Here is a 500,520-nt window from a genome sequence, read left to right as displayed (position 1 = left end):
CTGCTGGTTCATTTTCTCATCCCAACTCAAATGTCCAAAACAAAATCCAAACCTCACTGACACCTAAACAATAGAACGGTACATTAGTTTGTTGTCCAAAGTGGAACGCACACAACGCAGCCTGGCTGGCCCCAGTTTCACAGTCGACTGCCGACTTGACTTCTGATTATATAAACATGTATTGCAAAACAGCTCTGACGGGAACTTCATAACCTAAACAGTATTCTCTGAAATGTAATTTGTTGTCCTTTTATATTAAAGAAGAAATTAAATCAAAATTATTTTGATGAAAAACAACTCTGGGATTTTGTTTAATTGAATTTTGCCGGGAAATGCTATTGCCTACTAGCACTGACCTCAGGACAGAAGGAGTCCATCTTTTGCTGGGTCAAACTTCTCAAGTGACTCTGCATGTGTCACATCAGGTCATCCAAGTGACCGATAAGTGTGTCTCACAACGGGCCACATAGCACCCTCCTTCATGTTCTAAATCTTAGAAAAAGTTATATGCTTCTTTATGTTAACCGAAACCTAAAATGATCCTTTTTGAACAATAAACTGTTATGACTTCTCCCTCTAAGAGCATTTCACAGTGAATGTGGCACTTCAGATAAGGGTAGCCCAGTTTCTGGTATAATCTTACAGAGCCATTAAAGGCAATAAAGAGCTCTGTTTTCTTTAAGTTAAAATTCCTTTTGTTCCCAATTTTTTTTCATTATTTCTCAACTCTTCTGCAAAGATAAAAATAAGGCTATGTCTTTTTAAAAGATTAAAATTTTCTCCTTTCTCTTCATTCATCTCAGGCCATAAAGTACAGGATTGGGATAGGGTTTAGAAAGAGCACACTATGCAAAATTTTCCTCCTTTGGGTCTCTCACGATAGTCCAAGTAATCCAATTGTGTTTGTTCCCAACAGACACTTTATACACATGTTTAGTCAGTGAATTAGTGATGCAGATTCCACTTTAATGAAAAACAGTAATTGCTATTTTTAAAAGTTTTTTGTTTCTACTTGGGAGTTACATTAACCCCCATCCCCTCCTCCCCCCCCCAAAAAATCAACAATATTGGATCAGTCAGGTTCAGAATTAGTCCCTTGGTTTATATTTACATACTAACCGGATGCCGGGCCCTGCTAAGCATGGAGTATCCTGTGGTGACAAGCCAAATGTGGCCCTGACAGTCAGCATTCTTGCCCAGCCCTGAACTCTGGCAGCTGGTCATTTTTTCTTGGTGCCATGAAGTACCAGGCTGTGATCCTTTTCTGCTGCCCTCTTTCTGGTGAAGACTGTGACATAGCCACATCACACACATTTGGAAGAGATGAATATAGAACAGTGGTGCAATAAATGCGACGCTGTAAAGTGAACTATGTAGGCGTGTGGACATGTAAACGTGGACTTTGTAAAGTGAACTATGTAGGCGTGTGGACAAAAACGGAAAGGGACCATAGAATAAACATGCATCACCTCTTGAAGTGATGAGATTCTAATTGTGTATGTTGTTACTTTATGATTTGCATGACAAACTTTCTAAAAGGATATCTGTTACAAATCACAGAAGAGAAGGCTTGTAGAAATATATCTACACTCAACCCATGAAGTAAAGGACCAACTTACAAAGAACCTTTGGAATAGGGGATAGAGGTTGTTGGTTATACAGCAAATCCAGGTTTTGTGGGACATGAAGGTTATATAATTTGTTGTTACCTCTTAAGGAAAAACATAAAAACTACAGAGAACCCCATACAAATGAAGATCCCTTGCTTTAACTTTTTTAGCTGTAAGGTAAATCATCCTCAGACAGCTCTGAAGATGGGATTTAGAAGACCAGAGGAGATGGAATGAAGAAAAGCTTCAGCCCTCTGATATGTTAAGTTTTCAGTGTCTCTGTTACCTTTAAGAATTGCAACTTGTATAAGATCTGAGCCTTTGTTTCAGGAAGGGTCTAACTGGATTTAGCAAAATAGCATGGGGTACAAATTCAGTAATGGTTAATTTGGAATCACAATGGGACATTTTTCTTTTTTAGATCAGGGAGTTTTTACTTGGGGGAGGGTTCTGCAGGGGTGGGGGAGCATGGGGGAGGGGTGTTCCTTTTAACTTTACAGAAATAATAGAGTTCAAAGATAATGTTTGTCAAATTGCGAACTTAATTGTCGATGAATCTTAGAAATGAGAAAAACATTTTAAGGGCTCTTGATGCAGAAAACAAGCCACCAAGAGCAACACTAGGGTAAGGCAACATTTATTTACACTTCACTTTGTTCTACAAAGAACTTGTTTCTACTACAATAAAGTAAAATCAACTTTGAAGAATTAACTTGCAACATTTTTTTAGAGACTAAATTAGAAATTTATGACACTCTTTAAGGAAACTATTCAAATAAACTTTTATAATTTTATAGTTCTTTTTTGTAGTTCATTTTATACTTCTTTACTGTAGATGATAAAGCCTAATTCAATGCAGTAGGCCTATTGATTGTCCCAGATTTGGAAATACAATATAGAGACATCCTTCCCAGTGCTGCCAGAATTCTCTTTATGTAACATGACCCTGATTATGTCCCTCTTCTGTAAAAACCTTCAGTCCCCATAGAAAAATGGGCAAGGGCCTTTGTAACAGATGACTCAGAAGAACAACTACAAGTTAACATGAAGAGAAAAAAAGTTCAGGGTCGAAACATTGATCTGTGCTAATGGATAAACCTCAAAAACATGAAACTGAAAAAAGCCAGATGTGAAAGACTACATATTGTATGGTTCCATTTATATGACATGTCTAGTAAGAGCAAATTTATAGGAACAGAAAGCAAATCACAGTTGCCTAAGACTGAGGGTGGGAGCAGGGGTTCTCTAGAAGTGGCTATATGGTGGTGATGGTTTATTCAGTAAGTCATGTCCGACTCTTCAACCCCATGGACTGTGGCCCCACCATGCTCCTCTGTCCGTGGGATTTCCCAGGCAAGAATGCTGGAGTGGGTTGCCATTTCCTTCTCCAGGGGATCTTCCCAATCCAGGGATTGAACCCACATCTCCTGCACTGGCTGGCAAATTCTTTACCACTCAGCCACCAGGGAAGCCCTAAATGGCCATGGGGAGGAGATTTTCTAGGACTATAGAAATGATTTAGAAGAGGACTGTGGTAATAGTTGCACAAATGTATAATTACTAAAATCAGTGAATTGTAAACTTATATTGGTTAAATTTTATGATATGTAAATTATCCCTTGAAGCAGTTTTTTTTTTAAGTTCAACCGTGGTAGTAGAAAAGTAGCTTAAAATATTTTCTATTTATCAAGTACTAATATTATTATTTTATTTTTATTATATCATGACAAAGGTATGGAAATGAACACTCACACACAGTGGTGGGTGTAAAATTAGGTGCAGATTTTCTGAAGGTAATTTGACAATATGCATCTAAGCCTCAAAATGCTGGTACACTTGGACTCCCTTCTGGTTGTATATCCTAATTGGAGGATAAACACAGAGATATTCATCTCTACTATTTGTAATGGGAAAATTAGGAACAACCTAAACATCCAACAATAGAAGATAAATTATGGAATACTATGTATCTATTTTCACGATGCAAATGCACATATGCAATGTGTCAATAAGATGTTTATAAATATAAGTGAAGCGATTACAATTTAATATGTATAGAGTTTAAAACATTTGTGTACATTTTTGGATATCTATATAACAAATATGAATCAGGTACCTCCAAGTGCTAGGACTACTGGGTTTCTTCCTGTTTTGTTTATGTGTGTTTTCTAAAGCTTTTAAATGTATCATGTATTATGAAAAAAAAGGTTTTTTTCCTTAAAAGGATATCTTTTTACTGACTTATCATGACTTTAAGGCTCCCTTTTGATATTAATAACAAAACCCTTTGGACCCTCACATAATAGCAGTTCAGTTTTTAGTATTTTAAAATTTTATTTTTATTTTTTATTGGGCTGCATCAGGTCTTGGTTGCAGCACGTGGGATCTTTGTTGCATTGTGCAAGATCTTTTGTTGTGGCACACAGACTCTCTAGTTGTGGTGCCAGGGCTTAGTTGCTCTGCAGTATGTGGGATCTTAGTTCCCCAACGAGGGATCAAACCCACGTTCCCTGCATTGCAAGGCAGAGTCCCAAGCACTGGACTACCAGGGAAGTCCCTTTAGTGTTTACTGATTAATACAAAAAGCTACTATAACTTCTATACCACTCATATGGCTTTGAATATATTATAGCATCTACAAACAACACTCCCCACTGCCTGCGCGCGCACACACACACACACACACACACACACACTCACACATCTTTTAGACTTATGTAGTCACAATGGCACCCCACTCCAGTACTCTTGCCAGGAAAATCCCATGGATGGAGGAGCCTGGTGGGCTGCAGTCCATGGGGTCGCTAAGAGTCGGCGACTTCACTTTCACTTTTCCCTTTCACGCATTGGAGAAGGAAATGGCAACCCCATCCAGTGTTCTTGCCTGGAGAATCCCAGGGCTGGTGGAGCCTGATGGGTTGCCGTCTATGGGGTCACACAGACGCGACACGACTGAAGCGACTTAGCAGCAGCAGTCTACATTATCAATTTTGAAACAACTCTGTGGCTGCAGGTTAGGAAGGACACCTAGAGAATAAAGTAGAAATGTTGTAGCTTGGTAATGAAGGTCCTTTTTATTACAGTCTTCCTACCTTTCCAACTTTCCACCAGTTCATACAAAACTGCTAATTCTGTCACTGGTCATGCTGTTATTTCATCTGCTTTTGTACATGCCGTGCCTTGGGCCTGACATGCCCTATTTCTTTTGTACACTTCACAAATTTTTATTTTTCAGGGCATTGCTTGGAAATCATCCTTTTTAACTCCCTTCCAAATAGATTAGGTGCCCTCCTTTCTGCGCTTTCCACTTGGCACATGTTTTTTCAATTGGAGTATAGTTGCTTTAGAATGTTGCGTTATAATGAAGTTAGTCAGAAAAATGAATATCATATATTAACACATATATGTGAAATGTAAAAAAATGGTACAGATGAACCTGTCTTCAGGCAGCAGCAGCAACATAGATGTAGACAATGAACGGACGTGTGGACACAGGGCAGGGGTGGGATGAATTGGGAGACTGGGATTGACATATGTGCACTGCCATAAACAGATGGATACTGGGATCCTGTACACATGCTTTTATTGAAGCATTTATCACATTGTATTGTAATTACTAGAGAAGACAATGGCACCCCACTCCAGTACTCTTGCCTGGAAAATCCCATGGACACAGGAGCCTAGTGGGCTGCAGTCCATGGGGTCGCTAAGAGTCGAACACGACTGAGCGACTTCACTTTCACTTTTCACTTTCATGCATTGGAGAAGGGAATGGCAACCCACTCCAGTGTTCTTGCCTGGAGAATCCCAGGGACCGGGGAGCCTGGTGGGCTGCTGTCTATGGGGTCGCACAGAGTTGGACACTACTGAAGCAACTTAGCAGCAGCAGCAGAATTGTAATTACTCACCATGTACATTTCACCATCCAGATAAGGAAGTTCACCTTTGTATCCACTGTTTCTGGCACATTATCTGCAACAGAAGAGAGGCCTGTAATCTCAGTTGAATGAGTGTGCAGAGAAAGACCCAATCTTGCCCTTAAGACAGTTGCAGTCTAGTTAGGGACACATACATGTCTCATATTATTGTTGCTCAGTTGCCAAGCTGTATCCGACTCTTCGCAACCCCATTGACTGTAGCACACCAGGCTTCCCTGTCCCTCACCATCTTCTGGAGTTTGCCTAAGTTCATGTCTATTGCATCGGTGAGGCCATCCAACTGTCTCATCCTCTGCTGCCGCTTCCTCTGCCTTCAACCTTTCCCGGCATCAGGGTTTTTTCCAGTGAGTTGTTTGTTAGCATCAGGCGGCCAAAGTATTGGACCTTCAGCTTCAGCATCAGTCCTTCCAATGAGTATTCAGGGTTGATTTCCTTTAAGATTGACCAGTTTGATCCCTTACTGTCCAAAGGACTCTCAAGAGTCTTCTCCAATACCACAGATCGAAAGAATCAGCTCTTCTGTGCTCTGCCTACTTTATGGTCCAGTTCTCAGAACCACAGGTAACTACCGGAAAAAACATAGCCTTGACTATACTGACCTTTGTCGGCAAAGTAACATCTTTGCTTTTTACACACTGTCTAGGTTTGTCATAGCTTTCCTGCCAAGAAGCAGTTGTCTTCTAATTTCATGGCTGCAGTCACCATCAGCAGTGATTTTAGAGCCCAAGAAAGGAAATCTGTCACTGCTTCCACTTTTCCACTTTCCCCTTCTTTTTGCCATGAAGTGATGGGACCAGATGCCATGGCCTTAGTTTTTTTTAATATTTAGTTTTAAGGTGGCTTTTTCAGTCTCCTCTTTCACCCTTATCAAGAGGTTCTTCAGCTCCTCCTCCCTTTCTGCCATATATATTAGTCCTATAATAGAAGATATGAATGACCACACAGAAGAGACAGTGGTTAATTTTGACTGGGTGATTAGGAACTACTTTCAGAGTAGGGTCCATTTGAATTATTTTGACAAACTGAAGAAGAAAAGAGGAATAAAAGCCTTGAGTCTCTTGTTACACTTTAGAAATTCAGTCTATAGAAAAATGGAGGAAGGCACCATCTTCCCTCCCATGTGCATTCGCTCTTCTCGGCAAAAGGAAGCTGCTGTCTCCTTCCAGCCCCACAACCTCGCCCTCCGGTCCACCCCGAGCCATCTTTGATCCGTCCTCTTGCCTGCCCAATGGCCCACGCAGTGCCCTGAGGCCGCTTCACAGATCTGTAGAAGAGTTTAAACTGTCATTCTGTCCGCGGCCCTTCCACCATTGGTGCCTGTCTCCACTGTTTCCCAATCCCAGTCGGGGAATCAAGATGAAGGCGAGGGACGTGGGTGAAGAAGACAGCGAAAGCGGGCAGAACTCTTCCAAAGGAGATAAAATGCAGATTAGCCTCTGTGATGTGTCTTCTGAAGATTTTTTTAAAAATTTGGCTAACACTAAAAGAGCTCCATGCCAGAGAGCCACGCCGACTTCAGGGTAAAGTAACCAGTTTGAGGAAAGAGCGATTGTCAGACGGGAGGTGGACAGGCTCCATATCCAGAATTAAAGATTCGACGGAGCAACGGAGAGCCCTGAATGACACTATCCATGACCTGTGAGGTCAATTAAATGCCAAAGTATGTGATCGCTCTACAGTAAACGAAAGGTACAGAAATACGCCACAGCAAGAATTTTATGATATCCAACAACAAAATCTGAAATTTTTTGTGTGAGCTTTTGTGTGAGCTCACAGCAGAAAGGAATAAATTAAGAGAAGAAAACAAGCAGCTTTTGGCTAGGCTCAAGAGGAAACAGCCACAGTTTCGCCGTTCTTTTTCTCATAGTGATGACGACTCCGTCCCTGTGTCTCAAAAGAGCGAGTCAGTTATTTCCATCAGGGACCCTCCGCCGGACCTGAGAGGCATGTGGCTGTCAAACTGATAATGCAAACGAACACCAAACAGATGAAATCTAGAGGGAAAAAGAAATAGCCACACAGTTCCGAGTTTCAGGTTCCATTTTACAGTCAGGACGTCTTTGAGGTGCCAGAGAGCCCTCAGGAGAAGATTTCCTCTAACAGCAGTAGACTATCACAATAAGCAGTGGCAGTCCAAAGTCATCTAGTCCTGTTCCTTCAGCATCTACACTTGGCCCTCAAACTGTGTATAGATTTGAAGATAACTCCAGCCTTCCTGATGCCAGGCGTGGCCATCCACAGAGCAAATCCATTTTCACACAGAGGACCTCCCCACAGAGGATCTCCACACCAAAGCGTGGAACTGACATTGATTTCCATTGGAGCCTTTCCAGTATTTCTCCAGGAGAAGAACTACCTACTGAAGTATTATCTGAAACTTCAGACGAAAGTATGATTGATTATCAGTTCAGTTCAGTCCCTCAGTCCTGTCTGACTCTTTGCGACCCCGTGAATTGCAGCACGCCAGGCCTCCCTGTCCATCACCAACTCCCGGAGTTCACCCAGACTCACATCCATCAAGTCAATGATGCCATCCAGCCATCTCATCCTCTGTCGTCCCCTTCTCCTCCTGCCCCCAATCCCTTCCAGCATCAGAGTCTTTTCCAATGAGTCAACTCTTCGCATGAGGTGCCCAAAGTACTGGAGTTTCAGCTTCAGCATCATTCCCTCCAAAGAAATCCCAGGGCTGATCTCCTTCAGAATGGACTGGTTGGATCTCCTTGTAGTCCAAGGGACTCTGAAGAGTCTTCTCCAACACCACAGTTCAAAAGCATCAATTCTTTGGTGCTCAGCCTTCTTCACAGTCCAACTCTCACATCCATACATGACCACAGGAAAAACCATAGCCTTGACTAGACGACCTTTGTTGGCAAAGTAATGTCTCTGCTTTTGAATATGCTGTCTAGGTTGGACATAACTTTCCTTCCAAGGAGTAAGCGTCTTTTAATTTCATGGCTGCAGTCACCATCTGCAGTCATTTTGGAGCCCCCCAAAATAAAGTCAACCACTGTTTCCCCATCTATTTCCCATGAAGTCATGGGACCAGATGCCATGATCTTCGTTTTCTGAATGTTGAGCTTTAAGCCAACTTTTTCACTCTCCACTTTCACTTTCATCAAGAGGCTTTTGAGTTCCTCTTCACTTTCTGCCAAAAGGGTGGTGTCATCTGCATATCTGAGGTTATTGCTATTTCTCCTGGCAATCTTGATTCCAGCTTGTGTTTCTTCCAGTCCAGTGTTTCTCATGATGTACTCTGCATATAAGTTAAATAAGCAGGGTGACAATAGCAAAAGCATATTTTCTCCTTTTACACGGAGAGACGAAAACACCACTTTACATCTATTTCCTTTAGACTATACTTCAAGATCTGATGTGAAAAGACCATCATTTGGTGTTTTTCGTGTTTCAATGAGAGATAGCAGTAGCCAGACACCTTGCAGTGAACAGTCCATAGCAAGGAAGAAGAGTAATGGAGCTACAGGTGCAGCCCATGATGCTGATAAGCCACAAGGTGAGACTCAGGCTTGCACTTCAGGGTCTTCAATAAACAGAAGTCAAGATACAGTTAGGAAAAGAGGGGGAAGTAGCTATCTCTCCATCTCTCTCTTAAGGAGACTGCTTTTCTTTTCCACAAGGACAGTCTTCCTATCAATTCAAACTATTTAACATTTGTATTCAGACTATGTAACTGGTAATTCCTGACTTTGATTCTACTTCCCAGAATATAATATACAGGCAATAAAAAGTTGGGCAAATGACTAAGACTTTGAAACAGGACCTACTGCCAGTTAATTAGATTCAGCTACAAAGAAAGAAACTTAGTTTTCAAAATCCCTCTACTTCTACATAAAAGTATAGAGGTCTATCATCTTTTTGTTGAAATTAAGCTGCTTGAGTCTATGAGTCAGGGTGCGTCATGCTGAGTTGGTTTAGTTGTGTCCTAGTTTTGGTAACACTATGGACTTAGCCTGCCAGGCTCCTCTCTAAAGAGAATCCATGGGATTCTCTGGAAGAATATGGGAGTGGGTTGTCATGCCCTCCTCCTGGGGATCTTCCCATCCATCAAGTCTCTTAGACTCTTGCATTGGCAGGTGAGTTCTTTATTACTAGTGCCACTTGGGAAGCCCTTATGAGTCAATAGTTCAGTTCAGTTCAGTCCCTCAGTCCTGGCTGACTCTTTGTGACCCCAGGAATCACAACACGCCAGGCCTCCCCATCCATCACCAACTCCCGGAGTTCACTCGGACTCACGTCCATCGAGTCAGTGATGCCATCCAGCCATCTCATCCTCTGTCATCCCCTTCTCCTCCTGCCCTCAATCCCTCCCAGCATCAGAGTCCTTTCCAATGAGTCAACTCTTCACATGAGGTGCCCAAAGTACTGGAGTTTCAGCTTCAGCATCATTCCCTCAAAGAAATCCCAGGGCTGATCTCCTTCAGAATGGACTGGTTGGATCTCCTTGCAGTCCAAGGGACTCTCAAGAGTCTTCTCCAACACCACAGTTTAAAAGCATCAATTCTTTGGTGCTCAGCTTTCTTCACAGTCCAATTCTCACATCCATACATGACCACAGGAAAAACCATAGCCTTGACTAGATGGACCTTTGTTGGCAAAGTAATGTCTCTGCTTTTGAATATGCTATCTAGGTTGGTCATAACTTTCCTTCCAAGGAGGAAGTGTCTTTTAATTTCATGGTTGCAGTCACCATCTGCAGTGATTTTGGAGCCCAGAAAAATAAAGTCTGACACTGCTTCCACTGTTTCTCCATCTATTTCCCATGAAGTGATAGGACCGGATGCCATGATCTTCATCTTCTTAATGTTGAGCTTTAAGCCAACTTTTTCACTCTCCACTTTCACTTTCATCAAGAGGCTTTGAGTTCCTCTTCACTTTCTGCCATAAGGGTGGTGTCATCTGCATATCTGAGGTTATTGCTATTTCTCCCGGCAATCTTGATTCCAGCTTGTGTTTCTTCCAGTCCAGTGTTTCTCATGATGTACTCTGCATATAAGTTAAATAAGCAGGGTGACAATATACAGACTTGACGTACTCCTTTTCCTATTTGGAACCAGTCTGTTGTTCCATGTCCAGTTCTAACTGTTACTTCCTGACCTGCATACAGATTTCTCAAGAGGCAGGTCAGGTGGTCTGGTATTCCCATCTCTTGAAGAATTTTCTATTGTGATCCACACAGTCAAAGGCTTTGGCATAGTCAATAAAGCACAAGTAGGTGTTTTTCTGGAACTCTCTTGCTTTTTCCATGATCCAGTGGATGTTGGCAATTTGATCTCTGGTTCCTCTGCCTTTTCTAAAACCAGCTTGAACATCAGGAAGTTCACAGTTCACATATTGCTGAAGCCTGGCTTGGAGAATTTTGAGCATTACTTTACTAGCATGTGAGATGAGTGCAATTGTGCAGTAGTTTGAACATTCTTTGGCATTGCCTTTCTTTGGGATTGGAATGAAAACTGACCTTTTCCAGTCCTGTGGCCACTGCTGAGTTTTCAAATTTGCTGGCATATTGAGTGCAGCACTTTCACAGCATCATCTTTCAGCATTTGAAATAGTTCAACTGGAATTCCATCACCTCCACTAGCTTTGTTCGTAGTGATGCTTTCTAAGGCCCACTTGACTTCACATTCCAGGATGTCTGGCTCTAGGTGAGTGATCACACCATCGTGATTATCTGGGACGTGAAGATCTTTTTTGTACAGTTCTTCTGTGTATTCTTGCCACCTCTTTTTAATATCTTCTGCTTCTGTTAGGTCCATACCATTTCTGTCCTTTATCGAGCCCATCTTTGCATGAAATATTCCCTTGGTATCTCTAATGTTCTTGAAGAGATCTCTAGTCTTTCCCATTCTGTTGTTTTCCTCTATTTCTTTGCAATGATCGCTGAGGAAGGCTTTCTTATCTCTTCTTGCTATTCTTTGGAACTCTGCAATAAGATGCTTAAATCTTTCCTTTGCTCCTTTGCTTTTCACTTCTCTTCTTTTCACAGCTATTTGTAAGGCCTCCCCAGACAGCCATTTTCTTTTTTACATTTCTTTTCCATGGGGATGGTCTTGATCCCTGTCTCCTGTACAATGTCATGACCCTCATTCCATAGTTCATCAGGCACTCTATCTATCAGATCTAGTCCCTTAAATCTATTTCTCACTTCCACTGTATAATCATAAGGAATTTGATTTAGGTCATACCTGAATGGTCTAGTGGTTTTCCCCACTTTCTTCAATTTAAGTCTGAATTTGGCAATAAGGAGTTCATGGTCTGAGCCACAGTCAGCTCCTGGTCTTGTTTTTGTTGAATGTATAGAGCTTCTCCATCTTTGGCTTTAAAGAATATAATCAATCTGATTTTGTTGTTGACCATCTGGTGATGTCCATGTGGAGAGTCTTCTCTTGTGTTGTTGGAAGAGGGTGTTTGCTATGACCAGTGCATTTTCTTGGCAAAACTCTATTATTCTTTGCCCTGCTTCATTCCGTATTCCAAGGCCAAATTTGCCTGTTACTCCAGCTGTTTCTTGACTTCCTACTTTTGCATTCCAGTCCCCTATAATGAAAAGGACATCTTTTTTGAGTGTTAGTTCTAAAAGGTCTTGTAGGTCTTCATAGAACCATTCAACTTCAGCTTCTTCAGCGTTATTGATTGGGGCATAGACTTGGATTACTGTGATACTGAATGGTTTGCCTTGGAAATGAACAGAGATCATTCTGTCATTTTTGAGATTGCATCCAAGTACTGCATTTCGAACTCTTTTGTTGACCATGATGGCTACTCCATTTCTTCTGAGGGATTCCTGCCTGCAGTAGTAGATATAATGGTCATCTGAGTTAAATTCATCCATTCCAGTCCATTTCAGTTCGCGGATTCCTAGAATGTTGACGTTCACTCTTGCCATCTCCTGTTTGACCACTTCCAATTTGCCTTGATTCATGGACCTGACATTCCAGGTTCTTATGCAATATTGCTCTTTACAGCATCAGACCTTGCTTTTATCACCAGTCACATCCACAGCTGGGTATTGTTTTTGCTTTGGCTCCATCCCTTCATTCTTTCTGGAGTTATTTCTCCACTGATCTCCAGTAGCATATTGGGCTCCTACTGACCTGGGGAGTTGTTCTTTCAGTATCGTATCAATTTGCCTTTTCATACTGTTCATGGGGTTCTCAAGGCAAGAATACTGAAGTGGTTTGCCATTCTCTTCTCCAGTGGACCACATTCTGTCAGATCTCTCCACCATGACCCGCCCGTCTTGGGTTGCCCCACGGGCACGTCTTAGTTTCATTGAGTTATACAAGACTGTGGTCTTAGCGTGATTAGATTGACTAGTTTTCTGTGCGTATGGTTTCGGTGTGTCTGCCCTCTGATGCCCTCTTGCAACGCCTACCGTTACTTGGGTTTCTCTTACGTGGGGCGTGGGGTATCTCTTCAGGGCTGCTCCAGCAAAGCACAGCTGCTGCTCCTTACCTTGGACGAGGGGTATCTCCTCACCACTGCCCTTCCTGACCTTGAACGTGGGATAGCTCCTCTAGGCCCTCCTGTGCCCACGCAGCCACTGCTCCTTGGATGTGGGGTTGGTCCTCCCGGCCTTATAAGTCAATAAGAACGCTAAAAAAAAAAAGAAAGAAAGAAAGAAAGAAAGAAAGAAAGCCATGAGAACACCTAAAAGGCGTGGACTGTAAGAGTTCAACCCTGTAATACTTGTGAAATACTTGACAAGGTAACCACAATACTTACACTGAGAAAGATTTTATTTTTCAGAATAAAATAAATATGACTTTACAGATACCATACAGCATGACTTAAATTACAAAAGAGAAGATGTGACACAGACTGTATACTAGTTATTAAAATTTGCTTTTAAAAATCAAAAAGCAAGAGCAGAAGGAAAAACCTCATCAACAAATACCAACTATTTGGCAAGCAAGGGCAACATTTACAAGAGGAGGAGACCTTTTTAAAAAACAAAGCAGTTATGGTTTTATCTGTAACATAAAGCAGCCAGTTGCTTGTCACTGGTTATCACAGTGTGTGTGTATGTGTGCATGTGTATGCACATGCATACGTGTGCAAGTGTGTGCACATGTATACTGAACGGAGGAGGGGAGAACTAGTCAGCAACGCATGTCCCTCTCCTTCCTTCCTTCTGTCCTCCCGCTACCATCCTCCTTACTTTCCCTGGGCCATGGTGGTATTCAACTCCTTTTTTCTTTACAGTTTTTTTTTTTTTTTCCGTGTGTCCCTGGGCGTGTAGAAAAAACAAAGTGATTGAGTGAATTCATGTGCCATAAAACTCACCCTTTAAAATAGAGTACAATACATTAGTTTATATGGTATATTTAAAAACTTGTAAAACCATCACCACAGTTTTAGAATATTTTCATCATCCTTTAAAAAAGCCCATACATAATAGCAGTCACTTTCTACATTCCCCCACCTTTTAGCTTGTGGGGAGACAAAACCAAATAGCATCAATAATCTTTGACTTTTATTCTAAATCATACATTCTAAGTAGCTGAAGGTTGTAGTTATTTAAAACTGTTTTATTAATGTACTTTAGAATTCATATCCAGCTTTTGATGTGTTTCAATCTCTCTGGCAAGTTAAATATCAACTTATTTTATGTTTTTATATCCTGTATTATTACAAAAATATTTAAAATAATATTTACTAAAAACAAAATGGAAAAAGTAAAATTTACTGTATTATGATTTGACTTTTACTGTAAATCATACATTCTAAGTACTTGATTCTAGTTATTTAAAACTTTTATTAATGTTCTTTAGAATTAGTTATTCATATCTAACATTTGATGTGTTTCAATCTCTGGCAAGTTAACTGTCAACTTATTTTATATTTTTATAACCTGCATTATTAGAAAAAAATGTTTAATATTTACTAAAAACTAAATAGAAAATAAGTAAAATTTAACTACTGTATTATGCTGATCAAAACCCAGGTGCTTTTATGTTCTTCATGCTGTTTGCTTTTTTTTTTAAAGTATTTATTTATTTATTATTTGGCTTCCTGGGGTCTTAGGTGCAGCATGTGGGATCTGTTTCCCTGTCCAGAGATTGAACCCAGGACCTCTGCACTGCCAGTGCAGAGTCTTAGCCACAGGGAAGTTCCCAGGGATTTTGTTTGTTTTTTTTGTTTTTTGGGGGGGGTGTTTGTTGTGTGTGTGTGTGTTTTTTTTTGTTTTTAGCAAAATTAGAAAAAAGAAAGGGGAAGGAATTGTGTAAACAAGTGTGGTACTGGGAATGAGTTAACCTTCTGATTGTACTTCCAGAGGACATGCAGTTTACAAAAACCCTTTGCTTGTATTCTATCATATATAGTAAAGAGGAAATGGTAAATTGTAAATAATACAATTATACATCAAGGTAAAGAGAACAGAGTCTGGAAAAGAACCTGACACCATACAAAACTGTATAATGGTCCTGTGAAGATAACAACAGCATTCCTTACTCTTAAAGAACCTTCCTGTCTTTTTGCGTTTGATTTTGTAAATCCTGGGTCAAATAAAAGCTACAATGTTAAATATGAAAAAAAAAAAAAAAGAAAAATGGAAATGACTCACCAGTTACTTCCTGAACTTGCAGCTCTCTAGCTATCCTCAGTCCTAACTAAACATGGTTCCCACTGCCCTAGCTTCCCTTTCCTCTCATCTCATTGTCAAAAATCACTGACAATAGATTTTCTCTTTAGAATGCAGAGTTTACACTCTAATCTGGCAAAGAGTTTGCTTACCTGATGATATGCATGTTTGGGTGGTAAGAAAAAGTGTTATGTGAAGCAGGTTTCTAATCCTGGCTTTGCCATAGTCTCACTCTATAGACTAGCTTTATGACACATTCATACTTCTTGGTCTTCAGTTTCTTCTTTGACAAAATGGAGGTGATTAGAATAATTACGTCTCTTTAACCTAATTAATGTAGTTATTTAGAAGAATATATATAACACTATATAAAAACACCTTACGAAACTGAAATACTGTACAAATGCTCAGTTTCAAGATTATATCATTACATTTCTGAAACCACTTGATGGAATTGGCCAGACTCCTCCTACCGAGGGGCTGTATAACTTAAGGAGAAAAGCATAGCAGAAAGTTGGGGAAAGAATTCTTGTTTTGTTTGTATAGTCAGATGAGTGGTTTTCAAGTGAGTGTGGGTGATAACACATCTGGAAATCATAGAAACACAAAATATTGATGCATTTAATTACATCATACAAATCAGGACTATTTAGTCCTAGTTAGTCCTGACTCTTTTGATGAACTATGATTATGTAACATGTATACAATACAAATAAAAGGGCTTACCAGGTGGCTCAGAGGTAAACAATCTGCCTGCCAATGCAAGAGACACAGAAGATGTGGGTTTGATCCTTGGGTTGGGAAGATCCCCTGGAGAAGGAAATGGCAACCCACTACAGTATTCTTGCCTGGAGAATCCCATGGACAGAGGAGCCTGGCAAGCTACAGTCCATGGGGTCACAAAAAGTCTGATGTAACAGCACCCAACACTCACTCATACAAATAAAAAGTAAAGATGTACTACTCCTCAGTTCTTTTCTTATTCTAAGCCCAAAATAGGGTTACTTGTGCTCTTTACTCACCATGGTAGTCAGGGTTCTCAGAAAAATAGAACCAAGAGGAGACAGACAGATCAGAAGATAACTTAAAGAATTGATTCATGTGACTGTAGAGGCTCGCAATTCAAAATCTGCAGGGTAGTCTGGCAGGCTAGAGACCCAGGAAAGTGTTGAGTGTACAGCTCCAGACTGAAGGCAGTCTGTTGGCAGGATTTCCTCTTCCTTAAGGGATGTGAGTCTTTTTCTTAAGTCCTTCAACTGATTGGATAAGGCCCACCCACCTTGGTTGGGTGGCATTACCAACTCAATGGATGTGAATTTGAGCAAACTCCAGGAGATAATGAAGGACAGGGAAGACTGTCATGCTACAGTCCATGGGATCATAAAGAGTCAGACATGACTTAGTGACTGAACACCACCACCACCTTATGGAGGGTGATCTGCTTTATTCAATCTGTTGATTTAATCTCATCTTAAAAGGATATTCACAGAAACATCCAGCTGTGTTTGACCAAATATCTAACATCACAGCCTAGCCAAAATGACACAAAATTAACAATCAGACTCACCAACTTACAAATCACAGCAGCAGGCTGCAGTTTCCCCATCCCTCCCTTGTCAATTTTCCAGGGATTTCTTACGACTGAATGTCCAAGGGTGATTCTGTGTGTGCCATGGGAAGGGACAGCATGAAATGTGAGAGCAAGTCCAGCACACAGCAGCTCTGAAACACTAAGCAATAAGCTGCCCAACTGGGACAGCTTCCAGGGACAAGCCAGCCCTGGGACCTCCAGTCAGGCCATTGCCCAAGGCCTAGCAGCAAATCATGCTCCTACAGAGCAGTTTTAATTCCTGCCCATTGGACCCAGCACCTCCCAGGCCACATGCTGAGCCCAAAGGTAGTGTCAGGTTAAATTTGGGTGATGACACTCTCTTGAAATACTCGGAGCCTCTCTTCAACTACAGTTAAGACTGTTCTCCTTTTTTTCTCATTCACTGATTGTTCTGTTTCCTTTATTGTTTATTATGCAAAGGCCAAGTCTAAATCACCTCAGACAGCTCTGCTACTCTGAATCTTGATTTGAAATCTTGGTGAAGGTTGTTTCGTTATTTTGTTGTTGTTGTTGTTGATTTTGTTTTCTCTGTAAGACCTTCTCAAGTAGTTCTCTCAGATCCTTTGTTTCTGATGGCTTTTTGCCTAGTACCTGGGGCATGGTTCGTGCTCTATGGTTAAATTAATCAGATTTAGCCTGCAGCAGAAGTTGTTTTAGTTTATCAAGTTAACACAAGGGAATTTTCTGAGGGAAAAAAAAAAAAACCAGCTAAGGTTTAGAAAGGTTTCAGTGGCACTCAACCCTGATCAATTTCACTGGGCTTGAACCTGTACCAGAACAATATTGTAAAGCAATTATCCTCCAATTAGAGAAAAAAAAAAAAACTGTACCAAGAGCAGCCAAACCACCTTCCCCATCCCTCCTCTACTGTTTGGTAACTGCCTATTGTTATTCTCTAACTCCTTATTACCAAATTCAGACTTAAATTGAAGAAAGTAGGGAAAACCACTAGACCATTCAGGTATGACCTAAATCAAATCCCTTATGATTATACAGTGGAAGTGAGAAATAGCTTTAAGAGCCCAGATCTGATAGACAGAGTGCCTGATGAACTATGGATGGAGGTTCATGACATTGTACAGAGGACAGGGATCAAGACCATCCCCATGGAAAAGAAATGCAAAAAAGCAGAACAGCTGTCTGGGGAGGCCTTACAAATAGCTGTGAAAAGAAGAAAAGTGAAAAGCAAAGGAGAAAAAGAAAGATATAAGCATCTGAATGCAGAGTTCCAAAGAACAGAAAGAAGAGATAAGAAAGCCTTCCTCAGAGATCATTGCAAAGAAATAGAGGAAAACAACAGAATGGGAAAGACTAGGGATCTCTTCAAGAAAATTAGATATACCAAGGGAATATTTCATGCAAAGATGGGCCTGATAAAGGACAGAGATGGTATGGACCTAACAGAAGCAGAAGATATTAAAAAGAGGTGGCAAGAATACACAGAAGAACTGTACAAAAAAGATCTTCATGTCCCAGATAATCACGATGGTGTGATCACTGACCTAGAGCCAGACATCCTGGAATGTGAAGTCAAGTGGGCCTTAGAAAGCATCACTACGAACAAAGCTAGTGGAGGTGATGGAATTCCAGTTGAGCTATTTCAAATGCTGAAAGATGATGCTGTGAAAGTGCTGCACTCAATATGCCAGCAAATTTGAAAACTCAGCAGTGGCCACAGGACTGGAAAAGGTCAGTTTTCATTCCAATCCCAAAGAAAGGCAATGCCAAAGAATGTTCAAACTACTGCACAATTGCACTCATCTCACATGCTAGTAAAGTAATGCTCAAAATTCTCCAAGCCAGGCTTCAGCAATATGTGAACCGTGAACTTCCTGATGTTCAAGCTGGTTTTAGAAAAGGCAGAGGAACCAGAGATCAAATTGCCAACATCCGCTGGATCATGGAAAAAGCAAGAGAGTTCCAGAAAAACATCTACTTCTGCTTTATTGACTATGCCAAAGTCTTTGATTGTGTGGATCACAATAAACTGTGGAAAATTCTGAAAGAGATGGAAATACCAGACCACCTGACCTGCCTCTTGAGAAATCTGTATGCAGGTCAGGAAGCAACAGTTAGAATTGGACGTGAAACAACAGACTGGTTCCAAGTAGGAAAAGGAGTACGTCAAGGCTGTATATTGTCACCCTGCTTATTTAACTTATATGCAGAGTACATCATGAGAAACGCTGGACTGGAAGAAACACAAGCTGGAATCAAGATTGCCGGGAGAAATAGCAATAACCTCAGATATGCAGATGACACCACCCGTATGGCAGAAAGTGAAAAGGAACTCAAAAGCCTCTTGATGAAAGTGAAAGTGGAGAGTGAAAAAGTTGGCTTAAAGCTCAACATTCAGAAAACGAAGATCATGGCATCTGGTCCCATCACTTCATGGGAAATAGATGGGGAAACAGTGGAAGCAGTGTCAGACTTTATTTTGGGGGGCTCCAAAATCACTGCAGATGGTGACTGCAGTCATAAAATTAAAAGACATTTACTCCTTGGAAGGAATGTTATGTCCAACCTAGATAGCATATTCAAAAGCAGACATTACTTTGCCAACAAAGGTCCATCTAGTCAAGGCTATGGTTTTTCCTGTGGTCATGCATGGATGTGAGAGTTGGACTGTGAAGAAGGCTGAGCACCAAAGAATTGAATCTTTTGAACTGTGGTGTTGGAGAAGACTCTTGAGTCCCTTGGACCGCAAGGAGATCCAACCAGTCCATTCTGAAGGAGATCAGCCCTGGGATTTCTTTGGAAGGAATGATGCTAAAGCTGAAACTCCAGTACTTTGGCCACCTCATGCGAAGAGTTGACTCACTGGAAAAGACTCTGAAGCTGGGAGGGATTGGGGGCAGGAGGAGAAGGGGACGACAGAGGATGAGATGGCTGGATGGCATCACTGACTTGATGGACGTGAGTCTCAGTGAACTCTGGGAGTTGGTGATGGACAGGGAGGCCTGGTGTGCTGCGATTAATGGGGTCGCAAAGAGTCGGACACGACTGAGCGACTGAACTGAACTGATTCTCTAGGTGTTTTGTTGACTGTTTTATCTTGTTACCTTGTCACACACAGATGGGACACTCAAGATATACTTGTTAATGGAATGAATAAGATACCTGCTAGAAAAAGAATTTGTTGTAACAAATCAAGCAACAAACAAAATAGAAGAAAGTATGAGTGAATGTTTGTCTCAGGTGTGAATGGATAAGAACTATGAGCCGTGGAAGAAATTATATGGTGGTTGGGGGTAGGGGGGAAGAAGCTGTATACTTGATTACATAAATTGTTAAACTCTACAGATCAAAAAATCATAAGCTACATTTAAAAATAAATATCAAGCTGGGAAAATATTGGCTACATATAACGACATATCAACGTGGAAGTAAATAATGGAGAAAAATCTAAAATTCCAGTTCAAAAGTGGGAAGAACTTAAAAATAGATAATTCACAAAAGAAGAAGTATAAATGACTAATAGTCATAAAATGACAGAAAACATTTTCTAACACTACTATTAACAACAACAACAAAAACCCATCAGTTAGAGTACTCATTACTAACCATGGTGCAGTGACTTGGGCACCCTCTTCCATATTTCCTCTTGATCGTCAAAGTCAAGTTTTTAAAACTCAAAGCTAGGCATTGAGTCAGTTTCTTTCTCTGCATTTTAGCTGCTTAGACTCTACATTAGGAGCAATACAAAACAAAAGCCCTCACTGCTGCTGAAATGCTGGGAGAGGGGTAGGAACACAAAGAATAGAGAACTATAAGATTATAGTATTATTCTACAAGTAGATAGGTATCAAATGTATTTTATTAATTTGAAGAGTGTGATCTATATGTAGTCCACCAACACTTAATCTCAGCCATTCATACCTTCAATGAAAGAATGATCAGTGACTACAGAAAGTTATGAAATCAGGTATATTACTAAGGCTGCTTTTTATTGGTTATCGGTTTGCCAAAGGTCCAGAGAGAATGATGTAACGAAGCATGAACTTTTGTCATGTACTGCCATGTCAGACCAATAACAGTTTCTTCTTTCAAAATCCTTTCTCTCTTTCAAAAAACTATGTTTATTCTAAGTAAAATTGACTTACAATTTTAGCATTGGCACAGTCCTCAAAACAGAAAAATTACAAATTATGTGCCTCTCAGAATCCTTTTTTTTTAGCTAATCACCAACCACAATGTGAATTCTTGCAAGAGTGGGGTGCCATGTCACAAAAGATCAGTCTGGCTTCACAGTCTGTTCTTACTTGGCCTGTGTGGAAGACAGATGTTTTTTGTTGAATCAGGACCATAATTTGCATCTGGAAGGACAATGGGCCACATTCTCTTCTCCTGTCCACACACAGCTACACTGACAGCAGCATGAGCTGCTCAGAGATAGAGGCAGAATTTGGCTCAACCAGTGCAAAATACAGCCCGATTTTTAAAAGTAAATGATCCAGCTGACATCTAGTGAAGAACAGACCAGCTAGTGGATTTGGAAGTTTCCTTTAAAATTTCTTGAAATTTTCCTTTGAAATTTCCAGTGCAGTGTATGAAGTAATTCCAGACTCTAATGAACTTCAGAGGCCTCTCTGGCTGTAAATAAGAACAAAAATGATTGTCTATATTGGATCCAGGACTTTCTTAGGCAATAGATAATTTATTGTTATGTTCTATGTCCTCGTTTTCCTTCAGTGATTGATGTATTCTCTTCTGTTTTCAGAAGCCTTTTCTAATATTCACCTTTCTTCAAAATGATCCCGAAAGATGAGTCAGAAGTTCCATACCTGCTTTCCATATGGGGAAGCTGGGGCCCAGAAAGGTTAAGCAGATTTCCTACCCAGGCAACAAAGGAACTCTGGGTTCTCAAGTGGTTATGGAAATCTAGTCAGAATGGAAATGAAACTTCTGCTTCCTTGGGTTATCTTTCCTGCTTGTTTAAAATGAAATCCTTTCCATGTTATCAGTTCCTAGGAGATTGTTTTTGACACATGTAAATTTGGAATCCCCTCTAACTGGAACCGATTTTGTCCAGGACATCCCAGTCATTGGTGACATCTTTATAGGCCTCCCCTCCCCATATAAACACAGCCCTCTTCTGGCCAGTCAGGTCATTGTTGATCGATGTCACCAATAGCACACAGAAGGTGTAGACAGTGAACAGTTGAATTGCTGGCTCTGGAGTATTATCTATGAAACCCATGCATTCAGGGTTTTCTTGCTTAGTAAATCTATCTGAACATATTTACTCTCAGAGTTCTATTATTGATGTTTAGATTTTCAGATGGTTTGATCATCTGAATTGAGAAAGAAAGATTTAACCTTGAGAAAGGAGAAAAAGTAGAGAGGGAGTTATTGGTTTTGTGAATTTTAGATTTTCCAAGGGAAAAAGTTGAACAGGGCACAATTCTATTTCCGGGAGCACAAAATTCTTGAGTGATATGATGTACTTCCCTTTTTATAGAATGAAGGAATCTAAGAGATTTTTTTAGTCCAAGTTCCCCATCTTACACATGAAGACACTGAATTCAACTAAGTTTTGATGTGTCTTAGAACTGTTTCCCTCTCAGTGTGTATACATTTACCTCATTTTTTAAAAAGTTGTGTAACATCCTATAAGGAGGCATCTTTATTTAGCCATATTTCTTTGAGGGCTATCTTGGTTATTTCCAGGTTTTTTCACTATTATAAATAATACTGCAAAGAATAACTTTGTATAGGTATCTTAGTATTTACTTAGTATTTTTCAGAATAGATAACCAGAAATTAAGTAAAAATTTTAGTAGAAATAGTCCTCTTAGGAAATTGTACCCATGACAGCACATCCTTGCCAACACTGGATATTTTCAAACTTTTAAGTTTTTTTTTTTTCTTATTTTGGTCATGCCACATGGCTTGAAGAATCTCAGTTCCCTGACTAAGGATTTAACTCAGGCCATGGCAGTGAAAATGCCAAATGGTAATCACTGGACCACCAGATAAACACCCCCCCCATTTAAGTTTTTAAAATAATTGTGGTCAGTTTCATGTAGCTCATTAATCTATCTGAAATGTAATTTTCTGTACTATGTGAGATGGGAACCTAACATTCATTTTGTGAATACTGAAAATGAGAGGAAGAACAGAGCACTAGGTGTGGGAAGTGTAAGAAAAGCAGCTAAGGGCAGCCACCAGGTTATACCACCACTCAGCAAAATCAAAGCCTTCAGCTTACCAGACCTGACCCCTACGGACACCTTGGAATGCTAGTTAAGGATCATGTATTACAGTAGAACAGTTGTATCATATATGCATTTGGGGGCTTAGCTGTACAGCCTTTAAGCTTTTGAGGGCCCAGATACTAGTGACTTTAGGACATTTTAAAAGACTTTTAAATGTAATTTTGCCTACCATGTCAACAATAAAATCTAGACTTGGAGCTTCCCTGGTGGTCAAGCTGTTAAGGATTCATCTCCCAATGCAGGAGATATGGGTTCAATCCCTGGTGGAGAACTAAGATTTCACACGCTGCAGACCAACTAAGCCCAGGCGCCACAACTAGAGAGAAGCCCGTGTGCTGCCACTAAGACAAAGCAGCCAAAAAAAAAACCCCACAAAAGTAGACTGTCTCCACCCACCGATTTCTGCTGCTGCTAAGTCGCTTCAGTCGTGTCCGACTCTGTGTGACCCCATAGACGGCAGCCCACCAGGCTCCCCCGTCTCTGGGATTCTCCAGGCAAGAACACTGGAGTGGGTTGCCATTTCCTTCTCCAATGCATGAAAGCGAAAAGTGAAAGTGAAGTCACTCAGTCGTGTCCGACCCTCAGCGACCCCATGGACTGCAGCCTTCCAGGCTCCTCCGTCCATGGGATTTTCCAGGCAAGAGTACTGGAGTGGGGTGCCATTGCCTCTCCGACCCGATTCCTACTCATGATTTAACTAGAGCATGCTGCCTTCTGAAGGTTTCACTGTGTGTCTCACCCACACACAACCTCCAAGGGTCTTATGAAAATATTCCCTCCAGTAGCATATGTACATATATAATGTTCCTGAAAAGATCTGCAAAATACAACTTTCTCTCTGCGGAATTTTGAAGTTTTTTGGTGATTTTTTTTTTGCACCCTTATGTACTGGTATCCAGCTGTCCTAATCCATGATCAACCCACTTTTCCTTTCCATGCTTCAGAATTCTTCAGGCTTCCCTGGTGGCTCAGACAGTAAAGAATCTGCCTGCAATGCAGGAGAGCCGGGTTTGATCCCTAAGTGGGGAAGATTCCTGGAGAAGGACGTGGCAAACCAAGTCCAGTATTTTTGCCTGGAGAATTCCATGGACAGAGGAGCCTGGTGGGCTACAGTGCATGGGGTCTCAAAGAGTCAGAAATGATTGAAAGATGAACACTTTCCAAGTTCTTCTCAATACAGTTCTCTGGGTAGCCACCAACAATGGATCAGGGTTGACACACAGGTGTAGTCAGTTTGCCATCTCTGGTCTAGGTCATCATTAGTAAAAGTCCCATGGTGTTAGTGGAAGATTTTTGTCTTGAATATATGCATTTTATCATCATGTTGTGCATCAGTGGTCTTGCCCACAGATTTGAGACAAGAGTTATCTAAGGCGGTCTGGCCGGCCACCCGTGGGAAATCAGGATGTGGCTCTTTGGGGAAGAAGACCCTTCCTTTTTCCTTTTACAGCTGAGTCATAGTTCTTCTTGCTTTTTCTGTCAAAGGGGAGGGTCCATGATATGATTTCATATCAAGAGTTCAGAGGTTGCATAAGTGCAGACAGCAGATGCCTTTGGTCCCCCACCTACATTCTCTGCTATGATTAAAGCAGGCGACTTCTGTGACTCTTCCTAAAGATTTTGCTCTGGCTGCAGACTCACGTGGCTTGGGCATCAGGCAAGTGACAAGTGCTGGGCGATTTATGCCCTCAGGAGCAGCACTTACCAAGCGACAGGTGGGAATTGTGCTACAACACTCTCAGGGGCACTCTGCAGTTTTCAAGAGCTTCCCAGCTGCCCCAGTGGCAGTGGGCTCGTTAAGGCTTCCTCCCTATGAACTGCTCCTCTGTTTCACATCTCCCTTCCTCTACCAAGATCCCCTTCCTAACTGTCTTATATCCCTCTCCCCCAACCAGGATCACCTTCCGGAAACCTTCTTGCACGCTAATCCGTGACTGAGAATCTGCTTCTGGAAGAACCCAAACTAAGATATCACTTTCGTAGTGGGGGAGGACATATCTTTTTGAAAACTGATACTAGCAAACAAAGCATTTTAAGGAGCTTCCTATTAGCAACAATGAATTTTAATTCTTCACTCGCTAAAAAGATGGAAAGATTCTTCTGTTTTTGTAGAGACAAGGGAGCTATAAAGGGAAGTGGTGAATCCTGGGTCACAAAATCCCTGTCATATCTGACATCATCTAGCTGAAGCCATGGGGTTCCGGCTTGCTAAAAGAGCCTGGGACAGTGGACAGGTTGGCTCAAGTGCCAGTAACTGTACCAGAGGCAGCAGTGATAAATAAAATATTATGTTGTGATTTTTCCACTTGAAGAAATGGTAAATATAACCTTGTTTCAAAAAGTATTTCACTTCAGGATTATCAAATGTAGTTTGATGGTGTTGACTGAAAAAAAAAATCACAACCTATAAGCTGTGAATTATGTTTTATTGGACAGACTGACTGAGGACGTAAGTCTCAGATAGTTCTGAGGGACTGTGCTGAACAAGTGAGGGAGGAGTCAGAGTGCACAGGAGCTTTGGCAAAACAAACAAAAAACAGGTAGTCAAACACCAAACGATTACTGTTAATTTAAAACAGACAACTCAAGTTAATGAATTTAGTGCTTTACTATGTATGAGAAGATAAAGTAGAAAATGGCAACCCACTCCAGTATTCTTGCCTGGAAAATTCCATGAACAGAGGAGCCTGGTGGGCTACTGTCCATGGGTTCCCAAAGAGTCCGACAAGACTGATGGACTTAGCATGTATGAGAAGATGTAAGAGTCTGGGTTTAGTGAAATTACTCCTATGATATTCCTTTGATCTTGGCTACCTAGGGCCAGTATCTTGCTTTTCTCCATCCTGACTCCCTTCAGGGTACACTGCCGGGGGCAGCTGCAGTGGCTGATGACCGAATAGTTGCAACATCCTGTTGTTGATAAGGCAATATTCTTTGTCTACAGGGCCTCATCTTGGTCATAAATCAAACAACATTGGGTAGGCATTTCATGAGCAATTTTGTCCCAACACACTAGAAAGTCTTCTTCCTAGACCAGATGAAAATTCTGTTGATGGGCCATTCTGTGCTAACAACCCAAAATTCTCTGGATCTTACTAGTTTACTATAATCCAAGAAATATTTCCCCTTGTTGCCTCCTCTTATAGCTAGACTTGCACTATGACAATTACTCTATGTAGGGTTATATATATGATCAATTGTCTTCAGACATCATTAATTTTATTGGAGGCCTGATTACACATTGTGTAATGCAGGAGGCAACAGTCTTATAAAACAGGATATAAGTAATATAGCTAGCAACATTAATAAAGTCATAGTGCAGCAGAAAGAGGCACATGGCATAAATAGTTTGAAAACAACAAGAGAGAGCACATTAAAACAACGATTTGTATAGTGAGTTATAACCTGGTCACAATAAGCCATTAAGTCCACAGGGCAGGCAGCTGGAGAAGCCAAGTTCTGGAATGATCAGGTAGAGATAAAAAGATAAATCATCTTTTTTATAAAGGTATACTTCATCAATTTTTTTGTTGGTCATAATTTGTATAAGAGGAAAAGTTTTCTAGGAAACAAAAAAGGCAGTATATTTCAGAAAAAAAGTCATAAAATTATAAACCATATTATTAGTTCATCAGTCCTAAGTAATTCCCGTTGATATGGATGAAGTCATCAGATTTTCCATTAGAGTTTTATTTATTTTATTATTTGGCTGCATCGGGTCTTAGTTGCAGCATGCAGGATCTTTCAGTTGCAGCATGGGGAATCTAGTTCCCTGACCAAGGATTGAATCCAGGCCCTCAGCATAGAGAGCACAGTGTCTTAGCCACTGAACCACCAGAGAAGTCCCGCCATTAGAGTTTTGTAATTTCTTACCCAGTTCAGTGGTATGATCTAAACAGTTATCAGAAACATGACTATCAAAAAGTCCTTTTTATGAATCTTCTTGAAGATCATTTTATAAAAGCATCAGAGTAAAACAATGATTATAAACAATAAGACTTAAAATTACATGAGTAAAGATTTGATTACAATGCAATTGACAAGGAATTTGGATATTTCTACAAGGTAATAAGTAGAATTATGCCTGATAACATTATACGAAGACATATCAGACTTTTAGGAATCCTTCTAAATTTTGTAATATATTAAAGACATCTAACCTAAGAAGTTTATCGCAACTTATTTGACAATGTTTTCATGTAATTTAACAAAAATAATCCTAGTTAATTTAATATGTCTCTTGAGATGTTTCAGGGGCCCTTTGGAGTATCCCAAAGTTAGCTGGAGGTCAAAAGAACTTTATTTAGAATTTTACTAGAGGAGGTTTTAAAACACCTGGTTAAACAGGATCATAAGTCACTGTAAAACAATATTTATGTATTCAACTAAAGTGACAATAAAAGGTTTTTAAGGGCTTTCCATTGGTGCTTATGGTAAAGAACCCACCTGCCAATGCAGGAGATGTAAGAGACTCAGGTTCGATCCCTGGGTCAGAAAGACCCCCTGGAGAAGAGCACAGCAACCCACTCCAGTATTCTTGCCCGAAGAATCCCATGGACAGAACAGCCTGGCAGTATATGGTCCATGGGATCACAGAGAGTTGGACACAACTGAACTGACTTAGCACGCATGCACACACAGCAAATACAGATCATTTAGAAGGCAAACGAATTCACAATTTGTTATTAAAAGTAGCTCAGCATTCAAAAAAACTTGGTGCTCTTAATAGAGGGAAAGAGAACCCTTGTGGGCTTGTGATCAGTGGCTCCCAGAATTTAGGATTTCATGACACTTTCCCCTCACCCCTTGCCCAGTAAGAGAGACACCAGCAAATGATTGGCAGCTTTTAATTCTGGCAAATGAGCATATTATTTAAAACATAGTATCTTCAATCAATCGTATTTTGTAAAAGCAAGAGCATTTAAACATTTATTTCTAAAACACTTTTAAATTAAAAAGACAAAACCTAAGAACAGTGACAATCTTTTCATTGTGGACAAAGAATGTCACTTGCCATATCAACAAATAAGGGTTGTTTCAGTGATCAAGCCATCAGCCATTCCGCTGGTATGATAACTGGGTATGTTATTTCCATATGATAAAATAAAGGTAAATGAGATAAGAGTTTTCAGGTGACTTCTTCAGGAGTAATTATGTTTTAGATATGTCTATCTAAAATAGTTTCTCCAGATTTTCGGTAACTTGAAACTTTAGAGTGTTGCTAAAATTAAATTAAATGAAGAGAATTCATGGGATAGCCAGGTGATTTCAAATAAAGTAACATACTGGAACGTTAACTGCTAAACAGGTCTACTTTTGTGTTCTTACAAGAGGAAAACTAAAGATGTTTGGGGTTTATTAGACATGTGTCTGGCACCACATTGAGAAAAGAAACTATGCTACCAGACAATGTAAGTTTCTAGAGCTTATTTTGCCAACCAGGAAATGTTGGTATGACAAACAATTCACAGTTACTTGCTGCTTGTTGGTTTTAACTAGAGAGTTTTTAATGGTTAAAGTTGTAATATGTAATTAAAGCTACTAGAAATAATAAAGGAAACATGTCAGTATGCAAGGTAAGTAGGATGTGTGTTTTCAACAAGAGAAGGTATGAGAGATGGAAATACATTTTCTTAAAGGGAAAGAGGGACTTTGTCTTAGAGCTGGTTTTCTAAATGGAACAGAAAAATAAGAGATAACCTGAAATAGACACAGAAAATTGTGGAAGCTTTGTGGAAAGGGAGCCCTGAGAAAATAATTTTGTACACTGCAGCCGGGGATTGGATTAAACTTAAATAGGTAAATAAATTTTGTTATTGAGAGTGGGCCAGCACAGGACTGGATTTTGGTTCACTTTCCCTCTGTTAAGAGCACAAAGTTTTCTTGGAATGCTGAGCTACTTTTGATAACAAACTGTGAATTCATTTGCCTTCTAAATGATCTGTATTTGCCATGCATGGATGCGTGCTTAGTTGATTCAGTCGTGTCCGACTCTGTGATCCCATGGACTGTACACTGCCAGGCTCTTCTGTCCATGGGATTCTCCAGGCAAGAATACCGGAGTGGGTTGCTGTGCCCTTCTCCAGGGGATCTTTCTGACCCAGGGATCAAACCTGAGTCTCTTACATCTCCTGCATTGGCAGGCGGGTTCTTTACCACAAGCACCAATGGAAAGCCCTTAAAAACCTTTTATTGTCACTTTGGTTGAATAAATATTGTTTCACCATGACCTATGATTTACACATTTACATATAAAGATTCTAGCAAGGATTTGCCAGCTAGATTCTAGCATGGACAATCAGAGACATTGCTCCTCAAATTCTTAGACAAACTGTCCCTCTTGAAAAGTACTCTTGTTTTCTCTAATGTAGTACTTTAATAGTATGTATCTAATCCAGGTGGCAATATGATGAAAGAATCCTTAGACAAGGGAGTTAGAGGATCAAACCTGTGTGGCCATTCTCGAACTGAGATTTCAGATACAAGAGTTTGCTAGGGTTGCTCTAAAAGAGTAGCATGAACTGAGCTTAAAGAACAAAAAGTTATTGTCTCAGTTCTGGAGGCTAGAAATCCCAAAATCAAAGTGTTGGCAGGGCTGTTGCCTTCTGAAGGCTGTGAGATGAGGATCTGTTCCCTGCCCCTCTCCTTGGCTTGCAGACTTTGTTCACAGAGCGTTCTCCCTGTATAGGTCAAACTTCTCCTCCTTATAAGGACACCATTCATATTGGATTATACCCACCCCAATTACCTCACTTTAACTTGTATGTCTGTAAAGATTTTATCTGCAAATAAGGTTACTTTCTGAGCTCCTGGGTGTTAGGACTTCAATACATGAACTTTGAGGAGACACAATTCAACCCTTAACACTCAGCAACCTCTCTGGCTTCAGTTTCTCATACTCAGAGGAGACTATTGGCCTTAATGCTCCTTAAGCATTCTTTCAATCCCAGCTTTCCAAGATTCGCTCAGCCTTTCTGAAGTGGCCAAGTCTGGTCCCCTTATTCACAGGACTATAAATATAAAAATTTTCCTGACCCAAGCCTGCCAGCCAGTCCTGGAGGGTGGGAAATGAGTAGGGAAATGCTACAAGGGTGGGGTTTTCCTTTAACCTTTTGTTATTTGCAGGAGTTCTGTAATCAGATAAACTTTCAGGGTGTGGTGAACTGGGGGTCCTGACATCCCAAAGGCAAATAAGCAAACTCCAGTGACATTTGTTCTTTTCCAAACCCCGAGGTTTTCTGCGCTCCAACTATAGATGACAAAACTGTTCCAGGAGAGTTGCAGTGTTTTGTTCTCCATGCCAGTTCATTAGCAGCAGAACGGCTGCCGGGCTGTAATCCAACCTGGCTGACATCAGCTCCCCAGTAAAAGAAGGACAGAGCTGGAGCTGCGTCTGTGCAGCCAACAGGGATCAGGAGGGCTCGGCTGTACTGACACGTTGGCAAAAAAGAAAAGAAAAAAAAAGATAGAAAGAAGGAAGGAAAGAAGAAAGGAAGGATAGAAGGGGATAAGAAAGTTGCAGAAGTTTAGAGAACGAAGAGGGCACCTAGGTTCCTCAAGGGACTCAGACAGGAAAGCAGGAGGGAGGGGGACTAGGCATGGCGATAACCCAAATTAAGGTCTGGCCAGCATCGTCTTCAGTATTTAAAAAAATTGGGGTGTGCTTAACCTATAAATAAAAGCCATGGATTTTAGAAACCTAAACTAGGAGCATGTGTGCAAAAAAGAAACCTATATAAGGAAGTTGAGCTGAACTGTAGTTATGGGAGGCCCAGTAACAGCCCACTTCCTTTCTCTGTGCCTTTTTTATTCATCTCTAAATGTGGTGATGGTAATACAATTGCACTCTTCTCAACTTAAAAATACTTTTCTTCTGAATCACCTGACAAGTCTTTTTTCCCCTACACAGCACTTACATCCATTAAGGGATCTTCCAGAGCCCCTGTATCAGTCTAGCAGGTCTCGTTGGAAGCTTCCAGCTCTCCAGATGCTGAACGCAGTCCATGGCTCAGTCACCGACCCCTCACTATTTTCCTTTCTTAATAAAGTGTCAAATTTTTATGTTTAAGCTATGTTTTATTAGGAGCTTCCTGAGCTTTCTTTCCATGGAAATTCTCTGTTCCCACTTCTGGACTTCCCTCCCAGCTTTATGATATTAGAGAGTGAGCTTGCATGCCACTTTATAATGTTTGAAAAGCCTGGATATTGTATGAGTGTGTCCACATCTCACCTTCTGTTTCTGCCACGTGTAACTGGGCAGGGAAGGGGAAAAAAATCATCTTTGTGGCTCCACTTCCCAGCTTCTGAGAGGCAGATCATGTGCCTGATGGGATAGGCACGTTCCTGGCTACACAGTAGCTGAACAAAACCAGGACACCAATGAGCTCATCATAAAAGAAAAATCTGGAGTTAGGTGAATCGAGGGTGAATTATAACACATTTCAACAACTTACTGTGGCTCGACTCCATTTTCCAACTCAGTTACCCTTAATGTATGTCTCTCAAAATTCTATATTCTCCTGCTTCTGCTGCTGCTAAGTCACTTTAGTCATGTCCAACTCTGTGCGACCCCAGAGATGGCAGCCCACCACGCTCCCCTATCCCTGGGATTCTCCAGGCAAGAATATTGGAGTGGGTTGCCGTTTCCTTCTCCAATGCATGAAAGTGAAAAGTGAAAGTGAAGTCGCTCAGTCATATCCGGCTCTTAGCGACCCCATGGACTGCAGCCTACCAGGCTCCTCCATTCATGGGATTTTCCAGGCAAGAGTACTGGAGGGGGTGCCATTGCCTTCTCCCCTATATTCTGCTATCTCTCCCCATCTATACCCTCAGATACGGACTCTTAAATCCTCCCAATTAAATTGAACTCTTGGATACTAAATTTGACTTTGCTTCTTTGGAAATTATATCTAAATTTAGTTATTCATCCATTCATTCAATAGCAAGGGTTGGGTGTCTCCCATCCATCAAGCATGTTGCTCAGTCATGGCATGCATAGGATAATAGGAAAGGCTACCTGCTTTGGAGGAACCCCTAGTTCCAGGTCTCCTCCAATCCATGTGAGCTCTGGGTTTGGGTTTTGACTTTGACTTTTTGAACTTATAGTACCCCTGCTTCCTTTCCAAGGAGGAACTTGGTTTCCTTGCTAATGGCAGAACATTAATATCTGCCAAATCTCTGCACTCAGCCAGACGTCTGGTCCCAACTTCTCCTGGTTCTTCTTGTCTCTGAAGCCCATCACAGCAACCTGGAGTTTCCACTAGGGTACAGAAGTTTTGTCCACATATCAAAGTTTAGATCCAGAGCCTTTAGACCTATGGGACCTCTAAAATGTTGCTTCTGTGGGATCTCAGCCCCGTTTGTTTCCTCAGCCTGACTACCACTGGGCTATGACAGAGTTCTAAGAGCTCAGGATATCCGAGAACTCATCTGTGACAAATGAAAGTGGGAGCCAAAGAAGATTCAAGCTATTTCCCTTTAGAACTGATCCAACTGGGCTGAGTAGTCAGAGTGGTATCTGGTGGCAGCAACCTTGCCAGGCCCTTGGGAGCCCAGGTCTGCCCTGCACACAAGCTCCTCAGCCATTCTTGCTGTATCACCTCTGGCGGGGATGGTGGGGAGGTGGTTTCTGTGTAGTGATGTACAGAAGAAAGCAAGTGGACACTGGGCACAGCCTACGCCTAGAGGAAGTCAGACATAGAGGGTATTACTGCCAAAAATGCTACGTGTGCAGCAGTGCAGAGGATGGAAAAAGGACCTTGTGGCCCCACTGAATCTAACCAGGAAGAGACACTCAGACATCCAGACTGTGGACATTCTACAAAACAACTGTCCTGAACTCTTCAAAAATATCAAAGTCAAGACACACTATTAGGTAAAAAATAAATAATAAGAACCTACTGTATAGCACAGGGAACTCTTCTCAATATACTGTACTGACTTATATGGAGAAAGAATCTTAAAAAGAGTAGATATATGTATATATGTAAATGATTCATTTCTCTGTACACCTGAAACGAACAGAACATCATAAATCAACTATACTCAAAAAAACACCTTTTTTTAAAGAAAGATTTTTAAAGAGAGAGGCCTGTTCTAAAGAAAATTAAAGAAACATGATAGCTAAATGCAATGTGTGATCCTTAATTGGATCCTGAACTGAAAAAAATATATAGCCATAAAAGATATTATCAAGATAATTATGTGGGACTTCCTTGGTGGTCCAGTAGTTAAGATTCCAAACTTCCACTACAGGGGGCATGGGTTCAATCCTATGTTGGGGAACTAAGATCCCACAAGCCATTGGTGTGCTGCCGAAAGAAAAAGACAATTGTGTGTGTCTGTGTGTATGGGAAGATGAAGAAAGAGAAACAAGTGTGGCAAAGTACTAACAACTAGTAAATCTAAATGAAAGATATATAGCTATCCGTTGTACTGTTGCCTCAACTTTTTTGTAGGGTTGAGGAGAGGCAGTGAGAGAAGATGGCATGAGCAGACTGGCAGGAGCCAGGGCAGGCATGGCAGCCAAGCTAGCTCTGAACCAAGATCTTGTCCCAGTGAGAAAGCTGGGGAGGCTCAAGAGGGAGGGGACATACGTATAATACCTATGGCTGATCCATGTTGATGCGTGACAGAAACCAACACAATATTGTAATTATCCTTCAATTAAAAATATTTTTAATGCAAACATTAAAAAACAAATTAAAAAAAAAATCAGAGACCAGGCAAAAGATTAGGTGGGCAGACTGACCATAATCACAGGGAACCTACAGCTTAGTGCACACCTGGGTCAATCCCACCATCTGGGGGCCAGATGTGGGTGCAGCAGGCAAATTCCAGGCCCACTAATAACAAAGAGCTCCCAATAATGCCACGTGTAGCCTTTGGAAGCTCAGGACCGGGGAATGCTGAATGATCAAGTGCTTGGCCGTTGTTCCAGAGGCCAGACAGAATTGAAGCCAGCAGAAACTGCCATGTCTGCCTGTTGCTAGCTCAAGAGCCCAAAAGTCCGAGGAAGGGGTAAGCGCTCCTTAAGAGGCAGAGGCCTCACTGGTTGTGTTTGCTCTTAACTGGTTAAGTTTTGCATTGTCAGATTAAGTTACTTATTAAGCCCACAGATGTCCCCCTAAGTCCCCCCACCCTTACACACACACACACATTTTTTTTATCTTCTATTCCTATTTGTAATTCTTTCTGGCTGTCACTATTCCTCTCCTGGTTTTATGCCATTATGATGTGTGGAAAACATTAGGAGACCTCTCTACAGTGTCTTAAAACGCCTGACTGCAGAGCTGAAGACAAAAATCAATCAAAGCTGGTTTTGGACTCAATACTGCGATGCGTCATTTCCAAAGGTCAGGGAGCTGAGTGCAAAAGTGACCAAATTTCCAAGCCCTCTGGATTTGTCATCTTTTGGCATTTCCATAAGTTTTCTGACCCCTAGAGGAATCGCTGGTGTCTCTTCCTTGACTCTGGTAAACTCTGCTGTCCTGAGCAGAGCTTCCCCAGTTCTGGACGGGACCAGTCAGCCCTCTCCTCTCCGGGGCTCCTGAGCCTCCTTCCCTTTTACGTGGAGATGTACAGTTTGGAAGGTCAGCCAGGGGTTGATGTGACGGCTCCAGCCAAGGGCTCTGCTCAGTTTCCACCACGCGGCTCAGAAACAAAGCAGCCATGACGAGTATTGCCAAGACTGTGTGCTGGGAGCCAGGAGCAGATGAATTCCCGGTGTGAGTAAGGAAAACAGCAACCGAGTTTGCTGTGACTGTGATTAACATCCAGGATTCAACCAGGAGAAGGTCCCTCCTGAGAAACTATAACATTTGCACAAGGGGCTTCTTTCAATTTTAATCTCTCTCTCTCACGCCCTCTCTTTTCCCTTTCTTTGGTAGCAAATCCCTACATTCAAATATACATTTTAGACAAGAACCAATACCTAAAAGAGATCAAAACTCAGCCTGTCTGATTTTTTGTGGGGACTGTGGAGCTACATGGCCCCTCCCCAGTCAAGCCCAGGGGTGCTTGGGCTCTATTGCCCCTGACCCACGCACACAGGGAATATGCTTCTCTGATCATGATTCATCAGGTATTCCTCCAACAACACCTCCCCACTCCTCCCCCAAACTTGTTCAAGAACTTCATGGAGTGAGAGTTGTACGGGTGGCCAAAATGCTCATTCGAATTTTTCCATAACATCTCATGGAAAAATTCGACCGAATTGTTGGCCAACCCAATATCTCTTTCTTAAAAGTTGGGAAGTGTCCTTTGATGGAAAATGAGTCTGATAATAATGCATGATATCTTCAAAACAGAGCACTGGCCTGAATTTACTGTATGTCATCCTCCTAGAAACATACAGGTGTGATCACAAGGTCTCATTCCCTTGGGGTCAAGAAGGCAGCACTGACGCATGTTTCCCTTACCTCCCTCATGAGATGGGAGAACCCAGGATGTGGCTACCTTCGCCAGTTCTATTGCACTGGCTTTGTGTTAACTCAACATCTTGGATCAAATTGAACTTGCTTCATTTTTTTATTATTACACACTCTATCAGCCACTTACTTTTCCTGCCATTGACCGCTAGTTACATTTTCATCTATAACCTCAGACGTCAACAGATAGAAAACTGTGGGAAAGTTTGACTCTGAAGCAATGGAAAGTTCCCAGATGTGAGAACAACACAGCAACCTATGGTGGGAAAGGCCACTAAACAGCTTTATTACATCAGCTATCACAATAGCAGACTCTTGGGGTGGAAAAATTATTATTTTACAAGATTACCAATCATCCCAAAAGAACAATGTGTTTTTAGCCATTCATTTCAAATTTGGCTCATTCCTCTGTTACCTACTTATTTTCCCTTTTTTTTTTTTTTCCCAATAGCGGTTAGACTGTATTTCCCTAGGCCACGCTGGCCAGATTGCTGTGTACTCTGAAAATACAAATAGTGATGATCCATATGTCTCCTGTTCCTAGCCTCACCTCTAGTCCCCACCAGGGTCCCTTCTGGGAATCCCCAGAGAGCATCTCACCTGGACTCATCAAAAAGCTCGGAACCACCATGGGCTGCCATCACTCTCTTCCTCTGCCCTGTCCCTCCCCAGTGATATAAACTGCCCAGCCCACACTCCCCAGGCAAATGTGTGAAGGTGCCTCAAGCTTGCCTCCAACATCCTCAGCCAACAACTCCTTCGGGCACATTGCCACTGCCACCACCTCTAATACACAGGGGCCTCAGTGTACCAACATAGAGAGGACTGTTCTGGATGTCATGAAGTTTGGGGACAAAATGGGGGAAGGTCTCCTCCCTTTTATGTAACATATCTATATGAATGAAATATTAAGGCAGTAATACCTTTCATCCAGGGTCTTAGAGTTTTTGATGAGAATAATTATCTTAGTCCACTTAGGTTGCCACAACAGAAATACCACAGACTAGATGGCTAATGTGTGCTAAGTCACTTCAGTGGTATCCAACTCTTTGCCACCCTATGGACCATAGCCCACCAGGCTCCTCTGTCCATGGGATTCTCCAGGCAAGAATACTGGAGTAGGTTGCCGTGCCCTCCTCCAGGGGATCTTCCCAACCCAGGGATCAAACCCATGTCTCTTAACATCTCTGGCTTTGGCAAGGGGGTTCTTTACTACTAGTGCCACCTGGGAAGGTGGCTTATAAAAACAAAAATTTGTCACAATTCTGGAGGCTTTGAGTCCAAGATCAGAGTGCCACCCTGGTTGGGTTCTGGGAGGGCCCTCTTTAGCACTACAGACTTCTGACTTCTTGCTGTCACATGACACAGGTGGCTAGGGAACTCTGTGAGGGGTCTTTTGTAAGCGCACTAAGCCCATTCATGACCAAATGGGCTCCAAGCTCATGACCTAATCACCTCCTCAAATCCTCACCTCCTACTACCATCACATGGTGGAGTTAGGATTTCAACATAAGAATTTTAAGAGGACACAAACAGTCAAACCATGGAAATCAAGCTTTCAGATTTTACATACAGGCCTTTTTCTTCTGGGACTCAATCCTGGGTACATGGAGGTAAGACCAGGGTTTGGGGAGTCCTATGTTTTTGGAACTATGCCTCCTAACAAAAGCTTAACAAGCTTTTCTGTTTAAGTCTCTCTCCTCTTAAATTAGTTCTCTTTCCCAAGTTTATTCTTCCTCTTAAAAATCAGTTTCTGGCAGCTCAGTTCACCAAACAGGCCCAGACACATCTGAACCCCAGCAGGGGATGGCTTAAGCTTAAGCTAAGGCCATTGCTGTAAAACTTTCAAGTTTACTGCAGACTCTTTAGCTAGTATGTATGCTTTAAAAAAAAATTAACAGATAACATCAATCATTCATTCCCAAGTTAGTCATTTGCCTTTCTTTTGCCTTTTCTTCATGAGCTCTTGGATGTTAAAAGGCAGATTGGCGGGGTCATTACTGATTATCTGACTCATGCACATTAGCTACATATGAGGTGTATCATTCCTGTTTCTCCAGGTCAGCATTTTGTTTGCCTAAATGAAATTTACTCAGATGGATCTTTACTAGGATGTGGAGCGATTGGAACCCTCACACATTGCTGGTGGGAATGGAAAACAATGCAGCCTCTTTGGAAATCAGCCTGGCAGTTCCTCAAAGAAGCTGAACAGCGAGTTACCATTTGACCCAACAATTCCACTTCTAGGTGTGCACCTATAAGAACTGAAAACATATGTTCACAAAACAACGTGTCTACTAATGTTCATAGCAGCATTATTCAGCATAGCCCGCAAGTGGAAACACAACTACCCATCAACTGAGAATGGATAAATAAAATGTGATATATGCATGCAATGGAATATTATTCAGCCACACAAAGGAATGAAGTACTGACATACTACAATTAGGATGACATTTTTTACTGTAAAATTCTAAGTATTTCACTAAACAAATGAGTATATATTTTTCATTTTCTTTTAGCTGCTTTCATCATCTAAAACAGGAAAATAGTGGGGAGGTGCTTTCTTTTTTTTAATTCAGACGCAATTCACAAAGCATAACCTCCCTCCCCCTGCCCTTTATATTAGCCCTGCGGGATCTCATTTGGCCAACCAGGCATCAAACTCACGCCCCCTGCAGTGAAATCAAGGAGTCCTAACCACTGGACTGCCAGGGAATTTCCACCTCCCCCGTCTTCAAAGCATACAATTCAGTGGTTTTTAGTATATTCACAGCTATCTGCAACCATAACCACTATCTAATTCCAGAACATTCTTATCATCCCCAAAAGAAATCTCATACCAAACAGGAGTCACTCCCCATTTCCCTTCCCTTCAGCCCCTGGCAACAGCAAATCTACTTTCTGCCTTTACGGATTTGCTTGTTCTAGAGATTTCTTATAAACAAAGAAAATAAAATCATACAACATGTGGTCTTTTGTGCCTTCTTCTACTTAATGTACTGTTTTCAAGTTTCATCCAATCTGTGACCAACACAGATATATCCCTGCCTTCTCTGGGAGATTCAGGCAATTCAATACAGCACACGGCTCCGTGGGAGTACAGGGAAGGAACAGCCACTCAAATGTGACAGGCCAAAGAAATCTTTCTGGGCCCTTGCTCCCTACTAGAGGCCTGCAGTTGAGCCCAAGTCAGGGACGCAAAAAGCAGAGTGAGGAGAAAGAGGAAAGCGCATACGCAAGGACCCTGAGCTGGAAAGAGAACACAGCATGTTCTGGGAGCTAAACTAGTTCAGGTCCAATCTAAACATCTGGTCTGTTCTGAGTCCAGGCTAATAATCTGTTCAGGAATTCAGCAGTCTGCCAGGGCTCTAGCTTGTTTAGACTTTACTGTGTGTGTGAGAATGTTTTCAGCTGCAAGTAACAGAGGTTGACTACCACAGGTTTGAAGTTATTTATTACCTCATGTGACAGGGTGGGCAGACTTCAGGGTTGCTGGGTTCAGTGGCTTGACAATGTCTTTAGGCCCCAGCTTCTCCCCGTCTCTCTGCTAACTACCTGTTGAGCTTCTCTCTAAGGCAAATTCCCCTTGAGGCTACACAACCTGGGACATGTTTTCCTGTTCCTTTTCAAGAAGAGAAACACTTTCTTCTCTTTCTGAAAGCCCCAGCAAGCCTTCCCTGGTATCTCATTGGCACAAATTCTTCAACAGAGTCCGAGTGAGGGAGCAGTTACCATGAGCGACTTGGATTAATTATGTAGCAATGGATTGAGGGTGGGGAGTCAACCTCAGCATGACCACACCAGGGACCCTAAACATACTGGGTGCCTTGGGCTGGCACTGGGCTCAGCAACAGCTGCCTTGGGGTCCATCTTCCACTTTTGTATCCAAAAATATGTCCAAGCCCAACTTCAAAGTAAGATGAGTAATGCAGTTTGTATTCTACAGGTTTTGTGAGAACTGGCTATCATACCAACAAACTTCCCCAAAATTATCTGTAAACCTCTTTTTCTTTCCCCAAATTTCCACTTCTCACCACAGCCACCACATCTCTTTCTCTCTCTCACCCCATCTTCCTCCTCAGGCTTCTTACAGCCAAACTGGTTGTTACCTCTTTAAACCACTTAGCTTGCGTCTCCCACCCAACAGACACTACAGCTGCCCCACGCAAAAGAAGATTTCAAGTCATTCTACTGTTCCTTTCCTATGTTCCTGAGGGCTTCACTTCACTCTGCCAAAAATTCAACAGGAGATCTGCATGCTTATACTGGTGTTTCTGCACCCAAAGGCCTGGAACCTAATCACTTCAAACTCTTCCCACTCAATAAACTATTAAGAGTTTTAAAACTACTAAAAGATCACTATTAAAAGTTATGGCTAGTTCTATTTGGGAAAAAAATAACTTCAATATGGCTAAAATACCACAACCATGTTCAAAGACAGACAAAAAAAATTGACAAGTATTTGTAAAATACATGACAATTCCCAGAATGTACATAATAGCTTTTACAAATCACTAAGAAAAAGACGAACATCTCAAGGTTAAGGATGTGAAATGTTAGTTTACAAAAGAGAAGGAAATAACACTTATTTTAATTTTTGCTTACTAGATTGGCAAAAAATTTTTAAATTACTAATACCTGGTGTTGGCAAGAACATGGAACAGTATGTGCTATCGATGAGATGTTGACTGTAACAACTTCTCTGAAAGTAAGTCAATCTGCATTTGGATCAATATTTAAAATACTATTTATTTTTGATCAAGCAATTAATACTTCTAGGAATTTATTCTAAGGATCTATTCAGGGAAGGGCACAAAAATGTATGTACAGGATATTTATCATAACTCTTTTTATAATGGCTAAAGAAGAACTTTACTGTTCAGCTATAGGAGGTTAACTTAATGAATTATGGTAAGTTTGTGTTTTCAAAGACTTACTTACCTAGGACTGTATTTGAAGATTCTAGCTCAGTGACAGGTATATATATGAATATTTATTGAATAAACAGATATAGTAGATGTTCTATAGTCACTACAAATGATGAAGCAAATTTATATTTATTGAAGTGGAAAAGGAAAAGCACATCACTACACTGCATGAATAATCTCATCTTTGTATAAAAATCATGTATATGTGTATCCACAAAAGAAAGTTTAGAAGGCTATCTACCAAAATATAAGTTGTGGTTCTTCCTAAATGGTAAGATTATAAGTATTTTTTTGCATTCTTTTTTTTACCTTTAAGAAATGTCTGGATTTTTTTAAACTGTAAGCATACGTTACTTTTATATAAGAAAAAGGAAATAAATGTATTTATTTAGAACAACAACAAACATCTATGAATCCATTTGTTACTGAAACACACAGACATGAAAGTAAGCATAAAGTATTTCGTAGTTTTACATATCTTGCTGGAAAAGTCTGAAGATGGCAAAGTCCTTGTAGAAGCTTGCCACCAAGAAAACTCAACAAATTGTCAACATTTTTTCAAAGAATATACACAAAGCCAAGTCACGGGGAGTTCTTCAGCAACATACTGCATGATGAGGTACTAAATAGGCAAGGAGCCAGATGGTACTGCCTTAGGTCCGGTCAAGGGGAATTTCCTGAGCCACAAGATCTAGGGGCTGAGCTGTGGTCCTCCTCTGGCCACCATCCTGCCCACAGGGCCAGAAATCCAAGGAGCCAAGCTCACCCACTTCTAGACCATGCGCTAAGCATATGGGAACTGGAACAGGCTCTTGCATTTGCTTCCTACACAGACCTCTTCCCTAAATATGACCTCCAGAGATCACTGAGCTGGTGGTGTACACTTTCCGAGTCAAGTGATATTTTTCTATGAAGGGATGGGTGACTGGGTTGTCTGCAAGACGTGTTTGTGCAAGAATCCCAGGAATGGGTCATGAGTTGGGAAAGGGGTGCAAAGAATAGTAAGCAGATCAGAGGCTGGTTTTCCATATTTTTTTGGTGTGGAACTCTAAGAATTCTGATAATGCCAAACTTGAAGCCAGCCTTCCAGGCCAATACGAAGGTATGATTATAAAGGAAAGAGGATAAAATATGCTTTGTACAGTATGTTGGCGTAATTTCTAATTTTCAATATTTAGAAAACATTGTATGTAAGCCTACATTTGTATTTTTGCCCTGGGTTCCACAAATGTCAGGATGGGTCTGGAGGCAGAGAACAAAATCAAGTAGACCAGTTTGTCATCTGAGGAGTCCCATATCATATGAGTGGGTCTTCAGAAGAGCATAGATGGTGCTCTCTAGCCTCATGGACAACATAGATCTAGGTCTGTCTTGGATGACATCCATGGCTTCCCAATACATCCACTGGTACCATCTAGACTCTAATGAATAAGTAAAGCAGAGAACCAATGATGAAAGGCCTAGTATATACCCAGTCCATTAGAGGAAGCAATGCTTATTAAAGAACAATTGATAGGCCAAGTACTTGCTAAGATCCCCAAGCATTCGGCCTACAAGCTGTGGAGATAACTGAGACTTATTCGGAGGGAAGAAAGAAAACAAAACTGACTTCTCATACAGCTTTCTAGACAAGTGCTGCTTCCTGGGAATTTCAACTTGGGGTTATGCATGAGTTTGGAGGCAGAGTCAAAACTAATAATAGAGGAAAACTGAACTGTCCTTATTCTTAGGAGATACACAAACAGGTATTTAGGGATGAAGATGTCTGCCATTCACTCTGAAATGGTTCAGCAATAATAATAGTAACAAATAATCAGAATTTTTATATATATATATATATATATAAAGAAAATATAATTGTGGAAAAATGTTAATTGATGAGTCTAGGTGGAAGGAATACAAGAGTTCATCTTACTAGTCTTGTAACTTTTCTGAAGGTTCAAATTCTTTTAAAACGAAAAAGTTTCAAAAGAAGAGGTGCAGAGCAATCTATAGTTTACTATTTGGGGAGAAATGTGTACATGTGCTCTGGAAGGAAACAGAAGAAGCTGATACTAGTGGTTGTATCTGGGGAGGAGAATTGGCTTAAGGGATGGCATACGAGAGAGATTTACTATATAGTTTCTCTAATTGTACTGCAGGAACCACCTCAAATTTTTTTAACTTGTGCACAGGTGCTCTATTCAGAGAGAAAGGAAGAGAGAAAGACAAAGACAGAAAAAATTGTTTTAAAGGTAGCCACAGTTATTAACCAACAACAACAAAAAAACTTCACTTCCATTGCACAATCATTAGAGAAACTATCACTTTTCTTAATCTATTTTAGGCATGTCCACGTACACTGATCAAAATCACTCAATATCATTCTAAAAAAATGAAAGTCACTCAGTCATGTCCAACTCTTAGGGCTGACACATGGGATGTAGCCTGCCAGGCTTGTCTGTCCATAGAATTCTCCAGGCCAGAATCCTGGAGTGGGTAGCCTTTCCCTTCTTCAGGGGATCTTCCCAACCCAGGGGTCGAACCCAGGTCTCCCACGCTGCAGCCGTATTCTTTACTGTCTGAGCCACCAGGGAAGCCCCTCAAAATAAAGAGCAGAACAAAACATGCTGCAGCTCAGAAGAAAGTACAGTTAATATTTTCCTGTTTCCTTGTAGCCTTTTCCCTACACACATGTTTTTTTTAACATAGTTGAGATCATACTTATAAACTTTATGACCTACCTCCTTTTTGTTTCAATATTATATCAAACATTTTTCACATTCTTGAAAACTCTTTTCAGACAAAAATTTTAATAGCTGCATGACATACTGTCCTGTGATATCCTACAGTGTATTTGACCATTCCCTATGGTTGGACATTTAGATTTGCAGGGGTTTTTTCCTATAATAAGTAAATTTGCAGTGAACATAATTATTTAAAATTCTTCATCTGTTTTCAATTATTTCCATAAGCTAGTTTCCCAGTAAAGAAACTACAGGGCTGTGGGGGTTTAACACATTTAAACACTCTTGAGATGAATTATTAAATTCTTTTCTTAAAAGATTATTCCAGCACTGCTTCTTGCAGTGCCAAGGGCCTTCTAGATTCTGTAGTAACTGGACTAGAATTCAGGAGAGCTAAAACCAGCTGTGTGATCCCAAGAAAAGTAATTTTAAAATATATAAATTTAAAAAAAACTTACATGATTTTTAAACCACTTTGACATTTCCCCCCAAACCTCCCAACCACCATGAAATAGCAGGGAGATATCATTCCCATTTGAAAGATCAGAAAATGAGGCCCAGGATGGTTAAGTGATTTTTTTCCAGGATCCCAACTGGTAGACAGACATGGAACACACAACTTCTGGTTTCTGTTTCAGCATGATTTCTACTATCGCACCCTGCCTCTTTGTTTTCATTCTGTCGTACAGTCATTCTGTACCTCAAGATAGGGGTTGTCCTAGAGCTTCCCAGCCTTTACTGTCCACATATCCTGAGGGGAACCTTGTTAACATGCCAATGCTAATAATGAGGCCAGGGGAGTACCCAAGAATGTACATTCCTGACAAGCTCTGGATGAAACAACGCTAGACTGTGGACTGCACTTTGAATAGCAAAGTACAAATCAGTCTATTAAACTCCTCTCTGCAAAATATTCCATACTTCAGTACTTTTCACCTAAGTCAAATTGCATCATGTACTGAAGTCATTTACTATATAGAACCCAACAGGTTCTAAAATGTATAGATCAGTGGATGATGATCAATAACTGACCACAGCCTGAATTCCATAATTCTCTGCCACAGTGTCAAACAATGAAGCTTTAAACTGAATGTAAGTGTGATAAAAAAAAGGTTCTTCAAAATTCAGAGCAACCCAGTACTGAGTATAACATTTGGCTGGAGAGGTCAGAGCAATCCACACAAGAAGCAAAAAATCATAGACTGACTGCATTGTTTAACTACATGTGGCACCTGGGAGCTTCCTAGGTGGCACAATGGTAAAGAATCCACCTGCCAGTGCAGGAGACGCAAGAGACGTGGGTTCGATCCCTGGGTCAGGAAGATCCCCTGGAATGGGAAACAGAACCCACTCCAGTATTCTTGCCTGGAAAATTTCATGGAGAGAGGAGCCTGGCAGGCTACAATCCATGGGGTCACAAAGAGTCAGACATGACTGAGCATACACACACACACACACACACGTGGTGATTATTGGAGGAGTTTAAGCTGAGTCTTTGAGGTTTTAGGCAGGATGACAGGTAAATGATGGTTCAGTTCAGTTCAGTTGCTCACTCAGTCATGTCCAACTCTTAGCGACCCCATGGACTGCAGCACACCAGGCTTCCCTGTCCCTCACCAACTCATGGAGCTTACTCAAATTCATGTCCATTGAGTTGGTGACAGTACCATTAGCAAAAATAGGAGCATCAGGAAATAAGCTGACTAGAAAAACAACCATAACAACAATCGTCTCCACCAACTTTATATCCTGGCATGGCCTAGAATGTTACGATCCCAATAGTAGAAAAAAGATTAATTTGAGATAATTTTGCATTAACTTTCTGATTATTAATTAACATTCTGTCTTTTGACTATAAAAACACCTGCTCGGCTTATACGCAGTTTTCCAGGGGTGATGGCTGTGTGTGGATTTCTTCCTCCTTTCTCCCTTTCCTAACAACTGTCCTTGGTGACACAGTTGACTAGAAATAGAAATCTGCATGCTTGTATCAGGGCCAAACTAGCTTGTCTCTGTGGGATTCAGACCCAGAAATGCCATCATGAATTCCTGCTCTCTGTTCACTCTCAGCACATATTGTTCTATAAAAGCATTCACCTAATACTGATTTCATCCTGATTTGCAGGATCCACTGGAAACTTCCTTGCTGGAATCTTAAATTGTTTATGACTTAATTCAGCTCACAAACACACTGCTTCATTGCCTTGTGAGTCCTTGATGCCCTCAGAATAGCACAGTTATTTGCAGCAAAGGGCAAACCTTTGTGCTCCATTGGCAGCCTCTTCTCAGTAGAGCTTGTGGGAGCCTGAGAGGAAGAAGCCCAGACACGCATGCAATTTCCTCCTCTGTTCATCAATTCACTCCATTGTCTTTTTGGTGGTTTGACCTCATGTCACAATTGTAAGATATCTTGGGAAATTCTGAGATATAATTTATAGCTCTTGCTGTACAGAGAGAATATATTTAATTAAAACGATAGCATTAATAGAAACATTTTCAAAGAAGAGAGTTGGAATCTGTTTAAGCCACAAGTCTTCATCAAATTCCAACTGGAATAGTCTCATGTGCAGATTTTTTTCTTCTCACTTCTTATCTCTGATAATTAACAAGGATTTGTGGAACACCCACTCTGTTCAGAGTACAATAATAGTATGCCATTGTTAAGAGTTCAAAACAAGTCGCTAATTCGATAAATCCAATGAAAGAGTTTGGTGGGATTCCCCCCTCCCCTTTTTAGAAAAGCCATTTTAATCCGAGCAATTAACTATATTTCAGTGGTAGAATTATATGGCATCCTGGAGCATGATTCATCATAAATTTGCAGTTGACTGTGAAATGAGATCAGCTTCCCTGGTAGCTCAGCAGTAAAGAATCCACCTGCCAATGCAGGAAATGCAGGTTCAGTCCCAGAGCCAGGGAAGATTCCCTGGAGAAGGGAATGGCAACCCCCTCCAGTATTCTTGCCTGGAGAATTTCATGGACAGAGAAGCCTGACAGGCTACAGTCCATGGGATCGCATAAAGTCAGACATGACTGAGTGCACACACACACACACACACACACACACACAAAGGATGAGATGGGACTGTGATATGAAGCCACAGAGAAAGGGGTTTATCATTATTTTTTTCTCTCTTCTTGACTTCTGACACTTTTGGAATTGGGAGAGATGCTCCAAGTCTGAAGAAAAGACAGATACCACATTAACATCTGTCACAGTAGAGATAAGTAATGAGTTCTCAGAATAATTCTGTTTTTGTCTGGCCATTAAAACCTGCCCTGTGTATTTATCACTTTTCTCAGTCACTTTTTGGGTCAGTAAGCCTGACATAAGCAAAGAAATCCATTCAGATATGTCTTTAATCACAGGAGAGCCTTAGAGAAGTGGCAACTGATTCAGAACAACTTATTATTTCAACCACAAGCACACAGCAGGAAAATAGCCCAATCCAAATAAATTCCCCACAACTTGCATAAGAACGAATCCACAGAATGAGACGATAAAGCTCTGCAGGAAACCAGCTGGGTTTCATCTATTACTTCAGCTGTTTGGCAAGATCTTTTCGACATATACTTTTAAAAACTTTCTTATCTGTGGGACCAGTTGAGTTCTTTGAAATGTCACTTCATCTTGACATTCAAAACGATGACTAAGCTTAGTTTACTGGCTGTGTCCAAACACAGAAGAGAATTTCAGTAAAGTTTCTGGATGATTTGGACCAGAAAGAACATTTTTTTTGGTAATTTGGAACACATTTCAGTTGTTTCACTTTCAGTAATTGTTTGACAGAGACTAAACAATTTGTGTTGCTCCAAGCTTTGCATTTAAGTTTTGGGATATTGTACCAAATCTTACAAAGTATCCAATTTATTAAGTTGTGTAGAGCCCAGATATCATTTGAAGGTAATAAAGATTTGCCAACCAAGTAATGGTAATGATGATGATGCACGAGGCTGCAAATCAGAAAAGAGTTTGTTTGGGATCTTAGGAATTGCAGTTTGGGAGACACAGATTTGGGTAACACTGAAGGAATGTTCCCAGGAAGAGAAAGAGTCCGAACTTATAAAGCCAAAAAGTCACAAGGTTGCTAAAAGTTGCCTGAAGAGAATTACGATCAACTTTGACAAGAAAATATTCGCCCTTAAGGAATCGCTAGGTAATTTAAAGTAGGGGTCTGATTAGTTATTTACGTCAAGAGGTATTTTTGGGTCAGTTCAGTTCAGTCGCTCAGTTGTACCCAACTCTTTGTGACCCCATGGACTGCAGCACGCCAGGCTTCCCTGTCCATCACCAACTCCTGGAGCTTGCTCAAACTCATGTCCATTGAGTTGGTGATGCCATCCAACCATCTTATCCTCTGTCATCCCCTTCTCCTCCCGCCTTCAATTTTCCCCAGCATCAGGGTCTTTTCCAATGAGTCAGTTCTTTGCATCAGGTAGCCAAGGTGTTTTAGGATGAAGGTCCGCTAAGTATTTTGAGTTTCTAACCAGTGTTTCTGATAACTTCATCAGGTCAAAACTTCAGATTCCAACTAAGCTGATATGTTGCCCAAGTCACATTTCCTTAAGAGCTCCATTTAAGAGCATTCTCTTGGCAATACCAGCTCCACTTTGATCTCCTTTTGTAGCTTTTACCTATGATAATAAAGTTAAATCCATTGGGATCAAAACCTCAAACTATTCATTCTCATGTCCTTAGAAACATCGTTTAAAATGTTGAGTACAGCATGAATATACCCCCAGGAGATATTGTCCTCATTTTGCAGTTAATATAAGGGCATCATAGAAGGTGGTCTCAGCATCAGTGACAATATGTGTTATTATTATTAATTGAAATTTTAATCAAATTGTAGGCCCATATGAAACTGTAAGAAATAACACAGTGAGATCTTGTGTACACTTTGCCCAGTGTCCCCCAGTGGTAACATGTTCTAAAACTATAATACAACAACCTGGATACTGATATTGATACAATCCAGTTCTACCTGGACTTCAGCACGTGTGTGTGTGTGTTTAAGCTTACATCAATGTAGTTTTGTGTATCCACCACACAGTCAAAATACACACAATTGCATCACCACACACACACAGTTGCATCACACAAGAATTCCCTATGCTGCCTTTTCATAACCACACAGGCTTCCCTCCTATCCACCAAACTGTGTTATTTTTTTATTTATCATTTAGTTTTGGGGGCTGAATCCTGACTCTGCCCCTACACTAGGTAATTTATATACATGATCTTATTTCATGCTCACAAAAGCCCCTTGAGATAAGTTTTCGTGTCCCTACTTTTATATGAGGAAATGAAGTCTTCAGTTCAGTCGCTCAGTCATGTCTGACTCTTTGCAACGCCATGAATCGCAGCACGCCAGGCCTCCCCGTCCATCACCAACTCCCGGAGTTCACTCAGATTCACGTCCATCGAGTCAGTGATACCATCCAGCCATCTCATCCTCTGTCGTCCCCTTCTCCTCCTGCCCCCAATCCCTCCCAGCTTCAGAGTCTTTTCCAGTGAGTCAAGTCTTCGCATGAGGTGGCCAAAGTACTGGAGTTTCAGCTTTAACATCATTCCTTCCAAAGAAATCCCAGGGCTGATCGCCTTTAGAATGGACTGGTTGGATCTCCTTGCAGTCCAAGGGACTCTCAAGAGTCTTCTCCAACACCACACTTCAAAAGCATCAATTCTACAGTGCTCAGTTTTCTTCACAGTCCAACTCTCACATCCATACATGACCACAGGAAAAACCATAGCCTTGACTAGATGGACCTTTGTTGGCAAAGTAATGTCTCTGCTTTTGAATATGCTACCTAGGTTGGTCATAACTTTTCTTCCAAGGAGTAAGCGTCTTTTAATTTCATGGGTGCAGTCACCATCTGTAGTGATTTTGGAGCCCAGAAAAATAAAGTCTGACACTGTTTCCACTGTTTCCCCATCTATTTCCCATGAAGTGATGGGACCAGATGCCATGATCTTCGTCTTCTGAATGTTGAGCTTTAAGCCAACTTTTTCACTCTCCTCTTTCACTTTCATCAAGAGGCTTTTGAGTTCCTTTTCACTTTGTGCCATAAGGGTGGTGTCATCTGCATATCTGAGGTTATTGATATTTCTCCCGCCAATCTTGATTCCAGCTTGTGTTTCTTCCAGTCCAGCATTTCTCATGATGTATTCTGCAAATAAGTTAAATAACCAGGGTGACAATATACAGCCTTGACGTACTCCTTTTCCTACTTGGAACCAGTTGTTGTTCCATGTCCAGTTCTAACTGTTGCTTCCTGACCTGCATATAGATTTCTCAAGAGGCAGATCAGGTGGTCTGGTATTCCCATCTCTTTGAGAATTTTCCACAGTTTATTGTGATCCACACAGTCAAAGGCTTTGGCATAGTCAATAAAGCAGAAATAAATGTTTTTCTGGAACTCTCTTGCTCTTTCCATGATCCAGTGGATGTTGGAAATTTGATCTCTGGTTCCTCTGCCTTTTCTAAAACCAGCTTGAACATCAGGAAGTTCACGGTTCACATATTGCTGAAGCCTGGCTTGGAGAATTTTGAGCATTACTTTACTAGCATGTGAGATGAGTGCAATTGTGCAGTAGTTTGAGCATTCTTTGGCATTGCCTTTCTTTGGGATTGGAATGAAAACTGACCTTTTCCAGTCCTGTGGCCACTGCTGAGTTTTCCAAATTTGCTGGCATATTGAGTGCAGCACTTTCACAGCATCATCTTTTAGGATTTGGAAAGCTCAACTGGAATTCCATCACTTCCACTAGCTTTGTTCATAGTGATGCTTCCAAAGGCCCAACTGACTTCACATTCCAGGATGTCTGGTTCTAGGTCAGTGATCACACCATTGTGATTATCTGGGACGTGAAGATCTTTTTTGTGCCGTTCTTCTGTGTATTCTTGCCACCTCTTCTTAATATCTTCTGCTTCTGTTAGGTCCATACCATTTCTGTCCTTTATCAAGCCCATCTTTGCATGAAATGTTCCCTTGGTATCTCTAATTTTCTTGAAGCGATCTCTAGTCTTTCCCATTCTGTTGTTTTCCTCTATTTCTTTGCATTGATCGCTGAGGAGGGCTTTCTTACCTTTTCTCGGTATTCTTTGGAACTCTGCATTCACATGCTTATATCTTTCCTTTGCTCCTTTGCTTTTCGCTTCTCTTCTTTTCACAGTTATTTGTAAGGCCTCCTCAGACAGCCATTTTGCTTTTTTGCATTTCTTTTCCATGGGGATGGTCTTGATCCCTTTCTCCTATACAATGTCATGACCCTCATTCCATAGTTCATCAGGCACTCTATCTATCAGATTTAGGCCCTTAAATCTATTTCTCACTTCCACTGTATAATCATAAGGGATTTGATTTAGGTCATACCTGAATGGTCTTGTGGTTTTCCCCACTTTCTTCAATTTAAGTCTGAATTTGGCAATAAGGAGTTCATGGTCTGAGCCACAATCAGCTCCTGGTCTTGTTTTTGTTGAATGTATAGAGCTTCTCCATCTTTGGCTTTAAAGAATATAATCAATCTGATTTCGGTGTTGACCATCTGGTGATGTCCATGTGGAGAGTCTTCTCTTGCGTTGTTGGAAGAGGGTGTTTGCTATGACCAGTGCATTTTCTTGGCAAAACTCTATTATTCTTTGCCCTGCTTCATTCCGTATTCCAAGGCCAAATTTGCCTGTTACTCCAGCTGTTTCTTGACTTCCTACTTTTGCATTCCAGTCCCCTATAATGAAAAGGACATCTTTTTGGGGTGTTAATTCTAAAAGGTCTTGTAGGTATTCACAGAACCGTTCAACTTCAGCTTCTTCAGCATTATTGGTTGGGGCATAGACTTGGATTACTGTGATAGTGAATGGTTTGCCTTGGAAATGAACAGAGATCATTCTGTCATTTTTGAGATTGCATCCAAGTACTGCATTTCAGACTCTTTTGTTGACCATGATGGCTACTCCATTTCTTCTAAGGTATTACTGCCCGCAGTAGTAGATATAATGGTCATCTGAGTTAAATTCACCCATTCCAGTCCATTTGAGTTCGCTGATTCCTAGAATGTCGATGTTCACTCTTGCCATCTCCTTTTTGACCTCTTCCAATTTGCCTTGATTCATGGACCTGACATTCCAGGTTCCTATGCAATATTGCTCTTTATAGCATCGGACCTTGCTTCTATCACCAGTCACATCCACAGCTGGGTATTGTTTTTGCTTTGGCTCCATCCCTTCATTCTTTCTGGAGTTATTTCTCCACTGATCTCCAGTAGCATATTGGGCCCCTACTGACCTGGGGAGTTCCTCTTTCAGTATCCTATCATTTTGTCTTTTCATACTGTTCATGGGGTTCTCAAGGCAAGAATACTGAGGTGGTTTGCCATTCCCTTCTCCAGTGGACCACATTCTGTCAGACCTCTCCACCATGACCCGCCCATCTTGGGTGGCCCCACACGGGCATGGCTCATAGTTTCATTGAGTTAGACAAGGCTGTGGTCCTAGTGTGATTAGATTGACTAGTTTTCTGTGATTATGGTTTCAGTGTGTCTGCCGTCTGATGTCCTCTTACAACACCTACGGTCTTACTTGGGTTTCTCTTACCTTGGACGAGGGGTATCTCCTCACCGCCGCCCCTCCTGACCCTGAACGTGGAATAGTTCCTCTAGGCCCTCCTGTGCCCGCATAGTCACAGCTCTTTGGACGTGGGGTAACTCCTCCCGGCTGCCGCCCCTGACCTCAGACATGGGATAGCTCCTGTGGGGTAGCTCCTCTCCGCTGCTCCTGTGCTGTCACAGCCCGGCACTCTCGGCCACGCCCCTGACCTCGGACGCGGGGTAGCTCCTCTCAGCTGCCACCCCTGACCTCGGACACGGGGTAGCTCCTCTCAGCTGCCACCCCTGACCTCGGACACGGGGTAGCTCCTCTCGGCTGCTGCCCCTGACCTCGGACGTGGGGTAGTTCCTCTCGGCTGCCGCCCCTGAGCTCGGACGTGGGGTAGTTCCTCTCAGCTGCCGCCTCTGACCTCCGACATGGGGTAGCGCCTCTCGGCTGCTCCTACTCTGTCGCAGCCTGGCACTCTCGGCCGCCGCCCCTGACCTCGGACGTGAGGTAGCTCCTCTCAGCTGCCACCCCTGACCTCGGACAAGGGGTAGCTCCTCTCGGCTGCCGCTCCTTACCTTGGACATGGGGTAGCTCCTCTCGGCCATTCCTGCACCATCGAAGCCTGGCACTCTCGGCCACCGCCCCTGACCTCGGACGCGGGGTAGCTCCTCTCGGCTGCCGCCCCTGAACTCGAACGCGGGGTAGCTCCTCTCGGCCGTTCCTGCACCATCGAAGCCTGGCACTCTCGGCCGCCACCCCTGACCTCGAACGCGGGGTAGCTCCTCTCGGCCGTTCCTGCACCATCGAAGCCTGGCACTCTCGGCCGCCGCCCCTGACCTCAGACGTGGGGTAGCTCCTCTTGACTGCCGCCCCGACCTTGGACACGGGGTAGCTCCTCTTGGTCGCTGCCCCTGACCTCAGACGCAGGGTAGCTCCTCTTGGCTGCCGCCCCTGACCTCGGACGTGGGGTAGCTCGTCTTGACCGTTCCTGCGCCGTCACAGCCTGGCAGTCTCGGCGGCTGCCCCTGACCTCGGATGTGGGGTAGTTCCTCTCGCCCGCGCTCAGCGCCGCCGCAGCCCACCGCCAGCGCTCAGCCGCAGCGCGCCGCGCTCAGCGCGCGCCGCCGCCGCAGCGCTCAGCGCCAGCGCGCCGCCGCAGCCGCCAGCGCTCAGCGCGCGCGCCGCAACCGCCAGCGCTCAGCGCGCCGCCGCAGCCGCCGCGCCAGCTCAGCCGCAGCCGCCGTCGCCGCGCTCAGCCAAGCGCAGCCCAGCGCTCAGCGCGCCGTCGCAGCCGCCTGCGCTCTGATGAAGTCTTAGAGACATTAAATACAGTACAGAATTTGCCCAAACTAACACACTGCTGACCCCATAGACGGCAGCCCCCAGGCTCCCCCGTCCCTGGGATTTTCCAGGCAAGAACACTGGAGTGGGGTGCCATTTCCTTCTCCAAACTAACACACTAGTAGAACATTTTAGCAAGATTCAAAATCAAGTCCGTCTGACCTCAAAACTCAAGCTTTTTCACAACAGTCATGTTGATTACAAGTGTCCCAGTTAGTGTAGGACTTCCCCCAACGGCTCAAGCAGTAAAGAATCCTCCAATGCAGGAGAGACAGGAGACACAGGTTTGATCCCCAGGTCGGGAAGATCTCCTGCAGGAGGGCATGGCAACCCACTCCAGTATTCTTGCCTGGAAAATCCCATGGACTGAGGAGCCTGTCAGTCTATAGTCCATGGGATTGTAAAGAGTCGGACACAACTGAGCGCAGTTAGAGCAGTGTGTTGCTTGTTAAACTATTTTCTCAGCCTCAAACTCACCCTTTTGTTCACTGCTTTGTGATACAAACCACAATTCTCCCTTGCCAGTGGGCCCCCTGATTGGTTCTGCCAATGGAAGCTCTAAGGGGACAAGTTACTGGCTCCTTATTGTTTGTTTCCTCTTCCTATCAGCATCACCCTGGAAACAGCTTTTCATCTTGGCAGTGGCAGTTCCTTCTAGTGGATTCCAGTTTACAAGTTGTTTGCATTCCTAGCACTAGAGACATTGCACCCACTCAGTGAAGCCATAAGATCCATCCCACCCCCTCCCAGAAATCTGGCTCCTGACTCCTCTGGATCCCTCCTCTGAGTTCTGAAGGCATTTTAGATCTTCAGGTGACACCTCCATGGGGACAGCTTTTAATAATCCAGCCTCTATGCTTTGTTCCTCCAGTCCTAGGCATGATAATCATGTCCTGAAGTTACTTACTTCTGTAATACCTCAATGCTCTCTCTTTGTTCAGCACTTGATAAATAATTCTTTAAATTCTCTCTGTTAAAATAATTGTTCTGATTCCTGATTGGACCCTGACAGGTACAACTAACTCATAATTTGGAAATGCGTTTGCAAGATTGACAAAAAAATGTGCAAAAATTTTCCTCTAACAAGTAGGACATGTTATAATGTTAAGAAAAAATATTCAAAGCTTTAAAAATAAGGCAAAAGGATGACTGTATGTCTGTCCCTTCAGTATCACTCTGGCATTGTCACAGGCCTACTCACATACTCCAGAGAAATGCACTTTTGTTGAACTTATTATTGCTAAGGGCAATAATTGCTCTGTGAAATTAGACATAAACTTGTAGAAGATTGTGTCAAATGATTTTTCTAGAGTAGAATCATAAATAATTTCTGTTGGATAGAAAAAGGAAGCTCAGAAGTTATGGTTTTATTACCCTAAGGGCATTAAACAAGTTTTAAAGAACAAATTTTTTTTCTTAGAAATTTCAGGTTCACAGATAAATTAAACAGATAATACAGACAGTTCAACATACTGTTCTTTCCTCTTCACCTCACCTCCATTGTCTTTCCTATTCATAACATTTTGCATTAGTGTGGAATATTTGTTATAACTGATGAACCAATATTGATATATTATTAACTAAAGTCTATAGTTTACATTATTACTCTTTGTGTTGTACAGTTCTATGAGACTTAACAAATGCATGATGTTATATACCCACCATTACAGTATCATGAAGAAAAGTTTGCTTCCCTAAAAATCTCCCCTGCTTCACCTGTTCAACCCTGACCACCACCACCACCATCCCCCCACCAAACCCCTGGCAACCACTGACCTATTTACTGTCTCTACAGTTTTACCTTTTCCAGAATGTCATGGAGCTGGAATCTTACACTGTGTAGTATTTTCAGCCTGGCTAATTTCACTTAGTGCTATGATCTCAAGGTTTTTCCATGTCATTTGAGGTCATTTCTTTTATTGCCAAATAATACCTATTGCATGAATATATCACAATTCATTTGTCCATTTACCTACTGGGGGATATCTTGGTTGCTTCCTGCTTTTAGCATTTACAAATAAAGTTTCTCTAAATATTTGCATGCAGATTTTTATGTGGACGTAAGTTCTCAACTCATTTGCAACTGCCAAATCATATATGTGGACAAAGAATGGTACCTGCCATAACATAAAACAAATGATGTTGCACCCAACAAGCTATCTGCCACTGCAGCCACTCTTGATGGTGCACCCTGAGGGCATTCAGGAAAGAGAAAAACAAAATACTTGCCCTGATAAGCATCTTGTTAAGGCATATATCAAAGGAATACTTTCATTAAGCCTAGACTCTCACATTCTTCCCCTACACAGAAAAGAACTAAATTCTTTTAGTTCTAAAGAAACTAAATTATTTTGAGATGTCCGGTTTTTTTCTTTAATTATCAGTAAACTTTTGATGTTAGACTACCTGTGTTTGTTTTTTCAAAGATACCTATATTCTGGTTCCTTCCTTACCTCTTTGAAACAGTCCTCCAGAGCTCTCTGAGAGGCTGTTTCCTAAGTTTTAGTTTTTCAGTATGTTCGCCAAATAAAACAACTCTCAGCTTTTAGGTTGTGCATTCTTTTCAGTCAACATATGGTGAGGGTATATTTAGCTTTATGAGAAACTGCTAAACTGTCTTCCAAAGTGGTTGCATCATTTTACATCCCCATTAAAAAAAAAAAAATTATAGCAATCTTATTCCTAGATTCTTTCTTTCCTAAACTACATATACTTAGCTTCTTGAATTCTCTTATGAACTAGTTTTACCATCTTGATGGCTCCCCAACCAATAAGGTAAATAAACATTTGGCACATGCTCACTTAAATATTTGTATTGAGGGCCAAGTTTTTCACTTTCTAAATATTACACTTTGACAATAACAGCCAACCATATTTCCCACATGAAAGATGACCTTGCTGATTCACCTTTTGTTATTTTTCTAAGTCAGGTAATGACCTTTACAGTCATACTCTGATTGACTTTCCCGAGTCACCCTCTATGTAAGTTTGCTCAACTGCCCTATGAAAAGTTAATATTTTACAAATGCAAAACAGCACCTAGTGAACATTCCAGTAAACTGATCCATAGATTCATTAAAAAAAAAAAAAAAGCTTCAGTTTGGGAACCAATTACTGGATAAATGCTAAGTCATCCTGGCATTAATCTGATTAAAGTAAACTTTTCAAGTCACATGGGCTCCTTTTTTCTATATATTTAAAAATTTGGTGGCTTCTGTTAGGGAGAGGGTGGAAATCAATCCTCTGCAACTGGGTCTTAGGCTAATCTCTAAGAAACAGAATCCTCACAGGGTTTTAAGGCCTACGAGCTGAATTCTGACTTTGCATAGACAGTCCACGGAGGGGTGTAGAAAGAGTAGAATTACATGTCGCAGTCAGGGAGGCTAGAGTGCATGGTTTGAATGTCAAGGGCATTCTTGGGCTTGCTGCAAACCTCATTCTGATTCATCCACTTTCAGACTGTTGAGCTGAAGACTTTTTCGCTGCAGTGTTAAGTTATTCCAGACCATGGCTAGAATGGTTCGCTCTCCCCACTCTCCTCAGATGTGGAGCCTCTGGGCAGCGGCTGGCACCATGCACATGTAACTTGCACACTAATGTAAAGGTCCCAACAAAAACATTAGTTCTCACCAGTGTTCCAAGGATTTTAAAGACTTTGGTACTGTTAAAAAAAAAAAAAATTAGTCAGTTTGTGACAGCTACAATTCTGCTCCTGTTTCAGCTTTTAAAAAAAGAAGGAGGGAAAAAATGAAACCATACTCATTTCTTCCTTCCACAGTTCAGTGAAGTTCCAAAAAGTAGAAAGAATCCCTTAGCTTGCCTCGTTGGTAGAAACGCCTGGCTGGGACATTCCTTTGGCCACTTTAACTGAAAACTGCATGCCTCTGGGAGCACAGCATCTCTGCTTTAGCCTCCAGTCTCAAAACTGATTGTGAACTGTCTACAAAGATAGGAGAAGTCTGCAACGCCCCCTCCACAACCCCCTTCCTGCCAGAGAAAACAACACAAAACCACACCTGGCCCCAGATGGAGGTTGCATTTCCAGAGAGAAAACACAGCCACTGAGATAAGAGCATCCTTCAGGATCTCTTTTTATTCTGACTACTGAACAAGGAACCATCTTCTAGGGAGCATTTGTTCCTGTTTCCATCATATCCAGGGAAGTGTAGGAAACCCTTTTATCCGGAGAAATGAGACAGTAGCCAGTATGACACCCTTGGTAATCTTCTCCAAGGCGCCATCCTTACAAGAGCAGGAACCCTGCCCTATAGGAAACGGAAAGGCTGATGGGGCCTTTCCTATCTAGGACACTCGGGGTCGGCTTGCTGCTGCAGCTTGTGCTTAATTCCTTGTTTTACTTGGCAATAAGCAAGTGAGGAAAACAAGGGTATTAATAACGATAACCAACATTTGAACTTCCTGGGTACACCCTGTGCTTGTACCCAAGTGCTGAATAGAATTTTTAAAAAAGATTGTCTCTGTGTGTGCAGGAAGGAGACTAAAATTTGCCACAAACTTAAATCATTCATTTTCCTTTGTCCCAGAAAAACACATTTTTGTCTCTGTGGCATTTGAATCAACTCTTCTTTCCTTTCCGACTTTTGGCGTTTGAAAAGACTTTATGTCATGAAATGACCTTATTTATGTATTCTGCAACTCCTGCCACAAAGCCTTTGGGCACACCAATTAAAAACACAACTGCAAAGAAGTGAAGCAATGTGATGATTTTCCATCGATGAAATTATTTCCATCAGCAAGCTCCTTGCAAAACAGTACTGCTGTTTGGTGACTCCCATGCCATAAATCTGGTTGTGCTTCTGGTTTTGAGGTAAACCTCACCTGCTGTGGTTTTGGTTAGTGACTTGCAATTTTGATCTGGCTGCCATTTGTTGATCCCTGGCCCCCATCCCTCGTTTCTTAGAAAGGTGGAAAGTCAGCAGAGCTGTAGGTGCTGGAAAAATAGAGATCCTGGTTGCAGTTTCCCGTGGGTGGTACCATAGTCCATTTATGAACCATGACCTATGAAATTCACATTCTAGGACATCTGAAGTCTGCTCCATACTCTTGGCATATTAAAATCTGCCCACAAGAGAGTTTACCAGAAAAGGAATTTCTGAGGGGAGGAACTGGTGTCTTCATCTTTGCCTCAGATGGTCAACATTTCTGAGAAAAACTCAGCTGGGAGTTCTTCTGAGAAATAAGCTGATGTCATATGGTTGAAGAACTTATTGCCTCAGGACTCTAATGCTCTAGAAAACTTAAAGCCACTATTTGTTTAAAATTGACTCTAGCTTGGAGTCAGATGCATTGATGCTTCCTTAGCAGCAAATGGAGAATTTGTGCCCCTGGAGCAAGTGGCCTCTGCTATGAGGAATTCCACTGTCAGCAGTTTGTATGATTAATACAGTGGTAAGAACACATGTGGTGGAAAACCTCCAGCAAAAGCAATCAGTGGATCTATCCCTGATGCTGTCCACTCTGCAGCACCACCACCCCCACCCGCCACCCCTGACCCTGCCACTTTGGCCTTCTTAAATAGCCTAATCCATCTAATTGCACATTTTGCATTTGCATCCTGAAAACACAACATTGTCAGTGACAAAAGAGAATAAATTGGAGATAGAAGATGTTTAGGTGTTTAAATGACCTAATCTAATCCCTAACAACTCCTTCCCTGCCTCCCTACTTTCTTCCTTTTTAAAAAATTAAAAGGATTCCCTGGCAGTCCAGTGGTTAAGACTCCACACTTCTACTGCAGGGGGCACAAGTTTGATCCCTAGTCTGGGAATTAAGATCCCACAATCTGCCCAGCACGGCCAAAAAACAAAAAGGAAGAAAAAGTACACATATACACATGGAATAGAATTTATTAGAGCACAAAACAATTTTAAAAACCTTTCATGGTTCCCAAACTAGAAACAATTATTGTAACATCTTTTTCTAGGCAGAAATTTTATGTATTTTGTATTATAAATCATATGTATAGCATTATATTATCAATCATCATACTTTCTACAAACAATTAACATAAAAAGTAAAGGAGAGGGCTTCCTTGGTGGTTCAGTGGTAAGGAATCCACCTGTCAATGCAGGAGGTGTGGGTTCAGTCTCTGGTCTGGGAAGATCCCACGTGCCATGGAGCAACCAAGCCTGTGCTCCGCAACTGCTGAGCCTGTGCTCTAGAGCCGGGGAGTCGCAACCACTGAGCCCATGTGCTGCAATTACTGAAGCTCAAGCAACTTAGTTACCAACACTCCAGGACAAGAGAAGCCACCGCAGTGAGAAGCCCACACACAGCAACTAGAGAGTAGCTTCACTCGCTGCAACTAGAAAAAAAGCCCGCACAGCAACGAAGACCCAGCACAGGCAAACTAATTGACTAATTAATTAAAATAAGAAATGAAGGAGAAACTAACATTTCCTAAAGTCCCAATCCACAATACTTTATAATATCAAGTCTATATAAAGATTATATATATATTATGTAGACATATAATTCATAAATTAATTGATATATACATACAGTCTCTAATATATATCTACTACACATCATTTATTATATACAATGACAATTTTTTACCAAATGGCTTATACTATATATTCTGTTCTATCATTTCCTTTTTTTCACAAACACTATCCAGACAACAATATCAAAGTCCAGATATATGTATCTACTCCATTTAAAAAATGACTATTTAGTATCTCATTGAATGATGTACCATGGTATATTTTATGTAATCTCTACTGATAAAGATTTGTTTCCAATTTTTTGATATTGTAAAAAATGGAGTAAACATCCTTGTCTATTTATCTTTGCACATCTATTTAGGAAATAGAATTGTTGGATCAAGGGACATTGAACATATATTTTAAAGTAAAATAATAATTGCATCATATATAATTATGTCCTTCACTTCCATTAAAGATTATATCATTTCATGATTCCACATTAACTTTGCAAATATCGTTTCAATGGCTGCAAAATCTCTTACCAAATGAATTCTTACTTCTAACCATATGAATACTGTATACATGGGACACTTACCCCTCACTGTTTTTAACTTTTAATTCTAGTGACTGACTTTAACAACATCTTGTGTGAGACTCAATATGGCTTATAAAACATGTCTTATTTGAGGCCAAAAAATACATGAGCAACTTTAAAATCTTCTCTATACCTGTAAAGATAGGAAAAAAGATATAAAATGGCACATTCCATAATTGTACTCCGGGAATAAGCCAATATTTCAAAGATGAAAAAATATTTCTTGACAGCAAATCTAAGCCACCTAAGATTTTAGCAAAAGTCTCTTTAAAATATAGTCATATTGTTTTTCCGTCCATCCTGCATATACTAGTCTGCATGTGCTAATACTTCAATAAAATACTCTTTAAAATAGTCGTGTCAGAGCCAGAGGAGGCTAAAACAGTTCTTTAGTAGTTAACCTAGGAAACCACAGTGTTTGCTGATCGTAATCTTTGCTGCCCTGGTTCCTCATCCCCTGGCTTGTGCATGCAATGTCCCTGGTTAACAGGTATCAGATAGTTTCATACCATGGTCATTAATGAACACAATAGTGAAAAGACTAATGAGCCTGTTCAAACCTATGTGTCCAAATTGCCTTAAATTACACCTCTTTTAAGAGCCTGATTCCCAGAAACATCAAATGTATTAGACCATGCAATTCTGGAAACTTTTATTAATCTGTTCTTTGTAAAGCACTGTCCATAATCCAGGATTTTTAAAAATGAGTAAATGGAACACTTTTTTCAAATAAAAGTTTATACAGAAAACTAATATGTAAAACATTAAAGAAAAAATTTGCTCAGGCCCAAGCTAGATCCAGGCTGAGTTTCACTTCTTCAGCCTTCTCTTTTCCCCAGTACTATGGTCCTTGAGGTACATTCTTATACAACAGTTGGGTCTGAAATAAGCAAGAAATGAAACATAGTAATAGATGAGATATTGATAAGGAGAAGGCCCAAATCTGCCAAAAAAAAAAAAACAAAAAACAATTCTCTTTTTTCCCAAGAAACAATATTTATTAAGGGAATTTATAACTAACTTTATTGACCTTAATGCACATAATTAGGCTCACTCAAACAGCTGGCTTAACACTACAGACATATTCTGATAAACACTCTAACATACAGTAAACATTTTGTAACATTGTTACAAAACAGATAGTTTCTCTCCTTTCTTAAAAATAGAGCTCCATTTCACCACCACCACTCAGGGAAGTAGTACTTTTAATTAATAATACGACTTTCCTAGACTCTTAGCAGCTAAGGTGGCAATATGACACTGGCAATATGACCCATTTCTGGCCAATAGATATTAGCAGAAACTAACAGAACATTTTAGAATCTAACAGAACATCTGCGAACTCCTTGTGAAAGGGATGGATGTGTCTGGTTTGCTCCTTAACTTGAATTTAATCAAGAAGGGGTCCAACCTTTTTCTTAGAAAGTCCAACCTTTTTCTTATAAACTGACAAGCTTCAATCAGAGTACACTATTTCCTGTGTGGTTTTCAGAAAATGTTCTGTTTTTTTTTATTAGGCTTATTTTAACTAAATTTTCTAGCACTTCCAATCATATCACCATTTTAAATATGCTGTTTGTACTTAGTATCATATTTCAAGTTTCTAACAAATTTGAAATGAACACAATCCAGTATAATTTTAATATTCCCTTCACTTAGGCTTTCTTGAGTTATTAATTAAGGTTTAGAATAATCTTATATAATTTTTCATTCTTACTGTACTAAAAGTTCTTCTTATATAAAAACATATAGGTAGATACAATTTTTAAAACCCAAATCTTGAGTTCAAATATAATCAGAGGTCATTTATTATCTAATAACTGGAATTTAACTAATGTTAGACTCCTAAACCATTCCCTACTCTATCTTTTGGAATCTCATTTCTCATTTTTTTTAACTGAAATATAGTTGATGTACTATATATTATGTTAGTTTCAGGTGTGCTACATAGGGATTTGATATTTGCATACATTATGAAAAGATCACCACAGTAAGTCTAGTAACCATTTTTCCCCCTGCAAAGTTATTACAATATTAATGGTCATACTGCTTCTGTTGTGTACTACATCCCTGTGGTTTATATATTTTATAACTGGAGATTTTTATCCCTTAATCTCCTTGAAACACACCCCTCCCCCCTGGCAACCACCAGTTCTCTTTGAGTCTTTTCATTGTTTTGTTTGTTGTGTTATTTAGATTCCATATATAAGAGAGATCATATGGTATTTGCCTTTATCTGACTTATTTCACTTACCATAACACCCCTATATCCATCCAGTTCAGTTCAGTCAGTTCAGTCGCTCAGTCATGTCTGACTCTTTGTGACCCCATGAATTGCAGCACACCAGGTCTCCCTGTCCATCACCAACTCCCAGAGTTCACTCAAACTCATGTCCATCGAGTTGGTGATGCCATCCAGCCATCTCATCTTCTGTCATCCCCTTCTTCTCCTGCCCCCAATCCCTCCCAGCATCAGGGTCTTTTCCAATGAGTCAGCTCTTTGCATGAGGTGGCCAAAGTACTGGATTTTCAGCGTCAGCATCCAGTCCTTCCAATGAACACCCAGGACTAATCTCCTTTAGGATGGACTAGTTGGATCTCCTTGCAGTCCAAGGGACTCTCAAGAGTCTTCTCCAGCACAGCAGTTCAAAAGCATCAATTCTTCAGTGCTCAGCTTTCATCACAGTCCAACTCTCACAGCCATACGTGATCACTGGAAAAACCATAACCTTGACTAGACGGACCTTTGTTGGCAGAGTAATATCTCCGCTTTTCAACATGCTATCTAGGTTTGTCATAACTTTCCTTCCAAGGAATAAGCGTCTTTTAATTTCATGGCTGCAGTCACCATCTGCAGTGATTTTGGAGCCCCAAAAATAAAGTCTGACATTGTTCCCACTCTTTCCCCATCTATTTCCCATAAAGTGATGGGACCAGATGCCACGATCTTAGTTTTCTGAATGTTGAGCTTTAAGCCAACTTTCCCACTCTCCTCTTTCACTTTCATCAAGAGACTTTTGAGTTCCTCTTCACTTTCTGCCATAAGGATGGTGTCACCTGCGTATCTGAGGTTATTGATATTTTTCCTGCCAACCTTGATTCCAGCTTGTGCTACTTCCCGCCCAGCGTTTCTCATGATGTACTCTGCAAATAAGTTACATAAGCAGGGTGACAATATACAGCCTTGATCTACTCCTTTTCCTATTTGGAACCAGTCTGTTGTTCCATGTCCAGTTCTAACTGTTGCTTCCTGACCTGCATATAGATTTCTCAAGAGGCAGGTCAGGTGGTCTGATATGCCCATCTCTTGAAGAATTTTCCACAGTTTATTGTGATCCACATAGTCAAAGGCTTTGGCATAGTCAATAAAGCAGAAGTAGATGTTTCTCTGGAACTCTCTTGCTTTTTCCATGATCCAGTGGATGTTGGCAATTTGATCTCTGGTTCCTCTGCCTTTTCTGAATCCAGCTTGAACATCTAGAAGTTCACGGTTCACATATTGCTGAAGCCTGGCTTGGAGAATTTTGAGCATTACTTTACTAGCGTGTGAGATGAGTGCAACTGTGCGATAGTTTGAGTATTCTTTGGCATTGCCTTTCTTTGGGATTGGAATGAAAACTGACCTTTTCCAGTCCTGTGGCCACTGCTGAGTTTTCCAAATTTGCCGGCATATTGAGTGCAGCACTTTCACAGCATCATCTTTTAGGATTTGAAATAGCTCAACTGGAATTCCATCACTTCCACAAGCTTTGTTCATAGTGATGCATCCTAAGGCCCACTTGACTTCACATTCCAGGATGTCTGGCTCTAGGTGAGTAATCACACCATCGTGATTATCTTGTTCATGAAGCCCTTTTTTGTGCAGTTCTTCTGTGTATTCTTGCCACCTCTTCTTAATATCTTCTGCTTCTGTTAGGTCCATACCATTTCTGTCCTTTATCGAGCCCATCTTTGCATGAAATGTTCCCTTGGTATCTCTAATTTTCTTGACGAGATCTCTACTCTTTCCCATTCTGTTGTTTTCCTCTGTTTGTTTGCATCGCTGAAGAAGGCTTTATCTCTCCTTGCTATTCTTTGGAACTCTGCATTCAGATGCTTATATCTGTCCTTTTCTCCTTTGCTTTTCACTTCTCTTCTTTTCACAGCTATTTATAAGGCCTCCTCAGACAGCCATTTTGGTTTTTTCATTTCTGTTCCATGGGGATGGTCTTGATCCCTGTCTCCTGTACAATGTCACGAACCTCCGTCCATAGTTTACCAGGCACTCTGTCTATCAGATCTAGGCCCTTAAATCTATTTCTCACTTCCACTGTATAATCATAAGGGATTTGATTTAGGTTATACCTGAATGGTCTAGTGGTTTTCCCCACTTCCTTCAATTTAAGTCTGAATTTGCAATAAGGAGTTCATGATCTGAGCCACAGTCCTCTCCTTGTCTTGTTTTTGCTGACTGTATAGAGCTTCTCCATCTTTGCCTGCAAAGAATATAATCAATTTGATTTCGGTGTTGACCATCTGTGTTGTGGCAAATGGAAAGATTTCATTGTGTAATGGCTGAGTAATGTTCCATTGTATGTATTTGTTGCTGTTGTTTAGTCTCTAAATCACGTCCAACTTTTTGTGACCCCGTGGACTGCAGCACACCAGGTTTCCCTGTCCTTCACTATCTCCAAGCTTGCTCAAACTCATGTCCTTAGAGTCAGTGATATTATCCAACCAACTCATCTTCTTTCACTCCCTTCTCCTTCTGCCCTCAATCTTTTCCAGCATAGGGGTCTTTTCAAAAGTGTCAGCTCTTCACATCAGGTGGTCAAAGTATTGGAGATTCAGCTTTAGCATCAGTCTTTCTAGAGAATATTCAGGATTGATTTCCTTTAAGATTGACTGGTTTGATCGTCATGCAATCTAAGGAATTCTCAAGAGTCTCCTACAGCACCATAATTCTAAAGCAGCAATTCTTTGGTGCTCAGCCTTCTTTATGGTCCAACTCTCACATCTATACATGACTACTGGAAAAAAAAATAGCTTTGATTATATGGACATTTGTCAGCAAAGTGATATCTCTGCATTTTAATATACTGTCTAGGTTTGTCATAGTTTTTCTTCCAAGGAGCAAGTGTTTTTTAATTTTATGGCTGTCATCACCATCTACAGTGACTTTGGAGCCCAAGAAAATAAAATCTGTCACAGTTCCCAGTTTTCCCCCTTCTGTTTGTCATGAAGTGATGGGACCAGATGCTATGATCTTAGTTTTTTGAATGTTGAGTTTTTGTTTAATTAATTTATTTTTTAATTGAAGAATAACTGCTTTACAGAATTTTGTTGTTTTCTGTTAAACATCAACATGAATCAGCCATAGGTATACCAATGTTCCCTGCCTCTTGAACCTCCCTCCCATCTTCCTCCCCAGCCTACCCCTCTAGGTTGATACAGAGTCACTGTTTGAGTTCCCTGAGACATACAGCAAATTCCTACTGGCTATCCATTTTACATGTAGTAATGTAAGTTTCCATGTTACTCTCTCCATATATCTCACCCTCTCCTCCCCTCTCCCCATGCCCATACATCTGTTCTCTATGTCTGTTTCTCCACTGCTGCCTTGAAAATAAATTCATCAGTACCATCTTTCTAGATTCGATATATATGCATTAGTTATAATATCTGTCTTCTCTTTCTGACCTACTTCACTCTGTATAATAGGCTCTAGGTTCATCCACCTCAGTATAACTGACTCAAATGTGTTTCTTTTTAAGGCTGAGTAATATTCCATTGTGTATTTGCACCACAACTTCTTTATCCATTCATCTGCTGATGACATCCAGGTTATTTCCATGTTCTAGCTATTGTAAATAGTGCTGCAATGAACATTGGGGTGCATGTGTATTTTTCAGTTTTGGTTTCCTAGGGGTATATGCCTAGGAGTGGGATTTCTGGGTCATATGATGGTTTTATTCCTAGGTTTTTAAGGAATCTCCATACTATCTTCCATAGTAGCTGTATCAATTTACATTCCTACCAACAATGCAAGAGGGTTCCCTTTTCTTCACATCCTCTCCAGCATTTAGTGTTTGTAGACTTTTTGATGATGGATATTCTGACTGGTATGATGTGATATCTCATTGTAGTTTTGATTTGCATTGCTCTAAGAGGTGGGAGTACCAGACCACCTGACCTGCCTCTTGAGAAACCTGTATGCAGGTCAGGAAGCAACAGTTAGAACTGGACATGGAACAACAGACTGGTTCCAAATAGGAAAAGGAGTAGATCAAGTCTGTATATTGTCACCCTGCTTATTTAACTTATATGCAGAGTACATCATGAGAAACGCTGGGCTGGAAGAAGCACAAGCTGGAATCAAGATTGCTGGGAGAAATAGCAATAACCTCAGATATGCAAATGACACCACCCTTATGGCAGAAATTGAAGAGGAACTAAAGAGCCTCTTGATGAAATTGAAAGAGGAAAGTGAAAAAGTTGGCCTAAAGCTCAACATTCAGAAAACTAAGATCGTGGCATCCAGTCCCATCACTTCATGGCAAATACATGGGGAAACAGTGGGAACAGTGTCAGACTTTATTTTGGGGGGCTCCAAAATCACTGCAGATGGTGACTGCAGCCATGAAATTAAAAGACGCTTACTCCTTGGAAGGAAAGTTATGACCAACCTAGATAGCATATTGAAAAGCAGAGACATTACCTTGTCAACAAAGGTCTGTCTAGTCAAGGCTATGGTTATTCCAGTAGTCATGTATGGATGTGAGAGTTGGATTGTGAAGAAAGCTGAGTGCCAAAGAATTGATGCTTTTGAACTGTAGTGTTGGAGAAGACTCTTGAGAGTCCCTTGGACTGCAAGGAGATCCAACCAGTCCATCCTAAAGGAGATCAGTCCTGGATGTTCTTTGGAAGGACTGATGTTGAAGCTGAAACTCCAATACTTTGGCCACCTCATGCGAAGAGCTGACTCATTGTAAAAGACCCTGATGCTGGGAAGGATTGGGGGCAGGAGGAGAGGGGACGACAGGATGAGATGGCTGGATGGCATCACCGACTCGATGGTCATGGGTTTAGGTGGACTCTGGGAGTTGGTGATGGACAGGGAGGCCTGGTGTGCTGCGGTTCATGGGGTTGCAAAGAGTCGAACACGCCTGAGCGACTGATTTGAACTGAATAATGAACGATGTTGAGCAGCCTTTCATGTGTTTGTTAGCCATCTGTGTGTCTTCTTTGGAAAAATGTCTGTTTAGGTCATTTTCCCACTTTTTGATTGGGTTGTTTGTTTTTCTGGTATTGAGTTATATGAGCTGCTTATATATTTTGGAAATTAATCTTTTGTCAGTTGTTTCATTTGCTATTACATTCTCCCATTCTGAGGATTGTCTTTTCACCTTGCTTATAGTTTCCTTTGCTATGCAAAAGCTTTTTACTTTTTTACCACTTGTTTACTTTTGTTTCTATTTCCATTACTCTAGAAGGTGGGTCATAGAGGATCTTGCTTTGATTTTTTCATCGAGTGTTCTGCCTATGTTTTCCTCTAAGACTTTTATAGTTTCTGGTAATTACATTAGGTCTTTAATCCATTTTGAGTTTATCTTTGTGTATGGTGTTAGGAAGTGTTCCAATTTCATTCTTTTACATGTAGCTGTCCAGTTTTCCCAGCACCACTTATAGAAGAGGCTATCTTTGCCCCATTGTATATTCTTGCCTCCTTTGTCAAAAATAAAGTACCCATAAGTGTGTGGGTTTATTTCTGGGCTTTCTATCTTATTCCATTCTATGAGGCCAGCATCACCCTGATACCAAAATCAGACAAAGACAACAACAACAAAAAGAAGACCACAGACCAATGTCACTGATGAACAGAGTTGCAAAAATCCTCAACAAAATTCTAGCAAACAGAATTCAACAACACATTTAAAAGCTCGTACACCATGATCAAGTTGATGCCAGGATTCTTTAATATATACAAATCAATCAATGTGATATACCATATTAACAAATGAAAGATAAAAACCATATGATAATCTCAATAGATGCAGAAAAAGCCTTTGACAAAATTCAGCACCCATTTATGATTAAAACTCTTCAAAAAATCGGCATAGAAGGAACCTACCTCAACATAGTAAAGGCCATATATGATAAGCCCACAGCAAACATTATTCTCAATGGTGAAAAACTGAAAGTATTTCCCCTAAGATCAGGAACAAGACAAAGGTGTCCACTCTCACCACAATTATGTAACATAGTTTTTGAATTCCTAGCTACAGCAATCAGAGAAGAAAAAGAAATAAAAGGAATCCAGATCAGAAAAGAAGCTCTCAGAAAAAAAGCTCTCACTGTTTGCAGATGACTTGATACTATACATAGAAAACCCTAAAGATACTATCAGAAAATTTCCAGTGCTAATCAGTGAATTTAGCAGTCACAGGATACAAAATCAATACACAGAAATCATTTGCATTCTTATATACTAACAATGAAAAATCAGAAAGGGAAATTAAGGAATCAATCCCATTCACCATTACAACAAAAGGAATAAAATATCTAGGAATAAACCTACCTACAGAGACAGAAAACTATATACAGAAAATTATAAGACACCAATAAAGAAATCAAAGATGACATATACGGATGGAGAGATATTCCATGTTCCTGGGTAGGAAGATATTGTGAAAGTGACTATACTACCAAATGCAATCTAAAGATTCAATGTGATCCCTATCAATTACCAATGGCATTTTTCACAGAACTAGAACAAAAATTTTCACAATTCATATGGAAACACAAAAGACTCCAAATTGCCAAAGCAGTCTTGAGAAAGAGGAATGGAGCTGAAGGAATCAACCTTCCTACTTGAGATTATACTACAAAGCTACAGTCATCAAGACAGTATGGTACTGACACAAAAACAGAAATATAGACCAATGAATGTTGACCTTTAAAGCCAGCTTTTTCACTCTTCTCTTTCACCCTCATCAAGAGGTTCTTTAATTCCTCTTTGCTTTCTGGCATTAGAGTGATATCATCTGCATATCTGAGGTTGTTGATATTTCTCCCGGCAATCTTGATTCCAGCTTGTGCTTCATCCAGCCCAGCATTTTGCATGATGTACTCTGCATATAAGTTAAACAAACAGGGTGACAATATACAGCCTTGATGCACTCCTTTCCCAATTTGGAACCAGTCTGTTGTTTCATGTCCCGTCCTAACTGTTGCTTTTTGACCCGCATACAGATTTCTCAGGAGGCAGGTAAGGTGGTCTGGCATTCCCATTTCTTTAAGGATTTTCCACAGTTTGTTGTGATCCACACATTCAAAGGCTTTAGCATAGTTAATGAAGCAGAAGTAGATGTTTTTCTGGAATTCCCTTGCTTTCTCTATGATTTAACAAATGTTGGCAATTTGATCTTTGGTTCCTCTGCCTTTTCTAAATCCAGTTTAAACATCTGGAATTTCTTGGTTCACATCCTACTGAATCCTAGTTTGAAGGATTTTGAGCATTACCTTGCTATCATGTGAAATGAGCACAATTGTATGGTGGTGTGAACATTCTTTGGGATTGGAATGAAAACTGACCTTTTCCAGTTCTGTGGCCACTGATGAATTTTCCAAATTTGTTGGCATATTGAGTGCAGCACTTTCACAGCATCATCTTTTAGAATTTGAAATAGCTCAGCTGGAATTCTATCATCTCCACTAGCTTTGTTCATAGTAATGCTTCTTAAGGCCCACTTGACTTCACACTCCAGAATGTCTGGCTCTAGGTGAATGACCACACCATCATGGTTATAGGAGTTATTAAAAACTTTTTTGTATAGTGTATTCTTGTGTGTATTCTTGCCACCTCTTCTTAATCTCTTCTGTTTCTGTTAGGTCCTTACCATTTCTGTCTTTTTTCGTGCCCATCCTTGCATGAATTGTTCCCTTGATATCTCATTTTCTTGAAGACACCTCTAGTCTTTTCTATTCCATTGTTTTCCTCTATTTCTTTGCAGAGTTCACTAAGAAGACTTTCTTATCTCTCCTTGGTATTCTCTGGAACCCTACCAAAAAAATTGTGTATATATATATGCCACATTTTCTTTATCATTCATCTATTAGTGGACATTCAGGTTGCTTCTCTATCTTGGCTGTTTTTTAATAATGCTGCAATGAACATTGGTGTATACATCTTTTAGAATTAGTGTCTTTTTTTCCTTTGGGTAAATACTCAGAAGTGAGATTGCTGAATCATGTGATAGTTCTACTTTTAATTTTTTGAGGAACTTTCATACTGTTCCACAGTAGCTATCAGATCAGATCAGATCAGTCGCTCAGTCGTGTCTGACTCTTTGCGACCCCATGAATCACAGCACGCCAGGCCTCCCTGTCCATCACCAACTCCCGGAGTTCACTCAGACTCACATCCATCGAGTCGGTGTTGCCATCCAGCCATCTCATCCTCTGTCGTCCCCTTCTCCTCCTGCCCCCAATCCCTCCCAGCATCAGAGTCTTTTCCAATGAGTCAACTCTTCGCATCAGGTGGCCAAAGTACTGGAGTTTCAGCTTTAGCATCGTAGCTATACCAACTTACAATCCTACAAAGAGGGCACAAGGGTTCTCTTTTCTCTACATCCTATCAACACTTCCTTTCTTTTTGATAACGGGTGTGAAGCAGTATCTCATTGTGGTTTTGATCTTCAGTCCCGTAATGACTAGAGATGTTGAGCATCTCTTCACATGTCTGCTGACCCTCTGCATGTCTTTGAAAAAATGTCTATTCAGGTCCTCTGCCCATTTTTTCATTGGACTGTTTGCTTTTTTGATGTTGAGTTTTACTAGTTTTTTGTATAGATTTGTTATCAGATTTGTCCTTTGCAAATGTCTTTTCCCATTCAGCAGGCTGCTTTTTTTTTGTTGATAGTTTTCCTTTGCTGTGCTGAAAGCTTTTTAGTTTGATGTTATGCCATTTACTTATTTTTACTTTTGTTTCCCTCGAATAAAGAGACAAATCCAAAAAACTTTCTAAGCCTGGTGTCTGTTTTCTTCTAGCAGTTTTATGGCTTCAGGTCTTACATTTAAGTCTTTAATTCATTTGAGCTTATTTTTGTATACAATGTGAAAAAGTCCAGTCTGAGTTCCTTGCATGTAGTGGTCCCGTTTTTCCAACACCACTTGCCGAAGAGGCTGTCTTTTCCCCATTGTATAGTCTTACTTCCTTTGTTGTAGATTAATTGACCATATAAACATGGATTTATTTCTGGGCTCTCTATTCTGTTCCATTGACCCATATGTCTGTTTTTTTTTTTGTACCAGTACCATATCTCCAGCTTTCTTCTTCTTTCTCAAGATCATTTTGCTATTTGGAGTCTTTTGTATTTCCATATAAATTTTATAATAATCTGTTCTTTTTCTGTGAATGTGGTCCTTGGGCTGGGAATACCCGTGCTGGGAAGATGGTGCTGCTACCTGAGAAGGAAAATAACATGTAACATCCTACAGTCTCCCATCTGCTGACCTCTGTGGCCTGTGCCTCACTTCCTTGTGGCTTTGGATCTGGCTAAGCCTGAGCCCCACCTGGGAATGCATCCTTCTTACTGGGCAGATGCATCCTTTCTGCTGGGCAGGAGGACAGAACTTCGGGTGGAGAGAAACATACCATGGCTTCAGGCACCTGGCCATTTTATTTGGGAAAGCTGAGCTATGAGCAGTTTTCTGGCCTGCAAAATTTCTGCTGAAAAGTAAGCTCATAGTCTTGGAAGTTCCCTAGTGGTCCAAAAGTTAGAACTTTGAGCTTCTACTGCAGGGGCCACAGGTTTGATCCCTGGATGAGGAGTTAAAATCCCTCAAGCTGTGCAGGGCGACTGGAAAAAAAAAAAAAGTAAGCTCATAGTCTTACGGGAATTGCCCTGTATTTAACTAGTTGCTTTTTCTTTGCTTGTTTTAAGATTCTCTCTTTATCTTTAATTTTTGCCATTTTAATTTTACTGTGTCTTGATGTAGATCTCTTTGGGTTGACCTTGTTTAGGACTCTCTGTGCTTCTTGGTCCTGGAGGTCTGTTTCCTTTCCCAGATTAGGGAAGTTATTTCAGCTATTATTTTTTAAGGTAAGTTTCCTGCTCCTTTCTCTCTTGCCTCCTTCTAGGACTCCTATAATGCAAATTTTAGTATGCTTGATGTGATCTTAGAGATCTCTGAAATTATGCTCATTAAAAATTTTTTTTCTTTTGTTTAACTTGGGTGAGTTCCACTACTTTGTCTCCCAGTTCACTGATCCCTTCCTCTTTATCATCTAATCTACTGTTGATTCCTGCTGGGTTATTAAAAAATAGTATTTTTAAATTTTAAAGAAAACAACTTCAGTATTGTATTCTTCAATTCTGATTGGTTCTTTTTATATCTTGTAATATACTTCTTACCGTGTTCATTCATTCTTCTCCTGAGTTCATTGATCATCTGCATGATAATTGCCTTGAACTCTTTGTCAGTTCTTATCTCCACTTTGCTTAGTTCTTCTTCTGGGGTTTTATCTTATTCATTCATTTAGAATGCATTCCTCTGTCATTTCATTTTGCCCGATTCTCTATTTTCATTTCTATGGGTTACTGTTAGGTAGGTGGGTTATGTGTCCTGATTTTGGAGAAGTGGCCTTATGTAGAAGTCCTAGGGCACCCTTAGGACACCAGAGCTATATGCTCTAGTAGTGCCCTCTCTATGTCCTGCATAGACCTTTCTGTTGTGCTGTAGCCAACTTCTGTGAGCATGCTAGTACGTGGGGCTGCCCCTGGCCCAGGTGGTTGCCAGGCCTTGCCAAGTGTGAAGGTTGCCAGCTTGTTGATGTCTGAGGTCAGGTCTTGGGAGAGTTGGTTATGGGGTCCACAGGGTCCTGAGGCTGGTGCCAGCCCACTGGTGGGTTGGGATTTGTTCTGGGGCACTGGCTGCTTGGCACAGGGGCTTCCAGGACTGGTGCTCATCAATGGGTGGGTGGGTAAGACCCCAACCCAATAGCCTAGCAAGAGAGCTCCAAAATGGCCCTTGCCAGCACCAGTGTCCTTGTGGCAGAATGTGCTCCTAAAAATGGTTGCTGCCAGTGTTTGTGTCCCCACGGGCAGTCCTAGTTGCCTTCCATCTCTCCAGAAGGCTCCAAGTTAAGCAAGTGAGTTTGACTCAGATTTCTTCCAAATTACTGCCTCTGTGCTGAGTCTGAGAGCTTGTGCAGTTTTGTGTGTATCCTTTAAGAAAGAACTCTTGGCTTCCCAGAGCCCTCTGGCTCTCCTGTACACAAACCCTGCTGGCCTTCAGTGCCAGACATTCTAGGGACTTGTGTTCTCCATGCAGGATCCTTGGATCTGAGAACCCAATGTAGTGCTCAGACCCATTGCTCTTTAGAGAGAGTTTCTGCAATCGTGGTGATCCTCCCTTTGTGGGTCACCCACCTTGGGGTATAGTACTTGACTATACTGTGTTCAGTCTATTTATATGTATTAAATAGTGTATGTTTACTTGGAGGCTAGTCCACCTCAGCACAATAGGTTTTGTTCTAGTAGGAGAAGAGAAAACTTGGAAAATATAGAAATTTGGACTAGAATAGCCTCATCTTTAAGCACTGATAAAAAAAAAAAAAAAAAAAACTCCACAGACCACCTACATCAGAATCATCTTGAAGTGTTAAACATGTTAATTTTTCTACTTCACTTCCAAAAATTCTTCCTCAATGTCTGGGGAGAAGCCCAGGAATCATCTGGTCTCCAGGTGATTCCAATGTGCACTTGGGCAAGAAATTGGCAATAGGGAGTTCCAGCAAGAGATACTAGGGAACTCTGGAGGGCTAGTGTGCAGAGTTCAGCTGAGAGTAAACTATAAGACAGGTAAGCATCTGGCATCCAAGATGCTCAAACCAGTCCTATACCAGTTCTGAGCTACTTGTTATCAGATCTCCTCTTCAACTCTTTCTCTGCTCTGCTTGGTACAGCAGGATATCTTGTTCCTGCGGGCTGTTTCCCAGGCGCCTATAATCTGACTTCCCAGTGGGATTAGTCAGTGAGAGATATTGGCATGAGTCTAGAGGGCAGAAGGAAGAAGCCAGGGCATTTTTTCCCTTATCCCCGTCTTAGCCTCCTCTAACTACGACTGTGTTTTCTTCACCATTTCAGCTTCCAACAGACAGGCCCACTGTGGTTCTTGTTTCCACAAGTTGACTCCAGCCCCAGTCTCTAATCATACTATTTTCCATTTCCATACCTTCAGGTTTGAAATGGAAGTACCTTCCTTCTGCTGCTGCTAATATCTGGAATGCTTTAAATTCCATATTAATTTCTCAACTACTCCATCAGCCGTGTAACCAGTTCTATTTCTTAAATTCTCTTTATTTAAAATACTCTGAACGGTAACATGGAAACATATATTACCATCTGTAAAATAGATAGCCAATGGGAATTTGTTGTATGACTCAGGGAACTCAAACTGGGGCTCTGTAACAACCTAGAGAGGTGGGATGAGGAGGGAGATGGGAAGGGTGTTCAAGTGGGAGGGGATACAGGTAAACCTATGGCTGATTCACGTTGATTTTTGGTAGAAACCAACACAATACTGTAAAACAATTATCCTTCAATTAAAAATAAATAAAAATAAAATAAAATACTCTGAACAGTTTCTGTTTTCTTTATTGGATCCTGGTTGATATAAGACCCCATCCACAGAACAAGCTAGGGTTCAGAACCAGGCCTCCAGTCACTCCTTAAGTAGATATAAGTGATGTAGTTCCAGAGTAGGTGGTGAAGAATAAAGCAGACAGGGCCTCAATCATGGGCTAGGGCCCTAGGGTGTATTCCTCAGAATTTTCCAAATGTGTGATAAGGCTTGCTGCCTCCCCACAGACTGTATCTTGTGATCTTCAAAATAAGTCACCAAGGCACAGTGTCTTCTGGAAACCATATCACTGGACTGTCTAGGATGTAATAACTGCTTAATTGATATTTACTGATGGGAGATATCCCTTGTGGTCCGGTGGTAAAGAATCCACCTGCCAAGGCAGGGGACACAGGCTCAGTCCCTGGTCCAGGAAGATTCCACATGCCACAGGGCAGCTAAGCCCACGCACCACAACTATTGAAGCCTGCAGGACTAGAGCCTGTGCCCCACAACGAACAAGACAAACCACTGCAATGAGAAGCCCGTGCAGCACAAAGACGAGTAGCCTGGCTCATCCCAGCTAGACAAAGTCCGTGTGCAGCAATGAATACCCAGTGCAACCAAACAAATGAATAGTATTCAAAATAAATTTACTGACTATAGGAGTGAAAAATTAGAAAAAGATGCTTTTCACCCCTATCCAACAAAAACTTCTGGCATGAAAAAAAAATGAAAGCTTATTTTTCTAAAGCTATTGATTTTTATTTTTAAGCACCCATACTTTTTTTCTCCTGGAACTGTATAGTATCTTTTAGAGATTAAGTTAAGTTTTTTAAAAACTAGAAAACCAAGACTATAAACTAAGAATTTATTTTATCTACCTGGCAATGAATATTTGTCAGTATCTCTGGCAAAAAAAAAAAATGCATGTTAATGAGGTACAAAATATCAGACTCCTGTTACATCAAGTTTCTACCACAATTTTGGCTCAGCAGGTAAAGAATCCGCCTGCAATGCAGGAGACACAGGAGATGCAGGTTCAGTCCATGGGTCAGGAAGATCCCCTAGAGAAGGAAATGGCAATCTACTCCAGTATTCTTGTCTGAAAAATCCCATGGACAAAGGAGCCTAGTGGGCTACGGTCCATGGGGTCATAAAGAGTTGGACACAACTGAGTGACTAAGCATGCACAGTTTTGTAGAAAGTGTTAACACTCCGATGAAACTGAAATGCTGGTGTTATTGGGACAGCAAGATTTAGGAGAAAGCAGAACATATTGAGATTAATGGGTTAATTTTTTCAATGTAAGTTGGAACATTTAATAAGTTTTATTTATTAAAATTCCATGAAATCAAAATTTTCATGTAACCACTATCACTAAATAACTAGGACATATACTTTTTAAGTCAAAAATTATTAAAATGTTGAGACTTCTCTGATGATCCAGTGGCTAAGACTCTGTACTTCCAATGCTGGGGACCTGGGTTCAATCCCTGGTCAGGAAACTAAATCCCACATGCCGCAACTAAAGATACCACATGCCACAACTAAGACCCTGAGCACCCAAACAAATAAATATTATAAAGTTTAAATGTTGATGTACAATGTTAGCTTGTACAATGTTGATGTTATGTTAGCTTCAGATCTACTAGCATATAGTGACTTGACGTTTGCATACTTTATGAGATGATCACCATGATAAGCCTAGTAACTGTCTCTTGTTGTTCAGTTGGTAAGTCATGTCTGACTCTTTACAACCCCATGGGCCGCAGCACGCTAGGCTCCCTGTCCTTCCCTATTTCCTGGAGTACACAGGAACACTTTTATCTTCCTTATCCAGAGCAGACTTTACTAGATTCTAACACAATATATTCTTTAAGCCTATAACTATTGTTAATATAGCTTTATTTCTGTTCCAGTCTGTGAGATTCTTAAAACAAAATAACATCAACTTCAATGCCTGTTTCATAATACACAACAAAAACCCCAAGAGGAAAAAAGTCCAATACAAGCCGTGGCGGCTTTAAAATTTTCCAAAAAATGCCTCACTCAATGTCATCAAACTTATGATCTCCCTACTTGGAGACAGATAAAAACCCTTACTAATCAAGCTGAAAATCTGATTTCTCAACAGGGAATGCCTCGGAATCCTGAAAATATTTTTGTTGCTATGCTTGCTTTGCTTGCTTTTGCTTCCCCTGCTCAGGCTGACTTGATTGATTACACTTATTGGGCTTGTATACCTAACCCCCCCGCCTTTTATTGTAGGTTATAGAATGGACAGATATAGGACCAATCGTATCTACTAATGACTCAACACATATGCCCCCTCCTTGGAGCTTGGAGGGGCCCTCTCATCCTGAGAAAGAAGGAAGACTAATATTTCTCTAGGCTATGAAATCCTTCCTTTACGCATGGGCCCGACAAAATTATGTATTAAAGTTAGTCGACAAACATGGGCTTTCGTCCTGCCTCCAAAAAGAAACTTCCATACATTGCTTGGACTGTTTACTGCCCTGTCCTTTTATAGAAACCATGTCAATACTACCAAAACTCTAAGAAAAAGACAAAAGTTAAAATGTAAGGGGTTTACTTATAAAGACTTTAAATATACTCCTGTTTATTGAGATAAATGTCAAGCTAAATCAGGGAAATTAATGTTTATGGCCAATTATACCATTGTTGATTGGGGTCCCCGTGTCTTTCTTTCTTTCTTTCTCTCTCTCTCTCTCTTTCATTTTCTTATCATTGACTCCAGACCACCAGGTTCTGGTCCATTAAAGGACCCCAACACTGCAGCATGCTAGGCTCCCTGTCCTTCCCTATCTCCTGCATATGCTCAAACTCATGTCCATTGAGTCAGTGATACCATCCAACCATCTCATCCTCTGTTGCTCTCTTCTCTACCTGCCCTCAATCTTTCCCAGCATCAGGGGCTTTTCCAGCAACTGTCCCTATACAAAGTTATCTAAAGGTTATAAAATACTAATTGTATTTGTTTTGGGCGTATTGAATTATGATTGATTTTTAAATCTTTTTTCTTTTTGTTATCCATATATTTCTAAAAGAATGAGCATTTATCTTTTCTTTAACTATTATTATTACTTTTATTATTATTCTAATGATAATCATTAGTAACTTCATTTTGGGTACCAGACTCCTTTGTAAAATCTGTATTTTGTGTATTAAGCAAGGTTCTGTAACATTTCTAATTTGGTGCAATGAGGAACGGGTACAAGGGACACTAGGGTCTGGCAATGAAAAAAGAAGTCTCATGGGAAGTTCCTTAGGCTAATCTTTGCAACATCAGTGATCCAGCCCAGTTATTTGGGGGACAGGCCTTCTACATCAGAGCCCCCGCAGCTTTAAGTTGAGAAAGAAAACAAGGTTAAAATTAAAATATAAAGCAAAGTATTTTTTTTAATAAAGAACAGCAAAAATGCTAACCATAAAGGGAGAAATTGACACATTGGTCTGGATTGCATGAAAATTAAGAATTTCTGCTTCTCAAAAGACAATCAACTGATATATCCAACTGAAAAGGACATCCCAGATCAATGCCAATCTGTGTGTGTGTGTGTGTGTGTGTGTGTGTGTGTAGGCTTCCCATACCAACAACCAGTTCTGGAATGCCCCCAGGTTGTTTGAGAATTCAAAGCAATTCTGACACTATCTACCTGAGTTAGAATCATATTCCACAGGTAAAGGGTTCAGTCCCACAAGACTACCCTCTGCTTTAGGCAATTAGTTACATACCCAGTTTTCCTGTCCTTCTATCCAACTGGCTGTGCAAATGGAAGTTTCCAACAATCCCTTGCAACTCTGGATGCCCATTACAAGTCCGGGTTTTTTGTTACCTGTTCTGACCGATTGGCTGGTAATCAGAGGTTCCCACTCTCCCTTCCTCAGTTTTGATTAATTGGTTAGAATAGCTCACAGAACTCAGAGAAACATTTTACTTCTGGACTACCAGTTTATTAGAAAAGGAGGTGATGAGGATACAAGTGAACATCCAAATGGAAGATGTATAGGATAAGGAGTGGGAAAGGGACACAGAGCTTCCATGCTCTCTCCAAGGGGACCACTCTTCCCAAATCTCCATGTGTTCACCAACCCAGAAGCTCTCTAAAACCTATTCTTTTGAGTTTTTATAGAAGCTGTATTACAGAGGCATGGTTGATTAAATAATTGGTTATGGCAATTGACTCAACCTCTAGCCCCTCTCCCAAAAGTGGGGCATGGGTGGTGGGAACTAAAGTTCTAATCCTCTAATCACAAGATTGGTTCTCTTGGCATCTATTAGTGCTTCCCAAAGTCACCTCATTCACTTTACCATTCTCAATGCTTAGGAAATTCCAAGGGTTTTGGGAGCTGTGAGCTATGAACTATGGATGAAGACCAAATACATACAGAACATATATTTTGCTCATCTGAATGATCATATATGTATTTCTTATAAATAATAATACTGCATCAACAAAGAGATTATTTCCAGAAATACTAAGACCCCCTAAAAATCTATAAGAAAAAGACGACTCAACAGAAAAAATGAACAAAAGAGTTGAATAGACACTGCATAAAAGAGAATATAATTGTGTCTGATAAGTACATAAAAAGTTGCTGCTGCTGCTGCTGCTAAGTTGCTTCAGTCATGTCTGACTCTGTGCGACCCCATAGACGACAGCCCACCAGGCTCCCCCGTCCCTGGGATTCTCCAGGCAAGAACACTGGAGTGGGTTGCCATTTCCTTCTCCAATGCCTGAAAGTGAAAAGTGAAAGTGAAGTTGCTCAGTCGTGTCCGACTCCTCTCGACCCCATGGCCTGCAGCTTACCAGGCTCCTCCGTCCATGGGATTTTCCAGGCAAGAGTACTGGAGTGGGGTGCCATTGCCTTCTCTGACATAAAAAGTTATCAACTTCATTTGTTATTAAGGAAATGTAAATCCAAACCATAACCTCTACATAGCCACAAGAATGTCTATAAATAAAAAGATAGGCACCAAAAAAGGAAAAAGAAAAAGATAGGATATAAAGAAAAAGTACTGATGAGGATGTGGAATAACCGGAATTCTCTTACATTCCTGGTAGGAATGGTAAAAAACATTTTGGAAAACTGTTTTGGCAATATTCACTTAAGACTGGACATATGCATGCCTTGTTGAGGTATAATCCAATAGAAATGTGTTCATATGTTCACCAAAAGACATGCACAACAATGTTTCTAGCGGCACATGTCAGGATAGCCCCAGACTTATAATCTCTCCAAGTGCCTATAAACAATACAAAGGATAAATAAATTGTGTAAATATATTTACAACAGAAAACTCTACAGCAATGAGAATGATTTATAACTACATGCAACAAATGAATGGATCTCCCAAAAATTATATTGAGTAGAAGTCTATATCAAACAATTCCATGACATTAAGATAGTTCATTGATTTTGAGAGTACATATCATCTAATTCCATTGATATGAAGCTGAAATACATATAAAACTTACAGCACCAGAAGTTAGACCAGTTAGAATTTCTGCAAAATTTCTAAAATGAGGTCAGTATTCTGTACCATTTGAAGGTATAGTTTATAAGGAAGTGTTCATTTATAAAAATTGTATCCATCTATACTCGGGTAATATATGAACTTTTATGCGCATAGATTATACTGTAATAAAAAAATCTGTAAGTGGAATGAAATGCTCTAATGGGTCCTCTGCACAACAATTTGCTTATATGGCTTATGTGTCTATAGTACCTGCAGCTAAATAAACATGGCATTTGTTCTCTATTTCCCTGTTTAAGCAAATCTAACCCCTTCAAAGATAATGTCTTCATTACTAGAACCTGTAAATATGTAATTTTATATGACAAAAAGGACTTTTCAGGTAATTAAATGAGGAACGTTGAGAAGTGAATTTTCCTGGGTTATATGAGTGAGCCCAAACTAAAATCACAGGTGTCCTTGAAATTTCAGAACCTCTCCCAGATATGGTCAGAGGGAAATATAACTATTAGAAGAATGTTCAGAGAGCTGCAATGTTGCCAGCTTTGAGGAGGAGGAATATGGGCAGCCTTTAGAAGTAGAAGAAGCCCAAGAAATGTATCTCCCCAGATCCTCCAGAAAGGAGCACAGCCCTGCCAGTACTATGATTTTAGCCCAGTGAGACAAACTGGAATTCTGACCTGTAGAACTTTAAGATAAGAAATTTGTGTTGTTTTAAGCCACGAGTTGGTGGTAATTTGTAACAACAGCAGCAGAAAACTAACACACCTTCCTTTTTCCTACTGTTAGAAATGCAATTTTTGAAAAAAAATCTCACGCTTTAACCCTTTGTGAACTACCACTGTCGGCAGCAGTAACAAATATCCTTGAATATCAGAAGTTTGGCAAGACTGGGAGTTTATAATTGTATTGACTCAAAACAGATATGCAAGGAGTAAAGGGCACAGAGGGCTTATCTACAGTTCAACCCCTTCATTGTCCTTGGAGGCTCTGTCATGAAAAGAAGTGCTGTTTCTGCAAGGTACAGAGGTCAGGAAATGCTCCAATATACACCTGCCCTTGGTATAACAACAAAAGTGACTTCATAAATAGGGAAATCATTCAAGTAAACACATGGCCTGCCAGCAATTCTAAAACCACATTCACACATCTGAGAACTGGTTATGCCTCCCTGACCTGGGGCCAAGAAGATGACCTTTCCAAGGTCTCCAACAATAAGAGAATAATATAGCCAAACAAAAGAACTCCATTGTTATTAGCAAGCATGCAAAATAATACTCTGAGAGTGTATCAATCATTGGCAATCTACACTCTCTACCCATGTTCTCTGATAAGACCTTTGATTTTTTTTTCTCAGTTGTTTTGGAAGTGTTATGTAAGCACAAGTTTAAGGCACACTTCCTGAATCCTCCTATGTAGGAATATTGGAACTATTAACACTTCTAGAGCTAATATTTGATACATGACTTTGACACATCATACCTTCTGGATACTTGCTAATTTTCATTGAAAACTGTTTGGCTTTACCTTGTAATGCTGAGTATATTGTTAGTTTCCTATTAAATCACTACAAACTTGATGGCTTAAAACAACAGAAATTTATCTCACACAGCTGTGGAGACCAGAAGTCCAAAGTTCACAGTTCAGGTTTCACTGGACTGAGTCAATGTGTTGACAGGGCATCTTCTCCTCTGCTGTCTTGGAGTCAAATCTCCTTTTGCCTCCCACTTAGAAGAACCCACCTGGATGATCTAGGGTGATTTTCTGATCTCAAGGCCCTTAATTTAATCACTTCTTCAAAGATGCTTCTTCTATAAATATATACAGTAACAGTCACAGGTTTGGGCGATTAGGATGTGAACATATCTTTGGGGACCATTGTCAGCCTACCACAATACCTAGCAATTCCAGTCCAATTAAACGCTCTAAAGATACTCCTGCAAAAGAGCACCAGGAAACATATACAAGACTATTCATAAGTGTACTTTATAAGTGCATTTTAAAAGTCCAAAGGAAAACATCCAGATGTCTGTTAGTAAGTGAATGGATTAATAATGAGTGGCATGTTTACATAAAGAGAAGTTTATCCATTAGTGACAATGAATAAGCAGTAGAAACAACAGAGTGAAAAGCAAATCCCCACTTACAAGTGTACACAATATGATACTGTTTATATAAAGCTCAAAACATGTAAAATATTGACCAGGGAAATATGTGGTAAAGTCTTGATTTTCTTTTAAATAAAGATAATGATAAAGACAACATTTAAAATGCAGTTACCTATGGGTTAGTGGGGGTAGAAAATGGAACAGGCTAGGGGTTGGGGATTGGGAAGGAACACCCAGGTAACTTCAACAATATTGGAAATGTTTTAACTCTCATGTTGTATAGTGAGTTCTAAGGTGTTTATTTTCTCATGCTTTACAATTTGCACATATTACAAATATTCTATATATGTATCAAATATTTTAAAAAACCCTAAGGTAATGGACCTACAGGGTATTATGCTTAAGGTAATGGACCTACAGGGTATTATGCTAAGTGAAAAAGTAAGACAGAGAAAGACAAATATGACATCATTTCACTTACAGGTGGAACATAAAAAACAAACAAAAAAACCCCAAATGAATAAACAAAACAAAAGAGAAACAGACTCATAGATATAGAGAAACTGGTGGTCACCAGAGGGAGGAAGAAGAGATGTGGGCAAAATAGGTGAAGGAGAGTAAGAGGTAAAAATTTCCAGTTATAAAGTAAGTATGTCACAAGGATATAATATATAGCAAAGGGAATGTAGTCAATAAATTTTAATAACTTTGTATGGGCACAGATGATTATTAGATTTATCATGGTGATCATTTCATAATGTATTTAAATGTGGAATCACAATGCTGTATACCTGAGACTAATATAACATTGTATGTCAACTAGATTTCAATTAAAAAAAAAAAAACCCACCCCCTCAAAAAACCCCATCAATGTAATTTGTGGCATTGCTAGGCCTGTTTTGAAGCTAGGTATATAGATTCAAGCTGGAGAAAACAAAGGGATCTATCACAAGAATTCACATGGATAGGAACTGGGAAGCTTCTGAGATTTGAAGCAGCTAAATTATTAACTTAGCTCTGGTGCACAGGAGGAAGAATCTGGTGCAGTGAGGCTGGTCCAGCTACAAACCAATTATCTCACAAATTCTTAACTTGCCGATAGCTTCTTTTTTGACAGCAGTGTTTCCTCCCTAAATATAACAATCACACAGAGTAATTTTAAAAGTTACCCGATTTAATAAATCAGAATTTCAAAAAAGACATCAGATAATCTGCATATTCAATTATCAAGGAAACCTGGGAATCTCTAGAGCAGTGCTTCTCAGACACTAACATGCACAGGAATCACTTGGGATCATTTGAAATGCAGATTTTGACTCAGTAGGTCTGGAGTGGCATCTAAGTGTGCCTTTCTGAAAGCAGCAGGTAATGAGGACATTCCCAGTCGAGGGCACCATTTCAGCAGCAAGGTTCTAGAGCTCAGAATCGTGTCACAGACCCCCACCCTCACTGCCACCCCCCTCCCCACTTGAAAGTTTGGGAAGTGCTATCTATAGATGCATTTCACAGCAAAATTCATAAACATTGAATTTAACACAATTGCAAAGGAGTTGGAGATTTGAGTGCCTCAGGACTTTGGAGTGCCCCAGGACATTGTCCTTCAGTCAGTTAGTTCAGTTGCTCAGTCATATCCAACTCTTTGTGACCCCATGGACTGCAGCACACCAGGCCTCCCTGTCCATCACCAACTCCCAGAGTCCACCCAAACCCATGTCCATTGAGTCGGTGACCCCATCCAACAATCTATCCTCTATCGTCCCCTTCTCCTCCTGCCTTCAATCTTTCCCAGCATCAGGGTCTTTCCAAATGAGTCAGCTCTTCGCATCAGATGGCCAAAGTATTAAGAGTTTCAGCTTCAACATCAGTCCTTCCAATGAACACTCAGGACTGATCTCCTTTAGGATTGACTGGTTGGATCTCCTTGCAGTCCAAGGGACTCTCGAGTCTTCTCCAACACCACAGTTCAAAAGCATCTATTCTTTGGCACTCAGCTTTCTTTATAGTCCAACTCCCACATCCAAACATGACTATTGGAAAAACCATAGCTTTGACTAGACAGATTTTGTTGGCAAAGTAATGTCTCTGCTTTTTAATATGCTGTCTAGGTTGGTCATAACTTTCCTTCCAAGGAGGAAGCATCTTTTCATTTCAAGGCTGCAGTCACCATCTGCAGTGATTTTGGAGCCCCCCAAAAATAAAGTCAACTGCTGCTTCCACATCTATTTGCCATGAAGTGATGCACCAGATGCCATGATCTTTGTTTTCTGAGTGTTGAGCTTTAGGCCAACTTTTTCACTTTCCTCTTTCAATTTCATCAGGAGGCTCTTTAGTTCTTCTTCACTTTCTGCCATAAGGGTGGTGTCATCTGCATATCTGAGGTTATTGATATTTCTCCCAGCAATCTTGATTCCAGCTTGTGCTTCATCCAGCCCAGCAGTTCTCATGATGTACTCTGCATATAAGTTAAATAAGCAGGGTGACAATATACAGCCTTGACGTACTCCTTTCCTGATTTGGAGCTAGTCTGTTGTTCCATGTCCAGTTCTAAGTGTCACTACCTGACCTGCATACAGATGTCAAGGGGCAGGTCAGGTGGTCTGGTATTCCCATCTCTTGAAGAATTTTCCACAATTTATTGTGATCCACACAGTCAAAGGCTTTGCCATAGTTAATAAAGCAGAAGTAGACGTTTTTCTGGAACTCTCTTGCTTTTTCCATGATCCAGTGGATGTTAGCAATTTGATCCCTGGTTCCTCTGCTTTTTCTAAAACGAGCTTGAACATCTGGAAGTTCACAGTTCACGTATTGCTGAAGCTTGGCTTGGAGAATTTTGAGCATTACTTTACTAACATGTGAGATGAGCAGAATTGTGTGGTAGTTTGAGCATTCTTTGGCATTGCCTTTCTTTGGGATTGGAAGGAAAACTGACCTTTTCCAGTCCTGTGGCCACTGCTGAGTTTTCCAAGTTTGCTGGCATATTGAGTGCAGCACTTTGACAGCATCATCTTTTAGGATTTGAAATAGCTCAACTGGAATTCCATCACCTCCACTAGCTTGGTTCGCAGTAATGCTTCCTAAGGCCTATTTGACTTCACATTCCAGGATGTCTGACTCTAGGTGAGTGATCACACCATCGTGATTATATAAGGTTAATAGGATATACATTATTAACCTGATTCTGATTAAATGATAGGAATCTTTGAATAATAACATCCAACATTTATTGAGCACCTACTATATGCTTTGGCACTATGCTAAAAGTTCTCGATGTATCATCTCATTTAATCCTCACAACAAATCTAAGAGGGAGGTACTGTTGTTACCATTCTCATCTGACAAATAAGGAACTGGTGCATAGCAAGGTTGAAGTAATTTGCTCAAGTGTATTGAGTGAACCTGATTCTTGAGCCCAGATGTTTAATCACTATGTTTCAATCTAGTCTTGCTGCTGCTGCTGCTGCTAAGTCGATTCAGTCGTGTCCGACTCTGTGCAACCCCATAGACGGCAGCCCACCAGGCTCCCCCGTCCCTGGGATTCTCCAGGCAAGAACACTGGAGTGGGTTGTCATTTCCTTCTCCAATGCATGAAAGTGAAAAGTGAAAGTGAAGTCGCTCAGTCGTATCCGACTCTTAGTGACCCCACGGACAGCAGCCCACCAGGCTCCTCTGTCCATGGGATTTTCCAGGCAAGAGTACTGGAGTGGGGTGCCATTGCCTTCTCCGCAATCTAGTCTTAGTGTATAGCAATTACTTTGAAGAAAGTAGTTCTTTTTATTAAAATTTGTCAGGAGAGTGAAAATGTGGACCAACTAGACCAGAGGTTTTCAAATTCTGATGGGGTTTCAAATTCAGAATCTCCTGGGGACACTTGTTAAACATGATAAAACAATGCTTGAGTTAAATCCTAGAATAGAATCTCTGGGAGTTGGGGAGGGAACTTGTGTATTTAAGCAACGCTGCAGATGATTCTAATGTGTAAAGTCTGAGTATCATTGCCATAGATTTAACAAAGAATATTGTTTCTGGACTTCCCTGTAGCTCAAATGGTAAGAATCTGCCTGCATCGCAGGTGACCAGAGTTCGATCTCTGGGTTGGGAAGATCCTCTGGAGAATGATATGGCAATTCACTCCAGTATTCTTGTCTGGAGAATTCCATGGACAGAGGAACCTGGCAGGCTACAGTCCACAAAGAGTTGGACACAACTGAGCAACTAACACACACAGAGTTTTAAAAATCCAAAAGTAAGTTAAATGAAATTTGTTATTCAAATAAGGAAAGTTGGCTCTGAGGGTTAAGAAGTTCCTAGAAATGCATTTCTTTTTTTTTTTTTTCATTGATTGATTTTATTTTTAAACTTTACATAATTGTATTAGTTTTGCCAAATATCAAAATGAATCCGCCACAGGTATACATGTGTTCCCCATCCTGAACCCTCCTCCCTCCTCCCTCCCCATACCATCCCTCTGGGTCGTCCCAGTGCACTATTCTGACTCTGATCTTAATGAGGAAGACTATGGTTTTTCCAGTAGTCATGTATGGATGTGAAAGTTGGACCATAAAGAAGGCTTAGCACCAAAGAATTAATGCTTTTGAACTGTGATGTTGTGTAAGACTCTTGAGTCCCTTGGGCTGTCAGGAGATCAAACCAGTCAATCCTAAAGGAAATCAGTCCTGATTATTCATCAGAAGGACTGATGCTGAAACTGAGGCTCCGATACTTTCACCATCTGATGCGAAGAACTGACTCCTTAGAAAGGACCCTGATGGTGGGAAAGATTGAAGGCAGAAGGGGACGACAGAGGATGAGATGGTTGGTTGGCATCACCGACTCAATGGATATGAGTTTGAGCAAACTCCAGGAGATGGTGAAGGACAGGGAAGCCTGGTGTGCCACAGTCCATGGGGTCACAAAGAGTGGAACAGAACTGAGTTACTGAACAACAAGTGTGTATCTGTGAATCCCAAACTCCTAATTTATTCCTCCCCCTGTTCCCCTGTGGTCACCATAAGTTTGTTTTCTATGTCTGTGGGTCTATTTCTGTTTTGGATATAAGTTCATTTGTATCATTTTTTTTAGATTCCACATATAAGTGATATCATATAATGTTTGTCTTTGTCTGGTTTACTTAGTATGATAACCTCCATTGGTAATCAAGATTGCAGGGAGAAATATCAATAATCTCAGATATGCAGATGACACCACCCTAATGGCAAAAACTGAAGAGGAACTAAAGAACCTCTTGATGAGAGTGAAAAAGTTGACTTAAAACTCAACATTCAAAAAACTAAGATCATAGCATCTGGTCCTATCACTTCATGGCAAATACATGGGGAAACTATGGAAACAGTGAGAGACTTTATTTTTCTGGGCTCCAAAATCACTGCAGATGGTGACTGCAGCCATGAAATTCAAAGACGCTTGCTCCTTGGAAGAAAAGCTATGACCAACCTAGACAGCATATTAAAAAGCAGAGACATTACTTTGATGCAAAGGTCCATCTAGTCAAAGCTATGGTTTTTCCAGTAGTCATGTATGAAAGTGAGAGTTGGACACTAAAGAAACCTGAGTGCCAAAGAATTGATACTTTTGAACTGTGGTGTTGGAGAAGACTCCTGAGAGTCCCTTGGACTGCAAGGAGATCAAACCAGTCAACCCTAAAGGAAATCAGTTCCGAATATTCATTGCAAGAACTGATGCTGAAGCTGAAGCTCCAATATTTGGCCACCTGACGTGAAGAGCTGACTCCTTAGAAAAGACCCTGGTGCTGGGAAAGATTGAAGACAGGAGGAGAAGGGGACGATAAAGGATGAGATGGTTGGATGGCATTACCGACTCAATGGACATGAGTTTGAGGAAACTCCTGGAGATGGCAATGGACAGGGAAGCCTGGCATAATACAGTCCATGGGGTCATAGAGTTGGATATGACTGAGCGACTGAACTGACTGGTAATTTAGACATAAAGATAGGTGTTTGTCTCATGTGACTTTTTAGAACTTTTAAATACCATAAAACTGACTATATCAGGGAAAATATTAGTATTACATTTTTCTAATTAGAGGAAGGGGATAGATTCACTTTTTAAAGAACAGTTCAACCTTGAACAATGAGGGTTTGAACTGCTGGGGTCCACTTCTACTTGTTTTTTCCCACTAAATTCATACTTGATTTTAGCACTACATGATTCCCATTCGGTAAAATGCATGGATGTTGAACCTAGGATAAGTAGGGTTGACAGTAGAGTTATTCTTGGGTTTTCAGGGGAGGATCAGCTCCCCTAACCGCTGAATTGTTCAAAGGTCAACTGTAGTTCACATTATCAAGGACCCAAAAAATTACTTATAGAGTGGTGTCAGGAACCTGTAAGAATAGTGGCAGGAAAATTAATCCTATAACCCACCTCCATCCTCAGACAAGCTTAAATAACAGAAAGCATGGGAGGCATAGCTTGCGTCTTTCCTAAACTCTTGCTTACTTTTTGTTCTCTGTTCATTTGTTTATTCAAGCAATTTAACATAAAAACTTATGTGTGACTTCATTGTGCCAAGTGTAGCTCTAGGAGCTGGGGATACAGAGCTGAAGAAGGCTTACACACTTTGCTTTAAACTAGTTATAACTAGTTAACTAGTTATATCAATAGAAGCATGAGATTTAACAAAGCACAAATTGGTGGTTGTGAACAGAAAAGCAGTTAAAAGGTGAGAGAAGGGAGAATTTTCTTGATGTCCAAAACAGCTAAAGAAGGTGAATTCTGTTTAAAGACCAGTAACTGGATGGCAATCCTACCCAAGATTTTTTTTTAAAGAAAAATATATATGATACCTTTGAGGGTACAGATATTTTATAAGAATTTAACTTTATCTCTGGTGATATATATTTTTAAGGGATCATTGAAGAAATAATTTGTGAGCATCCTAGAGAAGGGAAGTGGTGAACATCTGAGCCAAGAACAAGTCATGCGAGATCAGGTTCATTTCCTTGTTATTAATAGATTAGAGAACCATGGTTGATTTGGGGTTGAGTGGGTGGTAGGGAAGCAAAAATAATAGATGTGGATTCACAGAAATGTTTTAGAAACAATATGTATTGCATGTCTGCCTAGATCAGACAGTTGCATTTACATTTTAATATTTGATTACCATAAGCCTGTTAAGGAATACTGTTATCTGAGAAAATAAACAGAAAACAGGCCCTCCAAGCTTGACACTGAAGGAGTCTCTGTAAAAGAAAATCTTGGTGGAGTTGGTTTGCCCACCCATTAGGCTTCCAACTCTGATCCTAGGGATTCACCTCCTTTTATGGAGATAAATACTCTCACAATGACTTTTTCTTACATTGGTAGACTGGCTCAATTATAACAGAAGACTTTCCCTTTAGTACTCTGCAGCAAAGCTAAGAAAGGGCTGGGAGCCATAAACAAGATTTTGGGAACCACAGGAGAAAACAAAATGGAAATAAACACAAAAAGGACCTGAAACTAAATAACATGATTTACAAAATAAAGTTTATTATTTACAAAATAAAGTTTATTCGTCTTGAATTTACAACCCACTGTAGAAATTATGACTTTCTCTCACTACTAGATTACTTGTTTTGAATGACGGTTTTCAGCACACTGCTATATATTTTAAACAGTTTTTTTGCTTCCAGACACACTTTAAAGCTACAAAGTGCTTTACCTATCTTCTAGAACCTTATCTTCTTTTTTTATATAATTAAAAAAATTATTTATTTTTGGCTGTGCTGAGTCTTTGCTGCTTTGTGAGGGCTGTCTTTAGTTGTGGTGAGTGGGGGCTGCTTGAGTTGCACTGTGCGGCTTCTCAGTGCGGTGGCTTCTCTTGTGAAGCACAGGCTCTGGGTGTACAGTCTTCCGTAGTTGCAGAACGCAGCCTCAGCAGTTGCAGCTGGCAGGCTCTAGAGCCCACGCTCAGTTATGGCGCATGGGATTAGTTGCTCTGCAGCATACGGAATCTTCCTGGACCAGGGATCAAACTCTTTGGCAGGCAGATTCTTATCTGCTGCACCAACAGGGAAGTCCTAGAACCTTATCTTCCACTAGTCCTCAATGTGAGTTCCTTGTTTCACTGCCTTTCCTATTCAAAGACTTCAGAATATGTCACTTGTTTTGCCTCTATGCTCAAACCATTCTTCAACATCCATTCCAGCTACTCGAACTGTTTTTTTTTTTTTTTCAGGACTTTGTGGTTTCAAGGACCAAAAATTCAATTAATTAGCTCAAGTAAAAGGTTTTCTTAGAGTAATATGATATGTGATTTCTCAGAAATAGTAATCAAAGTACTTGAGCCTTGTATCACTTGTGAATATTTGAGACTTAAGCAATAATTTTTCCCTTACATCAGAAAATATCTGGAGGTAGCCAAGTTGCTGGTTGTTTTAGTAGCTCAAGATTAAAAAGACCAGCGTTTCTCTTCTTCACCTTTCCCTCATGATCACAAGGTGGCTGCTGTAACTCAAATACTGTTCAAGGAAAGCAGAAAGAAGAGGGAAGGAAAACCAGTGTTTTTCTTTGGTCAGGAAAGTAAAAATTTTCACAGAAATCTTCCAGTAGACCTCTGCTTACATTACATTTACAATAACTCTGGCACATAGCTGCTCATAAAGGACATGAAATGACAAGCCACATATTGGAAGGAAAAATTTACAACACAAAGAATTGCTATCAAGAATATACAAAGAACTTCTATAGTTTGATAAAAATAAGAAAAAAAATCTAATAGAAAAATAGGCAAAAACATGATTAGGTAATTGACAGAAGAGGAAATATTTTTGGTAAATAAATTTAGGAAAAGGTGCCCAACCACATTAGTGATCATGGAAATGTAAAATAAGACTACATTGAAATAGACACTGCATCTATTAAATTACCAAAAATTAAGAACTCTCAAAATTTTAAGTGTTGATATAAATATGGAGTCGTATCTACCACTGGTGAGGGATAGGTAAGATGGTATAATGCTTAGTAATACAATTTGGGATTTTCTAGTGAAGTTGGATGCTTGTAAACCCCATGAAAGTAGTTCCACAACTTTCCACATAGGAGACATGTAGGTGAATGTTCACAGCAGCATTATTTGTAATAGCAAGAATGGCAATAACCCAGGTGGCCGTTGTCAGAAGAATGAATAGAATGATACATTTATATGATATACCTGCAATGATTGCAGCAACATCAATCGGTATAAGAAATGAGTGAAAAAAATCAAGGGCAAAAGACTACATATATGGCATATGTTTTTAAAAGATAAAATATAAGATAGCTATACAAAGTGACATGTACACATGTGGCCATGTGTTTTTCCACATGAAAAAAACAAAGAACAAGATAAACACAAAATTCAGGATAGTGGTTACCTCACCTGAAGTAGAGTACAAGAAAGGGATTGAACACATAGATAGATTCAGTGATACCACAGTGCTTTAGGCATTGAGTAGTGGATTCCAGTCATCCACTATTATGTTTTATAACTTACTTATAGGTATATCTATGTATCAGAGATTACATAATAAAAAATTTTAATAACAAATAGTTTTGACAATAAGTACAAAAAAGATTATAGCAGATTGTAAAGCTTTTTGGATGGGGGAGACACATGAACCAAGGAACCAGACATTTACATTTTTTATTGTTTTAGTTTCACAAAGCTTCTTGAGTATAATAAAAATTATATTTGATTCAGTCCAAGTGGGGAGAAAGGACATAATTACATACAAATACTCTAAGGGAATTTATTCATTAAATTTTACAAGGTGAATATCATTCACTTTGCAGAAACTTTATAAAATAAAAAGAAGCAAGTACTGTTGGAAAAGACAGGAGACTTACCAATAACATTATGTTAAAGAATAGAGCAAGGAAAGGAGTGGGGACAGAAGAGAGAATACACAAATATTTAAAGAGAAAGTGAAATGGACGGTGCAGATTACAGTCTCCTTTTCAAAATGCTTAGTAATACAAGAGGAGAAGGCAATGGCACCCCACTCCAGTACTCTTGCCTGGAGAATCCCATGGATGGAGGAGCCTGGTAGGCTGCAGTCCATGGGGTTGCTAAGAGTAGGACATGACTGAGCGACTTCCCTTTCACTTTTCACTTTCATGCATTGGAGAAGGAAATGGCAACCCACTCCAGTGTTCTTGCCTGGAGAGTCCCAGGGACGGGGAAGCCTGGTGGGCTGCCGTCTCTGGGGTCGCACAGAGTCGGACATGACTGAAGTGACTTAGTAGTAGTAGTAGTAGTAGTAATACAAGAAGAAAGGAAATTAGTTTCTCATTTCTTCAGAGATTCTTCAGGACTATTCTTCCCAAGTGCACTCTACTTTGCTTTTATATTTGGTGCCTGTATTACACAGGGAAAAATACAGATTCCAGGACAAATTTTTGTTAAACATTTAAGAAAATCTCTAAGGTTTTATGTCCAATCCAGGGACACACTAGAACCTACCCCAAGAGGGTGTTAATGATGTCACTATATAATAATTATCTCCTTTTTGTTATTTTCACTATCATTTCAAGGTTATTTAACTCATTCTCAATTCCAGTGATCACACTAGAAACTAATCGTGAAAATAAACCAAAACAAATCACATTCCTTCCAAAATCTAACAAAACCTCCCACTTCCCAAAACAAAATGACATTTCTTAATCATTCTTTCAACTGAGGACTTACTGCTTATATGTGCAAGTGCACATCCCTTTTAAAATCACAGGGCATGACAATGCATTTTAGTGGACTTTGTTGATTTTTTTTTTTTTTGCCACACTCAGCAACTTGTGGGGTCTAAGCTCCCCATCCAGGGATTAAACCCAGACCCTGGTCAGTGAGTGTGGAGCCCTAATCACTGGACTGCCAGGAAATTAATTCCCTGTTGATTTATTTTTAAAGCTATTATTTGTAACTCCTCCAAAAGGCAAAACATACTGTCTTGTTCATTATCTTCTCACCTAAGAAAATGGCTGTTGATGTGGGGGAGAGACAGGAAAGAACAATGTAACTATCACCCTCCTATGAAGTGTTGCCAGGGCTCCCAGGTGTAATCCCCGCCCCTTTTGTGTGCCACCTGTACACTTCTGTGGAGAAAGTCCAAAGCAGTTAAGTACAGTTTTCAATTTGTCTAACGTCTTTGATGAAGGTAAGATATGAATGTGGAGGAAAGTTACCAATGGTTAACATATGTAGAGGGTTTAATCTTTTGGAAAACACTTTCATATTTATTTTTTTCCAGGCTTCACACTTCTTGACTAGAACACACAGCAGGGATTATCAACATCCTGATGTTACAGGTTACTTTGCTAGGGTCCTACGGGAATGAGGGGTGAGTGAAATAAACTCATTTCTGATACTTGTTAAAATGGTGAGGTACAGTCTATTTAAAACTATTTCAATAGGGGATCATAACTTGCAACAGGAGAAAGAAATTGTGCTCAACCTCCAATACAGCAAAGACACCAGGAAATTTATTATAGCCAACAAACAAGAGTGAGGGGGTTAGTGGATGAGAAATTAAGACAAAACATTAAGGATAGCGGGATGCTTGCTTAAAGGCAGGTCCGAGGACTTATATACTAACGGACTTTATATATAAACGAATCTGATAGCATAGGCAAGGTAACCAGATACTAAAGGTGCAAGGATGACTTAGCAGAATTCACGCCAATACGGGGCTCTGCCCGGCCAGATTCGAAGGCCTCAATGGAGGCCTAGGTGAGTAGAGGGCTGGGAGGAGCCTGACTAAAGTTCAGACAAGGAGAGAGAGACTGTCATTGACAACCCCGTTTCTCTTTATTACCCAATCCCCATGGATGAGGAGAGCTGGCAGGCAACCGGGGTGGGGGTGGGTCCAGTTCTTTCTCCGAAGCACCAACGACCGGTGGCCAGAGATCAGAAGGCCAGGTTCGGCGACACCAGCAGAAAGCGTGTCTGAACAACGTTCCTCGCACTGCACGGGAGGTGCCCCCACGCTCCGCCCGTCCGCCGCGCGTCCCACTTGAGGGGCGGGCTCCGCAGGTCGGGACCGCAGGCGCCGATTGGCTGACGCGCCCGAGCCGGGGTTTCCCGGCCCCGCCCCGTGCCCCTCACTGGCCGCCCCGCCGCCGCCGCTGCGCTCCCTCAGCCCGCGAGGCCGCGCGCAGGCAGGTCCCGCGCTGCCCCGCGGGAGGGGCTTACCGGTCCCCATCCTTAAAGCACGAGTCCGGACGCCCCGCCTGTTGGAGAGGGTGCCTGGCTGTGGACAGCCAACAGCCAGGGCGGGCCAGGGCCGACCGAGGAGGGCCTGAGGCTACGGAGCCGCCGCGGCTGGCACACGAGCGTCTCGGCCCGGACCCAGTGCTTGCGGGAGCTGTGAGGGGAGGGGTCGTGGGCGCCATTGCTGCCCGTCAGAACGCCGCGGGGGTCCCCGTCAGCCCTAGCAGCTCTCCCCTGTCTGGGAGGAGCCGTCGCCAGTCCCCGGCCCTGTCTCCTGAATCGGGTGCCTCCTCTGCCATCCGTGCGGAGACCATGTTTGACAAGACGCGGCTGCCGTACGTGGCCCTCGATGTGCTCTGCGTGTTGCTGGGTACGTACGCGCCGCCGGCCCGAGGGGCGTGTGCGCGCGAGCCCGGGGTGGGGTGCATCGGTGGGGTGCGGGCGTGTGTCCGCTGGGAGGTGACTCGCCGGGAATCGCGGACGGGCGTGGGGGGCGTGTGCCTGACGCGCGAACCTTGCCCGGCTAGACGCTGGGGCGGCTTCCGCAGCCCGGGGACCCTGCTTCGCAGCCCGCATCCCCGCGTGGCCGCTGCTGTCAGTCTGCCTTTCTATTGCCCGCCGGTGCGCTGAGCCCACCCTGCTTGGATGCTGTTCACGCCTCTGCGCTCCATCCCTTGCTCTCCTGTCCTCTGTTCCCCATTTCACTCCCAGCAGAGAGGGTGGGGTCCTCCCCTCGCTGATGTAGGGAAGCTTGGTGGTCACTGGCTCATCAGGTTTGGTGACAAAACCGGAGGGTTTTGATGCACTGGGAATTCTCAGTAACTGGCGCCAGTGCCAGGTTTATCTTCCTTGTGGGAAGCAGTTTCAAGTTTTCGTCTATAAAAGGTTAGAACGCTCCTAATTAGAAGGTGTTACCGGCTTGTAAATTGTCAGGCTGTAAGTGGGTGTGATGATGCCAGGTTTCTGCCTATAGGTTTGAAGAAGCTTACTTTTGAGGGGGATGGGGTTGGCGTGGTGTGCCCCAGACCTGCTGTTTCCTTCTCTGCACAGACCTCGTCATCGTGTAGGTTTCCATCTCCTGTGAGAGCCCACAAGGAGCACTGGACGTTTCTTTGGCTGCAGCGAATTTGGCGTTGTCTTTCTGACTGAAGAGTTCAGTCGTAGGGCTTCTGGTCGCCAGTTGCTCTTTTGACGAAAAAGAATCGAAGTCATCTGGGTAAGGGCTAGGCATTGGAAGGAGAGATTTTCACCGTCTTCATATGTATTGTGTAAGGCAGTATCTTTGAACTATTTATACGTTTTGGAAAAAAAATACTTACCAGAAGACCTGCTCGATGTTCGGGTAGTCCTCATGTTTGAGTATCGAAGTAATAGTATTGGCGAGCTCTCAGCGTTGGAGAGCTGTGACTTTAGCATCCTAGACGCAGGTCTGCATAATGGCTTTTCGGTGAGAGGAAACTTCCTCCGCTTTTAATCCAGTACCGTCTCCCCTGCCTCAAACCTGACCATTTAGGTGCTTGTAGTCTCGCCGAAGTTTTATAAATTCTGTTACCTGTTTTTTGAGGAAAAGTCTTGCTTATGAAACATCTTTATTGTTTACCAGGACATTTCCTATATAGCCCCACAGTGAATTTTAGAAATTCCGTTTAGGAAAGGGAAACACGATTTTGGAACACTATTTTTATAAAAACACAAGTGATCCTTTCAGATGTCCAGACATATTCATAATTACATTAATTATATTCAGATTTATTGGCAATGAAAAGTTTACCTTGGTAAATATGTTATATTTTAAAATGTATTTAAATTTATACTCAGTGTTTGTGGAGCTTTGTTAAATTTCATTTATGTTTCAGTGAGGGGAGAGGAAAATGTTGAGTCAGAAGTGATTTTTAAAATTCTAATATATTGGATATTATCCTATTATTGCCACATACTGTACTGTCAGAGTTATATATAAAGTTCCCATTTTTCCTACCTTATGCAGTTACTAATTTTTGAAACAAATGCGTTTTCTCTTTGGGCCAAGCACTGAAGCAGGATAGATGAAACATAATACTGCTCTTAGGTAGATCAGTGTTATTAAACACAGAGCCATATACTAAATCTATGTTTTGTTTATTTTAATTCATGTATATTTGAGGGAACTATTGCAGTACAACTTTATAAAATTGTGGGGTTTTGTAGTCTGTTTTCAACATGCTGCAAGCATCCCATAACTGTCCAATAGAATTAAGAGTAATTTTATTGCTAACTTGGCCTGACAGCTGCAGAATTTATGATGACTCTCAATAAAAGATAAAATTGTTATTTCTGATTTTAAAATCTTTGGTTTTGGAAAAAGCTTGTTTAGGAGACTTATGCATTAAGTATCAGTATCAGATACCTGATCTATTTGAAAAACAGATTTTTTCTGTTTTTGTATGGCTAGAGTTTTAAAATAATTAAGTGTATTGTCAAGATAAGCTCAGAATTCCCTTTTCCTAAATAGAAAGTGAAATACTGGCTTATTTTAATTTGGTATATAAGATGACATTAGATTTAATAGCATCAATATTCTGTTATAAACAACAGTGAAGGAGAACAGTGATTCTAGAGATACAAAGTATTTTCATGCTGAGTTTTGGGAGATTATATATTTTTATTAAAAAACTCACCTTTCTAGTGGGGTCTATGAGTCATTTTATTTTATTTATTTTTAAGCTTTATGGCTGAGCTGCACAGCATGCAGGATCTTAGTTCCCCAACCAGGGATTGAATCTGTACCCCTTGCCGTTGAAGCGCAGAGTCTTAACCACTGGACTGCCAAAAAGTCACCTTTAAGGGTCATTTAAAGTTTTATTTTTATTCATCTTACTGACAATAGGAGGTTGGCGGCCTTTAAAATAGTGGTAGCTCAAAGAGGGTTATTAACTTGGCATTAAGTTTTTTCTTTTTCTTTGGAGAACTACAGGTAAAAGTTGACTGTAGCAACAGAAAGATGATCAAGCAGATCATAAGTACAGGGTTATGTGAAAGTGGTTCTTAATTATAATGTGAATATGTTCCAGGTTCTGTTAATGATCACCCAACATCATGCAGTGTATCCATTTAATATGATGATGTTATGTGCTTGTGTTACATGGCTGTTTTATAATATTACAGAAAGTGATGTCTGTTTAAATGATAAACATGCCTGTATGTAAGGGGGCGGGTGTGTGCATGCTTACACACGTGTAAAAGCATTTCTGTCCCAAGTCAGTATTATCACCACTATGAAACATGATTTCCTCCATATAATATACCCAAATTATTACTTCCTTCAGTGGATCTGGTCTCTTCTTGGAAAAAGAGTGAGAATTTTGAGAGATGATGTGTATTTGATTCCTTTCTGAGATGGAGTGTGGTCTTGCCAGCTTTCTCTGGCTCCTTTGATAATGAGTTCTATGATTGTAGAAAAGGCTATAAATATCACCTGAGCACACAAGAAAAGCTGCTGTACAGAGAATCGTAGTGGGCTGATGTGAAAGCTGTGTTTTGCTCATTGTGTTAAACCACGTCCTAAATAAAACTTAATTGCTGAGAGTCATTTTAGATTTTATGCACTCTGGCATTAGGCTGCCAATGAATTGATTCAGTGCACATTGATTGAAGGCTAACTCTGTTCCAAGTTCATGTTAGGTGCTAAAGATAAAGATGAATTAGAAAGTCTATGCCCTCAAGGAGCTTAGGGTCTAATGAGGGAGAAACAAACAAGAGGTTATACTACATCATGATAAATGTAATAATAAAGGTATGGAATAGATGCTCTTTGAGTACAGAAAAAAGATTTGTGCTATAAATGATCTATCGTAGATAAATGGGTTGTCTGTTTTTGTCTAGAGATGCAGAAATGACAAATGTTACCCCAGGAGTACTCTTAGAATCTTTTTTTTTTTTCTCAGCTTAGTACAGGGCAATGGGAGCCCAAGTAAGTAGCTGTGTGTATGACTTTTTTGCAGGTATCTCGTGATGCCTGGAAGTTTTAGGTGGAACTGGCAGAACCTTTTTATGTGCCTGAGTTTTGCTGGGTAGCAGTCATTTGGAATATCTTTCTATATTGTGCCTTCTTTTTTGGCTCCTCTGGATCTTTTCTCCACCCTGCGCTATGCTCTGGGAGGCTAGTGCTGTGAACTGCAACTAGGCTGTTGCTTTTTGTTTCTGGTTGACTTTGACCAATGGGACAACAGCAGGAGGCCTGGAAGACCCAGTTTCTTCCTGCTGGATTTGCGTTGCCAGAGCTATTTTGTGTTTTGTGAGTAGGTCACAGCTTCTATTCAGTGGCCATCTGTGCCAGCCAGCTACAGTTACAGATCTTTCTGGGTTTTGGTAACCCTCTACTTGCCCATTTAGCCTAGAGATGATGTTGCTGGTACCATTCCCTGCTGCTTTCCGTAAATCCTACCTATACCTTTGAAGATGGTTCCTTTATAAAATTCTTATTTAAATACTTTATTTGGGTGTGCTGTTTTTTGCCAGGGCGCTACTGATAATACTCATGTTATGTCCAAAACAGATCTGAGGTGATTTCCCTTTCTGCACTTGACAGCAATTACATTGGCCCATAAAAGCAGATGATAACAGGAACTCATGGGCTCCAACATTGGTTTTCTTAGAAGGGAGGGGGTCATGGTTTCCTCAACATACTGCAAACATGGTATCACCTTTATGCCAAATCAGTCAGTAAATTTAGGGGAAAATCTGGCAGCAGAGAACACTGGCAGCCATACTAGGTGGTTGTGTGTGCGTTCCAAGTTGCTTTCGTCGTGTCCGACTCTTTGCTACCCTAATGGACTATAGGCTGCCAGGTTTCTCTGTCCATGCAGGTTCTCCAGGCAAGAATACTGGAATGTGTTGCCATGCCCTCCTCCAGGGGATCTTCTGACTCAGGGATTAAACCCGAGTCTCTTCTGTCTCCTGCAATGGCAGGCAGGTTCTTTAACACTAGTGCCACTTGGGAAGCCCCAGGTGATTGTGGAATCCCATTACTTATTCTTCTTCAGTAATTATGCTGATCTCATTCTGCCCCTTAAGTATTAGCCATAGGAGTGCTCCTTTTCCTGATCTCAGTTTGGGCCACTTTCTTAAGGGAAAGTCAGATATTTAATGAAAGAGTCTCCTTTGTTGAAAGTCTGCAGCCTTCCTTTTTCTCCTAACATTTATTTGTTCATTTACTCATTATTGGGTGAATTCACCCACACATTTGTTTTATTATCTAGTAGATGCTGGGAATTCTGTTAGATACCAAAGAGGTAAATAAGTAAGTAAATAAATAGGACATAGTACTATCCTGATTACTTGCCATTTCAATTTCTGTTTACTTCTATTAAGCTAACTTCTTTTGCTTCTGCTTAAAGTTTACTGTTTGTTTCTCTGTTTTATATAACTTTTGTCTTTTCTCCCAGCCATTGAGAGGGGGAAGGAATCTCAAAAAATGAACAAAAATTTGTCAAACTGGCATATTCTTGGGTCAGACTGGCCTCCTCTTGCAAGACTTTTTCTACCTTTAAATGGCTAGTTTGGAACAAAAGCAGAGGCCTGGAAGAAACTGATAGTATTTGGCTCTAGTTGGCTTTATACAGTTGACTTTAAACTTGAATTTACCTTGCTTGGATGAGAGTATGGAAATATTCAGAAAACATTCCCCTCTATAGCTTTTGTGAAAAGTAATTTTTTCCTTTACATTCTATTTGAATTAAATCCCTTTTGGAAACTCATGGACATGCCATAATCTTTGTTAATATCTTTCTTGCTTAGTCATTTTTGGCTGAATTCTACCAAAGTTCCCTATGTGTTACTCAGTTTGTGAAATTATTCTAATTACTTTTGATAAGAAATTAAAGTTTAAATTGTTACTGTTTATCTGATTTAAAAAGAAGCTGGTAGAAAGTTACTAAAACCTACATTTTAAGAGAACTAGTTAACATGTAGCTTTAGGTTTTTTATGTGTTTTTTTTTTTTGGTTGCTCTGGCATGTAGGATCTAGTTCCCCATCAAGGGATCGAACCCAGGCCCTCCTGCCTTGGCAGCATGGAGTGTGGTTAACTACTGGACCTCCAGGGAAGTCCCTAGAAACGTTTTTTGTGTTTTTTTTTTATTTTTTTTTTTTGCCCCATGGCTTGTGGGATTTTAGTTTCTAGACCAGGGATTGAACCCGGACCCTTGGTAATGAGAGCCCGGAGTCCTAGTCACTGGAACAACAGGGAATTCCCTTCTGCAAAGGAATTTGAAATGTTATTTCCTCCTAAATTACTGGTTTAATTCAGCATTTAGGATGGAAATATACAGTCTGTGTAATAAGCTAGTTAGGGATTATATAGGCACTGTCTTGTCCCTTATTTTCTTTCTGAAAAAGGATTCATTCAGATATTATGAACAGTGGTTACAAGTAACTCTTTTCTTTCTTTTTGTCCCTCCTTTTTGCTGTATGTGTGTGTGCTCAGTCATGTCCTCTCTTTGTGACCCCATGGACTGTAGCCCACCAGGCTCCTCTGTCCATAATTTTTCAGGCAATAATACTGCAGCAGGTTGCCATTTCCTTCTCCAGAGGATTTTCCTGACCTAGGGATCAAACCTGAGTCTCCTGCATCTCCTGTGTTGGCAGGTGGATTCTTTACCACTGCTACTTGGGAAGTCCTTCTGTTTCTACGTACCTTATTTTCCGTTTTCACTTTTTCCTTCCTGCTTTCCTTCGCCCTTCAACCTTGCTGTCTTGATTTAAAGCCCAGATGGCTCAGACTGAGTTGTTTCAGTTTTACTTAACTGAAACTAATCTAACATTGGTTATGACTTTATAAACTATTGATTTTTCTTTAAAACATTAGATAGACAGCATAGTCTAGTGATGGACTCTGGATCCAAACTGTAGGTTCAATTCCAGTTCCTCCATTTACTAGCTGTGCAACCGTAGGCAGATTTCCTCTGTGTGTGTCTGTTGTGTCAGCTGTGTAATGATAAAGTACCTACCTTGTATGGTTGTTGTGAGGCTTAAATGAGTGAAAATATAAAGGTCTTAGAGTAGGCCTTGCACTCGTGTGCATAAGATGATTGTCAAATAAAAGTAATCCTCTATAATCCTGCAATAATTAAAACATCATTATTTTAGTAAAAATAACATCAACATAGTTTTGTATTAGGGACAAAAATACAAACTTCAAACTGTTCCCTGTGAATACTCATGGAATGTCTTTGAAGCTTACAGAACATCTTGAAATAGTAGTGTCTTATCAGTCATGTGTAAAAACCACATATATGATCTTCAGGTAGTGGTAATCCCAGCTATGTTGGAAAATGATCTGTATAGTCTGTGGTAGAGTGTAACTAAACAGATGGAAAAACTGTTACTTTATACAGTGGTTAAGTCCTGAATTTCAACTTAAGAAAATGGAGTTAGCCAGACACTGGTCGGTCACCTTCACTATTTTTATTGTCCAGGCCTTGGAATTGATTGAGTCACCATATAAAAAGTAGACTTAATATTCCTAAAATTTTTGAATGACTCTAATTGTATTCCCTCATTTGTATGAATTCTGTTGTTTGATTTCCTACCTATGGTTAAGCAGGCATCAAAGAAAAGACTATTGTGTAATACCTCTTCATACCCCATCTCCTTCTTACTTCTGTTTTTTCAATCAGATATTTATTTATTGGCTGTGCTGTGTTGGTTGTGGGATCCTAGTTCCCTGACCAGGGATTGTACGCCGGCCCCCTGCAGTGGAAGTATGGAGGCCTAACTACTGGATCTCTAGGGAATTACCTCAGCTATTTATTTTGACATATGTTAACCTGATACTATCTTTTATTTTTTATGTTGTGTTTAATAGAGTGTTATTGCTCAGTTGCTAAGTCGTGCCTGACTCTTTGTGACCTCAAGACTGAAGCACACCAGGCTTCCCGGTCCTTCACTATTTCCCGGAGTTTTCTCAAACTCATGTCCATTGGATTGGTGATGCCATCCAACCATCTTATCCTCTTTCACCCCCTTCTCCTCCTGTTCTCAATCTTTCCCAGCATCAGGGCCTTTTCTAATGAGTCGGCTCTTTGCATCAGGTGGCCGAAGTATGGGGCTTCAACTTCAACATCAGTCCTTCCAATGAATGTTAATATTGATTTCCTTTAGGAATACAATGTTAAGTTTTAAAATATTTGACGTTGCAACATCGTTCACTTGTTTATCAGCTATTATGTGCTTAATGGGGCTTCACTGATGGCCCAGCTGGTAAAGAACCCATCTGCCAATGCAGAAGATGCAGGAGACTCAGGTTCAATCCCTGGGTGGGAAAATTGCTTGGAGACGGAAATGGAAACCCGCTCCAATATTCTTGCCTGGAAAATTCCATGGACAAAGGAGCCTGGCATTGCTGCAGTCCATGGGGTCACAAAGAGTTGGACATGGCTAAGCACACACACACACACACACACACACACACACACACATGCGTGCTTAATATTTACAATGCTAGGAGTTGTAAATTTCATTGTGAAAAAGATAAGTAAGGTCTCTATACTAATAGTTACAGATATTTGTGAATGCCATGAAAGAATGTAAGCAAGGTTAGAAGAGAGTGAGATATTGAGGGGTCAGGGTCATAATCTCAGGGAAGGCTTCTCTGAGGAAGGCATATTTAAATTCAGATTTAAGAATGAAAGTAAGTTGGTCATGGAGGAGCTGAAAGAAGATGATTCCAGGCATAGGAAAGAGCAGGTGTTGAGGGGCAAAGGGCATTTGTAACAGAAAAGAGGCCAGTGTGGTGGGAATACAGTATGTATCCTAGTGTTCTTAATAGTAACTATTGCAGATTATTTCTAAATGTCAAAGTGGATAATAATAATAACTGACATTTAGGGCTCTATGTCTGTGTGTGGCTATGAGGTCTATCAAAACCTGCTCAGGGAGGATAGCTTAGTTATCTTCATTCTGTTGATGGTGGAACTAAGGCCTCAGGTAGCTGAGAAACTGCCAATGGAAGCCAGGTAAGAAGTGGCATGGTTGGGAATTGGGAAATGCATTTTTAAGAGTTACAACTTTTGAATTCAGATTGACTGTCCAGATTGAGAAATGAAGAGGGTAAGAAATGAGGGACTGAGGGAATTAATTGGCTGTAAAAGCAGTGATTATTTTAGGTGGGCTAAATCTTTTATGACTATCTTTATTCCATATAATGTGGCTTCATAGTCAGTTTCTGCTTATGTTTTGAGCATGTATCTGCTGTCCAAAGGAGGCACTTTAATTTTTCATAAATCAAACTCCTAATAACTACTAAGAGTTTGCTCGGAGGGTATATCATACTGGAAGATATAACCGATTTGCCCTGATCAGTAAAGTTTGTTGTTGTTTAGTCGCTTAGTTGTGTCTGACTCTTTTACAACCCCTTGGACTATAGTCTGCCAGGGTCCTCTGTCCATGGGGATTCTCTAGGCAAGAATATTGGAGTGAGTTGCCATTTCCTTCTCCACGGGACCTTCCCAATGCAGGGATCAAACCCACATCTCCTGTGTCTCCTGCATTAGCAGGTGGGTTCTTTACCACCGTGCCATCTGGAAAGCCAGATCACTAATATACTCATAGATTTTTTTCTCCAAATAGCACTGTTGTTATAGGCCATTTTACCCAGGAAAGGAAGACCTTTGTACTTTATTGCATGTCATGTGAATCACGTGTGTAGAGTTTAGAGTCACCTTTGGTAACTCATTCCAGTAGATATAGTTAGAACCTCTGGTTTAGTTCTCAGTTGTCACTTCTTGGAAATGTTTCCTGTGTCTGTTTTTCAGGGTGGGGTGCCTAGGAAAATGACATATAGGAAATGTGTAGCGGATGAGCTCTTGAGTTAATTGGCAGCTTGTTAAGCCAGGTTCTGCCTTGCCTTTTGGTTCATTTACGTCAGCAGGAAAATAGGGCTTGACTTCGTAGGTGCTTGAGAGGTAAATAAGAAGAAAACTATTCCTTATTCAATGCATAAATGAGCCTGTGGTAAATGTTTTACGTAACTCATGAAATCATCACAAAACTGTGAAGTAATAGGCTTGTTGTATGCCCTAGCACTGGTGATACAAAAATGGGTGAAAAAATAAAACTCATGGATCTCAAGTAGCTTCTTGCTTACTCTGGAAAACAGACTCGTAACAAACAATGACAATACCATATGGTAAGCTGGGTGCCTGATATGTCAGAGCACTTGGGTACTAAGAGTGAGTGAGACAGGGTCTCTGTCCCCAAGGGGTACACAGATGCTGTAAGGGGAGAGAAGCAGGTATTTTAATGAAGTCTGTGTGAATTTCAGGACAACTGCTCCTGAGATTTTCACTTTTACTTTCCAGCCAGGATACTGTAAACCTTGGGGAACATTGCTGCTGCTGCTAAGTCACTTCAGTCATGTCTGACTCTGTGCGACCCCATAGACGGCAGCCCACCAGGCTCCCTGTTACACTTTTGGTTAGGGCTAAATTCTGGAAATAATTCCTATAGATAGTTCTGAAGTGGTGAAATGAGTCATGTCTGACCCTTTGCAACCCCATGGACTGTATAGTCAATGGAATTCTCCAGGCTAGAATACTGGAGTGGGTAGTCATTACCTTCTCCAGGGGATCTTCCCAACCCAGGGATTGAACCCAGGTCTCCCGCATTGCAGGCGGATTCTTTACCAGCTGAGCTACTAGGGAAGCACAAGAATACTGGAGTGGGTATCCTGTCCCTTCTCTAGTGGATAGTTCAGAATCCATCTTTATTACTGGGTGGAAACACTGTAATATGAGTGCTTGCTGCTGCTGCAAAGTCGCTTCAGTTGTGTCCGACTCTGTGCAATCCCATAGACGGCAGCCCACCAGGCTCCCCCGTCCCTGGGATTCTCCAGGCAAGAACACTGGAGTGGGTTGCCATTTCCTTCTCCAATGCATGAAAGTGAAAACTGAAAGTGAAGTCACTCAGTCATGTCTGACTCTTAGCGATCCCATGGACTGTAGCCCAACAGGCTCCTCCATCCATGGGATTTTCCAGGCAAGAGTACTGGAGTGGGGTGCCATTGCCTTCTCTGATATGAGTGCTTAGAAAGCGTGTAATACATGTTAGGCATTCAGATATTTTTTACATGAATGAGTAGGCAAGATACTTGAGTCAGTCACTCTTCTGGGGGTTGGAATTTAACTCTGCTATTAACTGTGTGACATTGGGCAGGTTGTTTCAGCTCTCCATAAGTCTTGTCACCTAATGAGGAAAAAGATAATGATAATAGTGTCTTCCTCATAGTGCTGTGAAATTAGATGAGATAATGTGAGAGAGTGTATGTGAAGTGTTTAACATAGTCCTGATCTGTCCCGTTGTATCATTATCACTATTAAGATAATAACCCAATTTGGCCACTGATCCCGTCTGTTGTTTAAATTTGATACCATGTACTGGTGAGTTTTCTTTTGGGACATTGTTTAGTGTAGTTCTAGCTTCAGTTTAAATAGCATTTGAATTGGGACCTGGTTCATATTTCAGTTTTTCGTGCCCAGATCACTATGGGAGATGTTCTGATTACTCCTAACCTGTTTCTTTCTGGAATCAGATACCTCACTGAGATCTTATCATTTTACTTCTAGGTGAGCAGTATTTCCACAGCTCATAGACAAGGTACCAATATGAATATCTGTAGTTGAGTGAAATAGTAATAAACAAAGGTGTGTGTGAAGTGGAAATGGCATGATTTGGGTAATGGTAACTTCTCTTGGTACTCACGTTTTAAAGCATGAATATTTTATTTCTTGAATATGAGCTAGTCAGAACCTAATAACTTGCAGTTGAAGCTGAAGTATGGCTGCAGTACAGCTAAACATAACAGGTTCTTTTCATAACTTCTCTTGATCAGTAAGAATTTTTCCTTGTTTTCTTTCCATGAAGTTTAAGAAATAAATGTTTATAGTGGTCACATCCACCTGCAGTGTTCTGGGATAGGCCTAATTTTAGGATAGCCTTCTATGTCATAAAGGCAGTATGACTCTATAATTAAATGTATGGCTAAATGTAATTAAAATTCATACTTTTATAATATTTTATGTTTTAATATTATATATTTACAATATTTTTTCTTTAAAAAGCCTATTTAAACAGTTTTTCAAATGACATCCTAATTGATTTGGAAAATATACCTAGTATAGTTATACAGTGTAGCAGAAGCAAGTGACATTTATTATATTTTATATTTTTAAAAAATGGCATTGATAAGAGAAAGAAATTTTGAATATGCTCCTTCTCATATGTTGTCTATGTCTAACCCAGTGGCCTAGTTGGAGAAGAGGTCTCTTACATTATGATGTTATCAAAACTTGTTAGGCAAGTTATGGGTAATACTCAACTTTATAGCTAGTGTTGGATATCTATATGAATATGAGTGAGATTCTAAGTTCTGCCATTGACTGTAATTTAATTACTAACCAAATCTAACAATGAATAAATTATCTTTTAAGAAGATAAGTTTTTTGCATTAGACTTCCCCGCCTTGCTTAGGATTTGACATTGTGGATGATTTTTCACTGAATAACAATTTTGTTTATGTAATTTATTTAAAGGGTTCAAAGTGTGATCTGGTAGTGAAAGTGGTTGGCTTTTAAGTCACATTCTAGTTTTGCTTCTGCTGTTCTCTCTGATCACATCGGCTGTTTCGTTTACTCATGTGTAAATTATAATGAGAATAATGTCTGCCTTATCTATCTCTCTGGGTCATAATGGTAAGCAAATTTTCTTATTAAGGAGAGTCAATAGCTGCAGAACATATTTGGGCATTTGACACTAGGGTAGGAAAACAAAGAACGCAGGGTAAACGGGGCATTTTGAGCAAGGCAGCACACTTGTAGGAGATCTGTTATTGATCTAGCCAGGTCATGAAGGGAATGTTGTCAGCAGAAAACAGGAAAAATCTGAAGGCTGACTGAAGTATTCAGAAAGTAGTGACATGGGAAAAATGGTCCCTGATACAAATAATGTAGGGCCCCTGCTTGAGTTTCTTTTTTGCCACACATAGGCATATGACTTTATCAGTGACCAAATAACTTATGAAATCTTGAAACTAGTTGGATACTCTTATGTCAGCCATACTGTTAGAAGTGGTGACATATGCCACCTTGAGAAGCCAAAGCAGAATATGATTTGGTCAGACTCACTGAAATTTCAGTGAAGGGAGATTTTCAGTTTTAAAAAGATGAAAAAGGACGTTCAACTGCCATTAAATTAAAAAAAAATACAAAAATAAATCACAGTTAGACTAGGTTAGATCTAGTCTGCTTAATATCAGGAGATTGTCATCTGTATCAGTAGCAGTTTATCTTCAGCTAAGACTGTCAAAATCTTTTGGCAAACATCTGAAATACCAGGGAAATCTCTTCTAACTTTGTATTTGCCTGTGCTCTATTCTATTCCAGTGACTTGCAGAATATTTAATAGGAAATAGGAGAGAGATGTTCTTTGAAATAAAATAATTACATTATCTAAGATTATGTTTCTGTTTTCCTCAGTACTAGTCTTGTAGTTTGTTAGTCAGTTAATGATTGGAGTGGTGAGACCTTAATGTTTCTGTGTAGCGTTGGCTGGCAGAATGATGCATTACTCTGTAGGGCATTGGCATATAGCTTCCGTTGAACAGTTAAGGGATTTCATCTGCCCAATAACCCTGGAAACCTACCACCAATTGGAAATATATACACCAGAAGTAAAATACTATGGCCAAAGTTACAAGAACTATTGAAGTTGAGTCCTATTTAAGAATCATATTTTTGTTTGCTAATAATTTAAAGCTTATACTTAAAAGCATTGAGCTATTCAGTAGTTGTGACAGCCCTGATCTTGGCTTTGGCTAACTTAATTTCTTCTGATAAAAAGGGAGGCAAAGAGTAAAGTGAGGAAAAGAAAAATTTTTTTAAATGAAGAAGTGAATATTGCTATAGTCCGTTTTTACCTTGCAAGAGGAAGTTAGGAAAGGATGAAGCTTCCTTGAGAGAAAGCAGGACAATAGGGTTAATCATGACGGTGCCTCACGAGGCCTAGAATAAGTAAAGAAGTGCTTCCCAGTAAAGAGATTGTAGTGGAGATTCTGATTTTTAGTTGGATAAATCTAAGGGTCACATTTACAATGGTTTAAATTTCCTGAAGTAAAGAATTTGTTGTTTAGGTTGGTCAACGATAATTCAACCTATGTTTAGAATTTACTAGGGAAAGAGAACAGATTGCTGAAAAAATTTTGTTATAGTTACCCTTGCTTCATGTCCTCAGACTTTTCATAATTAAGAATGAAATACTGAGATTGGAGGGGAATTCCCTGGTGGTCCAGTAGTTAGGAGTCAGTGCTTTCTTTCTTTCTCTTTTTAAATATTTATTTATTTGGCTGTCCTGGGTCTTAGTTGCGGCCACACTGGATCTTTGATCATTGTGGCACCCAGGATCTTTAGTTGCAGCATGCGGGATCTAGTTTCCTGACCAGGGATCAAGCCCAGACCCCCTGCATTGGGGGCATGGAGTCTTAGCCACTGGACCACCAGGGAATTCCCAGGACTTGGCACTTTCACTGCCATGATATGGATTTGATCTCTGATCAGGGAACTAAGATCCCACAAGCTGCCCAGTGTGGCAAAAATCAGTCAATCCATTTACCTGTCAATCAATCAATAAAATTTTAAAAAGAATAAAATATTGAGATTGGAAGATGGCGTAACTTGGTTGAATGTTTTATAAATTAAAAGCAGAGGGGTTTGAAATTTTGAACTGTCAGATATATCAAATAGAGTTGTGACAGAAATGTTATAGCTCAGATAGGGGCTAGCTATAAACATATTTTAGTGTATTATCTGAATATAATTCAGAAGAAGGTGTTTATGTTATAGGAGATAAAAACTTATTAATACTTTCTATAATAAAGGGTGTGAATGGTACTTGTTTAAGGGGGCTAGCATCATATCTGTGCAAACTAATTACTCAAAAATAAGAGAGAAATGAACTGTTGCAGTTTAAATGTAGGGTGTTACCTTGCAATTTCAACAGAACTTTATTAAAATATTTTTTATTTTATCAAGATACTAGTCCCATTTTTTTTTAATGTATAAAAGTTTTACAAAATTATTTTGTATTCATAGGATGCATAAAATTTAAAGAATATGGACACTGGAAAGGTACCGGTCTGATCACCTACTAGGGTGAATCACCCAAGTTCACAACTTCAGTTTCTTTATCTGAAAAGGACTGGGTCTTCATCTGTATGTTCTTGTTGGCTGTGATGCAGTGTCCATTATGTAGTAGGCATTTGTTTATTCTGGTAGTATTCGTTCTTACACACATTGTGTGCTTAGTTCTGTTGTGGGCAGTGGAGATGCATATAATCACACAAATAAATATAAAAATGAACCATTAAGTGCTCTGAAGGAGAGGTTTGGGTACTATGAGAGTTTATAAACAGGATTTTGAATAAGAAGGATAGGGTAGCTTTTTAAAATGATGACTTTGGCTGCAGGGTGGAATAATAGATTGGAGCTGGAAAAGAATGGATTTAGGGAGATCAGTCAGAGAAGGCAATGGCACCCCACTCCAGTACTCTTGCCTGGAAAATTCCATGGATGGAGGAGCCTGGCGGGCTGCAGTCCATGGGGTTGCGAAGAGTCAGACACGACTGAGCGACTTCACTTTTACTTTTCACTTTCATGCATTGGAGAAAGAAATGGCAACCCACTCCAGTGTTCTTGCCTGGAGAATCCCAGGGATGGGGGAGCCTGGTGGGCTGCCATCTATGGGGTCGCACAGAGTCGGACACGACTGAAGCAACTTAGCAGCAGCAGCAGCAGCAGCAGCGGGGAGATCAGTTAGGAAGCTGTCTCAGGGGTCCAAATGAGATAATGGTAGTGAAAGTAAAGAGGTGCTGGTAGAGATGGAGGAAGGCTGAGGGATTTGTGAAGTATCTGGGAGAGAAAATGGACCAGTTTTGGTGACATAGGAAAAATGGAGAGTCAGAGAGAGAGAAATATCAAAGATAGTTTTGAAAGTTCTGGCTTGTATAATTGGATAGATTTCTATAATAACTAAACTGGGGAGCCCTAGGAGAGAACCCATTTGAAATGGGAATGGGGATGGAGATGAGATAGCGAGTTTGGTTTTCACCATGTTACGTGAAGTTTTGAAGTTTCCAAGAAGGAGTATCTGGTCCTTGTTTGGATAAATGGATCTAAAGCTCAGAGGAACTGTCTGACTTTTCAGAGTCCTGGGCATATTCATGGTAATTGAAGTCATGAGAATTGATGAAATCTCAGGAAGAAGTTATAAATTGAAAAAAAAAAACAGGTTTAGGACTGAGCTTCAGATTGGTTGGAAGAAATAAAAAAGGCCAAGACTGAGAGGGAGAGGATACTTTAAAAAACCAGAAGACTGTTTCTGGAAAGCCAAGTGAAGAGAGTGCCTCAAGAAGAGCGTGGTAACAATGTCTACATCCTCCTGAAAGGTAAGGTAACACCTGGAAAGTATCCATTTGGTTTAGTTACACTAAGGTCACTGATAACTTTATGTAAAGCCATTTTTAAATCGTGGTGGGCTGAGAAGTGAGTAATTGGTGAAGTGGAAATTTGTGGGTATTGGTAGTTCTTTTTAAAAAGTTGGAATTAGAAAGGAGAGTGTAGTAGCTAGTAGTCTGGGATAGTAGGTTGTCATGGTTTCTTGTGATACGCCAGGTGAGGGAAGAATGATCTTGCTAGATAAAGGAACCGTTTTTAGGCCAATGGTATAGTAATAGTTGAATTCCTCTTATAGAACCGTCTTTACTGAGAACAATGGATTATTTGATATCCATGCTTTCCAAAGTAATTGTTAACCAGATACGGTGGAATTTGGTATATGAAGCCTGGTAGACTGGTTTCAAAATTCTGCTTTGCTGTAGGAGCTGCTGAAGACGCCAGTTCAATCCCTGGGTCAGCTATATACCCTGGAGCAGGAAATAGCAGCCCACTCCAGTATTCTTGCCAGGATAATCCTGTGGACAGAGGAGCCTGGTGGGCTACAGTCCATGGGGTCACAAAGAGTTGGACATGACTGAGCGCACATGTACTATTTCTATTAGGCATTCTTGCTTTTGGTCACACAGATGCTTATTAGTCTTGTTGAACTTCAGTTTCTTCACTTGAATAATGGAGAGACTACTGTCTACTTCACAGATTTGTTAGTAATAAATAAGAATTAGTAGGCAGTCAACAAACTGTTACCTGCCTGTCTTTCTTTCTTGTTTCCCATGGTAGCTGCTGTTTAGTGTGTAGTTTCAGCATTGCATGTTTGCTCTTGGCCTGAAAGGAATAGTTTGTGGGAGTTCTTCCTTCTTGCAGCTTTTATCTTCTGTATAAAATTATACAAAAGATAACTTTTATCTTCTGTATAAAATTTAACTTGAGTGGTAGAAACATAGATTTTGGGGAAGATGGATATACGATTTGCTGCTGCAGTCATCGTAACTATTAAAAAAAGAATTTTACAAAACTTTTTGGCTTGTGTGCCTTTTTTTTTTTTAAAAAAGCACATGTGTTTTAAACAAAGCTTACTAATTTAGATATGCTACTTTGGTCACTTCCTGCCAAAGTTAGAGTTTTTATGTTTTCCTTCTGAGACACACCTTAGTATAACTTTATTTTAGTTTCTGGAACCTTGCCATTTGGCATAATTTCAGAGTAGACATGATGGATCCATATAAATTAAGATTTAAATACACAGTACATTTTTTTAATTGGTAGGGGCACGTGAACTCTTAAAAGCAGTTGAGATCTTAGGTCTGGATTTTGTTTGGTTGTTTAAACTTTTTCATCTGTAGTTTTGATTTTTTTTAAATTTATTTTTAATTGAAGGATAATTGCTTTACAGTGTTGTGTTGGTTTCTGCCAAATACCATGTAGTTTTGATTCGTTAAGTACTTCTTACACGTATTTGTACCAAAATGGTGAAATCAAGTTTGTCAGATATTTTTTCTACAAGTTCAGTTGCTAATGCAGTCTCCTTAAAGAATTTAAAATCTGCCCACCAGCCACCACCATCCATAGTCTCTAAAGAAGCATTTATGTATATACTTTTCTAGATGATAACAATTCTAGAAATTCTATAAAGGCATTAGAGCTTGTTAGTTTTATTCAAGAATCACTATAATATTAATAGTAAACACACACTTTTATTCTTTGGAATATAGGCCTTCCTGCTGAATGGGAGAAATTGTCGGTTGCCTAGTTGCTGAAAAAGGAGATTTCGTTGATTAAGCGAAGTTTGTGGATGGGATTTCTGAGACTGGAAGTCTCGTTGGTTCAGAGAGAGAAATAACTTAATCAGGTGTTCTCACCTGAATGTGGGGTGCTTTGTTTTACAAACTTAAATAATACCTGGATAAATCCCTACAGTTCATAATTTCTTTGGGTTTCCCAGGTGGCTCAATGGTAGAGAATCATCTGGCAGTGCAGGATATGGGGTTGGGGGGGGGTGTAGTTTGTGATTCCATGGGGAAGATCCCCTGGAGAAGGAAATGACAACCCACTCCAGTATTCTTACCTGGAAAATCTCATGGACAGAGGAGCTTGACGGGCTGTAGTCTATGGGGTCACAGAGAGTTGGACACAACTGAACGACTAAGCAGGCACGTGTCATTTTTTTAAGCTAAAGACTAAATAAATTCTATAGACACTGTGTTTCAAGGAGGAACTTTCTCCTTGATTCACTATGTTATATTGTCTTCTGAAATTTGTTGTCTCTTAATAAACTTTCAAAGAAAGATACAGTAGTTAATATTTGATGAAATATTCCTGTATATCTGTTCATAGATCTTCCAAGTTAAAAAACTTTCTCAATAGAGGAACTGCTCATATCTTGTTTCTTTCCCAAAGGTATATAGTTTATAATCTGTTTTACTTTGGAAATACATGATGTTACTATATGGATTCAGCATAATGTATTTTACCCCCATTTTTGGACATCTGAGTCTTGGACATGGAATAGCATCATTAGTGAAATCTAGATTAGTTTTTTCTTTTAAAATAATTATTCTGTGGTTTCCAAATTTTCTAGAATTAACATGTAATAAATTGGTAAACTCTGAAACGCCCAGAAAAGAAAATAAATATCATTACTAATCTCACTACCACTGAGAGATGACGCCTTTTAACATTTTGGTTATGTATCTTTTTATATTTATGAACTTAACACTTTTTTAAAAACCGGTGCTCTAAAAAAAAGTTGAGATGTTACTTCGTGTACTCTTTTTGACATAGTCTTCTACGAAGTTACCTTCAATGGTTATGTGGTACTTCATTGTTTTTGGCATAACCCTCTTTACCTCTGTTTTTAAATATTTAAGTTATCTGCAGTTTTTGTGCTGTAGTTCAGTATGTAACACCTTAGTAGATATTTTGGAAAACCTTCTTGAGTCATCCACCCCAGACTGTCTCAGGGTGTTCTAGCCTTTTCTTCCTGATTCTCTCTCTTCCAGTATTTCCTTCTTTAACAGTAAGACCAGATCAGGTTGACACAATATTCTTCAAACAATTTAACTATCTGTCAGTGAACATGCTGGCCTCTGTGAGTTTAGAAGTCAGAGAGATACCGAGCCATTTTATTTGCCAGAGATAAATAATTTCAGTACATGGGTTAAGTGTTGTGATAATTTTATGTAAGTATCAGGTCTGTGGAAACTCAGAAAGTGATTCTGAAGGCAGTAGGCAGAGGAGAAAGATCAGGGAATAGCATTTAATTTGTTTACAACAGGGAGGTACATAAATTCTATTTATTTGCATTCACTGCATGAGGAAACTGAGCTAGTTAATTTGCCCATGTTCACTCAAGTAGTAACTGAGAGAATGCCAAAAGTAAGCCCAACTAGGTGTATCTGACTACAAAGCCTCAGCTCTGTTTAGGACCCCACCCTGCCACACCAAAGGAAAGATTCCAGGAGGAACTGAATAGAAAGAAGCTGGAATGGCAAGTAGGTGTTAGCTGGGTGGAGGGGGTGGGGTTATTGTTTGGAGCTTGTGGAAGAGATTTGAAAAAAGGAGTAGAGAGAGGTGATGTGAGGCTTAAGCTAACATTAAAAAAAGTGTATATAGTAAAATTCACTCTTTGGGGATACAGTTCTGTGAATTGTCGACAATTTAAAATTTAGGGTTATGTAACCACCACACAATCAAGATACAGAACTAGTCTGTTGCCGCCCTAAATTCCCTCATATTTCTTTTTTTTAGTCAGCTCCTCCCACCATTCTGTACCTCTGACAAGCACTAGTCTGTTCTCCATCCTATAAAGTCATATAAATGGCATGTCATATAATGCCATGTAGTAAATGGAGTCATACAGTATGCAGTCTTTTGAATTTGGCCTCTTCACTTAGCCTAATGCATTTTAATTAGGCAGCCATTAATGATGTAAATATTACTGTACAATTTTGCTATAGTTTTTTGCCTACTTCAAAATTTGCTTATATCATCTTCAAGTCCAGTTTCATGTAAACAGAATGCTTTTTTTTTTTTTTTTGCTGAAAAATGATTAATAGTTATAGCTCCAGATATCAAAGAAGCCCAAAATATATTCCCGGTAAATGCCCAGGAGAAATTAAAATAGAACAAAATCAGCTGTCTCTTCCCACACCCTGTTACGTCAGCCTTCTCCTTGCTTTTTGCATGTAGAAATCTGCATGGAAAGTTTGCTACTGAATGTGACCTTTGCCAGCTTGAAGAAAAAAAGAGAACAGCTGTTACTAGGAGAGAGTGGAAGGAATGAATGTTGTTCCTGGCCAGTTGGCACTGTGTGCCTTTCTGGGGCAGTAACAACAGGTGACCAACTTCTCCTTTTTATTTTTGTTAGTGTATAAATAAATAGGCTAACTTGTTTTTTGTGCAGAAATCTCAGGGTATATATTAAAATAACCTGCCCATATAGTTGTCTTGGATTTTTTAAAAAGCTGTTTAAATACATACACAAATTTATTTTAAGTGTCTTAATGAACTAAGCGACTCCAAGGTTGAGGATATTATAGGTAATTATTGACAGAAAACCACAAAGAGTAAAACTTTGTTTGGTAAATGTCACTTATATCTAAACTGTACTTTCTCCCTTTTGTTTCAACTTAAACAGAAAACCAAAACGATAACTAAGTACTTTTTATAGTAAAACCATGTCAGCCACAGAGAGGTAGTGACTACAAGCCAGTGACCAGAATGTAGGTATTTCTAAAAGTTGAGGGTGCACTGTTCTTTGAACTCTTGCCCCTGGATACTTTGAGTGCCATCTCTGTGAATCACACCCAAATATATAGTGCTCTCGACCACGGACCCCTCCCACGTGGCTTCCCGCTCTTCACCTTCTCCCTCTCTACCTCGCACAAACTCATCTTGAGGTACACCTTCCATCAAGTCTTTTCTTGCTCAAAGCCAGTGTTGATTTTTCATTTCTTACTGAAGCATATCCAAATTAATTACCTGGAATTGAAAATCTTCATCCTGTACTTTTGCTCTGCCCATTCATATTTCTCTTATTCCTCCTTGCACTTTACCCTACCACAGTTGGACTATCTTTTTTTTTTTTTTTTCCCTAATTGTCTGGCAACAGATTGAGCTCAGTTATCAGTTTTTAATTTATTTGTTTCCCATTGCAGTTGTTGTGACTGTTTTTCTACTCTATTAAACTCCAGTTATCTCCTACTCTCCTCATTTTTTTGCAAATGGTACCATTTCCTACTTCATTTAGAAGGCTTTAGTCAGATAAGTGTGTGTTTGAGTCCTGGACGCATCACTTACTATCAAAACTGGTAGACAGTATACATCTGAGTCTTACCTTCCCTCACCCACAACCCTCCCATGGACCTACCCAAGATTCTACAACTAAAAGGTTGAAGCAGAACCCAGCTCCTCTAGCACCAGCTGGCATCTGTTCTGAATGACCATGCTGGTGTGTACTAGTTGTTAAATATTTTTAATTTCACCCTTATTATGTGTATGACTTTAATTATGTTACTTATCCTCTTTGAGTCATCCTCTCATCTTTAAAATGGGGATAGTAATAGCATGGTGACTCTTTGTTAATTCACTAAATATTTGTTGAGGGCCAACCTTGTACTAAGAACTGTCTTAGGTGCTTGAGGTATATCAGAGAACAAAAGAAATTTGTGCCTTTTTGGAGCTTGTGTTCTAGTATTGTAAGGATTAAATGAAAATTACTGTTAAGTGTTTGGTATGGTATCAGATCCACAGAGGTGCTCACACTGTTTCAGCTCCCTTTCTTCCTTTGTCACATGTTTCCATCAAGGCCAAAGGGCCAAGGGGAGTGTGCTAATACTGAATGTGGTGTCCCAAGAGTAACCAGAACCTGATTACATTGCAGAGCAATACAAATCAAATAGGAAACATTAAAAAAAAAACAACAACACAAAAACCTTAACAGTAACCAACCTTTTTTAAAAAAAATTTATATTTAATTGGAGGATAATTGCTTTACAATATTGTGCTGGTTTCTGCCATACAATGTCATGAATCAGCCACAAGTATAACCCTGCTTTTGATGAGTTGTCTCAGTATGTTTTGGAGAAGGCAATGGCACCCCACTCCAGTACTCTTGCCTGGAAAATCCCATGGACAGAGGAGCATGGAAGGCTGAAGTCCATGGGGTTGCTGAGGGTCGGACATGACTGAGCGACTCCACTTTCACTTTTCACTTTCATGCACTGGAGAAGGAAATGGCAACCCACTCCAGTGTTCTTGCCTGGAGAATCCCAGGGACGGGGCAGCCTGGTGGGCTGCCGTCTATGGGGTCGGACACGACTGAAGCGACTTAGCAGCAGCAGCTCAGTATGTTTACATTTCCTTTCATCTCCTGTGGATTCAGCTCCAGCCATTCATCCTCATTCTCAAGTTCTCCTCTCCCACTACCTGCATTTCACTGCATCAGCTCACTGTCACATCTTTTGCACCATAGACAAGAGCAAAAAAATCATCACCCTTCTTTTGCTCTATTTATCCTTCAAGGTGTAGATCAAATTCTCCCCTTTCCTTCCTTTTATATCACAAGACATTTAAAAGTTTTTTACCCAATTACTTACTCTCTTTCTCTAATTCTTTCAGTCTTTCTGTTTTCACTCAGAGTACTGCAGTTCTTCTGTCATGGTTCATCAGTTACCACTTGTGTGTTCCTTTTCTGCTCTGCTTCTTTTTAAGTGGCATCTGTAATTGTCAAGACCATCTGAACCCAAAAGGCTCATGGCCTCATTGACGTGGGTTTTGAGTCACAATCCTGCAACCTAAGTTCCCTCGGGCCAGTTTCTTCATCTTCAAAATGATGTAATAACATTTACCTTTTAAAGTGATTAAAAGAAACCTAGCATACTGTCAGGGAGTTAAGTAAAAACATTACTGGCATTTTTGAGAAGTGCCCCTCCTCATTTTCCTTGACACTGTTCTTTCATGTTCTTTATCCTACTTACCTGGTAGTTCATTCCTCATTAATTGGCATGCGTGTGTGCTAAGTCACTTCGGTTGTGTCCGACTCTCTGCGACCCTATGGAATGTAGCTTGCCAGGCTCGTCCATCCATGGGATTCTCCAGACAAGGATACTGGAGTGGGTTGCCATGCCCTTCTCTAGTGGATCTTCTCAACCCAGGGATCCAACTTGCGTTTCTTTTGTCTCCCGAATTGGCAGGCATGTTCTTTACCAATAGCGCCACCTAGGTGGGTTATTAGTTAGCTGTCTCTTTTTTCTTTAGATTATTGTTCTTGCCACTTTTTCTGATCTTAGTAAGATCTCATGGCTTCAGCTATCCCTTTTATAATTGAGATTTCAGATATTCATCTCTAGTCTGCATTCTCTCTTGAGTGCCAGATATGAATGTCTAGCTGTGAGCTAGATGTGAAACATTTGTCAAATGATCTGGAATATGAATCAAGGAGTCTCAGCATTTGATATGCAGAGGAAACAGACTGTCTTACCTGGCATACTTCCTAGTTTCACTTGTTCAAGTTGGTAAAATTTTGAAAAACTTTCTTTATAGAGGAGGAGAAGAGAACCCTTTTTGTTTAAAAATAACACACAACTCCTGTCAGTTTGCAGGAAGAGTTTTCATGTGATTCTGGAAAGATGTGCAACACCTGTTTCCAAAGAAAGCAAGAAAAATATTGCATGTTTTTCTCTCCAAAATGTATTTTATTCAAACTGAATTGGACACCAAATAAAGAACATTCCTTAAATTTGGAATGAATAGAACTTTCTAAAAACTGCTCAGGTAACACTAAGTAGTAAAAGCCCAAAAAATTTTATTTACTTTTAACCTTGGACTGCTAAAAGGAGAAAATGAAAGGGTTTGTAGAAGCAAGTTTCACAAAAGTAACTGTAGACTTATTTGTTAGACCCAAATGTACATGTAGGGAAATGAACAAACATGGTTAAATTTACATATGTTGGATTTTGTTTTTGGAAGGGAGAATATTTCTTACATATGGGTTTTATCCATTACCTTTTTGGTAAAGCATCAGCTCCTAGAAGCAGTTACCTCACTGTTTATTTTTCTTGTAAGTTCGCTGTTTATTTTTCTTGTAAGTTTTGCTGAGGTTTCTTTCAAGTTTTGCAAAGTGCACTTACACATTAGGATGGTTCAGTGTAGTAGATTGAGATGTATTCTTGGTCACACAGAGCAACTCTGCCTTCACCCCCAATTGAACCAACATAAGGAAATAAACTGTTTATATACAGACCAGTTTAAGCTCATAGAATCATGGATTGAAAAGAGACCTAAGAAATGTCATTCTTTTTCATTTGTAAGGAGACTGAGACCCTGATAGTTATTCTAAGAGAGGTGGTATGATATGAAAAGAAGAGGAACTTTTTGTCAAAATTCTGACTTCCCTATTTACCAACTGTAATTCTAGTACCTGTCCTAGTACACACCCAAGATCTTTGTACTCTTGGGTGAGTTGCTTAACATCCATGAGTTTCTGATAAAATTTAGTTCTAAGATATAGTTAGTGCTGTTTGAAATTTTTAATAATTTGCTGTATTTGTTTTTCTTTTGTTAAACTTTAGCAAGCCTGATTATTTCATTAATCTGTAAAATCTCATTTGGTTTTATTGATTTGATTTTTCCTTGTTCTGTTTCATTAATTTCTGTCCTATATTTTTCCACTTTCTTGAGCTTTTAAAAGTTATTGTGTTGAATGTTTGTTTCATTAATTTCTAATACATAAATCTAAAACTACATTTTCACGTGTAGTATTTTAACTATACTTTAAATTTTTACTTGCCATATTTTCATTCGTACCCAACTGTTTTGTGATTTATATCTTGACTTTTCTCTGATTTAGTGACTTGTAAATTTTCAAACATACAGATTTGGAGGATACTCTCCCCATCGTGGAATTGTTAGATAGAATATAGACAAATACCTGGCAAATAGTTGGTATTCAACAAATGTTTTTCCTTTTCTTTAAAGAAATAAACTTTGACTTTTGAAATTAGAACAGGAAACATAACATTGGAATCAGTTCAGTTCAGTCAGTCACTCAGTCGTGTCCGACTGTTTGCGACCCCATGAATTGCAGCATGCCAGGCCTCCCTGTCCATCACCAACTCCCAGAGTTCACTCAGACTCAAGTCCATCGAGTCGATGTTGCCATCCAGCCATCTCATCCTCTGTCGTCCCCTTCTCCTCCTGCCCCCAATCCCTCCCAGCATCAGAGTCTTTTCCAATGAGTCAACTCTTCGCATGAGGTGGCCAAAGTACTGGAGTTTCAGCTTTAGCATCATTCCTTCCAAATAACACCCAGGACTGATCTCCTCTAGAATGGACTGGTTGGATCTCCTTGCAGTCTAAGGGACTCTCAAGAGTCTTCTCCAACACCACAGTTCAAAAGCATCAATTCTTCAGCAATCATCTTTCTTCACAGTCCAACTCTCGCATCCATACATGACAACTGGAAAAACCATAGCCTTGACTAGACGGACCTTTGTTGGCAAAGTAATGTCTCTGCTTTTGAATATGCTATCTAGGTTGGTCATAACTTTCCTTCCAAGGAGTAAGCGTCTTTTAATTTCATGGCTGCAGTCACCATCTGCAGTGATTTTGGAGCCCAAAAAATAAAGTCTGACACTGTTTCTACTGTTTCTCCATCTATTTGCTATGAAGTGATGGGACCAGATGCCATGATCTTCATTTTCTGAATGTTGAGCTTTAAGCCAACTTTTTCACTCTCTTCTTTCACTTTCATCAAGAGGCTTTTTAGTTCCTCTTCACTTTCTGCCATAAATGACTTTAGTTCTATAATATAGCCAAATAAGGAAATGAACTGTTAGGAGCAAAGAGGGGTGATGGGAAGAGGGTAAAATTGGAAGGAGGAGAAGAGGAAAGAAAATTAAGGGAAGATATAGTAATATCAGGTTGAATTAATTCTAGCTTTTCTGAGGTCATATTCTACTGATCACTTAGGTCTGTGGCCTTTACAATATTATTTTTATTATGTTTCTTACACCTTTATAATAGAAGTGTCCATAGATGACCTTTTTGGTATGTCAGTGTACAGGTTGTAAAACTATATGGCAGAAGTTCTTGTGTTTTCATTAAAAACTTAAAGGAGTCTGGGAACCCCAAGAAGTTAAAGAACTGCTACTTTAGAGACCTCACTATGTGGGATAAATTGAGAAACCTACCAGGAAAGAATTCTGTTTTTTCCTGTTCTAACAGTAGTGATTATTACCCTCTTGAGAGATAGATAGTGTTCCTGATAATTCCTTAGGTTAGAAGTAGATGGTCAGGCGGTGTACTAAGAACAGAATTTAGCTTTTAGTGAAGTGAAATTTAAAACTATATGGTATTTTATAAGCATAAATATTGTACAACTTGGAATGAATTACCAAAACTTAAATGTCTTTGAGTAGTCGTATTTTTATACAGCTAAGCTGAGTGTTCATGGCCTCCACTAAGAGTAGGAATAATTCTGGAGGTAATAAGCAGTTGGTGGTTGTTGTTCATTCGCTCAGTTGTGTCCAACTCTTTGTGACTCCATGGACTGCAGCACACCAGGCTTCCCTGCCCTTCACTATCTTCCGGAGTTTGCTCAAATTCATGTCCATTGAATTGGTGATGCCACAGTTGGTAGCTGCCATGAAGGTGGAATGCTATAAAGGCAGACTTTGGGCATCCAGAGACAATAAGGCACTCTGCTGGCTTAGAGATTAAGGACCTTCTTACTCCAGGACAGAAGAGTGGGAAGATTGGAGGTTGGTGAAGGAGGTAGGAGAGTACCCCCACATTACTTGACTGGCCCTCTTTCTTCCCCGTCTAAGAAGGCTAGTTGCCTGGAGAGAGAAACCAATTCAGGGTTCTAAAATTTGAGGAATGCAACAGGGATAGGTTCTTTAAAGGAAGCAAACCAAGAGTATTTTTGTGGGGGAATTTTATTCTGACCATTAGCTCACAGTTAAATCTATGTTTACTCAAGTACTTCATAATTGTTTCCTTTTAAGTTAGGGAATCAAAGTTAGGTTTGCTGTGTATTAAGTCTTAGTAAAATTTGTTGGCTCTCAACCTCAGTTTATCTTTAACCCCCTAAATCTGCATTATCCATTATAAAGCCTCTAATTATATGTAGCTATTTAGGATGAAGTTCAGTTCAGTTCAGTTCAGTCGCTCAGTTGTGTCCGACTCTTTGTGACCCCATGGACTGCAGCACGCCAGGCCTGTCTATCGCCAACTCCCAGAGTTTACTCAAATTCTTGTCCATTGAGTCGGAGATGCCATCCAACCATCTCATCCTCTGTTGTCCTCTTCTCCTCCCACCTTCGATCTTTGCCAGCTTCACAGTCTTTTCAGATGAGTCAGTTCTTCGCATCAGGTGGCCAAAGTATTGGAGTTTCAGCTTCAACATCAGTCCTTCCAATGAACACTCAAGACTGATTTCCTTTAGGATGGACTGGTTGAATCTCCTTGCTGTCCAAGGGACTCTCAAGAGTCTTCACCAACACCACAGTTCAAAGCATCAATTCTTCAGTGCTCAGCTTTCTTTATAGTCCAACTCTCACATCCATACATGACCACTGGAAAAACCATAGCCTTGCCTAGATGGACCTTTGCTGGCAAAGTAATGTCTCTGCTTTTTAATATGCTGTCTAGGTTGGTCATTAAAATAAAATTAAAAATCAGTCCTTCATTCTCACCAGCCACAGAGCAAGTGCTTATTAGCCATGCGTGACTAGTAGCAACTGTATTGGACAGTACATTATATTGGACGTTTTCGTCACCACAGAAAATTGTGTTGAACCTTACCCTAAATGGAATTGTTTCTTCTCTCCTCCATCAGACTAATGGTTTTTATTAAAACTTAATCAATTTTGAGCTTTTCTAAAAATATGAAACTTGAAAGACCCACTAAAGTAATATTCCTTTGCATATTTCATAATTTAAAAGATCAGATCAGATCAGTCGCTCAGTCGTGTCCGACTCTTTGCAACCCCGTGAATCACAGAACACCAGGCCTCCCTGTCCATCACCAACTCCCAGAGTTCACTCAGACTCACATCCATCGAGTCAGTGATGCCATCCAGCCATCTCATCCTCTGTCATCCCCTTCTCCTCTTGCCCCCAATCCCTCCCAGCATCAGAGTCTTTTCCAATGAGTCAACTCTTTGCATGAGGTGGCCAAAGTACTGGAGTTTCAGCTTTAGCATCATTCCTTCCAAAGAACACCCAGGACTGATCTCCTCTAGAATGGACTGGTTGGATCTCCTTGCAGTCCAAGGGACTCTCAAGAGTCTTCTCCAACACCACAGTTCAAAAGCATCAATTCTTCGGCGCTCAGCCTTCTTCACAGTCCAACTCTCACATCCATACATGACCACAGGAAAAACCATAGCCTTGACTAGACGAACCTTTGTTGGCAAAGTAATGTCTCTCCTTTTGAATATGCTATCTAGGTTGGACATAACTTTCCTTCCAAGGAGTAAGCGTCTTTTAATTTCATGGCTGCAGTCACCATCTGCAGTCATTTTGGAGCCCAGAAAAATAAAGTCTGACACTGTTTCCACTGTTTCCCCATCCATTTCCCATGAAGTGATGGGACTGGATGCCATGATCTTCGTTTTCTGAATGTTGAACTTTAAGCCAACTTTTTCACTCTCAGAAAACAAATTTCTGATGTCACAGACTTTGGAAATTTGTTTTGTACACTTTTTAGGAGATATTAAACTTACAGCTGTTATGATTTACCTACTTCACATGTGGTAAATCATCATAGCTCTCAAAAGTTGCAAGATAGGAAAAACCCCAGAAGTACTAATTTCACTGTAGGGCTACTTTTCTGAGAACCTGTCAATCAGGCATAAAAGCCAAAAGATAATTTCTGTTACTTTGTTACTGTTACTTTATTTTTTGTGTTTAACAGACTAGAAAAATAGGCTTTTTTCTTTGCCCTGGTTTCATACAATCTCTATACCATAGATAGGACTTTTTCAGTTAAGTTGCATGTATAGAAATTTTAGGAAGCACAATGAAAAAGGTGTGGATTAAGCATTTTTTAAAGTTCAAAATCAATGATCATGATCTTTTGTTTTATTATGAATATTCAAACATGGAAGCACATATAGTAGAAAATGAGATTTCTACCTAATTTGTATTAATACCATCTGGAGATAACTACTGAAAAGTTGGTTGTATATTCTTCTAGGCTTTCCAATGTATATTTGAACATAAATGCAAGTAATTTGTTTTATATAAGTGAAATTACACTAAATACAGTGTTTTTAGAGATTTTGCCTACTAAACAGTGTATGTACATACACATATATTTCTGTGTATATGATTCATACTCATGCTACTGATTGGGTTTAAAAATTTTTCCAGATTGTATAGTAGGACATCTGAAGTATAACTATGCTTTGTGTAAAGATAATATACAATTGTAGTGTATGTGCAGCTGCTTTAGCATGATAGTGATCTATCATATGTGCTCAATACATGTTAGTTTCCATTCAGGTTTATAAATTACTACAAGACTAGCAAGGTTGCTATTTAAGAGTCTTGTAAGCTAGGCTGCCCCAATTATTTTAGGTGCTTCTGTAAGAGCAAAGATTTACTGGTGGTTAAGAGACTACATTATGATTTATCCTGTAGTATTCACTGTAAAGTTGTACAGTATGTGACAACATTTTGCATGGGAGTCTTGGAATGAAGTCCTTTGCTAACTGTGAAGGTGTACAGAATGGGTGCTAAGGTTGGGAATTGAGCACTTCCGTTATGGAGTAGCATATGTTACTGTGTGCTTTGTGATGAAATTTCAGGTCTGATAGTTTCTAGAGGTTCTAGAAAAGAGATTAGGAAAAGATGGATGTAGAGCTGATTGTTAATTATTTGTAAAGTCCTATTTTGAAGTATTATTGATTTTTACTCGTGGTTTCATTTTACTTCTGCTTTCCTGCAGGGAATTTATAGACATCAGTTTGGGGTAGATCAGTAAAGAGGATTGAATTGGGGCCCCAACTCCTTTTTTCATTGAGAAAAGAGTAAGGGGTGCTGTTGATAGAAATGCTTCTGCAGTAGCCATGTCTGAAGCTTTGCTTGGAGATAACGCTGGACTATACAGAAATTGCCTCCAGGATTCCAGGAGTTACTGAATCATAAATTCCTTATATAGTTAACATGGGTATATCAGTCTTTTTATCTTTGTTAGCACTCTCTGTTCCCAGTGGAAAACAAGCTTGAGAAATAATTGTTAGACTATAGAATTAGAAGTGCTTCCCTAGCATGTTCTTGGACTTAAGATTGTTATCCAATTTTGTTTCTTTGCTTTTTGTTCTTTTCTTGGTTTGTTTGTTTTAACTTGGGTCTTTATGGAGAGAAAAATAACTTAAAACTTTTCAAGACCTAAGTTTATAATTATACAGAATTATTATGTGCCACAGAGGCTTTTGCTTGCTTGTTTATTCATTCAGTGTACATTCCTTGAAGTGCTTACTATAAGCGGGATTGTGGAGGGAAGGCTATGAGATAGTAATCTACTCAGGGTAAAGGAAAACTGAAAACTGTATTCTGTAGAGAGTCCAAAGGCTGAAGATAGGGGTGTATGTATATGTATGTAAGAGAAGAGACACACATCCATGTATACAGTATACACATCCATGTATGCCGTATACACATCCATGTATACACAGAGACACAGTCCATGTAGTTCTGTAGGAAAAATCTCCTAAACATTTTTAGAACTGTCTCTTCTTCTATTCCCACTGTTATTTCTTTATTTCAACCCTCAACATGTTATATACACTTGTATTTCTTGCCTCTGGACTTTCCTTCTATTCTAAATCCACACTTCTTTTTCCTTTATACAATTTTTATGAGTCTTTTCCCCCACTAAGGCACAGATTGGGCTGGGTGTTTCCTGTCACCCACAGAATAAAGTCCAAACTTCTTAATACATAGTCTCAATATAGATTCTGTGAATAGTGCTTTTATTAAAACCTCTCCCGAGTTATCTACTTTTACTCTGTATTCCATGCTGAGACCCTGACTGGTCTTATCGTCTGCCTTTAGGTTATAGATAGCTTCTTTTTCCTTGTGTGGATCTGCTCTCATCATTGTCTGCCTTGTCCTCAGTACTTGGAAACTCACTTTGCCCTCTGGCTTCTAGATGGGTTTGATGCGGGGAAGCACTGGAAGAAGAGAGGGGTGTGTTTTTCTCCTGGCATTCTCTTGCCAAATCCTGTCATGTTGGCCCTCCCAGAGGTCATAGCTCTCCGAACCTTTTAGGCCTACGAATGGTTGCCCCTTCAGGAGGTTGTATTAACATGATCGCTTAGCTTTACCCACACCCTCCATACCTTGTATATAGTCCCTTATTAAGCTCTTCTTAAGTTCCCCAGTTTACTGCTGGGATCCTGACTGCTGCATTGTCACAGTCATCTAAGCTTCAGTTCTGTTTGCAGTTACAGCTGTGTTATTTTCCAGTAGCACTTCTCTCTCTCTTATTAAAAATTTTTTGGTGAGGTCTTTTTCATTCCTTCTCTTTTTTAATTTTTCTGTTTTCTTTTTTTTTTTTTAACTGGATTAAAAAGAAGGTTTTCTTCACTGCACATGGCATGTGGGACCTTATTAGTTCCCCAGCCAGGGATCAAATCCACACCTCAAGTGTAGTTTTAATCACTGAACCATCAGGGAAGTTCCTCCTTGCCTTTTTTAGTCTTTTTTTTTTTTTTTTCCTTTCCTGGCACCATGACTGTCATGTAACAGGAATTGAAATGTCTGAGTGAATAAAGTGAGATCTTCAAGAGGATGGACACTTCAATGTGCCTGTGGTATAGCATAATTTATTTAGATGTCTGAAACTGAGAAAATGGGTGAAGGTAGTGGGTACTGAAGTCAGTATAGTCATTTTAATAACATCTAGATTTATATTTCATTCTTTTCAAAAAGTTAACTTAGAACTTGTTTTTCTTTACCTTTGCTTCAACATACTAGAAATTAACTGTAATTCTCTTTAAAATGCATTTTAGATTGATTCCATTGGATTTTTTTGTAAAACCTGTCTTTAAGAAAATATGTACTGTATATAAAATGGGAGCTATTTCAGTTATTACTTAATTGGAGGAGAATGTAGGTATTCATTTATTTGTCTTCCTCAATATAGCTTAGAAGAGATGCACTAACAGCAGACATACAGTGGCTAACAAATGTGTTTATTAGCAGAATTGAGATTTTAAAAAGTGACTTCTCTTAAGAGAATTTTAGTTAAGAAAAAAATATTCTAGAGTTATGATTACGGTCAAAAAATGTTTCTATAGCCTTTATATATTAAGGAAGGAGTATATGTCCTCTGAAAGAGTTTATTTTGAAAAGAATCTTCCTATAACACTACCTTTGATACAGAACTCTATTACTACCCTAAAAAATTACCATTGAAATTAATTTCTGTATAGATAGAAATATTTCATTGCTTTTTAGAGTCGAGTACTCTAGGGGGATGGCTATCCTGTGTGAATGTGTGTGTCTTAGTCTGCTTGGGCTGCCATAACAAAACACGATAAACTCGGTGGCTTAACAACAGAAAACTTTCTTCTCAGAGTTCTAAAGGCTGGGATCCTGAGATCAGGGTGCAAGCATGGTCAGGGCTCTCTCTTCCTGGCTTGCAGACGGCCACTTTCTTGTATCCGCACACGGCCTTTCTTTAGATGTGTGCATGTGGAAAGAGATCTCTCTCTTCCTTTTTTTAAAAGGCCACCAATCTTATTGGATTAGGACCCTACCTTTATAACCTCATTTAACTAAATTACCTCCTAAAAATCCTATCTCCATTTATAGTAAAATTCGAGGTTAGAACTTCTACATAAGAATTTGGCAGGGGGCAGAAGCACTTCAGTCCATTGGAATATGCATGCATATGCGTGTTTATGTATATAAATCATATGAGCAGTAGAGGAAATCATTGTGATATATTTAAACTTGAAGAAAGAGATTCATACTTAGACAATGACAACTCAATATTGAAACTCATTATTGAATTTTCTTCATAAAGATATTGTTGTGTTAATGGAGGTGGTATAAGATACTCTCACAGAGTTAAATATGACGATCTTTTTCCTCAGACCTCATTGTCTTTACTCAGTTCTCATCCTCAGTGTCTTAGCTTTAAAATCCTACATTTACCTAGATATAGACTTGATACTCTAAGCTACTTTCATTGGCTTTTGTATAACAACATTGACTTCTCTTTTCATTCTTGTGCTTAAAGAATGGCCAATGTATTCTGCTGAACGAGACAGACAACAGCCCCTGCCATCTAGAGTGTGTTATCATCTTTTCTTCCTATCTCTCCTGCAGTCTCTTTTCATGATTTCACTATGATTATTAGTCCCTACCTGATTTTTTTTTTTTTTAATCTTTATTAGTCTTGACTTTAGGCTTTCTGAGAGCTGTTTCATTCTCCTGGCTTAAGTTACCAGCAGTTTGCTAACAATTTGCAAATCTCTCTCTACCTCTCATCTTCATCCTGTATTATGTTCCCGTAGCCATTCAGTAAATTTTTATTAAAATCCATCTGTATGCCTGGTCAGGGGATACAAGGGTGATATAGTCTTTGCCTTCAAGTTGTTGACAGAATGCAAAAAGTAATTTAAAATACTATGTAATGTATGTGTGTCCAAGGTGCCATGGGACAGATAAGTAGGGAGTGCCTGGCTTGGACTTGAAACGAGAGGACAGATATCCCCACCAGAAGGCTGAACATATACGTAGATACCTAAAGTTTTGAAAACATAGTATGTTCCATCAACAACAAATGGTTCAGTTGATCAGAGCTTTAAGGGCTAGATGAGGCTGAGCATTTAAGAAGGTGCCTTTGTCACCTCAAAGGCAATATTTTCAGTACTCAACAAATTTTCTTTCATCATAAACCAGCTCCCCATCCAACTTCACATTTTTGTCAATGGGACTGTCATTCTCCTTACTTCTGAAGCCTGAAGTATCATCTTCAGGTCTGCCTCAACAATTGTGATGAGTCCTCAAGCAAGTCATTTCGATATTCAAAATACTCTTCCATGCATCTTTTTCTATTTTCACTGTCAGCACACTGCTTATCATTTAATTAGTAGATTATTTCAAAGCTGTATTAATGCTCCCTTTTCTAATTTTTTAAGTTAATTTTTAAAACCTCTTATTTTACCCTGTTACTAACCCTGTACAAAAGAGGACAGTGATATTTTATTTCCTACAGGACAAATCCTTTTTTAGGCCAGTATTTTAAAAACATGATTCTTTTTTTAAACCCCCAAATCTCAACCTGTCTTCCTCCCATGAAAAACCACACAGTTGCAGAATTATGAGTAATCTGCATAAACGAAGATTTTGTTTCATTAGCATTGAGATTTTATTATGAATACAGCATATATTTTATATTGAACAAACTTTTTCAAAGGATAGTTCCCCTTCACTTAAGTCATCTTCCTTGTCAGAATTCTGTTAATTTAGCCCATCACTGGCCTCCATGGGAGGCACTGTATGTATACTGACTCTAGGAACAGACAGCCTGTGCTGTAATCTTGGTTCTGATACTTACTAGTTCCAGCAAGTTCCCCCATTTCTTAAAGCCTCATAATAATTTTATGTGAAAAAAGGGGGAAGTGAAATTATCTTTAAGATTAATTAAGTTAATCTTTAGAGCCTAGTGCCTGGCATGTGTGAGCACGCAGTACACATTTGTTATAAAATGTTATGTACCTTGAGAACTTCTCTCTGGTTCTCTGTGCTCTTGTTGGTGTGATGTCATGCTGCCCTTGCATCCCTCTACTACTAAGTGCTTTCCTGAGTCCCTTCCTGTTGCCTGTGATTTATGTGCTGTTTTAAGTTCAACTTAGTTGCCTGTTCTTTAATAGTCTTTTCTGACTATTCCAGTTCACGTTGACCTCTGAATTCCTATAGGGCCTTTTATACCACTTTAGAAATTAATCTTTTTTTTTTATGGTGTTCCTTTTAAAATTTACGTACAGTAAAATTTACTTTTTTGGGTACAGTTCTATGAGTGTTGACAAATGTTTAGAGTTGTGGAATTACCATCACAATCAAGATATAAAACAATTTAATCATCCCTCAAAAATCTTAGTGTTATTAGTTTCAAAACTATTTCTTGAGTATGCATTCTGTTTCCACATGTACAATTTAGGTTCTTGAACTGAGTGCCTGTTTTACACTATTGTTCCCTCTATTATGGCATAGCCTTGTGTCAAGGATATAGTAAATAGATGCTTAAATGTTTAAATTGTATAAAACAAAGCCTAAAAGTGCGATAAATTTAAACATGCTAAGAAGCTACTAACTTTATTTAACTTCTCTTTGGTCTTTCATTTTATTTGGGTGAAAATTTTCAAATGAACATTATTCCTATATAGCTTGTTAAAGTGATTTTGGAGTCCTGCCAGGGCTAATAAAAACCATCTTTAATTTGTTTTTGGAAAATAAAGGGCTTGTTTCTGTCCTTACAGTTTCTATTTTTTCTACCCCTGTTAATTTAAATTTTAATATGAAACAAAATTTTGTATCTTTTCTCTCTTCCCTGGGGGTTTCTTTTATTGACTGTCCCTAAAATCAGAGGTCAACGCAAATAAGAGAATTTAAACTTGATAAAGGTGGGGCTGATACGGACAAGCTAATGCTGCATGGTTGCCTCCTTCCTGAGTCTTTGATATAATGGAATAGTGATCCTTTTTCAGAAATGGCAAAATATAGTTAAAATTTGCATCCCATTCAGTAGACTTTACATCCTAATGAAGTGAATTGAATTTAACCACGTGTATCTTTTTTTCCCTTCCCTAACAGCTTCCATGCCTATGGCTGTTCTAAATTTGGGCCAAATAGATCCATTTCAGAGAGGCTTTTTCTGTAAAGACAACAGCATCCAGTATCCGTACCATGACGGTACCATCACAACCACTGTCCTCAGCACAGTGGGACTTGGTTTACCCATTTCCTCTGTAAGTAAATTAATAAGTAGGTAGTGATGGGTTTGTTGTGCTGGAGACTGTATGAAGTGATCGAGTTGGGGTGGGGGTAAATCCATAGTATTGTCTTCACCGGTGTTGATGTGGTAAGTGATTACTTGAAGAATATACCCACTGCTTCAGTCCAGGGCAGTATTTCTCCAGTTAAAGAGAGATATTGCCCCAAACAACTCTATGCCATCATAAGGAATTATAGAATGATTATTTTAGAATGAAGAATTCATTTAAGTCATTTGAATCAACCCTTTTCAGTATACAAGTAAAGAAACTTAAACCCAGATACTTGCTCAAGCCCAGTAAGCTATTTTATGGCAGAGCTGAAACTAAGATTAAGTTTGTTTTATCATATTAAATGGAAATTGAGCCCATAAAAAAGGAGAGAGATTTATTTGTTAAATTTGAGAAAACAGCTCATCAGAAAGAATGTTAATACATGTGCAAAAGCAAGTCCTCAGAATATATCAAAACTATATCACTTTTTAAAGTTGTACTGTATTTTAGAAAGGTCATCAGTTTGTAAGTTAATATTGGGTTTCATTATGTTAGGCAACTGGAAACTTTCCTTCTAGGTTAAATTTCACAGACTAGCTTAAGACTGGCACTTAAGGTATTGTGCTTACTTTCTTTATCCTTGTCTCTGATTTCTGCACTTTACCGTATGTCTCTCTATGTGAGCTGGAATTAGATGAGAAGAAGCAAAGTAAATGTTTACCTCCTTGAGTGTCTTGAACCGTCCAGCAGAGATCATGCCATACTTCTCTTTTAATCACTGTCTCTTGTCACTTGCCTTCCCCAGGTAGTTGACTTAAATTTTTTTATTGTCTTAGCAGACTCTGAAGCCTTGTTTTTCCACAGTAGGACAGACTGGCTCCCCCCACCCCCTATTTTCAAAGAAATATTTTCCTCTTTTTGGTATTCTAATTGCTTTCAGATTAATTTTTAAAAATCACTTTACTCTCTTTATTAATGTCTGAGGGAAAAGACAATTCAGGATAAGTTTGGGGGTTGAATTATTTTATCCTATATCTGTAAAATTTGAGATTTGGCAATGTTTAGGAAGATGAAGGAGATCATTTACTACAGATATTTGAATTTTTCTCAAGTTCTTTGTTTTTGGCATATAGTTTGAAAAAATCATATTTCTTTAGGTGACTGTCCCAAAGGAGGTAGATTAGGCCCAATTTTTACTTTTTTGAGTAGCTACTTAGATGGCAAAAAAAAAAATTGCTATGAAGAAGAAAGAATGGATGGGTTAATGTGTGTTTTTTTTTTAATAAACTGTAAAAATAATCTATAAGTAAAGTGTTGTATAAGGGCTTCCCTGGTGGCTCAGACGGTAAAACGTCTGCCTGCAGTGCGGGAGACCCAGGTTTGATCTGAGTCAGGAAGATCCCCTGGAGAAGGAAATGGCAACAGCCCACTCCAGTACTCTTGCCTGGAAAATTCCATGAACGGAGAAACCTGGTGGGCTACAGTCTTTGGGGTCTCAAGGAGTCAGACACGACTGAGTGACTTCACTTTCTGTCTGTCTTTCTTTAAAGTGCTGTGTATGGCAAAAGTGACTGTAAGTGCCCTGTACTGTAGGAGGACAGTGGTGTTTTTTGGGTTTTATGGCGTGGCAAGTCTCTTGTGCCACCTTTCCTGTACTAGTCCAAAACACTGGTATCAAAAGGGCCTGTTGCCCACACTTGAAGAGTTCAGCTCCTTTGTTTCCATGTTGACATAAGTGCTGTGCTGCCTTTTCCCAGTTTACTCCCAGTCAGCACAAGGCAGTAAGCTTTGCTAGGGTAGGAATGGTCTGTTTTGCTCCATTTGTATCCTTAGTGCCAGGCACATTGCTTGGTATGTAATGGGTGTTTAATAAATACAGATAGAAATATTTAATTCCTTTAAATGGGAAATGGAATAAGATTGTCAATTATGTTTAATAATAATTACTATCATGAAAATTCAGATTAAGTCTTTGGAAATACAGTGTGTCTTCAAGTCATGTCTTAGCATCAGATGCCTCATTAAAATAGCTTTTCAAAAGCTATTTTGAAAAGAATGGGATAGTATATACTGAATATGTAGTCCTGATTAAAGGTATCTTAAAATATGGGAGAATGTCTATTAGAATGAAAGACGGTGTTAAGGAGCTTCATTTCTTAGGTTGGAAAAAATTTTATTTCCTTGTTTATTTATTCCTATGTGGAACTGTACTTTTTCCTGCATTGTTATGAAAAGCTCTGCTTTAATCAGTTCATGTATTCCAGCACTCTTTCTCTATGTAACTGTCACAAAATGAAGTAGTATAAGATGCATCCCTAAGTAATTCGTTATAATCACAGACATTTTCTTTGTTTAAAACAACTTTTTATACTACCTTTGGAAGAGATAATGTGTAAATTTGACATATTAAGTATTTGTTGTATATCCATTTTACAGAACACTTAAAAATATTTTGATAAAATTTAATATATTGGATGAACCTAAAAGAGAAGTTATGTAAATATTGAATATATACTGCCAATAGTGAAAACTAAAGCTCAGTTAGTTTCACATTAGCCAAGCTTACCAAATTCCACTGCATTTCCAAATGCTATGGCTTTTAAAAGGATTCATAGGGGGAAATATCTGCTCATGAAATTTTCTTTTTAAAAATAGTTTCTGGGAATGTTATGGAATACCTTTGCTAAGGTTAAGTGGTCCAAGAACTGCTTCACTGAGTATAGCTTTATTAAATTAGTGGACATTATCTTCTGACTTTTCTACTGCATGTATCTTGACAAATCTGCAGGATTTGAATGGATTAAATATTACTCCTGGATGGGAATTCTGATTTTTGAGATCCTCTAAAATCTCTTTCTAGTGAATTATATGTGATAAGGAGATAATTGAAATGAAAATGTTCATTTTGCCTCCCACCAGGAATTAAGTCTTCTTTAGTTCAGTTCAGTCACTCAGTCGTGTCCAACTCTTTGCAACCCCGTGAACTGCAGCACGCCAAGCCTCCCTGTCCATCACCGACTCCCAGAATCCACCCAAACTCTAAACTTGCAGTCAGAGTTACACCTCTACTATTACTACTTTTTAAAGCAGAATTGACATAATTTTTAAATTTGTTAAATATTGAACTGGCAAAATGACCAAATATATTTTTGATGGATGCAATGAGATTAACATACAGTTATGTTAAAACATATGAAAAGGTCAAATTTATCTTTTTCATTAATTCCTTTTTTATAGCATAGGCAAAATGTTTCTTTTTTTAAAAAAATAAACCTTTCGTCTCTGAGTACATGAAAATACTAGTCTGATAATGTCTGTGTTTTTCTGTTGTGGACCAGCAAGTTTGAAAGTAGAGTATTCAGTATGACTTATTTTGGGCATGTCATCTGTCATACTTTAGGTAAAAGTGAAGACATTGTGTTGATATTTCATACATTAATTTTCCTCTTTCATAAATACTATTTTAAAAACTCTCGCTGGGGATGTTATATACTCTACCTTTTTAGGTCCTAATGAATCGGTTGAACTGATGACATTTTCTTGAAAATTTTTTGTAGTTAAAAGTGTATTTGCAGCTTGGATTTGTCAGTGAGTTTTTAGACAAAAGTATGGTCCATGAAAGAAATAATAAATTGTACTTAATTAAAATTAAAATATTAAAATTAAAAAATTCTGCTCTGTATAAAGCTACACACTGGAAGAAAATGTTTTTAAAACATATATCTGATAATGGAACTCTTAAAGCACAACAGAAACAAACAATCCAGTCAAAATGTGGGGAAAAGATCTCAGTAGACACCTTAATGCAGAAAATATAGAAATGGCCAAGAGGCATATAAAAAATGTCCCATATCCTATTTCTTTAAAGAGTTGTAAATTAAAACAACAGTGAGTTTCCTCTGCACATTTATTATAATGGCTAAAATCCAAAACAGTGACAACAGCAAATGCTGTAAGGATGTGGAGCAGCAGTTCTCAATCATTACTAGGGGAATGTAAAGCCATGTTGAAAGACATTTTGCAGTTTCTTACAAAACTAAACATAGTCTTACTATAGAACTCAAGCTCCTGCATATTTACCCAAATGAGTTGAAAACTTATGTCTGTATAAAAGCCAGCATGTGATGTTTATAGTGGCTTTATTCATAATTGCCAAAGCCTGAAAGCAACTGAGATGTCCTTTAATAGGTGAATAGATAAACTCTGGTACCTCCATACAATGGAATATTACTCAGTGCTAAAAAGAAATCAGCTATCCAGCCATAAAAAGACATGGAAGAACCTTAAATACATATTGCTAAATGAAAGAAGCCAATCTGAAAAGGCTACCTAGTGTATAATAACAACCATATGACTTTCTGGAAAAGGCAAGACTATGGAGATAATAAAATCAGTGGTTACTAGGAGTTGGTGGGAGGACAGAGGAAGAATGAACAGTTGGAGTACAGAGGATTTTTAGGGAAGGAAACTGTTCCATATATTGTAATGATGGATTACAATTATAATTACGTATTTGTTATAACAAAAGCAGAGACATTACTTTGCCAACAAAGGTCTGTCTAGTCAAGGCTATAGTTTTTCCAGTGGTCATGTAAGGATGTGAAAGTTGGACTGTGAAGAAAGCTGAATGCCGAAGAATTGATGCTTTTGAACTGTGGTGTTGGAGAAGACTCTTGAGAGTCCCCTGGACTACAAGGAGATCCAGCCAGTCCATTCTAAAGGAGATCGGTCCTGAGTGTTCTTTGGAAGGACTGATGCTGAAGCTGAAACTCCAGTACTTTGGCCACCTCGTGCGAAGAGTTGACTCATTGGAAAAGACTCTGATGCTGGGAGAGATTGAGGGCAGGAGGAGAAGGGGACGACAGAGCATGAGATGGCTGGATGGCATCACTGACTCGATTGACGTGGGTTTGGGTGAAATCCCGGAGTTGGTGATAGACAGGGAGGCCTGACGTGCTGCAATTCACGGGGTTGCAAAGAGTCGGACACGACTGAGCGACTGAACTGAACTGAACAGGACTGTACAATACAAAGAACAACCTTTAATTGTAAACTGTGCAGTTTAGTTTATGTATCAATTTTGGTTATCATTTATAACAAATATACCATACCAATAAAAATTTTTTGAAATAGAGGACACTAAGGGTGGTAGTTGTAGAGAGGGAGTATATCTTTTACTTTTGGCTCAGTTTTTAAAATAAACCTAAAATTACTTTAAGAAATAAAAGTATATTAATCTTAAAATTTTTGAAAAGAAAAAAATTATGTTCACAATGTTTGGTGAAATGTCAGTGCTCTTTGTCTAAATAATATTAGTAATGATTGCTACAAGGAATTATCCTCATAGTGAATAATTGATACATTGTTGCTAGAAATAAGATTACTTGATAAGATATAAAAAGTAAAATTTCAGGGCTTTGCTTCATATGTTTCACCTGTTAACTCATTTTATGAAAGTGTTTGACAGTATCTGCTGCTGCTAAGTCGCTTCAGTCATGTCCGACTCTGTGCGACCCCATAGACGGCAGCCCACCAGGCTCCCTTGTCCCTGGGGTTCTCCAGGCAAGAATACTAGAGTGGGTTGCCATTTCCTTCTCCAGTGCATGAAAGTGAAAGGGAAGTCGCTCAGTCATGTCTGACTCTTCGTGACCCCATGGACTGCAGCCTACCAGGCTCCTCTGTCCGTGGGATTTTCCAGGCAAGAGTACTGAAGTGGGGTGCCATTACCTTCTCCATGACAATATATATCTAGTGAAGACTTAAATTTAGAAAACATGATAGTACTTATAAATTCAGTGTAAGTTTTCAGTTTTTATAATGAAAAAAGCAAAGAGGCAACTGAAATCTTGTCACAATCTTATAATTAAAAAAAAATACATGTGGGATATCATTTAGTTCATTTTTTGTAAAGGACCATTACCATTTCAAGTTTTATTATGTAATAGACCTATATAATCCATTAACTTCTTTTGGCTCTCTGAAAAATAATGAGTTGAATTCATAAGGATCTTTTAACAGTGAAGATTTTGTCTAAATACAGGTTCACCATCCATTATCCAGAACTCTTTTAGTCGGAATTTTTTGAATTTTTGAAAGGTTATATGATTCACACACCTTATATAATGCCTTCAGCAGGGTTTAGAACAGTACCGTATATCAAAGATGTTAATTTTTAAATAGTGAAGTAAGACTAGTCAAAATAAGTGGGGTAAATAAAGGCTAGGGCATTCATCTGTTCAGGTTAAGTTTTGCCATTAGGTAAGTTCAGGTTAGGTTTTGGTCCCAAAATGTTGTAAAAGAACTAGGGTTTTGAGGGCTTTGGGTTTTAAAATAAGGGATTGCAGGCCTTTTAATGAAAGGTGATTTAAAATTGTCTATTACTTAGTCCTATTATCTAGTTACTTTAAACAAATATTTGAAAATCCTAAAGTTAAAAGTGTAGACTTAGAACTGTTTATGTGAAACTAAACTCATTTGTGAATGGAGTGCAGGGTTAGTGATGTAAGCCATAAAAAATAAACATGTCCAGTGCAGTACAGTGAATTTTTTTTTTTTTACTACCTTATTCAATAATTGTGGCGTATGAACAAAAGTATTATCCTGTAAAGAACATCTTGGTGTTCCCTTGTAGTTACTAAGAGCTTATATTGCCTATCTGGCTTTCTGGAAAATAACTTAATATTCTAGCCAAATTATTGTGGGCTCCATCTTTAAATAAGAATTTTATAAAGCTCTCCACCACTTTTGTCAATTATCTTTACCCTTCCACATTTAGAGTGAGAATGAGGTAACATTTTAAAAATGGCCATTTACTGTTTTATCATGAACCTGTGTTTCTAACATGACAAGAAACAAAATGCTATTTACTCGCAGAAATAAAATCTTTTGTGTTCTTACATCTGTTTTTGGATTCTGAACGGTCAACACCAGTTCAAAGTGTGGGATTAAGGTAACCTACTTTCAGAAGGCAGTTCCCAGTTGCTGCCTCTCTGGCACCAGGGAATGTAGCTGGTTGAGTGTTGTTAGTCGCTCAGTAGTGTCCAACTCTTTGCAACCCCAAGGACTGTAGCCCTCCAGGCTCCTCTGTCCATGGAATTCTCCAGGCAAGAATACTGGAGTGAGTTGCCATTCCCTTCTCCAGGGGATCTTCCTGACCCAGGGGTTGAACCCAGTCTCCTGTTTGTGCACAGATTCTTTATCATCTGAGCTTCCAGTGAGCAGCAGTGAGGAATCTTTTTTAATCAGACTTTCCAAAGGCTGTCTTGGCTTAGAGGGCTGGACTGGTATGAGAGGTGATTTAGTTTGGGATCTTATTAAATCTAGGGGAATATAAGCAGAGCTCACTGGCAGGACATTAAGTATGGGGTCTAATGATTCACTGATTTTCTCAATAAAGGATGTTGTATTTTTGAAGCACATTTGCACCAATCATATACTTAGTTAAATAAGCATGTTTTCAATCAGATACATTCTTATACTTGAGTGTTAGTCTTCTGATATACCTAAAAGCATCCTCTTAGAAGCTAGCAACGTTTGAGAGAAAAAATGAGATTTCTTTCAAATTAATTTCTCTGTAAGTTGGGGGAGTATGCCCGGGTATTATTTTAGCAGCAGATTTCGTGTTTTCAATGTGGAGAGTAACTGTTCTGTGGGATCCAGAAAGAAATCATTGGACAGGGAGATGGAAGGAGCAACTATGAAGGTACCTATAAAATTTTGCTTGTTCTCTAAGATTATAATTGAGTACTCACTGGTTTAGAATTTTTGCATATGTGGTATTGGAAGGCTGTGTTTGTTCTGTCATTTATTGAGTGTCTTTTGTGTCTGAAGTACTACTGTGTTATAGATTCTTTCCTCGTAACCACTCTCTGAGGTTGCTAGGTAATTCTTTTTTATAGTTACTAAGAGGCCAAGTTGGGATTTTAACTCCACCAAGTCTATTTACATTCTTTTTGACAGGCCCTCATTGTCTTCATTGTGGTGTGGGTCTGTTTTGCTTAAAGTAGGTAAATCCAGTGAATTCTTTTGTTTTGGTTTTCTTTTCATTGTTGTAAGTTACCAATGAGTCAAATTCCCATTTGAATGCAGAGTTCCAAAGAATAGCAAGGAGAGATAAGAAAGCCTTTCTCAGTGATCAGTGCAAAAAAAAGTAGAGGAAGATAATAGAATGGGAAAGACTAGAGATCTCTTTAAGAAAATTAGAGATACCAAGGGAACATATCATGCAAAGATGGGCACAATAAAGGACAGAAATGGTATGGACCTAACAGAAGCAGAAGATATTAAGAAGAGGTAGCAAGAATACACAGAACTATAGTTAAAAAGATCTTCATGACAGAGATCATACCACAATGGTATGATCACTCACCCAGAGCCAGACATCCTGGAATGTGAAGTCAAGTGGGCCTTAGGAAGCATCACTATGAACAGAGCTAGTGGAGGTGATAGAATTCCAGTTGAGCTATTTCAAATCCTAAAAGATGATGCTGTGAAAGTGCTGTACTCAATATGCCAGCAAATTTGGAAAACTCAGCAGTGGCCACAGGACTGGAAAAGGTCAGTTTTCATTCCAACCCCAAAGAAAGGCAATGCCAAAGAATGCTCAGACTACCTCACAATTACACTCATCTCACATGCTAGTAAAATAATGCTCAAAATTCTCCAAGCCAGGCTTCAACAGTATGTGAACTGTGAACTTCCAGATGTTCAAGCTGGATTTTGAAAATGCAGAGGAACCAGAAATCAAATTGCCAATATCCGTTGGATCATAGAAAAAGCAAGAGAGTTCCAGAAAAACATCTACTTCTGCTTTATTGACTATGCCAAAGCCTTTGACTGTGTGGATCACAACATACTGTGGAAAATTCTTAAAGAGCTGGGAATACCAGACCACCTGACCTGCCTTCCTGAGAAACCCATATGCAGGTCAAGAAGCAACAGTTGGAACTGGACATGGAACAACAGACTGGTTCCAAATTGGGAAGGGAGTATGTCAAGGCTGTATTTTGTCACCCTGCTTGTTTAACTTGTATGCAGAGTATATCATGAGAAATGCTGGGCTGGAGGAAGCACAAGCTGGAATCAAGATTGCCAGGAGAAATATCAGTACCTTAGATATGCAGATAATACCACCCTTATGGCAGAAAGTGAAGAACAACTAAAGAGCCTCTTGATGAAAGTGAAAGAGGAGAGTGAAAAAGTTGGCTTAAAGCTCAACATTCAGAAAATGAAGATAATGGCATCTGGTCCATCACTTCATGGCAAATAGATGGGGAAACAATGGAAACGGTGAGAGACTTTCTTTTCTTGGGCTCCTAAATCACTGCAGATGGTAACTGACCTGCTTGCATCTTCACCAATAACTACTATATGTACTCATATTCAACTCATCCATAGCAAATGCAGCTGATGCTATAGTGACTATAGTGAAGTCGCTCAGTCGTGTCCAACTCTTTGCAACCCCATGGACTGTAGCCTACCAGGTTCCTCTGTCCATGGGATTTTCCAGGCAATAGTCCTGGAGTGGATTGCCATTTCCTCCTCCAGGGGATCTTCCCAACCCAGGGATTGAACCCGGGTCTCCCGCATTGTAGACAGACACTTTACCGTCTGAGCCACCAGGGAAGTCCAGCTGATGCTACTTTCAAAATAAATCCAAATTTGACCATGGTAAGACCTGTACCATTACCTATAAGTCCCTCCCCAACTCAAGCCTATATCTTGAACAGAGTAGTAGGAATTCAGTTAATTGTTAAATAATTGAATTGAATGATTGCTTCTTTATAGAGAAAATGCCAAAGATAGAGAAATCTCTTTGAGATCTTATTTTCTCTAGTTGAATTACAATGTCCCTTAATGTTGACAAAAATAACAGTTATTTTTACATCTTAAGTTTCCTACATTCTTAAGACTTTGGTTATGGATTGAGTTCCTTAACCTTTTGGTCTATATATTGAATTGTGGTCAAATGTAGTTAATGTTAAACTGTTTCAGAGTTTTTCCTTTCAGATATGGTGATGTGTGCTTGTGTGCTAAGTCGCTTCAGTCATGTCTGACTCTTTGCGACCCTGTGGACTGTAGCCCGCCAGGCACCTCTGTCCATGGGATTCTCCAGGCAAGAGTACTTGAGTGGGTTGTCATGACCTCCTCCAGGGGATCTTTCCCACCCAGGAATCGAACCCAGGTCTCCTGCATTTCCTGCATTGCCAGGCAGATTCTTTGCCACTAGTGCCACCTGGGAAACCCAGGATATGGTGATAGAATTTACAAATAGAAAAAATGTTCTGGCTTCAGTTTATTTTAGTTATAAATTGTTAAGCAGGTTGAAAATAATTATTCTTCTATTTTAAAAACCCTGCCTGTAGTGAAGATTAATATTAATGAAACACACTCATAAAAGCACTACATGTGATTTGAGTGTATGTTGTATATACAGTGATGCTGTTAAGTGTTTACAACTGAAGAAATGCGTTTGTGCTGTGTGATAGAAGAATGCAGTAGTCCCAATTTTCTTTCTTTTAACACTTATCTCAATTCTCCCTTTATGGCTCTTGTTTGTTTGGTGTAGTTCAGTAATTATTTTTGTTTCTGGTCCATTCCTTCTGTTTCCTGAACTGCATTTTATCACATACCCCCATGTACCCTAGTGCACTTCAATTCATGCATGAATGGGGCAGAGTAACTTCACAGGTTTTCTTGAATAGTCACCACAATTTCATTCTTTTAAATATAAGCAGGAGAAAAAAATAAGCCATTGCCATATTCTTTTTACTGTCTTATTAAATACGATTATTTTTTAAGTAGCCTCTAGTATCTTTTGACAACTTGCATTTTCAAAATTGACTTTTTTTCTACTTGGAATTTTCCCCATTGGTAAATAAACAAATGACCTAATAGAGAAGGTAGACTAAATACACAACCCCCCTCACATACCTACTTAGCCTAGGGGAACAGTCAGATGGGAAAGATAATCATAGACACATTATCCTACTGTTTGACTTGTACCTTTGGGTTCTTTTGGTTTTTGGTCTCTCTCTATATCCTTCCCTTCTTGTTCATGCATTAGGAAAAGAATATGATCTGTCATATAGTTCACAAATGGCCATCGTCCATTGTGGTCTGTTTGAGGTCTTTTGGTCTCCTAGTAGGGTGTTTCCATCTTCCCAGGCTGTTGAGGTGTGGTACCAGACTTTGCAGCAAATCTGGAGGTGCCTAACATCTTTATGTCAGGATTTCTCAGGCTGTTGCCTACTGCTGTTAGCTCTGAGGCAATGGAACCCTCAAATATTTGCTATTAATGACTCTACAGCTGCATACCACTCTCTCCTGGACAACTGATAGGTTTTATGTATACATAATGGAATACTGTTCTGCAATAAAAAGGACAAAATGCCAATCTATGCTATACCATGGATGAAACTTAAAAATATTTCTGGAGGCATTTGTGTAGTTTTCAGGGGAAGAGTTCCCTTCACATGTAAAAAAGTTTTTAACCATAGTTTCTCAGTTTTGCTAGACACTCTGTCCCCAATCTTTTTAACACAGTTGTTAGCATTAATATTATGGTTTCAAGATCCTGATTATTTGTGCAAGAGGAAGTTGAAGAAGATGTTGTGTGACTGTGATCTTATGTTGTCTTTTCCTGTCTCTGGTAAAAGGATGGAGAAGTATTCTTGTGGTATTTAGTTTGAGGAAACAATGAGTTACATATCACCACCTCTCTTTTGAACCATTACAAATATTCACTTACAGAAGGTGGAAGGCTATATTTATTTGTGGGCGAGTGTGAGTTTACTTGGAATAGAATCTAATTCTTAAATGGGCTAATATGATTAGCCACTTAGGCATATTAAAAAGCTGAATGTAGGAATATAAAGTGGTACAGCAGTTTGGCAATTTCTTAAAAAGTTAGACATAAACTTACCACATGACCCAGGCATTCCACTCTTGGGAGTCTACTCATTTGAAATGAAAATAATGTCCACACAAAGACGTGTACATGAATGTTTTTAGAGATACTAGTCATAATAGACAAAAACTGAAAACAACCCAAATATCCATTAACTGGTGACTGGATAAACCAAATGTAATGTATACATATAATACCATACTGTTTGGCAATAAAAAGAAAAAAAATACATGTTACAAGATGGATGAACCTCAAAAGTAAAGATCAAGGGTAGGATGAGAAAGGGGCAACAGAGGATGAGATGGTTGGAGGGCATCACCAACTGAATGGACATGAGTTTGAACACAGTTTGGGAGATAGTGAAGGACAAGGAAGTTTGGCATGCTGCGGTCCACGGGGTTGCAAAGAGTCAGACATGACTTAGCGACTGAATAGTAACAACAACAAATGATATAAACCACTAGCAAAATACCACACATTGTATGATTCCATTTTTATGAAATGTTCAGAAAAGACAAATCTGTGTAGGTACAGAAAACAGATGAGTGGTTGCCTGCGGTTGGTGGTGGGAACAAGGGTGGAATGCAGATGGGTTCATGGGAATTTTTTGGGTAATGGAAATGTTCTAAAACTGAATTGTGCTGATGGTTGCACAACCCTATACATTTACCAATATCATTGAATTATGTATTTAGAGTGGATGAATTTTTTGGTATATAAATTGTACCTCAATTGTTTTTTAAAAGGAAATGAAAATGAATTTTATAAACTAAAGTATTAAGAAAAACATTACATGACAAATGCAGTCATTTGACAAATGAAAAGGGATTGTTTTAGAAATGTAATCTTTCAGGTAAAAGGAAAAGTGTATTTGATTTGAAGAGGTAAAAGAGTAAATGGAACCCTCCATTTTTGCCCTAAAATCTACAGTAAATGTCAAAGATAGCATCACATATCTTTAAATTTTTGCATTGATCTACACATTTGTATACTATGCTGGTAGAATAAATTGGTGGTTAAAATAACTTTTCTGAATAGCTTATCAAGGACCTTAATGTTTATATCCTTTGGCCTATAATCTCACATGAAAATATATTCTAAGGAAATAATTAGAAATGCAAAAAAGGATTGGTTTTTAGAAATGTTCATTATAGCTTTGTATAGGGCAATCAAACAATAACCTACATGCTCTCAAAGTAGGGGGAATGGTTATAATTGTTAGGCTCTGTTGGTTGCAAGGAGCAGATCCTTCTATGACCAGCTTAAGAAAAATTGACTTTTGTTGAAAGCATACAAGGTGCTTTAACAACCCCCAAATAGCAAGATCAGTGCAGCCCTTTGGTAGCGGGGAACCAAAGCTGCTTTCACCTTTTCTCAGTCTCCAGTCAGACTAGGCACTTCAGTTTTCTTTGGAGACCTGCTTTGTCTCAACCTCTTCTGCAGCCAGTCTTTCTTGTGCATGGACCAGTGCTGTTTGCCAGCTCTGAGTCAGTCTTTGTTCCAGTTCCAGATTTTCCAGAGCAGGACTCTGGACTAGCTCATCATTTTCAGCCCTAAGTGGGTCAGTGAACAACTGGTGATTTAGTCTTCCTCTCCATCCTTCTTGGTGGGGGAGGGTGTGGTCTGCATTCACGTTTAGTTATTTAGTGAAAATGAAACTATGCAAAACCTAACAAGCTTTTTTTTAATCTTAGGTTTTGTCATATCTGGGCTTCACTGGTGGCTTGGTGGTAAAGAATCCGCCTGCTAGTGCAGGAGACGCAGGTTTGAGCTCTGTGTCTGTTATTTCCTGAAGAAGGAAATATCAACCCACTCCACTATTCTTGCCTAGGAAATCCCACAGACCGAAGCCTAGTGGACTATGGTCCATGGAATCACAAAAGTCAGACATAGTGACTAAACAACAAGTGACTTTGTAATACATCTCATGGGTTTATATGAGAGATTGCAAATATTAGTATTAGTTTAAAATATTTCTGAGGCCTTCTGTAATATAGTCTCTTAAACTCTCAGAAGGATAGTGTGCATTTGTGGTAGATTCATGCTCTTTTTTTTAATTATTCCTCGTTAAAACCTCTGTGATCTGGTTTCCATCCCTTCTTCCTTATTGAAACCACTTTTACTAAGTTTGGCAGTTGAAAACCCATTGGACACTGTGGACCAATCACCACCTCCTGAAATGCTGCCTTCAGACTTGGCCTCAATGATACTGCTGTCTCCTGACTTTCCCTCCCAGCCCACCAAGGCTGCTGCCTCAGTGGATCCTCTTGCTGTGCTCATCCCTTTAATATTGCTGTTGCCTCATGCCTCCCTTTTCAGTTCTTTTTATTTCATGTCCGTCTTCACAGTTTCTTTTTCTTTTTTGGCTTCAGGGATACTTTATATTCCCAGATCTCTGTCTCTATACCAGACGCCTTCTATTGAGATTCTGACTCTGATAACCAGCATCTTTTTGAACATCACCACTTAGAGCTTCACCAGTTCTTGTTCTCTTTTGAAACTTCATAGCTCTTTGCATCTGTTTATTCTCTGCTGACATTATGTACTGTGCCTTATTCAATTTTGTATTCCTTGTATCCTCTCACAGAATTCCTTGCACTAGAGATTCACTTAATATTTGCCCACTTGAATATTCCTGTTTTTAAAAATGGACTAACTATACTTGTTTGTGATTTTGTTTGCCATAGTTTTTTTTCTACATCTAAGAATAATTTCTTTTATGGTCCAAGGGAAAAAAACAATGTTAATGGATATGATTAAGAACATATTTCAATACAGTTGGGTCTATTAATACACATTTTTCTTCAAAATAAGGCCTACTGAGTTTTGGACATTTAATCATATGGATTTAATTTCTTTACTGCATATCATTTCTTCCTCTAAGAGAAATGCTAATTGAACCTTCAACCAATTCAGAAATATGCATTGTAGACATTGCAAGTTTCCATTATTATGCATAAGTTAAATGAATTCTAGAAGTGGTGGTTCTTTGTAAATATGAAATAAATTTGCTTATTAAGCCAAGAGTATGGTTATTGGTTGAAGGATGAGCATTTAATTATTACTTACAGCTGGCAGCAATTAAAATTATAGATCTCAGTATTAACCTCCATAGTGTGTACTGCTAAGTGCAAAATTTATGCTGCAAACTGTGGTATTTGTATTAAAGACTTGGGAATTTCACCCCTCCCTCTGCATGCAGACTATTTGGTAAATCTGAGTATAACCTGAATTCAGATATGATAAGTAGTATAAGGGATGGTTAGCAAAGTCAGCTCTAGTTTAATTTTTTTTTTTAATGTTGCATTTACTAGAAATATAGCTTTGGGAACCTTGTGAGCATCTTTAAAAAAAAATTCTATTTATATATTTTATTTTTGGCTGCACTGTGTCTTCATTGCTTTTGCATTGGCTTTTTCGAGTTGAGGCAAGTGGGGGCTCTTCTTCCCTGTGGCCTCTCACTGTGGTGACTTCGCCTGTTGAGGAGCACGTGCTCTAGGCGTGCTAGCTTCAGTAGTTGTGGTGCACAGGCTCAGTGCACAGGCTCAGTTGCTCCGAGGCATGTGGAATTTTCCCATGGGGAAATGGGAATTGAACCCATTTCCCAGGGAGTGAACCCATGTCCTCTGCATTGCAGGCGGATTCTTATCCACTGTACCACGAAGAATGTCCTCATTGTGGTTTTGATTTGTATTTCTCAGATGATTAGTGATGTTGAGCATCTTTTCAATGTGTCTGTTGGCCATCCATACATCTTTTGGAAAAATGTCTGTTCAGATCCTCTGGCATTTTAAAATCAGATTTTTTTTTTTTTGATGTTGAGTTATATACTTTATATATTAACCCCTTACCAGGTATAGCATTTGCAAATACCTTGTCCCATTCGGTAGGTGGACTTTTTGTTTGTTGATAGTTTCCTTTGTTACGCAAAGCTTTTCAGTTTTATGTAGTCATATTTATTTTTGCTTTTGTCTCCCTTGCCTGAGGAGACATATCCAAAAAAATGTTGCTAAGACTGATGTCAAAGAGCTTACTGCCTATGTTTTCTTCTAGAAGTGTTATGATTTCAGGTCTGACGCTTAAGTCTTTAATCCATTTTTATTGTTTTGTGCATGGTGTGAGAGAGCATTCTTTTGGTGTGAGTTTGATTCTTTTTTCCACAGTTTATTGTGATCCACACAGTCAAGCCAGTAAAGCAGAAATAGATGTTTTTCTGGAACTCTCTTGCTTTTTCGGTGATCCAGCTGCTGCTGCTGCTGCGTCACTTCAGTTGTGTCCGACTCTGTGCGACCCCATAGACAGCAGCCCACCAGGCTCCCCTGTCCCTGGGATTCTCCAGGCAAGAACACTGGAGTGGGTTGCCATTTCCTTCTCCAATGCATGAAAGTGAAAATGTTGGCAATTTGATCTCTGGTTCCTCTGCCTTTTCTAAAACCAGCTTGAACATCTGGAAGTTCACAGTTCACATATTGCTGAAGCCTGGCTTGGAGAATTTTGAGCATGACTTTACTAGCATGTAAAGTGAAAGTGAAGTCGCTCAGTCATGTCCGACTCTTTGCAACCCCATGGACTGCAGCCTACCAGGCTCCTCCATCCATGGGATTCTCCAGGCAAGAATACTGGAGTGGGTTGCCATTTCCTTCTCCAGGGATTAGCGTGTAAGATGAGTGCAGTTGTGCTGTAGTTTGAGCATTCTTTGGCATTGCCTTCCTTTGGGATTGGAATGAAAACTGACCTTTTCCAGTCCTGTGGCCACTGTTGAGTTTTCCAAATTTGCTGGCATATTGAGTACAGCACTTTCACAGCATCATCTTTCAGGATTTGAAATAGCTCAACTGGAATTCCATCACCTCCACTAGTTTTGTTTGTAGTGATACTTCCTAAGGCCCACTTGACTTCACATTCCAGAATGTCTGGCTCTAGGTGAGTGATCACACCATTGTGATTATCTGGGTCATGAAGATCTTTTTTGTACAATTCTTCTGTGTATTCTTGCCACCTCTTCTTAATATCTTCTGCTTCTGTTAGGTCCATACCATTTCTGTCCTTTATCGAGCCCATCTTTGCATGAAATGTTCCCTTGGTATCTCTAATTTTCTTGAAGAGATCTTTAGTCTTTCTTATTCTGTTGTTTTCCTCTATTTCTTTGCACTGATCACCGAGGAAGGCTTTATTATCTCTCCTTGCTATTCTTTGGAACTCTGCATTCAAATGGGTATATCTTTCCTTTTCTCCTTTGCTTTTTGCTTCTCTTCTTTTCACAGCTATTTGTAAGGCCTCCTCAGATAGCCATTTTGCTTTTTTGCATTTCTTTTTCTTGGGGATGGTCTTGATCCCTGTCTCATGTACAGTGTCATGAACCTCCATCCATAGTTCATCAGGAACTCTATCAGATCTAGTCCCTTAAATCAATTTCTCACTTCCACTGTATAATCATAAGGGATTTGATTTAGGTCATACCTGAATGGTCTAGTGGTTTTCCCTACTTTCTTCAATTTAAGTCTGAATTTGACAATAAGGAGTTCATGATCTGAGCCACAGTCAGCTCCCAGTCTTGTTTTTTCTGACTGTATAGAGGCTCTCCATCTTTGGCTGCAAAGAATATAATTAATCTGATTTTGGTGTTGACCATCTGGTGATGTCCACATGTAGAGTCTTCTCTCGCGTTGTTGGAAGAGGGTGTTTGCTATGACCAGTGCGTTTTCTTGGCAAAACTCTATTAGCCTTTGCTCTGCTTTATTTTGTACTGCAAGGCTAAATTTGCCTGTTACTCCAGGTGTTTCTTGACTTCCTACTTTTGCATTCCAGTGCCCTGTAATGAAAAGGACATCTTTTTGGGGTGTTAATTCTAAAAGGTCTTGTAGGTCTTCATAGAAGCATTCAGCTTCAGCTTCTTCAGCGTTACTGGTCAGGGCATAGACTTGGATTACCATGATATTGAATGGTTTGCCTTGGAAATGAACAGAGATCATTCTGTTGTTTTTGAGATTGCATCCAAGTACTGCATTTTGGACTCTTGTTGACTGTGATGGCTACTCCATTTCTTCTAAGGGATTCCTCCCTCAGTAGTGGATATAATGGTCATCTGAGTTAAAGTCACTCATTCCAGTCCATCTTAGTTCACTGATTACTAGAATGTCGACATTCACCCTTGCCATTGCCTGTTTGACCACTTCCAATATGCCTTGATTCATGGACCTAACATTCCAGGTTCCTATGCAATATTGCTCTTTATAGCATCGAACCTTGCTTCTATCACCAGTTACATCCACAGCTGGGTGTTGTTTTGCTTTGGCTCCATCCCTTCATTCTTTCTGGAGTTATTTCTCCACTGATCTCCAGTAGCATATTGAACATCTACCGACCTGGGGAGTTCATCTTTCAGTGTCCTGTCTTTTTGCTTTTTCATACTGTTCATGGGGTTCTCAAGGCAAGAATGCTGCAGTGGTTTGCCATTCCCTTTTCCAGTGGACCACATTCTGTGGAGTTGTTGATAGACAGGGAGGCCTGGCATGCTGCAGTTCACGGGGCTACAAAGAGTCGGACACGACTGAGCGACTGAACCGAACTGATTCTTTTTAGTTTAGCTCTCCAGTTTTCCCAGCACCATGTATTGAAGAGCCTGTCTTCATTTTTAATCTGTGTCTTTAGATCTGAAGAGTAGGCAGTGTATATATAGATCTTCTTTTTCTATGTATCAATAGTTTGTCTATTGATTGAAGGAGTTATATCTAAAGTAATTATTGATATGTGGGTACTTATTGGACTTCCCAGGTAGTGCTAGTGGTAAAAAACCTGCCTGGCAATACAGGAGAGGTAGGTGAGGTAGGTTTGATCCCAGGGTCAGGATGATCCCCTGGAGGAGGAAATGGCAACCCACTCAAGTGTTCTTGCCTGGAGAACCCCATTGAGAGAGGATTCTGGCAGGCTACAGTCCATGGGGTCAGAAAGAGTCAGTCAGACATGACTGAGCGACTAACACGCAGCACATGTACTTATTGACATTCCGTTAATTGTTTGGGTGTTGTTTTTGTGGTCCTTATTTGTTTCTTTCTTCTTTAGTTCTCTTTCCTCGTGATTTGATGCCTACCTGTAGTATTATATTTGGACTCTTTTCTCTCGTGTATTTATTATATATTTGTGGTTTGTGGTTACCAGGATTAAGTTGCTGATCTGTTAAGTTTGAATGCATTTTAACCACCTTTCATTTTTATTATCCACCCCCTTAACATTTGTGATGTCATGTTTTATATTCTTCGGATTTGTGTATCCCTTTACTTATCTTGGCTATAGATGACTTCACTACTTTTGTCTTTTAACCTCCCTACTAGCTTTATAAACATGGTTGATTTACCACCTTTACTGTATATTGCCTTTACCAATGAGAATTTTCCTTTTATGTATGCGTGTGTGCTCAGTCAGTCAGTCGTATCCAACTCTTTGCTCCTTTGTCCATGAATTTTCCAGGCAAGAATACTGGAGCAGGTTGCCATTTCCTCTTCTATGGTACCTTCCTGACCCAAGGATTGAACCCTCATCTGCGTCTCCTGCATTGCAGACAGATTCTTTACTACTGAGCCATCGGGGAAGCCCCTTTTTCTTTCATAGTTTTCATTTTTCTGATTGTTGCTTTTTCTTTTCCACTTATAGAAGTCCCTTTAATATTTCTTGTAAAGCTGGTTTCCTGTAGAAACTGATGTTGAGTTCTTTTCGTGTTGAACTCTTTTAGCTTTTGGTTGTCTGTAAAACTTTTGAGCTCTGTTTCAAATATGAGTGAAAGCCTTGCTGGGTAGAGTATTCTTTGTTTTAGGTTTTTACTTTTCATCACTTTAAATACATCATGTCGCTCTCTTCTGGCCTGTAGAGTTTCTGCCGAGACATTAGCTGACAGCTGTATGGGGGTTCCCTTGTATGTAACTTGTTGCTTTTACTATAGTGCTTTCAATTTTCTCTCTTTATTTTTAACTTTTACCATTTTAATTATAATGTTCTTGTTGTGATTCTTTTTAGGTTGATCCTGTTTGAGACTCTCTGTGCTTCCTGGACTTGAATGTTTTCCCAGAGGTCTCTTAAACTGTCCTCTTTTTTTTTTCTTTCTGTTCACCTTCACTGATTTCCATAATTCTGTCTGCCAGTTCCTCTGTATCATCTAATCTACAGTTGATTACTTCTAGAGTATTTTTTATTTCAGTTATTGTATTTTTCAGCTCTGTTTGGTTCTTATATTTCCAACTCTGTAAGAAACTTCTAACTTCTCATTCTGTTCTTCCATTCTTCTCCCAAGTACTTGAAGCATCTTTCTGATCATTACCTTAAATTCTTTTTTTTGGCAGGGGCGGGGGTGTAGATTGCTTATCTTCACTTAGTTCTTTTTCTAGGGTTTTATCTTATTTCTTTATTTGGAATGTATTTCTCTGTCACCTCAGTTCGCCTAATTCACTGTTTATATTTTTGTGTATTTGGTAGGTTGGTTACATCTCCTGATCTTGGAGACGTGGCTTTATGTAGGAAATGTCCTACACGGCCCAGCAGCGGACTCCCCTCTAATCACCAGAGCTGTATGTTTAATGGCTACCCTCTATGTGGGCTGCATAGGGCTGTTTCTTGTGCCTGATTGACAGCTGTGGCTGTCCTACTGGTGTGTGTGGTTGGCCTGGTCACACTGATTGCCAGACCCTGTCTTATGAGAAGGCTACCAGCTGCTGGTGGGTGAGGTTGGGTGGTGAGTGGGGCTGGGTCATGGCTTGGCTGGCTATGTGGCCTCCAGTCCTGGTATTGGCCTGCAGGTGGTTGGAGCTGGATCCTGACATGGCTGGCTCAGAGGCTTAAGGTGTCCTGGAGCTGGTGTTGGCCTGCTGTTGGGCGGACCAGGGCCCTGGGTGTCCAGGGTGGTGCCAGACTACTAGTGGGTGGGCCAGGACTTTACACAACTTGCTGTGGGGGGTTGTGGTGGTTCTGGGGCTTGGTGGCTGGTGTGGGGGCCCAAAAGGACATGGGGCTGGTGCTGGCCCACTGTTGGGCAGAATGAGGTCCTGGAGTCTTTTGCTGTGGGGCCTGAAGTTTCTGCAGCTAGCGTTGGCCCCTCTGTGGGCATTCCTGGGCCCAGGGTTTGTGACTGCAAGGCTTTGGGTGTCTCAAGGGTGGTGTCTGCCACAGGTGGGTGGAGTTGCGGCCTCACAGATCTTGGGGCTGGTGCCTGACACCCGGTGTGTGAGCCAGGACTGGGACTAGTGCTGGCTCACTGGTAGATGGGGCTGGGTCAGATGACTAGCTCTGTGTGTGTGTGTGTGTGTGTGTGTGTGTGTGTGTGTGTGGTTTCCAGTGGTCCCAGTGCTATGGTGGCCCGCTTGTAGGTGGGGCTGGGTCCTGGGTCCTATAGTGGGTGGGGTCATGTCCTGAATTGGCTGGGGGCTCAGGGAGTTCTCTATAGCGTCAGCCTGCTGGTGATCCTGCCCACCTAGCTGCCTGGCCTGGTGCATCCCAGGGCTGGTGTTATTTGGTAGACAGGCCTGGTCTCTCACTGATTGGTTAGAGGGAGGATTCTAAAGTGACACTTAACAACACCTGTGTCTTGGTGGTGGAATGAGTTTTCCAGAATGGCTGCTGCCAGCATCTTTGTTCTCAGAGTGAGTTTCAGTTGCCTTCTGCCTCTCTGGGAGGCTCTTCAGGATGAGCAAGTAGGTCCTACACAAGTTCCATTTAAATTACTGCTTCTGCCCTGGATCTTGGAACATATAAGATTTTGTGTGTGCTCTCTTAAGACTTAAGTCTCTATTTCCCACAACTCTCTGATTCTCCAAAAAGGAAGCTCTTCTGGCTTTCAGAGCCAAACAGTCTGGGCAGTGGGAGGGGAGTTCTTTCTGGTGCAGACCCCTGGGCTGAGGGGCCTGATGTGGAGCTAGGACACTTTGCTCCTTGGGGAGGACTTCTGCAGTTGTAATTTATTCTCCCATTTGTGGGTTGTATACCCTGGAAATATGGGTGATGACCATACTTCACCCTTTCTGCTTATCTTGTGATTTCTTCTTTATATCTTTAGCTTTAAAAGATCTTTCCTGATAATTTTCAGTTCACTCTTATGGGTAGTTGCTCTGTAAATAATTGTAATTTTGCTGTGCCTGCAGAAGGAGCTCACAAGCTTATGGTCTTCCTACTCTGCCTGCTTGGTCACTTCTCACATCATAAAGACTCCTAGTGGGTTAATAGCATGACAAATTGGTTAACACAAAGAAATAAACTTTGGTTCATATATTCAGAGTTTAATAAAAAATAGAAAGATAAATAAAAAGAACCAGGAACAGGCTTCCCCTTTTCATTTGACCCTTGAAGATTGAACACATTTGATGTTTGTAGTCAACGCATCAGGCAGTTCATTTGATATTTGTAGTCTATGCATTAGGCAGAGTGTCAGAAGCTTGGTTGTCTTTGAGTCTTTAGGGCTTAGCGGAGTTGATGAGAACTGTAAATGGTTGTCAAGACTTGGTGCTTCATGGAAAGAACACTTGAATGTCCATTGAGTATGTTAGCTAAATGGTTATGGTATTACTGCTGGGTGAATGGGTCCATCCTTGGGAAAGTCCTGAAGCAGAACTCACACTGAGGGTTTCTGCTAAGCTCTCTTAGAAAGCAGTCCTAGTCAGTATGCTGCCGTTTTAATCGGGATGCTCGATGCAGTGTTGAAATAAAGGAGGACTGAATTCTTAAAGTTCACATTTAGGTAAAAGTTTAGACATCTTAGGTGATGAGTGTGAGGCGTGATCTTGATGAAGACAAAAGAGAGAGCTCTTTTAGGTGCTTTTGCGCTTGACTTCATTGTCCATTTTTTCTTTAGAAACCTGGTGTAAGTTCACACTCCTTTTCATAGCAGTTCTAAACTTGCCGTAGACAGTACAGAAATGAGCGGATAATCTTTAGATACTCTGATAACTTAGCCAGTGACCATGACTTGTGATATGGTAGTAATATCAAGTAATATCAAGATAAACTGGAGAACGTCAGAATGCTGCTTTTCTTTTGGAAGAAGAGATCCTGACAAAGTGGTTTGAAAATAGTGTTGAAAACCCTTTGATTAAATGACAACAAGAGCATGAGAAGAGATTTTACTTCCTCTAAAATCAGGTTAGTGTATTTGGGTAGAAACAAAGAGAAGAAGTTTTTCTTGGTTAAACTGGTTTAATAGAGGACTTGAAGGCATTGTTTTTGTAGAAAAAAATCTTTACCCTAAGCTGTAATTTTTCTAACTTCTGTTGCATGTGTTGCTGCATTTTCTTTTTCCATGTGCTCTTACTGTTTTCATGGCAAACATATTTTTAAAGATGATCTCTGGGATAATTATTGCCATTAATTAGTTTTGATATTCCTTTTTAATGATATTTTCATTTATTCCTTTTGCTAGCTGGATTGCCTTTTGCAATTCTTACTTCAAGGCATACCCCCTTCCAACGAGGATTATTCTGTAATGATGAGTCCATCAAGTACCCTTACAAAGAAGACACCATACCTTACCCGTTATTAGGTGGAATAATCATTCCATTCAGTATTATCGTTGTAAGTTAAATCCACTTTTCCAAGTTTATCACTTTTGGGCAGTTGGCTTTAATTTTATGTTAGCTGTTAATGATTAAATGTATAACCCTCTAAAACATGTGTTTTAACTTTTTATGTTATTTGATCAAAATAATCTCAGCTATTTTAAGTGGGGCTAAAAGAGTAACAGTGTATAATTACAAGAACCTTACTAAATATGTATGGTTTTATGCTAATCTTTTCCAAGTCACTGATTTTTTTTTAGCTCTAATTTGCTATTGTTTGAGTAATAATACAATAGATGAATACTGTATCAATGTATTTTTAGCATACTTTATACTTAGGATATTATTTTATGATTTATTGAGACTGTTTATGAACTGACTTTAGTTACTGAGTTCTAGAAAAGAAAAATTACTAACAGATGTTAAAAGGCTTCATTTAACCCATATTTAGTTTAAAGAATTTTTAGATAATGGCAGAAATAGGGGAGAAAAGCCTAAGTTCTATACATAATTAACAGTGAATATGAAAGCATTTTTACTGGTATTAAAACTAATAATTACTGTTTTCTAGGATTTCAGGTGAGAATGTCTAGAGAATGTGCTCTGGTTGGGGAGAAGATTTCAAGTGATTTGACTAGATGATTTTTATTATCTCTTGACTCAGAGATTCTATGACTTTAATTTTATGCTATATATCTTGTAATTTTAGAAATAAGATTTATGCTAAAAGCAGATAATATGGTCTCATCCAGAAGATAGGCCAAAAAGATAAATAGCCAAAAAGATATATCTTGTCTGTTCTGAAGTTTATTAAAAAACAAAGCAAAACTTCTGGATTTAGAAATTTAATGTCTGATTGCAGAATAATCACAGCTCCTTATTAGCACTAAAAGTTAATCAATTCCTAATTTGTGGTGTATAATTAATAAAAGAACATCTCTGCTATACAAGTGTTTGTTTTGTAACACTGTGAGCTCCTTAAGGCAGAGATGGTGCCTTGTTCATCTTGTTATCCTTGCCGTTGCCATGGACACTGGCATGTCCTAGGTGCTGGAATGAAACTGGAGTGATTATATAGTAATATTGGTGACTCGCCTACAACATAGTGAAGTTTTAAAAAATCAGTGGCCCATTTAATCTAGACAAATCTTTACACTAAGTTTTTAATATGAAAAGAAAGAAAGCCTATGATCCTTCTATTAAAGAGGGAGTACGAGTAGACTCTTTTTTAAGTGTATATTTCTGAGAGATTAATAGCTCTTTACATATAAAAATTGTAGCAGGACTTTTTGCAAATAATAGCTGATTTTAGATAAGATTCAAGTACTCAAATGCTACTACAAATGTACTTGTCTTTCAATTCTACTTTTGTTTGTGTCTCAGTAAGAAGGATGCTGCCCGAGCAAAACTACAGAAATCTGCTACAGACCAGAGGCCTGCCAAAGGACAGGGTGCTGTGCAGCCTGCATAGCAAGTGCAGGATCCATAGACACTCAGTTAGGAAAAACTTGTTATGTATATTTTATTCACTTGGAAGTTTTGATTATTTCACCGTCACCTGTGAAAAGGTTATCTTTATATTTACAAAATAGCAAGTAAGTTGAGTGTGGTGGTGGTTTATGTTGTGTCTGACTCTTGAAACCCCATGGACTGTAGTCTGCCAGGCTCCTCTATCCATGGGATTCTCTAGGCAAGAATACTAGAATGGGTTGCCATTTCCTTCTCCAGTGGATCTTCCCAACCCAAGGATCGAACCCGGGGCTCCTGCATTGCAGGCAGATTCTTTACTGACTGAGTTACAAGGGAAGTCTAAGTTGAGTGTAAAAAGAACAGACTATTTAAAAGTGCTGTACAAGTACTTTTTTCATTTCAACTATATCAACAAAGACACACACTGGCAGTGGTTTTATGTACTAATTTAACATAATTTCAGATTATTCACTAACTCAACTTCTTTCAGGTAGCACATGGTTAGACTTGTTTATGTTTAATTTTGTTTTCTAGAAAGTAAATCATTTCTTTAAAAAAATCAGGACTATGATTGGGACTTCATACCAGGCCTTTGATGTGACTTGCAAGTGATCCACAAATATATGAGTGATTGAGGGAACCTGGTAAAGAATCAGAATTAATATAGTATCACAGAAGCCAAGGGAGAAGTTCAATAAGGACAAAATGGTCAGTGATGTCATATACTACTGGGAAGTTAAGATTTGGGTTGATAAAAATCTCTTTGATCTGATGAGACCATTTTGACTTTTTGGAGAGCTATTCAGTAGAATAAAGGGTTTAGAGGTATTTAGAGATATTTAGGAAGGAGTGGAAGTATGGCAGTGAGTGATTTTAGACTATTCTTTTAGGAAGATGGGTCCTGAGTGGAAGACACAGAACTAGAGTGACAGCGTAGAGACATATAAAATTATATTGGTTGACAGAGATATAAAGATGGTGAGAAAATACTCTGGTACATAGGTTTTAAATGATTAAATCCTTCTGATTTAGATAGCTACTAGCTTTGATCTTAAAAAGTATTTTGTTCTACTCCCCCAAACATCATCTTTAGTACTTTAATAATTTATCCTTAATCTGATTAAATAATGTTTGACAAGCAATCCCAGCTTTACGATTAGAGCAGTTAGTTTAAGTGTGAACTTCACCAGAGGCTGAGTTGGCCTAAATGGCTCAAAGGGCAAGATAAGGTTTTAAAATGAAATGAAAATATGGCTGTCATGTGTTGGTGGAAGGCACAGACATCTCCCTGCATTTGATTTAGAATATCTCTGTTATCTATTTCTCTCAATAGATGGCATACATAATAAAAAAAAAAAAATGATGTACTTTGACCTAGCATTTGTTAGGTTTAGAGTCCCTCTGAGGTTAAGGGTTAAGTTTCAGAATAAGGTTAAGGGTTAAGAATTAAGGGTTAAGTGTTAAGGGTTAAGTTTCAGCATGTTCTACATCTGTAGGTCAACTTTTAATCTGTGTCCAGTACACTGAATGTTACTAGTGAATTGATTTTCAGTCATCAGTGGCAAGAACCAGAGTCTAGGTGGCCCTAAACAATGATCATTATGACTAGGAAGACTCACAAAAATTAATATTTGTTTTTAGCCAGTAGTTGAGTGCTTACACAAGAAGAACTGACAGCTGAAAAGTGTAAGTTTCACCGCTCAAATTGTGGTTGACTAGTATACTTGGTATATATTTCAAATTATCGAAGGTCATCTCCATAACAAAACATTAGAGATATCTTGTCTTGCTGCTTATCTATCAAGGCAGTTGCTGGAACACCTTAATGGCCTGAGGAGATGTAATATACTTTAATTCAAGGCCTCTAGGACAGTCACCAGGGAGTACCCTAAGCACACTTGTGGAGGTATGGTATCCCCAGAAGTGAATGTGGTTTTCCTCTCCTGTGAGACCTGTGCTCAGCAAAGGCTTGATTAAGTCATCCACATTAAGGATTATAACGAGGAATATATTCCTATGGGGTTTAATATATTTAAGAATGTTTACTTTTTACCCAAGAGGTAGCACCTTGAGTTGAAATGTATTGACCACCAGCTGTTTTAGGCCTCTGTGGTGGTGGTAGCTTTCTATTCAACTAAAAATTCATGGTTTTGTAGAGTTCATAGTCTAGTTGTCAAAGTTACAACATTGTAATTATGGAATTCTAGGAGCCATTGAGCCAGATGAAGAAAGAATTTTTGATATCAGGTTCTTGAAATCCTTTTCGGGAGACAACCATTTATCTCACCCCCAAAGACAATTAATAGTTGCTAAATGGAAATGTTTGAATGCTTTGTAAAATTGTTTATATAAATTTAAGATGAAGCAGTGAAACTCTTTAAGTGAAACAACTTTGTGATTTATATCCATGCCCAATATAAATTAGCAAGCAGAATTTTTTGTTTTAAGTGTTTATTTTGGTCTCAGGTAGCTAGAGTGTGGCTTATTATTTTTTTTATAAGGTTGCCATTCAGTATTTTTTCAGATTTCTTAGGATATTGGTCTGTGAATTTGTAAAGTACTTGAAAACCATTTTATGCCTTTAAACCCATTATACTGGTTTGCACTTACACACACTACTAGTATCTGAGAAGGCTATGATTCCCATTTTACAAAGTCAGTGAAAAATAAAGAGGAAGGAGTCACTTGAAATATTTCTTGAAGGAGAACATCAAGTGTGTATTTGGTCTTTTAATGAGACTTGTTAAGAAAGCCAGCCCTAAAGGTTTCCTGGAGAGGCAGGACTGGGAGACCTTGTCAGCTGATCTCTGCCCTCTGTACCCTTTAACCTCAGTGTTAGATCCCTGCTTTTATTAGATTAGCTTTTTCTCTTAAAAATGTTTTACCTTTTTTAACATGATGAATATTTTTGGTTCAAAGTAATGTCTGATGCAAATGCAGACTCTGAGGTAAAAGTGCTTATGTAAGGGATATTCTAATCAGAAAGTTTGTATTCTTTGAAAAGCCATTGTTTTTATACTCCACGGTACATCATTGTCTACTTATTAAGGCTCGGTTTATTTGAATACAAGAAGTAAGGCCTTATTGTTTCAAGGCAGACTTTGGAATTATTTAGGCTTTGTCAATGCTCTGTGAGCAGTATCAATTGAGGACACCTTTTTTGTGGTCTAGAATTAGGAATCCTAAGTTGTTCTCCATTTGAAAAGGAAAAAGAGAGGGAGGTATTTTTAAAACAAACATTTTATTGTGATTTACCATTTTCTTCTCTATACTTTGTTTGATGTGCCTGGATGCTGCTTTAACATTATTTTTCTGTTTTTTTTTTTTTTTCAGATGATTGTTGGAGAAACCCTGTCTGTTTATTTTAGCCTCTTGCACTCGAATTCCTTTATCAGGAATAACTACATAGCCACTATTTACAAAGCCATTGGAACATTTTTATTTGGTGCAGCTGCTAGTCAGTCCCTGACTGATATTGCCAAGTATTCGATAGGCAGACTGCGGCCTCACTTCTTGGATGTTTGTGACCCAGACTGGTCAAAAGTCAACTGCAGTGATGGTTACATTGAAAACTACATATGCCGAGGGAATGCACAAAAAGTGAAGGAGGGCAGGTGCGTGTTAAATTTTTAATGCTTGTTTTATCTTGTGCATTCCTGAAATACCAGGTTTCAGTGATTGGAAGATGAGCTATCCGGTAGCTTAAAGAGAGAGAAGCTAGTAAGTATAATCACTGGGAGGTGAATTGAAATCATGTTTGATCTATTTTCTCTACTTACTCTTTTTTCCTGTTTTATCCCAGTACTCTGTTTAAGAGCATTTTAATGCAATTCTTTTCATCTTCAGTGTATAATAATGTAAAATGAACCCTTTAGATCAGATGGTCCAGGATCAGCAAACTTTTTCTTAAGATGCCAGATAATAAATATTTTAGGCTTTGTGGGCCATTGGTTGGCTACTGTTCAACTCTGCCTTTGTAACAGAAAAAAAGAATCATAGACAGTCCTTGAACAAACCAGTGTATCTATGTTTCAATGAAACTTAATTTACTACATAGATAGTGGCCGCCCTATGGGTTATATAGTTTGCTTACTTTTGATCTAGTTCAACTATGTAATGGAGCTCTGCTAGATCTCTTAGTATTCTTAGAGTATGTTTTTTTTTTTAAGTTAATTTCATTCATATATTGATAGATCTGGGACCTCAGATTGCTTTCTTATTGCACACTTGGGCTACTTTCTACATTGGGAGTGCTATTAGACATGGATGAAAGAGAATATTTGGAACCCAAAAGGTCTAATGCCTTCAATTTATGGATGAGCAGACAAAGGCCCAGTAACATTGAATAAAGCCGCACTAATGTAAATACACTACTATGTGTAAAATAGTTAACTAGAGTAAAGATACTTTATAGTAGAGGAAACTCAGCTTGGTGCTCTATGGGATGCGTGGGCAGTTGGGAGGGAAGCTCAAGAGGGAGGGGATCAGCTATATGTATACCATATAGCTATATGTGTACCATATAGCTGGTTCACTTTGTTATATAGGAGAAACTAACACAACATTGCAAAGCAATTATACTCCAATAATAAAATTCTTTTAAAAAGACAAAAAAGCCACTAATAAGTAGCAGAGCCAGTTCCTCACCCCAAATCTCAGAATTGTCAATCTTACTTATTCTATGTTTGATCTTCTTGATTTTAAGATAGCTATTACCATTTTCCTTTATTTATTCATCCAACAAATACTTTCTCTCAGAAAAACATCCTCTGATTGTGTTTTGTAAATGATTCCCAGACACATTATTGTCCTTGTTAGTTCCTTTGTAAGTCAAACAGGCCTGCTGCTGCTAAGTTGCTTCAGTCGTGTCCGACTCTGTGCGACCCCATAGACGGCAGCCCACCAGGCTCCTCTGTCCCTGGGATTCTCCAGGCAAGAACACTGGAGTGGATTGCCATTTCCTTCTCCAATGCATGCATGCGTGCCAAGTCGCTTCAGTTGTGTCTGACTCTGTGCAACCCTATGGACAGCAGCCCACCAGGCTCCTCTGTCCATGTGATTCTCTAGGCAAGAATACTGGAGTGGGGTGCCATTTCCTTCTCCAAAACAGGCTTGCTAGTGGTCCTCAATATTTCCATTTAATGGAGATGAAAAAACACTTTATTTAATAGTATGCATTAGGCTGTGTGCTTGGAATTCAGCAGTGAACAAGACAGCTCTGATTTCTGTCTTCATGGAGCTTAGTCTAGCAGGAAAGATTTACAATAAACAAATATTGACAATGGAAGCCATGTAATTAAAACACCCTTGCTCCTTGGAAGAAAGCTATGAGCAACCTAGACAGCATATTAAAAAGCAAAGACATTACTTTGCCAACAAAGGTCCATATAGTCAAAGCTATGGTTTTTCCAGTAATCATTTATGGATGTGAGAATTGCACTATAAAGAAAGCTGAGTGCCAAAGAATTGATGCTTTTGAACTGTGGTGTTGGAGAAGACTCTTGAGAGTCCCTTGGACTGCAAGGAGATCCAACCAGTCCATCCTAAAGGAAATCAGTCCTGAATATTCATTGGAAGGACTGATGCTGAAGCTGAAACTCCAATACTTTGGTCACCTGATGCAAAGAACTGACTCATTTGAAAAGACCCTGATGCTGGGAAAGATTGAAGGTGGGAGGAGAAGGGGACAACAGAGCATGAGATGGTTGCATGGCATCACTGACTTAATGGACATGAGTTTGAGCAAGCTCTGGGGGTTGGTGATGGATAGGGAAGCCTGGTGTGCTGTAGTCCATGGAGTCGCAAGGAGTCACACATGACTGAGCTACTGAACTGAACTGACAATGGAAGAGAACCTCCCTGTTGTTAACAAGGCCAAAGAATAAACAGGTTGTTGAATGACAGGCTCTGAGGTGATGGTATGAGGACTGATATGGGTATAATGTCTTAATGAAGTGGGGAAAGTGACTTAAGTGGAAACTGGTTGAGAAGTAGATAGTGGAAGGTGGTATTTTGATTTGAGCTTAGGTAAGCAACCTTTTTATTTTTATAAGAGGGAAAGACTGGTCCAGTAATGGCTGTGAAGAAAGATGAAGATAATCAAGACCAACAGTGGACTCTTAAGGTATAGGATATGGATATCTCATTCTCTGCTTTGATAGTGATGTAGAGCCAAGTACTGTCTTAGGGAAAGGCTCTTTGATGACTAGTAGATGTAGTGAGCTTCAGCGAAGAGTTTGAAGACACAAGGAAGTAAAGAGAACTTTAACTGTCTTGGCAAGAATACTGGAGTGGGTTGCCATGCCCTCCTCCAAGGAATCTTCCTGACTTAGGGATCAAACTTGCATCTCCTGCATTACAGGCAGATTCTTTACCACTGAGCCAACAGGGAACCCCTCCCCCCAACACACACATATCACATACAGTATAGAATTCCAGAATATACAGTGAAGGAATTGGGTTGGAAGGGATAAAGTGGCTTGGTTGGAGAAGAGGAAGCTTATTTTAATGGTAATGCTTTAGTCACTATTGGAGAAGGAAATGGCAACCCACTCCAGTATTCTTGCCTGGGAAATCCCATGGACGGAGGAGCCTGGCAGGCTACAGTCCATGGGGTCACAAAGAGTCGGACACGACTGAGTGACTTCACTTTTCGCTTTCACTTTAGTTGCTAAGTCATGTCTGACTCTTGTGATGCCATGGACATAGCCTGCCAGAACTCTCTGTCCATGGGATTCTCCAGGCAAGATTACTGGAGTGGGTTGCCATTTCCTTCTGCAGGGGATCTTCCCAACCCAGGAATCAAAGCTGGGTCTCCTGAATTGCAGGCAGATTCTTTACTGACTGAGCTATGAGGGAAGCCTTTATTTTGATAGAGGTTACTTCTAATTTGACAGTTTGTAAAGAATTGCCATTTTGATATTAAGTCCTCTAATCCATGAATATGATATTATCTTCCCATTTTTTTGATGTTCTTTTGTTTCTCTTAGCAGTAGTTTTAAGATTTTGGTGTCCGTGTCTTGCATACATTTTGCTTAAATGTGTCACTAATTTTTAAGATTTCTTGATGTGATTATGAAAGGTTTTTAAAAAAACATTTAAATTGATTTCTAGTTGTATTTAAAATAAACAAAAAGTCTTTTATATGGTTTTATCTGGCCTTTTATCCTTTAAACTTGCTAATGTAACTTCTTATATAGATTCCTCAAGATTTTCTCTGTTCCTCTTAATATTGTCTGTGAATAAACAGTGTTGTTTTTCTTTTTTTCCTTTTCTATATTGCTTTTTATTTCTTTTCCTTACTGTATTATACTGGCTAAGACTGCTAATACAATGTTGAAAGAAGAGGTGAGAGAAGGTATGCTTGTCTTGTTCCTGACCTTAGGTAGAAAGCACTCAGTCTTTCACCATTAAATATAGTACCAGTATGTTTTTGGTAGATGCGCTTTATTAGATTTTTGTCATAAATGTGTGTTTAATCAGATGCTTTTTCTATGGCTGTTGAGGTCATACTGCTTTTCTTTTTTCTCTTAAAATAGTGTATCCTTTTCATCTTGGACTATTAAAGCAACTTTTCATTCCTGGGATAAACTTCACATTGTCATGGTATATTATACTTTTTGTATTAACTGGACTCAATTTGCTAATGTTATGTTAATGATTTTTACTTCTGTGTTCATGAATATTACTTGTCTGTAGTTTTCTTTTGAAGTTTTTGGCTAGATTTGGTATCAACATTTGGTATTAAATGTTAGGTAGAATTCACCACTAAATACACTTAGACTTGAAATTTTCTTTGTAGGAATGTTGTAAACTATGGTTTTATTTTTTAAAGTGGATGAGGATTATTCAAGTTATCTCTTTCTTAGGTGAACTGTCATCATTTGTCTTTTAAGAGATTTGTAAATTTTATCTAAATTATCAAGTTTGTTGACATCAAGTTGTTCACAGTTTCTCTTTCCTTATTGCCTTTTATTGTTTGTAAGAAGTGTAGAGCTAACCCTTCCTACATTCCTGTCATCGATAATTTTTGTCTTAATCTCTTTTTTTCTTGAGTGGTCTGGCCAGAAGTTTTATCGGTTTTATTACTCTTTTTATTAGTTTTATTGGTTTCTTTTGGGGTCGTTGACTTTATCGTTTTTCTGTATTTGATTTCATCTATTTCTGCTGTTCTGCTTGCTTTCAGTTTTATTTCCTCTTCTTTTTTTTTTGTAGTTTCATAAGGTAAAAACCTAGATCATTAGCTATATCACAGATTATTATATATTGTAACTTCATTTTTGTTTAACTAAAATTATTTTCTAATTTCTTTTGTGTTTTCCTCTTTGATCAGTGAGTTATTTCAGTTCAGTTCAGTCGCTCAGTCGTGTCTGACTTTTTGTGACCCCATGGACTGCAGCACTCGAGGCCTCCCTGTCCATCACCAACTCCCAAGGTTACTCAAACTCTTGTCCATTGAGTTGGTGATACCATCTAACCATCTCATCCTCTGTCGTCCGCTTCTCCACCTGCCTTCAATCTTTCTCAGCGTCAGGGTCTTTTCAAATGAGTCAGCTCTTTGCATATCTTTCTGTAATTGACCCTTTGATATATGTCTGTATGAATTTTCTGCGGAGATGTTTTGTCAGTTATTCTTAGGAATTTGAAATCTCTAACTGTAATTGTTGATTGCTTTTGTTCTTTCATTTTTGTTAGCTTTTGTTTCATATATTTGTGATTCTGTTGTTCAGTGTATAACATTTCTGTTTTTTTCATATGGTATGTACCCTTTTCCGTATGAACTGTCTCTCTTTGTTTCTAGAAACATCCTTTGCTTTAAGTCTATTTTGACTGATAATAATATATAGCCAGTCTCCTGGCTATATTGTTTATTGTTTGGATAGTATATACTTTCCATAAATAAAACATTCAGTTCATTTGAATCCTTGAATTTAAAGTGTGTTTGCTGGGTACTTAAAGTATGTAAGTCAGTTTATACTTTATAAACTAGTGTGAAGAATCCCTGCTTTTTGATTGTTCCTGTTGTTGGTCAGTTGCCAAGTCGTGTCCATGTGACCCCTTGGACAGCAGCACGCCAGGCTCCTCTGTCCTCCACTGTCTCCCAGATGGTCTCCCTGTCCATCACCAACTCCCAAGGTTTCTCAAACTCATGTCCTTTGAGTCGGAGATGCCATCCAACCATCTTATCCTCTATCATCCCCTTCTCCTGTGCTCAGTCTTTCCCAGTGTCACGGTCTTTTCCAATGAGTCGGCTCTTTGCATCAGGTGGCCAAAGTTTTGAAGCTTCAGCTGCATCTTCCAGTGAATATTCAGGGTTGATTTTCTTTAGGATTGACTGGTTTGATCTCCAGAAAATGTTTTTGTAAATGATTCTTTAAAAAAATGTTTTTATTTATTTTTGGCTGTGCTGAGTCTTCATTGCTTTTTTTGGGCTTTGTTTAGTTGTGGAGAGCAGAGGCTACTCTTTAGTTGCAGTACGTGGGGTTTTCATTGTGGTAGCTTCTCTTGTTGTGGAGCACAGGCCCTAGGGTGCTTCAGTAGTCAAAAAATGGGGGCTCAGTTGTTGTGGCTCACAAGTCCAGAGCGCAGGCTCAGTAGCTATGGCATGGGCTTAATTGCCCAGTAGCATGTGTGATCTTCCTGGACCAGGGATTGAACTCGTGTCCCCTGCATTGCAAGGCAGATTCTTAATTTGTGGACCACCAGGGAAGCCTGTAAATGACTCTTAAAGGACACAAATTCTTCACACATATATTGTTTTTCAGGTTCAGGTATATAAATCTTAACTCAAACTTTGATTATGACCTATCTTACTGAGAAATTTTTCTTTCTTATGCAACCATTTGGGCAAAATTAGAAATAATATAATTAGTTTAAATGGTATAAAAAGAACTACATTTTCCAGCCCATATGTGTCATACTCTCTGTCTCTTTCTAGTGTACCCAAATTGGCCAACATGTACTGTTACTCTGATTGAACTTTTGACTTAAGTACACTTGGGTTTTTCACCCATCATCACTTAACATTTCTACATCAACCCATATGCAGTTATGTAAGAGTCAGGAAAGCCATCTTACAAAACAATATAAATATCTGGATAACTCAAATTGCAAAGCTATGTATATTACACATGATTATTATCTGTAGTTTTCAGTGAAGAACTTCTGTTAGTAAGTTTTGAGATTCTGAAACAAGGATAAGGGAAAACCAGACATATAGATGAAATTTTAAGAAGACTATATCTTATGAGAAAAATGTGATTTCCATCAGTGTTTCCAGAATGAATTGGTTGTTGATCGTTTCAGAGCCGTATAACATTGGAACATAACTGTGGCTTGCATTGCTATTCTGTTGTGGAACATAGTTTGGTTGGATACAGACTTTCCTATTCTGTTTCTCTTGAATTTTAAAGTCAGGATGCCAAGAATGGAAAAACATTTCGGTCTAGAATTGCCTATATGTTTATTAAGATTATGGTATAGTCTGCTCTTTTAATTTATTTATTGCCACAGCCTGCCCCATGTAAGTTTTTAATTATAAAATTATAATGTTTGACGGAGAGAAGGGAACATAGGCACCCGGAATGAGTCATTTTTGTTGATTATAAATGAGTCAGAATTACATCTTAGGATGAGAGTATCCTCTTGCAATTTTGGTTTTTGGTCTTGATTTTTTTCCCCATTTGTTCTCTTGTTTCTTTTTCTCTTTTTCCCTCCACCCTTTCTGCTCATGTGTATGCTCTTTTGCTCTCTGATATCACTGATGTCTCAGGATTTTTACTAGGCTTCATTTGCAGTGGCCATTGGGTCCTAAACATAAAAGTGAGAACATAATGGCCTATAATAGAATATTTATTAGTTGTAATAGCCAGAGAGTCCTAGTCACTGTTTAAAATCAATACCTGTGAATTTACTGTGAAATAAAAGGGATTTAACACTTGGAACAGTAGGACATTTAATTTCCATTGCTTATGTTAATGATAATAGCATTACTCTCAGTTTCTGAAACAAATTCCTAATGAGCCCAGGTAGTTTAAACCTGTAGCTCCCCTCACAGGTCAGAATTCTCTTTGGAGAATCAATGGGCACCTCACATTAATGGTTCATTAGATTCACCTGGAAAGTTTGTTTAAAACACAGATTTCTGGGGCTTCATCTTCAAAGTGTTGGATTCAGAAGGTTGGGATCGGGTCTGAAAATTAGTATTTCTAATAAGTTCCCAGCTGTTGCTGCTTCTGTTGATCTTGGGACTGCACTTTGAGAACGACTGCTTTATGTCACTTGGATATGGGAATATGACTTTGTATGACACCTGCTATCTCAGGTTGTGAGAGCTGATATTTACCCTGTTAGGTGGAGTGAATGTAAGATGTGCACGGTGAGCAGGCCTATTTATGATATTACAGTATAGAAACTATTGGCTTCTTTGAGAGATTCAACTTTCTTTTTCTAGCTTTTATTTAAATTACATTTGTTTAAGCATAAGCTCAGTGTTCCTGATCAGTTCTGAGTGTCTAATCTCTGGCTGTATGAATCAGATATTCAATACGAAGTTATTCCTGTTTGAATTACAGCAGCTTTTATTGCTTAGATGTTTAATTGGAATATATTTGGTCGAGTGGGAGAAATAAATTTCCTTTTCTCTTTTTAATGCAGCCCGCATGCAAGTAAATAAACTTGAAGTTGGAGGGTGTGCCTTCTATAATAGTGAAAAACCATTATAACTAGACTGATTGGCTGTGGTACCAAGTACCTGGTAACTGCTGCTGCAGCTGCTAAGTCGCTTCAGTCGTGTCCGACTCTGTGCGACCCCATAGATGGCAGCCCACCAGGCTCCCCTGTCCCTGGGATTCTCCAGGCAAGAACACTGGAGTGGGTTGCCATTTCCTTCTCCAATGCATGATAGTGAAAAGTGAAAGTGAAGTCGTTTAGTCGTGTCCGACTCCTAGCGACCCCATGGACTGCAGCCTACCAGGCTCCTCCGTCCACGGGATTCTCCAGGCAAGAGTATTGGAGTGGGGTGCCATTGCCTTCTCTGAGTACCTGGTAAAACCTGCCTTATATTTTGAGAGAATGACTTCTTCTGTGTAGCCTAATTGTAAACATCACTGGATAAGCCTTTATGCCTTCAAAATGATTCATTTATTCTATTCAAGCTGATCTGTGTTGTTTATACATGTGTGTATCAGTAAACTAGACAGCCTTTTTTTTAGTCATATCTGTATGGAAATATCAACATATAGAATGAAAGAAAGGATGATTTTAAAAGATCCTTCACTCTAAGGGCCTTAGCTATCAGTGCATTTAATAGGGGATGACTTCAAGACCAATATCTGTTTCCACCTCCTCTGTTCTGAACAGCAGTGCCTAATAGTCTTGGTTGTAGCGGTGACCGCTTTTTAACCCCCATACCACCCTGACTCTTTTTGCCCCCATGTTTCTCACATATTAACCACATTGGAATCATGTGGACAGTTTGTTAAAATACAGATTGCTAGGCCTCACCCTCAGAGTTTCTGATTCATTCATTGGGTCTGGGTTGGGGCCCAGGAATTGGCACTTCTAAAAAAATGTTCCCAGATGGTGCCTTGGCTGCTGATCTCTGAACCACTGCTTCAATATATAACAGGAAGGTACTAAATTGAACTAATACCTATTCCTCTTAAGTCCTAGTTAGTGTAGGAGCTACTAATAAGGTGTGCCTGTTGCTCTTGTGGCACCCACTACGTAGGAGCTGAGACTTGTTTGGAGATTTTATGGGTAATAGAAAGTGATTCATGCCTTAAAGGAGTGAAAATAAAATGCTATATGAAATCAGAGGAGGGTTATACTTCTTTTTTTTTTTTTTTCTCTAATTTTATTTTATTTTTAAACTTTACATAATTGTATTAGTTTTGCCAAATATCAAAATGAATCCGCCACAGGTATACATGTGTTCCCCATTCCAACCCTCCTCCTCCTCCTCCCCATACCATCCCTCTGGGCCGTCCCAGTGCACCAGCCCCAAGCATCCAGCATCATGCATCGAACCTGGACTGGCAACTCGTTTCCTACATGATATTTTACATGTTTCATTGCCATTCTCCCAAATCTTCCCACCCTCTCCCTCTCCCACAGAGTCCATAAGACTGTTCTATACATCAGTGTCTCTTTTGCTGTCTCGTACACCGGGTTATTATTACCATCTTTCTAAATTCCATATATATGCGTTAGTATACTGTATTTATGTCTTTCCTTCTGGCTTACTTCACTCTGTATAATAGGCTCCAGTTTCATCCACCTAATTAGAACTGATTCAAATGTATTCTGAAGGCTGTCTTTTCACCTTGCTAATAGGAAACTATTAGCAAGGTGAAAAGACAGCCTTCAGAATGGGAGAAAATAATAGCAAATGAAGCAACCGACAAACAACTAATCTCAAAAATATACAAGCAACTCCTACAGCTCAACTCCAGAAAAATAAACGACCCAATCAAAAAATGGGCCAAAGAACTAAATAGACATTTCTCCAAAAAAGACATACAGATGGCTAACAAACACATGAAAAGATGCTCAACATCACTCATTATCAGAGAAATGCAAATCAAAACCACTATGAGGTACCATTTCACACCAGTCAGAATGGCTGCGATCCAAAAGTCTACAAATAATAAATGCTGGAGAGGGTGTGGAGAAAAGGGAACCCTTTTACACTGTTGGTGGGAATGCAAACTAGTACAGCCACTATGGAGAACAGTGTGGAGATTCCTTAAAAAACTGGAAACAGAACTGCCTTATGATCCAGCAACCCCACTGCTGGGCATACACACTGAGGAAACCAGAAGGGAAAGAGACACGTGTACCCCAATGTTCATCGCAGCACTGTTTATAATAGCCAGGACATGGAAGCAACCTAGATGTCCATCAGCAGATGAATGGATAAGAAAGCCGTGGTACATATACACAATGGAGTATTACTCAGCCATTAAAAAGAATACATTTGAATCAGAGGAGGGTTATACTTCTTCTAGAGAAGGCATTTTGGAGGATGAGTAAGGTTTGAATGTGTAGAATTGGGATGGAGTATGTCTCAGGCCCAGGGAGCAACATGATTAAAGGCTGGCTACTTAAGAGTGTACAAGCCATGTTTTATTAGACTTTTGGTATAATCTGTTTCATTTTTGGTGTGCTTTGGTACTTTGTAAAGGAGATCTTGAACTTTTCTAGAAAATGAAAATGATCCCTAATTAATAACTGATACCTAATTAAATAACTCCATACATTTCATGCAAACTTCTGAATTAGCCTGTGTTGCATTCATACATTCCATATAATTTTAATTTGGCAATAAAAGCAAAAGATTCTCCCCCCTTAGATTTAACTTGGTGCTTGATTCTTTTTCCTGAGAGGCAGAGTGAGTTGAGTCTAGGTGTGAATCTGTTTTGGCTAAGGTGCAAGTTTGCAAAGATAAGAGCCTGTCTTCACTTTCTGTGATATCCTGCCAGTACGTATTGATGAATATTTGTGTACCATAAGTTATTTTAAAAACAATCAAAAATCCTTTCCCCACCACACACCATACTAGCAAATACTCTTCAGTTTTAGATGTTTGACATTTCATTGAATTCCCTTCCTCTCTTTTAAATGACTGTTTAAAGAATTAGTATTAACAAATACTTCAGCTTTTTGTGGTTTTTTAATTATCCCTTGGATTTTCTTCTCAGTTTTTGAATTAGAATGTAGGTCTTAGCAGTGGATATATTAAGATGAAAGATATCCTTGGGTTTTAATAAATCAACCAGTGCTTTATCTTAAATGTTAAAAGGCTACTAAATCATATCAACATATCAACTGATTACATCATGTTGATGCTGTGTACCTTTTCCTTAGAACCCTTGAATGCCACATTGCCCCATTTAAAATGTGAAAAACAGTTTTATAGATGTATTAGTGAGAAGTTTTTCCAGATTAAAATATAATGATAAACCCCATGGATCAAGTGATCAAGTGTAAGTTTTCATTCAAAATAAATGTGAACAATACCCTTGGATATTTTTGTCTAATAGCAAATAAATATTTTTATTGAGAGGAAGGAATTTGAGTTTGTGAACAGCAAAATGAGCCTAATGTATGGTTTTTTTTTTTAGCTACATATTCAAAGAATTGAAATCTGCATTAGAGTGATGATTTTTTAAATAAAACAAAGTATTTTTCTATTTTAAGTAACTTTTGTAATGAGAAGATGGAAAACACGAAAAGCATCATCATTCTCTTGGATGTGGCTATCTTCATAAAGTGTCCACACTGTTGACTTAATCCTAAGTGTATTCCTAAAAAAATGTGAAAATGTTAGTTGCTCAGTTGTGTCCCACCGTTTGCAACTCCATGGTCTGTAAACCATCCAAGGCTCCTCTGTCCATCAGATTCTCCAGGCAAGAATACTGGAGTGGGTAGCCATTCCCCTCTCCAGGGGATCTTCTCAACTCAGAGATCAGACTCAGATCTTCTGCATTGCAGGCAGATTCTCTACCATCTGAGCTACCAGGGAAGCCCAAGTGTATTCCTACTCAAGGTCAGAATTACTTTTCTTCTCATTTCTCTCCCTTTGCCATTCATAGTGTGGTTCTCTGCTCTGACTAGCAGACTGGGTATCACCTGAGAGCTTGTTAGACAACAGAATCTTGCATCCCACCATTGGCCCTACCTGTAAATTCTCCATCTTGAACAAGATCACCAAGTAATGCCTCCATACATTAGTTTTAGGAGCAAACCTTGCTCTGTCTTGTGACTGCTGTACCAAAATGGCAACTCATCTCACCTGGACCAGCTAATTTCCTAAGAGGTTACTGAAGTGAAGTGAAGTGAAATAGCTCAGTCATGTCCAACTCTTTGCGACCCCATGGACAGTAGTCTGCACCAGGCTCCTCCGTCCATAAGATTTTCTAGGCAAGAGTACTGGAGTGGGTTGCTGTTTCCTTCTCCAGGGAATCTTCCCGACCTAGGGATCGAACCCAGGTCTCCCACATTGATAGACAGATGCTTTACCATCTGAGCCACCAGGGGACCAGTCAGTAATAAATGACCACTAGGTACCTGGATCTTGACTTCCTTATGACACCATTCTCTGTTGAGTAAGCAAACAGAAATGGTTGTGTTGCTGTGGGTTTTTTAATTCTCTTTTGGGAGAGTGAGGTTTGGAAAGATACTAGATAACATCTAATAATATTATTACTATTCATTTGTATAATAAAAGAGCTTAAACCATTTTTCTTGAGAGAGAAAGATCACAGGATTGGGTAAATTTTTCTTTTTCTTTTATGTAATCTATTGCAGCTGCAATGTTTGGCTTTTGAGTTAATGTTTGGAAACTTATGAAGAAGTTGGGCAATGTTCAAGATTTTGTTTTATTGAAGGATAGAAATGAGTCTTTTAAAAACTGAGAAAAGTCTTCATATAGGTAATGGAAAGTAGCATTCGGACAATACCTAAGACCATTTCCCTTATTTGTCATCCCTTGTCATTTTGCTTTGGGCTTTGGCCACTTACTTTTGCTTTGAGAATGCTTTTAAAAAACTTAATTTTTTTTTTTAATTTACAACAGAATATACCTGTCACTTCATCATTGTGGGTATCATTTGCTCCGCTAATCTGATTGCCTTTGATCATAATGTAAAAAAGGTTTCTGGACATTTTATATGCATTGTTAAAATCTTTGCCAGATGTGTTGGGAAACATGCATTAGGTACTGCATGTTTAAGCTCGTAACACTGACACTGAAACTCCTAATTCTCCTGAACATTGATGATAAGATCAGAATCCTAATCACTGTAAGGGAAAACACAGCAGAGGGCATGCTGTAAAAATCATAATTTATTTTATGTGGCTTGCCACGGTTTATTGGCATAGACTAAGCTGTGTGTGTACACACGCACACATGCACTCAGTCGTGTCCAACTCTTTGGAATTCCATGACTGTAGCACTCCAGGCTCCTCTTCCATGGACTTTCCAGGCAAGAATACCAGAGCAGGTTGCCATTTCCTTCTCCAGGGGATCTTCCCAATCAAGGGATCTAACCTGAGTCTTGGGCATCTCCTGCATTGCCAGGCAGATGCTTTACCTCTGTGGCACCAGGGAAGCCCACACGCTAAGCTTAGTTTTTAATTACATGATACAGTTATCATGCAAAGATAACTTACTTTCCTTAGTTTTATTTTTATGCATTTCACAACTGTCAAAACACAAGATAGTTAAAGTATACTTCTTAATGGAGCCACTAAAGTGATACCTTATTCTTGGTGCATGATGGGTTGGGGGGTGATGGGCAGAAAAGGTGGAGTTGTATGTAATGTTTAAAATACTAAAGAAAGTGAAAGTGAAGTTGCTCAGATGTATCTGACTCTTTGCGACCCCATGGACTGTAGCCTACCGGGCTCCTCCGCCCATGGGATTTTCCAGGCAAGAATACTGGAGTGGGTTGCCATTTCCTTCCCCAGGAGATCTTCCTGACCAAAGGATTGAAACCAGGTCTCCTGCATTGTAAGTAGACGGTTTATCATCTGAGCTACCAGGGAAGTCCTTAAAATATGAAGTATGTGAATTTAATATTTTCTGGGATAACTAAATCAAAATGATTATTCAAGAAATTAAGTTCTACTTTAGCTTAAAAAAATAAATTGGGAACTTATTCTGTGCTTGATATTGCTGTTGGATGTTAGAGATACAAGATGAATTAAGATGGGATCTCAGCCAGGGAGGATGGGAGTTTGCCAGCAGTTTTTCTTTTGTTTAGCTGTACCTTCTGAATTTTTATGAACGTATCTTATGTAATAAAAAAATACAAAATTCCTATTTAAAATGTCTTATTCCACCTCTACCCATCTACTATATTAGAGGAAGAAGGTATAGTTATAGATGATTTTACTCTAAGAAGGTTGGTGCTAAGACAGATTTATTCATTGAGTGTTGTTGGTCGGTCCTTTGTGGTGAAAGAAAGGGCAATAACTACAGACTAGTGACTTCACTTTTCACTTTCATGCATTGGAGAAGGAAATGGCAACCCACTCCAGTGTTCTTGCCTAGAGAATCTCAGGGACGGGGGAGCCTGGTGGGCTGCCATCTATGGGGTCACACAGAGTCGGACACGACTGAAGCGACTTAGCAGCAGCAGCAGCTGTTTAAGAAAGGTTTCTTGGAGGAAATGAGTGGTTCTTATATAGTAATTATTAAAGAAAAGTGGGAAGCCTGTTCCAGGCAGAGGATGAATAAGCAGAGAGAGCATGAAACATGGTGTGCATTGGGAATTTTAAGTACTTTGGTAGCAGATGAGAGACTGGTGGGGCTTATGATCAGATCAGATCAGATCAGATCAGTCGCTCAGTTGTGTCCAACTCTTTGCAACCCCATGAATCACAGCACGCCAGGCCTCCCTGTCCATCAACAACTCCCAGAGTTCACTCACACTCACGTCCATCGAGTCAGTGATGCCATCCAGCCATCTCATCCTCTGTCATCCCCTTCTCCTCCTGCCCCCAACCCCTCCCAGCATCAGAGTCTTTTCCAGTGAGTCAACTCTTCGCATGAGGTGGCCAAAGTACTGGAGTTTCAGCTTTAGCATCATTCCTTCCAAAGAAATCCCAGGGCTGATCTCCTTTAGAATGGACTGGTTGGATCTCCTTGCAGTCCAAGAGACTCTCAAGAGTCTTCTCCAACACCACAGTTCAAAAGCATCAATTCTTCGGCACTCAGCCTTCTTCACAGTCCAACTCTCACATCCATACATGACCACAGGAAAAACCATAGCCTTGACTAGACAAACCTTTGTTGGCAAAGTAATGTCTCTGCTTTTGAATATGCTATCCAGGTTGGTCATAACTTTCCTTCCAAGGAGTAAGCATCTTTTAATTTCATGGCTGCAGTCACCATCTGTAGTGATTTTGGAGCCCCAAAAAATAAAGTCTGACACTGTTTCCACTGTTTCCCCATCTATTTCCCATGAAGTGGTGGGACCGGATGCCATGATCTTCATTTTCTGAATGTTGAGCTTTAAGCCAACTTTTTCACTCTCCACTTTCACTTTCATCAAGAGGCTTTTGAGTTCCTCTTCACTTTCTGCCATAAGGGTGGTGTCATCTGCATATCTGAGGTTATGAAGGGTCTGTTATTCTATGTTCAGTAATTTGTGCTCATGAAGGATTTGAAACAGGAGAGTAATTCTGTTTTTATACTTGTAAAAAATATTTAGCATTCCTCCACTTAATTTTAATCTAAATATACACTAAAATGGGCATTATAGGAACTGATATCATTTTCTTTTCTCTTAACAGCAGAAGGACTTGAAATACTAAAGGAAATGTGACTTATCTGCTTTTTGCATTATGTAGAAAGGTTTCTGTAAGTGGAACTCTTGCCAGTCCTGTAGCATGAGCTCTACTGATATCATCAGGTCTAATCTAAAAGCACCAAGAGTGACCTCTCTGGCCAGCTTCCTTTTGGGGTCTAACAATTTTACATCTTTGTGGGCCTTTACCACTTCTCTTGCTGCTGAAAGTGTCTGCTTCAGCTCATATCTAAAGTTTTCATTGGTGCAAACCTAAAGATAGTTTTATTAATGTCTTGAGACTTGTCCTTCTTGGCCCTGGTGACCAAGAGTTAGTGGTGATTTCATGGTCTGTGTTAGGGTTGGAAGCGGAGCATACTAGGTAGGTGCTAATAGACTTCCTTGGCCTTGGTGTTGTCTTTTGGGAAGAGGGCTTAAACTAGAAATTTTGCCTCTACGTAGCAATCCTGCCTGTTAAAAAAGATAAACAACTGAAAGTGATTTAGAAGTGTCTCTTCCTACTGTCTTACTCTGAGATCTTTTCCCTTTTAGCAAGTGGTATCCTTGTTCAACGTGTTTTAAAAAGGGGATTGGCAGTTCAGTTCAATCACTGAGTAATGTCCATCTCTTTGCAACCCCATAGACTGTAGCATGCCAGGCCTCCCTTTCCATCACCAACTCCTGGAGTTTACTCAAACTTATGTCCATCGAGTCGGTGATGCCATCCAACCATCTCATCCTCTGTTGTCCCCTTCTCCTCTCGCCTTCAATCTTTCCCAGCATCAAGGTCTTTTCAAATGAGTCAGCTCTTTGCATCAGGTGGCCAAAGTATTGGAGTTTCAGCTTCAGCATCAGTCCTTCCAATGGACATTCAGGACTGATCTCCTTTAGGATGGACTGGTTTGATCTCCTTGCAGTCCAAGGGACTCTCAAGAGTCTTCTCCAACACCACAATTCAAAAGCATCAATTCTTTGGCACTCAGCTTTCTGTATAGTTCAACTCTCACATCCATATGTGACTACTGGAAAAACCATAGCCTTGACTAGATGAATCTTTGTTGGCAAAGTAATGTCTCTGCTTTTCAATATGCTGTCTAGGTTGGTCATAACTTTCCTTCCAAGGAGTAAGCGTCTTTTAATTTCATGGCTGCAGTCACCATCTGCAGTGATTTTGGAGCCTCAAAATAAAGTCAGCCACTGTTTCCCCTGTTTCCCCATCTATTTGCCATGAAGTGATGGGACTGGATGCCATGATCTTTGTTTTATGAATGTTGAGATTTAAGCCAACATTTTCACTCTCCTCTTTCACTTTCATCAAGAGGCTCTTTAGTTCCTCTTCACTTTCTGCCTTAAGGGTGGTGTCATCTGCATATCTGAGGTTATTGATATTTCTCCCAGCAATCTTGATTCCAGCTTGTACTTCATCCAGCCCCGCATTTCTCATGATGTACTTTGCATATAAGTTAAATAAGCAGGGTGACAGTATACAGCCTTGACGTACTCCTTTTCCTATTTGGAACTAGTCTGTTGTTCCATGTCCAGTTCTAACTGTTGCTTCCTGACCTGAATACAGATTTCTCAGGAGGCAGGTCAGGTGGTCTGGTATTCCCATCTCTTTGAGAATTTTCCACAGTTTATTCTGATCCACATAAAGGCTTTGGCATAGTCAATAAAGCAGAAGTAGATGTTTTTCTTGCTTTTTCTATGAACCAACGGATATTGGCAATTTGAACTTTGATCTCTGCCTTTTCTAAAACCAGCTTGAACATCTGGAAGTTCATGACTCACGTACTGCTGAAGCCTTGGCTTGGAGAATTTTGAGCATAACTTTACTAGCATGTGAGATGAGTGCATTTGTGTGGTAGTTTGAGCATTCTTTGACATTGCCTTTCTTTGGGATTAGAATGAAAACTGACCTTTTCCAATCCTGTGGCCACTGCTGAGTTTTCCAAATTTGCTGCCATATTGAGTGCAGCACTTTCACAGCATCAAATTTCAGGATGTGGAATAGCTCAACTGGAATTCCATCACCTCCACTAGCTTTGTTCATAGTGATGCATCCTAAGGCCCACTTGACTTCACATTCCAGGATGTCTGGCTCTAGGTGAGTGATCACACCATCGTGATTATCTGGGTTATAAAGATCTTTTTTGTATAGTTCTTCTGTGTATTCTTGCCACCTCTTCTTAATATCTTCTGCTTCTATTAGGGCCATACCATTTCTGTCTTTTATTGATCCCGTCTTTGCATGAAATGTTTCCTTGGTATCTCTGATTTTCTTGAAGATATTTCTAGTCTTTTCCTTTCTATTGTTTTCCTCTATTTCTTTGCATTGATGGCTGAGGAAGGCTTTCTTATCTCTCCTTGCTATTCTTTGGAACTCTGAATGCAAATGGGTATATCTTTCCTGTTCTCCTTTGCTTTTTGCTTCTTTTCTTTTCACAGCTATTTGTAAGGCCTCCTCAGACAGCCATTTTGCTTTTTTGCTTTTGTTTTCCTTGGGGATGGTCTTGAGCCCTGTCTCCTATACAGTGTCACAAACCTCTGTCCATAGTTCATTACGCACTCTGTCTATCAGATCTAGTCCCTTAATTCTATTTCTCACTTTCACTGTATAATCGTTAGGGATTTTGGGTCATACCTGAAAGGTCTAGTTGTTTTCCCTTCTTTCTTCAATTTAAGTCTGAATTTGGCAATTAGAAGTTTGTGATCTGAGCCACAGTCAGCTCCTGGTCTTGTTTTTGCTGAATGTATAGAGCTTCTCCATCTTTGGCTGCAAAGAATATAATCAATCTGATTTTGGTGTTTACCATCTGATGATGTTCATGTGTAGAGTTTTCTCTAGTGTTGTTGGAAGAGGGTGTTTGCTATGACCAGCACATTCTCTTGGCAGAACTCTATTAGTCTTTGCCCTGCTTCATTTTGTACTCCAAGGCCAAATTTGCCTATTACTCCAGGTGTTTCTTGACTTCCTACTTTTGCAATCCAGTCCCCTATAATGAAAAGGACATCTTTTTTGGGTGTTAATTCTAGAAGGTCTTTTAGGTCTTCATAGAACTGTTCAACTTCAGCTTCTTCAGCATTACTGGTTGGGGCATAGACTTGGATTACTGTGATATTGAATGGTTTACCTTGGAAATGAACAGAGATCATTCTGTTGTTTTGAGATTGCATCCAAGTACTGCATTTTGGACTCTTTTGTTGACTGTGATGGCAACTCTATTTCTTCTGAGATTCTTGCCCACAGTAGTAGATATAATGGTCATCTGAGTTAAATTTGCCCGTTCCAGTCCATTTTAGTTTGCTGATTCCTAAAATGTCACTGTTTACTCCTGCCATCTCCTGTTTGATCACTTCCAATTTGCTTTGACTCATGGACCTAACATTCCAGGTTCCTATGCAATATTGCTCTTTACAGCATTGGACCTGACTTCCATCACTAGTCACATCCACAACTGGGTGTTGTTTTTGCTTTGGCTCCCTCTCTTCATTCTTTCTGGAGTTATTTCTCCACTGATCTCCAGTAGCATATTGGGCACCTACCTTCCTAGGGAGTTCCTCTTTCAGTGTCCTATCTTTTTGCCTTTTCATACTGTTCATGGGGTTCTCAAGGCAAGAAAACTGAATTGGTTCGCCATTCCCTTCTCCAGTGGACCACATTTTGTCAGAACTCCACCATGACCCATCCGTCTTGGGTGGCCCTACACAGCATGGCTCATAGTTTCATTGAGTTAGACAAGGCTGTGTCCATGTGATTAGATTGTTTAGTTTTCTGTGATTGTGGTTTTCAGTCTGTCTGCCCTCTGATGGAGAAGGATAAGAGGCTTATGAAAGCTTCCTGATTGGAGAGACTGATTGAGGGGGATACTGGGTCTTGTTCTGAGGGGCCATGCTCAGTAAATCATTAATCCAATTTTCTGTTGATGGGTGGAGCTGTGTTCCCTCCCTTCTATTTACCTGGGGCCAATGACTGAGCGGCTTCACTTTCACTTTTCACTTTCATGCATTGGAGAAGGAAATGGCACCCCACTCCAGTGTTCTTGCCTGGAGAATCCCAGGGACGGGGGAGCCTGGTGGGCTGCCATCTATGGGGTCACACAGAGTTGGACATGACTGAAGCGACTTAGCAGCAGCAGCAGTAGCAAACTATGGTGGAGATAATGAAGATAATGGTGACCTCCCTCTAAAGACGGGCTTGGCAGGCAAGGCATTGTTAGTTGCTGCATTGGTGAACTTCAGTGTTTCCTTTGCTTAATCTACCACTTCCCTGTTGTTTCCTTTGTAACTGTCTTATATAAGATGCCTTTGGTAATTTGGAGTTTTCTGCATGTAGTCATGAATTTTCCCCCATGTCAAAGAAAACTTGTGAGCTCTCTTCCCCTAGTTAGTATAGCTATGCATGTTTTGCCCTCTGTCACACCTGCTCTCTCCTCGTGTTGCTTGAGTCACACAATTTCCCTGCTGAGAGTTTGGAACCTCTTGCGATCATCTGACTTTCAAGACACACACAGTTCTGCATTCCTTTATCTTGGAGGTTCTTAGCCACTTCCTACTGTCCAGACTCCTGCTTTTTGCAGTATTCTTCCCTAAACACATGACACATGATTGTTTGTTTTTAGTCATCAAATGGTTCATTAAATCAAGAGTTAAAAATACCCTATACGTGTACCAATTGTGTCCTACTTTTTTCCTCCCTCTTTTTCATTTTCCATGGTCCTGCTAGTTTCTCTCCTTTAAGGTTCATGATATAATATTGATTGTTCAGTATATGATTAACTGATGCTAGTGGCTGGGCAGTGGTATTTGATGCTTTGCTGCTGCTGTTGCTAAGTCGCTTCAGTTGTGTCTGACTCTGTGCGACCCCATAGATGGCAGCCCACCAGGCTCCCCCGTCCCTGGGATTCTCCAGGCAAAAACACTGGAGTGGGTTGCCATTTCCTTCTCCAATGCATGATAGTGAAAAGTGAAAGTGAAGTCGCTCAGTCGTGTCCGACTCTCAGCAAGCCCATGGATTGCAGCCTACCAGGCTCCTCCATCCATGGGATTTTCCAGGCAAGAGTACTGGAGTGGGGTGCCATTGCCTTCTCCAATTTGATGCTTTAATACTGAGTAAAATTGAATAGTCACATGTGACTTATGTCAGATAGGCCTATCACTTTTATGCATAAAGTGGCTTGGCTAAAACTGACTCCATATAATGTAGCAACAGCTTTATATAGAAATATATTAAAATCATTGTAAAAATAATTCAAAGAATGTATGACAGGGTTTTCACTGCTCATGAAATAAGTTATCAATCTGGGTGCTTCAAGGATATAAGATGAATTAACATTAGTTTTTGTTGTATTTTATTTAAAATAAGTTTGGTTGGGATCATCTGTGTTCCTTCACCATTTATTACTTTTATCCTTGTCTTTGTACACTTTAGAGGAGAGATACTCTGTAGGACAGTCTGATCGCTTTTGTTCTCCAAGTAGTAGCTCACTTGGCAGAGCAGCTCTCAGGGAAACTGTTAATCAGGAAGAGGAGTTTGGGGGTGGGGGGGTGTGTAGTGGGGAAGAGGTTTGTAGGAAATTTATAGCATACACATCGAAGATACTTTGATTACCATTGAAAAATATTTTTCATATATATGTTATCCGTATAATAACAGGTTGTGTACTGTAAAATAGAAAAGGTTTTGTTTTTCAGTCTCCATGTGATAACTTTCCCCAGAGCCACTGTTAACAGTTTGTGTATCCTTTCTGTCATTTTCTGTGTAGTTTTATATTAAATGTGAAATACAGTTTTATGTGGTTTACATAAATGACCCTTTAAAATACTCTTGTTGGTTTACATAGTTACTTTTTAGCTGATCTGTGTTCAGAAAATTAGTGATAGGATTGTTCTCTTGGGTCCTTGAGTCGCCAGCAGTGTTGTAGCAGACATCTTTGTGCTCCTGCTGTTTCTCTAGGATGCCGCGATGCCTTGAGGTAGAATTACTGAGTCAAGAAATATGCTGCTTTTATATATAGATAGATACATTTAGATAGATGTTGCCAGACCCCTCTCCAACAAGTGTGAGCTTTTTCAATTCAATATAAAAGTACTCATTTTACCTTCATAACCCACTTGAATGGCAAAGTATCTTAGGTGTGAATTTTTTTAAGATAATAACTTGATATCTCATTGCTTAAGCATTTATTAAAAGTTACTGGTTGGAAAAAACCCTTTAGAAATAAAATACTGGGGAAATTGGTCATTAAGAGTCCATTCCTTCTATGTGTAGTTGGTTGGGACATAGCTTAACTGTTTTACAGGATCAGTCCATGTTTAAAGGTTATCACTGAAGGGAAATTTAACATGTCCTTCAAGCTAAGCATGTCCATAATATGCTGTTATGTAAACTGTATAATCAGGAAATACTATTTGGAGAAAATGCCTCATTTTGCAATTTGACTTACTTTTATTTGAGCTTTAGAACATACAAAGCACACATTAGTATTTGCTTAAGATGATTATTTACACATAAACAATATTTATTTTATCACAGATCATGTAAGTGTCACTTTACTTCACACGTGTTGCCTTGTATAAGCAGGGAGTCCTGTTTCTTCTGATGGGTGCTCACTGCCTGGAGATGGCAGGATTAATGCTGCTGCTGGCTTGCCTGCCATTTACGGGAGTGGAATCATGGCATGGTGGGAAAGAGTTGGGAAGATTCAGATTTAAATCTCAAAGTGATATGACTTTTGAGTTAGTTGTTGAACTTCTGGTAGGTTCAGTTTTCTCTGTGTGTAAAATAGTTTGATAGTTCCTGTTATTGGTGTTTTTGTAGAGTGGAAATACTGTGTATTAATAAGTACCTGAACATAGATGGTACTCAATGGCTTGTAACCATTAACAGTCTTTGAGAATTTTTCATCTTTCGAATGCTTTAGGAATTGATTTCAGGATGATTTTTGGAGAAAAAAGGAAGTTCTCCTAATTTGCAATGGAGTCACTTTGGCATACTCAGTGAACTGGTAGAATAGTAATAATTGGCAACTTCTGTGAATGCTGGCCACTTTATAATTAAAAACAAATAAATTAATTTTTAGAAATTAAATTAACATTAATTATATTTATATTAATATATAATTAATATTAATATAACATCACTATTATTAATAAATAATTATATTAATGATATAATTTAATTTTGTAAATTAAATTTTATAATGTTTATAAATTAAAACAAACTGTTGCCAAACTGTTGTCTCTCCTAGTAGAGCAGTTTATTTTAGATAACATTTTATTAGTTCTAAGTCTTGTTTTAAAAACAAAGATTTTAAAAAAGATTGCTTCTATTTCTGGCAACATGTAGGATTAGAAATGCTTACTGATACAACTCAACTAAACACATGCATGTGTTCAGTCATGTCCAGTTCTTTGTGGCCGCCTGTAGTCCACCAGGCTTCTCTGTCCATGGGATTTTCCAGGCAAGAATACTGGAGTGGGTTGCCATTTCCTCTTCTAGGGGATATTCCCAACCCAGGGATCAAACCTACGTCTCTTGTGTCTCCTGCTTTGCAAGTGGATTCTTTAACACTAGTGCCACCCGGGAAGCCCTCCACTAAACATGTAGATGATATGTCACAGTATACATATGCACGTGTTTGCTTTATATACTAAAAATATATAAATTTAAAACACATAGAAATCTTTTAAATAAATAGCTGAGCTGGTGGAAGAGTAAAGGAATTTTTATAAGGCTGGAGTCAGTTAATGCTATAGATGTGAAGTGTGCTCTGAAAGTACTTGCCAATTCCTGGTCACCTAAAGCCTGAATTGTGACAGTCTCTGAACATGGCACAGGAGATAAAGGCTGAGCAGTGAAGAAAGACAGATAATATAAGGATTATATATAATATAATATACTGTGGATAATATAAGGATTCCCAAAGGGAAACATCCCCCCAGAAGAAACCCATCAAGAAGAATCCTTAACCATAATACCACACTCATACTCTTCTGGAGTCAGAATTCGTACTATCTGTGTGGCTTAGAGAAAAAAATTGAAGTGGACTGATAGTGAATCTAGCAGAGGAGAACACATATATCTGGAAGAATGCTCTTTCAACCAATACTTTAAAGAGTCCTCAGATTGAGAGTCCCAAGAATATGAGCTCTTATCTAATATGAGAGTCAGCAGAAAAACAAACTATATAAACAAACTGTATTAGAGTTTATCTCAAAGATTCAGATACTAGAATTACTCTATAGGAAATAAATCAACATATCTGCTGTATAGGAGCAAGTAAGATTGAGAATATGATGCAGGATGATGAGAACCAAAATTCACCAGATTTGCAGATGATCCAAAAAGACCTATAAATGATACACACATAGTAATTTGAATGAAAAAACAGATTAAACAGACTAGACACAGTAAAGGGAGGGAAGATAAACCTGAAGAGACCAAGATTAAAAATAGAAAAGTTTAAGAGATATGGAGGGACAGAATGGAAATGTCTAAGATGTTGAATCGCAATCTTGGAAAATAGGATGGAGGATACATAATTCAAAGGTGTAATAACTGAGACTGATCTAGAATTGGTGACGTGTACAAATCCTCAGACATAGGAAGCCAACGAATACTAAATCAGGTAAATCAAAGGAAATTCATACTTATAAACATGATAGCAAAACTGCAGAATGTTGAAGACTTTGGCAGTAGAGGAAGCAATTACAGAGAAAAGACACATAACCCAGAAAGGCAGCTCATATTTTAAAGCAAAAGTAGAAGCCAGAAGATAGTATGATATACTCAAAGTGATAAGGAAAAAAAGTCATCAGCCTAGATATTCTGTAGTTAGGTATCATCATTCAAGCGTAATGCAAACGCAAAAAATTTTCAAACTGAAAGCATAACCAAAGTTGTAATTGTTTTGTGACTTAGGAAGAAGAGAGGAAGAAAGTCAGGTGGTAGGGGAAGAGCCGTGAGATGATTAGGAGGTTGTTTGTGAGTTAGTCTTCCCATGAGCCCCAGAATAGTTAGTAAATTCCATTAAAAAATTAAGAAGCACCTTGTGTGAGTTGATTGCTTCTGATGACTGATAAAAGCTGGATTTGGTTGTCTTTGCATTTTATAAGGCTGAACACTGATGTCATTGTTGAAATACAGAGATGGAAGAGTGGTGAATTGAGGAGTAGGAGCTCAGACCCTGTGGGCGCGGGGTGGGGGGATGGCTGTGAATGAACGCTCTTAAGGCTATGATATTGAGGTTTAGACCAAGTTTAATGAGCTCTCCCAGGAGAAAGGGATGACCTGGCTGACATATATAGGAAAAAAATCATCTTAAATTTGCCATTTGAAATAGAATCCCATTCACAGTAAGTTACATAGTCAAGACTAATCTACTTGCTCATTGTTTAGTAGACCAGGCCACAGAGCTGATGAAAACAGCTGCATTTCAGAATATATTCTTATCTCTGTAAATTTTCTTTTTGAAAAGTCTTTCCTAAACTTTGATGGAGAACTAGCTTAAATTGTTAATGTATGTATGTAATTTCATCAGATTGGCTATATTAAAGTGAGTCTAAGATTGGTTAAAACCTCAAGAACAAAGCAGGTTCTTAGACCAGGGACAGAATTTCAGCTGAGGTCACTATGATGAACAGAGTCTACATTTTGACTACTCTTTGGATTTTATTAAAGTGCCCATATAATTATTTGTTCATTTGTGAATTATGGACATAATAAGATGCTGTATCTCCTAGGGACTTAACCAATTAGTTTTATATGAAATATGAAAATTGATCTCTTGACAGCCAAGTGGTTGGGAAGGCTAAAAGTGATTTATATTCTTTGTTTTATGTATATTAAACCCAGAATAATTATCAAGTTTGATTACATAAATCTTAGTTGGCATGTGTTTTAGGAGTCTTTTCTCCTTTATGTATTGGGGGAAACAAATTCCTTTTGAACCAAGTAGGGCATAATAAGTAAAATACTTCAGAACCTGTTCCTTGTGATTTTATTCTTAAGTGCAATAAAATTAAATTTTGTAAGCATTCTGTCATTTTTAGGTAGAAAGATGATATCTAGATGTTTATAGAATATAATGTTGAAAGACATGGTTAATCTGGTACAGGACTATCAGTGCACAATTTAAAAATAAATGTCAAGCAAAAGCATTTAATCTTGTGGGAAATCTAAGGCAAGATGCTAAAATATCACTTTAAAATTATTATTTTTTAAAGTACTCAACTTGTGAGTGTTCCAAAGAAAGTATTTATTACTGCTATTCAGGGACACACCCTTCAAGTGGAAAATAAAACTTAAATTATGGTCATGTAAGTTTTTATGTGAGAAACTCAGGCCATTTATGCTGGTATAGCTTGTCACGTTTTCCTTTAGAAATGGCTTGGCAAATTTGTCAGTGACTCACTACCCGTCCTGAAAGTATCAATAAAATGATACCGTGTAGCAATCAGACCTCAGACCCTCCTCAGTTCAGTTCAGTCGCTCAGTCTCAGTCGTGTCTGACTCTTTGCGACGCCATGAATCGCAGCACGCCAGGCCTCCCTGTCCATCACCAACTCCCAGAGTTCACTCAAACTCACGATTATCAAGTTGGTGATGCCATCCAGCCATCTCATCCTCTGTCGTCCCCTTCTCCTCCTGCCCCCAATCCCTCCCAGCATCAGAGTCTTTTCCAATGAGTCAACTCTTCACATGAGGTGGCCAAAGTACTGGAGTTTCAGCTTTAGCATCATTCCTTCCAAAGAAATCCCAGGACTGATCTCCTCTAGAATGGACTGGTTGGATCTCCTTGCAGTCCAAGGGACTCTCAAGAGTCTTCTCCAATACCACAGTTCAAAAGCATCAATTCTTTGGCAATCAGCTTTCTTCACAGTCCAACTCTCACATCCATACATGACTACTGGAAAAACTATAGCCTTGACTAGATGGACCTTTGTTGGCAAAGTAATGTCTCTGCTTTTGAATATGCTATCTAGGTTGGTCATAACTATCCTTCCAAGGAGTAAGCGTCTTTTAATTTCATGGCTGCAGTCACCATCTGCAGTGATTTTGGAGCCCAGAAAAATAAAGTCTGACACTGTTCCCACTGTTTCCCCATTTATTTCCCATGAAGTGATGGGGCCAGATGCCATGATCTTCGTTTTCTGAATGTTGAGCTTTAAGCCAACTTTTTCACTCTCCTCTTTCACTTTCATCAAGAGGCTTTTTAGTTCCTCTTCACTTTCTGCCATAAGGGTGGTGTCATCTGCATATCTGAGGTTATTGGTATTTCTCCTGGCAATCTTGATTCCAGCTTGTGCTTCTTCCAGCCCAGCATTTCTCATGATGTATTCTGCATAGAAGTTAAATAAGCAGGGTGACAATATACAGCCTTGACGTACTCCTTTTCCTATTTGGAACCAGTCTGTTGTTCCATGTCCAGTTCTAACTGTTGCTTCCTGACCTGCATACAGGTTTCTCAAGAGGTAGGTCAGGTGGTCCGGTATTCCCATCTTTCAGAATTTTCCACATTTTATTGTGATCCACACAAGACCCTCCTAGGACTCATTTAAAGTTCCTGTTTAACTGTCCTCCCGCCCCACCCTCAAAGGTAAGGGGAGGGAGCTATATACAATGGGAAAGTGAGATTTATGAAATAAAAAATATTCTCGGTCTCTAGGAGGAAAGATTAATGTTTCTCTTCTTTCTCTTCTAGACTCTCCTTTTATTCGGGCCACTCTTCATTCTCCATGTACTGCATGATGTTCGTGGCAGTAAGTACTTTGGGTCTGTTGGTGGTGGGTTATGTGTGCGGGCACTTCATATATTCGGGTTTGGTGTTTTCTCCTGTGCGAATGCCTCTGACATTCTCATTGGCCTAACTGCCCAAGTCAACTGGAAGCCACTGCTTGTTGCACTAAGTTCAGAAGAGGAATGGATGGCTGCCTGTACTCTGCCAAGGCCAGTTAAAATTGTTTGAAATGACTTTGTCCTTCATCTAGAAGAAGCAGACAGGTGCATTGTATAGCAAGCTGCAAATTGGCAACCTTCAGGATAAGAGGGAATCTTTACTCTTGAAGCAGACAAGTGGTCAAAGCTACTTGTCACTTTTCTGACAGTGGTAGAATCCTAAACAGATCATCAGGTCTGCAAGTCTGGTGCTAAGAATGAGGTGACATGTCCCCTTACTCTGGGCCATGTTTTCTGAAGAGGTTTTCTGGAATATACAGACAGCTCCTGTGTCATCTCAGCAGGTCACTGCTCTGAAATCCAAGCCAAGGTGGTGCTGCTGCTCCTTGTAGCCTCTCCCTGAGCCGGAGTCCTGGCCTCATTTGCACAGTGTGGGTGCTGAGTGGCCTGGCTTTCCCTGCATGGGGGGCTGCTGGGGTGAGGAATTGTGATTATTGGATGTGATGGCAGCTCTGTTGCTCTCATCTGAGCAAGTCTTATTTTCCTTCCACTTGGGGAAACATTGCCCAGACTGCTTTCCATGGACTAGAAAGGTTTCAGCTTCAGGAGCTTGTCATCAGTACAGCCTGCAGGAGCAATTTTAGTTGCACTTGTATTATACAAAGTCAGCAGTGAAGAGTTAGAGAAGACTGGCACCCATATTTTGCATATAAAACTAGAGATGAATGTGTATCGAGAGCAATTAGTGGAAGACCAGGCTTTAGGGCACTACAAGGGGTTTTCAAAGGTCAATTTAACTGACTTATTTTTATCAATCCTCTGTCTCTTTATGTATAAAATTATCAAAATTTGGTGGGAAAAGGAGATCTCTATCCTTACAGATCAGCTGTAATTTTTCTTTGTAAGTGGACTTTTATATAGTTGTGCTGTGTAAATTTGCTGTTGTCTGGCTGTTTTCAGTTACCCTTTCCCCTAAGATCACAAGTACTGTATAATAATTAAATCTATGATGTGGAAAGATTCATGATGTGTATTGTTAAGATTCCCCGCTGGAAGTTGGTTGGTTTCATTTAGGAAGAATTTAGTATCAGTTTTACCAGAATCTTACTTTTATTTGAAAAAAACAAACTCCAGAAATTAAAAGCATAAAATTTATAACATGTAAAAATTACAGATGTGTTACATAAAATTCAAATCTACAACTTCAAAACCTTTTCAATAACGCTAATTTTTGGCTTCTTCAACATCTCTGGAAATTGCAAGGCTTTCCTCATGTGTTAATTTTGTGAAGAAGAAACTGTAGCAATTCAACAAAATTCAGAACTTCCTTTTTAAAAAATACCCAAATGTTTTTGAAATTGTGCCATGGGAAATGTGACTTACTTGATGGCGAAAGTGAAAGTTGCTCAGTCATGTCCGACCCTTTGTGACCCCATGGACTGTTCAGTCCATGGAATTCTTTAGGCCCCTGGAGTGGGTAGCCTTTCCCTTCTCCAGGGGATCTTCCCAACCCAGGGATTGAACCCAACCTTCCAGCACTGCAGGCAGATTCTTTACCAGCTGAGCCACAAGGGAAGCCCAAGAATATTGGAGTGGGTAGCCTATCCCTTTTCCAGGGGATCTTCCCAATCCAGGAATCGAACCAGGGTCTCTTGCATTGTAGGCAGATTCTTTACCAACTGAGCTATCAGGGAAGAGCTATTTGATGGTAGTAACAACAAATACTGTTCAGTTCATTTATCTTACTAGGAAAAGCTACCATTTTTCCTAAAGGGAGCCACCATTTTTTTTTTCTCTCTCTTTTTAAATAGGGCGTGGGACCAGGGGAGAAGGGAAAGGCTGGAGCTATTAACATATCCTGAGAACTTTCCCTAAAGCAAAGTTTGTGACTACAGTGACTGGCTTTTGAATGTTTGTATGCCCCAGCGCCAGACCCCACCAGGGCTGCTTTTGTGGTTTGTTACTCATTCGTGTGTCATTATCTTTAAGTCCTTCTTCATGAGAGAGACCTAAGAATCTGAGGTTGGTTGATACTGAAGATGATTTGCTTTTACACTACTCTGTTTTGTCTTTCTGATAGCCGCCATGACACAGAAGAGGGATGACTGCCACCCCTTTCACAAATGGGGAAATAGGGGCCTTGGGAGGAGCTGCTAAGGTCTATAAGCTCTCTGGGAATCTCTTGTTAATCAGGCTCCCTTGCTTTGTTGATTTCTTGAGCTGAACCCTAGTCCAGTTATTTTGAAGGTCAGGTGATACAGATCTCTGAAAGTAAGATGTAACATGTAACTTCAACCCAGTCTTTAATTTCAAAGAATATTCTCAGATGTATCATACTCTAGACCTTAAAATTATTTTTGCTCTTCTTTGCTCCTTTGACCTTAAAATATCTGAATATTTGCTCAAACAGAAACATTTAATGAGCTTTTTTTGTGAAATATGAAATTAATGTATGGAGGATAAAACTAGAGAGGGCCTTGATGGCTAGCCTTCCCTGTGGACACTCAGGAACAAACGAAGAGGCAAATAAAGATATATGCAGAGTGCAAATTCGGAGAAGGCAATGGCACCCCACTCCAGTACTCTTGCCTGGAAAATCCCATGGACGGAGGAGCCTGGTAGGCTGCAGTCCATGGGGTCGCAAAGAGTCTGACACGACTGAGCGACTTCACTTTCACGCATTGGAGAAGGAAATGGCAACCCACTCCAGTGTTCTTGCCCGGAGAATCCCCTGGGACAGGGGAGGCTGGTGGGCTGCCGTCTATGGGGTTGCACAGAGTCGGACACGACTGAATGGACTTAGCAGCAGCAGCAGCAACAGCAGAGGGCAAATTACCTCAACTCTAGTTTGGTAATTGGATCTGTATGAGCCATTTAGATTTACAGGTATAATGCAACAACAAATTCTATCATAGACCAAGAACTCTGGAGAAGCAGGCAGGCTACAGCAGCCACGCACGGGTTTCACCGACTCTGAGCAGTGGAAATACTGACTTGATGTAGATGTAGGCTCTAGCTTTTATTTCAGCCCCTGAATACATGGATGTCTCCTTGCTTTCCAGCTTTCATATTTATATACATCACTTAACCACTACCTACCCTCCTGCCCCCTGCCACACACACATTCCTTAGGCAATGACTCATCTTGTTCTCCTAGGCATCTTGGCATCATGGGTCAGTCCCAGATTTGGAAGATGTAGTCATTTAAATCCTGAGGATAGTCTTTGATAGCCAAAACTTCCCTGTCAATTCCTGATACCCAGAAATTAACTTCTAGTTAAAAATGTCCCTTAAAATACCTGACCATCGTTCTTCTCCAGCACACCCTACAGTGCTAGGAGTTAGCTCCCTGAAAAACACCTAGGTTGGTAGGAGCAAAGGGCAGGGCTTCTTTCCATATAGTCAATTGATGTGCAATTGACTCTAACTTCCCTTGACTTTTGCCAAATGCCAGATTCCAAATTTACTTGATTGTTCAGGAAAACAGGCATGGGCTGAAACCGTACTTTTTTCAGTACAGTAAGGAATATAGTTTTCCCCAGCACTGTCATAGGGAGACTGTCACCCTAGATTGCTTATATCACTGCTGTTATAGAAGTTTGTTTGTAAATTACTACGGTTATTTATATCACTGCTGTTATGAACTTTCTGTATAAATTACTCCAGTGGGAACCGAAGTACCTCTCAGTGTGTTATGTTTCAGCTTGGTTTCCCTCCCTGTCAGAATGCCTCACATCTGGGCCTTGCCCCCCGCTGTGCTCAGGTAGTGCTTACCCGTCCAATTTAAGGAGGGATTTGAGGTTTAACTTTAGGAATTTTGTGAATCCTAAAGAAAACTAAGGCATGCCTTTCAGTGCTCTTCTGGCCAGGTCTCTCATCACATGAAGGTGGAACAACAGTGTACTTGGCATGGTCTTAGGCCAAGGTGTATTTCTTGTGTTGAGCACGCTGTTGTTAGTCTAGTTCAGGGGTTGGCAAATATTTTGTTATAGGTCATGTAATATTTAGGCTCTGTAAACCAGGTGCAATCTCAGCTGCATTTTTTTTTTTTTTTTTTTTCCAAATCAGTCAGTTCAGTCACTCAGTTGTGTCTGACTCTTTGCCACCCAATGGGCAGAAGCACGCCAGGCCTCCCTGTCCATCACCAACTCCTGGAGCTTGCCCAAACCCATGTCCATCGAGTCGTTGATGCCATCCAACCATCTCATCTTCTGTCATCCTTTCTCCTCCTGCCTTCAATCTTTCCCAGCATCAGGGTCTTTTCAAATGAGTCAGTTCTTTGCGTCAGGTGGCCAAAGTATTGGGGGTTTCAGCTTCAGCATCAGGCCTTCCAATGAATATTCAGGACTGATCTCCTTTAGGGTGGACTGATTAGATCTCCTTGCAGTCCAAAGGACTCGCAGGAGTCTTCTCCAACACCCCAATTCAAAAGCATCAGTTCTTCGGTGCTCAGCTTTCTTTATAGTCCAACTCTCACATCCATATATGACTACTGGAAAAACTGTAGCTTTGACTAGACAGACCTTTGTTGGCAAAGTAAATGTCCCTGCTTTTTAATATGCTGTCTAGGTTGGTCATAACTTTTCCCCCAAGGAACAAGCATCTTTTAATTTCATGGGTGCAATCACCATCTGCAGTGATTTTGGAGCCCCTAAAAATTGTCTTTGTTTCCATTGTTTCCCCATCTATTCGCCATGAAGTAATGGGACCAGAGGCCATGATCTTAGTTTTTTCAATGTTGAGTTTTTAACCAGCTTTTTACTCTCCTGTCTTACTTTCAAGAGGCTCTTTAGTTCTTCTTCTCTTTCTGCCATAAGGGTGGTGTTACCTGTATCAGAGGTTATTGGTATTTCTCCTGGCAATCTTGATTCCAGCTTGTGCTTCTTCCAGCCCGGCATTTCGCATGATGTACTCTGCATATAAGTTAAATAAGCAGGGTGACAATATACACCGTTGATGTATTCCTTTCCCAATTTGGAACCAGTCTGTTGTTCCACGTCCAGTTCTAACTGTTGCTTCTTAACCTTTCATACTGTTCGTCGGGTTCTCAAGGCAAGAATACTGAGGTGGTTTGCTGTTCCCTGCTCCAGTGGACCACGTTTTCTCAGAACTCTCCACCATGATCCATCCATCTTGGGTGGCCCTACCCAGCATGGCTCATAGTTTCATTGAGTTAGACAAGACTGTGGTCCATATGATCACATTTCAAATAACTGTTTAAAAATGTGAAAATAATCCCTTGACTCTAGTTGAAATTTGGGTGGAGGGACCCTCTTATTTTAAGAGTAAAATATAGGAATACCTCGTTTTATTGTGCTTCACTTTATCATGTAAATTGAAGGTTTCTGGCAACCCTGCAGGGAAGTCTATTGGAGCCATTTTTCCAACAGCATTTGCTCACTTTGTGTCTCTGTGTCACATTTTGGTAATTCTCAAAATATTTCAGACTTTTTCATTACTGTTCTATTTGTTATGGTCATTTGTGGTCTTTCATATTAGTGTTGCAAAAGAATTGCAACTTACTTGAAGGCTCAGATGATTGTTAGTTTTTAGTAATAATATATTTTTAAATTAAGGTATGTACTTTTTTTTAGACAAAATGCCACTGCACATTAATGGACTATACAGCATAGTGTAAACATAACTTGTATATACACTGGGAAACCAGAAAATTCATGAGACTTGCGCTACTATGATATTCACTTTATTGCAGTGGTCTGAAACCAAAGCCACATCTCCAGGTATGGCTTAATACAGATGTGCCTGTAGTAAGAGACTTTATGAGGCAACAGCATTTAGGAGTTACATGTTACAGTCAATTGAGGAAAGGCAGAAACAAACCGGCTTCAAAAAATACCTTATTCAGCAGTTTAATTGAATTTTTAAAATGAGATTGTATAACTAGATCCTTTAATGGAGGATACTGGTCGAGTCATAAGGTCTCTTCTAACTAGTTTCTGCTGACTGAACTAGGCTCTGCACACGCAGTGGCTGTACCAGATTGGCTCTGAGCTCTTGACTGACTCCGTCTTAGCCACTGGACCACCAGGGAAGTCCCCCCAAGACAGTTGTAACCAGCTCACACAGTGGGGCTGCTGACCGGTTGTGGGAAGGGATCCTGCCTACATTCCTTAGCCACCTGGTGGTGCTTGTGGTGGGCTAGTTGCCAAATTGTGTCTGATCCTTCCGACTCCACGGACTGCAGTCTGCCAGGCTCCTCTGCCCATGAGATTTCCCAGGCAAAAATACTAGGTTGCCATTTCCTTCTCCAGGGGATCTTCCCAACTCAGGGATGGAACCCCATCTCTTGTGTCTCCTGCATTGCAGATTCTTTACCAACTGAGCCATCAGGGAAGTCACCTGGAGCCCAGAACAAAGATCTGACCAAATCTTGACCCAAAAGCATTTCACCAGGGAACTTTGACTGCTATTTGTTTCAACATGTCACTTAAGAAAAACAGCATCAGAAATACCACTGATGACAGCAGTAGTAGGGTATCAACCTGCCACAGAAAGCATGACAGCAGGTTTAATTCTGATTATTAGAGCTAGGATTCCAAAGAAAACAAGGTTTTGTTGTTGTTGTTTAGCTGCGAAATCGTTTCCAATTCTTCATGGCCATGGACTGTAGCCCTCCAGGCTCCTCTCCATGGGATTTTCCAGGCAAGAGTGGAGTGGACACCATCTCCTTCTCCAGGTAGTCCCTGTTTTCAGCCTGCCTTTTTATGTCAACAAGTCTTCCTTTGCTGTCTGGAGTTTTGTGGGTTGCTCTGCTGACAGAACTGGTAGCTGCATGTTTCATCCTCTGTCCCTCTGCTGTCCTGCCATGGGGCTTCCTGAAGCTGCAGTATCACAGTGTGAAGCCTCTGCTTCTGGGGAGCACCTTAGTGAAGTGCTGCAGGTTGCTTTTGTCCTGCCAGAAGCTTGTCTTTTATTTCTAGTTGTGACCTTTCTACTTCACCAGAAAGCTGAATTTCCACTTGTCTCCCTGGCCACCTGGTTTTTTGCAGTGTGGCTGCCACTCTTCTCCATTTTCTATTAAATGGCTCGTTCTTGTCTAACCATAGCTTTTGTTTGCCAGCAGCCCATCATGTATCTGTTAGGTACCGTTTCTACAACTTGTGAAAACTAAACAGTTCCTTCATAAATAAACCCAAGAGCAGATGCAGCCCAGCAGATTTCCGGGCCAAGTCTGCTGCAGGTCATACTGTGTGCCCTCTCACAGTCAGGGCTATGTGGTGCCCTTCGGTTTGTCTGTGGATTGGCAGTTTCCCCCAGTGGGGAAATTTGAAAATTGTAGATGCTGCCACTGAGCCAGCCAGTCTGGTACCATACACAGCACTGGATATGGAGTTCTGGAAGTTCTAAATCTTAAGATATAAGCAATTGAATGCTTTCCTTCTTGTAGTACATATGTGATTAACATATGCGTGTGTAGGGAGAAGGGGAAGAGTGGAGGTTGCAAAGGCAACAAAGGTTACAAAGCCTTTTTATTCTCAACTCTGGCATTAAAGCATGAGCAGTCCCCCTATCTAGTTCTGATACAGCAGTGCTGAGATATATCAGATATTCAGTTTCTCGGAGACAGAGAAAGATGGAGGAATAGAGACTTGTTTTTAAAGGAACATATATGCTTTCCTCTCCCCTGTCAAAAGACAAGGAGTAGAATAGAAAAAGATATATAAATCCACAAAGTCAAAGAATGGAAAAGGAGACAATAAGCAAGAGGTAAAGATTTTGGAAAGCATTAAATGAGTGGTAGGAGGAAGCTGAATCTCTAGTGCCTCTCGAGGGTGGGAGCTTAAAAGATCTGCACTGTGGAACCTGAGAAAGGCTTAGGAAGTGGAGCCCCCAGAAAGTCAGCATTGTACGCTTTCTTGGACCTGCTTATGTAGGACAGACTTTCGGCTGGCAACACAGGAGGTCAGTTGTCAAGGTCTGGAGTTCAGGGCATGTCAACAGGTGACCCAAGTTTCAACAGTCAGTGTGTTTACCTCTTGAGGGTCTACTGAAACCAAAGTCCTCACAGGGAAGAGCAGGGCTAGAGGTGGTGCCTGGCTTTTGCTACATCAAGTGCCTTGGACCCAGAGATACAAAACAGGCAAACAGGAAGCCCATTCAATTAGCCAGTCTCACTCAAGAGCTGAGAATTGTTCTGGAACAAGAGCCTTTACTCAAGCCATGGCCATTAGTTCCCAGAAGAGATGAACACAGACTCTTATTTAATTAGGTACTTAGAGGCGGAAGATCTCACCTAGAGTATACTGCAGTGTGTTTGGTTATTGATCCATAAGCGAATGTTATTTTCACAGGGATGTTGAGTAAGAGATTGGGGCAAAATAATACTTACTTAACACATGTGTGTGGGCTACCTAAAGTCAAAGTCAGAATTCTTTGGAAGAAACAGAGGGATTTTAGAATCCTAATTGAGGAAGAACCTTGAAAGTCCTGAGTTTCCTTTATGTTGGAAGTATAAAATAAATCCCTAAGTCCATTTGAGAGTTGTTTTTTAACTATGTTCCTAGCAGGGATGGGTGCAGTTCTCCCTAATACGTCTGCATTCGTGTCAAGTATTTGTAATTCCTCATTATAGTCTAAATAGCTGATGCCTTTAACCATCATCTGGAAAGATAGCTTAACAGGAACTAGAAGAGAGACAACTAAACTTTCGGATAATAACATATAAAACTTGGCTCCTAGTTAAAGAATTGTTTTCCTTAAAATGAACAAAAAATTTCCAGGTAGAACTAATGAGGTGAATCTTATCTGGCACGGCTGTGGTACCTAACTGGCTTCAGCCTAGCACATGCTAAGTAACTTTGCCCCATCTAGAACCAAGTATCTAGCCACCTCCAGAATCTTGAGACAAGCCTCTTACTCTGTACTTGTTTATAGCTTCAACAGCAGCAAACCAAAAAGGGGAGAGGAGCTCTGCAGAAAGCCAAAAGCACTTCAGCCTATTAATTAATTCAACTCAGTTAAACAACTGGTACGCTCTTTTAGGATTAGATGTTTATACTATAAAGTACTTGATAAAGTTAGACCACCTCTGTGTCTTTGCCAGGTGCTAAGAACTGAACATGCACAGCAGTGCCCAGAGAACTAGGAATGGACTTATCTATCTACTTTAAATAGGCAGGGTCAGTGGGCACAGCCACATAAATTGTTTTCTGCAGACTGCATTTAAGTAAGTGCTGTGATTCATGGGGTCGCAAAGAGTCGGACACGACTGAGCGACTGATCTGATCTGATAAGCCATAAATTATTGAACAGAGTTTTTAAAATGAATATTAAGAATTATATTATTAGATAGAAGTTAGGGGGGGAAAAGACCATATTTGCTGAAAGGTGTTCATAGGAAACTATTCCAAATTTGCTCTTTATTACAGTCTTTGGGGATGCACCAAAGTCAAGGGCAGGCTGACACAGCAAAGGGGAGATTCTCAGGTCTGATAGTGTATGGAAAAATCCTAGAACTTTAAAGGGTACAGGTGCTATTGAAAGAATACTCTTACTGGATCAGGACTAAACTACAGACTGTATTATTTACTTAGGCAGATTATTGTATTTACTTATGAATATTTATTTAGTCTCAGTCACTCATGTTAAATAATTTGAGGCTAGAGGAACTCTCAAGTAAATTGTCTGGGTGAATTAAGCAAACTTAGTTCCTAAACAGGCTGGGCAGAAAATACAGTAGCCTGGCCCAGGGTAAGGCAACCTGTGCTCAGAGCAGTAGCAGTTGATCCCAAGACTGAACTAATGACCACTGTAACTCAAAATGGAAGGGAAGGAGCAGCCCCTGAAGTCCTAGGTTATACACACAGAGACGCTTACCTTGTTTATAATTTGGAGAGTGGTCTAACTAGAGCACTAGACAGGTAATAAATTCTTGTAAACTGTTACTAGGGCAATGTGTATTTTCGTTTTATTTTGGGACTAATTTTTAGGTATTCATGAGTACAAGAATGCTTGCCTGAAGCCTTCTTCCATATATAACACTGATTAATGATCATTAATACTTAATGCTATCATTTAAAACATCAATCTTTTAGAAATGTGATATTTAATATAAAATATAGTCTTCGGTTGGTATACTAAACTTTTTTTCCCCCTATCTTTTCTATTAGCTTTACCTTCAAGCCAGAATGAAGGGAGACTGGGCAAGACTTTTACGCCCTACACTGCAATTTGGTCTTGTTGCTGCATCCATTTATGTGGGCCTTTCTCGAGTTTCTGATTACAAACACCACTGGAGTGATGTGTTAACTGGACTCATTCAAGGAGCTCTGGTTGCAATATTAGTTGTAAGTATCCATGGTAGCAGCCTACATCTTGAAATTGACAAACACTTGGACAAATAAGTAGAAAAAAAGGTTCCAATGAGAAATGAGAAAACTATGTTAAGGCAGAGAATGTGGCTCAATAATTGCTACTGGGTAAGGACCCCAATGTTATTAAAAGTCATTTTAGGACAGACAAGAAATAATACCTAGGTTATTTACTTTCTGCAGAAGTTATTAAAAAAATTTACTAAGTTTTTTTTTTTTCTTTTTAATAGTAAAAAGCCCTGGGTATAAAGTTTTCTTTTTGGTATAAATTGAAAATAATTTACATGAAGAACGACACTTTTTTTTTCATTAAGGGCTGGCTGGCAGAGTGAAGCTTTTTGCCCAAGACATAACAAAGCAACTCTCAGAATGTCTTTAACAAAAATGCCTGTTAGCTGCTAATTTGTTGTTGCTGCTCAGTCACTGAGTCGTGTCCGTCTCTCTGTGACCCCATGGACTCTAGCCTGCCAGGCTCTTCTTGTCCATGGGATTTCCCAGGCAAGAATAGTGGCGTGAGTAGCTACTGCCTTCTTCAGGGGCCCTTCCTGACCCAGAGAGTGGACCTGCATCTCTTGCTCTGCAGGCAGGTTCTTTACCACTGAGCCACCGGGGAAGCCCAGCCACTAATTTATTAGTACCCTTAACTTTTACCCTGTAATGCATATCCTTTTATTTTTTGAACACTGCTTATTGCAATTTTTGTTATGGTTTTTCAACTTATTTAAAATTTTATCATTTGATACTCTGCCCCATTCTAAATGTTATCTGTTCTACATAGGCTGTATATGTATCAGATTTCTTCAAAAAGAGAAGTTCTCCTTTTAAAGAAAGAAAAGAGGAGGATTCTCATACAACTCTACACGAAACACCGACGACGGGGAATCACTATCGAAACAGTCACCAGCCTTGAAGGTGGCACAGTGCCCAGATGAAGCTGGCCTGCTTTCTAAAGAAAAATGATTGCAACCAGAAGGCAAGAGGATGCGTCTTTCTTCCCGGTGTACAAGCCTTTAAGGGACTGCTGCTACTGTACCTCCTGGATGCCTACTTTACCTGTGTGTATATAGTTACAGTTAACACAACGGTTATCTAATAGCTCTAAGTTCATTTTAAAAAATTTCAACGGCCTTTCACTAAACAATGCCCCACCTGTACATTGTTTTATTAAAAAATGTAACGCTTATGTACAAATGTGTATGTAATATGCTTTCTTAGAATGATGCTTGATTTAAATATAATACATATTAAAATGTTTCAGGACAACTGTCTTGAGATGGGAAAACCAAATCAATACTTATAGGCATTTGTAGTTGATTGTAATCAGACAGGTGGAGAACAATTTATAATTCCACATTCCTTAGCTGACTGTTTATAAGTAGAGGCTGGCGGCAAACACAATATCTCTCTTGATTTTGGTGATTCCTAAGGGAAAAGAAAATATGATGTAAATTTTCAAGACCACAAAGAATGTAATGCCCATCCACTGGGGTTTTTTAACAATTCGCATTAAATTGGGGAGAAGGCAATTCGGAAAATACAAAACCTTGCTGGTCTGAAAGACACCTAGAGGAGGAGTTCATAGCCATCTCTGAGAAACGGGAAACTTCGAAACCAGACCCCTGTTCTTATGAATCCTGACTCTACAGTACCCCATGTGTGGCGGGGCTAGGGGTGTCCAAAATTATTTTTAAAAACTTGGAAAGAATAAGCTGTCAAAAGAAGTTAGTTATCCCAAAGCATGAATTTTCAGCCTACAATGGAAGGCACTATATTTCAGTTACCATGTGAAATTCTTTCTGGGCTAAGGCAGGACAAACTGTTCGAAAGTTTACAAAACTAGACTTAAACCCACAGTGATTCAATAGGTCTGCTCTATTTAACAATGTTGATAACGTAAGCCAGTTTCTGCAAACTTCTTAGAACACTAAGTAGAGAGCAAAATCAGTAGGTTTGATTGTGGTCAACCAACTCAGAGCAGCACCGTGTCTCTATTCTTGGTGCTTTCAGTCCTTTTTCTCGGCCAGCAGACAGATGGCGTGAAGTTATGCGCAAGCGCGTGTGCCTCGCCGGCACTACCGCCATGATGTAGCCAGCCTTTCCCGAGTTGGTCTTCCTGCTTCCACCGAGCTAATCTACAGACTTGCCTACAATGCACCAGCAAGAACTGCCTGGTGAAACCCATGCCCGAGCACGCCACTCCTGTGCTCAAAACCTCCGATCACCTCAGAGGAAAAAGCTGAGTGCTAGGGCCTACAGGACCATTCTTTTCTTCTTCCAACCCCTGCTGTTCGATTCACTGTTCACTGTGCTCCAGCCACACGGGCCTGTTGCTCCAGTACATCAAGTATATATGGAGGGGCTCTAGGCCATCATATCCATCTCTCAATTCTCTTGTCTCTTCCTTCGTTTGTATCACTACCTGATGTATTTTAATTGTTGACTTGTTTACTGTCCGCCCCCTGCACTAGAATGTGAGCACCATGAAGGCAGGGGTTTGTGTCTTTTTTGTTCACTGCTGTATTCCCTGGTGCTTAAACCAATGCCTGGCACACAATAAGTGCACAATAAATATTTTGAGATTTTATCTATATTCATTTACAAACTGTTTCCAACACACACTGATATTTTCTTTGAATGCTACTAGGTGGCCTGCCATGGCAATCCAGTGAAGAATATCTGGAAATGTTCTCCTAGGTTGTGGTCAAGAGGTCAAATCTCAACAGGATTTGCAAAAATTACTAGAAAAACCTTATGGGCTGGATACTGACCTTCTGCAAATTTATTTTCCAGCTCAGTGTTTCCAATGGCTTTTGCTGCTTGACACATTTGTCGAAGTAGTTCTTCCAGGCGCCTCATACAACGAATTATGCTGCCTGGACAGAAAAACAAACAAATCACTTGTAAAGTGTAAATAATCAGGAAAAGCAGAACTTTTGTTAAGACACAAGGAAGGCGAACATGGGATGATTAACCAACAGTCCTCTGAGGAACTTGTACTGCAGTAAATCAGTAGTAAACTTGATTAGTGACTGCTAGGCACCAGGAAGGCCACAAGGATGAAGAGTTTAATTCCCGTCTTTGCCTAATGGTAGAGAGAGGCGTGGATTTATTATAATGTGTTGACACTTGCTCTTACAGAAGTACACAAAATGCCCTGGGAACAGAGGACAGAACAACATGGATGAAGGGCAGCAAAGGTGACATATGATTTGGGTCCTTTATGCATAAGGTCACTGTCAGGCAGTGACAAGGCAAGACCACCAAGGCAATGCAGAAATGCCCAACAGACCACGGTGGGCCCTGGGCGTGGCCTACCACGGCCTCTGGATACTACCCTCTGAAGAGAACGCAATGGAGAATGTTTAAGGAAGGGAATAACAGAAGCAGATTTTCATTTTAAAGGTGCAATCGATCATTCTTCTGGACCTTAAACAGGCTCTTTCAGCAATAATTTCCTCACACAGTGTATCCTCAATGAAGCATAGAAGAGGCGATCAGTCCCTTCCCATTGGGATTTGACTCCCCGAGACAAGTGTTTGCATCAAAGGTGAAGTTGTAAACACACTTGCACTTCTGTCAGGCTTGCACGAGAAGGAGCCTCCGGATTCTTTTCTAAGTACTACCTAAGTTGAAAACTCTTGGATTTTAGTTTTAATGCCTGAAATACAGAGGAGTATCAGTTCTCTCTGGTATGCAAGCTGTGACCTCACACTTCAGGTTCTTATTTAACTCCTTGTAACACTGCTACTGCTACATCGCTTCAGTCGTGTCTGACTCTGTGCGACCCCATAGACGGCAGCCCACCAGGCTCCCCCGTCCCTGGGATTCTCCAGGCAAGAACACTGGAGTGGGTTGCCATTTCCTTCTCCAATGCATCAAAGTGAAAAGTGAAAGTGAAGTTGCTCAGTCGTGTCTGACTCTTAGCGGCCCCATGGACGGCAGCCCACCAGGCTCCTCCATCCATGTGATTTTCCAGGCAAGAGAACTGGAATGGGGTGCCAGTGCCTTGTAACACTGGAATAATTTATTAACATGTGTCTTGTAAAACACTCATTGTACTGTGTTCAGGGCTCTTTTTACCTTTTAATGCCCTCCACATTATGGTCCAATGTGCCCAAGGGAGAAAAACAATGGAGATTTAACTCCTAAAGCTCTTGCTCTTAAACACGGTATGTTATGCTGGTAACTGGAGAAGATGCGGATGAGAAATACAAACTACCAAAGTGGCAGCAGAAAGGATGGGATTCAAAACGAAGAGGGTGCAGAAGAGTGGAAGGCGGCCCTGGAATCGAGAGCGACTTCCTCTGAAGAGGAGAGAGTAAGGGACAAGAGATATGCACATGAGTTTCTAGCTTAAGACAGCCTACTGGCACCTGCCTGTCCTCTGAAGCAGAAGTGATCATCCACAAAGCTGGCACAAGTGAGGAAGGTGTGCAAGGAGAGCAGTGAGGATCTGGAATCGCCTGTAAGACGAGCCTCAGAGCCAGAGACCACAGTCTCTGGAGAGGAAGACGAGGGATTACGATTCAGATGTGCCATCTACTGCCTGAGGGACTGTATTATCGAGCTAGGGAAACACTATAAACTAAATGAGGCAGAATGTTCCAAGTGTCAGGTACCGAGCTGGTGCACAACAATCTCCTCCTCCTCTGCTGGGGCTACATCTATTACTAGGAAAGTTTAATGTGATCCTGAGGTTACAGACTATGGCTTCTGAAGACACCAAATGATACAATTTTTGTCCAGGAGAACTCTGCTACTGAAGTACAGGATTAGAGAATGAATTACTAGACTGATCCACCTGGAGGTACATATAATGGCAGACAGAAACACAAGAATCTCAGTTGCATCCTAATTCTCTTTACATGACTAGAAAGAGAACTGTGGCTCAGAAGGGAAGTTCTAAGCAGTAGTGGGGCCCCTTCATAGCAGGTCTCCAAGAGAATGAGGAAGCATACCTACCTGGGCATTTACTTTCTGTTACTGAGACAACTGATTCTAACACCAATAAGCTATATTAAGATTTTGAAAATTAACTGAACAAATGAAAAACAGACTTGCTGCTGCTTTTACTAGTAACCTTTAACAACAACAACAAAAATGATTTCACAAAAGATGTTCCCAAGTAGGAGGAGACTATGTCATTGGCTACTTCCAACATCCTACCACCATCTTAACAAACAAGAAACCCTAGAGGGGTTAATGACTTTCAGGTTCACCCTTTAGAGCAATGGCTTCCCTTTTAAACTGTGAGGCTGAGTTCCTGGAAGAAGAATCTCGGACCTTCAACCACTTTACAAATACAGGTAAGAGTATTAGCCTATTCCCTAAGAACAGGAAGCTGCCAGGTTGGCCACTAACCACTGTGGGGTCAGAAGGTGGCATCCCCTAGACCCACTGGTAAATTCATGACTTGATAAATGGACAGCACCTACTTTTATCTCTTCCCCTGGATGTGTGTTTCAGCTCTTACTGCCCTTTACTGGCACCCCTGTGCAGGCACAAGCAACATAATAACAAGGGCTGCAGTCCTGTGGGCAGGTGAGGAGCCTATCCCTGACCTCCTGCATCCCAGGAGGAAGAGTGCTCCTCTACTGCCCCCAAATCTAATACCATTCATTCAAATGCCAATAGGAGCCCTGGTGAGTCTGTTTCAGCCCTGATTCAAACATAAGGTTCTGGATGGTCTGATATTTCTGTACCAGGATAATCATTTGTGGACCCTAAGTTTTAGCTTTAAAGATACTATTTCATGAAGTTCAGTCATTAGCACGTCACTCATTTTTGCTGTAACATTTTTTACTTAAGTGAAAGTTACTCACTTCTAGGCCACAATTATAAAAAACAGCTGTTACAAAAACAAAACAATGCTATTAATTCTACCTAGATGCTATTACTGGATCAACAAAAAGTTGATCACCCACACATATTACAGACACCTCAAACTCAACAGTTTCACAAAGTGAATTCACTCTTTTCCTTTCAAATCTTCTCTATTAACCTGTGAAAATCTTCAAGTTTACTCACCTATAAAATGGAGATAATAATAATTCTTAAACCTAAATGGGGTTATTATGAGAAATGAATGAAATAATGTATGCAGGGTGCTTAGTAAGTGGCAGTAATACAATAGGAACTCAATAAATGCTGGCTCTATTTGTTATTTCTGTTCTCAGTGCAAAGAATGCTGAGCTCTAGTACTGCTTTGCATTGAAAGAGGAAATCCAATCGCAATAACACTGGGTGTCTAAAGGGTCGGGGGGCTGGAACGGAGAACGTAAAGAACATCAGATTACCCGTGCAACTAGACAGTAAATGTGTGTTTTGCAAACACTTCTATTTGAAGAAAATAAAATTAGGTAATAGTTAAAAATGTAAATATACAGCACTTCAAAAAGCAAAGAATGGATTCCGCAGGCCATTTGGAACTGAAATGGAGCCCTTCATAAATGTTTGCTGTGCAGGCTGCCAATCAGCTGCCTGTGCTCACAAATATTGTTTTGACTGAATTCAAATGTGTCCCGGGAAACATAGATAACCTGGTATTGTTTAGGTATTTCTGCAAATTGAGAAACTCATGTTAATAGTGGAGAAGGCAATGGCACTCCATTCCTTTACTCTTGCCTGGAGAATCCCAGGGATGGAGGAGCCTGGTGGGCTGCCGTCTATGAGGCCACACAGAGTCGGACACGACTGAAGCGACTTAACAGCAGCAACAGCAGCAGCATGTTAACAGCCAGAATCTGCAAAAGCTATCAGAGACCAAACATATGAAGTAAATATATATTTACTTCAGATATAGCCAGATATAGCTCACGCCAACTCAATTTCTGGAAAACTGAGTTCTGACAGTTTCAGATGAGATGAGAACAATTAAGAAATGAGGCCAGGAGACACAGGGTTGCATATACAATGGCTGTGGCAGTCGGCCTCAGTCTTGTCAAGAAATCACCTTGTGTGCACACACACCGTTCACAGCTGCATGCAGCATAAGGGCTATTTATTCCTGATGGAGACTCATGAAGACTCCTGGGAAGAGGTGAATCTCCCAGTACACTTCCTACCTACTACAGTTCTCCGTAATCCAAGGCTTCTCCTTACTCCCAGCTTTAGAAATCTTTCTGCCTCATCAATTATGACCACCTAGATTAAGTGTAAGACCCGAGATAAAAGGCCATGACCCTTCCTCCCAGGCTATCTGAAGCTGACCAGAAACAAAAACACACACTAACAACCAAATGGTTTATTACGAACCTTTTTTCTGGTTTTGCCAGAGTGGAAAGTAAAACTGAATCCTTAATAGTAATGAAACTGTAGTAAAATACACACAAAATCTACCACTTTAAAGCATGTGCCCCAGCGTCACTACCCATTTTTTATACTTAGGTTTATATCACCATTCTGGAAGAATGCACACTTAGATAATAATTCACATGGCATAAAATTCACCCTTTGGGGACTTCCCTTGTAGTCAAGGGACATGGTTGGATCCCTGGTTGGGGAACTAAGATCACATATGCTGTAGAGCAACTAAGTTCATGAGCTGCAACTACTGAGCCCCAGGGTTATAACAAAGCCCCAGCACCACGACTACTGAGCCCCAGCACCACGACTACCGAGCCCCAGCGCCACGACTACCGAGCCCCAGCGCCACGACTACTGAGTCCCAGGGCCACGACTACAGAGCCGCAGCGCCACAACTCAGAATCCATATGCTGCAATGAGAGATCCCCCCGCCCCACTCAACAAAGACCCCCGCATGTCCATAGCTAAGATCCGGTAGAGTCAATACAAACACAAATTCACCCTTTTAAATAAGTGCACAAATTCAGTGGTTTTTAGTATATTCAGAGTTGTACAACCATAACCACTATTTAATTTTAGAATCTTTTTATCAAACCCAAAAGAAACCCAAGTCCATTAAGCAGTCACACCCACCACCAGTCCATGGTAACCACAAATCTACTTCTGTCTCTCTATAGCTTTGCCTATTCTGGACATTTCACATAAATGAAATTATCCAGTAGGTGGCTTCTGTGTCTGCCTCCTTTCACTTAGAACCTTAAAGTGTTTCAAGTTCATATACTATCACGAATCAGTCCTTAACTCCTTTTTCTAGCTGAATACTGTTCCACTGTATGAATAAAACACAATTTAACTATCCACCCGATTGAAGGACATTTGAGCACACAAGCGTGAGGGCAGTTTTACAAACATCAGGCTCATGTGGTTCTTGAACAAAACATTCTAGTTGAGGATAGAAGAAATCAACACATTTCTTTACCTGGAGAGGTATTTATTTCTACCTCCAACTTGCTGGCATTCCCAAAAGTGGTTCCTCCAGTTCATGCCCTAAATCTGATATAATACCTCCTATCTAAGTGGTTATTGAGGCCTGAGATTAGAATCATAAATACACTTTCCTGCAATCATTTACCATATTACCCAGCTCAGGCTGAAAACATTCTGGGAGGGCAGAGACTATTGCCTGTACTGCATGCAGCACAATTCCTGGTCCCACTAGGGTCTCAGTTAATTATTCATCAAAAGAGTAAGAATCAGGTGCTAATTCTTAAGTCATTTAGTACTAAAATTGTGCCAAAAGTTAAATAGAGAAAAGATACATACTAATAAAATGCTACTCTTATTAGCAAATGTAAAAAAAACAAACCAGCTGGAAAATCCCTTATGACACTGATGTATCCTCTCCTAGGGAAGGGTAAAGCTATGCTAGTTGAAAGGCACGTGAAAAGAACTTGTGGCGGGGCAGAGACTGGGAATGCACAAAACAGCATTTGCTTAAAAAACCCCTGACAGACGTAAGCACTGCAGCGAACAGTTTCCCATGATAATCTGTCACAGCAGCTTTCCTGACGGCATGTGCTTAAAGGAAAGCAAATCCGTCCTGCACAGGGAAGAGCACCGTACCGCGTTTGTACAGGCAAATAAATAGTACCCACCATTCAAGGTTAACTAGCTCCAGCTAATGTTTGAAAAGTTCTTAAAACTACCTCTGAGGCTCATGACATGATTGGACACTTGACCACAGCACACTGAAAAGTTCCAATGTAGTCATTTTCTGCCCATAAAAGTAAAGACACACTATACTAGGGGTAGAGCTGTGATTATAGTACTTTTCCAATTATATCAAGCATGTGCCGTAACAAGACGAGGAGAGAATGGCTATTCTGAAGTGGATAAAGTAAACACCACCAGTTTTTTTAAAAAAAAGGTTGTGGCAAGGAGACACAGTATGCCAGAGAAAGGAAATAATATCCTAATATCCCAAGGTTCTCAGTATTTTTTTTTTTTTGCTGTTTAATTACATATTTTATGAGCCAATATATAGTCTATTCCAGTTTTAGAAAGAAAAGGTAGAGCTGACATAATGGTGCCATGAAAACTGTGTTGATATTAGACCCAATTTCAAGTTATAGTTATGAATCCCTTAATTTTCAATCTTAGATTTCATGAGCAAACTGTGACATCAAAACAGCCCCAAGGAATTGAAAAGAGGTAAAAATACTGATTTCAGGAATTGCTCATATGTGGGGGAAAACATCAACTCATAGGTGGCAGAAATACAAACTACCTTCAATTTTAACACTTTACAATTTATCTTCCATACCGTGATAACTTTCCCACTTAAGTACAAAGAATAGAAAAACAATCTATAAAGATAATTTTACAAGCCTTCCTCTATTTCTAGGTCTACTGTTCCTTCATTTCTCTTAAACAAATAAACCACACAATGCACCACTACTGTTTCATGCCGCTGTGCCTACCTTCTCAGAGAAGCAGATACACAAATATGAGCTAGCATATTAGTAATTCTAGAATCTGGGCACAGAACAGTCACGGTTTCATTCCTATCTTCCAAAAAGAAGTTATACTGAAGAGTGGTGATCCTGTACCTGATTGCCTTTGTATCTCTGAAACACACAAGCTGTCATACACCCCCTGGGTTTCTGTGGGTTAAGTGAGGTGAGGGTGTCACGTGTTCCTCTTCTCACACCATCAGTTATGACAGGCCTTCTGACCATCCCTACAGCATTTTCAGAGGATGGAGATGGCACAATTCTAGGCAGTATTTAAGAATCCTCTTGGTGATCCAAAACTCAAAGATGAGGTATTACGGTTTTTAGATGAAGTAATCAACTACCATGTGGCGGGCAGTCACAGAGTCCAGAATTCAAACATACTGTCGTCATGTGGTACACCTCCACGACCTTGGCCAAATTATTTACCTTTTCTAAATCAGTCTCCTTGTGCAAAGTGCAAATAGTATCTACTCAGATGTGCCACTAGTGATTAGATTTAAAGTATATAAAATGCTGATTATAGCACAATGCCTGGCACACTGTTTACCTAATAAATAATCACCATCCTCATAACAGAGTACAGTATTCACAGAAAGATTCTGGGACCATAATACTAATGACCATTTAATGGAAGTTTAGAAATAAACTTTAGGGAAAGGACTAAAACAGCACACAATTAATTTAAAAATGAAAGTGACGGTCACTCAGTCGTGTCTGACTCTTTGTGATCCCCTGGACTATACAGTCCGTGGAATTCTCCAGGCCAGAATACTGGAGTGAGTAGCTTTTCCCTTCTCCAGGTGATCTTCATATTTAAAACCTTAAAACCCATAAAATTCAATGCAGTAAAGTAAAGGCTCACAGCTGATTTTGTGATGTTTAATCTATGCATTACAAAAATCACTGATTCATAAACTCAGTAACCTATTAGTCAGTCTTCAATAATATTGGGTGAAAAGCATATAATTCAGGGTATGTTAAAAATAATTTATCTCAAAATAGATAGATAAGAAATAATAATATTTTAAGTATCTTACATTAATCGCTATGAAGTCCAAGCTCATTTATTTTCATTTTTAAGAAAGTTCAATGTATACAGAATTTACCACTATATATATCTACATAAGCTAATATTTTTGCAATGATTATAGAATTTCTAAATATGGCTTTCTTTATATACTGTGCCTATTATTTGCTTCTTATAATTCACTTATAATTACTCCTTTTGTATTTCTTTTACCTTTACTTTTTCATTTAAAATTTTTCTTCAGTTAAATTAAGTACCTATTTGATTTTGTATGCAATGGACAGCATTTTCAGCTCTGCTATTATTTGGTGGAATTATATAGCAAGCCATTAGGTTGTTGTTGTTTAGTCACTAAACCGAATCAGACTCTTTGGTTACCCCATAGACTGCATGCAGCCCGCCAGGCTCCTCTGTTCATGAGATTTCCCAGGCAACGATACTGGAGAAGGTTGCCATTTCCTTTTCCAGGGGATCTTCCCAGCCCAGGGATTGAACCTGCATCTCTTGCATTGCAAGAGGTCTCCTGCATTGCAGGCGGATTCTTTACCACTGAGCCACCAGGGAAACCCCTACATGGGCAGAAGATTTCCTTTTATTATCCAAAATTTAAAATAATATAATATTCTTTTTGGTAAGTCAATGTCATTCTAAGTATATTTCTTATATCAGAAAGAAGTATATATATAGAACACTCAACCATACCTTCAAAGACATCCGTCATTTTGCAGATGTGGGCAAATGTGGCGCCAGTCGCCCAGGTGTACACTACATCCATCAAGTGAGGTTTAAATGAGCTTAGGTAAGTCTCCTCATCAATTTCCAATTTGGCTTCTGCTGAAACTTTTGCAATTCTTTTAGCACATTCCTTTGAAAAGAAAAGATATGCTTCAAATTTCTTACTTATGATCTCCCATATCACTTTCTTTTTACGCTTCCAAAGCCAGTATTCTACAAGTTTCCTTTTTCTTCCTTGGTAGTAATATGCCTACAATCTGGATGTTCTGCTTCTGAGTAGCCACACTGCCTGACCCATTGTTCAGTAATCAAACAGCAAAGCTTTCTCACTATATTAGAAAAAAACAAATCAAGAGTATGATTTTTACCCAGTAATACCTTTTGTACAATAACCAAAACTCTTCATTAAAACTATTCAAGAGTGACATTTAACTAATCTGTTTCATTAACAAAACAAAGACAACAGTAACAAAACAGCCTTGCTGCTAAGTGCTAAGTCGCTTCAGTCGTGTCCGACTCTGTGCGACCCTATGGACAGAAGCCCACCAGGCTCCTCCGTCCACAGGATTCTCTAGGCAAGAATCCTAACAAAACAGCCTTAGAGAAACAAAAATCCTATGGCAAAATGATGTTTTTCTACAACAAAGCTTTAAAAAAGGTACATTTTAAGATTTTCTTTTCCTGACAATAATAAGGTAGTCATTCTTTTCTCCTGGTAATTGAAAGGGTCAAAAACCCCCAGGCCTATGAAGACTTCACTAGTTCTGGAGTTTAAACTTCTTAGTAACATGAAAAAGTGCTAAATATTCCATTAAAGAGATCATTTTTATGATTCACTCTTCATTCCTCTATTGCACTGTCTTACAGTGGTAGACAAAATCATTCCTCCTAAGAAATAAAAAAAGATACCAATTCATTATTATGAACCAAGGGTCCCCAAACTCTGGGATCTAAGAGGTGGAGCTGATTAAAAACAACAGAAGTAAAGTGCACACTTTCTGCCATAAGGGTGGTATCATCTGCTTGATGAAAGTGAAAGAGGAGAGTGAAAAAGTTGGCTTAAAGCTCAACATTCAGAAAACGAAGATCATGGCATCTGGTCCCATTACTTCATGGCAAATAGATGGGGAAACAGTGGGAACAGTGTCAGACTTTATTTTGGGGGGCTCCAAAAATCACTGCAGATGGTAACCACAGCCATTAAATTAAAAGATGCTTCTTGGAAGAAAAGTTATGACCAACCTAGATAGCATATTGAAAAGCAGAGACATTACTTTGCCAACAAAGGTCCGTCTAGTCAAGGCTATGGTTTTTCCTGTGGTCATGTATGGATGCAAGAGTTGGACTGTGAAGAAGGCTGAGTGCTATAGAATTGATGCTTTTGAACTGTGGTGTTGGAGAAGACTCTTGAGAGTCCCTTGGACTGCAAGGAGATCCAACCAGTCCATTCTGAAGGAGATCAGCCCTGGGATTTCTTTGGAAGGAATGATGCTAAAGCTGAAACTCTAGTACTTTGGCCACCTCATGCGAAGAGTTGACTCATTGGAAAAGACTCTGATGCTGGGAGGGATTGGGGGCAGGAAGAGAAGGGGATGACAGAGGATGAGATGGCTGGATGGCATCACTGACTCGATGGATATGAGTTTGAGTGAACTCCGGGAGATAGGGAGGCCTGGTGTGCTGCGATTCATGGGGTCGCAAAGAGTCGGACATGACTGAGCAACTGAACTGAACTGAAAGTGCACACTAAATGTAAAATTATCCCCAAACCATCTTCCCACCTCACTCTGATGGTGAAAAATTTGTCTTCCATAAAACTGGTCCCTGGTATCAAAAACATATGCCTTTGAGGATCCAGAGATAATCTTAAAACCTGATTTTAAAATTTATTATAAATGAGGATAGAAAAATGTAAAACAAATTGAACTAACTCTATCAAGATGCCATTCTTAACATCAAGGAAAACAGTGCATGCACTGAACTGCTGATACAGTTTATCTATACTATACAATGGTAAATGTTACTCAAAGCAACTCTATATAATTTATTATTTTGGTGAGGGAGATGGTTTCATTTTTAAAATAAAAATTACAAATGATGTTATCAAAATAGTATTAAGTGACAAAACTAACATCAAATGATATATTTAATTTGAAGGAAGCTGTCTCTGTGGAATGAAAAGTACTATGATTCAGTTCAGTTCAGTTCAGTTGCTCAGTCGTGTCCGACTCTTTGCGACCCCATGAATCGCAGCACGCCTGGCCTCCCTGTCAATCACCAATTCTAGGAGTCCACACAAACTCATGCCCATCAAGTCTGTAATGCCATCCAGCCATCTCATCCTCTGTCGTCCTCTTCTCCTCCTGCCCCCAATCCCTCCCAGCATCAGTCTTTTCCAATGAGTCAACTCTTCGCATGAGGTGGCCAAAGTACTGGAGTTTCAGCCTCAGCATCAGTCCTTCCAATGAACACCTAGGACTGATCTCCTTTAGGATGGACTGGTTGGACGTCCTTGCAGTCCAAGGGACTCTCAAGAGTCTTCTCCAATACCACAGTTCAAAAGCATCAATTCTTCGGCACTCAGCTTTCTTCACAATCCAACTCTCACATCCATACATGACTACTGGAAAAACCATAGCCTTGACTAGATGGACCTTTGTTGACAAGGTAATGTCTCTGTTTTTCAATATGCTATCTAGGTTGGTCATAACTATCCTTCCAAGGAGTAAGCGTCTTTTAATTTCATGGCTGCAGTCACCATCTGGTTGATTTTGGAGCCCCAAAAAATTAAGTCTGACACTGTTTCCCCATCTATTTCCCAGGAACTGATGGGACCAGATGCCATGATCTTAGTTTTCTGAATGTTGAGCTTTAAGCCAACTTTTTCACTCTCCACTTTCACTTTCATCAAGAGGCTTTTTAGTTCCTCTTCACTTTCTGCCATAAGGGTGGTATCATCTGCATACCTAAGGTTATTGATATTTCTCCCGGCAATCTTGATTCCAGCTTTTGCTTCTTCCAGCCCAGCGTTTCTCATGATGTACTCTGCATATAAGTTAAATAAGCAGGGTGACAACATATAGCCTTGACATACTCCTTTTCCTATTTGGAACCAGTCTGTTGTTCCATGTCCAGTTCTAACTGTTGCTTCCTGACCTGCATATAGGTTTCTCAAGAGGCCGGTCAGGTGGTCTATGATTAGACTGTCACAAATGTTTATTTCACAATATACTATTCTTAAAATATGTAGTTCAAAAAAATCTTACCTGCATTTGACGAAGTGGTCCTGCTAACTGCTCTGTTAATTTGGGCATCTCACTAGACTATAAAAGAAAGGGAAGATTATATACAAAACTCAAGTTTAAAATGCATTATATACTATTTACTTTTACAAACAAAACAAAGCTTTTATGATTTCTATTCATTTCAAATGATAAGACCTCAGTCATCAGCATTTAAAGTTTCTAATTAACTTAATTATGTCAGCAAAATTATCACTCATGTCATCCTGAATTATACTATTCTTTTACATTTCAGAGGAAAATACTACACTCCTAAATTTTCAAAGTGTGCTAAATTAGCTATTTTTTGTGACCATAAATGGAACTGAAGGAGCAAATATTGTAAACATGCATAGTAGTTTAGTTACATCAACATTTATAAACTGTTATATCATATTTTGATTTTTTAAACAGTTTGACTTCTAGGCAACTTTTAACCTGTGAAAACTAAAAATCTTGTATAAACTACATTGGAAGTAATGCCTTCAATTTTAATCTTACCTAGGTATTTCTAACTCTCTAACCACTTTGAAAAGTGTTAGCTGCTTAGTCATGTCCTACTCTTTGCAACCCCAGGGACTGTAGCCTTGTAGCCCACCAGGCTACTCTGTCCATGGAATTCTCCAGGAAACAACACTGGAGTGGGTTGCCATTCCCTTCTTCAGGAGATTTTCCCAACCCAGGGACTGAACCCAGGTCTCCTGCACTGCAGGCAGATTCTTTACCCATCTGAGCCACTAGGGAAGCCTGTTTGAAGACAAAAATTTAAATGAGTTTCACTGTTCTTACTGTTCTCTTTCTATTACTGCAAAGTCCATCAATATTTCAATTAGAAAAATTAAGAGTTTAAGGTCTATTACTAACCAATCAAATTAACATGGACAAGCTGCTTCAATTCTGTGTGTTGGTTTCTTAACACTCTGCTGCTAAGTCACTTCAGTCGTGTCTGACTCTATGTGACCCCATAGACGGCAGCCCACCAGGCTCCCCCGTCCCTGGGATTCTACAGGCAAGAACACTGGAGTAGGTTGCCATTTCCTTCTCCAATGCAGGAAAGTGAAAAGTAAAAGTGAAGTCGCTCAGTCGTGTCCAACTCTTAGCGACCCCATGGACTTCAGCCCACCAGGCTCCTCCGTCCATTGGATTTTCCAGGCAAGAGTACTGGAGTGGGGTGCCATTGCCTTCTCCGTTCTTAACATTCTAAGGCACTCAAACCCTACAGACTTGTGATTAGTATAAAGATATTATTAGGTTGGTATAAAAGAAATTTCAGTTTTGCATTGTTGAATTATGCCACTTGATATTAGAATACTAGTCAAATGTGGTTCTGTTATACATCATTTTAATGCTCATTTCTTGCTTTATAAAGCTTTTTGCTAATGAATTATTACTTGCTGTTTATTTTATTTGTATTATAGACTATGGAAATAATGTTAGACAAAAAGCAAATTCAAGCAAATTTCTTATTCAAGTTCAAAAGGAGTGATAAAGCAGTGCAGACAACTCGCAACATCAACAATGCATTTCACCCAGGAACTGCTAATGAACATACAGTGCAGTGCTAGTTCAGGAAGTCTGGCAAAGACGACGAGAGCCCTGCAGATGAAGAGAGCAGCGACTGACCGTCAGAAGTGACGACAACCACCTGAGAGGACCACTGAAGCCGACCCTCTTCCACCTACACAAGAAGCTGGCCAAGAACTCAACAGTGACCATCCCACGCTCATGTGGCACTTGAAGGAAAGTGAAAGGGTGAACAAGCTCGATAAGTGGGTACCTCATGAGCTGATCGAAAATCAAAATATTCGTCATTTTGAGGTGTCATCTTCTCTTAGTCTACCCAACAACCATGTACCATTTCTCGACTGGATTGTGATGTGCAACGAAAAGTGGATTTTACACGACAGTCAGAGACAACTAGCTCACTGGGTGGATGTAGAAAAAGCTCTAAGGCACTTCCCAAACCCAAACTTGCTCCAAGAAAAGGGTCATGGTCACTGTTTGGTGGTCTGCTGTTCGTGTGATCCATGAGAGCTTTCTGAATCCTGGCGAAACCATTACATCTGGGAAGTATGCTCAGCAAGTCAATGAGATGTACCCAAAACTGCAATGCCTGCAGCAGGTACTGGTCAACGGAAAGGGCCCAATTCTTCTCCACAATCACGTTTGACTGCATGTTGCACAACCAACGCTTCAAAAGCTGAAAGAAGTTTGGCCTCACCTGCCATATTCACCTGACCTCTCACCAACTCACTACCACTTCTTCAAGCATCTCTACAACTTTTTGAAGGGAAAATGCTTCCACAACCAGCAAGATGCAAAAAATGCTTCCCATGAGTTCATCAAATCCCAAAGCATGGATTTCTATGCTACAGGAATAAACAAACTTATTTCTCATTGGCACAAATATGTTAATTGTAATGGTTCCTATTTTGGTTAATAAAGATGAACTTGAGCCTAGTTATAATGATTTAAAATTCAGGGTCCAAAATGGTAATTACTTTTGTACTAATCTAATATTAAGGAACAATTAATTTTGACAAAGGTAGACTTACTATACAAAAAATTATTGCCAGAAATGTATGTATATATGTGTGAGACAGGATTTAAAGTAATTACAGGTAAATTAAGTAAGAAACCAAACTACAGGCTAGTTGTAACAGATCTGCCTTTAAGCATCAGTATTTATATAGGACTTGGTTTTGATTTGTATCAGGTATATATTATATAATAAATTATGAACCAGGTTCTGTGTTATTCCTATTAAAACAAAAAAATCATGATAAGTAATGAGAAAGCAAAATGGCCAGAATGAACTCAGTATCTCAGTTTAGTGAAAAGTACGCAAGACTGTAAATATCTTTGATATTGCATCCATCCCCTGGTCACCAGTTACTGCTCTCCTCTCTCCTGGTCATTATAAGCAGAAGGCACTGGTCATGATATAAGTAAGTTAAGTGTCTGTCACTTTACCAACACGTTCCCACCAGGTACATGCAGTTTGCTCTGTCTCTCCTTTAGGTCTTGATTCAAATTTTACTCTATCAGTGAGGCTTTTTCTAATCACGTTATTTAAAATAGTAAATGCAGCCCCCCCAAATGATTTCTATTTGCCTCCTTTGCTTCACTTTTCTCCAAACCCCTCATCCTTCTGACATAATATGTCTGTTCTTGATTTCTTTATCTTCATTGACTAGCATACACGAAAGTATCATGAAAGCAAAAAATTCTGTTGTCTCTCTCGGGTCTTGGTCTCTGCAGTGCATGCAGTGGGTGATTAATAAGCATCTGAAAGACACTTGTTATTTACATTATAAAGACTGTGTAATTCTATATTACTTCTAATGATATAAAAATAAGGGCACAGTTTTAGAAATAACGCATTTTAAAATAGAAATTATCAGCATTGATAACCAATATCTTACTATATTTACCTTCTTCTCTGGCTAGAAAATACTTTTAAAAGTATCAATGACATTCCGTGTTACTTTCAACACAATGATCCATTTTGCTGTTGACGGCACCACGGGAAGCATGATGACAGCACATACAGCAGAGTGTGGCTTCACTGAACAAATCTTTACCACACACAGTGACATCCTGCCCCAAGATTTAAAAACTATGGTTTGGTGAAGCCCAACTCCTGTGAAGAGGTAACACACTTGGCCTCTCAAAAGACAGGATTTTTGTTGTGCCAAATGAAAAACAAAAAACACAACAGAGTATAAGAAATTAGCCAGAAGACAAAGTCTGCCATGGCAGAAGATCATCAACCCCCAAACAATCTGTAAACCTTAGATCTGTTCAAAGAAAATCTGACAAACGTTCTTAACAATTATCTCAGAAATTAATGTAGTAAGATTTTGAACCTAAGGAAAACAGCCTAACATAATATTTCATAAAGAAATGCATTCCTCACAGGCAGATTAAATTACTTCATAAGTGCACAGCATTCTTAGGAGAGCATAAATCATTTTTCAATTAGTGTCCTACTTGTTGTCATTGCCACTATAGTAGTAATGCTAATCCGCAATCAGAGAGCTTAAAGAAACGTGCCCACACCTATTTCAAGAAGTAACTGATCTGATTAATAAGGAAATAGTTACTGGATAAATAGATCAATGGCAGAATTGCAAAAACAAATTTGTCTTACACAATTTACTTTTTAAAAAATTTAAATATATGATAAAATTTTAAATATATGATAAAAGGTCATCTAAAAATTAACATAACATTATTTTTAGAAGGCGAATGTCCTTGTCTTAATCTTACTTCATCAATTTTATACACAATGAATAAAATCTTGAATTTGAAATGTGAAACATGTATTTTACTCTTTTAAACAAACACTGGCTTTTGAATTAAAGTAAGGGGCTTCTGGAGAATCCCAGGGACGGAGGAGCCTGGTAGGCTACAGTCCATGGGATCGCAAAGAGTCGGACACGACTGAGCGACTTCACTTCACTGACTTCACTTCAAGGGGCTTCCCAGGTGATGCAGTGGTAAAGAGTCTACCTGCCGATGCAGGAGACGCAGGTTTGATCCCTGGGGTTGAGAAGATCCTCTGAAGTAGGAAATGGCAACCCACTCCAGTATTCCTGCCTGGAAAATTCCATGGACAGAGGAGCCTGGTGGGCTACAGTCCACTGGGTTGTAAAGAATCAGATGCGACTGAGCACAATGGATGATTAGTGTTCTCATGGTCCACCTAGCACTTCATTTTTATTTCTTAAAAGTTGTTGAAAGTCAACTAACTTGAAAGTCTACTCACTTGAAAAGATTATTGATGAGAATCTTATGGCCATTACCTCAAATCTTGCCTATGAAATCAAAGATTTCAGCTGTTACTATCGATATAATCAGCTGCCTCATAGTTACTCTCCAAAACTGAGAAGAGGCATATTAATTCAGTCTCACTCTCTTCATTTTCACTAGTTTGCCTAATTTTCATTTTTTCTTCTAGGACTGTCTGACTAACACAGACCTTCAAATAATGCACTGGGTTATGGAACAAATTTATAACTTAGAATCTGACTAATAATGATTGTCTATAAATAAAATTCTAGTTTATTCTTTTCTGATAATATAACTATTAATATGAAAATATGAAAGTCATTTTATAATTTAAAAATCCATAATATTAAAATTAAACTATAAAATGCAAATTAATAAATAAGATGTGCTAAATACATAAACTCACATTCTCTTGAAACACAAAGCAGCTCAGTAGTGCTGTTGCTTGCTCTGCAGATAGGTCATTGAAAAGGCCATTAAACATCATCTCAGTTAGAAGGAGCTCATCAGCACTGTACCACCACAAAAAAAAAAGAAACTCCAAATATCAGAATACAAAAACACATATATATAGCCACACATCCTTAAGGTACAGTTTTAAATTAAGACTTGTCTAACTAAGGAAATGGCAGGTCTTCATATTTATGAATAAATCAATAGTAAATGTGAAATGGGTGTCTCATATAAAGAGCTCATCCTAGCAAACACCAAAACAGATATTCATGTAAATAAATAATGTTTTCTTGACTCTCAAAATACCATAAAAATTAGCCATTAGCATTTATTACCTAGGTTTAAGGACCTTTTACATTGTTTGTAGCTCAATTAAATTTGAATTATTTTTTACAAATAACTTTAAAAAATAGAAAATGAAAAACAACGTTATTAGAAATCTTAATTAGAATGTATCCATAGCAGACACACATTTTGCAAACTTCCTAAGATTTCTAAAAGTCACAAACCATCTAGCTTTACGGTAATAACTAATCAAAAACAAAAGTCAAAAGCTAAATATGGGTTCCTAATGATAAACAGAGTTAAGTTCCTAACAGAAAAAACAAAAGGACAAAAATACAAATAAGACTACTTCTATAGTCTAATGTGGGAGAGGCAGATGGGAAAGATAATAAGCACATGACAGCAATTTAGTAGAGGTTTGTATAGGCAATTATGCAAAAAAAAAAAAAGTTGAGACTAAAATCAATCTGAAGAAACTCAAAGCAAGTTTCAGAAGATCCTGAAAAAAACATGTAAGAATGGGGAGTGATGGAAAGGTCATGCTAAATGAAAGAAACATGTGTGGGATGTGGCAACAGAAGGGATACACAGGAAAGGGCAAGAATATACTCAATTATGGAATTTATTTTAAAAGCAACAGAGAATCATTGACAGACTTTTACCAAAGAATGACATGCTAGGATTTATGCTTTGGAAAGAAAATTCTGAAAGCAAGAGAATAAAGGATGGGTTGCAGAAACTTATAAAAGGGATGCACTTCAGTTACTGGGAACAGTTAAAACAGCACAGAGATAGGAGAAAACAATCATGAAGATGTGCAAAGAGAGTAGGAAGGGTGAGAAGGAATCTAGGACGACTCCTCAGCTTTTGCCTGCAGTGATTTTATTCTCCAAGACAGATCAGAAGGAGAGGCAAAGCAGGGGGAAAGTAATGCGCTTTGATATGTGATATTTTTATCTTTATCTCTCTAAATATTCTTTCTCCCAAGACTAAATCTAGCTGCAGATACCCGAGAAATAAATCAATTATTTAATAATATATTAAATTTATATTAATAATTTAAAATAAAATTAAATTGATATCAATTTAATAATTCAATTATTGAGTACTATATAACATCACAAAGAAATAATTCCAATAACATTAATCTCAGCATTTAAATAAGCAGATCGATGTTATAGTCTAAATTTAATCTTGCATAAATTATTAACTTTATACTGCCTAGGTTTCTTTAATTACAAAGCAGGAAAGCTTAATTTTATCAAGGTTAAAGGAAAGCTATTCAATACAAGCGTGTGGGCCAAATCTAACACGAAGTGTTTTATATTTAGCTTGCATAGGAACCTAAAAACATAATTCTGAAATATTTTGTGAACATTTAAAAATCAAGAGATTTCACCAAAAAAAAAAAAAAAAGAAAGAAACTAGATATCTGACTTTTCTAACTTAGACTCTGATATCACATTATTTTTTAATAACTAATTGGGGTTGGGTAGTTGCTGCCTCCTTTTGGTGGCCTACAACTGTTCTGTTTACCACAGAATCTTGGCCCCTGCAGACATCTGAAGTCGTATCTGAACTAGATGATCCACAAGAACGATATGAGTAAATCTTCATCAGGTATGTCCAAAAGCATTTACAAAGGCTTGTAATTTTCTGACCCCATACATTAGGGCCTTGGTGAGTACATAAAAACTATTCTGAGATGTCTTTTATGGACTCACAGAGAATAACTGACTATGGCAAAATATCTTCAAAATGATGGCAGTCACAAGGGATCCTGAGCCAGAACCATCCTATGGGCCACTCTTAGAATTTCTGACCCACAGAAACAATCAGAGAGAATGAAATGACTTCTGCTTTAAGTCATTTAGCTTTAAGGTCATTTGTAATGTGGTAGAAGATTACCAAAATAAACAGCTGGTATCTAATATACAAAAGATTATATCTGATTTTAAGCTGTGGCATATAATATGCTACGTTAGCCCAAAACTTTACATAAAAGAGGACAATGATTTTAGTTTCAAGGTGGGAAACTGTTAGTAACTACAAAAAAATTAAAATAAAAATTCATGTGTAAACTAAGACTACAGTTACATAAAAATTCCACAGTGCTGTAAAATAAAGAAAAAGGAAACATGAAGATACTAATGGTTTCTGCATTAATTAGTAAGATCCAAGATTTTTATTCTCCCTAATTTCAACTTCATGGCCAAAACCTGTATTTTAATGTGAAAAGTAACAAACAAACTTTATTATTTTTAAAACAGTTCTTTTTCCAAAAGATTAACAGCCCTCTTTTAAAATCAGTATTCTACTTTAGAATCAGTTTTCTAGAACAACCAGGTATTACCTGCTTATCTCACAAGCTACTCGTCCTTTCATCTCTATGACATCAGAAGATGTAGCAAATCCCAACCTCCTTAAAACACGTTTGCGACATTTGAGCTCATCCATTTGTAGGACAGTTCTTGCTTTCTTTAGTTCTCGCTTTGCGGATTTAATGTCTATTGCAATCTAAGGCATACAAAAGTAAAAAGAAGTTCAATGATAAAGTAAACAGAATAAAAATTACATTTACTCATGAAATGAATCAAAAAATATTATATTGGGGGAGGGGTGGAGAGGAACATAGCAGTTTCTTACTATTCCAGGATATTATACAAGAAGAATGATGTTATCTGAGGTAGCAATCAAATCAGCTCCAACTTTTCATCCTTATGGAATTAGGGGCAACTCAATTTCTTTTAAGCCCTCAAATTGCATAAAAATCTGCCTAAAAGCTGGAAAAGGATTTAGCAAAGAAAATAAGTCTTTATTCTGTAGACAGAGATGAAAGCTTAAAAGGAAAATGTTATTTTGAGGTCATATTTTAGATTAAATGTGTTTTAAAATTCCATTAATCTGTAGATTAATGGAATTAATAATATATATAGATATTATAGGAGAAGGAAATGGCAACCCACTCCAGTGTTCTTGCCTGGAGAATCCCAGGGACGGGGGAGCCTGGTGGGCTGCCGTCTATGGGGTTGCACAGAGTCAGACATGACTGAAGTGACTTAGCAGCAGCAGCATAGATGTTATATACCCATCAACTGTGACAGAGATGACAGTACAAAGCAAGAAAACACTGGGATCCTAAAGTGGAGGCTTGAAGTTCAGAAAAACATTGATAGAAGGTTTAGGAACTGAGAAGCTGAAATTCAGACTCGTATTTTGCAGATGCTTTATTAAGCTTCAACTGAGGAGAAGTTAAAGGCAACGACGGTGGTCAGTAATTGACATTTATTGACAGCTAACTATGAATCCTGATTCTTCAAGTGCTTTACATTATTTCATTTAATTCTTATAGCAGACATAAACGTGCATTTTACAAATGAGAAAACTGAGGCAGAGAGAGATTACCAAGTAAACTGGTCAAGATCACAGAGAGAGAGTAATAAAAGATGGGATTCAAACCCAAGCTTGGAATTGATGGGATTTGGACTCCAGAATTTAAACTCTTAGCAACTGTTTACATTGCTATGAACTGACATGTCCCAGTGCTAGGAGGATAAGAAGGAATGCTTTATACGTTACCTAACATGCTACCTCTATGCCGCCTGGCATGTTTATTAGGCCTATCAGAAAAAAAAAATTATCTTCTGAAGTTTCTTTAATTGAAGATGTGCCTATGTTATTAGCATAGAAGACTGTTCTAAATACCCAGAGGCATACAAAGCTTACAGGTTGGTAGAAGAGAGTCTACTATTTAAGATTTTTACCTCAGTAATTTTTATACTGATTACATGCTGAAATGTATTCTGGATATACTGAGTTAAATAAAAAAAATCTCATTAAAATTAATTTCACCTGTTTTTCATTTTTTAAAAAAAGTGTGTACTAAAGACTTTTATGTGAGAAGCTTGTATTATATACGGCATGATGCTGTTCTAGATCTTTTTCTACATACCTTCAAAGAACACAGAATAGATTATCCATGTCTGTAAATACATGAATACACAGGTACAGCAGTTTTCCCCACAAAAGTGTGATCAGCTTCCTTTCCCACTTAATACAATCAGGATTTCTTTTCCAAAAAGTACATATACAGTTACCTCATTCTTTTTAAGGGTCATTTTGATACCCACTGTGTGGATATTCATAATTCATGTATCTAACTTTCTACTGATGAACACAGAGGTGGTTTATATTCACTTGCTTTTTCAAACAACGATACAAGAACATCCTCATATTGCCTCACTTTGTAGAAAGCTGGGTCAGAGGGTAGGAGGACTTAAAATGTTGACAGTTGAGCAGTCAGATTCTGAAGGGCTTCCTAGGCAGGGCTAAGGAATGTTAAGGTTATCTTGCACTCTCTAGAACGTCATAAAATTGTTAACTCTTCATAGTTTTCTTGCAGTATAAGTAAGGGGGAACAGGAGAGATACCTACTATAATCTCACAACAAGCTGTGGTTTTCCTTTCAGTCTTTTCTGGTGTATGACACTACTCAGCAAAAGTAAAAACACAGCCCACATCAGTTTCAGGTCTTACTTCTAGAGCTTAATGCTCCCGCATAAGCACTTTTTGCATGTACTGCAGTCTTTATAACAAGTTCATTTAGCCAGACTTTTAGCCAGACACTAGGGCCTTTTTGTTATATTTGAGTAGCTCAGATAATCCCTTTCTCTGGGGCTTCAAGTCACGTTATCCACAGATACTCTTCAGTTATCACTCAACCAAACTCAGGTCTCTTTGTTCTTGTGTTGAAACTATTAAAGTTGATTCTCTGGTGTAGGGAGTAACAGGACGCAGGGAGGGACCTGCAAGGTCCTGGTGAGAGATGGGCAGGCTAGGATCATACTAGCACACTCTGAGCATGCTCAAGCTTTTAATGTCTCAGTTTCCTCATTTTGAGAAGAAACCTTCAGGGTGGGCCACAGCATAGTATATATGCTACATGTTCACTGAGAACATACTTGCTGTGCCCAACACAGCACAGGCCACATCATGTTAATTCACAAAAAGCTAGGAAGGGGCAGTGCTGTTAAAACTATGAGCTGAATACATTACTTTATTAGGCAAAGAAGTTTCTACTCATATTATTTATTGAATAAATACCAGGCATCTACTTCATAAAAACAGATCATTATGAGAGATATGAAAGAGTATAAGTAAGCTAAAATGAAACACCTGAGCCTAAGGAGCTTAAAATCTAGTTTGTGAGACAGAAAGACAAACACAGGAAGAGTGGCATGTGATAAAAGCTGAAAAAGCACAAAAGCAAAGAGTGATAAACTTCAAGGAGAAAATGCTATTTGGATATACAAGAGATTCTAGTTGAAGAGAAGTGGATAGTGGAAAGAAATGTGTTCACTTCAACAAGCTTTTTCCAAATTCATTATTCAGAATGGCTTATAAGAATGCTTTAACTGGTTGGAGAACACAGCTAGTTACTCTAAAAAGGTGAACTACTACTTTATAGCACTAGACCAGCTATAATTAAAAATGCAGACAATAACAAATGTTGGGGAGGATGTGGAGAAACTGGACTTTACTGCTGCTGAGAACATAAATGGTGCAGCACTTTGGAACACAGTTTGGCAGTTTCTCAAAAAGTTAAACACAGAGCTCCTCTAGGACCCAGCAATTCAACCCAATTCCATCTAAGGGAAATGGAAACATATGTCCACACAAAAACTGTACACAAATGTTCATAGCACTATTATTCATAGCAGCCAAGAAATGGAAAAACTCCAAATGCTCATCAGCTGATGAATGGTAAACAGAATGTGGTATAACACATATATAAGGCAATATTTTTCAGCTATAAAAAGGAATAAAATACAAATTCATGCTACAATATGGATGAATCTTGAAGACGTTAACTAAGAAGGCAAACACAGAGGCCACATATTTTATTATTTACATGAAAGCTCCACAACAGGCAAATCCATAAGGCAAAAATGAGATCTGCAGCTGCCAGGGACTGGAGGGTAGGGAAATGGGGAGTGACTGCTAATAGGGATGAGGTTTCTTTTGTGGGTAATGAGAATGTTCCGCAGTTAGATAGTGGTTATAGTTGCAGACCATACTGTGAATACACTAACAACCACTAAATGGTATGCTTTAAAGGGATGAATGTTATGCTATTTGAATGATATCTCAATTAAAGTGATCAACTTTTTTTTGCTAGTAAGAATTGATAGCTAGACATCCTCCTGCTTTAGCGGATGAAACCAATAGAAAAATAAAATGAAAAAATATATATACTCTCTCATATAGTGAAATACATAGAATTCTATGATAAAAATGTTTCTGCCATACCTGTGCTTTTTTTTCACAAAGTGTATACACAGTTTCCAAATTTGGATCATTGTGAAGAGGATGAGAATACATTCGATGCTCAAAGGCCTCTACTTTCTGGATAACTTTTTTCAGTCCTTGATCCTGAATGCCCATGTCATCAATAGGGTCTAATAAGGGAACACCATCAGGAAAACGTTTCTGAACTTCCTGAAACAAAATATTTAAAATTCATTTTTCACCTCACAGATAATATTAGTTAAGACTAAGCTAAATCAGTATTTCCTTTTATGTTTTTCCTATGCACAATACTTCTAATATTTAGAGTTTAGTTAAGTTCTGGATGTGGCACAACTTATTGATAAAACCCATTCCTGTACATTTACTGCTATAACTTCCTGCCATTATAAAGAATCCTGAATTGAACATTTCAAGTGTAAATTTTTTTCAATTTTCTGATTACTTCTTTGGGCTGATTCTTAGGGAGCGTGGTACTGAGTCGAAAGACTTAAAAAGACAAACTTTTTAAGGGATCCAGATCCTCATTGCTACATTTTTTTTCCCTAACATGATTTAACTATTAAATATAATGAACATGTGAATTCAGAGAAGAGAGAGGTTATTACAGTCTGATATCCCATTGGAAGACTTTCAGGGTCTTAGATAGGCCTTAAACGTAAGATAGGATTTGGTCAGTTAGAAATTTAAAAAAAAGGTTACCCACAAAACTTTTTGTAAAATTGTTAAGAGAATTATTCATTTTAAGAAGCCCACATATGGACCACAGCTTAAAAATTCCTACTCTACACGAAAAGCATCCAGTTTTCTCAGATTTTAGTATATGGCCTTTGCTACATAGTAAATGCTCTTCAAATATTTATTTACTAACCAACTAATAATTTTCCATAAGACTATTTTATCCATGTATTAATCAAAAGTCCAGGCACATGATTTTATATATAAAAACTTTTAACACACTCTATAGTTACTTTCATTCATAACCAGTAAAGAAAATGTATTTAACATACAGCAGTGGTCACGTTCTACTTTGTGAGCCCTCCTTTAGACTCACTTGTTGGTAGATTCAAAGAGAGGGCAATCTACATGTAGATCTGCTGCCACTATGTTTCTTAAAAATAACTGCCACTATTGGCAGTGTTTATAGTTTTTCTGAAAGAAAGCAATATATTTAAAAGCATATCAATTTCCTTGTTATACAATCTATATATATTTACATACAATTTATATTTAATTTATAAAATTAATGTGTATACCTGTATTGATTTTAGAACACTCTGTCTATTGTCCAGTGGTCGAAGGTCTTTAGGGATGTAAAGTCTAACACTGCTGATAGCAGACAGGAGATACACCAAAACTGGAACAACCTACCAACAGAAAAGTTACATACATATAACAATTAACACTGCACATTTTCAAATTCTGCCATTTCTTAAATATACTTTGAATCCTTATAAGAAAACTGCATTTACATTATGTGGCAGGTATAATAAGTGGATAGTAACCACTGTGGAAGCTTATACCTTAATAGAAACTATTATTTTGTTTTAAATATATTTATTTATTTGGCTGCACCAGCTGTTAGTCACAGCATGTAGGATCCAGTTTCCTGACCAGGCATCAAACACGGGCCCCCTGCACTGGAAGCCCAGAGTCCCAGCCACGGGACTATCAGGGAAGTCCCTAGAACTATATTTAAGACGTAAAAACAAATTCAAAGCTTTAAGAAACAGGCTAACAAATGGTACATAAAAATAAGTGATTCCCTCAACAGAATCCGTACTTCACTCATTTTTGCATCCTCAGTAATTGGTGCTTTTTTAATATCTAAAAGTACTACAGCACTACAAATGAAGGGAAAACTATTTAAGTGTAGATGGCCATGAAATATTCATGGAATCTCTGGATGGGCCAGAATGACTCTGTTAGACATAATCTTGAAAACCAACTATTTTCAAATCTTCCTCCATGCATTCTCCTGACAAGAATACCCTTCCCTCATCATCACACTGAAGCTGGCAAAGCAACAGTGATAAAAGTAATTTTTAGAATACACTGTTGAAAGTGTTAACCTCTACTAATCAACTACTATCCAAAGCTAGCTATATTCTAAGGCATCTTATTTTTTCTGGAAAAATAAATTCAAGATTTATTTCACAGGCAAAAGAAATAGCCACTTTACAAAGTCGTACACAAATGCTGATGAAAAGTTAAATTTGGCATTACATACACTTAAAATTAGAGAAGGGAAAAGCTAACTATGGAAATCCCATTTCCTCCTCATATTTCATGTAAAGGAAATAGATTCAAACCAACCCTAAATAGTGCTACACAATCACTGTAGTTGAGATGAGATTTCCTTACAAACTGCCTATGGCATTATTTGCCTATATCCAGGAGTCCTACTGAAAATAATAATTTACAAAAGCAAATAATATTATATATGTATTCCACTTCTTAAGGTATACTTTTCCTTCCTGTTTCATTCTATGCCTCTGTCATTCAACCGCATCAGACAGAAAAACTAGGAGTTATTTTTAAAGAGGGCTATTCTGTGCTCTGCACATGCTGCTTCCTATCTTGGAATGCAGATGTATCTTTAAAAAGTTCTAACATTCCTAAAAATTTGCCTAAATTTCATTACTTCTTTTATAAGCTTACAACATGCACACACCTTCGATAAGTTACCTCTTTGAGCACAAAATGCTCCCTCCGTATCTCTAAACCCCTTAAAGTCAGAGACTACGTGTACTGATGCAATTCATGCTTACGCGTGTCCACCTTAATTTCCTTAGTAAGACATGCTAAAGTAAACTGAATAGAAAATGTTTTTTCAGCAGAGGAAAGACACTCAGTTTGCCCAGGGTTCAGTGAAGGCTTTTCTGTAGGGATTGTCAACTGAACTGAATGAAATCGTATTATTAAGAGGTGCAAAGTTTCTCGTTATCTTTAAGTAAAACAGGTACACATGCACATGCTTAATAAAATCTGGGCCTAGAACACAGTAGACAGCAAACAGTTTTCACCTAAAATACTAACTCCAATGAATTACTCAACAGATCATTTTCTTAGAACGAGTCTAAGCTTTGAATGTAAAAGGGAGCCATGAATTATTATCAGTGTATGCCAGGAGAGAAGGAGAATGTTGGGATGTACGCCATATATTTGCCATTCCAAGTTGCAGCAATTTAAAAGATTCCTTTGGCTACAATGAATATATGCTAGATTGGGAGAATTTTAGCCTAATTTTAGGCAAGCAGTCAATTGATAAATGTTAGGGAAAACTAAATCATATAAGTTTCAATGGTGGTGGAATTCTAGAGAACAAATAAGAGTAAGGAACAAAGACCAAAACCTAGCTGGTATTCAAAATTATAGATAACACTAGGCTTTTAAATGATTATTTTGAAATGTTTAACAGTATAGTCTTTCTAATACTGTCAACTCTGAGTCTCACATTCATTTCATCAATCCAAAGCAGCAGACTATGATGCTGCAGTGGCCAATTTTACTTTCCACAAACCAATGCCTATTATGACAAGTATCATTACAATGACCTTTCTTCAAAGACCTAGCCAATGTACCACGTACTTAAAGCAATGTTTAAAAATAACAAAATTTCAGTATATTGGTCTACAAAAAGATACTTGAAAAGTCCTCAATTAGGTTTACTTACAATTACTCTATATTATTTATTTTAAAATAAAATAGGAGACATTCAATATGGGTTTCTAATGTGGCAAACTGAATGCTTTGCACTTAATTAAAAGGACATGTAAATTAAATTATTTTAAGGAAACTTAGAACTTATTTTCAAAAGACTGGCTATTTTCAGTCATTATTTTCATAGGAATGCAAAAAAAAAAAAAAAAGTATGGATGGAATAAAGTGTAAAATGAAACAATCACAAATTAATGATAAACATCTTTTTAGCCCAGGTAAATTCCAGCTTCATTATTAAATTCTCTTTATCCTTCACTATGTCACTAAATATCCTGCCATAATTTGATAAAGGGATTAATCATCCTACTGGTTTTTAGATGGCTTTAAGAAACCTTGAAAACTTCCAATTTAGAAATCATGAGAGTGTTTATTCTAATCACATTCAGGAAATCCAGTGATTATAAATATCTGAAATCTAGAAATGAAGTAAAGTACAAACCTGCATCTCTCCTTTCTCATCAGGTTTAGCTGGCTTTGCAGCCTCAGTAGCTGAATTTTTCAAGCTCTCTTTGCTACAGCGCAGAAGTACTTCTACTACATATAACGGATCCAGTTCACCAGAATTAGGCTAGAAAAAAAAACGGGATAAAAGTTTATTAATTTTCAAAAACTGGCACACAATTACAAGTTCCATGTGTACAGTAATTATGTCCTTGCATTTAGCACTATGACTGGCATATAAACAATGTTTCCTTCATGAAATGAAGCCTGTCTCTTTTCATTCTTCAACATGCTCCACTGCATGAGAAAACAGAGGAATTACCTGATATGAATTTAAATATATGATTACTGTCACCTGATATGCCATTGTTAAGTTTCTAATGATATAATAATAAGCTTATTATTATAATTCAATTTATGCTGCTGCTGCTACTAAGTCACTTCAGTCGTGTCTGACTCCCCATCCCTGGGATTCTCTAGGCAAGAACACTGGAGTGGGTTGCCATTCCTTCTCCAATGCATGAAAGTGAAAAGTGAAAGTGAAGTCGCTCAGTCGTGTCCGACCCTCAGCGACCCCATGGACTGCAGCCTACCAGACTCCTCCGCCCATGGGATTTTCTAGGCAAGAGTACTGGAGTGGGTGCCATTGCCTTCTCCGCAATTTATGCTAGAATTAGAAAATGAAACCAAAAGAATGATCAGTATCAGAAAATAAATATGTATCTTCAAATAATTCTAATTAAACAAGATGAAAAATACAATGAAAGTAGATTTTTTAGTTTTGATTCAATATTTGAATAATCTCTTTTGTATAAAATTAGGTAAATAGAGAAGTTATTTTTTTCATTGAAGTACAGTTTATAGCTTCCCTGGTGCCTCAGATGGTAAAGAATCCACCTACAATGCAGGAAACCTGGGTTCGATCCCTGGGTTGGGAAGATCCCCTGGAGAAGGGAATGGCTACCTACTCCAGTATTCTTATCTAGAGAATTCCATGGACAGAGGTGCCTGGCAGGCTACAGTGCATGGGGTTGCAAGGAGTCAGACACGACTGAGCAACTTTCACTTTCACAGTTTACAACATTTACAAAGCTGTATTCATTTCTGCTAAACAATTCAGTTATACATACAGTGCACTCTTTTTATATTCTTTTCCATCATGGTTTACCACAAGATACTGAATATAGTTCCCTGTGCCATATAGTAGGACCTTGTTGTTTATCCATTCTATATTAATAGCTTGCACCTGCTAATCCCAAACTGCCATTCCATCCCTCCTCTACCTCTCTCCCTCTTGGCAACTACAAGTCTGGTCTCTATTTCTGTGAGTCTGTATCTGTTTTAGATAGATTAACTTGGGTCATATATTAGATTCCACATATAAATGATATCATGTTTGTCTCTCTCTTTTTGACTCATTAGTATGATAATCTCTAGTTCCATTCATGCTACCGTGAAGGGCATTATTTCATTCTTTTTATGGCTGAACAGTATTCCATAGTATACATGTATCACATCTTCTCCATTTATTTGTTGATGGAAATTTAGACTGTTTCTAAGTCTTGGCTATTGTGAATAATGAACACAGGGGTGCATGTATCTTTTGGAATTATAGCTTTGTCCAGATATATGACGGGAGTCAGATTGCTGGATCATATGGCAACTTCGGTATTCAGTATTCTTGGGCTTTCCTGGTGGCTCAGATGGTAAAGAGTCCGCCTCCAATGTGGGAGACCTTGATTCAATCCCTGGGTTGGAAAGATCCACTGGAGAGAGGCATGGCAACTCACTCCAGCACTCTTGCCTAGAGAATCCCCATGGAGAGAGGAGCCTGGCGGGCTCCCATGTGTCCATGGGGTCACAAAGAGGTGGACACAACTGAGCGACTAAGCACAGCACAACATGGCAACTCTGCTTTTAGTTTTTGATGAACCTCCATGCCGCCTTCCACAGGGGCTGCACAAATTTGCATTCCCACCAAAAATACAGGTAGCTTCCCCACAAGGGGTAGTTACTTTGATTGAGAGGGGAACAGGGAAAGAAGTGATTACTCAATCTCCTCCTATCCCTCCTGCACAGACTTATGCAAAAATTGTCAAGAAATACCCATTAATTCATGCCTACAACCTATTTCTGTACTAACCTATGAATTTGCCTAAGAACAGTAAAATATATCTCCAAAACAAATCAAAAGTATAATCATAATCAATTAAACCTGAGCACAAATTTCTTCAAAGAAAGCATAAACCGTTTTCCAATTCAAAAGGGAAACTAGTTTTGTCTCAGCATGTTTTTTTTTTCAAATATGATTATTTTTAAAGGAGTTTTAAAACAATTTTCAGTGTAGTATAGATACAAAGCAAAGACAGGGTATGCTGAGCTACCAAAACCACTTACAACATTACAGAGATATTCCCAAGTACGAGTATGGAAAATCATTCCAAGCCTCCTTTTTTGCAGCATTAAATGAAAACTTGCTGTTACATTTATTTCCTAAGATGATAAAGCTTTTCTCAGCAAACGTTTTCTATCTGATAAAGATAGATTTATAATATCATCCTTCACATAAGAGAAATATACTTTTGATAATCAAGATTGTAGAATGTAAAGAAACAACACAAAATATTGATGATACATTTTTATCTCCTTAAAATGCTTTAAAGTATTTTCTTCTGAAGTATGCATTTTCTCTCTGCGGACAAAGAACGTCATGTCACCAGCCTAATGAGAAAACGAAGAACGGTGCATCCATTACCGACTGCAGCCACCCCTGATGGTGGATCCTGAGGGGAACTCAGGATTAAGACAAAACAGGCTGTCAGCCAGCAACCTATCAGCCTCTGCAGCCACCCCACCCCAATGGTTCACTCTGAGGGGATTCAGGACAGAGAAAAACAGGACAGTTAAGGTGCATATCAAAGGAACAATATGAATAAGCCCAGACTCTTGCATCTTCCCAAACACAGAGAAGTGTTAAATTCATTAAATGAAGGTGTCTGGTTTTCTTTAATTAACAGCAGTAGCTCTGACTAATTAGTTTTCATTTACAAAAACTTTCTATGTATCTGACTCCACCCTTCCCTCTTCAAAACAATCCCTCAAAGCTATCTGAGGTCGTTTCTTTGCCTTAAGTCCTCTGTAAGTCTGCCATATTAAACATAATTCTCAACTTTCAGGGTATGCATGTTTTTTCCTGATGGCAGTTTTGGTGACCAACAAACAGACTTGGAGTAAAGGACTTCTCTCCTGTCTGAATTTCATGAAGAACCAGAGTCTTGGTACTAGCAGAGGTCAACTGGGTCTGTCTCCCTTCTTGGAGTCAAGATATTTGGTAATAAATTCCTCTTTGGAGGAGTAGGTTATGTTTGAAACTCAGCTGAACGATACTGGGAAGATTTTTACTCACTTTAGACACTGAGTGGGTTACCCTCAATTGAAAGACACTAAGAAGACTTTGCTCAGTTAAAAGACACTAAGACTGGACTGGTTAATGTTGTGGAAGACGGGCTTGCTGTTTTCCTTGAACTGACTCAGTTCAGTTCAGTTGCTCAGTTGTGTCCAACTTTTTGCAACCACATGGACTGCAGCATACGAGGCCTCCCTGTCCATCACCAACTCCCGGAGTTTACTCAAACTCATGTCCATTGAGTCGGTGATGCCATCCAACCATCTCATCCTGTGTCATCCCCTTCTCCCTCCTTAGTCTTTCCCAGCATCAGGGTCTTCTCAAATGAGTGAACTCTTCGCATCAGATGGCCAAAGTATTAGAGTTTCAGCTTCAACACCAGTCCTTCCAATGAACATCAAGGACTAATCTCGTTTAGAATGGACTGGTTGGATCTCCTTGTTGTCCAGGAGACTCTCAAGAGTCTTCTCTAACACTACAGTTCAAAAACATCAATTCTTCAGCACTCAGCTTTCTTTATAGTCTAACTCTCACATCCCTACATGACAACTGGAAAAACCACAGCCTTGACTAGACAAACCTTTGTTGGCAAAGTAACGTCTCTGCTTTTTAATATGCTGTCTAGGTTGGTCATAACTTTTCTTCCAAGGAGTAAGTGTTTTAATTTCATGGCTCCAGTCACCATTGGCAGTAATTTTGGAGCCCAAGAAAATAAAGTCTGCCACTGTTTCTCCATCTATTTGCCATGAAGTGATGAATCGGATGCCATGAACTTTGTTTTCTGAAAGTTGAGCTTTAAGTCCACTTTTTCATTCTCTTTCACTTTCATCAAGAGGCTCTTTAGTTCTTCTTCACTTTCTGCCATAAGGGTGGTGTCATCTGCATATCTGAGGTTATTGGTATTTCTCCCAGCAATCTTGATTCTAGCTTGTGCTTCATCCAGCCCAGCGTTTCTCATGATGTACTCTGCATATAAGTTAAATAAGCAGGATGACAATATACAGCCTTGACGTACTCCTTTTCCTATTTGGAACCAGTCTGTTGTTCCATGTCCAGTTCTAACTGTTGCTTCCTGACCTGCATACAGATTTCTCAAGAGGCAGGTCAGGTGGTCTGGTATTCTTATCTCTTTCAGAATTTTTCAGTTTACTGTGATCCACACAGTCAAAGGCTTTGGCGTAGTCAATAGAGCAGAAATAGATGTTTTTCTGGAACTCTCGTGCTTTTTTGATCCAGCGGATGCTCGCAATTTGATCTCTGGTTCCTCTGCCTTTTCTAAATCCAGCTTGAACAACAGGAAAGGACCCAGGAGAAAGGAGCAATGACCCCACAAGACACTGTCCTGGACTTCCCTGTGGGTGTCCGGGAGTCTCCAGCAGAGGCGTGGGTAGGTGGTGGCCTGCTGCAGGGTTGGGGGTGCTGAGTGTAGCAGTACATGCATGGGATCTTTTGAAGGAGGTCACCATTATCTTCATTAAAGTGAAAGTGAAGCCACTCAGTCGTGTCCGACTCTTCGCGACCCCATGGACTGTAGCCTGCCAGGCTCCTCCATCCATGGGATTTTCCAGGCAAGAATACTGAAGTGGGTTGCCATTTCCTTCTCAAGTGGATGTTCCTGACCCAAGGATCAAACCCAGGTCTCCCACATTGCAGGCAGATTCTTTACCAACTGAGCCACCAGGGAAGTCACTGGAGAAGGGAATGGCAATCCACTCCAGTAGTCTTGCCTAAAGGATTCCATGGACAGAGAAGACTGGCAGGCAGAGTCAGACCCGACTGAGCAAATAACACTTTCACTTCACTTTTAGCTATTTCCTACCTGGTAAAGTGAGGGCTTCCCTTGTGGCTCAGCTGGTAAAGTATCTGCCTGCAATGCGGGAGACCTGGGTTTGACCCCTGGGTTGGGAAGATCCCCTGGAGAAGGGAAAGCTACCCACTCCAGTATTCTGGCCTGGAGAATTCCGTGGACTGTATAGTCCATGGGGTTGCAAAGAGTCAGACACAACTGACATGACTGTAGCCTGCCAGGTTCTTCTGACCATGAGATTCTCCAGGCAAGAATACTGGAGTGCGTTGCCATGCCCTTGGATCTTCCCAACTCAGGGAGAGAACCCAGGTTTCCTGCATTGCAGGCAGATTCTTTACGATGTGAGCCATATGGATACACAGAAGACCCCAAATAACTAAAACAATCTTACACACTCTGATTCAAAACTATATTACAAAGCTACAGTCATCAAAACAGCATGGAGGGCACAGATCAATGGAACAGAAGAGAGTTCAGAAATGGACCCACACTTATACTGGCAATTAATTAATCTACAACAAAAGAGGCAAGAATATACAATGAGGGGAAAGACAGTCTCCTCAACAAATGGTGTTGGGAAAACTGGACAGCTATATGTAGAAGAATCAAACCAGACTACTTTCTTGCACTATGCACAAAAATAAACTCAAAATGTGTTAAAGACTTAAATGTAAGGTATGAAACCATAAAACTGCCAGAATAAAACACAGGCAATGAAGTCTTTAACACTGGTCATACTAACATTTTTTCAGACCTGTCTCTTCAGGCAAGGGAAATAAAAGCAAAAATTTTTTAAAATGGGGCTACATCAAACTGAAAGGGTTTTGCTCAGTGAAGGAAACTATCAACAAAACTTAAAGATCACCTACTGAATGGTGAAAGATATCTGCAAATGATGAAGAATCCTCCTGCCAAGCAGGAGATGCAGATTCTATCCCTAGGTCAGGAAGATCCCCTGGAGAAAGAAATGGCAACCAACTCCAGTATTCTTGCTTGGGAAATGCTATGGACAGAGGAGCCCAGCAAACTACATGCAAGTGAGATGAACTACACTCGAGTCCACGGGGTCTCAGAGTCAGACACAACTTAGTGACTAAAGAACGTACAACTTGATATCAAAACAAACAAACAAAAAACATAACTAAAAAATGGTAGAGGAGTTGAGTAGACATTTTTCCAAAGACGACATACACATGGCCATTGGGTACATGAAAAGATGCTCAACATCACTAATTATCAGGGTAATGCAAATCAAAACCACAATGAGGTATCATCTCACATCTGACAGAATAGCTATTATCAAACTGGCAAGAAATAAGAACTTGTGGAAAAAAGGGAACCCTTGTGCACTGTTGGTGGGAATGTAAATTGGTGCAGCCACTATGGAAAACAGTATGACAGTTCCTCAAAAAGGTAAACATATAACTACCAAATGACCCAGCAATTTTGTTCCTGAGTATTTATTTGAAGAAAACAAAAACACCATTATCCAAAAGGAAATGTGCATGCACCGCTACATTCTTTGCAGCATTACTGTATATCTTACAACAGTCAAAATGTAGAAGCAAGCCAAGAGTCCACTGATAGAGGAAAGGATAAAGATGTCTCTCACACACATAAACACAAAAAAGAATGAGTCTTCCCATTTGCAGCAACATGGATGGACCTGGAAGGAGTTATGCTAAATGAGATAGATACGCCAGGTAGGGAATGACAAATATGGGATGATTTCACTTAACTGTGGAATATGAAAAAGAAAACTAATCAACAAACATAACCAAATGGTAACAAAGTCACTGATACAGAGAGAAGATGGTTGTCAGAGGACAGGGGAGGAGGGGGAGGAAAGAAGTAGGTGAGGGAGATTAAGAGATACAAATTTTCAGTTATAAAATAAATAACTCATAGGCATGAACTGTACAGTGTGGGCAATACAGCCTATATCTTTTCATGGTGACAACTAAAAGTATCAAGGTGAACACTTTGAAATGTATAGAAATATATCATGTTGTGTAACAGGAACTAATTGTGTTGTGGGTTAATTATGCTTCAAAAACAAACTCACAGAGAAAGAAATCAGATTTTGGGTTATCAGAGGCAAGGTTGAGAGAAGGAGGAATGAGATGACAGTAATAAAAAAATACAAACTTAGAGTTGTAAGATAAATATTAGGGACATAATGTACAACATGATATATATAATAAACAGTGCTATAGGTTATAAATGAAAGTTGAGAGTAAATCCTAAGAATTCTCATCACATGGAAAAGTTTAAAAATTTTTTTAATGTTTCGACATGCGATGATGGGTGTTCACTTAATGTATTGTGATAATCATTTCATGATGTATGTAAGTCAAATCATTATGTTGTACACCTTAAATTTATATAATGCTATATATAAACTATCTCAATAAAACTGAAAGAAAAAAAAAAGCCAAGCAAATCAATCAACCAATTAACCTTCAATGCCCTGCTACTGCCTTCAAATGTTTAAATCCAGACCCAACATACTTAAAATCTGTATTTTAAGTACTTTTGGTGATTAATCTCAATACTTTGACTTTTCTCCTTCCCTTAATCTGAAGTTTTCTGCCCCTGCTGCATACTACTTCCACCAGTGAATATCCATGAAATGATATTCTACTCGGTGTTTAAGGTTCTGTTTAAAACTTCAAAAATTCTCTTCCTCCTCAGGTGCCATCTCAAACAGCTCACCCAAAATATCTTCCTCCTCCTGCTCTAAATGCACTCTGTTTATGTCTTTATTGAAGTATTTCATATATTGCCATGTTATTTTCACTATTTGCTATGTTCACCAAATAAGTAAGTATAGGGATTCTGTGTCTATAGTCAATGAATGCTTCATAAATTAGAATAAAATGAGACGATGAGTGTGACAATACTTTGAAAAAAATTTTTGTAAATTAATAATTGCTAATGAAAGTAATCTATGAAGATGGTACTAGTAAACTAAATATCCTTAAGAAGCTATTCAGTAGGATTAACTATAGACCATTAATCAGAACACCTACCACAAAACTAGGAATTTTATTTCTCCACAATAAATGGCATCAGTATCTCAAATTCCCTTTACATATTTCAGAACTAACTTTCAATTCCAAAACTTAATTCTCAATTACCTTTACACAAAGGTGGGATTAATAAGTTAATGATAACAAACTCTTGAAATGCTCAACCTTAAAACACTGTAAATGTCACCTTATGCAAACCTTTCATTCTAAAAATAAGGAAAAATAGGCATGGAGATACAAACTGTCTTGCCTGAGGTCACTTACTGGCACCTGTTTAGTCGGTGCCTATAACTAGTAAAGAAAATATAATAGACAGGAAGGCTGATTTAATTGAGGTGATTATTCTTCTAACATTATTAAAATTATCCTTGATTTTATGTATAAGTGACATTTTCAAAGTATTTAAATAAATAATGACCAAAATCAACTTTATTATTGCCTTCATATGTATTAAAGAGAATAATTAAAATTGACCAGCTTTCCTAAGGTCTTGCTTTTTAGTCTCTGATATATACCCAAATCGAAATTCTAATTTTCAGTGTCAGATGCTAATTTTTTCTAATATTCAATTTATAGGAAATGTATAAAAAAGGACTGGTGAACTCAGAGAAAAAATGTAAAACAGTCATGAAATTAAAATTTGTGATAGTGTTAGGAAGATAACCATATCACTTTAAGGATAAAATCTATGATTAATTGAAAAATTAATTCCTTATATAGACTTTATAAAGACTTTATTATAGCTTCTCTTAAGGTAATGCTATTTTTAATCTGATTGATTTTCTGACCCTGAAAAAACATTTCACTAAAAATTTATATACAATTCTACTTTCAGGACAACAGTTTACCTTAACATTTGATTTCTTTGAGAAATTCACCACTACACCCCAACCAAAATCATCTCCTTCATTCTTCACCTGAAAAGAAAGTAAAGCAAGTACAAAAGGAGTGTTTATGTTAAAAGGCAATTTAGATGTCATGCCCACATTATAGCTAATAAAACATTCTCAGTTTTCCTGATAGAATTTTTTTTAAAGACCCCTGTTAAATTAAAAAAAAAAAAAAGACACTGACATTACAGAAAGAAATCACTGCCAAATTTCACAGGCTTTCTAGGAAGCAACAGGAATCTTTCAGTTGGCAAAAAACCGAAAAAGTGGTATCTTATATTTGTTTGGAATATATGTAAAATCTTTGATAACTAATGAATTCATCCAGGTCTTAAAACTGCCTTATTCTTGAACAGCATTTCTTAACTAGAAATATTTCATATTAATTCCCAAACTGTCTACTTCAGTTTATACTCCCCCAAATGAAAACCAGTAGAGATTAAAAGGCCTTCAAATGACCTCTCCTTCCTTAATCAGTATCATGTGAAACAGGTTAAACAATAAAATTAATACAGATCAACTACTGTAGCAGGAAGCATCTACCTACTTTACTTTATCTAAAAAATACTAAATATTGAAAATTCTATAATAAAAATGACATACCTTTACCAAACGACCTGGCTGTAGAAAGGGTAAGCAATATTTTGGTTTGTGAATGTATTCTTCAATTTCTTTACCCAATTTGGCAAGCTGCTGTCTAATCTTGTAGTAGATGACCACACTTTCTTCATTTGGTATTACTATTTTATTATACTGTTCTTCTGAGTTCTTTACCTCTATAAATAAAACATATATACAGTATCAAAAAATACATCTTATGTAGATTATACCAAGGATACATCTTTGACTACTATAATTGTAGGGACTGTACTACTACATATTGCACAGATTAAAAGCTTTAAGGAAAAGATACAGAAACACCCATAAAGCATGCTGCCTAGTTTCTCCCTTCTCTTTAATAGTCCTTCAGTCGCACTGGTACCATTTAGAATGCTCAACAGTTATATGTGGGTGTTGACTTCTCTACTTGAATAGCACAGAATATTTCCACAGAAAGTTATATTGAATAGCACTATTTTGGATCTTTTAATATGGCGCTTTGACTCTGCAAAAAATCCATTTTGCTAATTTCATTAGGCTTCCACCATCACCTGGTACTACGTCTCTAAAACAGAAGACAACAAATTTAACTTGTTATCTCTCTACTCAGTCAGTGGCTAAAACACTAGCCTTTCAGCAATTGTTCTTTTAGTTAATCTAAACATCTATGCTGCCATCTTTCACCTAGTGCAGCCCCACCTTCCTTGCTCATTTCCACTGTGAACAAACAGTATTTTTATTGGCATAAAACACACATAACATAAAATTTACCATTAATGACATGTATGTCACTCACAATATATGAAACCATCACTGTCAAGTAGTTTTAGAATATTTTCACTACCCCAAAAGAAAATTCCATACCCTTTTAGCAAACACTCATTCTCTCCTTCCCCTAGACCCCAGCAACCTTTCTGTTTGCATGAATTTACCTAGGCCAGATATTCTATACATAAGGAATCATACATCGTGTGGATTCTGTCTTTGGCTTCCGTAACTTAGCATAATGTTCTCAAAGATCTGACTTCCCCGGTGGCTTAGACAGTTATGCATCTGCCTACAATGCGGGAGAGCTGGGTTCAATCCCTGGGTTGGGAAGATGCCCTGGAGAAGGAAACAGCAATCTACTCGAGTACTCTTGCCTGGAAAATCCCATGGATGGAGAAGCCTGTAGGCTACAGTCCATGGGGGTTGCAAAGAGTCGGACACGACTGAGCGACTTCACTTTCACTTTCTTTTCTCAAAGATCATCCATGTTGTAGCATGTATCAGTACTTCACTCTTTAATGGTGAAATAGCATCACTCTGTATGGGTATACCATTTTGTTTCACAGTTGATGGGCATTTGGACTATTTCTACCTTTTGGCTGTAATGTTGCTATGAACTTCCACACACCAATTTTTGTTTGAACATATTTCCAACTCTTTTGCTTATGTATACCCGTGAGCAGATGGCACCACTGGGTCTTATGGTAATTCTATACTTAACTTGCTCTGCTGTGCTTAGTTGTTCAGTCGTGTCTGATTCCTTGTGACCCCACCAGGTTCCTCTGTCCATGGGAATTCTCTAGGCAAGAATACTGGAGTGGGTTGCCATGCCCTCCTCCAGGGGATCTTCTCAACCCAGGGATCGAACCAGTGCTAAACTATTTTCTACAGTGATCACACCATTTTGTCAATTACTTAAAAAAAAACAACAACAACAAAAAACCCATCCTAGTGAGTGTGAAGTGGTATCTCAATGTGGTTATTATATGCATTTCCTTAATGACTAATAATGTTGAGCATCTTTACATGTACTTATGTGTTTTTGTTGGAGTAATGTCTATTCAAATCTTTTGTCCATTTGAAAATTAGATTATTTGCTTTTTGTTGCTGAGTTCTAAGTGCTCTTTATATATTCTACATACCAGACTCTTATCAGATGCATGATTTGCAAGTATTTTCTTCTACTTCTTGGGTTTTCTTTCTATTACTGCTGGTGTATGCTGAAGTGCAAATGTTTCAAAATTTAGACAAAATCCTATTTATTCAATTTTTCTTTTGTTGTTTGTACTTCTGGTGTCTTGTGTAAGAATCCACTGGGAAACAGAAGTTTATAAGGATTTATATGTATATTTTCTTCAAAGAGTTTTAAGGTTTCAGCTATTCAAGACTTCCATCCATTTTCAGTTATGGTGTGGAGTAGGGGTCCAAATTCACTTTACTGCATGTGGCTATCCTACTGTCCTAGCAGCACTTGTTAAAAGTCAACTGACATAGGGGCTTCCCTGGTGGTTAAGTGGTGAAGAATCCGCCTACCAATGCACAAGACACGGGTTCGATCCCTGGTCCAGGAAGATCCCACATACAGCAGAGCAACTAATGACACACGCTACAACTAGTGAGCCCGTGCCCTAAAGCCTGCGAGCCACAGCTACTGAGCTCACATGCCACAACTACTGAAGCCATGCACCTAGAGCCCATCTCCGCAACAAGAGAAGCCACAGCAATGAGAGCCCATGCACCACAACCAAAGAGGAGCCCCTGCTTGCCACAACTAAAGAACAAGTCTGAGTAGCAACAAAGACGCAGCATAGCCAAAAATTAATCCCTAGGTCAACACTCTTCTCTATCGTTCTTCTTGCACTGGACTTCTTTCTTAGAAAAATCAAAAAGAGCAGTAACAACATTTCTATTGTCCCTGGCCAGACCCCACGCAGAATATACGATTTACCTTCGAGCACCACAATTTAAGAAAAACACATTTAGACATTTATAAAGTGGGCTGGAGACTAGATGTGTAAGGAGACCCAGAGTTTGACGACTACTTCCTCCTCCTCTAAGCCTATTTATTTTTATTAATTGCTTATTTTTAGTGATACCAGAGTCAAGATGCTGCAAAAGTCTACATAAGTATTGAGACATGCTCTTTGGATTTTTTTTTACTTTTTTCTTTTCTTTTTTCTTTCGACCTCTAACTTCTGGTCTTTGACACCCTCTGAGGCATACTGCATCATCCTGGTTATTTTTAATGAACTGCCCTACTTCTTACAAGAATCATGTTCCTTTCACTTGAGAATAGAAGGCTATTCTTAACACATGTTACAGCAGTAAACATAATCAGAAAAAGATATGATTTAAAAAAATTGGTGGGCTGAAGTCAATAAGAGGTTCTATGAGAAGGAAAACTATACACTGAGATGCTAATCTTGCTGCCCTACCAAAAGTTACAAAGTAACATTGCAGGTACCAGTAGAATTCTAAATAAGCACTAACAGGGGTTGTTTATGGAAAGATGACACACACAAAGACTGCCTGAGGCCCCCATCCTCCACTCCAAAGCATTTCTGTTCTCAGACTACTTAACTAAGGAATCAAAAGTTGGAGAGACATTTTAAGAAATCACATGTGTTTTGTACATAGGACTCTAACTACGGCTACATATCACTCTAGGAAGTTAATTCAGGTGCAGCCTGCTTTTTCCCGAATTAAGGACACTATCTCTTTCTAGCCAATCAAAAAGTAGAGGAATCTCGGTATAAGCTGGTTTCCCTGCAGTGTACTCCCATAAGAAAGCCTCAGTATCTTAGGAAACAGCATGTGAGATATGCCCATAACTCTTAGGACAATTTCCAACCAATTTTCCCCTTTTGAGGGAGAGAGATGGTGGTTCCAAAAATATATATTTGTATCATATAAAATGTGCAATAGATAGAGCTGTGAGAGATGGAGAAATGAAATGCTACCCCCAGTACTGAGGAAATTTTATGAAAGGTTTAAATGGCTTTACTGATCTATGGCATTACTAACACTAATAAAATAGGCATTTACTGAGCATTTAACATAAATGATCTTATTTAATTTTCATGAGTTGAATGAACTAGGTATTATTCCAATTGCATAAAAAAGCAAACTAAGGCTGGTAGCTCAATTGGTAAAGAGTCTGCCTGCAAAGCAGGAGACCTAGGTTCGATTCCTGGGTCAGGAAGATCCCCTGGAGAAGGAAATGGCAACCCACTCCAGTATTCTTGCCTGGAGACTCCATGAACAGAGGAGCCTGGTGGGCTACAGTCCATGGGTCACAAGAGTCAGACACAACTAAGTGACTAAGCACAACACAACATCAAGGCTGAGGCAGTCTGGATTTAAACCCAGGTCTAACTCCACAGCTCTTGCTATTTAACCATAACATTATCTATTAATGAATAAACAAAAAGGTTAAAATTAAATCTGAATATTTAAGAATATAAATAACCACATTTATTTAAGAATGTATTCCAATACCAAACAGCAAAGTTCAACAAAGCAAAACCACAATTACGTTTCCACCAACATAATTGAGAAAATACTTGGAGAATTCTGCCACTGTCCTCTACTATATCTGGGATATTTCCTATGGAATTACAAAAGAATAATAGAAGGTAAAGTTTAGAAAGTAATTTACCAAACTTTACCAAATAGCAAGGGTTGGGGAGGGAAAAATTGGGAGCAAGGGATTAACAGAGGCACACTACCATATAAAAAATAAACAACAGAGTTTTACTATATAGCACAGGGAACTATATTCAGTAACCTGTAATAAACTATAATGGAAAAGAATTTTTTAAAAAAGAATATAGATTTATACAAATACATGTGTGTATAACCAAATCACTTTGCTGTACACCTAAAACTAACGCAATATTATATAAATCAACTATATTTCAATTTTTTTTAAGTAATTTAATAACTGTTCAAATATACTATTTTTATAAAGAAGGGAAAAAAGCAAAAGTAAGTGCATCAAGGTACACCCTATTTCTTTTGGTTATTCAGTCTTTCTGGCTGTATGTGTATGCATAATTATCTTAATCATGAATGATAGTGGCAACTGCCTTGGAGGAGTATTTTAAAGTTTCATTCTTTTTAGTGAAAATATTTAAGGTGGCTTGTAACTACATACTTGATTCAACAACAGCCATGTGAAATTTCTATAAACTAAAGTAAAATTAATGACTTTCCTTCTTCAGTATCAATCTAATTTCAATACCTCCTTAATTTAAACCCAAATCCACGCTGTACTTAAATTCTGTTGATTTTTTAATTCTATTATCACATATTATTTTTTGCATGAAGGCAGATTTATAGCTCCTTTAAAATCACAATTCTTTGATACAAGAATCATCCTTTCTCCTTGCTAAGGCTGTGGCTTATTATCAAGACAAACTGTATTAAATACTTAACAAGAAAACATTGGCTAAAAAATTCATTTGAGTTTTCCTGCAATGTCTCATGGAAAACTGAACAAACTTTCTGGCCAACCCAATAAAATGTAAAGTGATCTAAAATTATATATTTGTGATTAATTTTATATGATGTGTTTTAAAGATTCAGCCAATGGCTTTGCTTCTGGAAATTTAAGAAAGGGCTTCCCTGGTGGCTCAGATGGTAAAGAATCTGCCTGCAATGCAGGAGACCCAAGTTCGATCCCTGGGTTGGGAAGATCTGCTAGAAAAGGAAATGGCAACCCACTCCAGTATTCTTGCCTGGAGAATCCCATGAACAGAGGAGCCTCGTGGGCTATATTGTCCATAGGGTCACAAAGAGTTGGACACGATCGAGCAACACACACAGACAATTCTTAAAATAAGTCAGCTCAAGTGTTTTTTCATCCATGTTTGGCAGGTAAGTTACTGCTACTGCTGCTGCTAAGTCGCTTCAGTCGTGTCCGACTCTGTGCGACCCCATAGACGGCAGCCCACCAGGCTCTTCCATCCATGGGATTTTCCAGGCAAGAGTACTGGAGTGGGTTGCCATTTCCTTCTCCAATGCATCAAAGTGAAAAGTGAAAGTGAAGTCGCTCAGTCATGTCCGACTCTTAGCGACCCCATGGACTGCAGCCCACCAGGCTCTTCCATCCATGGGATTTTCCAGGCAAGAGTACTGGAGTGGGTTGCCATTGCCTTCTCTGAGGTAAGTTACAACATCTACTCTTATAATCAAAAAGGGACAATCCATGCTTTAATAAAAACAGCATGGCTTAGTTAGGAACAGGACCAAGATTCTAATCTCAAACCTGTCACCAATCAAATGTGTAACCTAATATACTGATAACTTCTCTTATGCCTTATTTCTTTTATAGCTGTAAAATGATGTCAAAGCTTGTTCCAGAGCTATAGTTTGTAATGAAGAAGCTGCTCTTAATTAAGATGTAAGAAATTAAGAGGAGTTATGATCTCTCATCTAGGCAAGGGTAAAAAAAAAAATGTGAATTTAACTTAGTTGAATGTTCAGAGTCTTCTTCACTTTTTTAAGGCACATTATTATACTTTTGTCTACTTTTTAGCTACATGAAAATTGAGTGGTAGTGTCCTACCTACTTTTGATGAAAAGGTATTGTTGCCTATTAAATAACTCACAGGACATTTACAAAGTGAAATTATGTAGTCATTAAAAACTACACTTTCAAAGGATACTTGAAATTAACTTTTAAAAGCCAGAATGAGTGAGTCAGTGAATGTAAAGCATTTAACAAAATGCTAGGCATATGGTAAATGTTTAACAATTGATATTATAAATAGCATTGCTGTTATTACCAAGGCATTGTTAAATCTGACTTTGAAAAAGAGTATGAAAAATATGTTTGAAAAAAAAAGGGAGAACCCAAAGTGTTAACAGTTGGCTGTGTGGCTAACTGTGAGATCACAACTGAGCTTCAATTGCCTTTGTATCTTTTGCATAATTTGTGTTTTTTTCTTTATGACTATGCATTATTTTTACAAGATTTACCCAAACCAGCATTTTAAATCTTTCCTCTATTTTAGATTTTAATCAGCTCTAAATGATGATCAGCCATATCTTCTAAAATAAGGATCAACACTCAACACAGAATACTCAACACAGAACTGTGCTTGAACATAATTACCCACAGAGCACTTACTTTTGGACTTTAGAAAGCATTATCTTAATTTTTTGATATCATTATTCACAAATGAGTTACCACGTGATATGTCTGTAACAATAAAGTATACTACATTTGAATTAGCACCAGCATCATGTTCTGACAGGGTTTTCTTACTTTCATTTCAAAATTTTCCAGGTGGAACATTACTGTACTTTTATGTAAGGACCAATTCTTGGCTTACCAGAAAAATAGCAAGGGCCAAAGCAGTCAACAACACATCAACCTTGCTATTTAGTCTCCCCTAGCTAAATAAAGCTATTACAGTAATTTTATACTTACTCTCTACTACTCCTGGAATTGCTCTATAATGCTGAAACTGGTAGAAGGATTTTTCCAACATGTACTCAGGATTAATTTCTTCTACTCGTAGTAAGTTCAAAACCATGTTGTAGGTCAAATGGAAAGCACTATTTAGAGGATCAGCTGAGCCCTAAGAGAGAAAAAAACATGTTAATGCTATAGGTTTTTCAAATAAATTCACACAAACATTTTAACTTCAAACTGCTTAATAATTTAGTCTACATTAAAGAATACTATAGAAACATACTCAGTTCCTTCTTTTAAATGACCCATACAAAGTTGTTAAAGAGTAGCTTTTTGGGAAAGTGAAGGGGGGTAAAAATAACTAAATAAGACAGTATTAGTTAATATACTACTGGCCAAATACATTTAGCTGTCTGCCTTCTAGGCACTTGACAGGATTACACATTTTGCCCTCAGTGTGGAGGGCAAATCGAGTATAGTGATATATCACTTTCTGGCCAAATATTTAATTGATGGTGTGAAAAGCTGTATTTTCCCTCCTGGCACAGTGACTGCTAATATTCAAAACAGTGGTTTCTCTATCAGCTTGAATCCATAACCAATAATAAGCTGAGTCTCCTTTGTAAACCTGCGATGAACAGGTTAAGAGAAACAAACCTTTAAGTTACTGAGATTTAGGTTTGTTATAGTAGCATAGCCTAGCCTATGTTGACAGAGCATACTAAATTTATTTCGGATAAAAATGAGCTATCTTGAAACTCTCAGTTTCCCAGAATGACATAAAACTTTCTAGTATTTCCCCCAAATTTATAGGTCATTATCCACACTTTGACAATTCCTCTTTCTCTCCCTAACTGTAGCTATTACCAAAGAAGGGCCAGGCAAAATAAAACATTTATCACAAAATAGTGTGACCTTAATTTGCAATATGGTTTATATCCAAAATACTTTCTAAAGATCTAAACCTTTCTTACAATGTTTCTTCAGGAATATTATTTTCTAAATGCAAATACTTTCTAAGATCGAAAATGATTATGTAGTTGTATAGGAGAAATGACCAACTTCTTGAAGACACACGCTAGAATACTTAGAAGTGTCACAAACATTCATATCCCTAAATGGCATAGCAAAATATGCAAATACTCTTAAGGTATTCGGGAACTTTTAAACTGCAATCCATAAGCCAGCCTTATTGCATTCAGAATTATAAATATATGCATACAGGATTTTATGACAAGGAGTAGAACTTTCAACAGTCTCAAATGATCATATTCCTTAATTCCTGAAAAATCAAGAGCCATTTACCGTAGGGGGTTATTAAGTCCCTAAAAACCTTAATTTGTATCCACTTTCCTAGAAAATAGAGCCAAAAGGAAATGTGGAATTATATGAAAACCACATTATTCAGAAAGAGGAATGAAAGTCAACTTCCATCTACTTTGTAATTTTGCAAACAGCCCAACTTTTTATTATTCTTTTTCTTTTCTACTCTTACTACCTTTAAGAAATTTGATGCTTCAATATTATAAGATTATTTCCAACCTCAAGCTCTTCTTTTATATTCCAGCTGTTACAGAATACACCTATCTGAATTCTCCATCACATTAAACTCAACATAGCATTGTAACCAGAGAAGGCAATAGCAAACCACTCCAGTACTCTTGCCAGGAAAATCCCATGGACAGAGGAGCCCGGTAGGCCTGCAGTCCATGGGGTCGCTAAGAGTCGGACACAACTAAGCAACTTCACTTTCACGTTTCCCTTTCATGCACTGGAGAAGGAAATGGCAACCCACTCCAGTGTTCTTGCCTGGAGAATCCCAGGGACGGGGGAGCCTGGTGGGCTGCTGTCTATGGGGTCCCAGAGTCGGACACAACTGAAGCGCCTTAGCAGCAGCAGCATTGTAACACTGCATCCAGTGACCCCAGGATAACCCCAACTTACACATGATATATTGGCATAATCATTAATACTCCCTTATTTCACTATTACAGTATTCTAATTTGGATACTAAAAAATATGGCTATACAGCCTGCTCTCAGTATCCTCAGGTTCCCTATCTGAGGAGTCAATCAACTGTGGATTGAAAATACTTGGGAAAAAAATTGCAGAAAGTTACAAAAAGTAATACTTGAATGTGCCATGCAGCACCAACAACTATTTACATTGTATTTACAGCTATTTAAATAACATTAACACTGTATTCCATACTAAAACCTAGAGATGATTTAAAGAAAAGGATGTATACAGGGTATATGCAAATACTATGACATTTATAAGAGACATGAACATCCTTGGATTTTGGTATTCTGCTATGGGGGGGGGTCCTTAAAACCAATCCCCTGAGAATACCAAGGATGACTGTAAAATATATACAGTCATTAAATACACCTAACAGAATACTATTCAGACTTAAGGAAGAAAATTCTGCAATATGCAACAACACAGATGAACTCTAAGAACATTATGCTAAATGAAATAAGCCTATCACGGAAAGACAAATCCTGCATCAGTTCAGTTCAGTCGCTCAGTCGTGTCCGACTCTTTGCGACCCCATGAATCGCAGCACGCCAGGCCTCCCTGTCCATCACCAACTCCCAGAGTTCACTCAGACTCATGTCCATCGAGTCAGTGATGCCATCCAGCCATCTCATCCTCTGTCGTCCCCTTCTCCTCCTGCCCCCAATCCCTCCCAGCATCAGTCTTTTCCAATGTGAGTCAGCTCTTCACATGAGGTGGCCAAAGTACTGGAGTTTCAGCTTTAGCATCATTCCTTCCAAAGAAATCCCAGGGCTGATCTCCTTCAGAATGGACTGGTTGGATCTCCTTGCAGTCCAAGGGACTCTCAAGAGCCTTCTCCAACACCACAGTTCAAAAGCATCAATTCTTCGGCGCTCAGCCTTCTTCACAGTCCAACTCTCACATCCATACATGACCACAGGAAAAACCATAGCCTTGACTAGACGAACTTTTGTTACCTTAAGTAGTTGTTTTCCAATCGTTGGGCTCATCTTTTCATCTACCATAAGAATTACAATTCCTCTATCATCCATTCCCCTCCTTCCAGCACGACCAGACATCTGAATATATTCACCAGAGGAAATCTGAATGAAAATAATCAAAGTTTAGGAGAAAATCTGCTAAAAAACATATTCTTAAGATTTGTCTTATCATAAAATACACAAGCACAAGCTATACATTTGAAGAAAAGAAACAAGATTAAAAACATGAACTTTTAGGAAAGATTTATGTAAAAAGACAAAAAAGCAATACTTAATAATGTTGCAAAATTTTAGCTCCGTAATGATCAAATGGCTGTAAGGAAATACTGGTTAATTAACTGGTGCAAAAAATATCTTTAAGCTAGATATTCTGGAAAACAGCAAAGTTTAAGAAAGCAAACAATGACCCCAAATCTACTAAATATCAATTCTGACTTGATCATAAATGTTCTTAATTTCCAAATGGGATTAATATAAAAATTCACACACACATAAAGCACAATTTCTATTTTCTCAGGGTATATCCCTGGCATCCAAAAGAGGCCATTCATCACTAAGAACTACCTAAAGTAGAAAGGTTAGTAAGTCTCCCACACACAGTCTTCCAGGGTAAAACTGAACCAACTGAACACCGGGCAGTTTTATCTGTAAGCGCACATACTCTTCTCCTGTGCAAAGGGTGCAGCATTTCCAGACTTTCAAAAAATGTTTGGCTCAGGAAGGGTTATGAACTACTATACTACTAGAAGGCATATTACTGATAGCAGTAGAAACAAACCTAACAACTTGAGACCAACCTTAAGATTAGAAAAGAACACTTCAAAATGGCAGTCTGATAAATCTCAACAGGGCTAAAGGGCATTACATAATCTAAAACTATGCTCTTTAGATTTTATAATTATGTTCCTGAATCATCAAGAAAAAGTCCCTTTTTAAAATTCAACTACCCTCATGACTCCATATCCTTCTCTGGGGTCCAATGGAGGCCAAGGAGTATGTAAAGTAACAAAAGACTTATTTTCTTGTAGCATTAATTTTATTCAAAGAACTAACTACTTTTAAACCGATAAATTATGAAGAATTTAAAAATGTATAGTAACTTAAAATATAAAACATGGAAGACTTTATCCACTTTACCATTAAAAATTGTATTCTACATGAATTAGTCTTCTTTCAGTTTAAAAAGTCACAAGTTACATAAAGCTTTTGAATGCTATGTAAAAATTTCTAAAAAGAAATGGTACTGACTCCGTATACTTACATTTCTCTTCTGTTTAGCATCCAACACACTTCAAAACAAATCAAGAAAAATGCTTTGCCTTTAGAAATCTACCAAGAGATTTTTCAGTGTACTGGTGATTAGCAACTACTGCCAGATATTTCTTTAAGCAGAAAAAAATCATTAAGAACTAAAGGAATAGCTAATAATTTGCTCCAAATGCCACATTATATGAATTTTTGGTTTGCATTAAATATTCAAAACTAGAAATCTCTCTTCCTCCACCTGCTTTTCACTCTTGTGATGCTCCACTGACTCCCTGGGAAATACCCATCTGCTGTTTGTTGCTCAGTTTTAGGATTGCCTTCTTTATGAAATCTTTCCTGACCCCTTATATACAAGTGACTGATTTCTTGTGTTTTATTCTTCCTGTATGTACTTCTCAAGGTCCATGAAATAACTTTCACCTGCACTATGTCACTTCACAGTAGAAATTGGTTTGGTTTTGTGTTAAATTTAACATCCTCAGCATTTACCATAGTTCTAAGCCCATAGTTTAGGTTTAGTAAGAAGGGGTTACTTGCCTCTGAATTAAGGATTTATTTTTTACTCAGATTCACCATTTCACTCATGATCCCAACTTTTGCTTTAGAAAAGACATTTGTGCAAACAGTGAGCTACAATTGTATCTACTATAGCAGAGGTGTTTTAAATAACAAACTTTAAGAAATAAAAATTCTAGATATATTTAAAATGCATTACAACAGTCATGGCTCATTTGCACACTTATCACCAAACTCTTTCACCAAAAGTAATTTTTGACTAAAAAACAGTGATAGAATGAATTTGAAAACTTAATCAATGAATTATTAGCTCACATACAAATTCTTAAGTATTTAGAACTGAAAATCTCAAAGGCTATGTGAGCCAAAATCATCTTAGGTGATTTTGAACACCTTCAAGTTACTTCAATATATGAATTATTTTACTTACCCATCGGAAATCCTTCCCATCAAATTTTCGGGCATTTGTAAATAAAACAGTTCTAGCTGGCATGTTAATCCCCATAGCAAAAGTCTCAGTGGCAAATAAGGCCTAAATGAATGAATAATTATACAATTAAACACATATTTTAAACTTGAAAAACTAGTCTCATATTCAAGTATAAATAAATCATTAATTTTTAAAATTAGTTGCTTGTGTGTGTGTGTGTGTGTGTGTGTGTGTGTGTGAGTTGCTCAGTTGTGTCCAACTCTTTGCAACTCCATGGACTGTAGCCCGCCAGGCTCCTCTGTCCATGAAATTCTCCAGGCAAGAATATTGGAGTGGGTTGCTGTTTCCTTCTCCATTAGTTGCTAATGAAATGATACAAAAATAAGACATGCTACCCCAGGTATATTTTAGTATTTTATACTCAAATTATTAAATTTACATATAATTATATATATTACTACAAATTTATATTATATTTAATGTACCTTACACCCCCACCCCCAAAATTTTTAATTCAGGGAAAACAGTCTTTCTTTAATTCCAGAGGTGGTAACTTGGAGAGACTATTACCGGCCTAATGGACAAGGCATTATTAGGCTGTACAATATTTTTCTAAGCATATTAAGATTTCCTGGCTTCTTCCTTGATGATTCAGTGGTTTTAGAGACACCTTTCAAAATTGGCGGCACTTTCAGTTCACATTTAAGACTTTACCAACAAAAAGCACACAAAGGTATGTGTAGAAATTAAGGTATGTGTACAAATTAAGTCACTGAAGTACTATTAAATAATCTAAACTGTCATCAATAGCTAACGAGATAAAAAAAAAAAAAACTTTATGTCATCAACTCAACAGAATGCTATTCAATTATTAAAATGAATGAAAAGCAATGCATATGACAAAATTGAATAATATAGGTAATATAATCACTTTTGTATAAAAATTAAATCAAGTATTATTTCTATGTATCCTAGTAGATATTTCTGGGAAGTGAAGGGCAATGGGGGTCTTTAATGTTTTACTTTATGTACAGTTACTCGATTTGACTTCTACACTATATTTAAAAGATTTCTTAAAATGGACCTAAACAAAATATGCAATCTATGTAAGAACATCAACAGGTCCTTACCAGGACCCAGTTATAAATAGTGACCAATTCTTTATCTAAAATACTTCAAGTATGGTCTTTTTAGGGTGAATAAATTTCTTTTAAATATCCTATTTAGTACTAAAGTTCTCATGACAAATCTCTAATTTGAGTTTTAAACATAAAATAATTTGAGTCATATAAAGGTTTATGACAACATTTTGGAGTTGTTTTCCATTTTCAACAGTCTGTTACTGGGTACAGGTATTGACATAATATTAAAAATTAAGTTACACTCTCTTCAATTTGAATGAGAACATCCTAAATAGCTCTTTCACAAGTCTAACTGGCAACTCTCCTTGTTTTCTCTAAACTAGTCCTTTTAATCTGTATAAAGAAAGGAGTTCACTTACAGAATCAACTCTAGGTGTGATCATTAAACAACACCTGGAAAATTCTACACTGTATTCAGTAATGATACCATTTCTTACTTTAAGACTAGGAAAAGAGGGACTTATCTGGTGGCAGGCACAGTGGCTAAGACTCTAGATCCAACATGCCACAACCAAGACTTCACCTGCTGCAACTAAGAGACCCTACATGCCACAGCCAAAGATCCCTCATGTGGCAGCTAAGACCCAGTGCAGCCAAATCAATAAAGACTAGAAAATGAAACAAATGACTTCTACATATAGTCCCAAACTTATGAAGCGTAATACTGCACACAAAAATCAAGTTCATCACCCAAGTCATTCCATTCAACTTACTTAAAAACAACAACAATAACAAAAACAAAGTTGCCTATGAACAGTGTTCTTGATAATTTTCAAACTGCCCACAAAACACAACTTTAGGGCATAATAGTAAAAATAAAATCATACCTTTATTAATCCTTCAGAAAAGAGAATTTCTATAGTTTCTTTCAAAATAGGAAGTAAACCACCATGGTGAATACCAATCCCCCGTTTCAAGAGAGGAAGTACATTTTCAACCTACAATTGGATTAAATTATATTTTTTAAAAGATGTGAGGAAAAGAACTTTTAAAATGTGAAACTAACTAAAGCAAAGTAAGTAATCAAGAAAGAATCCTGTTAAAAGAAACATTATACAACTTTTTCAGAAAAAAGCAAAAACCAAACCTATATTCCCAGATTATTAAATACAAAACACAATGTAACTCTGCCACAGCTTTAATATAAATATGTTTTAAATAAACTTTATAAATGTTTTGCTTCCTCATTCAAACTTTCCAGCATCACTTCATCTCCTCCTAAAAAATTAATGGTTATTAAATGGCAAAGTGCGTATCTGTGCAAAATAAACAAAAAATACTGGCCAACTCAAACCAAAAGGGGATAAATAACTATAAAGCATATTTAATATAAATATTTGGTTGTTAGTCGTGAAGTCGTGTCCAACTCCTTCACGACCCCATGGACCGTAGTCTACCAGGCTTCTCTGTCCATGGGATTTTCTAGGCAAGAATACTTGAGTGGGTTGCCATGCTCTCCTCCGGGGGATCTTCCCAACCCAGGGATCAAACCTATGTCTCTCACGTCTCCTGCTTGGGCAGCAGGCTCTTTACCACTAGCACCTGTACTTTATCTTAAAACAAATAAATTACTCTAGAGGTCCATCTCATTAACACTATTCAATGCCATTAAATTTTTTAATTAGACTTCACGGGCCAGTGTGACTCATCAGTGAAGGCTGAGATGGGCACACACATGTGCCCCAAGATGCCCAAGCCCTTTTCAGACAAGGGCTGTTGGCCACTCCACAAAGGCATTACTTGTCAGGCAGTCCTTCCCCAAGAAAACAGACAACACACTTCACAGAGGTCTCTGCCATCAATATTCTATGTTTCTAACTAATAATAAATCCAAAGGAGCTCTTCTCTCAAAATAAAACCAAGAAAAGAAGTGTGCTAGAATGACAAGGATATATAAAGACATGGCTCAGCCCTTAGATACTATTAACTCAGCTGGAAAGAAAAATCACAGTAAGATTCTGTAAGTTAAATACTATTTTAAATACCAAGAAACAAGCAGTGCAGTCTTATTGTAAAGACCACACAAACCAAAGCAATCATTTGTAGAGTATGACCTTCCAATTTTTCTTTTCACAAAATAAAACTTTCACACAGTATTAGGTTGGACTAAAAAATTAGTTCTCAGGATTGGATGCACATTAGAACAAGAGTTTCTGAAAGATTCTAATAATCAGGGCACACGAGATAATTAAATCAGAAACTCTGGAGTGGCAACGAGGCATGAGTATATTTTAGAACTCCTAAGACAATTCTTACAGGCAAAAGAAAAGCGAAAGTGAAGTCGCTCAGTCGTGTCCGACTCTTTGGGACCCCATGGACTGTAGCCTGCCAAGCTCCTCTGTCCATGGGATTTTCCAGGCAAGGATACTGGAGTGGGTTGCCATTTCCTTCCCCAGGGGACCTTCCCGACCCAGGGATTGAACCCAGGTCTCCCATACTGCAGACAGACTCCTTACCATCTGAGCCACCAGGGAAGCCAAAAGAAAAAACCACTTTAATTAACTAAAGAAAAGCAGAAATCAAGTTTTTCACTAAATATGATTTTCATTAGGTGTACTTTATTGTGTCTGCTACCCTTATGAATTAAGAAACTGACTGACTTAAAATTAGCATTTAAAAATTTTGTAGTATTAGGAACAGAAGCAGTAATTTCCAGACCATGCTAGCTTTCAGAGAAAAGTTTCTTCAAGGCAGCAAATCTTTCCTTCCGTCACCATCTTCGAAGTTCAAAATAAAACTTAAGGTATCATTTCAGTGCACAATGCAACATATTTACTGAAGTGTGCAAACAGTGCAATATGTAACACAGTAACAAAACCATAAACTACAAAGTGAATATATACTATCTGTTAATATCCACACTCTACTTAATGACATTAAACACACCTGAGGGAGCTTTTTATCTTCATCAGACAAGCAGTCAATTGCATTACTGAAAACTTCTTCAACCATCTTCTTTTCCTCATCTAGGAGAGAAAATTCAACGGTATATAAACATCTAAGTGAGTTGGTGATACCAAATTTCACACACTGCAAAGAACAGAGTCATGAAGAGTAAAGGTAATGACTCAGGATTTAAGACAGAAGAAAAAGCACATCAAATTTATCACATAATTATTAAATAAAATTCACTGCCTTTAAAAACAGATGTAGCAGCTAGTCCATGAATAAAAGTGCTTTCTTATAAAAGCAGTAACAATAACTACACTAACTATATACATGCAATATTTAAGTGAAAAAATTGCAGGACATGGGAATTATTATTACTCACTATTGAGAAAAGTGAGACATACAGCAAATAATGAGCACTGGTATTAACTGTTAGATCAACAATTTCAAAGCCTATACTCTTAACCATTTATACTGCCTTCTTTACAGTGACTATTAAGTTAACAGCCAAAAAATATTTGTTGACTTAATCAATACAAAACCCTGCAACAGCATATGCAGCACTGGTAGTGATAAGAAAATATTTCTAAGTAGAGCAACTGACTCAGTAAGAAAGACAAAAAATATTGGCTTTAGGTGGGCATATGGGTTATCTGCCATGTTATTTTTACCCATGGATAAGTAAAAATTAGCTTTAAAATGCATGGGATTGGGACTTCCCTAGTGGTCCAGTGGTTAAGAATCCACCCAGTGAACTAAGAGCCAACGTGCTGCGGAGCAACTAAGCCTGTGTGCCGCAACTACTGAAGCTCGAATGCCTAGAGCCTGCGACCCACAGCAAGAAGAGCAACTGCAGTGAGAAGCCTGCACACTCCAACTACAGAGTAGCCCTTGCTCACTACAGCTAGAGAAAAGCCCGTGTGCAGGAAAGAAGATCCAGTGCAGCCAATTTTTAAAAATACATGGGATTAGTTCTACGCCTTGATAGAGAAAACAAGAAAACTGAAATCTGATTTTGGATGACTGAAAATATTATTTACTTCTCACTGTATAGGATTGAAGAAGGCAATGGCACCCCACTCCAGTACTCTTGCTTGGAAAACCCCATGGATGGAGGAGCCTAGTAGGCTGCAGTCCATGGGGTTGCTAAGAGTCAGACATGACTGAGCGACTTCACTTTCACTTTTCACTTTCATGCATTGGAGAAGGAAATAGCAACCCACTGCAGTGTTCTCGCCTGGAGAATCCCAGGGATGGGGGAGCCTGGTGGGCTGCCGTCTACGGGGTCGCACAGAGTCGGACACGACTGAAGTGACTTAGCAGTATAGGATTAGATATGTAAAAGGCTGAAGTAAATGACAACTGGGTTGATATTCAGCATGCAGCAATTTTTGCCTAGGATATTTAAGTAGTTACATTTACAGTTAATATGTGGGAATAATAAGTTGACTTGCTATCAGTTTTTCTACTTTTTTCAAAAATTATGCCACAGTTAGGTACAGGGGCAGGTCTTCCTGGTTTGGATTTCCAGAAGAATGAAACATAACAGAAGATAGTCTGACCAAGAGACTAACCTTAAGCAATCAGATAGAAAACCACAGTAACCAAAGAGCTATGGCAATAAAGTATAAGAAGGCATGAGCATGAGTCTAATACTTCTTAGTAGGGTTCTTTGGATTTCATGTAGAACAAATATTTTATATATAGATATATACTTATCTTCCAAAAAAAGACAGAAGAAAGGAAAAGAAATGGTAAATTGAGCCTTAAAGCTTTTACAAATGTGATAGAATTACTGCCGTAACTGTGAGGTGAACTGCAAATCTCAGCAATACACAATTGCTGTCTTACCAGAAATATATTTACATTCACTTCCACATGGCATCAAAGCAATACTGAAATTATACAGTACCTGTGTTGAAATCTAATTTGGTCATTTGAAGTGCATAAGCTTCACAATCTTTCTTACTAAAACTGAAAATAATAACAGGTTGAAAATTTCTTTCCATAATCATCTTCACAATCTTGAATACGTTTGATGGACCTGCAAAAAAAGTACATAAACTATGATGAAAAATTAACTCAAAATGGACCACAGACTTCATTGTAAAACTACAAAACTCTTCTATATATGTGGGAGTAAATCTTCATGATGTTGGGTAAGGCAAAGCATTCTTAAGATATGATAGCAAAAGCACAAGCAACAAAAGGAAAAAAATCAGATAACTAGATTTCATCAAAATTTAAAACTTTTGTACTTCAATAGACACCAGCAATAAAGATACTCTTAACTTACAGAATGGGAGAAAATATTTACAAATCAGATATCTGATAAAGGCCTAGTATCCAGAATATATAAAGAAACCTTACTATTCAACAACAAAAAGAAAATCTAATTTTTGAATGCATCAAAAATTTGAATAGATATTTGTCATAAAATCATAAAATGGAATATTATTTGACAATAAAAAGGAATGATGTATTGATATATGCTATAACATAGATAAACTTGGAAAAAAAAAGCTAACTGAAGGAAGTCAGATGGAAAAGACTGCACATATCATGATTCCATTTATATGAAATGTCTACAAAAGGAAAACAGAAATAGAAACTAGATTAGTGATTATTTAAGGTTGAGGGGTAGAGAAGAGGTTGGGAGAAAATAAACAATGACCACGAATGGGTATGGGGTTTCTTTCTGAGTTAATGAAAATGTTCTAGAATTACAAAGTAGTTGCAGAACTTTGTGACTATACTAAAACCCACTTAATTGCACCCTTAAAAAATGGTGACTTCAATAGTATGTGAATTGTATTTCAATTAAAAAAATTGACTGTGATGACAGCTGCATAATTCTTTGACTATACTAATAACCACTGAATTGCATAATTTAACAAGTCAATTGTAAAATGAACTATCTCTCAACAAATGTCATGTAGAAAAGACATAAATTTCTACTCATTCAATTTTATCACATACTATCTAGACATCTATATAGCTTCCAGAGGGGGAAAAATGTTATTTAAAAAATGTAATTTGAAAATACAATTTTCATGTAAAATTCTCAAAAACAAAGTTCTAAGTTACCTTTTGTTCCTCCTTTTCGCCCCTTCTGATCTCCTTTTGCCAAATCACCAGCATCTCGAAGTACTTGCATTGCAGTATTAAAATTATCTTCTCTGAAGTCACCCTAGCATCACAAATATTTTTCTATATAACTTCACTAATACTTAATCATAATCCAAACTTTTTTTTACCTCAAAACAAAGCTTCCTCAAATAAATAATTTAATAATAAAACTAGAAAAAGCAAAACCATAAGATATCTGAAACATGTACAGAGCCCCTTATTTTCAAGGCATTTAAAAATACTGGAAAAGGAGGGGAATCTAATTCATGCATTTAAAAAATATGCATCTTAAATATAATTTTTGAAATAAAAATACATATACAAAGAAAATCAACAATAACTTTGGACTATAAAACTAGGGAAAAAAAAAAACAGTTCTTCTCTAGTTTAAAGAAAGCGGGTATAAGCAGTTATGTGATATTAAAGAATAAGAATGATAATTACTCCCTTACATTTTCATCAACCACAAGGTGCAGGCCATCTCCCCCGGCTGGAAAAATATAGTGCTGTAATGGAGTAGGCCGATAATCTGTGTAAATTACGTGACAAGGCTGTAAAAACAAAGAAAATTAAAATCAAGGACAAATACATGATTAGAGTTTCCATAATGATTTCATATACTTCAGACCTATGATGCTGTAATTAAGGAAGACTTCTATTCCCAGGGACGGAGGAGCCTGGTGGGCTGCTGTCTATGGAGTCGCACAGAATCGGACAGGACTGATGTGACTTAGCAGCAGCAGCAGCAGTATGGCAACACAGAATGTACTGAGGTAAAATGGGACTTCTCGACCCCACAGAGACTTTTTACAGCTTTACTAAAACAAGAGGCTGATCTATTCCAGAAGATTCACTGAGATTCTATCCTACAGGAGCAACATGGGTGTTACAAAAATACCACTAAAGAGGTAATAAATGGATAAAAATAAATTTGTGAACCTTCTGGTATAAAGGAAAAATAAGGGCAGAAAAATCAAATAAAGAATACATGAACAAATGCTTGTCATAAGGTCCTTTAATGCTCCTAAAATTGGACTAGAAAAGCAAAAAGGAAACGCAGTCAATAAAAAGTCTGCGTTTACATGAGAAAAATCAAATCACACTCTCAAGAAGTGAAGTCAAAGTTGCTCAGTCCTGTCCACTCTTTGCGACCCCATAGACTATAGTCCATGGAATTCTCCAGGCCAGAATACTAGAGTGGGTAGCCTTTCCCTTCTCCAGGGGATCCTCCCAACCCAGGGATCAAACCCAGGTCTCCCGCATTGCAGGCAGATTCTTTACCAGCTGAGCCACAAGGCAAGCCCACACTCTCAAGAGAGGCCCAGCTTTTCTTCTGGTACCAAGGTCTTAGAGGAAATTTTCTACTAGTACTCATGGCTCCCTGTGTAAGGAGATGCAGTAGTTTACAAACCTGGCAAGTCATCAGGATCAATTTGGGAGCTTCTGAAAGTTAAAAATTTCATGACCCAGGATCCTACTCTCAGAGATTTTGATGTACTGGGTTTGAGTTGGATTCAGAAATTCACACGTATAAAAACTTAGTTGATTTTGATAAGCTTGCTTGCTTTGAAAAGTAGATTTACATTAAAATGTCTTATTTATTCTAGGTAGCATTAGAAACAAAGTATAGGATATAGAAAGGCAAAGTAAGCCAGAAAGAAAAACACCAATACAGTATACTAACGCATATATATGGAATTTAGAAAGATGGTAACAATAACCTTGTGTACGAGACAGCAAAAGAGACACTGATGTATAGATCAGTCTTATGGACTCTGTGGGAGAGGGAGAGGGTAGGGAGATTTGGGAGAATAGCAGTGAAACATGTATAATATCATGTATGAAACGAGTCGCCAGTCCAGGTTCGATACACGATACTGGATGCTTAGGGCTGGTGCACTGGGACGACCCAGAGGGAGGGTATGGGGAGGGAGGAGGGAGGAGGGTTCAGGATGGGGAACACAGGTATACCTGTGGCGGATTCATTTCAATATTTGGCAAAACTAATACAATATTGTAAAGTTTAAAAATAAAATAAAATTAAAAAAAAAAAAAAGAAAGGCAAACTTGTAATATTTAAGTATTGAAAACATCAAAAAAGAGAAAGAAAATACCTGTTTATGTAAGTGGCAAATCCACTCAGCAAACTGTCGGGCATTTGGAATAGTAGCCGAAAGAAAGACATAGTGAACGTTATCAGGAAGCAAAATAATAGTTTCTTCCCATACGACACCACGCTCTGAAAAATACAAATATACCTTGGAATTCAATGTCACTTTATCATTTTCTCTCATGCTCAATTATCAGAAATGCAGATCACTTTACGCAAAGATATTTTTAGCCACAGATCCTTACTGTAAACTACTTTCTAACCATGAACTGCATCTAGTAGAAAGTTAGTAGACTAGACCACCATAAACACAGTGTACTCTGAAATAACGGCCTGCAAAAAAGGCAGCTCCAAATTGAATCCTGTTCAGTCTAACAAGAATCCCAGGACAATGGAAACAGTATTTCCATCTCACTTAGAGAAGCAGAAGTTATTGGCTTACAGAAGGTCACAGAACAGATTTCAAAGAAACACTATTACTATACCACAGTGCCTTTCATCTAAATTACCCTCATGATTTCTAGAGATGAAAGGATCTGATAAACAACAAAACTATAAGTCACTTTTATTAAAATGTAAAAAACAAACAGGAAAATCCATTTGAGAATTTCCTTCCAAATGAACAAATCAATAAAAGATTCATAATTTAAAAACAAAAATAACTTTATAATTTAATCTTTTGAATTTAGTAAGAGTAAAATTTTACAAAGGGTAAATGATTTCTTTAAATTGTATTATTTTTCCTATAAATACAGGTTAACTCAGTGCTTTAGCCAAATAAAAACTAAGCTTCAAGTGTGTACATATTAAACATTTAACTTTTAAATATGTTAATTTCTGCCACGTTCTACCTAAAATCCCAAGTATACTTACTTTTCCATTATAGTAGTGCAATAGTTCAGGTTAAGAGATTTTTGTTGTTGTTGTTCATTTTTATCTCATAATTCTCAGTTTAAATCATAAACATGCATTTCTTAGTTTTTTTAAAAAACTAAAATAAATTGATAAAAATCAAGAAAGTTAACTCTGTAGGCCAGCAGTTTTGGAAATTCTTTAATATTAGATATATTAGAGAACTCTCTATTAAAAGCAAACTAATTTTAATTTCATTTTAAAATCTGAAGTTGCATTTTCTCACCCAGAAGTTGTTACTATTCAAGAAGCTGTAACTGAATGAGGTCCAACCAGAAAAACTATATCATGTTATCCACAATTTAGTTTACTACAACTCTACCCATAAGTAAGATAACTTGTTCAAAATTCCTAATTTCATTCCTAAATAACATGGCGCACATCTCAATAACACTACAGAATATACCTGAATCTCTCATGTAATGAATTTCATCAAAAATGACCCAGGCAACTTCTCGCATAACTTCAGAACCTCTGTACAGCATACTTCTCAAAATCTAAAAAAGAAGTAGAAGATTTAGCAGGATTCTGACATACCAAAAACTCTTCTAACAAGAAATTTTGTATATTCTTTTTTAACAGAAACATTAAAATAATTTTAGACCGTTACATATCTTAAGTATATAATACTCCTTTGCTTCTCAAGTTAGTAATCATATATAATCCATGGAGAGAATTACTATCAACTCCATATCCATCTACCTTGAATATGAAGCTACATCCTTTTTATGTAAAGCACTTCACTCAAGACCTACACTTGCTAGGAAACAAAAGTAACTTAAAATCATCTTCTATCTAACACAACGAATCTCATACTGCTACTGATTTTTTCTACCTCATCTTAACAACATGAATACTTCCTAGCAACTGTTCTTCAGATTTCTGAGTTAAAGAAATTTTTCTATGGATGGAAGAAAGTTTTGAAAATGGAAAATAAACTTATCTTGGGGATCAAGATGAACATGAGCAATGCTTTCGGCTGACTCTAAAACCAGAAGCTAATTTATGCTCTCTAGTAATTCAAGCATGTAGAAAAGTACTTAGTAAAGACAGCTAAGTGTCCAAAATGTAAGATGCTATCAGATCAGATCAGATCAGATAAGTCGCTCAGTCGTGTCTGACTCTGCGACCCCATGAATCACAGCACGCCGGGCCTCCCTGTCCATCACCAACTCCCGGAGTTCACTGAGACTCACGTCCATCATAAGTATATGCAAAACTTAACTGTGATTATGGGAAGAAGCTAAACATAACTGGGCATTTTTTAAAAAGCTATTTATCTATTTGTATCAACACTCAGATGCAAAAGAAAAAAAAATTAATAAAGAAGGTCCCACAACTTATTCAAAGGTACGTACTCCAATCATTGAAACTATATAAAATCATCAATTATGTCACTGACAATATCCTTTAAAAATACTTTATGCAACTTTATTATATGATGACAGAAATAATGGAAATTTACAACTAAACTGAAACAATTTGTTGTAAGATAAACTCTACTACCCCTTTCAAGTAAATATACTCAGAAAGTATTGCCTTTTACCTGTATAGAGCAAGTAATAAAACATTAGCTGTTTTAACTGATGAATCACATTAATTAAATTAAAAAGGAAAAATTAGATGAGACATCATATAAATTACCTCTGTGGTCATAACAAGACAGGATGCTGTAGGATTAATAGTAACATCTCCAGTCATCAGACCAACATCTTGAAATTCTTCATACATTTCACGGTATTTCTGGTTACTCAGGGCCTTAATTGGGCTAGTAAATATTACACGTTGTTTTTCTCTTAGCGCCAATGCAATGGCATATCTAAAAATGTGAAAATAAGTAAGAATAAACTGTTTACAAAAAACTCTTCAGAAGTATGTGATTTTATAAATTATATTAATATATAAATTGTGTCCAAATTTTTCCTCATTATCTAAAGACTTTGTAAAATATTAATGTCTTATTCTATTCACTTTCAACAAACTATAATAATAATCATGACAAATCTGAAGAACAGTGGTCTAAATGAACAAAAAACATTTTTAACTCTGGTGTCTTGGAGTTAATGTAATTTAATTACTAATATCAATGAATTACTAATAGCTACCCTATTTCTTGGAAGCAAAATACCTTTGGCTCTGCAGATGGGCCTCTAAAAGTTTACAGAGCCTCTGCTGCTGCTGCTGCTGCTGCTAAGTCGCTTCAGTCGTGTCCGACTCTGTGCGACCCCATAGACGGCAGCCCACCAGGCTCCCCCGTCCCTGGGATTCTCCAGGCAAGAACACTGGAGTGGGTTGCCATTTCCTTCTCCAATGCAGGAAAGTGAAAAGTGAAAGTGTCGCTTAGTCGTGTCCAACTCCCAACGACCCTATGGACTGCAGCCTACCAGGCTCCCCCGTCCATGGAATTTTCCAGGCAAGAGTACTGGAGTGGGGTGACAGAGCCTCTACCTGTCAGTTTTTACCTAAAGACTATAAATATTTAATAAACACTGGAAAATGAGTTGTTTTTGAGTTTCACAAATAAGTTAATCATATACATCCACTTTGCACTTATATTAGTTATCAACTCTGTCCCTGACTGGAAATTGTACCAAGTTCCAATAGTTCTTTCATAAAGATTAATGCACTACAAGATAGTTTTTCTTTTTCAAAGAAAATTCAATTGAGTTAAATATTTAAATACACACCATGAAATCAGGACTAAACTTAGCACTGTGGTACATGTTCCTTATTTAAGATACAGTTCCTACCAACAATAGGCTTATGACAGATTTCAGGAGACAAAAACAATGTTCATCCTGATCATGCCCCCAAAGAGTGAAATAATTAAAAAATCAAAAGTTGTCCAAACATGGTGAAATATGAATAGTAAGAAATATACATCAAAGAGAAAAGAATATACAGATGCTGTAAAAAACGAGAAGTCATAAAGAGAAACAGGAAAGTGTGATCAACACTTAAGAAAAAGAAGCAGTCATGAGAAACTGAGTGGGCCCAGATGTTGGACTTATCAAACAAAGACTTCAAAGAAGCTGTAAAAGACATGTCCAAAAAATACAAGGAAACCATGTTCTAAGAATTAAAGGACACAGGACAGTGATTCAAAGGGGCAATCTCAATAGAGAACTGAAACTACAACAACAAAACCAAATGAAAACTTTATAGATGAAAAGTAAAATAATATACAATTATGAAATGAAAAATCCACTAGATGGCTCAAGAACAGATATGAGAAGGCAGAAGAAAGAATTTGTAAATATGAAGATAAATCAATAGAAATTATCAAAGCTAAAGAAAGAAAGAAACAGAAGAAAAACAAACAGACAGTCAAAGATTAGTGGGACAACCTCAAGTGTTCCAATGTATGTGTGTGTGTGCACTCAGTCGAGTCTGACTCTTTATGGCCCCATGGACTGTAGCCTGCCAGGATCCTCTGCCCATGGAATTTTTTCCAGGCAAAAACACCTGAGTGGGCTGTCATTTCCTATTCCAGGGGATCGTCCCAACCCAGGGGTCAAACCCACGTCTCTGTGTCTCCTGCATTGTCAGGCAGATTCTTTACCACTAGTGCCACCTGGGAAGCCCTGTGTGTTTCAACAGAAGTACCAAACTGAGAAAGAGACAAAACAAACATTTTTTTAAAAAAATAACAATAAAAAAACTTCTAAACTTGTTTTTTAAAAAATATTAATCTACAGGTCCTTCCCTGGTGGCTCAGATGGTAAAGCGTCTGCCTACAACGCGGGAGACCTGGGTTCAATCCCTGGGTTGGGAAGATCTCCTGGAGAAGGAAATGGCAACCCACTCCAGTATTCTTGCCTGGAAAATCCCATGAATGGAGAAGCCTGTTAGGCTACAGTCCATGGGGTCGCAAAGAATCAGACAGGACTGAGCAACTTCACTTCATAGATCCAATGGACACAATGAACCAAAGCAGGAAAAACTTTGGAATCACATCTAGAAACAAACTGCTGACTGACAAAGACAAAAAGAAAGTCTTCAAAGCAGCAAAAGAAAAACAACTCAAAACATACAAGAGACCACCACCATAATTAAGGCTTACTTCTGATGGGAAAAAATGGAGTAGAATGAAACAATAGAATGACTATCCAATAGTCAAACAGTAGAATGACTATCCAATATTCAAAAGAAAAAAATTGTCAGTCAAGAACTATATATTCAGTGGCATTATCCTTTCAAAAATAAAAGCAAAACAAAGACATTTTCAAATAAAAATTGAGGGAATTCACTGCTAAAACATCAACCATACAAGAAATATTTTTAAAAAATTCTTTAACCAGAATCCAGAGAAAAGAATAGAGCTTAAAATAATAAATATGTGGGTAAATGTAAGACTTTACATACTTCTCTTTTATTCAATTAGTATTTTTTAAAACATAAAAGATTATTTAAAGCAAAAACATTATTTTAACATTGTATTATACTGGATTTATAGCAGGTAGCACAGTGGCAAAGAATCCACCTGCAATATAGGAGACCCAAGTTTGATCCCTAGGTTGAGAAGATCCCTGGGCAGGAAATGGCAACCTGCTCCAGTACTCTTGACTGGAAAAATTCCATGGACAGAGGAGCCTAGTGGGCTTACAGTCCATGAGGCTGCGAGTTGGACATGACTGAGTGACTGAGCACACATGCACACACAGCATATATAGTTGAAATATATAGGCAGCAAAAATAGCACAGACAAGAAGAAATAAGGCTACCAATATTTTATAGAGATTGTGGCTGTGAGAATAATCACTAAACATGTAATTCAAAGGATAAAAAAAATTAAAGGAATTAACATGGTATACTAAAAAATATTTGTTAAATATAATAGAAGGCTGTAAAAACACGAGACATTACTAAAAAACAAAAGGCAAATATAAATACAACCACATCAATCATTAAATCAAATTATTGAAATTATAAAGTATCTTTTTCAACCACAAAGAAGGTGAATTAGAAACCCCAAAATAGAAAGATGTATGGAAAAACTAACAAATACTTGAAAGATAAAGATAAGAGGAAATAAAGAGAAACTAAAGAATGAATTAAATTGAAAACTCAAAATTTATAGGATGCATATAAAGCAGTAATAAGAGGGAAAATTAAAGTTTTAAACATGAATATTAGAAAGGAAGAATAATCTAAAATCAATCTAATTCCACCTCCAAGAAACTCCTTGGAAGACACAGATTACCAAAACTGACTCAACAAGAAAGGAAACTGAGCTTGAAATTTAAAAATCTTCCCATAAAGAAGGGCTTTCCTGGTAGCTCAGCTAGTTAAGAATCCACCTGCAATGCAGGAAACCCTGCTTTGAGTCATGGGTCAGGAAGAACTGCTGGAGAAGGGACAGGCTACCTACTCCAGTATTCTTGGGCTTCCTTAGTGACTCAGACAGTAAGTAATTTGCCTGCAATGTGGGAGACCTGGGTCTGATCCCTGAGTCAGGAAGATCCCCTGGAGAAGGGAATGGCTGATCACTCCAGTATACTGGCCTGGAGAATTCTACGGACAGAGGAGCATGGCAGGCTACAGTCCGTGGGACTGCAAAGAGTCGGACATGATTAAGCAACTTTCACTTTTACTGTCTCATAAAGAAAAGCCTAGGTAGTTCAGATGGCTTCATTAATAAGTTCTGTCAAACATTTAAAGAGAAAATACCAAACCTACACAAACTCTTAGAGAAAACAGACCAGGAGGGTCACTTCTCAACTTATATTACGAAGTCAGTATTAACATGATATCAAAACTAGACTCAGCTATTAAAAAGAATGCATTTCAATCAGTTCTAATGAAGAAACTGGAGCCTATTATACAGGGTGAAGTAAAACACCAATACAGTATATTAACGTATATATATGGAATTCAGAAAAATGGTAACGATGACCCTATATGTGAGACAGCAAAAGAGACACAGATGTAAAGAACAGATTTTTGAACTCTGTGGGAGAAGGCAAGGGTGGGATGTGATTTGACAGAATAGCTTTGAAACATGTATATTACCATATGTGAAACAGACTGCCAGTCCAGGTTTGATGTAAGAGACAGGGCGCTCAGGCCCGGTGCACTGGGATGACCCTGAGGGATGGGATGGGGAGGGAGGTGGGAAGGAGGTTCAGGATGGGGGACATATGTACACCCATGGCTGATTCATGTCAATGTATGGCAAAAACCACTACAATATTGTAAAGTAATTAGCCTCCAATTAAAATAAATTAATTAAAAAAATACAAGATACCCTGATAAATATGAATTTCAGGTGAAAAAAAAAAAAATAGACAAAGATCTTGTTAAAAAAAAAAACACAACGAAAACTACATATCCAAATCTCTCATGAAGATTCAAAGAAATTCCAGAACAAAATATGAGTAAACTGAAACTGGCAACATTATATAAAATGATCAACTGCCATAAACATCTAGGTTTCTTCAGAGAATATAAGGATGGTTTAACAACAGGAAATTTGTAATGTACTACTTTAAAAGAATAAAAAGCAAACACCATATCCTTGCCTCTACAGATGGAAAAAGGATTTAATAAAATACAATGCTTCTTTTTTAATCCTCAATACACTTATTTTCCCCAGTTTTATTAAGATTTAATGATCTATAACATTATGGAAGTTTAAACTATATACTGTAAAATTTGATACACATATATATTGTGAAATGATTACCTCAATAAGCTTAATTTACATCCTTATCACCTCATTAATTACCTTTTTTTTTCTGGTGAGAGCATTTAAGATCTACCCTCTTAGGAACTTTCAAGTATATAATACAGTACTGTTAACTGTAATCACCATGCTCTATGTTAGATACCCAGAACTAAAGTATATAATACAGTACTGTTAACTGTAATCACCATGCTCTATGTTAGATACCCAGAACTACTCATCTTATACCCGGAAGTTTGTTTCGTTTCACCACCATCTTCCTACTTCCCCCACCCTGCCCATCTCAGTCCCTGGAAACTACCATTCAACTCTGTTTCAATAAATTCAACTTTTTTAGATTCCACATCTGAGATCACAAGTGTTTGTCTTTCTCTGACTTATCTGACTTAACATAATGCTCTCAAGGTCCATTCATGCTGTCACAAACAGCAGGATTTCCTTCTTTGATGGCTAAATAATATTCCATTGTGACTGACTCTGTGTGTGTGTGTATGTATATGGATATAGACAGACAGAAACTACATTTTCTTCATCCACCCATCTGCTGATAGACAAAGCTTTCCTTGTCTTGGGTATTGTGAATAATGGGAATGCAGACATTGCTTCAAGATACTGGCTTCATTTCCTTTAGATACATACCCAGAAGTGGGATTGCTGAATTATATTCTATTTTTAATTTTTAAGAAATCACCACCCTGTTTTCCACAGTAACTGTACCAATTTATATTTCCACAAAATTGCACAAGGGTTTCCTGTTCTTCACATACTTGCTAACACTCGTCATCTCTTATCTTTTTGTAACAGCCATTCAAATGGGTGTTTTTTTAATTCTTTCATTTGTTCCCAATTAAGAATAGAAAGGAACTTACTCAACCTGATAAAAGGAACCTAGGAAAAAGCTAGTTAAATTACACTTCATGGTGAAACACTGAATGTTATTCATTTAAGATCAGGAACATCCAAGGATTTCCACTGGATTTTGCCAATGCAATAAGAAAACGAAACAGATGGGATAAAACATCAGCAAGAAGCAGAAAAAACTGTCTTTATTCACAGACAATATGACCAACTATGTAGAAAATCTTATGGAATGTGCAAAGTTACTATAACTTGTTAGTAAGCCAGTTTATTAACAAAGTGACAATATAAAATACTAACATATAAAAATAAACTGTACTTCACAAGCCATTAGCAACCCAAATATGAACTTAAGAATGTCATTTGCAACAGCACAAAGCAATAAAATACTTAGAGATTTAAGAAAAAATGTGTTAAAAAAGAGGAAGATATATAAAATCTGTACACAAACTACAAAATATTGCTGAGAGAAATTAAAGAAGATGTGAATAATAAATAATATACCATGCTAATGGACTGGAAGAGTCTATAATAATGTTAAAATGAAAATTCTCCCCAAATTAATCTATACAACACAATCAGCATAAAAATGCAAGTAGTCGTTTTGGGTAGAAATTAATACACTAATTTAAATTTTTATTGAGGAACAAAAAGGACCTAGAAGAGCCCAAACAATTTTAAGAATAAAGTTAGAGGACTCTAATTACCTAAATTTTATACATACTTTAAAGCTATGGTAATCAAGATAGCATGGACTGGTATAAGGATAGACACAGAAATAAACAGAACAGCAAGTTCAAAGCCAAACCTATACATTTATGGTCAGTTCACTAGGATTTCAACAGTCAATTCAATTCAAAGACAATTCAGTGGGAAAATCATCATTTTTTTCAACTGGAACAATTATCCACATACAAAAAGGTTAATTTAAACCCCACCTTTACCTCACATCATACATAAAAATTAATTCAAAGGAAATCACAGCTTTAAGTGGAATGGCTAATACTATAAACTTCAAGAAGAAAATAAAAGGGAAAATATTTGTGATATTGGGATAGGCATAAATGTCTTAAGTATTGATATCAAAAGCATGATCAATCCATAAAAGAAAATATATGAGAAGTTGAACATCAAATTTAAGATCTTTTGTGCTACAAATGATACCATTAAGATAATTTAAAGAATTATTTATGATGCAATAAGACAATTCAATTTTAAAAATCAGCAAAGACTGAAATAGATATTTTATTTAAGATATACAAATGGGTGATAAGCAAATGAAATGATACTTAACATTTTATTAGTCATCAAAGAAATTTAAAACCACTGTGGAACATCATTAGATATCCACACTAAAACAGGTATAATCAAAAAAGATTATGCCAAGAGGTGGTTAGGACATAAGAGAAACAGGACATAAGAGAAACATAAGATTCCTTATCCATTACGACAGGAATACAAAATGGTACAGCCACTTTGGAAAACAGTCTGGTCATTTACTGAATCGTTAAATATACATTTGCCATAAAATCCAACAATTACTAAGTATCTAATCTAAGTATCTATCTACCCAAGAGAAATAAAAACGTGTCTACATAAAGACCTGTATATGTATGTTCATGTCAGAATTACTTAGAATGGTCAAAAATGCAAAACAATTCAAATTTCTATCAACGGAATAAACAAAATGTCATGTATCCATAAAACGCAACATGACTTATCAATAAAAAGAAAAGAAATAATGATATATGCAATATGAATGAACCTCTAAGTGTTATTTTAAACAGAAAAAGACACAAAAGACTCCATATTACATGATTTCATTTATATGAAACTTCTAGAAAAGGCAAAACTACTTAGGCAAAGCGGATCAGCGCCAGCGTTGGAGATGGAGGCAGGGTGAATGCACACACTCATAAGAAAACTAGGGACAGCACCCTAAAACTGCTGAGGGTTGCACAACTGTACAAATTTATTAAATGGGTGGATTTCATAATATTTAAATTATATAATAATAAAGCTAATGCTTTTTAAAAAAGCTTTACATAGAATAAAAAAATAAACAGGGTCAGGAAAGCTACTCAATTACCTAGGTAAACAACCTGGTCCCAATATATTAATCTAGCATCAGACTTATAAATGAAAATGTACTTGTTATAGTTATCAGCTAACATTGGAGTTTACCTTGAGTTCTTGAATTCCTAGGGGAAATCTTTATCTGAGATCCATGAACCACTCACTGAAATCACAAAATCTGGTACGTACATACAAATATACACTTCATTGGAGGTTTCTATTGAGGTAAAATTCATAAAACCTAAAACTGTTTTAAAGTGCACAACTGAGTGGATTTTAGCACATTCACTACGCTGTGCAACTACCACCTCTATCTGATTCTTAACATAATTCTCGTCCCTCCAAAAACCCCATATTCATTAAGCAGCTACTTTCTGCTCCCCTCCTCTAAATATTCCCTGGCCTCCACCAATCTGCTCTCTCTGTAAGAATTTACCTGAAACATTCTACACAAACGGAATCAAATAATATGTGACCTACTGAGTCTGGCTTCTTTTACTCAGCAGAACGTTTCTGAGGTTCATCCACACTGTAGCATGCATCAGTATCTCAATGCTGCCATAGCTGAGTACTATTTCATTGTACAGATACACCAGATTTATTTATCTATTCATCCACTGATGGACTTTGGGTTGTTTCTACCTTTTTTTCATTATTGTGAACAGTACTGCTGTGAACCTTCATCTATAAGAATCTGTGTATTTGTTTTCAATTCTTTGGCGTAATACGCCTAGGAGTGGAACTGCTGAGTTGTACAGTAATTCTATAAGTATCTTTTTGAACACCTACTAGACTTTTCCACAGCAGGACTCAAGAGCTTTCAAAAGTGTCTATAACCCTGGTGAATTTCTTAAAATCTCTTTACAGTCTCCTAACTCAGAGTAAGCCTCTGACTGTGTGGATCACAACAAACTGTGGAAAATTCTTCGAGAGATAGGAATACCAGACCACCTGATCTGCCTCCTGAGAAATCTGTATGCAGGTCAAGAAGCAACAGTTAGAAGTGGATATGGAACAGACTGGTTCCAAATTGGGAAAGGAGTACATCAAGGCTGAATATTGTCACCCTGCTTATTTAACTTATATGCAGAGTACGTCATGCGAAATGCTGGGCTGGATGAAGCACTAGCTGGAATCAAGATTGCCTGGAGAAATACTAATAACCTCAGATACGCAGATGACACCACCCTTATGGCAGAAAGCAAAGAGGAACTAAAGAGCCTCTTCATGAAAGTGAAAGAGTGGAGTGAAAAAGTTGGCTTAAAATTCAACATTCAGAAAACTAAGATCATGGCATCCAGGCCCATCACTTCATGGCTAACAGATGGGGAAACAATGGAAACAGTGACAGACTTTACTTTCTTGGGCTCCAAAATCACTGCAGATGGTGACTGGAGCCATGAAATTAAAAGACGCTTGCTCCTTGCAATAAAAACTATGACCAACCTAGACAGCATATTAAAAAGCAGAGACATTACTTTGCCAACAAAGGTCCGTCTAGTCAAAGCCATGGTTTTTCCAGTAGTCATGTATGGATGTGAGAGCTGGGACTATAAAGAAAGCTGAATTGATGCTTTTGAATTGTGGTGTTGGAGAAAACTCTTGAGAGTCCCTTGAACTGCAAAGAGATTGAACCAGTCCGTCCTAAAGGAAATCAGTCCCAAATATTCACGGAAGGACTAACGCTGAGGCTGAAACTCCCAATACTTTGGCCACCTGATGCAAAGAACTGACTCACTGGAAAAGACCCTGATACTGGGAAAAACTGAAGGTGGGTGGAGAAGGGGACGACAGAGGATGAGGTGGTTGGATGGCATCACTGACTCAATGGACATGAGTTTGAGCATCCTTCAGGAACTGGTGATGGACAGGGAAGCCTGGCATTCTGCAGTCCATGGTGTCTCAGAGAGTCAGACACGACTGAGCGACTGGACTGAACTGAACCCAAGACTACGAAAGCAGGTTTTAACATACACTGGAAAATTTCCTATACTGAAAATCTCTATGCTTTAGTAGCAAAAACTAAAGCAAAGTTACACTAATGCCCAGAATTCTAACATCTGTATATGCTGGCTTCAAATGGATAATACACCAACTACTATACACCTGTACACTTCTCAAAGTGAGATAAAATAACTGAACCAAAAATAGTCAGAGCTATAATTTGTGCCTTAGGAGGAAACAAGCTTCTGACTTCAGTACCTCTAAAAAGGAATGGACAATAAAAAAAATCAGTCCCATTCCACTGGACAGAACTAGGTAATACTGGACCACAATGCGTCTGAATCTAACAGATTAGACTACTCTGCAATTGGCTGATACTGTTTCGATGATAATCTAAGATCCAAAGCTGCACTCCTCTAACTCCCCTACAAAAAGAAAACTTTTGAGTTACACCTCAGCCAAGATCTAAAAAGACTAATATACAGTACTCAGGCTCTGACTATCTGAAGGACGATATTCCAAAACTCATGAAAAATATCCACCACTATGCCAAAGTAAAGGCACTGCTGAACAGGGTGATTGGTGCAATTTTTATCTTTTTTTTCCTTTATGATCTTCTTCACTCTTCATGCGATCATTGTTAAGAACACTTAATTCAGCTGTTCAACAGGAAAGCTGTAATTTCTCCATGATGAAGAAATAAAATATATTATAAATTATTAAGAGTTAACCTGTGAACAAAAACTGACTTCTGAAAAGGTGCCAAGATTGAGGGGAGAAAATAGTCTTTCAACAAATGGTTCTGAGGCAACTGGATAGCCACATGAAAAAAATGAAGTTGAACCTTTACCTTATAAATTATACAGAAATGTAAAACCTCAAAAAGGATCAAAGAACTAATACCTAAAATTATAAAATTCTTAGAAGAAAATATAGGCATAAATCTTTGTGGTCTTGGATTAGGCAATGCTTTCTTTAAAATAACATGAAAAGAAAACAGACAAATTGCACTTGGTCAAATTAAAGACATTTGTCCCTCAAAAAATACGCTTAAAGTAAAAGGATGACTTATATTTTAAAAAGAGAAAATGTTTGCAAATCATATATCTGACAAGGAACTAGTATCAGAATACAAAACAACTATCACAACTAAACAAGGCAAACAACCTAATGAGCAAGTAAAAAAGGACTTAAGCAGACACTCCTCCAAAGACATTCAGAAGGCCAATGAGCATACTAAAAAACGCTCAGTATCATTAGTCATCAAGGAAATACAAATCAAAACACGAGATATCACACTCACAACTAACAGAATGACTATTATCAAAAAGGCAAGAAGTAACAAGTGTTGGTAAGGATGTGGAGAAAAGGGAATCCTTGTGTTCTACTGGTAGGAATGTATACTGGTGCAGTCAACATGGAAAACAGTATGGAGATTCCTCAAAATATTAAAAATAAAACTGTCATATGATCCAGCAATTCCACTCCTGGGTATTTATCCAAAGAAAACAAAAACACTGGTAAGAAAAAATATGCATGCCCCTATGTTCACTGCAGCATCATTTACAATTGTCAAAATACAAAAGTAACCCAAGTGTCATCAACAGATGAATGGATGTGGTATATGTATATGTGTGGAATATTATTAAGTAATAAAAAATAATGAAATCTTGCCATTTGCAACAACACAGATGGCCTCAGAGAGCATTGTGCTAAGTGAAATAAGTCAGAAAAAGACAAATATTATATTGTTTTACTTATATGTGGAATATAAAAAATAAATGAACAAACATAAAACAGAAATAGTTATAGATACAGAAAACCAACAGGTAATCACCAGAGAGGAGGGTAGTGAGGGGAGGAAAAAAACAGGTGAGGAACCTTAAGAGGTATAAACTTGCAGCTATAAAATAAATGAGTCATAGGTATGAAAGATATAGTGTGAGAATCTAGTCTAATAATTATATATCTTTTTATGGTGACATAGTGTAAACAGACTTACCATGGCGACCATCTTGAAATGTATAGGAATATCAAATCACTATGTTGTGTAAAAGGAAATAACACAGTGTTTCAGTCAATTATACTTCAAAACAAATGAATTTACAGAAAAAGATCAGATCCGTGGTTACCAGATGTGGGGGCAGGCGGAAAATGGGATGAAGATGGTCAAAAGGTAGAAACTTCCATTTCTAAATAGTAGAGATGTAATGCACAATATGATAAACATAGTTAACACTGCTAAGAGTTATATAAAAAAGTTAAATGAGTTCTTTTCTCATCACAAGAAAAAAGTTTTCTATTTAGTTCTGTATCTATACAAAATGATGGATGTTTACCAAGCCATCATTAATTATAGTCATTTTAGGATGCACATTAAGTCAGATCATTATGCTGCAATCTTTGAACTTATACAGTGCTTTGTGTCAGTTTTATCTCAATAAAACTGAAAGAAAAATTATTTAAAAATAAACTTCACATATTGGAAATTAGAATAGTGAACACTATATAGGATTATATCACTACCAATACCCACAGAACATTAATCTTATCTAGAAACAAGTAACATTATTGTGCTTTTTTGTTTCTGGAATTCTTTTCAGAAACCCAACTAGTTCACCTTGCAGAATGTTCTGTATTATTCTGACTAACCTATATTACGCTGAAAATCCACATTTAAAAAGTTTTTATTTAAAACAATCATAAAATAAATTTACTACATAATCAATTTTTTAAAAAAGGTAGTAACAAGTGTTGGCGAAGACATGGAGAAACTGAAACCCTCATATAACTACAGGAAAATAAAGCGATGCAGCTGCTATGGAAAACAGTTTGGTGATCCCTCAAAAAGTTAAACACAGAATCAAACATGACCAATTCCATTCCTAAGTATATACTGAAGATAAGGAAAAAGATGTGTTCAAACAAACACTGGTACATAAACATTTCTAAAAGCATCATTCATAATAGCCAAAAAATTGGAAACACTCATACATCTATTAACTGATGAATGGATAAACAAAATGTGGTATATCATACTATATAATTAATCAGTCACAAAATATTAGCCATAAAAAGGAACTCAATTCTGATGTATACCACAACACAGATGAATCTTAAAATCATCATCCTTAGTAAAATAAAACATAAACAAAAAGCCATATATCATATGATTCTATTTAAATAAAATACCCAGAAAAGGTAAATTCATACAAACAGAAAGCAGACTGGTGGCTGAAAGAAACTGGAGCTAAGGGAATGGGGAATGACTGATTAATGGGTACGTGGTCAAGACATCCATGAACTAGATATTGGAGACAGTTGCACATATTAAGGAAAAACAAGTTAACCCACAGAAGTCTATCTGCAATAGACTGCAAAATCCCATCCTCATTAAAGAGCAGAACCCACTTTCAGAATGGCCCAGTTCCTCTCAAACTTTAACAGATGTATGCATCAACTGGTGATCTTGTTAACATGCAGATTATGATTCAGCAGTTCTAGGGTGGGGTGTGAGATTTTTGCCTAATTTAGCTAGTAGGTGATATGCATGCATCTGGTCTAGGACCATACTCTTAAGTAGTAAGACTCTAGAACAATGGTCTTTACATACATTTTAGAAGAAAATATAACACCTATCAAAAAACTTAAAACACAAACAATACATATTTATTTTACACATTAGCTAAGAGAACTACTATAGTAATAGAGACCATGTATTAAAAATAATACAGAAAATATCTACTTATTTTCAGCATGGAGTAACAAAGACTGGGTTTACCTACCCACCTGTAACAACTGCAAAATAGGATAAAATATGTGAAACAATGATTTCACATACTGAATAATCACAGAGTAATCCCTGAGAAGAGGGAAGTAAATGACATAATCTCAGATTATTGTCCACAGAGTTTCCAAGTCACAGTTTCAGGAGATGAACCTTGAAGGTTTTCGGAAGTTAAGCGGACAGTGGGAGTCTGGGGAAGCCATGGCAGCTACACTGCAGCTCAAAGTAACCAGAGAGGAAAGAGGTAGACAAAGGGAAAGCTCTGAACATCTGCTGAACATTCTGGTGTCTTTAAATAAGTAATAATCAGTGAATAAGTGTTAGGAAACAACTTGAAGCAATGGGAAAAAACCACCAAATGGAGTGGAACTAAAAAAATGATATAATCTTCAGAGCTGGGAGTAACTCAGGTTCCCACTAGCCATGGTGGAAAAATTCGTAATGCATAAGATACTGGTTAGAATATCAAGAAATATATTAAAAAGTGGAGAAAAGTAGCCTTAAGTTAAATGCTTCTCTAGTCCTGCCTAAAATCATAAAAGCCTTGGAAGAACTATATTTTTCTCCAAGTAACTGTATCCCACAACAAAGCTCAAGAATATTAATAGAAATGCAAAAATAGTCATCACCCAAGAAGGTAAAATTCACAATGTCTTGTGAATTAAAAAATATAAGGAGGCAAATATAACAAATAAGAAGTAAAAATAAATAAATGAAAAGGCATCCAAAAATGAGACAGAAAACAGAATCAGTAAATGAGGACACAGAAAATTACCATTACAGTATAACTGTATTCTATATATTCAAGAAAACTGAGGAAAGATTAAATAGCGTGCTTAAAAGAAATACTAAAAATATTAAAAGACACGAACCAAAATTTTAGCACGAAAAATCTAAATCTGAGATGAAATAAACTGGATAGAATTAAAATCAAATTAGACATTGCAAAAAAAAAACAAGAATAAACTTAAAGCTGTCCAAAATGAAACACAGAGAATAAACAAAAAATAATAAGTATCAGTGAGCTCTGAGACAACTTAAAATGACTAACACAAGTTTAAGTGAGGTCCTCTGAGTACTAAAAAGGGTACTATTTTAAGCAAAAAGTAGTTGAAATTTTTCCAAATCTGATGAAAACAAACAAACCTACAACCTGAGAAGCCAAACAAATTCAAGCATAAGAAATATGAGAAGAATTATGTAAAGGCACGTCATAATTAAACTGCCAAAAGTCAGTGATGAAATTAAAAACAGCCAAACATCACATCAGAGCAGTATGTAAAGCAGCAGGAAAACACTGATTTATAATGATGGGAAAAGTCAATTAATTGAAACAGATCAGGAAATAACACAGATGAAAGTAATAGTAAGAAGGAATATTTAAACAGTTTTTAAACTGTATTCTGTTGTTCAAGAAGCTGGAGGAAAGTTAAGTAGACATGTGGAAAACACTAAACACACATACAAATGAACTTCTAGCAAAGAAAACTATACATGTCTCACTGAAAAGGATTAAGGACAGATTAGGTGATGCAGAAGCAAAGATTAATGAATCTGAAGACAGAGCATGAGAAAAGACCTGAAATGAAACACAGAAAAAATGAACACAGAATTAGTGAATCATGACCAATATTCATGACTGATGGGATATTTACAGCACTAAATGTCTATATTAGAAAAGGAAAGGTCTGAAATCAATGACCTCACCTGCTTTCTTTAAAAAACTAGAAAAAGATCAAATAAAGCCCAGACTAATAAGAAAGGAAATAAAAAGTCTAAATTTACTTACAGAAACCAAATAGAGAAAATTTAAACTTTTTAAAGAGTATGGTAAGAAACAAAGCTATCTTAAGATTCTATTTTAAAACTACAAAGAGAGCAAGAGAAGAAAAAAGGAACAGAGGGAAACTGCAAAACAGCCAGAAAACAATTAGCAAAATGGCAGTACATACACACTTACCAATAATAAAATGTAAATGGACTAATTCTTCAATCAAAAGACAGAATGGTTGAATGGATTAAAAAAAACAAGAGCCATTCATATGCTGCGTATAGGAGACTCACTTCAGATGCAGGACACACAGTCTTAAAAGTGAAGGAATGAAAAAAGATATTCCATGCAAACAGAAACCAAAAGAAAGTCTCGGTAGCTACACTTACATAAAACAAAATTAACTTTAAAACTGTAACAACATACAAAGAAGGACATTACATATGATAAAGGGGCCAGCCCAACAAGACGATATAGTATTTATAGACATTTATGCACCCAACACAAGAGCACCTAAATGTACCCAGCAAATATTAACAGTTCTAAAATCCCATTTAAAAAGAAAGCTACTCACTCAGCGCAAACAGTTTTTCCTGCTGATGTATGTGCAGATACTAAAACAGACTGATTATTATCAACACACTGAATGGCTTCTCTTTGAAAGGCATCAAGAATGAATGGATATTCCTATAAAAAAAAATTAATATATGTATGAAGATACCTTGCCACATCAGAACATACTTAAAACCAAGAGATGCTACCCCCAGAAGCGTTATGGAAGCATTTATGAGTCTACTTGGGAAACATTCTGTCCACTAGAGAAAATTAGGAAGAACTAAAAAGAAAACTTTAATAAGACAGAATATGTTATTTCTGCTGTCTAATCTTTCAATTATTATGCTTACACATATACTAATTACAACATGATTATTACCATATATTAAGAACATGCTTTATGGGAGGCACTGTGGAACACATTTCCCACATATTAATCTCCACAGCAACTCCTAACATAGGTGTAGTTTTCTTTCCCAGCTGGGAACACTGAGAGTCTGAAAAGTCAAGTCCTCAATGAAGTTCACTCATCAGAGGCAGAATAATATATCTATCAGACTTTAAAAATTCAAGTTTACCGCACAGTACTGCCATTTTTACTTAAAGAAAATGACTTGGAAAACCTACACTACTCTTTTATAGTCTATCAGCGATTCAAAATACATTTAGTATCAGCATTAGAGTTTAAGTTTCATTAGAAGCTTGTTAGGCTCCAGAACTGTATGCAAAACATATTGTACATATGCATTTTTTTCTAGAGAAAGATTGATACTTTTCATTAGATTCTTTGAAATGGCTGAGAATTATGCTTAAAAATCTTATCACATGATGCTTGGTTTTCAGTATGGTTGTTTACTGATTTGGTTCTCACCATATCTGACTTCAAGTGGAAGCTTCAGAGTGTGTATCTACATACACATACACACAAACACACACAGAAATATAAAAATCTCATTTTAAAGTTTACCTTTAAGATTTTTAGGAAAACAGACTCACAAAACTGTACCAACTGTACCGCTCAAGGTACAAACCTTTGCAGCTTTTCCAACTCGAGGTTTAAGTGGTAGATAATCTTCATCTGCAGGAAGTGCAACCTGATGTTTAAAAAAAAAAATTTACCATTCAAGAATTGATGCATTCAGCATACCATAATTAAAGACGGTTTGAAAAATAAAGGTGATGAACTAAAGTGTTGCTGACAGTCTTAGACACTACAAAATTAAATAACCATCTTCAAGAACAAGGCAAATGCAAATGTTACAGCATTCCAAAAAGTGTTTACCTAATAGTTATGTAATCAAAAGCATTTAAGTCTACCTCCCAAAAGAAACTTTATTAAGTTCTAGGACTTATCTCAGCTATCTTTGTATATTCTGTATCTAATGTACTTCTTGACATTAATGAATGCTCAAAAAAGCTGAATGGACATAAAAAGGGATGCCACTATATGAAAGAAAACTATATAGAATAAAGTATTCCCTGGAACAGGAAATTAATTTTCCTCTAGTGAAGATTAAGATCTGCAGAGCAGTTCACAATATACCTAAATTCCCAAGACTTAAGCCAAGTAGTGTATAAATAATAAGGGCAAAGTAAGGTACACAAAGAAGTCAGAAATCATTTCTAAGAGCAAAATTTCAACAAACAATTATGAGATAAGATTAGCTGTCTTAGAAATATTGAGAGGTTGTTGGTAAACGTGCAATTCAATTGCAATCAAGATGATGTGTGCAGCATTTCAAAAAGCGGTAAGTGGAACCTGACTATAATTAAGTGAAACAATAAATTATGAAACCTAATGTAAAATATCTAATATAATGAATGTATTAAAAGAAATGTGACACTCTAAATGGAATCTACAAAGGGGCAGAGTTTGGAAGCTTATCCAGCACAAACTACAAAAGGGTAAATTCAAGAGGTGTTTTTATTAGTGAATGAACCTTTCTGGGGGACAGGAATAGTTTTCATCAATCTTTTCCTTCAGACTACATATTCTCCTTTTATGACTCTAAGAAACTTCTAAGTAGCTTCTGATTCCCAGGTAGTTTGATAGTAAGAGGATTACCTATCCATTAATTTTAGGAAATGTCCTTCTTTTGCTACACTATACCATGAGTACCAAAGTGACTGTTCTTCTAAAGAACACAATCGCTGGCACACTGACAAAATCAAATTTCTGAATCTGAAAATCTTGGGACTAGATCCTCAATCATGGTATGATCCAATTTCACTTCCCTCACATTTCTCCTTGATACTCGCTATGACATGAACAAAAAACATTAACACAAAGCAATTAAGATTTTAACATCTCTGAGATTTAATAGCAACAACAACAAATTGTGTTTTCACGTGTATAAGAATCAGTTTTATTTTTAATCTCTGAAAACAGTGTAACACTAACATAAGACAGGGAGAGGAGAAACCTACAGGGACTAAGGAGTCAGAAAAAAGAAAACCAACAGAAAAATCAAAAATCAAATAGACTTAGCAATCAGTTACTGGCGATTTTTGCCAGAATAGTTCGAAAGACATGGAGAAAGAAGAAACCTAACTACAGTAGACTAAAAGATGACTGGAGGCTAGGAAGTCGAGCAGGGATTTTCTAAGCAGAGCAATCAATAACACCTCTGAAAAAAACGGACTCCATATATATATATTTGTGTGTGTGTGTGTGGTGTTTCTCTTTATATTCAGTCAGTAATAAAATGTGCCTGGCTTTCAAAAGATAGGTACTAAACGAGTAACTACAATGGTGATGAAGAAAACAACACAGTAGTTAAAAGGAAAATATATAACAAAAGAGAAGATTTTAAATATTCGTATGCTGATAAGAAAAGGAAAACAGAAAAGGAAACACTAAAAACAGTCAAGGGAAAATGGAGTAATCCAAGTCTTTGTGGAGGCAGGATAAGATACGACCAAGAACACTGACGGAGCAGCCCTCCTCAGCCTAAACAGGGCAGTGCCTTTTCCTTGGAGTGGATGTGACTCCAACTTGGTATCTTTGAACCCCTAGATAAAGTGAAAGGTAAGGTGACCGGCTAAAAAAGTGAGAGGAGATAACAGGATGTGGGGTTTGAGGATAATCATGAAGGAGGACAGAAGGAACCTTTGACCTCCTGAGAGCTAAATTTGTGTTTGGCTTTTCTTTCCCATCTTTTTAAGACCACAGCTTCAAAGAGGGTCTCACGTAAGTGTTAAATGTATGATCTAATGGATATTATACCCACCAAACTAAGTGCTATTCTAAAGGAATGTAAGCAAATTTCAATTAAAAAAATAAGTATTAAAAAAAAAGGCTCCAAATCTACATCAAAAGCAATTTTTGTTAATCTGGAATTATTCTGCTTATTCAATAAAGACTTCTAGTAAGATTTCCCAACTATCTGTAGTAATAACTCGTCAGGTTACATGGTAAAGGCAAGGGGGCTTAATAGGAAGAACTAGTGCTACAATTTCCTCATGTCCTTTCGGTTCATAAACTCTCAGTGATAAAGGGTTACCACAAGCTATCCTTGACCACCATCTAGTGGCGAAACCATGAAACTGCAATGTATCGGTTGTCAGAGCAAGATAAAAAAAGCACAGGACCTGTAAAACATCACTGTTACTTGACTTTAGGAGCATGGGAATGAACATGTACTAAATACATACTCTGTGCTGGGTATCTTACCTAATTTTCTTATATAATCTTCAGAACAACCCCATGATGTAAATCTTATTATTCTAAATTTACAAATTAGAAAACTGACATCAGAGGTTAAGAAATTTACCCAAGACTGTAGTTAGGAAACGGAGAAGGCAATAGCACCGCAGTCCAGTACTCTTGCCTGGAGAATCCCATGGACAGAGGAGCCCTGGTAGGCTGCAGTCCATAAGGTCGCACAGAGTTGGACATGACTGAGCGACTTCACTTTCACTTTTCACTTTCATGCACTGGAGAAGGAAATGGCAACCCACTCCAGTGTTCTTGCCTGGAGAACCCCAGGGACGGGGAGCCTGGTGGGCTGCCGTCTACGGGGTCGCACAGAGTGGGACACGACTGAAGCGACTTAGCAGCAGCAGCAGTTAGGAAAAGCACTGTCAGTATCTGAATACAAAGCCCCAGCTCCTTCCACTAGACTATGTACTCTGCAGAAAAGCTACTAATTGTTTCCAAAGCCCTGAGGCTAAACCCCTTGCTCACCAGACTAGATAATCCAAAGCAAAATCCCACTTACACCACCAACTTAATCACACACTGTTTGTGCTTACCTCATGTGTACACCCTTCGACAGTTTCAACTGACTGTACCTTGACTCTGGGCATCAGGTCAGCCAAACTTAAAAAAAAAATTATTAAAATTACATTAAAATATTGATAAATTACTGAGAATTATATAGGCTGAGAATTCAAAATGATCAGCTAGCATCTCTTATTACAAATACAAAACAAATAGACTCCACGTAATTATTCAAAGAATTATGTTAACTTAGTTCCAGTGACTATTTTAAATAAAAAGTACCTCTACAAAGCATCATCATTACTTCAAAACACAAAGATGCTTATAAAAACCATTATATGATAGAAAGTATAAAATAAACTAGCCTAATACAGATGTTGTTATAATTTTTAAGTGTTCCTTAGTCTCAGCAGAATCCTAGGTTTTACTCATCTAGGTTCTGTTTAGACTCTTAAAGGACATGACTGTGAATAAATTAAAGAAAAATAGATGTATTTCTGCACAAGATTTATTATCCTCTCATTGACTGTACTTTTAATTTTTACTTTAAATCAATAATCATACTTTGGGTAAAACTCAAGGGTTACTACAAGACACAACAATGATTTTAAATTGTCAATATTATTTTGTAACCTATTCCACTAGCTTGGACAAACAGTGCAGCTTAAATGTTTCAGGGACACATCTATCACCATCTATAGTACCTACTTTTGCTAGTTACAACAACAGCTAACTGGTTAAAAAAACAAACAAACAAAAAAACCACTGGAGTAAATTTTCCATTGTAGTGCCAAGCTAGAATACAGCAAAGAAGGAGGGAAAAGCAAAGTCAGGATGATCATAACAATAGGAAACAGGTCAATCTAAGAAACTAGCATCAATATCTAGAAAGTTTCAACTTCCGAAATGAGAGAAACATCAACTATTTCAACCTCAGATACCCATGGGTCTCCCTCATTGACAGCAGTTTTAAGATTCAAAGCCACTCTACTGCTGCATGCAAGAGTGAAAATTTAATTCCTCCTAATGCTCCTTCTCAAGTAAGTTTTATTCTTTCCTTTTATCCCACACTTCCAGTGATCCTCTTTCTTAAAATTGGATTCAAAAATATTAAAAATCTTTCTTTTCTATACTGTTTTCCATTTCCCCAAACACAGATAAACATACTAGTTATATGTCTATTTGAATATATAAAGAATATTTACCTTTATTTCTCTATGTCAACAAACACATTCATGAAGTAACAACATATAAGCAACTTTCAAAACTTCAAATAACTACCCATCCGGAGTTACCAACATTTATGATAGTGGAAATACTACCTTAAATCTTCAGTTATTGACTCTTCCACCCTGGGTTTCTTTCCAAAAATAGGTTCATCAGCACCCTCGAAGTCTGCATCTCTCTTGTTTTTTCCAACATTAGTTGACTCTGATTGTAATTTACCATCAAAACATTTTCTGAAAAGCAAACAAGTTAGAATGAATTCTGAAACAGCACTTGTTACTTTAAGAGCAACTCCCATAAAATATTATCTTTGTAAAATATATACACTATTACCAGAAAAAATCACATAAATAGATGTTACAAACCAAAACTGGCTAAAGCCCAGAATACTCTAATTTTAACTAATAAAACTGAACATTACTTGTTTTTCATTTCATATTTTCTTGGAAATTGTTTTTAAAATATTTTGCAACTCACATTATCACATTAACATAACTACTAACACAATATTCTTAAAAGTTATAAAACATTGTTATACATTTACATGAGCACTTTCAATAAACATTTAATGTTTTTCTAATGGCATAATATCAGTATTTTGGAGAAAAAAATTTTTATGTGGTCGGATTTACCGGTTAAAAGTAGTGACAATCAACAGTGCTTGGTAGACTAGACATCCATAGGGTAATTCAATCTGACCCTTCTGCTCATTTACACAAAAATCAATATAGATACTAGATCTAGTTGTAAAAGGCAAAAACAACAAAGCCTCTAGAAGATAAAACAAGAAAACTATCTTTATGCTTTATTAAATGACATAAAATTATTAATCAAAACGTAATTCTGATGAATTGGACTGCATTGAAACTAAGTGCTTCTGTAAATCAAAAGGTACTACTAAGAGAGGAAAGAGGTGGGGAGAGAGGTGGGAGGGGGGCTCAGGATGGGGGACACATGTACACCCATGTCTGATTCATGTCTATGTACGGCAAAAACCACTACAATACTGTAATTAGCCTCCAATTAAAATAAATTAATTAAAAAAAAGAGGAAAGACAAAGTGGGAAAAAACACACATATAACAAAAGGCAAATAAATCTAAAGTACTGGAAGACTACAAATTTAAAAAGATAACCCAATTTAAAAATGAGCAAAAGACTAGAACAGGCCCTTTTTAAGAGGATATCCAAATCACCAATAAGCATATGAAAAGAAGCTCAGAAACAATTACAGGAAAATGGAAATCAGACTATACAGTATCACAGACTCTTAAATTTTTGATCTCAGAATCCTTTTCCAGTCTAAAAGTTATTCAGTATTCAAAGGACTTTTGTTTATGTAGTCATATCTATTGATAGTTACCATATTAACTATTAAAACTGAAAAAATTTTAAGTTTAGTTATTCATTTTAAAATGGCCAATAACTATTAGAAGTTAGGGCTTCCCCAATGGGTCAGTGGGTAAGGAATCCGCCTGCAATGCAAAGAGACACAGGAGACGTGGGTTCAATCCCTGGATGCGAAAGATCGCCTGGAGGAGGAAATGGCAACCCACTCCAGTATTTTTGCCTGGAAAATCCCATCAACAAAGGAGCCTGGAAGGTTCCAGTCCATGGGGTCGCAAAGAGTTGGATAAGACTGAGCACAAGGCAATGCTGAGGCATAACTGACCTATCAGAAGTTAACATAAATAACATTTTTGACAGAAAATAAGTATTTCCCCAAAAAGATTTAAATGAGAATAATGGCAATGTTTTCTATTACTCCACGTGCCTTTAATGTCTAGCTTAATAGAAGACAGCTGGACTCTCATCTATTTCAACTTGTGATATGGTTTTTGGCTTAAGTATATGAAGAAAAATCCAATCTGATGTAGTTGAAAAGGAGCAGACTTTTCAGATAACTGGGAATATTCCTCTGACCCCACATCAAAACTTAATCATACTTTGAAAAGTACTGCTGGAGCTACAGTTAAGAATTTTACAATGCTGAGCAAAAGCTCGACACAAAATAACATATATGAATCCATTTACATTATATCTACAAACAGGAAAAAAAAAAAAGTAACACATGTGGTTATCATGTTAGTCACTTTTCTGGGGGGAAAAAGAGGAGGGATTTCTACAATATTCTACTTTTCATCCCAAATGGGGTTACACTGGCATGTTCACTTTATAAAAATCTGTCCCATGACTTCCACACCTTTCTTACATGTTTTATTTCAATAGAAAAGTTTTTTTTTTTTTTAAGAACCAATGAATACTAGTATTGATCTATACGCTATAATCTTTCTATAACGAAGTTTACTCTTTGATGCTTAGCAAAACCTGACATACGTAAAACATCTCACTCTCAATTTAGTGGAATAGGTATTCATAGTTATCCCATATTACTTACATGAATCTCCTTTGGACAAGCCATTAATATCTTTGGCTTTCAGTAAAAGAAGACATTTAAATGATAATTATGATTCCTCTAATTTTAACATTTTATTATTCGGTCTGAATTAATAAGCATCAACCAAACCATTGTAATAAAAACCTACTAACAGTTGATGATAACTATAAAACAAAGAAATATAGTTCCTATAACTTTGACAAGTTTAAAACCTAATTTCATGGTGGAATATTTTCCTTCAGAAGAGTTTTATTATTCTTTAATATTGTATTCTTATCTAAACAACTGAATCTGAAGCTAATCAAGTCTCTACATCAGTACTGTTTAAGATATATACATGCAATTACTGACATAACTTTAAATTTCTAGTAACCATATAAAAATAACTTCAAAATAAGCCAGTTTTAATATATTTAACTTCAAATATACTACATATTAAAATTTCAATATATAAAAATAAAAATGAACTACTGGATATTTTTTATATCAAGTTATCAAAATACAGTGTATATTTTCAATTTACAACACATCTCAATTCTGATTAGCTACATTTAAGTGCTCAACAGCTACTGATAGGTAGTAGCTATTACTGCAGTCTCCCCTTATCTGTGTTTTTGCTTTCCAAGGCTTCAGTTGCCCTGGGTCAACTGAGGTCCAAAAATATTAAATGGAAAATTACAGAGGTAAATTATCCGTAAGTTTTAAACTGGACATCTTTCTGAGCAGCACGCTGAAATCTTGTGCATTCCTGCTCCATCCCACATGGGACACGAATCATCCCTATGCCCACAGCATCCAGCTTGTAGTCACTTAGTGTCTAAGTTCTCAGATCACTGAACTGGCATGGCAGTGCTTGTGTTTAAGTAATTCTTGTTTTACTCAATAATGGCCCCAAGCTGCAAAAGTAGTGATGTTGGCAATTTTGAGAGCCAAAGAGAAGCTGTCAAGTGCTTACTTTAAGTGAAAAGGTGAAAGTTTTCAACTTATAGATTGATATAATTTATTATTAATAATTTTAATTTCTTATCATGTCTAATTTATAAATTATGCTTTCAAAAATAGTATTACATTAAAAAAAAAAAAATACTACATACATGTTTTGGTACTCTCCAAGGTTCCAGGCATCCTCTGGAGCTCTTGGAACCTATCCCACTCAGATAAGGGATTGTTCAGTTGCTAAGCCATGTCCCCATGGACTGCAGCATGCTAGGCTTCCCTGTCCTTCACCATCTCCTGGAGTTTGCTCAAACTCATGTCCATTGAGTCGGTGATGCTATCCAACCATCTCACTCTCTGTCGGGGCCTTCTCCTCCAGATAAGGGGTGAGGACTACTATACATTGGATAGTTCAGCTCTAAATATAAGGACAGTTTGTAGTAAATAATTGAGGATAGAGAAGCTAGTTAAATGATAGTATAAGAGCAATTTCAGGATGTGGAAAACTATACAGGACAAATGAGCTGGATTCTCCTCTCATCTACGCTTCCAGAAGCAATCAACAGCATAAGGGAAAAAGAGACTTGTAAAATAAAGGACTTTAGGGATGTAACAGGGGCCTCTCAGACAGTGCTAGTGGTAAAGAACCCACCTGCCAATCCAGGAGACATAAGTGACGTGGGGTCAATCCCTGGGTGGGGAAGATCCCCTGGAGAGCAGGGCAACCCACTTCAGTATTCTTGCCTGGAGACACCCATGGACAGAGGAGCCTGGCGGGCTATAGTCCATTGGGTCTCAAAGAGTGGGACACTGCTTAGCAACTGAGCACGCATGCATGCATCTTCATAACATCATAGTTGCCCATTCAAACTACAGAAATTAATTACTTCTGTTTGGAAAAAAACAAAAATCTGTCCTTCCTCATTTTCCCTGAAAAGTTATCCAAAACTACTAAACCCTAACTTAATGACAGAGGAAGACTATTTTTTTTCTCCTTTCTGTCATTCTTTCTTACATGTGACATTTCACATTCTTTGATTGTTCTGATGTCCCTATAATCTCTGTCATGTGTATGAAAACTACACATTCCCAGAGAAATCTTCACTTCAAACAGTTCCAATTCAAGTAACATCCAGATATATACCTTCAGTTCTGGTATTACTTCAAATCCAAATTAAAACTGCCCAATGGACTGCTTCAATACGGATACACTATCATCAATTCACTTTGCCTTGAGCCAAATTAATTTTCAAATCAAAATCACCTATAAATTTCCCTATTTTTCTTCTTCCTGATATCCAAATTCAAAACATCTCTTTTGACCCCCCTTTCCATTGTTCTCCTTAAATTAAGCCTGTCAATTTTTTCCTTTACAACATTTTATATCTTTTTCCTTCCTTCTGTCACCTCCTGAGCTGAAGTCCTTATAATCTCATAATTAGACAATTTAAATACTTTTTAATTTACTTTTACTATCAGTGCCTTTCCTCTTTAAACATATCAACAAATGCTACCAAATTAATTTATCTAAACTAACACTTTACTTCTCCAGTTACCAAGTTACATGTTCAATGGGCGCACCCCCACACACACACTGGGTTTTTTTAAAAATAAAATCAAAAGTCATCTGCCTGTTATTCAAGGCTCCTCATAATCTAAAACCAATTTATATCCTCTGCTTTATCTCTTGTAGTCCTAAGCAAACACTTCCTCTAGGCCAATCCGTGCTACCAAAAAAAAAAAAAATCTCAGCATCAATAAGGAATCATTTCCTCAACTTAGGATAGCTTCTTGCATGTAAATCTCTCTGGACACCACAAACAGATACCACTTTTCTGAACTTTAATAGCACTTCAGTGTACATAATAGCTTATTATATTCCAATCTCCTACTCTTCAAAATATGTATCTGTTCCACTTCCTTACTTCAAATAAAAATTCCTTGAAAGTAAAATTATGTCTAACTTAACTCAAGCATCTACTGGGTATCTTCCTCCAATGTCAAGAGTAAATTTTGTTCATTACTAAGGAATCATCTTATTTTAATTGACGTTTCAGGGACCAGTAATTTTTTAGTTTTTCTTAATGAAATCAAAGAAAGCCAGCACCTAAGAATCCAATATATGCTAAGCACTGTTAGGCGCTTTACACATACTATCTCATTTAATCTTCACCAAAACCCTAGTGATTGGCGCTATCATCTCATTATGGGCAAGAAAACTCCAGCTTGGAGACTGAATTTCTCTCCCTTCTGCTGCTATTTGCCCTGTCCTCTCCAAGTCACAGTTTCTAAGCCTCTTAACCCTTTACGCAACTGGTGGTTCGTTTTGTGTATTAAAGGCTCTGTGCCCAGTTGGTGCTGGTGCTGCGGGTGCGGAAGCTAAGAAAAAGCTGCCATGCCCTCACGACCCCCCGGGTAGACTCAGGCAGGCGCAGAGTCAGGCCTCATGCCGGCATCAGGGAATTGCAGGGCCAGGAGCCCACGCTGCCTGCGGTCACCGGGAAACGCCAAGACCCAGCGTCCTCAAACCAACATTCTTCCTTCCTCTTCATTTTTCTCAACCCCCTTCACTTCCCTACTCCTATCATGAACACCCTACACCCACCCCACTTCTCGAGGTCTTCAAAAGACAGTACGATTTTCTTCCTTTAACACTGGGATCATCTTCCTTACCCGGCCTTTTCTGCAGACCCTGGAGGCCCCTTCCACTTCCCCTTCTCCTTGTCTTTTTTGGCTCCAGGAGCCGTGGTCGAGTCGTCCTCGAACACGCTGAACAGCTCATCCCCGAAAGCGTCAGCCATCTTTCGTAGCGGCGAGACCCAATTTCCTTCCTACCCACAATGCTCCGCGACCGCACCGACAGTGACGACAGTGAGGCTGCGAGAAGCCTCAACGGGGGCCCGCGGGTGATAAAATTAGTGGAGTAACACAGTCGCCGAGACTTCTTCCCCGCTTCCTTTTTCTCCTCTGATCTTTCCTTTCCCACTGGCGGAAGAACACCTCCGTGGCTAAGAAGGGACCTCGGCCAGGATTCCCGGCACGCCGCGGACACCTGGGGCGGAGAGGAGGCGGGATCTTGGCGAGCCCGACCAATTACGAAGCAGCGGTCGTCCAGGCCTGAGAAGCCCGGATTGAGGGCGCAAGGTGGCGGCTTGGGACAGGGGGAATGTGAAGATCTTTTGGAGGCCGTACGGGAGTGGTGCCGGTAGCTGGATAGGGAGAGGTCTTCTGCCACAGCTGCAACATGGGTGGCAAGAACAAGAAACACAAGACGCCGGGGGCCGCGGCGGTCCGGGCTGCCGTGTCTGCTTCCAGAGCCAAATCCTCCGAGGCCGGAGCTACCGGGGAGGCCCAAAACAAGAAGCCTGTGTCCAGGCCGGCCCCAGCCGCCGCTGCCAGCACCAGGGAGCCCCGGGTCAAGCAAGGTATGAACGGTCAGGCCCCGGACTCCTCCGGAGCTTCAACTGCCAGTCCCGAGGGAGAAGCTTTAGCACGTGGGCAGACCCTCGATCTTAAAATTTATTTCACACCCAGAGCTACTGTCTCCCCATCTGGTAGCCTTGTTTTAGATTAGTGTAGGCTGTTCGGGCCTCCAGAGTTCCGACGGTAGCGTCCCCCCACCTAACCTCCATTTGCCTTGAGAAGAAACAAACAAAAAAAAATTTGCATTAGCTCTCGTTTCTGCAGGGATCGGTCCTGAGCCACCCTCTAGCGAGGCGAATGCAAAGAGTAGTGTGTGGAGTTGTTAACCTCCCAGAGCCAGACCCTTTTTCTCCTTGCTTCTCAGACCATTTTCAGCCACGATGTAGCGTTTCCACGTGTTATGGAAAAATCAGTACTTAATAAGAATTTCAGCGCTTACACCCCGAATATGGGTATTGCTGCTGCTACTGCTACTGCTAAGTCGCTTCAGTCGTGTCCAACTCTGTGCGACCCCATAGACGGCAGTCCACCAGGCTCCGCCGTCCCTGGGATTCTCCAGGCAAGAACACTGGAGTGGGTTGCCATTTCCTTCTCCAATGCATATGGGTATAATCTGCTGTAAAAATTGTCAGCGATCTTTATCGCAGCAATGCGTTTTTGCTTCTTGTGCATTTTGGTTTGATAATTCATCTTGGAGATTGCCAGTTCTGGCTGCAGATCAACAGACCTCTTTTACAGCTGGTTTCAAAAGATGGACAATTAATACGCTATTTTTTTCTGCTTAGCGTATTTGCTTGTTCTTGCAGAAATATTCGTCCAACAAATATGTATTGAAAACCTCCGTGTATGGGATGAGCAAAATAGATAAATCACCACTCTTGGAGCTTGCCAGTGTAATGGCAATAGTTACATAAACATTGCTTTGTGATTGTTAAGTGTCGCTAGGAAAGAGAATTTTACAGGGTAATCTGATTTTTACTGGGAAAAAAGAGGAGTATTGGATGGTGTCTTTGAGAAAGTGATGGTATTGGGGGGATGGATTGGTATTAACTCCATGAAAAATGGGGAGAATAGTATTTCTGTGCAGGAAGGAACACTACATGCCAAGATCTTGAGTCAGGAAAGAGCATGGGCCTTTGAGATACTCAGAATGTAAGCATTGCCTAAAGAGGAAAGGAGATGAGACTGAAGTAGGCAGGTAACAAACTTTCACTTAGAAGATGAATAATAATTCTTTGTCCTGCAACTTATCATAATATTTTAACTACAGAATTGCTATGCCTGCAATTAGAAATGCATAGTATTTTTTCTGGACGATTCTGTGGCACTTTTACTCTGTGAATCAGTCTCTTCCTTTTCGTGCTATTGCTCTGAGTTCTTTGAACTTTCTAATAGTCATTTGTTGTGTTCTTTGGCTTCCCAGTCCCCCAAACCCAAAATGTGACACTTGCTGAATGTGTCAGTCTTACAGTATGATTCCCTCTCCAGCTCTTCCAGAAGAACTCATCTACTTCCGTTACCTCTATCTTCTCCTGTGTAGGTGACTCCTCAATCAGCACGTCCAGTCGTGGTCTTTATTTCAAGCTTAAGTCAGCCATTTCTACACTGATTTGGAGATCTGGCCCTATTTTGTGAGCATGTCAAATTTAATAACATGGCTAATTACTCCCTCCCAAACTAGCTTCTCCTGTGACTTCTTTGTTTCTGTTTTTCCATATTCCTCTTTAGTCAATGTCAGTAGTTATATTTTAATGCCTTCCTTTCTTCTTCACATCCAGTCAGTTCTCAAGCTCCATATAGTCTTTGCTTATTTGTCTTCCATGTATGCCCCTTTTCACTTTTGATTTATACTATTCACACCTCATTTTAGGCACTCATGAATTTGTGGAGTATGAGCACAGCCTTCTGATGGATCTCCCTAGCTGTGCTCTTTTTTCCTCCTCCAGTCTGTCCTGCATGAAGTATTGGATTGATCTTCAGAATCACTGCATTGGTTATATCACTTCCCAAGTTGTTCTACAGCATTTTTACTGACATTGTGATAAAGTACCAACGATTCAGCTTGTATCTAAGACCACCCTTTCTAGCCTTTTTACTAGTTCCTGTATTGTGTGTGTATGCTCCATCATGTCCAACTGTTTGTGAGCCTGTGGACTATAGCCCACCAGACTTCTCTGTCCATGGCATTTTTCAGGCAAGAATACTGGAGTGGGTTGCCATTCCTCCTCCAGGAGATCTTCCCAACCCAGGACTGAACCCAGGTCTCCTGCATCTCCTGCTTTGCAGGCAGATTTTTTACTACTGAGCCACGAGGGAAACTAATTCTGGTATTCACCTGTAACACTTTCTCTGTGTTTTCACTGCCCCAAATTCAGCTGTTGGCTTTCTGCCTCCTTGTGTTGATTCTTGCCATTTTCTCTTATGGAATGGCTTCTATCCCCAACACTATCTACCAGAATCCTGTAATACCCACCTCAGATAGCAACTACTTTTAAAATTCTTCCTATTCCACAGCTCGTGTATCATTGTTTGAATCATTCTTTTTGATATTTAGATCTGAGGAATTACATATTTTATCTGTCCTACAAAATTATAGGAGGTAAGAACTGTTTCGTGGATATGTATTAATATCCCTCAATCTCTACTTAAATGTTCTGAATATAGTCATCCAAAAAATTTCTTGGATAAGTGACAAGGACAAATCAGAGAAATTATTAAGACCAAGAAATCGAGAGAACATGAGAGGTTATCTACCAAATTTGTAGAGAATTTTATGTAACCATAAATCAATATCTGTATATATAGCAGATAAATAAAATGTGATTGCCACATGATTTTGTTTTCTTTTTTCTGTTTGGATATTTTTATATAATAGGCTTACTTGGAAGAAAAAGTGACAAAATACACAGAAAAAATTATCTCTAAACTCTTTTTTGTTCCTAATGTAAATGTTAGTATTTTCCTCCCCTTCCATCTCTCTCTGTCTTTTCAAACAATTTGAAGAATTGTACATAGCATATGTCCTCAAAACTGAACTCTCATCTACAGGTAGAAATTGACTAGCGCTACAGCATGGTTCTTGGCACACTTCTAGGTGTTCTTCCACTTCTGTTTTTTCATTTCTTTTGTTCATCAAATAATTCTTGAAGAGCTGCTATGTGCCAGGCAAGATTTGAGGTACAGAGGATACCATAAGAACAGAACAGACTGAGATTACTGCTTATATCACTGAAGGTTGGTGGAGGCTACTTACAACCATAAGGCTTGTGTTTATGAAAAGTATTAAACCTAGTTGAGACTTCAAATCTTAAGAGGGAAATAAGACAAGGGGACTGATGTCTTGAAAGCCATTATAAATATTTTTTAAGGTCACCAAAATAAAACAGAAAAAGTGCCATCAAAGAAAACAGTGTCTTGGTAAAGAATAAATCAGTGGTGCGGTCTGATTTAGAACAGAGATGGCTTTTCTGAGGAAACCTGCTGAGATGATTTGTAGCAACCAGCTACATCTGGAGAGAGTGAGGCTTAGGGAACAAAGGTGAAGGCCCTAAGATGGGAGCTTGAAATGAAGCAGGAAGACAGTCTGTGTGGGTGGGGTGAAAGAGCCGGGACTGGTGTTGGTATTAAATGGGGAAGAGACCTTAGCTAGGATTAGTCAGGTAGCGGTGGCTCTGTGGACTTCCTCAGACAGCCTGACTGCTTCGATTATGTCAGCTAGCTCTCATTTATTCTCCAGATACTCTGTAGTTCCTCTTTATAGCTTACTTGGATAATTAGTTGCTTAATTACTTCATGAGAAAAGCACTGTGAGGACAAGACTGGGTCTTATTCCTGACTGCATCTCTTGGCTGATTTGGATGCTCTTGCAGAAGGGAGCCAGGGTGCCTCAATCCACCGATCACTAGCATCAGCATCTCACAGTGAATGTCTCAGTGATGGTAGATGGTTACAATCCCTGTATGATGTAAAATGCAATACTGTGTAAAAGGAATATATTCTAAGAGTATTGGGCAACAGGAAACTGATTCTGGCTGTTGCCTCTTCTTCCTCACTGAGTCGTCTTGAGGAAATTACTTAGTTTTTCTGTGCTTCAGCTTTAATAAGTATTTCTGAGAGCCAGTTACATAAGTTCCATTGTCCATGTGTAGTCATTATAAATTGAAATCCTTAGTGCATTTGCCTTGAAGATACGTACTGCACACTAACTTCCTTATTTCTAGTCAAATTTCCAGTAACTCCCTTCTTCTGAAACAAAACCAAAACTTGGAGAATGGTTTCTAAACAGCAAAAAAGGTAACTGTCATACATCTTATGCAGGTTACTTGGCAAAAGAATGGGGACCATTTTTATTCCATGGCCTGTTGACTTAGGATTGTATTTGAAAATAGGGTTACTCATGTCCAAGTTTTGGTATCTATTTTCTTCTGGTGCCATCACTCCTTCCTAGGTAACAGAATTTGGGACTGGGGAGCTGTTAGGTTTCTATTCTGAAAGTTGGCTGGCTGATAGGAGAGGAGACCAAATTAAGAGTCTCAGAGAATTGGGTAGGCTCTGCAAGCCTCTTGGCACAATAATAGATATTCATAATAAATATTACATCATGAAATGCTTTGAATTTTGCTTATTGTAGTAGTATTATGGCAGGAAGTACAAATACATTTTAGAAGGACTTGTTTCAGATTGTTTTAAAATGCACCTCAAATTTTGGACTTTTTATTCGTATTGATTAAAAAACATTTGTTAGCATGTTTTAGGAAGAATTTGAAAATGAAAGGGCCTTACTGGTTAACTTGATTTAATTGGTATTATCCCTGGCATGATCTCATTATTACTTCAGTTTCTCAGAGTATTGATTAAAATGAAAACACACCATTTTCAGAGACCCTGACTGACACTCAGGGAATGCACAGCAGTATGAATGTTCATTCCCCTCTTGATGTTCTGGGGACTTAGATCTTCTTTTATTTGCCCTCTGGAAGTTTGCAGTATAAACTGACCTCAAGCAAGTGATGATTGGATGTTTTAGGTGCAATGGTTGGAGGAGACAAATGAGAACTGACTGCAATCTTCAATTCACTAAAAAACAAAACCAATCCAGAATCTCCTGATGGTCCAGTGAATAGAACTTGGCATTTTCACTGCAGAGTTCAATTACTGATGAGGAAACTAAGATCCTGCAAGTGGTGTGGCATTGCCAAAACAAGAAAGAAAATAAAGCAAAAGTTACTAAAGGAATTTACAGTCTTACCTCTGACAGTAACACGTCAACCTTGAACTGTTTCTCAGTATTCTCTTGGTAATGAAACATCCATCTATAGAAAAGGTTAATGGTTGGGTGTGTGTGTGGTAGGGGGAGGGAGGTGGGTTGCCTTTGCATGGGTTTAGGGATTGATTAGTATGCTAAATTTGTGAATGAATTTACTATAACTGGTAAGACCCCAGAAATGATTAAAGACTGCTGATATGTACTTTATTACCATTGACATTAGTTTATGAACAAGGTTACTAGGATTAAGGTAAAGTCTGAGACCAGAAGATGAGGAAAACCATACTATACCAGAATTCTTACTATCTTTTAACATATTTACTAGTGTCTTAAAATGAACAACCCAATGTAAGTCAACAGAGACTAAAATCCTTGAATTTAAAATTATAATAAGCAACTCTTTAATGTTAGGTTTCTCTAAGTGAAAAAATGTTAGGTTTCTCTAACTGAAAACAAAGAGTAACTAGGTTTTGTACAATTCTAGGATGATTTTTATATAGTTGTGGTTCTCAAAAGTGTGCTCGGGGATCCTGGGGAATTATTGACACCTTTCTAGCTGAGGCTTAATGAGATCAAACTATATTCATAATCTAAAATGTTATTTGTCATTTTCATTTATATTTTCTCACTAATGTACAGTGACTACTTGATGTGCGATTTTACAGAAGATTAAATGCAGAAGCTAGACATTAAGAGATTTGCAAAAGTAGAAAACAGTTTTTTTTAATCTAGTAAAAAACTTTTCATAAAAGTAATACTTATTTTAACACATAGTAAAATTTATTTTCAATGAATTAATGTTTTTAAAATTTTCTCTTTTATCAATATGTGATAAATATCACTATTATAACCCACATAAACAAAAAGTACTTGGGATCTTCAGTAATTTTTAAGAGAGAAGGAGGTCATGAGACCAAAGTTTGAAAATAAAATTTATTCTCTCCTGGTTAGTCATTGTTAGAAGACTGATAACATATAGTATTTTTATTGACTGGAACAGATTTGACAACTATAGTGGATTCAGTAGTATTCACCCAAACGCTCACGTCTACCTGGAACCTCAGAATATGATCTTTTTTGGAAAGAAGATCATTGCAGATGTAATGGTTAAGGATCTCGAGATGAAACCATCCTGGATTTAGGGAGAGCCCTAAGCCCAGTGACTAGGGTCCAGAGAAAGGAGAGGAAGATATGGACACAGACAAAAGGAATAAGGCCATGTGAAGGCCCATTTTAGGAGCAAGACAGACAAGCCAGGAAACACCTGGGATCGCCAGAAGAAGCAAGAAAAAAGAGTTATGTAGGGCCATCAGATGAAGTATGGTCCTACCAACACCTTGATTTTGGACTTCTGGCATCCAGAATTGTGAGTGAATGTTTGTGTATTCAGCCACCAAGTCCATGATGATTTGTTTCAGCAGCCTTGGACACTGATACAGCAACCTTGTACTCAGCAGGAGACATGATAGGTGCTCCCACTTCCTTTTTCTCTTCAAAGTTACCCATCTTCTCTGCCAGGAATCAAATATCCTCTAAGAGGTCTTCCTTCAGCTAAGTGCTGAAGCATTGCACTCTGTGAGAAACTAGTTAACCTAGAGAATGCTAAACAGTAAAATGTTTTCAAAAATTGAGCAGTATTGCTGACTTCTGTATTGGGTTATTTGGTAAAGTGGAAAAGAAAGAGTTGAGATCAAATATTTAATATTTAGTGATCTTTAGACAAAAGTTAAAATAGTGTAATGGATATTGATTATTAAATTACCTGTTTATTGTCTGTTATGTATAGGTCCGAAAATTTACAGTTTTAATTCTGCAAATGATTCTGGTGGTCCTGCAAATCTGGATAAATCTATTTTGAAAGTGAGTACCCATGTTTTGAGTCATTCCAAGAAATGTTACTTAAAAAAAAAAATCTGTACTCTTAAATGTAAGTAAATGATGGGATATTTTAAATTTTGTAAACAGTACAATAATTATTCATCTATACGAAATAAAAAGTAAATCATACTTTTTATGGTAAAAAGTAAATGATAAAAGTACTTTTATGATAAAATTAAATCATCTGTTGAGAGCCTCTAAGAAATTAAGGAAGAGCTGGGTAAGGTCCAAACTTCTAAGTCTAGCATACACATCCCTTCAGATCTGACTTGGAATACCTTTCCAGCCTTCTCCATTACTCTGCTCCACTTAAAATTTCAGTTCACATCTCATTGTTCCCCTAAATCCCATATGATTTTATGACTCCAGACTTTTGTCCATAGGCTCTCTGGCTAGAAAGCTCTACTTCCCCTTCTTATGTCTTCTTAATAATGACATGCTGGGTTACAGTTTCTTTTTCTATATGTTTCTTGTGCTAGACTGAATTCCTAAAGTATGTTTTTATGCATTGCTCATAGTGAGCATTCATTAAAGATGTGACCAAAGGAAGATATATTTGAGGGTAGACTGTTATGTAATCTTAGGTTAAGTATATGGAAACAACAGAAGATAGAATGGCAAGTAGGAAAAAAATTGAAGACAAACAGTAGAAGCGAAAATAGTTTGTGTAATCTAATAGTACAATTTATGTTAATACAAGTTTTTACTTTAATTGATTTGCCCCTCTTTTAGCGTCGCATCCATTCTTTCAGGCAGATGTGCTTAGGTTGCTTTATATTAAGGCACATTTCTGGGTTCTTTCCCCAAGGATTCAGATTCAGTATGTTTAATAAGGCTTAGGAATCTGTCTCTGTGGTGGCAACATAAGGGTGGTCCAAGGACAGTGTCATGAGATACATGGCTTAAAGAGGCTTTGTAAAAGGATTTTTGTCTTGCCAGATGTTGTTTTTACCATACCTCATTTTTTCTTAAAATATGTGATAGGAATGTGATCCAATGAATGGTATTCCAGTATAATCGCTGTATCTGATTTCAGCTGAAATTCTGGGATATAGAAAACGGATTCCTTCTAATTATTTAATTATTAAATGTTATTTAGTAATTCATCTTCTAATTGATGCTATCTTTTTGGTCTCAATAGGTGGTAATTAATAACAAACTAGAGCAAAAAATTATTGGAGTGATAAATGAACACAAAAAGCAAAATAATAACAAGGGAGTGATTTCTGGAAGACTTACTGCCAAAAAATTACAGGTATTTTGCAAACCTTTTTTTAAAGTTACTTATTTTTAGTGGAGCATTTAAAAAAATTTTTTTTTAATTGAAGGATAATTGCTTTACAGAATTTTGTGGTTTTCTGTCATACATCAACAAGAATCAGCCATAGATACACCCATGTCCCCTCTCTCCCAGACCTCCCTCCCATTTCCCTCCCGACTCCGCCCTTCAGCCTGTGACAGAGCCCCTGTTTGAGTTCCCTGAGTCATACAGCAAATTCCCATTTTCTATTTGTTTTACACATGATATTGTAAATTTCTGTGTTACTCTCTCCATATATCTCACCTTTTCCCTCCTCTCCTTCCACCTTGTCCATAGGTCCATTCTCTTTGTCTCTTTCTCCTTTGCTGCCCTGAAAATAAATTCATCGGTGCCATCTCTTCAGATTCCATATATATGTGTCAGTAACGATATTTATATTTCTCTGACTTACTTTGCTCTGTATAATGGGCTCTAGTTTCATCCACCTCATTAGAACAGATTAAAATGCATTCCTTTTTATGGCTGAGTAGTATTCCATTGTATATATGTAACAGCTTCTTTATCCATTCTTCTGTCAGTGGACATCAAGGTTGTTTCCGTGTTCTAGCTGTTGTAAATAGTGCTGCAGTGAACACTGGGATACATGTGTCTTTTTCAGTTTTGTTTTCCTCAGGGTATATGCCTAAGAGTAGGATTGCTGGGTCATATGGTGGTTTTATCCTAGCTTTTTAAGGAGTCTGCATACCATCTTCCATAGTGGCTGTTTCAGTTTACATTCCCGCCAGCAATGTAAGAGTGTTCCCTTGACTTTTCAACTTCCATTGAAATTTCATGTAGATTAGTTCCATCTGCAAAAATGAGGAAGAAGTGCCAAATGTAAGCGTACACAGTAAAATAGTGATATGAAAATTACATCCCCCAAATGCTGTTGGACTTGTAGTGGGCACTTTGCTTACATTTTCTCTGACACACCAATGCTGGAAGGTATTTTGCCCCATTTTTCAAATGAAGAAATTGAGGCTTAGAAGGATTATATAAATTATAGCCTGAGGTTGTTAATTACTAGCAAAGTAAAAAGGGCTTCCCTGGTGGCTTAGACGTAAAGCCTCTGCCTGCAATGTGGGAGACCTGGTTTTGATCCCTGGAGAAGGAAATGGCAACTCACTCCAGTACTCTTGCCTGGAAAATTCCATGGGCTATAATCCATGGGGTCAAAAAGAGTTGGACACGACTGAGCTTTTCACTTTTCACTTTCAAAATAAAAAGTCTGAATTTCAACCCAGTCTTGCCCAGATCTAAAAATGTGTTAGAAAGTACATTAAAAAGCTTTACTTTTTATATGAACACGTTCATTGAAGCACAGCTTATGATTTAAGAAAAAGAAAACATTCCAAGTGAGCACCAGTAGGAAAATGTATAGTTCAGTTCAGTCATTCAGTCGTGTCCTACTCTTTTCGACCCTGTAAATCGCAGCACACCAGGTCTCCCTGTCCATCACCAACTCCCGGAGTTCACTGAGACTCACGTCCATCGAGTCAGTGATGCCATCCAGCCATCTCATCTTCTGTCGTCCCCTTCTCCTGCCCCCAATCCCTCCCAGCATCAGAGTCTTTTCCAATGAGTCAACTCTTCGCATGAGGTGGCCAAAGTACTGGAGTTTCAGCTTTAGCATCATTCCTTCCAAACATATCCCAGTGCTGATCTCCTTCAAAATGGACTAGTTGGATCTCCTTGGAATCCAGGGGACTCTCAAGATTATGGTATATCTATCCAGTGGAATATTCTGTAACTATTACAAGTGATGAACAATTTCTAATAATTTGGGAAGATGCTTAGTTACAATGTTAAATGAAATTTGTTTTTAAAAAAATCACAAAAAAATGACTGAAGGACCCACATTGCATTGCAGACAGTATCTTTGGATAGAGAGAATATGAGCAATTTCTCCTGGTCGTTTTTTATTTTTCTGTAGTTCTCAAATTCTCTAGTTCTCAAATAAAATAATTCTTCAAACTGGAAAAAAAGAGAAAAAGATACTTTTGAAGTTATAATTTGTGTCAGAATTTCTGTTTTAAAATGAATGGGAGAATACACTTAGTAATGAAAAAACAGAAAATTGACAGAATGGCTTTTTCACATTTCCCTTCCATAGGATTTATACATGGCTTTACAAGCATTTTCGTTTAAAACTAAGGACATTGAAGATGCCATGACTAACACACTCTTACATGGTGGTGATCTTCATTCTGCCTTGGATTGGCTCTGTTTAAACCTTTCAGATGGTAAGCAGTATTATCATAACATTCTTTCAGTTTATAAAACCTTTTGAAATAATTTGTGTTTATGATATTTGTAGCAAGCTTTTGGTTTGCACTTAAATTTTTTTTCACTGTGTTATAATTATTTTTAAAATATTCTTACCCTTTTTCTGGTCTTTTTGGTATATTCTTCTTAAGGATTATAGTCTGTGCAAGAAAAAATTATTTTTGTATGTGTTGCTTTCAGTTGTTAATGGCCATTTTACAGTGCACATTATACAGCATATTCTTAACTGTCTATAACCTGTCAGGCTGTGTACCTGGTTTTGGTTTAGAAATTAGGGCTATCTTGCTTTGGGTAAATAATATTTAATTAAGCACAGGGTTCAGGCTGTAATCTTTGGCAAGATCCTGGAATGTGAATCGCTTCTATGACTGATTAAGGCTACTACCACATGCAACCAAGGAGGAGTGGAGAGTTAAGATTTTCTTATGAAAATTTAGGCGTCTAGCACTTTGAGGGTGAAATGACCAAACTGAGGTGGGCTGGTTATCGTCTAGAGAGTGTTCCCACTGGTTTGATAATAAAACAACTTTCATTGTAGGATTTCTATTCCTAGAAGATGAACAGTAGAAGAAAGTTAAGTGCTCTTTGTCTAGACAGGTTTTATGCATGTGTTTAATAAGTATTTGTATGTTTTCTGTATCATGTACATTATTTTTATCCCAATTTCTCTTAAGATGCGCTTCCTGAAGGATTCAGTCAGGAATTTGAAGAGCAACAACCTAAAAGTAGGCCAAAATTCCAGTATCCTCAAACGCAAGCCACTATTTCACCTCCATTGCAACCTAAAACCAAAAAGCGGGAAGAAGATCCTAAGATCATGGTAATTTAAGAATTCAACATTTAAAGTATAAAATCGAGTGAAACATGTGTAACAGTTCATAAGAGTATAAGTATTAGGTTGCCGTTATGTTTTTACTCATTGAAAAAGTCTAATGGGTTTGGCAAATTCATTAGCATTGTCATTTCAGTTATCTATTGCTACATAACAAACCACCCGAAAATGAAGTGACTTAAACCAACATTTTATTCCTTATGATTTTGCAGTTTGGACTGAGCTCAGCTAGGCAGTTTGTCTGATCCAAGAGGTATCTCCTCAGGCTAGAAGATCCAAAATGGTTTATTTACTCACATGACTAGAGCCTCAGCTGGGATCTTGCTAGCAAGGCATCTCTCTCTCCACATGATTAGTTTAGGTTTCCCCTTACATTTTGATATTAGAATGGTCAGACTTCTTACTTGACATCTGGCTTCCAAGAGCAAGTATCTCAAGATAGTAAACACCAGTGTACAAATTTTTATCAAGCCTCTGCTTGTATCACTGTTGCTGATGTCACATTGGCTGAAGCAAGTCATGTGGCCAATTCAAAATCTTCGTGGAAGGGGGTTACAGAAAGGCATTAATACTGGAAGGTGTACTTCCTTAGGGCATTACACACAAATACTGTGCATATCATGAAACATCTATGAACATGGGTGAACCTAGAGAACATTATGCTGAGTTAAATAAGCCAGTCACAGAAAGACAAATATTACATGATGTCACTTACATGAAGTACCTAAAATAGTCATGTTCATAGAAACAGAATGGTAGTTACCAGGGGCTAAAGGGAGAAGGGGCAAATGGGGAAATGTTGCATAATGGTAATAAAATTTCAGTTATGCAATATCAATAAATTCTAGATATCTGCTGTTCAACATAGTGCCTGTAGTCAACAGAACAGTATTGTGTACTTTAAAATATGTTAAGAGGATAGATCTCTTGTTAAGCTTTCTTACCACAACCATGCCTCTCCCCACAGCAATACACACACACACACATACACACACACACAAAGGAACGCTCAAGAATTTTTGAAAGTAACAGGTACATTTAGTACCTTGGTTGTAGTAATGGTATCATGGGTGTATCAGTCAGTTCAGTCGCTTAGTCATGTCCAGCTCTTTGCAACCCCATGGACTGCAGCACAACAGGCTTCCTTGTCCATCACCAACTTCCAGAGCTTGCTCAAACTCATGTCCTTTGAGTCGGTGATGCCATCCATCCATCTCATCATCTGTCATCCCCTTCTCCCGCCTTCAGTCTTTCCCAGCATTAGGGTCTTTTCCAATGAGTCAGTTCTTCACATCAGGTGGCCAAACTATTGGAGCTTCAGCTTTAGCATCCATGATATAAGCATATGTCCAAACTCATCAAAATGGTGAGGGTATATATATATATATATATAAAAAAATAGTTTAAATCACAATAATATGTACAATTGTTAATGTATCAGACCTCAGTAAAGCTTAAAAAAAAAATTTGTGGAAACAGCATCTGCACAAAACCACTGTTAAGGAATAATACAGGTTTTTCACAGTTCTGTCAGTTTTTTGCCTCTTTATGTAAATGGATTCTTTGAACTATGTAAGTTTAGACTTACAAAGTAGTGTTGAGTTCCACTCATTTGTCCTTCACTATGATTTTTGAGACTTAGGTGTCTACTGTTTCTGAGTGTAAAGAAATTATAAAAGCAGTGACACTTGATGATAGTTTTGACAACTTTTTCTAATTTTGATTTTTCAGATATTTGTTGTTTTTTTTTTCCTAGCCAAAAAAGGATGAAAAAAAATTGGAAGTAAATATGAAAGAATGGATTTTGCGATATGCTGAACAACAAAATGAAGAAAAGAGTGAGACTTCTAAAAGTTCAGAAGAGGAAAAATTTGACCCTGTGAGTAGAAATTTGCATTGATCTTCTAGTTGGATGTTCCTCGCAAAATATTTAAGTTTTCTAATACTTAGTTTCCTCATTTGTAAATTGAAGAAATAGTTATCTCTAAGGGTTTATGTGAGAGTTAAATAATGCAACACTTAGGGGAAAACACGACACAAAATAACCATTCAATAAATGTTATTGCATCACTCCCACGTCTAAAGAGACAGTCGCCAAATATTTTTAAATGATTAAGTGTTAAGAGTATGCTAAATTATTCAGATAATTTAAAAAGCACATTATTTTATAAAGGAAAGCCTTTGCCTGGACAGAGAAAACCTACATATCATAAGATAAACTAAAAATATTAGATTAAGTGAAAAAAATCAAGTTGTAGGAAGAAAATAACAATATATATATATCTGATTAAAGACTTCTATCTAGAATTTATAAAGAAGTTGTAAAAGGACAACAAGCATTTTATAAAAGCAGATATTTGGATGTCCAATAAACATGTAAAAATAACTTCAACATTGCTAGTTGTGGGAAAAATGAAAATGAAAACTGCAATGAAATACTACTATACATCTATCAAAATGGCTAAAATTAAAAGATCAGTAATACGAAGTGTCGGAGAAGGCGATGGCACCCCACTCCAGTACTCTTGCCTGGAAAGTCCCATGGACGGAGGAACCTGGTAGGCTACAATCCATGGGGTCGCTAGGAGTCGGACACGACTTCTAAGTGAGCGACTTCACTTTCACTTTTCACTTTCATTCAGTGGAGAAGGAAATGGCAACCCACTCCAGTGTTCTTGCCTGAAGAATCCCAGGGACGGCGGAGCCTGATGGGCTGCCGTCTGTGGGGTTGCACAGAGTTGGACACGACTGAAGTGACTTAACAGCAGAAGCAGCAATAACAAGTGTTGGGAGGATATGAAGCAACCAAACACTCCTACGCTGATTGTAGGAGTACAACTACTTTGGAAAACTGTCACTTTCTTATGAAGTTAGCCATACATTTACCATATGACCTAACAATTTCATTCCTAGGTATTTACTCAATAAAAATGAAAATGTCATAAAAAAAAAAAAGCTTGTACACAAATATTCATAGCAGTTTTATTAATAACAGCCAAACACTATAAGCAGCTTTAGAAATCATTATATAAGAAGGAAACTCAAAAATAAGTACATGCTGAACAATTTCATTATATTAAATTCTAGAAAAGTCATCTATGCAAAATCAATCTCTAGTAAGGGAAACCAGATCAGTGGTTTTCTGAGCCCACGGATGGAGGAAGGAGATTGACTGTTAGGCATGATGGGGAAACTTTTGGGGATGATGCAGTGATTTATGTCTTTATGATAATGGTTATGTGGATTTATACATTTATCAAACACATTCACTTATTCACTTAAAATGGGTATGTTTTCAATACCTTTATAAAGTTGATTAAGAATGGAAGAAAGGAAGTTGTACAACAGAATGTGTAGTATGATGAACTCAGCTGAGTAAAAGAATATATACACACACTCATACACACATATTTGCATCCTTTTGTATGCAAAGGAGACATCTGGAGAAATACACAAGAAGCTATTACTAGTGAGTAGGGCTGGGGTTAGTGGGTGGGTTATACTCTTCTGTATCCTCTTGAGTTTTTTTTTTAAGCATGTGCCTGTATTAAAGTAACAAAACAAAAACAATTTATGATAGTACACGTTATTTTGAGGTTCAGAAAAAGAGGTCTCTTCTAATTGGAGCATTTGGTCAGCCTTACTGAAAAGAAGTGGGATTTGAAGGATGCATGAAGTATGCATAGGCAACAAGGAATGGGAAAATGGCCCAGATGGGTGAAATAGTGTGAATAAGGGTACAGAAGTGGAATTGTGCAAAGGACCTTTGCATATTAAACCATAATCAGGATAAAATGTGTGAGTACTAGCAAATAGGAGTAAACAGGTGAGTTCAACTGAGACTAGAAAATTTTGATGCCCAGAAAATGAATTCAAGAACTTTCCTGGACTTCCCTGGTGGTCCAGTGGCTAAGACTCTGAGCTCTCAGTGCAGGGGGCCCAGGTTCAATCCCTGGTCGGGGAGCTGGATCCCACATGCTGCAACTGGGACCCGGAGCAGCCAAATAAATAAATAAAATTTAAAAAAAAAAAAAACTTTCCCTATTAATTATGAAGGCTCGCTAACTGTGTGGAGGCAGGTAACCCACAAGAATTTGACTTTCTAGGTTGAATTTAGTAGTGATTAATGTGATTTGCAAAGGGTAGGGAGGCCATTTGGTAAGTCTTGCACTTGCTCAGGTGTGAAATAATAAAGTCCCAAAGTGGAATTTGTATAGTTTTGGGGGGAGAGGTGGGAGCACACTGCACAGCATGCAGAGCTTCCCTGACCAGGATTGAGCCTGTGCCCCCTGCTGCAGAAGTGCAGAGTCCTAGCCTCTGGACAGCCAGTGAAGTCAAAGTCGCTCAGTTGTGACCGACTCTCCGCAACACCATGGAGTGTAGCCTGCCAGGCTCCTCTATTCATGGAATTCTCCAGGCAAGAATACTGGAGTGGGCTGCCATGGGGATCTTCCCAAGCCAGGGATTGAACCCAGTCTCCCACATTGCAGGTGGATTCTTTAACATCTGAGCCACCAGGGAAGCCCAAGAATACTGGAGTGGGTAGCTTATTCCTTCTCTAGGGGATCATCCCAACCCAGAAATTGAACTGGGGTTTCCTGATTTTCAGGCAGATTCTTTACCAACTGAGCTACCAGGGAAGCCCCTGGACAACCAGGGAGGTCCCCAAATTGGAACTTAGAAGAGAAACATTTAAAGGAAGAATCAATAGAAATTGCTGATTTACTGAACATAAATTGAGAAGCCAAAGACTGCAAGAGATTCGTAAGCAGAGGGATGGTGGTATCAGTGCCACAGATAGGAAAGATTGAAAGAATGAGTGTGGTTTGGGTGAAATTGAGGTGATAGCCAATCCTTCTGTCTGTTATACTCTATTGCTGACGGCTTCTACACAGAATGGTCCCAGAATTGTGCTTCCTTAGTTGTGTCTTTTCCCCTCGACTCAGTGGTTGTGTCTCATAGCAGCACTGCTAATGCCCTCTTCTCTACCCAGAGCTTTGATGCTTCCCATCTCTTATTAACCTAACCTAAAGGAAAAACCAGTAATTTGAGGTTAGCTCTCTGTTTGGTTTTTGCTCAGCAGAGTTAAATTTTATAATACACATTTTCTCCAGAGGCCTTTTTTTTTTGTAATGTCCCTGACCGTCTTCCATAAGATAGAGATTATAGGAAGGTAGCTTTCAGAAATGGAGAAGGCAATGGTAACCCACTCCAGTGTTCTTGCCTGGAAAATCCCATGGACGGAGGAGCCTGGTGGGCTGCCATCTGTGGGGTCGCACAGAGTCAGATACGACTGAAGTGACTTAGCAGCAGCAGCTTTCAGAAAAGTGTATTTTTGTTTTTTATATAAAGTCTTTATTGAATTTGTTACAACGTTGCTTCTGTTTTTTTTGGTTTTATGGCTGCGAGTGTCTTGTACTATTGCATATGCAGTCCTTTAAATCCATATATTTATAAAACGTGTAAAAGTAACTTTTCTTTTTACAGAAATGAGCTCATACTTACATTTTATTCCATAGTTTGCTTATTTTATTTAACATGTCAAGTAAGTTTCTCCATTTGGATTCAATTCAGTTCAGTTGCTCATCATGTCCGACTCTTTGCAACCCTGTGGACTGCAACACGCCAGGCTTCCCTGTCCCATCACCAACTCCCAAAGCTTACTCAAACTCATGTCCATTGAGTCAGTGATACCAACCAACCATCTCATCCTCTGTCGTCCCCTTCTCTTCCCACCTTCAATCTTTCCCAGCATCAGGGTCTTTTCTAGTGAGTCAGTTCTTTGCATTACCCTCATTCTATTGCTTCTTGACTTTTCCCCCCAATGACTAGTTTTCTCTGTAGAGCATACCACCCTTGATTTCCAGTTTTCCTTTTCAATCAGTACTGCAGTGAACATCTGTGTACCTACAGATTTGCACGTTTGTATTATTTCTCTATGAAAAATTGCTAAAAGATTTGTTGGACCAAAGAATAAGATCAAAAGATAACAGGTTTTGATACAATACATTGCCAGTAGATAAACTAATCTTGCTCTTCGTTTCTTTGTCATCATCTTATTTGGAACACCAGAATGAAAGGTACTTGCACCTTGCAGCTAAACTTCTGGATGCAAAAGAGCAAGCAGCTGCCTTTAAACTAGAAAAGAAGAAGCAAGGCCAAAAAGAGGCTCAAGAGAAAATAAGGAAATTTCAAAGAGGTAAACACTTTAAAATTCTTAGATGTATTAATATGTCTTTTTTATTGGCTTTCCTAGGATGGTAGTTGCCTCTTTTTTGTATGTCTTCTCTTTCCTAACAGTTTACACTTGGGGTTGGCAAACTTTTGCAACAAGGCAAATAGTAAATTTAAGTTTTACAGGTTGTTATGATTACTCAACTCTGCTACCACAGCATAAAAGCAGCCATATACAAGACATAAGCAAATGGTTATGTTTTCACAAAACTCTATGGATGCTGAAATTTCATATAATTTTCACATGGCACCAAATATTTCTTCCTTTTATCTTTTTCAACCAGTTAAAGATGTAAAAATCATCCTTAGCTCACAGACCATATGGAAATAGGTAGCGGGGCTGGATTTGGCCTGCAGCCATAGTTAGTTAACCTGAAGTGTACACCATAAAACACTATCTCCACTCAAGAAGGAGAGGTGAATATAATTCCATGAGAATTTACTTTTAGTGAAGATGTTTTTCCTGGCCTTCTACATCTGTTAAGTGATTTGTTCTAAAAATGTTAGTATATAATGTGAAAATAAATTGCCTTGAACTTCTAGCACAAATTCCTAGTAGGAAGGAAAAAGAAGCAATGTTTTTTAAAAAAAATTGCAGAGTAAAAAGGCATGAAAAACAAATATGAATAAAAATAAAATAAGCATCATTTTTTTTGGTAGAAATGGAAACTTTAGAAGATCATCCAGTATTCAATCCAGCCATAAAGATTTCATACCAACAGAATGAAAGAAAGAAGCCTCCTGTAGTCACAGAAGGAGAAAGTGCTTTGAACTTTAATTTATTTGAAAAGTCTGCAGCTGCTCCTGAAGAAGAAAAAGGTAAAATGAAGGGAGAGTGTTCCAAAGTGTAATTTGTAAATAGTAAAACATCAAGGACTATATAATTGAGAAATTGTATTAACTTTGTATTCCAACAAACTACAAAAGATGGCAGTAAAGTTACACTTCCACATACTTTCTTGGAAAAGTAATAATTATAATAATTTGTTTAGCATTTTGTGATTACCAACATCTGGCTTCAGCCTCATCTCTCTCCAGTTCAGACTCCTGCCAGAATTATCTTTCTGTAACACAGATCAAAATATGAGTTTCTGGTTAAAAATGTTAATCAGTTAACAAGTTCAAACCTTCTATTATGGCACTGACGATCCTTTGCATTCTGCCACAGTCTGCCTTTCCACCTTATTCTCCCAGCTATGTACTACAGCTGTATCATTCTTAAAACATATATTGTTTCATGGCTCCATGACTTTGCTCATCCTATTATCTCCTTTTAGGCCAGCCTTTCCCTTGCTCGAATCAGGTCTGTCCGTCCTTTTCTCACCTATTCTCTTAAAAAAAATCTGTTCCCAAAAGTGAGAGAACCTTAATCCTTCAAAAGATATTCTGTATTACTACATAAGCATTTTTAAAGAACCAATCTTTGTCATTTTAGAGAAAAAGAAAGAACCTCATGATGTAAGAAATTTTGACTATACTGCTCGAAGCTGGACTGGAAAATCTCCCAAACAGTTTCTGATCGATTGGGTCAGGAAGAATCTTCCCAAGAGTCCAAATCCTTCCTTTGAAAAAGTTGCAGTAGGTAGATACTGGAAATGTAGGTATGTTTTTGGTTAACTGAGTGAACTTTTAGAAAAATCTAAGATGAAGATACTTTTTTTCTTATGAGTTAAGTAGGTGTTCAGGAAGCTGGTTCCACATCTCTAGGTTGATAGTGCCTATAAATCATTACCTAGTATTAATATAGTGTTTTCTGTGAGAATATTTAATATAAATAACGTAAACTACAGTTCAGTGTTAATGGGATTCTGACCATTTTTACTTCATCAATTTTATTTTAAAATGTCTTTGGCTTCTTTTAGGGTGAGGGTAATCAAGTCTGAAGATGATGTCCTGGTCGTGTGCCCTACGATCTTAACAGAGGACGGTATGCAGGCTCAGCACCTGGGAGCTACTTTAGCTCTTTATCGTTTAGTGAAAGGGCAGGTAAGTTTTTATAGATCCAAGTGTCTCAAAATTCATTTGTGGAGTAATGGGTATATTTTGTCAACATAAAACTATCTGCATGTGGAAGGTAGTATTTAATCGTGGCCCTTTGTGCCAGTTTTCTCTTCACTGAATGCTGCTTCTGAGTAGTCCTTGTTTCTTGCTTATTTATAATTTTGACTTTGTCTCATCTCCAAACATAGTTCAAGCTTTCTCTCCTTGGACCAGAGGCACTGAACCATTTGGTCCAGCTTTGCAAGCTACACTGATTTAAAGATTAAAAAACTGTGCTAGAGTGATTGAATTAAGGAGAGTTTTTAAACAATTGTTTTCCTTTAACGTTATATTGTCTCTCGACTTTAAAATACAAGACATTGGTTCCAGTTTTCACTTTTAGGTTATATCGACTAAAGCTTCTAGTTTAAGGAAGGATGAAAATAAGTATTACTGAAGAGAGCACTTTTAAGAGAACACTATGCTCTTTTTTTTTGGTTGGGAGTATTGTCAACATTTTCTCTTTGTAATAAACGTGTATATCTTTCTTCCTGGTGAATTAGAACTACTGAAAATTTAGACACTGATTAAGTGGAATTCCAAATAATAATTCTTTTCCATTTTCTCTCAGTAAAAGTTCTTAATGTCTTTATTTCCCTTGTTTTGCAAAATAAGGTATCATAAGGTAAGCTTAATTGATGGAAATGACTGTCAATGTTTCAAAAATAATTGTGGGCTCTTAATAAAACAGAGGCAGGATAACTTAGATTCCATCCAATGGAGTTCAAAGTAAAATACTTTGACTTGTAATATACAAATGGAATCTCAGCGGGGACTTTGAGAAATGCTTTGTGGATCATCTCCATATTTAAATAGCACCACTGTGAAGTGAAGTGAAGTGACTCAGTCGTGTCTGACTCTTTGTGACCCCATGGACTGTAGCCTACCTGGCTCCTCCCTCCATGGGATTCTCCAGGCAAGAGTACTGGAGTGGGTTGCCATTTCCTTCTCCAGGGGATCTTCCCGACCCAGGGATCGAACCCAGGTCTCCCACATTCCCGGCAGACGCTTTAACCTCTGAGCCACCAGGGAAATAGCACCACTATAGGAATAAATAATAAACATGTGTTTAATAGTTTATTGTGTTCGAGAATAAGCACTCGGAGAAGGCAATGGCACCCCACTCCAGTACTCTTGCTTGGAAAATCCCATGAACGGAGGAGCCTGTTAGGCTGCAATCCATGGGGTTGCTAAGAGTCGGACACAACTGAGCGACTTCACTTTCACTTTTCACTTTCACGCATTGGAGAAGGAAATGGCAACCCACTCTAGTGTTCTTGCCTGGAGAATCCCATGGAGGGAGGAGCCAGGTAGGCTACAGACGGAGCCTGGTGGGCTGCCGTCTATGGGGTCGCACAGAGTTGGACACGACTGAAGTGACTTAGCATAGCATAGAGTAAGCATTGTGTTTGATTAACTGAAAGTTTACCTCAGAGTATGCATATAAAGGAGGTATAATTATTAGCCCCATTTTACAAATTTAGAAACTAAGACACCAAGAAGTTGTTACTTGCCCAAGGTCACACAGCTAATAAGTCCAGAAGCCTGAATATATATGCTGTTTATAGATTTGCATCATATGCATGTATGTGTGCGCTCAGTCATGTCTACTCTTTGTGACCCCATGGACTATATATAGCCCACTAGCCTCCTCTGGCCATAGAATTTTCCAGGCAAAAATACTGGAGCAGGTTGCCATTTCCTACTCCAGATATGTTGTATATCTTTTATTAAAATACGGTAGTAACCTACTAGTTTAAGAGCTATTTTAAGAAGCAATAGCTATTCTTTTCAATTCTAACCTATTGAATTTTGGTATCCAGTAATTAGTCAACACAACGTATTACTATTTTTTTCCTTTATAGTCAGTTCATCAGTTGCTTCCTCCTACTTACCGAGATGTTTGGCTAGAATGGAGTGATGCGGAAAAGAAAAAGGAAGAATTAAATAAAATGGAAACCAATAAACCACGTGACCTTTTTATTGCCAAACTTCTGAATAAACTGAAACAGCAGCAGCAACAGCAACAACAGCATTCTGAAAATAAGAGAGAAAACTCTGAAGATCCTGAGGAATCTTGGGAAAATTTAGTTTCTGATGAGGATTTTTCTGCACTGTCCTTGGAATCAGAAAAGGTGGAAGATTTGGAACCTGTTAGAAACCTCTTTAGAAAGTTGCAAAGCACACCTAAGTACCAGAGACTTCTAAAGGAAAGGCAACAGTTACCTGTGTTTAAACACAGGAGTTCAGTTGTTGAAACTCTTAAAAGGCACCGGGTTGTGGTGGTGGCAGGTGAAACAGGGAGTGGTAAAAGTACTCAAGTGCCACATTTTCTCTTAGAAGATCTGCTCCTGAATGAGTGGGGAACAACTAAATGTAACATTGTCTGCACCCAGCCCCGAAGAATCTCAGCAGTGAGTCTAGCCACAAGAGTGTGTGATGAATTGGGCTGTGAAAATGGACCTGGAGGAAAGGTAAAATGTTGTTCAACTCTACCTCAGAGAATGGTGATATGACATTACTTACCTGTGCTCTTGGGATCCAAATGGAACCTGTACCATATATGAATTTTGACCAATACTGTTTGTTCAATAGCACATCTCAAGTGCTTTTCATGTTTTCTTTGATAGGTATGATATGCCACTCTCCTTTATAGGAAAAGGATTGTAAGTAATTATCATTAAAATTCTCATGTAAAAGGAAAAATATATTCACTTTAATAACTGAGTACTCCAATATATTACGTTACTAAGTTGACCATTCAAAGAATATAAATACATACAGGTAAATTGTAATACCAGATATCTCAGTATCTGGAAATCTTTTCTGTAGGATATATTCCTGAATGATTTTCATTAGCTCAATGAACAGAAGCAAAAAAACAGTATAGAAGACTATATCAGACTATTTTCAAATCCTATATATAAAAAAAAAATAGAAAAAGGAACTTAAAATACCTGTTGTCCTGTGTTTGGGGATAAAAGTGTACACAAAACTGGCCAAACCTTAACCAGAGTGACTGCAAAATATAGGAATTAATAAAATTGGTTTAGAACCAAATATAATGAATTACAAGTTCATGTAATTCAATTTAATTATGCTTTGAATTGTTCTTTCTAGATAGGTACTTAACATTTTTGTTTATCTTTACCTTCATTAAAATTTTATGTGCAAATTTTTCTGGATTCTCTTATGACATGTAAGGGGACAAAGGGCACAATTTCTGTCTTATAAGGAATTTAAATTAAGGGGATGACAGACATGTTTACAAACACAGCAAAGGAATGACTGAAGGAGTAAGAAAGAAAATGTGATGGAAATAGAAGTGACTTCAGGATTCTCATCAGGCACCACTGGTTTTTAATGGTTGCAGCTTTTATGAGATCTTGATAGAAGAGTAGACTTAAGTTGTAGGAGCAGATCTAAAATTCTGTTCCTGAGCACCTCAATATTTTGCTCCAAGATAATTTCATAAGAAATTGATTAAATCTATTAATATTTCCATAATCATGTTAATGGTACTCAAAGCAGGAGAACAGCTTTTTGTTTCAAAATTCTGAAAAAAGTTTTTTCTTGTTTAAGTTGCCAAAACAAATTTTATAGTTTGGTATAATTGAAAACATAGGAAAGTAATAAATGGCACTAAACAGATTTACTTAGACTGCTCCATATAGGAGCAGGGCCAGCACCTGTACTTCAGTCTCTAAAGCTTATTTCCCAGATCATTTGTGAGAATCCAGTCTTGGCTCTGTGTTTTCCCTTCAGAATTCTTTGTGTGGATATCAGATCCGGATGGAGTCTCGTGCTAGTGAATCTACCAGGTTACTCTATTGTACAACAGGGGTTCTGCTAAGAAAACTTCAAGAAGATGGTCTCCTAACAAATGTGTCTCATGTTATTGTAGATGAGGTGAGTAGATTCTATCGCTGTATGTTCAGGAAATGATTCTAAACATTTTTGTGTTAAAAAGATGTTACTTCTAATACTAGGTAACATTTTCTTCATTTTTACTAAATGCCAAGCACTTTACATGTAATTAGTTAATATCCTCTAACAAACAGGTCTCATGCTAATTGATACATTTAACAAATACTGTAGAACATTTGCTGTATGCCAGGGGCTATTCTAAGGACTTCATGTATACAACTTCATTTAATCCTTCCAGCAATCCTTCATTTAATCAAAAGAAATAGATATTATTATCCCTATTTTAAAGTTGAGGAAACTGAGGCACACAGAGTTTATATAGCTTACTCAAGTTCATACAGTCAGTAAGTTCTGCAGCTAGGGGTTCAAGCCTAGGGAAGCCGGCTGCAGACATCTCTTATCAGTTAGTGTGTGTTAAACTGATTTGCTTTGTACATAATTTTTTGAAGAAATTATATATATAGCATTTTAGTTATTTAAAATTTTTTTCAATTTTCCTGATGTAAAGTTTTTATGAATTTAATTCACCAAGTTCAGAAGGCATTAGTGAAAGTTCATTTCTTTGATTTTTAATTAATAGATTTAATTAACAGATTTTTAATTAATATATTAAATATAGATTACTGGGTTATTTTCCTCCTTTTGGTTAGTAAGTATTAGAAGTATAGAGAGATACAAAAATGAAAATAAAAATTATCTGTAGTCTCATGATTCAGAAAAAAATTAATGTTGCCATTTGTACATTTATATATGTATTTTTTATAGTTTGTATATTCACTTTATAATTCTCTCACATCATTAGTCTGCAAAAATACCATTTTTTTAAATTTTTTTTTTTTTTTTTTCTAATTTTATTTTATAAAAATACCATTTTTTAATAGCTTTATAGAAGTGTGTTATTTGGATATCCCATAATTTATTTAACCATTTTCCTGTTGTTGTACTAGTTCAGCTTAAGATGTTTTTAAATACAATATTTCGGTAATAGGTAAGTGATAGAAATTCAAGAGAAAGAAAGAGGATGTATGGCAGCTCGATTGAGCATGCCCATGGGTAACTGCGGAGAAGGCAATGGCACCCCACTCCAGTACTCTTGCCTGGAAAATCCCATGGATGGAGGAGCCTGGTAGGCTGCAGTCCATGGGGTCGCTAAGAGTCGGACACAACTGAGCGACTTCACTTTCTCTTTTCACTTTCATTCATTGGAGAAGGAAATGGCAACCCACTCCAGTGTTCTTGACGAGAATCCCAGGGACAGGGAAGCCTGGTGGGCTGCCGTCTATGGGGTCACACAGAGTCGGACACGACGGAAGTGACTTAGCATGGGTAACTGCTCCTGGCAGTGATGGGTGTAGCCATGTTTGTTAATACCTGGATTTTAGCAGTATCGTCAAGAATCAACTTACAATGCTAATTTGTTTGTTTATAATGAGAATTTTTTTCTGTTAGTTAAGATGAAATATTTGCATCAGCCAGTAGTTTTTCTGGGAACTCCAAATTATTAAAAAACTGTGTATGTGTGAGTCACTCAGTTGTGTCCAACTCTTTGAGACCCCATGAGCTGTAGCCCGCCAGGCTCCTCTGTCCATGGAATTCTCCAGGCCAGAATACTGGAGTGGGTTGCCATTCCCTTCTCCAGGAGATCTTCCCAATCCAGAGATCAAATCCAGGTCTCCCTCATTACAGGCAGATTCTTTACTGTCTGAATCACCAGGGAAGTTTGTTTAGTAAATATATATCAGAATGAATCCTAATTTAAAAGTTAGACCAACTGCAGGGAGCTGTTCTTTGATGGTTTTGTATTATTAATAGCAGTCTGTAGACCTGATTTACTGAACTGTGCTTCAGTGTGATACTCTCAGCCTCTTACTGAACAGTACAATAAGAGAAAACCCAGTGAAATTCATTATCATGTTAAATATAATGATGAAAGAGATGCTGGGACAGAACTCATTATATTATTCAGGAGCTTCTTTATGAAGATGTTTAGGATGATAATCTGACTTTCTTATTAGGAATAGTTGTGTGATTTGTTTTAGTTTATGGTCAGTGTGAGAGTTATGCAGCTTTTCCTCTGGCAGCTGTTATGTTTACAGCCAATCTTTTTGCCCACCTCTCTAAAATGTACTTAATAAAGTATACATTTTATGTCTTATCCTCATTTAAAATTTTCTTTTTTAAAAAATCAATATTTGGGGACTTCCCTGGCAATCCAGTGATTAAGACTCCATGCTGCCACTGCAGGGACACAGGTTCAATCCCTGCTTGAGGAACTAAGTTCCCACATCCAGAGCAGTGCAGCAAAAAATAAATTTTAAAAAATGATACCTGTATGAATTACCATCTATTTGAGGAGGTTCCCCAGATCTGTTTCATCTATCAGAAAATATTTCTCTCAAGCTTCAGATAATATCCTGATCAAACCAGTAAAGTAAAAATATCCAAAATTATTCCTTCTTTCTTGCATATCCTCTAAATCAGGTCACCTGGACTTTGTTGATTTTTTTTGAATACTTCTCTCATTCATATACTTCTCTCCGTATTTACTGGCATTGCCCTCATATATGCTACCATTATGTTATTTAATTACTTAATAAGCTTCTAATTAAAGTGCCTACTTTCTGTTTTGTTCTCTTCTACATTCTTCACATTATAGCTAGAGTTACCTTTTTAAAAACAAAATTCAAACCACATGATGCCCCTACTTTAAAATATCTTACTCACTATCCTGACTCATTAGGATAAAGTCTCAGCTTCTTAACAGAGTTTACGAGACCTCATATGAACAGATTACTGAGCACCTCACCCTCTCTGTCTCTTGCCCATTCCTCATCTCATGCTCAAGGCATTATTTTTGTTGCATCATTTCTTGAAATGTAGTATGATCCCACTGTCCTCCATGATTTTGCACAAGTTATGTCCCATGACCACTTCTTCTCCCTTTTTCATACTGTTCTTTCCTCCTTTTTTAAAAACTCATTTCAGTTCTCAGCATAGATATCAATTCCCTCTTAGCAGCCTTCCTGACCACCTGAATTAGCTACCCCTTGCTGTACAGCAGGAACTAATACAACATTGTAAATCAACTATAACTCAATAAAAAATATATATATAAACATATATAAAATATATATATATAAAACAAAACCAAAAAAGAATATTAGACTGAAAAAAACCCAAAATAGTTGCCCTTCATATATAATTTCAAGCCATCCTATACAGAATCCAATTATAAGGCTATAAACTCTGAAATGACTATTTCAGTCATTATTCCCCAGCATCTAGCACAATGCTGAGTACTATTTGTTGATCTCCTCTGATAGCCAATCACTCTATGAAATTTGTATTGTTTTATAGAAGAAGAAATAGGCCCAGGGATATTTGAATAACTTTCCCAAAGTCATATTTTAATTGATCAAGCCAAGAAGAATTAAGCCTAAGCAAGCAATTCCAGAGTCTGAACATTTAACCACTATTGCCTCCCTTCCACGAAAAATGATCAAACCTATTTTAATTTTTGTTGATCAAACCTGTTTTAGTTTTTGTTATCTCAATGTATTCTATCTTTTGTATGCTACTTTAAATCTCAAGAAATAAAATGGGGTAGAAATAAATCCAGTACAGCAAATGGCAATATAGACTAGTACATCCAGCAGATACTAAGTTCTGACAACATCCCATGTTTTAATGCTCTTTAGCAAGTTTACAGTGCTCATCCCTAAAATGCATCTGTTTGAAAAGCATAAAACCCATTTTTTAGGCAGTTGATAGAACCTGTCAGATTCATACTAAAATAATTCCCCCTTTGCAGAAAAGTGTATAAACGATCTGTCTTGCTGCAGTTTTGTGTCTGTTCAATTATATATTAGTGGCAGAGCTTTTAAGCATTACACTGGCTTCTGAGTGAAATTTGGGAGATACTTTAATCTTATCAGCTGAACAGTTATAGACTATCTCCTAAGGTAAGAGTCTTACTATCATAGCTAATCTTGTTCATTATATGCTGATTTTTACTGACTTCAGTTTTAAAGAGGGTGACTTTATTTTCAATTTGGAAGATCTACCTCATTTGAAACACAGCTTCTCTCACCTTCTCTATGTATTGACTGTATGTAAATATTGATTAACTTTTAGTAGATTTGAAGGTCTGATTGTTTTAACTTCTTAATAGACCTTATTATGTAAGGGCTTCCCTGGTGGCTCAAATGTTAAAGAATCTGCCTGCAATGCAGGAGACCTGAGTATGATCCTTTGGTTGGAAAGATTCCCTGGAGAAGGAAATGGCAACCCCTCCAGTATTTTTGCCTGGAGAATTCCATGGACAGAGGAGCCTGGTGGGCTACAGCCCATGGGGTTGCAAAGAGTTGAACACGACTGAGCAAATAACACACAGACCTTATATATGACTGTTTTTTTTAATTCTCTTTATACTAGGTTCATGAGAGAAGTGTCCAGTCAGACTTCCTACTAATTATCTTGAAGGAAATTTTACAGAAACGTTCTGATTTACATTTGATTCTCATGAGTGCCACTGTAGACTGTGAAAAGTTTTCTACCTATTTCACACACTGCCCTATTCTGAGAATTTCCGGAAGAAGTTATCCTGTTGAGGTAAGTTTTTTTAATAATGCCTATGTAAACAGAAACTACGTGCCCACCAGTGAGTGTCCCCAGAAGATAGGCCCTTAAGTTTGCTGCTGCTGCTAAGTCGCTTCAGTCGTGTCTGACTCTGTGCAACCCCATAGATGGCAGCCCAGCAGGCTCCCCCATCCCTGGGATCCTCCAGGCAAGAACACTGGAGTGGGTTGCCGTTGCCTTCTCCAATGCATGAAAGTGAAAGGGAAGTCGCTCAGTCGTCTCCGACTCCTAGCAACCCCATGGACTGCAGCCTACCAGGCTCCTCTGTCCATGGGATTTTCCAGGCAAGAGTACTGGAGTGGGGTGCCATTGCCTTCTCCCCCTTAAGTCTGAGCCTAGAACTATTCCTAAGGTAATGCAAGCCAAGAGAGGACCTGGAGCTGGCCTTGGGAATCAGATAGTTGAGCTGCCTTGACTAAGCATGGGTAGACTGGAAGGATTGTGCTGAATGACATACCTCAGGTACACAGCATAAAACACAGTTCTATAGCAAAGCCAAATCTACATCCAGATTGGGGTCACTGCCTAACAATAAGGAACTGCTTTTCCACCATGTGGAAGTCGGATATGAGAGTTGGAGTATAAAGATGGCTGAGCGCTGAAGAATTGATGCTTTTGAACTATGGTGTTGGAGAAGACTCTTGAGAGTCCCTTGGAGTGCAAGGACATCCAACCAGTCCATCCTAAAGGAAATCAGTCCTGAATATTAATTGGAAGGACTGATGCTGAAGCTGAAATTCCAGCACTTTGTCCACCTGATGTGAAGAACTGACTCATTGGAAAAGACCCTGATGCTGGGTAAGACTGAAGGCGGGAGGAGAATGGGACAAACGAGGATGAGATGGTTGGATGGCATCACCGACTCGATGGACATGAGTTTGAGTAAGCTTCAGGAGTTGGTGATGGACAGGGAATTCTGGCGTACTGCAGTCTGTGGGGTCGCAAAGAGTTGGATGCAACTGAACTGAACTTTCCACCCATCCCTCAAATTGAGGGGGATTTGTCTTTGAAGCTTTCTTCTGTTCTCACTGTTTGCCCTTTTGGTTCAGCTGATAAACAATCTTTAAATTGATTTTCACATGTAAAAAATATACACCATAATGTACTTTGTCCTAGAACTGCTAGGGACAGATACACATCTATATCAGGCAAGTTCTTCATTCCCAAATAATGCAGAAAAAATTTTTTTCATAATATTCTAATTAGCATGTGGTAACATTCAGGAAGCTAGCAATCCCTTGTTCTCTTTAAGATGATATTTACTGAAATGAATTTGAGCTCACTGTTCATATGCCTTCATCTGTGCAGGTTTTTCATCTTGAAGATATAATAGAGGAAACAGGCTTTGTACTGGAGAAAGACTCAGAATATTGTCAGAAATTTCTGGAGGAGGAAGAAGAAATAACCATTAATGTTACAACCAAAGCAGGGGAATAAAAAAGTATCAGGTAAGAAGAAAACATTTTAAAAGACATCTGATGATGATGTCCAAGGCACAAACTACCATAAGAGTTTTAAAGTCATGTGGCTGGCACAGTGCATTCAAATACATTTTGTTAGAGGAATAACAGATACGATTATGAGCAAATCTTAAAGATAATTTCTTTAATCTTTGTTTTATTGACTCTTTTACTGTTTTTACTTACTGTTTGGTTTATGATATTTGCTTTATCTCAACACCTTAAATTGGCTGGTGCAGGCCCAGAGTCTAGATCCCTGCCACTGATTTTTCTTAAGAGCCTTTGTGCTGGCATTAGCCATCCAGGGAAGCACAGTTCTTCATAGAGAGTTAGTTTAGTCTGAATGACATAATTTTAGGAATATCACAAAAGCTATGCTCCTGCATTTTGACCAGTGGTACTATTTACATGTTTTCACTGTATCTACAATATTTCATTCATCTAATGGACAAATTTAGTTAATCTTTTAATTAAGCAGATAAATCAAGGAAGCAAAAACTAAAATCTTCTTAAAACTGTAGAAACAGAGATTAGAAACAAAAGAAAGACGTCAAAAAATTAAAGGTAGTATTTCAAAGGAGATAGTTGGAACTCAGCAACCAAAGTAGAATCTAGAATGAGGTAGGTGTAAATTACTTAGTAAAGTTATCACGACCTCTTGGCCTGCTTTTCAGTTGCCACAGAACAGCGCAGCCATTATTCTGTTTTTCTTCATTTCTTTAAGTGTTTACATGCCAAGATTAAAAGTTTTGCTGTACTTCAGGGGGCTGGGAGAAATTAATAGGATAGAGATGAAATTTTATCATACTTTAATACTGTTAAAAATTGTATTCTTGCTATATTTTAATGAAATAATGGTGACAGAAAAATATAGATTTAAATAAACGCAAGTAGCTCGTTTTTTCCTTCTTTGTCTTTACTTCATATTTTTGTTCAGGTTTTTCCGATTATGTTTCTTTTAGGAATACATCCCAGTTCAGACTGGAACAAGTGCTGATTTAAATCCATTTTACCAAAAGTATAGCAGTCGCACACAGCATGCTATTCTCTACATGAATCCTCATAAAATCAACCTGGATCTCATTTTGGAACTTCTTACATATTTAGGTATGTACCTATTTCTAATGTGTCTCCATTTGTTTTGATAAAACTTTTCTACTAACTGGAGATGTTTTATTAATATTTTATATGCTGTTCCTTATTTTTGAATACTGTATCTTTCAAAAAATTTCAGACAGAAGTCCTCAGTTCAAAAATGTTGAAGGAGCAGTACTGATCTTTTTACCAGGCCTTGCTCATATTCAACAGTTGTATGATCTCTTATCAACTGACAGAAGATTTTTTTCAGAACGGTAACTACAGATCTTCATTATATTCCTGGTAGTTTTAAAATAGAGCAGTGTTTTGTACATTAAAATTCTTGATCAGAGCTTTCAAAGTCTTTTCACCTTTATTTAAAATTGTCCATGACAAAGCAATTCTTATTTTAACTTTCTGTTATAGCATTTTATCTACTAAAAATTTTAGGTACTTTTTCTACATTTGTTTTATTTTCTTAATATGATTTAGCAGAGGGAAACTTGTAGTTAAGAATAAGATGGTGACTCCCCTCCCCACCCCGTGGGACGGTGCAAAACCCCAACAGCACTGCAGCTTATCATCCACACAGACTGAGCTGGCTCTTTACTGTGTTTGTTTTCATATAGTTTATTACTGCTGTTATCATTATCACTTTGGCATCAGAATATATTTTTTAAAATTCTTTAAACCCTACATTCATATAATTCATATTAAATTTTTTCTCATCAATGAGTATATATATATTATTCTCAGAACTTTTGTGTGTGTTTAAAATTTTTCATAATAAAACATTTTTAAATTGCTTCCTATTTGCAAATAAATTTTGTTATTCTTTGCAGTGTCTTCTAAAGAGAAACTCTTGCTAAGAACTATGATTTTAACTTTCAGATATAAAGTGATAGCTCTGCATTCTATTCTTTCAACTCAAGATCAAGCTGCAGCATTCACACTTCCTCCTCAAGGAGTCAGGAAGGTAAAACTCAGTACATCAAATTTATATGTGATCCACCTGAGAACAGTTCATGAAAATGACTCCCTATCATCAAAGACAGTTATTAAGTGCCTTATACATGGCAGATTCCAGATGCTCTACAGTCTAATATCATCAAAAATGAACCCAATATTAAAATTCAATTTATATTTATATTATGTTAGGTGTTTATATTATGTGTTATCAATAACTTTAGAGGAGTGGTAGGAGAAGGCAATGGCACCCCACTCTAGTACTCTCGCCTGGAAAATCCCATGGATGGAGGAGCCTGGAAGGCTGCAGTCCATGGGGTCGCTGAGAGTCGGACACGACTGAGCGACTTCACTTTCACTTTTCACTTTCATGCATTGGAGAAGGAAATGGCAACCCACTCCAGTGTTCTTGCCTGGAGAATCCCAGGGACGGGGGAACCTGGTGGGCTGCCAGACGTCTTTGGGGTCGCACAGAGTCGGACACGACTGAAGCGACTTAGCAGCAGCAGCAGCAGTTTAAAAACATGGCATTATTGTTGCTTTTGAGAAGAAAAAGTCACTACTATTCCTTCAAGAAGAGAACACAAAGGATGTTTGATGTCAGAAGCTACTTAAATCCTGGGAGGATTCTTTTTTTTTGTTCTCTATAATCTATTCATCCCTGATCATTTTTGCAACACAGAGAACATTAGGTTAGGAAACAATCTTAAGGTATTTTCATTGTCTCCTGTCTTCAGGATTCTGAATGAAGAGATACTTGGAAAAAGTTTCTCAGATTCTTGTCCCGAAGCTGCTGCCATGTCTGTGGCCTTTGACAACCTACTCAGCCTTACTTTCTCATCTTTAAAAGGGGTTGAATTAAATTTATGATTTTCTAACTGTGCTCTGAAAAATCCAGGGGTTCATAGGTTATGCTCTGATCTGTAACATTTGGGCTTCTCTGAAAGATTTTGTCTGAAGAAAAGAATTCCACCACCTCTAAACACTTTGATCACCTAGGTCCTATCTAAGTCTTAATAATCTGGGTTCTCTTTCCTAGGATGAAGGATAAGAAAAGCAAGCATTCAGTATTGAGATAGAGTGATAACATAGTGAACTGACCTAGAGTTTCCTAAATGTTTCACCTCCAAAGACTCAACAGAAGAAAAAAACACACACACAAGAAGATGGGCTATTCAGCCATCACCATTAAGAACTTTTGAGCTAGAAAGGGACCTAAGAAATATATTTCTACCTCCTAATTTGAGACCAGAGAGGTAAAATGACTTGCCCAGGTCGCAAAGCTAATAAGTAGCAGAGCCGGGGCAACAACCCACCAGTTCTCCTTACTAAAGAAAGTATTCCCTAATAATTGTAAAGTTTCTGCTGAGCAGTCTCCATTCTCTGACCCACTTTCCCATTCTATGTGTATCATTTTTAAAATGACTGACTAGAATTAAGGGACTAAAAGTATTTCTGTTGGAAATACTTTAATAATTAATGAGGTGATAAAATTAATTAGAGCAAATTTAAGTTACACAGCAATAGCAATTAGATTGTGAATTTTTGTAAAGAATAATTGGAATTCACTTTTTAAAATGCATTGGCTAAACTAAAGAATTTTTAAGTGATGGCACATGGCTGAAAGTTGTTACCTAAATGTTTTGGCTTTGTGTTTTCAGATTGTTTTGGCAACAAATATTGCAGAGACAGGTATCACTATTCCAGATGTTGTATTTGTAATTGATACTGGAAGAACGAAAGAAAATAAGTAAGTTTGCATTTTCCTCCCAAATCAAAACATATTTAACCTGAAAAGAGCTTGGGACTCTTGAATTGTTAGGAGACATCACAGAACCATCCCAGTCAGTACATGTACTGCCAAAACAAGCACTAGATCTCAGAATCACATGGGGAACATCTCAAATGTCCTAATTCTGTCCAAAACAAAAGGTTTCAGAGAAGCTGTAGGGAAGTTTTAAATGTCTGAGAATAAACGTCAAAATTGATGTCATCAGTTTTCCCATAAGTAATATCAGTGTACTGCTACTGATAGGAAAGTGCTAAGAAAACGTTCAGACATAAATACTTATCAGTTAGTTTGTAAAATAAATTGTTTTACAAAAGCATTATTTGTGGGATTATAAAAAAGCATGGGTTTTAGAATCAGAGTTAGATTATAAATCTCTGATCTATAGTCTTGAGCAAGTAATATGACATCAGTTATAATTATCAGTATTCTCCTCATATGTAAGTGGGAAAATTAAAATTTCATAAATTGAAAGTACGTAGTACAGTAATTGGAGCATAGTAGATGACTTTAACTGTTAAATAACTTTAACAGAAAGATTATTGCTTTATAAATGTTTTGATGTTTATATTTAACAAATAAGGGAGATCATCTTTGTGGTCTATTCTAATCTATATACACTGTCCCTAATCTTAGAAAACTTTAGCAATATTTGGAAATGAGTATGACTGTCCAGTACAAAATATACTCCTGATTTTTTTTAACTGTACCTTTAGAGGAAGTGTTTTCAGGGTTGAACTGTATTTTGTGAAAGGTGCTTTGAATTGTGATGTTCACAGCAGAATTTCTCACTTTTTCAAAGAATTCTTATTGCATAATTAATAGGCATTCTAATCTTCAACTTTAGAATCAAATACTTCCCCTTTTGTTTTTAGATTTTGATTTAAGTCGGTTATCTACATATTATCTCCTAAAACATTTTTCTAGGTACCATGAGAGCAGTCAGATGAGTTCTTTGGTTGAGACATTTGTCAGCAAAGCCAGTGCTCTGCAGCGCCAGGGGAGAGCTGGGCGGGTCAGAGATGGCTTCTGTTTCCGCATGTATACAAGAGAAAGGTACGGCATAGCCTGGAGATTAAAAACACACAAACCAGCGTGGCATTTCTGATAATATGTGTTTAGGATTATATTACCTTATTTTTCAGATTTGAAGGCTTTATGGACTATTCTGTCCCTGAAATCTTGCGTGTGCCTTTGGAGGAATTATGTCTTCATATTATGGTAATCCCAAGGGAATTTAGATGAACTTTTGTTCTCCACCCCTTTCTAAGAAAAAAGAAAAAGAAGACCTAAATTTATCTTACCTTCTGTTGCACTAGATTTTCAAGTATTTTATTTACTCTGCTCTAAGAAATTCCCCCTTCCCCCATATTTTGTAAGTAACTCACTGTGCTTTAAATCTGCCATAGGCACTCATACTTTAAGAAATTAAAATACAGACTCATAGCCCAGAACCTGGTTCTCAACTGGGGATAATATTGCTTACCAGGGAAAGCCTGGAATGTCAGGAGACATTTTTAGTTGTCAGAACTGAGGGGAGAGGGAGACCATGCTATGGACATCTAGTGGGTCAAGACCAGGGATGCTGCTGAACACTCTACAGTGAACAGCACAGTCCCCTAAAACAAAGAATTATCTGGGCCCACTAACAACAGAGCTGGTCTTGAAAAGTCCTGAACTAGACCAAAGGCTTCCTGGTATGAAAGATCTAAAATATCCTTCAGTTCTTAGATTTTTTGGTTCTATAAAAATCAGGAATGAAGAAACTAAAAATATGCAACTGGAAAAATCTCCTCTTTGCTTAAAATTTTACTTATTTTTAGTTCCAGTTTGACCATCTTTTTTAAAATTTTTTCTGATCACATCCAAATTTATCACTTTTTCAATCTGCAGAAATGCAATCTTGGTTCTCCTGAAGATTTCCTCTCCAAAGCTTTAGATCCTCCTCAGCTTCAAGTAATCAGCAATGCAATGAATTTACTCCGAAAAATTGGAGCTTGTGAACTAAACGAGCCTAAACTGACCCCACTGGGCCAGCACCTTGCAGCTCTGCCTGTGAATGTCAAGATTGGCAAGATGCTTATTTTTGGCGCCATTTTTGGCTGCCTGGATCCAGTGGTAAGACAAGCAACACTGCTGCTTCTTCACTGTAAATATCATTTTGCTTGGGGAGGTATTAAGTTGGGAAAAAATTTTTAACTAAATAGAGTGTCTATACTAACATTACAGAGAAGGCAATGGCACCCTACTCCAGTACTCTTGCCTGGACAATCCCATGGACGGAGGAGCCTGGTAGGCTGCAGTCCATGGGGATGTGAAGGGTCGGGCACAACTGAGCGACTTCCCTTTCACTTTTCACTTTCATGCATTGGAGAAGGACATGGCAACCCACTCCAGTGTTCTTGCCTGGAGAATCCCAGGGACGGAGAAGCCTGGTGGGTTGCCATCTATGGGGTCACTCAGAGTCGGACACGACTGAAGCAACTTAGCAGCAGCAGCAGCATACTAACATTAAAGCCAGAAAATCTGAATGCTTAATAAAAATTTTTGAATATTTAACTTTTTATATTTATATACAAGAAAGTATCTTCACCCATATACTCTTGTGTATTGTGGGTATTATTTTGTAAAAGGGTTTTGGCTTGTAGACTTCTGCTATCAAACATCCCACTTGAAATATTTACTTAATTCTTTGTGTGTGTGTGTGTGCGTATATATATATATAGTAGATGATTCATATAGTAGATGGATTCATTGACAGTTTTGAACTCCACACTTTAGAATCAAAACTTCCTTCCCTTTTTCTGGGTTTTCTCTGAGCTAGCAATTACCAGCAATTCTGTTTTCTCAAATTATCTCAGAATTAACAAACTTTTTGCCTCTCTCTGAATCTCTTGCCTGCTTTGCCATTCCAACTTTATCAAGTTGTAGCCTTTTCTGGGACTACAAATAAGGCTGTTTGAAATCAAAATGGAGAGAGTATAACTTACTCTAGTCTTTTTTTTTTCCCCTAGTATCAGAAATATATACCAGAATTGTGTTGAGTCCAAGAAATATCTACTGCCATGATAGTTGATCTGAAAAGCTGCAGCAACAACAAATGGGTTGATATATAGTCCAGATTATTTAAGAATTTAATATTTAAGGAGCATTGTAGGCAATGGAAATTCAGACTCAGAGTCAAGATCTCTGGTCTGTGATTAAGGAATTTCTTTTAACTGTGTGACAGACTATCAGTCTCTTGCACAAATACTCATTTTTTAAAATCCTGATTCTGTTGCTATTACTTCCCTGTCTCACAAAGATAATATAAAAGTAAATGATAGATTTTTTAAATTCCATAAAATGAAACTAAAAGTAACTAACTAAAACGAAAATGCTAGCTATTATTAGAACACAGTAAATTCAAAAGAAGAAGCATGCAACTTGAAAGTGCAGTTGTTTTATGATTTGCTTTCTATTACAATACAAATCAGCTTTCAGTGTGTATCTCTTTAAGGTTAAATTTTTTTGTTTATTTATGGGCAGGCAACATTAGCTGCAGTTATGACAGAGAAGTCTCCTTTTATCACACCAATTGGTCGAAAAGATGAAGCAGATCTTGCAAAATCAGCCTTGGCCATGGCAGATTCAGATCATCTGACGATCTACAATGCATACCTGGGGTAAAGAAATAATCTGGGTTTTGTCAGTAGGTCAAACCTGGGGGTATTAACTATTTAAAAAATTTATCTTTGACTTTTATTAAAAAGATACATTTAAGGTTTAAATTTAGTATTAGTTACTTCATCTGTCAGGTATAATTATTTTAGAGATTTGTATTTTTATAATCCTAAACTTTAAGAACAATGTACTTTGTATTACTATGTGTATATTACCTTATATTTGAAGTTATTAATTTACTGTTATACATAAGCAAAAAATACCTGTATTGTAGTTGAAATTGGCTAGCTCTTAAAACAGGCAAGGCCCTTCCTCATTTTACATGATTATAATATAATTAAAGCTATGGTTAGTACCTCTGAAAGTGAGAGTTTGGAAACATTAAACTTTGGTCATTTTTCTTACATAGATGGAAAAAAGCACGGCAGGAAGGAGGCTATCGTTCTGAAATAGCATATTGCCGGAAGAACTTTCTTAATAGAACATCACTGTTAACCCTAGAGGTAAGTCTTAATGCAACTGTCTTAATTTAGGGTCATATGGTGGACCAGTGGGATTATGTTGGGAAAAGAAATGCCTAGGATAGTGCTTGACACATAGTAAGTGTTTAATAAACATTTGCTAAATTAATGAATTTGTGATTTTTTTGTTTTGTTTACCACAACAGGTAACCTGTATTACATGGTTATTCAAATAGTATTTAACAGGGACTTCCTTGGCTGTTCAGTGGTTAAAACTTTGCTTCCAAAATAGTGTTTAACAATCATATTATATTCAGGAAGTGGTCAAAGATGCAATATGATTTCATAGAAATAACTAGTTTGGGAATTAGGATAGTTGTCTATTCAACAGCTCAAGCTTGGAGAAGGTTAATTTAGTCTCAGTTTCTCATTTTAAAAAAAGAAATTGAATTGGGGATATGCTACAGTTTTTCTCAGCTCTGAAAATCAGTTGTTACTTTGAATTATCATGGAAATTTTCAACTATACATAAACGTGACAATAGTATAGTGAACTCCTGTGTACTTACTTCACACTTCATAGTTATCAACATGTGCTCAGTCTTGTTTTACTTATACTGCCCTTAATCCACTCTCTGCCCTCTAGATGATCTTGAAGCAAATCCCAGATGTCAGGTTATTATATATCTCTGAAGTATAGGACTTGTTTTTTTCTTTAGCATTATCATGCCTTGAAAAATAATTCCTTTATATCGTCAACTATACAGTGTGTAAATATCCCTGATTTTTCATATTTTTTTTTTTTACAGCTAGTTCAAATCATGATCCACACAAGGTCCACATGTTAAAATCGGTTGATATGTCTCAAGTGTAGTACAGCATTTAAAGGGAAATGGTGTTTAGGGCAGACGTGCTATAAAAGCATTCAGAAAATAAACTTAACCTCTCACATAATTCCCCTATTCTATGCTCATATTTTAAAAGGTTGTCTGGCTTGGGTTCAAGATATGGAGAGATAAGCAACGCTCCTTTGTCTGCACTCCACTTCCTCCAGACCTTCAAGTTGCCCCCCACTCCCTTCCTTCTATCAGCCTTGTCTTCACCTCCCCTAGGCTACAGGGTTTTCAGTTCTTTACCAGTCTGGTGGTATTACAGCAACTGTCTGTCTGATTTTTCTTCTCCTGGAATTGAAGTCCCTTAAGTCCCAAACCAGAAAACTCAAGGAAATCCTAAATGTAAACTTCATCTTTTAATCACTTGTATCCTGTCTACTTTAAAAATGCTCATCCTTGCGAGACAGCAAAAGAGACACAGATATAAAGAACAGACTTTTGGACTCTGTGGGAGAAGGCAAGGGTGGGATGATTTGAGAGAATAGCATTGAAACATGTATATTATCATATGTGAAATAGATCGCCAGTCCAGGCTTGATGCATGAGACAGGGCGCTCAGGGCTGGTACACCAGGATGACCCTTAGGGATGGGATGGGGAGGGAGGTAGGAGGGAGGGTCAGGATGGGGAACACATGTACACCCATGGCTGATTCATGTGAATATATGGCAAAAACCACCACAATATTGTAAAGTAATTCAGTTCAGTTCAGTTCAGTCGCTCAGTCGTGTCTGACTCTTTGCGACCCCATGAACTGCAGCACTGCGGCACACCAGGCCTCCCTGTCCATCACCAACTCCCGGAGTCCACCCAAATCCATGTAAAGTAATTAGCCTCCAATTTTAAAAAAGGCAAAAAAATAAAATTGGATTTTTAAAAAAAAATACTCATCCTCCCTGTGGTATTTTAGCTGATTGGCATTACTAAAGGTAGAAAAAGATTTTAAGCAACAAGTTTAGATGGTTGCCATTAATAAACATGGTCAGAGTTCTTCAGGAAATTGTTTCCCAGAGACAAGTGAAGAAGGTTCTCGCAGTCTAGGATCAGAGTCCTCTGTAGTTCTTCCTCAGTGTCTCTATGAGCCCATCCTTATTGAGTAAAACTATTGAAAGCAGAGCTACTGTTAAAGTAGATATACTGAATGAAAATGCATTCAGGCACATTTTTATTGCTTTCACTTATTAGACATTCGTATGTTAATTGAAGTATGGTTGATTTATAATATAATAGGCATACAGCACAGTGATTCAATAATTTTCTAGATTATACTCCATTAGAAGTGATTGTAAAATACTGACTATAGTTCCTGTGATGTACAATATATCCTAGTTGCCTGTCTGTTTTATACAGACTGGTGTGTGCCGCTTAATTCCATATCCCTGTCTTGCTCCGCCCCCTTTGCCTTCCTCCAGTGGTGCCACTTGTTTGTTCTATCTGTGCGGCCGTTTCTGTTTTGCTGTATGCGTTTGTTTATTTCAGGTCCCACAGTTCAGTGATAGCACACAGTGTTTGTCTTTCTCTGCCTCACTTCACTAGCATACTGTCAGTCCATCACCGTTGCTGCAAGTGGCAGGTTTTTTTTTCATTTTTACTAAAGTTTTATTATATATTTACGGAACTTGAGGAATAGTAATATATTAAAACATTTCTTCAAAGTATTGGCTGTGTTAAACTGAAAATAAACTGATACGTTAATGAAATGCCTAAAGAGTTGGCTAAACTAATAAAGTATTATTTATTCAAAGAATAATGCACAAGGACTTCCCTGGCAGTCCAGTGGTCGGCATTCTGTGCTTCCAATGCAGGGTCATGGATTTGATCCCTGGTCAGGGAACTAAGATCCCACATTCCATGAGATGTGGCCAAAAAAATATTAAAAAAAAAAACAAAACAAGAACGCACAGAGATATATACTTCATGCTGCTGGTTTTACTTAGTAATATGATGGATTAGGAAAATATTTGACAAATGTTAATATAATAAGGTTAGAAATGAAACATTTTAGCATGCCAAATTCCGCAAGTTTTTTTTAATTGGCATGTAGTTGGTTTATAATATTAATTTCAGGTATATACATAGTGATTCACAAATTTTAAAGATGATAGTCCATTATGGTTAACTGCAGAATATTGGGTTTTATTGGGTATATTCCATGTGCTGGCAACATGTCCTTGTAACTTAATTATTTTACACATAGTAGATTGTACCTCTCAGCCACCTATCCCTACCTTGCCCCTCGCTCCTTCCCTCTCCCTACTGGTGGCCACTAATGTGTTCTCTATGTTTGTGTTTCTTTTTTGTGTTATATTCACTAATTTTATTTTTTTTAGAGTCCACATATAAGTGATAACATATAGTATTTTTCTTTGTCTGTCTGACTTATTTCACTTAGCATAATGCCCTCCAGGTCCATCTACTTTGTAGCAAAAGGCAAAAATTCATTCTTTTTGTGCTGAATAATATCCCATTGTGTGTGTGTGTGTGTGTATTATCATCTTTCTCCATTTGTCTGTTGATGGACATTTGGGTTTCTTTCATGTCTTGGCTATTTTGTAAACATCTATGAACATTGGAGTTCATGTATCTTTTTGAATTAGTGTTTTCATTTTTTTCTGGATATATGCCCGGGATTGAGATTGCTAGATCATGTGGTAATTCTCTTTTTAGCTTTTTGGAATCCTGTCCATTTTGATAGGAAACAGTAATATAAAGTACAAGGTTGTTTTGCACCTTCTTTAACTGATTATGATCGTGTCTCTTTTTAACAAACCAATCTAGGATGTAAAGCAGGAGTTAATCAAGTTGGTTAAAGCAGCAGGATTTTTATCATCTACAACTTCTAATACCTTCGAAGGAAACAGAGCCACACAGACCCTTTCCTTCCAAGAAATTGCCCTTCTTAAAGCTGTACTTACTGCTGGACTGTATGACAATGTGGGAAAGATAATCTACACAAAATCAGTTGATATTACAGAAAAATTGGCTTGCATTGTGGAGACAGCCCAAGGCAAAGCACAAGTACATCCATCCTCAGTTAATCGAGATTTGCAGATTTATGGATGGCTTTTATACCAGGAGAAGGTAAAGTGCTCATTCTTAAATTCCAGTATTCGGGACATTATTCTAGAAGTCAGTCATAACAAATTTGGATGCCTACCAAATAGTATATTTGGTTCTTAAACTGAGTTGTTCATGTTTGTTCATATTTGAAATCAAGATGTTCATGGTTTCTCAACAAAAATATAAACATGTCTTTTTTCTACATCTCCAAATAAGGGGGATATGGAATGGGATAGAACTAAACGTGATGTTACAGCAGTCTGAGACACAATGCAACCTAAGATGACTTAATAGCAAATATTTGTAGATTAAAACAGTCAACCTTTTGAATCATAGCTCATTAAATTAATAAAGATCCATAATTTCAAGCACTGGCTTGAGTAAATCCCAGCTGTCAGCAAACTTAAATATGTAAAACATGACAAATTCCTGACTAATGGTCATTGCTAAACCTTGCTGTAGAAACCAGGCACTTTGAAACTTAATCATAATTTTTATCTTTCCACTAATTATTTAACAGTATTAGCATAACACTACTTTTTCATACTTTATGTTCAAGGTATACAATTCAGCCTTACAATTAATGTTGGAAATCCTTTTAATAGTATAAATACACAGATGGTGACTGTGATTATTATAAAAGAGATTGTGCAACATAATGTAGACATGTAGCTTTATAAAACAATTTAAAATAGTAGCAAATTATAGAAAAATGCTTACATGAAACAGAAAATGAATTTTTTATTTTTTTAGGCTATGAAGTGTCTTTTTTTTTTTTTTTAATACAGATACGATATGCCCGAGTGTATTTGAGGGAAACTACCCTAATAACCCCTTTTCCAGTTTTACTTTTTGGTGGTGATATAGAAGTTCAGCATCGGGAACGCCTTATCTCTGTTGATGGCTGGATCTATTTTCAGGTACATGCTACAACTGATCTTAAAATTTTACTGCCAATACCATTGAGATAGATTTTTTTTTTTTTTTTTTTTTTTATTGGAGTTTGCATAATTTCTTCCTATGGTTTGACTTAAATAGAAGACGTCCATATTTTATCTTGCCTGTATGGTTTTAAACCTGCTTAATTTTAAAATCAAACTATATTCCTAATTGCATATTGCATTTATTGTCAGTAATAATGATTTGCCATGTGGTGGACTTCAGTAGTTAATTTTACATGGATCATCCTAATTTAATACCCTAACAACCTTGTTAGATGATTTCTTTCTATTGACGAGGCACTTAAGCTGAGTTAGAGTTAAATAGCTTACATGGATTGTTAATGGTAGAGCAAGGTTTAAACCTAGAACTATATGATCCTCAGACTTGTGCTCCTTCTGCTATATCATGCCACCTATAAAAAGACACAAATTCATTTAATTCATACTGTTAAAATTCTCCTCTGGAAAAATTAGACCAACCAGTGTGCTACCAACAATAAGTTTATGTCTCTATAACTTATCAACATTGACCACTTTAAGCAAATCTAATACATTCTGCTCTGATATACCATGATAGCTGTTTGTCTAAGACTGGAGATGTAAATTTTAAATGCAGTTTAAAAAATATGTGCACTTCTCACAAAGAGGGGGAGATGGTGATAGTGTTCTATAACTGGATTGTGGTGATGGCTGTACAACTCTATAAGTTCATTAAAAATCATTGAGTTGTACACAGTAAATTTTTATGATCTATAAATTATTCCTTAGTAAAGCTATTTTAAAAATTACATTTTAAAACCTGTAGTCCTCTTTCTTCCTCTTCCGGGGACGATATCTAGAGGTATTCAGGATGGTCCAGTGTCTGACCTACCGTCGGAGGCCGTCCTACAATACAGCCTCTAACAAAACCAGGCTGTCCCAAATCCCTGGTAATGGCATTGTTTGCCTTTATACCGAGAAGGTTGGGAAAGCACCAGAATCCACATGTGGGCTGTGCCCAGGCCGATTTCAAGGAGTTCATGCTGTGAGACCTGAAGTTCTTAGGAGGTTGTCTAAAATGAAAAAACACAATCAGCTGGGCCTATGATGGTTCTATATGTGCTAAATGTGTCCACGACAGGATAAGCATGCTTTCCTTATCGAGGAGCAGAAGATCATTGTGAAATTGTTGAAAGTACAAGCACAGAGTCAGAAAGCTAATTAAAAAATGAAGCATTTTTGAGCAATAAAATCAAAAAGCACAAAAACGAAACTGTAGTCTTCACTCCCATAGAGTTGATACAAGAGAAGAAAACAATTGCAAAATGGTTGCTATACTCTGGAAAGAGGTATCAAGTTTATGGGTACTTATAAGGAAATTGAAGTTTATGTCTCTTAGCTGCAGAAGGTAATTTATTTTTCCCATAACATTTTATATTTAAGTCAATATGTGTTAAAGCACATTGTAAGGCATATATGCTTACCTTGATTTTTTCTAAACGCATTCACACTCCTGGGATTAATGTTCAATTTGTCATCTCTCAACAGGCACCTGTTAAGATAGCTGTCATTTTCAAGCAGCTACGAGTTCTCATTGATTCTGTTTTAAGAAAAAAACTTGAAAACCCTAAGATGTCTCTTGAAAGTAAGTGTCTGACTCTAAGAAAGAGAAACTTTCTCTGAGGTTCTCAATATGTTTTCTCTACCAGTCTCCCAAATGTAGAGCTGTTAGTCTGTAATCCTTCAACAGAAATCTGCAGGGGACACCTGAGTTGCCACTTAGTCTGGTATGTGCTTTGCTGTGCTTAGTCACTCAGTCGTGTCTGACTCTCTGCAACCCCGTAGACTGTAACCCACCAGGTTGCTCTGTCCATGGGGATTCTCCAGGCAAGAACATTGGAGTGGGTTGCCATGCCCTCCTCCAGGGTAGTCTGGTATAGTGTTTCCCAGACTTGCCAAATCATCAGAGTTATCCTGGCAGCTGTTAAATATATATAAATATGGTCCAAAGACCTACCTCAGGCATACTGAATCTCCTCTATGGGAGAAGCCTATGGCCATATTGCTGTTTTATAATCCTTTCATCTGTAACACTTCCCCTGTACTACCATCCCCATTTTTAAATGCAATTATTTTTAATAAACTAGGTTGTTTTTCTGGTAGAATTTCTTACATTTAGGATTTGGGCAGTTGGATCTTCATGCTTTGATTTAATGTTTCTCTGTTCCCTATATTTTCTGCAAACATGGGTTTGATCCCTCGGTCGGGAAGATCCCCTGGAGAAGGGCATGGCAGCCCCCTTCAGTCTTCTTGCCTGGAAAATTCCATGGACAGAGGAGCTTAGTGGGCTACAGTCCATGGGGTCATAAAGAGTTGGACATGACTGAGCAACTCACATACATACACATTCTCTATATTTCCTGAAAACTAGTAGTATACCTAATGACTTGATTAGAATCTGGTTTTTAGGAAAAGAATATTTTTTGGTTGGTGCTATATCCTTCCCATTTCATCACATCAGTTTCATTTTCTTGTTTTTAATGATAAGAATTGATCAATTTGTTCAATGTGATTATATTTAACAAATATCCCAATTAATTCTAGTAGGTAGGCAAGTTGGGGAGCTGCTGGTCTAGTGCTACTGCCCTGAAGTCTCACACTTTATTAATTTCCATAACGGAAGGTGAATGAATAAGCATTTAACTGTGTTAGTTTTCCTGTACTGCTGGAAACTTAAATCAGGTCTTGACATATTAAGAGAAGTGGGCTCTTCCCTTGAGGAACTCTGTGCACTACAAAACAGCCTAAAACAACAACAACAAAAAATACATTATATTAAGGACAGGTTGAACCTCAACTTTTAAATAAAGAAAAATCAATTTTAAAATGCTTTCAATGTTTATCTTTGCCATAACAGGAAAAGTGGAACCTGCCCTCTGATGAGGCATGTATTTTTGACTTCAGGGAGGATGAAGTACATTAGTGTCCTCTCTTTCTGGACTTTAGAGTAAAAGAAGTTGGGATCTAAGGGACACCAAGCTTTTGAAAAAGAAATAACTGAAGTTGCTCTTGTATTTTCTACTATACTGTTCCTCAGACTGAAAATCATAGTTCTGTCTAGACCTGTCCTGTTCGCCTTGCAGCCAGTGAACTTTCTTCCCTCACTCCTTTTTATTTAACGCCACTATAGCCTCCAAGAGCCTGAGTGTCAGCCCATGGGCCCAGTTATCAGACTTCTCCATTGCAGTCATTGAAACGTAGACCATTTTCTTATTGAAGTGTCTAGTAAGATAAGAATTTCAGTCTTGGAGTCCTGATAATTACAACTATTCAGAAAGTAGTTATGAAGTCACAATATCAGACCAACTGATTAAAAGCAGAGGCAGCTGTGAAAACCTCTAACAAATAACGTAGCCCCTGTTTAGTCTGTTTGTCCAATTAATTGGTGTTTGATTCCTTTGTTATGTAGAGCGGTCTATCACTTTGCCATCCACACTTCTCCTAGCGCACTTCCCTGGTAAATTTTTTGTTTCCTTTGAACTATACATGGAAAAACAGATAAACAGTGCTTTATTCCTTGCCCATACTGTTGGCATCCCGGCTAATTCTGAAGTGCATGGATGAGTCAAAAAGTAGACTTGAACTAGGTGAAAAAGTTAGGAAATATACTGTCTGAATAGAATTTTTAAGAAATAATAGAGGCATCTCTAGTTTTATAAGTGAATATTGCTGGTGTTAACTCTGTATTCTAATTTAAAAGAATCTTTTAATGAAGTATACCTGTGGTTTACATGTGTATACACTGAAAAATTAGTCAGTGATGAATTTATTCATTGGTTTTTTCTTCTTCCATCCAGATGACAAGATTCTCCAGATCATTACTGAATTGATAAAAACAGAGAATAATAATTGAAACTGCAATTCATGATCCACTGCTTTGAAGAGAGTCATGAAATTATGTGAAAATGGACCATCCCATTAAGTATTTCAGTACTTAAATGTTGGTACTAGTCATATAATGTAAAGGTGGTGGAAAAAAGCACATACTTTAAACATGTGTAATTTTCTAATTTCTTTTTAATGATAGCTATTCTCAGTGTATTTGCCACTACATTTACAATAAATTCTTTGGTATCATCCATGTAGTATTCATCATCATGTGCCTTACGGGCAAAGCCTGTGTCTGTAGTATCGTAACCTACTACTGTGATTCCCTGTGGACCCACCTCATCCTCTGATCAGTCCTTGATGTCTAGAGAGTTCAAACCTTGAGGAGGAAAAGGTCTAAAGGTCTTTCTCCCAGAGGAGAAAATGAGCTCCAAAACCAGTGGTAATTAAATTTTCACAAAAACATACAACTTGAGTTGTTTAATACTTGATAGGAAAAGTCAAAATCTAAATAAGGTATACATTATTAATAGATGCCATCTGTATCAGTAGCATTCACTAAAGCACAGACAGAGTACTGTAGGAGGATAGGCAGCAATGGATAATGCTACAGTCAACACAGGTGACACCATTTGCACCATTTTCCTCAGTCATAAGCTTTGATATCACTGCTCTTGAATCTTTTTTGTACCAATAGAATTGATAAGGTCAGTAACTTTAAGACACTAAAGCATACTTAGATATTTTTCAGTGGTTTTCTTTGTTTCACTTACGATTTTTGAAACTCCGTCTTGATTATGTTGAGGAATTTTCCATTTTCTGTCAAGATTGTTTCAGATCAGTTCAGTTCAGTCACTCAGTTGTGTCCGACTCCTTGCGACCCCATGAATCACAGCACGCCAGGCCTCCCTGTCCATCACCAACTCCTGGACTTCACTCAAACTCATGTCCATCGAGTCAGTGATGTCATCCAGCCATCTCATCCTCTGTCGTCCCCTTCTCCTGCCCCCAATCCCTCCCAGCATTGGGGTCTTTTCCACTCAGTCAACTCTTCGCATGAGGTGGCCAAAGTATTGGAGTTTCAGCTTCAGCATCAGTCCTTCCAATGAACACCCAGGACTAATCTCCTTTAGAATGGACTGATTGGATCTCCTCGCAGTCCAAGGGACTCTTAAGAGTCTTCTCCAACACCACAGTTCAAAAGCATGAATTCTTTGGCACTCAGCCTTCTTCACAGTCCAACTCTCACATCCATACATGACCACAGGAAAAACCATAGCCTTGACTAGATGAACCTTTGTTGGCAAAGTAATGTCTCTGCTTTTCAATATGCTATCTAGGTTGGTCATAACTTTCCTTCCAAGGAGTAAGCGTCTTTTAATTTCATGGCTGCAGTCACCATCTGCAGTCATTTTGGAGCCCCAAAAAATAGTCTGACACCGTTTCCACTGTTTCCCCATCTATTTCCCATGAAGTGATGGGACCAGATGCCATGATCTTCATTTTCTGAATGTTGAGCTTTAAGCCAACTTTTTCGCTCTCCTCTTTCACTTTCCTCAAGAGGCTTTTTAGTTCCTCTTCACTTTCTGCCATAAGGGTGGTGTCATCTGCATATCCGAGGTTATTGATATTTCTCCCGGCAATCTTGATTCCAGCTTGTGCTTTTTCCAGCCCAGCGTTTCTCATGATGTACTCTGCATAGAAGTTAAATAAGCAGGGTGACAGTATACAGCCTTGACGTATTCCTTTTCCTATTTGGAACCAGTCTGTTGTTCCATGTCCAGTTCTAACTGTTGCTTCCTGACCTGCATATAGGTTTCTCAAGAGGCAGGTCAGGTGGTCTGGTATTCCCATCTCTTTCAGAATTTTCCACAGTTTATTGTGATCCACACAGTGAAAGGCTTTGGCATAGTCAATAAAGCAGAAATAGATGTTTTTCTGGAACTCTCTTGCTTTTTCCATGATCCACCTGATGTTGGCAATTTGATCTCTGATTCCTCTGCCTTTTCTAAAACCAGCTTGAACATCTGGAAGTTCGTAGTGCATTTATTGCTGAAGCCTGGCTTGGAGAATTTTGAGCATTACTTTACTAGCGTGTGAGATGAGTGCAGTTGTGCAGTAGTTTGAGCATTCTTTGGCATTGCCTTTCTTTGGGATTGGAATGGTTTGGAAAACTGACCTTTTCCAGTCTTGTGGCCACTGCTGAGTTTTCCAAATTTGCCTGCATATTGAGTGCAGCACTTTCACAGCATCATCTTTCAGGATTTGAAATAGCTCAACTGGAATTCCATCACCTCCACTAGCTTTGTTAATAGTGATGCTTTCTAAGGCCCACTTGACTTCACATTCCAGGATATCTGGCTCTAGGTGAGTGATCACACCATCATGATTATCTTAGTTGTGAAGCTCTTTTTTGTACAGTTCTTCTAGGAACTTCAGATATATTTTTGTGTAGACCAAATGGCAAAAATTGTATCTGAAGGACAAAAGATTAGAATTGAGTAGGTACTTAGTGACTATAGTTGACTGTCCATACAGTGGTACCAACCCTCCACCCAAAAATTTGTGTGTAACTTTTGACTCCCCCAAAACTTAACTTCTAGCCTACTGTTGGCCAGAAGCCATACAGCTGATTAACATGTGTTTTCTATCAGGGCTTCCCTGGTGGCTTAGCTGGTAAAGAATCTGCCTGCAATGCAGGAGACCTGGGTTTGATCCCTGGGTTGGGAAGATCCCCTGGAGAAGGGACCAGCTACCCACTCCAGTACTCTGTGTATAGTCCATGGGGTCACAAAGAGTCAAACTGGAGAATTGCATGGACTGTATAGTCTATGGGGTCACAAAGAGTCAGACACGACTGAACGCTTTTCACTTTCACTTTTCTATGTTATATCTAACATACATTTTATACATTCATGACATACCTAACTTTTTCTTAATTTTTTAAAAAATATTTCTAGGCTTCATGGCTTATCAGCAGGTTTTTAAAATTGTCACAAATGTCAAAAAATTTTCCAATATATTTATTGAAAAAAATCTCTGTAAGTGAACCCACACAGTTCAGACCTATGTTGGCCAAGGGGCAAGTGCATTTGTTGATGAATGAATAAAAGAAGCTGTAATTTTCACTTTATGTGCAGATGAAAGTAAAAATAGTAGCAATCTCTCATTTTAGGTTTCTGCTTGCAGTGTGAGAAGTGAATTGACAGCAAGGAGTCAAATGTGACTGGTTAGGAATCCCTCTCCAGTGCCATTAACAGAAATGAAAATGTTAAATGGAAGAGCTAGATAGGGTGCTGGAGGCAGTTCAACTTGTGAAATACAAGGACATAGAAATTGTGAAGTTGTGCTGGTGGAACTAACATTAATAGACTACTTTGTGTGTGCATGCTAGTGCCCAAATGTTCTTTGTATACTCACTTATTGAATCTCCACAACAGCCCTATGAGGTAGGTAGTGCATTATCTGCATTTTACAGATGAGGAAACAGGCCTGAGGAAGTGAAATAACTGGTCCAAGATCAGGCTGATAGTAAGAGGCAGAAGCATTATGGCTCTGAAGCCATTTACATTTCTGAAATGTAACCATTCCTTGGAAAATGTGAAAACAGTGGCTCACATCAGGATTAGGATCATAGAGTTAGAGTTTTTCACACAGAGGTGATAGTTAACAATGTGGGAATGAAGAAGATAACCACCAAAGGAGAGAGCAGATAGAAGATAAGTGATGTTAAAATCTTACAGAACATATTTCAAAATCCACTCACTCCTTTCCATCTCCTCAGCCATAACGCAGACCCACATCACCATCATCTTTCACCTACATCACTAGTAATCTACAAATTCGGCCCTCCCCTTCTTACCTCTCTCTAATCCATCTTCCCTGCAACTGTAAGAATGATCTTTTGAAAAAGTTATCTGTTGCTTGGCTGATTCAACCCTTGCTTGGCCTCCCACTGCCCTTAAAGTATGAACTTCAAAACATGCCTACAAAGCTTTAAGTGATCTGGATCTCGCTACCTTCCAACTCCTCTCCTCTCTACCTCTTCTTGCAGTGCTCCAGCCACACCAGGCTCCTTCGGAATCCCAGAAGATGCCAAGTTGCTTTTTAATTATATATACATGTTCTTTGTTCTGGTTCTTTACCACACAGACTATCCTGCTCCTTTGCTATCTTCACATACCACCCTACTGACTTCCTCACTGATGACCCTGCTGAAGTGTAGCTCCCCCTTTTAATCACTCAACACACATACTCTTCTCAGAAGGTACCATCTGCCTTCTGTCTTCTCCCACAGGACCACAGACTGCATTTGACAGCTTTCCCGTGCTACTGTATACTGGCTGTGGCACATACAGGCATTCAATAAATGTCTGCTGAAGATGAATGAGGTATGAGGAGGGGCAGCATCAGGCATTCTTGCCAAAGTCCAGGAAGGAGTTTCTGGGAAGCAAGGGTATTGTCAACAGACGTTATGGACTAAGAAAAGACTTCCAGATTTCATAAGCAGGTCCGGCTTTTGAGAGCAGTGTTTGAATTAAGGCTGGCAAGGAAGGACACTGAGAGGTCCCACAGCCGCCTACACATTCAGTGGTTTGCTAAAGGTACTTGCAGGACTACTGTGATAGAGAAAGATACAATAGGATCAGCCAGGGGAAGACACTTCACAGGGAGTCTGGAGGAATCTACCAAAAGGCTTTCTCCATGTTGTGCAATGTCTCTGCCCAGAGAAGTTTGTTGGAGACTCAAAGTCCAAGGATTTTACTGAGGGCTGGTTACAGGCACAAAGACCAAAATCATAACTATCAAAATTCCAGACTCCCAGAAGGAAAGCAGGCATTCAGTGCCTCAAGCAGAAAAAAAGCGTTATCTGAAATGCAAGCAACTTTTCAAAAACCAAATTCTCAGGCTTCAGCCAAGAGCCAGCCCTGCAAACAGACCCTTCTAAAGACAGTAACCCCAGGACTGCTGTGTTCAAAACTCTTGCCTGCACAGTCACAAAGCTACCAAATCCATTCCCACAAAGGATTTTTAGAGAATGATTACAAACTAAAAGGTAGGGCACCAAATGAAAAATAATCCTTACAGATGTGATGAAGAAACAGAAAGCATAAGAGGTTGAAGAATGAGATACTTGAGGATAAAAGAAGACCTTCACTGATTTGCAGATAAATAACTAGCTGAGGTTGAGGATAATATTACCATTGGAAGGAGCCCAAGAAAGAACTAAAGAAGAATATAGAGAACAACTTGAAAAAGCTTTTTGGCTTAACCTACCCAGAAATGCTTAGGGACTTGAGGAGATAAGCAACTTAAGTTAATAAAAGGTGTTTTTGCATTCAAGTGACCTTGGTGTTGGGCTTCCCAGGTGGCTCAGTGGTAAAGAATCTGCCTACCAATGCAAAAGACGCAAGAGATGCTAGTTCGATCTCTAGGTCAGGAAGGTCTGCTGGAGGAGGAAACGGCAACCCACTCCAGTATTCTTGGCCTGGAAAATTCCATGGACAGAGGAGCCTGGTGGGCTACAGTCCAGTCAGTTCAGTTGCTAAGTCATGTCCAGCTCTTTGCGACTCCATGGACTGCAGCATGCCAGGCTTCTCTGTCCATCACCAACTGCCAGAGCTTGCTCAAACTCGTCCATTGAGTCGGTGATGTCATCCAACCATCTCATCCTGTCGTCCCCTTCTCCTCCTGCCTTCAATCCTTTCCAGCATCAGGGTCTTTCCAATGAGTCAGTTCTTTGCATCAGGTGGCCAAAGTATTAGAGCTTCAGCTTCAGCATCAGTCCTTCCAATGCATATTCAGGACTGATTTCCTTTAGGATTGACTGGTTTGATCTTGCAGTCCAAGGGACTCTCAAGAGTCTTCTCCAACACCACAGTTCAAAAGCAACAATTCTTTGGTATTCAACCTTCTTTATGGTCCAACTCTGACATCCATACATGACTACTGTAAAAACCATAGCTTTGACTAGACGAACCTTGTTGGTGAAGTAATGTCTCTCCTTTTTAATATGCTGTCTAGGTCTGTCATAGATTTTCTTCCAAGGAGCAAGCGTCTTAATTTCATGGCTGTTCATAGGACCTCAAAGAGACACAACTGAGCATGCATATATACACACGACCTTGGGATCTTAGAGTGAAACAGACTCTAATCTATTTTGTCTTCTTTATGGCTTTCTTAGTAACATTTTTGTTATCTTGTTTTATTGTAAAAATATAGTATATAATACATATAACATACAAAATATGTTAATCGATTGTTGACATCATCAATAAGGCTTCCAATCAACAGTGGGCTATTAGTAAAGTTATCTATGATTTTCAGTAGCGTGGCAGGAAGGGGAAGGGTTGGTGCCCCAACCCTACAATGCTGAAGGGTCAACTGCACACTGCAAAATGATCACCACAATAAGTCTTGTTAATATTTATCACTATGGCTATAAAAATTTTTTTCCTTTTTTTTCTTTTTTTATTCCTTTTTGTTCTTTCTTATGATGAGAACTTTTAAGATCCACAGGACTTTGTGGAAAACAATTATATCGCAGAGGTTCTCCCACAGGAGTGAAAGTCTGGGGCCACACACATCAGGTTCCCCAGTCTGGGGGTCTGACACTGGGAAGAAGAGCCCCCAGAGCATCTGGCTTTGAAGGCCAGCAGGACTTGATCACAAGAACTCCACAGGACTGGGGAAAACAGAGACTCCACTCTTAGAGGATGCACACAAGCTCCTATCAACACCAGGACCTGGGGGGAAAAAAACAGTGCATAGCAGCCTGGACCAGACCTACCTGCTGATCTTGGAGGGTCTCTTGGGGAAGCAGGAGGCAGCTGTGACTCACTGTTTGGGCAAGGACACTGGTGGCAGAGGTACTAGGGAGTATTCCTTGGTGTGAACTGTCCTAGACGCAGTCATCTGAGGCCAAGACTGGCCCCACCCCACAGCCTGTAGGCTCCCGTGCTGGAATGCCTCAGGCCAAACAATCAACATGGCAGGAACACAGAAATGAAGATGAAGCAAGGGAGTACCAGAAAAACACATACTTCTGCTTCATCGACTACTCTAAAGCTTTTGACTGTGTGGGTCACAACAAACTGTGGAAAATTCTTCAAGAGATGGGAATACCAGATCACGTTACCTGCCTCCTGAGAAACCTATATGCAGGTCAAGAATCAACAGTTAGAACCAGACATGGAACAAAAGATGGCTTCCAAATTGAGAAAGGGGTATGTCAAGGCTATATGCTGTCACCCTGCTTATTTAACTTATATGCAGAGTACATCATGTGAAATGCCAGACTGGATGAAGCACAAGCTGCAATCAAGACTGCCAGGAGAAATATCAATAACCTCAGATATGCAGATAACACCACCCAAATGTCAGAAAGCAAAGAGGAACTAAAGAGCCTCTTGATGAAGGTAAAAGAGGAAAGTGAAAAAGCTAGCTTAAAACTCAACATTCAGGAAACTAAGATCATGGCATCTGGACCCATCACTTCATGGCAAATAGATGGGGAAAAAATGGAAACAGTGACAGACTTTACTTTCTTGGGCTCCAAAATCAACTGTAGACAGAGATTGCAGCCCTGAAATTAAAAGACACTTGCTCCTTGGAAGAAAAGCTATGACAAACCTAGACAGCATATTAAAAAGCAGAGACATCACTTTGCCAACAAAGGTTTTTCCTTTTTGCCAATATGGTTTTTCCAGTAGTCATGTAAGCATGTGAGAGCGGGACCAAAAAGAAGGCTGAGCACTGAAGAATTGATGCTTTGGAACTGTGGTGTTGGAGAAAACTCTTGAGAGTCCCTTGGACTACAAGGAGATCAAGCCAGTCAATTCTAAAGGAATTCAACTCTGGATATCCAATGGAAGGACTGATGCTGAAGTTGAAGCTCCAATACTTTGGCCATCAGATGTGAAGAGCGGACTCATTGGAAACAACCCTGATGCTGGGAAAGACTGAGGGCCAGAAAAGAAGGGGGCAACAGGAGATGAGATAGCTGGATGGCATCAGTGCCTCAAAGGACGAGTTTGAGCAAACTCCAGGAGATATGAAGGACCCCAAAGCCTGGCATGCTGCAGTTCATGGAGTCAAAAAGAGTCCTACACGACTTAGCAACTAAACAACAACAACATACAAAAGGCAGATTCCAATGAAGAGAGCCCGGTCAACTCAGCCCATGCCACTCAGGCACTAGAGAGACCAATCCAAGCGTCAAGTAAGAATCAGAGATAAAGAGAACAACTTCACCAAAGTACCACCCTTAAGAATTAGCTGGTGAAAGTGAAAGTGTTAGTTGTTCAGTTGTGTCCAACTATTTGCAATCCCATGGACTGTAGCCCACCTGGCTCCTCCATCCATGGAATTCTCCAGGCAAGAATACTGGAGTGGGTAGCCATTCCCTTCTCCAGGGGATCTTCCCAACCCAGAAACTGAACCCAGGTCTCCTACATTGCAGGCAGATTTGTTACTGTCACAGTGATATTAATTTAGACAAACCACACACAAGGCCAAGGAAAATAGGTCCACCAATAAGGGCAGGGCTTCTGGGGTGACAGTCGTAAAGAACTATTGAAAGGAGTAAGGAAAGAGATTTTAAAGTTAGGTTTGGGTAGCCCTGATATTCAGGTTGTGAATTTCTGAGGCCATATAGAAAGAGAATTGCTATATAACAGTATTCATGGGTATGGTAGCTAACAAGTAAAATTCAGTCTAGCATAGAGACCTCACATACCTGGAAAACACTAAGATATAATCTAGGAGTAAATTGGAATTTTACTAGAGTAAACAATGGTACCAAATTAAAATTCTATCCAGTCAAGAGTCCCCAAAACCAGGTCAAGACAAAGTCACACAAATAGTCAGTAGTAGAGCTTTAGACTAGAATCTGTAGAAGGAATCAGTGCTGTGTAAATGCATCTGTTCCTAGTTTTGCAACATCAATTCTCTGTATATATTTTCCCCTCAGTTTTCTAGTTGATATGTTTGTAAAAGATTCTATTCTAGCCTCTAGATAACAGAAGAGAAAAGGGTCAGGTGAGTGTGGCAACTGTGGGTCCAATGCGGGTATCTGGACCCTCTGAAGTAAAAGCCAGACAGAATCAGGATTGTCTGTCCATGTCCATCCACTGGGTTTTCCTATGTGGACAAAAAGAAAATGTTGTCTGCTATTTCAGAAAACAAGGAGTGTTGCGCCATCAAGACATCAGCTGCTGCAGCCCCACCCCAACTGCCTTACTGCCCTCCTCAGTGTACCCTGAAGGGAGTTTAGAATGGAGAAAAACAGGATACTGGCCCTAGATGGTTACGATGGCTATCAAAGGAACAATTTCAATGAGCTCAAACTCTTGCATCTTCCCATACATAGAAACAGAGAGGGAAATGAAAACCCACTCCAGTATTCTTGCCCGGAGAATCCCATGGACAGAGGAGCCTGGCAGGCTACAGTCCGTGGGGTTGCAAGAGTCAAACACAACTTAGCAACTGAAGAGAGAGAGAGATACACAGAAAAGCACTAAAATTATTAATTTGAGATATGTGTTCTTTTGTAATTAGCAGTCATCTTTTTATATATTAGACTACATGTTTTTCTGTGAAGCAAAAACTCCTGGCTCTTTCCATACGTCTTTAAAACAATTCCTCAGAGCTATCTGAGAGGCTGTTTCTGGGCTATATTCCTCAGTAACATCCCTGAATAAAACATAATTCTCAACTTCTGGGTTGTGCCTTTCTTTCAATTGACACCTTTTAGTAGGCCAATTTAATATATTCAAAAGCTGTATGGATTTTGGCATACAGTCATTATGAGATAAAGTATTCCAAAACAAATGATCAATATCCTACTAAAAGGTCACAGGGGCTCCTTAATTTCTATGTATAAGAATTTAGAGACTGGTGGAGACCCACATATTTCACATTTAATTGTAAAATAGAATTATTAATTTACCTCAAACCACAGTCTGTTGAGAGGTATTAAGCAAGTCCAATTTTGCTTGGTTACACAAGTCCTTTCTCTTTCTCAGCTAGTTAACATTATATCCCTTCATCCTAAGTCCCTGTGGACAAAGGCATAAGGGGAGTGGTAATACTGTTGGGCAGAGCCCCGGCATCCCTGGAGGGGAAGAGGGTTGAGAGGGATTGGGGAGGGAGATGAAATATAGCACAAAAGGGGGAACATCAAGCAGCATAACTTAAGATGAGTTGATCTGGCATGTGTGCTCAGTCGCTTAGTCGTGTCTGACTCTTCGTGACCTCATTGACTATAGCCCACCAGGCTCCTCTATTCATGGGATTTTCCAGGCAAGAATACTGGAGTGGGTTGCCATTCCCTTTTCTAGGGGATATTCCCAACCCAGGGATCGGATTGATCCTGGTCTGCAGTACAGGATGACTTTTTACTGTCTGAGCCACCAGGGAAGCCCCTTGAGTTGGTTTGGGGAGTGGGGTTGGCAGGGGTGGGGGGAGTGGGGGGTGGAAATTTGCATATGAAAGAAGAAAATAAAAGGGTGTGAATGAAGAGAAATAATAGTAGAGGAAAATGGGAGGGTGCAGGGCAACACTCTATACACAGAAGAGATGGGACACTTGGGGATATAGAAAGTAGCTTTGCCCTTCTGTTTACGGTTTTGAACTGTAAGTTTGTGCTAAGGTAGAGAGAAATTTTCTTTTGCATCTCTAACATGAGTATCTTATCTAAATAAATGCCAACACACTAAATGTCCAAAACCTAAGGTTAGTTGGCTTCAGGAAATCACTTTGGAGTGAGAGCTGTATGTCATTGTACACGCAACATCCTGGAATGCTTAACTAAGTGAAGAATGCTATATCCATTTGAAGGGAAACTCTAAGGCCATTAAAAATCATGATCTTGATGAATATTTCATGATTTGGAGGAAAATGCCATGACACCATGTTATGTGATGGGACACAGACAATATATGTGGGCTGCACTGCTTCCTTTTTCCGAGCTTACAAAGAGCTTATAGACCAGCCTCCTTTGGGTTAGGTTGGGATCATATGATTAGATTTCTCAGCAGTGGAAATTTGAGCCAAAATGATGCATCACATTCTAGTCCTAGGCAGTAAAAAACCACTGCAAATTTCTTAAGCTCACTCTCCTAAACACATGGCTGGAAGCACAGAGCTCCAGAGATGGTGTCTGGCAAAGCAGAAGCAGCTCTGATCAATCTATCTGTACTATAGGGTTGGAGGAAAGCTGACCAGAACAGCTGCCTGATCTGTAAGGACTATGCTAAAAGCAAGAAGCTAAGCTTTTTTCTGTTAAGTCATTAAGAGCAGATTTAGTTGTTAGGACAATGAATACATTAGGATACCAAGCTCTCTCTCTCTCTCTATCAGATCAGATCAGTCGCTCAGTTGTGTCCGACTCTGCGACCCCATGAGTCGCAGCACGCCAGGCCTCCCTGTCCATCACCAACTCCCGGAGTTTACTGAGACTCACGTCCATCGAGTCAGTGATGCCATCCAGCCATCTCATCCTCTGTTGTCCCCTTCTCCTCCTGACCCCAATCCCTCCCAGCATCAGAGTCTTTTCCAATGAGTCAACTCTTCGCATGAGGTGGCCAAAGTACTGGAGTTTCAGCTTCAGCATCATTCCTTCCAAAGAAATCTCAGGGCTGATCTCCTTCAGAATGGATTGGTTGGATCTCCTTGCAGTCCAAGGGACTCTCAAGAGTCTTCTCCAACACCACAGTGCAAAAGCATCAATTCTTCGGCACTCAGCCTTCTGAACACTCCAACTCTCACATCCATACATGACCACAGGAAAAACCTATAGCCTTGACTAGACGGACCTTTGTTGGCAAAGTAATGTCTCTGCTTTTCAATATGCTATCTAGGTTGGTCATAACTTTCCTTCCAAGGAGTAAGCGTCTTTTAATTTCATGGCTGCAGTCACCATCTGCAGTGATTTTGGAGCCCAGAAAAATAAAGTCTGACACTGTTTCCACTGTTTCCCCATCTATTTCCCATGAAGTGGTGGGACCGGATGCCATGATCTTCATTTTCTGAATGTTGAGCTTTAAGCCAACTTTTTCACTCTCCACTTTCACTTTCATCAAGAGGCTTTTGAGTTCCTCTTCACTTTCTGCCATAAGGGTGGTGTCATCTGCATATCTGAGGTTATTGATATTTCTCCCAGCAATCTTGATTCCAGCTTGTGTTTCTTCCAGTCCAGCGTTTCTCATGATGTACTCTGCATATAAGTTAAGTAAACAGGGTGACAATATACAGCCTTGATGAACTCCTTTTCCTATATGGAACCAGTCTGTTGTTCCATGTCCAGTTCTAACTGTTGCTTCCTGACCTGCATACAGATTTCTCAAGAGGCAGATCAGGTGGCTGGTATTCCCATCTCTTTCAGAATTTTCCACAGTTTATTGTGATCCACACAGTCAAAGGCTTTGGCATAGTCAATAAAGCAGAAGTAGATGTTTTTCTGGAACTCTCTTGCTTTTTCCATGATCCAGCGGATGTTGGCAATTTGATCTCTGTTTCCTCTGCCTTTTCTAAAACCAGCTTGAACATCTGGAAGTTCACGGTTCACATATTGCTGAAGCCTGGCTTGGAGAATTTTGAGCATTACTTTACTAGCATGTGAGATGAGTGCAATTGTGCAGCTCAAACAATGCCAAAGTTTGAGCATTCTTTGGTATTGCCTTTCTTTGGGATTGGAATGAAAACTGACCTTTTCCAGTCCTGTGGCCACTGCTGAGTTTTCCAAATTTGCTGGCATATTGAGTACAGCACTTTCACAGCATCATCTTTAAGGATTTGGAATAGCTCACCTGGAATTCCATCACCTCCACTAGCTTTGTTCGTAGTGATGCTTCCTAAGGCCCACTTGACTTCACATTCCAGGATGTCTGGCTCTAGGTGAGTGATCACACCATCGTGATTATCTGGGTCGTGAAGATCTTTTTTGTACAGTTCTTCGGTGTATTCTTGCCATCTCTTCTTAATATCTTCTGCTTCTGTTAGGTCCATACCATTTCTGTCCTTTATCAAGCTCATCTTTGCATGAAATATTCCTTTGGTATCTCTGATTTTCTTGAAGAGATCCCTAGTCTTTCCCATTCTGTTGTTTTCCTCTATTTCTTTGCATTGATCACTGAGGAAGGCTTTCTTATCTCTTCTTGCTATTCTTTGGAACTCTGCATTCAGATGCTTATATCTTTCCTTTGCTCCTTTGCTTTTTGCTTCTCTTCTTTTCACAGCTATTTGTAAGGCCTCCCGAGATGGCAATTTTGCTTTTTTGCATTTCTTTGGTCTTGATCCCTGTCTCCTGTACAATGTCACGAACCTCATTCCATAGTTCATCAGGCACTCTATCTATCAGATCTAGGCCCTTAAATCTATTTCTCACTTCCACTGTATAATCATAAGGGATTTGATTTAGGTCATACCTGAATGGTCTAGTGGTTTTCCCTACTTTCTTCAATTTAAGTCTGAATTTGGCAATAAGGAGTTCATGGTCTGAGCCACAGTCAGCTCCGGCTGGGAGGAGCTACCCCACGCCCCTAAGCCCGAGACCAAGGGTGGTGGCTGGGAGGACCAACCCCACGTCCAAGGAGCCATGGCTGCGCCAGCGCAGGAAGGCCTAGAAGAGCTATCCCACATTGAAAGTCAGGAAGGGCCACGGTGAGGAGATACCCCTCATCCAAGGTAAGGAGCAATAGCTGCGCTTTGCTGGAGCAGCCGTGAAGAGATACCCCATGCCCAAAGTAAGAGAAACCCAAGTAAGACGGTAGGTGTTGCAAGAGGGCATCAGAGGGCAAACACGCTGAAACCATACTCACAGAAAACTAGTCAATCTAATCACACTAGGACCACAGCCTTGTCTAACTCAATGAAACTAAGCCATGCCCGTGGGGCAACCCAAGACGGGCGGGTCATGGTGGAGAGATTTGACAGAATGTGGTCCACTGGAGAAGGGAACAGCAAACCACTTCAGTAGTCTTGCCTTGAGAACCCCATGAACAGTATGAAAAGGCAAAATGATAGGATACTGAAAGAGGAACTCCCCAGGTCAGTAGGTGCCCAATATGCTACTGGAGATCAGTGGAGAAATAACTCCAGAAAGAATGAAGGGATGGAGCCAAAGCAAAAACAATACCCAGCTGTGGATGTGACTGGTGATAGAAGCAAGGTCCGATGCTGTAAAGAGCAATATTGCATAGGAACCTGGAATGTCAGGTCCATGAAGCAAGGCAAATTGGAAGTGGTCAAACAAGAGATGGCAAGAATGAATGTCTACAGTCTAGGAATCAGCGAACTGAAATGGACTGGAATGGGTGAATTTAACTCAGATGACCATTATGTCTACTACTGCGGGCAGGAATCCCTCAGAAGAAATGGAGTGGCCATCATGGTCAACAAAAGAGTCCGAAATGCAGTACTTGGATGCAATCTCAAAAACGACAGAATGATCTCTGTTCGTTTCCAAGGCAAACCATTCAATATCACAGTAATCCAAGTCTATGCCCCAACCAGTAACGCTGAAGAAGCTGAAGTTGAACGGTTCTATGAAGACCTACAAGACCTTTTAGAACTAACACCCAAAAAAGATGTCCTTTTCATTATAGGGGACTGGAATGCAAAAGTAGGAAATCAAGAAACACCTGGAGTAACAGGCAAATTTGGCCTTGGAATATGCAATGCAGCAGGGCAAAGACTAATAGAGTTTTGCCAAGAAAATGCACTGGTCTTAACAAACAGCCTCTTCCAACAACATTAGAGAAGACTCTATACATAGACATCACCAGATGGTCAACATTGAAATCTCTCTCTCTCTCTCTCTCTCTCTCTATATATATATATATATATGAAAAGCAGAGACATTATTTTGTCAACAAAGGTCCGTCTAGTCAAGGCTATGGTTTTTCCTGTGGTCATGTATGGATGTGAGAGTTGGACTATAAACAAAACTGAGCGCCGAAGAACTGATACTTTTGAACTGTGGTGTTGGAGAAGACTCTTGAGAGTCCTCTGGACTGCAAGGAGATCCAACCAGTCCATTCTAAAGGAGATCAGTCCTCGGTGTTCATTGGAAGGACTGATGTTGAAGCTGAAACTCCATTCCTTTGGCCACCTGATGCGAAGAGCTGAGTCATTTGAAAAGACTCTGATGCTGGGAAAGATTGAGGGCAGGAGGAGAAGGGGACAACAGAGGATGAGATGGCTGGATGGCATCACCAACTCAATGGACATGGGTTTGGGTGGACTCCCGGAGTTGATGATGGACAGGGAGGCCCCTTGTGCTGTGGTTCATGGGGTCACAAAGAGTTGGATACAACTGAGCGACTGAACTTTACTGACATAGTATATCCTAGTGTGTGTGTATATATATACACACACATATATGTATGAAGAGCTTGATTTTGTTAATAAAAAGTACATATAAAAACATATTATGTATTGTATGTATGTGTTTAGATGTTTACACAAAAGTAACTGAAAGATATATACTGTAATGTCAGTGTTTTCTCTTATAAAATTGTAATCATAAAATTCTCTATTCATTATGAGATTTTTCTAATTGTACTGCAATAAACATGCATTACTTTTCTAATCAGAAGCACATAATAAATGTTATTAATGAGAAAGCATGAGGCCAGGCTCAGGGCATACACTGAATGAACACTGGGAGATGAGCTGAAAAGCATTTCTGATCAGTATCAGCCATATCAGAGGAAAGAGTACATGCTACTGTCTCTCCTCTTCCTGGAAAACCTAGCTACTTAAGAATGGCTGTATATCTCCAAAATAAGTTAGGCAAGTTCTCTAAACATGTTACTTTGGAGAAAAACAGTTTTCACAGTTCTATGTGAAACTTGTATTGAACATATCACCAAAAAGACAACCTCTAACTGGTCTTTGCATTACAGATTTTTTTACACATATACATTCTTTTTAAATATTCTTTTCCATTATGGTTTATCACAGGATCCTGAGTATGATTCCCTGTGCTATACATTAGGACCTTGTTGTTTATCCTCAAGTTACAAGCTGATGTTACTATATAGGACACAACGTCTGCAGACAAAATGTCTGGAACACATTGAGAGCACAATGTCCGGAACAAAAGCCAGATTTTCCACGAATGATTCACACGTGTATACCTCGAAGCTGATACAGAAACAGCAGACATAATCAACATACAGAAATGCAGATTATAATGCCAAATAAAAATGAAAATTTGTCAGTCTCACCAAAAGTAGTAGAAAACATTTTTCCTGAGGGATTTAACTTTTACACCCAGACCTGCCACATGGGGAGAAAATCCATCCATGTGGTCCATTCATTTCAAATCTGCATAGCTGAACTCACTCAGAGACTGGCCGGTGCTCCCAACAGGGCAGCCTAACCTGCTGCACGCTGAGTGCCTTTGTTACCTGCAGGCCCTCGGTGCCTTTTCTCATAAATTCTGAGAAACATGTGATGAGGTGGCCTTCACCAGCTGCTCTGTTTCGATCTGCAGCCTGTGATTTGACATCCAAGTAGGTGCACTGCATACTGTGCCCTTCAGCCTTCCTCTTTGTTGCTTTTCAACAGGACCAGCTTTGCTTTACTTTTGGGACAGGTGGTTGTTTCCCCAGGGACTGAAGACACTAATTGCTACCCTCTTTGTTTTCTGTGTGGTAGAGAAAGAAGAGATATGATAGATCTGCCCTATCCAACAGAGAAACCTGAGCTTATGTTAACACAGGATGCCCCACTGGAGAGAAGGAAGCTCTCCTTTAGAGCAGCGGCCCAGGGTGCATTCAAAGTCTTCTCTTAGTTCTTCATTTGTTGTTGTTTTTTCGCTCAGTCATGTCCAACTCTTTTGTGACCTTGCTGATTATAACCCACCAGGCTTCTCTGTCCATGGGATTTTCCAGGTAAGAATACTGGAGTGGATTGACATTTTCTTCTCCAGGAGACTTTCCCAACTCGGGGATTGAACCTGTGTCTTCTGCATTGGCAGGTCAATTCTTTATCACTGAGCCACCTAGGAAGCCCTGCTGCTGCTGCTAAGTCACATCAGTCGTGTCTGACTCTGTGCAACCCCATAGACCGCAGCCCACTAGGCTCCTGTCCCTGGGATTCTCCAGGCAACAATACTGGAGTGGGTTGCCATTTTCTTCCCCAATGCATGAAAGTGAAAAGTGAAAGTGAAGTCGCTCAGTCGAGTCCGACTCTTCTCGATCCCATGGACTGTAGCCTACCAGACTCCTCCGTTCATGAGATTTCCCAGGCAAGAGTACTGGAGTGGGGTGCCATTGCCTTCTCCTAGTTCTCCCTTATTGTTGTTCAGTCGCCAAGCTGTGTCTTTGCGACCCCGTGCCCTGCAGCACAGCATGCTTCCCTATCCTTTCCTATCTCCCAGAGTTTGCTCTAAGTTCTCCCTTAGTGCTTAGTAAATATAGAACAGGGAGTTCCCTGGCAGTCCAGGAGTTGAGATTTTGCCTTCCAATGAGGGGGTGCGGGTTCGACCCCAGTTAGAGAGCTAAGATCCCACAAGCCTTGTGGCCAAAAACAAACAACCACCAAAACACAAAACAGAAACAATAATGTAACAAATTTAATGGAGACTTTAAAAAAAATGGTCCACATCAAAAAAATCTTTAAAACAAATAAGGAAACAAACAATAAATAAATATAGAACAGCATCAGGATGAATGTCCAATCTAGAGTCGCAGACTTGGGTTTAAGGCCTGGTATTCCATTACTAGTTGTGAATCTTTAAGCAAGCTCCTTAACCTCTCTAAAGATTCTCTCATCTGGAAAACGGGGACAGGAACTGTACCTAGCTCATACAGTTCAGGCAATGGTTAAATGCTACAACAAATAGAAGTTCAACCTAACAAAGCATGAGAACTCAGTGCATGTTGGCAATAACAGGGTCTTACAGGACGTGGCTCTATTCCCAGTTTTACTTCACCTGCTCATCCCCTCACCCCAACTCCAGTTACACTGGGCTCTTCGCTATTCTTCCTCACGTGGGACTTGCTCATACCTCAGGCCCTTTTGCACCAGCTATCCTATCTGGCTAGGGTGCTTTCCCCTCCATTCCCCTCTGACCGACCCCCCACTTCTTAGAGGTCTCTGCTCCAAGCCTCCCAATGAGCTTTATGTGACCAACTTGTTTAATCCTGCAACTCTTAATGCCCCCGTCCCTATACCGTTTCTCTCTCCTTGCACCGCCATCCTGTATAAGCTCCACAAAGGCAGGGATGTCTGTCAGTTCTGTTTGCTGATATAATCCAAGATCCAAAACAAAAGCCCCATACATGAAGCAATACAACTTTGCTCCCAGAATACCCAGGCCTTGTCTTATTCTTACCCACTCTTGTCTAATGTCCACATATGACACTATGGCCACCTTTCAGGCCTCTCCTAAGGGCCCCGCTTTGTAACTTTCCATTCATCTGTGTATGAAAAATGCCATTTAAAAAACAGATTTATACTACTCTTTCAGTTTTTCTCAATGCCCACTTCTGACTCAGGTCCTGCAAGGACAGGCTGCTGCTAGAGACCACCCACCTCAATATTACATCTTCCTTCTCATATGTGGCAAAATGACATACACTTTACAGAAGAAAACTTCTTAAATGTTATCCAAGGTGATGCTTATTTAGAGGGTTATATCTCTAATTCAGCACTTCAAAGATCAGCCTCAGATTTCAAATGCAGTCCAGTGGAACTGTAATAGGAATAGCAGCCTCCTTGCCCCTTGCAACTATAAACATACATCAACATATAGGTCAGCTATATATGAGATAGTATATATATGTAATACATATATGTATCAACACACTGAATGACATGTTTTATTTTCTTCAGCCAACCTGGATGGCAAAATAACCCACATACTTTAGCTAGGAAAATTCATAATTATACCATCAGGTAACTCATATTGAGCACTACATGAGCACATTATATGCTTTACCTCATTCTCACAACAATTTTTTTAATGCTTAAAATTATTTAAGTGGCAAATGTCATGTTATTTATTTTTAATGATAATGATGGAACAAAAGAATGTAGTATTAATACATATTGTTGTTCAGTCGCTAAGTTGTGTACGATTCTGTGGCCTCAAGAACCGTGGAAAACCAGACTTGTGTGTCCTCCACTATCTCCCAGAGTTTACTCAAATTCATGTCCATTGAGTCAGTGATGCTCTAATCGTCTCATCCTCTGCCACCCTCTTCTCCGTTTGCCTTCAGTCTTTCACATCAGGGTCTTTTCAAGTGAGTTGGCTCTTTGCATCAAGTGGCCACAGTATTGAACTTAAGTATTGGGATACTCTTACTACCACTTTTTTTTAAGAGACTTTAACACTTCATTACCAAATGATAAAACAATTAGAAAATAAGCAAGGATATAGAATTCCATAACACCATCAAACACAGAATCTACATTGATAGAACAATAAAACCAATAACAGCAAAATACACATTATTTTCAAATTCCCATAGAATACATACTAAGATAGATCACATTCCGGCCACAAAATAAATCCCAACATTTAAAAGAATTGAAAGCACACTAGAATTGACTACCTCATTTTTTTTTAACAGCTGTGGAAGCTGAGGAATAAAGAGGTTTTGAATAACTTGCCCCTCTTTACAGAGTTTGTGCACTGCATACCAAGGCTTCAAATCCAAGGACTTGGACTCCAGAATCAAAGCTATTAACCATTACATGCTACCACCTGTGCCGGGCCGATTGCCACAGATGGATGTGAATTGGGAGAAAGAGTACATGCATGCACGAGGAAAGAAGCACTTGAGCATGTGTACTAAACCCTTAATGAACTGGTAACTGGCAAAGCACCAAGAAGGCAGGTAACAGGTGTGGACATTTAGACGTGTTAGTAAAATGTCTGGATTTTTTAAAAGGTGCTGAAAATTCCTGCCCTTTGTTTACTAAATACCAGCAAAACTTGTCTGGTTTCAAGTACCTTAAATACTTCTCAATTTGGGCACTTACATACATGAATAGAAAATAGTCTTAAGCCAATATTTTTAAGGCTTCCCAGGTGGTGCTAGTGGTGAAGAACCTACCTGCCAACTCAGGAGACATGAGAGACACGGGTTCGATCCCTGGGTCGGGAAGATCCCCTGGAAAAGGAAATGGCAACCCTCTCCAGTATTCTTGCCTGGAGAATATTTTTAGTGACATCAAAACTGAGTTTAAGATTCATGTGAGGTGCTAACAAAGTTGTCCATATCTAAGTAGCAACCCACTTGCTTTGTTTGCTGAAACAAGGTATTGCCAGGAAATGCCATCTTCCCCCTTCAGTCTCCCATCCTAGACCTGGGGCAGTGTGAGGTTAGGGGCTTTGATGGAAGCTAAAATGAAAAAAAAAAAAAAAAAGATAAGATTGGTTCCATTATATTAATACTCACTTGCAAATTTCATAAACAACACCTGAAAATAAGCAGGGTCAAATCTTGGCTAAACAGTTTTCATCATAGCAGCCTGGGTTTAATTAGGTTTTACGTTTTTAAAGTAATTTAGATTTACCTAATGCCCTTAAGATGTACTGGGCCCAGGTCCCAGAAAGATTAACAAGCAGAAATTAATTTTAGAGACTCTTCATAGGAAAAATAGAACACCCTCAGCTTGAACTACAATTACTGTACCTAAAGGCCTTCAGTTTCGCTTCCTCCAATCCATTTCCCACACATCAGAATAATATTTTTCTAAAACAAAAGGCAGATCATGTCTCTTCCTTGGTCAAGCACCTTCAGTGGCTTCGCTCCAGGTAAAGTCTAAACATTTAACGTAGACTACAAGGAATTGCATGATCTTGCTATTGAAGTTGTAGTTGTTTAGTTGCAAAGTCGTGTCTGGCTCTTTTATAACCCTGTGGACTGTAGCCTGCCAGGATTCCTCTGTCCATGGGATTTCCCAGGCAAGAATACTAGAGTGCCTTGCCATTTCCAGGGGATCTTTCCAACCCAGGGATCAAACCCGTCTCTCCTGCACTGCAGGCGGATTGTTTACCACCAGGGAAGCCCATTGAAGGAGTAGAGCATTGTGATTACGGAGCAAAGAGTTAGGCTGTCTCCATTTGAATCCTAGTTCTGCCATTTACTATCTTCATGATCCTTCCTGTCTATGCTTCAGTTTTTCTTCTCTGTAAAATGAGGATAATAATATACTCTATCTCATAGCGTTGTGAAGAGTAAGTATTATATATACATATATAGATAGATAGATACAGAGAGAGAGCATGCACACAACACAGTACCTGGCACATAAAAAGTTTTATATAAATATTAGCTACTATCTCTTATCTCCCCTATTCTTTTCCCTTCCCCCCAACTCTGTGTTCCAGCCATTCTGCATCTGATAGGCCTGAGAATGTCTCCAGAATCATTCTTCCAGACCTTCCCACATCCTGCTTCTCTATTTGAAATACTTGCGGCCAAATCTCCCTTCTATCTTCTTTCCACCCGCATCCTTCTATCTTTGCCTAACCACCACTTGCTTTGGGAAACCTTTCCAGTCCAGACCAGTTGTTTCTACCATGGGCTTCCACAGCTCCAGGCAGGACTGCCAGAGGTTAGAAGGTCCGGTTAAAATTGAATGTCAGTTAAACAACAAATACTCTTCTAGCATAAGTAAACCCCATGCAATATTTGGATTTTGGATAAAGAACGAACAATTTCTCAGTATAACTATGTACAATGCAATATTTGAGACACACTACACATTTATTCATCTGACATTCGAATTTAACTGGGAGTCCTGTATTTCATCTGTCCACCTCACACACAGGCGAGCCTCTAATGTCACCCTTACTACACTTTAGTAATTTTAAAAGAAGACAAGTGGTTTTGTTACCCCGATGGAGTGTGAAATCTGTGAGGGCAGGGCCTGGGCAACCTTGCTCACTGTTCTGGACCAGGCATGGCAGGTATTCCACAAATACATGCCTGGCAGGCAGGCATGGCCTGAGGAGTACAGCCATCAGGCCAAAGCTCAGGCACCCCCTATTACCAGTTAACTCTAATAACAGGCAAACTCTCTAGGAGGACAAACCATTTCAACAGGTACCATTAATCTCATGTCCTCAGGTGGATACAATGGTGGTACTGCTTTTCAGAGTATTGCCAGTGTGATAGTACTGACTCCCCAAGGACAGTTTTAAGATGACCCTACTATTTTATATTCAAAAAAGGACTGCGTTTTCACACCTTTTTCACTTGACTCTTTTTTGTCAGTTGTTGTTGTGTTTGTTTGTTTGTTTGTTTTTTTATGTGGACCCCTTGTAAAGTCTTTATTGAATTTGTTACAATATTGTTTTGGTTTCAGTTTTCTGGCTGCAGGGCCTTTGGGATCTTAGTTCCCTGACCAGGGATTGAACCCGCACCTGCATTAGGTGAAGTCTTAACCACTGGACCACCAGGAAAGTCTCAAATGTTTTTGTTTTTCTTTCTTTTTTCTTTTTTTGTGACATCACATGACTTGTGTGATTTTAGTTCCCTGACCAGGGATTGAACCCAGGGCCCCAGCAGAACAATAGCAGAGTCCTAACCACTGGACCACCAGGGAATTCCTCACTTGACTTTTAAGGCAAGTATTAATACCCACATCTAACAGATGGGGAAACGGAGGCTCTGAGAAGGTAAGCAACTGGTCCAAGATGACCAATAAAAGGGAGCAACCATTTTGACCCTAGGACCATGTGCTCTTCCCCCGTACCACACGGCCATCTGGGCCAATGTAAAGACTCAGAATCTTCATGTTCTTCCTCTTCTCCTAGACACCCTCTCAGAGAAGAAGTCTGATACCTGACTCCTCTCCAAAGATTTAATTGCTCCTTCTAAAAAAGATTCCCCAACAACAGCCTGAGAGGAGACAAGAGGCCTGGCATCTGCATTTTGAAATGCAAGTCTTAACTAATCTCTCATGTTATAAATGACACTATTTAGGTCTGAAGACTAAAGACCTTGCTAGGAAATAGGAGTAACACTGACCAGAACCTGAAACCTGTCCCTTTTCTTTTACCTGAATCTCTAGAAGACATCACCCCACATATTTCTGGGAACAAGGATTTACACCTTGATTACATATATCTGTTAGCTTTCTTCTGGAATGAAAATGGCAGAATCTGCTCTCAATACAGCACCTAGTAACTCATCTCTTGAAGCATTCTGCAAAATTCATCAGCCAGAGGGTATGCAGGCTTTCTGCCACTGGGAAATGCCTGTAAGGCTGACTAGATGCTATTTGTACCTCTTGTCCCAAAGGATCTGAGCCCCTTAAGAAGATTCACTCAGGCCAGAGAAGCACTGTCCTCTCTACCAGGACAGGAAGCTGCCGTCTAATCCAGTCTTTCTCGCCAGGACGCTCCTAGCCTCCCCAACCTCAGTTCTTCTCTAAGCTTCTGAAGGAAGCTTCCTCAAAGAAAACTTCCATTTTGAAGGAGAAGAAACGGGAAGCACGTTATAACCAAGAAAGATTGGGCCTCCAGGGGCAGAGGGTCAGAAGTTAATGATCTAAAACCTAACAGGCTGTGAGCAATTCAATAAAGCTAGAAATGCAACCCCCAGAGAATACGCAGTTCTTAAACTGCTGCAGCTTACTTGGTTTGGGGAGAAAATACGCAGAAAGTATTCCAGGACCGTGGACGCGCTGCTGGAGGTTCCTCGGGCAGTCTTCTGTTAGGAGCGCGAATACCTGCTGGCTGACTGGCTGAACTGGCCCCTGGAGATACAGCAGCAGCGCCCAGAAACCTTCGGAGGCTCTGCTTCCCGGCCCGGCGAAAGGAGAGATACTGACTACTCGGGCCTGCCTAAAACGAAAATCACAAAAGCAATTGAATTATCATTATTGCTTGTATGAGTCACTGAAGAAAACTTCTGTGCTGACCGAATTCTAGCTGGAGGCTTCGTTTGGAGCTGGGAAGTGTGACCTTTACAAAATTACCGACCTGGATTAGAGACAGCATAGAAGGTGCTCGCACGTGTCGAGACCATCTGGTCAAGTTGAGGAGATGCCCTCGGGGAAATCTTTTTCCGGGGCGCACAGTAGAGCCCCTCAGCTGGATTCTGCGTTCACCTGGCCTCACCGCCGCCCCGCCTCTACTCCTACCCCACGCGGCGCGGGCAAATCCCGCCGGCAGCCGGGTGCAGTTGCTCAGGTAACAAGGGATGCGCTGGGGGCCGGGGGCACAAGGCGAGAGCGCTCGGCCCGCGGTAGCTACCCCTCCCCGGTGCAGACGCAGGAGGCTAAATGTGCCAGCTGCGCGCTCGCGAGCGGGTGTTTAGCCGGGAAAGCGCGGGTTCCGTGGGGCTCTCGGCTCAGCCAGTGAGAGGCCAGGGGTGTGGCCGAGGTAACGCGCAGGCCGAGTACTTACGGGCTGGCGGCGAGTCTGGACTGGTATCTGCACTCCCGGGCGCGCGGGTCCACTTTCTCCGCAGCCCGGGAGTCATAGAACGGCCGTCCGACTTCATTATGGTGACCCCCGGCCCCACCAGTCCCACCAGCCCCATGAGCCCCGCCGCCTGGGCTGCGAGGCAGGACGCCCGGAACCTCCGCGCCCCGGTGAAGAAGAGCCGGCGCCCACGCCTACGAAGGAAGCAGCCGCTGCAGCCGCTTAACATAAGCCCACTCCCGGGAGACTCTGGCGTTTGCGACCTGTTCGAGTCCCCAGCTCCGGCTCGGATGGCACAGATAGCCCCGCCGCGCGAGACTGCAGCCCCGCGCCGGGTGCCGCCCAGCAGCTGGCGCAGCTCGATCTGCAGACCTTCCGCGACTACGGTCAGAGCTGCTACGCCTTCCGCAAGGCGCGGGAAGGCCGCTTCCACCCGCGGGAGTCGCTGGCGCGGCAGCCACAAGTGAGGTGCTGGCGGAGCCAGCTCTCCGCCACCGCTCCTCCTCCTCTCCCGGGCTCTTTCTTTTCCTGTTCTGTCCGCCCTCCGCGGCGCCCCGGCCCTCGCCAGCCCTGCTTCTCTCCCTCCCTCCGCCCGGGTCGGAGCGAGAAAGAGATTTGAAGGGCCGGGCCATCAGCCTCATTTTACAGATGGAGAAAAGGGGGGCCTGGACGGCCTCAGTGACAGACCCGAGGTCTCCAAACTGGATAGCAGGGACCCGGTAGAATGCAGAGGAGTTACGACAGTTTCTAGGTTCGAGTCCGGACTCCTACCCACCCCGGCAAGTTACTTAACAATCTGAAGCTTGCTTCTTCATTTGCCAAGTGTGGGGACCCTTTGAATTGCTGAGAGGATTACACGAGGTAACGTGTATCCGCACTGGGCACAGCGCCAGGCATGAATCCAGGCGTCCCGGCGCCCAGCCCCGCCTGTGCTCTCCTCAGCGGCGCTGCGCACCTGTTTCCCAGTTTCCAGCACCTCTGGCCTTTTCCTTTGTTTTTCGCCTCCCTCCGGGGACGCTCCGGGTCTTGGTGCCCTGTCCCTTCCACAGTCCCTCTGAGCCCTAGGCTCAGCGGGTCCGCCTCCTTCCTCCCTCTGGCAGGTGACGGCGGAGTCCCGCTGTAAGCTGCTCAGCTGGCTAATCCCCGTGCACCGCCAGTTCGGCCTTTCCTTCGAGTCGCTGTGCCTGACAGTGAACACTCTGGACCGCTTCCTTAGCACCACGCCCGTGGCTGCAGACTGCTTCCAGCTGCTCGGGGTCACTTCTCTGCTCATCGCTTGCAAACAGGTACCTCCTCATGGGGTCTCTGGCTCTCCAGTGCACTAGACTGAACGCTAGGCTCCCTGAACTCATTTTGGCAGAGGTTTGCACATTTACCTACCCCACAGCCTTAACTTCACAACTACCCCCCGCCCCGCCCCGGCCAAACGAACAATCCTTTCACTCAGTACCCAAAGAAAAAAGCCAAGTCTCCACAGCTCTCCGTAGCCTCTCTATTCTAGTCGCGGGGCGGGGGGCGGTGGGGGGGTGGGGGGGTGGGGGTGGAAATCTGCCAAATTTCTCAAACCTGTTTTCTGCGCGACGGTAATTAGAGAAACTGCGCAGAAAATATACCCCAGACAACTACAGTGGAAGTATGGAGAGAGGAAGCCCCCACATATCTCTCTGGAAGGGATGGGGGGAGTCCTGGTTCGCCTGGGCGGGGAGGGCTTTGGCCCCGGATGCTGCACAACTAGGGCTGAGTGTCTTTGTGTTACAGGTGGAGGTGCACCCGCCTCGCGTGAAGCAGCTTCTGGCCCTGTGCTGCGGTGCCTTCTCCAGGCAGCAGCTCTGCAACCTCGAATGCATCGTGCTGCACAAACTGCATTTCAGCCTGGGCGCTCCCACCATCAGCTTCTTCCTGGAGCATTTCACGCACGCGCGCGTGGAGGCCGGGCAGGCCGAGGTCTCCGAAGCCCTGGAAGCGCAAGCCTTGGCGCGCGGGGTGGCGGAGCTGAGCCTGGCTGACTACGCTTTCACCAGCTACACCCCCTCCCTGCTGGCCATCTGTTGCCTGGCGCTGGCCGACCGTATGCTGCATTTCCCTCGCCCCATGGACTTGCGCCTGGGCGGGCACCCTGAGGCGGCGCTGCAGGACTGCCTGGGCAAGCTGCAGCTTCTGGTGGCCATAAACGGAACCTCCCTGACTCATATGTTGCCCCTCCAGATCCGAGAGAAGTGCTGCCTGTCCTCGAGCTTGAAATAAAGTAGACCCTTGGTCTCCTTTGATCCCCTCTTGGCTGTTGGACCTTTCCCATTGCGCTGAAAGAGTACAGTACTGACCCAAAGAGGGGCTTTCAGGGGTCCCACTTAGTCTCCAGGTCATCCTGCAGGTTGTATAGTGTAAGGTAGTAGCATCTCATTGTTTTGCTAAGAGCACAGGAGAGAAAAGCAAATCTCTCCTCAATAAACAGGCTGTCTTGGTGGTTTATCTGAATATTACAAATGCAAGCATTTGTCCGGAAGAGGGAAGGTGAAAGCAAGGCGAGAATAGAGGTGGTCAGTAACTAAGGAGAGCACCTTCCTCCCTCGGGGCATCTCTGTTTGGAAACACCAGGTCCCTTGAGGTTTCTGTAGCCAGTTACAAGGCGAGTCAGGTTCACTTGTTGGCCTGAAACCAGGGACCCTCTTGTTAGGAAGTTGAAGACTGCTTACTCCTAGAGATTCAAAGGGTGTGGTGGGGTGTGAGACTGAAAATGCACTGCAGCCCATGTTGTTTATGGGGGTGGGAGGGGGAGGGCGAAAAGCACACTGCTGGTGCCCGGAGATGCCAAACTGACAAACTTTGGGACCAGGCAGTGCCACTAGCAAGTAAGAGAGCTACCCTGGTAAATGCCAGATAAGGAAAAATGAAGGCTTTGCAGGCAGTGGTGGCCACTACAAATTGAATCCGTTTATCCTGCCATCGCACCGCTTGTCTTATACCTGCTACATGTGAACCCACAGTAACAATATTACAATAGTAACAGCGCTTACATGTACCAGGCACAGTGTTCAGCGTTTGTTGTCTCAATGCCTCCAACAATAGGCGGAGTCTATTATCCCATTTTTCAGAGAAGGACACGGCCACAGAGAGGCTGAACAACAGTGGAGCAGCCAGGATTTGAAAGCAGGGGTCTGAATCCAGAGCTCCACCCTTTGCCACAACACTCAATTTCTCTCACTTACAGTTTCTGAAAATGCTCAAAAAAGTCTCTCCCCAAGGCAGATGTGGGACAAGTGATCTGCTCAATACCCTCCATTCAATAGGGACTATGGAGAATGTATTTGGAGAGCCAGTACAGTCCCTGCCTCTGGTCATGTTGCAGGAGTCATTTTACAGACGGAAAATCGAGTTAAAAAAATGGGACAGAGGCTTGCTGGAGTTCTGACTCCACAGCTGTCCCACCATCTTCATCCTCACTGTTGGGAATCTGCTGTAGGCCCTGAATCTGTAGCCTCCTGCAAATTTCTTAACTTGAACCCAAAGGCCAACTGTCACCAGGGCTGTTTTGAAGCTTAAACTAGATTCTTATTAGGTAATATAAAGTAGTGGTTAAACATCTGGGCTCTGAGATCAATTTGCTGGGTGACTTTAAGCAAGTCATATATCTGTGCTTAAGTCTCTCTTGTAAAAAGGAGAATAACGGTAACACTTACCTGGAAGTGTTGAGGTATAGATTTAATGAGATGTTCTCTACACGCCCCTCAGCACAGGTCTTGCCTGGTACATAGCAAATCTTCAAGAAGGCTGGTGCAGCCTACACAATGATGGGAAGGGAGGTTACACAGAAAGAAAACAAAATAGAGATAAAGCAAATATAGGAAAATGTTAATGCTACCATTGTTCATTGTTTTTCAAATTTTCTATATGGTAGAAAAAAATCAAGTTGGGGGGAATAGACTGTCATTCTACTGCATTTAGAATAAATCTGAATGTATGACAAATGGTATAAATAAAAAGCAAACTCAAAACATATTTAGAGACACTTCCTTGCTCTTCTTAGGCACCAATGTACACTCTAGAGAGAGGAGCACCTGACGTTAGGCGTTAGGCGTCTGGGACCTCTTCTCTCCTGATAGGTTGATATGCTGTGCTTTCCAGGAACTTTCTCCTTGGCTCAGGGAAAGGGAAGTGGTAATCCCCAAGCTGTTTGAGGAAAAGCTGGTCTGTGATGGTGAAAAGGAGGAGGAGAAAAATCATACCATCTCTTCCAAGTTCCAATATATCTGGACCCCTAAGCCCGAGTGTTAGGGGTTGGGTATCTCTGCAAAAGAATGACTTGAGCAATTGTCTTCACCAGCATTTACTCCATCACTCAGCTGAGACTGATATGGGTGATTTGGTGCCAGAAATCATCGAGACCAGGATAATCATGCTATTCCAGCACCCATTGCCACAGAAAATCTATTGCACATATTAAAATAGAATACCCTTATTTTTCTACGCCAGCTTGGAACTCATGATAGAAAATGGGCCTGTTTTGGATCTTGGGATATGTAGAGATCTCCCCGAAACTCAGCTAAGAGCTTCCCCAATCCTTTTACAAACTGGGAAGTCATTAAGGATAGGAACTGGGAATGGACTAGCTAGTGGCTAGGCCACTTGGGAACCAGAGGAAGTAGGAGACAAATTGGGCAACAGGCTGTGGGAGGCTGGAAATGCAGCTGAAAAGGCTTCTCAAAACAGCATTAATTTATCCACACCAAGTGCCAGTCACATTACATAAACAGTCTCATCTTCACAGCAACTCTCTTGAAGTTAGTGTTTTGGTTTAATGGTTTTTCAAAAGAACTAGGGTTCATGGATCTGGCGGAGCCTGGGTTCCGACCCTAAAGCCAGAGCTTTTTCCTCGCCATCAGCAATACCACACCACCTCTATCTGGCTGACCTCACTGGGTTCCTGCATCTATAGGTGGGTCAGTCTCTAAGTCTCTTCTAATTATATCATTAGGTTGCTTTCCATCTCTGTTAGGGCAATCTTGTGTAGGAATCCAGATAACAGGTGCAAATAGAAGAGGATCATGCCCTTTAAAAGAGGATCTTGCATTACTCCTGTGAGGTATAAGACATCAACAAAGCGCCCAATGGAGGGTCACAAAGATTTCAACTTCAGATGATTGTTCAAGTTGGATGGACGTAAGAGTGGTCCTGAGAGAGACCTCTCACCCAAGCAGCTGAAGATGCCCCTTCCTGGGAGAGGCTTCCAGCTTGGGAAAGAGGAGCCAAGACTCCCGCAGAGCAGTCGAAGCAGGTTGTACGAAAAGTGGCCAAGTGCTTGGAGAGGTGGCTGGGGCTTCCGTGGGAGAGACCTGGGTTTTAGGGGATTTGGGGCTGTAGAGACATGCGACCCTCTGTTGTAAAGTCTATGTTCAGGTGCTGCTGCCTGAGAAAGTGCGGGGTACGGGTCTGGGGAAGGGCTCTAGGCTTCAGACAAAGTAAAGTCAGCACCAAGACGGCTCTCCTCCAGCCCTTCCGTAATCTGGGGTTATTCTAGGGAGTCCCCGCTGGAATTCTACATCCCCACCAAATCCTACGTACATGGCGGGGCAAATGCTGGGCTCTGGCTTTGGCGATGGACGCTCCAAGTTTGTTTCGTGCCTTGTGGCTGGGGGAGGAAGAAAATGAAATCAGAATCGTTGACTTTCCCATTCCCGCCGTCCGTAGGCGGGAAGGCTGTACCCAGCGTTAGGGACCAGTAGGGGATGTCCTCCCCTTCTCTCTTGTCTGGCGCGGCCGGGAGGCTGCGGCGCCAATGCCAGCCTAAAGGGCGCTCGCGGGCCTCGGCCCCGCGCTGCAGTTCCCGGGGGAAGCCGCGTTGCCAGGTTGGGTTTAACGCCTCCGCCAAAGTGCAGATTGTCCGGGGCTGAAGGCGCCACCTCTGGCGCTCCGGCGCGAGCCGCCCCTCCCGCGCGGCGTCCCCCCCTCTCCACCGAGCCCTCCCTCCTCACCTCCACTGTAGTTCCTTTGCCCCACCCCGACCACGCGCCTCCCCGACTTCTGGCCGGCCTCAGAGCCTCCCGAGCGCTGGGTGTAGAGTCGCCATCCCGGCCCGGGCCGCCGCCTCCGAGAAGTCGGCGCGGGGCTCCGGGCCTGAAGCGGACCCGGAGGCAGGATGCAGGAGTGCGGGGCGACCGCGGCGGGTCGCCGGGCCTTCGACAGCATTTGCCCCAACAGGATGCTGGATCCGCGAGGCCGGCCCATCAGCAAGCCCGGGAAGCCGGAGAGGAAGGTGGGGCCAACGGGCCGGGGCCGGGCGGGGTCTGCACGCTCCCGGCCCCAGGGCTGACCCGCGCTCACCGTTTCTGTGCCCGGCTAGTTCGCTCCTCCGCGGAAGTTCTTTCCCGGTAGCAGCGGCTGCAACCGGGTATCGGTGTACGAGGATCCCCCAGACGCCGAGACCCCTGCACTGCCAGGTGAGCACGGTGGTCCCTGCTCGACCCCTCGAGTTCCCCAAGTCGGGTGGGTGGGGCGCGCGAGGCTCAAAAGAACCTGGGGTTTCGGAATGTCTGGCGGCGATGCCCGCGGCTAGCCCTTGCGGGAGGCTCAGGGTCCGCCCGGCGCGTGTCTCGGGTTCTCGCCGCGCAGCGCTCACCACCATAGACCTGCAGGACCTCGCTGACTGCTCCTCGTTTCTTGGGTCCGACCCGCCGCCTGGTGGTGACTCAGCCGCCTCACAGGTACTTCCCCTGGTGGAATGCCCCCTGCCTCTCAGCCCAAAGTTCTATTTCCCGAGTTTCCTTAAAGAGCCGTTTGGGGAGTGGAGCACAGGAACACCTGGTTAGCAGGGAGAGATGTCCTGCAGGAATCCGAACCGCGAGAATAGGAACTTCCTCCTCCCTCCTAGTATGTTAACGGTGGCTCCATTCTCAGAGCTGTTTTGACCAACTCTGCACAGGGAGGGCTCCCCTGCCAGACGGGTCTCCCGTTCTCCTCCCCATCTATTCCTTGGAGCTGCGGTAGAGCAACTCGGAGGTTGCACACCGAGAGATCAGGTGGGTGGGTGGGAGCACAGTTGCGCTCTGGGCACCAGATCAGCGCGTCCTCTCTGTCCTTCCAACATGCCTTTCCGGGTCATTCAGTAACTATTTTCATTCCCTGGATGTCTAAGGAGTGTGGAGATTGGAGAATAACTTCTCCATCGAGACCGGAAAAAACGAAGAGAATTTACATTTGGAGGAAGCCGGAAGAGTAACAAAGGATTTGAAGAAATCTGACTGAAAACGTTGTTCTCTACAGAGATGGCCCTTCAGCAGATGGGCACTTTATAAAAGTCCTTTTCACCCTCTGCAAAGGCTACTGTCACTCCCATGGGGGAAAGAGGCATTTCCCCCAAGAAAACCTATCCTCTCACTTCCATCTCATTCCTACCACTCACCAGGGCTGAGACCAGAAGCCTGGCTCACTGATGGGATATGAAGTGCCCAGAAGGACAGGAGGTCCTAGCTAGATGGCACCTACAAGAAGAGCCAGTTCCAGGTTCCTGGCAGCAGGTGCTGGGGACATGAGAGTATAGAACTCTCCAGAGGATATGACCACCTCCTAGAACTGTGATTGGGATGGTGGAACAAAGTGTCCCAGGGTCTAAGTGCCTCTTAAAATTGGGCCAGAGCCCAGGGAGACTTGGGGTAGGTGGCCACTGAGAGTAGAGACTAGGAAGGCAGGAAAAGTGGGCGTTGCCCTGCAGAAGCTATTTATTCTCTTGTTCTCTTAGAGTCTGGATGCTCAGATTAAAAAAAAAAAAAAAAACAATACAGGAGCATCATTCAACTGACCCGGAGGGTTACATAACTCCCTTACTCCAACATGTTTATTTTGCAAGAGAAAAAGCAGGCTTTTGCTGAATTTTGGCTTATATATACAGAACTTAAATTTGACATCATGTTCTGTTTTAGTTTTTTTTCCCCCTGCTGTTTGTGTTGGAGAAGTGCCAGGTTTTTATCTAATTGGGAAGATAGTAACAGAGTAACCACAGAAATATCATTGAACTACCTAGGATTGTGGCAGTAGTGGCAAAGAACCCGCCTGCCAATGCAGGAGACATAAGAGACTCAGGTTCAACCTCTGGGTCAGGAAGATCCCCTGGAGGAGGAAATGGCAACCCACTCCAGTATTCTTGCCTGGAGAATTCCATAGACAGAGGAATCTGGCAAGCTACAGTCCATAGTGCCACACAGAGTCAGGCACGACTAAAGCGATTTGGCACAGCATGCACCAAAGATTAAGCCCACAAACCAGAGCCCACGAACCGAACCAAAGTCAGCCCATGTCTCCTTTGAGTTTCAGAGAGTTTTAAGGGCAGAGCTCTTGCCAGATGGCCCAAGAGATCCAGCAGTTGTCCTGGGGAAGGCAGAGCTGGTGCAGAAGGAGATACATCCCCAGAGGAAGACTCTCCAGGGGAACCCTCTGGCCAGTACACACTCTGGTTATATTTCTCCTTCCTGTTGGGGAAAGTGGACACAGAGAGGAAGTGCTCTAGAAGTGTTTGGGGTCCAGAATGGGCCAAGACCTGGGGTAGCACAGGAGAAAGCATTTCCTGGGCACCATTCCCTTAGGTGGCCTCCAGTCTTCTTGTGGTAAGAGCTTTTCTCTACTAAGAGGGAGACATTTTAGCCCTTGGAAAATGCCTCATTTCTGACTCTTTCAACCAGGGAAGAATCTGTGCTTCAGGATCTGTCTGGGGCCCTCAGTCCTTCCTTGCTAAGCTGCCTTCCCTTTACAATCTCAGATTTCAATTGGTGCTAGACTTCTCCTCCCTGAAGGAAATGGATAACTTGTACATTCTTTGGAAGTTAGAGTCAGATTAAGCTCTGACTTATTCTGGCCTGGAGAATTCCATGGACTGTGTAGTCCATGGAATTGCAAAGAGCAGGACACAACTGAGTGACTTTCACTTTCACACTTCAACTTCAGATTAAGCTCCTCTTCTCAGAAGTATCTGAATGGTTAAGATGGGCTTTTGGGAGACGAGTAAGATTAACCCAGAGGAATTAAAAAAAAAAAAAAAGATGATAGAACAAAGATCATTAGAACAGATATTTCTGGTGGGCGTATTGGACGCATCTCAGATCATGCCCCTTTAGGGACCTCTTTCCCCTTCCCCGAGCTCTTCATTGGAAGCCAGGCTTTCCTAAAAAAAAAAAAAAAAAAAAAGAAATAAAAGCTAGAGGCAACGAGGGGTAGAGGAAAGAGGATTTGAAATAGGCACCAGCATTCTGGAGCAGAAGCTCCAGTTTCACTATTTCAAAGTTGGGTGCTTGGGCAACTCAATTTCTCTGAGTTCAGCTTCTCCATCAGGGGAGGAATCACTTCTTGATCTCTGCTAGCTTCCTGAACTGCTGTGAGAATTAACAGAGAAAATCAACGTATAAGAGTTTTGTCAGCTCTGTCCGCGAATTAAGGGAATAAGAAATTTCCTGGCAGCCAGCATTTACCGTACCCTTTGGTTTCACTCACCCAGACACATTGCAGGAACCCAGGAGAGCGTCCAGTCCACAATGTTAGAGGTGCATCACGCTGGACGGGGAAAAGTCAACTCCAACTTTTTGAGAAGCAAAACAGCAATAGGGACCACGCCGGCTGCATGCTGAACAGAGGCACTTTCCACATAGCATCCTTAGCCCATCATGTCTTAGCCGACCTTTTCCTTTTCTTGGTGGGGACGGGTGGTTTAGCTGTGATTGAGCCTTCTCGGGTTATGTGGCCTGGAGTTACTGTTTTGGATGCCCCTGCACGCTGGCAGATCTTGGGAGCAAGGACGGAGTGTTTGCACACCGTGCTCCCAGCTCTTAGAGCTGTGGCCCCTTGGTCTGTGAGAGGTAAGTCTGAGCTGGAGGTCTGCGGCCTCACTAGGCGGCGGAGGTGAGCTGAACACAGTTTCAGCGCCTGGCCGGACCCTCGCAGCAGGGTCCCCACTTGGAGTGTCCCTCTCCCCACCATGGCAGTGCAAGCCTCCTGGATTCCGCGCCTCAGGCGGGACTTTGATTTTCAGGTATAAGTTTCCACTGTGAATGCGTTTGGGCTTAGACCTGCCACCGAGTCCCAGAGGTTAGCTGACCGTCTAGGAAGTGTTCTAGACCCCCCAGGCTTAACATTAACTAGTTTTCACCTCTGGTTTATTTCAGAGCCATTCCCTGCAAACGGCAGCGGACTTCGATCTGCAGGATTTCAGAGACACTGTGGATAATCTCATTGCAGGCAAGTGCAGTTTCTGCAGTAAAATTAAAGCGGGGGTGTCTTCCACCCCTCAAATCCTACAAGTTCGAATTTCGTGGCCCTGAAGGTGGTAAACTGTGTACCTATTAACAACTCGCCAGCAACTCATCAAAGTGTCAGGCTCTTCCATATTTAGGGGATCCCCTCCCTTTTCCTTATGGTGAAGATGAATCGCTGGATCGCTATAGATAGCCTTTTCTCCACTTGCCAGTGCAACTTCTGGAAGAGAGCCCAGCCTTAAGCTGTGACGTGGCTAGGAGAGCCTGGGTGACAGGAGTGTGCGGAGTAGTGGATTTGGGTGACATCAGACAAGTTTGCCCCAGCCACTGTGGAGGTTCAGTGTAGAGCGTCTCAACAGGCATTTATTGAGCACCTGCTGAAAGTGTACAGGATATCAAGAAGGGCCTGGGAATCGTGGGGATTGCAGAGTGAGGGTTGATTTATCAATAAAGAAAAATCTCTATATAAACCCTACACCCATCGTGACATTTTGCCCCTGTAGTTAGCCAGGCGCGAGTCTGAGGCTGCAAACCCAGCTCCCTCTCTTCCTCTTCATCAGACTCATCCTCTTTGATGTCGCCTTCCCTGGCGGGTGGAGATCTCCCGTTCTCTCCTAGCGACGTCCTGCCATTTGGTCCCTGTCTCTCCCCGCTGCTGAGCCCACCTGAAGTGCCCCCGCCAGAGCAGTACTGGAAGGAGGTGGCCGACCAGAACCAGAGGGCATTGGGGGACGCGCTCATCGAGAATAATCAAGTAGGGACACTGGGCTGGCGTTTAGGAATCCTGGGTTAGGGGCAGGGCATGGTGCTCGGGGACGAAGTGGAGGCTGCAGGTGCAGAAATGTGCCCTGTTGGCACGTTAGAACCAGTGGATCAGTCCAAGTAGCTGCTATTCCTCCACTGGCTCAGTTTACAACGTCCCTAAGTGGGAGAAATCCTACCCACCGGATTTTTATTAGGGCCACCAATATTTATTGAGGGCCATATGCCTAGTATTGCGCTTACCCATTTACTTTTCCTCATTTAATACCCACAGACATTGAGCTAGATACTCTTACCAGCCTCACTTTGCAGATAAGGAAACTGAGGTACAAGAAGATTGAACTTCGGAGGCAGAATCTGTATCTGCCTGTTGCCCAAGTCAGCACTCCTCATCACTATACGGAGGATTTACTGAGAAACATTCTAAGTGCTTTGTAATAAAAACTGATTATTCTCACCAGTGTAAACGTTCTTGGGCCCCCAAGTTTCTGATTAGACGTGAGGATCTGGGTTCAGTTCCTGCCGAGTGTACAGACGAGAGAGAGCACGGGAGCCTACAACTCGATGTTTGGGTCCCCTCCTGCAGCTGCACGCGACGCTGACCCAGAAACAGGAGGAAATCGCCTCCCTGAAGGAGCGCAATTTGCAACTGAAGGAACTAGCCAGTCGGACCCGGCACCTGGCCTCGGTGCTGGATGTAAGTGGGGCGCGGGCGTGTAGAACACTGCATAAGTCGGAAATACTCCTGTGTACCCTTCACCCCCACCCTGCTCCCAGTGTTGGGACTCGGAGAGGGTCGAGGGAAGGAGAGGACCGCTGGCAGCTCTCTGAGTCACTCGCAGGGGTCTGCCGAGTCGCGCTGTTGGAAGTTAGCCCAGGCCTCCTTCGAGAGCCAATCAGAGGCGAGTCTGGCTGGTCCCAGGGCGGCGCTCCTCCTCATCTCTTGTAGAAGCTGATGATCACCCATTCCCGGGATCCCGGGGCGGCAGCCGAGCCCTTCCTGCTCAAGGCGACGGCCAAAAGGAGCCTGGAGGAGTTGTTCAGCGCTGCGGGACAGGATTGCGCGGAAGTGGACGCCGTTCTGAGGGAGATTTCCGAGCGCTGCGATGAAGCTCTGCAGAGCCGCGATCCCAAGAGGCTCCGGCTGCAGCCCGAGCCCCAGAGCCTGGACCGCAGGCCCGGGAACCTGCACGGCGCCTTCCCGGGGCTGCGCACAGACTGCAGCCTGAGCACGCTGAACCTGAGCCACAGTGAGCTCGAGGAGGGCTGCTCCTTTAGCACCCCCATCCGCAGCCACAGCACCATCCGCACCCTTGCTTTCCCCCAGGGCAATGCCTTCACCATCCGGACCGCCAACGGGGGTTACAAATTCCGCTGGATCCCCAGTTGAGCTGGTATGAGGTCCTCCGAAACACTGCCTCTATGCAGATTGAAGCGCCTGGAAGCTAAACGCGGGTAGCTGAAACCTGGTTTCTCAGAACTCCCTCTGCAGGATCGATACCACCCTGAAACTTTTTTTTTTTTTCCAGGAACAAGAACGTAAAACGTTTTGATACTGATGCACTGTAAAGTTCTGTAAAATACTGTATAGTCCCTCCCCTTTTCACAGCGAAACCGTGTGTATGTGTGTGTGTGCATATATCAGTCAATTTTAAAGTATTTATTTTTAGCAGCTTTGAATTATGTACTTTTCAGAGCTGGAAGGGGACCTAAAAACCACTTCAATTTAGTTCAGTCACTCAGTCGTGTCCGACTCTTTGCTACCCCATGAATCGCAACACGCCAGGCCTCCCTGTCCATCACCAACTCCCGGAGTTCACTCAAACTCACGTCCATCACGTCGGTGATGCCATCCATCCATCTCATCCTCTGTCGTCCCCTTCTCCTCCTGCCCCCAATCCCTCCCAGCATCAGAGTCTTTTCCAATGAGTCAACTCTTCGCATGAGGTGGCCAAAGTACTGGAGTTTCAGCTTTAGTTTTCTATTCCTTCCAAGGAACACCCAGGCCTGATCTCCTTTAGAATGGACTGGTTGGATCTCCTTGCAGTCCAAGGGACTCTCAAGAGTCCTCTCCAACACCACAGTTCAAAAGCATCAATTCTTCAGCGCTCAGCTTTCTTCACAGTCCAACTCTCACATCCATACAAACCATAGTCTTGACTAGAGGAACCTTTGTTGGCAAAGTAATGTCTCTGCTTTTGAATATGCTATCTAGGTTGGTCATAACTTTTGTCCCAAGGACTAAGCATCTTTTAATTTCATGGCTGCAGTCATGATCTTAGCTGTTCTTAATTACATAATGCCCTACTTCTACAGGAAGCAAAAGGAGATTGGAAGAAATTAAGTAATTTTCTACAATCACAGGCGTCATGCGAACCTTCTGAGTGTTCTCACTACTTTTTTCAAAGATTGTAGGTCCAGAAGCCAGGTCTTTGGGTGAACAGTTTCAATACATCACTCATTTCCCTTGATCCATGAAGAACATTTAATTTCGCTACTATTGAAACTTTTCATTGTAGCTGAAGGAATAAAAAATTAGGAGAGGTTAGGATTAAGAATTTCTAATCACTTGTCTCAGGGCAAGCAATAGAACAGGTAAGTGCAGATTCTGAGTCAATGGGTTTTAGCAAAAACAGGTGCTAAACACATTTGTTTGTAATGATTATTCTTATAATTTTGTAAGATTTATGATAAATATTTATATGAATAATATAGTTTTACTTGTCTAAACAGAATAACCACAGAAAAAGCAAGCTTTCTTAGTAAAAAAACATTTAAAGAAAATGGCATATCCCACGTGAAAAAGAATGTATTTTAACGTGTTCATTTTAATTTTTTTTGGTAGAAATCAAGTGTGGAAATCTTGGTAAAACTATTTATTTGAATTCCATGGATAAAACTAGGGTACACATTCATGTTTCATATTTCTTGGCTTCATCTTCTAAGAAAAATGGGGGTGTTACCGATGCCTTCACTTTGCCTTTTGTTTATTCCCTTTTGAGTGCCATTCCTTTTCCTATTCTGTTGTGAAATTTTGTGAGTGGAGTATGTCAAGCAGTGATTTGTCCCCACCTCCACAGTCCTCATCATGAGGGCTACTTCTTGTCTTTGGGGGCTCAGCCTGGGCATGTTTCCAACCCTGTTACACCACATAGCTGGTTCTGCCATCTGAATGCTATTCTGAATGGAGTGATCAGGTAACAAACAGGTGAGCTGGGCGGAGTGGCAGAACCTGCTTCTCCAGTTTATCCTGTGTACTGTTATCTACACTGAAATGGCCATTTGGAAAACAAACAAAAAGGTGACAGAGCACATTTCCTCATACTTTGTCTAACAAACGGACTCAAAAAATATACTGGATGGTTCAGAATTCTTTGTATCAGCTTAAATATGAAGTCACTGCAGTTCAGCATCAGAGGAAACAAAACAAAAACAAAATGCTTTAACTTGTTTCGAGAAACAGTCAGCTTGTTAAAAGTTCTTTTCCTCTCCACTCAATTAGTATTTTCATAATGCATTAGCTTCAATGACAGAAAAGTTAAAAAACTATATGTATTTTTCTACTTGTCTTATGCCTCGAATTTAAAAAATTATAAGGCTTATCAAGAATTCCGTGTAAGGTGGTCGGTGGTTTGGGGCCCTTCCCTGAGCTGAATGAGCCCACACACCACAGCTTCCTTGACCTGGTATTTTCCTTACTTCTTTGGGATGTTAACCACCCAATGACTGAGTGCTTATATTAGCAGTGAAGGGAGCTGTGCCCACTAATATATGTCCTTATGTTCCTTCCATGGTATGAATTCTTGTTACTGCTTGTTGCTGGTTTAGTAGAAAACATCAGTGAGAACAGCTTTGAACCAAATCTTAGCCATTTTCTCCATGATTCTTTGAGCTTATGTTCAGCTGTGTGATCTAGCCTAGATCATGAAGACATGTTAGCCTGAAATTATCACAATAATTTCATTTCAAATAGGACCAGACACCATTCAAGATGTTGGGGAGTCAATCATGAACAAAACCAAGACCTTGTTATACAGAAAATAAAGCAGAGTTTAGGGATAGGATGTAACCAGAATCATTATTTTAGATAACATGGTTGGAGTGTTTCTCGAACACTTTCTATAGCAGCACAATCAGTTTGAAAAAAGAGGCACACACACTTTAGCTAAATTATTTTTAAGGAAATGACTTCATATTTGCAACAGTTAGATGTTGTTGTAAAGTAGTGGTTCTTAAACTGTAGCATGTATCAGAATCAGCTATGCTGCTGCATGCTAAGTCGCTTAAGTCCTGTCCAACTCTTTGCGACCCTATGGACTGTAGCCCATCAGGCTCCTCTGTCCTTGGGATTTCCAAGGCAAGAACACTGGAGTAGGTTTCCATTCCCTTTTCCACAGAATCACTTACAGGGCTTATTAAAACCCAGTTTGCTGGGACCTCCCCAGAGTTTCTGATTTAGTGAATCTGGGTAAAGTCTGAGAATGACAATTTCTTACAAGTTGCAAGGTGATGTTGATGCTTGGACCTAGGACCACTGTTGTAAAGAAATTTTTTAAAGATAACTTTCAAAAAGATTAAAACAAACAAAAACCAGCTGACCTGATGGCATGAAAATAATTCTTGTGATTTAGGATTAAGTTTTTAATAATAAAAATCTTATCTTACATTCAAAAAAGGGCTGTATTTCAAAAAGTTGGAAGTGACAATAATGTACTTTGACAAATGATGTTAAGTAACACAGAAGGTAGCTTCAGTGATGAATTAAATACCTTGAATGAAGGATTTGATGTTGAAAATAAGCATGAAGAGTCTGAATAAAATTATTTATGAAATGTGTTAAAGAAGCTCAATTCAACTGACCCTTAAACGTGCGCAGAGGGATCAGGACCTAGTCCTAATTCTCCTAATTAACTCAAAGTTCACATAGAAGAATAATATGTAACACTTCCAGTTGAAGGATTATAATGTCATTAATTTATAATATTAACTAATGATATTTTTGTGTCTATATATAACCTAAAGGATAACTAGATAGTACAATGATACTTAAAGAATTTAAAATTATTTGGAGTAATGATATGACCAATAAGGAATTAATATCCAACGTATATAAACAGCTCATATAACTCAACATCAAAAAAAACAAGTAACCTGATTAAAAAATGGGTAGGAATGTGTTATGTTACTTCTATGGTAATAAGAAATTAGGAAGAAAAAAATGAGCAGAAGAACTGAATATATTGTGCATTTTCCAGAGGAAATGTAGACAACCAATATGAACATTAGAAGATGCTTAACATCACTAATCAACAGAGAAATGGAAATCAGAACCATAATGAGATATTACCTCACACCTGTCAGAATGGCTATCATCAAAAAGAATACAAATAACAAATCTGGGAGGATGTGGAGAAAAGAGAATCCTTGTGTTCTGTTAGTGGGAATGTAAATTGGTACAATCACTATGGAAACCCCTGGAGAAGGAAATGGCAACCCACTCCAATATACTTGCCTGGAGAATTCCATGGACAGAAGAGTCTGGTGGGCTACAGACCATGGGGTCACAAACAGTCAGACACATCTGAGTGACTAACTCACACACCATGGAAACCAGTATGGAAGTTTCTCAGAAACTACAAATAGAACTACCATATGACCCAGCCACTGTTGAATATGCTTTTAAAACCCCAAAACACTAACTGAAAAAGATTCATGCACCCTATTTTTCACAGCAGCATTATTTACAATTGGCAAGACATGGAAACAACGTTAAGTGTTGGATAGAGAAAATGTGAGAGCGTGTATACAATGGAATACTCGGTTGTGTCTGACTCTTTGCAACCCTATGGACTGTAGCCGGCCAGGCTCCTCTGTCCATGGAATTCTCCAGGCAAGAATACTGGAGTGGGTTGCCATTTCCTTCTCTAGGGGATCGTCCCGACCCAGGGATTGAACCCAGGTCTTCTGCATTACAAGCATATTCTTTACCATCTGAGCCACTAGGGAAGCCCCTAACGGAACACTGCTGCTGCTGCTGCTAAATCGATTCAGTCGTGTCTGACTCTGTGCGACCCCATAGATGGCAGCCCACCAGGCTCCCCCATCCCTGGGATTCTCCAGGCAAGAACACTGGAGTGGGTTGCCATTTCCTTCTCCAATGCATGAAAGTGAAAAGTGAAACTGAAGTCGCTCACTCGTGTCCGACTCTTATCGACTTCATGGACTGCAGCCTACCAGGCTCGGTCCATGGGATTTTCCAGGCAAGAGTACTGGAGTGCGGTGCCATTGCCTTCTCCAAATGGAACACTATTCAGCCATTAAAAAGAATAAAGTTTTGCCATCTGCAACAGCATGGATGGACTTGGAGGGCATTATGCTAAGTGAAACAGATCAGACAGAGAAAGACAAATATTGTATGATATCACTTACATGTGGAATCTAAAAAAATACAACAAACTAATGAATACAACAATAAAGAAGCAGACTTACAGATACAGAGACAAACTAGTAGGAGAGAGGGAATAAAGAGGTGGGGGGAAGGGAGCTACAAACTTTCGGGTGTAAGACAGCCTCAAGGATTATACGACACTGAGAATAAAGTCAATCTTTTGTAATAATGGTAAATGGAAAATAACTTTGAAAAATTGTATAAAAATAGTTGAAAGAACAAGAGACTAAATTTCAATAACAAAGATTCAAATGCATAAAAATAGTTCATGTGCAAGTCACATTGTTCGCTTAACAAATGAAAATCAATATACCTTGCAGTTCACACTGATTTTCACTGTTTATAATTTAAAGCAATATGTGAAAATTCCAACTGGCCACTTAACATGACATAATTGAAATAAGTTACATTTCTTTGCTTGCTCACTTTGCCAGTGTTGTTCAATTTTAATCTCCTGTTGAAATGCAACAAAATGATATATCACAGGAATGAGTGACATGAACTCTGACTAACACAAGTTCACAAAGCTTAAAACATGAGAAACTTTCTCTCTCAAAGACATGTAGTTAAGACCCTGTTTGTTGAGGACTGACTGTATAATGGAGATTTTTCCCAACTATCAATGTTTCTAAGAGAATAAGAAATAAAAGTGTGTTGATTTGAAGCTTCCATCTGTAGTATTAAAATTCAACAATGATCATAGATTATAAAACTTAGACCAACCAACAAAAGCTTTTTTCAGATAGGAATATTTTATCCCATTTATTTAGAATTACTCATCTGACATAACAGACAATTTACATTATAGACTTGTAATTGGTTTTATTTTGTTTAAGTGTCCAGACAATGTATCTTCTTAGTCCTGGCACTTCAAGTAGACAGACTACTCCCATGGCCTTTAGTTTGCTACAGGAATAAAATGGCATTCCATTTTATCAGTTATTCATGAAAAAATTTATTTGAATCAAAATATAAGTAGAATCATTGGCGGGATGATTCTGTAGGTCACATGACTGAATTTAAATGTCAATCTTACTGTCTCCTCCTTAAAATAGATGCTGTGGGCTGTAATCTGTGTCATAAGTGATAAGCATGATGTCTCGGTTTCAGCATAGGATTTTATGGGACAGGACAAAATTAGGGACATGAAGCAATCTATATGTGGAAAACACAAACAGATTTTCTCCAATTACTTCTTTCTCCTCCCCTCTCCCAGTTCTCTCTCTCATTTCTGCATCTAACAGAAAAGAGCACCAGTACTCTAATGTCTGTAGCAGGCAGTTGAGATAAGAATGGAGGTAATCACATTTGGGTTTTAAGATAAGGGTTTGTTTTTTCACACATAATCGGGTGAGACAGGAGTTGCTAACATCTGCTAATGATGCTATCAACAAACCAGACTTTATGGTTTATGCTCCACTAATTTATTAGACATTTGTCTTCATGTTTGATGTTTCATGATCACAAGATTGTTGCTGTAGCTTCAGGCATCTTGTCTGCATTAAAGATAAAAAGAAAGGAGGGGTAGAAAGCTTCACAGATTGCTTCTGTCTCTTTATTTAAGGAAGCAAAAAAGCATTTCCCAGGAAACTCCCGGGTGGGTTTTCACTCTAGTCTCAAAATCAGACCTGAGGCACACAGTTACCCTTACTTGCAAGGGAGGCTGGGGAATCTAGTTTCTCATTCTCCTAGCCACTATAGTGACAGGTAGGCAAGAAGGAAAGGAGTTGGGGAAAGCTCTTAGACTGTCTAACAGGATCTATCACAGAGGTTTGATTGGTGTCACTAATGTAGAGAAACCTGAAGAGAAAAGACAGGAGAAATGTGTCCCTTAGACTCTGACACCAGAGCTCGGGCCCCCTATCGGGGAGTGAGATGGGCTTCCATCCTCAGAGAGGACCCACGATAGTTCTTGGCCTTCTTTGGGGACCTGGGAGCCTGAAAGGGATGGAAGCACTTGGAGGGCTGCAGCTAGAGCCCGAGACCTGGGTATGTGATGAGTCTTTAAGTGTGGAAGTCTCTGGGAATAAGATGAAAGAAATGATTGGTACTCAGGTCGGATTCTCCTTAATAAATTTTCACCTTCATCTTTTAACTAAAAAAAAAGGAAATAAAAATGTTATGCAAGTAGAATATGCTCATTGTAAAGTAATTCAGATAAACAGGAAACCATAATGAAGTAAGAAGTGATAATCCTACCATCTAAAGATACAATTCTGAATATTTTGGTATATTTTCTTTCAGAAATTTTTAATATATATACATATGTGAATGTATAAGTATGTTTGTGTGTATTTAAAACTTGGATCCTCTATACACATGATTATTGAATAGCAGCAGTGGACCGTTGTATAGAAATGGTCAAAGGTTCTGCAGTCACATAGAGATGGTTGATTCCCATCATGGTCCTGAGGGGACTGGCCAGCTCAGTGACTTGGGTCTTATTGCTCTATTTTGAAACCAGGACAATAGACATTGTGAGACTGATCCAGGTGATGCATCTCAAATGCTTGACACAGTGCCTGTTACCTGACAAACACTATAGTTATCTGTTTGTATTAGTTATCTATGGCTGCGGTAACAAATTGCCATAAAGTTAGTGCTTAAAACAACACAAACTTACTATCTCATAGTTCTGTAGATCAGAGATGGCTAAGCTGGGTTCTCTGCTCTGGATTTCTTGGAAATCAAGGTGTTGGCTGGATTCTTATTTAGAGACTCTGGGAGGATTCCATTTCCAAACTCAGTCTGATTGTTGGCAGAATCCAGTTCCTTATGATGGCAGGGCCAAGGTCTGTATTGCCTGGCTTGCTGCAAACTGGGGACTTGTCTTTACTCCTAGAGCTGTCATTCTGGCTCTTGCATGTGGGCCCCTAAATCTCAAAGCCAGCAAGGTGTATAAAATCCTTCTCACTGGAATCTAACTCCTCCTTCTCTCTTGCTTCCAACTGGAGAAAACTGCCCATGAAGTAAAAATATAGGTATGCGTTAATGTCGAAAGTGTGGGCATAGATTGCATTTGGAGAGCAAATGTGGTGTCCTTGCTCACGGCTGAATTCTGGAGCCTACTTGTCAAATGTAGGGATCTAGAGAGCAATTTTATCGAGTGCTGGAGACATTCACAACAGTTTCTTAACTCTTCTAGGCAATCCTGGGGAGGAAATCCAGAAACAGTAAATTGAATCCAATTCTTCCTTCCCAGTGGAATTCCCTGCCTCAAGGTATCTCAGATTGAGTTATAGAAGGAAATTTGCCCAGGTCCTGGAGGCATCTTAGTCCCCTGGGAAAAGATGCACTGATTTAAAAAGAGAGAACATTTTATGCATATCTCAATGTCCCACAATTCTGAAAAGCTTAAAAATGTATTATCATGTGACCATAAGCCCTATTAAAAATGTTATTTAAAAGTTCTACATTTTTATTCTAACTCACTGGGTTAACTGAGTTTTTCTTGCCATCCCAAGTACCTAACAGATCTTTCTTTGAAAAAAATATATTCTCGTATTAACGAATCCATCTTCATCTAGTACCTCTTTCTTCCTGGAGTGAACTTTGATTCACTCATTTATGAGGTCCTGTGTATTATTTTCATCTAGTTGTTCATATTGTATTGCCACTTACATCTAGAATTAATCTAAGACCATTTGTAATGAAAACTTACATGAAATAGGATGGTTAAAACTGAGTACCATTGGGAATTCCTTGGTGGTCCATTGGTTAAGACTTTCACTGTGCGGAACCAGGGTTTAGTCCCTGGTCAGTGATCCCCAGGAGCTGCAAGGTGTGGCAACAAAACAAACAAACAAAGAAAATTGAGTATCATTCAATGTAAGGAAATCTGCATACTTAGGATAGTAATTTGCTTTGATTCAGTTAGCCCTGCACTTTAAGATCTATAGCCTTCCTTTAGGCAAACAGCTGTTCAAACTTGCATGGTGGTGGTGGTGATTTAGTCGCTAAGTCGTGTCCGACTCTTGTGACCCCATGGACTGTAGCCTGCCAGGCTCCTCTGTCCATGGGATTCTTCAGGCAAGAATACTAGAGTGGGTTGCCATTTCCTTCTATTTTCAATATTTACTTTTAGCTGCTTAACAAAACACAATGTAAATCAGACATAACAATTATTTACATTTATTCATATTGTACTGATGCAAGGGAAAAGAAACACCACAGATTTACCTAGGATTTATATGGCTAGCCAAGTAATAATTAGAAATTGCATTTAGGTATAGGATGTGGAAAATTCAATTATTTTTAAGTCATGCCATGGTTTAAAGCAAATACAGCTACACTGTTCTGTGAGGGATAATGATGGTTTTGAGCACTTTTATAAGATCATGCCTAACCCTCAAGGTTTCAGGATTTCTCTTTCATTTATTTCTTTATAACGGAAATTCCTAATGTAGAAGATACCTCTTAGGGTTGCTTCCAAGCACATCATGACTCCCCTTTTCTGGGAAGTGATCTAAGGACACAGGACTGGTTCTGTTTGGTTTAGGCTATCACCCAACTCTCGCCCTTATCATCCACATCACCAACAATAGCTGATTGAACCAAGGGATTCTTTTTTTTTTTTTCAACAGAATTATTGTAATACATTTTACATACTATGTAATTCACTGATTTGAAATGTGCAACTTAACATTTTTTAGTGTATTCAAGGGTTTTGCCACCATCTCCACAGTTCAATTCAGCCCAGTCACTCAATCGTGTCCGATTCTTTGCATCCCCATGGTCTGAAGCACGCCAGGCTTCCCTGTCTACCACCAACTCCTGGAGCTTGCTCAAACTCATGTCCATCAAGTTGGTGATGTCATCCAACCATCCCATCCTCTGTCGTCCCCTTCTCCTCCTGCTCTCAATCTTTCCCAGCATCAGGGTCTTTTCAAATGAGTCAGTTCTTCACATCAGGTGGACAAAGTATTGGAGTTTCAGCTTCAACATCAGTCCTTCCAATGAATATTCAGGACTGATTTCCTTTAGGATGGACTGGTTGGATCTCCTTGCAGTTCAAGGGACTCTCAAGAGTCTTCTCCAACACCATAGTTCAAAAGCATCAATTTTTCGGCTCTCAGCTTTCCTTTTAGACCCAACTCTCACATCCATACACGACTATGGGAAAAACCATAGCTTTGACTAGACAGACTTTTGTTGGCAAAGTAATGTCTCTGCTTTTTAATATGCTGTCTAGGTTGGACATTGCTTTTCTTCCAAGGAGCAAGCATCTTTTTATTTCATGGCTGCAGTCACCATCTGCAGTGATTTTGGAACCCAGAAAAATAAAATCTCTCACTGTTTCCATTGTTTCCCCATCTATTTGCCATGAAGTGATGAGACCAGATGCCATGATCTTTGTTTTTTTGAATGTTGAGTTTTAAGCCAGCTTTTTTACTCTCCTCTTTCACTTTCATCATGAGGCTCTTTAGTTCTTCTTCACTTTCTGCCATAAGGGTGGTGTCATCTGTGTATCTGAGGTTATTGATATTTCTCCTGGAAATCTTGATTCCAGCTTGTGCTTCATCCAGCCCAGCATTTCACATGATGTACTCTGCATAGAAGTTAAATAAGCAGGATGTCAATATACAGCCTTGACGTACTCCTTTCCTGATTTGGAACCAGTCTGTTGTTCCATGTCCCATTCTAACTGTTGCTTCATGACTTGCATACAGATTTCTCAGGAGGCAGGTAAGCTGGTCTGGTATTCCGATCTCTTGAAGAATTTTCCAGTTTGTTATGATCCACACAGTCAAAGACTTTGGCATAGTCAATAAAGCAGAAGTAGATGTTTTTCTGGAATTCTCTTGCTTTTTCTATGACCCAACAGATGTTGGCAATTTGATCTCTGGTTCTTCTGCCTTTTATAAACCCAACTTGAACATCTGGTAGTTTATGGTTCACGTACTGTTGAAGCCTGACTTGGAGAATTTTGAGCATTACTTTACTAACATGTGAGATGAGTGCAATTGTGTGGTAGTTTGAACATTCTTTGGCATTGCCTTTCTTTGGAGTGAAAACTGACATTTTCCAGTCCTGTGGCCACTACTGACTTTTCCAAATTTGCTGACATATTGAGTGCAGCACTTTGACAGCATCATCTTTTAGGATTTGAAATAGCTCAACTGGAATTCCATCACCTCCACTAGCTTTGTTAATAGTGATGCTTTCTAAGGCCCACTTGACTTCACATTCCAGGATGTCTGGCTCTAGGTGAGTGATCACACCACTGTGGTTATTTGGGTCATGAAGATCTTTTTTGTATAGTTCTGTGTATTCTTGCCACTGCCTCTTAATATCATCTGCTTCTGTTAGGTCCATACTTTGTCCACCTGATGTGAAGAACTGACTCATTGGAAAAGACCCTGATGCTGGTTAAGACTGAAGGCAGGAGGAGAAGGGGATGACAGAGGATGAGATAGTTGGATGGCATCACTGACTCAATGAACATGAGTTTGAAAAAGCTCTGGGAGTTGCTGATGGACAGGGAAGCTTGGTGTGCTGCACACCATGGGGTTGCAAAGAATAGGACATGACTGAGCAACTGAACTGAATGGCAGTGATGATTCTTTCATGATTTTCATCTCTGAAACATTTTAATGACTTCACTTCATTATATATATGTGGAATAGCTTATTTAATCAACACCCTGTGGCTGGATATTTAAAAATATATATGGGATTACGCTCATTTCTATAATTCTCTCAAAAGTGAACAAAATGGTAGGAAATCAAGGGAAGTAAGGCATTTCTTCCAAAATTCAGATTTTCCAGCCTTTATAATGGTGGGACAGTTTTGAGTTCTATAATCTAAGATAAATATTGAAACCTGAGGCTTCAGAATAGCACAGTAAACAAAGCACTGAGAAATAGGAATTGAAATTATTTAATCTTAGGAAGCTTACAGATGACAATATATTTATATAAATGAATATCCCACAACACCTTGCATTTTCATGTGTCCCCTCTTGCAGACTGTCAATATTAAAACTATTACTGTGCTTGTTTCCTCTTCACTTTTAGTCCAAGAGCTCTCCAAGGGCAGAAATGAACTCAGTTCTCTGTTTACCCTGTAGTGTGTGCTGTCTATTGAGCAGGAGTTGAACATAATCATGATCTCTCAGAGAACTAGAGAGCAGCCAGAGTTTAGTCCTGCCTACAGTAACTATGCTGATTTTCATCAGTGTTTAAAGGAATTGCCAGCCATGAGACTCTGTATGCTATTGTGTGTTTCCTAGTCCCGTGAAGAATTTAAGAAGCTTTTCCTCTGCCTTACTCTAGTAAATCAGGTCATTGTGTATAGTATTACTGAAATGTAAACATAATTGTGTTGAAATTATGACCAAGTTGCTAATTTGAACTGTTTGAAATGTTAACTAAATGCTTCTGTATTTACACAGGTATATTTACTCATTGGATAAGTATAGTTGGAAGTGTTTCATTTAAGTGTGATGGTCTAACAGTCTTGTGCTTCAGCTGAGGGGCAAGTTTTCCATAATAGTGAGACAATTCAAGTTTTCTGAGCAATTTGAAAAACTAATATCTAGGAGATAAAGCTATAAAACCTCAAGAAAAATTAAGAATGGTAGCCCCTGTGGCACACAGCCAATCCATGTACTCAAATTATGCTCTTAAACTTTGAAGGTTGTTCTAAAATTATAGTAGCTTCTTGGCAGTAAGGTAACAGTAAACTTTTAGGTTTTAGGACTCACACCTTCCTACACTGGATGACAAAATAATTTAGGTGGCTTATACCTTGCTATAAAGTAGGTCTGATTCTGGTGCATGTCAACTGGTGTTTAACAACAGGAAACAGAAAATGTCCTTGATGAGATCTTCACTTTTATTTGGCAGCAGGTAACAAAGTAAAGGCTCTTATTTAGTCAAATCTCCTGTTAATAAAGACAAACATCCTACCTCGTCTCCTTACGTGTTGTCCCGGGGCGGGAGGCGGTAAGCAGAGAAACAAGTTTATAAATGCTTCAATTCCCTGGCAAAATCAAGTAGGTTGGAGCTGTGTGAGTTAAATATTACTTTAGAAGAGCTCCTGGGACTTCCCTGGTGGTCCAGTGGTTAAGACTCTAGGCTCCCCCTGCAAGGAAGCACAGGTTCGATCCCTAGTAGGGGAACCAAGATCCCACATGCTGCGTGGTACAGACCAAACCAAACCAAAACCTCCTTCCTTTAATTCACTGCTGAAGTTTGTAGTACAGTGGCTGAATATAGTTAGCATTCAATAAATTTCAGCTATTAGTTGTTTTTTTATTAAGGAAATACCAATTTAAAAACTTACTCAAAAAGCTAATGGGTACACCTACAATTAACAATGAATTTAAAGAATCAAAGTGAAAAGAAAATGGCAAGTTAGAAGTCAAAGGTACCAGGATGCATATTATGTTGCTTTTTTTTTTTTAACCTAATAATATAGTCCTGTAGTCCTGAAAAATTTAGTGGATTTATTACTTTTCCTTGTTCACAGTGCCACCTTCAGGAAAAAATTTCATTTTAATTTAGTGCAAATGCATTCTTATTGATTTGAGCTAGGTCAAATACCTGATGATTAGGCATAATAAAGACAATGTTAGTTTTAATTTAATCCATTATCATGAGAATGTCTGATTTTTTTCTGCCTGGCTGTGTTCAATGCAGAGTTTTAAAATTTTCATGTGGGGCACTTAAAAAATTGATTAGAAAGGGAATGTGAATGTTTCTAACTTATTTTATTTCAGAACATCATACTTAGATCATAATATATAAATTATTAAAAAGAAGAGGGTGGTATTGGAATCAAGGTGACTCCAGAGTCCAGTTTCTTAATATCTATATTATACAACCTCCTGGAATAACCTTTACTTGGAATCATAGAAATCAGAGCTATGTACCTAAGGTAGAGGCTTTAATTTAAACTTTGCTTTGTATTTGGGAAAATTGAAGCCAAGATCTTGTCCAAAGTCTCCTGGACAGGAGAAATTAAATAAGAGGTCTTGTCCAAGATCTCCTGTAGCTGAATGTCATATATTTACCACTTCCTTCGAAGTGGGGTGAATTATGATAAATCCTAATCAGAAGAAGAAGAGGGTGCTCTGGCATCAAAAATTAGGGGCTGGGATATGATTTGAAAAGTTAAGAAAGGAAGTTATGTTTGAACTCTGGAATCAGGGAAGAAATTAACTAGGTTGAGGAGGAGGGGCATTCAGTTTAGTTCAGTCGCCCAGTCCTGTCCGACTCTTTGCGACCCCATGAATCACAGCACGCCAGGCCTTCCTGTCCATCACCAACTCCCAGAGTTCACTCAGAGTCAGTGATGCCATCCAGCCATCTCATCCTCTGTCGTCCCCTTCTCCTCCTGCCCCCAATCCCTCCCAGCATCAGAGTCTTTTCCAATGAGTCAACTCTTCGCATGAGGTGGCCAAAGTACTGGAGTTTCAGCTTCAGCATCATTCCTTCCAAAGAAATCCCAGGGCTGATCTCCTTCAGAATGGACTGGTTGGATCTCCTTGCAGTCCAAGGGACTCTCAAGAGTCTTCTCCAACACCACAGTTCAAAAGCATCAATTCTTTGGCGCTCAGCCTTCTTCACAGTCCAACTCTCACATCCATACATGACCACAGGAAAAACCATAGCCTTGACTAGACGAACCTTTGTTGGCAAAGTAATGTCTCTGCTTTTCAATATGCTATCTAGGTTGGTCATAACTTTCCTTCCAAGGAGTAAGCGTCTTTTAATTTCATGGCTGCAGTCACCATCTGCAGTGATTTTGGAGCCCAGAAAAATAAAGTCTGACACTGTTTCCACTGTTTCCCCATCTATTTCCCATGAAGTGATGGGACCGGATGCCACGATCTTCATTTTCTGAATGTTGAACTTTAAGCCAACTTTTTAACTCCACTTTCATTTTCATCAAGAGGCTTTTGAGTTCCTCTTCACTTTCTGCCATAAGGGTGGTGTCATCTTCATATCTGAGGTTATTGATATTTCTCCCGGCAATCTTGATTCCAGCTTGTGTTTCTTCCAGTCCAGCGTTTCTCATGATGTACTCTGCATATAAGTTAAGTAAACAGGGTGACAATATACAGCCTTGACGAACTCCTTTTCCTATTTGGAACCAGTCTGTTGTTCCATGTCCAGTTCTAACTGTTGCTTCCTGACCTGCATACAGATTTCTCAAGAGGCAGGTCAGGTGGTCTGGTATTCCCATCTCTTTCAGAATTTTCCAGTTTATTGTGATCCACACAGTCAAAGGCTTTGCATAGTCAATAAAGCAGAAATAGATGTTTTTCTGGAACTCTCTTGCTTTCCCATGATCCAGCGGATGTTGGCAATTTGATCTCTGATTCCTCTGCCTTTTCTAAAACCAGCTTGAACATCAGGAAGTTCACGGTTCACATATTGCTGAAGCCTGGCTTGGAGAATTTTGAGCATTACTTTACTAGCATGTGAGATGAGTGCAATTGTGTGGTAGTTTGAGCATTCTTTGGTATTGCCTTTCTTTGGGATTGGAATGAAAACTGACCTTTTCCAGTCCTGTGGCCACTGCTGAGTTTTCCAAATTTGCTGGCATATTGAGTGCAGCACTTTCACAGCATCATCTTTCAGGATTTGAAATAGCTCAACTGGAATACCATCACCTCCACTAGCTTTGTTCGTAGTGATGCTTTCTAAGGCCCACTTGACTTCACATTCCAGGATGTCTGGCTCTAGGTGAGTGATCACACCATTGTGATTAACTATAGTTATTAAGAATTACATTTATGTACATATATACATATGTACATAATGCCTAGGGGCACTAGGAGGAATGAAATATATGAAAACCTCAAGATGAAAGGAATATGGTTTCTTTAAGAAAAGGAAAAGTTACTGCAAATACAATGCAAAGCAGTGTATGGTTCCAGGTGAGGCTGGAGAGAAAAGCAGAGGCCAGATCATAGAGGAACTGTTGGCCTTGTGAAGATTCTGGTCTTAGGAAGACTTAAGCAGAGGAGTGACATGATCTCTCCTTAAAAGGGATCACTCTGACTTTACTATAACAAAAAATGGGTTAGAGAAGAAGAAAGGATATGGGAGAATAGCCAGACAGTCATGGCTATTGTTAGGGCCAGAGGTATTATCACTTATGGCTGCATCTCTACAGATTTGTAGCAAGAGCTTGGTTAGAGGAAGATGCTCACACACTTTGCTGAAGACATCTCAGAATGGTGGGTTCTTGTCATAGTCTCATAATAGATTTGAACCACAGGACTTCAAATCCCAGACTTTCCATCATCTCTTCCTTTGGAAACCTTTAGCCTTTTTCTCTCATCTTCTATGTCCTGTATTCTGGCCTGGAGAATTCCATGGACCATATAGTACATGGGGGTCGTAAAGAGTTGGACACGACTGAGCAACATTCACTTCTGTGTCCCAGGTTTCACTTTGTTAGGTTGCAGATGATCCATAAATTGCTTTATTCATTTCTTGATATTAGCAGAACAAGACCTCTTAAAACTTACATGTGCTTTTTCTAAGAGAATGAATGAAAAGGATCATTTAAAGATTAAAATTCCAAACTATCTGTATGTTTTCAATGCAAATACATCCAGTTAGGGAAAGAGCATCAAATTCATTGTAATTTTTAAGCCTTTTTTCACATTTAGTTTACTCTTGTGATTTTATCATCTTTTTTTTTTTCAATTAAAAAAAGAATTTATGGTACCTCAGACTAAGAAGATGGTTGTGAAAAGTGAGTAAAATTTAGGAGGTAAAATTGACTGGATCTGGTAGTGGATAAAACAAAGAAAAGGAATGAGATATCAAGGATGCTGGCTTATATCACTGGATGGATTACAGCACATTCACTGAGTCAGTGAATATTGCAGGAGGCCAAGATTTTGGGGGAAGGTCTTTAGTCTGCTCTTAATAAAAGTCTGAGGTGCTTGTGAAGCTTGTTTGTCTGGATTAGGTATAGGTAACTGACACCATGAACAAGGTTGAGATTACCTGTGGAGAGTAGGTATAGTGTTAAGAGGAAATCCCCGCAGTGGTGGGCTGGAGCTGATCTGCAGTGCTCTCCTCTTCCCATTGCTGCATGTCATGTTGGTAACCTGAAAGAGGCAATGGTGGAAATATTTACAACACAGAAATTGGCAAAAACTTCAAATTTTAGGTCCTGCCCTGCCTCTCAACTGATTATCAGCATGCTATTTAAACATTTCAAAAGCTTACTAAGAATGAACTAATAGTAGCTACTAAGAAAAAGGAAAACCAAGAAGACAAAGGAAGACCAAGCTTTAGTCTCTGGAAATGCCTTAATTTGTTAAGTAGAACAATACAGAATTTTAAACAAAAATAAATCAAGTAGAATGTTTTTGTTGAGTGTAACCTACTTCATTCTTACTAAAATGTATGTAATAAATAAAATTAAAAACTTAAATCAGAAGATTTAGAGTATAATAGGCCAGGTTGGTCCTTTAAACACATTATTTTAATTAGGATTATAAGAGGATATAATGGCTTAGCTGGAATTACATTGAAAATTTTAACCATAGAACAAGTTTCATCTATTTAGAATGCAAATTTTTAATGCATTGTATTGTTGAGCCTTTAAAATTCTTATCTGTCACATTTGTGTTAACTGACTTCTAATGTAGGTATCCAAATACTTATAAAATTAAAAAAATTAAAAATAAATCTAGTAAACTAAATAAATTATGCAGAGATTGAAATAATAATTTTGATCTTGTTAGTACACCATGGGCTAACTAAATTTCTCTAACATCTAAGTTTCCAGCCATCTGCAGATGTCTTGAACTTGGACTATGAAAATGACACAGAAGAGCAAACATAAAAAATCTATGGTTATATGAAACTTGGTTTTCCACTCTCATATTAACTTATCACTTAAGGGTATAGGTCTTCAATTTTATTTTATCCTATTTAAATCTGATAAATTAGCCTATTACTGTTGCATGGGTGCTGGCAGAGACAAAAGATTTTGTTTTTAATTAAAAATTTTTTTGTTGAAGTATAACTGACATATAACATTATATTAGCTTCAGGTGTACAACATGATTTGGTATTTGTATATGTTGGGAGATGAACACCACAATAAATCTAGTTAACATCTGTCACCATGCTATGCTGTGTGTGCTTAGTCACTAAGTCGTATCTGACTCTTTGCAATCTCATGGACTGTATCCCGCCAGGCTCCTCTGTCCATGGAGATTCTCCAGGCAAGAATACTGGAGTGGGTTGCCATGCCCTCCTCCAGGGGATCTTCCCAACCCAGGGATCAAATCCAGATCTCCAGCATTGCAGGCAGATTCTTTACCAGCTGAGCTACCAGGGAAGCCCCATCTATTGCCACACATAGCTATAATTTTTTCTTAAGAAAAAAGGACTTTGTTATTCACAACACAGCAAGAGGCATGAACATCATATTTACATCAATTCACCTTGTCCCCAAATCCCACAGGGATGATGTGAAGGGTCCAAATAGATGCCTTTCCCCACAGTAGGTTGCATTAGAGAAGAGGGAAACTTAGTTGGGGAATCTGTTTCTTTTACAGTGAGCAGAGGAAAGCCTGTTCTTTGTTCCAGATGGAGAGGTTACCCCATACCTCAAGACTGCTTGTTGCAAATTCTGAGAAATGGTTTACCAGTCATTCATTCAGACTTTGCATCCCATCCTTAGCATATTCAACAAGACATGCAGGAATGCAGGAGACCCATGGGGGAATGTCTTCCAAGATAAATGTTAGGGTTTCTAGTCCTAATCAGTTTATTGGCATTCGAGTTGCATGGTCAGAGATGGCGAGATGATGACTCAGTTCAGTTCAGCTGCTCAGCCGTGTCAGACTCTTTTCGATCCCATGGACTGCAGCCGGCCAGGCTTCCCTGTCTATCACCAACTCCCAGAGCTTGCTCAAACTCATGTCCATTGAGTTGGTAATGCCATCCAACCATCTCATCTCATCTTGTCGTCCCCTTCGCCTCCTGCCTTTAGTCTTACCCAGCATCAGGGTCTTTTCCAATGAGTCAGTTCTTCACATCAGGTGGCCAAAGTATTGAAATTTCAGCTTTAGCATCAGTCCCTCCAGTGAATATTCAGGACTGATTTCCTTTAGGATTGACTGGTTGGATCTCCTTGCAGTCCAAGGGACTCTCAAGAGTCTTCTTCAACACCACAGTTCAAAAGCATCAATTCTTCGGCGCTCAGCTTTCTTTATAGTCGAACTCTCACATCCGTACTTGACTATTGGAAAAACCATAGCTTTGACTAGATGGACCTTTGTTGGCAAAGTAATGTCTCTACTCTAGTTGTGACTTAAAGCAGAGTATTACCAAGTTGTTAGTGCCTACTTTAGTTGTTAATTGGTGAACAGTATGATACAGAGTATGTCAAGGCTGTATATTGTCACCCTGCTTATTTAACTTCTATGCAGAGTATATCATACGAATTGCTGGGCTGGATGAAGCACAAGCTGGAATCAAGATTGCCAGGAGAAATATCAATAACCTCAGATATGCAGATGACACCACCCTTATGGCAGAAAGTGAAGAGGAACTCAAAAGCCTCTTGATGAAAGTGAAAGTGGAGAGTGAAAAAGTTGGCTTAAAGTTCAACATTCAGAAAATGAAGATCGTGGCATCTGGTCCCATCACTTCATGGGAAATAGATGGGGAAACAGTGGAAACAGTGTCAGACTTTATTTTTCTGGGCTCCAAAATCACTGCAGATGGTGACTGCAGCCATGAAATTAAAAGATGCTTACTCCTTAGAAGAAAAGTTATGACCAACCTAGATAGCATATTGAAAAGCAGAGACATTACTTTGCCAACAAAGGTCCGTCTAGTCAAGGCTATGGTTTTTCCTGTGGTCATGTATGGATGTGAGAGTTGGACTGTGAAGAAGGCTGAGCGCCGAAGAATTGATGCTTTTGCACTGTGGTGTTGGAGAAGACTCTTGAGAGTCCCCTGGACTGCAAGGAGATCCAACCAGTCCATTCTGAAGGAGATCAGCCCTGGGATTTCTTTGGAAGGAATGATGCTAAAGCTGAAACTCCAGTACTTTGGCCACCTCATGCGAAGAGTTGACTCATTGAAAAGACTCTGATGCTGGGAGGGATTGGGGGCAGGAGGAGAAGGGGATGACAGAGGATGAGATGGCTGGATGGCATCACTGACTCGATGGACGTGAGTCTGAGTGAACTCTGGGAGTTGGTGATGGACAGGGAGGCCTGGCGTGCTGTGATTCATGGGGTCGCAAAGAGTCGTACAGGACTGAGCGACTGATCTGATCTGATGATACAGACGTGGAAAGAATATTAGAACTCCTAATTTTATAAGTAATCAGACTTTTGGGAGAGGAGTAACTTGGCTAAAATCACACTGCAAGTTAATGGCAGGACAAGAGTGTCTAGCTTGCACTAGAAGTCCACTGTCCTTTCACCCATCCAGTTTCTATTCTACTTCTCCGGAAATGTTCTCAACTCAGAACAATTATGAGGTACTAATTTACATTACCCCAGCTCAAATCAGAATTCAGTTCATTTCCAATTGTAGATATGTAACTGTCTAGAGTAGGGCAGGTCCCTGTCAGGGGTAGTTTTTCTCAAACTTAAGCTTAAGTCTTAAATCAAAAGGTTGCATGGTGAGCACAGAATTGGAATATATGAGTATTCTAATGATATAATCATCAAACCAGAGAAGCCACATGGATTCCTTTTGATTTAGGATATTTCTATTTAGATAATGAGGTTGGAATTTTAGAATGTATTCACTCACATAATATTTATTGACCATCTGCTATGTGTCAGACATCTATTATGTGTAGGCTCTGGGCCCAAGGATAGTCTTCTCTTGACAAGTGCTTTATAGAGATGTATTATTCAAACACTCTTTTAAGTTAGACAGCTAAGTGCCATTACTTTATCTCAAAAGAAAAAAATTATTATCTTAGAGGCCTTATATGATTTCTCTTCATTCTCATCATAAATCAGTACAGTAGAAAATTATTATCACATTTTGCAGATGAGGAACTTGAGACTTACAGGGGCCAAATAACATTTTCAAGTCACACAATTAGCAAGTAGTAGGAAGGTCTTTAGGAGAAGGCAATGGCAACCCACTCCAGTACTCTTGCCTGGAAAATCCCATGGACAGAGGACCAGAGAAAATCCCATGGGGTCGCACAGAGTCGGACACGACTGAAGCGACTTAGCAGCAGCAGCAGCAGGAAGGTCTTTCTTTTGTGGCTCTATTGTCCTAGTTCCCAGGTGACTCAATGGTAAAGAATCTGCCTGCCAAGCAGGTAACTGGTGTTCAATCCCTGGGTTGGGAAGATCCCCTGGAGAAGGAGATAGCAACACCCTCCAGTATTTTTGCCTGGGAAATCCCACGGGTGCAGAAGAGCCTGGGCTACAGTCCATGGGGCAACAAAGAGTCAGACATGACTTATGGACTAAACAACAACAACAAATCCTAGTTCCATGATTTGGGAAAGATCCTAATCTCAAATCTGCAAATCAATTCAGCAAACATTTACTGAATGACAACGATGTACAAAGTTTACTATGTGCAAGGCAGTGAGCTATTCTCTAAAGAGGACACAGAGATGAAAAAGCAAGATTCTTGAATACTTGAAGGTTACAATACAGTGGAGAACATACACACATACTTATATGTAAAAGCTGGAATTAAGTAGACAAGCAGTACAAAAGATATGCTATGGGAACATAAGGAGGAGAAAAAATTCCATCTAAGAAGATCTGAGAAGGCTTTTGGGAAATGGGAACTGAAATTTTATGATCAGATTGCCAGGAGAAGATAGGGGAAAAGAGCTCTAAGGTGAGGCTCCCTCAGCAAAGGCCTGGAGGCAGGACAGTGCTGGGCCTTACCCACAGCATGGAGGACTAGAGATATTTTGGTGGAATTGTGGGAGATGATGCAAGAAAGGTAAAGAGATGTTAAAATCACAGAGGACTTGTATTTGAGCTAGAAAATTTAGAGCTTAATTCTGTGTGTAAAGAAGATCCTTTCAGGGATTTGGGGCAAGGGAGAAATATGATTAGCTCAAGATGATGCTTACTGCCTTTAAAAGCTTTGTCTCTGGGTCTCCACTGCTTTGCCTAGTGCATGGTACTTGCTGGGTACAAATAAACATGTGACATGAAGGGAGGTGGAGTAGACTAGAGGTTGAATTATCAGTTAGGTTCTTGTAATCTTCAAAAGGAGGACAGATGGAATCAACACTACAGAGGAAAAAAACTGTCTTTGATAGCAGATTTCAGTACATGATAAAGGGAGAGTTAAGGGTGACTTTGACTTTGCTCCACAAGGAAGATAGCAATATTGGGAACAAGGTGCAAACAAAAAGAACAGGTCATTTGGGGAGGATGGGAATAGGGAAAGATTCTCAATTCTGTTTTGGATTATGTTGTATTTGAAGTGCTGGTAGGATATCTAATAAAAGAATTTTCAGATCTAGAGCCTTTATGAGCCCTCTTTTCTTTGAGGGGGTATCATGTTCATATGCCTGACTTCATCTGTTGTGTTTTATACGGATTTGTTCTCATTTTGGTTTGATAGTTAACCTTACATCCCTTAAATTCGTGGGGAAATAACTTAATACCCTATGTAAGAGCTACCCTGCCGAGAAAGAGAAGGGGGAAATGAGTTAAGTGGTTGGAGAGGAAGGGATATAATTTTTATGCTTTCAGCTACCGACTTTACTCTCCATCGTCATTAACTGGGGTATGGATGGCGAAAAACATTTTAAAGGGACAGACTCTTAAGAAATCATTCAGTAACGGGACAACATGCATGTACTTTTACTGCTAATTGAAAAATGTCGTGTAACCAGAGGTGACGGACTCTACTGGCTGCTCTTCTGATTGACGCTTTTACAGAGCTAGAACCTTCACAGGTTACGTTTTTAGAGTCCTACTCATAATCAGAATTATAAGGGGATACACTGATTTCTTCCCCCGCCCTATTTTAAGCTATGTATTTTGGGGAGAAAGCACTCTCGGAGAGTTTATTAGTTTCCTCCCTTTCCCCTCACTCCTCCTCCATAATGGAGAGATCTGAAGTCCGTCTTCATCCAGTCTCGCACCCGCACACCCACCGTCCCCCTCCTCTCCGGCCCCACGCAGGCTTTCCCCTCACCCGGCGTGGCTTGTGTCCCCGGACCGTTGGCGCAAACACCAACCGTCCCTCCTGTCCCGTAAGGCGCGCGCGCGCAGGGCGGGTGGGGCGGGCGCGCGGGCGCGCGGGCGCGCGGGCGCTGGAGCGCGAGCTGGGTTGTGGACGCGCTACCAGCCTCCAGCCGCGCGGGAGGAGCCGCGGTCCGAGCGCCGCGCCAACAGACCGTTGGAATTGGGGCGGGGGAGCTCTCCGGTTTGCGTTTCTGGGAAAGCAGTTGAAATCAGTGAAGTAGAAAAAGCAAGTTGCGAAACAGATAAGCATAGTAAGATCCCATCTATGTAGAAAGCTTCACAGAGCCGGATTATTTATGTGTAAGTCTGTAAATACGTTGGAAAAGGTTTGACGATGCTTTGAGGAAAGGAATAGTAGCTTGGGAGAGCGGGTGAAGGGAGCTTACTTTGTATATTGTACATTTCTGAGATAGTGAACGTTGTTATTATTTAGAGTGAAAATGTGATCATGTAAGTAACAAAACCCGCTGCGTTTGGGAAGCTTGGATATCCTTTTCCTTCCCATCGGTAGAACCCTGCTCAGACTCAGAGCACCAGCAAGAGATGAGCCCGGAAAAGCTTCTTCCCTCTCGCCCTTCTCTGTGCCTCTCTAAACCACCTGTTTTCCCCGTCACCTTCTTATTCCACATCCTTCGAGGTGGACTCTGGCCTTTGCCAAGGGATCTTCCTCACAGCCTTTCTCATTATTGCAAATCTATCTTCAAAATCCACTCCTAAAGATATTTTGAGGATAGTAAATTACACAGGCCCTGAACATTTGAATTAGCCCGTTATTCGTAAAACATATTTGACAAAAAGTTAAGATAAAATGTTTATAGAGTATGTATATATAGATATATATTTCCTAAACAGTTGTACCGTAGTTTTTTTCTATTTGTATAACCACATGATGTTTAATTAAAAAAAATTTTAAGGTTTCATTTTGAACTAATTTGGCTTAGAAAAAGTTACAAAAATGGTGGATAGAATCCCATTATGTCCTTCACTCAACTTCCCTAAATATTAACATTAAACATTATTTAAACATACCAATAATAAATGATTATAGCCAGGAAATTAGCATTACTATTACTCTATTAACTAATCAACAAGATATTATTCACATTTCCACAAGTATCCAACAAATGTACTTTCGTCACCGGCGCCCCCCCGCCGCGCCCCCCCTCCCCGCCCCGCCCCCGCCCGTCTAGATTTCAATCCAGGATCTCATAATGCATTTAATTGTCATGTCTAATTAGTTTCTTCTGACCTGTGGCAGTTTCTCAGTCTTTCTACCTGTCTGACACTTTTGAAGAGTACTACTGGCCAATTATTTTGAAATGTCCTTCAATTTGGGTTTATTTAGTATTTTCTCATTATTGAAGTTACAATTTTGGGGGGCAAGAATATCACAGAAGTAATGTTGTCCCCTTCCAAGTACACAACATCAAGAGGCACATGAGGTTTATGTGTCATTAATGGTGAGATTACTTAGTGAAGGTAGTGTCTGCCAGGTTTGTCCAATGAAAAGTCATAATTTTTCTTTTTGTATTTAATCATAGGAAGAAAACATCCTCATCATATTCACACCAATTTTAGCATTCATGGTTTCTGACTGGGATAGTGTGATATTTGCTAAATGGTGATTTTTCTGTTTCCATTATCCTGAAGTTAAATTTCAATCTGAATATTTAAAATGCACAATAGCTTTTAAAAGGAAAATTTTGACTAATATTTTTCTACTTTACATTAGGGGGAAAAGGTATTTGGAGGCTGTGAGATATACCATGGAATTAGTGGCTACAATGGAATTTATGAAGGTATTACTCATAGAAAACTGAATTCTAAATGAATAATTTGCTATCCTTAGTACTTGTAAAAAACATGGGGTCTAAAATCACAATTTATATGTATTTATAAGCTCATTAACTGAATTGGTTGTTACTCCCAAGTTTGTACCCATTCTTATAAATGGGTAAATGTAAAATGGTATTTAAAATAGACCAAAGATAAAAAGCCTTTAATACTATTTCCAATGTATTGCTATTTTTAGTTGGTATTGAAAACTAATCTTTTAAATCCACAGTACATCTGACTCTTATCCAATGATATTTCACTTTATTTAGCCTCCTTGTTTGCTGAAAGGATTTACTGGAAGTTGGAATGAGTATCCTTTGAATGCACTGAAAGGAAAGTAGAATTCTTGTGGGTGAAGTTTAGAGATCTTTTAATCCAAGGGTTATTTGACTAGCAAGAATTTTGATGAATCTCATTTGAAGATTGTTACCCTGTGCAGCATTTCCCCTAACCTTTATCATTGTGGATAGAAAATTGTCTTAAGATTGGGTCTTAGCCTTGGTGCTGTTTCTCTTGCTTTCAGTGTGGAGGAAAGCAGGAGACTGAGTTTAGATTTTTTTTAAAAATCACTGACCTTTTTGACTATCATCATATCTGTTAACTCTCCCCACCCCCTCAAATGGATAAACTCATATGTTGTATTAGAGGGAAAAGATCCCCTGGAGAAGGGAATGGCAACCCACTCCAGTATGCTTGCCTGGAGAATTCCATGGACAGAGGAGCTTGGTGGACTACAGTCCATGGGGTCACAAAGAGTCTGACACAACTGAGTGACTAACACTTTCAGTCCATTGTCAGTTGGGGGGGCGGGGCAGGGAGGAGGTAGGTGATAAGGGGAGTGGGGAGCAGGCTTTCAGACTGTCAGAGGTTTCCCAGACGGTTTCCCCTCCTGCCATATGGACAGCTCTCCTCTCCTGGCAGCCTGGCAGCTCAGGTGTGGCAGCTGAGGCTGCCCAGCCCATCTGGCTCCTTTTCGTTTTTCCCCAAGCCCCTCCTTCAACCCCCAATATCATCCTCTTCTTTATCACATATTCCCTAGTCTCCGAAGGTCTCTTGCTGGGTCTTCACTCCTTATCAGGTCACAAGCTCTTTCACCAACTCAATAACCGTTGTTTGGGAAGAAAGCTCATAAGATCAAGTGAGAGAAGCTGACCACTTAGAGCAAAGGAGAATTTCTTGAATAAAAACGTCAGTGCTCCCCCCTTTCTTATCAGCATAGAAATCTTGCCACGTTTTCCAGTCAGTTTGAATAAGGAGGGAGAGCTGATGAACACGTTGGGGGAACACGCCTAAACTCAGTTGCTTACACAACGGTGATTATCGCCCAAACAGAGGCGGCCAGAGTTACTGTACCCCTCCGATGCCTCAAAGGCAGCATGATGGGGCTGGAGAATAAGTGGGGGCCGAGGAAAAGGGTGCAGGGCCCGTTATTACGAAACATTTTTGTTTCTAGTATGGAAAGAACGTTAATTCACAGAACCCGCTTCTTTGCCCGCCAACCCCTTCGCCTCCTGCGGCTCTCCAGCCCTCCGCGCCCGCCGCAGCTCAGACCCGCCACGGCTCGCGGCAAAGCTTGGCGCTTCGGAGCGCGCCTCCGCGGACAAAGAGCTGGAGGCTGCGGGGCGGGGCCGCGGTCGGGAGGGAGGGAGGACCCAGGCGCGGGCAGGGGGAATCCCTCCCGGAGTCTGACGTCACCGCAGTTCTGGCCAATGAGAAGTCGGGTAGGGGAATTCCCGCTCCGGCGGCCGCCCAGCAGGCTTTTTAAACGGTACTCTGGGGACCAAGCTCTAAGAGAGGTGGGAGGAGTGGGAGGAAAATGGAGGTTAGGAGTGAAATATGATCGTCCTAGGGGACAAGACTCCAGAGGTTTGACGATTAAGGGTCAAGACTGGTTTATTCTTGGGGGACAAAACCAAAAGCGGTCGAGGAGAGGCTACACTCGAGCCAGCAGGACAAACGCCTCCAGAGATGGAGTGGAAACTGGAGCGCGCCGCCCGGAGGAGGGTCCGCACTGAAGAAGAGATTCTGTGGGTGAGTAACGCCCCTCTGTTTCTTCGCCCCAACTTCCTAAAGGGGTTTCTTGTCGAAGTCACTGTTTGTAATACCTGTCTAGGACCAAGGGGTGGTTCAGAACTCTAAATATTGAATTGTGTAATTTATATTCTGGAGATGGTTGTTTGCTTTAAAAGTGAATGTAATTTGACAAGCGGAGGCTCTAGAAACATTCACACCTCATATTATGATTTTTCTAAATAGTTTGTATTCCAATATGTTGCCTATATTTTCAAAGGAGGATGTCATGCGGGTGCTCGACAAAGACATGAAGCAGAGGAGAGGTCAAGTTTCTCCCAAGGTGAGTGTCCAGTGCTTAATCGAGCTCTCTGTCTTAAATATGACTTTGAACAAACTAATTCTTGCTAAAGAAGATATTTGTTGGACGTATGAAATGATCTGAAAATGTAGAAAATTTGTACGTCTCATATCATCACTAACCTCAGAGTCTATATCTAAAACATTTTTGTAAGAAATTGAAGATATCTGCCAAATAACGGTAATCATTTGTATCTGAATGGTACTTTTCAGTTTTTGCCTCTACAGAAAAAAAAAAAAAAATGAAGCTTGAATGTGTCAGGTAGGCAGTGCATCTCTAGCTGGCTGTTAAAATTTCTTTTTAACAGTTGCTAGTTGCACTCCCCTCTGTTGCATTCATAATCTTGCCTTCCAAAGAACCGGAAATGGTGCCATCTTGTGGTCAAGAGGAGAAGTGCATAAATTCACCGTCCTTCTACTGCTTCTGCCAAGTCGCTTCAGTCGTGTCCTACTCTGTGCGACCCCATAGACGGCAGCCCACCAGGCTCCCCCTTCCCTGGGATTCTCCAGGCAAGAACACTGGAGTGGGTTGCCATTTCCTTCTCCAATGCATGAAAGTGAAAAGTGAAAGTGAAGTTGCTCAGTCGTGTCCGACCCTCAGCGACCCCATGGACTGCAGCCTTCCAGGCTCCTCCATCCATGGGATTTTCCAGGCAAGAGTACTGGAGTGGGGTGCCATTGTATTCACCGTCCTAGCTTAGTAATTTAACTGTTGATCCAGTTAAATTTCACCTTGAAAGTCTGAACGCAAAGGTTTTCAGCTTCTCTTGTAATCAGTGTGAAAATAAAACAAATCCAAAGATTTTCATCTTAACTTTTACACATAAATAGCTCTTTTACTTTATGGATCCCAGGTGGCACTAGAGGTAAAGAATGCAGGAGACGAAAGAGACGCGGATTCGATCCCTAGGTTGGGAAGATCCGGTGGAGAAGGAAATGGCAACCCACTCCAGTGTTTTTGCCTGGAGAATTCCATGGTCAGAGGCACCTGGTGGGCTGCAGTCCATAGGGTCGCACAGAGTCAGACACGGCTGAAACAACTCAGCATGCATGCATATGATTTAGATTTTAGATTCCTCCTTATCAGGATTCACTTTTTTTCTCTCTAAATAGTTCACATTCCTTTAGTCTTTACGCATCGATTATAGTTTCAAATCCACCAGTTTTAGGGTTTTCTAGACCTTCACATTTTTCTGTATTTCATTGGTGACACAATAAATTCAACACATAACTTTCAGAATGCACTTTCAGAATGTAATGACTAATATCCTTTGTATCAGAAAACAAATGGCATTTAATTCCTTAAATTCCCTGAATACTCATATATTTATTTTTCCTGAACGTAGCTGAAGATTTGTCTTATGCCCAGATTTTGGATAACCATGACTCCTAGGTATTTTACTATTTAATACAAACGACTGGCCTTTTGGTCTGTGAATAAAAGTCATTGGAAAAACTGTAGTTAATTATAACTTTCTTAATTCACTTGTAAGCCATAACATATTTTCATATCTGAGCCTTAGTTTATAAACCTAAGTGGAAGTATTTTGAAAGTTTTCTTTTTTTAAGTTTTTGAATAGATGAAAAAATATTGATTTTATTTCTTATAATATTTTTGGAGAAACAGGTTTTGTCTATAAGTTTTTAAAAATGTGACTATTAAGATGAAAGTTCTGCCACTGTTTCATGTTACAAATTTAGCCTCAGTGACTTCATGGGCCATGATGAGCAGCAGTGACCTGAATCAGGTAGGCAGTGTATTGTTAGCTGGCTGCTTTGGGTCAATTCAGCAGCCACAACTGCCCTGCCACTTGCTTCTGGATAAATTCTTCTTGTTAACGAAGTACACCGGTGACCTATGTGTGATGGGTTGGCAGTGTATTGTTAGCTGGTTGAATATGTGAGTGCCATCAGCTAACATGCAACTGCTATCTTATTGCATGTATAATGAGCATCAGTAATGGGTATAATTAAATCTAAGTAATATGTGTGTGTGTATGTGTACTTTTTGCCATGAGCCAGGGCCTTCTTTACATAATGCTTATTACGACTTTTAGTTATAATACAATGAACAGTTTATAATGATGAAGGAACTACTCAATAATAATCAACTATTACTTAATTATGTTAAAAATTTCAGATAATATTCTGGAGTCTGCATACTTGTAGACAGTATTAAAGTATTTGAGAAATTATATATTTTAAGTATAAAATTTAGAATATAATGACAATTTGGAATGGAAAAACTAAAATGTTTCCTCCAATTTTCAACTAAGTCTTCAATATTCCTTTTGAATGATTAGTTTCTTAATTTGACATTAGAGTAGGTCTCAGTTACCATGTGTGTATACAGCTAAAGGAAGAATTTAGGTAACTTGCCAAATGAGTCAGTCAACTAAAACATTTTCACTTGAATATGAAGAAAATTGGGGATTTAGGGGGGCTGGGGCTGGGGTGAATTGTTTAGAAGACTTGTCTCCAGTCTTCATTTTCTGTAAAATCACAGACTCATACAGTGTTTAGAAAAGAGCATGAGATTTAGTTTGTGAAGGGGGAGAACTGACCATTAAATATAACTTTAAATATTTTCTCATTCCCTTGGAGCACATTTTGACCCATGGAGCAGTTTCAGGTTTGTGCTGGGTCCCAGACACACTGTGGTCGTGTGGACATTTGCAGCAAGTTCATGGAACTGACTTTGCTGGTTTGGTCAATTATTTTCACCCTAAATGAGATGTGAGAAATACATCACATTCTTTATTGCATTGGATTATAAGTTATTGGTAAAATAATCTAAATTCTTATTTAAATGTAAATGTTTTTAAAACCATGGGTTAAATAGATACCTATGATTTGACTCTTAAGTGTTTTGCTACGTTTAAATCTTATCTCTTTGTTGTTGCCTAGTATCATTGCATTTTCAGCATCTTTGTATTTAAGTATCCTTTACATGTAAATATTGTTTTCATCTTGTTTTTTTAAGGTTAAATTTCAATATGTTATTTTCTATAGACAATCACTGATCTGTTGATAAAAAATAAAACCTACTAAATTTAGGAGGCTGGTCCTTTGTGTTTCACTTTTTAAAAATTTTTGTAAAGAGCAAGACATAAAATGCCAACATTGATACTGAATAAACAGAAGACATAGTTGTTCTTATTACTGAGACCATGAGAAAGAAGAAAGAATGGAGTGCAGTAAAAATAAATGAGATCAGTGGGTAAGGAGTTGATTGTATGTATAAATTCAAAAAGAAAACTTTGCCATAGAAGTGAGAAGGAAAGAGAGGGGTCACACTTGGGATGTCAAAGGAAGAGAATGGAAAGAGGGTTGAAAAAGAAGAGGGAGGCAGGCAACACTGGTTCAAAGTATTTTTTCTTGGGTGTTTTCTCTTGCGGCAGCCCCATTGGTGCTGGGGATGTAATTGCTTCCCATCACTCCCTCTGGAAAATGCCCTAGCTCCTCACTACTCTTTACTTGCCCTCCCCCAGCAGCCCCTGCCCCCAAAAGAGAAGGCTTCCCTCAGCAAAGTGTGGCCTTAACTATTCAGAGGGAAGAGGGTATGTGGAGAATGGAAAGAAGTGTGATGTATTAGTTTCTTGGTGTAACAGTTAGGATTTTATTGTTCCCTGGGGAAGACGAAGTCAAGCTGAGGGATAAATATAAAGTGTCACCATATTAGCTTCACCCAAACCTGACATTTTTCTTTCAAAGGGAAATGTTGTCAGGACTACACGTGATTTTGTACAGGGATCACTCAGGATTTTCCAGCTCATGATGGGCAGTCTTGAAACAGCCATTATGTTTAAAGAAAATAGACAAGTAGTTTTTGTTTTCCTTCTTAGATTTTGTATATATATATTTTTCTTATTTTTTACTGGAGTGTTTTCCTACTTGAAATTACCTGCAGTCCAGTTAGGTCATTATAGTGTGAGTATACACTTAAAATGTTAGCAGCTTTTCGTAGTTCAGTAACTGCATATACATCCACATTTATATATAACCTGTCAAAATAGTATATATGTGATAACAAGAAGAAGTATATATGTTATGTTTTTGCTTCAGATTTTTCTCTTTGGAGATTCTTATGATACTCTGATTAAGTCTGATTTAAATCTTTTTGGGCTAGAGCCAGCTTGTCCTAGTTGGTGAGAATCGATTGCTAAGTTTTCAGAAATTTTACAAGCCAGTTATGAAACGATTAGTAGATTAAAATTGACTATGTGCAAGTGTTCACGCCATAGAAATTGGAAATGCCGCACTTGGAACTCCTCCACTAGGGATTTGGTTGTTAAGCGTTCATGAGTCACCACTGTATGTTTGTTACATGGTGGTGGTTTAGTCACTAAGTCCTGTCTGACTCTTGTGACCCCATAGACTGTAGCCCACCAGGGTCCTCTGTCCATGGGATTTCCCAGGCAAGAATACTGGAGTGGGTAGCCATTCCCTTCTCCAGAGGATCTTCCTGACCCAAGGATTGAACCTGGGTCTCCTGCATTGCAGGTGGATTCTTTACTGAGCTACCAGGGAAGCCCATATATACTATCAGTTCAGTTCAGTTCAGTCGCTCAGTCATGTCCGACTCTTTTCGACCCCATGAATCACAGCACACCAGGCCTCCCTGTCCATCACCAACTCCCGGAGTTCACTCAAATTCATGTCTATCGAGTCGGTGATGCCATCCAACCATTTCATCCTCTGTAGTCCCCTTCTCCTTCTGCTCCCAATCCCTCCCAGCATCAGAGTCTTTTCCAATGAGTCAACTCTTCGCATGAGGTGGCCAAAGTACTGGAGTTTCAGCTTTAGCATCAGTCCCTCCAATGAACACCCAGGACTGATCTCCTTTAGAATGGACTGGCTGGATCTCCTCGCAGTCCAAGGGACTCTCAAGAGTCTTCTCCAACACCACAGTTCAAAAGCATCAATTCTTCGGTGCTCAGCTTTCTTCACAGTCCAACTCTCACATCCATACATGACCACTGGAAAAAACCATAGCCTTGACTAGACGGACCTTTGTTGGCAAAGTAATGTCTCTGCTTTTCAATATGCTATCTAGGTTGGTCATAACTTTCCTTCCAAGGAGTAAGCGTCTTTTAATTTCATGGCTGCAGTCACCATCTGCAGTGATTTTGGAGCCCCAGAAAATAAAGTCTGACACTGTCTCCACTGTTTCCCCATCTATTTGCCATGAAGTGATGGGACCAGATGCCATGATCTTCGTTTTCTGAATGTTCAGCTTTAAGCCAACTTTTTCACTCTCCTCTTTCACTTTTCATCAAGAGGATTTTTAGTTCCTCTTCACTTTCTGCCATAAGGGTGGTGTCATCTGCATATCTGAGGTTATTGATATTTCTCCCGGCAATCTTGATTCCATCTTGTGCTTCTTCCAGTCCAGCTTTTCTCATGATGGACTCTGCATATAAGTTAAACAAGCAGGGTGAAAACAAGCAGGGTGACAATATACAGCCTTGACTGGTTCCTATTTGGAACCAGTCTGTTGTTCCATGTCCAGTTCTAACTGTTGCTTCCTGACCTGCATATAGGTTTCTCAAGAGGCAGGTCAAGTGGTCTGGTATTCCCATCTCTTTCAGAATTTTCCACAGTTTATTGTGATCCACACAGTCAAAGGCTTTGGCATAGTCAATAAATCAGAAATAGATGTTTTTCAGGAACTCTCTTGCTTTTTCGATGATCCAGCAGATGTTGGCAATTTGATCTCTGCCTTTTCTAAAACCAGCTTGAACATCTGGGAAGTTCATGATTCACGAATTGCTGAAGCTCGGCTTGGAGAATTTTTAGCATTTCTTTACTAGCATGTGAGATGAGTGCAATTGTGTGGTAGTTTGAGCATTCTTTGGCATTGCCTTTCTTTGGGATTGGAATGAAAACTGACCTTTTCCAGTCCTGTGGCCACTGCTGAGTTTTCCAAATTTGCTGGCATATTGAGTGCAGCACTTTCACAGCATCATCTTTCAGGATTTGAAATAGCTCAACTGGAATACCATCACCTCCACTAGCTTTGTTCATAGTGATGCTTTCTAAGGCCCACTTGACTTCACATTCCAGGATGTCTGGCTCTAGGTGAGTGATCACACCATTGTGATTAACTATAGTTATTAAGAATTACATTTATGTACATATATACATGCTGTAGGTACACTATGATTAGTATAAAATTTCAAAAATGAAATACAACTTCTAGGGAATATTTCTGGCCAATTCATATTTATTCAAATCTCCAGCACACTCTGCTATACGTAACAGCACACTCTGCTGCTATTAGATGAAGATCAGGAGTTAGTAGGAAGTACTCCTCTCCACTTCCCAAACAAACTGAAACTAACTTCAAGTCATTGAATTAATAACCACTAAAAGTAAAATAGATTTTGTCTGTGTCAGAAGAGCAACTACTGAATACTCTTTTACCTACTATTTTTCTGTTATCCTTCTCAATCAGGCAGCCTGTAGCAGTTTATGTCCCAGACTTTTTGATGCTGAGATAGAGCTTATGCTCAATTCAGGAAAGATGCATTTTTTTCCCTCTGTGTGTTTGCTGGCAGTGTTCATGAGACATTTAAGGTCTGGGCAGCAACACATGAGCAAATGGCTCTCTTCCCTTTTACCACATGTAGCCTGGTTGGACAGGCTTCCCAGGTGACTCAGTGGGTAAAGAACCCACCTGCAATGCAGGAGATGCCAGAGATGTGGGTTTGATTTCTGGGTCGGGAAGATCCCCTGGAGGAGAGCACGGCAACCCATTCCAGTATTCTTGCCTGAAGAATCCTGTGGACAGAGGAGCCTGGCAGCCTACCGTCCATAGGTCACATCAAGTCAGACACAACTGAAGTGACTGAGCACACAGCACGGCCTGGTTGGATGCCATAACCCTGAATGGACATCCATATGTCACACATTCAAATCCCCACCTGCCCTCCCTGCATCCTCAGAGTGGTGAGAGAAGTCTAATCTAGTGGAGATTGCAGACTGAATAAGGCAAGCAAATCAGGAGATACATAAGTGAAAAACCCACTTTATATGCCTTTGGAGAGAACTAGTGGTTTGGGGCAGGATGGACATCTGAATTGTGTTCTCCAGGACAGTTCTGGTCTGTCTGGCAGTGGGGTGTCGGTGTAGCCTCTGCAGTGCTGCACATACCCTGATGTGAGCGCATAAACACCCCAGCAGTCTCACAGCACTGCTGTGAACTCATGGAAGTCATAAGTGGGAGTATGTGGCAAGGATGTTCTGGAAGCAGCACTTGAGGGCTAAACAAAGTTTTGCTTAGAGGCCCAGAATTCAAATTGCTTAAAGGCTTTTGGTGGCACACTTGCAAAGGATGGATAGACTGGTTAGGTGGTTTCCATTTCTTCAACAATAGGTTAGTATTGATTTCTGATCACTTGACACACCTTGGTAACTTGGAAGGGGCTTTTTGTTCAGTTTGACTCCCCCCACCCCCACCATAACCAATTTACAGGTGAGAAAACTGAAAAGTAGTGCCCTGGCTGAAGGCCCTGCTGCTGGTGAGAGGGAGAAGCAGGCTTGCTTACACACTGCCATTCTTTAGGTACTCCGGTAGATCCCCTTGACCTGAAGGGAACCACACTCCACCCCTACCTGAGAGCTTACTAAATCCATTCAGAGCTGGGGGTTGGACATATATGTTGAAGCAGAAGGTATTCCAGGATATATTTGGTTTAAGAACTTGTAAGTGCTGTAGCAGAATTGTATACTCAGGTGGGCATTGCTGATTTTATCATGAAAAAGAATCTTCACTTTCACTCATCAGGTCAGAATTGGAGAGTCAATTCAGTTATTTAGATTGGGTCTTTCTTCTTAGCCAAATTTTTTCACATTGTTTTGCCCCCACTCAGTCAGTTCAGTTCAGTTGCTCATTCGTGTCCGACTCTTTGTGACCCCATGAATCGCAGCATGCCAGGCCTCCCTGTCCATTACCAACTCCCGGAGTTCACTCAGACTCACATCCATTGAGTCAGTGATGCCATCCAGCCATCTCATCCTCTGTCGTCCCCTTCTCCTCCTGAACCCCAATCCCTCCCAGCATCAGAGTCTTTTCCAATGAGTCAACTCTTCGCATGAGGTGGCCAAAGTACTGGAGTTTCAGCTTCAGCATCATTCCTTCCAAAGAAATCCCAGGGCTGATCTCCTTCAGAATGGACTGGTTGGATCTCCTTGCAGTCCAGGAGACTCTCAAGAGTCTTCTCCAACACCACAGTTCAAAAGCATCAATTCTTCTGCATTCAGCTTTCTTCACAGTCCAACTCTCACACCCATACTGACCACTGGGAAAACCATAGCCTTGACTAGACGAACCTTTGTTGGCAAAGTAATGTCTCTGCTTTTGAATATGCTATCTAGGTTGGACATAACTTTCCTTCCAAGGAGTAAGCGTCTTTTAATTTCATGGCTGCAGTCACCATCTGCAGTGATTCACTATTCCTGTTTAATTCCTTTATGAAATAAGATTAATTTCATGGGGCGAAGGTTGCTTTGTTAGTAATTAGAAGGCTGACAAAACATAAAGATCAGGACTTTGGAAGAAAAGATATGTTGTGATTCTCAACAGACTCAGTGATTGCTGATGTTTCTCCTATAATTACACTCACTCCTTTTTTACATTAACCATTTTGACTGTTTGGAGTTGATTCTTCTTCTTATAGCCATGAGAATGATGTACCATTGAATTCTTTCCAAATGGCTAATCTAGTTTGACCAGATTAGCAACCAAAATTAACCTGTAAGGAATTAACCAAAACCTGTAAGGAATTAACCAAAATTAACCTGAAAGAATCAAGCTGAATGATCATATACTTATGGCTTTTTTCTTACACTTGGAATTTTCACTCAGAAATACAGATTGACTCAAGTGTTAATATTTTAATTGTGGAATTTGAGTTGCTTCTGGAAAATAAGAAATACTGAAAATGATCAAGCCTTTTTCAAATGTTATGTCATTTATATTGATATTAAATGATAATGTCATTAATAAACAACTATGCAGAGTATATCATGAGAAATGCTGGGCTGGATGAAGCACAAGCTGGAATCAAGATTGCTGGGAGAAATATCCATAACCTCAGACATGCAGATGACACCACCCTTATGGCGGAAAGTGAAGAGGAACTAAAGAGCCTCTTGATGAAAGAAGAGAGTGAAAAAGCTGGCTTAAAACAACATTCAGAAAACTAAGATCATGGCATCTGGTCCTATCACTTTATGGCAAATAGATGGGGAAACAGTGCAAACAGTGAGAGACTATATCTTTTTGGGCTCCAAAATCACTGCAGATTGTGACTGCAGCTATGAAATTAAAAGACGCTTGCTCCTTGGAAGAAAAGTTATGACCAACTTAGCATATTAAAAAGTGGAGACATTACTTTGCCAACAAAGTTCCATCTAGTCAAAGCTGTGGTTTTTCCAGTAGTCATGTATGGATGTGAGAGTTGGAATATAAAGAAAGCTGAGCACTGAAGAATTGATGCTTTTGAACTGTGGTGTTGGAGAAGACTCTTGAGAGTCCCTTGGACTGCAAAGAAATCCAACCAGGCCATCCTAAAGGAAATCAGTCCTGAATATTCATTGGAAGGACTGATGCTGAGGCTGAAATGCCAATACTTTGTCCACCTAATGTAAAGAACTGACTCATTTGAAAAAACCCTGTTGCTGGGAAAGATTGAAGGTGGGAGGAGAAGGGGGTGACAGAGGATGAGATGGTTGAATGGCAACACCAACTCAATGGACATGAGTTTGAGTAAACTCTGGGAACTGATGATGGGCAGGGAGGCCTGGTGTGCTGCAGTCCTTGGGGTCGTAAAGAGTCGGACACGACTGAGTGACTGAACTGAACTGAACTGAACTGATCTGGCTGGATTGGAGAGTGGCAACCCACTCCAGTATTATTACCTGGAAAAATCCCATGGACAGAGGAGCCTGGTGGGCTACAGTCCATGGGGTAGCAAAGAGTCAGACATGACTCTTGTGACTAAATGACATTGATCTGGCTGGATATAGTAAAACATACCATGACCCTATACTTAACAAACAAAATTCTGTACATGAAACAAAAAACATAAGGATTAGAATCTATGTATATTTCACATTTTCAATGTTTATTTTGCCTTTTATTACATAAAAATATCATTTACAGTTACTCTGGAAATGTCACACAGTATCTTGAATTCAAACAGTGGTCTAGTGTGTTGACATTTCCATCACGTACAATCCTAGAAAATGTCAAGTGAAACAATAGGATACTGAAGCATATTGGTATTCTGAATTATTTAGTGTGGTCAGATGAAGTATTTAATATATTTCATCTAGAGTCGTTGGCTGCTGTTTATTTTTGCTTTAGGTAACATCTATACTGTGGACATTCATTACCACTCACTAACAAGATAACATAAAAGGAAAGTTATCCTTCAGTTCCATATTTAATTGTCAGAGTTAATTTAAAAGGGGACCAAACCCTCATGGAGACATTTTTGTATTCTAACTATTGCCATATAATGGTTCAATGGCATTTTCATAGATCCTCTTTCTTTTTTATAATCATTTGTCTAATCAGAGCTGCTATCTCAGGCCTGATGACTTCAATGGGTTCCTCTGGCCTCCAGGTCTTCACAACTTGACCTTCAGGGTTGACCAGATACTTCCAAAAGTTCCACCTTGGTTCCTTCTTTGAAGAATCTAAAATATCAGAATATATTTTCATGAGTAAAATTTTATTCTTTGTCAAGATTTTCATTTCTATTAGTATTTGAATAAATTACAACTTTATAGAATCAAGTTCTAGAATTGTCATCATTTCAAAAACCAAACTAAACAAAAAGCAAAACACCCAAACTCAAAGTCTGTGTAATCAGATGTCTATATACTTGGTGATTTCACTGAAGATTGTACTGAACTAGAATCATGAAATGAAATCAGCTAGATTTGTTGATCTGAACCACTAAAAAATTTACCTTATCACTAGCTGAAACTTTCAGTTGCTTAACATTTTTTCTTAAGATAAAGTGATGCTCTATGGTCTTTGGTAACATGAATGTATGGATTATTTTTCATAGTAAGTGTATGTTTTTGATACTGTTATGTATTACTTAGTAAGGAATGCTAAATAACTGTAGACATCCTTTTGATACATATTAATTTAGGCAAGAAATGTAGAACTTTTTTCTATTTATATCATACAGGATTTGTGTGCATTATTATTGACTAGTATGAAGGGAAAAAATGGGCTTCCCTTGTGGCTCAGCTGGTGAAGAATCTGCCTCCAGTGTGGGAGACCTGGGTTTGATCCCTGGGTTGGAAAGATCCCCTGGAGAAGGGAAAGGCTACTCACTCCACTATTCTGGCCTGGAGAATTCCATGGACTGTATAGTCCACGCAGTTGCAAAGAGTTGGACATGACTGAGCGACTTCACTTCACTTCATGAGAAAAATATAAATAATTATTATATACCTAGTAATGTATGCTTAGTGCTTTAAATGGACCTCTCATTTAATCTGTATAGCAACTCTGTAAAGCTTGGCTATTGTTATTATCCCCATTTTGCAGATGAGAAAAATGGAGGTCTAGACTCACGGTCGCATAGCTAGTGAATGGTAGAGTCCGGATTGATATCCAGTCCTTTCTATTAGAAGAGCTCATGCTCTTAAAATAGGGTACAAGGCAAAGCAAGTAGATATTAGGAGGAAGACGACAAGTTCATTTTTGTGCATGAGGGGATTCAGGTTATGTGGGACACCCCATAAGAGGAGGCTTTGGAGCTTAGGAGCTAGAGCTCACCCAGGGAAAGGGGACAGAGTAAGGAGAGCCCAGGTGGATGTGGCAGAATCCTGAGGATCAGTAGAGGTAAGGGTGGATGGAATAAAGGAACCTGGAAAGAAGAGAAGGAGCTGGAGTAGAAGTCATAGGCACTGAGACCCACCAGGTTCAGGAGGGTCATTGGAATGAGAGATCAAACACGGTGCTCTAAGAAGAAAGCAGAGACAGGGAGGCAGGAAACCAAATGTTAACTATTCTTTCAAAGATGTTAGTGATGAGGTAGGTAGAAGGAACATACTGCTTAGAGTTTTTAAAGGTGGGCGATCCTTTGTTTATTATGCTGGGGAAAGAACCAATAAGGGAGCATAGGTTAAAAAAAATAAAAAAGTAGCCTAATGTTTACTTATGTGTGCTATACTTTGCATACTGTGCCAAGGATTTACACTGATTATTTCATTATTAGGAGTATTGCTGATTAGCTCAAACATAATTGACTTGGTAGGAGCATCATATTATTGGTTAAAGTCTTCTTATAATCATTCTGAACAATAGACATTTTCTATAAAGGAAAATGTATTTTAAAAGATAACACTCATCTTTGTGTGAATTAGAAAAAGATACCCTTCTAGGTGGGAACAGTCCCTAGGCACATATGTTTCATTTGCCTGGGTTTCAGCCTCCATGTGACCCCTTATTCCTGTTCAGTGAACAACCTGAACACCTGTACAGAGCCATCTTGTTTGTGATCACATCTATTTTGGCCAACTTAAAAAGATCTAATTTTCATTTAGCCATCATTTCATAGTCTTTGCCTTTGGAGTTTCATCTAACTTTAGTGAAACCTTAAATCACTGTTACCTTTTTGATTACACAGGGTAAGTGGAGTTTCTTTTTTAGTGACAAAGGGGAAGAACCTAGGAGCTATTGTGCTCAAGTATTTGGCTGTTATAATTGAGAGATTACTACACGGACACATGCTCTGGCTTTTCTTCACCTCAGTGTATTCTGGCAATAAAAGGAATAAAGACCTCACTTTCGTTGTTATTGATGGTGTTAGGTATTATGCTGACTTTCCCTAGAAATTTGAATACCGTGTTTTTGGAAGATTCTGCTTTCTTACTTAAATATTATAGAATATCATTAGCCAGTTTGTTGGATTGGAAGATTGATTGCCTGGCTAAGGTCATGGTTTTAGCAAAATTCAAATTACCTGCAGTGGAAACGACTGAGGCAATCATCCACATAAGTTAGATGAGAGGACATGAGCTGAATGTCCTTTAGAATAGGGTCTGGCACAGTGGAAGCTCTGTAAGTAAGTACTTTATTTTTATTATTAACACACTTAACCCTGCAAACAATCTTAAGGGGTAGATACTATTGATGTCATTTTACAAAGGAGGAAACAGACACAGAGAAGTTAAGTTACATGCCTGGAGTCACACAGCAAAGGCAACAGCAGAGATTTCAACCCAGGTATGCTGGGGCTAAAGCTTAGCCCTTAGTCACAATACTGCACTCCCTTTATGCTGAAAAAAATCTTTAAATAGACTTCCATAATTAGCTTAGTTACAGAGGTAGCCTTACACTACCCTCCTCCAAAAAAAAATCAGGATGTGTTATTTTGAATTTTACCAAAAACCACCTGGCAATCTGAGATGTTATTCACCCTTGAGGATAATATCTCAGATAAGGCAACATAAAATTAACCAGAAAGATTAGTTTAACTAATAATGCTCAGCAATATTGATAAAGAGATGTGTAGCCAGCTTAAAGTATATTCTTTGGGAAAATAATAAGGAACAAAATACACTGTAGTAGATTTATTTTGCCATCCAAGAAGTTAAAACATTGATTTTAGGAAAGCATAACTTCTAGAAAGTTACAGAGGATGAGAATCTAGCTCTTTGATAGTTTTATAAAACTTTCCCACTAAAACATTTAAAATGAAATAGGAAAGTATGGTCCTGGTACATTTGTTTTAAAAATGAAAGCAACTAAAAACATTAAATTGGTGAGGCAAGGTAGATATTTACCAACAAGAAATCTAAATGCAGGTTCTGCTTCGGATCCTAGAATCTTAATCTTGTGGAAGATGGGGAATGTTACTCCGAAGTTATTTCTTGCAAAAGATACTACTTCCTTGCTCGGGCGGGGCTCCGATTCTCCAAACTGATTGCATGGAAAAGCCAAGACGCTGAAGTGGAATGGTCCAAACTCTTTGTGCAGTTCCTGCAGTGCTAAGTAATTTCTGTCTGTGAGTTGGCAGTCACTAGCCACGTTTACAACTAGTGCAACCTCCCGGAAAAAGAAAAAAATCCAACCGGAAAGTGAAGCAAATAAAAGATTAAAAAAAAATTCTGCAAGTAGTTAAAACCCTAAACCATTTTGGAGGAATACAACCTTTGATAGATGGTTATTTCATATTTTTATGAAATTTATTCGATACAGTAGATGTCCCCAATTCTACTGAAAATCATAACCCGAATGCCTGAGTTAAAACTCTGAAAGATCACAACCATTAATAAAGCCCTAGGTACTCATGAAAGTTTTTTTTTTTAAATAAAAGATAAAATATGATTATTGATAGGGTGCTTTTTAATGCTGTTAGATTGTGGAGTTAATACTTTCATATTCACATTATATGGCATACTCCATAATCACATTACTATTAGAATTTCCTAAATAATATAAAGTATTAATCCAGCACTTAAAACATCTTAAAGCAAATAGTTAAGATAATCAGTTATCAATTAGCATATAAACTATGAGAGCACTGATGGCTAAAGTGATATACTAATTTCTCTGAGGACTAAATTATAACATGAACATATAACAGTAAAAAATGGACTGTTAAGACAATAAGCAGAGAACATGGACAAACAACAGAAAAATCAGAAGGTGTAACTTACTTTGCCTTTAAACTTTTCCAGAGAAACCACCCTTCCATTTGCATCTTTCACTTCAAAGGTATAAAAGCTGTTGATTTTAGGCTTTAGGAATTTGAGTTGTAGGAGGAATAGCATTACTGTGCACAGAACCATAGACAGCAAGACTGCAAATGCCTTTGCTTTGGGCCCTGAACATCTCAAAGGGTAGGCTGTGAGAGGCTCCATTTTGGATGATTCTAGAGGAAAGTCTCAGCAAGCTGGAATTCAAGGAGGAGCTGAAACTTGAAACCAGCTCCGCTTAACGGAAAGTCAGGAAGGACAGACTAGCTCCTGTCACTGCTGGGGAATAGAAAGCGCCTTCTCAGAGATGGAGCAAACTCCTAAATGAAGTAAAAAGCTCTAAAAGTATCAATGTATATACGATGTCAGTTGTCATTTTTGCTCGAAAAATGACATTTTTGGTAGCTCTTTCATATCTGCCCAACAAAGAAAATATTTCACCAGAAGATGGTGCCCTTGTATCTTAAAAGCTGTGAAGTGTTTCCAGCAGTTGGCTTGAATGTAGCGGATTGGGTGTATAATACCTAGTAGTTCAGAGTGGCAATTAAATTGGTCTATTGGTATGTCACCTAATCAGTAGGAATTTGGTATTTATATGTATATAAAGTCTTATGGCTTAAGCATACTGTAAGTTCAAGGAATTTATAGTGGAAAGGGCAGTGAAATATCTGAAAAAGCTACTTGCTCTGACTTCATCCAGCTAAGGCAGAACCAGGTGAATATAGTAAAAATAAACAGATGAAAAACAATGATGTCTTTAAAAAACCCTCCTCTATTATAAAACAAACTATAGTTCAGTGAGTTTTCAAATTTTTGGTTATGGTGCATAGTAAGAAATGCACTTTATGGTATAACTCAGTACATACACAGACAGGTGTAACTGAGAAGTTTTATTAAATGAGGTTTCCCCTTTGAACTGCAGCACATCCTGGTCTATTGTGTTTTTAAAAGAGCCTGCTTTTGATTTCAAAATGATTTTAAGGTTCACCAATGGGCTGCAAACTCTAGATGGGGAAAAACTTAACTCTATAATAACGCAGGACTTTAACAATTAAATAAGATGGTGGTGGTGGTGATTTAGTCGCTAAGTCATGCCTGACTCTTGTGACTCCATGGACTGTAGCCCACCAGGCTCCTCTGTCCATGGAATTTTTCAGGCAAGAATACTGGAGTGGGTTGCCATTTCCTTCTCCAGGGGATCTTCCTAACCCAGGGATCAAACCCAGGTCTCGGGCATTGCTGGTGGTCTCCTTCATTGCAGGCAGATTCTTAACCAACTGAGCTACCAGGGAAGATATTTCTATACAAAAGGCAAACACTGCTCCCCCAACCCCCCGCCCCCCACCTTTCTACTTGGGTGTATCAGCTAGTTGTTTCATCTTTTGTCTTCATTTTTTTCTGTGGCTGCCACCTTCTATGGGAAGCCTAACTTTGTTGAAAATTTTAGGAGCAAATATGGAAAGGGAATTGAAGGCTGCATATCCTGAAAGCCGTGGTTCCTTTAGCCATTTTTAAAAATGCCCTGTTTAGGACACATAGCAAGTTTTAAATGAAGTTGCTTTGTTCTGCCGGGGGCCTGACTGTTGATGATGTGGTGAATTTGCAGACAGTGCTAGGAAAGTGCATGGAATGATTTGAGAAGCTTGTGAGAGTCCCTTCCTATTGCTGTTAGATCTCTGGAGATTTAGAGGAAATGCTAAAGTGGCTGCCAGCCCTGCTCCTGGGCTGTGTGTGTTTGGAGGCAGCTGAGCAATGCCCACAGCTGAGGCACCTAAACCTTCAGAGACCATAAACCACTTCACTCCCACTCTTGGCCCCTGATAAGAATGGATACAAAAGAAAACTAATCTCTTGTAAATAAAATTTCTAGTAAAAACTAAAAATGTACACAAAATGTATTCTATCACTTAACTGTGATAATATTATTTTGGTGTTCTGAACCCACTCCAGTGTTCTTGCCTGGAGAATCCCAGGGACCGGGGAGCCTGGTGGCTGCCGTCTGTGGGGTCGCACAGAGTCGGACACGACTGAAGTGACTTAGCAGCAGCTGAGTCATTGAAAAAGATAAAGCCCCTGTGTTTGTATTACATCTGAACACTGCTATCTATAGCTTAAATTCTCTGGTTTTCCTCCTCCAACTCTGGTCCTTGTTTGTAGCACTGCCATCACCTGGGTGCCTGTTTCAGATTTCATCCCAGCCTGTTTTGAATCAGGGTCTGTGTTTTTACAAGATCCCCTCATGACTCAAGAGCACATTTAAGTCTGAGAAACTTTAGACCTTAATCTTTTTCTGGTTTACAGAGCAACAAGCTTCTTTCATTTCCCTTTATCTTCCACACTAAACGTATTTCATGTCTCTGTATCTACAGCAGCTACGTTAACTCCTCAGACTATTTAAGCAAACAGTTTTAAAATTTAATTCACAGAACCTGATATAATTTGAATCATGTAAATCCATCCTATTATAACTGTGCTTTGAGACGGGGGACAGAGGGAGAACTCTGGAAAGGATGTTGACTGACCATCTCCCAGCCAGGGCCCCAAAGGGTGATGTAATTTTAATAAAATCGTTATGATAGCTTCTAGTCCATTGTTTTCTGAGAATCTCCCATTGAGTGATCTGAAGCTGAAAGGACTTGAGAAGGCCAATATTATTGCAAGAAATTGCTGTAGAAGCCACCATGCTAGTTTTTACAACCAGAAATATAACAATTGTGCAGACCTGATGTTTTATGTTAGTTTGACTAGAAAATTCACTCTATATGGAAACAATTTTGAAAGCTTAAGTAAGTCTCTTGTCACGGACAAAATCAGATCAGAGTAGGTTTGTTAATTTTATGATTCTTAAGGCTTGGGAGCATGATATATACATATATAGATATATATTTAAGATATATAAGTATTCATACAGGCCGATTAACCAAACATTTAAGACAACAGTTTGGAGAATTTCCACCCTAGACAGTGGTGAACACAGATTCCGGATCTTAACAATTTCTCCTTTTTTCATTTGGCAGAGTCTTTCTCTGTATATATTTGATTTCATCATCTCTTAGCTTTCTGGGGATCTGTCATCATTGCTTACATGTTCTATCAATACTGAGACCATTTTCAGATTATAGATAAATCCACATTTTAAATTTCTCTTCATAGGGGATCATATGTTAGAAAACCCACCAACACTCTTTCAGAAGATCTAGGAAGGCTTCCAAAAGGGGGAGAAGAGATTGATGAAGTTGAAGGTCAAGGTTAAAGGAAGCTACTGGGTTAAGAATGGGCTAAAGCAGTTGATTCAGTTAATTAATCAACTCAGGCACTGTAGAAGATACCATAAAGTGTAAGTGACGCAGGCAGCTTCACACAAGTATGGAATCAAGTTTGGACACAAAACACATGGAACAACTAGGGAATGATTATAAGGAAGCAAATAACCAAGTGCTGAAGACATGACTTACGTTTGTAAGAGCTTTATACTACACATGATTCTAATAACATTTGTAGAAAGCAATTTTTATATTTAATACATAAGTATGTATATAGTTATGTTAAAGGGAATCATGTGTTGTATAAAGATCTTTACAGACCTTATGTAATAATTTTTTGAAATATGAAGAAGTTAATAGCTCCCTCATTATCACAGAACTAGTAAGAGGGACAGCTAAAATTAGAATTTAGGACTTTCAACTTCATAAGCAAAATTATTTTAAAGACATTAAACTTTTTTTTTTGTAATAGACAAAATATGCTTACTTAGGAGAAAACGTGAAAGGTCAGACTGCTGGTGAATATGACAGTACTACACCCCGATGGAGGAGCCTGGTAGGCTGTAGTCCATGGGGTCACGAAGAGTTGGACACTTACTGAGCGACTTCACTTTCACTTTCATGCATTGGAGAAGGAAATGGCAACCCACTCCAGTGTTCTTGCCTGGAGAATCCCAGGGACGGCAGAGCCTGGTGGGCTGCCATCTGTGGGGTCGCACAGAGTCGGACACGACTGAAGCGACTTAGCAGCAGCAGCAGCAGCACCACTCTGGTGAAGGGGTTTTATTCATCAGGAGACATTTAGTTTTATAAGAAATCACTGTAAGGGTCTGAAGAGGGGAGGGAGTGGAGAAGAACAGCTGAAACCTTGGCCATGTGTACTGAAGTTCTCTGGAAAGGGTCAGAGTCTGCAGAGCAACAAGTCAGAGACGATAACATTAAGAAAGGCAACCTTGGTCAGGGACACAGAAAGGAAGGCATAGATGCTAAAGACACTCTGGAGCCCCTAGTGGCAGGTGTTGGCAAGACAGAATTAAGGATGTCTCATCTTGACAGTCTTTGCTTGGGTAGTGTTGCTCCCTAGGACAAGGAGGTACTGGATGTTAAAGAAGGAGAAGATAAACATTTTGGTCTTCACGACTAAGCTAAAATAGTATTGAGGCCCTGAATTTGAAATGTCCTGTGGACTGCTTTGTTGAGCTTGTGGTGGTGAGGGTGGTGGTAGGGGCGGACATTCAGAGGCTAAGAAAGGCTGGTTGGGGGGATATGTTGGAGAGTTGCTGGGTCATCTTTGCTACTTTTGTCTCTGCCACTGGGTTCTAGAAAGATCCTGACATCACCAGCATGTCTTTCCTTGGGATGTCTAAGTTTTTCCCGCCCACTGAATATTTGTGTGTCAGATTATTTATCACTAGATATGTATTTGTTTCTATTTTCCTAGTTGTTTCATTTTGTTACTTCCTGACCTTATTTTTAACCTCTCTATCCTATTTATTTTTTGGCCTTGGTGCCCTGCATTCCTCCCGATTTAGTGTCAATATGATGTGAACTCTAAAGGTAAACAAGCCACACTGATGTGCTTGGACTATCAAGTCATTCATCCCTTTTCCCTTCTTTGTCTTATTTTTCTTATCTTCCTCTTCCTCTCTATTAATAAATACTTGAGTCATTTAAAACTATGCGACAGGCATTTCCTCAGCAGGAGATAGATCCTGAAACAAAAGTTTAAAAACATTGAAGATGAAATACCACAGTCTACAGCAGTGTTTCTTAAGCTATAGTTGTTTGCATACCATCTCTGATTTTTGCCCTGTCTGAATACCATTTGTTAATGACTTAATTTTTTTTTTTTTGGTTCAAATCGTCATTTATTTTACTCGAATTAATTTTCATAAGGGAAAACTTTCTATCAACTTTGAAAAATTTAAAACATTAAAAAACACACATTAAAATACATAACTCTTAAAAAATGTTCATCTGTGCCCTTAAAAACCACATGTCCTTCCTTCATGGAGGGGCTGCCTGAGAACTATATATTCAAAATGTTACCAGTGATTTGAGTTCTAACTCTTTGAATAGTCATTTGTGTTGGATATAGATTTGCCTCCTCCCACGCATCAGGGGCCTAGTTTCGTGGGGTCGGTCCTAGTTTTGTCACAGGAGAGCAGTATAAAAATACGTGTTTTCTTTTATTTCATAAATTGCTTCCCTTTAAAGAAGACAGTTCCAGGACTTTCCAGTGCAGGGATGCGGGTTCGAATCCTGGTGGGAAAACTAAGATCCCACCAGCTGTGTGGCACAACCGATAAAAAATAAAGAATACAGTTCCTTTTGGGCCTCCTTCCCTCTGGACGAGGTGCCCCAGGTGCCTTCACCCCATTCGTGTGTCGCTCTGTTACTGTGTTTTCCCTGGTCTCCTATTATTGTGGTCTCTTTCCTCCAAATAAAATCAAGTTTTGAATCCTGGCTTGTCCATCTCCTTTTAAAAGAATGGTTCTGAGACTGGCCGCAGTTCTCCAGATGAGTTCTGACTCGTGCAGAGATAATCAGATCTTGCCTGCTTTTTTCCTGGACACTGTTTTTCCCTTACTAAGAGCTAAAATTGCACTACTTAAGCAAAGTAATGGCGTTATGCTGTTGTCTCATATTCTGGAGGTGGTTGGTTAATACTGCCTGTCATTTTCACTTCTTATCAGTTCTTTCCCACGTTAGGCCTGTGCAGTGAAAACAATCTAAATGGGAAGATTTTTCACATATTCTTATTGAATGGAGTTTTGCTGACTTTGGTCTTTGTCCCAGGCTTTATATTTTTAATATTTTAACTTTCTTCTCAACTTGGGAAAAATAGTTTTGATAAATTCCCATTCAGACCACTAATAACAAATTGAGCAGAGTTAGGCCAGGGACAGCCCCCTGTAGTGTATTGCAGGGGATTCATTCAGGCTCACATGGATCCAGTAAGACTTGTGCCTTCCAGACTGCTGTCTGCAAACTACTTATTTCTAGTGACTTATTCCTCCTATTGGAAAACCATGAAAAACATTTGTCTATCTAAATTTGGGGGGCATTTTCTCATTTGTCATCATAGATCACTAATCAGTGTTCATTCTGGAAGTGTTGCCAGTGTTCTGAGGTTTCATTTATCTGGTCCCAGAGATTGAACTTATTTAAAATGCTCAGATGAGTACTTACTGCTTAATTTATCTCACTCTCCAGTTTCTGCAGAAATGTTTATTATATGCTGTCCAATTTGAAAATCATTCTTAATGGAAAAGAAAGAAAGAAGATAGCTTATTTCCCTGCCTCTAGATTCTTTCTTAAATCCCTTGTGCCTTTTCAGGATTAATTGCCTCAGAGGAAAGAGATTCATTCATTTGTTCATGCACTCCTAGATGCCAATAAATATCCTGTAATCTGAGGCTAGTAAGAGAAAAGACAGAGTCTCTGGTCTTCAGGAACTGCCGATATAGTAGGAGGACATAAAAATAATCAGGAAAGTGAAATATGAGCTGTCTTAGTCTGTGTGGGCTGCTGTAACAAAACACCACAGACTGGGCAGCTTATAAACAATAGGATTTTATTTCTCACAGTTTTGGAGGCTGGAAGTCTGAGGTCAGGGTCCCAGTGTGGCCAGCTGAAGGCTGTCTGCTGGGCCAAGACTTCTTGTTGTGCCCTCTTGTTGTGCCCTCCCGTGGAAGCGGCTGGACAGCTCTGTGGGGCCTCTTTTCTAAGGGCACGAATCCCATTCTTTACCATCTGAGCTTCCCTGGTGGTTCAGATGGTAGACTCTGTCTCCAGTATAGGAGACCTGGGTTCGATCCCTGGGTTGGGAAGATCCCCTGGAGAAAGGCATGGCAACCCACTCCTGTATTCCCACCTGGAAAATCCCATGGACAGAGGAGCCTGGTGGGCTACACCCCATGGAGTTGCAGAGTTGGACATGACTGAGCGACTAACTTTGCTTTCACTTTGCCCTCATGACCTATTCACTTCCTAAAGGCCCCACCTACTGACACCAACCATTAGGGGTTAGGATTTCAATATGATTTTGTGGAGGAAGAGGGGAGAGACACAAACACTGAGACTACAGCATGAGCAGAGATGTTAAAAGCACGGGGACTGAAGACGGAATGGCTTTGTGAGTTGAAACCGCAGGTTGCCCTGGTCGGTTATGAGGCTGTGCACTGCATGCTGCAGGGGCTGTCGTGTTGTGTACAACTGCGGTGGCCTGAATCCTGGATCTCCTACTTGTCAGCACTGTGTCTTTGCTCAAGTTATCTTGTTCAAGCCTGTTAACCTTCACTTTCCAGCTCTGGAGAATGGGGGAAATAATTGTACCTATCTCATTGCGTTGTGATGAAGTTTTAAAGAAAAATCCTTTAATGCATTTATCTCAGTGCTTGGCACATACTGAGCACTCAATGAATGCTGTTATTATTCATAAAATGTGGCTTGGCTCTATCGGAAGCACACACAGTGAGCCACAGAAGCATAAGGAGTGCTAAGTATTAGTTGCTAATGACTGATGTAATAAATTACCACAAATTCTGTGGCTTAAAACAGCACACATGTATTCTCTGACAGTTATGGAAGCTAGAGGTCCAGAGTCAGTTTCGCTGGCAGAAGCCAAGGAGTCAGCAGGGCCTTGCTTCTTCCAGAGGCACTAGGGGAGGAGCTGTTCCTTGCCTCTTCCAGTTTCTGGTGAGCCAGAATTTTTTGGTTGAGCAATGCTCCAGCCTCTGCCTCTGTGGTCGCATTGCCTTCTCCTCCTCTGTGTGTGGTCAAGTCTCCCTCTGCCTCCTTCTAGAGGGAGGGGTGACCCATATAATCCAAGATGATCTCCCCATCTCAAGATCCTGACCTTGATAAACACATCTGCAAAACCTCTTTGTCATAGGAGGGAACATTCAGAGGTTCTAGGGATTAGGACCTGCATATCTTGCTGCTGCTGCTGCTAAGTCGCTTCAGTCGTGTCCAACTCTGTGCGACCCCATAGACGGCAGCCCACCAGGCTCCCCCGTCCCTGGGATTCTCCAGGCAAGAACACTGGAGTGGGTTGCCATTTCCTTCTCCAATGCATGAAAGTGAAAAGTGAAAGTGAAGTCGCTCAGTCGTGTCTGACTCGTAGCGACCCCATGAACTGCAGCCTACCAGGCTCCTCCGTCCATGGGATTTTCCAGGCAAGAGTACTGGAGTGGGGTGCCATTGCCTTCTCCGCCTGCATATCTTAGGGGGCCACTATTGTATCAGGATTCTCTAGAGAAACAGAATCAACAGGATATATTACAGACACATAGACATAGACATTGACATAGACACAGACACCAGTAGAGATATAGATAAGAAATTCATGAGGTTATGGGAGCTAAACCCCATAACCTTGCCATGTGCAAGCTGGAGAACCAGGAAAGCTGGTGGTATGATTCATTGCAAGTCCAAAGGCCTGAGAACTAGGGAACTGCTGATATAAGTCAAGGAGTCTGAAGGTCTAAGAACCAGGAGCTCTGATATCTGAGGGCAGGAAAAGATGGACATCTCAGTTCAAGAAGCAAGAGAGTTTGCCCTTCCTTTGTCTTTTTGCTCCATTTGGGCCCCTGGTGGATTGGATGGTGCCCATCCATTTTGGTGAGTGTGGATCTCTTGACTCAGTCTACTGAATCAACACTTTTGGGGAGTTCTGGTTGACCCCAGCTACAAGGCTAGAATTTGCTCCTGCAGAGAACAGTTGAAAAGCATCCCAGATGGGGAAACTGTATGGTGAGATTTACAGTGGACAAGTCAGAGAAACATGGCTCAGTGTCAGTGTCAGTGTGAAATTTCTTAATCATTTTTCTTAGCTGACATATTCTTTTCATATTCACATGACATATTCAATTCATATTCAATTTGACATATTCAAATCCTTCTTTATTTTCCCTCTTCTAAACTCAGGATTATTTTGTTTTTATATATTTAAATTGGGGCTCCAAGAAAACCCTGGATCAAGAGCATCATGTTTGGTGCAAATTAATCTTCAAATATGGTGGCTGCTCTCTTTCTTGCCACCAAGAAGGGAGAGGGTGGCTTGGCTGGTGTTTGCAGAGGTTGCAGACCTAACCCACAGCCTGAACAGGGCCCACAGGCTTGCTTTCCCATGGCATTTGAAAATTTTTGAATCATTTGAAGACTTTAAGAAATAGGGAAATTGATGAAAAGTCTCAATTTCTGTTAAAACAGGAACAATGTGCCCCTCTGACTTTCTTCTTCTTTTTTAAAAAAATTATTTAATTATTCATTTTTGGCTGTGCTGGGTCTTCACTGCCACACGGGCTTTTCTCCAGTTACAGTGAGCAGGGGCTACTCTTTGGTTGCCGTGTGCGGACTTCTCATTTACGGACTTCTCATCGTAGTGCCTTCTCTTGTTTCAGAGCACGGACTCTAAGGCGAGCGGGCTCCAATTGTTGTGGCTCCCCCCAGGTTCTAGAGCACAGGCTCAGTAGTTGTGGTGTGTGGGTTTAGTTGCTTTGCGGTGTGTGCAATCTTCCTGGAGCAGAGATCTGACCGTGTCTCCCGCATTGGCTGGAGGATTCTTGACCACTGAGCTGCCAGGGAAGCCCCCTGTCTTTGTTGGCTGAGACACGAGCCTTACAGTCGGAGAGAGATTCTCCCTGTGCCTGCGCCTGAGCCTCTCCAGTTGTTGAGTTGACTCTGTGGTTTCCTTGGAGGACAGTAACCCAGAAGTAGGAAGAGGAAAATCTGAGTGGGCCACGTTTCTCCCTGGGGGTCTGCTCCTGCCAGTTCCTTCCCTGTTGCCCTCTTGTCTAGACTTCTGAGTGGGAGATGCCTGATTTATGTTTCCCGGGCTCCCTCCTTCCTGCTTTTCAGCTTTCCTGTTCCTATTCAAAAACAATTACAAGGGTAGAACAATTGAAAGGCAAAAAAAATCAACCCCAAGCGACACTGTTCATAGACACTGTTCAGAGCAGCAGAGGCCTCAGGCTCCCGACTTCTCTTTTTCTGGGGAAGGTGTCCTTTTGATGCCTTGGGGAGAGAATTCTTCTTGCCAGATGAAATGACTGCCTGTCTGCGGTTGGGAAGGATGATCACTTTCACACATACTCACTAAAAAAAGCAAACAAGACCAATATTCCCTGCCATAAATGTTCTCGCATGTTTTCTTTCTTCCTATCTTTCTTTTATAAATAGGAAGTGGGACCATATTGGAATACTCTTGTATAGTGTCCTTTTTTCACTTGTTAGTAGAGTGTAAGCATTTTCATGTTTTATTGAATTTTATTCTACTTGAAAGGTTTTTAAAATTGAAGTGAAATCATAAAATATAAAAACATAAAAATAAACACTTTCAGATGAAAAATTCAGTGGCCTTTAGTACATTCACAGTGTTGTACAACCGCCATCTCTATCTTCTTCCAAAATAATTTCATCATCACAAAAGATGACTCAAAAAAAGAAAAAAGAAGACTCCATAACCATTAGGCAGTTTCTCCCCATTTCCTCCTTCCCCCAACACATGGAAACTACTAATTTGTGTTCTGTTTCTGTGGAGTTTACCTATTTTGGATATTTCACATACATGGAATCATACAATATGTTTCTGGCTTTTTTCATTTATAGTATTTTCAAGGTTTATCCACATTGTAGCATTTTATGAGTACTTCATTTCTTTTTATATGAGTAATATTCATATATATATGTTGTTATATAGGAATATGTATGTGTTCCATTGCACACATACTTCTGCCCTCAATTTGTTTATCCATTTCAACCTTCTGGCTAATATGAATAATACAGCGGTGCAGGGAGGAAGCCAGTTCTGACTCTATGATAGAATTGTTTCTTTAACTTGCTTTTCTTTGCTTTTGCTATTATTCAGTTCAGTTCAGTTGCTAAGTCGTGTCTGACTTTGCGAACCCATGGACTGCAACAGTCCAGGCTTCCCTGTCCATTTATTATTATATCGTACAGAATGGTTTGCCTCAGAATCCTGCCCCTCTGCCTGACTGTTAAACTAACGTGTGCCTTTGTTCAGAACCCTGTCCACCTGTGGATGGCAGGAAGGGAGAAATTAACACATCCCTTGCCTGAGGCTTGCCATTCTAGGAGATGTTTGCAAGATTAATGGCTTTTTTACTTTGCTTCCTCACCTCCCCCCATCTCTGATCTATAAAAGAACCTGGCTTCCAGAACGCGATAAGATGGTTATTTTGAGGCGCTAGCCTGTCATCTTCTTGGTCTGCTGGCTCCCTGATTAAAGTCTCTTCCTTTCCTCAACACCTCGTCTCTCAGATTCATTGGCCTGTCGTTTGGCAGCGAGCAGAGTGAGCTTGGAGTTGGTAACACTACCATGAACATCCGTACATCTGTATTTGTTTGAGTACCTGTTTTCATTTCTTTTGAGTATATACCTAGGAGTGGAATGCTGGTCATATGGTGATTCTCGGTTTAGCTTTTTGAGGAACTGCCAAACTTTTCCCACAGCAGCTGTACTGTTTCGCAATCCCATAAGGAATGTACAAAGATTCTAATTTCTCTACATACTCACCAACGGTTATAGATAGATAAATTTATTGATTATATTAGTGAGTGTGAAGTGGTGCTTCACTGCGGTTTTGATTTGCATTGCCCTAATGTGTGTCATAGTTTCTAATGACTGCAGGGTATTCCCTTCTATGCCTGATCAGTTCTCCCCTGCTGAACACTGAGTCCCCTCATCTTTTTCCCTTATATACTGCAGTACACATCCTCGTGTTCTCAGTTGAAAGTGTGGACTGTGGAGTCAGAGAAGGTTAGGGTATAGCATCTCCATTTACTCACTGTGGTCTTAGGCAATTCACTTAAATTCTGAACCTCAGTTTCATCATTGGTAAGATGGGAATAAGTAACAGACTTGCTTTACCAAGTCTTCTGAGGATTATATACGAATGTGTATAAAGCTCGTAACACATGGGTTTGTATTGAGTGGTAAGCACTCAATAGATGCTGCAATCTTTGGTTTCTTCCTTGAATTCTTTGAGATGACATTGCTAGGTCAGTAGAGGTTACGCACATAATAAAGGGCTTTTAACACACATTGCCAAATTGTCCTTTCCAAATACTAATTGACACTCCACCAGTACTGCATGCCAGTGCTTGTTTCTAGAACCTTCAACGTTAGGCAATGTCATTTTAAAAAATTGCTAACATCTCATTATTGTTTTAAATTTGCATTTTTTTATTACAAATGAGCTTGAATATTTTGGGAGCATTTACATCTCTTTTGTGAACTGCTTTTTTATGTCTCATGCTCGTTTTTCCAATGGGATGGCAAATTTTCTAAATTTCTGTAAGAGCCCTTTATAGAAGGATATTAACCTAATATGGGCTTCCGTTTTAGCTCAGCTGATAAAGAATGCACCTGCAATGCAGGAGATCCCGATTCGATACCTGAGTTGGGAAGATCCCCTGGAGAAGGCTATCCATTCCAGGATTCTTAGGCTTCCCTGGTGGCTCAGACAGTAAGAATCTGCCTGCAATGCGGGAGACCTGGGTTCGATCCCTGGGTTGGGAAGATCCCCTGGAGGAGGGCATGGCAACCCACTCCAGTATTCTTTCCTGGAGAATCCCCATGGATAAAGGAGCCTGGTGGGCTACAGTCCATGGAGTCATAAAGAGTTGGACAGGACTGAGCAACTAAGCACAGCATATTAACCTAACATGGGGCTTCCCAGGTGGCTCTAGTGGTAAAGAACCTGCCTGCCAATGCAAGAGACTTGAGACACAGGTTCCATCCTGAGTCAGGAAAATCCCCTGGCTTGCCTGGAAAATCCCATGGACAGGGGAACCTGGGGGCCTATAGTCAATAGGGTTGCAAAGAGTTAGACACGACCGAAACAACTTAGCAGGCACAACCTAATATGCCTGTCATTTTGTTAAAAAATGATTCATTTTCATTTTAATTCCACATAGCTCCAGGGCATGGCTCACCACTAAAGGATCTGTAACTACCAAACTCCTGTTGTTTCTCAGAAAGCATGGACAGAAGTTGCGCAAGTTAGGCCTCAGTTTTCTTATCTGTGAAATGGATTGGACTAGAAAACTGCTGTTTATTTTCAGATTTTATGAAATTTTACGATTTTATGTAAGCATCTTATATGCTCAGTATATAGTGTTATTCATATTTTATATTTGTATGTAATAGTAATAAACATAAGCATAATCACTCCCTCAATTGCTTTGGTGTGTCTTGAGACCCTCAGCAGAGGCTCTGAGTATGTGTGTGTGTCTATGTTAAAATATGTAATCATATGTTTATTTTATATGCATATGTAAAATAACATTTTCCCAGGTCACAAAAATTAAAAATTTCGTGTTTATGTATCAACATACATTTTGTGTTGTACTAGATGAGTTGTTTATAATTCTCTTTTAAGGAATCTTAATGATTGTATCATTGAGGGTACTGTAAATCATGGATCTTTTTGTTATTAAATAGGTATTTAATGTAGTTAACACTACATACTCTAACTTCACCAGCAACTTGGCAAAGAGACTATCAGCTGAAGTTCCTGTTGTCAGTAGCCCGATTACCACAAGATGGCGGCAGAGCCAAGCTGGGGATGTGACTGCCCTTTCCTTTGGGGAAGAGCATTCAACTGCTGACCTCCCAGAAACTGTGCTGAAGATGACTCCTGAGAAAGAGACCTTGACTCCAGGTGAGGTAATATAAATGCCACAAGCCAGTTTTGAAATCTTAAAAAAAGATATACTTCTGAGAGAATCTGTCTTACAGAAATACCTAGTGTTATATTTAGTCAACTGCTTTTTTCTCCTTTTGAATAAGAAATTTCCAAGGGAGCAGGGGAAGGGGAGGGCTGAAACAAAACCAAAAGAAAGTATGTTGTATTTTAAATATGACATTAGACACAATGAGGCACCATAGTCCTGCAGATTGAGAAGAAGCCCAAATCTTTTTTAAATCAATGAAATTCTCATGTAATAGTAAGTACCAATACTGAAAATAGCTGGCTGAAGCAACAGGAGATACAGGGTTGGAGGAAGGTCATCCTAATGGCTATCTTCTGAAAGATATTTTAAACTGAGGGGTGATTTTAATGCTGTTTCAGAGGAATTTCTGGCTAATTGTTTCAGAGGAATTTCTGACTAAAGTGGCTCCCTTTTCTTTCATAGGTCCTTAATTAATTAGTTATTTTCAAATAAGGCATTGCATGAGAAATTTAGAATTCTAAGAGATAATCAGACAAAATAATTTTATAATAAAGTCTATTTTATTTTCTATTTAAGTTTATACTGCATATTAATCAAAAACATTGTTTTCTTGCTGTTTTGCTGGTGGGATTTCTTTCTTTTTGTTCCAGAACGGTGAACACTGAGGACCTTCCCGTCCTAAAAGGGATGTTTGTAGAGAGGTTCATTTGCTGTCATGCTTTGTGGACAAAATCTGAGAGGTCCAGGATTCCTTAGGCTAGTGGATGTGAACTCTTTGTTGATAGCTGGGATGATTGTCAGTACTAGCATTCAACTGCAACATTTTCTTTCTCATTTGAGGTTCAGAGAGCCTGCTTCTTCTCCTCTTTCAGTTCAGTTTCAGTTCAGCCACTCAGTTGTGCCTGACTCTTTGCGACCCCATGAACCGCAGCATGCCAGGCCTCCCTGTTCATCACCAACTCCCAGAATCCACCCAAACCCATGTCCACTGAGTTGGTGATGCCATCCAACCATCTCATCCTCTGTCATCCCCTTCTCCTCCTGCCCTCAATCTTTCCCAGCCTCAGGGTCTTTTCAAATGAGTCAGCTCTTCGCATCAGGTGGCCAAAGTATTGGAGTTTCAGCTTCAACATCAGTCCTACCAATAAACACGCAGGACTGATCTTTAGGATGGACTGGTTGGATCTCCTTGCAGTCCAAGAGACTCTCAAGAGTCTTCTCCAACACCACAGTTCAAAAGCATCAATTCTTTGGTGCTCAGCTTTCTTTATAGTCCAACTCTTACATCCATACATGACCACTGGAAAAACCATAGCCTTGACTGGACGGACCTTTGTTGACAAAGTAATGTCTCTGCTTTTCAATATGCTGTCTAGGTTGGTCATAACTTTCCTTCCAAGGAGTAAGCGTCTTTTAATTTCATGGCTGCAGTCACCATCTGCAGTGATTTTGGAGCCCAGAAAAATAAAGTCAGCCACTGTTCCCACTGTTTTCCCATCTATTTCCCATGAAGTGATGGGACCAGATGCCATGATCTTAGTTTTCTGAATGTTGAGCTTTAAACCAACTTTTTCACTCTCCACTTTCACTTTCATCAAGAGGCTCTTTAGTTTTTCTTCACTTTCTGCCATAAGGGTGGTGTCATTTGCATATCTGAGGTTCTTGATATTTCTCCCAGCACTCTTGATTCCAGCTTGTGCTTCCTCCAACCCAGTGTTTCTCATGATGTACTCTGCATATAAGTTAAACAAGCAGGGTGACAATATACAGCCTTGATGTACTCCTTTTCCTATTTGGAACCAGTCTGTTGTTCCATTTGCAGAACATTTCTGCAGTTGAAATTAGATTTTGGATTCCTCCTTCCTCTTAGATTTTGGATAGCCCAGAACTTGAGGGGTTGGGCTCTAGGAACATCAGTACAGCTTATCCGGCACATGTTTGTCTGAATGAGAAGAGATTGTCACATGGCAAAAGGCCAAAATACTTAATCCAGTTGTCCCTTGGTTCCTCTGATGAGCAAGTGATATAGCAGATTTTTAACTTAAGAAGATGACTTGTCAAGGTTTTCATTGCAGTTAAAAGTCTGGTAAAGGGCTTTCTCAGTCTTGAGAAGAGAATAGACATGGATAATAACAAGGTAAACAACATTGGCTCTTCCATGACAGTAACTTAGGAAGTATTTTACTAAAGTCACCTTGTCAAACTAGTTTTATATCTTTGTGCGCTAGGAAGAGGGAGAGGCGAAGTGTTTCGCTATAATCATGTAGTGAACATCAGTGACTGAAAGGCAAGCATCCGTAGTGACTTCCTGGCAGGATGTTCACCACCTGTGCAAACCAGCTACTCTTCTCATCATCATTTTAAGCTTTGAACTGTTTGTATCCATTCTTCAAATGTGCAAATGCGTTCTTTCCATGCAGAGTTAAAGTGTTTCTGTTGCTGCTGCTGCTGCAGTTGGAGACAGGTCTTTAATCTTGACATTTCCTCCTGGTTCTGAGGCCACAGAGGGAATTTCTCACCCAGTGTTCACTCATGAACCCAGTACCCTTGACCCTGTGCTGCCCCTCCACCCCACCCCGCCTAGGACTTTGGAGAGATGAGGGCCTACATATTCACATTCTGTTCTATACGTGCCAAGGGCTGACCTCCCACCAAAGGTTTAAGAGATTATGGTGGTGGTTTAGTCTCTAAGTTGTGTCCAACTCTTGCAACCCCATGGACTGTATGTAGCCTGCCAGGCTCCTCTATCCATGGGATTCTCCAGGCAAGAATACTGGAGTAGGTTGCTATTTCCTTCTCCAGGGCATTTCCCCAACCCAGGAATCAAACCCAGGTCTCCTGCATTGCAGGCAGATTTTTTACCAACTGAGCTATTACTTTAAAAACCAAATTCAAAGCTAAATGTTTTCTGGCAGGATCCTACAAGGAACCACTGAAGACCCCCAACAAAGGAAGTTCTGGAACAAATAACTCTGCTTTCCAGTTTGGCAAGGCCCCTCATGCACTGAACAGAGGCTGGAAGGATAAAGTTGCTTCAAAAGACCCGGTGGGTGAAGAGAGAAAACCAAAGATTTCTTATCTTGAGAAGCTCAAATAGCTGAGTCCCAAACATGAGATAAAAGCTGGCTTAGCTGCTCTTACAAATCAATAAGGAAAGGATGGATTCCTGATAGGAAAAATGAGTGTATGAAGGACACTTCCAAAAAGAAACAGGGTTGTTAATTAACACACAAAAAAAGTTTAATTAGCATCAATCAAAAAAGTGAAAATGAGACTAACCATCCAAAAGGTAAAGATTAAAAACAGAGGGACTTCCCCAGTGGTCCAGTGGTTAAAACTCCTGGCGTCCAATGCAGGGGGTGTGGGTTTGATCCCTGGCCTGGGAACTAAGATTTTGCATGCCAAGCAGTGTGGTTAAAAAAAAAAAAAGAATAAAATTATGCATACTATGTATGTTTCCTCTCGGTGCAAAGTTGTGTTGTGTGGTCTTTTCCCAACTCTTTGGAAAGTGTGTGGTAATATGATCTGCCCTTTGGCAGGTCGATTTGACTCCTCCTCTATAAGATGGTCTTTTCAAAATTTCCCTTAAGTCTTTGTGTGTTTTTTTTTTTTTTCTCTCTGAAGTTAACTTTATTTTAAGGATCTTATTGATTATGATTCTAATATCATAGTCCACCCTAAGTCCTTTGGGCACATTAAATATCGATAGCATGATTTTAGGTTTATTGAAACCAGTGAAGAGCCTCTGAAGGAATCAATGTTTCATTTAGAAAACTGAACTAGGAATGTCATAAATTCTCAATTTAGGCAAAGTTAAAGTCATTTGATGTGTGCTTCCTGTGTTTGGCATATGTGTTTTCCTGGAGGAACAATAAAATATTGTGAATGTGAAATTTAATTATTTGAACTCATATGCAGTTGCAAACAATTGTATTAGAGCAAGTCTTCTGCTAGGTGCTTTGCTGCTGGGTGGGGCTTCCCTGGTGGCTCAGATGGTAAAGAGTCTGCTTGCAGTGTGGGAGACCCGGCTTTGATCCATGGGTCGGGAAGATCCCTTGGAGGAGGAAATGGCAAATCACTTCAATATTCTTGCCTGGAAAATCCCATGGATGGAGGAGCCTGGCAGGCTACAGTCCATGAGGTCGCAAAGAGTCGGACATGACTGAGTGACGTCACTTGTTATTTGCTTGTTGCTGGGTAAGGGTAAGATGGCCAGGGAGTTACTTTGAGGGAACTATGTGTGCTTTTGAACTCATGCCCAGGCCAGGCTATTAGCACTGTCCTTTCCACCCTCTACTGGTGACTGGAGTTTTTACTGCCCTGACTTCCAGTCCTGACTTCCCTTTTCCTTCCCCTTGTGCTGTCTGGTAACTGGTAGCAGCAAAGTTGGTGGCTCTGTTGGCGGGGTCACGATAGTGTGGGCAAGTTACCATCATTACAGCGATTGTTATCCAGCCTGAATATCATCCCAGTTTCACTGGAGAACCTGGGCAGGGGATAATGGAAGCTGTTTTACTACTTTATGTAGAGCATTTATTGTCATGACTAATTGGGAGTCCAATAGCAGCAAAAACAGTGTGGATGTAAAGCGAGGTCTTTCATCTTGGCGGTGAACAGGTGTCTTCCTGTGGTCCTCAGAGGTCATCCAGAGGGTATTTCCATAGAGAGAGCTGAGTAGCTATGGAGATGTTCAGAATTCTCATACCCAGCCAGCTGTATGCCAAGTTGCTCATTAAAGTAATAGTAGATCTCACCCAGCGAAGGGTATCCCTGGGTGCATGGAGCACAAGCACACTATCTGGGAAATGCCTTGGTCAGCTTTGTTGTCTCTACGGGATTCTGAAGAATGAATCTGTGAAGAGTTGCACTGAGCTACTGGCCAGCAGGGCATTTAGAAATGGTATTTTATACCAGTTCTTCTCAAACAGGGGTGATTTTGCTCCCCACAGAGCATCTGACATGTCTGAAGATAGTTTTGATGATCAGAAGCCAGGGGGAAGGTATCTGGTAGACCACAACAATGCATTATTTGCCCATATTTCTGCAGTTGTGAAACTCTACTTTATATTTAATTTTTCTACTTTGAATACCTAAACATCCATTGCCTATTATATGACATAATATCTGGGAAGAAAGCCAAAATATCAAAGTGATATCCAGTGATTAAACATATCATTGAGAAGGAGAAAAAAAGAATCTTCTCTATTTTGACTATTCACTATTATATTTCTAGAATAAGTTCTTTTCTTTCCCCTTTTTACTAATTTGCCTCTTTGTTTTTGATCAAAGTTAGATGTAAGAAAGGGGCTTCCCAGGTGACTCTGGTGGTAAAGAAGTCGCCAGCCAATGCAGGTAGATGTAAGGACACAGGTTTAATCCCTGGGTCAGAAAGATCTCTGGGAGGAGGGCATGGCAACTTACTCCAGAATTCTTGCCTGGAGAATCTCCATGGACAGAGAAGCCTGTCTATAGGGCTGCACAGAGTTGGACAGGACTGAAGCAACTTAGCACACACGCACAGATATAAGAATGTCAGGAGGGCTCATTGTATACTTGCCCAGAGAAATAGCAACTTGATTTTTGTGCTCATTTAAATTTAGACAATTGACTTAACTTCTCTGCGAGTTGATGTTCCCATTTCTCATGGGAAAAGGAGTTAGTTGAAAAGGACCTTTAAGATAACTAGTTTAATACCGCCCCCCGCGAAGAAACTAATACAACACTATAAAGCTATTTTGTTGTTTAGTCTCTCAGTCGTGTCTGACTCTTTGCGACCCTATGGACTGTAGCCCACCAGGCTCCTCTGTCCATGAAATTCTCCAAGCAAGAATACTGGAGTGGGTTGCCAATTCCTTCCCCTGGGGATCTTTCTTATCCAGGGATCGAATGTATGTCTCTTGCGTCTCCTGAACTGGCAGGCAAATTCTTTACCACTGTGCCACCAGGGAAGCCCATAAAACAACTATACTTAAATAAAAATTAATTAAAAAAAGAAATAATATATTAGTAAAATGTTCAGTACTCTGTTCCTTACACAGTGGTTATTTAATAAATAATGGCAATGATTGCAGTGTTGGTCTGACAGTGTGTAGTCTTTAACTTTCCAGTGAATTATCAGTTTTACTTCTGCACCATGTAACACACCTGAGATGTACACAAATGTTTCTGAATAAGTATTCTCTTTGTGTTTATTTTCAGAAATGCTTAAATCAGCTATTTTCAACCCAGAACGTGGCTCAGCAGGTTAATGGGAGCATGCAGTTCTGTGAGCGATCCCAATGCACTTGGAAAGGTGTGGGCCAAAGATTTCCCATCTGTCCTGTGTTCCCACCCTCCTCTCTCCCCGCATCCTTCATTTCTTCCTTATCTTAAAATATACTATTTTTACATTAGAACAAAAATCAGCATAATTATAAAGTTTGGATAATTCTCATAATCCTCCGTCTTAACTACCCCGACCTCTATTCCCCATTTCCTAGAGGCAACCACCTTAGCTCTGCCAGCTATGCCCCCGGGTATTTACATTTAATTTCTGAATAATATTTGTAAACTATTAATTTATTTTTTTATAATTTTAGACTTAATTACAACTTTCTAGCATAGTAAGAACTTAGTCCTCTCCTCCTGTTTCATTCACTTCTCTCAGTCTATTTGTGTTACACTTTAACAAAGTAAAATTAGTATTTAATATTTATATCATATTACTATACAATTATTATTTGCTGACAAGCCAAACAGTGTATTCTAACTGTACCTCTTTTCTAGTTTAACTCTTTGTTTTTCCTGGAATTAAAAAGTTGCTTTCTCTTTTCATTTATTAGATACCTATGATATTATGACTGTGTTCCCTAAACGCTCCCATGCTTTGTTCCAAAGCCATCAGTAACCTTTTCCATGTACCTGCCCACATGGGTCCTTGTTTTCCTTGGTGGCCTCCTACCCAGAACCTGCTGAATAGGCCACTCTCTTGGTCAGTGCCACGGCTGTAATTCTGGGACTTCTCCTCTCCGATGCTAGAGCCACTGTTCCCTGGCAGCCATGTTGTGCTCTTTCTGGGTTTGCTGGTCTGAAAGTGTGCTTATTCCAGTTTTACACTTGATTCATAGTTTGGCTAGTCTTACTCAGAACTTTGTGGAAAAGGTATTGCTTTATTTTTTCCCAGCACCCGTTGTTGCTGCTGAGCCAGTCATATATTGCTGTAACTTCCTATCCTTTCTATGCCACCTGCTTTTTCTCTCTGAATACATATAGAAAAAAATTTATTGTTACTGTTTTAAAATTTCATGATGATAAAGGTTCGTGTATATTAAAAGTAAAGCCTCACTGTAAACGACAAACTCTAGTGGATCTTTCAGTCTTGGACACCTGTATCTTTTAATTCTTGGAAAGCTTCTTGAATTATTCTTTAGTAATTTCTTCATTTTTGTTTCTTTCTTTCTGAAATGTTGGCTGTAATTGTTGCTCCTTGTGGATTAATTCTCTTATTTTTTCTATTCTATTTTTCATCTCATTTTCTTTCCTTCTACTTCTAGGTGGTTCCCTCACTCTGTGTACTAGCCTTGCCATTTAAATTTATTTTGGCTATCCTAGGAGAAGGCAATGGCACCCCACTCCAGTACTCTTGCCTGGAAAATCCCATGGACGGAGGATCCTGGTGGGCTGCAGTCCATGGGGTCGCTAAGAGTCGGACACGACTGAGCGACTTCACTTTTCACTTTCATGCATTGGAGAAGGAAATGGTAACCCACTCCAGTGTTCTTGCCTGGAGAATCCCAGGGACGGAGAGCCTGGTGGGCTGCCGTCTATGGGATCGCACAGAGTCGGACACGACTGAAGTGACTTAGCAGCAGCAGCAGTTTTAATTTTAGAGTTTCTTGGACATCGTCAGGCCTCTCTCCCTCCCCTCACCTTCCTCCCTTTGCCTCCTCCCTCTCTCCCTCCCTCATTTCTTTCCTGTCTGTCCTCCCTCCCCGCTTCTTTCCTTTCTTCCTTCTCTCTTTCCAGCATCCTGTTCATGCTTCATTCATGTACATACTATTTTCTCTTATTTCTCTGAAAAATTTCATACAAAGCTTTAAAAGTATTGCTGTTCTTCCTGAGTTGTTTTTCTTTGGTTAGCTCTTCCCTCAGTAGTTTTGGTTTCACTCTTTCAGAGTTAAAGCTTTCTGAAGTGTGTGGTGTTCTGGAAATAGAACTAAAGAATTGTGGGCTACTAAAATCAGTGTAACAGTTTTCACACAATCTATCTTTGCTCATGCTCTTGAGTTAAGAGGTTGTCATTTTTTGTTTATTCAGAGAATAAATAAACCTGGTTTCTTTTGACCTGTGCACATGTGTGTATGGGTGTGTGTACAGGGTGTGTGTGTGTGTGTGAACTTGACATCTTTCAACCAACTCATCTCTTTCTAAACTTTCGCTGTCTCTGAGCCCTGACCCCTTGTGGGGTTTCTGCAAGACAAAACAGCTTGCTTTTCTTTACCATGGCCCCTCTATAGGCATTCGAATTTCATTTTTCATGTTCTTCCTGGTTAGTTATCAAACCTTTACCCATTTTGCAGAAAATTATTGCAATCTCTTTTTGCTGCTCTATTCACTCCCATACTCTTTGTTCTTATATCTCCACACCTTACAAAGTCATTAGCTGTCATTCTGGTGAGGTTGAAAACAGAAGGCAGAGGAAGTACACCCATGTGACCCTTCCTCTGACTGGACTGCAACTCTGTTGCTCTGCTTTAGAGAGATCATTGGTGGTGACACTGAAGAAGATTTGAAAGGGAGAGCTGTTGGAAGCAGAGACTAATTGAAAGGAACATTCTATGTAGGGCTCTATTCTTAATTCTCTCAAGGAGATTTAAAATGTGAAATGCATTCCACATAGGCCAGATAACTAATTTTAGGAAAATGGATCACTGGGATAAATTTTATCCAGATACTGTGCATGTAAAGTATTTCTTTATACCTTGTCTATATTTGATAAGACTCTGAAACCTCACAGTGGACACCTCCTATGACTTGCAAGTATACCTATTGAACCCAGTGGGCACCTCTTGTGACTTGTAAATATACCTATTGGACCCAAAGCTGGTACAAATCTTTGGGTGGTGATGTCATGCATCAGGGCAGGTCTGCAGCCATGCAGTGGAGAGATATTGCTCCTGTGGCAGTTTCTAGAAGGTCTTCCTTCCATTCTGCATTTAATGCTCCCAATGTCATTTACCCTGCATTCCACGTGTTCTCCTTCTTACTTCCCCTTTCCATCTTGGAAGTCTTTTTGTCGTTCATGAAATTGTTATCATGGTTGGAAAATAATTGATTAGGAGTCTAGCTCTGTGAGAGAAACTTAAGAGAACCAGTGGTTCAATTAATTCATAAATGTCAAGGACACTTGCCTGTTACATTTCCTTTGGGAGAAGATAACTTTGTGCATGCGTGCTTTTCATTCCTTTGTTTCCCAGCAGTATAAAGGGGACAAACAGTTAGATCATAGAAATAGGCACAAAAGTTGAAGGCTGGCTGAATATTCTTTTGGGTGGTTTGGGAATATACAGTTGGAAGAATGAGTGAATCATATCCTTTCCTTCTTTATTCTTTTCTTTATGATTGTATTTTCTTAAAAGCAAAATATCTGGAGACATGTCTTGTCTTAGCTCTCCCACTTTCTTCTGATCTGATCAGTAACAAGTTCATGTTTCTGTAACATGCTGAATATGTGATGTAGAATAGAAATGATATGCTGTATGTGTGCTTATTTTCCCAGTCGTGGCCAAGTCTTTGTGACCTCTTCGACTGTAGACCACCAGGCTCCTCTGTCCATGGGATTCTCCAGGCAAGAATACTGGAGTGGGTAGCCATTCCCTTCTCCAGAGGATCTTCCTGACCCAAGGATTGAACGTGGGTCTCTTGCATTGCAGGCGTATTCTTTACCACTTGTACCACCTACATTCTATAAAAGCAGAGAGAATATGCCTTTATTATTTTGATATCCTAAGAGATCTATCTACCTCTGTGTATGTATGTGTGTATTAATCTCTCTATCCATCCTATTTTTTTAGAGAAGTTTTGAATTCACAGCAAAATTGAACATAAAACACAGGGTTCTTGTGTATACCTTGCCCTAACGTATGCACAGCTTTCCCCACTATCGCCATCCCACACTGGATTAGTACATTTGTTATCATTGATGAACCTCATAGACACTACTATTATCATCCAAAGTCCATCGTTTACACTAGGGCTCACTCTTGGTGGTATATATTCTATGGATTTTGACAAATGTGTAATAATACGTATCCACCATTATAACAGCAGATAGAAGAGTCTTACTGTTCTAAAAATATTTTATACTTCACCTATTCGTCTCTCTCTCTTCCTCTAACCCTGGCAAACTTTTCGCTGTCTCCATAGTTTTACTTTTCCTAGAATGTCATTTAGTTGGAATCATACAGTATGTAGCCTTTTCATATAGGATTCTTTCACTGAGTAGTGTGCATTTAAGCTTCCTCCGTGTCTTCTTATGGCTTGACAGCTCATTTCTTTCTAGCACTAAATGATATTCTATTGTCTGCATGTACCACAGTTTATTTATGCATTCACCTATTCAAAGACATTTTGGTTGCTTCCAAGTTTTGGCAATTATGAATAAAGCTGCTATAAATATCTGTGTAAAAGTTTCTCTGTGGACATAAGCTTTCTACTCACTTGAGTAAATATCAAAGTGTGCAGTTGCTGGATTATATGATAAGAGCATATTTAGTTTCATATGAAACTGCCCACCTATCTTCCAAAGTGGCTGTATTATTTTGCATTCCCACCAACAATGAATAAAAGCTCCTGTTGTTCCACATCCTTGACAGAATTTGGTGGTGGTCAGTGTTTCAGATTTTGGCTGTTCTAACAGATGTGTAGTGGTATCTCATTGTTTTAACTTGCAATTCTCTAATGAAATATAATGAAAAAGATGTTGAACATCTTTTCTTATGCTTATTTACCATCTTTCTTGGTGAGGTGTTCAGATATTTTGCCCATTTTTAAATTGAAATTTTTGTTTTGTTGTTGTTGAGGTTTAAGAGTTACTTTGTATATTTTGGGTAAGAGTCCTTTATCACATATGTCTTTTGCAAATATTTTTCTCAGTCTGTGGTTTATCTTCTCACTCTTTAGGCATGTCTTGTGGAGAGCAGAAGTTTCTAATTTTAATGAAATCCAGCATATCAGTGATTTCTTTCATGGATCATGCTTTTCGTATTATATTTAAAAAGTCACTGCCAGAGAATTCCCTGGTAGTCCAGTGGGTAGGACTCAGCACTTGCGCTGCCATGGACCTGAGTTCAATCCCTGGTTGGGGACCTAAGATCCTGTAAGCTGTGCAGCATGGTAAAAGAAAAAACGTCATTTCCAAAACTGAGGAGATCTAGATTTTTTCCTGTATTACTTTCTAGTAATTTTATAGCTTTGTGTTTTACTTTTAGGTCTACAATCCATTTTGAGTTAATTTTTGAGTTCTGTGTTTTTTTTTTAAACTTTTTGTTTTGTATTGGCATACAGTTGATTAACAGTGTTGTGATAGTATCAGGTGGACCACAAAGAACTCAGTGATACATATGGATATACATGTATCCATTCTCCCCCAATAGGTCTGTGTTTAGATACATTTTTGTGAAAATTGAGGCATAGTTGACTTCCAACTTTATGTTAGTTTCAGGTGTTCAGCAAAGTGATTCAGTTATTTTTTTCCAGATTGTCTGTGGATATTCAGTTTTTCCAACACCATTTGTTGAAAAAACTAATTTTCTCGATTTTATTGCCTTTCCTCCTTCGTCAGAGATCAGTTGACTCTATTTTTGTGGGTCTGTTTGTGGGATCTCTATTCTCTTCCACTGATATATTTGTTGTTTTGCAAATACTACACTATCTTGATTGCTGTTATTCAGTCGCCAGGTCATGTCCAACTCTTCACAACCCCATGGACTGCAGCATACCAGGCTTCCCTGTTCCTCATCATCTCCTGGGGTTTGCCCAAGTTCATGTCCATTGAATCAGTGATGCCTTGATTACTGTAGCTTTTTAGTGAGTCTTAAAGTCAGATAGTGGAGGTCCTTATTGTGTTGACTTTTTTCCACATACACTTTACAACCAGCTTGGCAATGTTTACACAGTAACTTGCTGGGATTTTAACTTGTAGAGCATTGTATCTATAAATCAAGGTGGGATGAGCTAATGTTAATAATGTTTAGTCTTGTTATCCATGTACATGAAATACCTCTTCATTTATTTAGCTTTTTTTTGATTAGTGTTTTGTAGTTTTCCCTTATACAGACCTTGTACATGTTTTGTTGGATTTATATTTAAGTATTTAATTTGGGGGGACTTATGTAAATGGTATTGTGCTTTTAAAGTTCCAGTAGCTTGTTGCTAGTATATAGGAAAGTAATTGACTTTTGTATATTAATCTTATATCTTTTTATAATCACCCATTAGTTCCAGAAGTTTTTTGTTGGTTCTTTGGGTATTACTTTAAAAAAATATAGAATGTTATATTAGCTTCAGGTATGCAACATTAATGATATATTTGTATATATTACAAATGATCACCACAATAAATCTAGTTTACAACTGTCACCAGATATAGCGACAGAATTTTTTTCTTGTGATGATAACTTTTAAGATCTACTTTTTAAGCAACTTTCAACATGCTGTACATTAGAGTCTCATGATTTATTTATTTTTAACTAACAGTTTGTACTTGATTTTTTTGAACCATTATTGGCAGTGCTTGGGTATATATTTCTAGTAACCTTGTAATTCTCACAACTGCAGGTTTTCATGGTTAGCACTGAGTCTATGAGTAACTATCTGGCTTCTTGGTATGGCATTGTGAAGCTCTCTTTCATTTATCAGAAGCTATGTGGTCATAGGGACCACAAGTCACCTGGGTGGGCTCATTTCCTGTTGATCATGTCATTCTCAGTTTGATGTAAGCCAGGTGGTTGGAAAGATGAAAAGACAGTGGCTTGTGGTTTAGACTTAGTGGGGTCTTTTGATGAGAAGTAAAACTGAGCACAAGATATAACCTTAAATTCAGATAGTCATGGGTAACACTAGCCTAAAGTAACTGCATGCTGTGGTACAAAAACAGTGAGAAAAAGAGTAAAATCAATGAATCAACAGTTTTATTGACAAAGACTCAGAGCAGAGCTTAGGTCTGTTAGAGAATTTTTGATATTATAGACACATGGATACATGACCATTACTTTGGTCTTAAAATCTCAAGTGACAGAACAAATATTCAAAGCATGATGTAGTGTCTCTGTGTGCTCCCCACAAGCTCTGTCATTACATTTAGGTCTGGTACTCATGTGCTTTTTATTAGAAATGTCATTGAATATTTTTTTTTTAAAGTCTGTTTCTTCCTTTCCTCCCGCTGCAGCTTGTAATTCAGTTTTATCATGATGACCACGTTCTTGTTCACTCCAATATCTCTTAATATTTGCAAGGATTAATATTTTGTTTTCAGGATTATAGTGTAGAACTGTTTGTTTCTTGCAGGCTGCAGAGATGGAGTCAGAGATGGATACTTCCAAAGATTCAGTGATATAAACTATTCCATACTCCAACCAGAGGTGAAGATTCATCTTACAGGTCTTCGAAATGACTATTGTATGTTATTGTTTAGCTCATGAATTAAAACACTGAAATGACAGAATGTATCCTGTGCTGTAGCATAAACTTGAAATTTGATTCTGGAAGAAGCAAATGGCCTTGTGCCTCATGCTTAAATGGTGTACCATCCAAATATGTTTACTATCGTGAGTTTTTCATTGTAGAATTTTCATGTTCAGGAATGGGCATTGTTTGTCTTGTGCCCCATTGGTGGGGCACAAGAAGCACACATTTTGTTTTACTGTAATAGAATGAACTGTATAGATGATGACCTACTCTTATGCTTATATTTTAAACATGGATAAATCTTACCAGTCAAACAACTGTGTTGGCTGTTTGTCCCTAGTTTCTTCTTATGTCTCTAGCTTGTGATCTAGTTGGGAAAATGAGACTAACCCACACTGAACTGCTACCAACATGCCACAACATAAATAATACATTGTGGGGTATAAGAAGCTGTAAGACTGTATATAGTTTGGTGATCTTTGGAATTGTCTGGAAAGACTTTGTGGAGCTACTAAGACTTGAGATGTGTCTTAAAAAGATGGGTAGGCTTGGAAGAGTGGAAAGAGAAGACAGAGCATTTTCAGCAATGTTAGCAACATGAACAAAGGCAGGACGTTGGTAATTAATAATAATCAGTGGCAATGAGGAGGATACTTTGGGGAGTGGGGAATAGGGGGTGGATGCAGATTATAGAGAAATTTCAAAGTCTGAAGCAGATTTTTAGATTTGTTGTGCAAATTCTCAACTAGGTGAAACATCAAAGGAAAATTCATGGCAGAGTATGCAGAATGCATTTAGTAGGAGAGTTACCAAAAAGTAAGGGACTGTTTTCTCTGCATGAGGAAAAATATATGGGAGGAGGGATAAATTTAAGATTATTCCAAGTTTTGAAGCAGGAGAAGGATGGTGTCACCGAAAAGACAAGTTAGCAGGAAAAATGGTATGAGGAGGGAAGACTTTTCTTGCAGTATTACATTTGAGGGAACAGTGAGACATTTAAGAGTTTCTGGGAAATCATTATAAATGAGGTTGGTGAAAGAGAGGAAAGGCTGGAGTATAGGTCAGATGACTATGTTTGAAGCTGACAGCTAGGGTGAGCTCTTCTGGTGAGGGAGAAAGAGCAGAGGGATGAGGTTTGGTTCTGGGGCACGTTTATAGAGAGGAATGAGCAGGAAAAACACAAAATCATTAAAGGGAACAGTTCCCCCATCATTCTTCTCCTATACCTTCTTCTCTGAGAGAATTTATTGCCATGACTAATGAAAACTGAAGAATTCATTTCAAGAGATGTTGAAAAAGCACACCACTCATATTGAAAAACAAACAAAAACCTTTTTTTCCCTCTTCCCCTTCATTACCCCTTTTGTCTCCCTTTGACAGCGAAAGCTGTCAAAAGATGTCCATAATTCACAGTTTGTTATTTTCTCTCCCCATTTTGTTTTTAAGCCTTGCTAGTCAGTTCTTAAATCTCACCATTCCATTGAAACTGCTCTTTGTAACATCACCCAAAATTCTTCACTGCTAAATCTAACAATCACTTTGTGGAGCTCATTTACTTAACTCTGTCAACCACAGTTGAGACAATTGGTCACTCACTTCTCCTTGATATCCCATTGTCTTTGTTTGCCTCCTAGTTTTCTGTTAACTCTTTCTTGGTCTTTTTTTTTTTCCTTTTGCTGATTTCCCTCCTCTTCTGTCTCTTGGCCTCTTAAATTTCAAAGTGTACCAAGTCTCATTCCTCGGACATCTTTTCTTTCTGAATTCTACGTTAGTTGATCTGTTGGCTTTCTGGCTATATCTCCTTGTATTATGTTTTTAGTTATTGCTTTAGGGACTGCAATGCAGTCTAAATTTTCTGAGTCTACCTAGAATTACTGCTGCATATTTTATACAATATGTAAAAATCTTGCAGTAATGTGTTTCCCCAACTCTCAGCTTTTTTTGGAGAATTACTTTAGTTGTCTATGTTTTAAATCTATGTGCATTGACAACTTCACCATTGTTAAAAGTTTTAGTTTAAAAAGCCATACGTATTTGTGTGAGGGAAAAATGGTCCTTATATTTTCCCAAATATTTACCAATTATAACATTCCCCTCCATTCCCAAAGAGCCAAATGTTCCTCCTATATAACTTACTTTCAGTCAAAAACCTTCTGTTAGTATTCGCAGATCAGGTCTCTTATTGAAGGCTTCTCTTACCCTTATTGTGAAATATTTGCTTGATACAGAATTCTGGCTTGCCAGATATATTTTAAGCGTTTTAAAGATGTTGCACTGACTTTTGGCCTCTATGGTTTCTGGTGAGCACTCATTTGAAACCTTGTTCTCTTATTTCCAAGACCTGACTCCAGTTACATATACATTAGATATGTTGTTGTCTGCCTACAATGCGGGAAACATGGGTTCAATCCCTGGGTCGGGAAGATCTCCTAGAGAAGGCAATGGCACCCCACTCCAGTATTCTTGCCTGGAAAATCCCATGGATGGAGGAGCCTGCAGGCTACAGTCCATGGGGTTGCAAAGAGTGGGACATGACTGAACAACTTCATTTTCACTTTTAAATCTGTGGATATTATTCCACCAATCCCTAAGGTTCTGTCCATTTCTTCAAAAAATTTTTCCTCCATGTTTTTTAGATTCGATAATACAACTTTTCCTTGTACTTACGCACTTTCGGGTTAGGCTGAGGTGTGTGTGGGTTCATACACTCACAATTAGAGGATGCCTTTCTGTGGTCCTCTCCCTTCCCAGGCTTTCTCCTCACACTTTGGCCACCTCGAGCTCCTTTCTCTGATTTCTTTGACCAGAAACAAGGTAGGCTTTCTATTGGAGTTTGAACTGCTACTGTTATTCTATGATTGCCTGCTCCCCACCCCCCACCATCAGTGTAAAGCTGTGTAAGGAGAAAAGTGGAAAACTCACCCCTGGGTGGATTGCCTCCCCAAGTTTTCACTTCCTTAACTTGATTTACCTGCTTTTGCTTATTTTCCAGAGTTCTCAGGTGTTTGTTTGTTTTTTGAATTTTGTTTAGAGTTTGTAGTTTGCATCGGTGGGAGGGATGAGCTATAGGGAGCTTAGACTGCTCTAGTGGAACTGGTGAGCTTCATAGTTTCATATTGATGTGTGTCAATCAGGATAGGAGTTTCTGTCTTATAAGAAATAAGATCACACATGTATATCTGTGGTGGATTCATTTTGATATTTGGCAAAACTAATACAATTATGTAAAGTTTAAAAATTAAATAAAATTAAAAAAAAAAAGAAATAAGATCAGATATGGTTTAGTATGTGGTCATACAAATACGGTTTCTCTGAGCACTCATGTAATTCTTTGAGTGTAAGATAGAGAATACTAAGAACTTCCAGGTATCATAAATAAGCCAGAGATCACCTCTTCTAGATTTACTGTAGTTAGGTTGTCTTTTGATTAGAAATGATGGTGGCAACTCTCATCTGTATAGTCTAGGTCCAAGGATGTTTCCATAAGAATTACGTGCTTTTAAACTTTAATGATCTGTTAGATGAAATCCATGTATTAATTATAATGGTAGATGAAACTGACAAGTTTTTTAAATGCTTCTAAATAAATATATATGAGCATAAATGATAAGCATTATTGCTTATCTTGATACAAGCATTATTGTGTATCTTGATATAAGATTCTATTCCAGCTTTCATTTTTGAACTTCTAATGATCTGATTGGATCCATGATTCTGTTTTTCAGCTGACCGTGGGGAAATCATTAATCTTTCTCCTCTACCTATAAGTAAAGTTGTTTATTTGAAAATAATTTTATTTGGCTGTATAATCACCCCAATCTGAAATGCTCTCTTATAGATCTGAATATCCTGGACTGGAATTTTCAAAATCTTATTGCCATAGCCCTTGGATCTTCTGTATACATCTGGAATGGGGATAATCACAACAGAATTGAAAATATGTACTTCAGTCTCCCTTGTAACTACGTGTCTTCTGTGTCCTGGATGACAGAGGGGACCTGCCTGGCTGTTGGTACCAGCGAGGGAGAAATACAAGTACTGGGCAGCGTTTCTGTCTCACAGTGTGTTCTCTATAGTGGCAGGATAACCAAAGTTGACTTTTTTAAAGCTTTTTTTTTTTTTTATATGGACCATTTAAAAAATCTTTATTGAATTTGGTACAGCATTGCTTCTGTTTTATGTTCTGTTTCTTTGGCTGCAGGGCATATAGGATCTTAGCCCCCTGATCAGGGATCAAGCCCATACCTTCTGCATTGGAAGGCAAAGTCTTGACCACTGGATCACTAGGGAAGTCCCTAAGATTTACTTTTAATAACAGATCGACTATTTAATAAAATAAAGAAACTTATAGTAGATGTGGTACTTGAAGCTATGGGGCGTAAGAGGATATGCCATTCTGGGGTCTTCCCTGAATGCTGTTTAATGAGGATGTAGGCATACTCTGCTTTGTTTTTTCACACAATCTTTCTTTGTGTCACATTTCCTTTTATCCCCTCACTTTTTTCTCTCAAACTAAAGTTGGGCTTATGAGATCCCCAGTTTTTAGAACTCTGAAGAGAAATCCTAAAACTGAAATAGATAATCTTCCAGTCCTCCTTTCTTACCTAAAGCCAAAATCAGAAGTAGAGTTACTTAAAAGTAGTGAATTTTTTTCTAATAGGCTCTCTAAAATGGGAGCTTAGCAAGTTTCATCAATCTATCTAATTTCTCATGTATTATTATTATTGTTTATTAGCAACAGATAAACAATATTGCTTGGGTGCCCAATGACTTTGGAGGGCCACAGGTGGCTCTACTGTTTTTTTCATCTCTGTAATGAGCCTATGAGGGTCCTGTCATGATTTCTTCTTATGCCAAAGTTTTCATTCTTAATATGGGTTAGAATATCATTTTTAGCTGGCAGGAAAGGAGTCTCTTAGCAGTAAATGGAATTCCTGACCCTAGAAATTGTGTAGGCACTCAAATTTTATTTGTTGATAACTGTAGGTGGATTTCCAGCTTTGGAATTCCCATAGTTTGAAGGAACTAGAAGTGTCAAATAGTGATTCTCAACCTTTTGCAGTTGACTGAATTCACCTAAGAAACTTTAAAATAAATGCCGTACGCCCAGGATCTTACTCCCACCATTGAATCAGAATGTCTAGCACCCGAACTCTGCTCCCGAGATGATCCAAATATGCAGACAGCATTGAAAACTGCTTTAGGGTTAGAGGTGCTGAACTTTCACTTAGCACGAGGGCTGGCTGTATCAAGACTAACTGGCTGTTAGCCCTTTGAGAAGATTGTGGGTTGTGAAAATGCTAATTAATCATGCTTTTTCATTTTTTTTCAGTTATGGGATGTGGTCACTAAAAAGCGACTGAGAAATATGCTTGGCCATTTGTCAGTAGTTGGGGCTCTAAGCTGGAATCACTATATCCTCAGCAGGTGAGAAGCATCTTATTGGAACCGATTATGTTTGCATCACCAATTGATTACAGGTGAACAGAACTATAAAATTTGAAACCAAAGTAAAACCAAACAGACATGATTAGTAACAGTCATGATCCTACCATAACTGTCAGCTGTTCAGACCTTCTGATGCTATAAGTGGTCCAGTGGCCACGTGTACCATGGTGGCTCTGTGTCTGCAGCGTGTACTCGTACTGGGATTGTGAGGTTCAAAATCACAGGTGAAATGATTGTTAAAGTAAAATGTAAAACTCTGTTTAAGCTGAAAGTTGCTCTGTATACTTGCTAGAGGGATATTTTGTTGAAATCAGTATTTATTGCTGTCAGTATCACTAATGTGAAATATGTTAAGCTTTCTGGGGGCATAATTCCAATTCACAAACCCACAGAGGTTAGAGCTGGAAGGAACCTCATAGAATAACCAGTTCAGTGATTCTCAAACTTGACCCTGTGTCAGAATGGCCTCGAATGCTCCTCAAAACCCAGATTGCTGCCCTCTCTCTGAGAATTTGAGATTCATTAGGTCTGATGTTGGGCTGATAATATGCATTTCTAATTTCACAAGTGATGTTGATGCTTCCTCACTTTTGAGAACTACTGATTTAGTTGTCTAACTGCTTCTTTTTGACTAGAAAAGTTAAATGACTTGTTCCTGTGAGCCCACATAATCAGTCTAAATATTTATTTAATAAGTCATTCATCTTCATACTGTATTTCTTAAATAAAACTCAGAGCCTTCTATAATTTCTTTCAGTAGCTCAGACGTAAATTGAGATTTCAGAACTTTGTGATTATAGCCAAACTTAAAACTGCTGCTGCTGCTGCTAAGTCGCTTAACTTAAAACTACTTACGCGGGGAAGGCGCCAAGATGGCGGAGGAGTAGGACGGGGAAAACACTTTCTCCCCCACAAATTCATCAAAAGAGCATTTAAACGTCGAGTAAATTCCACAAAACAACTTCTGAATGCCGGCAGAGGACATCAGGCACCCAGAAAAGCAACCCAACTCCTTGAAAGGAGGTAGGAAAAAATATTAAAGACAATAAAAGAGACAAAAGAGGGAGGGACGGAGTTCCGTCCCGGGAAGGGAGTCTTAAAAAGAGAGAAGTTTCCAAACACCAGGAAACCTTCTCACTGCCGAATCCGTGCCGAGCTTTGGAAGCACAGAGGACAACATAACAGGGAGAAAAAATAAATAAACAATTAAAACTCGCAGATTGCGAGCCCTACGGTAACTCCTCTAGCGGAGAAGCAGCGCAGACGCCTGCATCCGCCATTAGCAAGCAGGGGCTGGGCAGGGAGGCGCAGCGCGCGGGCTGCATCGCTGAGAGTAAGAATCTGGCCTGAATACCCTGAGCACTATCTGAGCGAAATAATTTGGGCTAGCAAACCAGACTGTGGGATATCTACCATGCGAAAAGCCAGCCCTAACCTAAGACACCGCCAGCCAGCGACGGGACAAAGGACTAAACAGAGGTAGCCGGCTGCAAACCTTCCCCCCGGTGACAGGCAGCCAGAGCCGGAAGGGGGCAATCACAGCCCCAGAGAGACATTATCTATAAAACTGGCTTTTTTGCTAACTAAAACTTATTGGGGGTCTGGGCGGTTAACATCTGCCTGAGAAGGTGCGCCTGTTTACACCCAGATAACCAAGTGGCGGGAGGCGATAAGTCGCAGCATTGGCGCTCGCCAAACACCTCATCACCTGAGCTGCTCGGACCTGGGAAGAGCACAAAACGCAGCCCCAACTGAGTCTGCGCCTCTGAGGACTACCTGAGTGCCTGAACCAGAGCGGCTTGGACCTGGGAGGTGCATGCAACCCAGGGCCAGCCTCGGATTGTTCCCGGCGGAACAACCTAGAGCCTGAGCAGTGTGGGCAGGGAGGCTACACGCGCCGTGAGCGGGGGCAGACCCAGTGTGGCTGAGGCACTGCGAGCGCACGCCAGTGTCATTTGTTTGCAGCATCCTTCCCTCCCTCCCCATAGCGCGACTGAACAAAGAGAAGAAATACAGCTCCACCCACCAGAACACCGACACAAGCTTCCCTAACCAGGAAACCTTGATAAGCCACCTCTACATACCCACACACAGCAAGGAAACGCCACAATAAAGAGAACTCCACAAACTGCCAGAATACAGAAAGGACTCCCAAACTCAGCAATTTAAACAAGATGAAGAGACAGAGGAATACCCAGCAGATAAAGGAACAGGATAAATGCCCACCAAACCAAACAAAAGAGGAAGAGATAGGGAATCTACCTGATAAAGAATTCCAAATAATGATAGTGAAATTGATCCAAAATCTTGAAATTAAAATGGAATCACAGATAAATAGCCTGGAGACAAGGATTGAGAAGATGCAAGAAAGGTTTAACAAGGACCTAGAAGAAATAAAAAAGAGTCAATATATAATGAATAATGCAATAAATGAAATTAAAAACACTCTGGAGCCAACAAATAGTAGAATAACAGAGGCAGAAGATAGGATTAGTGAATTAGAAGATAGAATGGCAGAAATAAATGAATCAGAGAGGATAAAAAGAAAAACGAATTAAAAGAAATGAGGACAATCTCAGAGACCTCCAGGACAATATTAAACGCTACAACATTCAATCATAGGGGTTCCAGAAGAAGAAGACAAAAAGAAAGACCATGAGAAAATACTTGAGGAGATAATAGTTGAAAACTTCCTAAAGTGGGAAGGAAATAATCACCCAAGTCCAAGAACCCAGAGAGTCCCAAACAGGATAAACCCAAGGAGAAACACCCCAAGACACATATTAATCAAATTAACAAAGATCAAACACAAAGAACAAATATTAAAAGCAGCAAGGGAAAAACAACAAATAACACACAAGGGAATTCCCATAAGGATAACAGCTGATCTTTCAATAGAAACTCTTCAAGCCAGGAGGAATGGCAAGACATACTTAAAATGATGAAAGAAAATAACCTACAGCCCAGATTATTGTACCCAGCAAGGATCTCATTCAAGTATGAAGGAGAAATCAAAAGCTTTTCAGACAAGCAAAAGCTGAGAGAATTCTACACCACCAAACCAGCTCTCCAACAAATACTAAAGGATATTCTCAAGACAGGAAACACAAAAATGGTGTATAAACTCAAACCCAAAACAATAAAGTAAATGGCAACGGGATCATACTTATTAGTAATTACCTTAAACGTAAATGGGTTGAATGCCCCAACCAAAAGACAAAGACTGGCTGAATGGATACAAAAACAAGACCCCTACATATGTTGTCTACAAGAGACCCACCTCAAAACAGGGGACACACACAGACTGAAAGTGAAGGGCTGGAAAAAGATTTTCCATGCAAATTGGGACCAAAAGAAAGCAGGAGTCACAATACTGATCAGATAAATTAGACTTTAAAACAAAGGCTGTGAAAAGAGACAAAGAAGGTCACCACATAATGATCAAAGGATCAATCCAAGAAGAAGATATAACAATTATAAATATATATCCACCCAACATGGGAGCACCAAGTATATAAGACAAATCCTAACAAGTATGAAAGGAGAAATTAACAATAACACAATAATAGGGAGACTTTAATACCCCACTCACACTTATGGATAGATCAACTAAACAGAAAATTAACAAGGAAAAAAAAACATGTATCTATAAAGCTCACTAAAGCAAAGCACAGTAAAATGAGGTATGGCAATAAAAGGCGTTAAATTTATCAAAAAAAAAAAATAAAGTGCTGAAAAATTAAAAAAAAAAAACAGGAGAGAAAAGGAAAGATATAAGCATCTGAATGCAGAGTTCCAAAGAATAGCAAGGAGAGGTAAGAAAGCCTTCCTCAGTGATCAGTGCAAAGAAATAGAGGAAAACAATAGAATGGGAAAGACTAGACATCTCTTCAAGAAAATTAGAGATACCAAGGGAACATTTCATGCAAAGATGGGCTCAATAAAGGACAGAAATGGTATGCACCTAACAGAAGCAGAAGATATTAAGAAAAGGTGGCAAGAATACACAGAAGAACTGTACAAAAAAAGATCTTCACGACCCAGATAATCACGATGGTTTGATCACTCACCTACAGCCAGACATCCTGGAATGTGAAGTCAAGTGGGCCTTAAGAAGCATCACTATGAACAAAGCTAGTGGAGGTGATGGAATTCCAGTTGAGCTATGTCAAATCCTAAAAGATGATGCTGTGAAAGTGCTGCACTCAATATGTCACCAAATGTGGAAGAGGCAGCAGTGGCCACAGGACTGGAAAAGGTCAGTTTTCATTCCAATCCCAAAGAAAGGCAATGCCAAAGAATGCTCAAACTACTGCACAATTGCACTCACCTCACAAAGCTAGTGAGATGAGTAAATTTGGAGCTAGTAAAGTAATGCTCCAAGTTCTCCAAGCCAGGCTTCAGCAAAACGTGAACCGTGAACTTCCAGATGTTCAAGCTGGTTTTAGAAAAGGCAGAGGAACCAGAGATCAAATTGTCAACATCTGCTGGATCATCGTAAAAGCAAAAGAGTTCCAGAAAAACATCTATTTCTGCTTTATTGACTATGCCAAAGCCTTTGACTGTGTGGATTACAGTAAACTGTGGAAAAAAAAAAAAAAAAAAACTACTTACGCAAAATGCCCTTGTAAAGGAATAAATACTTACCCTGAGGCGTTGTTGCAGCCAAATCAATTCTATACTTGGGTTCCTTTTACAATCTACGCTGTGTAAGTTTAGTTTCATTATCCATGAGGAATATGAGCAAAATATTTTCTTAAAATAATAGCAGCTAAAGCGTCTGCCTGTAATGCGGGAGACCTGGGTTTGATCCCTGGATTGGGAAGATCCTCTGGAGAAGGAAATGGCAACCCACTCCAGTACTCTTGCCTGGAAAATCCCATGGATGGAGGAACTTGGTAGGCTGCAGCCTATGGGTTTGCAAAGAGTTGGACACGAGTAAGCGACTTCACTTTCAAAATGTTTGGAGTACTCTGTGCCAGGAACTGTGCTAACTCTTGTTGTGTATAACTGTGTTTTAATCCCTGCAATAATACTACAAAGTGGTTTATATCCCCCGCACCCTCTTTTTTTGAGGAGTAAACTGAGACAGCAGCCTAAAGTCACGTGGTTAGCATAAGGGGAAGAGTCAGGCTTTGAACCAAGTGGTCTGGCTGCAGAGTCTATATAGTTCATCAGAATGCTATTCAGGGCTGAGCCTAAGTAGTTTTTTAAAAATCTGACACTGGACTTTGAGAAATTTCAAGAAATAATTGTAGGCACTTATTTATTTTCTCCTTGGAGAAAACTAGTGCAGAAATTATTATCAGTATCACTCATTATCTTTGAGTGATAGGACCTTTATCATCATTTGGATCCAAATTTGGATCCAGTGATTTTGAATCATATTGCAGTTTGTTGTGACTTGCAGATAGTTTTATTATCTTTTTATATGATAGTAGAATGAACAAGTAGATTTGCAGATTAATAGAAAAAGGAAATAATACGTTTCTATGTCTAACATATATATGGTATATACACCATTTCATTGAGATAATATGAGGTATTGAATTCCAGAAAAGTAATATTTCCTGTGTCCAATACATAAACTACTATCTGGGAAAATATGATAATCTTCTAAATTTATTTTTTCCATGCCTGTCTGTATCATATTGAAGCCATTGGAGATATCTATCAAAGGATATATTTTTAATATCCAGATTTGAAACTGTCAGACAAATCTACTTGTGAGAAGAATCACCCAGACAGAATACTCCACTCTTATTAAGTCAAGAAATGTCTATGTTTTGAATCTATCCTAAGGGGTTTTTCGGGAGTGTGAACAGTACTTCATGTTATGCTTATACAGCAGTAGGGCTCAAGTTCTCTGTCCTAACCTGCCCCTTTACCTCTTGGCAGTGGATCGAGACTGGGCCGTGTTTATCATCACGACGTTCGGGTAGCCCAACACCATGTTGGAACTCTTCAACACACACAAGCTGTGTGTGGTCTGAAGTGGGCTCCGGGTGGCAGGCTGCTTTCCAGTGGCTGTAGTGATGGACTGCTAACTATATGGCCCTATGATCCAGGTGCAAATGCACAGGGTCCCCCACTAAAAGTCATACATCAATCTACAGCAGTCAAGGTAAGAAATTCAACAGTTTTGAAAGGTATGCTTGAGCTGGTGGTTAAGCATGGGATCATCTGGTATAAAGGGTAGTTAAAATATAGCTTTGCTAAAGTGACAGGCAAACGCTGTCTTGCAGAGAGCTGCTTCCTGCAAGGAGCTGCTTATATTCTTAGATGTCGTATCAGAAATACAGTGAATTGAACTAAGATATTGTCGACTACAAACTGGCACTTGCCATTGGCTATTGCCATCTGCCTCTATAAGAATTAAATCATGTACTGCTGCAGCTGCTAATTTTCAATTCCCCCTGAAGGATTTCTCTGGTGGCTCAGATGGTGAAGAATCTGCCTGCAATGTGGGAGACCCAGGTTTGATCCCTACGTCAGGAAGATCCCCTGAAGAAGGGAATGCCTACCCACTCCAGTATTCTTGCCTGGAGAATCCCATGGACAGAGGAGCCTGGCAGGCTACAGTCCACAGGATCACAGTCGGACATGACTGAAGCGACTTAGTGTACTGTGAAAGGAGTTCAGGGTGAAGAACAGAAATGAAACAGTGTTCTTGGGGAAAGCAGGCAGAACAGGTCTTCAGAGAGTTCAGGAGCTGATTTTTTGAGCCCAATTCTTATATCTCCCACATCTAGAAAAGCACTAAAATCCTTCATGGTCATGACTGCTCCTTGTGACTAGCAGAAACCTTCTGCAGAAAATAGGTGCTTGAGTGTATGTCCTCACCAAGATCACATATATACTGACCTTCCTTCTACCTCTTTGGAGGAGTTTCTCAGAGGTATCTGAGCTGCTGTCTCCTGGGCTATCATCCTCATTTTGCCCCGTGTAAAACTTACAACTCTTCCTGCTGTGCATTTTTTTTAAGTTGACAATAGAGTTTCTGGAAACCTGAACAAGTCAGGCCTTGTGGCATCTACTACCCGGGGAATCATAGAAACAGTCACTAGTGTAAATGTTCTCACAGGCACTGCAGGCTAGCCAATTAATTTAAGAGCAGACTTCAGATGTTGACATCTGTGTGATTCTGCCCGTGATGGAGCTTCTAGTTTTGCCAAAACAGCTTGGTTGTAGTAAAAGCTAATTAGAAATAGGGTACTGAAGAGAATGATTACTAATAAATATAAAAAATACTAATATTCATCCTGTGATAAAACTGAGGTTCCTAGGCTCAAGAGAATTTCTCAGCCTCTTCAAATTAGATGCAAAATTTTGTGTTTACTGAAATAGCTCTCTTATTCAGCCCAGCAAGGGGTGTAATAGAATGGTTATTTGAAAAAGACAATTAAGGCAGATATAGATAAGATATAGAACATATATATTGTAAATATTTAATTTCAATTTATTTTATTCAACAAATATTTTATTTCAACTCAGTTTTAATTTCAAAATTAAATTGTACATTTATTCATAATACAAGGCCAAGGTCTTTAGTTTGAATGAAGTTTGGCTGGTTAGAGTTCTTCACTGTCTTTCTTGTATGAACTACAATCATATTTCATTGTCTGTGGTTTCTAATTATATTTATTCTGATACCTATTATTATGTAACAAATTACCCTGAGTCCTAGTGGCTGGCTTAGCATAATTATTTTATTATCTTTTATGGTTTCTGTGGGTCAGACTTTGGGAAGGGCTCTTCTGAGCAGTTCTGGCTCAGGATCTCTCATGAGGTTGCAGTCAGACAGTGACTGAAGCTGGAAGTGCTAGGAGCTGGGGCAGTGTTGGCTGGCCAGTCATCCTTCCCTCTTCATGTGGTCTCAGAGCTTCTCTACATCATTTGGGTAGTCTTACCACATGGGCTTCCTTACCACGTGGCTGCCTTAAGGGAGGTGGACTTCGTGGTTCAGGGCAAGAGGGCCAGTGCTTCAGAGAGCAAGGTGCAAGTGGCCTCCTTAGGGGAAGCACACTGACTGAAACCGCCCACTCTGCCCAGGCACCATAGTAACCGTTTGCATGAGTTGTTTTAGGACAGGAGGTCCTGGTAAGGAAGGCGGAACTAATAAGCCACCACCAACTGGAAGAGTTCAGGAAAGGTCAAAAGGAGACACCACAGGTCCGACTACCTCCCAGAATCCTTCTCTCTGGCATCCATCTTGGCTGAACAAGGTGTGCACCACCAGGAAGGACTCTTGAGTCAGAATGATTGGCTAAAGACGACCCAGAAACTAATCTCCTCACCATAAAAACAGAGACTATGAGCCACTGGCAGAGCTGTTCTCCTGGGTTCCCTTACCCTACTGCTCTCCACCCAGGTGCCCTTTCCCAATAAAATCTCTTGTTTTGTCAGCACATGTGTCTCCTCGGACAATGCATTTCTGAGTATTAGATAAGAGCCCAGTTTCAGGCCCTGGAAGGGTTCCCCGTTCCAGCAACAGCATCACCTTTTATGACCCAATTCCAGAAGCCATGTAGTGACACTTTTGGTGCATTCAGTTGTTTGCAAGCCAGTCCCAAGCCCTCCCACATTCAAAGGGAGGAGAATGAGATTCTACATATTGATGGAGGATGTTGGCAAAGTTCTAGATGGGCAAGTGGGATGGGAGATTAATTTTTAATGATAAATGAGCTTAAACTGAGGATGAGATTAGTGTACTCATCTGATCCTAGTGTTGTAAAACGTTACTACTATTTGGAAAAATCTATGTCAGCACTTCTGAAGCTTGGAATTTACCTAAAAAATAATATATTGGAAACAAAGACATATGCCAGAATATATTCATTAGAGTATTGTTTATAAAAACGAACAATACAACCCCATCCTCTCCCGCCCCACAACTTTCTCCAAAAAGCTCAACCCAACCCAGTGCAAACCAAATGAAAATAAGATGATCATCAGGGAATTCCTTGGTGGTATGGTGGTTAGGACTCTGCGCTTCTACTGCTGGGGACCCGGGTTTGATCCCTTGTTGGCAAACTAAGATCTCACAAGCTGCACGTGGTGCAGCCAAAAAAATATTGCCATTTGGAACAAAAAACAAGTGAAAAAAAATCAACCTGAGTGTAGCATTAGAACAAACATTAATTAGAGTATAATAACATGATATAATATTGTGGGATAATTAAAAATTATAATTTTGAAAAAATGTTAAACATGGGAAACTGTATAAGTGAAAACATCAGAATTAGCAATAGTAATTTATAACTAAAGAATAGGCAATTTTATTTTCTAAACTGTATTAGTGAGAGGGTTAACAGCCTTGGCAGGAAGGCCAGAGGTCCCCAGGTGGCAGGAGGAAATAAACTGCAAGTGGCAGAAGTTTTTTTTTTTTTTCTTTTCTCTTCTAATCCTGTCTTGTCATGTCAACACCTGGTTCAACCTGAACTTAACTTTTCTCAAGCCTTGAGCTAAACAGTGTGATTTTTCTTATGGAAATGTTAACATAGCTTTTCTTAAGCTATGTTAATGAAACTATGCATTTGCCTTGGAATCTGCCTTTCTTCAAGCCAGGCTTCAGCAATACGTGAACCGTGAACTTCCTGATGTTCAAGCTGGTTTTAGAAAAGGCAGAGGAACCAGAGATCAAATTGCCAACATCTGCTGGATCATGGAAAAAGCAAGAGAGTTCCTGAAAAACATCTATTTCTGCTTTATTGACTATGCCAAAGCCTTTGACTGTGTGGATCACAATAAACTGTGGAAAATTCTTCAAGAGGTGGGAATACCAGACCGCCTGATCTGCCTCTTGAGAAATCTGTATGCAGGTCAGGAAGCAAAAGTTAGAACTGGACATGGAACAACAGACTGGTTCCAAATAGGAAAAGGAGTACGTCAAGGCTGTATATTGTCACCCTGCTTGTTTAACTTCTATGCAGAGTACATCATGAGAAACGCTGGACTGGAAGAAACACAAGCTGGAATCAAGATTGCCAGGAGAAATATAAATAACCTCAGATATACATATGACACCACCCTTATGGCAGAAAGTGAAGAGGAACTAAAAAGCCTCTTGATGAAAGTGAAAGAGGTGAGTGAAAAAGTTGGTTTAAAGCTCAATATTCAGAAAACGAATATCATGGCATCTGGTCCCATCACTTCATGGGAAATAGATGGGGAAACAGTGGAAACAGTGTCAGACTTTACTTTTTTGGGCTTCAAAATCACTGCAGATGGTGACTGCAGCCATAAAATTAAAAGACGCTTACTCCTTGGAAGGAAAGTTATGTCCAACCTAGATAGCATGTTCAAAAGCAGAGACATTACTTTGCCAACAAAGGTTCGTCTAGTCAAGGCTATGGTTTTTCCAGTGGTCATGTATGGATGTGAGAGTTAGACTGTGAAGAAGGCTGAGTGCCGAAGAATTGATGCTTTTGAACTGTGGTGTTGGAGAAGACTCTTGAGAGTCCCTTGGACTGCAAGGAGATCCAACCAGTCCATTCTGAAGGAGATCAGCCCTGAGATTTCTTTGGAGGGAATGATGCTAAAGCTGAAACTGCAGTACTTTGGCCACCTCATGCGAAGAGTTGACTCATTGGAAAAGACTCTGATGCTGTGGGAGGGATTGGGGGCAGGAGGAGAAGGGGACGACAGAGGATGAGATGGCTGGATGGCATCACTGACTCGATGGACGTGAGTCTGAGTGAACTCCGGGAGTTGGTGATGGACAGGGAGGCCTGGCGTACTGCGATTCATGGGGTTGCAAAGAGTTGGACACAACTGAGCGACTGAACTGAACTGAACTGTCTTTCTTCAAATTGGTTTGCCTAAGACTCAAACCTTGAACTGATAATAGATCAACAAACCAGTATGTCTTACTCATGGAAATATTCTCTTAAGCTATGTTAAGGAAGCGTATTTGCTTGGAAATCTGCCTTTCTTCAAGATTCATGTCAGTTGCTTCATGACTGGGGATGACTCACTTTGTGTCAGTGCTATCTCAAATGCATGTTGTGGGAGAGGGGCCTGGTGCAGCTCTCTCAGTTTTGAGGTGTTCCTTTATCTGATTAGCAAGTTGCTAACAGTTGCTAACACCTTGCTAACAAGTTGCTAACACCTTGCTCAAAGCTAGCAAGGGAGCACTGATACTGTCCCCTTCTGATGTTTATGTCAGAAGCTTTCTCTGTCTATTTTATACTTCAGTAAAGCTTTGCTACACAAAAGCTCTGAGTGATCAAGCCTTGTCTCTGGCCCTGGATCGAATCCCTCTCTTCCAAAAGACACGAATCCTGGTGTCGTTCACAGCTCGTAGCAGCAACCTTTTATTAGGATTTGAAACATAAGATTTTTTGTGTTGCGAGCAAGCAGGTATAGCTCTCCGTTCTCTTCTGTTCTCTTCTCTGACCTAGAACCTAAGGACACAGGTAGACAAACCAGAGGAAGACTGCATTTTGTAATCAGATTCTAGAGGTACATGTCAAATATTTTAGCAGCAGATTTTTTGCCCCAGAGGATATGTTGAATGTAGCTTTTCAAACATATTATTGTGTACTTTTTCTGTTTGAAATACTTGCACTTGTTACCTAAATTTGAAGAAGATGACAATAGGTGATTTCTAGTCCATGAGAAGTAATCTCTGGAGAGGGCAGTAGCTCTTGCCTTTGGATCAGAGGTTTTGGAGATCTGCCATGGGGGCACACCTCTGGAACCTCTGGTTATATGTGTGCATCTCATTCATGAGTTCACCTCCAAAGCTGACCTGCCTGTGTGATTATTTGGAACTTTAAAGGCCATTGATTGGTGTCCCTGGCAGACTGAAGTCCTCGCTGTTGGAGGAGGAATGAAGGATGGACGCTTACACATCCTGGACATAAGTACTGGGCAGAGCATCCAAACCCCAAGCACAGACTCACAGGTAAATGTCTTTCCTGGAGTTCACCTTCATTCTGATCTTCTAGAATCTTGTGAAACTAATATACAATAGAGCATAGGACCCAGACACACCTCTCTTTAGCTGCTGAGTCTATAGGAGTTTCAGCTCCTAAGAGTTTCCTTTTGTAAAACCCTTTTCACCTGTGAGTTGCAAGTTAATTTAACTTGTGTATCTTTTTTTTTTTTTTTTTTCCATTTTCTTTCTCAGCTCTGCTTTAACTGTGAAAATTGGGAACAGTCTGGCTGGACAGTGATCATGCTGTTGTTGTTCAGTCGCTAAGTTGTATCCGACTCTGCAACTCCATGGACCACAGCACACCAGACTTCCCTGTCCATCACTAACTCCCTGAGTTTCCTCAAACTCATGTCCTTTGAGTTGATCATGCCATCCAACCATCTCATCCTCTGTCATCCCCTTCTCCTCCTGCCTCAGTCTTTCCCAGCATCAGGGTCTTTTCTAATGAGTCAGTTCTTTGTATCAGGTGGCCAAAGTATTGGAGCTTCAGCTTCAGCATCAGTCCTTCTAATGAATATTCAGGGTTGATTTCCTTTAGGATTGACTGGTTTAATCTCCTTGCAGTCCAAGGGTCTCTTAAAAGTCTTCTCCAGCACCACAATTCGAAAACATCAATTCTTCGATGTTCAGCCTTCTTTATGGTCAACTGTCACATCCACACATGACTACTGGATAAACCATAGGTTTGACTATATGGACCTTTGTCGGCAAAGTGATGTCTCTGCTTTTTAACACACTGTCTTGTTTTGTCATAGCTTTACTTCCAAGGAGAAAGTGTCTTTTCATTTAATGGCTTCAGTCACTGGCTGCAGTAACTTTGGAGCTCAAGAAAATAAAATAATCATAGTCCACTTCAATTCATAGGTTCATCATGCCTAAGTCTCTTTGTACATTTAGTTTTTTGTTGCTTTGGGATAAACTTACCTGGAACTAACGTAATTCCTCTAATAGCCTAACCCTATATGTAGACTGGAAGTAGATGTGGACAGAACATACTGCCTAAACTTAGTTTAAAATGCATACAATGAATCAGAAATTGCCATAATTCTTTATTTTGGGGATCATTATTACAGATTTGTTCCCTAACCTGGCTACCTAAGACAAAGGAGATTGCAACTGGCCAAGGTTCTCCCAAGAATGATGTGACTATGTGGACCTGTCCTGGTCTGGCCAGGTCACGTGGATTTTTTGGTAAGTATATAGGTAGGTAAAATGACATGTACCTATTGCAAGGTGAGCTGTTATTGGCGGAAAAAGCCATGAATGGAAGATTTTCTTCTTCTGGTTCTTTGAAGTATATATTTATTAGGGGGGAAAACCCTACTTACCACATCTCAGGGATAGATGAGTGTTTCTGAATTTGACTAAGATTGTTCATCACTTACAATGGTCATTTTTTTTTTTGCATACGTGTAGGGATAATGAAGTGATAATTGTGGGAAGTTTTCAAACTGTGTTTCTGAATTCTGGAGTTAGCATTGTAACTCATTTTACCCTATTTGGAAGAAGAACCAGCAGTGCTAAAATGTGTGGAAGATAAGAAAATATGCAAAGGGTGAGACATTATTCATGCGGGGAGACCATTCCAGAGCATGAGATTCTGGGGGAGCCTCTGCCCTTTCAAGACAGACTGATGTTGTTTCCTGGTGTGGTTCTGTAAACACTTACTGGCTACTTCTTGAGAGCAAGACCCCATGATGGAGAACAAGACTCGGGCCTTGTTCTCAAGAGTCTTAAACTATCTTTGTGTGCAATCTGAAATATTAAGGGGGGCTGAGGAAAATAGAAGTGTTGGTTATTGAAGGAACAGGGCACTGACATCCAGTCTCTTGTAGACCTCTGATTATATATTCTGTCTTCTTCCTCTTGCCACTCATTTTCTGATCATCCCTGAAATGTATTTATTCAACATTTATTTATTAATATTAAGCATCTATTATGTACCAGGCAATTTTGATGGTGCTGGGCATACACAGGTGAACCAGACAGACAATATCCTTGCCCTCATGGAGCCTATACTTCTGTGGGAGAAGATAGACAAAAGTCAAATATATACGATATTAGGTGGTGATGATGCCATGACTCTCTGGAGATTCTGAGAATGTTATTTGGCAATGACAAAACACCTCAACAGAGAGTCTTCCTGCTTCTGCTGCTCAGCCTGGCTGGAGCTCTGGTTAGCCTCAAAATAACTTTCTGTCCTTCAGCTGTTATACTGTGTGACTTAGTGAATAAAAATACAGACAGCTCTTGACAGAGCCACTTCAGTGCCAGAATGGGTATAGGAGAAGCGTGAGGTGGTCTTTGGCATATAGTGATTACAAGTAACCAGACCTTTTTAGTTTAAGGAAACATATTAAATCAAGCCTTAAAACTTAGGTGGGAGTACTGATAGATAACTTTTGCATGAATTTGCTGATGCTCAGAATAAAGGTATTAGTGCTTTTATTATTTTTTCATTTATCTGGTCATAATAAGTTATACTTTTTAGTTTTAATGATTTGTGAATTTTTTTAATATTAGACAGCAGAGAGTATATTTAACCCTTCCTCCTTCCTGCAAAATGTTTTTGGTTAGAGAAGATGCAGTTAATTTTGAACTTTTAGACACTGATTTTCGTCTCTAACTCAGTAGTTTCTTCTATGTACAATATTTCCCCAAAGTATTTAGGAGGAAGATTGTTTTACAAATGCACATCATATGGTCAGATATATTTGGAAATTCTGAGTTAAATAAGAACAGTTTTTCTTTCTTAATTATGTCTCAAAGCCTTTGATACATTATGTGTGTTGGGAATCTCCAAGAGGAATCATTTGGTGTTTCCAAGCCAGGCTTCAGCAGTATGTGAACCGTGAACTTCCAGATGTTCAAGCTGGTTTTAGAAAAGGCAGAGGAACCAGAGATCAAATTGCCAACATCCACTGGATCATGGAAAAAGCAAGAGAGCTCCAGAAAAACATCTATTTCTGCTTTATTGACTATGCCAAAGCCTTTGACTGTGTGGATCACAATAAACTGTGGAAGATTCTTCAAGAAGTGGGAATACCAGACCACCTGACCTGCCTCTTGAGAAACCTATATGCAGGTCAGGAAGCAACAGTTAGAACTGGACATGGAATAACAGACTGGTTCCAAATAGGAAAAGGAGTACATCAAGGCTGTATATTGTCACTCTGCTTATTTTACTTCTATGCAGAGTACATCATGAGAAACGCTGGGCTGGAGGAAGCACAAGCTGGAATCAAGATTGCCGGGAGAAATATCAATAACCTCAGATATGCAGATGACACCGCCCTTATGGCAGAAAGTGAAGAGGAACTCAAAAGCCTCTTGATGAAAGTAAAAGAGGAGAGTGAAAAAGTTGGCTTAAAGCTCAACATTCAGAAAACTAAGGTCATGGCATCTGGTCCCATCACTTCATGGGAAACAGATGGGGAAAGAGTGGAAACAGTGTCAGACTTTATTTTTTGGGCTCCAAAATCACTGCAGATGGTGATTGCAGCCATGAAATTAAAAGATGCTTACTCCTTGAAAGGAAAGTTATGACCAATGTAGATAGCATATTGGAGAAGGCAATGGCACCCCACTCCAGTACTCTTGCCTGGAAAACCCCATGGACAGAGGAGCCTGGTAGGCTGCAGTCCATGAGGTCGCTAAGAGTCGGACACGACTGAGTGACTTTACTTTCACTTTTCACTTTCATGCATTGGAGAAGGAAATGGCAACCCACTCCAGTGTTTTTGCCTGGGGAATCCCAGGGACAAGGGAGCCTAGTGGGCTGCCGTCTATGGGGTCACACAGAGTCAGACATGACTGAAGTGACTTAGCAGCAGCAGCAGCAGCAGATAGCATATTAAAAAGCAGAGATATTACTTTGCCAACCAAGGTCTGTCTAGTCAAGGCTATGGTTTTTCCAGTGGTCATGTATGGATGTGAGAGTTGGACTGTGAAGAAAGCTGAGCACCGAAGAATTGATGCTTTTGAACTGTGGTGTTGGAGAAGACTGTTGAGAATCCCTTGGACTGCAAGGAGATCCAACCAGTCCATCCTAAAGGAGACCAGTCCTGGGTGTTCATTGGAAAGACTGATGCTGAGGCTGAAACTCCAATACTTTGGCCACCTCATGCAAAGAGTTGACTCATTGGAAAAGACCCTGATGCTGGGAGGGATTGGTGGCAGGAGGAGAAGGGGACGACAGAGGATGAGATGGCTGAATGGCATCACCAACTTGATGCACATGAGTTTGGGTAAACTCTGGGAGTTGGTGATGGACAGGGAGGCCTGGCGTGCTGCAATTCATGGGGTCTCAAAGAGTCAGACAAGACTGAGTGACTAAACTGAACTGAACTGAAGTTCTTTGGGAAATCTTTGTATGGGAACATCTCAAGATCTTGCTTCATGAACACCCTTCAGTGGGCAGTGCCACATGGTGTGGCTGCTGAGGTCTTCAGCTTCTATGTGTTTTTACTGTGAGTCAGTGTTTCCATCATGGGTCAAGATCAGCATTAAAATAAAAATAGAATGGTATAGAATGGAAAAATGGAAAAGTGGGTTTTATTTTATGAAACTTTTGTCATTGTTATCAGTACATTTGCATGTCTATGTATAGGGTCACCACATGAAATGTAGTTTTGACAATGAATTGTGGTCAAAAAGCTGGAAAGAAGCTATTTTCAATTATGGTCATGCTTTTAGTAATTCTCATCCTGTTACCCACAGTCATAATTCTCTGGAGGAAAATTTTAGTTAAAGAGGTCCTCATCCACCTGACTATAGAAGAAAGATGCCTTATAATTTCCCCTCCAACCCTCCCCTCCACCCCCCTCCCCACCTCCACCCCACCAAGGCTGTAATTTCTAAGCTTTGAAACAGTGGTAGCTGACTTTCTGGCTTATAAGTGAGATCTGGCCTTTGACTAAGTTCCATCAGTTCATCACACATGCATCAATGCATGGGCTCATTTATGGCTGTTGCTGCATAAAGAAAACCAACCTTTCCATGCTTTCAGTAACAGTTCTCTTGGAACGTGGGGATGGAAATTTTTGAAATAAGGTGGCATTTCCCTCTATCTAGTAAACTAAGATTGTTGTGAATGTGAAAGAAGTATTTCAATAATGCTTTTGTTTCCATCCAAAGGCCATTTTCCTAACAAGTTCTGGAAGTAGCTGTCCATCTTTTAAGTCAAGATATTGTTCAAAGTCTGTTCTATAAAAGATTTGGGACTTTCCCCCTGTTATTCCTTTTTCCACTTTCTCTCCCTCCTTCCTTTTCATCTTAATGCACATAATAAAGAATGCATGAGTATTTATCACTAACTCCGGGAGTTGGTGATGGACAGGGAGGCCTGGCGTGCTGCGATTCATGGGGTCGCAAAGAGTCGGACACGACTGAGCGACTGATCTGATCTGATCTGATCTGATATTTATTGAATACAATTTTCTTTTTAGATTTAATTTTAAAGCATTGGTATAATGATCTATATTTTCCTAACTAAATTAAGTTGTTTTTCATTTATATGGCTTGTGTGTGTGTGTGTGCGTGCGCACGCGCGCACACGTACTCAGTCCTATCTGACTCTTTGCAGCCCCATGGGCTGCAGCATGCCAGGTTCCTCTGTCTTTTACTATCTCCCAGAGTTTGCTCAGATTCATGTCCATTGAGACAGTGATGACATCTAACCATCTCATCCTCTGCCACCCCTTCTCCTTTTGTCTTCAATCTTTCCCAGCATAATAATGGATACTGGCCTTTAGTAGAAAAAGAATCTCTTCTTTGTGCTGGGTTTGGAGCATGGTAAACAGTTAAAGCTTTGAACTGGATTCCAGTTCTGGCTCTGTCATTAACCGGCTGTGTGACCTTGAACAAAGCGTTTGATATTCTTAAAGTTTTTCTTCAACTCTAAATTAAAAGGATGGCGTTATATCAATGAATTTAAACATTTTTTATGCACCAACATGCCTAGGGCCAATCCCATGTATCCTTGGGGACGTGTCTCTGTGTGTTGTGTGTCTGTGTTTGCATGAAGGGGAGCACTGGGAGTTCTGTGTGTAGGTGGAAAAAGCCCTAAGTATCTAAGCAATGTCTCCTTTAGGAGTGGAAAGTGTAGCTACACTCTTTGCTCTTGAGAATCTTGTGTCAGAGAACAAGATTATTTCTGAAATTCCAGCTCTCAATTGAGTTGTAAGCTGTACTGCTCTATGAGAGGGTGACCACCCATCTCATATGATTTTATTTGTGCCCCCAAATACCTACCTATTCAGAAACATATCCCCCTCCTTCTTTCCTACTTTGTCCTAGTCCCAGCTTTCTTTCATGGAGTCAGCTTTGTCTATTTTGGTGTAAAGATTTGATCATGAATTGTTGGATTAGAATAGGTTTTGCAAAATATTTTCTGAGGAACATTAGTCCTTTAAGATGCTCAAGTCAAAAGGACCAAATAAGTTTCAGAAATGCTGCCTATTATAGCCTCTTCTCCCAAATGTTTATAATGCATATGAAAGTGTTAGTCTCTCAGTTGTGTCCAACTCTTTGCAACCCTATGGACTGTAACTCACCAGCCTCCTCTGTCCATGAAATTCTCCAGGCAAGAATACTGGAGTGGATTCCCATTTCCTCCTTCAGGGGATCGTCCCGACCCAGGGATCAAACCTGAGTCTCCTGCATTACAGACAGATTCTTTACCTACTGAGCCACTAGGGAAGCCCTATAATGCATATAGCAGTTTTGAAATAAGGAATCCTGTTTAATTTCCTTAACTTGGAGTTCTCAAATTAACATGATTATTAAAGACTCTTTTCATTTTTAAATACCTAACAACCTCATATAAAACTATTGTCCCACAGAATGTTCTTTGAGAAATGGTCAGTTGGAAAGAGGGTTATTATCCTCAGAATTTCACACAAAGACTTATGTTTGCTTTGTGGGACAGATTTTTGTGTCCTTTTCCATGAAGCTGCATGAGTTTATTTGATTAGCTTCTTGAAACCAACATCCTAAAGGGATTACTTTTAGGGGAGGATAAGAAGAGGGATGGGGTGTGTGGTAGGAACATGGCCAAGGGAATTCCTGGGAATTGGTGGAGTAGAGAAGATAGAACTAATAATGGTAGAAGGTATGAGGTTGTGGGGAACTAAAAGCTGGTCCCCTCAGAGCTATCCAAGTCAAGTCCCTGGAACATGGGAATGGAACTTTATTTTGTGAAAGGGTCTTTGCAGGTGTAATTAAAGTTGAGGATTTTGAGATGAGATCATTCTGGATTATCCGGATGGGCCCTAAATGTAACAGCAAGTGTCTTATAAGAGGCACACAGCGGAGAACAGACACAGAAGTGGAGGCGACTTGACCACGGAAGCAGAGACTGGAGTGATGTGGCCACCATTCTGGGATGGTCAACAGCTGCCAGAGCCAGAAGAGTCAGGGAATGGAGTCTCCAGAGGAAGCCGGCCCTGCCAACCCCTTAATTTGGGACTTCTGGCCTGTGAGAGAATATATTTCCGTTGTCTTAAGCCATGCAGCTTGTGGTGATTTATTACAGCAGCCCTAGGGATCTAATACAAGGGGAAACACCCTGAAGGGACAACAGTGAAGCAGAACTTGGCCACTTTAGGGTGTTCCCCAGAGCCCACGCTGACTGTTTTCTTGGCAAAGGTGCAGTGGGAGCGCCAGCCCTGAATGTGGCAGGTGTTTGGAGAAGCCCTTTATCCTGGGATGGGATTCATGGCCCCCAGCTTAGGTTGCTTCCCAGTCCTAGGCAACAGCCCTTAACACGTGGAACACGAGCTGTCTGTCTGTCTTCCCACAGACCACCGAGGCCGAGTGCTACACCTGGCTTTGAGTCCAGACCAGATGCGAGTCTTTTCTGCTGCAGCGGATGGCACAGCCTGCATATGGAATTGCTGCTAGTCACTCAGCCCCTCCTGGCTTCAGCTTCCTCATTTTGACATGAGAATAATGATATTGGCCTTGCCTTCTCCATGGCATTGTCATGAGGCTCAAACAAGATGGTGCTTTTCCTGAGGTGAATGCCTGTTCCCCTGACCTTTTTCTCAGGTTACTTTACTTGCTCTGTTTCATCCCACCATAACTTCCAGACGTTGTCTCTCATTCTGTGCTTATCTTTCTGCTTTCCTCCTCCCCTTTTCTTCTTCTTTCTGTCTCCTCCGTGTTAGAGATGCATTTTCACTGCTATAGTCACAAGAATATCTACTGCAACAATTTGTAAACTCTTCTTTCCCCCTTCACTTTTCTCCCAAGCTCCAGCCTTATACTTAGATCTCTGGATCTATATACATATATATATATATATATATTTTTTTTTTTTTTTTTCTATTTTGGCTGCATGATATGGCATGCATGCGTCTTAGTTCCCTGACCAGGGATCAAACCCATGCCCTTGCAGTGGGAACTTGAAGTCGTAACCACTGGACCACCAGGGAAGTCCCTTGGTTATTTCTTCATTGAGATCCTTTTCTGTCTTTAGCTCAAACTCAATACATTAAAAACACAACTTATTCACTTGAATAAGCACAACTTACTCATTTAAATACTGATTAAAGTGCTCCTCTGTGTTAAGCATAAGGCTTCCCTGGTGGCTCAGTTGGTAGAGAGTCTGCCTGCAGTGTGGGAGACCTGGGTTCGATACCTGAGGTGGGAAGATCTCCTGGAGAAGGAAATGGCAACTCACTCCAGTATTCTTGCCTGGAGAATTCCATGGACAGAGGAACCTGGTGGGCTATAGTCCATAGGGTCACAAAGAGTCGGACATGACTGAGTAACTTTAATATGGATTAAGCATATGGATTATTTCCTCTCTGACAAGGACTTCCTTGGGACTCCCTTTTCTCTCTTCATGATCTCATCTTACCCTAGTCATCCCATCACTCAGGGAGCCTCCTGATTATTCAGTTTACTCCTTGTTCTCTATCTTTTGTTTCACCCAAGTAACGTCCTCGGAGAAGGCAATGGCACCCCACTCCAGTCCTCTTGCCTGGAAAATCCCATGGACGGAGGAGCCTGGTGGGCTGTAGTCCATGAGGTCGCTAGGAATCAGACACGACTGAGTGACTTCACTTTCACTTTTCACTTTCATGCATTGGAGAAGGAAATGGCAACCCACTCCAGTGTTCTTGCCTGGAGAATCCCAGGGATGGGGGAGCCTGGTGGGCTGCCGTCTGTGGGGTTGCACAGAGTCGGATGCAACTGAAGTGACTCAGCAGCAGCAGCAGCAGCAGCAGCAGCAGTAACGTCCTACACACCTGATGACCAATTTGTGGCAATTGCCTTCTATCTGGTTTCCTGTCTTTATTCTTAGTGGGTTTCCACATCACTGATAGGTTTAATTTCTAAAAGTACTGTGCTGATCCTCCCAGTACCCTGCTCATAAACTCTCAGTGACTCCCCATTGTCTAATCCCCCTTGACCTCAACCTTGGAGTCCTGAGCCCAGAATCTGAAGTTAGGGGACCTATACTTAACTAGGCTCTGCCATAAACTTACTGAGTGACCTTGGGTATGCCACAACATTTGCAAATAGGGCTTTGGATTTGATGACTGCTAAGGTTTCTTCAAGCTCCATCAAGCCACTGTTCTTTTTAACATTAACCCTCACTCACCTCCTGTGTTATCGCTGGGCTGTCATGATTTCCTGCCTTATGCCTTTGTTGGAGCTCGCATCTAGTCTGGAATTCCTGCTCCTCAGTTCCTTTGCTCTGTACCTTCACTTAAGTCCTATCTTCTCCAGGAAGTGTTTTTGAAATAATGTTAACCTGGCTTTGAACTCTTGGTATCTATCAGCCTGTGTCACCTACTTTGTGTTAATATAACTATTCTAGTTGTTTTAAAAAATCTTCTATTAGTACGGGAATCTTTGTTTATTTAAGCTTTAGCATGCTTATTTCTTTCACAGAATTATATTGAGGAGTTGAGGGAGCACATGTTATATGTTTTTAGTGTCCTCTGCAATGCTTTGCGTGTGTCAACTAACATATGTTGATTAATTTATTTACTTTATCATAAATGGCTTTTACCAATATACACACACTCCTTTAATATCTCTCTTCAAAAAAGTAATACCAAATAAAAACCTTGATAATTGAAAAGTGGAATAGTAAATACAAGGAGTGGTAGGACTCTCCTGACAAACTGACAATGTATTCTGTTCTTTACCCTGTTTTTAAACTCAGAAAATCTACTTGGTAGTGCTAGTGATTCTTACCTTACAAAATTTTAGGTCACCAAAAAGTGCAAATATGATACATCCCTGTAATGCACAGTCTTCTTTTTTAAGATAATGGCTTTCATTTGATCTTATTTAGCCAAGTATAAACTATTAGAAAAAGTTTAGCAGGGAAAGGAGCAAAATGGTGAGACCATTTCCAGTGTCCCCCACCATTCTGATATGGTTACATCTCTCTTAAAAATCTCATGAGACTATGACATGACCAAAGGACCAAAGATTACTTCTCTCAATTAATACTGGTGTGTGAACAAGGTTCTCATTTAAGAAAAACAGCAATATATCTTCTACCGCTGTTAGTTTTATGGAAGTCTGGAATGTGGTTTCAGTAAAGAAAAAAATGAACTCAGACAATACACAAAACAGAAGCTTTAGCTACAAAAATTGTGTAGTATAAAATTTTTATTGAGTAATAATTCACATAAAGCATATAAATCTTAAGTGTATAGCTCAATGTATTTAATTTATGAACAGATTAAGATCAAGATCTATGAGTAAATCATCCAGATCAACATGGGAGCATTTCTTTTACCCCAGAAGATTCTTTGTGTCACTTAGTCAACACCCCTCCATTATTCCAACCTTGGCTACCATAAATTAGTTTTTTTTTCTGCCAATCATCAGATAAATGTAATAATACAGTAAATATTCTTTTATGTGGAGTCTGGTTTCTTTTACTCAACATTAAATTTGTGGGAGTAGTTACTGTTGCTGCATGTAACTATAGTTTGGTCTTTTAATTGCTGTATAATATCCCATTGTATATACAACAATTGTTTTTCTATTATAGATGGACATTTATTTTTAATTTTAACTTTCAAGGATAAAGTTGCTATGGACATTCTCAAACACGTATTTGGTGGGGAAAAGCCCTCATTTCTGTTTGGTCTATACCCAAGAGTAAGAATTATTAAGTCATAGCATATGTGTTTATTCAGTTTTAATAGACATTGTCATTTTTCCTAAGAAACTCTACCAATTTACACTTCGACCAGCAATGAACAAGAGTTTCACGCAACTATTTTTAAGCAAACTTCAGAATCTGTAATAAATGTTGCCAGTAGAGAATATTCCATCTGCCTTCTTATTGCTATTAAAATCCTAATCACGGCTTGTAACACGCATCTAAAATATCATCCTAGTAACTCTCTTATCTCTTTTAGATATCAGCATGAGATTTCATTTCTAATATAAGAGTTCTTATCACCAGCTGCATATTAAAATCATTGGGGAAACTTATAAAAAGAACACTTTGTCCTGGTTCTCATCAAATTAAATAAAAATTTCTAAAAGTGAGGCATAGACATTGGTCATTTTAAAGAGCCTGTTAAGTCTAATGGGCAGCCATGGTTGAAAACCAGTGGGCCAGTATTTTGGTCAGTCTATAAGCTCTGTCCCCTCATTTGTTTTAAGAAGCTGTCTCATAGTGTTGCTGTATGTTCTCAGTTTGGACATACCATGTGTTTATATGTGTATGTTTACATATATACACATACACACACATAAGATTTATATTCCAAAACAAACTGATAGAAATCAAAGGAATCTGTTCATATAATCTTGATGCGGCTACTGGGCTGATGACTATCCACTATGTTCAGCATGCTGAATGAACATCTTGGTTTCTCTCCCAAAGGAAACTTTCAGACCATGATTCAGCACTCACTCCCTAGTATGAGATGGCAGCCACCATAACCATGTTGATTGTACCTACCCAGGCTCAAGGACGAGGAGAATCAAGAAATCACCTAGCTAACCCAAGGCTTAAATTCAAACTACTGAGAAAAGAGGCTGACTTTCTCTAGCTAAGTGCCTTGTTAATATCCCCTAGAATTGTAATTTCCATTTCTTGCCTGCTTTGAAAAATACTCTAAGACATTTCCTGTTTCTGCTTCTCCCAATGGACTCAGGTTCTTGTATATAAATCTGAGAAGCAGGTGTTGGTGTGGAACAGTGGCCTGTGAAGGGCAAATATTTCCTTTTAATCCAAATGCTCCAGACTGGCTGCTTCTGTTTCTTGCAGAATTGCTGGGCCCTTGACTGTACTTGTTACTAGACAGACTGACCTTAGTGTTCCTCCTGCTGGGCCCAGCCCATTGAATCAGTGAAGTGAATAATTCAAGTCAAATTTGCATGTCACTTGTCACATGGATGACACAGGTGACCATGGTCCCTTGATCTGTCCTTTGCATTATCCCAAGGTCTCTATATTACTCTGTTCCACTTTGCTGGTGGATATCTGCCGGCTATATGTTATAGGAGGCAAGTACAGTGATAGAAGTTGATTTTATTTATAATGAAATTAAGAAACGACAGCACTGGGTGTATATCTGAAGAAAACCATAATTCAAAAAGATATATGCATCCCAATGTTCATTGCAGCACCACTTAACAATAACCAGGACATGGAAGCAACCTAAATGTCCATCAGAGGAATGGATAATAAAGATGTGGTACATATATACAATGGAATATTACTCAGCCATAAAAAAGAACAAAGTAATGTCATTTGCAGCAATATGGATGGAGATTGTCATACTGAGTGAAGTAAGTCAGACACAGAAGGTCAAATATCATATGATATCACATGTATGTGGAATCGAAAAAAAAGGGTAAAATGAACTTACTGATGAAACAAAAGTAGAGTCACAGATGTAGAAAACAAACTTAAGGTTATCAGGGATGGGGGGAGTGATATATTGAGAGATTGGGACTGACATATACATACTACTATCAATTTATTTAAAATAGGTAACTAATAAGAACCTGCTATATAGCACAGGGAACTCTATTTAATAGTCTGCAATGGCTTATATAGGAAAAGAATCTAAAAAAAGAGTGGATATATATGTAACTCTGATTCACTTTGCTGTACACCTGAAACTAATACAACATTGTAAATCAACTATACTTCAAGACAATTTTTTTAAAAAGTAACAGCAAATGAAATACAAGTATTTAAACTGCTTGCTTCATAGTCTTAATTATCCAGTTGAGGTGTTTCTTTGAGAGAAGTGTATAGACGCCAGGCCCTCGAGGGTCTCCACATCTCCCCAGAATGCCAAAGGCAGTGATGCCTCTGAAAGTGTCTTTACATATCAGAGGGCTTCCAGAATCTCCCTTGGGGAAAACAAGAGGAATGGTGGAGGTCAGCATCAAGTGTGACCACTAGCAGCATGGAAGAAATGCCATTCAATGTGAAGCATTTAACGTGAAGTTAAGACCAACCTTGACTTACTTGATGATCAGTGCTTAAAAAACCAAAATGTTGAGGAATATTCAATGATATAGTCAACTTTTTTTCTTGATTTGTTTACAAAGCAGTGAAAATTGAAATGAAACTTGAATTATTATTTGTGGAATCCAGTGATTTTGAGACAAACTCTCTGCTTTAGAAACTCTCTTTTTTGTCATTTTCTCAAAATGCTGAGTAACTCAAGGCATAAAACAGTCAAATGCTGATGGGCCATTGAGGCAAAGAATAAAAGCTATGTTTTCTAGTTCTTCTGGGAGTTGTCTTCTCAAAGGAACAAAACCAAAGCAACTTGTTCTTCACCTTCTCAAACAGAAATTGCTCCCTTGAATCTCTCTCTCTCTTTTTTTTTAATGAGAAACAAACATTTAATGAACGAAGTTATACTTCTTAAGAGCATATGGAATGTGAAAGACTCAAACTTCATCAATTCATCAATACAGTAACCATTGAAGAGAAAATAACATGGTAAAGCTTGTGTCTATCACCTTATCATAGGCTCAGTGAATATTAAAATTAGACCTTGGAGGTCCATTCCTTCAAACTCCCACAAATGCCATTCTTCTCTAGCAAACATTGTTCATTTAGTCAATATTCATGGAGTACCTACCAGATGCCATGCAGTCTTCTAGACACTAGGACTAGATCAGTGAACAAAATAGACGAAAAGTACTATTCTTGTGGAATTTGCATTATTTTTCACTCTTCCTCCTAAGTCTCTTGAGCATCTGATGCTAGATGGATGCTCCTGGAAGTCAGGGATTACACTTCAGAGCTGCCTGGTTCCACTAGGAGGGAGGCTTCAGTTAGCTATAAGTCATGCTTTATTCTTGTGACTGCACTACCGGGTATGTGACCTTGCATTCTCTCAAGGAACTCTGTGTGACTCCATGGACTATACAGTCCATGGAATTCTCTAGGTCAGAATACTGGAGTGGGTAGCCTTTCCCTTCTTCAGGGGATCTTCCCAACCCAGGGATCCAACCCAGGTCTCCTGCATTGCAGGCGGATTCTACACCAGCTGAGCCACAAAGGAAGCCCCAAGGAACTCTAGATCAGCATATTTAAAGATATTTAAAGTCTAGAGACCCGATTGGCTGTTTCCCTGCTGTGGCTTTAGGGATGACTGGTGTTGCTGGATGAAGAGTCATTGAGGCTTGTACCTGGAGTTCTGCAAACGAAAGGTTCTGAGAGCGCAGTTCCATCCCAGTGAGGTGAGAAGGGACAAACCAGTGCTCAGGGCTTAAACCTTAGTCATATGTTCTTCTACTCCTATCTTTAAGCAGAGACCTGTCCCAGCCCTTCTCAGGGCACACTGAGAGGGAGGCTTGCATGTTCTCTGGTATGGAGTGCTTGGAAGTTGTTTCCAAAGGTCGAGCTCAGCTCTAGGAAGCTATGCAGTTTACTCCAAGATCTTCAGTCAGTCTTGGGAATGCAGGCATTTCAGACTTACCTGGCTAAATGGCAGTGAAATTATTAGGGGGTGCTAAGATGGGGAAAGGTACAGAAGGCCCTAGATGTACCCTGACTTCAGCTCTCCTGAGTGTTACATATTTTTTTTCAGTTTAGATCTATATACATTAATATGAAAAATGATAAAAAAATTGCTTCTTAGTGGTTTTTGATATAAAATCAAGAATATGCAAGTAGTTCAACCCAGGCACTAGCAGTGAACTTGTTATTTTTGATGAACAACTCATCTGAGCTGAGAACATTAATTTATTTGACTGGAGTTTTATCAGACTTCTTTTAAAAAGCACTAGGACCCTGTAGAAGCCAATGCAAAGCATGACGTCACATTCTCTATATCTGCATGACTTAACCCAACAGCTCAAGTTTGGGATCTTATTTTACTTACACGGCAGGAGTCTTTTCCACCTTGGAGGCTTCCAGCACAAATCATATTCAGTCCAATCACAGGATGATGATTATAGTGTGATTTATCATTGCAGATTTTTCTGTCTATGATGGTGACATTGACTTCTCTCAAAATATCGGACACAGGGGAATTATTTTGAAACTGTCCCCATCCTGCAACTCGACATGCAGTTCCTGGTTTCACATCTTTGCCCTTTTTTGGGAGCTGAAGGATAGCCACGTTTTTATTAAGTGTTGCTTTTTTGTTCAGCTGTTGGAAGGGAAGCAAAAAGAGTTAGCAGAACAAGATAATAAAAATGTCACTTTTTAAACTTAAGTTTTAGCCCAACTGCCAGGGACCCTCTTATACAGTTATCAGGCCACTAAAAAAGATTTCCATGTCAGAAGCCAGATTGTAGGAGCTTCTATGACTTTTGAATCAATGAAAAGTATAATCAAAGGTTTGTACCTTTAGAAGTTTAAGATCGCCTTCATGTGTGTCCAGGTCATAGTACGGATAGGGAAACTCTTTCTTAACAGACATGATCTGTCTTTCAGGCTCTTCCTTGCTTCTTGAGTGGGCCCCAAGAATGATCTGGGATTTCTGGTTCCTGAAAACATACACCATACTGTTAATTTGGTTTACTCTTTAAAGCAGGAGCTAAGCATATTATGGGCTGATCAGTTTCATTGTCCCATCTATAAATGTGCTTGCTGTGGAAATACCTGTTTGTGACTCAGAAAAAAATGTACACTTTTAAGAATAAAAGTGAATTGTTTATGAATTTATCATTATCATTATCATCATGCTGACCTGCAGCTTATTTATAACAAGCTAAACTTGGCTCATTGAAAATCAAATGATAAGAGACTTCCATGGGGGACTTCCTCGATGGTTCCGTGGTTGGAGTCTGCCTGCCAGTGCAGTGGACGCGGATTGCATCCCTGGTCTGGGAGGGTTCCACATGCTGCGGGGCAGCTGGGCCAGTGCACCATGACTACAGAAGTCTTTGGGCCCTGGAGCCTGTGCTCCACAACAAGAGATGCCATTGCAGGGAGTAGCCCACACACAGCAACTGGAGAGTAGCTCCCGCTTGCCGCAACTAGAGAAAGCCTGCTCGCAGCAACGGAGACCCAGCACAGCCAAAAATTAAATATGTAATAAGTATTAAAAAAAGAGAGAATTCCATGGTAGCTAAGCCAAGTCTTGGGATCTTTGTTGGAGTTATACTGCTGTCCCCTCAACCTTCCTTTGATTGTAATAGAGAATTCAGTTGCAGATGACTGGAAAACAGAAGTCTCAGTGGTCTAGCAACAACAAAAGCAAAAGACACTCAATAGTTGTAGAACTAATGCACTGAAGAAATCCTTGTAAGAAGACAACAAACTTATCTTAAGTGGGCAAACTTTCAAAAATAGATTGCTTAATGAAAGACCCTATGTGCATGGCACTGAGTATGTATATTTGAGGGAAAGGTGGTCTAAAGGGGGGCCCCTTCGGATCTTCCTTTTCTTACTCCATGCTGAAGATTCATTTTGGTTAATAAAATCAAGAAACTCTCTGATATATTAATAATGAAGGCCATTATCATTCATAACTTAGTATAAACTACACCAACAATATATTCACACTGTTGTTTTTCCATTACACAGCTGATATTAGTCTCACTTAGACCTTAGAACAGTGCTTTCAGTAGAGTATACTTTGATGATGAAATGTTCTATAAGTCTGCACTGTCCAATATGGAGCCCCAGGTAGGCTACCGAGGCCTTGAAATGTGGCCAGTGAGACCGAGGATCTAAATTTGTCATTTGATTTAATTTTAGTGAATGCAAATGTATATAACTATAGATAACTCATGTAACCAACATAATAGTGGCTATCATAATGGACAGCCCAAGTTTAGAGGCTTGATTAGGGAGGGAAGAAAAGACCAGCCCTGAAAGAGGTTTGAAGGCTGTGGTTGACCATGGTTATGAAATGGCTGAAGGTATGAGAAGTTTTAAGAAAACAGGAAGGTTTTCAAAAGAAGCTTTCTCTACTTGACAGTGGTGCTCAGGTCCCTGAGGGCACACTGAAAATTTTCGCCCTTCTGCACCATCATCAGGTCAAGACCAGAAGCCAAGACTTGTAGCCCTTGAGCCTGGTGGCTCCAGAGGAGATCTTCCAAAAGTGCTCTGGATGCTGCTTCCTCTTTGGTCTGATTCTCTGGGGCTGAGTCTGGCCTCAACTCCCTTTTGGGGTTTTAAAGCAAGCTGCCAAAGATGTAAATGCTGTGAAGATCCTGTGGCTTTAATGATATTTACTCTCTTTGTTTATATTCCTCCAAGTTAGACTGTCTCCACAGAAGTTTTTTTTTTTTTTTAAACCCAAGAACTTACAGGGAACAGTGAGCTGCAGTCAATACCCAGTCTTTGGCAATCAAAGCTCCGGCACAGATGTTTCCCCCATCAAGTAGCACCATGTAGGGTCTTGAATGAGGAGTCACTTGATTTCCTCCAATAATTTTTTCACAGAGATCTATTCAAAAGACAAAGACAAGTCATATCAGTGACCACCCTAAAGAGCTCTACTTATAATCACGTTTCTAAGGCTAGACATGCTTTTCCCACATAGAGAGGAGGAGGGATGAGAGCATACTCCACCCCTTCATGTCAATTTCAGATGTGGGCATGCTTGCTAAGTCTCTTCAGCCGTGTTCAACTCTTTGCAACCCTATGGATTGTAGCCTGCCAGGCTCTTTTGTCCATGAGATTCTCCAGGCAAGCATACTGGAGTGGGTTGCCATGCCTTCCTCCAGGGGATCTTCTTGACCCAGGGATCGAACCCGTGTTGCCTGCAGCTCCTGCACTGCAGGCGGATTCTTTACCGTGGAGCCACCGGCAGAGCCCGGATCAGATACCTGAATGTAAATCCCATTCCTGTTGGAATCTGAGAGGTCTCGCTCTTTCACCCACAGAAGTCATGCCATTGGCAGGTCCAGGGATTATCAGGCTGGAAATCTGTCACAACCACTAGCCTCAGGCCTCAGGACTTGCAAAGGGCAGACAACTGTGCATGAGTTTATACCTGTAACTGGTGCTACAGGAACTGCTGGTGTCTGCCCATCCCTCCCCTTTTCTGGCTAGGTATTAATCTGGGGGAAGCAGAGTTGCTTTTACAAGCTTGAAAACCAGCCTTTTCACCCCGAGCTCTTGCAAAACACCACAGCTTACAAACTGACATTAGCACCTTTTAGCTGTGACCCTACCCATGAGTTTTTTGGTCATGAGTCTTTTCCTTATTGAAATTTATACCCTTGTCATTCATAAACTGAGAGACTATCTTTTGCACCTGAAACTCTTCTTCAATCTCCAGATTGAACCACATGGTTTAATCTAAGCCATGAAGAGAAGTGAGAAGATGCTATAAGGAGAGAATTCTGCCTTAGCCAAATTTCCTTGGTTATAGACCAAGAGTAGAGATTTAATATTAGCGAAAAGTGAAATGGAAGCCCAAAATCACTGCAGATGGTGACTGCAGCCACGAAATTAAAAGACGCTTACTCCTTGGAAGGAAAGTTATGACCAACCTAGACAGCATATTAAAAAGAAGAGACATTACTGAAGGCAGGAGGAGAAAGGGACGACAGAGGATGAGATGGTTGGATGGCATCACCAACTTAATGGACATGGGTTTGGGTGAACTCTGGCAGTTGGTGATGGACAGGGAGGCCTGGCATGCTGCAGTTCATGTGGTCGCAGAGTCAGACACAACTGAGCGACTGAACTGAACTGAGATGGAAGCACAAGGCAAACCATCCCAGTTGGTTGAAAGGTTGTTGTGCCCTCTTGATATACTCTCAGCGCCACCTTCCTACACCAGATGTTCTTGGATCCTTCTCAAGCATTGTTACTGACCATTGACTAGGACTCATGGTTCTCTCAGTAGGGTACAGTGCCTGTTTCTCTATTAATATGGCCAACTTATTGCCAGATTTACAATGAGATGTAAATGATGAGAGGGGCAGGGAAAATGGGTGTCCAGAGGGCTCTCATTTCCAGAAGGGAGTTGGGAAGGGGAAATCCTAGCCTCTAGAAGTAAAAGGATAAGGAACTTAGTGAAACAAATAGAACTTCACCTACATCTCAATTTTCCTGATCGATATCATGAAGAGATGGATTTCAAAGATGCATCTTTGGACTGTCTGAGCTGTAGAAATTTTAAACTCAGTACAATACTTCATTTTGCAGAGTCCTGTGATTGGTGAGCACAGAAAAAAGTCCCCATCTCCCACAAACTAGGATTCGGGAAGAGGAATTAGAACAGGTGAAAAGCTTTAAAAACTAGCAATTCTTGGTCCCTACCTAGAATCAAATTAAAATCAGATAGGACCAGGGCTGAGATGTAAATATTGTTTCAAAGTCTCCAGAGGATTCTAATGTGTAGAAAGATTGAGACAACCTGTCTAGAGGATCAAATCATGCTTTGCTGTGTCTGTTCCATTTGGGAACCGATACTACTCTCTCTGACTGAAGGAAACAGAGTAATTTGCATTTGCTGTTTCCTTTGAAGAAAAGATATGATTGGATTTTTTTAAATCTGCTTGGTTTCAGTGTTTCATAGGACATGGGCTTCCCCCACTGGGGGAACAAACAACAACAATAACATGCTCTAACATAGTCGCTGGGACATGCTTATATTTTGCTGCTGCTTAGTTGCTCAGTCGTGTCCAACTCTTTGTGACCCCATGGTCTGTAGCCTGCCAGGCTCCTCTGTCCGTGGGGATTCTTCAGGTAAGAATATTGGTGTGGGTTGTCATGCCCTCCTTCAGGGGATCTTCCCAACCCAGGGATCGAACCCAGGTCTCCTGCACTGCAGGTGGATTCTTTAGCGTCCTAGCCACAAGGGAAGCCATGCTTATATTAATAGTATTCTGTCCATTCTTCTGTTTCTAATGTCCTGCAACCTTATTATTTCTAAAATTTCTCCTTATTTTTAGCTGCAAGATAAAGCAGAGATCTTCCTCAGGAATTTTTGGTAAGATAGGTTCCATCAGCCCTTGTCCACCGTTTCCACCTCCAAAAACTGCCAGACTGTGGGGAAAACCCAAGCTCTACACTTGTTGGCACAGTTCAGCCTAGCCCCAGAGTCGTTATCGGTGCCTAGAAAGATTTTAAGGAATACCTAGAGCTACTCGGGGCTATTGTACCCTATTACCCTTCTAGAGATAATCCCATGACTATTACAGCATTTTAAACTAATGACTGTGCAGCTCACATAAAATCAGGCTAGTTGGTTACTACTTAGCGCATCAAAGAATACACTTGATACAAAACACCGCAGCACTGCCAAAGAGTCGATGGTCCCAGTGTCCTAATGTATTCCCAAGGACATACTAGCCTAGAGAAATAATGATGAATATTTGAATCATTTTGACGTGGGGGGTACATCTAGGTCAGGTTTTTTTTTAAAGACTGATGGATTATTGAAGTACAGCTGATTTTATCTTTAAAACTGTCTATGCATTTTCTGCAGCAGGAAAGGCTGAGGTGCCACTGTTCCTTTCCTGAAAGATGCTATTTGTTTTCCTAATTTAAGAGCTTTGTGTCTGTTTGATTACTTGTTTTTACAGAGTCCTTTTGGGCAATTTTCAAGCCACACATTGGCAGCACTGGTAGTTCCATTATCTTTTATAAAGGAATTATAAAGAAGAAAGAAGGATTTTTCCTTCTAAAATAAAGATACATGTAGAGGGACTTCCCAGATGCCCCAGTGGTTAAGATTCTGTGCTCCCAATGCAGGGGCACGGGTTCAATCCCTGGTCTGGGAACTAAGATCCCACATGTTGCAACCAAGATCCAGTGCAACCAAGTAAATGAATGAATAAAAATTAAAAAAAAAAAAAGGATATATGTAGAATCCCAGGAAGAATGTTAGGACTTGCATAAAAAAATCTCCTCTTAGAACACTTAGTTAATATTGCCAAAAAGTCTACTCCATTTTACTTAATTTATTATAGTAGAAATGACAAGGATCAGTCTTACCTTCAGGAATTAGGAGAAAAACGACAATTGAGAGAGTGGCTGCCAGAAAGGTAGAGGAGTTCCTCATTGTGGCTGGTGTCCCCACATCAATCAATGTGAAATGTGTTTTCAGTTCTTGACTAGCTCTTATTTATATACTGAGAGTACAAAGGATGTGGTTTCCTTTCTTTTCTTTCTTTCCCATTTCAAAGTTAGGCATTAGGGAAAGGAACCCCACAAGTGAGAATGGTGAGTAACCACTCCTCACCAGTGGGTGTGCCCCCCTCGGCGAGGACCTCTGTGGGGAGAGGGAGGCAGGGACTATGGGGCCTTGTTGCCACCAGAAGATAGTATACAAGAAGAGACCTCAAACGTTTCAGCTGAGATTTTGAGCATTCTAGTTTTCATCATCACCAACATTATCTTCTCTATCCATTACCTATCATAAATGAAAGCCCTTTATAGTCTTTAATCAGAGATTTAAAATCAGTCACCTAAAAATTGGTCACTAGCCAAATGTCTTTTTAGTTATTGCCTAGGATTTTGCAAGAATGAATCGGCCAAGGACAAATGGAAATGTAGGAGGGAATCTTATTTATTCATAAGCTCCTGCCTGGATTTTCCTTCTCCACTTTGTGGAGGTAGTTTGTTGTGCCCCTATCTGGAACCTGGCAGGTGGGGACAGAGGCTGGTGGGGTTAGGGAGCACTGGTTTTTTCCAGGCCGTCCTCTGATTGTGCTTCCCCTGACGGTTTGATTTTATCACTTTAGACATGTGAAAGTATCTGAATTTCTCCTCTCTCCCTCCTTCCCTTCCTCTCTTTCTCCTTTCTTTCCTTCCTCCCTTCCTTCTTTCTGGATTTAGCTAAGAAAGGAAAATGGGAGTCAGACATCGCTATTTTGTTCCGATATTGGAGAACAACTCTAAGAAGGATCAGTCTCAGTCTCTGAAGGAAGAGTATTCGGTATGCTTTCTATTAGAAATGTCATTAGCTCTTTTTCTGAGCTGAGGATGTGGTCATTATACTACATAAATAGTAATGTGTTTGATCAGGGTGTTGGCTGTTAACCAGCCATCCCCAACACCCTGAGGCTTTCAAACTCAGAGCTTGCTTTTTCAGAAATCACATGACCTTAGAAAGAAACCCCACTGAGACCCCTGTGTTTCCTTTTCTCAGCTATCACTGGTGCATCAAAGGTGAATCATTTTCAGTAAAATAGGGGGATACCCTGCTTCTGGTTTTGGTGAATAATTTTAATGCAGACTAAAAATGTCAAGTTTTAATTGACTATAGCTACTGAAAATTTCCTAAAGGAAACATTGATAGTTCTGTTTCTTTTAATGTGAATATGCTTACCCTCCCTCGACACATGGTAATGTTTAAAAAGATATTTATTTGTTTTTGACTGTGCTAGGGCTTTCTTGCTGCATGTGGGGTTTTGCAGGAGCTTCTCTTTGCAGTGGCTTCTCTTGTGGAGCACAGGCCCTAGAGTGAAGGCTCAGTAGCTGTGGAGCACAGGCTTAGTTATCCTGTAGCGTGTGGGATCTTCCCAGGCCAGGGAGGAACCCATGCCCCCTGCATTGGCAGGTGGGCCTCTTAAGCACTGGACCACCCATGGAAATACCTCATGATGATTTTTAACAGCTTTTGAGATATAATTTACATACTATCAAGTTCACTTTGAAGTGTATCATTCACTGGCTTTTAAGCTATTTTGAGTTGTGCAACCATCACCATAATCTGATTCTAGAATGCTTATCATTCCCCAAGAAAGTCTCATAGCCATTAGCAGTCACTCTGCATTACCCTCCTTTCCCTGACTCCCCTGCCCTGGACAACCTCTAATCTAATTTCTGGCTTCTTAGACTTGCCTATTTTGGACATTTCATATAAATGGAAATGCACAATATGTGGTCTTCTGTGATTGACTTCTTTCACTTAGCATGATGCTTTTTATTCCTTTTTGTTGTCAAATAATGTTCCATCACATGGAAATATATTTTATTTGCCAACTCAGCAGCTGATACACTTTTTGTTGTTTCTACTTTTTACCTATTATGAACAATGCTGCTGTGAGCATTTATGTACAAGTTTTTGTGAGGACATATGTTTTCATTTTGGGGATGGGGCATAAACCTAAGAGTGGGATGACTATGTCATATTTTAGCTGTGTTTAGCATCTTGAAGAACTTCTATTTTTTAAAGTGGCTGAATCATTTTATATTGCGTTAACAATGTATGAAGATTCCAGGTTTCTAAACTATTGTCAATATTTGCTATTAGTATTATTTTTTACAATTGCTATTCTAGTGAGTGTGAAGAAGTTTCTAATTGTGGTCTTGATTTGCATTTCTGTAATGACTAGTGACTAATGTTGAGTTTCTTTTCATGTGCCACCCGGGGAGTCCCATAAGTATAAATTAAAAAAATTGTAAATTAAGGCTACCTGTTTATACTCTTGGGAAAACGTTTAATTTATTCCAGTTATGAGTGAGCCTTTGCAATATTGTAAGCCAGTAGTTCTCAAAGTGTGGTTGGTGGACCCCTGGGTGTTCTTGAAACTTTTTCAGGGGTCTGTGAGATTAAATTAATTTTCATAATAATGCTAAGATGTTCTTGTTTCTATACCTGTGTGTTAACATTTTCACTAATGTCACAAAGGCAATGATGGGGAAAACTGCTGGTGTCTTAGCACAAATCAATGCAGTAGCATCAGACTGTACCAATAGTCATTCTATTCATTGTCAGACACTCTCAGAAGAAAAAAACAGTTTCAATGAAGAATGTCTTTGATGAGACAGCAGAAACAGCAAAATTTAAAAAAAATTGACACTTTACCCTGTAGTAAATGTCTTCTTAATATTCTCTGTGATGTGGGAAGTGTGCAATGTATGTATGAAGCATGTTGGTTGCACATTAAAGTACTATGGTTGCTTTGATGAAAAACACTAGTGTAATTGTTTGAGTTGCTAATTGGTCTATCTCCTTCATGGAATACTTTTTTTATCTGAAAGAATGCTGATTCATCTTTGCTATGCAGTAGTGGCGACAGAGGATGAGATGGTTGGATGGCATCACTGACTCAATGGACGTGAGCGTGAGCAAACTCTGGGAGATAGTGAAGGACGGGGAAGCCTGGCATGCTGCAGTCCATGGGGTCGCAGAGTCAGACATGACTGAGTGACTAAACAAGAAGAAGCTAATACAACATTGTAAATCAACTATACTGCAGTCAAGTTAAGAAAAAAAGAATGCTGACAGACAAAATATGATTATTCAGACTTCGATATTTAATGACAATTTCTCAAATATGAATGAAGTGAAACTGTCACTTTAGAGAAAACAACTGACAATGTTTGTTGCTAACGATAAAATTAGAATTTTAGAAACACTTGTATCTGCTCTCACAAGCTTGACATCTTCCCAACACTTAAGGACTTGCCCAATCAGATGGTAGTGATATTAACAAATGTTTTTTAAAAATATTGTGCAATGAATGTGTCAGAACTTGGAAAATCTACATAACTCAATGAATTAATATTTTCCAAAAGAGCAATGCATGCTATTATACGCATTTATATTTGAATTTGCTGTCCTCTTTCCATGGTCATAGAGAAGTGAATCAGCTGTTGAGGACAAGGCCTGGAATCATATTAATTAATGCACTACATAAATATTAACTGAACACCTCTGAGGTGCCAGACACAGTGCTAAATGCTGGAGATAAGACATAAAGGTGAATAAATATTTAATCTTTGCCTTATGGAGCATAGTCTACTAAGAAAGAACTTTATAAACATATGAAATTATTTTAAATTGTTGTGTTCGTGATGGACAAGGAGGCCTGGCGTGCTGCAGTTCATGAGGTCGCAAAGAGTCAGACACGACTGAGGGACTAAACTGAACTGAAAGGAACAAAACTGGGTTCTGAAGTGGAGAATACTAAGAGAGGGTCTGACTCTGAGAGGATGAGCAACCAACATTAAAGCCAACCTGAGAAAACCCAGTGGGGAGTGGGTGTGAGTGTGAGTGCCTGTGGGGGTGGGGACATATGTGAGAGTGTGTGTGAGGGCACAGATCCTGGTGTGTGTGTGTGTGTGACTGAGGAAAGAATCTTGGCATAGCCAGAGTGAAGTGAGTACAGAGACGCCAGCTTGTGCAGGGCCTTGTACACTGTGGTAAGTTCATTGTTCTTAATGTTTGTGCAAAGGCCTCCGTTAGAGGATAGTTTATTTACACATTTTTGGATCTGGGTGATTATCGGCCACTCTGCTCATGACAAATTGAGGACCCTGGGGGCCAGAGAGCTTGAATGATTTCTTCAGAGTCCTGCAGTGAGTTAGAGGCAGAGTGGAGTTAGGGCCTCTGGCCCAGGTTCGTTGCTCTGTTTATTCCACCGATCAGCGCTGCAGATGAATTGCTTCTATAGTTGGGTTTCTGCTAAGGACAGTACGGTTCACTTTTGTACAAGTTGTCTCAGTGTCACCAGTGGGGAGGTTGCTTAGGACCGAGTGTCTTGTAGGTATTTGGAATTTTCTCATTGGATACACAGAAATGTCTGTTTCTTTCTTTATTTGGCTATGCCGAGTCTTAGTTGCAGCATGTGGGATCTAGTTCCCTGACAAGGAATCAAACCTGGGCTCCCTGCATTGGGAGCTTGAATTCTTTGCCACTGAGCCACCAGTGAAGTCCCTCCACAGATTTTCAGTTTATAGATGTGAAAATGGAGGCAGAGACTCTGCTCAAAGTCTTACACTGTCTGGTGATGGAGCCGGTGTCCGACCTGTAGACCAGTGATCTTCCCACCAGACTGCTATGATGTCTGTGGCATTCTAGTCGGGAATCCAACATTTGTATTGGTCTGTCTAAACATAACGCAAATCTCAGGAGGTAGACTCTGAGAGATAATTGGGATGGCTTCTGGGAGTGTGAAATATTGCTTATCTTTCCCCCATCACTTCTCAACACAGTAGATAGCCTTACTCTGTTACGTGTTCTTTAGAACCCAAAGCAGATGTCCTCATTCTTATGGATTTCTCCTTGCTTCCTACTAGGCTTCAAACATGTTGAAAGCGGTGGTCACGTCTTAATATTTATAAATCTGGACAGAATGCCTGGCACATGGTGGGCCCTCAGGAAATGTGTGAGGAATTAAATTGGATAAGTCACCCAGAATTATTACAGAATGAGCATTTATAAATTAGCTCTTTGGAGAAACAGGGCAACAAAAAGATGTGATTATAAATGGTAGGCAATAAAAAAGCCATCTTTATTTATTATATAGCACAGTCTATCAAGACTAACATAGAACTAAGCTTAGTGCTTGCAAATATAAATTGTCTAGCTAAAGCAAAATACATACCAAAGTACTGGCTGGACTGCAGCCTACTCATCTATGTAATTTTAGTCTACTTGTAATTAATAAATGATGCAGTTTCCCTGAATTATGTCTAACCTCAAATTCTAAATTTTCCCACTATCTAAAACACACACTGAGTCTTTCCCACTGTATTCATAATTAGAATTTTGGTAAGAAGTTAAGCAATGCAGAAGCATATAGTAAGAAGTGAATAATCCCTCCTTATCTCTGTCTTTACTCTCACACTGAATACAATATCAGGCTCTGAATTTCTAAGAGCAGAAATATTTTGGATCTTCATTTGGAAGAAAGGAGAATATTCTAACTTTCTCGAGATTGACTTCCTTTTAAGAATGAACTCGAAAGTGAGAGTCCAAATTCTGAATAGAACAAAAAGTCACGGAATTGGAGAACTTTTTCTCAGGGGACGTCTCTCACCATGGATAGAGAACATGTGATGACTCAGTCTTTGCTGATCGGGGAAGAGTGACAGCAGGAGGTCATTTCTTTAATTGCTGAATTTATTTTAGACAGGCGGCATTTTGTATGTGAAGTTCAGAGGGCTGCAAGATGCTTCTTCGGATAGGTCAAGTTTAAGACCCTTTCACTTGGTTACTTCGATTTTCTACTTTGAAGTAGAAATGTTATATGGCTCCTGCAATGGTTTTCTTTATCCAGTTGAGGTGTTTTTTGGTAAGGAGGATGTAGATGCCAGGCTTCTGGGGATTACCACACTTGCCAAAGGAAGTGACACCTCTGAAAACATTATCACATATCAGAGGACTTCCAGAATCCCCCTGAAACAGAAAGTTACATGATTTAGACAGGAGTGCTTTCCAAGGATATTTAATCACCCTTTTAGTCATGAATATTCACTCATTCACTCACACATTTTCTCTCTTTCCTTAAAGGCTAATTTATATCTCTTTTATTAATTGTCTGCCCTCAGCATCAATTACACAGATCTGTTAATATTTTCCAATCATTTCCCTTTTGCAAAAGACAATTCTGGAGATGTGCAAAATTTATTTTCATCGGTAAAACAAAGGCAGAGTAGCAAAGGAAGCCTTTAACAGTGAAAATAACTGTCTCCCTCAGTCACCCTGTATCCCCTTTTCTTGGTCAGTAGATGTTAGGGGAAGAGACTGGATGTTGGGACTGCCTGAGGCATGAGATGGGATTTGAATTATATCCTGCTTTGAAGAAGGACACAGGGTAAGCCATCTCAGACCAAGGAGTACTTGTGAGAGTTCAAACAAATTTTAGGGCTCTTTTCCAGGGTTCATCAGTTCTCATTTCATATTCTCTCTGACCCTGCAAACCACTTCCGGAACATGAGTTCTAAATAAGGCCGAACCCTACTTAAGCCCATTCTTGGCACATGGAGAGGCAGAACAACGCAAGAGTTGGGAGTCATCAGGTGGCCTGGGTTCAAGTCCAGGTCCCCCCTACTGACTGCCATTATCTAACTTGGGAAGTTAAGTAACTTTCTATGTCTTAATTTCCCCACCTGTAAAATTTGTTGTTTAGTCGCTAAGTCGCGTCTGACATTTTTTCGATCCCATAGGCTGTAGCTTGTCAGGCTCCTCTGTCCATGGGATTTCCCAGGCAAAGATAGTAGAATGAGTTGCCTTGCCCTCCTCCAGGGAATCTTCCTGACCCAAGGCAGGAGGATTCTTTACCACTGAGCCACCAGGGAAGCCCCATCTATATAATAGGATTGATAATAATAGTGTCTATCCCATGGGGCTATTTAAGGATCAACTGGCATAGAGTATACAACTTAGTATAGTTCTTGGCATCTGATAAATGCCAGCTGTCATGATCAGCGGGACAGAATCCATGTGCTGTGCTGTGCTTAGTTGCTTAATTGTGTCTAACTCTTTGCAACCCCATGGACTGTAGCCTGCCAGGCTCCTCTGTCCATGGGGATTCTCCAGGCAAGAATACTGGAGTGGGTTGTCATGCCCTCCCTCAGGGGATCTTCCTAATCTAGGGATCAAACCCAGGTCTCCTGCACTGCAGGCGGATTCTTTACCATCTGAGCCACCAGGGAAGCCCATAGCACCATAAGTGGTGGTTAAGTGCGATCCTGATCACTGGTAATGAGAGGAGTTTCCCTGGATGGTAGGTTTCACTAACAACAGTCCACCTTGTTCTTCTTAGGCATGCTATTTAACCTGATTTCCCATTGCCCAAAATGGTTAAAATTTTAATTTACTTACTTCACATGAATCATCTTCACCTTTTCTACCACCAGCACAGATCATACTGAGATCAATAACTGGATTAAAATTATAGTGCTGGGCATCATTGCATATTTTCCTATCTATCACTGTAACGTTGGCTTCTCTCAAGGCATTAGACATTTGACATGCGTCTTTTTTGGTGCTTCCCCATCCTGCCACATGACACTTGGTGTGGGGTTTGACATCGTCTTCTGTTCTTGGTAGCTGAAGTATTCCTACAGCTTTGGTCATAGTTGCTTTACCTTCCAGCTAGAAAAGAGACAGAAGATGCAGTTTAAGGCCAGGACAACAATAACCAAACCCAGAAAACAGCTCTGACTTAAATAGATAACTTGCTTATTTAGCATGTTCTTATGAAGAATATAAATCAAAACATGTTCCAACCGAATTGACTATCAGTTATTGGTTTTTTAAAGTCACAGCACACCTTTTCAGGCATGTTTTGCTAGGATAGTCTAGTAAACTTCAGTTGACCCATCAATGATGAAATTTTATTGGTGGTGGCTGACAGTTCTGTGGCTGAAAAGCTGTGTGTTGGAGAGCTCAATCATTATTTTATTCAGGTGATCTTAAGTTTGTGAACTGACTGATATTAAGACCAATGAAAGGAAACCAGAGCTCCAGGTGCAGTGGGGCAGGGTGGGAAAGGGGTCAGTGTCATTTTCCACTTCAGTGGAAACGTGGCTTCCCCTCTTCTGAGCAAGTGCAAACTACTTGCGCTGCCTTCGAGGGCTCATGCACACTTTGCCCTTTTCTTTCATTCGCCAAGCCCTCTTCTTGCCTCACTACCTTGCTTTCTCTCTTTTTCTTCTGAAAATCAAGGTCAGGAGAGTCGGGAGTGTGATAGAAGTTGAGAAGAGAGTAGAGGAAGATAATTCTAGTTCTTTCCTTCTTGCCTCAAGCTGTAGGGAGTCCTAGTATTGCAGACCTTCTAAAAACACAGGAGCACAGCAGCAGAGGCCACTGCCACACTCCTATCATTGCATTGCTTTCAGGCCCCACTTCCTGACATTAGACAGTCCCCACTTCCTCAGTGCCCCCTCTGAGTCGATGATGTGCCCCCGCGCCGCCCCATTAGAATTTAGAAAAAGAAATGGCCACCGCTTAAACTCTTTCCACAGAACTTCAAATGCCCATGTGCAACACCTGTCTTTCTGTCCTGCTCACACTCTCGCAAGTCTTCACACTTGTTATCTGGTTGGATTGACAAGGAGGCAGCAGAACCCCCAGAAAGGACTTCAGGTCTGAATGAATGGATCAGCATTGGAGTCAGGATGCATATACTTGTAGACAGCACTCCTGGGGTCAGGCACACAGACCAGCGATGGGCACATCAGTAGGTTTTCACACTGGAAGGTTAACCATGGGGAGGTCCTGACACCCTCTTTAAGATTTCTCCAGCAACCTCACCTTTCTGGCCACAGTGTCAGAGGCGAGAGGGGGTTTCCTGACTCTTCTTCGCACCCCTTACTCACCGCACACTCTTGTAAAGATATTTAAGTCCTAAAGGAGACTTGACCACTGCTACCACTTTCTTGAAACCTGAGTTCAGAATCTTTTCCCTTGATGGGTTTGCCACTGTCTGGCTTAACTCCATTCCTTATCCAAAATTATTCAGAAATGTTTATGGAAGGTCTACTGTGTACTAGGCACTATACTCCCTGGTATAGGGGAGAAATAAAAAGATAAAAATATCTGTTCTTTGAAGTTGACATCGCACTGAGGGAGACAGACAAACAATCTAAAGTGTTTAATATATCAGAAGTGCCCTGAGGTGGAGAAAAAGGCAGGAGGGCAGCAGGCCAGGTAGCGCCCTCTACTGGGCAGGAGAGGGAGTTACATTGCCCCGTGCAGGAAGCAGGACGGGAGGGAATTAGAGTATCGGGGAGGAGAGGAGACGGTGAGAGAGAGGCAGGGCCCAGAGTCTCAAGGCAGAAAGTGTGAGGGTTACTGATAAGTACGGGGGGCAGGGAGTGTGGGGAGTTTGCCATAAGCATACAAAGCTCTAGGTCCTCTCTTTACTCCTAATATGGGAACGTGTGGATTCCTTGAGCTTCCTCTTAAGTCTTGCTGGGGAAATTTCTCCTCAACCCTCTTAGGAAGAGTGTGAATTGCACACTCTGCCCAATTCTGCCTCTTCTATCATACTTTCTGCATAGCAGTCAGGTAATCCTCCTAATAACAAGTCTGATCATGTCACTGCCCTGCTTAAAATACTTTCCCATTTCCTTCCCCATAAAGTTCAAACTTCTTCCCATTACGATGTCTGGGTTCCCTCCTTCTTAAATTTCATGATAACTTCCCTTTCTTCCCTCTTCCTCCAAATGCATTTTCCATTAAAGACTCCTCTTATACTTCCTGCCTGGAAGGCCCTTTCCTCTTTTTTGCCTCCTGACTCCTGTACCTTCTTTAAGAAAGCTTCCTTGACTGCCTGGACACGGCCCGTGTTCCCTCAGAGCCCCCTTCTTAGTGATCTCCATCACTGATGACAAATACATCACTAAGACAAATACATCACAGCCAGATCAGAACTGTTGATGTATTTGTCTGTCTCTCTCACTAGAAACTGTGAACACTTTGAGAACAGCACCTGTTTATCTTATGAAGAGAGAAAATCTTACTGGCACTTACAGATGGGCCACAACTTTTCCTACTGATCATGAACACTTTTATAGACCACCAATATCAGATAGGACTTCCCTGGTGGCTCAGACAGTAAAGAATCTGCCTGCAATGCAAGAGACCTGGGTTTGATCCCTGGGTCGGGAAGATCCCTTGGAGAAGGGAATGGCAACCCACTCCAGGATTCTTGCCTGGAGAATTCCATGGACAGACAAGCCTGGTGGGCTACACTCCACAGGGTCACAAGAATCACAAGAATTGGACACGACTAAGCAACTAATACTTTTGCTTTTAATATCAGACAAGGTGAGCCTAAAGAAAGGAGCAAGGCTCCAGGCCACTTTGTGGTCATGTTTGAGTACAGGCAAAAGTAAGGTCATTTTGCCTGCCACAAAAATGACCAAATGCCCCCTATGGCTAAAATGAGTGGCCGCTGCTTCTTATCAATCACAGATTTAGCCTCCTAGGTAAGTAAGATTCACTGAGGTGCTCCATCATAGAATTACCCCACTTCCTGACAATAGTCAGTTCAGAGCAAACTCCTACTTCCTAGAATACTCCTCATCTGACATGAGCCCAAATCCTGGGATAAGTCCCATCTAACACTCTTACAAGCCACTCCATGATTCCTAATGGTGTACAGTCGCCCTTGCTGAGCAAGAGTCAACAAGTGCAACTTGGTTTGACTGTAATTGAGTTGCTGGTGGCATTATCACTTTGGATTGACGGGTCTTACCACAGTAGGACTTTTGTCAATATTTTTTAAATTGAACTGACTTCCAAGAAGGTGAACATTTGTGTAATTATGTTGGGTCCCCGCTGTGCTTCTTATACCTACATCCTGGCATTAGCCAGTCTTGGCTATGAGGCCAGTGTGTAAAACTGGTTTCAGGTTAAACTGACCAAATTTCAAAATTTTGCAATTTCAAAATAGTTATTGAAAAAAAAAACATGTTTACCTGAAGTAGTTGAAGATCCCCTTCAAAAGTCTGTGGATCAAAGCATGGGTAGGGAATTGCCTTTTTAATGGAAAATACTTGGTCAAGTTTTTCTTTATGGGATGTAGAGTGGGCCCCAAGAATAACTTGAGGATTGCCCTTCCTGGAAAAAGCAAGGATGATATAATTTATGTGACAGAACAGATGAAATTAAGTATGAATTTAATTTATTAATCCGATCAGTTCTTTTACATGGTTTTCTATATATAAATAAGCACAGCAAGTTAGGGGGCATTTATGAGGCTTTTTTCTTTAGGTGTTTTACCTAAAACTCCTATGACATGTGTTATCTTAGATGCTTCAACTTCAGGTCTTTTCAGGGAAGAAGCAACAGGAGGGGAATCCCAGGCCTTTTGGCAGCAGCAGGAGCACTGGGTTGGCAAGGCCTGGAGAGGTGTGCTTGGGTGCTGACCACATGGGCTGCTGAAGAAAGAAGAGCTGCCAGTTTCTCCATCTGCCTTGGATTTGTGGAATCAACACTTAGTGGAAGAAACTCAACCCAAGGACTAGAGACTAAACCAAAGAATGAGAGCAGAAGTAGCGGGTTTATTTCTTTGGGGGAGATAGTATAACTTGCTTGTCCTCACAAAGATGACAAAGATGGAAAAGAGCCTAGAACTGAATATGTAGAACTGAAGAAATGAATCTTGACATAATAGTGAAATTTTAAAGCTGAATCTAGGGGACTTCCCTAGTTGTCCAGTGGTTAAGAATCTCTCTTGCAAAAAAAAAAAAAAAGAATCTCTCTTACAGTGCAGGAGATGCAGGTTCGATCCCTAGTTGGGAAACTAAGATCCCACGTGCCTCAGAGCAATTAAGCCTGTGCATTGCAACTACTGAGACCATATGCCACAACTAGAGAGTCTGCGTGCCACAATGAAAGATACTCTTTGATGCAGCAAAGATGCCATGCAGCCAAATAAAGAACTAAAGCAAAAAACAAAACTTCAAGCTGGTTTTAGAAAAGGCAGAGGAACCACAGATCAAATTGCCAACATCCACTGGATCATGGAAAAAGCAAGAGAGTTCCAGAAAAACATCTATTTCTGTTTTATTGACTATGCCAAAGCCTTTGACTGTGTGGATCACAATAAACTGTGGAAACTTCTGAAAGAGATGGGAATACCAGACCACCTGACCTGCCTCTTGAGAAACCTGTATGAAGGTCAGGAAGCAACAGTTAGAACTGGACATGGAACAACAGACTGGTTCCAAATAGGAAAAGGAGTACGTCAAGGCTGTATATTGTCACCCTGCTTATTTAACTTACATGCAGAGTACATCATGAGAAATGCTGGACTGGAAGAAGCACAAGCTGGAATCAAGATTGCCGGGAGAAATATCAATAACCTCAGATATGCAGATGACACCACCCTTATGGCAGAAAGTGAAGAGGAACTAAAAAGCCTCTTGATGAAAGTGAAAGTGGGGAGTGAAAAAGTTGGCTTAGAGCTCAACATTCAGAAAACGAAGTTCATGGCATTTGGTCCCATCACTTCATGGGAAATAGATGGGGAAACAGTGGAAACAGTGTCAGACTTTATTTTCTTGGGCTCCAAAATCACTGCAGATGGTGATTGCAGCCATGAAATTAAAAGACACTTCCTCCTTGGAAGGAAAGTTATGACCAACCTAGATAGAATATTCAAAAGCAGAGACGTTACTTTGCCAACAAAGGTCTGTCTAGTCAAGGCTATGGTTTTTCCAGTGGTCATGTATGGATGTGAGAGTTGGACTGTGAAGAAAGCTGAGCGCCGAAGAATTGATGCTTTTGAACTGTGGTGTTGGAGAAGACTCGAGAGTCCCTTGGACTGCAAGGAGATCCAACCAGTCCATCCTAAAGGAGATCAGTCCTGGGTGTTCATTAGAAGGACTGATGCTGAAGTTGAAACTCCATAACTTTGGCCACCTGATGCGAAGAGTTGACTCATTGGAAAAGACTCTGATGCTGGGAAGGATTGTGGGCAGGAGGAGAAGGGGACGACAGAGGATGAGATGGCTGGATGGCATCACCAACTTGATGGACATGAGTTTGGGTGAACTCTGGGAGTTGGTGATGGACAGAGAGGCCTGGTGTGCTGCAATTCATGAGGTCGCAAAGAGTCAGACACGACTGAGCGACTGAACTGAACTGAACTGAATCCAAACACACACACAGAAGGAAATAAACTGCTAGCCCCCAAGTGTAGTTTGTGAACCTAATGATAGCTAATCTGGGAGAGAAGGGTACAAGCTTTTCTTGATTTGCTGGACAGACTTTGCACTAAGTGGGCCTATTAATCAAGCCAATGGTGATCTTTACAGTGTACATTGTGCTGAAGTTCCCTTGATAAATTCTCATTTAACACAATAGAGCACAGATCTCCTTGGATCTTCTATGTGGGGGGCTAGTTAAATCTTTTCTTTTATTCATGCAATTTATGCTAAAGTGAGCAGGGAAATAGTAGGTTCCAGTTACCAACAACAAGTACTGATGAAGAAAACAGCAGCATATCCAGGTGATAAACATTATTCTGACTTTCAAATCACAATTAGGGAAAAATTAGTTTGAACCATAGGAAATGACTGTTTTGGAAAGTGAAGCAGTTAAATATCAGTAATGTATGGTTCAATCTAATATGTAGCAACATGGCATAAGACTAACTAGATCACAGTAAGTAAATCACTTGTAATCATAGAGAACACTTTACTTGCTCGACTATGTGAAATACGTTTGTGAAAAAAGCCTGAAATAAAATATATCAAAATAGTAACAGTGATTATGTGAAGTTGATAAGATTGGGAGTGCTGTTTTCCACCATTTTGATTTTCAAAATGTTAATAATATTGCTATTTATAGTTAAAAAAATACTATGAGAAAATAGTCTTACACTTCAATTTTATTCTACAGGATCTGGCCTTTGCTTACAGAGATAAACATAATAATAGCATATAACACTGAATGTACTTGCACACTTTCTTCTCCATCCCTACCTAGTTTTGGTTTTGGACTTCAGAGTCATCTGACAGCCTCTGCCCCCCCCCCCCCCCTACTGTCTGAGAGCGAGAGGAGCTCAGAATTACTTACAGGTCACAATGAGCGGCTGTCAACACCCAGTTTTCTTTGATTAAAGCCCCTGCACAGAGTTTCAGCCCTTTGATTAGAGCCATGTAGCGTCTTGTGTGAGGGGCCACTTCATTTCCTCCTATAATTCCCTCGCAGGATACTGGAAAAACTGTAAAAGTGATCCAGAGTGAAATCCTGTCTTACCAAGTTATGTGTCCCCCTGAGAAAGTTCTGATAGTAATGAACAGATCCAGAATGAGTGCTTAGACATGCACTTTGTGTCCAGGGAGAGAAGATCAAAGTGGTCCAGGTGGTTCGGAATTTTTACAATTTTCCATGATAGCTTCGGATAATAGTATCTTGAATTTAAACACTACTTCTCTCTATGCTGCCCATCTGATGCTTATACTTTACATTCAGCCTCTGCCAGTTTAACTTTCACCAGCAGACATTCCTTCACCTTTATAATAATTATAAGAAGATAGAGGATTTGAGGAATGGATGACTACACTTGAATTGGAGAGTTTAGGAAAGATTCAAGGAGACAATAGGACTTGAAATAATCTCTTATACTTTTCTTTTGTCTTCTCTTTGTTAAGCCACAAACTGCTAAACATTTTATGGGCAACTTATTTCTTTTGTAGTAGGATTAAAAAAAAAATAAATAAACACTACTTCTCTTCCTCAAGAATTCAGATCACCTTTAACCTAGTATCCATCTCCTTCCTATCCCTGGGAGGCAGAAACTGTCAGGCAATAGAATCTCTTTTATTAACGCTCAAAAAGCAAAAAGATTAAAGACTTACCCAATATCATACAGTAAGAGCAGATGGGGGAGAAACCTCATTCTCCTTTTCCTGCCATTCCTCAGTGGTTCATGTCCTACTACAGGCTTCATTGTCTCAGTTTGGGGTTGGACACTGTGTTATTGACCTTAAAAATCTCAGTGTTCCATGATGAGTTTATTGTTGGGAATGATGGTTTGGTAAATTGTATTAAATTTGAAGAAAGAGCAACAACTATAGTAGCAATAATAGTGAAAGCATCTGATTTACCAGGCACTGGTAAGTTTCAGACTCTGGTTCTGATGTTTGCTGCAATGCAAGGTGGGTGTTATTATTCCCATGCAGAGATAAGGAACGTAAAGTTTAGACAGAGCAATTACCTTGCCCAAGTTCACACAACTAATAAATAGTAAAGCAGTCTTCTAATCCAGTTCCTCATCATGAAAAAAATATATACTCTATTCATTGTGAAGAGCTGTTTGTCTGAAGTACCTTTGTTATTTTTGAAATGTAGAGCCATTTGAGAATCTGAATAAAGTACAGACACAGATAAGTGTGTGAATATTTGCATACAGTTTTGGGAGAGTCACGGGCTGCCCTGGTAGCTCAGAGGTTAAAGCGTCTGCCTGCAATGTGGGAGACCTGGGTTGGGAAGATCCCCTGGAGAAGGAAATGGCACCCCACTCCAGTACTCTTGCCTGGGGAATCCCATGGACGGAGGAGCCTGGTAGGCTACAGTCCATGGGGTCGCAAAGAGTTGGACACAACAGAGCAACTTCACTTTCTTTCTTTCACTTTGGGAGAGTCACAGACTTCTTAGTGCCCATTCATGCCCTTGAAGGAGCTCATGGATCCCACATGAAGAATCCCAGCTCTGAAGGTATCACTGAGCTATAAGATATCATAATGTGTGGTTAAGAACATGAACTCTGGGTTCAAATCCCAGACCTACTACTTACTAGCTGATGACTTTAGTAAGTTGTTTTAATCTCTTTGTGCCTTAGTTTCCTCGTATGTAAATTGGGCTGATAACAATAATACATAAGAAGAGTGTATGTCAAACACTTAGAATATACTTAACTGTAAGTTTTATTAAATGTTGACACACATATATATATAGTTCATTGGATTATTTTACATTGATTTATTGCTTTCTTTACCATTCCCACTACTGGAAATAAACATAATTCATTCTGAAAACCAAAATTTTAAGATTTATCTGAGAGTTATGAGTTGTGTTAGTCGCTCTGTTGTGTCTGACTCTTCGCAACCCCATGGATTGTAGTTCACCAGGCTCCTCTGTCCATGGAATTCTCCAGGCGAGAATATTGGAGTGGGTTGCCATTTCCTTCTCTGGGGATTTTCCCAACCCAGGGATTGAACCCAGTCTCCTGCACCGCAGGTGGATTCTTTACTGTCTGAGCCACCAGGCAGAGGGTAACTAAGCTCTCCAGTTGATAAACAATCTATCCATCCCAAGTTTAATGGCTTTGTTGGTTTTTCACTAGCCAGTTTTGCTCTGTGGATCTGGCCTGAATTGTGAGACCCTCCAGATATAGTTATGCTTTAATATTTTGCTGTAAACACAATAGGTCATGTTTTCATTTTAAAAAGCAATATGCCATTTCAATAGCAAAGACTAAAAGTAACATAAATAGTATTAGAAATTAAGTTGTGATTTCTTTTTTACTTTTACACAATATTGAACAAAAAGTAAACCAATATAAAATTCAATTTTCTTATAAGCAAAACTGAAAAGCATATGAAAATATGTCTTACCTCCAGGAATTAGAAGGAGACAAATGGCAGGAGGAAAAGAGAAAGGAAAAGGAATATTCATGGCTCCTGTTATTCACATATGGAGACTATTTAGTTTCAGGTACTGATAGTAATATATAATGAAACACAAAGGATGTGGGTTTTTTCTTTTTTTCTTTCTCTGCTTTGTGGCTAAAGACTTTGGTGTTTTATAACTGGAAAACATAACTTTATTTTAGAGATGGTGTGGTTACTTACTTGTTTCACATTTCTTTCAGGGTTAGACCTTTCCTACTTTAAAGGGTAAATGTGAATCCATGAGACTGTGATACACAAATTGAGAACATTAAACAGAAAATTGCTATTTTGGGACAACTTTTTCACTTTCAAATATGAGTTTTTTAAAAAGCTGAGGATTCAAGTCTATATCAGAAATTGTTTTGAAATAGCATCTTTAAACTTACTCTGGTGGGTAAGTTGATCCTTTTGTTGTTGAGATTGCTGGGTAATTATTGAGGGGAAACTGAGTTATATTCTTAATGCACATTGTTCAAGCTATAAAAGCACTAAGTGAAAATATAGATGAATATTTGTACATGTAGAAAGGAGAAAGAGACTTTGAGATATGACATCAGAGGCAGAAACTGTAAAAGTTTGATTTATGATATGAAAGTTGAACCTTCTGTACCTTGACACATCAAGCATAAAGCCAAATTACAAACATTTTCAACCTATGTGACACAAATGCCTATTTTTATAAAGCACTAAGAAAAGATGAATACCTGGAAAGGAAAATGGTCAGAGAATTTGAACAAGTAATTTACAAAAGAAGAAATAAAAATGGCTGCTATATTCCTAATCTATGGAGGAATCAATAAACACGTATCATAAGTAATCAATAATAAGAATGAATTTAAAACATTTAGGTACAAATTTTGCCTGTCAATTACTAAAAATTAGAAAACAAAAATACTCTCTGGTTTTGGAAATTCTCTTTGTTGATGGCATTTAAAACTGCTACTATCTTCCTGGAATGCAACACATATAAAGGGATTACTAAATTTTGCATGATCTTTGACCCAACAGTCATACTTTAACATATTGCGGAGATGTATTAGTTTCTCATTGTTGCTGTAACAAATTACCACAAACTTAGTGACTTAAAACAATAGACATTTATTATTTTATAGTTCTGTAGGTCATAAGTCTGATGTGGCTCTCCCTGGGCTAAGGTGTCAACAGGGCTGTGTTCTTTTTTGGATGCTCTAAGAAAATCCATTTCTCTGCCTTCTTCAGTTTCAAGAGGTTGCTTGCATTCCTTGGCTTGTGGCCTGCTTCCAGCTTC

General features: G+C 39.5%; 10 protein-coding genes, 1 long non-coding RNA gene and 1 pseudogene across 14 annotated transcripts; 6 read left to right on the top strand and 6 right to left on the bottom strand.

The window, feature by feature from the left end:
• Nucleotides 1-1,158: 1,158 nt before the first annotated feature.
• Nucleotides 1,159-53,532, bottom strand: LOC138984183 (uncharacterized). The gene is made up of 3 exons (XR_011461444.1): nt 53,477-53,532; nt 5,519-5,582; nt 1,159-4,637 (listed from the first exon to the last, which is right to left on the bottom strand). It is a non-coding gene; the product is annotated as an uncharacterized lncRNA (long non-coding RNA).
• Nucleotides 53,533-94,381: 40,849 nt separating this feature from the next.
• Nucleotides 94,382-199,964, top strand: PLPP1 (phospholipid phosphatase 1). Of its 2 annotated transcripts, none has more exons than XM_005887380.3 (6): nt 94,382-94,830; nt 130,773-130,927; nt 159,188-159,468; nt 186,852-186,909; nt 197,176-197,352; nt 198,155-199,964. In XM_005887380.3, exons 1-6 carry the CDS (start codon nt 94,773-94,775, stop codon nt 198,284-198,286), a joined length of 861 nt encoding a protein of 286 aa, XP_005887442.2. In that variant the 5' UTR covers nt 94,382-94,772; the 3' UTR covers nt 198,287-199,964. The 2 variants fall into 2 exon arrangements, with proteins under 2 accessions (XP_005887442.2, XP_005887441.1); XM_005887379.3 differs by lacking the exon at nt 130,773-130,927 and adding an exon at nt 154,249-154,400 and having other exon boundaries at nt 94,386-94,830.
• On the bottom strand, nt 188,133-289,996 carry MTREX (Mtr4 exosome RNA helicase). Its single transcript, XM_005887381.3, has 27 exons — nt 289,694-289,996; nt 283,783-283,920; nt 282,493-282,559; nt 279,270-279,332; nt 278,258-278,370; nt 262,207-262,381; nt 260,969-261,059; nt 259,655-259,779; nt 257,993-258,091; nt 257,499-257,601; nt 256,324-256,455; nt 254,409-254,488; nt 252,350-252,460; nt 250,381-250,482; nt 248,145-248,270; nt 245,182-245,332; nt 237,981-238,153; nt 237,336-237,404; nt 228,241-228,369; nt 225,335-225,445; nt 224,082-224,270; nt 220,126-220,289; nt 217,441-217,546; nt 212,226-212,282; nt 208,927-209,089; nt 200,145-200,249; nt 188,133-198,798 (listed from the first exon to the last, which is right to left on the bottom strand). The coding sequence occupies exons 1-27, from the start codon at nt 289,819-289,821 to the stop codon at nt 198,746-198,748; spliced, it is 3,123 nt and encodes a 1,040-aa protein (XP_005887443.1). The 5' UTR covers nt 289,822-289,996; the 3' UTR covers nt 188,133-198,745.
• DHX29 (DExH-box helicase 29) lies at nt 289,968-337,270 on the top strand. Its single transcript, XM_005887378.3, is given in 28 exon segments — nt 289,968-290,445; nt 297,496-297,569; nt 298,729-298,842; nt 301,001-301,130; nt 301,848-301,993; nt 303,762-303,884; nt 308,078-308,204; nt 308,900-309,058; nt 309,675-309,840; nt 310,102-310,225; nt 312,145-312,753; nt 314,045-314,188; nt 318,641-318,817; nt 320,153-320,270; nt 320,273-320,292; nt 321,267-321,411; nt 321,539-321,656; nt 322,273-322,357; nt 324,009-324,097; nt 325,064-325,192; nt 325,282-325,357; nt 326,030-326,254; nt 327,665-327,801; nt 328,209-328,302; nt 331,930-332,232; nt 333,000-333,131; nt 334,680-334,776; nt 336,989-337,270. Coding segments are annotated over 28 exon segments (4,098 nt in total). The 5' UTR covers nt 289,968-290,264; the 3' UTR covers nt 337,045-337,270.
• Nucleotides 333,149-334,672, top strand: LOC138984182 (large ribosomal subunit protein eL34-like; annotated as a pseudogene).
• A 121-nt stretch (nt 337,271-337,391) lies between the features above and the next one.
• LOC138984169 (uncharacterized) lies at nt 337,392-361,495 on the bottom strand. Its single transcript, XM_070357380.1, has 4 exons — nt 361,399-361,495; nt 360,973-361,283; nt 360,626-360,834; nt 337,392-339,495 (listed from the first exon to the last, which is right to left on the bottom strand). The coding sequence occupies exons 1-4, from the start codon at nt 361,493-361,495 to the stop codon at nt 339,414-339,416; spliced, it is 699 nt and encodes a 232-aa protein (XP_070213481.1). The 3' UTR covers nt 337,392-339,413.
• Nucleotides 361,400-364,048, top strand: CCNO (cyclin O). The gene is given in 4 exon segments (XM_005887377.3): nt 361,400-361,686; nt 361,689-361,879; nt 362,517-362,702; nt 363,175-364,048. Coding segments are annotated over 4 exon segments (1,053 nt in total). The 5' UTR covers nt 361,400-361,496; the 3' UTR covers nt 363,661-364,048.
• Nucleotides 364,049-367,391: 3,343 nt separating this feature from the next.
• Nucleotides 367,392-377,148, top strand: MCIDAS (multiciliate differentiation and DNA synthesis associated cell cycle protein). Its single transcript, XM_005887376.2, has 7 exons — nt 367,392-367,666; nt 367,754-367,850; nt 368,023-368,114; nt 371,559-371,631; nt 372,209-372,402; nt 372,997-373,107; nt 373,360-377,148. Exons 1-7 carry the CDS (start codon nt 367,550-367,552, stop codon nt 373,798-373,800), a joined length of 1,125 nt encoding a protein of 374 aa, XP_005887438.1. The 5' UTR covers nt 367,392-367,549; the 3' UTR covers nt 373,801-377,148.
• A 23,540-nt stretch (nt 377,149-400,688) lies between these two features.
• CDC20B (cell division cycle 20B) lies at nt 400,689-472,026 on the top strand. Of its 2 annotated transcripts, none has more exons than XM_005887375.2 (12): nt 400,689-400,915; nt 401,175-401,237; nt 429,722-429,941; nt 432,870-433,000; nt 436,153-436,246; nt 443,500-443,610; nt 447,458-447,654; nt 448,952-449,046; nt 454,966-455,191; nt 460,850-460,975; nt 462,082-462,199; nt 468,810-472,026. In XM_005887375.2, exons 1-12 carry the CDS (start codon nt 400,853-400,855, stop codon nt 468,908-468,910), a joined length of 1,545 nt encoding a protein of 514 aa, XP_005887437.1. In that variant the 5' UTR covers nt 400,689-400,852; the 3' UTR covers nt 468,911-472,026. The 2 variants fall into 2 exon arrangements, with proteins under 2 accessions (XP_005887437.1, XP_070213593.1); XM_070357492.1 differs by lacking the exon at nt 468,810-472,026 and adding an exon at nt 463,778-465,540.
• GPX8 (glutathione peroxidase 8 (putative)) lies at nt 411,364-416,197 on the bottom strand. 2 transcript variants are annotated; one of them, XM_005887374.2, is made up of 3 exons: nt 415,949-416,190; nt 415,073-415,334; nt 411,364-411,961 (listed from the first exon to the last, which is right to left on the bottom strand). In XM_005887374.2, the coding sequence occupies exons 1-3, from the start codon at nt 416,150-416,152 to the stop codon at nt 411,798-411,800; spliced, it is 630 nt and encodes a 209-aa protein (XP_005887436.2). In that variant the 5' UTR covers nt 416,153-416,190; the 3' UTR covers nt 411,364-411,797. The 2 variants fall into 2 exon arrangements, with proteins under 2 accessions (XP_005887436.2, XP_014333325.1); XM_014477839.2 differs by lacking the exon at nt 415,073-415,334 and having other exon boundaries at nt 415,949-416,197.
• LOC102277241 (granzyme A) lies at nt 471,548-482,492 on the bottom strand. The gene is made up of 5 exons (XM_005887373.2): nt 482,379-482,492; nt 478,734-478,872; nt 476,821-476,962; nt 476,353-476,622; nt 471,548-474,361 (listed from the first exon to the last, which is right to left on the bottom strand). Exons 1-5 carry the CDS (start codon nt 482,443-482,445, stop codon nt 474,200-474,202), a joined length of 780 nt encoding a protein of 259 aa, XP_005887435.1. The 5' UTR covers nt 482,446-482,492; the 3' UTR covers nt 471,548-474,199.
• A 5,216-nt stretch (nt 482,493-487,708) lies between these two features.
• On the bottom strand, nt 487,709-499,288 carry LOC102276955 (granzyme A). The gene is made up of 5 exons (XM_005887372.3): nt 499,197-499,288; nt 496,654-496,801; nt 493,548-493,689; nt 489,943-490,215; nt 487,709-488,514 (listed from the first exon to the last, which is right to left on the bottom strand). Exons 1-5 carry the CDS (start codon nt 499,255-499,257, stop codon nt 488,362-488,364), a joined length of 777 nt encoding a protein of 258 aa, XP_005887434.1. The 5' UTR covers nt 499,258-499,288; the 3' UTR covers nt 487,709-488,361.
• Nucleotides 499,289-500,520: the final 1,232 nt, after the last annotated feature.

This window comes from Bos mutus, chromosome 20, assembly GCF_027580195.1.
Source record: "Bos mutus isolate GX-2022 chromosome 20, NWIPB_WYAK_1.1, whole genome shotgun sequence".
In the NCBI taxonomy this organism is placed as follows: domain Eukaryota; kingdom Metazoa; phylum Chordata; class Mammalia; order Artiodactyla; family Bovidae; genus Bos; species Bos mutus.
Note: the sequence above shows the minus strand (reverse complement) of the source record. Positions and strands in the feature narration are given on the sequence as shown.

Coding starts and splice junctions, on each gene's coding strand:
- LOC102277241 (XM_005887373.2), bottom strand. CDS start 482,445: ATGAGGAACTCCTCTACCTTTCTGGCAGCCACTCTCTCAATTGTCGTT. Junction 478,873..482,378: donor TTTTCTCCTAATTCCTGAAG/GTAAGACTGATC, acceptor TCTTTTGAATAG/ATCTCTGTGAAAAAATTATT. Junction 476,623..476,820: donor GCGATCTTAAACTTCTAAAG/GTACAAACCTTT, acceptor CCCTTCCAACAG/CTGAACAAAAAAGCAACACT.
- MCIDAS (XM_005887376.2), top strand. CDS start 367,550: ATGCAGGAGTGCGGGGCGACCGCGGCGGGTCGCCGGGCCTTCGACAGC. Junction 371,632..372,208: donor TGTGGATAATCTCATTGCAG/GCAAGTGCAGTT, acceptor CCTCTTCATCAG/ACTCATCCTCTTTGATGTCG. Junction 372,403..372,996: donor CGCTCATCGAGAATAATCAA/GTAGGGACACTG, acceptor CCCCTCCTGCAG/CTGCACGCGACGCTGACCCA.
- MTREX (XM_005887381.3), bottom strand. CDS start 289,821: ATGGCTGACGCTTTCGGGGATGAGCTGTTCAGCGTGTTCGAGGACGAC. Junction 259,780..260,968: donor TCATTACATGAGAGATTCAG/GTATATTCTGTA, acceptor TGTATTTTTCAG/AGCGTGGTGTCGTATGGGAA. Junction 258,092..259,654: donor TTTGCCACTTACATAAACAG/GTATTTTCTTTC, acceptor TTGTTTTTACAG/CCTTGTCACGTAATTTACAC.
- CDC20B (XM_005887375.2), top strand. CDS start 400,853: ATGGAGTGGAAACTGGAGCGCGCCGCCCGGAGGAGGGTCCGCACTGAA. Junction 400,916..401,174: donor CTGAAGAAGAGATTCTGTGG/GTGAGTAACGCC, acceptor ATATTTTCAAAG/GAGGATGTCATGCGGGTGCT. Junction 429,942..432,869: donor GAAAGAGACCTTGACTCCAG/GTGAGGTAATAT, acceptor GTTTTCTGGCAG/GATCCTACAAGGAACCACTG.
- LOC138984169 (XM_070357380.1), bottom strand. CDS start 361,495: ATGAAGTCGGACGGCCGTTCTATGACTCCCGGGCTGCGGAGAAAGTGG. Junction 361,284..361,398: donor TCCAGACTCGCCGCCAGCCC/GTAAGTACTCGG, acceptor GCGAGCGCGCAG/CTGGCACATTTAGCCTCCTG. Junction 360,835..360,972: donor CTATGCTGTCTCTAATCCAG/GTCGGTAATTTT, acceptor TTTTCGTTTTAG/GCAGGCCCGAGTAGTCAGTA.
- LOC102276955 (XM_005887372.3), bottom strand. CDS start 499,257: ATGAATATTCCTTTTCCTTTCTCTTTTCCTCCTGCCATTTGTCTCCTT. Junction 496,802..499,196: donor TCTCCTTCTAATTCCTGGAG/GTAAGACATATT, acceptor TCACTTTTACAG/TTTTTCCAGTATCCTGCGAG. Junction 490,216..493,547: donor GGGATCTTCAACTACTTCAG/GTAAACATGTTT, acceptor TCTCTTTTCTAG/CTGGAAGGTAAAGCAACTAT.
- GPX8 (XM_005887374.2), bottom strand. CDS start 416,152: ATGGAGCCTCTCACAGCCTACCCTTTGAGATGTTCAGGGCCCAAAGCA. Junction 415,335..415,948: donor TGGAAAAGTTTAAAGGCAAA/GTAAGTTACACC, acceptor TTTTTCCGGGAG/GTTGCACTAGTTGTAAACGT. Junction 411,962..415,072: donor TGCATTTAGATTTCTTGTTG/GTAAATATCTAC, acceptor CTGATATTTTAG/ATTCTTCAAAGAAGGAACCA.
- PLPP1 (XM_005887380.3), top strand. CDS start 94,773: ATGTTTGACAAGACGCGGCTGCCGTACGTGGCCCTCGATGTGCTCTGC. Junction 159,469..186,851: donor CAAAAAGTGAAGGAGGGCAG/GTGCGTGTTAAA, acceptor TTTCTCTTCTAG/ACTCTCCTTTTATTCGGGCC. Junction 186,910..197,175: donor ACTGCATGATGTTCGTGGCA/GTAAGTACTTTG, acceptor CTTTTCTATTAG/CTTTACCTTCAAGCCAGAAT.